This window comes from Lissotriton vulgaris, chromosome 12, assembly GCF_964263255.1.
Source record: "Lissotriton vulgaris chromosome 12, aLisVul1.2, whole genome shotgun sequence".
In the NCBI taxonomy this organism is placed as follows: Eukaryota; Metazoa; Chordata; class Amphibia; order Caudata; family Salamandridae; genus Lissotriton; species Lissotriton vulgaris.
In genome coordinates, this window is record NC_141700.1 from 773,478,810 (window position 1) to 774,055,525 (window position 576,716).

Here is a 576,716-nt window from a genome sequence, read left to right on the forward strand (position 1 = left end):
GCAGGGAGGAGATCTATATTCCTCCAGCCCGAGGGGGGGAGAAGCAGGAAAAGCACACGCGGACACTCCTGTGGACACAACCAGCACGAGAAGCCCCATTCTGTGAGGTCGCATGCACCAAGTTTTCTAAGGACACCATTTACCCAACATACAGTCTGCTGGTCCCATGCACACAGGAGTGCACTGCACACTTCATATACCATGGAGGCAAGTAAAGACCCTAGTTATAGAAAAGTGTGCAGATTATGCAGAGGAATGCAGGCTACCTCTTTTCGAAAGGTGCAGTGTGGGGTTGTGTCCCAGACTCTGCAATCAGCTCCTAGCAACTCTGTCCCCATAAAGTCTGGTATAGGAGCACTGTAGTCATTCTAGGGCCAAGTGTAGATGTTGAAACAGACATCCTCTACATTTCCATGTGAAGCTGTGTTCTCCTTCCCAATATATATATTGTTTTCTTCTGCTAACCTTACGTTTTTCGGTCAGTGAACTTCAGTTAACTGGAGCTCCTAGACATTTAAATATGTGTTTTGCTCAATCCAGCATCACACTGTTCAATGAAGCTACACCCAAAGTGCATTCCACAAGTCAGCTAAGGGTTTCTGCTGCTCTCGCTCTCACATCTGGCTATGGATGCACCACAGTTTCTTAGTCCGGAGTCTAGTGCTTTCAAACTGCATCCATGCGGGGAGACTGCCTTCTGACCATACTTGTTCAAGACCCATGCAGTCCCCCATAACAGTGATCTCCTGTTTAGGATCATGTGTGGCATGTTTGTGTGCATATTTACATGGTTGGTTCTGGACAGCTGGTGATCACAGGGACACTATGTGCATGGCTGTACAAGATTACATTTGTCCATCAGGCAGTCTATGTTCATAATGAGCATGACATCCTGCCTGTCCCTATGGCTCTGGTCTCCACCTCCTCAAACCTAGCATAATCTGGTGGAGGGGTAGGGGGCTGTTCAAGATCTCTTCCACTTTGAAGTGTTGATGTCCTCCTGCTCAATGACATTCACTCTGCCTTCTCCCTTTTTTCCAATGTTGATGGTTTTCATCTAGCAACATCTGTGGCTGGACTAGCCTGAACTCAACGCATTTCCTGAACTTCACCAGGTCTGACTCACAACATTTGCCTACTGTACACATAGTTGGCAAAACACCTTGGAAAGGGACTAGAAGCTCTTCTGTCTCATAAGAATAGGTTTTAACTCCGCCCCCATCAGGCCAGTAACTTTTACTTCACCAGACTTCCAGACAGTAAGGACCTTCTTGTTACTAGATAAAGAAGAGTGCTGCAACACATTTTGTATTTCTTCACTATAGATTTTAGCCCAGAGAGTCAGGTATTGAACACCAAGAAGATAGTGTTCAGCTCCATTTTTTTGTGTGTTTTGATTAACCTTGGGCACTGAACTCCGCTCCGCTGGCGGATTTTGAAGAATTTTGCATACTCCGTGTTCTGCGGAGAATGCGAAGTTCCTGCAAAACGTCAGACTCCGCTGCGGAGTGGAGTTTATTCCCGGACCCTCCCGCCTGCCACCACCAGTGGCGGTTGGTGGAATTTGAAACTGGTGAGGCGTATGCCTAACGAATGAATGTATGCGAGCGAGCCCGACGGCAATAAGAGGGGATCGGGGGTGCCATCTTTTTGGTGGGATTTTTAGCACTATTCCTGTGATAAATTTACTAAAAATGCAGTTCCTCTAGGCATTCATAAAATAAAACTCATACAATATTTCAGAGAATTCCCGGGTTGCCAAGCAAGTCTGACTTCTGAAGAGGGCTAGGGTACTAAGTACGACTGCTTTGGCTCTACCCTTTCCAATAAAAAAGCACTAGTTAGCGATGCGAACAAGTTCAATGAACAAACCTGGGGTCTAGGAAGAGTCCCTCTCCTGAGAAAGAAATTTAAAAAAGATTGCCAAATGGTGCATTTTAAAGCAAATGAATGCAGCAATAAAGCAAGGCTTATTAAACAGTGGGAACGTATAGTCTTGAAATACTAAACACATTAAAAACTGCCCTGTATCTTCTTGCATTAATTTGTTCAACAGTTACTGTAATATGTAAATTTTTCTGCAACTTTAGCCCTTTAAAGTGTATGCTTGCCCAGTGTCTTGCAGTGCATGCAGCATTAAATTTGGAAAAATATGCTCTCCTTCTTGTACTAAAAGGGTAGACCAGAAGTTTGTTTTGTCATTTCTGCACCTAGAAATACGGGCATGACAAAATTGCACCTCACTAGTACCAGTTTAACACCTGAACACTGCAATCGGCCACCAGCTGAAAGGACATCAGTTAACACTTGTAAAGAGTCTGCCATTGTGCTCTTCAATAACCTTTAATCAGTGTGAGCTAATAAAAACTATTTTTATTGGAGAAGTCTGCTAGTTGTGCAGGGCGACATCTAAAACCTTGCCTTCTCGACATCATCAGCCAATGTAAGGTCACATATTCTTGGAGTAGTCTGGCCACGTTGCCACTTCACTTTACATCAAGTGTAATAGTGGGGGTGCGCCAGTGTGTGAGTATATTTTGTATCGCTGACCACAGCGCAATCGCCATCTGTCGGCCCCTACGGGATTGCAGTGGGTAAGTCAGAGGATTTGGGAGACCTAACAGGATATATGCTGGGAAGCGTGGAATTTCTGTGTCAAAATGTTTATCCACTTTGTCTATCACCTGAGTCCAATAAGGCTGGACATGTTCATACTCTCATAAGAGGTGTACCAAAGTGCCTACCTGGTTGCAGCGCCACCAGCATGTCGCCACTCAAGTGCGGTCCATTGCATGAAGACGATCTGGGGTATAATACCAGCATGTTACTGCTTTTGTGAGGGTTTCAGTGAGTCCCATGTGGTATGCTGAATGTCGGGCCCTATAATACGCACTGAAGGTTGTTGTTCGGGGGGAGATCATAGCCATTTCGGCCGCAGAGAATGTGGAGCGCAGGCGTAAGCAGGAAGAACTAACCCAACAAACGAAGGAGCTGGAGCAGATACGTTAGAGGACGGGAGCCCCTCGGGTGTGGCGACAGCTTAAAGCTGTGCGCCAACAACTCATGGCTCTTGATCAGGATAGAGAGGAATTTGCAGCCTTGTGATTGAGACATGCCTACTATACTGGGGTTGACAGATACGGGCGCCTTCTCGCCCACAAGTTGAGCGAGACCCGACAAAAGCAAGGGGTTCAGGAGATCTACAGAGGGGATGGTGAACGCGTCTCGGGTGATGAGGACATTGCGGAGGCGTTTTGTGATTTTTATGGTAACCTCTATGCTAGTTCCCTGCTGGAGCCGCCTTGCTTGACTCTGTCACACTGCCAGCTCTGACTAAAGCCCAGGCCGACCTCCTTGACAGAAATATTCAAACAGAAGAGGTCATTGCCGCCATTGCTCATCTCAAGCCGGCAAAAGTTCCCGCACCAGATGGCTTTTCTGCTATCTTCTACAAGACGTTTTGTGCCCTGATCGCCCCCCTCCTCACTCAGCTTTTTAATTCCTTTGCCGAACCCGGGGCGATCCCAAGAGATCTCCTAGAGGCCTCCATAGCGGTGATCCCCAAACCCGGGAAGGACAGGACCAAGTGTGGAGCATATCGCCCTATCTCTCTTCTTAATATAGATCTTAAACTTTATACAGGGATACTAGCCGCCTGCCTTGCACCTCACATGCCTGGTCTTATTGACCCGGATCAGGCGGGCTTTATCCCTGAACGCCAAACTTCTGACAACACGAAACGTACCCTACACCTCATTGAGAAAGCCATCGTATGCAGGGAGAGTATATGATGCTCACTACTGTTGCCGAAAAGGCCTTCAATAGGGTTCACTGACCTTACTTAGAGCAGGTTTTAGAACGCATGGGAAAAGGGAGAAATTTTGCACGTACATTCTGAACTGCTATAAGTTCCCAACAGCTACAGTCTGTGTGAACGGTTACACGACCTCTTGATTCCCCATTGAGAGAGGCTTGAGGCAGGGGTGCCCTGTGTCGGCCCTTCTTTTTGCTGTCTATTTGAAACCTCTGGCTCAGAGGATGAGGCAGAACCCAGCGATTACCGGGATTAAATTTGACGCTACATACACACGATCAGCCGATACTCCGATGATGTTTTAATATCACTATCTAACCCAAAGAGCGCGTTACCGGCATGCCTCGCAGACTTGGACATCTTTGCATAAGCTGCAGGGTTTAAGGTGAATAGAGATAAATCGTTAGCCCTAGATCTCTCCCTGTTGCGACCCACCTGCAAGACCTACTTCCCATTCCATGGGCGATCCCGTATTTGGGGATTAAGCTGGCTTCCTCTCTCCCGTCCGTAGTTGGTACCCACTACGCACATTTGCGACAGAAGATTTGCTTGAACTTTTTTTAAAAAACAGATTGAAGAGTTTGTTTTTTAACTTTAGCAATGCACGACCTTATGGGGTGAAAGTAAAGGGAGCGGCGCTCCGACGCCCTGGCTCAAAAACCACCCTTGCCAACAATCTTCTGGACTCACTACAATCTGGCTTCCGAGAAGGATGTAGCACAGACACAACAAGGCACTGCACATGGACAGATGTGGCCTACTCATCCTCCTAGACCTATCAGCAGCCTTTGACATGCTCGATCACAAGCTGCTTCTAGAATCCCTCCAAAAAGAATTAGAGCTGATGGCCTGGTCCTTAAATGGTTCTCCTCCTAACTTCACAACCACTCCCAACAAATAAAAATTAACAACTCATCCTCAGACATGTTCACTATAACCAGAGGTGTCCCCCAAGGACCACTCCTCTCTCCTACCCTCTTCAATAAATAAATGGAAACCCTCTCCACCATTCTCAAACAATCAATCATCCTCTACCACTTCTATGCAGACGACAACCAGATTTACCTAGAAATATCCTCACTAAGAGATCTTCGAAGGCTAAACACCACTCTCATAAAAATCCAAAACTGGCTCTCTGCAACCACCTGAAACTCGACCAAGGTACAACGGAAATCCTACTCATATCCAACAATGGTCAAACCACCCAGGTGTCATGTTCCTTAGCCGCCCAGGAAAGACAGGACGCGATGGTAAGTGACAAGCCAGCTCTGTCCACACTGCTTTTGGAAGTTTGGACATTTGCAGCAGCTCCAGCTTTGATGGGGGCCCTGTTATTTGGCTGATGTGACAGTGCATCACAGTTTCTTCAACCATGCTGTCTAGTCCCGGGAACCACACTTTTTCTCGTAGCATTTTCTTGGTCGCTACTATCCCTCGATGTGACTGATGCGCAAGTTCTACTGTTCTTCTCCTCAATGTTCGGGGCATCACTATTCTGGTGCCTCTCATTACTACTCCATTCTCGCTTTCTGAAAGTTATTTATTGATCTTTTTGAACACCAGCAGTTTGTCCTTTATCACTCCGTCTTCCCAGCTTTTGTTGCTGTTTACGTATCTCCACCTTTGTTGTTTGGTCACTTTCATTATTGCTTGCATGGTGAGGTCTTGTTTTGTCTCCCGTTCTAGCTCCTCCACTGTTATTGTTGCCGGTGTGTAGTGTTTGAGTGCGAAGTTTAAATACTCCTCTGCCATGGTGGCCGCTTGCGACGCTTGTGGTAGGGGGTGCCTTGATACGTAGTCAGCCGGATTGTGTTCCTTCCCTGGCTCATGTATTATTGTGAAATTATAGTCCATAGCCGTATTCCCCACCGCTCTATCCGGGGTGGTATTTTTGCATTTGGGTTTCCATATATTGTGATCAATGCCTGGTGGACCGTTATTATTATGAAAGGTTTTCCGTAGATGAACATTTGGTAGTTTCACATGCCTATACTACCGCCAAACTCTCTTTTTCTGGCTGGGAGTATCCTTTTTCAATGTCCGACAAGCTTTTGCTCCCATAAGCTACTATGCTTCTTGGGGAGTCTTTTCCTGGTTGATGTTGTGCCAATATCGGCCCTAGTCCCACTGGGCTGGCATCTACCGTTAGTTCAGTGCACAGCCTCGGATCAAAATACGCTAGGTAATCTACTGCTGTCACAGCATGTCTGATCTCTTCAGATGCTTTGCTGCATTCTTCAGTCCATGTGAAACTCTGGCCCTGCTTTGTCAATTCTCTCAATGGTGCGCTCACAGTGGCAAAGTCTTGAATGTATCTTGCACAATAACTGGCAAAGCAGAGGAATGACCTCACTTCTGCCACGTCACTTGGTTGTTGTGCCTTTTCTAACGTGGCGCACAAAATATTCAAAGGCAGACAAAATGTTACTTAATGCCAGACTTAAGACATACAAAGGAATGATTAAAAAGGCAAAAAGCGTTTACTTTTGCGCAAAAATTGAGATCGCGAAGAATTCCTCTCAAGAACTTTTTAAAACTGTGACTAATCTAAGTACTTTGAAATCAGTCACTATTCCCCCTAGTCTGGAGCTATGCGAGACTCTTGCAAAATTTTTCTTGGGAAAGGTAGAGCAAATATTTACCGCCCTGGAACATCAAGTGAGGCTCACTCTCAGTGAGAGAACCCATAAGCTCATGCAAAAGAACTCACAGTCCCCGGAATTCGTGGAGTTCAGCCCAGTAAAAGTAGAAGAAACTATAAAGTTATTACTAAAAACTAAATCAGGCTCACCCCACGATCCCTGTCCAGCTGCTGTGGCCCAACTTGCAGCCACTCCCATCTCAGTCATGCTGACTGAAGTTTTTAACATGATGTTTAAAGGAGGAGAATATCCACTGTGTTGGAAGCAGGTCTCCATCGCACCTTTGCTTAAAAAAGCTACTTTAGACATCTCAGATCCCAATAGTTACCGGCCCATAGCTAGACTCCCATTGCCGGCCAAGCTTATTGAGAGGGCCATGAATGCTCAGCTCTGTGACTTCCTCAGATCCTCTCGGGGGCTTGACATGGCGCAACATGGATTTAGGGAGGGCCACAGCACTGAGACTGCCCTCATTATTTATTTATTTATTTATTTATTTTTTGCTATTTTTAAAGCGCGCAAATACCAGTCCACGGAAGAAATTAGGAAGGTAATGGATGTGGGCGGACGGGCGGTCCTGGTGCTTCTCGACCTGTCCGCGGCCTTCGATACGGTCCACCATAGTATTTTGGTGGACCGCCTTGAGGGCTGCGGAGTACGGGGAGTTGCGCTGAGCTTGCTGAAATCTTTCCTCTCGGACAGAGTTCAGGTGGTTGCCCTGGGAGATTTTGAATCCACTCCTTTCACACTCCCAGGAGGGGTTCCTCAGGGCTCCTCCCTGAGCCCCACCCTCTTTAATATATACATCTCCTCCCTCGCCCCGGTGATTCGGTCATTTGGCTTTGAACTTACATCTTATGCAGATGATACACAAATTGTGGTATCTCTGCTCCCGGGTCGAGAGGAGGGAACAGCAGCAAGATTTCAGGACTGTATGACCGCAGTAAGCTCATGGATGGCTAGGAATTGCCTTAAATTGAACTCCTCGAAGACAGAGGTTCTTCTCTTTGGCAATGAGACCAACTTATGGACCCCCAACTGGTGGCCTCAAGAAATGGGAGATCCTCCCATACTTGCCACGACAGTAAAAAATCTAGGGATACTCATTGACAATCAACTTACTTTTAAGGCACAAGTCAATGCCCTCTCATCCTCGGTCCACTGGATAATAAAAACAATAAGGAAAATTCTCCCCTTCCTCTCCAGTAGCAGCAGGAAAACTGTCGTGACAGCATTAGTGCTGTCACGCCTCGATTACTGCAATAGTCTGTATCTACAAGCACAGCAAGGGATCTTGAACAAGCTACAGACGCTGCAAAATGCTGCTGTCCGCTTAATTACAGGTCTACCCAAGTTTGCCTCCGTCTCTGGGGAACTGAGCAAATTGCACTGGCTCCCAGTACGGAAACGTATGATGTTCAAAGCACTGTGCATAGTGTTCAAGGCAGTGAATGGACTAGGTCCGTCTTTCCTTCAACAACACTTCCAGCTGTACAAGCCAGGTCGACATTTAAGATCATCCAATAAATGGCTTGTCAAGACTGATCGTATTAGGAAAGCTCGATGGGGAGGTCGCAGTTTTATCTCCGGAGCAGCTGGCATCTGGAATAAAATGCCCCTCCCCCTAAAACAAAGCACTGACCTAAGGACATTTAGGAAGAACATTAAAACATGGCTTTTCAATCTATAGGGACTAACATCGCATGGAGAAAGCACATCATTTCAGCGCCAGGACACCTGCCCGGTAACAGTGCGCTTAATAAATGGTAAAAATAAATAAATAAATAAATAAATTTTCACTTTGCTGCAATCTGGCCGCTTGCCTTTCTTTGAGAAGATGTGGCCAAAAAATACTAGTTCATCCCGCTCCAGTTCACATTTCGCTTCATTTAGTGTCAGACCCGTCTATTCTAGGTGAGAGCATACATATCGCAGTACCTTGTCGTGTTCCTCGTTCGATTTACCAAACACCAGAATGTCATCGCTGTAATTTAAGCTGTTCTTCACTGGCCTTACTACTTGTCGTATGGTTTCCTGAAATATCTCCGCTGCGGACGATATTCCAAAACTCAAGCGTTTATACCTGAAGAGACCTAGGTGTGTGGAAAACGTTGTGATGTAGAGAGACTGAGGATCGAGCTCTAATTGGTGATATCCCTTGCATAGGTCTAGTTTAGAGAAACGCCTTGTGCCTGGTAAACAGCTGATCATATCATCCAGATGCGCTTAGGGGTGTCTTTCACGTTCAATTGCTTTGTTTGGCATTCTCATCTCGACACAGATTCTTATTTTTGATGTGTCTTTCTTTGGTACTGCCACTATCGGTGACACCCCAGGCGTTGGTCCTTCTGCTGGCTCTATTATGTCTTGCTTCAGTAGTGCTTCAAGCTCCTCCTCTACTTGCGGCTGCAGGTGGATTGGCACTCTCCGATGATGTTGCGCTATTGGCCTCACTGTTTCATCAATGTGTAGTGTTATTTGCCGTCCTTGTAACTTCCCTAGTCCTTGCAGTAGCTTGGGGTATTCCTTCAAGATGCTTCTTTTCTCTGACATGTTGTATGTCATCGCGAGGAGACCCATCATTTGCGCTGTGATGTTGCTCAGTAAACAGGGTGCTGGGATGTCTCCCTTCAGCACGTGAATGTCCTCCTTTTTTTTGGGATCTTTGTATATTAGTTCCTCCGTAAATTTTCCCAAGTTTGTTACGGGTGTTCGGGACCCCAGGTGAATACTTCAACTCGGGACGGTCTCAGTGTTGGGTTTACTTTCATTTTTTCGCATTCAGACGCACACATGATGTTGCAGGTTGCGCCGCTGTCCAGGACAAATTTTGTTTTGTGGGGTCCTACACTTATGGTCACAGACTCTGTCTTTTTCATTCTGATTTTGTCTACGAGACAGATCTTTTCTTCTTTGTCACCCTCATCTGAGTATTCGTCAGTGGCGTCCGACATGAGATACAGTCGTTCTGCCCTTTCTTCTTGCTCTTCTTCACCTGACTCTAGGAGGAGCTCCTTGTTCCTGTTTCGACATGTCTGACATGCCTGCTTGGCGGCATTCGTTGCCTTCCCACTATTCCTCTATCACTCCTGAAGTGCAGTCACTGACATACACTGGCGAAGTGGTTCCTTCCATTGCACTTCCTGCATGTCTGGCCAAAAGCTGGGCATGTGCCTCTGTGTGGAAATTCAAGTCCACACCTGTAGCATGTTACTTCCTGCTGTTTCTTTGGTACCTGTCAGTTTCTGTCTTTCTTCCAGCCGTTCGTGTGGTTGTTACTTGTTATGCGATGTGCTTGTTCCACTCATTTGTCTTTTCCTCGCTCCATTTCCTTTGCATGTGCTGTCGCCCTGGCCTCTGCTCTTGCTAGTGATAAAATATTGTCTAGGGACGTTGGTTCCTTTAGAACTCTCGCACGGAACTCCGTGTCACAGCAACCCTCAATGATACGCAGTCTGATTGCTTGTTCATTATCGAATTTATCAAATGCGCAGTGAGTTACTAACTTTCGCAGTCGCTTTGCAAAATCATCTAGCGTTTCATCCTGTTGTTGGAAAGCAATCATGAAGGTGTATTGCTCAAAGTCGACATTCCTCTGCGGGTCGAATTTGTTAGTTAGGCATTTTTTTTGTTTGTCATAGGTGGCAGTCTCCTCTTCTGGTAGTGTCACCAATAGATCTTCAATGTCATCTCCTACTAAGTTTAGGAATAAACCCAGTTTTTTCACTTCAGTTACGTCGCTAGCTTCCATATACCTCTCAAACCGCCTGACCCATTTCTCCCATTGTATGCCTACTTGTGGTTCAGATAGATTGAATGGTAGCGGTCTTCTGTACTGTGCACTTTGCCTTTCTACTTTTGGATCTGCCATCCTTTTGCCTTTGCTTGTGCTTTATTGTGTCTTTGGTGTTATTCTTGGTACTCTTTTGTTATTTCTTGTCACTTTGTCTTTCCTTGTGCTTTATTCTTTCACTTTTGTGCTCTTTCTGGCACTCTTTTGTTGTTTCTTGTCACTTTGTCTTCGCTTGTGCTTTATTCTTTCACTTTTGTGCTCTTTCTGGCACTCTTCCGCTGTTTCCCTTCTTTCTTTGCCTTTGCTTGTGCTTTATTTCTGCACTTTTGTGCTTTTTCTGGCACTCCTAGCTGTTTTTCAATCTGTGCCTGACTTTAAAATGGCTGCTGCGCTGTTCTCTCCTTCTATTGGTCCATTTGCCTGATCTCAAAATGGCCACCAGCAGTCTCTCGAGACTTCGCGACCAATTGGAGCGTTGACTAACATCAAAATGGCCGCCTGTTTTCTCTTCGCGCTGATTGGCCCTTGCCGCCTGACCTAAAGATGGCGGCTGCACTTCTCACGATATCTCGCGCCTCAGTGTTCTTAGATCGCGCATTCACTCGGCTACTCCACTTTCTTACCCGAGTTCTGCAGAACGCTTCTTCCTTCATCAGCGACGGTCGGGGTGGGCTCCCGCGCCGTCTTTTCTCACATACACGAGACAGGGTGGGCTCCTCGTCTCGATGGTGTCGTTGTTCGTCCTTCGACGCGACACGCAGCAGCTTCCTTTTCTTTCCTTCGATCCTGGGCAAACGATCCCACATCCTCATCGCCAGTTGTCGTGTTCTGCAGCCCCCAGGAAAGACAGGACGCGATGGTAAGTGACAAGCCTTCTTTTATTATATTGTCGCTCAGCTTACATGTCTCATGACCTCGTGCCTCGAGGTCAGCCCTGTAGTGTCCCTGTCCCTGCCTGTGCCCTCCCCTGACCGGAAGCGGTGTCCGGTGTCCTCTGGCCTCTGCCCTTTGACCCAGGGTCCTAGTGTCCCTGGCCCAGGCATGACACCAGGTTCAAGAGTGTCTAAACATTATTGACTCTCTGAACTGCAAACTGACGTTATCTAGATCCATCAACTCTTTGGGGATCTCCCTTCGACCCAAGGCTGAGCATGCACCAACATATAAAGAACTCAGCCAAGAGTGCATGCTACATCCTACAACTCCTGCACAATAGCAAGCCCTTCGTCCCCTGGAATGATCTAAAAACCGCTACCCAAGTGATGGTACTGTCTAGATTGGACTAAGGTAATGCCACCCTCACTGGCACTGTAGAGTCACACCTAGCCTCTCTAAGAGCCACACTAAATGCAGTGGCGAGGATAGTCACTGGAGCTAAAAGACAGGGCCACATCTCCCACTCCGTGAAACATTTCAAATGGCTCATGATCTAAGCCTGTTGCAGCCTCAAAACAGCCTGCCTCACTCACAAAGTCCTGCACACCAGGAAACCAATGTACCTTACATCCAAACTAGTAAAGGCAGGCCAGACAAGTACTCTAAGAAGCACCAATGCTCTGCTTCTCATCCCCACAAAACACAAACAAAAAGCCCTTTCACGCTCCTTTTCAGACAATGCCCCTAAAATCTGGAATTCCCTCCCAGTTCATATCACAACAAGCCCCTTCTTTGTGAGCTTCAAAGGACAATTAAAGGATCTTCTTCTCAACCGACACTTAAACCCTTCAGACTCCAAAATCTAACTTTCAACTTTACTCTTTTCCTCACATTATTTACTATATATATGCCCTCTCCCCACGTACTACTGTGACCCGACCCCAACAAATCTGTACTTTATAAGCCATGCTCTCCAACTCGACCTTGTCTATGTCTGTGTCTGTAAAGCGCTCGATAATGTGACCCGTCCCTCATCCAGTCTGTATTTTTTAAGCTATGCCAGCCAACTCAACCCTGTCCATGCCTCTGTCTGTTAAGCACTCTGATGATACCCACAGGTCTTGCCAGTGCTATATAAAATTCTTTAAATAAATAAATTTGAGGGAAAAAGTAAATCGTTTCAATATATGTTTCATCATTTCACATGCAAGTCTATTTTTAGCTCCTTTATTGTTTGGAAACTTAAACCATGCATAGTTCAACTTGTTGGTGCTAGAGAGTCTCCTTTATAATTTGATGTTAACTGAAAGGGTTTCCGAAAATAGGACGTCATGATTTTGTTTCTTCAAGCCTCTAAACAGAAAATAAGAATTTACACTCCTACTTACAAAGATTGTCCACTAGAGGGAGCAGAATGTCCAGCAGAAAACCATGACTTGTTTCGTTTTCAACATTGGGCATGATGTACAATTGCATGCTTTGTTGGTCTCATAGAGCCCATCCTGATATTAAACATCACTGAGAAAAAGCTGTTTTGATATGGTCTCGATTGTGAAGCAATGTATTTGGTTTAAAAAAGAGTTTTAAATTGCTTACAACTATGACGGGTTGCGCAAGAAGACTGGCAAGGGAACCCATCCAAGACAAGCTTCTTTCTAATTTGTCAACATTTATACAGCACAAGCGCCACCCGAAGGTATCAAAGTGCTTTACATGAGCACCAGTTACATTACACAAGTACACATTCATTTTTAGGTTTCGCCTGGCGTTACTGCGCAAGCAGTTCGCGCAGGCGAAATCTAATGTTTACTATATGGGCTATAGGAACGTCCCCCGGCTCCCATTGGCTAGCTCCATAAATGGAGGCTAGCCATTGGGAGTAGGATCTGTCCGTCAAGGCCGGACCAGATTCGGGGGCGTTCCCGCGATTTTTTCCCTCTCCACCTCTGCGATGTCTTCATCGCGGCGGTGGGCGGAGTTTCTTTTTTTTCTGTGTTTGATTTTGTCATTCCATGCCTGCCGACCACGGCCGCCAGAGGAAGCCCAGGTGAGTGCTTGTTGACCGATTATTTGGCTTCAGTCTGTGTGCTCTGTTCTCTCTGCCTTCCTTTTAGTATTGCTCCCAAAGACTCCTCCCTTACGTACTTGCTCCTCCCTTCCACTAGTGTTGCTTCGATGCACTCTATAGTCAACATTTCCTCCCATACCCTCCGACTCCTCCCCCTTGCTACCTCCCTTGGGACCACCATCCCGTTAATATCCCTAATTTGTTTATCCCTCCCCCTTCGTTTTATGTGTATAACTGCTCACAATTTTTACTACCTCATGTATTTTGTTTGCTCACAACTGTCACTATTACCTTATGTAACGTAACGTATGCTTTTGTAATCTGTTCTTTTGTAATGTTTCTCATTATGTTTCATTTCTGTTCCTAATGTGAAGTGCTCTGACGCCTTCGGGTAAAGTCCGCGCTATATAAAAATGCATAAATAAATAAATAAACCGTGGCCCCGGTTCTTTTTTCTTTAGATTTATCCCGCCCCCGCCTCCTTCCGTGACCCCTCCTTTGTGCTTCTTCGAATCAGGCGCAGCTGCGGGCAGCCCTATCTCTGCCGCCGGGGTCCTGACAGCCCGTGCAGAGAGGCCCGGGAAAGCCCGTGCTACCGCCGCCGCTCAGACACACCACGGTGAGTGCGAAAGAGCGCGGGACGCTAAAGGGGAGCCCGGTGCTGGGAGGGAGGGTTACCAGCTCCCACTTCCTGTGGGCGAGAAGGCCCCGCCTTCCTTGAGGGAAGAGGGTATCAGGCATACCGGAACAGAGGCCCCAGTGTACATATCGACACCACAAGGGGGGAGGGGGAGGTGGCGAACAGTACTACCCTGCCATCATAGACAGAGGGGTGGACTGCAACACAGGACCGTGGGCCTGGGGCGGTGCACCATGAAGAGAAGGCGGCCGTATTATACGGCACGTCATCGTGGAAGTCTGGATTGGAGGAGGGTTTTTTAATCTAGAAATATACGTGTGTGGTGAGGGGGATATTAGTCATATCACTATCAGTGGCACAAGGGAAGGAAGGGTGTTCGATGCAGCATCCTCGAGAATACCTCTGTGGGCTGGAATCCCTGGATGGAGGATCCTGTGACAGGGAGTGCGAGTTGCTGGACATCACCCTGGAGGACAAATCAAGGATGGGGGGACATACACTTACCTTGGTGTGGCACAAGATTGGGGTGCGGAAGGGAATATTAGTCTTGGTGGTACAGGTCGAGAGAAGGTGATGCATAGCAGATACTGTATGAGAGACCCCCCCTCCCCAATTTGCATTGCTATTTCTGCTAGGCACGACATTGTTTGGATGAAACAGTGAATATCACAGCCCTCCTCAGTGAAAATTTGAAGTGTCATTCACTTCAATGCAGGACCCGGAACACCTGATCCTTCAAAGTTACACAAGTGCCTAGGATCCACGTGCTTCCGATATACTGTATAAATCACATGTTGCATACCTCTCTGCCTGGTCTGCTTACTTGATGGCAGATGCAAACTGAAATCCAACTTTTGAAAGGCAGTGACTTTGTTGCTGTTTACAACCCACTGCAGTCATTGAAAAAGTGTTTGTACTTTGCGTGGAGTTGCGTATTTGTTTTGGGAATTCTTGTTGCTGTTTGCGAGAGATTAAGCTATTGGCATTGTAAATGGCAATGCCATTTATTTATCTGTTTTCAAAACCAACACATAAATAAAAAAATCGTCATTTACAATGCCAATAGCTCTAACTTTTACAAAGGCGAAACCGTTGCATTGTAAATGCTTGTTGTTCTTTAGGCAAAAGGAGATGAAGTGATTTGCTCAGAAGCACAGAATGTTGAGCTGATGCCGAGACTCAAACCTGGTTCGTCAGTCGGCAGCTCTGGCAGTAACACAACATCCTTTCCACAGAATTGCACAGCAGCACAGGCTACTATTCAACATGTCTTAAAGTCAGTGGCGTCGCACTTTCCCCTTCTCCATGCAGGCTGCATTACAGCCTGCATGGAGAACATGCCCACTCCTCCCGCCCCTGGCGGAGCGCTGTGTCACGGCGCTCAGACCAATCACAATGCTGCATTGCTTAGGGAGGGTGCCTGGAGTCAGAGACAGGAGAACAGGAGCAGAGACGCTGGACCTGGCCTAAAGGTAAATTGTTTTTGTATTCTTCCCCTCGTGCGCACCTCCCGCAAACACCCTCGCGATCTCCTGGTGCCTCCCCTCGCGACCCTCTGTGGCCTCCACTTGCGACCCCCAGCACCCGTCCCCCACCCGCGAGCCATGCCGGCTGCCACTGCTTTAAGTAAAAAAAAACAAAGTGCTATGACACGATCAATGCTGGACATACCATAGTGCATTGTTTTTATTTACTTTGAGCTATCTTGTACAGCTGCCCGCACTTATGTACAACATGGCTTAAAGTGCACAAAAAAGATGCTATTGTGCTTTGTTTTTATTTACTTTGAGCCATGTTGCACACCAGCTCACTCTGCTGTGCAACCTCTTTAAAAAACATTAACAAAGCAACATAGCTTGCAAAGATGCATGTGAGTTTGTTATTGTTTTTAAAAGATTCAACATATAACAAATTTTATAAATTCCGGTGGAATCCGTTATTTTTTCCTGATAGGTTTCCACTCTGTCCTTCTCCCTCTCATCCCGATATTCTTTTGAAGAGTGGATATTTCTTGAATACTCCTCTGCCTCTATCCCCCGTTCCTCCGCCTTCCTTCCTATCTCGTGGACACTTGGCGAGGCATTTGGCGAGGCATAAAGTCTTGGGGATAATCTTGGGGATGAGGACAGTCTTGGGTCCAACGATGCTCCGGAGAGATTAAGGTCGAACAGGACCTTTGAATCTTGTCCTAGACATACTGTATTGACTGAAGTTGAGCATACCATATTTGCTGAGGTTGGGAGATTTATATCCGCACTTAGTTCCCCGTCCTTCAAGCTCTTTCCTTTATAATATTTCCCCACAAAGTCTTTAATTGATTTTGTAGCAAAAGAACTGCCCTTTTCTCTCCTTGGGCAGGCCTTGCCATGTATACCTTTTGTAAATCCCTTGGCCAACTCTTTGCCCCTTTCTTCCAAATCCATAACTTCTCCTTCCGTTATACTAAGATCAGGGTTTTGTTTCTTCTTTTTCTGAATGCTCTTCCGGGCTCTTGTTCTCCCAAGGGCCATCACCTTCAATGCCCGATCCAGCTTAATATATCCTTAGTATCTAATATCAGGTCTCCCTATAAACGTCGTCTCCTTTAGTACCCCCAAAAAATTAAATTGGCGGTATTTCCTTAATTTTCCCCACTCTGTGATTACTCTCACCTCTATTCCTCGGCTACACGCTGCCCGACTGCTATTACCGAAGCAGTGTCCAGGGCTTCCTGCTTCCGTCCTCCGCTCCCCCGCACTACGTACAACTAGTTCTTTGCATCGCAGTTCGCTAATTTCGCGTTCTTATTAGCTTATAGTTTTTTCGGTACCCTGCGCGGGACCTCCTCGATAATGACGGCGTTTGTCGTTCTTTTTTTTTTTTAAGCCTTCAACGCACCTCCGCCGTTCTCTGCTCCACAATTCGATCTGGTCGGTGAGTGCCGGTCACGTGGTCACGTTGAGCAGCGTTGAGCAGCGTAAAGCAGCACAGCCGGAAATCAGAGTCTCAGAGATCCTGTCTCGCCTGTTCTTACTCACACTGATGCTGCAGTTTTTGTTAAACGTTTTATTACCCAGTTGCCCACTCTTGATGTTGCCCTCGAACTGGGTAGATTCCTTTGTGATATAGAAAACACTTGTATTGTGTAAATTGCTCAATTTGCTCGCAGTATTTTATGTTGGGTTCTGACCAAATGAAATTTTTAAATAAATAAATAAATACTATATTATTATTGATTAGGCTTAATTCAAGTCTCTGCAATAAGGACAATTAAGTAGTTTGTAGAAAAACAACCTCTACTTTCTACTCTCCAAATAATGCACCACTTTCGATTGTTCAGAAGTTTAAAAAAAGCCCTGAGTAGCTGCGTGGTTTATTTTCTATGTATACTTGAAGACAGATAAATTAACAAACACTTTGCAAACATTCTTGTAACTTTGACACTCACGAGAGTGAAAGGACGTTGCTACTTTCTATATTAAACAGTTTAAAAAGGCTCTAACTAGAAACATTTGCATGCCAGAGACTCTTACGTGAATATTTACTTAAGCATTACTTCTGCGACCGAAATTATTTTCTGCATTTGACTAAGGGGGCACTGATCTATTGAGTACATATTCGGACTCCGGAGTTTTCTATTGAGAAACAGTTTTTTGACAAGCCTATGTTGATTTGTAAATAAATGGGCGGATATCCAGCGCACAAGCAGGGCAGGCCAGGCCCTAAGCCAATATAATGAACTCTGCATATTGCGGGGCTTTATGTGGTGCGCAGCACTGCCTATCGGGCACATAATGAATAGTACGTTTCTGGACACCTTGCTCTAGGATGTTAATCGACCCTGCATTTTCTCTGTTGTTGGTTTTTATGTTACATTTGTGATTGTATATATTGAGATTTTATTACTTATTGTTATGTACTGTGCTAGATGTTTTTTGTTTTTGTAACTATTCTTGATTATATCTCTTCTGCATGCCATGTTTTGCTTCCTAACTGCTGTGTATATGTTTTTTCATCTGTGTATAGTATTTTGTGGGCTGTGTGTATGGTTTATGAATATTCATGTAGTCTTTGTATGAATATATGTCTACCTTCTGTGTTATAGTTTATGTAAAAAAATGAATTTTTCTACTTCCTATTTATCTATATAAAACTAATGATGATAAATAAATAAATGGTTTAAGTACTGATCTGTGGGTGATTTCTAATGATATTGGGAGCGACTGCCCTTATTTTGCTACAAGTGGGGACATCTTGTTATGTTCTTAGTTAATCGACCCTGACGCCTGCAGTGTGGCGATGACAGTGTAAGTTCGAAAATAGTGTGGAAAAGCTTAAAGCGCCTGTCAAAGTGATATAAATATAGTGCAGCCCCTCTCAGCCTATCAGAACTGCAGCGTCTGGGACATAAGGTCACGCAGAGATCAGGGACTGCACATGTGGGGTAGCCCTGTCACTTGCTTAGACTGTCTTGATGCACTTAAAAGTCGTCTATGGAGTGTGCACTAGTTGTGCATCATTTAAGTAGACCAACACATAAGTCAGTGGAGATCGATGTTTTAAATTTTTGACGGAATTTACTTGTAGTGAAATTAGACATAATTTTGTAAATGTGCAAAGCAAAAAAAAAATCAAGCTGGCAGGTGGCTAATTCAAGGAGAAGTATCTAATTTGAGGAGAGAACATCTCTCGGAGCATTTACTACAGGGAATTGTTTTCTCCACAACATCAAACTTCGTCCAACATTTCATATTAGATGAAATTGAAATATAATCCACACATTTTGCATGAAATGAAATTTGGGAATCATGGAGGATTATGCTAGTGTAATAAAAAATTCACAAGGCATTAAATTTTTTTTGCTCTAATGCAGGTAATTAACAAGGGCGGCCACGCGGCAGCGAAAGGAATGCGAGGAATGCAGCTGGCACCCGGCCGCGCTGCACTTTGCTCCCAAGCTCCCTAGGCCAGGGGAGAGAGATGGTGGGACATGCACCCGCCTTTGGCCAATTGCGTGCTGTCTTTATTAGGAAGATGCACTCAAAGGCCAATAGCGTGTGAGCAACAAAAAAAGCACACGCACGAGCGTGTGCTCCGAGTTCAATGTCCTTACTAGAAGCCATGCAGAGCAGGACATGCACGCTGGTTCAGGCGAGCCCTAAAAAGAAGAGAGGGGTCCTCCTCAGCAAAGAGCCAGGACACCAAAATGACACTATGTCAGAAATAGATTCACTTTGAGATTCCTCAATGGCATACCGCAATGTCAACACACCACATTCAAACAATCAGTCAATCACCAACATATATAGAATAAGCCAAAAAAAACTCAACACAATGAAAGGAGTACGTATATTTACAAATACTAGATAACAATCAATTATAGAAAATTTTGTAAACTGCTCCAATCAACAGGCCTGTATTATTTTGATCATTTAAAGTCTTTTTATTGTTTTTTTCTTTTCCTTCTTTTTCTTTTTCAACAGTTCATATCATTTCAGATGATCATTTTCTGATCTCCACAATCCTTCATCAATTTTTGATTCGTTTTTCATAAATCTTTACATAAACAGCCTACGCGTTTCATCCTAACACAGGACTTCATCAGGGCTGTAATAAAACAAAAACAAAACAATATGTATAAATAAATGACTTGAAATAATGTCAATTATTTGAACGCATTCTACCATAATCACAACTTTCTTTAAGTAATGGTCTGCCTATATCAATTCTAAACGAATGTATTTACATGCTTCAAGATGGATAATGAATTTACAAACTTTTGAACATAAGACATAGTTTAAAGTCTTAAGCTGACGTACAATTCCCCTTCTCTGGGTGTCCGCTATTTCTAAGCACACAATTGCATGATCATCACAAATAATACTATTATAACAATATCTCCTCCAGTTTGTAACATGTGTATCAATTCATTACCGTTATCAGTGTAATTGGTTGATTGCGGTCCCAATTCTCCTCCCGTATCTTTTAACTAGAACAATCTGCTAGACATGACCTAAATCATAATCGATAAATGACTTTTATTAACATGTATTGCTCCTGATGCCCCATATATTAAATCCACAAACTCAAGTGCAGACTACATACCTAATTTCGATTCTGAAGATGTGGATTAGATAATTCAACTCAATTTGACGGCGGGGATCTTGTCTCTACAAAGTTATAAAACAATACTCGTATGAATATGAATAATTATGAATTTAATCAAATCATTCAGTCTCTTTTTCTGATTTAATATGATTAATCTGTGTCTACTGAGATAATTAGAATGTATGCCTTCTGATCATAATTATCCCAGCGAGTCATCTATTTCCAATACATGAAATGAACTGGGTACTTCATCCACAACCCATATTATGCCAGTATGAACTGAAATGTAGCTACCTGAAATTAGAGCTTTGTAATGTATATTCTCGGGTCAGAATCCAAATTCTTCACTACCTCAATGAGTAATGGAATTCAATTTAATCCTGTTATGGTGAGAGCATCAAACTATCCAGTCAACTCTACACCTTATATTACTCAACATATTTAAAATTCAAAATCCACGTACTGTTCAATCCTAATATTCAATAGATCTTCAGCTGCCTCTGAGCATACTATCAGTATCTATCACCGCTATCTGTAAACAACAAAATACCAAACCAAAGATTTAGGTTGGTGGAGAAAGTACAAAGATCCCCATAGTGTTAGAACATCACAACTATTCTAACCTATGAAATACGTATATACTAGCTGATCCACGTGGGTGTATCACATCGTACTGTTCACTCCTGTTCTGTTGATAGATACTCTGCTGCCTCTAAGCGCACTCTCATATTCAGTCTCTGCTATCTGTAAAAAGTAAAATACCAGACCAAAAAATATATTTTAGATTGATGGAGATTCTCAGTTAAAAAGTCCCCATCCCATTAGAACATCATTACTGTTCTGGCCTGTAGATGCGAAATCACAAATCAATCAACCCAAATGAACCTCACCTCGATAACAGTTAATTTTTGTATCGCGTCAGCTGCCGGTCCAAGTAAAAGATCCCGCTGTAACTGAAGTCGATTAAGACACTGGTATTTATATTCAAAACCACCAATCCCATTGCATTGCCTATTAGTACAAGGCTCCAATCCATGAAGTTTTCACTTCATAACCTATACGTAAAGGGACATATCCCGTTTTCTTTCTGGTCCGCTACCCTCCTCGACCAATCACGGATAGCTGTTCTACGTACAGAAAGCCCATGTTGAGCTGTCGTACGTCAGCCTATCAGAATACCCGAATGGAGTGTCCCTCTCAGGTCCGCCATGTTACGCGCCATAATGTTCACCATTATGAACCAACCCAATGCATTGTATCTTTGCAAGAGCATTTTTACTATTCAAAAGTTCTTATGTTTGACGTTCTTGATGCCTGGTATGTTACTAACAATTTCTATGAGAACCAATCAATGTTCACACGCGCATCTAAGAGTATATGACATTCCTGTTTGGTTTTATATAAAACCATTCATACGAAATATAGCGGGCCGGTATTAACAAGACAAATACGGAGCAATGTCCACTACCGCTACTCATAAATTCTCCATTCTAGAATACGTATCAAATATCAAGACAAAGGTATAAATTATTACTATTTTGTACAACACCAGTATACAAATAAGAAACAAAAAACTTTTTTTATTTCTGAGCCTTATTAATCTCATACCTCACATTTACCAATCCAAGATGTATTGTAAAACTATAATTCTTGCATTTAAATATTTCAGAGAGTAGCATCTAACTAAGACTTCAGGGGCCCGATGTAGGTAATTTCATTTTACCAGTTCTTAAATACCGAATCGGTATTTATGAATCGGAAAACTATATGTAGCTAAAAAATCGTTAAAAAATACCGAATCGGTAACAGTCGGAATCCTGACTCGGTAAATATTGATTCGGTAATCTCTGAATCGGTAATCTCCGAATCGGTATCACCCATTCAACCCTATGGGCCTCCAGGCCCATAGGAATGAATGGGAGATACTGAATCGGAGATTACCGAATCGGGGATTACGAATCGGTATTTACCAAATCGGTAAAATCCGATCTCGAAAATTCGAATAGTAGACATGTGAGCCAGTCAACCAATCAGGGACACCCACCACACCCCACAACAAAGCAACTGAGAAATCAACCAATCAGATGCAAGTACCACATCCCAGTACCTGAAGGTGGCCACACCCATGCAGGTGCAGAGCCACAGAACTGTTTGGAGAGCTGGAGGGGAGACAGAGGAGCCGGCTGCACTGAGCCCAGCCGAGCATCACCATGGAGTCCCAGGAAGGCCAGAAGGATGGAGGTGACAGAAAAAGGAAGCTAAAATTCAGCACAGCTGAGCTCCAGGTGATGGTGGAGGAGGTAGTGCAGCATTACAGACAGCTTTTTGGGAGACAGTCCCTGCAAGTAGCAGAGTCTGTCAAAAAAAAACCTGGCAGGCGATCCAGAGCAAAGTAAATGCCCTAGGGGTCACACATTGTGAAATTGAAGACATCAAAAAGAGGTGGTATGATCTGAGGATCACCACCAAAAAGAAGATTGCAACCCAGAGGAAAGAATCCTCAGCCACAGGTGTAGGGAAGAGCCGTGCACCAAGCCTCACTGAAATGGAGCAGCTGGTGGAATCCACCATGGAGCCGGAATGCATACACAGGATTGGGGATGCTGACAGCTCAGCCAGAGCTGCAAGAAAGAAAGGTAAGATGCATGGACATTAATCCTCACCCATTCCCTGGCCCCTTCCCCAATGTGGGTGACTCAATCACAATCCAGAACACATGTCAGTACTCACCAGCAATGCATCATGGTAGTCGTAGTCATAGGAACATTCATCGAAGCAGCCAACAAAGAATTCTGCATGCCATGCCACACTCCCCATACACAAGCAGTTGAGGCTTAGGAAATTGTGTGTTAGGAATGTGTGTAATAAAGACACACAGGTGATCATTGTCCATGTCTGCCCACAGGAGGGTCATCGCGCAGTGCAGCGCAGGGAGGGTAGGCGAGTGCACCAGCAATGGCTGCGAGGGAGAAGCCTTCAGACCTATCAGGACCCAGCACTGTCCCTGAGGACACTTCCACAGCGCAGGCACCGACAGCATTGGAGTAAGACACCACAGCACAGCCACTGTCACCCCTGCTGTTTGAGACACAGACTCCGGCAGCACCTGCAGGTGCCACAACACCAAGCTCAGGGTCCTCTGTGCATTTGAGGCCAAGGAGGCAGGACGTTCCACCACTCAGGATCCTAGAAAGCTCTGATGAAGAAGAGGTGGAGGTTCACACACTTAGCACTCCACCACTGGCTCGCAACGCAGGGCAACAGGGGTCATCAAGATCTGTGCGTGCAAGTGGCCGTGGTCGTAGGGCACGTGAGCGAGAAGAGGGGCATGATATGCAGGGGGTCTTTGCTGGTTTGGAAAGCACTATGGTGAGGATCCAAAGCATGCAGGCCAAAGGGATCATGGCAGTGCACAGACAGGTGCGCATCCTGAACAGCAGGATGTCAAACATTGATCGGGGGATATGCTTCATGGCCCTAGGAATGGAGTCCATGGCAAAAGGAATGGAGTCCATGGCAGAGGGGGTGAGGGAAATGGGTGTGTGCATGGGTTCCCTCTGTGACAGGCTTGAGAGTGACCAGACAGAAAGGCGCAGGAATAGGCACGAACTTAAGCAGCTGAATAAGTCCATCAACCGTCTGGCAACTGCAACCACCCTGCTATGCCGCCGGTCAGTGAACATGCAGACTGACATTGTGCACTGCTGCAGTGACTTGTCCAGGGGGATGGGGAGAGTGACCTCTGCTATGGAGGTATGCTGACACAGCAGAATGCCACTGCTGGTAACACGTTTGTCGGGGACACGAGGAGTCCACAAGCAGGAGTGGATCCAGCACGCCTGTACAGGACGTTCGTCGGAGCAGCAGGCTCCATGCAGATGACCCTGGCATCACTGCGCAAGTTGACCCCCTGCCCCGTAGCTCCCACAACATAATGCGTAAGCGCAAACATTAACAAATAATCCTGAACACAGGACAGGGCACAGTGATGTGAACTTTGGCCACCCAGTGTGAAAAGCGGATTTTATTTGGTTCAAGTGGTCTGGTATATGTGAAGTGCAGTAGTGCATATTAAACTGAGTGCACATCAACCTCTACTGCTACGCAACGTCCTTTTAAAAAACATTCACAATGTCAATAGGTCTGGCATAGGCAAAACATATTGGCTTTGCCAATGCTTGTTTTGGTACGGGGCTATTTATGTCCAATGTTTTTAAAATATAAAGTTCTTAATCGAACTGATGCTGCAGTTTTTGTTAAACGTGTTATTACCCAGTTGCCCTCTCTTGATGTTGCCCTTGAACTGGGTACATTCCTTTGTGATATAGAAAACATTTGTATGGTGTAAAATGTTCAATTTGCTCGTGGGATTTTATGTTGGGTTCTGACCAAATGAAATTTTAAATAAATAAATACTATATTATAATTGATTAGGCTTAATTCATGTGTATGAGATTTGCACCCAGTGAGGCTTAGCCCCTAAATGTGAGGCTCCTGTCCAGTGAGTGAGACTGTACTTCAAGGTGAGATTCTTACTAATGAGCAAGGCTAGGCTACGAGAGAACTTTCGCCAGTGTGCTTCAAGGAGTGAGACACTCACCCTTTGAATGAAACTGTGTTCTAAGGTGATGAGGGTGCTCATTCAGGGAGACGCTGCTCCTGATAAGTGAGTGTGTGGTTGGTGAACGAGGATCTCCTTGAAGCGGTTCCGCCTGCGTCCAGCGGATGGGGCCTGAAGTGTATGAGTATGGGGAGCAGAAGTGGCCAGTGAAGGGGCATGGTGGAGAGCGGTAGGGCATGCAGCTTGTCTGATTTCAGATGCACCAACCCGTTTTGCTGGTTTATTCTGGTCTCCTTAATAAGGGCTTGGCTGGCTTGTTTTGATGGCTCTATGTATGATTAGATAACAAGGTGGGTGGATGATTCGTTATTTCATCCACAAAATCAATCACACATTCATCAATGCACATACTCTTTTATACACCCACTAAATCTTTGTCAGATTTGTCCACTCACACAACCGCACAAATTTAACAACCAATTTCTAAGGAACTTTACTTTCCTCAAATTGTAAAAACAGACACAAGAATTGCAAAGCAGTGGCTGTATGGGGGCGGCCGGGTATTGTCCTGGCATGCTTTCAGTTGCCAGAGTGATGCCTGTCTCATGGTTCTTTAAAGCACCTGCACCTTAGATCAGTTTAGCACTCTGGTTTGCTGAAAACCGAATTCCTTATCCAAAGTGCAAGGAGGAAGAGCAGAATAAAATAGAAATGAATATTTAGAAGCATCGAATAAGGATTTATATTGATACTATGTCCTCCTAGAAAGCAATGTCTAAGTGCATCAGTGTATTCTCAGCCGCAAGATCCTAGCTCCTCTTCTTGTCTACCAGTAAATGAAAAAGCAAACACAAGGAGATTATTATTATTATTATTATTATTTAGGAGCTTGTATAGTGCGCAGCTACCCCCAACAGGACAGGTAAAGGGAGGAGTAGACTCAGTGGTTTTAGTCGCTGGAGAAGAGCCAAGTCTTAAGGTCTCGGTGGAAGATATATTCTGAATTAGTCAATCGCAATGGCAGGAGTAGGCTATTCCAGGTTTTGGCGGCAATCACTGCAAAGGCTCTTCCACCCATTCTAGCGCGTCGAAAGCAGGGAGGATGAGGAGGCGCAGGTGGTTGGATCTACGAGAGCGGTTAGATTGGGCAAGCCTGAGTCATGCTCTCAGATAGGCCGAGCCCGTATTCCGCAATGCTCTAAAGACTAAGACCATTGATTTAAATTGCATGCGTTTAGCCACTGGAAGCCAGTGTAGCTTCTTCAGGTATGAGGAGATCGGATGGCGGTAAGGGATATTGTATATCAGCCTAGCTGCCGCATTCTGGACCGTCTGTAAAAGTCTGATCAGGTAAGCAGGAGCCCCTACGTACAGACTATTTGCCTAGTCTAAATGGGAGTTGATAAGTGCGTGAACAACGTCCGGCAGGAGACCTGAGGGAGAAAGGGGAAACATTTTTGGATCATGTGGAGTTTTCCAAAACAGGCTGCAGATACTTGGTCAATTTGATTTTAACATGAAAGTTCGTTGTTGGATCTGACACCTAGGTTCCTAGCCGATAACACAGGTTCAGGAGGTGGGGACAGTTCTAAAGGCCACCAAACGGAAGAAGGGGGAGGGCTAGGTTGGTTAAAGAATATCACCTCCATGTTATCCGAATTAAGCTTGAAGATGTTAAGGGCCATCCAAGAAGAGATGTTGCGCAGGTACCGTTGAAAATTAGAGAAGGTAGCTTTGGCGTGGTCCCTGAATTGCGAACATTAATTGGGTATCGTCCGGGTAGGAAATCACACAGACTCCGCAGGCTTCAACTACTTTAGCTAGGGGGGATAGGTAAACGCTAATCAATCAATTAATCAATCAGAGAATTTATATAGCGCACTACTCACCCAGAGGGTCTCAAGGCGCTGGGGGGAGAGGGTCCGCTACTGCTCGAACAGCCAGGTCTTGAGCTGCTTGAGCAGCTCAGACGTCAATATCGCCAACTCTGAACACCTTCACTTCCAGATCCACATCGACCCCAAAACCACACTCAGAGGCACCCTCCTCTACCGGCCTCCAGGACCCCGTGCACAGTTTAGTGAAGACATCACGGACTTCATCACTCCACACGCGCTCTCCTCCAAGGATTACATCCTTTTGGGAGACCTCAACTTTCACCTTGAAAAGAACAACAACCGCAACACCACCACCCTTTTGGACAACCTCGCCAACCTCGGACTCAAACAACTTGTCACCACCTCCACCCACATCGCAGGTCACACACTCGACCCTATCTTCACCTCCAGCAAACGTGTCTCCTTCAGCCACACCACAGCTCTCCTTTGGACAGACCACAACTGCGTTCACTTCACCTACAACAAGCCCACTTCCAACAACCACCCCCAACCCACTCTGCAAAGAAACTGGAACAAAATCACAATCGACCAGATCTCCACATCGCTTCTTCAAAACCCCCCAGCCCACTCCTCTAACCCAGACCAAGCAGCCACCAACCTCACCCAATGGTTATCCAACAGTGCCGACACCTTAGCACCACTGAAAAAACGACAAATCAAACTAGGCAGCAAGAAGGCCTCCTGGTTCAACGCTGATCTTAAGAAATCCAAGAAACTCTGCCGCTCCCTTGAGAAGGCCTGGAAAAAAGACCCAACCACCAGCACCAAGGATGCCTTCAAAAACGCCACCCGTATACATCACCAACTGATCCGGAACGCCAAGAAAGCCGCTTTCAAGGACCGACTAGATAACAACGCCCACAACAGCAAGGAATTATTCAACATCGTCAAGGAATTTACCAACCCCTCGGCCAACTCCAACGACATCACCCCCTCTCAAGCCCTCTGCGACTCCCTAGCCCCATTCTTCCACAACAAAATCGCAGACATCCACAACAGCTTCGACAACCGACCCGAAGACCAACCCACCCAACCCCCTGCAGGACCCCCACCCCCCCTGGACACCCTCAATGACTGGAAGCCAATCTCCACTGAGGACACCATCCGCCTGATGAACTCTATCCACTCAGGATCCCCCACAGACCCATGCCCTCACCACATTTTCAACAAAGCAAACTCCATTATAGCACCGCACCTCCGAGACGTCATCAACTGCTCCCTCAACTCCGCAACCTTCCCGGAAAGCTGGAAACATGCCGAACTCAGCGCCCTCCTGAAGAAACCCACAGCGGACCCCACCGAACTCAAAAACTACCGCCCTATCTCACTCCTACCATTCCCGGCCAAAGTCATCGAGAAAGCGGTCAACAACCAGCTCGCCGCATTCCTCGAAACCAACAAATCACTCGACTCCTCACAATCCGGCTTCCGAGCCAAGCACAGCACGGAAACCGCCCTCATCGCAGCTACAGACGACATTCGAACTCTACTGGACAATGGAGACACAGTCGCCCTCATCCTCCTCGACCTCTCCGCAGCCTTCGACACGGTCTGCCATAGCACCCTTTTACAACGCCTCAGAAACGTCGGAATCCACGGAAAAGCACTAGATTGGATCACCTCGTTCCTCACCGGAAGGACCCAGAGAGTCCGCCTCCCACCATTCAAGTCAGAGGCCACTGAAGTCATCTGCGGCGTACCCCAAGGGTCCTCACTCAGCCCCACCCTCTTCAACGTATACATGAGCCCCCTCGCGGCCATCGCACGCCAACACAACCTCAACATCATCTCCTACGCCGACGACACTCAACTGATCCTATCACTCACCAAAGACCCGAACACGGCCAAAACCAACCTGCATGAAGGAATGAAAGAAGTAGCCGAATGGATGAAGCACAGCCGTCTGAAACTGAACTCAGACAAAACAGAAGTCCTCATCCTAGGCACCTCCCCCTCCGCCTGGGATGACTCATGGTGGCCAGAGGCCCTTGGAAAAGCACCTATCCCGATGGACCACGCACCCAACCTGGGCGTCTTCCTGGATTCCTCACTCTCGATGAACAGACAAGTCAACGCCGTCTCTTCATCTTGCTTCAACATTCTTCGCATGCTCCAAAAAACATTTCGCTGGATCCCCACCGAAACCAGAAAAACAGTCACTCATGCTCTGGTCACGAGCCGACTGGACTACGGAAACACCCTCTACGCCGGTACCACAGCAAAAACCCAGAAAAAACTCCAACGCATTCAGAACGCTTCTGCCAGGCTCATATTAGACATACCACGTAACGAACACATCTCTGGCCACCTGAAAAACCTCCACTGGCTCCCCGTCAATAAGAGGATTACTTTCCGGCTCCTAACCCACGCTCACAAGGCACTCTACGAAATCGGACCCGAATGCCTCAACACACGACTGTCCTTCTACACCCCCCCCCCGCCAGCTACGATCCTCCAACCAAGCCCTTGCCACTGTACCTCAACAAAACGACCATGGGAGGTAGATCCTTCTCCTACCTAGCAGCTAAAACATGGAACTCACTTCCCACTCATCTTCGCCTTACTCATAACCACCTAGCATTCAGGAAGCAACTTAAAACGTGGATATTTGATCAATAATTCCCCACCCTTCCTCAAGCGCCTTGAGACCCTCTGGGTATGTAGCGCGCTATACAAATGCTTTGACTTGACTTGACTTTACTTCCTGAAGGCGAGGTGGTCTTGGGTCAGGCGAAGGTGGGTCGGAAGGGAGTTCCAAGTCTTGGCGGCCAGGTAGGAGAAGGACCTTCCTCCTGTGGTGCCTCTTCGGATGCGGGGGACGGCGGCGAGGGCGTGGCTGGTTGATCGAAGCTGGCGTTTGGGAGCGTAGAAGTTGAGGCGGCTGTTGAGGTATCCTGGGCCTTGGTTGTGTAGGGCTTTGTGTGCGTGGGTGAGGAGCCGGAAGGTGATTCTTTTGTTGACCGGGAGCCAGTGCAGGTCTCTCAGGTGTCCGGAGATGTGGCTGCGGCGGGGGATGTCCAGGATGAGTCGTGCTGAGGTGTTCTGGATCCGCTGGAGTCTCTTCTGGAGTTTGGCGGTGGTTCCGGCGTAGTGGGAGTTGCCGTAGTCCAGACGGCTGGTGACGAGGGCCTGGGTGACCGTCTTCCTGGTCTCGGTGGGGATCCATCGGAAGATCTTGCGTAGCATGCGCAGGATGTTGAAGCACGACGAGGAGACGGCGTTGACTTGTCTGGTCATGGAGAGGGAGAAGTCCAGGATGAAGCCCAGGTTGCGTGCGTGGTCTGTTGGTTTGGGTGCGCTGCCCAGGGCGGAGGGCCACCAGGAGTCGTCCCAGGCGGAGGGTGAGGATCCTAGGATGAGGACTTCCATCTTGTCCGAGTTCAGTTTCAGGCGGCTGTTCGACATCCATTTGGCTACGTCTGTCATCCCTTCGTGCAAGTTGGCTCTGGTGGTGGTGGGGTCGTTGGTGAGGGAGAGGATCAGCTGGGTGTCGTCGGTGTAGGATATGATGTTGAGGTTGTGCTGGCGTGCGATGGCTGCGAGGGGGCTCATGTAGACGTTGAAGAGTGTCGGGCTGAGCGAGGAGCCTTGAGGAACGCCGCAGATGACTTCGGTGGCCTCCGATCTGAACGGGGGGAGGCGGACTCTCTGTGTCCTTCCGGCGAGGAAGGAGGTGATCCACTCCAGTGCCTTCTCCTGGATTCCGACGTTGCTGAGGCGCTGTACTAGGGTACGGTGGCAGACAGTTTTGAAGGCCGCGGAGAGGTCCAGGAGGATGAGGGCCGCTGTTTCTCCGTTGTCGAGCAGGGCTCGGTTGTCATCGTTAGCTGCGATCAGGGCGGTCTCGGTGCTGTTGGCCCGGAAGCCAGACTGCGAGAGGTCGAGGGAACCGTTCGTCTCGAGGAAGGCGGCCAGTTGCTTGTTGACGGTCTTCTCGATGACTTTTGCCGGAAACGGGAGCAGCGAGATGGGGCGGTAGTTCTTGAGGTCGGTGGGGTCGGCTGATGGTTTCTTGAGTAGAGCGCTGAGTTCGGCGTGCTTCCAGCTCTCCGGGAAGGTGGCGATGTCGAAGGAGGTGTTGATGATGTCCCGCAGGTGGGGTGCGATGACAGCATCGGCCTTGTTGAAGACGTGGTGAGGGCAGGGGTCTGTCAGAGATCCGGAGTGGATGGAGTTCATCGTGCGGATGGTGTCTTCGGTGCTGATCGGGGTCCAGGCGCGGAGGGTGGATGGTGGGGGGCGGTGGTTCGGTCGCGGCGTGCGTCGGTTGAGTGCTGAAGCTGTTGTGTATGTCCGCGATCTTGTTGTGGAAGTAGGAGGCGAGGGAGTTGCAGAGGTCTTGCGAAGGGGTGATGTCGTTGTTTCCGGCGTTGGGGTTGGAGAGCTCTTTCACGATGTTGAAGAGTTCCTTGCTGTAGTGTGCGTTGTTGTCCAGTCGTTCCTTGAATGCGGTTTTCTTGGTGGCGTGGATCAGTTGGTGGTGTTTTCGGGTGGCGAGCTTGAGGGCAGTCATGTTGTCCGGTGTTGGGCCCTACGCCAGGTTTTCTCGAGCGCTCTGCAGTTCTTCTTGGAGCTCTTGAGTTCGTCGTTAAACCATGGGGCTTTCTTGCTGCCGGGTCTGCTCGGCGGGGTTTTCAGAGGGGCGAGGTCGTCTGCGCAGTCGCTGATCCATTTCGTGAGGTTGGTGGCCGCTTGGCTGGGGTTCGTTGTGCTGGTGGGAGGGTTCTTGCTCAGGGAAGTAGCGAGCTGGTCTGCAGTGATCTTGTTCCAGCTTCTGCGGGGAACCTGTTGCTGGTGATGGTGGAGCGTGGTCCTTCTGAAGCTGAAGTGGACGCAGCTGTGGTCCGTCCAGTGGAGTCCTGTGGCGTGGCTGAAGGTGATGTCCTTGCTGGAAGAGAAGACCGGGTCGAGTGTGTGTCCGGCGTAGTGGGTGGGGGTGGTCACCAGTTGCTTGAGTCAGTTGCTTGAGTAGAGGGCTAAGTGCAGAGCCCTGTGGGATCCCGCAGTTCAGTGGCTTCTCGCTGGAGAAAAAAGGCTGCAGGGAGACTTGTTGAGAGCAGTTAGTTAAGAAATATCTGAACCAGGATAAAGGAGGGTCCGGGATCCGGAGGCTGATTAGTCTCTCTACCAAGATTTCATGGGAGACCGTATCGAATGCCGCAGACAAGTCGAGGAGAACTAGCATAGCTGCCTTGCCTATGTCTACGCATTCGCGGATACTTTCCGACACCTCCAACAGTGCTGTCTCCGTGCTAAAGCCGGTCTGAAGCCGGACTGAGAGTCGTGAAGGAGGTGGTCGGCTTCAAAATAGGAGGCGAGTTGCTCCTGGACTATTTTTTTGAGAACCTTCACCGGTTTTGGTAGTAGGGAGATGGGGCGATAGTTTTTAAAAACCGAAGGGTCGGCATCAGGTTTTTTTAAAATAGGTATCAGCATGGCCTGTTTCCAAGCAGAGGGAAAGATTCCAGATTGAAGAGAGGTGTTCCAAATGGTAATCAGCGGTAAAATACTGAGGGAGCAACTAAGCTAAAAAGCGAAGCCGGGCAGAGATCCGTTTCAGACACTCACCCCCAGTCACATAGCTGGGTTGAATCCATCATTGTTCTTTAGGTCACTTCACCACCCCAGTTCAGACCCAGCCATATGCAAATCAGTCGACCCTGTGCCTAGTGGGAACAGTCCAGCCCGAACTGCCAAGCCATGTCTTCCCCGGACCGGAAAGAAGCATCCTGGGACCGGTTTCGGGCTTACAGACCTCATCAGCCAGGCAAGCAGGAATCCAATGGCAAAGTGAGTGAGGGACCCACATCTGGGCACCCTGCCAACTTAGTTTGCTACCTGTAAATGACAGCCAACCAATCAGGCTTCATGCGCTGGAGAGGGGCTGAGACCACACCGCCTCCCCAGCGTCAGAGAGGATGTACCTATACTCTAAAGACCAAGGAGGCCAGCTGCCCTAAAGGTCGCTGACCTTGCAACACTAACATCTGAAACAAGCAGCAGACCCTTGATGCGCACAGGCTGATTGACACAACCCCTTGCACACGACCTGCAGAAAAGGAAAACACCGATATCATCAGACAGTCTTGGGCCTCTGAAAAGGCTGTAGATTTGGCTGAGCATGGACGCCATTTAGGGGTCACAGCTGTGACCCCTGGTTTACCCCTTGCATGCTACCTCTGGCACTGCTTTTGCGACCACTGGCAACAGAGGTGGCAAAATCAGTGCCTGGAAAACGGCCAGCTCTTCCTAATGGACCCTGGTTTCTGTCAATATTTTTATTACACAAATAATGAATACAATTATTCACTATTAGTGTAATAAAAAATAGAGTACATTAGCTGGAATATGACTGTCTCTAGAAGTTATGGTAATAGCTGGAATATGACCCTGTCTAGGAGTTAAGGTAAGTAAAAAATGCTGCTGAATGTATGTTGTATGCATACTTTCGGATGAGAGTGTGTTTATGTGCACAAGTGTGTGAATGTGTTAGTATGTGTACGCATATGTGTGTGAGTCAAAGTGAAGGTCAAATGGCGTTCATTTTGGTGCTTTGACGTCCATGTGGCCGAAGCGTTTCTTGATTTCATTGCATCCAGTGGCTTCTCGTGATGCGACTTCCCTTATCTGGAGCAGACACTTTCTGAAATCTTCCATGTTGAAGGATGGTCGAGTGGCAGGTCTGGAGGGGTGCGGATAGGTTTCCATAGGGGGCACAGTGTGGGCCGAGCCGAACATTGAATGGTTCAGAAGGCGAGTAGCAGACCTGGGCTGACCCGCAGTAAGACCCTGTGAGGTGTGCTGCTCGTTGTCCTATCAGTGGCACTGGCAGAGCAGAGCCTGCGGATCAAAGGCCACCGAACTGATATGGAGACGTGGGTGGGCATTGTCTGCCAGAGAGAGTTTTATTGACTGACACTTGTTCTTCAGACAATCAGTGCTTGGCAGGCGGGGCTGGGAGGTCTTGGTGTGATTCATGGAGGGGCGACAGGTGGGCGTGTAAGGGCTGGTCTGTTATTTACGAAGGAAGAAGAAGTGAGAAGACGCAGCAGATACGATACCGAGTTCCACAGGAAGACAAGGCTATCAGTAGATTGAGAATTAATCATTTTCCCCGCAGACAGTATCCCGATTAGGCGCGAGATGTACACATGGCAGGAGTGTGTCGTCTTTGTGGGTTGGAGAATTCGAGAGGAAGTAACTGCATGCTCCTTGTTTATCCTTTCTGAAATAAAACGCAACACAGCTCCTGTACTGTGCCTTGGGAGCCAGTGCTTGTACCGGCCGGGAATCCACCCTCTTAAATTTTTCTTAGGATTTTGGAAATGCATGCTCGTGCCAGTGTTTAATTTGTAAGAAACGCACGTAAGTGCGTGGACCCACAGTCTTGCTTACGGGTTCCCTCCCAGCACTTTTGAATACTCAGGCTACAGTGGACGTGATGCCACCGCATGCCTCTGTCTTACACCACCCACCCTACAGCCACTGTCTGCACATCTCACCCTTCCAGGCTCTTTGTCTGGTGTTCGTCAAGACCTTTGTCTTTTTCCCCACAAAGAAATCTTTAAAAATATACACACGAAGATACACGCATATATGGCTTGTAGTCACCCTTTTCATCCTTTGGTCTGTTTGTGTTATTTACAATTTGCTACCACCCAACACAGCTTACAAGTACAACACGGGGCAATGGCTCCCTCACTGTAAGTGACGGTGTGTCCATTCACGAAAGTAGACCCCTTAACCCATCGAACAGCTTTGTGTTGTTCACATTGGAACATAAACAGCAGAACAGCACTGAAGGCGGTAGCACCAGGCAAGCTTTACTCACAGCCTCTCGTCTCTCAGTTTGTTTGTACTTTTCTTTCAGGAGAGATGTAGAGGAGTTTAGCCCGTCATTCCTTTCATGTTGACCTTATTTTATTTCTTTAATGTCTTACTTGTTATTTTCTTTTTATTCTGAATTGAAGTGTCACGGCTGACTGGCGGCCAGAGATTGGCTGGACACATCGTCCTTCTCTTTCCGGTCAGTATGGCAGCACAGTTTTTCAGCATCCTTGAATAATCCCATCAGAATGGCCTTGGACCGCCATTCATTTCCAGCTGCTCTTTGATAGTGTAGCATCAGGCTTGCATCCTCTTGTCTTCACCAATAACAGCTTCGCAGTTCATCGGCCAGAGGCTGCTGTGTAGTTCTGCTTCTCAAGCTTCAGGCAGTCAAAAGTGACAGAGGTGTGTGCATGATCAGTGAGTGAGTGCCTAAAATCACAAATCAATGAAGTGGCGGACCTATTGTCTTTGCCAATGCTTGCTCAACCCTGCTTTACCCGTTTGTTGCTTTTATAGGTCGAGCCCTGAGCCAGGAGCAAGCACTGCTCTGGGTTTGATCTGTGGTAGTGGAGTATGGAAGAGAAGTCACGCCCACTCCCGCCCATCTTTTTCATTGGCTTGTGTCTTTGTCGTTCCTGAATGCTGCCTTCCAATTAGTTTATTGGCTTGTTAGTCCCTCCTTATTATCATGTCATCATTTGTATCCTTCCAACGCTACTGGCCCCTTTACTTCGAGTGTTGCACGGTATGTGTTATTTAGATTGTGAGCACTATTTTCTTCCGGTGCCTTCTCCCCTCCCACCCTTCCACAGTCCGACCCCGAGGCTTGAATCTTGGCTTCCGAGCTCCAAGGTCGGCAGTCTAGCCGTGAGACCACATTCTCGCCTTGAAAAAGTAGATGTGCATATATATGTTCCATTTTTTCCTTAAAACGTAGCTTGCTGCGATTCTAAAACTGCTGCTTGCCGGTGCATCGGAGCTCAAGACCAGATAATTTCAAGTGTAGGGTAAATAAAGCACTTCTGTCTTGCGCAACGCATGCTTTTGTGTACAGTTAGGTGTTGTTCTCTTTTCTCTTTCCACATCTCCATCACTGATTTGTGCCAGTTGTAGGCCAAACAAAGATGGCAGTAGTTCGTTTCCACTTTACGAGCATGCATGCGCATGTTCTGTGAGCTCATACGACGGGACTACGAACACGCCTTCATAGGACATCCTTTCTTCTTGCGCCTGCTAGCTGAAGCCCGCACACATTTTGAAAATGGTAAACACGAAGAAAAGAGGGCGAGGTGCAAACTCGGAGTCTCATACAGGTATGGGACGGGTGTGGGAACGAACCACTAAGATTAAAGTGAGGGTTTCGCAGGTCCCAGTACGAAAGCTGGGGATGTTCAATGCAGAGACCTTGGAGTGGGGGGCACCACAGGACCAAGAGACAAGAACACGGTGAGAGCTGAATAAAAGTACATTGGCATTGGGATGCTCAGGACTTGACAGTTTCTCCGGAAGAACAGAAGCCTGTTTCCAGGGCCATACTTTGATAGGAAGAAGCTGCATGATTATAGGTTGGGCTGGAGAAGATGCATGCACAGTGCTGGCTAGCACAGAGAAACCTGATTCCAAAAGACTGGGAAGCACTTTAATGCCTCAGGAATGCTAGCAAGCGCTGCATGGGTACAGCCTTTTACAGTACAGTTATCTGGGGGCCCTATAGAAGATGGGTAGCGTACATTGCAGTTTTTAGGTTTCGCCTATTACCATTCGCTTGCGAATGGAATAGGCGAAAATTCAAGGGCTTGATCGACGAGTGAAACCAATGCGGTTTCTTCACAGTGCATGTGAGGTCACGTGAGCACAAAAGCAACCCCAAGACCATTTTCAGACGGGGCCGTGACGCCGTGATACAGTGATCCAGCGTCTCTGTGCAATGTCCGACTGCATTCAGCAGCAGCTCCTTGTCCGTAGTGTTTCTCGCGGTGGACCCATGCAAACTACCAATACCTTGGTGAATTTTGCCACAATGCCTTCACTGTTTGCGGGCCACTTGTGCAGCGGGTCCTCTGTTTACACGAGCCAAGGCACAGCTCGTGAAATTTATCCAAGTAAAGTCCCTCCAAAAGAAAAGACCAGAGGACAACAACGGGGATTCCAGGTAACCTTTAATTTGTCGCATTAGGGCATAATGCATTTCGGCGTTTTCGTTGCCTTCATCAGATGCCTGTCCATGCCTTAGGTCTGTCTTTTTCCCTCTCAGGGCTATCGCGGTAACTCCGAATATTTAGAGTCAAGCAAACTCCGCCTTGATGTTTTGCAGCTGTGGTTTTTACCCCCAGTACTCCATATCCAAGAATGCACTCATCAGTTCAAAGTTAGTGCGGAGGAAGCTAATGCTTCAGTGCGCCTTGATGTACCTGTTTTATATATATATATATATATATATATATATATACACATATATATCATTTTTTCACACATCAATGCAGCCCTTATAAAATAGGCTAATCAATGTAACAATAAGCAACTACTTTTGCAACCTCATACTATAGAATATAGACAACAGGATAGCAAGCATTACTTGAACTCTTTTTAATAAGTAGAATCAAAATCAATCTGCAAAAGAGCAAGCATTGTTAGCCTATAGGCTGCATTCAAAACCAACAGCATAAAAAAAGAAAGCACCTGGTAACACAAAAACTGGCACAGTGCCATTAAGGCAGCCATGACCCCCAACTTCCCATCATGCCTCAGGGGTGACAGTTAGGTCAGTTGTTCTTTGCGGAGACCCGAGGGTCAGGACACAAACATATAGTTTAAAGAAGTCTCATTTGCCTAGGGAGGCAGGTGGGTTGGTTATGACTTTGATGAGGATACCCCTGGAAGAGAACTAGGATTACAGGTAAGTAACTTTTCCTTCTTTTCCAGGGGATCCTCATCAATAGTCATAAGCACTGAATCGAGTAGCAAGCCCATCCTCTGCCTGCGAGCACATGAGAAAAAATGACCAAACAAACAATCGAAGTTTTTTCGGCGTTGGAACACATTTCTCTGGCCTACTTGAGTGTCTGCTCTGGTATCTAAGTCGAGACAATAGTGTCTCGTAAACGTATATATTGATTTCCAAGTGGCTGCCTTGCAGATCTCAGCAATCGGAACATTGTTAAGGAAAGCTGTTGTAGCTGCCTTTTCTCTGGTGGAATGAGCCTTGGGCTTAGACCAAAGTGGCTTCTGTGCTAACTGATAAGCCAGTTTGATACATTACACTATCCACCTGGAGATGGAACGCTTGGAGGCTGGAAAACATGTTCTGGGTGACCCGTAATTAATGAACAGTTGATCAGATTTCCTAAGTGGTTTAGGACTGTCAAAGTAGAATTTCAAAACCCTTTTCAGGTCTAAAGAATGAAGTCACCTATCAGCTGTTGTAGAGGGATTAGGAAAAATGGTAGGCAGCAAGATGGATCAATAGATGTGAAAATCTGACACCACCTTCGGAAGGAAGGAGGGATGGGTTCTCAGAACGACCCTATTGAGATGACTGTGTATAGTTCCTTAGAACAGAGAACCTGAATCTCGCTTACCCTGTGAGCTGAGGTGATTGCTACCAAAAAGGCTACCTTCCATGTTAGGTGTTGGAGGCTTGCTTTGTGGATAGGTTCAAAACGAGAACCCATCAGTTTAGATAGGACCAGATTCAGCTCCCTGGGAGGCAAAGGAGGTCGGATAGGAGGGTAAACCTTCTTTGACCCTTGCAAAAAATTCTTCACTACCTGCAATTGAAAGAAAGAAGGTTGAGAAGGAGACCCCCTGTATGCCGTAATGGGAGCCAGGTGTACTTGTATGGAAGAGAATTTTAGACCTGCCTTAGCTAAGTGAAGTAGGTAAGGTAAAATGACTTTCTCCTGCCGCTTGGTAGGAGGGCAACCATTTTGCACACACCACAAATAGAAACACTTCTATTTACAAGCATAATAGTGTCTTGTGGAAGGTATTCTTGCTTCTTTCAAGATGATATGCAGTCCTGAGGGAGTCCTAAATGACCATACTGGAGGACCTCAGGAGCCATGCAGCCAAGTTCAGTGAGGGAAAGTTAGGGTGATGAACGCTCCTGTTCATCTTGGACATCAGGTCCGGCCTGCACGGCAATGTATTGTGTGGGCATTCTGATAGGTGCAAAAGGTCCGGGTTCCACTGTTGCCGGGGCCAGTACGGAGCGATCGGAATCATCCTTCTCTCTGAGTGAGAGAGTTTTGTTACGACCTTCGGGATGAGAGGAAGGGGAAGAAAAGCGTATACAAAGCCTCCGGACCAGTTGATCAAAAGGACATTCCCTCACGATACTACAGATTACCTGACTCGTAGAATGAACATGCGGTAGGTGTTACTTAGACCCCACCGAGCTGTGTAGATAGATTCACTAAGTAGGTCCTGAAGAATTGCCACGGATCAATCTGACCAACAGGCATGAAACATGTTGACCTTGAGAGTTGAGCATAGCCTAAACTAAACCTTAGAGTTAGATAGGCTGCCACTCAATATATTTTAACAAGGTGGATAGCCAGCGAGAATAAAATACTTATTTGGACTATCCCACTTCGTTTAAATCACCCTTACACAATATCTACACGTTTCAGTCCACACACCCACACTGCATCATACGGCAAGGAACATAAGAACTCGGTTAAAGAGCCCCTTCGCGGGTGCCCATTGGGTATTGCAGCACCGACCCAACAAGGAGCAGGTCCATATGATGAAGCCTGACACCTAGCTAGCTGGATGTGTGAGGACCCTAGTTCTGAAAGAAGGGATTCCCACACTCTCTTTCCTACACCGAACCCTACTGAGTTTGTAATCTACAAACCAAGATCAGCTTGGCTTACCTTTTCTCCCGGGCATCACTATGAGAGGAACTACATACCTTTAGTTAACATGATCTGACCTGGCATTATGTTTGACCTCTATAAAATGCCCATAAGTCCCTAATTTTGTTGAGTTTTTTTCACAGCCGCAATAATCACAAAGTCAGGAGGTGGCTCAGATCCTCGTTGGTGTGGTCTTGAGCGTTGCCGGTGTAAGGAACGTTTCCACAACAGGCTGTAGAAGTCCCATGTACCAAGGGTAACAACGGTCTGGCTGCTGATCTTTGATGCAAAGTTTCAAAAATCACTGAGGATGAACTTTGAGGAGTAGGCATAACGATGTTCAACTTTGCTGCACCCCTGGCCAGAACGTCCTGGAAAGTACTGACATCATCCACCAGGGAGACCCTCAAAGGTGGACTGTCTTTAAGGGTCGGAGAATAGTCACTCTTTGAAGATTGGGTAGAAGAGGGTGAAAGTGTCAGTGACCTGTGCCTTCTCTGATGCCCCGAGACGTAGATCTTCTTCTTGAGGAGGCTGTCAGCATACGCGTATGATCTCGACCTCTCGAGAAAGTGGTAAGAGAGAGATCTACTGCTTGTACCAGCCGACCCAGTGCAGACCTGTGTAGAGGACTGGAGTAGTCCTGTGGACCTCGTGCCTACACCGTTTTAGATTTCTGCCAGCGATGCAGTGGTAACATCCACCTAGGAGAGTGATGCACAGATGGAGATTTCTGCCTCACTTCTTGTGCAGGATTCTCAGGGCGTGAATGGGGGCGTACCAGTGAAGCTGCAGGAGTGAATCGAAATGATCACCTCCGGTGACCTTGAGGTTGATGACGAAGTGCGTCTTGAATTTGATTTTGCGTGATAGGTTGACGCAGATTGATGTGAGTGTCTTGATGATGAATGCGGAGTCAGTGTATCTTGAATCACCAATGGTGATTTAGCCCTCGATGTCGGGGATGGAGAGATGCTCACTGGTTGTGAGACCGACGGAGACCGATGTTTTGACATTCAAACGGTGTGTCAGTGACATTGACCGTCTTTTGGGGAAAGATCTGTGCCTCAACGTCGATCATCATCGGGCTGATGACGGCGGAGACGTACATCTCGTAGTCAAACGTCCTTGAATTGACACCGATGGAGTCAGCTGTCTCGATGTTGAGTGCCCGTGATATGGCGCCGACGGAGTCTTGTGACTCGACTCCGAACGCCTCTGAGATGATGTTGACGGAGTCTTGTGTCTCTACGTCGACCGTCTAGGTGATGACTCCAACGGAGTCTTGTGCCTTGACGTCAAACACTTGTGATATGACATTGATGGAGTCTTGCGTCTCGACGTGGAACGCCTGAGAGATGACCCTGATGGAGGCTTACGCCTTGACGTTGAATGCTGATCCAACGAGACCTACTCCTTGATGTTGAGCGTCGCTGGGTTGACGCCAACGGAGGATCCGTTACCTGATGATTCGAAGTCGAAACTGCTGTCTTCAATATCGGTGTGTTCGGTGCACCAGCACGTTGACCGTGGAGGTCTCAATTACAAGATCAGTTTCATCGCCGCTGGTGGTATATTCAATGCTGATCCCGACGCCAATGGGGATAAGATCGAGATCTGACTTTTCAAAGAAAGTCCATAGAGATGTATCCTTTCTCTCTCCCTGAGAGTACGCCTAGACAGCTTTTTGCAATGCTGGCACATCTCTGAGAAATGAGAGACGGAAGGGCAGAGAATACACACAGAATGCGTGTCAGATTTGGCCCTCTTATTGCCACAGAAGGGGCAAGGATCAAAAAGAGAAGGCATTGTGACAGAAAAATAACCAATTTCTGTCAAAAAAATGGTAGTACCTCACTTTAAGACCTAAAAGATGTTGAGTGAAAAGTAAAAAAAAACAATTAAATGCTAGAATATTTGACAAAAAAGTAAAAAATTCAGAGCTGTGAAATCCAGGGTCCTGACTGAAGGAGCCAGAAAGAACAACAGACCTAACTGTCACCCCTGAGGCATGATGAGAAGCTGGGGGTCAAGGCTCCCTTAAAGGCACGGTGCCAGTTCTTTTGTTTGCATTTGCTTTCATTTATTTATTTATTTATTTATATATATATATATATATATATATATATATATATATATATATATATATATATATATAGCTGTATTTATATCTTTTGATATATATTTTTTAGCATTTCTGGGGTCCACGCCCATGGGTGGGAATATTCAGTGCTTATGACTATTGATGAGGATCCCCTGGAAGAGAAACTAATTGTAAGGTGTAATGTATCATATATATCTGCCAACCCTCTATTATCTTCCTATCTGTTACAGGTGGATAGTATCATAAGTACCTAGGGATTACTAATACGGACATCTAATATTATGCAAGTTCTTCTTCTGATGCTTATTTGATTTATTTTTACTGCGGTGACTCTTCTTGAAATCCATGCTGCCTTTCATGCTTCCTGCCACACCCACAGGCGTTTTCCTTCTGCTAGTTAAAGCGAGATGAATATTTCAATGGTTTGGGCAGATAGACATTGTCCCTCAGCTCTTATGGAATTGTGAAAATATGTCGAATACAGTTTGATTTCATGTTGTTTGATTATGGTTTTATGCTTTGTTGTTTATAAAACTTGATAGGGGTCTGATATCATATCTGTTCCTATACTCACACCGATTAGCTACTGGTATGCCGTCTCAGTACTCGTCAACATGTACCGTTCATTCCACACTCTTCCACCACTACACTCCTGGCTGCCACTAAATTATTCAATTGGAATGTGAGGGTAATTCACTCCCCTAAACGTAGATATTCTATCTATTCTTACCTCAAGTGTCATTACATGCAAAGTGCTCTCTTGCAGGAGACATAGTTAACACCCCAGGAGATCACCAGACTCCCGGGCGCTGGCAAAACTCTAGTAAGTGATGCTGAACTGCCTTCAGGACAGTTCCTCCTATACAATTCCCTACTGGCTAGGTTGACCCGTGCATGAGGTGACATAACAACAAAACCGCAGACTCACTTAGTAATACAATATTTACCGGTCAAGGGACCAGGTAGCCGCATAATACACTGGTTAGATGCTTCACTGTTGACCCATACAATGCCTTCAAATACAATGTTGCAGGCTCGTTGGGAAGATCTCACTCCGTGCACAGATAAGATCTGGGCCGCGATCCTATAGGGGCTTACCGATATCCCACGCAACGCAAGGTTCCGCCTAATACGCAGGGCATATCTCACGTCTACCTAAATCAATAGTTGCTTTCACTGAATGGATGCTGCCTGTTCCAGATGTGCACTGTTGAATGCTGATTTGCTCCACATTTTATGGTACTGCCCGCCTTACACATCTACTGGCAGGAAGTCGCGACCTGACTAGCCACTGCACAGAACGTCAGACATTATATACATGTGAGGTGTGTGTGCTGGGTTTATTTCCTAGAGCCAAGACACATAAGATAACTTACCGATTTCTTGACTTGTGAGTGTAAGCAGAAAGTCTGGCGCTGCATAGGGAGGACGCTCTAGAGTTGTGCAAATATCCAGTGGCCTCTGGTTGGGACACAATACTGTCGGACTTCAAGGCATTAATGCAGGGGACTGCTGGAAAAATTCACAATCAGGGAAAGGGTTGGAATTGGGAAATGGAGAGAAATCATTATAAATGACTGAGGTATTCTCACACTGATCTGCCTATACATTAAACAAGGCATGCTAGTTGATGTCGCTGCTTCTAAATACACAGTCACGAATACTCAGTGCTAATGGCGGAAGGTGAGCTGAGAGAAAGAGATAGATGCGAAACATTGTGTTCACCGACTACAGTTGTTCACATTGTTCACGTTTTTCATAATATTGCATCTTGCAATTTATACTGAACCAAGGCATAGCATTGGTAGATTTATTACGTACAGGGAGGACCTGGCTTGGCAATTCGGGCTGGACTGTTCCCATGGGGCACAGGGTCAAGACTGATTTGCATATGGCTGGGTTCAAACTGGAATGGCATAGGGAGTAAAAAAGCGATAGATTTAGGCCCTGCTCTCTGTACTGGGGTGAATGTCTGACATTGTTCTGCATTCTGTCCATCAACTGTTGTTTTTGCATTTATACATTAAACAAGGCAAGCTAGTTGATGTCACTGCTTCTACATATACAGTCACGGATACTCAGAGCTATTGGTGGAAGGTGAAACATTGTGTTCACCGACTCCAGTTGTTCACATTGTTCAGGTTTTTCATAATATTGAATCTTGCAATTTATACTGAGCCAAGGCACAGCATTGGTAGCTCTATTACGGACATGTGTATAAAATTCTGTAGAAGTCAGCGGAAAAAGGAGGATTGTTCCTCTTAATTCCGGACTTTACATCGCACATAACGACTGCTGACCTCAACACATCATTTGCATGTTCTGCATTGACAATGTCCAGAATCACATTTCCTGCTGTATCTTTGTATAAGATGACCGCGACAAGTATGATAAAAATTAAAAAATGCAATAAAGAGATAAAAAAAAATATATATATAAGGCTACGCATCAGTATGGGGGGCTGGATCAGGAACTGTGAGGTGCATTCTGACATGTCTGGCTTTTCTCTAACTCCTGTTGGTTGTAAGGTGGTCCTAGAAATGGCGCAGCATTGGTAGCTTTATTACGGACATGTGTATTAAATTCTGTAGAAGTCAGCGGAAATAGGAGGATTGTTCCTCTTCATTCCGGACTTTACATCGCACATAACGACTGCTGACCTCGACACATCATTTGCATGTTCTGCATTGACAATGTCCGGAATCACATTTTCTGCTGTATCTTTGTATAAGATGACCGCGACAAGTATAATAAAAATTAAAAAATGCAATAAAGAGATTTAAAAAAATATATATAAGGCTACGCATCAGTATGCGGGGCTGGAGCAGGAACTGTAAGGTGCATTCTGACATGTCCGGCTTTTCTCCAACTCCTGTTGGTTGTAAGGCGGTCCTAGAAATGCCAACAATGAGATTGAAAGTTCTAAATTGCCTACAAGATTTAGATCAAAATCTGTTCCTTCAAGCTCAAGTGATGGTTATGGTTGATTAGTGAAGACTTACTCAAAGGAGGAGGTTAGTGCAAGCTTTTAACCAACATTGTGCGAAAGATCCAACAGAAGACATGTTCTTTTCCATCTCTCACCCGGTACACAAAGGACCACATGTACTAGAACATGAGAGCCAGTGGTAGAAAGGGGAATGGAATAAGAGAGAAAATAAAGACACAGAACTATACACTCTGCCTCAACACTTCTGGGGTCAAGTAGGTCTGCAGGTTGGAGTGGTTCTCTACAGCACAACGAGATGCCTTAACTAACTTGTCGTTGGAACACTGAATATAACTGTAATGGTGAAATGATATACCTGAGTAATATCTCTGTATAACCAACCATATGTGCTTTGAACAATAACTGGGATCGTATGAAACCTAAAATGAAAGAAAAATAAATGACTTGCTAACTGCATGCGCACTTACATATCTTACTATGTTTAGAATAACTACATCAGGTGTGTCACTATACACTCGTTTGTGGAAGATGAGTATAGTTTCTCCTTGCCTACTGTTGAAATGGAAAATAAGGCACATCATTATCATCTAGTGATTCCCTACACGTAGCAATATATATGCCTTCTGCAATCTAATACCTTGAACTCTATGTGCATTAACATTTATGTACATGTGAAATGTCCTGTCAGACTCAGTACTGTTCCTTCCCATGAACTCTTGGATGAACATACAGCCCCAGTCTCTAGAGTTCAAACAAGAGCGTAAGAAATAGCTTGAAGCTGGTTTTCAATCACACATAACAGCTTGGATCCAGTCAGTGTCCATAATCTGCAATAGTCGCCCGTCCTTTCCTCATTGAAAGTCATTTGACATGGATGGTCTTAGGTACTACTTCCTCACCTAGGAACCAACTTGACCTGGCACTTCCAGACCCACTCCCTGACAGTGAGTAGGTTGGTCCCACAACAATTCAGCACCAAAGAGGTCAACCATACTTAATAATATATTGTAAATTAGAATAGTTACAATTAGGAACAATAACCAGAGGGGCCTATTATATACAGTGGCATAAGGTAACCTACAATAAAATGGTCCTTGCAACTTATATTTTGCATGCTAAATGTCATTCTATGGAAAGGTTTCATGATCACTCGAAAACACTGAGGAGACAATCTCAGTGAACCCCTCTACCTTGTGGGCTTATGGAGTCACCGTTTGCACTTCAATTATTCAGACTAGGGTTGTATGTATGGGCCAGCTACATTATGGGGGGATAGCAAGTTCTACTTATACTGACCAAGGGCCTAAAAGCCAGCTTAGTGAGTTTTGCCCCTGTGGTGATTTGAAGAAAGCCAAAATATTTCTTGGTATACAAAGCATTTCAAAACTTTAAAAACATTTTGCTGCATCCACTTTTGCAGGGAGCATACCTTGGATCAACGGTTTATGGCTGTGGGAAACGCGTGGGCAAAAAGGCTTGTCCATATAATCTGACCAGTTGATGCCATGTTTTTCTGATACCCTTTGAATACCTTGTTGTACTGATACCTCAATGTATCGCAGGCACTGGATAGAAATTACGTGACTTTCTAGTGCTATCTGCAGGTCATGATGTGTGAGGCCAAAGGGCTACCTGATAGATTGCCAGCCTCATAATTTCGATTAGTTCAAGTGGGGAAACCTAAAGGCCAATATCCTAAGAACAACTGGTCTGGATACTAATATTCGTTCCCTGGAATGTCTCTCCAGACCCATAGATCACTTTGCTTAGGGTTAGGAGGCTCACAAAAGGAAAGGACTCTTCAGATTGTCGTTGGACTAACTCTTCCCTGAAAAATTCAGGAAGACATGCATAACAAGTTCCTTACTTCCTCTTTAAGTATTTACTCCGAACAGTTTGTTTTATGCATGTGTGCGACCATGAAATTGTGTGCATGACCTATGATGCCAAAGTACAAGATAACAAGAGCCTGAGAAGATGGTGGTCTGCTATCAGGTTGCATTCATCATGCCTTGTGAACGTGGCAACCTGATCACACATAGTACATGAGGACTACAGGAAATTGGATTGCAAGCTCTGAGAAGAGTTGTGCTATCTAGTGTCCAGAGAGAAAACCAGGTTTCAGTTTGGCGTCAGGTGCTCAAAATGAGAGGTTTCTCTCAGAGAAAATGTGTGTAAAGTATTTTAGCAACATCAAAACCAAAAAAGTCAAAACACCAATGAGATTGAATCTCTAAATAAATTCAGTACAAACGAGAAACATTCAATGATTAAAATGACACCAAAAAAATAAAAACATATGTTAGAGGATCAGGACTTATGACTTTTTCCTAAATAAGTAAAAATCATTATTAGAAAATAATGAGAATGTGAAAAGTCAATGTTTGTCTATATCTCTAGAGCGCAGTTGGCTGAGTCCTAGGTGCCTTTTCAGGCTGATCGCGATGAAGCTGGAACAAGTAAAATCAAGCAGTTCGCTCTGGTCAACCGTTATACCTTTGGATACGGGGTATTATTAAGAGCTTGGCAGACAGGATCCTCCATTACAAATGTGGCAAATATCTCCTTTGCCGCATTAGAGTAGTATTGTAGCTTATGGTACTTGTAATATGGTAGCGGGGATATCAGTGGAAGTTGCGGTCCTCCAGTGGGGCAAGGCTAGATGGTGTTATTGAGATGGGATCAACAGCACTGGATATGTCAAATTCTGGGTCTTGCTGAAGCTAAGAGTTTTGTTGACAAACGTTCTTAGCAGGATACACTTGATATTGAAGCTTTTTTTAAGGTCAACTATGCACCCTGCCTAGTATTTTGAAACCTAGTGGTGCTCATAATCATATAGCACAGCAAATTCTGGAGCTGCAGCCGTATCGTGATCAGTGAATGTACTACCAGTTTATATCTTAACTGGTCTCACCTTCGAGCTGCATCCTACTGTCAATACCAAGTGCCTGACCAATGATAGATCATATAAGTGGATATCAAAATTTCTGGCTTGTTCCGCTGCTACCTTTATATTTTAGTCCGGACATGTACCTTTTCATTTTGGATGGTGTTTTTTTCATTTTCTTAGTACCTTGCACCATTTGACTTGAATCTTAGCACCTAGGTTCTAACCCACTTAGATGTCCAGCCTTGCAAATGGTCTTGTTGGTCTTGGTCTTGTCTTGTCTTGTTAAGAAACTATGGCTAGTACACGTATCATGGCTAACTAGACACATCATTATTTTATATCTCTTTTCCAATACTTAAGTTTTTATTGACTGATCAATTAATTAAAATCATTACAGTAAAAACACCAGCGATGTGGCACATAGTGCGATCCCCAATATGACTCATATTTCATTTGTACTTAAATCCATTGATACAGAACATTACAATTCTCGGACTTGATAGTTCTGAGTAGTTGGGTGTTTAACTAGATGTGTGAAACAGAGCCCATTGAGACACAGTTTGCCCAGGACACCTGGACCTTCCCAATGGAATAAGATTGTCCATTCGCCTTATGTTCTTTGTAGAAAGTGCTTTACCTTGTAAACGTTTTCTTGCCTATAAAAAAATCCTACACATAATAGCAATGTCTGCCCTTGCACCTCCAGATAAAGAAACATTCAGCTCTGTCTCGGTACAAGTGTTGGCACTCATATCAGTGCATACCCGTTCTTTCTTGGGGAGCCCTTTATCCTTAAACCCTTGCCTGCGGGGCTAATTCCCCCTCTGTGCTGGGGGCGCGCACAGCGCCCCGGTGCTCATGACAAGCTCAGCTCGTCATGAGCCGCGGTGGCCTTGTGCTCCTGACGAGCTGAGCCCGTCACGGCCACACCCGTTTCTGTGGAACGTTCAGCACAGCGGGGGAATTAGCCCTGCGTGCGAGCGTTGTGGCCGTTATGACGAGCTCAGCTTGTCATGAGCACACGGCCACTGTGGCTCATGAGCATGGGAGGGGTTAAACTTATAGTCAGAGTAGCAACTGGCACTGACCCCGGAGGATCCTTGTTAACTAGGGCAGATATACACTGTGGAAGGGGTGATCATGTGGTGTGCTGCTGGCCCTGTTATCATGGCTCCTAGAATGACTCACTGGTAGTGTCTTGTCAGTTTAACGGGCAGAAGAAATACCCTGTTCCTAGTAGCTTGGTTGAAAAGATATCAGTGAATAGATTTTCACACATTTACCCTGTCTTGCAGTTATTTTGCATGCAGACGCCATTTAGATACTATTAGACTATGCCTTATAAAACCCATCACTAACATAGGGTCACCATTTTATGCTTTTAGTTACAGGAAAAGCAGCAATGCCTAATAGCTCATGCAACTCTAGACAAGTAGATAGATAGAAAGATAGATAGATAGATAGATAGATAGATAGATAGATAGATAGATAGATAGATAGATAGATAGATAGATAAATAGATAAATAGATAGATAGATAGATTGATAGATAGATCGATCGATAGGGAGCCCATACACAAGCTAAGTCTAGCTCTATTGGAGCCTAACTGTCTGCGGCATGTATTCAGTTTTGACTCTCTTCTGGGTCATCTGTGGCTGGCTGTTCAATGCCTAGAAGGCCTCCCCATGCCTTTGCAGTAGCACCAATGCAGCATTGTTTCCCATGCTGGTAACAACATTCCGACCATGGGCCAGCGTAGTCTCTCCCTGTGTCAACAACACACGAGCCAAAAGCAAGCCCTGAGTCACTTCAATTTCCGTCCAAGCATGACAAATTAAGAATATCCGCTGCCAGAGAGCAAACTGGGCATGAAATCTAAGTAAACGATTCTCATCTAAATATAAACAGAGCACTACTTATACTCGGAGTACCAGGATATAAATTGAAAACAATCTAAGAGCTTACAAATTGGCAAAGCGCAGAGCTTGTCAGGGGCACTTTAAGTTAAGAGTATACCTGTGGATTTGGGCAAACAGGGATTCTTACCTCTGCAACCATGCAGAGACATGATGGTTACCTGGTCAATGCCAGCTGACAGGACTGTCTATCCATACAGAGGGGTTTCTCGATGCCTGCTCAGAATAATGGGATCCTGTAAACTGAGGCTGGTCGGGGCAGAGGCCCTGGCATGGCCAGGGAAAGTGTAGCCCTTTGCTCTGATTGACTTTATTCTGCTCTGCCATGTGATTTTGTTCCAGTAGACATGGCATTCTAATAGTCCACTGGAAGTGTTCTACACTTTTGCTGTCATAATTAATGCTGGGTGGCTACAAATGTCACCAAAAGTGTACCCTCACCCTCAGTGACGGTGGACACTGCCATTTCATACCAGGTGGTAAGCAGACTGAGGGTTGGGTACAGACGCTTCTCGTAAAAGCCTTTTCATCTGCAAATCTCCCCAGAAAAAACCTGTACAATGTACTATAAATTAGGTCTTTGCCCCCCCCCCACCCCTCAATGGCGTGATGTACGTGTGAGCAGAGTGTGATGGGTTTCACATATTTATGAGTCAAGAAGTCATGGTTGAGAGTGATTCAAGTGTATTGGGGTCAAGGGACATAATGTTTACCTAATATGTTAGTCCCTCCCATTCAGGCAGGAGTGGCTACCTTTTTGTACATAAATGTTTTTATTATGCTCAAAGAGTGTAAACACAAGTAAATATTTTCCTTCATTCAAAAGAGGCCACAGAAAAAAACAAGATTACAAGAAACTCCTATCTCCCTAAATGCCTGCATACTTGCGGTGGCCTATCCTCAGCTTGATGGGCGGTTGAGAGCCCAACAGCATCATAAAGGGAGTAAGTTCTTTTTGGAGCTATTGATGTTATTCATGTTAAATAACTATTTTTGTTACAGCAACAAATTATGGCAACATGAAGTTTTTTGAAGGTGTAAGTTTTACACAAGGTGTATGAAGATGTGTTTTGCATATTAATTTGTGGAAAATGATACAACTATATTTTGATCACTACCAAAAGGACTGTTTTGAGTAGACACATTCCTACCTACACAAGAATACATGAGTTTGTTTGATGTAATAAGGGACAGTTGTGCCAAACAGGCTGCAAGTTATATAAATGCGGCAAGTATGATGCTCTGTCACAATTGTGAAGGATGTTATGATATCCCTATTACAGGTGACATGGCATAAAATGCACTTATGAAACAAAGGATGGTCCAAATATCACATTGGTGAGTTGGTATTATAAACAAACAATAGTGAGCATGTGAGACAAAATGACTAGAAACGTAAGATACAATAGCTACATTTTTAATTGAAAACATATCACAAATATGTTTTGAATCAAAAATACTATTTAATTTATGTCAAAAGAGAGAGATTTGCATGTCTTACTCCTTAACAAATATGCATGTAAGCCAGTCTGCTTAAAAAAGGACATTTGATAGACATACCTTTTTAAAAAAAAATAGACATGAATGTGTACACGTTGGTGACAGAGTACCACATACTCAAAACATTTTGAGAATGTCCTTTCTTTTGTCCAGATGATAAATCAAGGATGAACACACATAGGATACTTAAAGGGACTTTTGCAGATAGAATGTTCTATCACATATATGTTGCAGTATCCCATATGGAAAACTCAAAATCAGGCACAACTCATGATTCATTAGGAACTAGCAGAAATGCATTAAGGTTTAATCTGTTGCATATTGTGGGGGTTTGCTGATTCTTTGTGTTTACAGCTACTTTGGTTTTCAGATTGATAGTTTTCTGAACTAAATTCACTTATATATAGTTACAAAGTAATCCCTGAAAAAGATGTCAAATGCTTTCTGAAAATTAGCTGCACCTCATTACAGTAGTTCTCCACTGCTTAACTGTCAAAAATTAGAGTATGTGATGCAGTGAGAATTATTCGCTAACTATTAACAGCATGTTGGCATCTAGTTTACCATCATCATTTTGTCGTGCCCATCGCCGTACGTAAAACGCTTTATCACTACCCAACACAAAAAGATACTCATGGGGTGAGTTACTCTGGTACCATTCCGAAAACAAACGACGTGGAGATGCACTGAACAGAGGTGCTCTGCATACAAAAAAGGAGCGGTTTGGAAAAAGCAAATAGAAAGAATTAGCCCTCCATCGAGATTAAATGTGGGTTTAGAACTGAAATAGGGCAGTTCTGTTCAAGAACTGTGGACGGTTCGGACTTCACATAAAAACAGACGGGGTATAGTTCTATTTCACTATTCTCTCAGAAAAATAAGCCATCAGAACTAATTAGTCATTACAGCCACAAATTAAAAAATCAACAAGGAGAACTTGCACATAGGCTGCCCTAGAGGCATTCCCCCTTGCAGGTGAAAAAGCAATGACTAGACGGACTTGAAACTGACACGTGTTACTATGGCCGAGCAACCCAGCACCATACTCCATCTGCACCAACGGTGGAAGATTATACATGGAGGGATCCGTCTCGCATAATTAAGGTTTTTATGTTTGCAGCGCTCTTGAGAGAACAGACTTGGGCAGTGGCCTCAACATCACTCAATAGTTCCGATTTAGGATTGCGAGGTCTCCAAATCTCACCGACGTGGCGGCGGGGGAAGTGGTCGGCTATATGTAGCCTATTACACGATTTGGACGATGCAGGCTATAGTGTTCACACACAATCACTGGGATACTTTATTAAATGGATTAGAATTAAACAAGCATGGTCAGCAAGTTAAGGCTGTGTTGAGTGGCGGTGGTGCATAGCAATCTGAGTTTGCTACTATACCAAGTTGGTTACAATGTTTTACTGTAGAACCTTGACGAGCAGCGTTCACAGTTGATTAACCATATTTATTGTTCGTTCTGTCAATATTCAACCACGCACAGCAGAGTTCCATACCCCTCCCAAAAGCGTGCCTCGTGCTGAAAGTAAAAAAAGTTTGACCAGGAGGCAGCAGGGGGAGGGGAGAGAGTGGTTACCTGTGCCTGTTTCCCTTGCGGGAGCGAGCAGGAACCATCTGTTAATTACAGATGGTTTCAAAGCTCGCTCCCACAAGGGAATCGCCAAACGTGCACACGTTGCCATTGAAAGCAATGCGTGCACGTTTTTGGCCCAAAAAGGGAATCGATTACTAAAGGTCTCCTCCTAAGTAGCGCATGCGCGCTGCGTAGGCGAGCCCTAATGAACTACAAAACCAAGCTTTCATGCTCGCGTGGAGTAAGCGGCAAATAAAAACTTCCAGTTTCGATCCCCGACCATAGGAAGTGAACCTTGAGATATGAGGGCAAAACAGCTTAAAAGAACAGGAAAAAAACTGCCACATTTAGATGCTGACACATGTGACCGCAGCTCAAAGGACGCACGGTGCTAACTCCGCTGGTATACAAACACTCACAGAACAATTGCTTGGTTGAATAAAGTAATTTCTCCCTGCTGTAAAAAAAGATCATACCTGAATTCTTAAACCGTGAACAGTATGCGAATTCAGGATTAAAATGCCATTTTTTGTTCTTCCCTTTTCCCTCCTTATAACTAAGATGGCAACGAAAATACTGATACCAAAAGCCGCAAGCCAAAGACCAATGCTAACATTCATGCATTCCGCGATAGATTAAGTAAGTCTTACTCGATTTCCACAAATAATGGACAGTAACTCCAATTTAAACTACAACCCCCATTTAGACCAGAATCTAATCAAATGGTGCTGTTCTATTTCCACTTTAAAAAAAAAGGTTAATAAACAGACCAAAAACTGAAACACTGATAAAAACTGGACACAATATAAAAATAAGGTAAAAACAAATGAGAGGGCGCACATTCCAATCAAATATCCCACAAGAATAATGTGATATTAATAGGTTTGTTTCACTTTATAATTTATTCACAGCCCTCCGCAGTTCTTGGTCCTGAGGAGACCCCAAACCCATGGTGTAGGAAGCTGGCAAAGTGAGGTATAGTGTGCACAGAGTCCAGTGGAACCCTAAAGGTAGGCAGAGGTAAAGTTAGATAGAACCTTACTCTCTATTTGTGGTAGTGTGGTCAAGCAGTAAGGCAGTATCAGAGGACAGGGTTAAGAATTTGTTGTACACACTCAGTCAGCAAATGAATTCACACACTCAAAGACTGAACTTCAGACCAATTGTTTTTGTATAAAAATATTCTTTTAGTTATTTTATTTCCTAGAACCAACCAAGCCTGTCACATGTAAGCAATAAGTACTTTACAGTAGTAATGCAATTGAAATACAGATTGAATGATAATTGTAGATGCACTTTAGTTTAATTTACAGTATGGATACAGAGAAAGGCAATACTTAGTAAATGTGGTACATAGACTAGAATAGGCTTTTTAGTAAAATAGCAGGTAAGTAACTTTTGAGATTACTAGGCTTACACAGAGTAGTATACCTAGATACTACTCAGGGACAATTCCTGAAAACAGGTAAGTAAAATCGTTTTTGTTAGATTATGCAATTTTAAAGAATTTCTTTAGTTTCTCAAATTCCACACTTAGAAACTTTTCACAGAAAAATAGTCAATGTTATCGTATGGAGGAAAAAAGTGTTATTGGTTTTGAGGTAAGTATTTGCTAGTGGGAGTTGAGGTTCTGGGGTAGGACTCAGGGGTCCCTCAGGTTCAAGGATGCACTCTAGTAACACCCTCAGCGGCACTAGGGTAGTCTGGTGCAGAGTGCTGAGGGCCGATATGATCCAATGGGGGATAGAGGGCCCCCAGTTGGCGGCTGCTGGCAAGCAGGCCCCTTGGGTGTGGGAGCAAAGCTCCTGGACTTTAGCTCAGGGCAAATGGGGAAACAAAGTAGCACCAAAGGTGCACCAGCACCGGCACTGGGGTGGCCAGATGCAGGGTGCTGTTTCGACATCAGATGACCTGTTGTTTTCCATGGAGAACCTCCGGTTTGCAAAAGCACTGCAGGCTGGGGGACGAGGGTCTTCTGGCCAAGGCCAGAGGTTGCAGATGAACAAATCCAGTGTTCACGGGAGACAACGTTTTGTGGAGGAAGGCAGGCAGGTCCTCCAGGGTTTTTGAGGTTGCTGACTGAAGGACAATCCGGGATTTTGCAGGAGCAGGTTCGAGGTGGAGACAGGCCGGTAGGGCTGGGGCCAAGTCAGTGGGGGACTTCCTCTTGTTAGATACTGCACAGCTGTTTGGTCCTTCTTCTTCTTCTTGTAGTTTCTTCTTGTTCGAGGAAGCAAGGTTCATGGGTGCCCCTAAATACTAGATTTAGAGCATTACAGGTAGGTAAAAGGTAGGGACCAATGGGTCCCTATTGAGGCTTGTAGAGCGCTCATCTACCTCTAGCGGAGGTGTCCCGGTGCTGGTAGCATAAGTCAGGGAGGGCTTGTCATCTAGCGCTAGGAGAGGCCGAAAAGCCAGGTCTTCAGAGACTTCCTAAATACAGTTTCTGACTCTGCCTTTCTAATGCGCTTGGGCATGGAGTTCCAGAGAGAGGTTGTTTCGACAGAGAACAAGCGTCCGCCAAGTCTAGCTTTTGCAAAGCGTGGGAAGGCCAAGAATTCATGATGATTTGACCTTAGGACCCTCATCTGGTGGTATTTTCGGAGTCTCTTCCTGAGGTATTGAGGGCCAGTGTCCCTTGCTGCTCTATAGGTGATAGTCAGTGCCTTAAATTCAATCCTCTTTTTGACAGGCAGCCAGTGCAGGCTACGGAGGTGAGAGGAAATGTGGTGGCGGAGTGGCACATTTCTGATGAGCCTGGCTGCCGCATTCTGGATCCTTTGTAATTTTCTTATCAGGTAGGCTGGGAGACCCATATATAGAGGCTGTTGCCATAGTCTAGCTCGGACGTAATCAACGCATGAACTATTGTCTTCCTGCAATCCATCGGAAGGAGGTGAAGGAATCTTCGCAGGTACCTCATTTTCCAAAAACAGGATGAGGAGACTTGGCCTTGCATGAGAGGGAAGTGTCAAATTTTAATCCCAGATTCCTAGCTGAGGAGACTGGAAGTGAGGGAGGGTTGAGTTTGTTGCCCACCAAAGGTCGGCTTGTGGGGGGAACGGCTGATTGAAAAACAGGACTTCCATTTTATCTGTGTTCAGCCTCAGCCAATTGACAGTCATCCATGAAAAAATATCAACCAAACATTGCTTAAAATTGGTGAATGCTGTCTCGGAGTGATGCCTAAAAGAGAACACAAGCTGAGTGTCATCAGCATATGACACAGCATTTACCCCGTACTGCTCAGCTAGTGGGGCAAGGGGAGTGAGTTAAACATTAAAAAGAGCCGGGCTAAGAGCCGAGCCCTGTGGGACTCCGCAAACGAGAGGGCGGGGGAGGAGATATGGGGGCAGAAAAGTATTTTCTCGGACCAGCCCTCGAGAAAGGGCCGGTCCCAGGGTGGCACCTCCTACTATGCCGTCCTCCAGTGGGAGGGGGGCATGAGCCTGACCCTGGTTGGCTGAGCCCCCTCATCTTCAAGATTGCGTGGACTGAGAGTTGTGCTTCAACTTGCCTGCCCCACCTGAGGGGTGGAGTTGGCAGAGGTGGACACACCTCTCTTCGTCACATGTTTTTCCCGCCGGTTCTCCAGCCCAAAGTGTTATGCTATGTTATGTTATTTGTACTTATAAAGTGCACTGATACCCTGGGGTGTCCTGGCGCTGCGATTTGGATTACCTGGGACATCTGTGAGCTGTTATTGAGAGGACAACCACTTTTTCAGACCCTTGCGGAAGGAGATTAAATCAGGAGCATTTCTTAGTTGGAAGGGGAGTTCGTTCCATGCTTTGGAAGCACAATGAAAGAAACTTCTGCCTCCCCAATTAGATTTCTTAAACATGGATGTTTGAACTAGTTTGGAACCAGAGGAGCGCAAGGTTCTGCTAGGGACATACCATGTGAGTCTATGCTTGAGAAACTCCGGGCCAATACCATTCACTGCTTTGAAGACCACACAAAGGGCCTTGAACCGAGATCTCACTGGGATCGGGAGCCAGTGTAGTTTCCTCAGCTCAACTCTAACCGAGGAAAACCTAGCCGTTTCTGACAGCAATCTCACTGCCGCATTCTGGACCAGTTGCAGCTTGTACATGTGTTGTTTCTGTACATTAAGTGTGGGTCAGAACCAGTGGGGAATCAAATACTGAGAGCAGCAAATGGCCTGGGCAGTTCACAAAGGCGGCAAGCCTTTGAAGCTTCCCCTTTCGTGAACTGTCCATCCTGGGGGAGGAGACTTGGCACCTCATCCCAGGTTGTGCATTGTTTCAGGCCGCAGAGAGCAGCAGGCTCTCAACCCAGGGGTCCAGAAACATGTTTGGTGGTGGCAGCTGAAAGCAGCCACTCAGCCTGGGCACTAGTGGTAGGTTAGTTTTCAGGGGGCATCTCTAAGATGCCCTCTATGTGCATTTTTCATTAAATCCCACACTGGCATCACTGTGGGTTTAATTTGCTGAGAGGTTTAATACCAAACTTCTCCGTTTTCAGTGTAGTCACGTTTCACGTTTCAAAAACTTTATTCGATACATAAAATGAATCATAAAAGTATTGAACATACAATTCATCTTGCCTCATAGTGTTAAAAGAATGCTAAATTAAAAGCACAATTATGCCCCAAAAAATTTTTTTTTTTTTTAAAGGACATGATGATAACAATAAGAGAATATACAAAACATGATTTTCATTTAAGAAATTTCTATACATGTGGTACTACCCATAGTTCTTCCTGATCTTTAGTGAGATTCTAATGAAATTTAACATAGAACAGCAGATTTCTACCGAGGATAGTGATGACAAATATTCGTACCCTTCCTTATAAGTGCAAGGTTGCCTCCCCTTAAGGATTGGTTTGATAAACCGGAGTCTTGGCTCCTTATACAAGGAGCAAAAAAGGACCAGATGTGAGGTACTTTGCCTATCCCTGTTATTACAAGGACAAGGGGGCAGCCTCTCACACCAACCCCCTTGTTTCGGAAATGCAAGTAAAAAATGGAGAATCTCCAGTCTAAACCTTGTTAAAAGGAATCGCCATTGCGCGTTAAGGGTAAATTTTAGATAGAACTGTGGTTGGGGTTTACAGGCGTTAACAATACCATTGTCAGTAACATTATCCATAGACGACTGGTTCAGAGACTTTAGATACTTTGCCTTTATGTTCACCTTATAGTTTCCCTCAATTTTTTCCGGGTTGTTAAAATAAGAACTTAGTCCAATTTTATTCAACATGTTACAGACATAAGACAACCAGGGAATCTGTTTTGAGTTTTCTAAAGCCATGCAATCAATGATAATATCCTTAGTAAGTTGCAGGTCTTCAGATTGCCAGATTTTACCCCATAACAGTAAAGGGGACAAATGGATTGTGTCAGAAACACTGACCAAGCCGATTTCATTGTGGCAGAAAGTGTTTGAAGAACTTTTTGGAACTGATAGGACCCTTTTTATAAAGTTATTTTCCACCACCTGTATCACAGATGGCGTTTCAGTCCCCCACACCCCTGCCCCGTAAGTAGCTACAGATAAACATTTTGAGGTATAGAGGGTTCTGAGATGCATGATGTGCTTTTGCCCCAGTTTGCTACAGAAGCGAAAAATACCCTCTATCGCCCTTGTCATATTCTGGGCTCGGACCTTCATTGCCGGTGTCCAACTTCGTTTACTATCAAACAGATTACCAAGGTAGTTGAAATTTCCCACTTTCCCAATTATGCGATTATTTACCACGAACTTCCTAATGGTTGACCCCTTTGGGCCACAAGACATTACAAAGGATTTTTCAAAATTTACCTTTAGATCGAGATCAAGCATGAATGTGTTAAAAGCATCTAAACACACTTGCATGCTGTTTCCTGTCAATGTCATTAGGACAGTATCGTCTGCATAAGAAAGCATGGGAATGCTTTTACCATTAATTTTTGGGAAGTCACAGCCCTGATTTAATAGGTACTGTTCTAATCCATTTGTATAAACCAAGAAGAGGAAAGGCGCCAAGATACATCCTTGACGAACACCTTCGGTTGAAGGTATCGATTTCGTTATTTCCCCTCCAGTGCCAAATCTAATGGATACATTTGTTGCTTCATGTAACCTACGGAGCAGTGTGACTAAAGGTTCCTCAAAGCCCATGTCGCTCATCATCCTCCACAACTTGTGCCTGCAAACAGTATCGAAAGCGCTTGTCAAGTCCATGAAGGCTAGATGTACAGGAGATTTTTTGGCCTTCATGTACTTGCCCAAGATAAGTGCCAAATTAAGGCACTGCTCGTTTGTCCCCTTTCCACGTCTAAAACCATACTGGGAGTCAACTATAAATCCGGTAGAATCTGCCCAACTTTCTAATCTCGCTAAGATTACCCTACCCAAAATTTTACATGAGGCATCTATTAAAGAGATCGGGCGGTAACAACATGGATCAGACCTATTACCCTTCTTAAAGATTGGCACTACAGTTGCCTCCTTCCATGTGCCAGGGATACGGCCAACCACTACAGCTTTAAAAACATTCAATAAAATGGGTGCCCACAGACTAACATTGGACTTAAAAAGATCCAGGGGGACAGCATCTGGGCCTGGGGCTTTTAAAGATGCTCCTTTCCCTAGGGCTTCCTCAATCTCAGTCAATGTAATTGAAGAGCTGAGGGTCAAAGCCGAGGGAGGTGACACCAGGTCCCCTGTCCCTTCGATGCTTGCCATTATTGCATATGAACTGGGATTAAAAATCTTACTAAAATGTTGAACCCATTGTTCAGCAGTGACCTGCATAACTATAGATTCCTTGTTATCACTCTTAAAGAGGGGACGATTGATAACCTCCCAAAAGAGCCTACTGTCTTTTAGTTCTGCTGCCTTTTTAAGATCGTCCCAAGCCCTACCTTTCAAGTCCTGCTTTCTTTTTGTGATAGCATCCCTATAAGCCTTTCTACTGATCCTTACAAGCTCTTTGTTTCTTGGCTTTTGACACAGAGCTAATTTCAATGATCGATGTGTAGCAGAACACACGGAGTCAAACCATCTAAAAGCCTTTTGGCCTCCCTTCCCTTTGGGTTTTTTTAAGCACTGTCCTACATGGCAACACAACTTCTCAAAGCTTTCAATGACCTGATGGGGGTCGGATCCTGGTGCTAAACATGATTCTATTTCCGATTTACAATTTACAACAATATCTTCCTCCAGTTTAGACACATTTACTTTCCCCCATTTCAAAGTGACACCCTGGTTTTTGTTATACTTGATCGGCTGTTCCCAAGTCCTTGGTGGTTCTTTTGTTGGCACCCACAGTGATAACATTAAAGGGTTATGATCACTAGCGGGATTCGCCACCACCTCCAACTTGTCCACATACTTAAGAAAGGTGCTCAATACCAAAACAAAATCAATTGTACTCATCTCCCCCCTCAAGCCCTGAAAGGTTGGTATATGCAGAGTGTCTGGGGGAGACCAGGGGTCTACTACACACAAATCATTTATGATGATTATATTATTCAAGGCATCCCCCTGTGGTGTATGTCTAAAGTGGTTTAGGGGCTGGGCATTCAAATCCTCTAAACCACATACATTCGATCCTCCATGACTGCACAATGTACAATTAAAGTCACCGACCCAAATGAGAGGCGAAGAAGGGTGCCTACTGCGGACTTTACCCAAAGCATCCTCCAAACCTTGAATTATTGAGATATCATATCCGTTAAAGATGTTATAGTACCAATTAATTAGTAACACTGATTCAGGGAAAAGATGTTCCAATAACAGCACTTGGTACCAATTTGTCTCTACCAGTATCGAAGTTTTAAGCTCCTGTAGTTTTGTTGATAACGCTGTCATTATTCCACCTTTTGCCCTCCCCGATGTGGATGGGACAGCCGAGACAGCAAATGTTTGAAAGCCCTCGATGTCACAGGTGGTCCTAGACCACGTCTCTTGTAGACACAGAATTCCATGAGCTTCCACAAAATCTAACCATATCTCATCTTCTAGTTTGTTTATTAATCCGGAAATATTCCAGGACAGTAGAGATAGTAATGATGATGATGAAGGCTCTTGTATTCCATGATTACTCCCCCAGGCATCTCTTACGACAGTGGTATTTTGTTCGGGCAGTGATAACCTATTCCTATCATGGCCCTTGATGATCTTACCCACCGGCATAACAGCAGTCCCTATCTGCAGATGTCTACCATTCGCATTGTCGCACTCAAGAGTTACCTGCACTAAATCATCATCATTAATGCATATCCCTGGTTCTTCATTCTTTCCCCCATTCAAAGTGGGAGATGCCATGTCTTTGATCCCGGGTGGTAGTCAGTCTACCTCATCCAAGTTCATTAAAGGGTCAAAGCGATTCCTCAATGGGATGTTGTTGTAGTTATTATTTGGAAGCCAACCAGGATAGTCTGTGCCCCTAAACCTTGATCTTCGTGGGTTATAAGGGACTTGTGTAAAGTTGCCCATACTTGGTGGCCCCATAAAGTGAACTGTCTCGTGCCACGGGGTATAATGGTGATGCGGGCCTTGATTCATATTCAGGTTATGTGTCCAACCCGTTTGATATCTACCATTTGTGCTATGTCCTTGATGGAAGGGATTTTGGTCAGGGATAGTCTGATAGAGGTTGGGATAGAAATATTCGAGACCCACACACTGAATATCCCCCATCCTCCCAAACCTGGCCTTACTGCAAATAATATCCTTGACCCAATTGTCTCTAAAATTTATCAGGATGCAATCGCCCTCCAGGTCTTTTTTACTTGGTCCAACCCAGGGGACCCTCCGTACACTTAGGATTTTAGTGACAGTATCCTCAGTCAATGGCCTATTTGTATTTAGCCAGAATTTTGTTTTATTTAAGAGGTCCTCGTTTTTCTCATATTTATTCTCTGGGATTAATGGAACACCTGTCAGGATTGCCATGTAAGGTGCAGACTCCGGGGGTATATTTACATAGATCTGTCTACCTTGTAATGGGGTTTTACTAGGGGCCTGAGGTTTACTCAATGGAATTTCTTTCCCTTCGGTGTTAATCGGGGTGGGGGCAGATGTATTAACCGGTGTAGTTACCACCATCGAGTTACTAGGCTTAGGGCCCAGTGTATTCCCCTGCTTGATTTTATTTAAAGGTGCTGGTACTGCACAAGGGGTAGTACAAGGGGTGAAACCACTAGAATCTGCAGGTGTTACAGATTGAGGTTGATGTATCAGGTTGGTCTTCGGGCCCTTTTTCCCTAAACTGGTATGATTGCTATTAGTCTTACCAACAGTAGTAACTGGTTGTTTTTTATTTCCTACCAGACTCTCCAATAGGGCGGTATTCTTAGATGTCAAAAACTCCAATTGATCTAATTTTGAGTTTATAATTTGGGTTTTCTCCATCAGGGGATTCAGTAGACTTTTTATAAGTTTCTCGAAACTGGCCATGAGATCTTTATCTTCCTTGCAAGGGGGTTTTTTCCCTGGATGCGAAAAGTTATTTTCAATGTTTGAGAGTTGGGATCCTATCTGTAATAATCTATCCTCGAAGGGATTTAAAAGCTTTTTAAGCGTCTCCCACACTACAGTCAGGAATTCAACATCTTCCCCATTTATAACACAAAGTGGCCCCTCATTGTTTTCCTTCACTATTGTCAGTTTGTCCTTATCTTGAATTATCGCCAGCGAGTCTACATCAACCTCTGATATAAAGTCAGAAGGTTGTGTATTAATCGCTGGGGACGGAGATGGCAACTTGGTGGATAATTGGGACTTTGCAACCTTAACTTTTTTCCTAGCGTATGATGTTTGGTTACCACGCTTCCTTTTAGAGTGTGGCCCTTGCTGTTTGATATCAGGAATTCCCCCAATCTGCTCTATAGATGTTATTTTTAAACCCAACACCGGCGCACCTTTTTTACACTCCTTCGTTACCTCTATTAACCCAGTCATAGGCGTTTTTAAAGAGTTAGGGGATAAGGATGATGATGATAAGATCTCCTTTGGTATGGCTGTAGTGGGAACAGTTGGCTGATGAATGTCTGCCATTGTTTCAACCAGGTTCAACGGCTGGCCGGTGGAACGGTCAGGGGTTTTAGCAAAGGCGATAGCACCTAAGGAAGATTTTTTGGCCGCAACTAACTCCTGTGACAGCCTCCTTGCAGCGTCCAGTTCAGATGAAACTCGACGTTGCATTTTAGCAATCTCATTATCTATAGCAGAATGAGTTTTGGTGATGAAATCGTCTAGGGTTCCATTTTTCAGTTTAGATTTTGCAGCCCTCTCTTTGTACTCCCGGGATGACATGGTTTCTGATGACAACGATAGAGCCCGTATATTGGGACCTAGAGGGCTGGCCCAGTCCAGTCCACTCAGTCCTCGAACGGCCTCAAACGGCCCGCTCTTTGCCCGGTCTTAGCCCCGGCCTTGGCCCCGCGCGCGTCCCGCGTGCGCGTTACTGTCTCAGTTTATCAAGAAGAAGGGCAGGTGGCGGGGGTGGGAAGAGGACCAGCTGCGGCCGATGAGCGCCGCTCAGCACGCTGGTCCTCGCAGTCCCGCCTCTGGCCTTGCTCTGTTGATGGACAATCGGCAAGCGCATTGGTGCTCCTATGCACGGACAGGGAATCCAAGGACACAATCCCCACCAGAGTTCGTAGCCTTCGAGCGGCTCCCGCGGAGCGGGGGTCGCGTGGCGTGGCGTAGCGGCCAGACAGGAAAGCAAACAGGATAGCGGTAGCAGCACTCCTACAGGGTCAGAGGAGAGTCCCAGGCAGCTCACACTCCGCAGTGATTTTAGCGGGTGGAGGGGGCGGGAAGAGGACCAGCTGCGGCCGATGAGCGCCGCTCAGCACGCTGGTCCTCGCAGTCCCGCCTCTGGCCTTGCTCTGTTGATGGACAATCGGCAAGCGCGTTGGTGCTCCTATGCACGGACAGGGAATCCAAGGACACAATCCCCACCAGAGTTCGTAGCCTTCGAGCGGCCCCCGCGGAGCGGGGGCCGCGAGGCGTGGCGTAGCGGCCAGACAGGAAAGCAAACAGGATAGCGGTAGCAGCACTCCTACAGGGTCAGAGGAGAGTCCCTGTGTAGTCATTATGGTGCGGTGGAGTTTGTAATGACAAACTCCCAGCACCATAAACTCTTAATGGCAGCACTACACTTACAATGTCTAAGAACGGACTTAGACACTGTAGGGACACAGGGCTCATGCACCTGTACCCTCGCCACAGGTATAGTGCACCCAGCTTGAGGGGTGACTGGCCTATGCCAGGGCAGTGGGTTGCATGCATGGTACACAGAGATGTGTGCCAAGTTGACTCTTCACATTTTTCTGCACCAAATCATTCAGCCTGCAAAGGCAGTATGTGTGTAAAGGTACAGGGCCTCTAACTGTGGCACAATAAGTGCTGTAGCCCTTAGAGGTCTCCCTGGTTACAGTTCCCATGGTACCTGTGGTACCATTTACCAGGGGCTGACCTGTGGCTAGAGAGGCCAATTGAGTTCGTTTTGGGGAAATAACACAGGCCCTGGGAACCTGATTGGCAGGGTCCCAGGGCACATCAAGTCAAAATGCAATAGAAGTCTGGCAAAAAGTGGTGGTGGTTATTGTAACAGAAACCCACTTTCCTACACATGGCGTTCAAAACTCGTCGACACTGTGCATTAGAGAGTTGAATGAACCAACCTTCATGTGGAGATAACTCTAAAACATTGGGGTCTCTCCTTGGTTTAATTAATGATGTGCTACAACCTCTGTTAATACCTGATTTTTTAGGAGTTTGGACAACTGAAAATATATGTTATTCCTTGTATTTAGTGATGAGAACTGGTGATCTTTAATGCATCCCAAGTAAAATTGATTTGTTTTAAATTTTTTGTTTTGCACATTTATAATTTGAATTTTGGTACAAGACCAATATCTAATGTGGGAATAATAAGTATGTCAGAAATGAATTGAAGTGTATGCTACTCATATACATGATATGATATGTCAACTATCCTAAAGAAAATTGATGAAGATGAATTGTGAAAAAACAATGTGAGCATGCTAATTAAAATTCTTGATTGTGTAAAATGTTTTTGTGCTTGAGATTGTTTCAGACAAGGTACATTATTTCAGTGTTTGACTTTCTAAAAGTGGCATTTTCAGAATTGCAACTTAATCTCCTACATCGCCAACAGTTAGGGTTTTAAATTGTGATTACATAGACACCAAATTTGAAGGGGGTTATAGCTTCCCATTGGGAAATTACACTTAAAAAAGGTAATAAGGTAATCCCCATTCTATTCTAATGTAATCCCCTTGCTATCCTATGGGAGAGATAGGCCTTGCACTAGTGTAACATGAATTTAAGAGTATTTCACACCCAAGACATGTGAACCTTAAAAGTACATGCAATAAAAAGGAAGGTTTGGGTCTGGCAAAAGGTTTGTTTAGGAAGGTTGAAATGGCAGTTTAAACTGCACACATAAGTTCTGCAATAGCAGGCCAGAGACACGTTTAAAGAGCTACTTAAGTGGGTGGCACAATCAGTGCTGCGGATCCACTTGTAGCATTTAATTTACAGGCCCGTGCACCTTTAGTGCCACTTTAATAGGGACTTATAAGTACATTAAATATGCCAATTGGGTATAAGCCAATATTACCATGCTTTAAGGAGAGAGCACAATCACTTTAGCACTGTTTAGCAGTGGTAAAGTACACAGTTTCAAGTCCTGCAACAACTAATTCAGCAAAAAGTGGAGGGTAAAGGCAACATATTTTGGGGGGGCATCCTGCAGAGAGGGTCAGGTCCAACAATAGGGACTAGCAGAAAAGGTAAAGCACAAGTTACTTACCTTCGGTAACGATATATCTGTAAGAAACAGTAGTTAGCATTAGATTCCTTACCTTAGAATATCCCCAGGCATCAGACTGGATTCGGAAACTTTTGCGTTGCAGTACCCTTGCTCGTCGGTAGGCGTCGTCTGTGGCTCCGCGTCCGTCGTCGGCGTCGGGATGACGTCGCCCGAGTACTTAGACGCCGCCCTCGCGCGCTGACGTCAGTTCTTATACACAACTTTTCCGCGCCAGAAACGCAGAGTCATGATAAAAACCAACACTTGTGCCTTGAAACTAGGGCAATGAAAGGGGATGACCTTAACCCTAGATATCGGTTCGCAGAACGGGGAGGATGGGCGGGGCGGTAAGGAATCTAATACTAACTACTGTTTCTTACAGATATATCGTTACCGAAGGTAAGTAACTTGTGCATCTGAAAGAAACAAGTTAGTATTAGATTCCTTACCTTAGAATAGATACCCCAGCAATACCAACCTCGTTGGTGGGTCTGCGAACCAATAATCACACCAGAAAGTCCTGGAGGACGGAACGGCCAAAGAAGCCAACCCTCCGGACTTGACTGTCCAGGCAGTAGTGTCTTGCGAACGTGTGCCGCGAGGCCCACGTAGCTGCCTGACAGATGTTCTGCAAGGGGACTCCCCAGCCCAGGGCAGTAGTAGCCGCCGTGGCCCGAGTGGAATGGGTCCTCAGCCCAACAGGAGGCTCCTTTTTAGCCAAGGAGTAGCATACCTTGATGCACAACACGACCCACTGAGAGATGGTCCGCTTGTCCACCGCCCGACATTTCTTAGCGCCCACGTAACCAACAAAGAGTTGGTCATCCACCCGGAACTGGCGTGTGCGATCCAAATAGAAAGAGAGCGCACGTTTTGGGTCTAGACAGTGGAGCCTCTCTTCCTCTTTCGAGGGATGCAGCGGCGGAAAGAAGGTGGGCAAGGTGATGGACTGCCCGATGTGGAAGGCTATGACTACTTTGGGCAGGAAAGAGGGTCTTGTCCGCAACACACCTTTGTCCGGATGGACAGAAAGGCAAGGAGGCTTGGAGAAAAGAGCCTGGAGCTCACTCACTCTCCTGGCAGAAGTGATGGCAACCAGGAAAGCAGTCAATCAACCAATCAATCAGGGAATTTGTATAGCGCGCTACTCACCCGTTAGGGTCTCTAGGCGCTGGGGGGTGGTTACTACTGCTTCTTAAGAGTAAGAAGACGGAGAGGACAGTTATGAAGCGGCTCAAAAGAAGCACACATCAGGTAAGTCAGAACCAGGTTCAAGTCCCACTGGGGCATCACGAAAGGAACAGGGGGAAACATATGAGTGATGCCCTTCAAGAACCTATTTACAATCGGGGACTTGAACAAAGAAGGCTAATCAGGTAGACTTAAGAAGGCGGAAAAGGCAGAAAGGTAGCCCTTGATAGTGCCCAGAGCAGAGCCCTGCTGGGCAAGAGAAAGAAGGAAGAGGAGAACCTCAGAAAGGGGGGCAGAGAGTGGATCCACAGCCTTTGCTGTGCACCATGCCACAAATCTGTTCCACCTGCAGGCATATACCGACTTTGTGGAGGGACGCCTGGCTGCCAGAATCACATTACAAACTTCAGGAAGCAAGTCAAATGGCCTCAACTGTCGCCGCTCAATCTCCAAGCATGGAGGTGGAGACTTGACAGGTTCGGGTGGAGGACCGTCCCTTGCTGCTGCGACAGAAGGTCCTCCTGAAGAGGCAGACAAGAGAAGACTGAAACCCATAACCTGGGCAGATGAGTTTCAACTACCGCCATCACTTTCATGAACACCCATGGGGCGCTGGTAAGGCCGAAGGGGAGCAAGGTAAACTGAAAGTGCTTGTGGCCTACCGTGAACCTCAGGTAACGCCGGTGGGACGGCAGGACGGAGATATGAAAATAAGCGTCCTGCAAGTCCAATGCTAGCATCCAGTCTTCTGGGTCCAGGGCAGCTAAGACCTGAGCCAGTGTCAGCATCTTGAACTTCTCCTTCCGGAGGAAGCCGTTGACCTTCCGCAGGTCCAAGTTAGGGCGTAGGCCCCCTTTGCCTTCTTGGGTACCAGAAAGTAGTGGGAGTAACAACCACACCCTACTTCTGGCCCAGGAACGTGCTTGATGGCCCCCTTGGCCAAGTGGGCCGTAACTTCCTCTTGTAGAAGTTTCAAGTGATCCCCCGACACGCGGTGGTACTGCGGTGGCATGGCTGGAGGGGTCGCCTCGAAGGGGAGGGAGTAGCCCCTTTGGATGATTTGCAGCACCCACCTGTCCGATGTGACAGTGCGCCAGTGGAGGTGGTGATGGCGAACCCTGCCCCCCACAGGTGTCACATGGGCCTGAAAGCTCGGACTAGGAGGGTTTTGAGGTGGATGCTGCAGGGGCAGGTGTGTACTGGCCTCGCCGTTGTCCCCGACCACTGCCACGGTGATTTCCACATCCGCCACAGCGCTGGATGGTATTCTGCGGCCCATGGCTGGCAGGACATGTGGGGGCGCTCCTTCCTTGGCCACGAAAGGAGCGAAAGGCAGCTGTTTGCTGGCGCGGGCTGAGAGGCCCAAGGACTTAGCCATAGCCCTGGAGTCCTTAAAGCGCTCAAGCGCATGGTCTGCCTTGTCGCCAAAGAGGCGCCAGCCATCAAACGGCATGTCCATAAGGGTATTTAGGACATCAGCCGAAAAGTTGGCGGACCTCAACCAGGTGTGGCGACGAATCGCCACTGTCGTTGCCATCGCTCTGCCCAGTGAGTCTGTGGTATCCAGCCCACACCGGTGGAATACCGCGCCGCATCTCGACCCTCCGCAAGGGCTTGGGCGAGTTTAGTCCGGACCCCCTCCGGACATTGTTGCAGCACGTCCGCGACCGTATCCCACAGAGAGTGGGTGTAACAGCCCAAGAGGCACACGGTGTTGACTGACCGCAACCCCAAACTCAGGGAGGAGAATACCTTTTTCCCGTATGCTCATACCTCTTGGATTCCTGATCGGGGAGAGCAGTCAGGAATGCGGTCTGGGAGTTAGAGGCCTGGATGACCAGGCTCTCGGGTGGGGTGGGTGGACAGGAAGCAAGGGTCGCCCGGAGCCGGGCGGTGACGCCTGGCCACGTTCCTATCTACAGGCGGACCTGTAGCGGGCTTGGACCAAGTGCCCAGAAGAACGTCTGACAAGGCCTCATTAAACAGAAGCAGAGGCTCAGCCGAGCTTGCCTGCGGTTTAAGGACCTCAGTGAGGAGGTTAGTCCTCTCGGCCGCGACGGGGAGCTCAAGGCCCAAGGCCTTGGCGGCCCGAGTCAGCACCACACTATAGGCAGCCCCCTCCTCTGTAGCCACGGTAGGAGGGGAGACAAAACCAGTGTCGGACGAAGTGTCCAGACCACTGGCCTCCCCAAGCTCACCTGTCCAGTCCTGAGAAGACTGGCACTCACGTGCCAGAGGGTCCTCGGACCCCTCCCAATCCTCCTGGCCACCCATCTCCTGATACTCAGGGTCAAAGGATGGGGCCGGGTCATAGAAATAGAAATCTCAAATCGGCGTCGAGAGCTGCTCTGAGCGGCGCCGCTCCGACGCTGGACCCGAATCAAGGGTAGGACGAGGGACGACGTAGTCCTTGGACGGCGCCGGAGGCGACACCCTGGGGGTCGGCGCCGGCGAGGTTGTGAGGTCGACCGGCGATGACCCGGATCCGGTGGGACCCTGCGGCGTCGGGACCGAAGTCGCCGGGGCCGAAGCACCCGGCCCGCGTGGGGACCCAGTCGGGGCCACTTGGCCCGAAGGCGCCGCAGTACCTGACGGAGGAGTGAACGACCTCATGGCCGTGAGGAACGCCTCAATCTCCTCCGGAGTCGCGTTCTGCCCAGGGACCACGGAGTCGTGGGGGCGGTGTTGCCCAAACCCCCTGCCACGTCGCGCAAGCATCGGGGGAGTCAGAACAGCGATGACGCCTCTTCGACTTCTTGTGCCTCTTAACTGAGGACTTCGAGCCCGAAGACTGGTGACGACTCCCGGAGCTATGATGACTCCTACCCCGCGACCGGTCCCTCGACCTCCTCGCGGACCGGGACCTCGAACGGCGTGGGCCGACTGTCAGAGATCTACTCGCTTGCGGGACCGCTCCTGTCTAGCTTTGGATGCAGGGCCCGGCAGTCGGAGCAGGACTTGTCGTCGTGGTCGGGGCCCAGACAGTGAAGGCACCGGCAATGGGGGTCGGTAACCGACATCAGTCGGTTGCAGACGAAGCAGGGTTTGAACCCGGGCATCCCTACCGGCACTGTCGGAGTCGATAAACTTCGAAAAAATGATCAAAAAGGATCGAAAAAGTTAGTCAAAAATTGACTAAGGGTACAACTTTTTCCGGATCTGCGCTTGCTGGCGCGGAAAAAAGAAGAACTGACGTCAGCACGCAAGGGCGGCGTCTAAGTACTCCGGTGACGTCATCCCGGCTCCAACGACACCGATGACGGACGCGGAGCCGCAGACGACACCTACCGACGTGCAAGGGTACTGCTACGCAAAAGTTTCCGGATCCAGTCTAACGCCTGGGGATATTCTAAGGTAAGGAATCTAATACTAACCTGTTTCTTTCAGAGTATACAATTAGGAATATGCCAATTCAACCGTCTTTGATAGGGAATACTACTGGTTAGCAAGGGTAAAGGGCACAGAGTTCTAAAGTCAGCAAAAATATAGGGTCCAAAAGGGTCCAAAAGGTGAAAAATCTAGGGTGACCTTGCAAAAAAGGCAGATTTTCTACAATTATTATTGGAGCCTGTACTCAAAATCTCCAGCGGGTCTTTTGTGTTAGGTGCTTGAGCCCACTCCCAGGAGATAGTCACCCATACAGAATGGTATAATGACTCTCCATATGGAGATGACTATTGAAGATTCGGTCTTCAATTGACTCCATGTCCTCACCTGGAGTCTGATGAAGATCGAGGCCTAACCTTGATCACTCCAGACACAGTGGCGTAGGAAGGGAGGTGCGCTGGGTGTGGGTCGCCCAATGTGTCATCACTGAGGGGGGTGACAAAATGGTAAAATATGTATTTGAAACACATATTTTTGCCATTTTGTCAAGCCGGGGGTGACAAGACATTTTCCACACCGGGTATCACCTGACCTTGCTTCGCCTCTGTCTTGACCCCGTGCATATGCCATGGCCACGCTGTGATAAAGCATTGTTGTGTGTGCTAGAAGCACCAGTTGCTTCATCGCATCCAGTAATGAAAGTACAGCTCAGGTGGTAGTCGGCACCTTAGATGGCGCTGAAGCGTCAGGTCCTTTAAATGCTCTTGCAAGTACACTCTGCGTACAGTGATCATGCCATAGTCTGCTGCCTGACCAATGCACCACATACAAAAGCTCTCAGCCCCCATAGGAGGGCTGATGCAGTGCCCTGTGGTGTTAATGTAAGAAAGAGGCCAGCTGTTTCTCTCCCCTTGCCAAAGCAATAGCAAAATGCTGTTAAACAGACATTCCAATGGCCTACGGGCTGATCAAAAAGTGAAGGAGGCTGACCACAGCTTGACTCTAACGCTGAGAGCTGCCCCCAAGTGTGCCTATCACCCCAACAGGACAACGGATGAAGGGAGCTAACCCAAAGTCTTTCTATACATACTTTTATTCATGTATGTGCATTTGTTGCAAAAGGCAAACAGCTTAAGCCGCACGTAAAAAGTAATTTCGATAAACAGGCATTTTATGAATTCGCTTACCATTAAATGGTAAATGCAAATGTTGACAATTTCGATTACAAAGTGTAAGTAAAATGGTTTATCGGAATTGGCGCTCTATGAATGTATTTTGTCTATGATAGAATACACAGCCCATGCAATTACCACGCAGGCATAAAGGAGACGAACGCCTCGTTACATATGTACCTGTATTTAGCAGGATCCTTGTTATCCAGCCATTATCACCATCCACGACTCTCAGATTCCTCTGGCACCAAAGCAGCGGATTGGAGGAAACAGGATGCGGAAAAGGCACCTTCAGCAGCACCCGAGCAGGCGGGACGCTGTCGGGGGCGCCGAGCGCCATGAATGAGCACACGAGTCTGTTTCTAAGAAGAGACGTTTAGGAGGTTGTGAAATGTGCTGCGCCGGATCCAAATCATGTTGGCAGGAGGTCAATGAGCAGACACTGCTGTCAGTTCTGTCAGAGGTAAATCAAAGCGTGAGCAGCCATAGAGGGGGCGACCATTTGCAAACATATTCCACGTGTCTCTCTGCACGTAAAATGATTCGCTTTTGTTGTCGTTGGCAGTAAGCCAATAAAGGAGGGGAAAGACGTTTTCCCCTAAGGCCTTGTTATGTTTTTAACTGGGGAATTCTTAGGTCTATCCTGGTCCCTTCCACTTTAGGACAAAAGGTATACGTGTCCCCAAGGAATGTTCTTATTTTACCCATACTTACATTGCTCTTATGTTTTATCACGTTTCTGTAGCCGCCCACAGAAAGATGACAAATGTTAGGCTCGCTGTTTGCCTCGTGAAGCTTATCACATATTCATTGCTTTACTTCAACCTTATTGGCAGTTTTTTCCCCTAGTGTTTTCTCTGTTGCCAAAGGGGGAGTAACCTCTTGGGGAAAATATATAGCGGAATTTCCACCATGCCTGGGCAACATGGTGGAATTGCTGTCACAAGAGATGAGCAGTGGGAATATGTACCCCTAAAGTGAGGGTGCATTTCCAAAATCCAGACCACAAGTAATCCTGATGTGCCAGGAGATTTGACCCAGTGTGCCAGGGACACTTGCATGGCTTTCTAAGTAATGTTTTAAATTGGATTCTTGCATAGATGACGTGCTGCTGAAAATGGTGGCTGGTCAGAAGGCCTAAAGTGGGTGTCCAGTCCGTCAACATGTTTAGGTGCCTACATTGTAACCCTTATGAGTGGGTGGCAGCTTCTTTTTCAGATAGGTTGCATTCAGAGCCTTCGTAACAGGGCTGTGAAAAGCATATTAAAGCGAGGGAGACTTTGAGGCCAATTACGATGGTGGTTGGAAAAGCGCTCCTACCGCCGCTGTGTTGCTGAGAAACCTACAGCTGGGTCAGTGGAATTTCCGACTGTCATATTATGATACCTGGATTGCAGAATCCCTCGCCAGCGGTCAGAAACCACGAAAAATCTGTCCACCACAGCAAAAATGTCTGAAACTGACCGATGCGGAGCGAAAAGCATTTCCACAATAACCAAGCGCCGATTACTCAGCGGTATGACAGCTGAGCAAATTATGTTGAGAGCGCAGTCCTGTTGCAACGAACTCTGCGTTCCGACTGCCGCGGTCATGCCAGTATAATCTGAAAATAGGCACAAGCAAACTCAGCAATTAAAAAGACAGCTGTTGGTCATTCCTAATGCAGACACACCCAAATTGTTGAGTATAAAACCCACCCCTTCCCTGACCAGCATCCTTTGCCAAAACCAAGCATTCTAGGCCAACATAACTGCTAGGAGAAGGGAATTTTTCACACTGCCCATCATCACACTCACCTATCTCCACACCAACCCTTATTAAACCCACGCCTTACACACCGCTTACACCTTCACCACCACATCCACATTTGCTATAGTATACCTTTTAGTAACACCCTTCACCATGTCTCAGAAAAAAATGGCAACATTTTCTGAGAAGGAGTTGTCAGTGATGGTAGATGAGATCATAAGAGTTTAGCCACATTTGTTTAGTAACCTAATCCAACAGACCCCACTTGCTAGGACGAATCAGATGTGGGAGAGGATAGAAAGCAAAGTAAATGCTATGGGTACAACCCTGAGCACAACACATAACATCACAAAGAGGTTGAATGACATCAAGACCTGTGTCAAAGAACGGGCCAACAGGAACCATCTTGCGGCTCAAAGGACTGGCGAGAGGCCTCCCATTCCATCACAAACATTCACTGAATGGGAGGAGAAGGTGCTTCCCAACATGCATCCAGAGATTTCCCCAGGAATCCCTGGGAGAGTCCAGACTGGTAAGAAAATACAAACAAATAACCACGTTGTCATGTTATGTTTTACACACCAATTGAAAAAGACTGTCACATTATCACATATGTCGTTCCCACCGCTCCTGCCCCATCACCCAATGGGCACCCATTTCACTCCTCAGATCTTGAGCTTACAGGTAGGCAGCCATCTTACGAGGGAGGGAAGTTTGGGGACAGGAGAACAGCACTACATCTCCCACCAGGCCATCTTGCCTCACACTCGAATAGCATGGGACACTCCCCTCCATCCCACAGCCATTATGGCAGCCATCGCAATCTTGTCCACCTCACAGGTAGGGAGCCATCTTAAGCTCTCTTGCCTCACTCTCAAGCAGCATGGACCACTCCCCAAACCCCAGAGCCATGATGGCAGCCATCTCACTCCTCTGATTCATCTTACAGGTAGGTAGCCATCTTACCCGGGATGGAAGTTTGGGGACAGGAGAACAGCACTACAACTCCCACCAGCCCACCTTGCCTCCCTGTCAAACAGCATGGAGAACTCCCCTCACCCCAGAGCCATGACGGCAGCCATCTCACTCCTCTGATTAACCTCACAGGTAGGTAGCTATCTTACAAGGGAGGGAAGTGTGGGGACAGGAGAACACCACAAAGACTCCCACCAGCCCATCTTGCCTCTCTCTCAAACACCATGGAACACTCCACCCACCCCTGAGCAATGATGGCAGCCATCTCACTCCTCTGATTCACCTCAGAGGTATGTAGCCACATTAAGCGATCTTGCCTCACTCTCAAACATCATGGAAAAGTCCCCCCACCCCAGAGCCATGCGGCTGCCATCTCACTCCTCTGATTCACCTCACAGGTAGGTAGCCGTCTTATGAGGGAGGCAATTGTAGGGACAGGAGATCACTACTAAAACTCCCACCAGCGCATCTTGCCCCAATGTCAAACAGCATGGAACACCCCCCCCCAACCTCAGATCCATGAGACAGTCATCTTACTCCTCTGATTCACCTCACAACAAAGTAGCCATCTCAAGCTCTCTTGCCTCACTCTCAAACAGCGTGGAACACTTCCTCACCCTAGAGCCACATGGCAGCCATCTCATTCCTCTGATTCACTTCACAGGTAGATAGCTATCTTACTAGGAAAGGAAGTGTGGGGACAGGAGAACAGCCCTATACCTCCCACCAGGCCATCTTGCCTCAATGTCAAACAGCATGGAACACTCTCCTCACCCCAGATCCATGAGGCAGCCATGTCACTCCTCTGATTCACCTCACGGGTAGGTAGCCATCCCACGTTCTCTTGCCTCACTCTCAAACAGCAGGGAACACTCCCCCTACCCCAGAGACATGATGGCAACCATCTCACTCCTCTGATTCACCACACAGTTAGGTAGCCATCCTACGAGGGAGGGAATTGTGGGGACAAGAGAACAGCACTGCAACTCCCACCAGCCCATCTTGCCTCACTCTCAAACAGCATGAAATACACTCCCCCCACCCCAGAGACATGTGGCAGCCATCTCACTCCTCTGATTCACCTTACAGGTAGGTAGCCATCTTACTGGGGAGGGAAGTTTGGGGACAGGAGAACAGCACTACAACTCCCACCAGGTCATCTTGCCTCACTCTTAAACAGCATGGAACACTCCCCCCACCCCAGAGCTATGATGGAGGCCATCTCACTTCCCACCAGACCATCTTGCCTCACTCTCACACAGCATGAAATACACTCCCCCCACCCCAGAGCCATGACGGCAGCTATGTCACTGATTCACCTCACAGGTAGGTAGCCATCTTAAGCTCTCTTGCCTCAGCCCTGAACAGCATAACGTTGACATACCATATCTTCTTCCAAATGATATGTGTACATACAATAGATGGCAATCATGTAAGTAACATGGCAACAATACATGCATGGACGCGCATTCAAAGTTCAGAGTGCATATGATGGGGAATGCAAAATGTGCTAATATATTTTTGAATATGCCCACAGTTAGTAAACATGCAATTTCAAAATGACTAATACATACACCAAAAATACAGTGGTTGATCATCAAGCTGCCAGATGATGAAATGTTTACTAAAACAGCCAATGTCAATATGTACAATAATACTCAAGTACATCAAAATTCTCAAGAAAATAATGGCTGTACAACTATCTTATCTCATGCAGGTAAATAATACGTATAATGTCTTTTAGGTACAAATACAAGGCTTTTTGTTGCGTCCGAAACATTACTTAATGTGTTACTTATTTTCGGAACTGAACACAACATCCTTAAAATGTCACCTTTCCCTAACAGGCAGATCTCAATCACCATCAGTTGAGACTCAGAACACTGAGCATAGCCAGTCCACACCCCTGGATCAAGAACTCTCAGATGCCAAACCTCCCCAGCACTTGGATATGGAGGACTAACCTGGCCCTTCTGGCATGCTAGGGCAACAACAATCCGTTGCTCTCACTGGCCTCAACACCTCTCCCACCACAGCACCCGGAACAATCCTGCCTACTCCCCAAAGTACCTGTGTACCAACCACCACCACTGCTGCCTGCACCACAGTTCTGTCCCGGAGGAAACCAACAACAAGCTCAGTGAAGATCCAGGGGCCAGTGCAGGGATGAAGGCCCAGCCAAGTGCACAGGTCCCGGGGGCAGGGCTAGTAGGAGGGCCACTTGGGGCCAAACACAGGAGCCCAATGTTGAGACTGAATCCCTGTTCACCATTGCCAGAGTCCTTGGGCCTATGAAGGCAACTAGGGACCAGGTCCTGGAAGAACTCTGTGAGATCAGGCTGCTGCAGCAGTCCATGGACATCAGTTTTGGTCAACTCATTGATGCCATGGGCCAGCTCGTTGGGGCTCTGTGGGACATCACAGCAGGTCAAGTCACAGCCCCCCCCCCCCTCATAAACATGTAGTGGCCAGTCTGCAGATACTCCATCTACCTCCGTGGCTACCACAGGAAGCGAGGAGCAGACACATGCCTTGTCCTCAGATTCCTCAGAGCCTGCAGCAGTGGAACCCCCCCAAACTTAAGCGGGGACGTCCAAGAATTATTATGGGAGATTCTAGTGGCAATGCACCACCCCAAGCCAGTAATGCGAGCCGCTAATGATGTCACCAGCTGTGTGCACGTCATTTACTTTGTGTACTATCCTGTTCCACATTTCCCTCATGATGGCAGGAGTCTGTTGCACTGTGGACATTACCAATGTGGTTTCAACTCTTATGTGAACATCTACCTTCATGGACAACTCAACTCCTCTGCGTTCCCCTTCCCACTGTTTCCATGTATTCCTTAGTACAATCATTGTGAAGCACCTAAGTAAACAATCACACGTCACACATCCATTTGTCAGAGTTGTCTGTATTTCAGAATCCGGTTAACGTTGACTTGACTGTGACTTTAACAAAAGATCTCATTAGGTGCAAAACAATTTAGCCAGTCACTAGGTGCAGCTTTAGCTAACATAGCAAATGAGTACACCAAACGTGACATTTACAAACCATGAAGACCAAAAAAAACTTTATTACAGTGTTGCTAACATAGGTATTTGTGAGGAGAGGCACTTACACAAAGTGACAACACTTGTGTCAGCAGTGTAAGATGCTGTACCCACGTTCACATAATCAACTTCTCAAGTACAGGTATGTTTTTGAAACACAATGCACTGTCCAATGCCAGAGTAATCACACCACAGTGTCTTCAGTGAGGCAACAGACATGTCAAATATGCCACAAAAGGTTTTACACAGCCAAACAATTATAGCATCAGTGGGTCTAAACAGCAAGTCTACACTGGTACACTCCGAACAGTTGTGGCTGCGTCTCCATGGATATCATTGGGCCATGTGTATGTGTTGTAACATGATGTCTGTCATATACAATAGTGATACACATGGACACCTACATCCAGTTAACACATAGAGAGTTATCTGCCTAGTTAAAATTTGAAAAACATGTATTGATTTGCAGAACCAATGCGGTCGAAACATGTTGACACTAGCGGTGACAGGAGGGTTGTTTTGAGAAACCTTATTTTCTCTTGGAAACACTACCCATCCTTCTTTTATTTTAATCCTGGTTGTGGAACCTATTAATAAAGCTTTGTTTGGTATCCCCAAACCAGTTTTAAACACTTCCCTATTAACTACACGTGTTGTACACCAGTTCGAGTCAAGGGTGACGTTCACTGAACACTTTCTGTTGTGTATATATGTTATTTGGTCTTGTATTGTTTGGTCTTTTATGTAACCCCATCCCTTATGCTCTGTCCAGAGTGTGGCTACACCTGGGCGTATTGTAAGCAGACCCGATGATGAAGCATGTCACACACTTCGGTGTGTGAGTGAGGGCAGTATTTTCAAAGCAGTTATATTTTTTCTGTTTTGTGATGTTATATGTGGCATTGTTTGAGTCTCTCCACCCCTTTATGTGTTTTCAGGCAGCCAGCACAATTTGGAAAAAGAAGGTTGATTTAAAGCGTAAAGAGGCTTGATACGCTGGGCATATTCATGAATGTAGGTAAGGCCGAAATTCAAAAAACCCAGTAAAGATTGTAGTTTCTTCAGTGTTGTGGGAGCGCCAAAAGTGCACATTTTTCCAGGAAGTGAGGAGCCAAACCTCTCCTTCATTGTTGAGCTTGTAGCCCAGGAACAACACTGTGTACTCTGCAATGTGAGAACATTTTCAAAGTTACATTTGTAGCCAAAATGCGGCCGTAATTCGTCGACTGTGAGATAAATGTCATCCACATACGAACATGCATCTGTGTCGATCCCCTCCAAGAGAAAGACAACGCGAGCAGCAAAGACGCCAGGACTATTCTTGTAGCCCATAGTCAAACGGCGAAATTGGCGCCACTGGTAAAAGCTGTTCATTGACTACTAAGTGGGGACAGATTGTGGGCAAAAAAAACATTGGATATGTCAAGTGTGGTTTTGAACCATTTACGTACAAGACTATCCACAAGAGCAGAAATGGGAGTATTCAGCACCGCAAACGACGACAATGTGAGTTTAAGTTGAGGTAATTCAATAACAAACGGTACAAACCATCTGGCTTGGCCACAGTAAAAAGGGGGTTATTCATCGGAGACACAGACGTTTCAAATACACCTTGACATTCCAATTGTTCAAGGATTTCCGCAACGGAAGCTTTAGCTTCCCGTCGCATGGGGTATTGGGGTTGAGGCTGTGGCATTAACCGCAAAGGAAACTCATGTTGAGGGGAAATTTTGTCCCAGCCACAGTGAATACGGTACAATGCCGGCTCAAGCGCCTCTTCTGCAAAATGCAGTGCCTGCTCTTTTGGCACAGTGTGTGTGTAACTAGGGAGGATTACCTCCTCCCCTTGGGGAGCAGCTAAGACAAAAGGTGGGGGCCAGTCAACCTCCGCCAACAATATATCATAGGTAGTATTTAGATTTTCCGAAAATACCCTTTTTATGGTACGTTCTATGTCACTTTCTATTACAAGGACACTTTCATAAAGCCTGTCAGGGGGAGCCACTCTAGTATCAGCTGTCTCAACTACAATGAAGGTGTCAGTCGCTGTCACCTTCAGTAGTGGATGCAAGGCCTCTCGCACTATGGTAATCTCCGCTGCGCTGTCCAACAGCGCCAGCACCCACGTCTGATTCCGAAGCTGCATTCTCACTATCTATGGCATATCTCGCTGTTACCGCAGCAACTTTCTTCTTTTGAAACTGGGGTCTCTGTCGTTGTGACTCGTCTTGCTTGCCTTTTCCGTCAGTCTTGGAGGCTGCTCACGGCTCTGTTGGGCACCTCGACCTCTGCCTCGCCTCCTCCACCGGTGGGTGAGACTGATGTTTCCTGCAAAGAGCGAGGAGAACGTTGTTCAGAAACCTGAAACCTATCAGGTGACTTAATTGTACTGCGGTCGCGCAACTCATATGTACGCTCAGTAGAGGCAGGTGTAGGTGAAGCAGGACAGGACCCCTGTTTCTGTTGCTGTTTCCCCTGTTTTTTGTTCTTACTCCAATTTTGTGTCTGAACTTTTGGGTGGTCATCTTTATCAGATGACGCTTGTTGAGTTTGCTGCTGTGTTTGTTTTTTAGCAAAAGGCTTAAAACCCAAACTATTTCGGCCTATGGACGTATAAGCCTCCGTAATAATTCTCGGTAACTGACTGGGTTTGTCGGGGACATTGCACAAAGCATTAGACACATGGACACTTACGGCATCCCCCTTAACATTTGCAAGGACGAGATCGCGTACCATGTCAAACGCTTCCACGAGTCGCATTCCCAACTCCACAGCCGCCTCCGGCCCGTGTTCATCCTGAACACGCTTAATGACAGAGGGTAGGACAGCCATTGACGGGGTGCTGAAGCACATAGTATAGACCGCCTCAAAAATCACACCCCAAGTTGTACAGTAATTTACGTCTGGCACTAAGTCTTTCTGCAAACGTATGGTTAGTATCCTGTGTTTTTCCACAGGAGTAGTATTTGGGAATACTGCTTCCAGTTGGTCGAATTTCTCAGCAAGCCAAAAAGGCATCTCATCCTTATCCTGGTGATGCTTGCCCATGACCGCATTAACCATTACGGGACAAAGCTTCAGCCTGCCGCTCCAACTGGATGCGCTGCACCACCCGGGGCCCAACCCGGGAGGTTGTGGGAACGTAATGAACCAGACCCCTTATCACTGACACAGCAGAGGCATAAAAGGGTCTTAGTTGTGGAGCTGTTAATTGCCCCGCATTAGGATGCGGGTATGAGCAGCTAAAACAGGCCAAGTAGCGCCTGGGATTGACAACGGTCCTTGTCTGACCGCCGTTATAATGTGTTTGGAGGGCGCCAATAAACTAAACGGCATGCTGCCAAGCCGAAATCGGAACTTCCTGTGTTCTATATGGAGCATACTCTGCAGGTGCGGCAGCTGGGGTGTAAGTAAGAAATACACCAGTCACAGCATCCACCGCAGGAAATGTGACCCATGAGTAAAACAACTCAAACGGGTACACTACTTCAGCTGATACAACAAAAACAACTGCCTACCCTTCCAATGAAATTAGGAAATCCTGTAATTAAATGATTCTGCACAGCCAAGCGACTGTGTGCTGGGATATCAACCACAGCCATAATGACACAGTGATAGAGAAGTACAATGCAATTAAAAAAGGCACAACTGGGTAGTAATTCAATAGAAAACCGTTTTTAGAATATCAATCTTGAAAAGACCTATGTAACTATAGGTAGGTTTTATCCGTCACTACTGTCAACCGGAAACAATAGTGAGGGGGTCGTAGACTGATATAAGCACTACTCAAGTGTCTCACAATAAGACCACACTCGTTGGCCGAGCCATGTTGCAAGGATCCTGCTAATACACAGACCTGTGCACAGAGACCTAGGACATCAGTGAATTGTGGTTTACCAGAAACTCACCTCAGTACCTAGAAAAACCCCAACCAGCTAGCATCAGTGTCACATTAGCTCTTCGTCCTATAGCAAAGTAACCAATGATTAGACAACCTAGAACATGCGACTTAGGACCATCTCAGGAATGGTGGGAAGTGAGAACACTCTTTCATTATACTCTCATACCAGTCCACAACAGGAGTAAAGAAGAGACATGGTAAGGTTAAAATATTTATTTTAACGACGTGATCTCATGTGCAGTATCTTAGACAACATAAGCTGACATATGATTAAAAATAATATAGTCAGCATGGTTACAAATCCATAAAATACAAAAGGAGAACTCATATTACAATGATGGTGAAAACAGGTTTCTCATGTGTAGACCTTCTTGAAGGCTAACTTACAAAAACAGCTGTGCAGTGTCGTGTACAAATGCAGCAAAAGGTAAAATGGCATTTAAACTTCTAATAAGCCATGCTAACTTAACATGCGTGCAAAGCAGGCCTTAGGCTATACTACAGTCATGATAATGGTAAGTCAAAATCTTCTAGGCCCAATGCATTTTAGGGCAAGCCCTTCGTCAGGGGAAATTACATCTGTGGATAATGAAGCGAAAAGCACAAAGGTAAATAGGGTGTCCCAAAAGTCAATCACAATGGTAATAAAACTAATCAAAGTGCAGCATCAGTGTAAAATGGTCAAATGAGTGCCATGCATAAAAAGATTAACCCACAGTGAGAAGGAAATGCAGTGGAAAATAACTAATAATTGTACCCCAACACAAAAGCTTCACCAATGAAGCAGCGACGAAAAAAGTGAACAAACTGGACGGTAATGAAACTGTGGGAAATGTAGCATTAGTCTAAGTTAATCAAGTGAGTACCATGCGTAAAAAATGCAATCACAATGAGAAGGAAACACAGGTAGAACAAAACTAAAAATGTGTGCCCCAAGACAAAAGCTTTACCAATGAATTAGTAACAAAAAAGTAAACAAACGAAAACTTGACTAAGGAAACGTGACTCGGAAACCGTTAGTGAATTTGACTAATGTCCCCGATAATAGTGACTGGGATAGATATTCAAACAAATATACGGCAACAGAACCATTGCACATTATTGAAAAGGCAAGTAGTGCCCCTCAAGGTGAATAATGAGGCACTCAAATGATGTCTCTGTGTTTTAGAAGCTTACTGCTACGTTAAAGGACGATCATGTGACGAGTGTGGAAAGTTCTGTATGCGGTTCCATCGGAAGCAAGTAACTGTCAGGGAAAGGTTAAAAAAAGACAACAGACCGGAAGTCAACGATACCAGAAGGAGAACGCGAGAACGCTCGGTTACCTCCCGAGAAAAAGTTGTAAAATCGAGTGTAAAGATAAACTAATTTTGATGCCATCAATGTGATACAGTGATGTAAGGAGAATAAGAGTAGTATAAAGGAAGAAGAAATGAAAGGATGAAACGATCATCGAAAATTATGTGCCATTGTTAGAATGGGTCCTGGAAACCCAGGGAAATAGATATAGGAAAAGGATTAAAAAAAAACCAGGCTCCGCAGTGGCCATGATTAAAAAGTCAACAGGGTAGAAAATAGGGGGGGAACGAGTTCCAGGTAACAGAGTGAAGACGAAATGCATTGAGCCTAGAAGATTTTGACAATGTGATATTCTGTAGGAAACCATTTGTGTTTATGTTGAATCCCTTTAACTTTGATTCCATTTATGATTCTGTATTCTATGTTATATCTCATTGGTGCTGCTGCTGTCCGGTCCATTCTGACTTGGAAACCGGACCGGACAACAGCTTCATTGGAGATCTTGCGGCACTCTGTGGGTTTTCATTCCTTGGAATTAATTCCTAAAACATTCCTATTCAATTCAATTCAATATCAACTTTATTCGGTAGTTTCATAAAAACACCATAAAAGTTCAGAGAGAAAAAAATCACAGTTACAAGTTTATCAGAAAAAGTTAAAAGCTGTTAAGTGTACATTTTGTTTAAAAGAAGGCATAAAAGTGACAAGTACTTCTCAGTTCCGTTTGCGCAAGTTTTTACGACATGTGCGGTAACGTACAGTTTTCCTATTATCTCAGTTCCTTCGTTAGTGCAAAATAACAATGTTGTTCGTACTTATAAATTTGTGCGATGGCGTATACAAAATTTGAGGTAAAATACAATCGCTTTAGCATAATTTTCATTTTCAAGATGCTGTAATGCCAGATACGCTGGGCGACATTGACGAAAACCCCAGAACTTCAAAATAGGCAGTATCCATCGTTTCCGGGGCTCAATAAAGAATTTGCAGAATAGCATTGTGTGTATCGTTGATTGTGTGGACACCAAATCACAAGGGCACATAGGAAGGGTAGATGTCCTAACATTTTGCTCGGGAAATGCAACTAATAATTGGAACAGGTTGAGTCTAAAACGGGTAAGCAGCATTCTTTCAAACTGTGTTATTTTAAAATTCAAGTAGGGTTCAGCAGTAAACACAGTCTGGACTAGTAAGGAGTGTTGGACTGATGGCTTATGGACCTCGGATAATAAGCGTAGCTGACGTAGATGAATTAGACACTCCCTTTTTAAGTTCTTTTTTGGGATTTCCTTTATCAGCGATGGATGGTCAAAGTACCTCCTGTATCCAAGATCTGTTAGTAACGCTTTGACATAAGACAGCCATTTGATCTTCTTAGAATAGTCTAACGTTAAAATGTCTTGAATAATCGTCCTGGTCAAATGGCATTGCTCGGTAGCCCATATTCTGCGCCACAGCATTATTGGTTGCAATTTTATAATGTCTGTGATGTAATCAATGCCCAACTCAGTGTGGCAGGCATAGGTGGAACAGGTTTTAGGCACCGCCAACAGATATCTGAGGAAAGAGTTCTCTATTCTTTGTATTGAGTCCACGTTTGTGAAGCCCCAGATCCCCGCCCCATATGTTGCTGTGCTTACACATTTTGAATTATATATTTGCACTAGTTCTTTAATTGGTCTCTGCCCCAGTCTCTGCGAGAAGGTTTTTAGCGAGGATGTCTCTCGGAGGAATACCAGTTTTCTTGCGTTGATAGCTGGGGTCCATTTGAATTTTTCGTCAATGACGATCCCTAAATAGGGATAGGTTTTAGTCCTATCCAGATGTTCGCCCTGTACCAATAGCTTCCTATATTTTGCATTTCTTTTCTCCCCTGCGTGCATTGTGTACGTTTTTTTTGCGTTTAGTTTCAGATTTAGGCTTGCCATAAAGTCACAGTATCTGTTCAAGGCCATTTGTAACTCATTTGGTGTTCTTGCTAAAATAACAGCATCGTCGGCATATAGGAGTGCTGGTATCTGCCGGCGAGCTGTTAACGGGAGGTCCTTGCTGCCTTGTAGCATGGCAGCCTCCAAGCCATTCGTATAGAGGGTGAATAGGAAGGGGGCCAGTACGCACCCCTGCCTGACCCCCTTTTCCACCCTAAAGGAATTAGTGAGCTCACCCTTTGTCCCGAATCTTACCCTACCTGTGGTACCTGTATACAATTCACGGAGAAAATCCACAATTGGCGTAGGAACTCCCATTTTCAGGATTGTGCTCCACAGCGTTGAGTGTGCCACGCAATCAAACGCTGCGGAGAGGTCGACGTATGCCATGTGGAAAGAAGACCCTTTAGCTTCCAGATATTTGCCCGCCAGTAGGGACAGGTTTAGGGCCTGATCAACTGTTCCTAGGCCCTCCCGGAAGCCATATTGTAGGTCTGAGATGATTTTGTGGTCGGTGGCCCACTCCTGGAGGCGGTCGAGGAGTATTCGTCCTGCCATCTTGCCTAGTGAGTCCAGGAGGGAGATCGGCCTGTAGAATGTTGGACTGTTTCGATCTCCTTTCTTAAAAATAGGTACCAACGTTGATGTTTTCCAAGACTCCAAAATGCCTACTTCAATGGTGGCATTCAGGACGTTCGTTAATAAAGGGGTCCAGAGATCTGGGAGGTGTTTAAAAACGTCAACCGGAACACCATCCGGGCCTGGTGCTTTAGCTGATTTTGAGAATTTTAGGGCTTTTTGGACCTCTTCATGGGAAAAGTGAAGATTTAACGGATAGGCAATGTGTGGCAGAAATTCAAGCTGGTCTGTGTCTTCAGTCGAATCTTTCGCAAAGACTTTAGTAAAATGGCTCACCCATTCGTGTTGACTTATGGCTACATCAATTGATGGAGAGTTGGCTTTCTCTGTTAAGAATGGGGAGCAAACTATCTGCCAGAACAAGGCACTATTATTTAGTTCCGAGCTTTGAATCAGTTTTGACCATAGTTCAGCTTTTACTTCTTTTTTCCTGATGTTTAAGGCAGCTGTGTACTCCTTTCTGAGTCTGATGATTTCGACTCTGTCCCTATGATCACTATTCAGAGCTTCCTTTAGGCGTGTAGATGCTTTGGTGCATGCTGAATCGAACCATCCTTTCTTTGGCTGGGGCCTTTGTTTATGCTTTTTGATTAGTTCTTTTTGTATGCTTGTTGTAATTGACAGGAAGCTTACTATGGTTTCGCTAGGTTGTGTGGTGGGATCCAAGCAGTTTATAATATCCGTTTGGTTATTTGTGACTATTTTTTTTGTTGTTGCTTCTTTGTCAATATTGCCCCACTTCAATGTAAAGCCATTCAGAGAGCCTAGTTCTAGATCACTTTGATTTAGAGCGGTCAGAATGTCATATGGTTTGTTCGTTATTATTTCAGCAAGAACCATAGTGATGGGAAAATGATCACTTAGAGGATTGCTAGGGACCTTGAAGTCTTCTATGGTGAATCCTATGGGTGGTGAGATCAGTATAAAATCAATTAGGCTTATTAGACCTCTTCCGTTGAATGTGGGCTGGAATTGAACAGGTGGAATCTTTATTTCATTAGCGAAACTTAGTTCTAGTTCAGCCATGATTTCATTCATTGTTTCCCCCACATTAGAATGTGTAAAGTGCGTAAGGTTTGTGTCAGCCTCGTCACTAATACCGCATTTATTGTTGTCGCTATTACTGCATAGATGGAGATTAAAATCTCCTCCCCAGATTATTGTGCATGTCTTTTTGATGTGTTTAGTTCGTTGCTCTTGTAATATTGCGGAGATCTCTGGGAGTAGCGTACTCATATCGGAGTGAGAGAGGTTATTGTAAAAGTTTATAATGAAGTATAGTCTTTGTTTGGTGACCTTTACCGCTATGATCTGAAAATTTGTGTCTAAACTTAAGGGGATTATCTCATCCACGGGAAGGGTGTTTTTAATATAGGTAACTAAGCCTCCGCTATTTCTGCCAGAGGTTGATTTCGTCGCAGGTGACCAGAAAGTTTTAAAGCCTACTATGTGTATTGGCCTTATGGCCCACGTCTCCTGAAGGCAGATACAACCGCTCAAATTGATCTGGCTCAGGAAATCGGGGTCAGTCTTCTTTGCGGAAAGACCTGCGATGTTCCAGAAAGTAAAATGGATCTGCAAAGTATCTGAGATAGGGTCAACAGAATTGCCTATGTTAGCCCACCGTTCAGCCGCTTCCCGGTTAGTTGGGGCCGGTGTTGCAGTTGGGATAACTTCGTGATTAGTTTTTGAACAGTTGGGATTGATGAGAGTTAGAGGCGGGTGCTTTGGAGTTGTTACAAGGATAGGGCGTGAGTTAAGTGATGAGGTTAGGTCCGATTTGGCTGATTGTGAGAGTTCCCTGGTGGAATAGGAATTGGGAAGTCAATCATTAAAATCTAAGCCGGAGAGAGCATTAAATCTATTGAATGTTGGAATATTAAAAGGAGTAGCTAGTGGGGGGGCTGCTTGTCTCCATCGATTATCTCCAGTCTCTTGGTGGGGGGTTTCAGAGAGATAAGGATGGGTAGGTGGCGGTATGGGCGTTTGGCTCTGATGCCACTGTACCGAGCCTGTTGGGTATAGGAACTTAGAATTCTGGTAGGTAATGGGAGGGTAAGAAGTGGAGGGGTAAGACCTTTCTGGGAAAGGATTCATAGAGGCAGGCGGAATATTGTTGTTTGTATTTAATAAGTGCCTATAGAAATAGCCCAATGGAAGAAGGGTTGTATTGAATTCCCATGTGGAGGGTGGTGGTGCCTTAGCTAGTGTCTTTTCGGCACACTGGGGGTTTCTGAAGGTGATAGCTACACAATCCCCCTCAAATTTTTTACGTAAGGGGCCTATCCAACCTACTCTTTGCGTATGGGAAATTTCCCCTGCACATTCTATTGGGAAATTGCAATTCAGGCTTAACCAATGGAGTACCTTGTTTTTCAGGGATGATGTTGTTTCACTCTGTTCTTGTTTAAGTGTTGGTACGTTTACCAATACAAGGACGTAGGCTCCGCATTCGGGTGGAAGAGTAATGCGTGCCGGTATCTGTCTAGACTTATATGGTTGTTCGTATGGTATCTTTGGTTGCTGAGATTTTGCGTTAGACTGATTAAGTTGTGTGGGTTTCTGTGTTGGTTTCTGTGGTCCTTTTTGTGATGGTACATGAATGCTCGCCGGTTGTGCATTGACTGATTGGGTGTTTGCGTTAGTAGTAAGTGATGTAGTGTTAGACGTTGAGGGTTTGTTTGCAACGGTTGTGCTATTGCTGTGGGGATTCTGTTTCGGGAGACTTATAGGCGTTGGTGTGGATTTCTTTACTGTAGCTGTCTTAGAATGGGTGGCAGTCGTGGGAGCCAAAGAAGCTAAGGTGGTAGTGGGTGGTGTGAGATGACTAGTATTGTTGATTAGTCTTGCCATCTGTTTTTCGATATTGTTTAGGGTTCGCTCTATTGGTGTTAATTGAGTTTTTATAAGGTCCTTGATTATATCTAGTACTTGTGAGTTAAGCTCAAGATAGTTTGAGTTGGCAGCGCCGTGACTCCTGTGGACGTCATGAGACGGTACAGCTGAAACAGAGGGGTCATCCGCGTTAACCGATGATGAGTGGCTTGCGTTATTCCGGTAATTGTTGCAGGGCGTCTTTTTGGACCTTGTGCGCCTTGGTAGATTTTTTTGCTTGGTCTTATTCCTGACTGCTGGTCTTGTGCTGTCTTGGTTAAAAAGAGGACCCTCCCTTATCTCCTTGTCGATTTTTGGTGGAGAAACTGCTACTGGAAGTGGGGACTGGGTTGAGGATTGTGACCCGGTCAGGGTTAGCAGGGGAATTTGGGTTATTTGGGTGGGGCTGATCACCAAAGTAGGTGTTTTTTCGAGGTCGTCCAGGGTATCTTCTCCAAGTGATAGATGGGTGACAGATAGATCAACACTTGTTGGTATTGTGTGAAGTTCAGCACGGGTTTCGCGCAATAATGGGACATTTATTTCCTGTTGAGTGGGTGTTTTGGCTAGGGCCAAAAGGCCCATTGAGGATCTTCGTGCTGCTGCGAGGTCCTGGGAGACGCGCCTTTCTAGGAGTACTATCCCCTGATTGATCGCGTCATTAGCTTTATTGATAAATTGGTCAATCGGCCCAATTATCGGACCCGCTCCTTGTGCAGTTTTGTTTCTCATTGCCCTAGTTGTCATAGTGGCGCTGTAGCACAGATGTAGTCTTAAGTATTATGATCAAACCGGGACCAAGATGCAATATAGATAGTGATGTGTAAATGGGGATGTAAATGGGTTGGCCCAGACCAGACTTGCCCAGGCTTGGACGGGCTTAAACGGGCCCGCCCTTGTCCCGGGCTTCTCCCGGCGCCCTCCCGCGCGCTCCCGCGCAGCGGGTATGTCCACTCCTCTTTGTAGGTGAGCTTGGGTCACCAAGGGGGCGGGGCCGGCAGGGAGAGGAGCCCAGCTGGGAACGGGCGCGCGGGGACTCCTGGTCCGTGGAGTCCACCTGCAGTTCCCTCGCAGCCCTGCCGGTCACCAGGTGATGCCCCTTTTGAGCAAACGATCAACAGCCGCTGTAACCGCGAAGCGGGACCCGCGCAGCGGGTCCGGCGAGCAGCAGCGGCTCAGCAGGCTGGATCACGGAGTGTCAGGGGTAAGTAGCGTGGCTTGCAGGAAACAAACAAATCCGCCGGTGAAGGGGCAGGGAGCCTCTTAATGCTTGCAGAGATGGGGGCGGGCCGGCAGGGAGAGGAGCCCAGCTGGGAACGGGTGCGCGGGGACTCCTGGTCCGTGGAGTCCACCCGCAGTTCCCTCGCAGCCCTGCCGGTCACCAGGTGATGCCCCTTTTGAGCAAACGATCAACAGCCGCTGTAACCGCGAAGCGGGACCCGCGCAGCGGGTCCGGCGAGCAGCAGCGGCTCAGCAGGCTGGATCACGGAGTGTCAGTGGTAAGTAGCGTGGCTTGCTGGAAACAAACAAATCCGCCGGTGAAGGGGCAGGGAGCCTCTTAATGCTTGCAGAGATGGGGGCGGGGCCGGCAGGGAGAGGAGCCCAGCTGGGAACGGGCGCGCGGGGACTCCTGGTCCGTGGAGTCCACCCGCAGTTCCCTCGCAGCCCTGCCGGTCACCAGGTGATGCCCCTTTTGAGCAAACGATCAACAGCCGCTGTAACCGCGAAGCGGGACCCGCGCAGCGGGTCCGGCGAGCAGCAGCGGCTCAGCAGGCTGGATCACGGAGTGTCAGGGGTAAGTAGCGTGGGAGTGCAACAATCCGATGAGGAGAAGGCACTGAGCAGCACAACCGGGCCAGGCCTCCGGGAAGGCTGCCGGGAGCTGGTCAGAACTCCCGGTGAACTCTGCGAATTCTCGACGGCAGTTCTTGACAGCACCAGTAGTCACTCCTTAGCCCAAACACTAAACGAAACAAGGGTCTTCTCCATTCCTATTTTACCTCAACCTGCTTCATCTGTAATGTTGTGACCTTAATACAACATTTATTTGGCGACAATTGGTTTTGGGAATCGATATTCACCACAAGGATCAACCCACCGTCATATTTAAGAAGATTTACTTTTAAAAGAAAACCTAACATTTAGAAGTAAACGGGATAAGTTCATCTAAAACCGTCTCTTAAATGGTTGAGAAACATTCAGTAAGATTACTTTACCTCCTTTAATGTTTCTGAAGGCCATTTGTAGAAAGGTTTGATGTCCGCATTGTTGAAACTGTGATGATGTTCTGCTGCCCTGCACGTGAGACTGAAGAATCCTAAGGCGCACTCTGAAGAGAAATTCGGACGACGCACGTCATCACGCTAGGCCACACAACATGACCTTACGTGGTGGCCATCTTCTTTTTACGTCAGTGCCTAGCAACTACTTCAAACTAGCCTTGTTTGCACACCATACATCAGATTCTTTTTGTTTTAATTACCATTTCATCCGTTTTAGAGGATTCATCATTTATTTTGAGCTGTTTTTTCTACAACATCACTGGATATTTTAAGGTGAGGAAGTCTGGTTCATTAATATAATTTGATTTTATTATTACAATGACTGTTCATTTTTTATAAAGACACTGCTTCTTTTGTATTTAACTCAAAATGGCATATCAGATTCAACCACATCAAATTAATGCATGTTTACAAAATCCAGGAAAGCCTCAAGTGAAATGGCAACAATGTTATAATTTTTTTGAAAGTTACATCATTGCTATAGATGGTAAATTATATTCAAATGAGGGGGGCGGAGCTTGCCGGCAACGATGGCGGACGCGTAAACCTTGAGCTCCGCGCCGCCGCCAGCAAAATCTGTAATTTTTCCTGATTTTCGCCGAGTCTTCGGCAACATTATTGATACCGCTGGTGCTGACTGTCCCTCGGGAGGCGTTGGGGGCTGGGCTGCGCTCCTGGGCGCTGCTCCGTGCTGCTTTCACCCTAGAGGATCCGGGCTGTCAACCAGGCCCCAGACAGCGGACTCGAGCGAATCAGGCGCCGCGCGGCGTGCTTCGACGTGCAGCCTAAAGCGACTGCCTAGGTCCGACAGACTTCGGACGCCGGACTCCGGACCGAAAGACTGTGGCAATATTAACAATCGCGAGGCCCTCGACACCTGGGGCGGACCTGGAGGTCAACAGCCGAAAGGGAGTAACAATCGACCCCCTACATCGGGTTCCTAGCACATCACCCGCCATTTTGGAACCTACGCGGCCTGGAAGCCTTGAGGTGCGGTACCACTCCAGCAGGATTGCCGCCATGGGGAAAGGTGACAAGACCCAAAGCAAACTCCAGTTCGAGACCTGCCGCACCAAGACGAGCGACCTGCAGGAGGGAGCCCAGATATCCCCCACGAATGGCCTCGAAGGTGCAGACTACTCGGATATAAAAACTATGCTGCGGTTTATGGAGAAGGGCATACAAGACAGTATAACATCTATTGGCGCTAAAATAGACGCCCTCACATACCGCATGGACCGCATGGCAGAGCACGTGGACAAGCACGCAGAGCACCTGGACATGTATGAGCGTCGAATCACGGAGGTGGAGGAGGCCCAAACGGAGATGGATAAAGACCGGCAGACCATTAACCGGTTACTACAAGTCATCCAAGGTAAGACTGAGTACTTGGAGGCCCGCTCTCGGCGATCCAACATACGAATCAAGGGCCTGCCGGAAACGACGCAGACAGGGAACATGGAAAAATTTGTGGAGAAACTCTTGGTCACTCTGCTGGGAGACGACGATTTTTCACCGGTGTTCATCGTAGAGAGAGCACACCGCTCTCTGGGTCCGCACCCTCGCCCAGGGGCCCGCCGCGGCCCATCATAGCCAAGCTCTTGAATTATAGGGACAGACACTGCCCTAACAAATTGCCCGTGATAAGAAAAGCCTGCAGTATGAGGGGTCCGCCATTTCCCTGTATCCGGACTTCACTGCTAGGGTGCAGGAGGAACGCAGACATTTTGCCCCATATAAAAAGCAGCTCTGGGAACTTGGACTGGATTATGCCATGCTCTACCCTGCAAAGCGTAGGATAAACTGGCAGAGTCACTCCCATTTTTTCATGGACCCAAAAGCACTACAGCAGGCCCTGAAAGGGTGGGCCAAGGACCATCGAAGAGACAATGGTAACCGCCCGGAGGCAGAGGTCGGCGGGAGTCAACTCGACAAACAGGAGTGAGGCAGGATAGTAGCATACTGAGCGGGTCCTCTTGCCCCCCCCCCCCACTTAGTGAAGGTGCTTTGACTCGTGCTTGAGCCTGACAATCGGGCTGGACATACCTGCGCATCAGCCCAGGCGACCAGTTATCTGAAGCGGTCTGGAGACATGGCGCCTCCACAACAGACTTACGTTGAGACTGTTCTGATACACATATCTACATGTGCCAGGTCTTGGGGGCTGGTGGTTTAACTTTGATACCCGTCGAGGAGGTTGCGGGCGCCGCGGTTGAGGGTGGCTCTGCTCCCCGTGCTCCAGCCCGGGGTGACTATTCAGTGATGTAAAGACACTTTTTGAACTTTCTAGATCCTTATGGCGGCGGTGCGCGAGGCGGCTCTCAGGCTCGTTTGGAAACCACTTGGTTACTGTTTGCCTGGTGACCTCGGGTCCTGCGCTGTATGCATTTTCTGCCCCACAGTGGGGCTTCACTTGTATAACGGGGTAGGGTGGGGGGACCTGAGGGTCTAATCATGCAATGCCGAATTGGGATTGTTCTGCTGTGGGTGGGGGGGTTGGACTTGTTTGAGAGGGTATTGTTTCGTTATTTTTGGGGATCTGATCTATCTGGCTCTATACTCTGTGAATGTGATAGGCACTGACGTAAGCTTGCTCCATTTATGCCCAACGGTATTGTGTTATGGCTGACTCCACCTCAGACAGTGGGACATCACACACACCTAGACTTAAGCCACTTACTTGGAATGTCCGAGACCTAAATGGGATGTATGACGTTACAACGCATACTTTTACTCCGCATACCATTACAACGCGGTATTTACAACGCATACCGTTACAACGCATAGCGCTTTGGGGTGTTGGATAGTGGTAAGTATAATTTACTATTCTAACTCCAGTCCCCGTGGACCCTAGGGAAGGTGTTGGATAGTAAATTAAACTTACCTCTTATCCTAGAGCGCCCCCCAGCGCTATGCGTTGTAATGGTATGCGTTGTAATGCCTGCGTTGTAGTGGTAGTGCGTTGTAAAAAATGTGTTGTAACAGGTGCATACCCCTAAATGACCACAGCAAAGTCAGGAAAGTCCTCAGTTATCTACAGCGCCAACATATAGTCATTGGCCCTGCTACAGGAGACGCATCTCCCTACACACAGTCACATGCTCAGATGCAGGGGGCTTGAGGGTAATATCTCTGTAGCGGGGTTCCACGGCCCTGCCATAGACTTCACTGTTGTCAACACCTATGGCCCCAACTTTGATTCACCGGAATTCTATAAGAGTCTTGCTGCCAAGGCCAAACACTATGACCAGAGAAACATGCTGCTGTGAGGGGGAGACTTCAACCTCAACATGAACCCGATTCTTGATAGATCATCCAGACCTGCTCGCAGACCTACGACTGCTGCTCTAGAGCTGCAGAGTGCAATGATCTGACTGGGATTGGGGGACGTATAGCGTTCTCGCAATCCTCAGCAGGGTGGGTGCACGCATTACTCAGCATATCACGATGTCCATACCAGGATAGATTATTGGATCGCTCCCTCTTCCCACTTTGGCCGAATTAGAGACTGCAGAGTGTTGCTCAGAACTCTGTCCGATCACTCGCCAGTGCTGCTGGAACGGCGCATCTCAGGTAAATCCATACCGCCATTCACATGGAGGTTTCCGCCTAATTCTCTCTTGGACCCGGTGTTTAGGGGAGAGCTGGCTGAGGCCATAGATGTATTCTTCGAAACTAACATTGGCTCGGTGGATAGCTTCCAGGTGGTCTGGAAGGCTTTCAAGGTCTATATCCGAGGGGTTGCGATGTTGAAACACTCGGGCATACTTAAGACTATTCGGCGGAGACTGGCAGACCTTGAGGAACAACTAGGCGAGTTGGAGCGTAGACAGCGCAACCTGGTAGACAAAACAGTGGGAGAAGAGATTAAGACCTTGCTTGCAGAATATCATGAAGAAGCAGATAGGGAGGTTAGGCACATGGGCAAATATGCCACTGCCAGGGTGTACAGCGAAGGTGAGCGGCCAAGTGCGGTTCTGCCCAATCTCATGAAGGGTGCAAGATGGCGACAGCACATTACGGTGGTGAAATCTGCAGCTGGAGAGCCGCTTACAGACGAGAGGGACATGGCTGATGTCTTCAAAGGATACTACTCAGATCTGTACTCCTCCAAGTGCGGTGATCTGGAAGAAGAAATTAATGACTATCTTGGCCAAATTGACATCCCCACATTGACCAACTCAGACAGGGAATTCCTCATGCTTCCTATTGAAAAGGATGAAATCCTTGATGCGCTGGCCAGCATGAGGTCGGGCAGTGCTCCTGGAGCGGATGGACTTACGGCGGGCTTCTACAAAGCTTTTAAGAATCAACTACTCCCGCACTTGTCGACTCTCTTTGATGACATATGCGTGGAGGGCAGCATGCCCCACTCTCTGAGGGAGGCACTCCTTGTCACCATACAGAAACCGGGGAAGCCTCACGATGAGTGCAGCTCATATAGACCTCTGTCGCTGCTGAATGTTGATACCAAACTATTTGCCAAGGTCTTGGCCACCCGTCTAGCGCTCCTCGCTGATCGTCTGGTAGCCCCGGAGCAAGCTGGATTTATTCCTGGTAGGAACAAAGGGCCAGATGTAGGTAAGTATATTTTACCGATTCATAAATACCGAATTTTACCGATTCAGTATTTATGAATCGGTAAAATAGAAGGGGGGAGATGTAGGGAAAATCGGTAATTGAATTACCGATTCTGTAGGAATCGGTATTTACCAAATCGGTAAATACCGATTCGGTAATGCCCATTGATTCCTATGGGCATTGAAGCCCATAGGAATCAATGGGCATTACCGAATCGGTATTTACCGATTCGGTAAATACCGATTTTTGCAAGGGTGCAGGGGGTGTCACTTTGACACCCTCTAGCACCCCGATTTAAGGCATGCACACCTGGAATTGGTATTTTACCACCCAAGTGGATTGGGTGGTAAAATACCGATTCGGTAAGGCCTGTGGGACTCAAAAGAGTCCCACCTACATTTCAAAATTACCGAATCGGTAAAAATACTGATTCGGTATTTTACTGATTCAGTAAATTTACCAAATCGGTGAAATAGGCCACCTACATCTAGAATAGCCATTTACCGGTCGGTAACGGCCGAATCGGCCGTTACGGTCGGTAAATGTCTACCTACATCTGGCCCTTAGTCTACAACATACGTACGGTCCTGTGCACGATTCAGCATGTGAGGCAGGACAGGAAAGCACTGGCTGTATTTCTAGATATGGAAAAGGCCTTTGATTCGGTGGAATGGCCTTTCATGCATATGGTACTGCAGCACATGGGACTAGGGCAGCCTTTTCTACAGATGATGGGGGCACTATATCACGATCCGCGGGCTCAGCTCTGCATGGGGGACCTGGTCACGGACTCTTTTCCCATCAGTAGAGGTACTAGGCAAGGGTGCCCTCTCTCGCCCCTCCTATATGCTCTGGTGGCTGAACCACTGGCGTGCGCTCTGCGAGAATACCACGGAAATTAGGGCATAGGATTCCCGGGCTATAAGATCATAGTGTCAATGTATGCAGACGACACCCTGCTGTACGTACGCGACCCTGATAATAACCTATCATCGGTGCTCAGGGAGGTGGTTCGCTTTGGTGCACTCTCTGACTTGAGGGTCGATTGGACCAAATTGCTGGCTTTTCCACTGACTTCTATCACTCAGCCCACACCAATGGAATATGCGCTCCAGTGGACCACAGATTCGGTCCTTTATCTGGGGATCCAGTTACACACGGATGCAGAAATCCTCTTTAGAGCTAACTATGGCACTGCTGTCAGTAAGCTAGAAGACAACTGTTACATCTAGCTTATGTCTTTCATTTCCCTTGCTTAGACTTCCCTGTTGCTTAGCCAGTGTAGGTGGTAGAATGCCTTATGACATCATAGAATGTTGGTGCCTGGTTTGTGTGTGTGGAGTGGCAGTTTATAGCAGGCAGGCTGAGCGACAGGAGAACAGCTCCTGGTGGTGTTACAATTACATCCACTTATATCTTTATTATTATCTTAATCTGGAACTAAGCTTCAATAAATCAAACCTATTTATACATACTGGACTTAAGGACTTTTAATTGTTACATTTGGCGATGAGGTACAGAACCTATGCGTGGAAAGAAGACTGATTTAAGTGATTACTGCAACTAAGGAACTTAGGACTACTGCAACTAAGGAACTACTTAAAGCTGGAAAGGAAAAGGTATATTAACAGAAACGCCCTGGTTAGCCCTACCAGTGTCCCTCGTCATCTGGACAGCCTGCATCCCAAGGCGTTTGTCATTCTACAGCTTTATTCGTGCAACTACTGTGGATCCTGTTGTTAACCCCTTCGCTGTAGCGGGTATTCCGCCGCAGCGCTAAAGGGGCGGGGCGGCCGCATGCTGGTGACGGAGCCGCTCCGTCACCAGCCGCGGTTGAGCTATGCTGGTGACGGAGCGGTTCCGTCATGACCCGCCCCGCTCATTAGAACGCCCGCGCTGGCGCAAAATCAGCGCCGCGCAGGCGCGGCGGCCGGGCCATGACGGAACCGCTCCGTCATCAGCACAGCTCAACTGTAGCTGATGACGGAGCGGTTCCGTCATCAGCATGGAAGGGGTTAATATTCTACCTGGGAAGATTGGTCCAACAATGGAAATTTACTTTATTTTGAGCTCACCACAAACAGACTTTATGGAGTACAATCGTTATATTTGATGTTAGAGCCACATTGGATGTTAAGAAACAGCATTTACTTATGAGGAATGAGATGTGTGTAAGACCGCACTTGGAAGGGAAAATCGGCAGCATTATTTTCAGTGACATTTACAAGAGTAACTTGGCAGCTTTGTTTTCATGCTCACCTGTGCCTTTTGTCCTGTGAGGGAAGTCAAGACCGGCATTTGAGCAATTTGGTGGAGGCATTGGTCCTGAGGTGTTTTGTTTCATGGGAGCGCAATTCAGCCCTTGTTTGCGGGAGCACAGGGAGGATATGTACTTGTGGGCCTTTGTCTGAAACTTTGATGAGTGACTCTTTTTGGTTATAAAGAAGTATTTATTGGCCGTTAACAATTCTCCGCGCAACATTTGAATATTAAAATGTGCGCAGCAAGCTTTATCGCGCGCTTCTCAACTCTGCCTGCAGGAACTCTGGAGAGTCTTGTGTGACGTTTCATTTCTTTCAGTTGTCATTGCTGCATATAGACGTCTTCAAGCAACAACGTGCCGAGAGCCACTTGGTGTAGCTTACGTGGCGTGCCGCCATTTTAGGACTGGCATTCCTGAAGACTTTGTTTTCTTCATTCCCAGTTCTGAATTACAGGAACATGTGTTTCCTATTTCATAGAATTTTGTTTTTTTCAAGTGTTAGTGATATGCCGCTGTGGGGCAGCAAGGTTTAATTTAATTTTCCCCAGGGAGGGGGATGGGGTCATTATATTTGAGAATGCAATTGTCATTGTATTTGTGAGTGCAATTGTTGATATATTTGAGAATGCAATTGTCAGATTGTTATGTGTGAGAATGCAATTGTGAAAATATTTGAGAATGCAATTGTTGTTATGTGTGAGAATGCAATTGTCGTATATTTGAGACATACATTGCATTGTGTTTATTGATCTGTATGTTTATTTCCTTAACTTCAGTTTGTTGTTTTTCTAAGGAAGGGGGATGTGTTACATCTAGCTTATGTCTTTCATTTCCCTTGCTTAGACTTCCCTGTTGCTTAGCCAGTGTAGGTGGTAGAATGCCTTATGACGTCATAGAATGTTGGTGCCTGGTTTGTGTGTGTGGAGTGGCAGTTTATAGCAGGCAGGCTGAGCGACAGGAGAACAGCTCCTGGTGGGGTTACAATTACATCTACTTATATCTTTATTATTATCTTAATCTGGAACTAAGCTTCAATAAATCAAACCTATTTATACATACTGGATTTAAGGACTTTTAATTGTTACAACGACGTAATTAACTGGAGTAAGCTTCCTTTGTCCTTAATGGGACGCATATCAATAATGAAAATGGTAGTGCTCCCCAGATTTTTGTTTCTGTTCATGACCATCCCAATGGTTCTCCCCAAATCATTCTTTGCACGGCTGCAGCAGCAGATGACCAAGCTGGCCTGGGCGGGCGGGCAACCGCGTGTCCGGTGGACGATACTCACTATGCCATACTCTATGGGGGGGCTTGGAGCCCCGGATCTAGAGACATACTACCGTGTGGCTCAGGCGGCACATATGCACACTTGGCTACATGGGGACCAGAACATACCGCATGTCCGCATGGAGACTCTCTTTGCAAGCCCTAACTCACTCCCACATATGATCTTCCAATCGTTGGATGGCAGAACGGGCCTATTGGACTCTGTTACAGCCACGAATCATGCATGGCATAGCCTCTTACAGATGCAAAACGGCGTGCTGCTATATTCGCTGGAGATGCCAGCAGACTGGGCCAGATGGTTGCCCCAGCTTAAGGAGAAGGGAGTAGTCATTGCCTTACAGAAACTGAACATAAAAATGGTGGGTGATCTATTCATTGACGGGGTTGCAAGGATATGGGAACAGGCCCTGGGAGCTTGTGACGCGCCCCCACTCCTGACACGATTCCAGTTCCACAGGGTGCGCCGCGCTCTCAGTGACCTGCTAGGCGGGGACATGGCAGAACCCCCTGAGGTTCCTGAGCTCACATATGTCCTTAAAACTGCTTCTCCCCGGAAACTGCTGTCCAATCTATACAAACTAACACAAGCGAGCACACAACACACATACACTAAGGCGCGATTAGCATGGCAGACTGATTTAGACACTGTTTTGGATGATGACACTTTGCGATATTGCTGTACTAACACTAAGAAAGTATCACTCAATGGCCGACATAGACTGGTTCACTTCAAATTCCTAAATCGGGTGTACTACACCCCAGCTAGACTCTGCAGATATGGCTTGAGGGATTCTGCGTGTTGCGAGAGGTGCAGTGCCCCAGATGCAGACTTTCTACACCTCGCTTGGCAGTGCCCTGGTGTCTGGGACTTTTGGGAACATTTTTTCACTGATATTAGTGAGCTGACAGAGGTTGTCATCACACCTGACCCCCTGGTGGCCCTATTAGGATACACCAAGAAGCTGCCGAGGGCGATCAGGCGTCTGATTGACATGGGCCTGCTCGTGGGTGCTGGCTTGTTGCTGGATGAGAGGTCTACTGCCCACTCCTAAGCGCTGGGCGCATGACATGCTCTATTGCTGCACTCAATCTGAAAATTATATTGAGCTACAGCCCCCCACTAGCAGACCCAAGAACTTCTGTGGCCTGTACCAAACTTACTTGAATAACATAGAGGGGACTGACGGGGCAGCAGAGTGATAGTGTACTGTGTGCTATAAAGAAGGATGGGATTGGGCTGGGAATTTGAGTGTTGTCTTTGTATTGCTGTTGTGCACTGTGCAGATTGTCCCTTAACAGAAGTATAATTTGCAAATATCATTGAGCGCCGTCTGCCCTGCTATGGGTTGTTGGCTAAATGGCTGTGTATATACTTGTTAGAAGGATGCAATGATACAGTGCACGCAGAGGAAGTCAGCAATGTCAGATGGGGGGGAGGGGGGATTTTGAGCGGGACTGTTTTTTTATATTGAAGTTCTCAATGTAAACGCAATAAAGAAATTAAAAAAAAATCATATTCAAATGAGAGGAAAAAAACAGTTCTTTATGGTTTATTAGGAGATGCTGGAAGAGAAATATTTGATAATATTCCAGAGAGTGAACCTCTGGCCAGGACAGTTTATACCCTGGGATGTTTTTACAGAAGCAAAAAAAAGGTTAGTAAAAAGAATTATTGAACAACCTAATATTATGGTTGAAAGACATAGTTTTAACAAAAGAAACACTATATTTCTAATTTACGCATTTTAGCTGCAAAATGTGAGTTTGGAGAAATTTTGGATATTTATCTGTGTGATCGGCTTGTCTTCAATTGTTTTTCAAGAAAAGTACAAGAACGACTTTTGCCATGTAGAAAGCCAACTTTAACTGAAGATTTAGACATTGTTACAAGCATTGAACGCTCATCTGTTTCAAGTAAATTGATCACAGGATCTAACAGCAATTCTGAGTCCGTTTGTACTGTTTCAAGCAAAATTAAAGTTTTGGAAACTACAAGATCTAAACCATACGAAAGAACTTTGTATGTTATCAATGCGGTTCTAAAACACACATAGGAAATAATCCAATTTGTCCTGCCATTGGCAGAAGATGTTCCAAGTGCAAGAAGCAAGGACATTTTGAGAGTGTATGCAGAACTAATATCAAGAACAAAAGTTCTTCTTCCATTAGTGTAAATACGATACAGGACTTGAAGATGATATGATTAATAATTTAATTGTAAATATAAATGTAAAAGGTATCTTTTAAAGCACCTCTAGGTCAAGCCTGCATTGGAAATGTTAATTTTGAATTATGACTGATTTAGGATTGCCAATTACCATACTGTCTGATGTAACCTATTACAAAAATGCTTTTCCTAATGAACTTTTTATTTCAGACATAAATCCTACGGCGTTTGGCAGACAGGTCATAGATATGGTAGGTTATTTTCATGAAACAGTAAATCTGTTGGTATATAGCCACCAAAATGTATGTAGCAAAAAAAGGTTGTGATATCATTGGTTGGCATGATCTAGGTAAAATGGGGATCATGCTTAAACCAGGAAGTGATACTCCCATAATTCTTGGTGATATGCCCATCTCAACAGTCGATGTATCATGTACCAATAGTAATTCACATCAATTAGATGAAATTCTCAACAAGTACAAAGATGCATTGGAAGACAAAATTGGTTGTGTCAAAGGAGTAGTACATAACATTAAACTAAAAAAGATGCACTGCCTGTAAAGCATAAAGTTAGAAGTGTACCACTCAGTGTTAGAAAAGAATTAAAGGATCTTTTGGATGGTCTCTGTAAAGACAAAATTATCAAACCAACTGACTCATCTGAGTGGGTTTCAGCTGTTGTTTTAGCTAAAAGAAAATATGGACATTTGCGTTTATGTGCTGACTTACGCTCCTTGAATAAGAACATTTTGGTAGATTGCCATCCTTTATCCCTTATTCAAGAAATATTAATGGCAATTGGACAAGCTACTAATTTTTCTCTTATTGATCTAAAGTCAGCATATCATCAAGTTGCTCTCTCTGAAAAATCTCAAGACTTAACCACGTTTGTTACTCCTTTTGGTGGTTTCAAATATATGAGACTTCCATTCGGATTAGCTTCTGCAGCTAGTGTTTTTCAGAAACTAATGAATTCATTATTTGGAGACATCAAAGGGTTACACGCTTTTCAAGATGATATATTGATATTTGGTAAAGGTATTGACGAAAAGTTCTTAAGATTTTACATGACAAAGGAATGGCGGTTTCCAAGGATACATGTCGTTTTCTCATGAATGAATTGGAATATGTAGGACATTGCATCAATAGAGAAGGTATCAAACCAAAGAAATTTTTTATTGATGCAATCACTAACGCTCCAGCACCTGTAGATAAGGATTCTCTTAGGTCTTTTTTAGGACTCAGTGAATACTATGCACCTGTTGTGCATGGGTATGCTTTGTGTGTTGAGCCTATTAGATGTTTAACTCGTAAGAGTGAAAAATGTATTTGGAAACAAGATCATGAAGATGCTTTAATAACATTAAGGACATGATTAAAAATGCACCTGCCTTACAACCTGCCTTACAACCATTTGCATGCGGTTTAAAATGCACTGTTACTGTTGATGCAAATTCAATTGGACTTGGTGGTGTACTCACTCAATATTATAAAGGCAAAGTACTATTGCATTAATTTCACAAACTTTAAGTAAAGCTGAGTCTTATTACAGCACAATTAAAAGGGAAGCTCTTGCTTGCACATGGGCCGTTAAAAATTCAAGAGTTATTTATGGGGTAAATCTTTTGATTTACTAACTGATCACAAACCTTTTATATATTTAATGAGTGGTAATGGTACAGGTTTGGCATCATCTAGATTGGTAAGACTCATATCAAGATGGCACGAATACAATTTTGAGATCAAACATATATCTGGTGGAGCAAAATTCAGAGTATATTGTTTATCTTGCTTACCCCTTTAAGACACTTCTGATGTCTTTGAGCATGATGTTGATGAATGCATTGTTTCTGCCATTGATGCTTCAGAATGCACTGTTGGAGTTATTTCTGAGAAGGATTGGATTGAATATTATAAAACTGATGATGTACTTCACAAAGTCATCAAATATGTCATTAATGGTTGACCACTAATTAGAAATTTAGAAAAGTGCTTAGTTCCTTTTCAACAAGTTTCTTCTGAATTAAGGTTGGAGAATAATATAATCACTAGAAATGGTTTATTTGGTCCACCACATAAGCTTATTGAATCTTTGGTGAAAACTGCTCATATTGGTCATACAGGTATATACTTTGAACATTTTATTTGTGGCCAGGTATGGATGTTTTTGTCAAACAATGCACTAATACATGTCCTGAATGCTTATTATCCGATAAGCATTGGAAAAACAATAACGTTTCTACTTCTACTAATATTTTGCCAGATCAACCTTGGGACAAATTAGCTATAGATTTTTCAGGACCTTACAATGTTTTGAGTAGTGACATGAAATTTCTTATTGTGCTAACTGATTATTATTCTAAATGGATTGCTTATGATTTTGTTCTTTTTCCACCACTGATACTGTGATTGATTTTTTGGAATACATTTTTTGTACTGAAGGATTTCCCAAAGAATTAGTGTCCGACAATGGTACACATTTTACTTCCAAGAAAATGGTGGATTTTCTTTAAAAATACTGTATTAAGCATGAGAAAACACCTTTGTATTTTCTAGCTGCTAATGGTTTAGTCGAGAGATCAAACACATTTTTTAAAGAGGGTATTTAGACAGCTTTATCTTCTGGTTTAGATGTGCGTAACCATATAAAAGAGAAAATTTGGAGTTATCTCAACACTCCACATTCCATTACAGGTTTCCCTCCTTTCTTTTTATTGAAAGGTAGAGATGCAAAAACTATTTTAGATCCTGTTTTTGATAACAAATTGGACTCATTTTCCAGGGAGTTGGAATGAATTTTCACAGCTCTGTGGATGATTGTGTTAGAAAATGTTTTGAGGAAAGATAAAAACCTTGTAATAAATTTTCTCTTAAGGTACAGAAGGAATTTTTTGCTGGTGATTGGGTCATTGTTAAAAAACCTAGCAAAAAACAGTAAAGGTGAATCTAAGTATTCTGGTCCTCAACAAATTGTAAGAGTCACACATTATGCTGTCATCTTAAACAATCGTGGATGGTGGAATAAAAGTGCTGTTGTGAAAATTGAACCTTTTCAGAAGGACCTTATTGCTAGTAAAATACATGACAGAGAATATTTGGATTGTTCATCCTGGGATTTTGGGGAATCTGTGTCTGATCAAAATCGTGTTGTTCAACAACTGCAACATAATGCTAATTCTTCTAGTTCCTTTCAATCTAATTCTGAAATCATTCCTAATGGTACTCATCAAGATGTTTCTGAGAATTGCACCAATGATTGTACTAATGTTCTAATTGATAAGTCTTTAATTTCAGATTCATCTTGAGTTATTGGGAGGAGAAATGTGGTTATTCCTGCAAAATTTAATGATTATTATTTGTATTGATTCTGTTTTATTGATCTTTATTGGCATTTTGCATTTTTCTTTATTTTGTATTTATGTTTAACAAAGGTAGATGTTGTATCCCTTTAACTTTGATTCCATTTATGATTCTGTATTCTATGATCTATCTCCTTCGTGCTGCTTCTGTCTGGTTCATTCTGACTTGGAAACCGGACCGGACAACAGCTTCATTGGAGATCTTGCTGCACTCTGTGGGTTTTCATTCCTTGGAATTAATTCCTAATAAATTCCTCTTTTAACTCAACCTGCTTCATCTATAATGTTGTGACCTTAATACAACAGTTTATAACTTCTTTATGCCAAAATACAATTAAAAACTATCATACATTATCAGAATCTTATTGATCAATCATTGGATTAAACTCCCCCTTGGGAGTCCAGCAGTGCAACCGGGCGACATTTCTCGGGAGGATAACACTCTTCATTTCCAGCTTATAGGACATGCCAGTGCGGATTTGAACATTGCAGTAGGTGTGATCAGCCCCGGCGGACACTGCCTTTGGATACATTAGAAGAAAGCAGCAGCATTGCGGTGGAGACATTCTGTCCTCCGCAGTGAGTCACCGCCGATGCGCATAACATGACAGCCAATCGGACATGCCGGGGTGGCCAGAAATTGTAGATTTGAACATCCGGTAGGTGTGAACAGCCACGGCAGCCAAGGCCATTGGATACATTCGAAAAAAGCAGCGGTGCGGTGGAGACATTCTGACCACCATGGTGTGTCACTGCAGATGCGCAAAAGATGGCAGCCAATGGAACATGCCTGTGTGGCCAGAATTCAAGGATTTGAACAGCGCAGTAGGTGTATTCAGCCACTGCGGTCACTACCATTTGAGAGATTTGAAAATAACCAGCGGTGTGGTGGAGACATACTGAACACTGCGGTGTGCCACTACCTTTGCGCATAACATGGCAGCCAATGGGACATGCCGGGGTGGCCAGAAATCATAGATTTGAACATTGTGGTAGTCATGAACAGCCACTACGGATACTGCCATTGGGGCAATTTGAGAAATGCATCCGAGACAGACCAATGCCAATGGAGGAATAACACCGGAAACATCCCAGTAATCAACATAAGGGTGGCATTTGTGCGTATTTGACACTTGCCCACAGACACTGCTGCCTGGTTGACCTCCCCATCACCTGTGGCTGTGTTTAAGCTCCATGCCCCATGCTGGGCACACCAGGGCCCGTCCCTTCACCCAGAGGAGGTGGATCTCCTGGTGGACGAAGTCCTTGCCCAGTACGGTCGGCTCTTTGGTGCACCAGAGGTTCTGGTAAATAAATGTGTGCATAGTTATAATACTGTCAACGCTTGCCTTGTGTAAATGTACAGACAATATGCTTGCCTAGTTATGTGTGGCTAAACATGGCCCATACATGACAAACCAGAATTTGCTCTGAAGTGTGTGTAGGATATGGAAACATTCTGTGCTGTGTGGCACTCTTTGACACTTTTGTTGCATAATTTTTAAAAGGCATGTTTCTGATTGCAGTTTGTGATTCTGCTTTGCATGGTGACTTCAGACTTATAGTGCAAAGGTGTGTTGACACTCCGTCCCCATGACCACTGACTGCATTCAATGATGATCTGTACAGGATGTTTTTTGCAAATTGTACACGTACAACGAAGACTGGGCCATGTTGCACTTTATTCACCACTTCCGTGTGATGTGTTTAGTTAGCTATCTAGATCAGACTTGCCATGTCAACATGATTGCATTGGCCCATGTCTACTGTGCTCATGGAGCATGTAAGTTATGTATAGATGTTTAGAGGTAGACAATGGAGATGAGTACTGTCTGCCCACAAGCTCAAGGCATCCTTCTGCATTTGCCAATGTTTAACTGAAATCACCTCTGACACATCTGACACATGTACCTTGTAGACCCAAGCCTACCATTTTGCTAATTATGAGATGTCGGTCACATGTGTATGTACTGTTTGGTAATTCACTTGAGACATGCAGCTGAACATTGTAATGGCATGTCAGTGTCAATGTGCCATTTGCCGAAAGGGATGCCCTATGAATGCAGAATGCTGAAATTCATACTTTCAAAACTGATTATTTCAGCCATCTGAGTAGTGCCCCATAATATTTGCTGTGCCCTCTGTACCACATGATGCAACACACTGAGACAGGACTTAAAGGTAAAATGTAAATGTAAATCTGTATTTGTAAAGCGCAAACTACTCACCCTTACGGGTCTCAAGGCGCTGGGGGCCGTCAGAGAAATTAGGGGCCATATGTAGGTAGCTAAATACCGGTCGGTAACGTCCGAAAATCGGTAATTATCCTAGTACTGACCGGTATTTAGCATTTTCTGATGTAGGAGGCAGGTTTTAAGGCTTCAGTAATTTACTGATTCCTTATTTTAAGGAATCGGTAAATTACCGAATCCCTAAAAGCTATGTAGGAGGCACTCAAGTGAGTGCCTTTTTGAATTCAGGATTCGTTATTTACCACCAACTACAAGTTAGTGATAAATACCGAATACCTTTGAATAAGCAATAATTTGCTTTTTTCAAGGGGCCATGTGGCAGACATATATGCCCTTAGGGCATGTATGTGCACTCATGCACGATTCAGGGGTGCAAAAGGGTGTCAATGTGACACCCTGCCACCCTTGAAAATGCTCCCCCTATTACTGATTCGGTATTTACCGAATCGGTAATAGTGAATGGCTTCCCATTCATTCCTATGGGCCTCCAGGTCCATAGTAATGAATGGGAATTACCGAATTGGTAAATAGCGAATCGGTAATAACGAATAATAACGAATCTGTGAAATTTACAGAATTTTTACCTAGATTCAATTTACCGATTCCTAAATACCGAATCGGTAAAATTTGGTATTTAGGAATCAGTAAAATTAAAATACCTACATATGGCCCTAAGTGAGCTGTTGCCCAGAGTCACATGGTGCTGAGCTGAGCTGCCGTCGGAGCCGGGGATCGAACTGTTAACCCTGTGCTCCGAAGTCAGATGCCATGGCTGCTGCACCACACCTCTCCTAAAGGTGTCAGTAGTGTCAGACACTGTGAGCATTACTCAAAGGATTCAATTACTGTAAAATGTGTGTCATGGTCACTCACATTCCATAACACAGAAGGGGAGAGGAGTTGGCCTAACGGCTAGGGTGGTCGCCCTCAAATCTGAAAAAACAGGCTCGATTCTCTGCAAAGACACGCAACATCCTGTGATTCTGGGCAAATCACTTAATCTCCCTGTGCCTAACAAAAAAAATGAATGTGTCCTCATGTAACGCAACTGGTACTTGTGTAAAGCACTCTGATTCCCAATACCTTTGGGTCAAGGTTGCGCTATATAAAACTATGTAAACATTTTTGAAAGAAGATGTCCATGCTCAAGCTGATCTACGTGGCCAGCCTCAAAGTGTTAATGTGATGACCAGTTAGTAGGGCCATCCTCACGGACTTTAGCATTGTAGCCATCAATCTTGATCAGAGCTCAATATGTTACATGGGCTAGCTGAATATGCTATGTATGTGTTATATGTAGAATTACTTTCAAACTGAAACACACATGTCAACTACATATTAATGTAAACTTGTACTCCAAGTCTCCCATGCATACAGCTCAAAGGCCATCAGTGCAAGGCTATCTTGAGGGGCATTGCCCAGAAGGTGTGGGACCTCAGGGTCTCCATCCGGTGCAGTTACCACTGCCACAAGAGGTGGGACGCCATCTGCCACCTCAGCAAGAACGTCGCAGAGATGCAGCTGCGGCTGGCCCCTCGAACTGGCAGGTTGGCAGCCGAAGCTTGACCCCACTAATGTCCCACATCCTAGCGGTGACCCAGCCTGAGCTCGATGGATGCTTAAAGGCCCAACAGCAGCAGGTTGGGGGTGAGTATTGCTCTGAGTTTGTCTTTGTGCATGACTGACCACCTTAATTCCAGACATCAGCAACAAAGGAAAGTCTGAGATATCTCATGCAATGCTATATTTAGAATTAATTTGGGATGGGTGATTGTCATGTGGTGCCAGCAGCATCCTAGTGTTTCCATATCAGGTATCATTGACCAGAGTCAGCCCAAATTCCATTACCATGTTTGCCGATTCCATCTTGGAACTGATGTCTGACCTGACCCATTTAGACACATGAATGTAGGTCTGTGAATTGGCTATCACAGTAATGTTCTCATACGTGTGAGTGCAGTATGGATCACAGACTTGTGAGTCATGGCATGGTGTGGGTGTGGCTTAAGTTATAGCCGCTTGAGCACTCAGGGGGCTATGAGTTAGTGGTTTATAAACTTGACGTGTTCTGTAAAGCCAAATGATAGAGATAACAGCATCCCAGATCAACCTTCACATGTCTATCAGCAGCATGGCATCACAAAACTGTTTCAGAAGACACATTCACAGCAGCTGCAATAATGCACTAATGGGGTAGATGGCAATGAGTACAGTTCTGTTTCAGCTGATTTTATTTTAGACATTGTGTATACGCAAACATGTATTTGTGATGGGCAGTGTAAAGTGGATGCTAGGGAGCAGTAAGTGGGTACAGGGTGAATGTGTTGACCCTAAGTGTTGACATTGTTGTATGGGATCACGGTGTATAGACTTTTGTGATGGGACAACAGCTATGTGTATGTTACTCCTTGTATGTGTGGTGGTCATGGACTTGTATCCTAACGTCAGAGGGACAATACACCATTGGATGTGTAGTTCTTTTGAAGGTAAGCCTGTAGGTGTGGATACCCAAAACTGAATGTGAGACGCATTTGATTGGAACTGGCAATGGTATGTGCCATTGTCAACACATCATGTTGCATGGATGGACACACAACATGTGTCTATACATCAAGTTGACATGTTAAAGGTTGTGCTGATGCAGTCAGGACTTGTACACGTGATTTCATGTTCTGATGTGCTACATTATGTTTTTGCTATTTGTCTACATATGTGTGCCAAGGCAACTGTGTTCAACATATTTCTCCGTCTATTACAGCATCTACAGAGGGCACGGAAGGAGAGGGCCATGGCACCATTGGGGAAGTAGCTGACATGAGTGGTCCCGGGATGTCAATGACATGGAGGGGACCAGTGCCTCTGAGGGGGGAAGGAGTGCCCTGGAGGAGACTGGAGCAGAAAGTCCAATCTCAACATCTTCACACTCCAGCTGTGACTCCATGGTGTTGGCGGGCACAGGGAGTCCTACTTCTGCATCTCCGTCCGCCAAATCACAAACTGTGTTCACTCCACCCTGCTGCTCCCAAAACTGCTATCCGGACCTGCTCCCCTAAGAAGGGTAGAATCTCCTTCCCCCACAGGCACCACAGCCCCATCTCCTGTCTCCCCTGCTGCCCTCAGTGTGGAGTCCACAGACGCCCTGCGGCAGATCTCCGTGGGTCAGACTGCAGTCCTAAATGCCCTTCAGGATCATGGCAATGAGTTGTCACAAGTTGTAGCGTTCCTGGAGGGCATTCATTGGGACATGGCATGCACACAGACATCCACACACAGCACACATCAACACCACTCCAAAAACACAGAAACACCACACCCACAAAAACATTGAAAACACACACCCCAGCACACAGGACACCAAACCCACAACACCATCCAAGGACACTTCGAGACATGCCCGCCATAAACATGCATCCACATCTCACACCTCTGACTCCTCACCCCCCAAAAGCCCATCCTTCACCACTCCTTCTCCCACATTGCAGAAAAAACGTACCCTACATGCACTGTACCTGTAGCCTACCACTGCAAATCCCCCTCTTAAAGTGCAAAGGGCTGGCTTGTGCCCGAAAAATCCCCCTGAAACTTCCAGGGCCACCCATGAGAAGGGTGGCCCCAGCACACCTGCAGGGGTAGTCCCTACAAAACAGGGGTGGAAGGGCAAAAGAGCTGCCAGGATGACCCAAGAAAACACCAGAAAAACGTGTGAGGAAAGAGCCCCCAACCCCCTGTCCGGTGAAAAAGGAGGCTGAGTGGCCAACTCACTTACAATTCCTGTGAAATCCCTTCAGGACTTTTGCATTCCCAGGAGAGTCAGGCCCAGCCCTCCCCATTCCGAGTAATACCATCCCCCTTCCCAAGGCAGCCCCGCTCCCAGAGCCATGCTCTGCCTCCCCAATACACCCCCCCAGAGCCACTACGCCACCTCCCCAAGCCAGGCCTTCCCTCCCACTACCACTACTCCACCTGGCCCTACCAGCTCACTTCCAGACACTCCTCACAGTACCACAGCCAGCCTTCTCCCTCCCCGGTCCGTTGCACCCACTACACCATCCATCCCTCGCCCTCCCAGTTCCAGTCATCCCCAAGTTTGAGCCAGCCACCCACTTAACAGCCATTTCCCCCCTGAATGGTGCCTGAAGTGCCCATTTGACGTCCCTTTCCTAGGTAGGTTTCCCTGCACTTATCTGTATGGCAAGTGGTCAAGCACACTTGCTTAGTTGTATTTGGACTGGCACTTTGCCTTGACATTTTTGCACTCTGTCTGAGAGATGTTCTTGTTCATTAAAAATGTTTATATTGGGGAGGACCCTTGTGGGTGCACCTGCTAATGATGATGCGTGACTGCTTTAGAGAAGAATAAATTATAATTTATCATGTGTGTGTAGCTTAAGTAAGTCAAACACTGGTAAAAAATACCAAAAATAAATGCAACAACATACCCTGCTGTCTAAGATAGCATTTTTCCAAACAAACAGCCAATGTAAAACACAAAAGCGCCAAAGAATTATTTAAGTTCAATATATTCAATTTCATATACTTGAAACAGATCAAAATTAATTTGACAAAAGGAAGGTACACAGGTTGCTCAAAGGAAGAGAGAAGAATGGGTGTGATGGGTAGAGAAAAGTGAATAGTCACAAATATTCAGAGTTTATACATTTTTACGGGTTTGGCAATGGACTGGTAAAGAGACCAGTACAGAACGGCCTGTACCAAACAAATCATTTATAAAAATTTTTATATACGTTTTGTAAATGCATAAATGCCACATCAAGCAAAGGGGATGGGATGTGATACAGGGTGACTTAAACCTCCACTACGAGTCTTCTTCAGGACAAAGGGGGTGGGGGGCAACCTAATCCTGGTGCCAAACAGGCATCTCAGGTACAACACTGAAGGTTGAGTACTTTTTTTTTTCTAAACTTTATTTATCATTTTCAAAAGAAACATACATTCCAAACTCCCGAGTGCAGCCGGGAAGTGTGTGTCACAGTCTACACAGAAATAATACAATAAGCAGACAGTATATCACATGTATATAAAGAGATTAGGTACAACTCCAGCCACTCCCGGCATTTATCATAGTTAAGTACGTATCAGTATGGTGTCTCATGTAACAAAGTCGTTGGAGCAAATACAGAATGCAGCATTTTCTGTGTCAGTAGAGGAGGCAGTACAACAGAATCAGTGCAGAAAAGTGAAAACAGAAGAAAAGACGCCAGTGTAATTTTAGTCATCCGCCAATTTGGTCAACATAAACGCAGTGTACGGGCCCCAGATGTTGCGTGGCCTCGAGGCCGACAGTAGTTCCTCACTATAGCATGTTAACTGATCGCGGCAGTAGGCCATGACTTGTAACCAAAGCTTAACCTCAGGCGCTCTCCTCCCACCCCAACTCATAGCCACCCTGCGCTTGGCTAACTGCAATGACAGTACTACTAATTTGCGCACCCCTGCTGGTATGCCGGACACGATCCATAATAAACACACCTTTGGGTTGCAAGGCATAGGAACATCTGTCATGCCTGATAACTCCTCAGTCACTCCCCTCCAAAATGCAGAGACAAGAGAGCAAGTCCGAGCTGCATGCACAAAATCGGCACCATCCATCCCACATCGCACGCAGCAGGCAGAGTCCTGCAGTCCATATTTATGCAGTTGCGCGGGGGTGTAGTACCATATATGAAGGAATTTATAATGTATAAGTTTAAAATTGCTGTTAATAGCTAAACCTCCAGTCATGGCGCAGCATTCAGCCCATTCATCATCTGTCAAAGGCGACTCGAGACAATCATCCCATTTACCCCTAGCGGCCACATTCGTATCCCCTTCATCAATCTGTGAAGCTCGATACAACCTGGAAACCAGTTTCGCAATTGTGTTCGTAGTGTACAGCATTTGCAGTGCTCCCAAAGCTTCCGGTTCGTCAGGAAAGGTCGGATATAGACTGCGCACCGCAGCTCGCAATCTGACGTAAGTGAACATGGCCATAATGACATTCCCCTCAGATTCCAAAAAGGCCTGCAGCGTGAGGAAAACGCCCCCAGGAAATACATCCCCCATAACCTGCAGCCCGGCAGTGTGCAACAGCTGCAGCGCCCCCAAGTCACTCGAAACCGAGATATTCGCATGATGCAGCAGCGGCATGGCAGGTGCGTATAGTGGCAGCCGCCTCGCACGTCTTCCCAGTTCATTCCAAGCTTTAGCAATACATTGCACTGTGTCCACCTCGTCCCTCTCAAACACTGAGTGGGGGCTCACAATCATGGTCCCAAGAGGCAAAGGATGGACCGCACCCGCCTCTATCGCCACATGCGGCGTGTAGGGAGGTGCAGAGATCCAGGCCAGAGTGATCAGCAGGGATCTAAGGAAAGTTAAAAAAATGGGTCGTCAGCGCTAATGGAATATTAACAAATAAATACAAAAACATAGGCAGCACCACCATTTTAATTAGAGCAACTCGGTCAGCGAACGATAAGGGCAAACGCGTACAGCGAGCCACCTGGTCTTCAAGGTTAGACATTGTAACCCCATAGTTGGCACAAATGACTTCTTGTGAGTCCCTATGGATCCATAGCCACAGATACCTAACAGGGTCTGTGGCCCAAGCCAATGGGAACTCCAGCTCAAAAGGTTTAGTGCTATCCGTCAGTGGCAAGATGATGGATTTGTCCCAATTGATAGCCAGGCCTGAAAACCTTTCAAAACGTAAATATTCCCTGATCACCCCCTCCAGGTATCTCTCCGGTTACCGGACGTACAAAACCATATCATCAGCGTACATCGACACTGCTATTGGTCTATGATGAAATCAAAGCGCCGATTCAGCATGCCGTTGCATCAGCATGCACTTCAACGGCTCCAAGATGAGTGCAAAGAGTAGGGGCGAGAGTGGGCACCCCTGACGGGTGCCCCGTTGGATGAGAAAGACTGCAGACACCCTCCCAAGCCGGAAACATAAATGGTACACCCATTCGGTGAAGCACCGCAAACATGTATTGCCACGCTATGGAGTCGAGCGCTTTGGCAGCGTCTAATAGAACCGCTGCCGCCGCTAAATCAGGCTTGAGCAAATGTAGCACCGCAAACAGTGCCCGTAAATTGTGGGCTGTGGAGTGTGTCGGAACAAACACCGACTGGTCCGGCAAGACCATTACGGGAAGCAGCAAGCGCAAGCGTGTCGCCAGGACCTTTGCAAGTATTTTTACGTCAGTATTCATTAGAGACAAAGGTCGATACGACTCACATTTATCCAGCGACTTCCCTGGTTTCGGCAACGCCACAACTAGAGCCTCTTGCAGCGATGCTGGCAACTGTCCCTGCTCCAGTGCCTCAGCAAACATTGTCGTGAGGAGAGGCAAGATCAAATCCACGTATTCTTTATAAAATTCAGACTGGAGCCCATCAGAACCCGCAACCTTCCCGTTCGGCAAGGCAGCAATTGCTTCCCTAAGCTCCCGCTCAGTTATATGGTGCATTAAAAACTCTTGCTGTCCCTTCGACAACCAGACCCGAGCCACATCGTCTCGATATTGTGCTATGTCATCGTCACCAGCAGTCTCCCGGCGAGCTTACATTTGTTTATAGAAGTGTACGAACTGATCCAAAACGCCATCTGCATCAGTCACAGAGCTATCGCCATCTTTTATTTCCTGCACCCCGCAGGGCTGCCAGATCTACACATTGCATGCATCAGCAGATTGCTCTCCTGAAGCTGGCTGCCTGAGCCTTTACCCTATACAAAATTGCGGCACCCCGCAGATTGCTCTCCTGAAGCTGGCTGCCTGATGGAGTGGAGAGCGGGCGGGCAGAGAGAGTGAGGGGGCGGAGCGGGGGTGTGGGAGGAGTGCGGCTGGCTGCCTGATAAGAGTGGAGAGCGGGCGGGCAGAGAGAGTGAGGGGGCGGAGCGGGGGTGTGGGAGGAGTGCGGGACACAATTGCTGCGAGAGGGGGCTGTTTAAATATAACTTTTAGATGCTGGCGCCTGAGCCTTTACCCTATACAAAATGGCGGCACCCCGCAGATTGCTCTCCAGATTGCTCTCCTGAAGCTGGCTGCCTGATGGAGTGGAGAGCGGGCGGGCAGAGAGAGTGAGGGGACGGAGCGGGGGTGTGGGAGGAGTGCGGGAACAGACGGGAGGGGAGGAGAGTAGGAGGAGGAGTAGGGGAGGCACGGCCTAGCGGCCGTGCAATCAAGAAGTGAGGGGGCGGGAGAGTAGGCAAGGCAGGCGGCTGGGGCCATGTGCACGCGCTTTTAAGCTCAATGCGCATTGAGCTTAAAAGTCACGGGCACTGCAAGGAATCGCCACGATTCCTTGCAAGTTGGGGAAAGAGTGGATAAGTCCCAATACTCTCGCTTGCTCGATGCGCATGCGCATCGACAGGCGAGACCTAAAAATGGGCAGTACATCAGACGTATTTTGCCGCCCAACTGTATGTAACTAAGGTACTGAGTGTAGGAGCCAAGATGAGCAAAATAGTGGGAGTGGCATCACAAGCTTTCCAAACTCCAACCCCAATCATATTAGGGATCCCGCCCACATAACCCACTCCCAGACTTCAACCAGCACAGAAGTATAGTTCAAATTAACACATTATGATCAGAGAGCCTTCCCTGCAGTTCGTCTACATGTAGACCAATACCCTTAGCTCTCCTCATTCTCCGGATTTTGTTCCTCAGGACCGCCAGCCAAATCTCTCTTTCGTCGTTTCAACTTTTTAGCATACTCCAGCGCAGCCTTGGGGGAAGTGAAGATCTTGTTGACCGCAGGCATGCCAATGCGAAGCCGGGCCGGATACAGCATAGCGTAAGGAACTTTCTCCTTACGGAGAAATTGCTTCACATTACTGAATTTGCGTCGTGCTGGCTGTACTGCCACAGTGAAGTCCGGAAAGAAGGCAAGTTGGTTCCCTTGGTAATCAATAGTCCCCTTTTCCCACGCTAGTTGCAAGATGACATCCCTGTCCCTATAATTCAGTATACGCGCTATAATAGGGCGCGGAGGCGCACCCGGCACCGGCCTCGTAGCTAATGATCGATGAGCACGCTCCACTATAAACTTGCGGACAGTTGCTCGGTACCGAATATGTCTGCTATGAGACGCTCCATGAAGTCCTCCATTCTGCCCACATTGGTGGCTCCGGCAGCCCCGTGACGCGGATGTTGTTGCGTCGGGACCGCGCCTCCAAATCCTAATTTCTCGCCTGAATAAGGGAGAGGACACGTTCCATGTTGAGTGCTTTATCTGAGACCGTGGTCAGTCCATCCTCCGCAGCCGATACCCTCTGCTCCACCTCGCCCATTCGCGTACTTTGGCGTTCCAATTGGGTGGACATATGGTCTAACCTGTGATTAACCGCAGCCATGGTGCCCTCGATTGATTGTAGCTTTCTCTGCATGGCAGTGAGCGTGGCCTCCAATGTGGGGGAGCTGCCCGTTGCTGCCGCAGTCTCTGGCTCCGTCGCCGCCTGCTGCAAGGAAGCAGGCTGCCGCCGGCCATCAAACAACAATTTTGGTTGGTTTCTGTCACTACGGCCCATTGTAGTGCACCCAGCAGGGGGCCCAGGCGTCACCACGCAGAGATGGCGCCTGCGCTTCACTAGGCCCAGCATTTGAACAGACGAAATGCTGCACCACACAATGGCAAGTACTCTGCAGTTAGGGCAGATCAGTGTAGCCAGACGTTAGTGCCGTGAGTGGCCTCAGAACAGGCCTCAATGTAAGTGCAGTCCGCTAGCAGGCACTGTTTGGCAAGTCTTATTGATTTTGAGGAGCAGCCCCACAGAAGCGCGCCAGCCGACCTCTGCACCACTCTGATTTGGCCCACACAGTTCACGGATCTGGCAGCCAGCCACAGTCAGGAGAGCTCGGGGAGGCACGGCCTACTGCCAGCGCCTCTCATATCCCTGTCGCACCTGGGGCCCGCCGCCTCCCCCTCAGGGCCGTCGTGCTTTCAGGCCTTCCCCGCCCGCTCCACCCGCGCCACCCACAGCCCGCAGGGTCGCGTCCCAGAGCCCGGCCCGGATCCGCCTCCGCAACCCTGGCCGCCTCCAGGCCCTCAGTCCCACTCACCACAGCCAGACACAGGCAGAGCAGGTAGGGATCCGCCGCAGTGTCAGCTCCCAGGCACCGCAAGCAGGAGCCGCCAGGCAGGGTGCAAGTCAGCCTCTCCTCTCCCGTCCGGCAATTAGTGCAACACCTCCGGCTGCTCCGCCTGATATCAAGGCGCCCCGGGGGTCCGCTCACAGCTGTAGCCTCTCTATTGTCACCGGGACTTACGCAGCAACCGCAGATGCACAAGCGGAGTAACCAGCAGGCCACGTCCACACCGCAGTCACTCACGTCGCAGTCTCGCTCAGTCCGCCATTTTAGAATGTCCCATGGTCACTAGGTCTGCTCAGGAATGGCCGTGTTATAGCGGCCCCGTGCCTGCCAACCGCTCTATTCCACTCCACGACTGGTCAGCAGGGTACTGCCAGTTGTATATCGGGAAAGAATACTTGGATGCAGCAAATTTTGGGCGGATGGTGGCTCAGTCAGGCAGAGCCTCACGAAGGTGCGGCCATCTTGCCGTGCGCCCTCTAGCGCCCCCCGGAGGTTGAGTACTTAATGGCTCAGTCAGGGTTTTCCAATAGCAGTGAGCTGAAATCCACTTGTGAGGGCCCACCTTGTAAAGCACTCAACGGTATTTAAAACCGTAAATTAATTATGACATGGTCATCAGACAAATTAATTAACCTGTCAAGATCTTGAAAGAAAAAACGGGCTTCGCACGCCTCGTAGAGTCCCTTCTGCCAAGTTCAAGTGCAATATTATTGGTATTTTTACCAGTGTTTGACTTATTTAGGCCACACACACGATAAATTATAATTTATTCTTCTCTAAAGCAGTCACTGACCACTTGTTTCATTACTACATTGTATTCAGGTCTTGTGATGTTTATTGGGTTACCCCATTAATTTGTAATGCTAATGATAATGGACAATGTTGATGTATATGTTGTCAAATCAAGTATATTGGTAACAATGACATCGTGGCATTTGAGTCATTTGCAGGTGTGGAGTACCCCAGAAGGTTGAGCAGGTAATGTGAATCGTAGATCATAGGGTAAGTGGGTACATGATACATATCTGCATTGGTCAACTCTTGGCATCTACTCTGTCTTGTGAGGGCTTCCTCTACATCAAGATCTGCAATTTGTCCTTACTTTATTACTTGTGTGGTGGACAGGGTGCACACTATGTGAATGGATAGTGTTTATGTGTAGCCACCTTGTAAGGTGGACAGTTCTCTTGGATGGGTAGTGTTTCACAGGCACATGTGTACCTCTCTATATTTTGACTTGACAAGCTATGCATATTGATTGCCATGGGTACTGCAGATGTGGGAATGTGTACTGTGGAGTTCAAGCTCAAGCCTTCACACATGTACTAGACAGTTGGTGACTGCATGATAAGTACCAAACTCAAACACATGCAACAGGTTGTGTCCACAAGGGGACATTGCTGCAGGTGCTAAGTGCAGTGTGCTGTTGTGACCTTGGCGTACTAGAATCCAGCTACTTGTGGGCCACATCAGCTGGGATTAGGGAGAATGTTTTGATCTAAAGTGTGAGACAATGGTTTCTGGATATCCCAAATTTCTGATTTTCCTTTGTAACCGTGAATTCACTGTGCAGCATAACTCAGCACAAGATATTTTTACTTGCTGCCATATCTCCTACATTCATGTTCCATGGGACTGTATCCACTCAAATAATGTTGATACACTCCATGTCAGTCCTGCACACCAGGTAAGTGTACGGTACTCCACTGTATGCTGTTATGCTGTAACTGCAACCGCTATATGACACTACAGTGTACACAACAACATTATCCATGGAACTCAAAATCAATTAATTGTGTCCTTTCCTCTCTACGCTACTCCCCTCTACACCATTACACTGTATACCATGCCAGAGTATAACACTCAACTACCCACAACTCCAGTGTGTTCCACCATACTGTGGTACAATCCATTCTTACCTACTCCATTGTGCCCCTCACCAGTGTTTGGCACTCCAAATTTTGCAATGGAACTCTCACATTTCATTGACAAGAAATCCACTGTAGTACACTTCACTTTGCAACACTGTTCTCTACACTTATCCCTTGCATATGTAGTGCTTACGTTATACAGCAGTATTTGACATCCGGAGTGTAGATGTGTTTTGGTGATCCAATCTCACCCGTCCTGACATTTTTTGTAGATGAGAATGTGACATATAGTTGCTTGCTTTTGTGAATGGATGTGTAAGTGAAGACCTTTGCCACTGTGTTGATGCTTTTGGTCGGGGTGGCATGTCTGTTGAGAACACCTGCCTAGATGTTTTCTGTATGCTATCTCTGTATTTAATTGCCTTTCGTGTGGTGATATTGAGTATCTATGACAGCTCATTTGGTATGTGTGTTTTTTAAAACACTCATGGAGGGTGGACTGTAAAAGTGACTTGTGGAGTATTGTATGGGTCAATCAGGGATAATGCGGAATGCAATGAGTGCTGTGATGATTTGTGATGTTGTTGAACATGCTCTTGACATCATTCAGGTGTCTCCCTTCTTGCTGTGATGTTGACACACTGCTTTGTGCACATGCAGTGCTGTCAGTAGCAGAACCATGCCCCTTGAGGGGTGTGAGGTCCACTCTTGTCCAGCTATGTTTGCTGTGGTATGTATTTGACTGGGAATGGTTAATGATCTTGATTGAGATGAGTGCAGTATATTTTGCTGTATTGGCCCTTTCCACAGAGCAGTGCAAGTGTGTTTTGTTGCCATTGTTGGAGTGTATGTAAGGATAAGTTACTTACCTGTAATCCTAGTTCTCTTCCAGGGGTATACTCATCAATAGTCATGAGCACTGAATAGTCCCGCCCACGAGCGGGGACCCCAGAGGAATAACAAAGGATATGCATATACCTACTTACATACATATCCATATATCCACATATATCGGTAATATGCATATATATATATAAATATGCAGCCTAAAACATTACTAGGCTAAAAAATGCCACAATTGCATTGTAACTCATTTATATTTGAAATTATAAAGAAACATTAATCATGAAATCTCCATGATCTAGAGAAAGAAACTGCTTTCAGTTTGCTTGGAAAACACAGCCTTTATTTTCAAAGGTAAAAAGGCAAGATCATAGAGGCAGAATTAGCCTAGAGAAGCTGCATATAGAACAGTTGGAAAAAACTGGCGCCGTACCTTTAAGACCTCCAGGAACCCCCAAAGCTCCCATCCTGCACCACAGGTGATAGTTAGGTCAGTTCATTTTGGGCGGCGTACAATAGTGTAAGCACAGCTTGGGTAACAGATACATATTTATGGACATCGTTTTCGCCCAGGGAGGAGGGAGGGTTGCTTATGACTATTGATGAGTATACCCCTGGAACAGAACTAGGATTACAGGTAAGTAACTTATTCTTCTCTTCCAGGGGATGCTCCTCAATAGTCATATGCAGTGAATAGAGTAGCAAGCCCATCCCGATTCCATGCGGACGAATACCAGCATATCATAACCTTTTAACAAAAAACATGTATTACCCAAACAAGTTTCTCAAGGATGCTTGCCCAAACTGAGCATCTGCTTGAGTGTCAGAATCAAGGCAGTAATGGCGTGCGAAAGTGTGAGCCGAACGCCATGTAGCTGCTTTATATATTTCCTGAATCTGTACATTTCTAAGCATAGCTACAGTAGCGGCTTTGCCCTTTGTAGAATGAGCTCTCGGCTTGCCCGGAAGTTGTTTGTGTGCCAGCTGATAAGATAACATGATACTGGACACTATCCATCTAGCAATGGATCTTTTAGAGGCAGGTAAATCAGTGTTCAAAGGACCATAATTAACAAAAGGCTGGTCCGCCTTTCTTACACTCCATGTGTTTTGTCTAAATACAATTTTAATACGCGTTTCAAATCTAGGGAATGCAAAGATTTCTCAACAGGAGTGACAGGGTTAGGAAAGAAAGTGGGAAGAGCGATCGACTGGTTGATGTGAAAATCCGAGTCTACCTTAGGAAGGAACCTCACGTGAGTTCTTAGCACCACTCTGTTTACATGGAACACAAGATAAGGCTCTGTAGAGCAAAAAGCCTGCATCTCGCTCACTCTGCGAGCAAACGTGATTGCCACTAGAAAAGATGTTGGAGGGTGGCCTTGTGAATAGGTTTGAAAGGGGGACCCATTAACTTGGAACGAACCATATTAAGCTCCCAGGAAGGGGATGGTAACATAATGGGTGGATAGACCTTTTTGAGAACCTCCAGGAAGTGTTTAACAACTGGCATTTGGAAGAAAGAAGCCTCAGAAGGGGACTTTCTATAAGGTGTAATCGAAGCCAGGTGAACATTTATGGAGGACTATTGCAACTCTGCTTTGGCCAAGTACAATAAATAGGGCATCAGTACCTGCTCTTGACCCCAAATCGAGTCATGACCATTAGCGTTACACCACATGTAAAAACTCTTCCACTTGAAAGCGTAAGACTTTCTCGCCGAAGGTCTCCGTGCTTCTTTTAAAATCTGCATGCAGTCTTGAGAGAGACATAAATGTCCATATTGGATGAACTCAGGAGCCATGCTGCTAGCCTCAGGGACGTCAGATTGGGATGGAACACCTTGCCGCTCTTCTTGGTCAGCAGATCCGGAAGACATGGCAACGTCCTGTGTGGCACTTTGGACAGATGTAGAAGGTCTGGGTACCACCACTGGTGAGGCCACTCTGGGGCAATAAAGATCATTTCTGACTTGCATTCAAACAGTTTGTTGGTTACCAGGGGAATGACTGGGACTGGTGGAAAAGCGTAGAGCAATGTCTCTGACCAGTCTATCAACAGAGCAACATTCCCCTTGGAGCCTGGTTGATGGTGTCAAAGATGCAGCATTTTGCATTTTCTGCGTCCATCAGAGAGATCTACGTCTGGTGTTCCCCAGCTGCGGCAGATGTATTGCGCTACCTCTTGTTGTAGGACCCAGTCGTGTGCTTCTGCGAAATGCCTGCTTAGACCGTCCACTTTGATCTTGACGATCCCTGGAAGGTGAACTGATGAGATCCTCGTGTTTCTTGCCAGAAGCCACTTCCAAATCGCCTGCGCTTCCAGAATCAGGGGTCTGGACCTGGTTCCCTCCTGCTTGTTCAGGTAATACATTGTGGTGGTATTGTCCGTCTGAACAAGCAAAGCAGTTGACTGGATGGAGGGAAAGAACGCCTTGAGGGCCAGATGCACCGCCCAGAGCTCCAGCATATTTATGTGGTACAGCTGTTCTGTTTTGGACCACATCCCCTGTATCTGCAGGGACCCCATGTGAGCACCCCAACCCTAAAGGGACGCGTCCGTCACCAGAGTCTGTTTGGGGAGGTCCTCGTGAAACGGAACTCCTATCAGGAGATAGGATTGTTGCATCCACCATCTGAGGGAGAGCTAGACTGACAGAGGCAAGGTTACAGTGTCCTCCCAGCGATTGAAAATTTGGGACCATTGATCCTCCAGAGTTTGCTGCAGAGGTCTCATGTGAAATAATGGTGTTTGGGACCAGAAAAAGGAAGGAGGCCATCGATCCCAGTAGATATGGAACCTGTCTGGCCGTGGGGTGAGGTTTATGCAGGAGAGCCTGACACCTGTGGAGAATGGATGATAGTCTCTCCTCCCAAGGAAACGCTTTTGCGCTTACGTATCCAGCATTGCGCCCAGGTAGTGTATCCTCTGAGTTGGATTGAGGATGGATTTTTGTAAGTTTACGTGCAGACCTAACTGATGCATTAGCTGAATGCAGCACACAAGATGTTCCTGTAGAAGCGTTGGCAATGCGCTTTTTAGTAGCCAATCGTCTAGGTAAGGGTAGATGAAGATCTTCTTCCTCCTCAGTAATGCTGCCACCACAGCTAAGCGCTTTGAGATTGTGTGTGGAGCAGACTTCAAGCTGAAAGGGAGGACCGTGAACTGGAAGTGGTCAGACTGGATCTGAAATCTTAAGAACTTCTGATGCACTTGATAGATGGGGATGTGGAAATAGGCTTCTTGAAGATCTATAGAGCACATCCAGTCCCCTTGATGTAAGTGAGGGATTATTTGATGTAAAGCCAGCATCCTGAACTTCTCCCGCCGAATGAACTTGTTGAGAAGTCTGAGATCTAGTATAGGCCTGAACTTGTTTGGACCTTTCTTTGGGACCAAGAAGTAACAGGAATTGATTCCTTGTCGACGCTGGCGCAATGGTACCTCCACGATTGCCTCTTTTTGTTGAAGAGCGGAAATCTCCAATTGTAGGAGGTGGAGACAATGGACCGTAGTCTTCCGAGGTGGATCAGAAGGTGGAGGAGGCTTGAACCTCATGAAGAACCCATTTCTCACAATATTGAGCACCCACTTGTCTAGTGTTATTTTTGACCACTCGTCCAGGTGAAAATGGACACCTCCCCCCACCGGAGTGGGTAACGGAGTTAGGGGAAGCAAGCAATCATTGCTTCTGTTGTTGCTTGGCAGCAGGTGTAAACTGTCTGGAGTTACCTCTTCGTACTCTATCAGGAAAACACTAGCTGGACTGTGATCTTCCCTGATGTTGCTGGGAGGACCACTGAGGGGTTTGAACCCTCTGTTGGTATTGGCATCATCATAGGGTTGGTATTGTCGCCTGAAGTCCTTCCTCTTCTCAAGCCCATCCGCCTTCAAAGTGTCCAGTTCGGTCTTCATCCTGGACATCTCATCATCAGCATGAGAGCCGAAGAGCGATTTCCCATTGAAGGGGAGATTGAGAATTCGATGTTGAGCCTCTGGCTTTAGACCCGTCAGTCTCAGCCAGGCAGAATGAAGGCCACACATCCCATGTGAGTATCCATGGGCAGCTAAGTCAGAGGCATCAGCTTCTGCACTGATGACCTGGTTGGCCACCAAACCCCCTTCATGGAGGAACTCCAGGAAGTCCTGTCTGTCTTCCTTTAGTAGCTTGTCTGTGAAGCATGAGAGAGAATCCCACAGAGAGCGGTCATACCGACCCAGTAAGGGAGAGGCGCTGGCAACCTTCATATAGGATGCTGAAGTGTTGCACATCATCTTGCCGATGGAATCCATGGTCTTACTGTCTTTATCCGGGGGTACCGCAGAAGATGCTACCCCTGTCTTGTTCTTCCATGCCGCTGACACAATCACTGAGTCTGGAGGAGGGTCAGCTCTCAGAAAAAGTGGGTCCTGCTCAGAAGCCTTGTACTTCTTAGTAATCCACGACGGGGCCACCGCCCCCACCGAAGCTGGAGTCAGGAACTTCTGAAGAGCAGGTTCAATTAGGACAGGCACCAGGGAAGCAAAGGCCTAGATGAAGACCTGTGATGAAGTGTTTCGAAGATGACTGACGTTGCAGGAGCAGAAACAGGCATCTTAATATGAAGCTTAGCAGCCCCCCTACACCAGACCTCATTGAACGTTATAATGTCATCAATGGGCAATACTCTACTCGGAGGAGAGGAAGAAAGAGAAGGAGAGTAGTCTGCCTTCTATGGTCTGGAGTCTGAGGACCACGAAGAAGATCTGTGGCTTCGTCTTCTAGGAGAGCGTTGGCACAGGTCTGGACGCCGGACTCCTAGGAGAACGTGATGTGCGCCTTCTGAGAGTCTGTGACCTCTACAGAGTGGTACGTCGCTCACATCTCTCAGAAGAGTGAACAGACTGTATTATAGGAGATCTGGATCTGCTAAGAGTATGCAAAGGTCTTGTTATCCTTTGGATCTTCCAATCGCTTATGTTCCCCAGCCATCTCGGGGAGATGTTAGTTGTAGGGGCTGGAGCCAGAACCGGTGAGGTTTCAGGAGTGACTTGCACTATCCGGAGTCCCGGAGAGGAAGAGACACTCCTGGAGGTCGCAACCTGGATGGCCTCGACGTCGCCCTAGGTCGTTTGGCAGGAGGAGACCTGTGACTGGATGTGATTTCCTTGACGTCGATCTTCTTGATGTTGGTCTTCTCGCCTTCGATCTGGAACTCGATCTTCCAGACCTTCTAGATCCAGAGGGTGATATGCAAGGTCTCGACCTCGACCTCCTCGACCTCCTCGCCGTCGACCTTCTCGGTGACAGATGCGTTGACACCGTGCGCCTCAAGGGCGAATGTCTCGACGGCGACTTCCTTGTAAGTGATGCCAATCTCCTTGATGGCGCTCGCCTGTGCTGACACGAAGGCGGAGAGCGACTGCGTCTTACCGGCATTGAGTCCGTTGGTGTTTGACTCAACGTCGATGCGTGTGGCACTTTCAACGTCAGTGGTGTTCTCGGGGTCGCCACAGACACTCTCGACGATAGGCACCTGCTGTCGTAGGCGAGCCAGACCTGGACCGCCTACGCGGTGGTGTCGACTTCGGCCTGGGATGGGACTTCTCACCTGAAGCTGTTCACTTCGACGGCGAAGGAGGCCTTGATGTTGACTTCGACACTGACTTGGGGCACAAAGGTATTTTAGACGTTGATCTGTCTCTCAATAGCGTGTGAGACCGGTGTTTTCTTTTCTCACCTTTTTCTTTGCGCTCCAGCCTTTTTTGAGAGGAGGGCTTCTTTGAGGAATGTTCTTCTCGGCCACTTGCTGCTTCCTTTCCTCTCTCCTGCATAGAGTGCAGCTTAATCTTCTCCCTTTCTCTAAGGGTTCTTTTTGAAATCTTGCTGCAGTAGTACTGGTCTGGCTTGTGAGATGAAGGTAGACAAGCAATACAGACCGAGTGCGGGTCTGACTTAGCCATCTTTTTTCCACAGGCCGGGCCCTTATTAAATAAGGCTGTCATTTTGACCGAAAAAATAGTCAAAAGTCAGAAAAACAACAGGATTTAGTACCCCAAGTACTAAAGACATCGAGTGAAATTAAAAAATTCCACTTTAGACCGACAATTATTGATAAAAAAAACACTAACTGGAGATCTCAATGCTCCAGGATCCTCACAGAAGGAGCTTAAAAAAAGTACTGACCTAACTGTCACCTGGGTGCATATTGGGAACCTTGGGGGTTCCTGGAGGTCTTAAACGCACAGCGAGAGTTTTTTTACAACTGTTCTATATGCAGCCTCTCTAGGCTAATTCTGCCTCTATGATCTTGCCTTTTTACCTTTGAAAATAAAGGCTGTGTTTTTCAAGCAAACTGAAAGCAGTTTCTTTCTCTAGATCTTTGAAATTTCATGATTTATGTTTCATTATTGTTTAAAATGTAAAAGAGTTACAATGCAATAGTGGCATTTTTGAGCCTAGTAATGTTTTAGGCTGCATATGTATATATATATATATATATGCATATTACCTATATATGTGGATATATGGATATGTATATATGTAGGTATATGCATATAATTTGTTATTGCTCGGGGGTCCCCCCACGTGGACGGGACTATTCAGTGCTTATGACTATTGATTAGTATCCCCTGGAAGTCTATCATGTTTGTTTACAACAGGCCTCTATGTGCTTAATTTGATTTCCTCAACGTTTCTTGATGTCACAAGAAAGTTTGGTTTGACATATTATTGTGTGTGGCAATTTTTACTAAGAAATCTGGTGTTCCGTATATGAGTTTAGCCACCAGCATGTATTAAGATATTCCTCATTGTTAAAGTTATTTTGTTGACCTGTGAATTTCAAGTTTAGTAGGTACTAATCTTGTATGAATTAATGCATCAATAATTTCATTATTTTGTTATACACATCCCCTGTTATCATGCTCTGCTTAGAATTTTTTTCATGTCTAACACTATGAAGGCTTTTTTTCATGTTTAACACTGTGAAGGCTATTTTTGTGGCTGATGGGGCACAACTTCCTAATGAGGTCGTGACGAAGGCCTGTCCAGGTCAAAACGTGTTGCTGTGAATAAATCAACTTGAAAACTCAATGCTGAGTGCTATCTCCTTTGTGCCTTGACTGATCTGTGACGGACCCGCAGTAATACACCCGCCCCACTAGGTGGATGTAGCTGAGCTTTTACGGGACACACACAGTTTGTGTGTGTGTGTGTATATATATATATATATGTGTGTGAGCGTGTGTGTGTATATATATATATATATATATATATATATATATATATATATATATATATATATATATATATGTATATATATATATATATATTCCACAAATTGCCCTGAAGCATTAGAGGCGCACTCAACGATGTTCGACCATCCGGCCTGAAGATGCAGCCTGCTTTTAAATGTGCGTTTCTTTTTTCTTTTGCCGACGCATTTCAGGGCATCAAGCCCCTTCTTCCTGGGCATATTAAACAGCACACACAAGCCCTGCAGGTTCTTTTTCCGGTTTTATTTAGCCATATCCGCCCACCAGGGGCGTGTGGGTTTTACGCTATCCCTTGGTGCATCATGGGACATGGTGTTCTTCCTGCAGGTAAGAAATCATCTTTTAGTAAGTTCATGCGTTTGTTTACAACATTAATTGTCCATTAAAACTCTAAGTGAGTCACACATTTCAAAGCTTGCTCAATTAGCATATGGAATATCGTGCCGATTTCAATCCTGACAAGTTCAGAATACCGGCCTCAATCAGCTGGTACCAATGGTGAGTCCAAACTGACAATGTTGCTACCTCCCACGGCCGGTGCAGCCGCGTTGTTATTATTCCACAAATCGCCCTGAAGCATTAGAGGCGCACTCGACGATGTTCGACCATCCGGCCTGAAGATGCAGCCTGCTTTTAAATGCGCGTTTCTTTTATCTTTTGCCGACGCGTTTCAGGGCATCAAGCCCCTTCTTCCTGGGCATATTAAACAGCACACACGAGCCCTGCAGGTTCTTTTTCCGGTTTTATTTAGCCATATCCGCCCACCACAGGCGTGTGGGTTTTACGCTATCCCTTGGTGCATCATGGGACATGGTGTTCTTCCTGCAGGTAAAAAATCATCTTTTAGTAAGTTTGTGCGTTTGTTTACAACATTAATTGTCCATTAAAACTCTAAGTGAGGCACACATTTCAAAGCTTGCTCAATTAGCATATGGAACATCGTGCCGATTTCAATCCTGAAAAGTTAAGAATAACAGCCTCATTCAGCTGGTACCAATGGTGAGTCCAAACTGACGATGTTGCTACCTCCCAAGGCCGGGGCAGCCGCATTGTTATTATTCCACAAATCGCCCTGAAGCATTAGAGGCGCACTAAACGATGTTCGACCATCCGGCCTGAAGATGCAGCCTGCTTTTAAATGCGCATTTCTTTTTTCTTTTGCTGACGCGTTTCAGGGCATCAAGCCCCTTCTTCCTGGGCATATTAAACAGCACCCACGAGCCCTGCAGGTTCTTTTTCGGTTTTATTTAGCCATATCCGCCCACCATGGGCGGATGGTCGAACATCATCGAGTGCGCCTCTAATGCTTCAGGGCGATTTGTGGAATAATATATATATATATATATATATATATATATATATATATATATATATATATATATATATATATATATATATATATATATATATATATATATATATATATATATATATACATATACACACACACACACACACACATAAAAATATATATATGTATACATAAACATGCAGCCTAGTAAATATAGGCTAAATAATTCCCAAATTGCATTGCATTTTTTATTTAAAATAACCATACACATTTAACATTTCAAGCACACAGAATATGAACACATTCAATTGCCAAACATATCCTTTATTTGAAAGGAAAAAGGCAAGGAAATAAAAGTCTTTGTTAGCCACAGACTGCACTAAACACATAAGAGTTAAAACTGACACCATGCCTTTAAGACCTCTTAGAGTTCCTCAATGCCATAATTTCCCACGGGTGACAGTTAGGTCAGGTCTTTTTCATGGAAAACGAAAACATTTGAAGATAAAGGCATATCACAGGAGCTGTATTAGGAATTCCTCCAGGGAGTAGGGAGGGTTGCTTATGACTTTGATGAGTATTCCCCTGTAAGAGAATTAAGATTACAGGTAACTTATCCTTCTCTTCCAGGGGATAATCATCGATAGCCATTACCACTAAATAGTCTAGCAAGCCCATCTCTCATGCTTGCGGACGAATACAAGACAGCTACTAGGAACTAAGGGGCCCATTAGGATGTCGGGCGGATCGCCACCGCCCGACATCCTTCCCCGTACGCCACCCATTTTCCTCCGCTTTATTACTATTGCGGGGGGAACCACAGCGGACGGGAAGACCGTCTGCTGCTTTTCCGTCCGGTTGACAAGTCAACCGGGTGGAAAAGGGTTTAACATGGTGGCGGTGTCTGCTAGACACCGCCAGCCATGTTAGAATATGGGCGGAAACATGCCTTTCCATGGCAGCCTTGCCGCCATGGAAAGACATGCGGGGATCTGTTGTGGGGGCCCGTTGTGGGCCCCAGGGATTCTGGGGGATGAGGGGTGCACATGGTGCATTTCAATGTACAACATGGCAAGCACCGTGTGGGGCCTGTCACGTTGTGCATTGAAAAACACAACATGCATTTCTGGCATTGCGGCAGGCGATGCTTTCTGCACCGTCCGCCGCAATGTCAGTAATGCGGGACGTGCTCGCCAGTGTGGTGGGCGCATCCTAATGGGATGTGCAGTACCACTGTACCCTTAGCGGGCAGTCCCATTTTCCACTGGTATGGCGGGCGGACTTTGATTATTTCTGTAATTTGCAATGCTTCTAATAGCTCCAGAAGCATCTTTAATATTCTTGACACATTAATTAACCCTGAATGCATGAAGAATGTTATTACACCTTCGCTTGAACTCTGCGAGAACCTGGCTGGGTTCTTTCGGGAAAAGATTCAGCTGATCATTGACGATCTGGTGGGTGATCAGCAAGCAGCAGGGAACCCTGGCCTGGCGGCAAAATGCTCTTTAATGCATGGGGTGGGTGTTTCAGGGATGGTGGTCTCCGGCCTTTGTGATCAAGGTACCGAACCACTTTCCTTCCACAAACGACCGAAAATATGAGCCACTCCAAAGGCGTATTGGCTATCAGTGTAAACATTCACTCTCTTTCCCTTAGCCAACACACACGCTCTCGTCAGGGCAATCAGCCCAGCTGCTTGGGCTGAATTCTGTGTAATGCGTGCCATCTCCACTACTGTATACAAGGTGGTAACAGCATAGGCCGCAGTCGTCTCACCATTGGGAAGCTTGAAACAAGACCCATCCACCCATAGAATCCCATCCGGGTCCACGAGTGGTGTATCTTTTAAGTCTATTCTGCCTTTCGTTTCCTCCTCTGTACGGAGAAAACAATCATGCTGTTCCTGGGTGTCTTTCTCTTCTGGAATGGGTAACAGTGTTGCTGGATTCAAAGTATTACACCGCCTGATGTGTATATGACTAGCCAAGAGCGTCAGCTCGTACCCAGACAAGCGGGCACTCGTGAGATATTGTGTTTTCGTTCTGTTCAAAAGAGTATCCACTGCATGTGATACCATAACAACAAGAGTGTTATCCAGTACCAATCCAGCAGATTGACGAATGGAGATCGCTGCTGCAGCTTTGAGACAACTAGGCAATGCCTTGGCTACTGGATCCAATGTAGCCGAAAAATAGGCACATGGCCTCTGTTTGTCTCCAAATTGTTGCGCTAAAACCGTCAACCTTCTCTTTCATGAACGTAGAGTGTGAAAGGCTTACTGTAATCCAGAGTACCTAGCACAGGGGCAGAACACAAGGCAGCACGTAGGTCAGAAAAACTCTTCTGACATTCGTCAGTCCAAGGAAGAGGTTGGGGTGTGTCTTTCAGAGTAAGTGCCAGCAGAGGTTTAGCCAACAAAGAAAAAATTGGAATCCACTGTCTACAATAAGAGGTAATGCCCAGAAAGGCACGCACCTCCCTTTGTGTGGATGGCACAGACATTTGTGCGATTGCTTGAATACGTTCTGGGGTCAATCGCCTTCCCTCCTTCGACAAGAGATGACCTAAGTAGGTAACCTCTTGGCGACAATATTGTAGTTTAGAGGGTGATACCTTGTGATGCAGGTCAGATAAATGACGCAACAGCGAAACAGTCACATTCTTACAAACATCCTCTGAATCAGCAGCAACTAACAAATCGTCCACATACTGAATAAGAGAAACAACCGGAGGCAAAGTGAAAGCATCGAGCTGAGATTTCAAAGCCTGACTATAAATGGAGGGACTCTCACAATAGCCTTGAGGTGCATGTTTGAATCGGCAACTTCGGCCTCCGAGAGAGAAGCCAAATATATCCCTACTCTCCTCAGCAATAGAAATGCTGAAGAAAGCATTTTTGAGATCAATAACCGAGAACCAGGCAGCTGAAGCAGGTATCATTGTGAGCAAGGCAGTGATATCTGGGATGACAGGAAACTGGGGGACAACAATTTTGTTGACCTCCTAAAGATCGATCACAAAAACGATACACAGGAGGCTGAGAAGTATCAGTGCGTTTAAGAACAGGTAGAACAGGACTATTGCAAACATTTCCTCTTGTTTCTTTGACCACACCCTTCTGAACTAAATCGTAGATGATAGCCAACAAAGCTCTTTCACCATCGTTGGAAATTTTATACTGAGGAATGCGTGGTAATTTAACATTAGGCTTGACAGTAACCACGTAAGGTAGAAATTGGAGCAGACCAACATAATTCGGACCTGTAGCCCAAAGCGTAGCAGGAAGAGAACGCAATTCGGGTGGGAGTTGGTCCTTAGACAAATACATTGGAGAAACCAATATCTCACCTAGAGTAAGATGTACACCAGAGGGGGAACAATACAATGTTGCATGTAGACATTTCAATAAGTCCAAACCCAACAAATTCTCGCCGCAACCCATCGTTAAAATGAGCGGGGCCTCCAAATCATAAGGACCAATCGAGATAGGCAAAGGGCAAGAAACCGGGTTACTAACTGGGGCGCCAGAGAATCCTACAGAAACGTTTGTTAAGCCAGAAAAAGGTGCCCCAGGGAGTTTGGAGTGAATGGTAGAACTTCTCATCGCACCAGTATCCAAAAGAAATGGCTCTGAAACACCCAATGCAACAACTTCAACATAAGGCCCATTCTGATCCACTGGAACTGATACGACTCCCTTGCTTTGTCCATGGCTGTCCTAGCTAGTGACAAAATCCTGATCCTCACTTTCAACACAATAGTCGTCATTGTAATATTGCGCAGACTGAGTATTCTGCTGGTCGAAATAATTCATAGAATTCTGAGGGGCAAAATAACGGTGTCCCTGAGACAACGCACCTCGCCCTCTACCTCTGGGTGCTGATTGAAAACCACCACGGCCTCGCGGCGCTGAGAATCCACCATTACGCTGCAATAAAACCGGACAGCTATTCTTAAAATGACCTTCCTCTTTACAGTAGGAACATTGATTAGGACCTAGCAAAGGTCACGGAACAAAGGGTTCAGGTTTCTGTAACAACCTCTGGAACTGGGGAGGCTGTTGAAATTGGCGCTGAGCAGAACGAGGGGGATAAGCCTGTTGCAAAAGAACCTTCGTTTTCAATTCTTTAGTCTTTTTCTCCATTTTATCCTTCTCCTCCTTATCCCTATTTTTGTAATACTGAGCAGTGGCCAATATCTGGGCAGATGAAGAAACAGCCCACGAACTTTCGGAGTCTTCCAATTTATGCGATTATTATGTAAGTAAATTAAATACAAATGTATCCACAAATAATCGCTGTCCACCCTCAGTACTCATATCTTGACCACTGTGGTCGATAAACGTCTCCTCAAAACGGGTAAAGAAATCGGAGACACTCTCCTCTTTCTTCTGTTTACAAGCAAGTAACTTATCCCAGTTAACACGTAAGACAGGCATCATCGATTTCATTAAAGTGATGATCCTACCGGGCAATTGTGCAATCAAATCATCTGGTTTAGCACCACCTACTTGTGCTGCATCCGGAGCAGTTATAGCAGCAAAATTACCACCTAAAGCTTGGTCGTGGTCCTCCCTACGAATCCGAGCCCATAACGCTTGTGGTACTACATTTCCCATCAGCATATCAATATCCGCCAAATTCATGATACACACATCAACAGTCTGGGACAGCTCTTTATAATACCGAGCGGGATTTTTACGAGGGTCCGGTAAAGACTGTTTAAGCGCCAAAACTTCAGATCGTTTCCAGGGGACATGTACCCATATACACTGGAAATGAGAAGGACACGCGGAATATTGCCTGCCTGTGGAACCTCTTCTCTCCATACTGGAGGAACTTCCCTTATAGGATAATGTTTCATTTTCTGTCTAACCACAGGATCAGGTTCCAGAATAGTCTGAGAAGAAAATAAAGACCTGAAAGTGACAAGTGTCCTTACGGCGTCCTCAACTTCAGAATCCACAATAAGTCCTTTATCAAATTTAGCCTGCACGTCTAACAAACCCTGGGGAGCTAAACCCAAATCCATATCCTCCCATCCTTTGACAAGATTGTCACACATAACATTAAAAACATATCTCTGCGCGGGCGCATTCCAGTGGAGAAAGGTGCTCATGATATCGTGCACACTATATTGTGGACCACTCATGATCCATTTATGAGCAAGAGAGTCCAACATAATTCGCTCGTCAGAACCTGGAAGTTGACTACGGGATTGCCTTCGAGGAAGAGCAGGAGTCAGATTAAAAGACCCAAAGAGGGGGGGAAAAAAAGACCAGAAACAGTATCGACCAATTGTTTACGAGCTGTGGGAGAATCTCACAGTAAAACGGGAGACAAGGTATTAAGCACAGCAGGAGAGAGGCTGACAGTTACAAGAGAAACCGAGGGTAAAGGAGACTGAGGTTCAGAAGTCGGTGGCAAAGGAGGCGGGGGTGGCAATACTGAAAGAGGCAATTGTGGAAGAGCCGGATCAACTGGCTGAACAACAGGTTGCTGGACAAGTGGTAACAATGGGGGTACATTAGCACCTGGTACATAGGGCCGAGGCAATCTCAACAAATGAGATATTAAGGGATCTTCGTCAAGATCCTTACTCTGTGGAGAAGTAGACAACACAGGGTAACATCTATCTATTGCCATACGATGCTGTCTTTCTGAGACTTCAATCGCCTGATCAATCTCATTGTCTTTAAACTGCTGGGCAGCCTGTATAATCGTCATACCTTTCGCTCTCATCTCTTTTTGCCTGCTTAATTTCTCTCTGTTTGGCTTCCTTACGCCAGAGGTGGAAAGAGTCCAACATTGGACTTTCCTTTGAACAAAATTGCTTCTAGATTATCTAATATGTCAGGCTCAAAGCTACCATTTTGTGGCCACTGCAGAACACCATCTTTCTTTGTGTATCGGATCCATGCTTCTTTAAAGGCAATGGGGCCAACACCATGTTTCGAATAGAGCTCATAAGTAGGAGTTCCAACCGGAGGAATCAGACAAGAGTCCTCCTGCCGGGAATCCCTATCGCAACCAAGACAACAAAACTTCCTAAATTTGCTAGGACCAGGCATCTTTAAGTCACTGGTCTGTTTACAAACTTCAAGGGGTTAAAGCAAATAATACAGCACAAACGTACTCACCCCTTGGCTTCGGCTATTGCAATGGTCGAATAACAAACCCAAAAACAAAACAAAGAAGGGGGCGCTACCCACGAATACTTAACTAAGTGTTCTCTCACGCCAACAGAGGTCCGTCTAACGTCTTGCAATACCAGTCATCACCAAATGGGCCAAGGCAGGGCGGCAGTCAGGGCAGCAGTCGTCAGCAGCCGTCGGAAAGGAGTAGCCGCGCTGCAAAAGACCTTCGGTCCACTTCGACATACAGGGGTCGCTTGACGTGGTTCGTGAATCCTCCGGAATTTTCTTGCTAGGCTCCTCACGACCCTCGGGCTGAACCGCTACCACTGAAGCCGACCCACGTTGGGCGCCAGTTGAAGAACCGGGCCGTATGGGCCTGGCGGCGCAGGGTACACCTTAAATCTCCGAGTTCACCTGCCTTGTTGGACAGAGACACAAGACACTCTGTTAGGCGTAGAAAACCAAGTTTATTAGCTGCAGCTAAGCACAGTTGTCCCAGAAGTACAGAGTAGGTTCTCAGGAGACTGCCACTTTATTCCGTGGCGCACAATCTTTTATAGCACACATATTTACAACGTATACTCCCAATACATACAAGGCTAACCAATAGGAAAAGTTGGAAAACAAGCTATCAAGTGTCCCAAATACGCCCTTCTTCAGACCCTGTGTGTCACCCCTCCCCACAAGTTAATCAGTGCTAGTGCCTACAATCCAATTTGCAGGTTTCGTAAACAAGGACAGGGGGTTACTTTTTAACAGAAGAGACACGTAGCAGCTGAAAAAGGCAAAAACACTCCGTTTACGATGCTGCCTGAGTGAGGGCAACACGAAATGGCGATGGGACACAAAATGGCGGCCGAATACAGGACGAAGTCGAAAACCGAAGAACCTCAGGGTCATGAAAGCAGTCAATAACATCAAATGGGGTTTTAGGAATGAATCTAAATTTAGTTTTGAGTTCATTCTTTCCACTCTGTTGATGAATGCCCATATGCTCCTGGGAATATGATGTGCCATCCACACCGGAGGTCTCCAAGGCGGATGATGTTTCCTCTAGTTCATACAAGGTTTGTAATGTTTCCAGGTCATTACTGGTCAAATTGTCTGTTGTGGTTCCTGTTGTGTTCATCCCTTCTGCTCTGCGTTTGGGGAACTGTAAATGATTTTGTCTCAATTTTAGTTTCCGGATGAATTGATAAATATCAATTCTGGTATGAGTGTAGTCCCATTCGGTTGTAGGGCAGAATGTTAATCCTTTTTGTAAAACTTCGGTCTCAGTAGTAGTCAAGCGTCTGTCAGACAGATTGACAATGGATAGATGTTTCCCCTTTACCTGCGATTGTTCCTTCTCTTGCACCTTGTTACTTGTGGCTGCACCGATTAATTTCCTGCCTTTGCCTCTCGTCTGGTTTGCCGCCTGTTGGTTTGGGCGTTCGTGCCCCTTGGAGGAACTTTCTCCATGATTCTTGGATAAGCTGATACTCCTCAGGAAAATTTGACTCCTCTCTGGTGACTAAGGTTCCTGCTCTTCTGGATGTTTCTGTTTCAGAGAGATCGGTGTCGGCTTGTGACTCAGAGGTAAAGACACATCTGATCCGGATATCACATCCCTTATGCAATTGGGATACAGATTTCAGAGGGTGGATAGACCGGAGGGCATGGGAGGAGGCCTGGGCATCCTTTTTAAAAACCATTATCACTGTAGGACTAGCCCGGCTACAATATCTAATTGTGAGAGCATGCATTTTGCTCTGGATTTTGCACCCACCGCTACCTTTTCCGGTATCCTTATCTATCGTCCCCCTAATCAAATGGGAGATTTTCTTGATTCACTTCAATCCAAAGTTGCAGAGGCAGTAGTTATTAGACCTCATTTTTCCCTGTTAGGAGACATCAACATCCATTTGGATGATCTAAATAACCCAGTGACCAAGTCTCTGCTGGACAATCTGGCGGCCCTACAAATCACACAGAAGGGTTTTAAACCTACCCACGAAAAAGGTCACCTCCTAGACGGGGTATTTCGTAACGATCCAAGACTTGAGGTAGGGACTCCTCTGCCTCTTACATGGACAGATCTCTATCTGATTCCCATACAGTGGCTGCCAGTCACCTCGGCCCTGGTACGCCCTCGTACTATCTTACAAGGGAGAGAATGGACAAAACTGTCCACTGATCAGTGGATCAAGTCTCTGTCCCCTGCCCCCTCCAAAGGTGAGGCTGATCCTACATCTCTTTACGACAACTATACCAATTGGCTATGTACAGCCTTGGACGCTATCATACCCCAGAAAGCCCTTAAAGAGAAGACTAAGTCAAGGGACTCACCCTGGTACACCTCCCAACTCAAGGAATTGAAGAGAGTTTGTAGGAAACTTGAAAGAAAGTGGAGGGAATCCCGCAGCAATCTAGATAAAGCTAATCATCACGAAGCAATAAAAAAATACAAAGAGGAAATACGACGCACGAAAGCCTCCTACTTTGAAGAAAAAATTACTAATGCTTCCAACTCCTAGTAAATTTTTTAAATTGCTAAATTCTTTATTGACACTCCCCCCATTCCCCTCGACCCCAGTAAAGCTCAGATGCTCTGTGATAAACAGGCCGAATACTTCTACAAGAAAATACAGAATATCTCCTCCACTTTTGACCCACCCAATCTGGCCTATGATGATGGAACGTTCTCATTGCATACTAGGTCTCACCAACTGGAGGAGTTCCCTCTGCTTAATGAGGATTCTCTTGATATCCTTATGCGGAAAGTCAAATCTGGGTCTCCCACTGATCCCGTTCCCCCGTGCCATCTAGTAAAGATCTTAGATACGATCAGACCTGTTATCCTCAACATATTAAACACCTCCATTACCACTGGCCTAGTCCCTTCTGCGTGGAAATGTGCCCAAGTCAGAGCACTGCTGAAGAAACCCACCTTGGATCCTGAAAATATGGCCAATTACCGACCTATCTCTTTACTTCCCTGGGTTAGTAAATTACTAGAAAAACATATTAATGCCTCCATTACTCAATTTTTGGAAAATAACCATCTGCTCCATGATTCCCAGGCAGGTTTTCGTCCGAAATTAGGAACTGAGGCCGCCCTTCTGAAGGTGACTGAACTGGCTAGGAAACAGATGGACGAAGGCGGCATGACAGCAATTATGTTGCTTGATCTCAGTGCCGCCTTCGACACTGTCAAACCAGCATCCTCCTTCACCGCCTACACCAAATAGGAATTTCAGGGAAGGCCATTCACTGGTTTCAGTCCTTTCTGGAGAACCGTTCCTTTGAGGTAATGGAGGGCACCACCCACTCAAAAATCTGGCCTATCGACCAAGGCGTGCCCCAGGGCTCTGCCTTGAGCCCTACCCTTTTTAATATTTATATGCAACCTCTCGCTGACATAGTGCATTCGTTCGGTCTAGATATAGTGACCTATGCCGACGATACACAGCTGGTTGTATCTATGAATCAGCCCAATACCTCCCCTCACAATCTTAGTAACTGCTTGACAGCGGTTACCCAGTGGATGACCACCTCGCATCTGAAGCTCAACGGAGAGAAAACTGAGCTAATGATTCTTGGCAATCCTACTATCTCTAGCCCTCTGCTGGATTGGCCCACATGCTTAGGCACCCCACCCCAATCGAAAACCCATATAAAAAGCTTGGGCATTTGGCTGGACGCTAATTTAAACTTCACACAACAAGCAACTATTTTGTCCGCCACTTGCTTTGGTCTTATGCGCATGCTCAGGAAAGTGTTGCCACTTCTTCCCTCCCAAGCCCGTAGAATAATGGTGCAAGCCATCATCTTGTCCCGTCTGGACTACGGGAATTCCTTATACCTTGGGGCCCCGGCATCTACAACAAGGAAGCTCCAGGTTACTCAAAATGCGGCAGCCCTCCTTTTGCTAGGCCTTAATCGTCGAGAATCAGGCACAGCGGCTCTCAAAAACTTCACTGGCTCCCTATCAAGGCCAGAGTACTGTTCAAATCTATGTGCATTATGCACAAGGCCGTGTGGAAGACCGCACCAGCAATGATCTGTTCTCTAGCAACTCCTTACCTCCCCCATAGAACATTGCGATCTAGCACTGCTTTTCTGGCCACTACCAATAAAATCAAACGAACCAGATGGGGCGGCCGCTCTTTCTCCTGAAATGCCGCTAAGGCTTGGAACACCCTGCCCACTACCCTTCGCATCGAATCTAACCTTCTGGAATTTCGGAAGAAACTGAAAACTCTTCTCTTCATCTAATTTCGGCCTTCCGTTTTCCTTTTCTAGTCTGACAATACTTAGCGCTACGAGGCCCCTGGGTTGTTTGCGCTTAACAAAACACAATTAATAATAATAATAAAGGTATCCCTCACGGTCGTAGCTCTTGAGATCTTAGTTTGCTGTAGGGCCCTACCTGTGGCATCGTATTTCTGGGTGAATGACAAAATTCTGCCCGTGTCATAATCTCTTTGGTCTCTGGCAAACTTATTTTGTTTCCTCAACTTGATGTCGTTTTCATAGGAAATCAGTTGTGCCTTCATCCGCAATCTCAGACTCTCTATTTGCTCTTTAACTGGATTAAGGGCAATGCTTGCTTCAATATTGTTGATTTCTTCCAAAAGTTTGACCTATCGCGTTTTCCCATACTTGATGAATATGTCTTATATCCCCATAGCTGAGTTTGTTGTAAACCTAAGAATGCTGCTACAGTCTGTTTTCTATTATGCCAAATGAACTGTCCTCCAATCAATTTTCATGATGTTAGAAGGTGGTTTTGCACGGATGGACACTAACATTGATTAAGGCCAGGAGGCCGAAATGCATTTGTCAGTTGTATTTTGGTTGCACGAAATAAAATATAAAAAATTACTATATTGAATAGCCCGCGAGCGCCCAGTATCATCTTTTAACTGTATCCTGAATATATATATTCAGCAGTTCTACAATTAAGCAAGGTATTGCTACAGTCCCGAGCCCGCCCCTGAACACCGGTGTTTCCCTGGGCGGCAGCAGCTGCTGAACCGTGACTTCACGGGGGACTCGCAAGCACTGTATTTTGCGGTCCCTGCTCGCTTCACATCGGGACTAGGAGGCTGGAACGCAAGGGGACCGGAGGGAGCATGCTGAACACTTCACTGGATATTGACTTTTTGCTCCTCGTTACCCTGCCACATCACGCTTTTTCCACTTGGACACACCACCAGCAGCACTCACCTGGCTGTTGCATCATGGATCCTGCAGTTCCTACGAGCAGCGGGAATCGTGACATCACTCCATTGGTGGGCGTGGCGCCTTCCAACAAATGGGATTGTGGCAAGGAGTACTTCTACGAGCAGCAGAGTCGCCAGAACACTGTCGATGGCATCTGAGGAAGGCCTACACTAGGCCGAAATGCATTATGCCCAACAACAGCATTCAATAAATGGTTTCTCCTGTTTCCCCGCTGAGGCCTCTGCTTCTTCTTATCCTGGGAGGAGGTGTTTGTTAATATATATATATATATATATATATATACACACACAGATACATATACATATATTTATGTATATTTACATACTCCATTCGAGCCCTCGATTGGGCTTCGGCGCATCTTCCTGGGGGCTGTGCGAATTTCTCCGGCAGGGCCAAGCCAGTAATTAATGAGTCCACATTTCGCACAAGGCAAAGATTGAATGAACACTCACTCGGGATTTGCTTATATGTTCCTTTATTTGTGCAGAAGGGCCACTGCCATGCCCAATGCTTTATGGTCCGTTCCTCTGACCCGTCCTCAAGGTCTGAGGAACGTCCGAAACACGTTGTGCATGACAATGGCCCTTTGGCACAAATAAAGGAATATATAAGCAAATTCCGAGTGAGTGCGCATTCAATTTTTCCTTGTGCGAAATGTGGACTCATTTATATACTTATACACACACACACCTATTCCAACCATAGAGATATGGTTCACAAATACCAGAGGCTTGGATTCCTAGCTCTAACTATAAGAGACACACTAGAATCCTTGCTCTCATTACCAAACAATTACTTCAGCAAGGAGGGGGGGAGTGGGGGGAAATATGCCTCTGCTACTGTCTGCCTAAGACAGTGATTTATCCCGGTCTAGGGCAGGAGGTCAGCTACAGTGATAAAATAAACACCATGATGGTTTATTGCGGCAGATGAGTTAAAAGATAGCGGGCATTTCATACCTCCTTAAATTTCAAAGCAAAATTGTGATTTGGACCAGAAGCCTTTCAGCTTCTTGGGCTGAACTAAAAGGTGTTCTACTCTCGAAGCCTCATACTATTGTAACTCATTACAGACTTCAGGGTTTGGATGTTGAAAGAAGGGACTTTGGTGCAGGGGTATGGAGCTCCTTCCTGTCATAACAATTCTTAAATACTTCTGGTTGTAACTGAAACAAATAAATCACTTGGTGCACATTGGGCTGTTCATTTTGGACAAAGCTCAATTTGCTTTGGCATTCCTCACTAGTAATGAGATTGAGAGAGCGCCATGTTATTTTGAAATTTTGTTGTTTTGAAATTGTGTAAGGGTGCATTATAATCCCAAGTAGTCAGTACCCACATATTTAGAGGACCATTACTAATGTAGTTTAGAAATGTAATGGTAGGATGGGGATGAGTGCAATATGAGTGGTGTGTTTATTAATCATAAAATAATGTAGTGCCTTAATTAGAAAGTTTGATGCTGCATAACGTAGAAGAAATCTTATGTGAAACGTTGCGTTAATAATGATGTGTTTTAATGAAATGATACATGTGTTTATTAACGAGTGGGTTAACATAGAGTTTAATGTGAAAGATATTCCTTGTAGGATTTATTTGAAAATGATGAAATGTAGTGTAATATTGAGTTATAAATGTGTTTAAAGGTGCAAAGGCCTGGGACATGCTGAAGTCAGTAGAGGCCTAACTGTATTTTTTCCTTGGTTAGCCTTAGTCGGAAAGAAATGATTTCTCTCGCCTGGGAAAGGCTGTCCTTAGCAAATATTAAAATTGTAATTTCGAATGTTGCAAGGATGGACTCACGTATTTTAGCTTGCAGGTGCAAGGCCACAAGGCTCGTTAGGTAGAAAAGTCCATTGTTTAGAAGTTAGCATAGTAGGCGCGAATGCAGAGATGCTGCCAAAGAATTTGGGAGTCCAACATTCAGCGGAGAAGGTGCCTGGGACCCAAGGACACTCCAACGGACGCTGGATGGAGAGGTGCCATAGTGGAAAACTCTGTGGAGCTACACCTGCCAGAGGGGCGTGTCTGAAGGCGTGTCAACTGTTTTTGGGGTTTTGTATTAGGGACAGCACCTGAGGCTGGAGAGGCAGTCCAGAGCAGAGAGTAGACAGCAGTTTTTGAGTTAGGTTTGGAAAAGGCAAGATGTAGATAGTTGTGAACTTGAGGCAGAGTAGGGTGTCGCAAGGAGCATCTTAGAACGAGCTCAGAATTGAAGTCACCTATTTGAAGTGAAAGTACTTCTTAGGAAGTCTTCACAGCTGACACCTTTCTCTTACCTGGGGGAATGTTAAGTAGGGATGTCACCTTAGAGTTAGAGTAGGGACAGACTAAAGGAAATTCTTTCCTTTTGTAAATGCAGTCTCGACTTTCTACTTTATTGGTAATGGTGTGTTTAATGCTTCTCGAATTAACCCTGATTTTTATTCTGAGTCGGTTGAGACTCTTGCGTAGGATTACCTTTGTATTAGTGCCAGTCTATTTATTGAATTTATTGTTGAGATGTCTGTATGTCCAACTATTTTTGGCTTTGTAATGAATCTTCAAAATTTCAGTTCGTAGCCGTGGTCCTTTGAGTCTAATTTGGATTGGCTTTATGAAGTTGTTGTGAGCTGTGTTTATGAAAATATTCCCTTTATTCTTCTATGACAGAGAAAAAGGTTCAGTCGACCAGACCTGGGATTCTAGAGATTGGCAGGAAAATCTAGACGAGAATCCCAGCTTCCCCAACTGGAACGACGACAAGGGACTTAGAGGCAATATCATGATTACTGTTATCATTACTCCCAGTGATCACAACTTACTCAACCTTCCCTGGACTAAATCTGTCAGGCGGGATGCTGGGAATACCAGCTTCCTTATAGCACCCAGTTGGGAGGGTAAGACTTTCAATTTCACCATTTACTGAGATTTCATGTCTCAATGAGATGGGATTTCCCATGCTAGTAAGGATGTAACAATGCAAGTTTTAAAACGCATTCCATGACAACGCATTACACTAAGGGGTGTTGGATAGTGAATATTTATATTTACTATTCCAACACCAGTCTCTGTGGACACTAGGGAAGGTGTTGGATAGTAAATTAAAACTATTCCCTAGCCTAGAGCGCCCCCCAGTGTAATGGGTTGTAATGGAATGCGTTTTAAAGTCTGCGTTGTAATAGCACTGCAAGCTAAAAGTTGCGTCGTAAACGAAGTTTCCCGCTAGTAATGTCTGGTATGAGAAGTGGGACTAAAAGTAATTAAGATTATCTGTAAGTAATTGGGACATTTTGTATCACTACAACAAATGTGTGGAGTTGTTCTGCAGCCATGCTCTCCAAAATGTTTTGTAGATAGTGGTAAAACTTAGGATAGGTCCTCTATTTTAGTGTTCAGAAGGTTTCTTCTATAAATGAGAAATCAACACAAAAGGCACTATATTGTAATATTTGTATTCATTTAATTTGCAAGCAAAAATATGGCACATTTCCCCAGCAAGTTGTGAATATTAAGAAGACCCATGCCTTTAAGCAGTAACTGGTTCTTTGCATGTGCTGCATTGCCTGCCAGTCCTTTAAGCTCATTGCTTAGGTGCAAGTCACAAATACACCTACTAGTTAACAGTGTTGGCTTAATCCCACTATGGAAGTAATGGAGCCAAGACCTGAGAACGGCTTGGTAGATTGTCTCTCTAAACCCTCGTCATGATGTCTCCAAAGAAATGAAGGCCGGGTTCACTTTCTATTACGAATTACTATGAAAACATTATGAAAGCCTTGCTCTGCCAAGAGAAGGTAAATTGCCATTGTTATTGCTTCCTCCTAGTGACAGATCAAGGAAACGCAAATGCTCTTACAACTTGTAAATATTATCAAACCACCTGGGGATTCTTTTATTGTCTGGTTCTTTAGGCCACAAGACGCCACTTTCTTGCAGACAGACCTCCTGTTGATGCAATAAACTACATTTTGAACAATACCACACTTTCAATGCACAATCAGACATACAGTTCAACCAAGGGCTTTCCAGGGGCTTTTGAAAGACAGAGATAGGTTGTGTTTACAGTTAAAGTAGGAATGGGGGTCGACTTTATTTCTCTTCTGTGACCTAAGCAATTTAAAAAGGACACAGAAGCCCCACGAAATAATGTTTTTTTTTATCATTGTGTCACAATGAAGGAGCTGCCCTACCTTTTTCTGCACGTCTACTTATTTTTGTCTATATCCTTCCAAGAACACTTGCTTCAGTCACGTCCTCAGGATTTGCTGCTGCCTACAAGTCTGTGTTTCCAAATTCTGCTCCTGCCTCTCTCCATGCTGCACTCCAAAAGTCATATTCTCACACTCTTGTGCTGTCCACTTCGAAAGGCAATCCTGGTAGAGTCACGTTCCCAGAATCTAATGCCAACTTTGCAGCTCCACCGCCAGTTATGTCCTTGGAGCTTGTTGTTCTCTGTATACAGCTACCTACATTATCTTCACACCTCTGTTAAATAGTAACGTCACTTTCGGCCTCTGACTTACCTATGAACCTCTAATACAAGTGGGATGAGGGGACAAGGTATGACTGGGCTGCTTATGTTTGCATCCTCCCCAACACAATCTAAACCAAAAGAAAAAGCAAACGAAACACAAGAAAATGGGTCCTAGCCTTGAGAAATACCTAAGCTTTGGTGGCAGTATTTTAGGTGATTGATTTGACTTCCATTTTGTGCCTGACTCCAAAGTTGTTTTTGTTTTGCAAATTTCAGGTGCTGTAAAATAAAAACAAATAAGCACAGCCAAACACTAACCTAAGTGTCTTTGCTTGGAAGATAGATGGTAGGACACAGGGCCTGGTCGCAGCCCATCTGTGCTCCATTCCAACTGAGCAGCGGTATCTTTAGGTTGGCCACAGGCACTGTGGTCACATCTTAGCCATGTGCAGCTTGGGTTGTGCAGCTAACACTCCTCTGCATAGCCAAAGGCTTTGAGCACTGAGGGCTGAAAATTAAGTAAATCATAAAATTCACTGAAACAAACACAGTTACATTGTGTGCTGTGTGTGTTTTTAAGCATATATGGTGAATGTCAGTAATGTTCTGTATTTGAGCCTTATCTAAAAGTTAGATTCATAGATAGATAGACAGACAGACAGACAGACAGACAGACACAGATAGATAGACAGATAGACAAATAGATAGATAGATAGATAGATAGATAGATAGATAGATAGATAGATAGATAGATAGATAGATGGATGGATGGATGGATGGATGGATGGATGGATGGATGGACGGACGGACGGGGACGGACGGACAGACAGACAGACACATTTGAAGACTTTTATGCTCTTGGTATCTTTTTCACCAGAATGTCAGGGATAGGTGAACAGACCCTTCAAAGAGTCGTAGCCCCACTAAATAAATGCAGTCAGTCAGACATCATGCACCATTTGACCTCAGATGACATCCCAGGGTTGAAACCTTGCCTCAACCTTGCAGTCCTTTAACAACTTCAAATTTGTGGCTTTGAGGCTATGGGAAGGGCACTGAGGGAAACAGCAGAAAGTAAACAGGTCTGTTCAAGTCCATATTACTTTCTGCTCAAAATGCTGCTATCAAGACTTGTTAGACCAAGAGTAGCAAGGACAATGACAAGGGTATCTAAAGGCATGCCAGTAGTATCAGCTTCTACCCACAGATTACCGTAATTGACATCCTGGTTACCTTTAATTGTCCATTCTGCCACTCTGGCATTGTCCCAGTGGTCTGCAGACAGATAACTCCTCTCAGTAGAGGATGGGCTACTATGTCAAAACCAAGAAAGACATCATGGGCACACCCTAGTTGCACCCTCCTAAAGTGTGGGCAGTTTAAACATTTGTTTCAGGGATCATTTTGATTTTCAGCCCGGTGGGTTCACTTAAAGGCAAGACTAGGTAGATGCAGATATAGAATCTCTGTTACCTATGTTTGACAATAAAGTAAAATTCTGTGTACATTTTGACCCCTATATAGAACAGGAAACTTTGCGCCTTGCGTGTGGTGTCTTCATCGGGACCGATGTGAGCAAAGGTAGAAGGCACCAGTGAAATTCAGCAAGAAAACTTCAGGCTGAAGATTTGGGAGCTGGGCCTTGCAGGCTCTTAGATTGTTCATGAATGTTTGCCGATTTGAATATGAAGGCCAAGGTTGCTCGGTAACCTGTGGCTGCGGGCCGCTGGAAAAAGGGTTTGACAGCTACCTAATCATCTTATGATTTGTCATATATGTGCATGCCAGTCATCTGGCTGGATAGGTTGTAAATATTGATTGCTGATGTATATATGTGCACTACCTTTCCTTTTCATATCACTTTCACAAATCCCTCCTATGCACTTGCCACCCCAACCCTTATTGCGCACTGGTTTCCCATAAAAATGTCTAAACATGAAATACATTGTGTCTTATGACTTGATTTACTCTAATCTTGTGATGAAATAACATCACAACCATTGTTGGAATGATTTAATGGTAGTGTCCTACTTTGATTAGATAACGCAGATCAATTCTTGTATTTGTTATGTGATGTGACTGTTTTCCAATGTGACATTAATATTTGTACATACAACAGTGACATGTCATGACAATGGCATGGGGCGAGAATGTGGTGTTACAGCCAGAACTGCTGACTTTGGAACTGGGAGCCAGGTTTGAGTCTTGGCGTTAGCTCAATAGCCTGCGATTCTGGGCAAATCACTTGATCTCAGAGTGCCTCGAAAAAAACAGTAATGTGTCCTTGAGTAATGTAAGCTGGTGCTCATGTAACGTACACCAATACCTTCTGATCATGCTATATATTACTGCAAAGAAAATAAAAATAAGCATTGGCAAAGCCAATTGGTCTCGCCTCCACATAGCTACAATTAGCTCAAATAATTTTTAGATGCCCTTTTTAAGTCGCAGGAAACATTGTGAAGTCTTTAACAAGACTTTAGCCCATCAAAACTTTATTAGATGTTCCTCTCAAGTAAGTTCACTTTGGTACTAAATGTCCCTCTTGAGTAAGATGCAAGTACCTAAAATGTCCTTTGCAAAAATGAGGGGGGAACTGTTTTGTTTTTTGGAGTGGCACTATCACTATTTCTATGTCCCAGAATTATAGTCACTGTCTTACGCTATGGGCTGTGTTCGGAAGAAGCAAAATGCATGCCAAAAGATAAAGATATTTAGTGAAGGTTCATATATATATATATATATATATATATATATATATATATATATATATATATATATATATATATATATATATATATATAACTAAAATACCCTCTTTTTGAAAACGCACTCCACAGTAGATTAGTTAAGATCAGCCAGCTTTTTATTCTTGGATGTTTCATCTGGCCTGAAGCGTTTCGGGGCATGGCTACTTGTTCATAGGCTGCCACGATGTTCATAGTGTGTTAGACACATTTCCCTGCAGTTCTCACGGCTGTGCTGCCGCTAATTTTATGTTCAACCAAAATGCCCTCTTTTTGAAAACGCACTCCAAAGCAGATTAGTTAAGATCAGTCAGCGTTTTACTCGTGGATGTTTCATCTGGCCTGATGCGTTTCCGAGCATGGCTCCTTGTTCACAGGCTGCCACGATGTTCGCAGTGTGCTGAGAGGCATATTTCCCTGCATAAAGTTCTCCTTAAGTAGGTTCCAGGTGAGTAGACTTGTGTTGCCTGCTGGAAAAAGTAGTGCATTTCAGTAATTAGTTCTATAGAATAGTCTGTGCAACATCATGCAATAAGAAATAGTAAATTACCCTTAGTGGGCCTCCAACTTGTAAAAAGCAGTAATTACGCTACTCTGCTGTTCCACAATGAAGTTCCAGATTATCAGGATCTCGTGGCCCCCATTCAGCATATTTGTGTGGTGCAGTTCTCCCGGCTGTGCTGCTGCTAATTTTATGTTCAACCAAAACTCCCTCTTTTTGAAAACGCACTCCACAGCATATTAGTTAAGATCAGCCAGCTTTTTATTCGTCATAAATCGGTTTAACATGACTTTGAGAAAAGAAAAGTTCCGACTTCTATCACTAGGACTATTTTTCTGCCCCGAAAGCAATTTTAATTATGGTAAAATGAGAATGGACATTTTTAAATTCATCCGAAAATTGAAGCTCACAGAATACTTCCCAATCAAAGAGGGACTCCATCAGAAAAACAAAGGATCCCAAAGTATGGGCACCAACCAGGATACTTTACAAGGATCAGATGCCAATATTCTACTAACAATGTATGAATTAGCGAATGAGGAAACTAACAACATTGACAATATAAATTCAATGCAAGTAAGACTGAAGGATCTAGGCATTAACACATCAGCAGCTGTGAATAGTCAATTTAAACCGAACTCTACTTTTCTGCCCATGATGCCAAGAGACGGCAAACATATATTCAACAAGCAGCTGTGAATAGTCAATTTAAACCGAACTCTACTTTTCTGCCCATGATGCCAAGAGACCGCAAACATATATTCAACAACCGAGTCTCAGACGATTTGATAGATCTTTACTTTAAGAACAAACAACTAGTTATAAAACAAAGATATCGACAACAACAATATGAGAAAATTAATTTAAAAAAATTGGAAGACAACAAGGATATTGTGATCAATAAGTCTGAAAAAGGCGGAAACATTGTGTTGTGGCCAAAGCAACAATACACAACTGAGGCTTACAGGCAGTTGGATGACATTTTATGTTATGAGCATACAAACATCAAACATTACAAGAAAAATTAAGGAAAGATTTGTTACAAAGGAAAAGAGAAGGCCTGATCACCAAGGAAGACTATGCCTTTTTGCATAATGAACATCTAGTACTTTCGATCATATACTTCATACCAAAAATACATAAGGAAACTGTCCTGATACCTGGAAGACCGATTATTTCTGCCAAATTGGGTTTTTTGGAAACATACCCTAATTTGTTGATATTTTTACTGCAGGAATATGTGCAGCAATAGCCGTCCTTCATTAAAGACACTGGGGATTTTTTAATGAAACTACAGGAAATACAATGGAACGATGAATGTATCCTGATCACATTAGACATAACATCATTCTATACGAGAATAGATCATCAAGTGGGGTTGAATGCAGTACAGTACTTTTTAAACAAACAACCTATTGACATGTTGAAACACAACAAAATGTTATTGATTTAATCAGAAAGTGCCAGTACAATAACTTTTTTGTGTTTGGGAAGGAAATTTTCAGACAGGTGAGAGGCGATAGGAGCCTGCTTCTCCCACAGCTATGCATGTCTTTGTGTTGGCTAGTGAGAGGAACAGGTTCTCAAGAGGGAACACTCCGATATGTTTGACATGCATGTAATTAAGTGGTTGAGGTTCATCAATAATATTTTTATAGTATGGCAGGCTATCATTATAAACTAATATAGCTTAGAACTTACTACGCACATTGATGAACACTCAGTGGATTTCCTAGAAGTTAAGGTGTACAAAGCAGAACACATGTTGGAAACAATAGTACATCGCAAAGGTACTACAGGTAACTCAACATGCTAAAAGTTTCCACCCCAGCACTTCATTAATAGCATTCCCTATGGCAAATTTTTACGGTTACGCAGAATCTGTAGTCCCTAAATAGAACTAGAAAATTGGCAACAGGAAATAAGAGTAAGATTTTTGAAGAGAGGCTACAACAATATAACACTCAACCAGGTGATAGCCAACGCTACTCCAAAAGGGATATTGTTGGCTAATAACACCAGTACGCTGAATATAACACAACACAGCACTGAAGAAAAAGAGAAAGAAGGCTCTAACGTTAGGCTAATAACAACTTAAAGCCGACAGGAAAACAAAGTTAGGGCAAATATATATATATTTTTTAATCTTTTTATTAAACAATAAAACAAATGTACATAAAATAACTCTCAGGTGAACGCCAGCAATGCAAATGCATAGGTTACAATACCATACAGAATTAAATATTCCACATTTAATATTTAGGGTCCATCAGATTCTTGCAGTGCTGCATCGAGGCCTGTCACAGGCGGATCACAAATGTCACCCCGGTGACTATTCCACGCTCCCCAAATCTTACTCCATTTCCGCGGGCACCCCGGGCCACATAGACTTACTTCTCCCTAAACATACACCAATCAAGGTCTTCCGCCCACTTGGTGACCCGGGCGGCTGGCTAGCTCCCCAGAGTTGGGCTATATTTCGCTTAGCCACCATGTACGCCAACGTACTCCACTGTTTTTGGTAGACACTCAAATCAGACGGTTCCCACACGTTCAGTAGACATCTCCAAGCCTCCGACTTCACCTCCAATCCCAACACCTCCCCCAACTCAGCATGTATTCCGGCACAGTATGTCTGTACCATATCACAATGCCACAGTGTATGCATCAGGGTGCCCTCTTCTCCACACTCCCGCCTACAGGCACCACTCTCAGCCCGCCCCATTCGTACCAGGCGCGGCCCCGTAATATAAGATCTATGCAGGATCTTCAGCTGCACCAATCGGAGCCGCATCTGAATAGCAACTACCTTGGGAGAGGCCACTGCCTCAGTCCAGTCCTCATCATGTAACTCTAGCCCATCTGCACACCACTGAGCTCGAACCTTCAACAGTGGGTCCTCGGAGTGATTTACCAGTTTGCGATATATCAACAATATTGTCTTCTCCGGGATATGCCCGTCTAGTACCCGGTCCTCCAAAGGGGATGCCTCCAGGAGAACCACACCCCTCGCGATATGTGTAATCAAAGCATGTCTCACCTGCAAATAGCGGAAATATTCATTTTGATGCAAGTTATATTGTTCCACTAGGGACTCGAAAGTATGAACATCGCCTTTCCCCCAGACATCCCTAATCCTAGAAATGCCAATGAGGTCCCACTTATCGAAGCCCTTGGTCTTCCACATACAACCTAACTTCTCAGAAATAAACAGAGGGGTGGCCAACGTTAGTCCACCCTCCCACCCAAGACATGTATTAGCCGCGTGCCACACCTGTATCACATGGGAAGTTGGACCAGTCAGGGGGAACTTACCAGGTCTAGAATATAAAGCTCTATCAATCATCCCTCTGGGGGCTTGACCCCGGTCCATGGCGTAACCCGGTCCCCTGGAATCCCTTAGACTATATGATTCACTGCGGCCAACTGAGAGGCCCAGTAATACTTACGAATATCCGGAAGCCCAATCCCACCATCTTACCAAGGGAGGGTCAACTTGCTGAAAGCTATACGAGCACTACCACCCCAGTGGAGCTGCCTCTAGAGGGCCTCTATCTCCCTGAAATAAGCTACCGGCAATGGGTCCATCGAGTTCTGCAGTAAATACAAAAACCGAGGAAGCGCCATCATTTTAAACTAAACTGCCCTCCTGAGTATAGAGAGAGGAAGGGACCTCCAGCGTTCCACGTCTGCCCTACACCTACTCAACGGAGCAGCCAGGTTATTCTCATAGCGCAACTTCGGATTGAGCTAATATAAATACCCAGATACCGAAACCCAGTCGTCTCAATCCGCACAGGGCACGACCGCGGAACAATTGGAGGGTCCCCGACCACTACAAAAATTACTGACTTGGCCCAATTAATGACCAAGCCGGAATACCTGCTAAAAATAGCCAACACATCCAGGAAAGCCCCAAAGGACTCCTTAGGCCTAGTAAGGTAGAGCAACACATCATCGGCATATAACAAAATCTTGTCTTCCCAGTCGGAAGTCCACCGCAAGCCCCGTATCGACCTGTCCCATCGCACCCACGCAGCCAACGGTTCCATCGCAAGCGCAAGAAGCAGAGGGGACATCTGGCACCCCTGCCTAGTTCCCCTCCCCAACTGAAAATCGTGAGACTTGCAGTTGTTGACAATCACTCTAGCCAGGGGCTTATTGTATAGCCAAACTTTTCCAACACCGCAAATAAATACCGCCACTCCACCCGATCAAATGCCATTGAAGCTTCCAAGGAGACCAACACCGTTGGTTCAAGCATTTTCGAGGCCCACCCAAGGACCCCCTGTAACTGACGCAGATTCAGCGCCGTATTGCGAAGTGGCATAAAGCCAGACTGGTCCGAATGAATTAAAGACGTGATCACCTTGACTAATCTGGTCGCCAGGAGCTTAGCCAATATCTTAGGCTCCGCATTAGGGAGTTATATGGGCCTATAGGAGGAGCATTTATTTATTTATTTATTGAGTTTGTAAAGCGCAACAGCTACCCAAAAGGGCATTGCCTCTTAGGTTTGCCCGCTTTATAGAGAACTACTACATTGGCGATACGCTGATCATAAGGGAGCTCACCGCACTCCTTACTTTCCATAAACATGGTGCGCACATGTGGTGCTAGTTTATTAGCACTCAACTTGTATAACTCAATAGGGATCCCGTTCGGACCAGTCGCCTTACCAGATTTTATCTGCCTAATCGCTTGGGCCACCTCATTGTCTGTCAGCGCGGAATCAAGGAAACCCCTGTCATCCTCTGACAAACAAGGCATAGCAATGTCCCTGATCATCTCACAATTTTCAGCCCCCGTAAAGGCACTCCACGCCGTATAAACCTTCTGGTAGTAATCACAAAACTCATCTGCCACTGCCTGTGGATCCATAAGCATCCGTGACTCCGACCCCTCCAACTCCGGCACCAACACGGAGGTCCGCTCCCCACGTTCAAGCCAAGCAATCAACTTTCCGGCCTTATCTCCATGTTCATAAATACGGCTCTGGACCGCTGCATGACTCGCTACCGCCCTATCCCTAACCAGCACTCTATACTCTTCCTCGCGGAGACGCAACTGATAAAGATCAGCAGGCGCATGTGTCGCAGCCACTTTCTCTTCCAAGCGTGCAATTTCGGGCTCCTTACGAACCATTTCCGCTTGTGCCTTCTTCTTCTTCCCAGCCACCAGGAGCAACACTTCCCCCCTCGCCACGGTCTTATACACTTCCCAAAGGGTTTGGGCGGAACCTACTGATCCTATATTCTCCTGAAAATAACAATCCGACATCTGAAGAACTTCTTTCTTAATGGCGGTATCCTTCAAGTGCCACGCACTAAGGGGAGCAACCCTGCCAACCGCCGGCAAATCTAGGTCAAGTTACACCCACAACGGGGAATGATCAGATATTCCTCTCCCGAGGTAACGCGCCTCCCGAATCTTAGGCGCCATCACCCCTGGAAGCAACACATAGCCCAGCCTAGACAGGCTACCATGAGCCGCTGAGACATCGGTATAGTGCGTGGCCGTCGGGTTACGTACACGCCATCTCAATCAGACCCAGTGCTGTCAGAAAGTCCGGCAACCATTTTTGTGATTGTCAAAGCACACGGGATGGACTACAATCCATTTCGCCATCTAATACTGAATTAATATCGCCGCCAATTACTAAGTCACCAAGAGGTATAGAGAGTAAAACGCTGCCCAGATCACGATAGGTCTCGTTCTGTAGGCCAGGTGGCACGTACACCGACAATAAGACAACAGTCCGACCCCCAACCTGCCCGGATACTCCCACATATCTACCCCTCTGATCAATCCAAGTGCCCTACACAGACAACGGAAAGGAGTTCTTAACCAAAATCCCGACACCCCTGGAACCAGTGAAGCCAGCTTGCGCCACTTACTTGTACCCACCCTTGTGGAGTGCCAAACATTTATTACCAATTAAGTGGGTCTCTTGTAAAAGCACCACATCCGGAGAATGCCGCCTAATAAGCTGACTCACCATTCCTCTCTTGATCTTATCTCCCAGGCCATTAACGTTCCAACTCAAAATGTTCATCCCAGACCCCTTAGCTCTACATGGTTCTGCACCCATGCAACACAAGTCTCGCTACAATATCAGCACCTGAGAGAAAACAATTAAAGAAACCACACTCACACCACAACACTCCCCCCCTCTACCCCCCCACCCTGCACACCTGCACTCTGCATTTGCCAAACCCCAACTCGCAGTGTGCCTGTCGCCTCATAATCAAACTGAACCACTACCTAAATATAGATATGAGGAAGAGTACAGCGCCCCCAACCCCCAACCCATGTCCGGGTCAAACACGGTCTCAAATCTCACACCAGGAGAGCGTGCACACAATCAAAATTCCCGCCTCCCCCACCCACACCACCATCCCCACATTACAGTCCACGGCCACTCATGAAATCACTGATCCTGTGCTTCTCCTTCATCCTCGTCACTGCGCCCCGCGACTCTATCTGTTTCTGAAGACCATCAGCCCAGTCCGACGCCACCTCAGGATTGTCAAAAAACCAGACCTTTCCATGAGCCACAAATCGGAGATTAGCAGGGAACATCATAGCATACTTATATCCTTGGTCCCTAAGCCGCTGCTTAACTCCAAGAAAGCTTTGCAGCTGTCTCTGTACTTTCTGGATGAAGTCCGGATAGAAGTTAAGGGTCGATTTTTTCAAACTTCAAAGGCCCCTTCGACCTGGAGGCCTGCAAAATCGCAACCCTGTCCCTAAAATTGAGGACCCTTACAATCATTGGTCGAGGAGGGACGACCGGGCGCGACTGTCCGCCAGGCACTCTGTGCACCCTCTCAACGGTAAAAAAGGTACTCAGGCCTTTAGGTTACAAATGGTTCAAAATAATGTCTTCGATGAACAGGTCGGGCCCGTCCCTCTGCTTTCTCCGGGACCCCCGTAAGACGCACATTGTTCCTCCGGGCCCTCCCTTCGAACTCATCCAACTGGCGACTCGCAGCCTCTCCAGCTGCCTTCAAGCTCCGCACCTCCTGCTGAAGTTCTGTCACATCATCAGTCAGGCTTGCCGTCTTAATATCCAGGGACTTCACCTTCTCATTCATTTTAGTGAGGTCGGTCCGGATCAGATTGACCTCAATGGTCACCGTATCCAGCTTATGGTCCAGCGATTCCATTTTTTGGCCCAGAGATGTTTTAACACCATCGATGGCTACCATCACATCGTGTAGTGTGAGTTCAGGAGTGGAACCAGAAGCATCCTTCCCACCATCTTGCGTCCGACCAGACCCTACGGGCGAGCCCTTAGGCATCGTATACCGATCCAATTTGTTGGACTGCACTTGACGGGCTCCCCTGGTAGATGTAACCTGGGACTTCTCCGCTTCAGGTCTGGTCGTCATCGCAACTTCTGGAGCTGGGCCGCCTGTTCTCCGAGGCCACAAACTTCCCTCAGCACCTCGGCCAGCTCCCAGGGGACTTCGCCTCTCCGATCTCTACTCGTTTGATCGTAGTCTATTCTGGTACCTCCACATCCGATGCTGTCGCACTCGTCCACAGTCGACTGGTGTGCGGGCGTGGGGGGGGGCCAAGGGGGGTCGCCCCTACTAAAGGGACCTGAACCGGCAACCAAAATGGGGGTTGGATGGGCCACTTCCGGTGACCAAACCCGCTGTTGTTCAACTTGGGTCGGGTCGGATCCCACTCAAGACCCCGGTTGCATTCTGGTCGTAGGCCCCAAACTTGCTGACCCCACAACTTTACAGTCCAATGTCGGATCTGGTCGCGGAACCTCTCATTCGATGCCTCCTCCTTTCTGCCACGCAATTCCGATTCACCGGGACAGGATTGTAGTCAGGATATTCCCAGTGGCGACGGGGGTCTCGGGAGCCCCGAGCTCACGAGGCCATCTTGGACGCGCGCGAAGCTCCTCCTCCAAGTTAGGGCAAATATTAATGAAAACTGGCCTATAGATACTATTATGGCCCAGAAAGTCCCCAAAAAGCCTACCTTAACATTTAGGCGTGCTTTATCAATGAGGGCTACACTGGTTAAAAACAGTCCTGAGATAAGTACAGTTACCACCTGGCTAGCCCTGATAAAGTTTTTTTTCAGGGGTAGTTCCTGTAGGACATGCAAATTTGGGGTTAATACCACACAATACACCACCCCTTTCAGCTCGGAACCAATACCGATAAGAAAAAATTACAACTGCCTTAAGGAGTATGCAGTTTATGTGCTGGAAAGTACCTATGTATTACGGTATGTGGGGAGTACACAGCTTCAGGGACATTTAAGAATACTTCAGCACCTTAGGGCTATCGTTAATTCAGACCCTGCATACCAGGTTGCTATACATTTTAAAGCAGACTACAATAATGATCTAAAATGTCTCGCCTATTTTGTTATTGGATGTATACCACCGCTCAGAAAAAGGGGTGGAAACAGAGAAACCTACTTATAAGATTATAATCTAGGATGATATTGGAACTAGATTCAAAGTTTCCATCAGGTTTGAATAACAGCGAACATTTGCAATTTTTTTTATAATCCTGCATATATATATATATATATACATATATATATATATATCCTTGCACACTGGTTCCTGCTTCCCCAGCACTACGAGCGCTCAATGTGGGTGCGTTTCCCTACGGCGGAACCTCGCCGTTCCATATGATACACTCCTCCGTTTTTGGCGAAAGAAATGGGCGCACACTCGCTGCCTTCCACAATTGATTTATTCACAGCTTTTACTCAGCTTGGAAACAACAAAGATCAACGCGTTTCAGTGCTCCTGGCACCTTGCTCACGATCACTTGTTTTCATTTTTTTACATCTTTTAAAGTAACCAATGACATGGATGTTACCTCACATCCTGTTTTACTCTAGGCATTGTGGTTATGGTAGTTTTTCATAAAAAGAGTCTCTTTGGTGAAGTTGAGACTGCTAGTTCTGATTGAGGATATTCATTGCTTCATGAATATTGTTCGTTTTGAGTTTACATCCCTCCAGTGGGAATACTTGACTAGCAGTTAATTTTTCAGAGGTCCTTCGAAGGGTTGTTTTCATGTTTATATATATATATATATATATATATATATATGTATATATATGTATATATATATATATATATGCAGGATTATAAAAAAAATTGCAAATGTTCGTGTGACCAAGCCCCGTTCGCGGGGCGAAACGCGTCATGGAGGGCACTTGCTCTGCACTTTCACCTGCTAATTAAATATGCACTGCAAAACCTAATAACGCTGGTGTCTGGCTCATCTATTATCTGATGGAAGATTAAGGAGTTGCTTCTGAGGTCTGCGCTCGCCGAATACTGCGACCATAGCAGTTGGGAGTCTGCTGTTTTCATATATATATATATATATATATATATATATATATATATATATATATATATGTATTTATATACGGTTTTATCATTTTTAAACGTATACTCTTTTTAATATATATGTGAGCAATGATTGTATCTTAGCTGATATTGAATAGAGCAGTTTTGCTATATTAATGTGACTTATGTTATATATATATACTGTATTGATGGATCCTGAGATACTACGCCTGGCCCCCGTAGAGTATACAAACCCGAATATTATGATACAAGATGTGCCCACTAGTGGAGTGAGTTGAGAGTAATGAAATAGAGGGTTCCTTCAAAACCATATACAAACTGAACGTCGATGTTTTGACCTTTTTATACAATATTTAAATTATAAGACTTGCACTCAATGAGTATAGGCACTTCAGCACTTTGGGTAGCACGATGCACTTTAATGATTATTTACATATGTATGCACAGCACGTTACATTAAAGCCAGTATATGAGCCTATGCCTTACCATAATCGGAAAGCATTCAAGCAGGAATGAGGTGTGTGCTTTTGGTGCAAGAAAAGTATGAATATGGAGCAACGCACTGCTATAATCTTACCTTGTCTTTGTATATGATCCAACATAAATACAGCTGAGCCAAGTACATTTAATTGGCAAGTATAAAAGCAACAATAAAGTAATGTGATGTTGAAAGCAAATATAACATTTATGCATAATGCAGTTATGTGATATATATATATATATATATGCACGTTATCAAGTATTTTCTAAGTTGCTATTGGGAAGGCAAGGCATGACAGGGAGTTTAAAAATGTCTACATCATACAACAGGTGTTGTATTGTAAGTCTGTTTTCAATGCCTATTTTGTTAGTACATGTATGGTGACACTATGACACCAAGGGTTTAAAAACAGTGATTTGTAGCACGTTTACCATGTGATCAAGGTCACGTGTGGCAACCGAAACGCGTAATGACGAGTTGGTGCGAGCAATAAAGAAGAAATCATGCATATATTCTGTTGGGGTCCGTGCCCATTTATCAAAGGGAAGTGGATGTGTATTGGGAAGTATTGTGGCATATGCATAATTTATGCATCACTCTATGCCTGAAAGGGTATTGCTTTGATATATATATATATACATTCTCCAATTATCCTTTTGGTTGTTTAACTGCAAACCTTTATGTTTAGGACATTACTGGCATTTATTTATTAATTTTTCCCTTCAACCAGTTGGAAAATAGCATTACTCCGTTTTGTTTTTCTATTTACAAAGCGCAGTCTTTCTTTCAAAAGCACAATTCGTTGCATTTTTTCACCCTTTCTTTATGTCATTCACTCTTAAGATCACGTGTTTGGAGTGCTAGCTGTTTAAAAGGTCCAGTAAAAAGTTCAAACGTTGTCATGTGATCAAGCCACTCCGGTGGTGAAACGCGTTATGGCGGACTCTTGAAAAATAAACGCTACTTGTTTTGCACTTACTCTGGGCTCGTGTCTGCTTCCTTGGTGCCTGCTGGAAACTCCTCGCTGCACCCAATCCCTTCAAGCAGCCTCTGGGATATATAACTGGTGAAGCTTCGACCAGTTACACACGGACCCCCAAGCAATTGTGGCAGCTGGTAAACGGAAGCCTGTCTTCAAGCTACGGCGTGGAGCCTTTTCTTAAAATCCGGGAGGATTATACCGGCTTGCCCCCCCACTGGAGATTACAAGGCGCCTGGATCGATCGCTTTTCCTTGCTGCACCGGAGGGTGTTCGGGGATACAAGCAGGACGTGAAAGGTAGGACCTCTTCAGAACTGTGGGGTGTTTGGTGTGCAAGAGCGCTCGTGGAATAGAGGGTGATTTACGTCCCTCAGTCCGAGTTGCATCTTCAAGTGAAATCGGCGTTTCTTTTTCTAACAAACTAACATGTCTGCCGACACGTTAAAGGACCGAGAAGCGGCAGCGCAGAGGGCTCTTCATTAACATCGCCCAGGCTCGAGAGCGCTCTGAACCTGCAGGGCCAAGCAATGTTAAAACTGATGATACACTAAAAAACAAAATGAAAACACTGGAAAAGTTGATGCGGGGAGAGCAGGCAAAATGGTGGGAGCACAGATCATTACAGAGTTATCTGGACGTCGGAAGAGTACCGAGGCCCTGGAGTGGGTTAACCTCTTAAATGTCAACAACATCAATTTGAATTTTACCTATACCATAAGTCACACGAACATTCATTTCCTAGACATAAAACTGTACATCACTAACAGCACAGTAGAAACCAAGCTCTACAGAAAGGAAACTGCTGGCAATTCCATCTTACACTACACCAGCTTCCATCCAAAACATCTTATTCGAAGCATCCCCTATGGGGAAATGCTGAGAATAAAAAGGATCTGCAGTAATCCCTCAGACTTGATTATGGCCCAAAAAGAATGCAAAGAGCGATTCCTCGCCAGAGGATATCCCATGCATATTATTCAAACGGCCATCAATAAAACCATGGAACTAGACAGAAACCTCCTACTTGTTCCAAGATCCGCCAGAAATCCCTCTACTCCTGAAACCATTGAACCAGTAGAAACCAACACTGTCAGACTTATCGTGCCATACAGTATTCAAAAAGACGCGATTAGCAAAATCATTAATCAGAACTGGTCACTCATACGCTCTGACCCAGTAATAGGCCACAAAATGCCAGCCAAACCCAGAATCACATACAAGAGAGCTACTTCTCTCTATAACAGTCTGGTTTCCAGTTGTCCAGAAGTCGTTCCATCCAAGGACTGGCTGAAAACTTCACGGGGGTTTACTAAATGTCATACATGTAAAGCCTGTACTTACGGTATCAACAAAACCAGTTACCGTACAGCCTTCAGTAATAAGGAAATTAAAATTTCCAAATCCCTCCATTGTAAAACCGAGTACGCCATCTACATCTTGGAATGTACTTGTTCCTTACGGTACGTGGGAAGTACCAAATTACCAGCTAGTGTAAGGGTACTACAACATATTAGGGCCATTACCAACTCTGACCCCACCTACCCAGTGGCGAGACATTTTCGAGAGGTCCACAATAACAACCTGAAGGACCTCAAATACTATGTCATCGACACAATTCCCAAAACTAAACAGGGAGGTGATAGGGAACGCAAAATGCGTATGTTGGAGACCAGATACATTCTAAACTTCAACAGTAAAAGCCCTGGAGGTCTGAACAATACTGAAGACTTATACACTTGTTTATGACCAAATTATTTCCATCTTAACAATCCCCAACTAATGAATGAATGCTTTCTGCTTCTCCCGGCACATTTTGATAACCTGCCCCCTGCGTCCTTTTCCTTCCTGTTCTCATTTCAACTACCAACGTGTAGAAATTGACCACTAGCCTGATGCAGCTGTCGTATGCTTCTCACCTAATCCTGTACACTCAGGATCACTTTTTAATTTAATTTGGGATTCACACTACCTTAATTTTGGGCACCAAACAGCACTTTAACCACTATTCTCATGAATGATCCAACTGTGTTCATAAATTTTGTGTTTAGCGACACATTGAAGGGTATTTGCTAAAATGGCATTTATGCTAGTATTATAGAATGACCGGTAATTCCTAAATTTGCATTGTGTAAATATATGAAATATATAAATGTATGTATATATATATATATTTTTTTACCATATATATTTTTTTACATCAAATATATTTTTGTATAGAAACATGACATTTCCTCCTACTCTAGGATAACTGTACTTCATTTAAGTCTTGAAGAATGTATTCATGATATAGGTATTTATACTGACATTGATGCATTTATGCTATATACATTCTCCAATTATCCTTTTGGTTGTTTAACTGCAAACCTTTATGTTTAGGACATTACTGGCATTTATTTATTAATTTTTCCCTTCAACCAGTTGGAAAATAGCATTACTCCGTTTTGTTTTTCTATTTACAAAGCGCAGTCTTTCTTTCAAAAGCACAATTCGTTGCATTTTTTCACCCTTTCTTTATGTCATTCACTCTTAAGATCACGTGTTTGGAGTGCTAGCTGTTTAAAAGGTCCAGTAAAAAGTTCAAACGTTGTCATGTGATCAAGCCACTCCGGTGGTGAAACGCGTTATGGCGGACTCTTGAAAAATAAACGCTACTTGTTTTGCACTTACTCTGGGCTCGTGTCTGCTTCCTTGGTGCCTGCTGGAAACTCCTCGCTGCACCCAATCCCTTCAAGCAGCCTCTGGGATATATATATATAGATACCTCGGGGTGATATAGCGCTTTATAAATGAATAATAACATAACATAACATATATATATATATTTCAAAACAATACCCTTTCAGGCATAGAGTGATGCATAAATTATGCAAAAAATAAGCAGAGAACTATGGGCAGTTCACAAGTTTAAGTGGAAAGCAGCTCCTGTATAGAGCGCCCTCAACGCCAATGACACTCTAAATTTGCTCACCTCAAATGTCTGCTTTTCTATCAAAGTCTTTAACTCCTTCGACGCTCATGACGAGCTCAGCTCGTCATGATGTACACCTCCATACACTCATGACGAGCTGAGCTCGTCATGAACAATGGGAATCAAGATAAATCAGCACAGGAGGAAAATAACACAAGCATCGATGGTGTTAAGCATAGGATTAGCACAGTGCCATCCACACGGAGATCGAAAGGGACAAAGTATTTTGCCATTTCTACAGCAAAGTTTCTAAACATAGGACTAGCACAGTGCTATCCATGCCGAGCTCTAAAATAACAAAAGCCATTTACCACTCCAGGCACAGTGTTACAGCTTTGAATTGGTAAAATACCAACAAAGCCAACCTGAAATGAAAAAAGCAACACCTGACGCGTGTTTTGCTCTCATTAGAGGTCTTCAGAGAGGTATAGCTTTGTACAGACACAAGGGAGCACCCAGTATAAGTCAAAACAATACCATTTCAGGCGTAGAGGGATGCATAAATTATGCAAAAAAGAAACAGAGAACTCTGGGTAGTTCTCAGGTTTAGGTGGAAAGCAGCTCTTGTATAGAGCAGCCTCAACACTAACAACACTCTAAATTTGCTCACCTCAAATGTCTGTTTTTCTATCAAAGTCTTTAAGCATAGGATTAAAAGGCAAAGTATTTTGCCATTTCTACAGCAAAGTTTCTAAGCATAGGACTAGCACAGTGCTATCCATGCCATACTCTAAAATAACAAAAGCCTTTTACCACTCCAGGTACAGTGTTACAGCTTTGAATTGGTAAAATACCAACCAAGCTAACCTGAAATGAATAAAAGCAACCCCTAACATGTGTTTCGCTCTCTTTAGAGCTCTTCAGAGACGTATAGCTTTGTCCAGACACAAGGGAGTCCCCAGTATAAGTCAAAACAATACCCTTTAAGGCATAGAGTGATGCATAAATTATGCAAAAAAGAAACAGAGAACTCTGGGTGGTTCTCACGTTTCGGTGGAATGCAGCTCCTGTATAGAGCACCCCCAACACCAATGAAACTCTAAATGTTCTCACCTCAAATGTCTGTTTTTCTATCAACGTCTTTAAGCTAAGGATTAGCACAGTGCCATCCGTGCTGAGATAGAAAGGGACAACGTTTTTTGCCAGTTCTACAGCAATATTTTTAAATATAGAACAAGCACAGAGCTATCCATGCCGATCTGTACAAAGCAAGCCAAACTGAATAGAATAAAAGCAACCCCTGACACGTTACACTCTCATTAGATCTCTTCAGAGGGGGTCATAAATTAAGCAAAAAAGAAGCAGAGAACTCTGGGCAGTTCTCAAGTTTAAGTGAAAAGCAGCTCCTGTGTAGATATATACGAGGCAAAGGAATATATATCATGCAAAGGAATCCTGCAGGAGCCCGGTCACATCCACCAAAGCCGGCTGGTGCGAGATGACTGGTGCAGGTCTTGTTACCTATTACTAAGAAACCCAGCGCCAGAGATAGGGACACAAAGTACTTGCATTCCACAGTCCATTACATTTTCAGCCGTTTCAATCGACAATACATATCAACCCCACAGGGTTTTCGTCACAGCCTTGTACAAACGTAGTGCGCTCTAATCACCTTTTCTGAAAATCCTATTTTTTGTGAATTCTCTGCATTTGTTGGGCCCTCTTCTACCTACATCAAATCTCCCCTCTGCCCTTTTTTCCTTTGTCCCCCACCCTTTTTCCTTCCCTCCCCCTACTTTGTAGGAGTTATTCAGTCTGGATCTCAAGAGAGTCCTATAATTGCGCAGTATTCAATTTGTGGATTGGCTGGTGGTCATGGGCCTAGTTTTGTTTTTTGTCCTCCCACTTTCATATGATGTTTGATTCGATTAGAATTAAGGCCACTAACATAGCCTCTTGTTTTCCCAGGTGCAGCATGTTTTGTGATTTTCTGTTATTATAGAATCTTTAATTTCTTAGATTTTTTTTAGTGTGTTTTGTTTTAATTTATTTTTTAAATAATTGGTCACTATGTGTGTTGCTAACATTTAATACTTTGTCTCCAGTGGATATGATGCTAGAAACATGCAGCGGAGTTGGGATTTGCAGGACACTTGGCCCAATTCTGTGGTCATTATGTTAATGTGTAGGCCATTTAGCCCAACATTGTGTTCACTATGTTTTTTGAAATTCAACAGTCATCTATAACCGCAATCACACTGTATATAAGTGTTTGTGCACAATTTATTTTGTCTATATGTTATTTTGTGTATTCTAATCTTTTGTAAAAATTATAGCAATCAAGTAATAGTAAGATTGTACATGCTGGTATCAGTGCCTTCAGCTGCTGGGCCTGAAAATCTTGCTAACATATCTATGTTGTTGTAACATATCACTGTAGTATGTTATAGAGACTACCATATATACTATATTTGTTTTTGCAGTTCTATCGCTAAGTGCAATTGACATAAATTAGATTTGTGGCCGAAGCATATCATATACGATCACAAACAAAGTGGATTGCTAGTGCACATGAGAACTACATCAGTATGATCTGAGTTGTAAAATTAAGAAATCCCACTTTGGGGAATACCCATGGTTCTGTAGACAATTAGTGTTTATGATTTGAAAATAAGAAATGGTCGATTTCAGTCACAATCAATGCGCTGCTGACACACATTTAACTTCCATTCCCCGGCAATATGTGCAAAATACTCACAGCGCTACGGTGATCCTGTTTTATTGTATTCGTAATTTGTTTTTGACATATCGACATTTATGTTGGTAATAGTAAATCCAAGAATGTCAATGTTTGGGCGCACTAAGACCGCATATGATTTGAATGCTTTCTATGTCTAATAATTTCTTTTATAAGGTAATTGGACACGCTAAGTTTGATCGAGGCCGGACGAAGACTCTGTGAGGTTAAAACGCATGGCTGATTTTAACTACTGGAAATGTAATAGTCTGTGGAGTGCGAGTATCTCTGTGTCCCTATATCTGATACATAGATATATAACTATAATTCATGCCCTGGCCATGCATGCTAATTACCCCACATATTACATCAATAATGACATGTTCTATGACATCATTGATAATATCACTGCAAATGTTGCAGTAAAATTATTAATGAGAAAACCGTGCATGGCAGGGGCACGAGTTATTCTTATCTTTGGGCACAAGTTATAGTTACTTGAGAAAACTTGTGAATTTCAGTGAATTTGAATGCTTAAAATGCTTTTTTAACTGATATCTCCACTTAACCCAAACTTTCAAATCCTCCAGTCGTTACTAGAGTTCAGGTTTGAGTCAGATGCAAAAGCATTGCTAGTCTTACGTGAAGCTGCTGTTCCACTAGTCATCACTACACTTTCCTTTCTAGTCAAATGCAAAAGCCTTGAAATTCTTACATGAAGCTGCAGTTCCAGTAGTTCCACTACTTACTAGATGTCGCTCTTAAGTTAGAAGCAACTTCTTTACAAGTTTGTCATAAAGCTGCAACAACTCAAGTTGTTGCTAGATGTCCCTCCTGAGTAAGATACAACTGCTTAAAAAGTCCTTCACAAAGTTGAGGGGGTGTGGCTTCAGCATTAAAATGTACATATCCACTTTTGCTGCGAAAATAAATTGTTCTTTATTTCAATAGGATAAGTAAATATGCCAATGCTGGTATATGCAGATTAATCAATATCACATCTTTTACTAAATGTTAAATTACTATGAAGTGAAGACAACCTATTACTGAATTGTTGGGAATCTATTTGTTATTGAACTGCACTATATTTATGTCCCAGTAAAATGGCCGCTGCTTTATACTATGTGCTGTTGTTGGAAGAGGCAGGAATGAGCTAAAAGCAAGCCAACAAATAAAGATATTATATATATATATATATATATATATATATAAAGGAGGCATTGCTAGCGAATCAGCGGTGAGAAAAGAATAAGAACAAGCATTTTTATTGAGATTATCGGCATCACCCACTGGAGGGTTTTAAATGAAACGTGCAACAAGAAACCACAAGTCCCAGCAGACATTTGAACAGCACACTGAGTGAGCCCTTTAAAAAGAACAGGGCGGAACTTGTTAATTATCTGAAAGGTCTGTGGAATCCTGTCACACGAGATGCCTCACGCTCAAATCCTCTGAAGAAAGTCAATGATGACTGAAACGCGTCAGGATGTTAATGTGAGCAAATAAAAGACTCTTATCACTGCTGAGAGTGCGGCTCGTTACCTTTCTTGAGGAGAAGGGTGTTGTTAAGATATTTACGGCGTGGTTCAGCCGGGAAGATCGCACCACCAGTATAGCGCGCCATTGCTGCCCGAAAGTGAACCGCTTTGGAGGACCCGTGCAAACGGAAAGGGTTCAGCAGGCGACACCGAAGACCGGCTTCGGGATGGTGTCCAAGCAGCCTTTCAAAGGAGGCATTGCTAGAGAATCAGCGGTGAGAAAAGAATAAGAACAAGCATTTTTATTGAGATTATCGGCATCACCCACTGGAGGGTTTTAAATGAAACGTGCAACAAGAAACCACAAGTCCCAGCAGACATTTGAACAGCACACTGAGTGAGCCCTTTAAAAAGAACAGGGCGAAACTTGTTAATTATCTGAAAGGTCTGTGGAATCCTGTCACCCGAGATGCCTCACGCTCAAATCCTCTGAAGAAAGTCAATGATGACTGAAACGCGTCAGGATGTTAATGTGAGTAAATAAAAGACTCTTATCACTGCTGAGAGTGCGGCTCGTTACCTTTCTCGAGGAGAAGGGTGTTGTTAAGATATATATATATATATACACACACACACTACACCGATCCTTCCGTAGTTCAATAACAAAGGTGGGCCAGTCAAAGCAATGTCCGGAGAGTGTGTGAGTCAATATTCACGCAGTATCTGTCGAAGGAGAGCGGGCTTGCCTCCTTCATATTGACCTTGTTCCTTGTCGAAAGAGAAGCAGCGTTGCATTTAAACGCGCAGAGTCGCGTTACAATGGCACGTGAGGAAAAGAAAGCATTAGTGCTGTTTCTTGTGTCTGACTGACTTCCACTTTTCCCCCGGGGCACGAGTTCACGCAGGGAGTGTAATCCTCTCTGCTGGGGGTCGTGTCGGGAGGGATTGGGGGCTTAGCTTCGACCATCGTCTCCGCTTGGCACAAGAACAAGGTTAGTGGCGTTCTTTATTCTTGCGCTGCTGCCAATCCCGACAGCACTCCTCCCCTGCCCACCTCTCCTCCTCTCCCTGAAGAGCCTGATCCGCCAACCGAACCCACCCACCATTCTGGTGCACCCTTGTAACAACTCCTGCCTCTCGCCTTGAGATATCACCCCCACACTACCAGAGAGAACAAGACCCCTCTTCCCCCCTCCTGCAAGTACCCCCACCTGCCCCCTGCCCTCCATCCCTCCCAACCCACTTCGAACAACTTCAACGCACAGTATATGACTCCCAACCCCCTCCCCAGACCCACATGCAATTTAACACTGATACCCCAACATGGCCCCCGCCTCCCTGCTCCCTCGGCCATGCCCAGCACCCATATGGACAGCTCACTCACAAAATGGCAACACAACATTAGGCCCTTCCCCCCAGGTTTAACATACCCACCCAGAACACCCACCCCGACACAGAGACTGGACAGCGGCTCACCCTGCTTGAAAGCCAGATAGCAAACATAATCCAGGGTTTTAGTGAAATCCTAATCAACCTTGCTGCACCTCTAAAACCTCACCATATCCCCTCCTTCTCAACAGAGGCTTTCCAAAGCTCCCCCCTCTCTAATCAGACATAGAGACCCAAAAGAACTAGAGATGCTATGTCTGCGAGTGAAGCAGCAGCTCTCGCTTCCTCATATGACAATCCTATTACTGCCACCCTCCAATCCAAAATACAAGGATCACCGGACTGGTAAGAGAACAAGCCCCTCCGAAATGCCCTAAACCCCCGGCCACCCACACTATCAAGTCTGTGGAACCTCCTCAAACCGCTCAGGAAAACACAGAGTCTGAATACGGACCGGGACGCGACTGCTTCGGAGGAATCAGCGCTTCCCGTCGACTGTTGAAGGTACGTGTTACAAAAGCGGAATCGGCAAGGGGTGAGAGGTGTGCACAGCCAAGGTTTGTCCGTGAACTGATTACTACGGATCGGAAACTCCGAGGCAACTTAATTTAAATTCAATAGTTGTTGGGGCAGAATGTCGTCAGATACAGTTAGAGAACGCGAAACAGCAGCGTTACTGATGTTTACAAAGACAACAGCAGAACCTGATAAAACAAACAATGCCGCAGGATAAAACCAAAGAAACGAACTGCACTTTAAAAGACAAGTTTAAATTACTGGAAAAAAAGAGCCGTGCTGAACAGAGCAAATGGTGGGAGGCATGTCTTTAAAAATGTACTTGGATGTTGAAAGAGTTCCTTGTGGCTTAGGTATTTTGTTGGCGCCGAGTTATGAGATGCCCAACCCTTCAATGTTGCGTGAATGGGCGGAATGCAATTTAAACCACTCTAAACATCTCATGCAAATTCTAATAAAATACGCTGAAACAGATAGAACAGCCCTCTTGGAAGAAATAATTAAAATCAATGAGGAAATAGAAGCGCTAAATGAGGAGGAGGAAGCCAAAAAATTGCGCCAGGAAATGTGCACAAGACTCAAAAAAGAGGAAGATAAAATCAAGGACCGCAAAACATACATTTTTCCACGACAAAACGGACTACGGAATGGGCCGTATCTTTACTTTCTCCAAGAAATATGACTCAATCAGAAGAAACAAACAAAAAAACAGCGGAGAAGTCTAAACTAACTAGAACAGAAACCTCTTCATCAGGTAGTTCTTTATCGATAGCCAGCTCTAATCCCGAAAGCGATCCGGAAAGATAAGGTCATACTCGTGAAGCGGGTCCAAAAAGCACACTGGAAGAAGAACTTGCCCTTTTTTGCGAGGACAGAAGGCAAACCCTACGTCCTCGGACACAATGCAAATACTACCAACCAGCAAAAACTGGAAACGCCGACAACGAAGGAAGGCCAACAAGCGTCGCAACGACACGCAAAAAGAAACGAGGTTGGGGCAAAATCAAACAATAACTGCTACAGACCTAGATAAAACCATCGTTAATCTATCCAACATACAATTGAATCAAACAGAAAAGGACATTTTGAGCTTAGATTTGACATATTGTCCTAAAAGAGACTTAAACTATGCAAATACAAAACTGGATATTTTCAAGAGTACACGAAAATTAAAATTGAAAAAATACTATGTCTTGAACAAACACATTAAGGATCCAATACCTACACAGACTAATACTAGCATAACCAATCTAGCGTTCTCACAAACTACGGAATTGTTTATGGAAGAGATGAATGAACTTTGGGAAATGGAATCCATGAATGACAGTGAGGCCTCACTAAGTCAAGATATATCTACTGCTGCAGTAACTCAAGTCACAGCATCTCAAAGTAAGCAACCATTAACTGGGTTCGTGCCAAATCTACTTTCAACCCAGTCATGTTGAAAGATGCTATTGATTTATTTCACGACCAAGTATCAAAACAATTGAAAGATTTAAACATCAAAAGTACGTAGAAGTAAATACAAATACAATAAGGAGACAGCCAATTACAATGCCCTTATAACAAAATTACAAACCAACAACAAAGTAATTATTAGAGCTTCCGATAAAGAGGGAAACATTGTCATCATGCACAGGGATCTGTACATTAAAGAAGTGCATGTCCAATTGAGTGATACCTATTGCTATACTAAATGCACGGGAACCGAACTAAAAGCTATGTATGCCAATTGCTACAAAAAATTGTCAAAATGGAAATCTGAGGGACTAATTACAGGACAAGAACATAAATTCTTGAAGAATGAATACCCGATAACACCTACAATATACTTCTTACCGAAGTTACACAAAGATGCTAAGAACCCACCCGGTCGACCGATTATATCCGCTAAAAATGGATGCTTGGAACACATGTCCCAGTATGTGGACTTTTTTCTACAGGGTGCGGTTAAAAATCTAGCCTCCTTTGTAAGTGATACTAGCGATTTTCTGTACAAAATCAAAGACATTAAATGGGAAAATCAATATTTACTGATTGCTCTGGATGTAAGTGCACTTTATACCAGCATTGTGCACTCGGATGGTTTGAATGCACTTGACTTTTACCTTCAAAAATCCATGGGTGATATGTTGAAACACAGACAAATATTGCTGGAAATTGTGGACTTTTGTCTAAATAATAATATATTCATTTTCAATAATGTGTTGTACAGACAGTTGCAGGGTGTTGCTATGGGGGCCAGCTTCTCCCCCAGCTAAGCGTGGCTTCACATGGGTTGGTGGGAGGAGCTGGTCCTCATGGCTGAGCACCGCGCAACAATGGAGTGTTATGTAATAACTTGGTTGCGCTATATAGATGACTTGTTTGTGATTTGGGATGGCAATATAGAATCAGCAGAAAGGTTTGTTCAGGATATCGATAGAAACAACCTCAATTTACATTTTACGGCCACCATTAGCAAGTCATCTGTTACCTTTTTGGACACAGAGGTATTCATTGAAAAGAATAAAATTGAGACCAAACTCCACCGCAAGCCCACGGCGGGCGATTCCACCCTACACGCCAAAAGTTCACATGTCAAACATCTAATTAACAGAATCCCTTACGGGGAGATGTTGAGACTAAGGCGTATTCACAGTAAGGAAAATGACCTGATTCTAGCTCAAAAAACCAGTAAAGCCAGATTTTTGGAAAGAGGCTACTCTGAAAAAATAGTTAACACTGCCATCTCCAAATCAATGCTAAAAAACAGGGGAGAGCTTTCTTAAAGGGAGGCTCCAATGCTACAATGACAGCGGTGGACAATTCAGTTAATTCTACTGAATTTAGAATCATTGTCCAATACAGTGCCCAACATAAACAAATCCAATCCATCATTAATAGAAATTGGCCCTTGGTTTTAAGCGATCCAATAATTGTGTAAAGATCTTCCTAAAAGAGCCTCTATAACTTATAGTAGGGGACAATCTATGAAAGATGCACTTGTCAAAAGCAGTCCAGAAGTCATGGAATCTAACAATTGGCTTGAGACACATGGTGGCTTCTTTAATTGCAAAGTATGTAAGGCCTGCCTACAAGCAGTAAATAAAACTAGCTATCTGTCACCATTTGACTTGAAAGAACATAAAATCACCAAGCTACTCACATGTAAAACTAAGTATGAAGTTCATCTCTTGTCCTGTCCATGCAACTTGCTCTACGTGGCGAGCACAAAGCTCCCTGTACACAAAATACTTTTACAGCATATTAGAGCAATTTGCAACCAAGACAACACGTATCCAGTGGCAATACACTTCAAGGCCAAACATAACTCTAAAAGTGGTGAATTTAAATATTTTGTAATAGACTGTGTTCTCGCAAGCAAACAAGGCGGCAATAGAGAGGAGAAATTGCGCCGCCTCGAGACCCGCTACATACTAGAACTCAACACCAAACAACCATCAGGGTTAAATAATACGGAAGATCTTTATACATGCCTCTAATGTATTTATAAATCAATTTAAAAACCTAGCAAAACTGTATTTTAGGAATGTGTAGATATATTGAAATTTAATAACTTTTTATGCCTTTTAGATATTTATTAATATTTATATATTTATAGATCTACTTTTATGGCTGATTCTCTTATGTGTATATTTCCCTTTTAAGTTTTTATACGTGTGATACAACTATAATTTTAGCCGTCATTTAACCATTTTATGGTTTTTATTAATTGTATGGCATATGCTTTAATTGTTTACATCACAGTTATATTAATTGGAAGGAGTATTTATACTATGAGAGACACATCTGTTATGTTCATCCCGGGCTAATCATTGTACAGTTTTGCAAAGTCATCCCAAAACTCAATATCCCACGGCGTTGGTGACCCTTTAGGTATTTGTACCGACATATGATTGCCCCCCCTATCTTTTGCACAAGCACGTAGCACTTTAACCCCTTCGATGCTCATGACGAGCTCAGCTCCTCATGAGGCACGGTTGAGCTGTGCTGATGACGAGCTGAGCTCGTCATGAACAATGGGATTTACACATCAGTCAGCACAGGAGGGGAAAACCATAAGCAGCGATGGTGTTAACATTACTAAATAGGCACAACTAACACCGGGGCTCCGATGTTAGTCAACAGGTTCGCTTTGCCTTTGTATATCAATATATGACAAAAGATATACAGAAAAAATAAAATAATTAAATATCATCAAAAACATGTAAAAATAATACAAAACAAAAAAAGAGAAAACTATCAGTAACCTTGGAAATTTCAAATAGCTGCTTTTTAATGAAAACATCAATTTGTGGTTTTCAAATAATATCTTGTTCTGTGCACTTGTATATTGACTTTTACAGGAGTTTGGTTTTATTTGAAATAGCGCATGTTTTAACTATTTTAGATTACAGCCAAATTGCAAATTGTTTGATCAATGGATTTTTTAACTTAGACAACAAGTGTGTTGTTTTTTTAAACTACAACACTCTTCTATGTCTATATGCTATCTAGGCTGTGACTGTGCAATGTGACTATTTAAACCAATACCCTGCTTATGTACTGTGTCATGTGATCAAGCGCTCGGGGAAGCGCGAAACGAGTCATGGCGATTTGAAGAACCAACACGAAATAAAGAATTACTTTTGCACCTATTTTGGGCCTGTATCTGTTTCTGCAGCTTTGGAACTCTGCATTGGATTCGGATATCCTTGGAATATATATATATATATATATACACACACACTACACCGATCCTTCCGTAGTTCAATAACAAAGGTGGGCCAGTCAAAGCAATGTCCAAGTGATTTTTACTCACGGGTCAGTTTATAAGCAACAATAGTCTCACAGGACGTGTTTCGGCATTACGTTTTCATCAATAGGTAAATCTCAATTTTTCTGTATATTTATATAGTCATACACATTACAGGGTACCATAGACATAGTAGAGTTGACAATGTGTTTGACACTTTAAAGCAATTTAAAGCAATTGAGCCCAAGGGGTTGCCCTCTCTCATGCACTCCTCCCCTGCCCATCCCTACTCCTCTCCCTGAAGAGCCTGCCCCGCCAACCGAACCCACCCACCATTCTGGTGTACCCTTGTAACAACTCCTGCCTCTCGCCGTGAGACATCACCCCACACTACCAGAGAGAACAAGACCCCTCTTCCCCCCTCCTACAAGTACCACCACCCGCCCCCTGCCCTCCATCCCTCCCAACCCACTTCGAACGACTTCAACACACAGTATATGACTCCCAACCCCCTCCCCAGACCCACATGCAATTTAACACTGACGCCCCAACATGGCCCCCGCCTCCCCGCTCACTCGGCCACGCCCAGCACCCACATGGACAGCTCACTCACAAAATGGCAACACAATATTAGGCCCTCCCCCCAGGTTTAACATACCCACCCAGAACACCCACACCAACACAGAGACTGGACAGCGGCTCACCCTGCTTGAAAGCCAGATAGCAAACATAATCCAGGGTTTTAGTGAAATCCTAATCAACCTTGCTGCACCTCTAAAACCTCACCATATCCCCTCCTTCCCCCTCCTTCTCAACAGAGGCTTTCCAAAGCTCCCTCCTCTCTAATCAGACACAGAGACCCAAAAGAACTAGAGATGCTATGTCTGCGAGTGAAGCAGCAGCTCTTGCTTCCTCATATGACAATCCTATTACTGCCACCCTCCAATCCAAAATCCAGGGGATCACCGGACTGGTTAGAGAACAAGCCCCTCCGAAATGCCCTAGACCCCCGGCCACCCACACTATCATCCCCGCGGTCCCCCGTATGAAAAAACCCATAACAGAGACATCCCCCACCAACGGCATGCTCATAAACTGCAGATCAGCTACCAAGCATGCCACAGAGCTAGCGGAATACATCCTCACTCAAGACATAGACATAGAATTCATCACTGAGACATGGCTACATGACTCCTCCTTACCACTCGTGCATACTCTTGTATCCCCTGTCTTTGTAATCACCAACAAAGATAGAAAAGACCAAAGAGGGGGAGGCACAGCAATCATCCACAAAAACAATATTTCGGTGACAAAAATAGACTCTTTCAACTACAACACCTTTGAGTGCCTAACCGCCAATATCAACACTAGCAACAACAAGACACTAATATGTCACCTTGTTTACCACCCACCAGGCAACACCACCACATTCACTAAGCACATGTACGACCTGATTGCCCACTGCTCTCTCCAAGACGCGAACAACTTAATTCTAGGCAACCTCAATCTACAGTGGATGGAAGAAAACAGCCTGCTGATCCAGCACCTGAATGAGCTGCTACACAGCAACAACTTTATCCACACTGCTCAGAGGAAACCCATTGCAGAGGAGCAATCCTAAATGCCATTATCACCCAACATGACATAGGCATAATAGACCACACCCTGCCCTTGGACTGTCCGATCACCACATACTCCTATTCAACCGGTCACCCTTAAACACTGCACCAAAGACCCTCCGAAATGGACTAGAAACCTTACTCAGATTAACATGACTGACTTAGAGGAAAGGGTTAACTCTCTCCTCACTGCCTCCACAGATGATCTATCCACAACAGAACTGACCACCCACACAACACAAACATGACCTCCATTCTAGATCAAGAAGCCCCCTTTAAACTAAAAAAAAGAGGAACATCCCATCCAAATCTTGGTTCAACACGTACATTTACAACAAAACAGGACAAATAAGAGCTACAGAAAGACTATGGAGGAGCAACCCCTCCACAAGCCTACACGAACAACTCAAAACAGCCCAAAGGAAATACAAAAAACACATTAGCAATTTAAAATCCACCTTCTTCTGCACCGCCCTGGACAATGAAAAAAACAGGCCCAACGAACTGTTCAAAATCATCAGGCAACAGACCTCCAAGCCTCCGGAATCCTCTCTAAAAGCCTCCAAGCAACTGTGCGAAAATTTCGACAACTTTTTCGAAGAAAAAATCACCAAGATTGAGCTCTCACTGGACATCAACCCTGTCTGCAAAAGCCTACCCCCAATGACAGCGGACACAATGCTCAAGTTCCCCACAAAAACCTGTTAGTCCTTCAACCCCATCCCTGAAACCGAGATCCTCAAACTGATCTCCACCTCCAAAGCAGCCTCTCACGTCCTTGACCCGATACCCATCCAACTTACCAAAAAACTGAAACTCTCCATAGCCCCGTTATGGTGCAAGAGCATAAACAGCTCCCTGAAAACCGGCATCATACCTGAATGCCTCAAAGTTGGCTAAGTCACGCCACTACTAAAAAAAACAGGCCTTGACTCCAAGGAACTGAATAACTTTAGACCCGTCTCTAATCTCCCCCTCCTATCCAAAATCCTTGAAAAATGCATCCTCTTACAACTGACTCAGCACATGGACAGCATCATCCTTCTTAACCCTCACCAATCGGGTTTCAGAAAAGGCTATAACATCGAGACCGCGATTCTTAACATCACAGAAGACATCCGCAGATCCCTCGATACCGACCAATGCTGCCTCCACATTTTCCTGGACCTATCGGCAGCTTTTGACACGTTGATCTCCAACTTCTCATCAAGGCTTTACAAGAAAGAGTAGGTGCTGATGAGGTAGTCCTACGCAGGTTCGCCTCCTTCTTACATAGCCGCTCACAAAGGATAAAAAATAAAAACTTTACCTCCAACCTACACCGCATCAGCAGGGGCGTCACCCAAGGTTCAGTGCTCTCACCTCAACTGCTCAACATATACATGGAACCCCTCTCCACCTTACTCAAAAATGCCAACATCCCTTTCCACCTATATGCAGATGACACCCAGATCGATCTAGAAACCTCCTCCATAGACGAGATTCACAGACTAAATGACACTCTAAAAGAAATCCAACACTGGCTGTCGCTTAACCACTTTAAACTCAACCAAGACAAAACTGAGATTCTCCTCAACTCCAACAAAGAATAGAACCCTCAAATTTCAGAATGGCTAAAAGCTTTGGATGCTCTCAACGGTAATCGCACTCTGACCAACTCCGTAAAATCATTAGGAATCACCCTAGACTCAAAACTCGACATTGCCAAACATATCAAGAACTCCGCAAAGAGTGCCTTCAGCAACCTGAAGCTACTCAAGAAAATAAACCCATTCTCCCAACCAAAGACCTCAAAAAAGCCACCCAATCACTGATGCTATCCAGACTCGACTACAGTAATGCCACCCTCACTAGTACAACAAAATGTCACCTAGCTCTCCTCAAAACCTCTCTCAACGCAGCAGCCAGAATGGTCCCTGGAATTAAGAAATACAATAAGTGTGAGCACAAAATCCGTTCCGCTCGCGGATTTCGCGGATTTTCGGTAAATCCGCAATCCGCAAACTCCCGCGAATTTACCGAAAATCCGCGAATCCGCGAGCGGCGGATTCGGGGGGCAAAAGTTCAAGCCTTCAAGCTTGAAGTTGTTGTTGTAACTATTTTAGGATGGCGCCGGCAAGCTGCCAGCGCCATCCTAAAATAGTTACTAAGTTAGCTTGTGCTCGAGCACCTGCTTTATTTTATCTATTAGTGCTTCCTGATGAAGCTAATTTAGTAACTATTTTAGGATGGCGCTGGCAGCTTGCCGGCACCATCCTAAAATAGTTACAGCCCAGGATGATGGATAGACAGCTCACTCAAGGGACCCCTGCGCCCTTCGGGGCGATTGCATAGTAACACACACATGGCCTTGGAACTAGTTGAAGCTCAAATTCAGTGACTCATTCATCAGCCCAAAAACAATCGTGAGCGTCGTCGAGGCTGGGCAGGTGTGCCGCCCTTCTTCTCAAATCTACCGTCAAAAATCAGCTGTGATGCTGGATAGAGGCCTTTGTATCCTTGACTTTTACGAGCGCAATCCTCGTGCTGTTCCTGTGACCAGGAGCTTCTTTCTCTTGATCTGCTGCCCTGATCGGTCTCTGACCTTTTATACACACAAGAGGCATGTGAACTCGCATGGAAGCCCCGCCCGTTTGGCCCCGCTCACACACTCGCGGTGGCTGTGCACCGTCTTCCCGCCATTTACCCACTATGATGGACAGTTTAATCAAGGGTCCCCTGCGCACTTCGGGGCGATTGCATAGTAACACACCCATGGTCACTGGAACTAGCTGAAGCTCAAATTCAGTGACTCATTCATCAGCCCAAAAACAATCGTGAGCGTCGTAGAGGCTGGGCAGGTGTGCCTTCTTCCCAAATCTACCGCCGAAAATCAGCTGTGATGCTGGATAGAGGCCTTTGTATCCTTGACTTTCACGAGCGCAATCCTCGTGCTGTTCCTGTGACCAGGAGCTTCTTTCTCTTCATATGCTGCTCTGATCGGTCTCTGACCATTTATACACACAAGAGGCACTTGAACTCGGACAGAAGACCCCCACCATTAAAAAAAATCCGCAAAATCCGCGAAACCGCAAATTCGCGGATTTTGCAGATCCGCAAATTCGCGGATCGTAGATCCGCGAAATCCGCCCATGCTTAAAATACAATCACATTTCAACAGCACTCAGAGAACTAAAATGGCTCCCAATCAAATTGCGTGCCAGTTTCGGAACTGCCTGTCTCACGCACAAAGCCCTGCACACACTGCACACAGGAAAACCTGAGTATCTGGCTGCTAAACTCAAGAGGGCTGGTCAGACTAGGAAACTCAGGATCTCCAGAACCCTACTACTCATCCCTATGAAAACACGCAAACAAAAAACTGCTGCATGGTCCTTCGCCAGAAACGCGCCCAAAATATGGGACTATCTCATCCTTTACAAAATTTTAAAAAACTCCTTAAAGTCCTCTTCCTCAACCGCTGACTCCCGAAGTATAGCCGCCACCCAAATGCTTATTCCTGCTCGCCTTTGCTCACATACATTGCATTACTTAAACCTACACCCCCTTGCTATTTGACCCCTACCTCCTCTCCCCCAAGAGGTTCAACCCAAGACTACGTGCTCTCAATGAGGTTATCTCAGGATTCACTACATCAGTGCTGCTCAACACACTTGGACTTCCGAACCAATATGTATAACATTGCTCTAATGTATATCTCCGGCACAAAACACTGTTGTAAAGTGCTCAAATACCCTCGGGCCAGGCCTGCGCTATATAAAACTCCTTAATAAATAAATAAATAAATAAATGATAAATCATAAAACCAAAGAAAAACAAGTACGATAAAATAAAAACGTATGTAGTCATACAATAATGTAATATACAGAAAATAGCAATTTTGCCTAAGTGGGCACGAGGGAATAGGCCGGGGTAGGGTCCAAAAACGAAATCAATGCTTCTATACAATCTAAATGTCCCCCTTATAAGACTCAAAGAATAGCTCGCTAAAAAATAAAAGTCACTCTTACGAGACCCATAGCTATCAGTGAACTTCCAAACTGTAAGGTCAGCTGCTTCACTAGATTCTCTCTGTTCTTGAAATCTACTCTGAATGCGCTCGCATTCTCAGCAGTCTGTAAAAATAAAACACAAATAATAAACACATTAGTAGACAGATTCCCAACTAATCAAACAGTAATTTAAAAACAATATGGTCAAAATGGAGCTGGTACAAAACTGCTCGCAGTTTTGGATGGTCACAATATTCTCCACAGTAAAGCATAGTACATGGTATCACAATGGTACTAGTCAAAGATGAATATACAATTCCTCATCTGCATTTAGCCCTTTTGGCTACAGCTGTCTAATGCCAGAATGTATTTTGATTCTAGTATCCTGAGTCTTTTCTCTCTGTCATCCCTTCTTTCGTCACTCTTTACACCATCAATAACTCTATACTTGATGTTTTTGGTATCATTGTTCTGGCATGTATGGTAATGTTTGGCTAGAGCGTAACTATGATCATTATTCTTAACTGCTCTCAGTATATATTCAAATCAAACACCAGTATTCCTTTTTTGAAACCAGACACCCACACACCAAATTCAGTTGTTTGTGCTCTTTATTCAATTATCGTGCTGTTACGCGGTTCGGCCGGATTCCCTGCCTTGCTCTATATGTATATGATCTACTAGCAGTCACAAGTAGGTAGTTATAGTTAGGACTTAGTTTCCATAGGAAAAACATTTTTGGCTTTGGTAATTACTTTGGCGCAGTTTGATTTATCTTCAAGAACTTTTCAAAACTAGTTTGCCACTCACTTCAGCTGCTTTTTGGGAGGTTCTGGGGTGATTCGTCGAGCAGGGGCTGACAAAAAGAGGGGGTTCCAAAACAAGTTTTCCCCATGCAGTGTCTTATAGGGATTTTGATGTGTGGAAAAAAGGGGTACCCCTTAATGAGTTTCCTAAATCAGGGCGAGAAAAACAAGGTTTGCAAATAGACATTTAGGAAACAAATAAAAAGGTGGACCTATACTATACAATAACAATATTTATTTATCTGATTTTCATATGTATAAATGTTGTCTTATATTATATTTCTTTTCCTTCAGACTTATAGCTACCTGAAGAAGGCGTCCCGCCAAAACGCGCATAGTTAAAAAAGATTTCAACTATGTTAGCCATTTTTGTTCCTTTGGACATTTGTTACAATTGTTTAATGGTTTATCATATCTTGATTTGATTCTAATTATGTTAGCCATTCAGTTTTTTTCAGACATTTGCTAAAAATTTGAAATGATTCATTTCATCTTTATTTTGAGTATGTCATTTGTTTGTTTTTTTCCAATTTTTTTATTTGCATCACGGGGAATAACAGAAAAGAAGAATTCTTACATACAGCAACAACAAAATCCATACAAAAACAAATCCTCAACAAGATAGTAATAAAGTAATTATAGGGCAGTAAAAAAAAACAAAAAAAAACATTTTTATGACATGATTAATCCCCACATTCTGTCCACTTTCCGCTTAGTCTGCAGACCCTTTGTAATCGCAAGAGAATGCTCCATGTTATATATTTCCTTGACAAAGCTCCACCACTCAATAACCGTTGGCGAGCTTTGTTAAACCCAAACTCTAGCAATAGTCAGCCTAGCACATGTAATTAAAATGTTCAATAAATCACATAACACACTGTTTCCCCCTGACACACCCACAAATACATCCATTGATGAAAATATAATTGGACTAACCAGTCTAGTAGGTACAACTTTAGTTACTCCATTCCAAAATTCAGCAAGTTGCGGACAAGAGAAAAACATGTGAATAATATCAGCCCCAATTAGATCGCATTTTGGGCATTTCGTACGGTCACTGAAGTTATTATTTGTTGCCCATTTAAGAATCCTGTCCGGTGTGTAATACAGTTGACATATAGTTTTAAATAACTGCAATTTAAGATTTGAAGATTGAACAGAAAGATTGAGGCTATTTAAAGACGAGATAATCAGATCTGGTGGTACATTCATCACCAGCTCGCTAGTCCATTTCTCAGCCAGCTTAGTAATATCATTAGTGTTGTAACCAGAAAATATTTTGTACCCAATGCTAATCAGTGCTTTATCTGTTTCTCTATACATACAGTTCCAGACTTCAGAATCTGTCAGAGTGCTAATTTCTAACTTCCTCAAAAAATAATCCCTAATCTGATAATATTTAAACCTAGCCCCCTCTGACAAATTATAACAAACCTTCAATCTTTCAAATGCAAAAAATCCTTTGTGGTCATATAAATCACCCAATATTTTAATACCACATTCTGTTAATACACGACCAGCTGGGTCTTGAAAAATTTCCGGTAGGCCCGGGTTAAACCACAAAGTTTGGGGTCATTTAGTCTGTAAAGAAACATATTTGCATCCACACCTAACAAAAATCTATGAAAATATAAACATTTATCAGGGATCAGCAAACAGCGAAAGCGAGTCAAAAAAGCGGACCAGTAATAAAGTTTAATATCTGGAAGTCCCAGTCCTCCTTGATTAAAAGTAAGTTTGAGAAGTGACACAGCGCGTTGTGCTTTCTTATAGCCCCAGATGAAGCCTTCTAATCTATGCAAATAAGAATCATTTACCCGTAGAGGGATAGAGCGAAAAAGATATAAATATTTTAGTAATATTTTCATTATGACCAAATTTATTCGGCCAATAATGCTAAGCGGTAGTTTATGCCATTTCTTAAATAATATAGCAGTCTCCTTTAATAACGATTCATAATTTAATGCCACAATTAAATCAATATTCGAAGAGATTTTTACCCCCAGATAAGTTGCTACATCACTTATCCCTATCACCGAGGGTGGCAGTTGATGATTCAAAATAATTTGAGTTTTGCTAGTATTAAGTCGATAGCCTGACACTAAGCCATATTTCCCTGCTTCTGTTCCAATGCCCTTCATAGCTTTGGACACATTGGTGGAATAAACTGCAACATCATCCGCGTAAACGGTTATATCAAGAAAATGTGAGCCATTTACAAAGGGGCGGATAAGGGCCTGACTCTGAAGTGCAATCAGAAAAGGTTCCATTCCCAGAGCAAATAGCAGGGGAGATAAAGGGCACCCCTGCCGCGTCCCTTGCATAATCATAAAAGTCGAGGAACATTTTCCCATATAGCAGGCCTTACCCAACGGCTTATCATATAGCGATTGAGCCCATTTAAAAAATTGGCCTTTTATACCAAACGCCTGCAAAACCGCCCATAAAAAGCCCCACCCCACTCGGTCAAATGCCTTCTCTGCATCTAATAAAATCATACCGAGTGGGGTGAGCTGAGTCCGTGCCACATCGAATGCAGAAATGGCCATATGAATATGTGCCGTAGTGTTTCTTTTTGGGATAAACCCATGTTGCTGGGGTGACACCAATTGGGACATTAGTGGTGCCAGCCGAGTGGCCAGTATTTTTGCAAAGATTTTTGCGTCGCTATTAATAAGCGAGATTGGTCTGTAAGAACCTCTCTCCTGCAGTGGTTTGCCCTTTTTTTAAAAAAAGATAATTTTAGTGAAATTCCAAGATTTTGGAGCTTGCTCCCCATTGCCAATAGCTTGGATAACTTTAATTAACAACGGTATCAGTTCTTCCATACAGTTTTTAAATAATTCCAAAGGGATAGAGTATTCTCCTATAGCTTTACCAGCTGCTAAAGAATTAATGGCTATTCTAATTTCCGCCGTTGTAATGTCAGTCGCAAGTTGGTCAGATTGTTCAACCTCCATAGTTTTGACTCTATTTACCGCTATATAGCTTTTGATGTAGTCTTCCAAGACTAAAGTTTCTGGCATGTAAAGGTCTTGATAGAACGATGCAAACTGTTGCAGTATTAATTTGGGATCCTGAAATATCTGGTTATTATCCCCTTTTATTTCCTTGATAACATTCTGGGCTCGGTCTTCGGCCACCTTATAAGCTAAAATTTTGCCAATCTTTTCACCGTTTTCATATTGGTTAAGTTGATTTTTCTTAATTTACTAATACTTTTTCCCTAAAAAGATTTTTCAAAGCTGCTTTTTGTTCAATTAGTTTGAATTTTAACACTATCAGATTTGCTACCCCGGTTAGTAGAGCTTCAGATATTTGATGTTCAATATTAAGTATTTCTGTAATCATTTTCTCATTTTGGCATTGACGCTCTTTATTTTGCCGCCATATAAACTGCTGTGTAAATCCACGTATGCTGGCCTTGCATGCATCCCATACTATCATATGTGGAGCCGAGTACATATAAATATCTATAAATTCCTTTATATGCTCTTTCAGTTGATTCACAAAATTAAGATCCAGAAATAAATATCTAGGAAACGAAAAAAGACGGGGAGTAGGTCTCTCTGTTATTAACTCAAATGCCAAAAGAATTGGATTATGATCCGAGGTTACTCTTGGGCATATTCCTATGGTGTTATTTTCAAGGATGGAATCTGTAACCCAAATCATATCTATGCGAGAGCATAATTTATGAGCAGCAGAATAGTACGTATAGCCGGCTACATTGGGGTACAAGCATCTCCACGCATCCTTAAGTAAATGGATTGCCGCAAGATCTATAATTGCAGCCCTAGTCTTCCTCATTCTCTGAAATGAGCCTTTTCTAGTTGTATCTAAATTATAGTTCATGATACAATTACAATCTCTAAGTACTATATACTCCCCATCCCATGCAAGCAACTCCATATTAACTTGATCAATGATTTTTGGTTCATCCTGATTCGACGCATAAACCCCACAGATTGCATATTTACGGCCTTCCAATATTATCTGTACGATTGCCCACCTACCAGCTTTATCGGTTAATGTTCTACTTATTTCTACCTGAAGACGTTTATGTTTTAGTATTGCCACCCCCCGAATAGAAGCATTAAATTCAGTGCATACCATCACATCATATCCCAATTGTTTGAGCAATTTTTTATCCTTATATGCTATGTGAGTTTCGGTGATGACTACTATCTGAGGGTTATACATCCTAAGTTCTTCGTACACAAGATTTCTTTTAGTCCTGCTATTTAAACCCGCCGCATTCCATACAAAGCATTTTACTTGATTCATTGTGTGCAGTACATATCCCTATCCTTAAAGCCCCGACAAAAAATCATATCAGCCTTGCTGTACCTCCAAATTACATAGTTGCTTAGTATGTCATTTATAAACATTAGATTGGTATACATTATATATTTGTCTGTAGTTTCTATGCACTTTATAGTCTGTTTATTTATGAGCAACAATATTATTAAATATAAATAACTATAAAATATATATATATATGTCAGATTATTTTCAATAAAAGAATATATTTTGGAATAATAATAACTTTTCTGGTCACATATTGCTATTGTATAGTATAGGTCCACCTTTTTATTCTTTTCCTAAATGTCTATTTGCAAACACTATAGGGATTTTGAACACAACTACAGCTCGAACTGCCAAACGGAATGACACCTAATTTGGCAGATCTAGGTCCAGAAAGAGTGTTTTTTTTAAATTTGGTGTAAACTCATTAAATAGTTTTAGAGCTATTAAAGAAAAACTATTTATATATATCTAGGAATACGGAGGGTCCGTGAATCCAACAGATCTAATGTTGAGATCCTATTGGGTGCCACCACTTTAACCAGTAAGTGGTGACAGCCATCTTGGGACTCGAAAATCGACCTGAGCCCCAAGAAATACGAGCAAACAACACAGGATAAGTATACCCTGACACCATAGGCCTGGTGGTGGGGTTTCACAGGGACCCCGCCTGGGGACAAACATATTGTTTTTTTTCAATTTTACCACAAATTTGTAGAGGATCCACAGCAAAACTGAAAGTCAAAAAAACAAGCGTGGTCCTGGGGTAATTCATTTTATTATTATGAGGGAGGGGGCGCACAAGGCCCCTCCACCCCTTGACCGATTACTGCGCAGGGACCCCATTCCCCAGGGCCCGGTCATACTAGTAATGGCCGGGCCCGGGCAGATGGGGTCCCCGGGGTTAAAACTGGCATGGGGAGGGGGGGCTGCATTCTTCTCTCCCCAAAAATATAATGGTGGATCCCAGGCGATGGGGTCTCAGAGGCCCAAAGCAACCCAGGGAGGGGTGCCCAGGCTCCCTTCCCGTAAAAAATACATTGAGACCCAGGAATGGGGTACCTGGGGACAAAAGCGGCCCGGGGTTGACTGACTTTGAGAGGTTGGCCACAGGTACTGGCCACAGGCCAGGCATGGGGTTGGATGCATGTGGGTCATTGGTTGCAGGGCATGGCTGCAGGCCAGGCCCTGCAGCCAACCCCCTGGACTGAAATTCTTACATGAAGGTTTGGCTACACTAGTCATTACTAGGTGTCCTTTTCAAGTAAAATGGAAAAGGATTGAAATTCATCTATTGAAGCTGCAGTGACAATAATTTTGCTAGGTTCCCCCCACTAATCAAATGCAAAACATTGACATTCCTACACAAAGTTGCTGCTCCACTAGTTGCTTCTAGGTATGTCCCTCACAGGTCAAATGCAAAAGCATTGAAATGCTTTCATAAAGCTGCTGTTCACTAGCGTTGCTAGGTGTCCTTTAAAAGACAAATGCAAAAACATTGACATTCTTACACAAAGTTGCTGCTCCACTAGCTGCTAGTAGGTGTGTCTCTCACAGGTCTAATGCAAAAGCATTGAAATGCTTTAGTTAGGCTGCTGTTCCACTAGTCATTGCTAGGTGTCCTTCAAAAGACAACTGCAAAAGCATTGAAATTCTTACCTGAAAATGAAGTTCTGCTAGTCATTACTCTTTGCCCCTCAGGTCAAATGCAAATGCATTGATATTATTTTGTGAAGGTGCAGTTCCACAAGTCGTTGCTAGCTGTCCCTCATAAATCCAACACAAAAGCATTAAAGTTCATCAATCCACAGTTCCACTAATCATCACTAGGTGTCCCACAAAAGTCGAATATAAAAGTATTGACATTGTTTCATGAAGTTAAAGTTCCACATGTTGCTAATTGGTACCCCTTTCTAGTCAAACGCAAAAGCCTTGAAATTCTTATATGAAGTGTTACTAGGTGTCCCTATCGTGCCAGATGAAAAATCATTGAAATTTTTATATGAAACTGCAGTTCCACTAGTCTTTACTTGGTGTTCATCACAAGTCAACTGCAAAGTATGGAGATATAGAGGTCTATCTCAAGTAAGAAGCAACTGCATTAAATGGTCTGAACTAAGCTGAAGGGGTGTGGCTTTAGCATTTAAAATGGAATACACACTATTGCTATTTTAACCATTTGTGCTTGTTGTCCATGGGATTAAATATTTGTCAAGGCTGGCTCATAATAATGAGTCAAATTTACAGATTATAGTACATTTCTTGATTTTCTTTAAAGTTTGTGATCACATCCTACTATTTATAGGAAATGTACTGTTTTTGTTTCAGTAGGTGTAAGCTTTTTCTTTGATTTGAGAGGGGTGTTTTCTGCATATTGACGGTGCTCTATAACACAACACTCTAATAGGGAGATGCAATACCACAAGTGGTTATTAGAGGGCTTTCTCAAATCAGATACAAGTGCTTGAAATGTCAGTCACAATCAATCACAATCCTGTTGGGGATGAATGAATGAAACGTCATTTGTTGAGCGCACGCCTACTCCAGGGAGAGTCCCAGCACTAAATAACAGTTTCTCTGCAAAATAGACCACTCAAAGAAGTTAACCTCATTTGCTAAACAACCAGGATGTTTATTTTTCCTGAAAATTCAGAGTTCTGGGGTCACCCGGAGTACCAGTGGGAGTTGATTCCAGGCCTTAGCCCCGAGATACGAGAAAGATCAGCCATCAATTCTAGACCGGTAGACCTTAGGGATCGTGACCAGATGGCAATATATCGATCGTTGTGTCCTGGAGGGCTATAGATAGAGAGCATCTTCCTAAAATATTCTGCGCCCTTCCCATGAGGAGCTTTATGCGCCAGGACCAATATTTTAAATTGAATCCTCTTTTTTCACAGGAAGCCAGTGAAGTGCACACAAATGTGGGGACAGGTGGGTCCTGGGGGCCAGATTGAGAATCAATCTGTCTGCCGCATTTTGAACCACTTGCAGCTTGTTCAAGAGATATTCTGGCAGCCCCAGATACAGGACATTTCCATAATCTAATCTACAAGTGATCAACACCTGAGCCACTGTTTTCCTGGATTCAACCAAGAGCAGTGGCAAGAATTTTTTCAGAGTGCATAGTAACCAAAAGCAGGTACCCACCTGGGTTTCAATTTGGGGTTGTCGCGACAGAGCGTTGTCAATCTTGAATCTCAAATTTTTACTTTACATGGGGCATGATGGGAGCCTGGAGGTCCTGGAGGTCTTAAAGACACAGCACCAGTTTCTAATGAGTGTTATGTAAGCAGCCTTATGCGATAATCTGCCTGCTATCAACTTGTCTTTTCCCTTGAAAATAAAGGCTGTGTTCACACACGTTAAGAGTGCATTTCTCTATGTTATGGAAATGTGGTTATATGTGATTTATTTTAAATGAAAAATGCAATGCAATATTGGCATAGCTGAGCCTCATTGGGGGCTTTAGGCTGTACATGTATATACATGTATGTATATTATATATATATATATATATATATATATATATATATATATATATATATATATATATATATATATATATATATATATATATATATATATATATATATATATGTTTACACAGGACTAGTCCTCAGAATTGGTTAAACATGCATTAATATATATTTTTTTAAATAAACATCATTAAGCAACAAGTCTTGCCTGCGGAGTCTGTTTCTCGGTACTGCACCGCTCCCTGTGAAGGTTGCATCGCTGGGATCCTGATGTGACATATATTTTTATATGCATATGTTTTGGTTAAGGCTCCTGGGTCCCCGCACATGGGCGGGACTATTCAGTGCTAATGACTATGATGAGTCTCCCCTGGAAGAGAAGCTCATTGCTGCTCAGTATTCCTCCTCCTACTAAATGTATAATAAATACACATTAGAATTAACTTTAAACGGTTCTCTGGAGGCTAGTTTTACATAATTTGAGAGTGTCATCTTTGGGCTGTTTTTTGTGCTGATACTGCTCTGCGCTGGGTTGTATTTGGGCGTGTACTTGGACAGCTTTGGGCTTGGGACAGGTTTCAAATCTGGCAACTCTGGCCAAAAGACTAATGGGGAATGAGTGTTGATTAAAAGCCACTATAAATATATGCATTTGTGTAGGATATTTTTTGGTAACTTGAGGCTAGCAAGATAGTTAGGGTAGATCTAAAAATACAACCATGCTAACAATGATTAGCGAGGGGGACAGTGTAAGTGCTGATGCCACGGAAACACTCAAGTTACCTGCTCCGGGACTTGTGAGAACTTTATTTGGTCACATTTAGAACATTGAGTAGCACCACCTGCTAGAGTCCCCCAGAAGAACACAAATACACATATTCAATGCAACATGTCTTCAGCGAGGTTCAGGGCAATTGAAAAACACTGATACACACACCACCCCCCATAGCAACACCAAATTCATGGCATAACACACATTCTTCATTCCCGCCCCAATATTGGTGTATGTCACAAGATCAGCGCTTACCCTCTAACCCCCACCTTTGAGAATGCCAACGCAATAACCCACAGCTAAAAGATCGAAGTTAGTTAGAAAGAGAGCAGCATGTAAAGGAGAGCAAAGCCATACGAACACCAAGAAGGAAAAGGCTCTCAAGATTAGGTATCACATTTAAATCTATGGTTCTAACTCAAAAACGAGGACCTAGATTGAGACTGAGTGTCTAAAGAACTCATCCAACTGCAGAAGCACCCGCCAAAATGGGCCACTGGCTCCACCACCAACCAGTGCAAAGGGTCTTTGAAAACGCTGCACGTTGCGCTATATAAACCTTGATACCTTGTGTTAACACTAAGATGTGCCTCAAACGAAGAGCATACGGCCCTGCTGATCTATGCAAATATCCTCGTAGTGAGTGGCCAGCGTAAAAGACGGCCCCGAGACAAAGCTCGCTGACCTCAGCGCAATGTAGCGATCCAGCCATGGTATGTCGGTGCCCATTGTTGGCTTTAGCTGTTGACAGCCGCCACAGCGTGCATTACTGGAGGCAGAAGGGACAATCTCTGAAACGTGAGCTCCAGCCCGGTGACCTTCTGAAGTCACCCAGCCGCCTACCTCTATATGGGCACGAAGCTACTGCGATTACTTGCAATTTCATAACAGTGCAGGCTTGGGGGCTTTTTCCAAATATTACGCAGCTTGGCGCTGGCACCGAAGTAGTAAGTGCTTGAACGATGCTGCTTTGGAAAAATCCATGTAAGTCTAAGACGACAGTAGCCAATACCTTGACTCAGCAGGGCTTGAGGCTGCAACGCGACTCCCAAATGCCAAAGTTGAGGCGTTTCATTTCTAACCTGCCACTCGTCGATGGCTGGCTGGCTGCCAAGGCCCCGGCGACGTGCCGATGGCTGCATTGTCCTTCCCTTGAGGATGGTGCCGAGGCAGGCAGGAGGTAATCCTTCCTCCCCGAAGGAAGCCTCTGTTTCCGGTCACTTCAAGGGTCTCCGCGGGGACAGAAAAGCAGCGGTCCTGCCAGGGATCGCAGCTATTCGCGGCTTGTACGCTCAATACAAACACTGATTCCTGGACCAGGCGGCTGCGTGGGACCGACGACCTCTCTGGTTCAAAATCCAGACTGGATGAAATATTAACTCCGCCGGACTCTGCCGAGGCACGTACTCCACTCTCGCTGAAAAGGGGCTTCTGCAAGAAGTCGGCAAAAACGGAAGCGCACGAGAGGGAAGTGCGGGATTCTCCGAATTTGCCACATGGATGTGCCCCGGATTTGTGACTTCTGAACTCGAGAGAGTGCTTCTTGGCGCGTGGTGCGCTTTACTTCGGTGATGGACGCCTAATGGGCAGGCTCATCCTGCAGCTCGCCTTGTGCTCCCCGCACAGGGCTCACGGCGAACTTGGAATGATTCTCTCTGCTGGGAACTAGGCTGCACGCATGGAGAATGACGGTCCCGTGTTCTACCAGAGTATGAAGATTTGGATATGGGTATAACTGGTGAGTACCCCAGGGCAAATCTCAAAATGTTCAATTAAGGGTGCTGGTAAGGAAGTCTCTGCGTGTGCCCGGCTGGCATGTTAATTTGCAGTTTTCACTTTTTTCTCAGCTGTGCCTCACCTACTGAACTTTGTATATGTTCGCCAACAAATAGTTACTTAGCAGCCCGGGGTACTCCCTTTTTGGGCAGGTGTTGCCGCCACAAGTCAAGGATTGCAGAAATGCTTCGCGCTCTTCCTGGCTGCCCATCGCTGCCCGAGGCGCTACCCTGCAACCACGTGTCTCTCGCACAGTCTGGAAACCGGCAGCGCTGCGCTGCCAACCACCCTGACAAGCGCTGCGTTAATGCTGATATAGCGCTACATTTCTAACCAGTACTGATCATAAAATTGAGACGCACGCAAAAAGGAAGTGTTCTCGCTGAACAGGAGTGCTTGCTTGCAGACACACAACTTCTACATAGATGGGTTATTTTTTATGTTTTGTTTATCTATTTCTCTTCGAAAGCTTTTAAAGCAATTTTATACGTCTACATTTGTAAAAGATCTTCTGAAACTGTTTACATATACTGTCAAACTTCAGACAAAAACCCACTCAAAGTAAAGTGCCGGAATACCACTGGAAATGCAAGATGCCAAGAGGATAGTTTTTTCAAATACGCTTTAATATGCACAGCCAAACGTTAGTATAGCAAGATAGCTCAGTGGGATCACGCATCTATATCTGAGTTCTTAGTTTAACCTGCGGGTTTTGTAACCAAGCAGCAGATTACAATTCAACAATGATATTTGGTGAACATTGTATGTGTTTCAATTTAATACATAAGATTGTACCAGTGCACGAAGTGACATTTCCGAGGGTAGATTTACATCTAAGTGTAGACTTACATTTCTCCACCCCCTGAAACTAGGAGTGGCGACATCTAAGAGTAAGTTTACCGGTGTACAACTCATAACTTTTCATAACGTAAACAGAGATCTTCGACATGGGTGAGTGAAAGGCTGCTTGAGTGGGTGTTTGGTTAACTGAATGGGTGTGTGACTGGCTGTATTGAAGAGTGAGTATCTGCGTAACTGGCAGTATGGGTGAATGATAGGAGGTGCGAGAGTTGGTATGGATATGTGAATGGGTATGTAAGTGGTTGTGTGGGTGCGTGAGTGGTGGTATGGGTGAGTGAGTGGCTCTCTTAAGAGGCTGCATGGGTGAGCAAGTGGGTGTGTGAGTGGCTGTATTGGAGAATACGTAGGTTTGTAAGTAGCTGTATGAGAAAGCGAGTGGCTGTTTCAGTGACTGCACGGGTGAGTGAGTGGTTGTGTGAGTATGTTTATGGGTGAGTGAGTGGCTGTATGGGTTATGGGTGGGAGAGCAGCTGTGTCAGTGGTTGTATGGGTGACTGAGTGGCTGTGTGACTAGTTATATGGGTGTGTGAGTGGCTGTGTGAGTGACTCATGGGTGGGTGAGTGGGTATGAGTGTGGCTGTATTGGTGGGTGAGTGGCTGTGTGAGGGGCTGTATGGGTGGGTGACTGGGTGTTTAAGTGGATGTATGGATGAGGGAGTGGTTGATTGAGTGGGTGTATGGGTAAGTGAGTGGGTGTTTGAGTGGGTGAATTGAAGAGTTATTGTCTGTGTGAGTGGCTGTATGGGTGAGTGAGTGGGCATCTAAGTGGCTGTGTGGATGGGTATACAAGTGTTTGTGTAGGTGTGTGAGTGGTTGTATGCATGAGTGAGTGGGTATGTGAGTAGCTGTATGGGTGAGTGAGTAGCTGTTTGAGGGGCTGTATGGGTGACTGGTTGTGTGAGTGATTGTATGGGTGAGTGAGTGTGTGAGTGGTGGTATAGGTCTGTGAATTGCTTTGTGAGTGGTTGTGTTGGTGTGTGAGTGAGTGTATGAGAAGTTGTATGTGTGTGAGGGTGTATGTGAGTAGTTCTGTGGATGATGTCATCAGTGATGTCATTAGATATGTCATCAGTGATGTCACTCACCATGTCATGAGTGGTATAATATATGAGCTTATAAGCAGTGCATTGTGGAGGCGTAAGTTATAGTTAGCTCAGGTAACTATAACTGCTTAATTTCTATGGTTTCGCGTGTGTACACTCTGAGCCTAACTACAATGTCCCTATAACCTTTAGGTTTTTTTAAATTCTATTTCCTTATTATAACGTCCTGTAACCTTTGTTTTTTTCAGTGAATTTCTATGCTTTTTTAACATTATTTCCCAACTATAATGTCCCTGTAAATGATGGTATTTTAGTGAATTTCTAAGGTTTTTTAAATTTTAGTTCCTAACTGTAATATGTAACCTTTGAGAATGGTAGTGTGAGTGGCTGTATAGCTCGGTGAGTGGGTGTGTGAGTGGCTGTATGGGTCAGTGACTGGGTGTGTGAGTGGCTGTATGGGTCTGTCAGTGGGTGTGTGAGTGACTGTATGGGTATGTGGGTAGGTGTGTGTGTGTCTGCATACGTCTGTGACTGGGTGTGCGAGTAGCTGTATGGGTCGGTAACTGGGTCTGTGAGTGGTTGTATGGGTCTGTGAGTGGGTTTGTGAGTCTCTCTATGGGTGTATGAGTGGGTGTGTGAGTAATTTTAAGGGGGCGTGAGTGGTTTTTTGAACATGAGTGAGTAGGTGTACAAGTAGATGTATGAGTCTGTGAGTGGGTGTGTGAATAGCTGTATAAGTCTGTGAGTGGGTATGTGAGTGGCTGTATGGGTTTGTATGAGTGTGTGCGAGTGACTGTATGGCTTGGTGAGTGGGAATGTGAGTGGATTTGTAGGTGTGTGAGTGGCTGTATGGGTCTGTGAGGGGATGTGGGAGTACCTGTTTGGGCCTGTCAATACTTGTATGGGTCTGTGAGTAAGTGTGTGGGTCTGTGAGTTGGTGTGTGAGTTCCTATGTGGGTCTGTCATAGTGTGTGTGAATGCCTGTATGAGTCTGTGAATGGGTGTGTGAGTGTCTGTGTGAGTCTGTGAGTGATTGTTTGAGTTCATGTGTGGGTCTGTCGCTGGGTGTGTTAAAATCTCTATGGATCTGAGGGTCGGCCTGTGAGTGCCTGCATGAATCTGTGAGTAAGTGTGTCAATATCTGCATAGATCTGTGAGTGGGTGAGCAAGTGCCTATGTGGCTCTGTGAGTGGGTGTGTTAATACCCACGTAGGTCTGTGATTGGGTGCATGACTGCCTGTGCAGGTCTTTAAATGAGTTTGAGAGTACCTGTGTGGGTGTCTGAGTGAGACAAAGTGTTTTTTTTCAAAGTGTGCCACAATTCACAGATCCGTAGTGGATTTACATGGGGTCTGCGCTGAGCCTCGTGGGGGTTCCACAGATTCAGTTTGGGAAAAACACTGGACATAACTCAATTTTGTTCCCAACATAGGTCCCCTCACACTTCTCTAACACTCCCATGGGGTCAGGCTACCTCTATCCTAACCCCTTTAATCCTTTTGCAGATACATTTTAAGACCCCAGGAAGGTTCCCCGATACTTAAAATGGTGACCACTATCTACTGGTCAGGCAATCATGGATTTGGTGCTGCATGGTCGTGTATCCACAGCAGGTATCCTCATCCCTAGATATACACATTTGTGTTTCTTTTAATAACTCCACAACTACTGACCAAATCACAAAATGCTCTTTCTGGACCAACAGCTACCTCTCTGCCAAATGTGGTGTAATTCCCTCCAGTAGTTCGAGTACTAGTCATGTTCAAAATCCCTATGGAAAATTGTATGGGAAACACACATTTTATGTCCGCCCCTCTTTTTCTCAGCCCTTTGCTTGATAGATCACTCCAAAATATGACTAAGTAGGCAATTTTTTGGGGGATAATTTCATGAAGATTCGACAAAGGGTGCAAAAGTTATAAGCAAGTCAAAAAACACTAGGAGAACTAAAAACTGCAACCAACAGTGGGACTGAGCCTACTTAAGGCTTTTTACTATATTCATCACAGCATGGACCGCAACTACCAGCATGCCGCTGGTCGTTGTGAAATGTGCCACGCCCACTGAGGGCGTTCTTTCTCGCAATAAAGGGCTGGAAAGCAAGCTGTGGTGTTTTTTTCATTCCCGGTGTGCAGGGTCTGTGATTAAGGGGTGGAAAAGCCTTGAAACGGGTCGGACATGGTGTCAAATTAATGAGAGTCTGAAATGCGAGCGGCAGCAAGGCATTCAAACCGGATGGTGTGGGGAGAGCGTTTTGCGTCCTGTCAGAGCTCAAGGGCTCATTTGCTTGATCATATATATGTATGTATGTATGTATGTATGCATGTATGTATGTATGTATATATATATATATATATAAATACAGTTCCACAAGTGCCCAAGAGCAGTGCTCACTCCAGGTAAGGGAAGGTACCAGTGCACCTAGCTCCAGCAAAGCCTGACGCGTTTCGGGCTAGCGCCCTTCCTCAATGGCTTTCTGCATATCGATGAACTGCCAACAAAACGAACAAAAGAATTAGTCCCTTATTTATTTCCATTCCTCAATCACATTCAAGTGCATAATATATTCAAAATGCCTTCTGGGGCCAATAGTTCATTAAGCAGTTAATTCAAGAAAAACAATGATCGTGTCCGGCGCCTCTTAAGTATACTTCACGCAAAAAATTTCTCCAGAGAAAGTCTACAAACTCAGATTCCTCTCTCTTATGGAACACACATGCATTCCAAGATACCACAAAGCCTCTCTCTAAAGCGCCCCCCTCCACCTTCCATGAGATCGCAGCAACTTTCTTCTAAATGTGGCCCGACACCATCTATAAAAAGTCAACAACTCCCTGCTAAATGTCCACCTTCCACGTGATCCTAACAACTCTTTCATAAGTGCCTTCCTTAAAGTTCAAGGAATTGCCAACAACTCACACAAAAGCATCTTCCTTTCACAAGATCCCAACACCCTTTGCCAAAGTGTCCTTCTTTAACAAAATCCCAAGGACTCAATACAAAGTGCGCTACTCCACCTTCCACAAGACCCCAACCTCTCTCTCCTAGGTGTTCCCTTTCATAGCCCAGAGGCTGCACTGCTCCTACCCACAGCATGGCTGTTCACCAGTGGCACATGAAGTAACAGTACATGTTGCAGCGCCCAAGATAATGTGCTGCATGGCTAAATACTTATAATGTCCCAAAGGCGAGACCTATTGGCTATGCCAATTCTTGTTTCTAGCTCCCACCCTTCTTTTTACAAAAAACTCATGGTAGGCCAGGGCCCAGGACAGACAGCGCACAATGTATATTTTGGGGAGGGGAGTACATGACCCCCCTCACCGAGCCTCTGTGTGGCCTCAGGGACCCTATAACAGAGGTATAAAATGAATGGAGGGACACATGGCCCCACTCAGTGAGACTAAAGGACCATAGAGACCCCCTCCCTCAAGGCCAAAATGCAAAATAAAAGGGGGGCCTCACCAAGCCTAAAAAGGCCCTGGAGAATCCATCCTCCAGTGCTGTGTTATTTAAAAGGGTGGGGGCCTCTCAGCCCCATCTCTGAGCCACTAAAGCTCTAGAGACCCATCCCTCAGGCCCAGTGAATTACTCTGTTCCGTGGTTTCCCTACCTGCAGCAATGTGGGCAGGGAAGCATATGTTTGCTCCGCCTGGCAGGAACATTTTAAATCTCCTGCCAAGTGGGAGAAAACTTGCCTTCCCTGCCGGCTCCCACACTAAGTGGGGAGGTGGCTGGGGCCAGAGGGAACCAGGGGCTCCACCCAGGGCCCCAGGGGATGGGGGTCCAAGAAGGCTTGTGTGAGGGGGCACACACCACTCCCCTTAATAATGCAATTTGTTCCTAGGGAGGTGGGGTCCCTGGAGCCTATTAAGGCTCGGGAAGGGGGTCACTCACCTCTGCTCCTATTATTAATAGAGAGCCCGAGGGATGGAGTCCCTAGGCCACTTAAGGCGGGGGGGGGGGGGGGCGCTGTATTGCTCAATAAGGCAATTTGGATGAGGACCCAAGGGTCTACTAAGGCTCCGGGAGGAGGGCCAAACGGCCCTCCTCCCTTTTTATGACATTTGGCCCCTGAGGATACGGTCCCTGGCAGCACTATTGGCTCGGGGAGGGAGGCTGTGCACGTTATGTGTTTGGCTGTCTGCAGGAGATTGACTTCAGGGCCTGGCCACAACCACTCACCGCACACGTCGCAGCTGTCTGAAGCTCAAAACTGACAAGACTTAAGTGCTGATCTTCAACAACAACACCTCCCAGTGGAGCAACACCTGGTGGACCGCCAAACTTGGGCCCACACCGACAGAACTTGTCCACATCCTTAGCATCATCCTAGATAGTGAGCTCAAAATGAAGGGACAGATCCATGCAGTCTCCTTCGCCTGCTTCCACACCCTCTGAATGCTCTGAAGAATCTTCAGCCTCCCCATCAGCACAAGAAAAAACTGTCACTCAAGCACTAGTCACCAGCCTACTGGACTACGGCAGTGCACTGTACTCAGGAACCACCACCAAACTCATAAAGAGACTACAGACAGTACAGAACTCAGCGGCCAGACTCATCCTCAACCTACCCAAACTGATCCACATCACGCCAAACCTTAGAACCCTCTAATGGCTCCTCGTCCAGAAAAGATGCCAATTCAAGATACTGACATATGCCTACAAAGCCCTCCACGACAAAGGACCATAATGGATCAACCACCTCCTAAACTGTCCAGAGACCTTTGCTCCGCCACGCTTGCCCTTGCACAGACACCGTGCATCAGCAAAGCCACACAGAGGCCATTACTTCTCCTACCTTGCCGCCAAATCCTGGAACTGCCTTCCACTTCATCTCCGGACATCACCCTTGCTGGAAGAATTCAGGAAAAGACTCAAGACCTGGCTTTTGGACTGAGCCCTGTTAACTAGCACCTGGGTACCCTCAAGGGTGATTAGCAGTGCAATACAAATACTAATTGATAGATTGATGGCTGAAGGCCATATGCAGCATGGTGTTGACTGCCTGCTAATATATATGTACTAGACTCAAATAAAATTATTTTCCTTGGGGTTTTATTTTAAGTCCCTGTCTCATTTGTTCCTTTGAAAGTGGGTTCACCTACCTGTGAGTTGCTGCATGTAATGCTACACTTACTTCATAGCTGGACTGTAGTGTATTTACCACTGTTTTGTGGACTTTCAGGCTGTAATACCTTTAGAAATGCAGTTTGTGAATATTATTAGGCCTACTATTTTGCAATTGGCAGTATCTATTTGAAAGTCCCTCCCTGTGAGAAATTCGGTTGTTGTTTGACTTAGGTGTTATCCCTGGTCAAGCAACAGCCACAATCTGTTGCAGGGTGAACCACAAAAAGTCACAATATTAACCTGTGCTTACCCTGGGTAGCTTTGTACAAAAACAGTCAGACTTAACTTGGAGGCTATGTGTAAAGTATTTATGCAGCACACAAACAGTAGATTGTAAAAACACAACACAAAAAAATCCCAAACCAATGTAGAAAAAAAGAAAATGTAATTAATGATTTCACTACAAAATTACAAAAATCCAATCAGTAGAACCAGAGTTATGAATATTAAACGTTTTTAGTGAAATCTAGCACCAAAAAAGATCAAAGTACCAACCCCGGGCTTCTGGTCATGCTAGACCGGCTCAAAGTCGAAAGTTAAGGCTGAGCTCAATGGTTCGAAACAAGAAGGGGATCGGGTCCGTTCTGACATAGAAAAGTCCTTTAAGAAAAAGGTCTGAGAAGGTTCAGTGGGGCAAGACTGCAGGAGTGTCCGAGGAGGTAGACTAATTGTCAGATGTCTGTGGAGCGGAGCCGCAGTTAAGATTTTTACCTTCGAACTTAGTGGCCGAAATGGAAGTTGAAAATCCCCAGTGGGATGAGGCAGAGGGCTGCTGCCGGTGACAGTTCTACGAGGTGGGTTGCCCCTTTGGCAAAGGACCACTGAAATAGATTTACTGCTGTGAAGAAGAACATAGCGGGAAAAGACATGAAGTCAATCTGACCGGTGATGCACCTGGGGGGAGGGGGGGGGGGGTAGGTGAGCAGGTTGGTTCCGATCTTCTCCTGGGTCTCAGAGCACTTAATGGCCAAATTTTATATAAAGCATCAGTTTTAGAAACTGGTCATCAGGTTACCTTTAACATAACAACCAAGGGTCCAGGACTGGTGGGACACCCCTTGGGTGTAGGGACTCATTAAGGTTGGGTCCAGGTTTAAGATGGTGGGAGCCTGTTATGTTCCTGTACTCAGAACAGGAGGCTAGCAAACTAGCCATCGTGAGTCTCTTCTGGTAGTCCGCGGTGTAGGTGTAGTTGCAGGGCTCAACAGCAAGGCTGGCCTCTGAGGTTTGAAGGCAGGCTCCAGGCAGCAAAGCTGTCCTTCCAAGTACAGCAACTATCTAGAAGAGGGAAAAGCAGATCACAGCAGCAGGCAGTTCTCTGAGAGTCCTTCCACAGGTCTATAAATGAAATGAAGAGTGGGTCTGAAGGTCCTTTTTTATATCCTGCTGCCATTCTCCTGGAAGGTGAGAGAAGCTTCTACAAAGGTTCTTTGAGGGGCGTCAAATTTCCTGACTCCCCTGCTCTGGCTGTAAGCTGGCTGCAGCAACAATACAGGTTTGTTAACCCTTTTGGGTGGCGACAGGACACAGCCTTGTCAGGTGTAAGTGGGGCTGTGCTCATCTCTGCTACCTAATCCTGCCAATGATGGCCCTTGAGGCACACCTAATCCCTGCTTTTTGTGACTGGGAGGAATTCACAAAGTCTAACTGTCAACAAAAACCATTCATCTGACCTAAGATAGGCTGCAGGCACAAAGGGCATAAAAGCCAACTTTATTAAAGTGGCATTTTCACAATTGTAATGCAAAATCCAACTTTACCATTAAAGTGGGTTTTCCATTATGATTCCATAGGTTCTAAACATGACATCTACCTCCTCCCAATTAGGAATTATAGCAAATTAAAGTTAATAAGGAATCCCGCATGTTATTCTAGATGTAGGCCTCACAGTAGCAAAAAACGAACATGGGAGTTTTTCACTTCCAGGATATGTAAAACATAATAGTACATCTCCAATCTTTTTATTACAGAGTACTCTGCCCTCTGGGCTACATAGGAAATACCTTAGGGGTGCCACGTTGATATGGTAAAGTGACACTGCATTCTGGCTTTAATGGCAGCCCTGGTGCATGTTTTAAGGTGCTACTTAAATGGGTGGGACAATACGCCTGCAGGCCCACTGGTAGTATTTAATTTGCAGGCCATGGGTATATGACATACCAATCTACAAGGGACTTCTAAGAAAATTAAATGTGCCAATTAGGTATATGCCAATCAAACCATGCATAGTGAGCACAAGCACTTTAGCACTGATAAGCAGTGGATAAAGTGCACTGAGTCTTAAGGCCAACAACAAAGAAAACCAGCAAACATTAGAGGGAAAAAGGCAAAAGATTTGGGAGTGACCCTGCAGGGAGGGTCGGATCCAACACCCCCTAAAACTCTCCTTTCTCCTCCCTACACCCTACGATTTTGTGGTATGTATTCCCAATTTTGCAAACAATTCCCCATATCCCTCCCAATTGCACTACAAAACGGTATACTTGCTTGTCCAGAGGAGTTGATCAGCCTCAGGCTTGATAGCTAAGTAGGCTAATCCATTGGCTTTAGAGATCTGTATGTAGTCTGAAGTTCAAAGTTCGTAAACCAAGAGAGAGAGTGCAATGGGTTAATGCATTCACTGCAAAGTTGTATGTGGAACCTGTAGATTGCAGCTTCCACTCTGAGTAAGATATATCTGTGAATTTACGCACCTGTTGAGTTCCAATTGTAGATTGCTGGTCACAGCTTCCCCTCTAGTGAGCTAGACAAAAGCTGCGGTTTCCAATCTCAGTGTGACAGCTAAGAGAGTTAACATGTCTGCTAAAGAGCTATCTTTGCAACTGGCAGGTTACAATTTGTAATCAATTTATGTGTATTGTAGTTAAGGTGTGAGATTCCAAGACTATCTTCCAATCCCAGAGACATAGCTCAATAGTTTTAATAGTTTGTAGCAGAAATCTGCATATAACCTGCAGGGACCAGGTTACAATACCAGTAAGATACCTGATGGAGTTAGCGGATCTGGTACAGAGAAATTGGTGAAGTATTCAGGTCACAAACCTGCATCCCGGTAAAGCCAAGATATTTTAGCAGAGCGGTCAGTACCGCAAATTCTGAAGAATTATGCCTCACTTCTAGAAAAAATCCTTAGTTGTTTATAGAGGTGGCAGTGGTGACCATTAGAACTGGCTACTCGAAGAGCCTTTACTATGGAATTGCAGTACTCCTCTCAAGTGGTTTAAGCGTCTCAGGAAGGATGCCAGTTTTAGGATGAGGATTACAGTAAGAGGGTCAACCTGGTAGTCAAGGGACCTGGGTAGTTAGTTATGCGTTATAGAAAGACTGGTCCAAGACCAATTGGAATTAATTTAGATTCAGTAAAATTCTTAAACCAAATTACTTATAAAACACTATTGTTTATTCAAATAGTGTAAATACGTTTTTCACTGTATTTTTTCATTTATAGGGTGTATAGAGATATGAATAATTAATACACATCTTAACAGTGCCCACTGTACAGGAAAGGGGAAGGGGGTGGTGCAGTGTTGGGAAAGTGTGGGTGGGCTCAAGTGACAATCCAATTGTAAATTGCTTACAACAATTGAAAATGGCTTCCCAGGGGAGCCTAGCCGGAATTAATCAAAAATCATATATAACATTAGTTATGGCATCATAAATGACAGGTGTACAAAGTCACACTCCGATCAAGTGCTGCGGCTGGTAGTCGACGTTTCGACCCTCATTGTAGGGATACTACCCCTTACATGGCGGGTCTTCTTCAGGACAGTGAAAGGGGAGGTTTTGGGGTGGGCGATTCCTTATATTCAGATCATTTTATGGTCTGTCGTTAGATGAATTACTTGATTGATAGGGTCATTCCTGATAGAGAGGCAGAGTGTCTACAGTTGCTGGATTCTTTTTGGTGCGGATTAGTTTGAGCACTCCAGGATTTATCCTATGGCTGAGGATCCTCATGGGTAGACAATCTGTATATTAGCGTACCGATCAAGACACGGGTACTAGTCCATTCCTGACTCGGTCGCTAAAGGAGCGGGTCAGGCTACTTCGTTCCCGGCATCCTGCAACTCCCGAAGTGTTTGGAAGAGTCTTAGGATGAGAGCAAGAGCATCTTGCCTTATCGAGGAGTGCTCTCATCTCGCTCCTTGCTTCCTGGACGAATGTGTTCCGGGTTGTTTTATCTGGACGTCATCTGCATTCACTATGCAGGTCTTTCAATCTGTATGAAAAACTCAACTTTTCTCCTCTCATTACTTCTTCAATCTTTACTTGCCATTTGTTTCATAATACAGGCTAGCAATCGAAGGGGAGAAGGTATCTATTGTCTGGAAGTGTCTGTTTGGAAGTCAGTACAACTAGCTCACGTTAGGAAAGTCACTGCAACGCATTACTATATCTTAGTTTGATGTAGGTCCAGAGGCCCTAGTAGCTGGTATTCAGTGAGGCACAATGCACTGCTCAAGCTCACAAACTATAAGATACTTTGATGTTAACCTGGCATCCTATGCACAGTTCAACTCGCTGTGAATATATATGAGATTCTAAGATCCAGCACTAGTAGAGGAATATCATAGTGTTTATGACTATTAATGAAAATCTCCTGATGAAGAAGGAAAAATATTTACTTATAATCCTAGTTATTCAGAGCACTAGGCAGACCCAAGTCAGTGCCAGTCCACATGAATAAGTAACATTTTCTTTATTAATGAAGGGTTTAAGGGGGAGACTAAAATGATACCTCTATACGTGTTAAAATATTATACTTGCTAAACTACATTTTGAGGATCTAATCATACAAAAGTCCTTTTTGAAAAGCTTTACATATGCCACAAAATGCAGGAAATCTGTGAGAAAGTATCTAGAACTTCAAGTAGTTCTCAGGTTATCTAATGCCAGGTAAGAGAAGCTCATCCAGCCTTATCTTTTCTCTCGCAATTCTAACCCTGAATTCATAAAGTATTAAGAATTGGCATAGCCAACCAGTCTTACTTTGCCAATGCTTGATCGCTTCGGGTATTGGCTTTGCCAACGCGTGCAGTGCATGCATTAATAGAGTTAATAGCTGAAGGCAGCCATTTAGAAATGCTATTTTTTTATACTTAAAAAGTGGTCACTTGTGGTCACAATGCATTTAGGCTAAATGTGATGCAAATTGAAGTCTTGGAAGCATAGAAAATAACATTCCAAGATGGTCACCCTCTGCTACTAGCTTTTGCCAATGATTATGCCACAGTTCTGCAAGCACCAGCAAAGCCACTACAGGCAACATTGGCAAATGGAATAGGAAACTTTATTGCGTGATTTAAAAAAACCTTTGCAAATTACAAAATAAAAAATATTAAAAGTATACATATAAAAGAGAATGTGAGTTCCAGTCCAGTGTAGATAAAAGTGGCAGATGGACCTTGCCGAGTTGTTAAGCTAATGGAGGTTCACAGGTTTGGGTCCCATCACGAAAAAAAAAATTCTGCTTGGTCCAAAAACCTTACTAGGGCACAGTTTAATTTGGTGTTCCGAGGATCAAAGCATGCCAGAACTGCTGCTCTGCACGATCTAACCATGTTTGTATTCCAGAGTTTCCTTAAGAGGGACTGTCTTTCATGCAGCAGGTTTGGACAGAGGCATAGGATGTGTATAATGTCTTCTTTATGATTCCCACAAAGTCGACAGTGTTCGTGGGGTGATCTCTTTTTCATTTTGGCAAGTGACACGACAAGTTGATGACTCCCATTCAAAATTTTAAAAAGCTTAGTTTTGTTCGTGCATTGAATGATAAAGTTAGATACTGCTGTGGGATCAGCTGGACGTAGGATTGCAAGGTCATCCAACCGTGACTTCTTTTTGCTAGCCGAGCCTTGTCTTCCACTGAAGAATGTTTTTTTGCACTTATTTTTGCTAGCCGTTTGAATTCGTTTTGCATTACTTGCAGGTTCCAAAGGTCATTCAGCCCTAGAGTTCTTAAACCTTTTTCCCAATATTCATGCCCAGCTCGCCAAGGGTTCGTGTTAAGACAAGCCCATAGGTGTTGAGCTAGGCTGCCTTCCTTCGATGACCTCAATTTGTGATTGCACATTAGAAAACTCATGGCTCTGGCCAATAGTTGGTTGCAGATGCCCAGTTACAGCCTTATTTGGGCCGGTGATGTTTGAGTTGGTAGCTTAAACACTGTTCTATAGATTTTTACGATGATTTTATCCAATTGGCCACTGTCTGATCCTTTTAGCACCTCGCTTCCGTAGGTTAGTGTTGGAATAATTTTAGCGTGCACGACCTGCATTTTTGGAGCAAATGTTGGGCCAAGTAGCTTCTTATGTATGGTACTGATTGCAAAAGCAAGTGCTGCACCCTTCTTTTTTGTTCTTCTAGATGGGTTTTGTATCTGTCGTTGTTATTAAAAAGGACCCCAAGGTACTTATGGCAGTTGGATTCAGCAATGCTTTCCCGGTTCAGGACCCAAACCAGCTTCTTTGCCCTTCCTGGACGTACCGCCCAAATTTTTGTCTTCTTGTTGTTAATCTGGAGCTCGTTCTTGTTTGAGTATTCGAAGGTTGCGTCCATGAGTCTTTGCGTGCCAATCTTTGTTTTGCTAAGAAGGACCACATCGTCAGCATATAGAAGGTTTGACAACACGAAACCAGCTACTTTGGGAGCATGGGAATTTACCTTGTTTAAGGCTTCGGGAAAGTCTGATAGAAACAAATTGAAGAGTGGGGGGGGCCAGGACACATCCTTGTTTTAGGTCTTTTGTCGTCAGAATTGGGCGTGATAGTCTAGAACCGTCCCCAATCTTGATCCTGACCCATGTGTCCTGATGCAGAAGCTGTATGGCTCTTAAGAGGTCATTTGGGATGTTTAATCTGGAAAGCTTCTGCCAGAGCTTTCCCCTGTTCACGTTGTCGAAGGCGGCTTTGTAATCAATGAATCCCATGTAGAGTGGACAAGAACTGACCTCCGCCTGGTCAATCAAGCAGGAAAGGGTCATAAGATTGACAGAGGTGCCAGTATTGCTTGTAAAGCCAGTTTGATTAGGAGGAATTACTGAGTGTTCATCAGCCCATACCCTGAGTGAATTAAAGAGCAATCCGGCAAAATACTTTGCTTCATTGTCAATAAGGGCTATGAGGCAGAAATTCCCGGGGAAGTTTTGGTCCCCACCATTGGCAAATGGGGTGAAAGAGCACTGGTAGAGGGAAGAAAGACTGGCAGTTGGGGAAGAGATAAATAGTGAAGGGGCAGTGATGACAGGCACCAATGGTCGTTGTAGTGCAGCACCTGCAGCAGTTGTTGCACTTCTTTAGCACTGGGTGCTTTACAGTAGTGTTATAAGCACACCATCAAAAATCGCACCTATTCCTAGGAACAGTGGTGACAGGACATTATTTTTAAATTGAGCGTTCGAGACCTCTTGTATATACTTTAGTATATACTTATATTTGTATGTACTTTGTGGGTTCTGGAGATCAGCCCTAGGACTTGTCTGCTTCTGCTTAGAGACTTTCTTTTCTGTTCAACTGCCTCTATTTAACTGTCCTGATGAAAAACGACCAGTAGAGGTCAGTAAAATACCAGAATTGCTCTCTGCTGAGGGACTTTCCTTTTTTTAAATATTTCTGGCAATTGCCTCTATTCAACTTTCTTGATAGAAAACGACCAGCAAAGGTCAGTAAAATACTAGAATTACTTTAGCATTCTCAAGATTCCAGTCCATAGAAATTGTCTTCCACGAGCACCCGTAGACAATAATATTTTTCAAATCTTGTATTTTTAGTGATATGACCACTGAAGGCCCTGATTTTATATTAAAAACAAAGCTTTGGACTATACCATTTCCTGCTGAAAGGTAATATTCCTCTCAATGTGTTCCCATACCAGGTGTGTCACGCAGTTTGGTGCTTTCTTTCCATCCATTTGAAAGAACAGTAGATGCTTCGGCACCCAGGCTAATGAGCTGCATAGCTAAATACATATAAGGTCCCAGAGGCGAGACTGATTGCATTGCAAATGCTTGTTCCTTTATGTGTGTTTCTAGACAGCTACTTGTCACATTTGTCTGGTAAAGGACACTTATTTTAGATTAACTAAGGAGTGCAAGTGTTAACCCTTTAGCAGGGAGATGCTGGCATGAGAATCAGAAAGGCTATCGCTGCCTTCTCACCCACTGGGCTGTTTAACCTGTGATTGCCTTCTAGAATAAAAACAGAAAGAAAACAAGTTACTTACCTGTAACTTTGGTTCTCCAGTATTGGTAACTTTCATAGATTCCCATAGCTTGTAGTATCATTCCCCGTCGTCGGAATGGGATTCCTCTGTAAATAAAATATACCATAGCAGTAGGTACAAAAAAAAGAAAAAGGAATAGGGCTCATCTCATTTTGCAGCCTATCCACCTCTTTTTGTAAAAGAGGCCAAAAACACTGAACAGCCAATCAGAACAGCCTTACCCCATAGAACCTTCCTGAGAGAGCCTCAGGGCCTCAGATTTTTGTAGCCGTTGTATAACAGTATAACAGTATAACAGAATTTGCTAAAAGCTGAGCTTTCCCAGGGGAGGAGGGTGGGCGCATAGGAATCAATTAAATTTACCAATACTGGAGAACCAAAGTTACAGGTAAGTAATTTGTTTCCAGTATTGGAACTTTCATAGATTCCCATAGCTTGTATCAGAATAGCCAGCAGTTAGAAAACTGACTTTTGGGTAATAATACATTGTATAACTTTGCAAGATGTATATCGTCATAAGAGATAACAGTTACCAAACAGTAGTCAGAAAACATCGTTAGATACAAAATGTGTGAAACCAATAACAGGAAGGAGGGTTAGAAGGGAAAGCTCACCGCTTATTGGAAGAGATTCCTCAGGACTGCCTGTCCCACTGAAGCATCACTTTGTGTGGAAGTATTCAAGCAGTAATGCTTCGTGAAAGTATGTTCACTGCTCCATGTTGCTGCCCTGCAAATGTCTTTGATAGGCACTCCGGCGAAGACAGCCGCAGAAGAAGAAATGGATCTCATAGAGTGCGCCCAGACCTGCCTTTCTAGGGGCTTACCGTCCGCTTGGTGGCAGTATTGGATCGCGCTGGCAATCCATTGGGCAGTGCAAACCCTTGCTTCGAAAGAGGGAAACTCTTGCGAGGGGCACTGAAAGCAACAAAGAGCTGTGTAGATCTTCTGAAATCTTTGGTGCCCTGGAGATAGAATTTTAAACATCTTTGAACATCCAAAGAATGAAGAGCCCTTTCGGCTGGAGTAGTTGATCGAGGAAAAAAGAATTTGCGAATGTCCAGTTAATTGAAATGAAAGTCAGAAGGGACTTTCAGGATGAATTTGGGATTTGTACTCAGAATCAGAGTGTCCTTTTTAAACTGCAAGAACGGATCCTTGATAGTGAGAGTGTGTGGTTCACCTACCCTCCTGGCTGATGTTAAAGCGAGAAGGAGGGCCCCCTTCCATGAGAGGAATTTAAGGTCCACCCTATGCGTTGGCTCATAAGACAGCCTCATGAGTTGAGTAAGGACTAAGTTCAGCTGCCACAGAGGTGGTGGAGGTCTAACTGGTGGGAAAACTCTAAAAAGTTGTTTTAAAAATCGTTTCACAATTCTTGTCGATCAGAGGGAAGGACCAGAAGAAGTTTGTCTGAATCTAGAGATAGCTGCCAGGTGCACTTTGATAGAGGAATGAGCGAGACCTGACTTATCTAAAGTCAAAATGTATGGCAAAAGTTGATGAGGAGAACAGGAATAAGGATGAATGTTCTCATGCCGGCACCACAGGCAGAAACGCTTCCATTTCAAGCAATAGGTCTTATTGGTACTTGGTGCATGGGCCTGAGCTAGCACCTCTCTACATTCTTGTGTGATATTTATATTTTGTAATTCTCTGTGCTCAGGAGCCATGCTATTAACTGAAGTGAGCTCGGATCCGGATATACCACTTGGAAAAACAGAGCTGAGCTCAGTGGAGACTCCCTTGCACAACGTGCAGTAGAACATTTTTGGCTCCGAGGTTCTCTCAGGAAGGTTCTATGGGGTGAGGCTGGTCTGATTGTCTGTTGTTCAGTGTTTTTGGTCTCTTTTACAAAAAGAGGTGGATATGCTACAAAATGAGATGAGGCCTAGGCCTTTTTCTTTTTTTTTGTACCTACTTCTATGGTATTTTTTATTTATCGGGACTCCCATTCCGACGATGGGGAATGATACTACAAGCTATGGGAATCTATGAAAGTTCCAATATTGGAGTAAGCCAAGAACTACATTTTATTTTGCATTTCACAACCCTGTTGTTTGTCACTATGTCATGATACTTTCATCTGTTTGTTTTTATTCAACCAACAGCATGTTGCTTTGTTGTACTTTTAGTTTTGCTTTTAACAGTTTTATCATGGACTCAAAATCTCCAGCATACAATATGCTGTTGGCTAAAATGCCACACGAGGCCACTTTTCAGCTATGCTTTAAACTTTTACAGTAATCGTATCAGCTATGTTTTACATATTCAACTACTCTATTTCTTGTTTCTGGTATACATTCATAAGTAAACTCTTCGCACATATTTTGTGAGGGTTTACTTTTTCTTTCACATTATGCATTAAAACAAACATTGGCAATGTGAATCATTAATTCATATGCATAGTAGAACTTTCTATACCAAGCTTCACATCACAATAAAGGTATAACTTGTATAGCAGCAGTGCAACCTTTCATAACACAAGTAATAAGTTAAAGACAGTTTGCAGTAGAAGAAGGAACAGAACATGATTTTCTTACACATACTGGACAGGTATGACACAGGTAGCTAACACACTAAAGAGGGAGTGAGTTGAGTTAAAGACTATTGTACCATTTCCATAAATGTATTAGAAGTACAAAACTCCTAGAAGAAACAGCCAAACCTCTTATGGAATTAACATACATTCATGTACTCATATAAAACAATAAACACTCACCTATTTAGTGTGGTGTGCTTCAGTTGTGGTTTCCACTTCTAGCAATTAGAAGCACTCATGAGTATTACTGTGTACTGGTTGTAAGTCTCCTAGTAATGGGTTCCCTAGTTTAGGTGCAGCTTTGCAACTTATGTGAACATTTATGTTCTGCATTTGCTAAACTGTCAGACCTATATTAAAACTGTATGTGGGTGAGCTAAAATGTTGTTTACTGGTGTCTCCTACCACAACCTTAAAAACAGGAGGGCCGAGTAATGGACACCCGAGTATTGCCCATGTGGGGTCAGGCATCTTCTCTGGGACTATAGTTATCTCATGTCAAATGTAGTGAAACAGTCACTGCTTCATAGAGCATGTTTACCAGCCTCAGATGGGCAAATGTCCAACCCCACTCCTTCAAGAGGCCTTGCAGTGTGCTTTTGGCAAGGCTGTAAGCATGTGCAACATATTTTGCAGGGCGAGTGACTGTAATCATAGCCTGCACTATGAAGCAGGCAATGCCCATGCTGCCAAGCCACACTCGCAGCTGACTGGGTATGGGACGCGGGAGTACATAGGCCTTGAGCATGCCAACCATGTGCCCAACAGTAAAGTATCTCCTACCTCACTACCAGCAACAGCAGGACAGTTCTGAAGAGGCAGTGGTGGGCTGGTCCACATAATTCTGAGCACTCCAGTCTTTGCATCATACTGTCTAGAAAAGCAGCACAGTGGAGACTGAGGAGTACATCTTTTAGCTCATCCTGAACCTACTGCAAATGTCACTGGCTGCCACTTTTTTTATAGCTGAGGTACAAACTTTTCCATAAAAAGTTTGTTCGCAAGAGTGGCATGTAGTTTACATACAGATCTTTGAGTTAGTGCTTATGCCACTGAGGTGGATGTGTTAGTGAATATACGAGGTCTGACAACATTCTTGCTGCGTCGATATTCCAAGTCAGCATCTTGATTGTCCTGCTGCTGTCACTTGCTGTTTGTGCTGATTCTATGGTATTCCAAATGTTAAGAAGTAGCTGTCACCTAGAATGTCATTGTTATTTGTAGCAGCCTCACCACAGCATAATCATGCTGTACACAGGCAGATAGGTGCCGACTTCTATGAAAAGGTTTGGTGAGCACACGCACTAAGCGATGTGCCATCCCAGGCTCAATCCTGCACCTGTTAAAAATGTTGAGGGCTGCCAATGATGACATGGAACAGGAGGTAGCAATAAGAAGCAATTAGTTAAGTAGACAGGCAGCAAAAACCCAGGAGGAAGATAAGCTGCCTCTGCTACTATAGGACAAGCAGGAGGAGGTGCAACGAGGCATGGGGTAAAGAAACTGATCAAAAACAGGAAGAGGCAAGGGAATGATGTAGGAAGCCGGCTCTGTATATACTATACCAAAGTAAGGTACAGTGTGCACAGAATCCAGTGGATACCCAAGGCTTACAGAGGCTTATGTAGATAATACTAAAAGCTCTATTTGTGGAAGTGTTGTCGAGCAGTTAGGCTTATCAGAGGGCTGTGTTGAGCATTTATTGTACACACTCATGCAAGACATGATTACGCACACTCAAAGACTAAATCCACGACTAAATATTTTGTATAAAAAGTTATTACTTTGTTATTTTATTTTAGAACCTAGAGGAACTCAGTTGTAGGTAAGTAACAGCTTCAAGAATAGCAATACTTTTCAAATACTGAATGTATTGTGTTGTAAAGGCCTAGAAGTACTTTACAAGAGTATTAAAAATACCTTGGCAATGTCAATCAAATAGTAGTAAACTTAGTACCTGTGGTTTCAGGGCACAGGCCCCAGGGGTTAAAGCAAGCATGGGGGCACAAGGCAGCAGCAGTATTCACCACCAGCGACGAGCACCTAATGTAAGTGAACGGGGATCTCAGTCGCACAAAGAGGCTGTGGGCTCTGACCAGGAGGCTGGACGAAGGGAACGAACAGCTGGACAGATATGTTGAAGTGTCAATGGACACCTGGGCCCTGTTAGCTGGGCTCTCTAAAGTCGGGGGCTAAGGATGCAGGGGTGCCTTTTGATGTTGGATTTTCTTCAACGGAGATGGTCACAGTCAGAGGGACCCTTCATGAAGAGGCTACAGACGTCCACATGGAGACCAGGAGAGGTCAGCCACACATGGAGTCAAGGTCAGGATTGCTCAGGAGACTCGGCTGGCCACAGGACAGGCGTCATCTTCTTTGAAGGTTCTTTAAGCTGGAGACAGGCTGGTAGGGCTGGGGACGAGTCAGTAGTCGTCTTCAGACTTTGCTGCATGGCATCTTCTTCGTAGCTTGCAGGAAAGTGAGTATCAAGGTTCGGGGGTGCCCCTAAATACCGAATTTAGAGGTGTTACAGATACTGGCAAATGGTAGCCAATGGGCTACTTGCCTTTAGGGTGACTACACCCTTAGTATGTCCCCTCCCTTTGGGGAGGGGCCATTTCCTACCCTTATTGGCAAAAAATTGTTCTTTCCAACATGGAGGAATTTCTAAGGACGGTGTCACTTCAGCTCAGAACACCTTAGGGGACACACCTTTCCTGACTACTCATTTTACCACTGACCTTGCCACCAAAATTTGGGCTCTCCAGGTAACTACCGTGATTAGGAACATTTACTGTTCGAAACGCATAGGTGAAGGAAGTTTTTCTGAGCTGGAATAAATCGCTTAACTAGATCCGAGAAGAGTGCGGTGTTTTCTTCAAATTGCTTGACAATGAATCACGAGTCTTGTCCTTGACTCGTTGCCTGCACCAGCTGATTGGTCGCTCCTCCTTAACCAGGGACGTTTGCTTGTGGAATATATATATATATATATATATATATATATATATATATATATATATATATATATATCAAGGTACACATATGTAGAGTTGAGTTTGCTTACCCATAAAATCTTACCTTCACAATATTTTTGTCCACGATATTCTTGACAAGATATTTTGTCCACACAATATTTTTTCTACAATATTTTGTGCAGACACTTTCAGTGTGGCTCTATCCGTGGAAAATTGAACATAGGGCTCCCTACACCTGCATTTCTCTTTCTCTTCGAGATAAAGTGATAGGTAGTACTCTATGTTTTCCATGAGAGCTATTTTAGGCTAGCTCTGTGGATTCGCTCAAATTGACTTTCCATTACCTAGAATAATAATCTCCACCCACACTGGGTGTAAGAAAGGTGTTTCTGCCAAGTGCACGTGATACATATTTATAAATACTCTTCCTCCATGGTATATCAAAACTGAATATAAACAAAGATGTAGCTGCACCAATATATGTAATCTTTTAGGCAAAGGTTGTATTCCAAAAGTCAATTCCTTAGTCATAAAAGAACTTTTGCATTGGAAGAGGGAGGGATTAATTAATAAGGATGAATTTAATTTTCTTAAAACCGAGTTCCCTATTACTCCCACATTGTACCTTCTGCCCAAGGTTCATAAACAAATCATGCCAGTACCAGGCCGTCCAATAATCTCTGCTCAAGGGTGTTTATTGGAGGCCATGTCAAAATATGTTGATTTCTTTCTTCATGATTATGTTACTAACCTTCCCTCGTTTATCAGGGACACTGGTCATTTTTTGGAAAAATTAAAAGAGGTCGAGTGGGAAGAAGATTACCACTTTTTAGTGATAGACATCTGTTCATTATATACCAGTATTGATCATCTGGCTGGTGTAAATGCTATAAGCCATTTTCTATCTGATAGAAATGTCTGTTATAATGAACACACCAAAATGTTGCTGCGTATGACAGAAATTTGTCTAACTAACAACTTCTTTATTTTTAATAAGGAACTATACCAGCAACTGAGAGGTGTTGCGATGGGGGCGTGCTTCTCCCCTAGCTATGTGTGTTTACACGTAGACTGGTGGGAGAAGCACGTCCTTGCTCAGACCTTCAAAAAAGAGCTTACTGACCACGTCATTCGATGGTGGAGATTCATCGATGACGTTTGTGTCGTTTGGAAAGGTTCCAAAGAATCTGCATTGGAGTTTGTGAGTAGGATTAATGTTAATTCACTTAATCTTGAATTCACTGCTCAAATAAGTAACATAAAAGTCGAATTTTTAGATGTTGAGATTTTTGTAGAAGAGAGTGTCATTTGTACTAAACTACATAGAAAGACTACATCTGGTAATTCAATACTCCAAGCCAATAGTGCCCATCCTAAGCACCTTATTAAAAGTATCCCTTATGGGGAGTTTTTAAGAATTCAAAGAATCTGTAGCAGAAAAGACGATCTGAATATCTGTCTTACTGAATCTAGGGATAGGTTTCTCGCCAGAGTATATGAACCTAAAATCTTGCAACTTGCATTGGCCAAATTGAAGAGAGGGACATCATTGGCTGATGTTCCTCATTCAGATGAAGCTTCTCCAATTTCTGTGGTTCAAGAAAAACCTGTGGTGAGACTTATTACTACGTTCAGTAGTCAAGAAAGAGAAGTAAGAAAAATTGTCAATAAGCATTGGCCTATTTTAAAAACGGATCTAGCATTAGCACCAGAACTTGCAACACAACCTACAATCACTTTTAGTAGAGCACCCTCTATGAGGGATGCATTGGTTAGAACTAGCCCTGAGTCAGTTAGTTCTGTTAACTGGCTTACTAATAAGAAAGGTTTTTTCAAATGTAGTTCATGCCGTGCATGCAAGTTTGGGACAAACAAACAGACTTTTACTGATCCTTTTTCTAATATGCCCAACCAAATTGCAGGCTATTTTACGTGCAAAACTCATTTTGCGGTTTATATTTTAGAATGCAGTTGTCAATTATCCTATGTCGGCAGCACAAAACTTCCTGTTTTCAATCGTATTTTGCAGCACTTACGGGCAATCGTTAATTCAGACCCCTCCTATCCGGTTGCCCGACATTTTAAATTAGTGCTCCAAAATAAACTTCAGGATTTAAAATATTATGTTATTGACTCGGTTCCTAAGTCTATAAGAGGAGGAAACCGTGAAAAGAAACTTTGTCAATTAGAAAGTCAATATATTGTGCGCCTTAATACTAAAATGCCGAATGGGCCTAACACTGGAGAAGATTTGGTTAACTTTCTTTAAACTGCTTATTATAGTCTGTTGGTCTACAATCAATTTGGAGATGTTCCTATATTTTTTACTCTGTATGATAAAATATTATCAGTCTTTGTGATTCTGCTATTTATTCAATGGATTTTTAATATATAATCAAATTTGGAGTTCTGTTTATATTTGAATGTTTGTGTATATATATCATTGTTGAGTTTTAGACAATATAATGAAATATTTATTGTATTTATTGGTTTTATGAATTTCACTCAAGTCTTAAGAGTTTTTATTGGTTTAACTGGGTTCTTAGTTTTACTGATAATTCTCTGGCAGGGGTGTAATGAATTTGCCATATATATAAATATTTATTGTGATCCGTATTCTCTATATATGACAGCTATATTTCAGATATTTAAGACACTTGATAAATTCTAAAATCTGTATTCCTATAATTTTCTAATATCTTATTATTGATATGTCTTCACATCTGCTCATCTAAGTTTAAATGTAATTCTTTTTGACTAATATTGTGATAAATTTTACATTTAGTCATTTCACTTTGGGTGTACCTTATTGTTGGCTCTTTATGTCTCCCTTGATATATTAATTTTATTGTGAAATAGATATTTGCGGATATTTATAGTTGATTAGGGCACTTGCCCCGGATTTTCCAATTGTAAATACTTTGTATGATATTATGTGTTATTTATTTAGCACTGCAAAGTTATAGTCTGCTTTCTATTTCTATACTATATTGGGAGTGTTTTCATTGCAGCCATGAGGTATTTAAGGGCGTGGGCTTTTCAAGCATGTCATGTGATCAAGGCCGGGGCAACCTGGTTGAAACGCGTCATGTTATTTGATTGGTTCAGATGCTCCGTCATTACCACCCCCTTTTGTACCGCTTTTGGCCGCCATAAGTGTGGCAGGGCTTTGCTCAGACGTGAGTCCCTTGCTCACTTTGCCACTGGATTCAAGCAAGCCGGGCTGAAGACGGCTGGAATGCCAGAAACCGGTCCTCGGAAGCTTGTTTCCGGTCCAGGGAAGGAATGGCTTGGCAGTTCGGGCTGGACTGTTCCCATGAGGCACAGGGTCAGACTGATTGCATATAGCCATGTCTGAACTGGGGTGGCAGAGTGGGCTAAAGAACGGTGATGGATTAAACCCAGATCTTTTGACTGGGTGTGAGTGTTTGATTGGTGCAGATGCTCCATCCATTACCACCCCCTTTTGTACCGCATCCGTAAGTTGACAGAATACATTGCTTCCTACAGCCATAGATGAATCAATGACAGCTGCAAAGCTTGCTTTTCTTTGAAAAAACTTGCTTTAATCTTTTGCATGTGTCTTTTGATAAGAGATCTTAGAAGGTGATATATCAGATCACATCTGGCAATCGTAAGCATCTAGAATAGCCATAGCACTGGATACTCTCACTGATGTGGCCGCCATCAAGGATACTCTCTTCCCGAAAGCTGCGGTTCCTCACCCGTCTCTCTACAGCAAAGCTGTAAATACAGTCCATGGATTTCTAGATTACCTCTGTGTCACCTGCATCCATTTGGAGTGTGCTTTAGGATATCCTGTGAGGTATACAGGTGTGTTGTCTGCTGCCTACATTTGTTTGTGTAGTCTGAGAATCATTGCAACTATTGTTGTACCAGAGGAGGTGTAGTTGATTTTGTCACCGAAACTATGCAGTCATCCCAGTGACTTCTATGAGCCCTTGGAGCTTTGTGGAGTTCCCCTTCTCTTATGTTACTGGATCCTTGATCATCATCTGAAGTGTGCACCTGGACCTGGCTTGGTTTTGGCACACCTAGCAAGATAGGCTGCTGAGCTAATGGTGTTATTGATGGCATTACCCATGTGAGCTGCTGATACTTGGGTAGTAATTGCAACATCTTTGGTGGTGTAAGAATGTACTGAGGAGCTATCAATGGGCACTGTAGAGGTTCGGGGAAGAGCCCAGCAAGAACTCATATATATATTAATTTGCCATCATCTGTTGCACATCTCTGATGAGATCTACTGGCAACGAAAGCAGTGGTGGTTGATGGCATTCATCTTGATCTTACTCATAAGGCCAAAATTGTCAGGAATACGCTCCAGAGGATCCGGTTGAAGCTCATAGGGGTCCACCTCCAAATGTTACCAACACCCTGACCTTAATATACAGGGAGTTCGAACCATTAGGCGAGGGAAAAAAGGGAAGGGGAAGGAACTGCTGGGATGTAAGGCTCTGAAATGACACAAACATAGAAGAAAATATTAAGCAATGCATATGATGTAACAACTACTCTCATAAATTCTCGCTATGAGGAAGTATCTGAAGGATCATAAACACACCTCCATCAGGGGAACCAGCACACAGACAGCAGTTCAAGAAACTTATAAATTAAATACACAAGCCCAGTTCTCACCTCCGGAAAGAAGGAAACACTGTTTCTTCCATTAGGATGGACTTGAAAGTACTCATAGAAATAATAGGGATTAACAAGAGTGTAGAACAGCTCTATAATCTTTCTGCTCCACGGAGTATGTTCATGGAATATTGCATCGTCATATTCCTGTATATCCAAGAGTATTTCACCACATGTAGTTCTGTATGCACACGGTAGAATGTAGTAGTCACCACAGTTCTCCGCAGTAACCGCAGTAACCAAGGTATCACAGTAGCAAGTGGTCAGCAAACACACATTGCTCTGCTGAACTAAGTTCACAAGGCAAACGGTGTTCTAAATGGTAACGCTTGGTCCGTCGACTCACAGCGTTCCGATTTACTTCAATAAGCTCAGCCGCGCAGGAATACACCTAGTATCCGGGATACAACAGGGAAATTAGATCCAAAAACGGCAACGCGTGGCAACCAAACACACAGCGTTCCGCTTAATGTCCGCTTAATGTAGATGGCGCAGCCGCGCCGGTAAACACCAACCTCTGAGTATCCTGGTGCAGGAAAAGCTTGAATCTGTCCGGGGAGCTCAGAGAACAGAGAGACTGGCACCTCAAGATGCCGGCAAGAAAACAGGAAGCAAACAGAATAACGCGCATATGCTGTAGCGTGTGAAGTCAATAAGTACCTCCCACTACAGGGGGCTCATGGGAGTTGTAGTCCTTAGGCGTTAGGTAGGCGCCAACGACTGCGAATCCTCACAAAAATGGGCACAATATTCTAGTAAATCATCTTTCCTAACTTGCGAGTAGTTTGGATGATAAGGCTGTAGGGCAGGATAATGCTGTGATGGACTACCACATTCCTCCTCAGTGTTGTGACGTTTAAGTTGGCCAGGGCTATAAGCAGGACCAAAAGGATCATCCAGGTAAGGTTTTTCCTTACGTTGATCACCAGCATTTAACAGGGGTGCTGTTGCAATATTGTAGATGGAATCCTCTCTTCAGAGATTATGATTAGGGCCCATCTTCCTGCTTCAGAACATATTGTTGATCGGGCAGTCACCGACCGGAATGTTAACAGTTATTGCTTTGTTGATGATGAAGAGCAGACAGTGCAGCCATTGATGATGGAACGCTGACAGGAGTCGAGGGTAGTGCCATATATGAAGGTATGTTTTTGAGGCAATAACGTCGCCTACAATAAAGTCACTGACATGGAAACTGTTGAGGATTTTACCCTTTTAGGGCTGGTTATAAAGTCTCGAATGAGAATGTGCAACTTATGGAAAACAACGATGAAATCTGACTTTTAAGGATTCAGGATTTATGAAGTGCAATACATTGCACCTATTGAAAGCTTTTATGGAACAACATGTGGATTTTTGTGCTTATTGTACCAAAACCTGCATGTCAATGTAACTTCCATACTCTTTCCCATTTTAAATTCTAACTGCTGAAATATAACAAAGGGTGCTAACTTTTCTGCACCCAATAAATATCAAGTGTGCTAGACTCCACATCTGAATTCCAACCCCATGCACAAGCATGGGTTTTGCACAGGTGTCAAAAAATAGTTGCTGGTGTGGATGATAATCTTCTGTTTACTTCTCACTTTTGTGAAGGAGAGGCAAATCTAACATTTTCAAGAGCTTCCTTGTTAATTTTTTGCCTGCGGCTCAGTGGAGCTTGAGCCTAGTTCACCTACCAAATATCTCTTTTTAGCAGCTTTCCAGGTTCTGAGTGGTGCTGCCGTGCTTTCTTCTTTTGTGCAGGAGGAGCACAGCGGCACCACCACAGGAGGGGATAGCTACCGATTTACGGGGCTATTCACAAAGATAATTTACTCATGTAATTTACTCGTAATATCACTTTTCTTTAATTTATTATGATACAATTTGTTAAAGATTTACTTCACAATTAAGTTAATAGTGCTGTAGCATTTTCTTATTTTGAAAATAAATTAAATTAATTTACATTAAAAGAAAACTTAAAAATACTTTTACTAATTTATTTTAAATTTAAATTTTACTTTTTAATTTCTTCCTGTACTTTACCATAGGGAGCTCTACACCCCAATTGTGGAGTCTCCCTATAATAAAGCATGGAGAAAAGTAAAAAAAAATGTATTGAAAAAAATAGTAAAAATATATTGTTGAATATTTATGCTAATTATTTTGATCTATCTATCTTCAATGTAGAACAAATTAAAATGCTACAGCACAATAATTTTTTTTCAATCAATTCATTAATTTGTTTGAATACATCTACATAAATTAAAATTATTTGTCTAAAGTAAAATTAGAAAATAAATTCCCACCTGAATTACATTTTTATTGCACATTATTAATTATTAAAAGTGATGAATAGAATTCATCAAAAGCAATTTTATAATATTTTAATAAAAGTCAATGTACATTAATGGATACATTCAAAAAAGCTTTTCAATGTTTTATAAGATATTTTGAGCATTAGATTGTTTTCACCTCTATTTTTAGCTATTTTCTTTTATAATTTAATGTAAATTAACACAATTTTAAGTACCTACCAATATTATTTTGTATTAGAGTCTGTTGCAGTACCAGTGACTGGCCATATGTGGAGCTGGACTTACTCCAGCTCTGAGCTGGAATAGTTTACTACTGTTTTGGGTCCCTTTTTGGGTGTAGCAACTTTAAAAGCGCAGTTTATAAATAGCAATAGCCTTACTCTTTTGTGGGTGGGCACTTGTCCCTCTCTAGACTACTTCTTACTCTTACCTACACCCTCCCATTTAGGGCTCGATTACAATATCGGTCGGAGTTGCCTCCAACCAACACCGGTACGGTCTCTGGACCAAACGACCTCTGGTCGTTGGTTACCCCACCTCAATTACAATGAGACTGCACATGGCATGGTCGCTTACTCCCATGTCTCTATGAGAGCTTGTGCTGCGGCCGTAAACCGGAGTGCCTGCCATGCAGTGCAGGGATTAACTGGGGGGCACCATAGGTGCTCCCTCGGCCCCCCTACCAGCGGCCGCAAGGAGAAAGGGGTTCTGCTAGGGGCCCCCAAACTCAATTTCTGACAAGCTTTCCATTTCGGAAAGCCTGGCATGGAAAGCTTGTTGGATTACGGGCCGGTCTCCGACTAGCCGATGGACTCCTGGAGCCTGGAGCATGTCGGAAGCCAGTCAGAATGACCGTCCGGTTTCAAATCCAACCACCTAATTTGTAATTAGGTGGTGGGAAATGAAACTGTGATGAGGCTCGGAAACCTCTGACCGGCGCCTCATCTCAATAAAGCCATTAGTAGTAAGTATACCCCTTTATCAGCACCTTCCCTGGTCCCTCCCCTATATATTATTAGCTAATAAACCTACAGGTGTGAGGATCTCACCAAAGAAAATAGAGGTAGAGGTAGAGATTTCATCTAGTAGGCTTGTGTTTAACATTTTGTAGTACTTTAGTAACACTATTGTAGTACTACTAAACATACTGGAAAAGTAAGTTTGTGCATAGACCCATTAGTTTTTTGAAACCACCTAAGTAGCTGTACCTCATGATTACAGAGGGATTTGGCAAAAAAACATTCTGATTTGAGTTGCAGTCTTTTGGTTTATGGTCTGGATAAAAGCAGACGAGGCACATTCTGTGATCATCCGCGAAAATCCTTATTTTGCCACACATCTCTTTTTTTTTTTTAAATATCTGTATTGGATTTTATATTTACAACAAAGCACCCCCCCCCCCCCCACCACCCCCCCTCCCCGGTCAGACAAGCAGAGGAGCAAAACAAACAGAGAAATTTGGATATACAAATAAAGGGATTAATACTGGAATAATAGTTCCAGATTTTCAGCCCCCTAGCCCTCCGCTTCCTACCTTTTCTTTTGTATATAGCCATTTATGGGTTAAATATGGCTAGTAGTAAAGAAAACCATTGTTGTAATGATGGGGGGTTGGGGTCTAGCCAGGCAGAGGCAATACAGATTCTTAAAACTGCCATTGCAATAAAAACTAATTCATGGCCCTGACAAGGATCAGTGAGACTTGTTGCCCCTAGTAGAACCACTTCATTAGAGAGAGCTATTTCAGTTTTTAAAACCGCCGCTAAGAACCTCTCGATGCTTAGTTTTAGGGAGGTTAAGTTTATACAGGAAGAAAAAATGTGTATGCAATCAGCATTAGGAATCATACATCTAAAGCAACAAGTCCCCCTCCCACTCCCCCATTTAGCTATTCTGTCTGGAGTATAATACAGAAAAAAGCAGGTTTTGTAGAACTGAGTTTGAAGTTTTGTTGACATGAGAATAGTTTGAGATAGACCATAAGCATAATTAAACTCTTCTGTAGTAATAGCTATTTTTTCCTGCCTCTTCTGTGCACTTTTCTCAAGGTTATCCGGAAAATTAGATAATAAGAGAGAGTACATCCCCCCAACAGTAAATGTTTCAGCCTTTTTTAGTGTTTCGGCTGTGATTTGTTTATCAAATGGGATATTTCCCCTAATCCGTTGCAATAAAAAATCTCTAATTTGGAGATATTGAAAGAAATCTCTCCACTCCAGTTGATATTTCTCTCTTAAGGCTTCAAAAGAATGTAACCCTTTGTTAGAGAAAAGACATCCAATATGTGTAATTCCAGCTGTAGTCCATCTGTCGATGCAAGTACCTCTAAATTTCAGGAAGGGCAGGGTTGTTACTTAAAGGGGAATAGTATGAAATTCATCCTAAACCCAGCAGTTTCCTCACAGACTTCCATGCTTTAAATACCCCCAACAGGGTTTTCAGACGGATTTTTTAATGATAACTATCATAAAGAAATCGCCATAGATAGCCGCTGCTCTCGTTACCCAATACTAGCTGATGGATTGAAGGTTGGTCCTCCCCCGATGTTGTCTCAGTGCCATCTAGTAAGAAAGATTTGTGATTATATAGTAGCATCAATGCCCAGTAGTATGCCTTAACCCCTTCCATGCTCATGACGAGCTCAGCTCGTCATGAGGTAGCCTGGAGCTGTGCTCATGACGAGCTGAGCTCGTCATGACACCAGCAAAATGGCAATTCCCAGCACAGGAGGGGAATTGCCTTAGCAGCCATAGTGTTAAGGTTAGGGAGGGCTAAGCCTCCTTTTCGTTTGGGGAGAGTCAAGAATTTGTAGGCTCGTCGGGTTGTGAGTATAAAGGTGCGTTCCATCAATTTAAACCAATGCTCTGATATTTCTAAATTAATTGCTCTGAACATATAAAGGAGCTTAGAAAAATAAACCATTTTCAATGCTTTTGCCCGACCAATCAAAGATAGATGTACGTTATCCATGCGGCGAAGATCTTTTGCATTTTATCTAACATAGGCTTCATGTTTAAGTCAACCAGATTATCGAGCTTAGAGGTGATACACACCCTCAGGTAGGTCGCTTTTTCTGTCACACGAGGGTCTATCATAGTGCATTTATTATTCAGGACCACTTAGGCTTTACTCTGATTGAGTTCATAGCCGGCAACATTGCCAAAATCTTTAGCCTCTGTTTCGATGATAGGTAAGGCTGTACTTGGATCAGATGTGACTATGGCAATGTCGTCGGCGTATGCCAGGGTCTTAGTCAGATATCCTTGGGTCAAGATGGGAATAATACCCCCATTAGATTCGAGGCTACGGAAAAAAGGGTCAATATAAATTGCGAACAGCAATGAGGAGCATGGGCATCCCTGTCAAATTCCCCTTGATATTATTAGTTCTTTAGAGAGATTGCCGTTAACCATAACCACAGCTTTAGGATCAATGTATAGTTTTGTACCGCTTGGATAAATCCCTGTTTAAATCCCACTCGAGACATTGCAAGCCACAGAAATGGCCAGGAGACCCTATCGAAGGCTTTTTCGGCGTCTAGAAGGATGAGCGCTATAGGGTCTCCTGCCACTTCGGTGCTGTCAAATAGGCTAATCCCTCGATGAATATGATCTGTAGTTCCTCTTACGGGCACAAAGCCATGCTGACAATTTGACACAACTTTGTGAATTATTGGTGAGATGTGGTTTGCAATTAATTTGGATTATATTTTGGAGTCTACATTTATTAAGGTAATGGGGCGATAGGAGCCCATCTGATCTGGAGGTTTATTTGTTTCAGGGAAGATGACTATTTTGGCCCTTGACCAGCAGCTTGGAGGTTGTCCTCCTCGAAATATATATACACATAGATCTAGCAGGATATCTTTAAGTTGATCTAAAAAGGTTACATAAAATTCTAGGGGGATAGAGTGCAGACCTGTTGCTTTTCCTCTAGGTAGATCTTTAACTGTCTTCAGAATTTCTTCCAGGTTTGGAATCTCCTCTAAAGAATCTCGATCTTCTTCGCTAAGCCTACTAGGTGCGTCTTGATCCAAGTATTTGCTCATTCTTTCTATGTCAGCCCCTCCTTCTTCAGAGTATAAGGTGCTATAAAAGCACCAAAATGCTTCTCTAATCTTATCACAATCTGATACCAAACCTTCCACTGGGTCCAGTATTTCGAGTATGAGATTCTGTGATGTTTGTTGCCTCATACATATAGCCAATTGATGGGCAACTAATTTGCTCACTTCATAGACCTTCTCATTGTGAGCGGTAGCTTTTTTAACCGCTTTGGTGGTAAATGTGTTCATAATAGCAGCCTTATTAATTGCCACCTGATATTGAATTTTGGTCAATTCTTCCATTGTTAGAGAATCTCGGGTTGCCTTAATAAGTTCTTCTTCGGACCCCTTGAAGTTTTCCAATAATACCCTATGAGAGTCTCTAGCAAATTTATTGGCCCTCATTGAATATTGCATAGTTTCCCCGCGGATCCCCGCTTTTAGAGCATCCCACACAGTTTCTATCGTAGTGCTCCCCACATTGTCCTCTAAGAAGTTGGGAAGCCAATATCTCATATGTTTGCAGTAATCATCTTCAAGGAGCAAGGATTTCTCAAAGGTCCAGTTTCTTGGCCTCTGGCCCATTTGTGTTAACCCTAAAGTGCATAACAAAGGATTGTGATCAGAAAGTACGCGGGGCAGCTTTTCTATCTGTGTTATAGATCTTAATGTTTGTGATAATAAAAAGTAATCAAGTCTAACATGTACACGATGTGCGTTTGAAAAAAAGGTGTAACCTAGATCATTAGGATTGGAGATTTGCCACCCATCCAGGAGTCCGTGCATATGACATAGATGTTTTAAGGCTTTGAAGACTTTAGGTTTCCGACCGTGGTACTGCCAGTTATCTCTCATTGACCAATCGGAGGGTAGATTGATATTAAAATCCCCACAGATAAGTAATGGTAATGGCCAATATGTGAGTTCGTTGGAAACTTCATTGATCACTGTAGGATCATCACAGTTGCTCCCATAAATTGAGCAGATGGTAACTAATTGCGATTTTTCGACCTGGCACTTTGCAATTGCCCAGCCGCCGAATTTATCTCTTTTACACCGGTTGAAGCGGAATCCTCCACCTCTAGCTAATATTACCACCCCCCTGATCCGTGCTCCTTGGGAGGTAGCACAAACCAGTTTATATTATGCCCCAGTGATTTTAAAAGATGTGATTGTGATCCTTCGATATGAGTTTCCTGCATACACACTATATTGGCACCTACTGGTTGTAACCCTACCGCAACAGCTTATCTCTTTTTAGTATCATTTAAACCGCAGATATTAAGTGACATAGGGCCAGATGTAGGTAATTCCTATTTACCGACTCTTAAATACCGAATCATACCGATTCGGTATTTAAGAGTCGGTAAATAGGAAGGGGGCAGATGTAGGTAATTCTAATTTAAGAATTACAGAATCTGTATGATTCGGTATTTACCGATTCGGTAAATACCGAATCGGTATTGCCCATTGATTCCTATGGGCCATGAAGCCCATAGGAATCAATGGGAAATACCGATTCGGTATTTACCGAATCGGTAAATACCGAATCCTGCAAGGGTGCAGGGGGTGTCACTTTGACACCCTCTAGCACCCCAAGTACAGGCTTGTGTGCCATGTGGCACACACGTTTTTTATCCCACTTGCACACACTATTCTCTCTTTTTTTGTCAATTCAGGCGTGCTCTAGGGTGCACCCTCCGTGCTTGGGTGTGTCAAATATGTACCAACAGCGTGTCCCGTCTGGGAGACGTCCCCTAGTCACAGCTCATCCTTCCCAACAGGGTTATCCAATTAGTAATGAGTAACGCCGTCGTTTAATTCACATTTATTTTAATTTTCATTATTTTCAAGAATTCCTTCATTCTTTGCATTTATAAATCCAAATAAGTGTTATTAATTCTCATTCTTCAAATACATCCATCATCCAATGCATTTCGGCTAGCAAAAAGCCTTCATCAGGGATATGGATCTATAATCAAAAGAACATGATACATGAGGAAACAGAATCTGATATTCGACATGTAGTGACTTCATAGATGAAGAAAGTGAAATGGTGAGCAGGCCAATGCCCCCAGATTCAGATATTCAGTTATTATTCCTAATATCTGAATCTGGGGGCGTTGGCCTGCTCACCATTTCATCAATGTTATCCGGTGTATTCATTAAGTCTCCTTGTGGCTCTTTCCCTATAGCATAGGACAGTGCCAAGGGTCCGCTCTTTCAGCTCTTGAGGAAGTACATGAGGGGGGAAGATGCGATGAGTTGGTGATAGGAGGCTCCTGGCTGCTAGAAGGCGAGGGGTTTGCAGGTGTATCCGGGCATCTAGCTGTGGCCATATTGATGACCTGTAAAATCGGTTCCGCTGTGGTTTGTAATATGCTGCTCGTTACCCCTCCAGATTGTTTATCCTGTCTTGTAGAGGCCACGTCGCCACTCCTAGCCTCAAAGCTAGCAGTGATTAATGGCTGGCACCCCAAGGGATTTTTTAAAGAGGTTGAAATGGAAGCCAATGCACTTTCGCCAGGGGGTCTTACTACTGCTATGTCCTTGTTTAGGGCTTTGTCACCACCTGTTTTACCCTTGGCAGCCTGTATCTCTTGTTTCAAGGCCTCGTGTCTGAGCGCGTCGGGCTTCTTCTGTCGGAGAAGCACCGAGGTTGAACCCTGTTGTGCACCAGAGTTTGCGTTGCTGGTAGAGATTTTGGGCTTAACTACTCGGCCCCCCTTACCGGACATGTTCAGTGTTGGTCCCGTAGAGCAGACTCTGGGCCTGGCAGTTCTTTCTACTTTTCCCGGACTTCGCCTGTTTTTCGCGGGAGAGCCGCGCACCAGTCCTTCAATCTGCCGGTGTAAAGAGCCTGTCAGCTTCGTCTTTGATATCGGCTTGCACCTTCTGCTGGGTCCGCGATGTAATCCTCTACTCGGCTGGCCTGTGCGGGGCTTGCTCAGACCTGCTAGCATCCATGAGGAGAGAGCCCGGCCGAGATCGTCACGATGAGGCAGCAGCAGCCGCGGGAGACTGCAATCCAGCTGGAGCGAGCAGGTAAGAACAACGAGCACAGTTTCTCTTTGTTGTGCGTTCAGCATGCCTCTCCATATAGCTCGCTTTTCCTCAGAGCTTCATAGATGAGATTTGATAGCTATTTAGTGGATAATTGTGATTCAGTCCGGGTATACTCACCGGAGCATCACTGCAGTGAAGCTAGCCGGACTCCTTCTATTGATTAAAAATGTTTTGCCACACATCTCAAAGACGTTGATGGTCAAAACTATAAACCAAATCCAGTAGTTACGGTAGAAAAACTCACCCACACACCCACAAAGAAAGGTCTGAAAGAATGTAATTGAAGTTCCCGAAGTGAAAAAAAGACTTACCTGTTTTAAAAATGAGAAAACCTTTGGCACCCCCTTTCCACAAGATATGCAGTAGAAATCTTAGATGAGATGGCTTCTAGAAAGGTGGAGTTCAGGGCACTCTCACCTCATTTTCTGGATTTCAGACCTTTGAATTAAACGATTGTACTAGTAAAGGATACCTGTTTATGGCCTTTCAGATAGGTTATGTACCCTACTGGTATTGTACATTTACGGAGCGACTCCCACCTCACGGATGGGTAATGAGTCAAGCATGTGAATCTATGAAACATCCAATGCAGTATATGCCACGCTTTTCATATTAGTGACAGTGGTGTGATTTATCTGCTGTGTAAAATGTGGTGCACAGACAAAATATCGACTCCAAAATATCGACTGGACATAATATCGACTTTTAAATATAGACTGTACAAAATATCGACTGGACAGAATATCGACTACAAAAATATCGTTTTTAAGGTAAGTGAAGTAATATCGACTGTGTAAAATATAGATAGCAAAAATATCGAATTTTTATTAATATATAATATTTTATAGTGTATTTTTATGTAATAATATGTGTGAAAAGTGTGTATTAATGTTATAAATAATTTTATTAAATGAATTTTGTGTTTATAATAATTGCGTAATGTAATTCTGTAGCGGGTTGTGGTTTTATAGGGGAAAAGGGTGGGAAGTAATTTAATTATAAATAATTAAATATGTAAATTAATTAATTGATATTAATTTAAAATTAATTGTAAATTAATTTATATGTGTTAATTAATTTAATAGTAATTGCTAATTAATTAATAATAATTGATTAATTGGTAAATATGTAAATATTACTAATTTAATGCAGTAGCGGGTTGTGGGATTATAGGGGAATAGGGTGGGAAGTAATTTAATTTAATAATAATTAAATATGTTAATATATTTATTGATAGTAATTAGTAAATAATTGATAATTAATGTATATGTGTTAATTAATTAAATAGTAATTGGTAATATTTTATATTAATTGATTAATTTGTTAATATGTGATTTTTACAAATTTAATTACAACTACGCTTTCCAACGCTTTCCCTACTGTTGCACCCACTGGAGTGGGAATAGTAATTTTAACCCCTACGCTATCCAACGCTTTCCCTACTGTTGCACCCACTGGAGTGGGAATAGTAATTTTAACCCCTACGCTATCCAACGCTTTCCCTACTGTTGCACCCACTGGAGTTGGAATAGTAATTTTAACCCCTACGCTATCCAACGCTTTCCCTACCGTTGCACCCACTGGAGTGGGAATAGTAATTTTAACCCCTACGCTATCCAACGCTTTCCCTACTGTTGCACCCACTGGAGTTGCAATAGTAATTTTAACCCCTACGCTATCCAACGCTTTCCCTACTGTTGCACCCACTGGAGTGGGAATAGTAATTTTAACCCCTACGCTATCCAACACTTTCCCTACTGTTGCACCCACTGGAGTGGGAATAGAAATTTTAACCCCTACGCTATCCAACGCTTTCCCTACTGTTGCACCTACTGGAGTTGGAATAGTAATTTTAACCCCTACGCTATCCAACGCTTTCCCTACTGTTGCACCCACTGGAGTGGGAATAGTAATTTTAACCCCTACGCTATCCAACACTTTCCCTACTGTTGCAGCCACTGGAGTGGGAATATTAATTTTAACCCCTACGCTATCCAACGCTTTCCCTACTGTTGCACCCACTGGAGTGGGAATATTAATTTTAACCCCTACGCTATCCAACGCTTTCCCTACTGTTGCACCCACTAGAGTTGGAATAGTAATTTTAACCCCTACGCTATCCAATGTTTTCCCTACGCTTGCACTCTTTGGAGTGGGAATAGTATTTTTTACACTTCTGGTATCGTACGGTAATATAATAGTATCTTATTTAATTATAGTATGTTACTATATATATATGTTTTAACAAATATGATTGTAAAAAATTATTTTTATTAATTTCATTTATTATTTAATCATTATAAGTTAATTTAAGTATTTTTAAGTATATTTTAGTAATTAAATTGTAATATTAATTTAATTTAACACTGTTTTTAATAAAGTCGATATTTTTTACAACTATATTATTGTAAACGATATTTTGTACTCGATATTTTTGTACTTACCTGTTTGTAGATACAAACTCGATATTTTTTTTTTTTTTTTTTTTTTTAAATTTGTTTTTATTGTTGCAGAAACCAGGATAATATGCATCGTCATTTTGTCACTGTGCGGCATCAACATTCTGCCGTTGACAGCCATTTATGCAACTTTTCAAATAAGCAGTTTCCTTTTACAACTTAACCATAAACAGGGTCTCGACAATTGTCAGTTTGCATAATAATATGTAACATTCTCGCTTGAGTACAGATTTCCCTAGGCATTTAATATTGTACCTCATCCGACTGAAATCATCCTCGTACCTGTCCATCAGGCTCACTCAACCCGCCTCCCCCTATGTCCCTTATCCCACCCCTATTCCTCCCTCTCACATTAACTCCTCCTCGTCCCCTTCACTATCAGTCTCTTCATCCTCGGGTAGTGGCTCACATATCTCACCCCTATATACATTCCACGGTGACCATATTTTATTCCATTTCCGTGGGTTGAGCCTCTGTTGGTAGACTGCCCTTTCAGTAATCATTAGCATGTCCATGTTCCTACACCATTGATTCAGGGTCGGGGTAGTGCTTGCTCCCCAGTTCAGTGCTATGTCACGTTTCGCCAACATCATCCCAATGATTACCCATCCCTTCCCATGTAGTGTGAGGTCTGTCGGGTTCCATACATTCAGCAGGCATACTCTGGGATCAAGGATCACTGAGGTGTTTAAGGTCTGGCCCATCGTACGTGTAATTCTCCGCCAGTAACCCTGGATAGTTGGGCAGTCCCACAACGTATGGAACAGCGTACCCTCCTCCCCACAATTTCTCAGACAGTAGGGGTGCTCAGCCCTCCCGATCCTGTGCAGTGTCGTGCGGGTGTAGTATACCCTATGTAGGACCTTAAATTGTACTAGTCGAAAGCGCGTGGATATACCCGCCTCATTGGGCGATGCCAGTGCAGCATTCCAGTCCGCCTCATCCAGATCCCCAACCTCTTCCTCCCAACGTTCTTTCAGTTTTACCAGTGGGTCTGGCAAGTTATTGATCAGCTTGCGGTATGTGAGTGAGGTAGCACTTGCTTCCATGTAGTCCGTCAGAAGTCGGTCCTCTAACGGAGCCGATTCTGGGACCGCGGTGCCCGGCTCCACCACAGACAGGAGTGCATGTCTGATCTGTATATATCTGTATGTTTCAGTTATCCCCATCTCGTATTGTTCCCTCAGGGCCGCGAAGGAGATCACCCCCTCCCCTGTCCACATGTCCCCCACAGTGGAAATCCCAATGTCGTCCCATTGGTCAAACCCCTTACTACGTCGCAAGTTACCCAGACTCTTGGCATCCCATAGTGGCGTTAGCTTGGTAATCACTCCCTCCCATCCCAGTCGCCTCTGCGCTTTATGCCACAGAGTCACCGTGTGTTTGGTCGGGCCTATCAACTTCGTTAACAAACTTTTATTATATAACGGGGCTAGCATAGTGTTTAGGCCTAGTTGTCTCCTGTCTGCCATGTACGCGGGATCGTTCTGTGCCGCATGTAGCCACTGATTAATCACCTTAAGGTGCGCTGCCCAGTAGTACATTTCAAGGTGTGGGAACGCTATCCCCCCGCTATACCAGTCCCTTACCAGTTTTGCATGCGCGACCCTGGCCGGTCTATCTCCCCACAGTAGGCCTGATACTTGCGCCGATACCTGTTTGAAAAATGATGGTGGAACGGTTGCCGGCGTGTTTTCTAGGGCATATAGAAAGCGTGGCAGTGCCATCATTTTGAAAAGCGCCGCCCTGCCTAGCAATGTCAATGGGAGGGACTTCCAGTGTCGCACATCTGCCTTAAACCTATCTAGCAATGGCTTTAGGTTCATGTCTAGGAAGGACGCATGTTCCCGGGTGATGTGGATCCCCAGGTACTTGAAGGAGAGGGGTTCTATCAGCAACGGGCAGTCCACCGTCAGGGGCGGTGGGGTGCCATTCAACATGTAGAGTACTGATTTCGACCAGTTAATTTTATATCCCGATGCCGTGCCATGTCTCTCGCATAAGGCCAGTAGGACCGGTACCCCTTGCTCGAGGTCTGTGAGGTAGACCAACATGTCGTCGGCGTACAGGGAGACCCTGTCTTCCCAGTCGCCTCCCCACTGAATGCCCTTCAGCAGCTGTGTGGTCCTGATGACTGTCGCCAAGGGCTCCAAAACTAGGGCGAATAACAACGGCGAAAGTGGGCATCCCTGCCTCGTGCCTCTCGCTAGCGGGAACTCTCTCGATATGTGGCCATTGGCCGTCACTCGTGCCACGGGTTCAGTATACAGTAGCCTGACCCACGATATGAATTTCGTGCCGAAACCCATGTGTGCCAGGACCGCCAGGAGATAGTTCCACTCCACCATGTCAAACGCCATCCTGGCATCCAATGAGAGCACCGCCGCTTGTTCCTCCAGCAGTGGAGCGCGTGCCATTACGCCGTGAAGCCGGCGAAGGTTCATTGCCGTACTCCTGTGCGGCATAAACCCCGATTGGTCCGGGTGTATGAGGTGCGCCAGCTGCGGCAGCAACCTAGTGGCTAACAGTTTCGCCAGGATTTTACTCTCTGCGTTAAGGAGAGATATCGGGCGATATGATCCGCAGTCTTCCGGTGGTTTACCTGGTTTTGGTATCGCTATTATGGTGGCCGTACGCTGATCGGGTGGTAGCCGCCCCTCCCCCAGACACTCTTCGTACATTCGGAGTAGGGGCGTAGATAGCGTCTCCGCCATGGTTTTGTACCACTCAATCGGCACCCCATTGGGGCCGAGCGCCTTCCCTGGGTGTAATGCCGTTATCGCCGCCTGTATCTCCTCTGTTGTCAGGTCCGAGTCTAGCTCGTCCCTTTTGTCCTGCGGTAAAGTATTAGTAGGTATGCCCTCTAGTGACCCCACTGCTATTTCTTGGGTAACTACGAAGTCAGGGGAGTACACCGATTGGAAATACTCCGCCAGTACCTCCACTATCCTTGATGGGCTGTTCTGCATCACTCCGTCAGGGTCCCTCAGCTGCAGAATGGCCTTTTGCCCCCCCCTTTTCTTCTCTAGCCAGGCCAACAGTTTTCCGGCCTTATCGCCCACGTCGTACACCCTGTTCGTGGTTGCTGCCATTGCGTCCGCTGCCCTGCGGCGCTCATGGTCCGCGTGACTCTGTTGACACAGCCGGAGCACGTGCCGCGTGTGTTCGGTCGGGTCTCTCTCATGATTTTGTGTGGCCTTTTCCAGTCGGTCCTCCAAGTCTAGCAGAGTCCGACGCTTCATGCGTTTATGGTGTGTTATAGCGGAAACGGCCTGCCCTCGCAGGACTGTCTTGTAAGCTTCCCACAAGGTGGTGTGTGAGCGCACTGACCCTGTATTCTCCGCAAAGTAGGACTTAGTGCCCCTTTTTAGTGTTTTGGCTACTGCTGGCTCGTGAAGGTAGCATGGGTAGATAGGGTAGATGCGTTTGCGTGCATGTTCATGACTGGAAAGTGCCATTGTCAGTGGGGAGTGATCTGAGATCCCTCGTGGACGGATTCGAACTTCGGCTACAGTGAGGAGGCCCCCCCCCAGTGTGAGGAGATAATCAATTCTTGATAAGCTGTCATGCACCGCCGAGTAATATGTGTACTGACGGTCCCCCGGGTGAGACTGCCTCCATACATCCACCAACCCCTGTGCCTCCATGAATTCATACAGTCGGGAGGGCCCCGGTGTTTGTGTGCGCACCGGGAAGCGGTCCATCGTGTTATGTGCCACTGCATTGAAGTCGCCCCCTATGATGAGGTCCCCTCCCGGCAATTCCAGTAGGAAGTTCCCCAGCTCTGGGAGAGCCGTGGTGTGCAGTGCCGGTGGGACATAGACTGACACCACATTAAGCGGTCTCCCCTCCCACCTCCCGTGTATCGCAGCAAAGCGACCCTGTGTATCGATTTTAGTGGATTGGACTATGAAGTTTGACGTACGGTGCATTAAGATCCCCGTGCCACGGGACCCTTTGGTAAATTCAGAGTGCACAACCATGCTGTACCCCTTTCTATCCAGGGCCCGTGTCGCTGTGCCCGTTAAATGTGTTTCCTGCAATAAAACCAGAGCAGGATTCAGTCTCTTTATGCCCTGTATCACTAACCCTCTCTTTATTTTATCTCCTAGGCCCCTCACATTCCAAGACATAATGTTCAGCGGGATTGCCTGCCCCATAGTATCACCTCCTCCCACCATGATTGGACTGGTAGTGAGTCTGCATGTCGTGCCATGGTACCTGTACCCTACGCGCTTGCGCCCTGCTTATTGTGTCCTGACCCTTTGAACTAACCAAAACCCCAACTATTCCCCTCACCCCAACTCCCCCCCTCCCTGCCCTCTTGCTCAACGGACTACGAACTGCCCGCCCCCCCAACTTAGCAGAGTGCCTGATCCCCCCCCATAACATAGTACTTGCTCGCTGGGGCGAAGGACTCTCCGCAGTCGGCGGCCTCCTTCTTGCTCGCGGAGGCCCTCTGCCCAGTGTCCACGGCGGCATTCTCGGTCTGCGGTGATCACTGTCCAATTGTCCAGGTTCCGGGGCTTACTGCTCTCCCTCATTGTCCCCCTCTGGAACCTCGCTCAGAGGTGACAACGACTCTTCTTCTCCCCCTGTCGTCTGCGGCCCCCGCTGTGACCCACCATTGCGGTGTTTAGACTGTCTGTTGGATCGACGAGGGACACCTGCCGTCCGCCAGCCCTCCAGCCAATCCTGTGCAGCCTCCGGGGTGTCGAAAAACCAGGTCTTATTGCCGTCCACCACTCGAAGTTTGGCTGGGAAGAGCATCGAATAAGGGATTTCCCTGGCGCGAAGTTCTTTTTTGACCTCGAAGAATGTTCTCCTCCTCCTCGCTACCTCCGCCATGTAGTCCGGAAAAAAGGCAATCGTTGCGTTTTGAATCTTGATGGGGGGTGAGGTCCTCGCCGCCTGTAGAATGACATCACGATCCCTGAAATTAAAGAGCCGTGCTACGATCGGCCTGGGGTTGGCTCCCGTTTGGCGGCGGCCACCTGGGACCCTATGGGCTCTCTCCACAGTGAAGAAGTTCGAGAGTCCCTTAGGTTGTAGGTGCTGCTTGATTAAGTTCTCAACATACAAATCCATTGTCCTTGTGTCTTCCGATTCTGGCACACCTATTATACGGACGTTGTTCCGCCTCGAGCGCCCTTCTTGGTCATCGAGCTTATCTCTCAGTTCCTTATTCTCCTTTGCGATCCGTTCCATCGTAATCTGTAGCTCTGAAACATCCTCCACCAGGGCTTTCGTCACAACTTCCATGTTATTCACCTTCTCCGTCATCTTGTGGAAATCCGCCCGGATCAGCGTGATTTCGGTTGAGATGGTCCCCACCGTCGCTTGTACCTGAGTGAGAGCTCGCATGACGTCATCCAGGGTAGCCTTTTTGCCTCCCGTCGCCTCTACTAACTTGCCCCCCTGTGATCTGGCGTCCGGCGGGGGGGTGCCTGGTTTCTCATACGCGAAGCGGTCCAGGCGAGACTGCGTCGCGTTGTTTTTCGGCCCCTTGCCTGCCATCTTGGTCGTGGATCTTCTTACGTCGAGTTCTGTCTGTTAACTCCCGGTTCTGTATACTGTTCTGGGGTAACCAGCCTTCCGGGAATAACCGGTCCACAGTCTACTCTCCGCCTTGGCTCCGGGTGCCCCGGCCTGGTATCCCCCGGCTCGTCGTAGGCTCCACGACGTCCCTGCGTGTGAACCCCTTGATCCGCTGTGTGTGTGGCCGATGCACTGTGAGCTGCCCCCTCGAGTGGTACGGGACTATTATCTGGCTATGGGTGCGCACCTGCAGCGCCCCCCCAACGCCCGTCGCTGTATGTCTCTGCCTCACCCCCCGGCTGCCTCCGTGTGGCGATCGACACTTCTTGGTATCTCTGTCCGTGTTTGGGGAGTATAGTTTACGTGGGCTACTCGGTATGTCACTTAGGCCTTAGTGCCCGCCTGTGCCCGTCTCACTCACTGTGCGCCTTCCCTCGTCGATCTCCAGCACCAGACCGGCCACTGGGTCCCCGCCGGGTCCACAAGATGGCGGGCCCCGGATCTGATTCCTCCGCTCCGGGCGATTCCGCCCGTCTCCTCCAGTCGCCTGCACCGCCCCCCGCCACTCAGCGCAGGGGCGCCTGGCGTCGCGCTCGGATCTCCCGGAGCCCGTGAAGCTCCGTTGGACGTCTGCGGGCCGCCCCACCGATGTCGTCGCGGGCGGTCGTTTCCGGCGGCTCTCTGCCCAGATCGACTCACTTCCTGTCGGCTTGCCAGTTCATGCAGGTCCCCGGCTCAGGATCTTCACAGGGGCCCATTCCGGGTCTGCTCGAACTCGCCTCTCCGGTCCCGGATTTTGTCCCCGCTTCGCCGTACCTCTGCCGCCCGGTCCTGGGCATCAGTACCTTCCCGCATGGGAAATTAGGTGTGCGGATCACTGGTCGGATATCCTTGGAGGCCGCTTCAGCCGCGGAGCTCTCCCTCTAAGCTGCCGCCATCGTTGGCTGCTGGCCACGCCCCCCCAAACTCGATATTTTGACTGTCGATATTTTGTCCACGATATTTTTGCAAGTCGATATTTTGTCCCTCGATATTATTTCAGTGATCCGTAAAATGTGTAGTGGCTTTGTTATTACCTGCTTTACCCTGCACTGGTTATCCTAAAGTTTCTCCTTGTATTTACGCAACATTGAATTATGATCCTCCCTTTTCCCTGGGCTTTTCCTCCACTGTGACCCCTACACTTGGCTTCTACCCAGATATTTATTGATAATTGTTGCCTTTTACTACTTCTAGTCCTATCCTTATGGAAATAGGACCTGATGTTGAATTTGGTAGATGAGCTATTCCATCACATAGGTGATAGATATCTTGTCCACCTTATTACAAGTGCCATAAAATGTAATGCATTTGTAATGAGGCGGGTGGGATGTCCGTCACGTTTGTGACTGAGTAACCCACCTGCCAAACTCTAAATTAGGCCGTTACTTCAAAGTAATTGTTAAACATGACTTTTAACTAGTCTGATCAAATCTTCAGTTCTCTATACTGACCTTTTGATATAGCTATGGAGATGCTTGCCTGTACTGCTGCAATGTATACCCTGAGAAGAGTGACTGGTTAAGAATGGCTTTTTAAACTGTATGATAAACACCTTGGTGTCTCTTTCTATTTTTGCGGGGCATACCTACCCTGACATGCAACATTAATACTTTTTGTATGTTAACCATCCATCTTATTTAGGCCATATCTTCATTTACCTAGGCATTGTTGTTCATTTTTAACATGTTTCATATTCTTGATTTTCCTACACATTTTTGATTAACATTCTACTGTCTAGATATACATTTGGATCAAAGTGCAACACACATAGGTCTGTATCCTGGACGGTTGAACTTAGAGTTATAAATCGCGAAACAAATTAAACAAATACATACACTTTCACAAACTTCTCAATATTCAAACTTGGAAAGGTTTGTTTGCAATATGGGAGCAAAGTGCAGTGAAATGGAACAATGTGTGACTGATAAAAGATGGATTTGAATCAAAGCTCAATACACAAAGGTCTGTACCCTGGACGGTTGCACTTTGTGTTATAAAATACAAAACAAAATAAACAAATACATACATTTTTTCACAAACTTCTCAATATCCAAACTTGGAAAGGTTCATTTGGAAGAAGGGAACAAAGTGCAGTGAAATGAAACAATCTATGAGCATGTCTCTCTCAATGTAGCCCAAATGCCCTAGAGCTTGTATTTTTATTTCAATGATATAACAATGGTTGTATTTATCCACTGCACAATATTCATTACAGCGTGCAGAGACATGCCGTTTATAACAGAAGTACTTATTCCCTGCACACTAGGGATTTTATTATTCGACATCTGCAATTCAGGACCTGGCTAGTTACTTCAGCATAATGTTTTATAGCAATTGGAAACAATGCTCCCTGGTGGTGTGCTGAGGAGGAAGTTGATGCTCCCTGGTGGTGTGCTGATGACTGCGGAGTGCAGGGATTTGCTATCCAATTCCAAGTAGAGGCAGCAGAGAGCAGCAGTGTACGTCGGAAGTGGAAGTGGAAGACCAAGATCTTGCGGGAGCCGGGAACCGCGAGTAGTGAGGCAGCGGCGGCGGCACCTCCAAACAACCCTTGGTTCCGCAGCAGGCGGGCCGCGCACAGAGGCAGCGGCGGCAGCGTTGGAGCAGAAAAAAAGAAAAACGGCACAACGGAACAACGGACAACGGAGAAAAAGCGTCAGCGGCAGTGGAGCGCCGAACAGCTCGGCAGTGAGAGTCACCGGGCAGCAGGGCAGCAGGTCTGGATGGTGAGCCCCCCGCAAACCCCCCGCAAAGCCGCGCAAAACCCTGCGCTGTGCTGTGTTGTGCTGCTTAAACCTTGAAAAGCCCCCTGATAAACTCTAAAATTAAAAATAAAGGGCATCTGGAGGATTACATTGGAAGTGAGTGGACTGAAGCAGGGAAGCAGCAGCGGCTCTGGCAACCGACAATGCTGCAGCTTCGTGAGCAGAACTCTGCGCTGTGCTGTGCTGCTTAAACTTTAAACCTCAAACCTTGAAACTTTGAAAGGCCCCCTGATAAACTCTAAAATTAAAATTAAAAGGCATCTGCAGGATTACATTAGAAGTGTCTGGACTGAAGCAGGGAAGAAGCGACGGTTCTGGCCACCAACGCTGCTCCAGCTCCGTGAGCAGCCTGGTTGCAGCCTGGGTGCAGTTTGAAAGACTCATTGGAAGCTTCACTAGAAGCCCCGTTGTGGGGCGCTCTGTTGAAAATATAGTAATCATATAACACTCTGCCAACCTGTTAGAACTTGTAGACCTTGGCAGTTTTGGTGGCTTCAGCATTTCTGACTTTTAAATACTGAACTGAGTGTGGCCGAGCCGGCTGTTAAACATTGTTGAACACTGAACTCTGGGCAGGGTTGGGCTGCCACACTGCCGCACTGCTGCATCGCTGCCCCTCCCTGACGGCAGCTACTCCAGCGTTTGTGTGCCGTGTCTCTGCCCGCCCCACACCACCCTGTACCGCATCATAGCTTGAGGTCGCAGGCGGTGGAGGTGGCAGCTTGGCGGGTAGTGGGCGCAAGGCAGGACACAGAGGGAGCAGACAGGCTGGGGAGGTTTGGGGGTCTCGTGCTTTCAGGCACGAGCAGCGAGTGAGCGGTGCTCAATCGCTGCTCGGTCCACAGGGGACGCACAGACCACTGCCGGAACGGAGCGGCAGCCTGAGGATTACGGCCGTATCAGTGTTACGGAGACGTGTGGGAAGGCCACGTGATCAAAACAGAGTGGCGGAGCAACCTTCTGAAAACAAAGCCGGAGAGCAAAAGCCAGAGAGCGTGGAGTCCGTTGGCAAGTAAGCTGGAAATCATGAGATCGGGGAAAGTGCAGCAGGAGATAAGTGACAAGACAAAAAGAAATGATGAAGATAAAGACCAGGGCCCACTAAAGATCGGGAAAAAAAAGAAGAAGACCATACAGCAAAGAGAGAGACTAGTGTCTGCCCCAGAACTGTCGACAACTAGTCCGAAAAAAATCATTGGGATTAAAAAAAAAAATTCTTGAAGGATCCTATGGCGGCCATCTATGGTCAAACGCAGGAACAAGCCCACCTGCCAAGTCCAATCATACCCGCATCAAGGATAAACAACAGTGAACAGGTGCAAGCAAATAACAAGAAGGAGGAAAAAGAAGCACAAAAAAACATTATTGAGAACAAGTCCCCAATTAAACCAATAAATCAGTTACAAACTTTGCAGTTACAAACTTCACAAGTTCTTGCCAAGTCAAATGGTAATACTGAAGATCGCAAGTCAATCGTGGTATTAGCCCAAATACACAATTACAGTTCCCCAGCTCTGGAAAAAGATATGAAAATAGAGAACAGGAATAAGGACAAGGTCAATAGTCCTACTATAAAGGAAAACAAAACTGGGGTCGAGCACACCACCGCACAAGATGACATTTGGTCAACCTCCTTTTCCTTACCCAACGAGATAAGCTTAGACAGACTTATGGAATCCAATAATCAAGTAGGAAAGTACACCCAAACCCAAAGACAAGAAGATTCCAAGAATAAACTAAGTCCGCAAGGTGGACATAGACCAGCACAAGATCAGGAAAAGGGACTGGGTGGAGAAGAAATGCTAGAATCAACACCACTATGTCCAGACAAAAATCCCGACAAAAGGGAAGAGAAGCACCAAAAAAAAAGGTGGGCCAAAAAAACTAAACCTGATGTCCCCAATCACGATCTCCTCTGTGAGCGGGTCAGAAGAAGTGTCAGAGGTCTTGGAAATACCGGCTGTAGAGGCCTATAAGGCCCCATGGAGCGAAACACTACTTAACACCTTGGAGCAGGCAATCAGGGCCCTGAATTTCCAGTCTGATAAAATGGACGTACAAATCGATCTAATAAACCTAATCGCTGGGCACATTTCAGGTATAAATACCAGGCTGGACCATATGGCAACCCATCTACCCAGGAGGGTAGACATGGCACATCACACAGACACCTCCCAGCCAAGCTGTGTGTGTGGTAAATTGGTAGATAAATTGTCAAACTTACCCGACATCCTAAAAGATATTTTAGTGGCAGTTCAGTCATCAATAGGGAACAAAAAAAAACAGTAGCCCCAGAAGGGTAAAGGAGGTCAAAGAGGAAAATGGGAGTCTATACGAAAATAAAGAACAAATTAAAAACAATGCCCAGGAATAAGAGAAAAAAAGACAAACAAGGAACACTCAGACCGGAAAGCTTGTCAAATTGATGACACACAAAGCGCAACTGACAATCTAAAAACAAAGTTAACAAAAAGACAAAGAAAACGCGCCAGGAAGGGGAGGACCCAGCTCAAGGAGCCACCTCCGACGAATGATCATACTTATCCTATTTTCAAACAAACAACTTCAAAGAAAGAGCAATTAACAATGGAAAAAACGCTTCAAACCTTACAGATAAGACCCCGGATCAATCGAACCAGTCAAGAGGAGAGTACGGATGCAACTCGCTTAACAAATCAGTGATCGCCCCCATGCTCACAAAGTCAAATCATACACAAGGTAGAAAAAATCTGATCACACATAAACACAAAATTACTCAGCAACAAGACAAAGATTGGACCCAAGCCGAAGGTGATGAAAAGTGATCATGCCAAGAGGATTACGGAGATCAGGTAGTAATGATACAGCGGATAGACGAAACCCCAACTCCTGAAGTAAGAAGAGCTGAACAAGATAAGTGGACCCAAAATTTGCAGAGGAATGAGGAAAAACAACCGATTGAAAGCGATAAAATCACCCAAAGGCAAATTATAAAAATAGACAAAGAAGATGGAAGTGCAAGAACGCCGATAAAAATAAAGACAAATGGACATGGGCGATCCTGCAACCTCCAACAAAAAGATGAGCATTTATCGTACACACAGACATCCAAATATACAAAGAATGACAAACTTGAAGATATAAAAACCAAAGGGAATAAGTCGAGTACAGGTAGGGCTAATGCACCCATCTTTCAGCCAAATAGAAAATACACAAAATACACAAAGAAAAGGAAGAAAAACTAGTAGCCAAAATACAAGGAGAAACCCCTGAAAAACTTTCATCCGTACCAGAATATCAGATAACTGGTGGACAAGACAACTTGAACAGAGGGAATATAATGCAGCTTTTCAAAGAAATTCCAGAATTAGAGGAAATATCATCGCATGATCTTCTTCTGTAGAATTCAAAACCAACGTGAACAATCGGAATGCAGAAGAGTCCTTAACCAATTGGTCTTCAAAAGCCGTAATAGATAGGATATTCGCTATGAGCCAAACCTTTGAAGCATGCATGGGGCATTGGACTGAGGCGTCATCAATGGGAAAAATACCCATTCCCCCTTTTGAAAAACATCAAAATGGAAAAGCCGGAAAAGGAAGCCGGACATACCCAGAAATCATGCCTAAAGAGTGCATGTTCAGTAACCCCACAAAAAATATCACAAAGAGCAAGGAGCAAGGCAACCACAGAGGAACAAGGAAGCATGCTGGAAAAGAGCACTGACTGGTCTTGAGTCGCAATGGTGTTGAGCAATAAGAGTTCCTAGCCAGCTCAAAAGGCCGAATGAGAACAAAAAATCACAGCTACGGATAACACTTTATGATCAAAAGGAACCGGGGAAAATTCAAAAAGCTGGGGAGGACTCCATTACGTTGAAACCACATACGATCAGCATTTGTTCTTGGAACGTCCATGGCTTCAACAGTATGGGACAAGACCATGAAACCACGAAATTCTTGGAACAACATGACCTAACATTACTCCAAAAAACCTGGAATTTGAGCCAAGTATCTATCCCCGGTTACATAGAGTTTCATGTTGTTATGGATGGCAAGTGGAAGAAATAGATACTGGCGCAAATTGGCTGCAAGCAATAAAACTCACAGAGAGGACCAACCTACATTTGCACAATCATAACCTATTAGTGGTCAATGTCTATGTACACCCAGAAAAGAAACAGAAGAAGGAAAGACTTACAACCTTAATGACCTTGATCCAAGCACTACAAACCGCACACAAATTGCATTCCCTGATTATCTCAGGAGATTTTAATAGTAACCTAGTAAAGGGCAATTATATAACTCAAGAGCTCGGGGAGCTGGGCCTATCAATTTTGAATGGGAATGTAAATAGGGATAGACCTGCATCAATATCTTTCTTAAGCGGCATTCGGAAATCAACAATAGACTTCACAATAATGAGCAATAACCTGGTGCCGAAGGTAAGCACATTTTCGGTCGGGCAGCGCACAGAAAGTGACCACCTCCCATTAATTACTAAAATCAAAATTTTGGCCAATAAAAGCTAAAAAATCAATACTGTCATTCAATATACTGGAAAATTCAACCTACGGAAATTGAAATGGGGAGGAAAAGACATAAAACCAATAATGGATACATTGAAAAAACAATTGTTGGAAATGACATTTAAAGAAAAAGAAAACCCAATAAAAACATGGGAATATTTATGTAACACTTTAACCAGAGCCCGCCTACCACAAAACCGAACAATGGAAGAATCTATACAAGGAAGAAGCCTTGGTTCAACCTCACACTTCGGGAGGAAAAAAGGAAAATCTCACGTGAAGTCCGGAAGCAGCTAATAATGATGAAAAACGGAAAGAAACCGGATAAGGCGAAATTAAAGGCCATGCGAAAAAAATACAAGATACTGCTGAGTAAAGCAAAAAAAATTATACCAAGAAGAAATCTGGACAAAATTACTAATAGCTGGTAAAAAACAATAATGGTCGGTCATTTTGGTGCATCATTAACAAATTGACAAAGGGCAACCAACTAAGACAAGAGGCAGGAATTGGAGAAAGTAAATGGATCCAGCACGTTAAAAACATGTTTACAGGCAGGGAGAATGGACAAAAGCGGAATTGCAAAAAAGAGTGCGGAATATGCGCCAAAAACTTGGAGCACGCAAAAACTCTTTTAAGAACACAAGAAGTCCCGCTGAAAGAAATCAGGGTGCCATCACAGGCCAAGGAGAATCGGCCCAAAGATAACATTGGTAACAAGATTACCACACCTTCAAAAACATCAGAAGAACTAATATCAGTCTTAGACACCCTCGTAACAACTAAACAGCTAAAAGGTATAATAAAACGCCTAACAACAGAGGGTGCAGCAGGCCCTAATGGGCTCCCAAATGCTCTTTTCAAACATTCCCCTGCGTTCTGGGCAGAATATTTAACCCCACTTTTTAATTTGATTTATAGCCAGAACAAAATGCCCAAGTCCTGGAATGGGAACATAATACATCCTATTTTCAAGCAGGGTGATCACAACGACCCACGGAACTACAGGCTGATTGATGTGGAGGTGAAACTATACGGATCATGCTTATTGCTGCGCCTCCAAGATTGGATGGAGGACACAAATATAATACCCATGTTCCAAACGGGTTTCAGGCCGAGGACGGGCACATTAACAAATTTGACAAACTTGGCCCTCCTAAAGGAAAAAGCGGAAACAAAGAAGACCAGATTGTTTGCTTGTTTTATAGATCTACGAGCCGCCTTGGACAGGGTGAATCGAAACTGACTATGGGAAAAATTAAGATCATGGGGGCTGCCGAAGAACCTATTGGAGGCAATAATAAGCCTGTATAGTGACACCTGGGCAAGAGGTAAACTGGGAGACGGCAGCAGCACTACTGCCGAAATTAGCATGCAACAGGGCCTAAAACAAGGCTGCGTCCTGGCCCCAAGTTTATTCAATCTTTACATGGCGGACATCATCAAACATATGCAGGTGGGGGAAGGACATCCACCGAATTTGGCAAAAACCCCAATTCCCTTTCTGCAATATGCCGACGACAAAATTGAAAACTAGCAGAAACAGGTCACACTAGGTAGTTGGGGATATTTCTTGACTCAATCCTTGAGAAGCTTAGGAATCCAATCGACATGGGATTCTATCCCAGATAGAACCAGCTTTGACAAAACAACAAATAATGCTGTCAAATGGGAATCCTTTCTGGAAGATAAATCGAAAATCTCGAAGCGACGACATGGGTGGACAGTGATAAATTCGTACTCTGGGATAAAGCCGCAGCCTTATTTAGAAAGTCACTTTAACGAGAAACTAAAACAGAGATATATAGAACATCGGCTGGGCTTACAGCATTCGAAGGACTTGCTACCATCCTGGAAAGGTAGTTATATGGACCCTCATTGTCGCCTATGCGGTTACCAAAATGAAACACCACCCCACCTGCTATGTGTTTGCCCAGCTCTTACGGGCTTAAGGAGACAACTTTAAAAAAATATTTTTAATAAATTGAACATTCGTACATGCAGGCAAGTGTTAATCAGATGGTTGGAGGGATCATCTTCCGTGTTGGTTTGTAGGGGGATTAAATATATGAGAAAAGTATAATCCCTCCTACGACAAGCGGAGCTTGGGGAGCCAAGAGACGTTGAAAACGGCATATCCAACACTTGACAGATAAAGCTTGGCATGGTCATAACAACCCATTAAAGTGCAGGAAAAGGGGCAGATTTGAGTTGATCAGCTAAGTAAGAAGAACACACCAGAAAATAAATAAACAAATAATGAAATAACTTTCTGTACCAGCTGAAGCTATAATGTACAAAACAAGCACATTTTTAACGAATGATTTTGTAATGTAAATGTAATATTGTAATAATTTTTAATAATTGGAAACAATAAAAAAAAATTACTTTTGACTTTTGAAACTATTTCTTATGACAAAATATCCATCCATTAGGAAACAATTTGTTGCAAATGAAGGAGCACATTGGGGCTTTGGAAACAGGATCTTAACTTTGGCTTCCCAATCAATGTTATCCCTACCTTTTTTGTCATCTTTGCCACAGTCCTTACTAGTATTATTTTTATTTGTTTATTGCACAGTTAATAAAAACTCACAATTTTACACAAAAATTAAAAATAGAAATGAAAAGTCTTTTGACTATGTAAAACTTTTCCTGGCAAAAAGATGTTACACTTTAATAAAATCTCAAAGAGTCTATAGTCAGGTAGTGGGTCTTCCTATTGATCACTGCTATTTTTTAGTTGGAGTTCTTGTAGTTATAAGGCAGTTGCAGGATCTCTATTCCCCTGATTTAATTAATTTTCGCTCAGTAATCTTTATAGTTTTGTTAAGGGTCGTTTGAGAAGACTGCCTTTATCCCAGTCACAGTCCTTACTAGATGAGGTTGATCCTTCACCCATGAGATAGACATTACTATTGCCCCCTAACTTCACTATGTAAATAAAGCTATCCTTTTAAAATCCTGGATATAGGCTATTTTTTAATATCTTTTTATTGGTTTTATGCATGCTGGTAAACAACCCTAATTCCCCCACCCCCAACTGAAACAAAGACGTTACACAACAATGGGACATAGCGATTTTACAGTACACACACACCGTTGTGACACAATCCTGTGAGGCCACCATGATTGTAAATTGAACTGAATGGGGCCCGCCATGCAGCAAGACGGGGTCTCATCTAGGTAGAGTCTAGTACTGGTCTAATATTATCAAAGCAGTCCTACCAGAGCTGCTAGACCCAGGAAAGTTTTTGGGTGAACCCTCTGGCTTTATACACCAATTGCGCTTCTGGTGTGTGGAGTCTAATCCCTGAAGCCGTATAGAGATCTAGGGGGCTTCAGGAGAGCACCAGAATCTTGCCATGTCTCTTTTTGCAACCACACATCTGATTCCAACAGGAGTTATTGTCCTGCGCTGCCATCCCAACCTGGGTATATATACCCATCAGTGACCTTTTGGGTTCTATGTCAAAGGTGAAGCTTACCACCTGCTCTAGTGGGTCAAAAAATCGGAGTTCAGTAACTCTGAATGACCCAGCAGCCCCAAGGGACATGTAGGAAAGTACCCTTTTCCTCTTACAGCTTCAGCACGTGGGGTCGGAGTAGTGGCCTATTTGTTCATAGTGCCTTTAGAGTGAAGCATACCCATGAAAGTATTTGAATTGGATGAGGCGCAGTCAGGGGGAGGGGGATTACCAGGGTCCTGGCTGCCACCTTTGCCTTGGCCCATTCATAATCATGTAGCTCTCTCAAGTCCAGCTCCCACTTTTCCTTCGAAACCCCTCTAGGGATCCCAGATTTTTATTACTAATGTTTTGCAAATCCTTCTTCTACAGTATAGGTTCCATAGTGATTTTGCATTCCAGGGGGCTGAAGTCTGGGAGGGCCACTAGCCTACTCTTGTACAGATCTAATGCATGTATTGTAAGTATACATAGAACTGTGACTTAGAAAGCCCAATGTAGTCAGTTGCATGTAGGCCGAGATATGATCCAAATCCCCAAAAACCTGCATCTTGGACATCCTGATTGTATCACAAGTCCAGAATCCCAGGAGTCTTGTGAGCCATGAAACATAACATAGGGGTATTTCCTTTGTAAGTATCCCTTCCCATCCTGTCCATCTCAGGGCTAGGTGCCAGTATTCCAGGGGAATAGCTGTCACTGGGGCAATGCATGTATGCCATTGGAACCATACAGTATTGACCACAGCCTGCCAGTACCTAGGTCGATTTGGAGCCGGATCACTGGATCAGATCTAGTTCCTAAGATCCAGTCAGTAGTATAGTTTCACGTCTATTGAGCCCAATCCTCTACCAAAAGGCAACTGTATGCATTTTTTGTAGGCTACAATAGGAGGGCCTTCAGCCCAGATATAGGTGAAGGTCTAGATGGGAGGGATCCTGTAGGGCTAGTTCTCTAGAGTGTATAATATTTGAATTAGGACTACTAATTTTCATCAATGAACCTCTCCCCATCATGTTTAAGCAGAGTCTACTCCATTTGTAGATGTGGTCCTTAATTTCATGAGTTAGGGTAACAATGTTTAGCACCCAAATATCAGGTTGTTCTCTAGTTACATGTACCCCAAGATGTCAAAAGCGACCCCACCTTTTTGTAATGTCTGTAAAGTTTGGAAATTCCCATCTAGCTCCTTTGGTCAGCGGGATCGCCACCAATTTGTTCCAACTAACCTGGAGTCCGGAGACCTCCCCATAAACCATTAGGATTTACAGCAGTCATGATAGGGAGAGGTCAGGTATTTGCTGGAATACAAAAATATCATCTGCATGAAAGGAAATGCGATCATCTGTATCCCCCCACCAGTTGACACCCTCACTTGTGTGTCTCGTCTGATCCATTCTGCCAATGATTCTGTGGCAGGGTGAATAACAGGGGGGACCGAGGACACCACTGGTGGGTTCCACATGTTATTGGGAATCGGTGTGACAGTGCCCCTGTGACAAGTCCACCAGTGGCAATAGAATATCCTTAATCATTCTGGAAAATATAGCCCAAAGCCCATCTTTTCGAGTACCTGATGGAAAAAGAGCCAGTCAACAGAATCAAATGCCTTTTCAAAGTAAATGTAAATGTAAATGTATAGGCATTTATATAGCGCACTACTTACCCGTAGGGTCCCAAGGCGCTTCGACCGCTGCGAAACCCTTCCTGGTTTCCCTGAGAGATGGTCCCTTAATGGGTATCTCCAGGGTGAGACCAGGCATCCCCGGCGGTCTGGTGGGGCCGTTAGTGAAGATGAGGCAAGCTAATGCCCAGAGTTGCCGAGTGTGATCGCTGATCAGAGTGGGCACCGAGGCGAGAGAATTATCGAGTCTGCTGACCCTGGTCCAGAAACCTGCCGCGCCGGGAATCGAACCCTGGTCCCGGGCCGTCCTCTGCTCTCGGGTCTGCCGCCTCTAACCAGTGAGCCACAAGTCTATTAGTGCTCACACCATTGGCTCTCTCTAAACGTCTACAATGGTCCATTGCCATTCATACTGGGTAAATACAGTATTGAGTGCCCCTAGGGGGCATAATCCATTCTGGTCTTTGTGGATTAGGGAATTTTTCGCCTTGATCAGAATGTTGGCCAAGGCTTAGCCCACTATTCTGTTATCTATGATAATTAAGGAGATCAGCCTATAGGAGGCATAGTAAATAGGCAGCTTGCCAAGCTTAAGATGGCAATGATGGTGGCTTGACCGTAAATATCTGGGCAGTATATTCTCTCGAAAGGCTTCATTAACCATAGACAGCAGACATTGGTCCAGGCGAGCGGCGCCAGATTTCATGAACACCATAGGGAATCCATTGGGTCATGGTGGCTTGCCCGTGGGCATTCTCTGCATAGCCTCTATCAGTTCTACCCGAGTCAGCGGCCAGTCTATAGGGGGTCTGAGGTGGTCAGTTTTTGGAACATCAAAATCCTGAGTTGCCGGGTGCTGGCACGTCAGCTTCCCCAGGAGTTCTAGATCTACAAGGTATTTCGTAGTTGTCTGCAAACATGTCAGCAATTTTGTGGTATGCATATATTACTTTTTCCTCAGGGGTATGAATTTTCAGTAGCAGTCTTTTTTCCATGGCCCTATTGGCAAGCCAGTAAAGCAATTCACTGGTCTTTTCCCCATGTTCGTAGAGTCTGTGCTGTGAAGCTGGCCAGGACATCTTTGCAGCGTCCAGCTGCCTCTGTTTCAGAGCCACTTGTCTCCACCAGTCAGCGCCCAGTCTATTTGCTGGGGGATCGAATGTTCATCTGCTCAATGTGAGATGTTTGCTGCTCTAGATCTGCATTTTCCTAGACTCTGTCCTTTTTCCAGGTAGCTAAAGGACCAATAATGTGGCCTCTTAGCACCACTTTTAAGGTTCCCCAAAAGACCACGTTGGCTATCTCTGGGCTGGAGTTAGTCTTCAGGTAGTCATCTATGCACTCTCTGAGAGATTCTCAGAATATCACACTTTGCAATCACCAGGGGTTCAGTGTCCATTGTCTCTCACCTCGTGAGGAGGGCTGCCTAATTGTTATGTCCATCACTGAGTGGTCAGAGAGGGAGCAGGAAAGTAGCCTGGATCCCTCCACCCATTCCAGGTCCCCAACCGGGACGAACAAGTGATCTAATTTTGAATACGTTTTGTGGGCATAGGAATAGAAAGTGTATTGGAGGGCCTCCAGGCTCCTCATTCTCCATGAGTCGCATAGGTCAAGGGAGCTAACCTAATCCAGCAGAGACAAGGGAAGCTGGAGGGACCCCGCCCCCTTTGAATCCTGGGCTGGGTCAATCATTGAGTTAAAGATCCCACCCAAGACCAGCCTGTTGTACAAGGACACCAAGACCATCCTGGCCATATCTGTCATTGTGGTGTCAGATATAGAGTATTATTTATGCACTAGCACTCATTCCTGAGTATCCATAACATCGTGTTAGTTACCATCACAATCTGCTATTTCCAATCTCCATCAAGCACCAACTGTCCCCATACACCTATACCCCATGCTGGAACTTTGGTGATATGTTTTTTGGTTTTTAATATGATCTTACCTTTCAAGAATGGGTGCAGAGAGGTGATGACTGCGTGGATCCCCAGTGCACTAGATCTCATGGTTTGCTTTCTGTCTACCCCAGTGCACTAGATCTCATGGTTTGCTTTCTGTCTATCACTACGTATAGGGCTTTGGTGGCAACCATTTCTTCTGGGGAAGGTGCAAATGGAAGGGAAGCAAGGTGTAAACTAGAATGAAGAGCAAGGAAGCCCACAAATACACCCAGTTGCAAAGTGAAGTCCATCTGAAAGTGCAGACCTTATATACTGTTCTGCCTACTGTGATCAAGAAGAGAAACACACTCACCATCTTGGATAGATGGGACCCTTATTCCCTAAACAGAGAGCCTCCAGAATCTTAGAGTGGATGAGATGCAAAATTCTTGCATGCATGATTCCCCAATCTCCATCTCATGGGTAGTTGTAGATGCGTTGTCACCTTTCTGTTCTGTGAGGTATCCCTGATTCTTCTATGTCAAGTCAAGTCAAGTCATAAAATTTGTATAGCGCACTACATACCCAGAGGGTTTCAAGGCGCTTAGGAAGGGGAGGAGGATTATTTGTCAAATATCCATGTTTTAAGCTGCTTTCTGAACGCTAGGTGGTTCTGGGTGAGGCGAAGGTAAGCGGGGACTGAGTTCCATGTTTTAGCAGCCAGGTATGAAAAGGATCTGCCTCCCATGGTGGTCTTGTTGATGCGAGGTACAGTGGCGAAGGCTTGGCTGGAAGAGCGGAGTTGGCGGGAGGGGGTGTAGAAGGACAGTCGAGAGTTGAGGCAATCTGGTCCGATGTCGTAGAGTGATTTGTGTGCGTGGGTAAGCAGTCGGAAAGTGATCCTTTTATTGACGGGTAGCCAGTGGAGGTCTTTAAGGTGACCAGAGATGTGTTCGTTGCGTGGGATGTCTAATATGAGCCTGGCTGAGGCGTTTTGGATTCGTTGTAGTTTCTTCTGGAGTTTAGCGGTGGTACCTGCGTAGAGGGTGTTTCCGTAGTCCAGTCGGCTCGTGACCAGAGCGTGGGTGACTGTTTTCCTTGTTTCGGAGGGGATCCAGCGAAATGTTTTTCTGAGCATGCGAAGAATGTTAAAGCAGGAAGAGGATACGGCGCTGACTTGTCTGTTCATAGAAAGTGAAGAATCCAGGATGACGCCAAGGTTCCGTGCGTGGTCTGTCGGGATGGGTGCTTTTCCGAGGGCTTCCGGCCACCAGGAGTCGTCCCAAGCAGAGGGGGATGTACCTAAGATGAGGACTTCTGTTTTGTCTGAGTTCAGTTTCAGACGGCTTTGTTTCATCCATTCGGCGACTTCTTTCATTCCTTCGTGTAGGTTAGTTTTGGTGGTGCTGGGGTCCTTGGTGAGAGAAAGGATCAGTGCAAACTTTGAAGCCTGTTATAAGGTGAGTTCTGACACTAGCAGTGTGGTTGGAGGATCTCTCCGCTCTGCTCAAGGGTTGCCTCTGCTAGAAAAAGGGGCAGTGGTTTGAGTGACTCCCCATCTTATTTGTGGTACTGAAGAATTTGGGGGTGACAGCCATTGGGAACTTGCAAAGGTTGAACAGATTTAATCCTGCAATAAATGTTAAGTTGATGTCCCTACTAGCTATTAGTCCTATTGTCACTCTAGACTTTCAACAAGGGCATCTTCACTTCTTAATTAAGTATCATCATGGAAATATAATAACCCATTCACCTGTTAGGGGTGAGGTCTTAGAGAAGACAGTAGCCAAGGGGAGAAAAGTGTTCACTTTTATTTGTCGGCCTGAATGTGATAGAAGAGACCACATTACTGTGTAACTACTAAGTCTAGGAGAGGATACTTGAGTAGTATAGATTATTGGCATGTAATCAGTCCATTACAGGAAAAGATGACTGGTATGACTTACAGTATGCTTGGAATCACTTCAAGTAATGGTGTCCTGCTGTTTGAATCTGCAGCTCAAAGTGGAAGATATGGGACCAGATGTAGGTCGCCAATTACCGGTCGGTAACGGCCGATTTCGGCCGTTACCAATCGGTTATTGGTTTTTGAGATGTAGGGGGCCCAAATTTTACCGAATCTGTAAATTTACCGATTCGGTAAATTTACAGATTCCGTAAAATACTGACTCGGTATATTTACCGAATCGGTAATTCCAGATGTAGGTGGAACTTAAAATAGTGCCACAGGCCCTTAAGAATTCGTTATTTACCATGAAATACTATCTCATGGTAAATAACGAATTCCTATGTACATGCTCATCTGTGCATGTACACCTGTGCCATGTGGCACACATACATGCCCTAAGGGCACGTATGTGTGTCACATTGCACACAAGCCAGAATCAGGGGTGCAACAGGGTGCCAAAGTGACACCCTGTCCCCCTTGTAAATTCGGTAATTTTACCGAATCGGTATTTACCGATTCGGTAATTGACATTGATTCCTATGGGCCTCAAGGCCCATAGGAATCAATGGCCTCAAGGCCCATAGGAGTCAATGGCAATTACCAAATACTGATTCGATAATTACCGAATCTTACCGATTCGGTAATTGATTTGGTAAATATACCTACATCCCGATTGCCAGTTCTTAAATACCAAATCGGTATGATTCGGTATTTAAGAATCAGTAATCTGGGATTACCTACATCTGGCCCATGGTCTCTTAATAAGATTTCATCTATAACTTGCTGATAATCCTACCTTTTCTGACATGGGTGATGGCATTTACATCCACATGGCTTCAGGGCTCAAACAGCAGAAACACAGATATTTTGCGGGGTTTGTCACAGGGAGTTTGGTTAGACAGATGAGATATCTCCACTAATGAAGAAAAAATAAGCTACCTTGGATGCTGACCACTAGCATACTAGCTGCCGCTTTTGTTACAGGGGGCCGATATTGCAGCACTGCTGCAAAACTGGCCCTAAACCGGCCCCCATTCCTTCCACTGGGAAAACGTCTGGTGCCTGCTAAGGCCAGTCCATTTCATCCATGTGTGTCCCTGGAATGTTGATATCAACTTTCAGCTCCTTCTGATAGTCGATAAGGTCCTTCTCGATTGTAGAGAGCTCCAACTTTGTTTCGGAGAGGAACTGCTGTAAGAAGTCTGGTGTTGGGCTCAATAGATTTCTGTTGTTGAGTGTCAAGAATCTTTCTTCGATTACTTATGTCATAGCATATCCCTCAAAAACAATCTATGCCTCCCCCTGTCTGTTGCCATTTCCCTGTATCCAGGTTACAAAGCGACAATTTCAACTGTCTAGTGGCAACAGTTTCCCCTCCCTCCTGCTTAGGGCCCAATACCAGCCATGAATAATGTGTCAGCAAAGCAGATTCCAAGAGGGGCCAAAGTTCCTGCAATTAAATTCACTAAGCATGTGCATGTTGGGATATTAGAAGCTATGCATAAATAGTAGCCACTCACTCTATCCCCTTCAGCTCAATTTAGTACAGTGTCAAGGAATCACAGATCCGCTATGGCAGTAGTTCTAGGCTTCTTAGGGTCCGTGCTACCGGGGTAAGTCTTACTTGTTTGAGATAGTGATGTATTTTCTGCCACTCCCCTCCAACAAGTTAATTTAGTGCACCCATGACAGTGTGCCGGGATCCAGCCACCGCTCACCCTCGATAGACTACCTCTCTCATGCCATCCGCTAGTGCATCTTTTTGATTGCTGATATGGGTTGTAAGCTGTCATGAAAAAGGGTGAGGAAAAATCCGGTGCAGAAAGTGAAACGTAGAAATGTTGCTCTTTTTTCCCACCTGCAGAGTGGAATTAGGGCTGATACACTGCTGTGTGGGTGTGAAAAAAAGACAAAGAATGCACAGTTGCTTTCTAAAGCAATGTGAGTTACTGGGGAATGCGTTTACCTTAATGCTAGCTTACATAATATACTCTTGTTGCCCCTCCCCCTCACTGTGCATTTCAAAGCAACTTCCCTACTTGGGAAGTCTGTTTGCAGCCCCTCCCTGAAGGATCCTGCAGGCAGACATGCAACACGCCCAAGCTCTTCTGCTGGGAAAGCTTCTCTGAGGAGCAATGTCAGGTGCCAGCCATTGTAATTGACACAATAATTCCTTGTTCATTGAATTCCTCAATGGCCAAAACGAAGAAATCTAGTTTTGCAGAGCATTTCTCTTGCTTTCAATCCGTTTTCCAATGTGCAGTAGGCCTGGAGGTTAACTGTTGTAAATATAATTTTATCTTTATTGTATTGTATAGTCTGTTCTCCATTTTTATTAGTCTCTTGTCATTGTTAGAATATTGTTAATGTTATTTTTTGCATTCTGGCTTAACTGAGATTCTAGTTTTGACAGTTAAAGCCTGGCCAGATGAGGAGATGCACGTTTGTATCTTTACTGCAATAAATCTCTACTTCAATACTTAAGAAGCGTCTGTCAGATTGATCTATTGATCTACAACATTAACATTTGCTTACTGTGGATGGAAAAGAAGAAAGTTGTCAGGCCTAGTGATACGCTTACATTATTCCCATCCAGGTTTTGTCTGCATCATCTTGGCTCCCGTGCCTCCACAGAGAGGGATTTTGATCCCTTGCACAGGGGGTTTTGATCCCTTGCATAAGGGGTTTTGATCCATTGCACATGGGGGTTTTGATCCCTTGCACAGGGGGTTGCCTCCAAAGGCAGTTCATGTGGGTCGCTCTTTATGTGGCAGGAGGCTCCTATGAGTGCACCTTTTTTCTGGCCTATCTCCTGGGGTAGAGGTCCTCCAGTGTTTCAATGATTATGGTTAGTACATTTTCCCTCGCTACTAGTGTAGGTCCTGCCAAGTGCAGGCATCCAGGTTGTCTGGGGTGCTCAATTAGTCAATGTTGTTTGGGGGATTGGAGGAGCCTCACTGGAACGTGCCTACTTCATCTCCCATAAGGACTCGCCTCCGAGATGTATCTTTAAATATAAGTATAACAGCACTTGAAGAACATATCTGGGATTTGTCCTGAAAGAAACTTTATCTTTGTTGAAGCACAGGTATGTCTACTTAAAAAGGCTTGCATCTCACCTGTCTCGTCTGGCTGAAGTAATGACCAGAAAGAAGGCTGACTTCCAGGAAAAGTGCAGATTGAAGGCTCAGTGGGGGGCCCGAAATGTCTATTTAGTAACCCTAATAATACAATATTAATTTCCAACGAGGGACCTAGTCTGACATTTTGATGAAGAATTAAAAAGCCCTTCCCTTAACTCCTTTACTATTCTGGATGAGTATAAGTATGGACAATTTGACCTCCTTAAGCATCTCAAGAAGGCAGCCAGCCCCAGCAAGATGTAGAAGGAATACTAGTTACTGATGCAGGGGCATGACGAGTTAAACCATGTTCTTCGAATGTGCCTGAATAGTGAACGATTTGCATTTCATATTGTAAGACTTCAAGCCTCCAGCAACACAGCAGAGACCTCCTTCCTTACTGCCTGCGGACACAGGATTATTGTGTTGTCTATGAGAACCCTCATTTGAGGCTTTTTCACTCATAGGATGAAAGCCTTAAAGGCTAACATGTAAGCCGAGAGCTGACAGGTTGATGACGTGGTATGTGATTGGGACCACAGGCCACTGCCTTGATGATCCTGCAGTTAGGCTGCTCATCCCACAGGGAAGCATCCATAATATGGAAGACTTTTGGACTGGCACGATATAATTGGCAGACGAAAATGTCACTGCTCAACGCTACTATATTCAGTGGAATTATTGAAATAACATAGTAATAGTCTCCGCTGGACTTTAGTTACTGCAAGTGCTGTTGTTCTTAGGCTGGCCTCCCGCTTAGACGGCTTTGCAACGGAAGAGATGCATGAAGACATGCAGCCTTGGAGACCTCCGAGCTTTCTGACAATCACATTGTTCTAAGACTGTCTACGTCAAGCTAAGCTTGTGACCAATCTCTGTAGAAGGATAGACTTCCCTTCCAGTTTGGAGTCCTGGCAACTAGTAAAATGGCGCCTGTCAGACATTGCAGATTCGACTTCTAGGTGTTAAAAGCTAGACCAAACATCAACAGCAGACGGATAGCAGACTGTACTGAGTGGCATGCTTGGTGTAATGATGAAGCTCTGATCAGTCAGGCGGTGAGGTATAGCTACACTGCCAGAATTCACTAGCACACATATGCTGCTAGAAGAGCCAGGCACTCTGGGAAAATCTCAACGCAAAGTGGTAATAAGGCAGAGCCTTGATGGGGAAACGCTGCCCTTCCACCATGAAATGTAACTATTGTCTGTGCTGCTGATGGATTGGAAAAATGATGTAGGCTTCTCCCAAGTTAACAGAAAACAAAAAAGTCACCCTCTATACTCAAGGGGAGGGTTTACTGAAGATTTTTACGAGGGACCCCTGTAGTATTCCATGTTAGTATGGCATTCCATGTTAGAATTGTTATTATACATTCTCACTGTAACATTCTCTGTGTGGTTACCTGATCAGATCTTACTGGTGTTATGCTGAAGGTGGTTGTCTAAGCTGTCTCTCTGAATAAACTTCTCTACTCATCACTTGGATTCCTTGAAGTGATTTCTACATGAATTTGGCGACGAGGATGGGATCTTTGACCCAGTGATCCAGAGAAGAATCCTGTGTTTGTTAAGATTTACTTTGAAGAAGTTTTGAAAAACTGACAGCGTTCGCCTTTACAGCTCAAATTTAAACAGGTATTTACCATTTTTTTTTGTGTATGAAGATTGCACCAGCGGCTGTTCAAAATATCAAGTGCTTTGATTGCACCAGCGGGAGTTATACCCTATTTATTCTGTCTTCGCTTTTAATTGGGGGCTCTCTTTGATTGGAAAGCCGTTTCTGGCTACCCTCTAACTATCGAGCACTGCTCGTGTACTGCATTTTTTTTCCTTGCTCCCGATATTTTTGTGACATTGTCCCGTTTTATGCGGCCCTGTTGTGACTTTGCGTTGTTCAATTTTTGAAGTTACTGAACACGCGCTGTTGTTATTGCACCATCGCTGCATTATTCAAAAAGAAACAGAGAACTCACCGAACGCGCGCTGTGCGCTTCTTCCCGTGCTATGCCGGCGCCGACCTGCAACGAAGGAACACAACTCTTCTGTGTGACGTCACCACGCATCGCGTCTCTACGCATGCGTTTCAGCGGCGATCTTAGTTATTAGCATTTCTTCGTTTCCATAGCAACGAAGCCACGATCGCATTTCCAACCACGCTGACTGATTTTAATCCTTCATCTTTCTCGTTTTCACTGCAGAGTACTCTGTTTCCTATAATAACTACTCTTTCTACATTTATTTAACGTTTAAAAAAAAAAAAAAAAAAGAAAATTGAAAGACTTGGCTGTGGATGTTTCCTGTACCATCTTCATTACAGACAACGGTGACTACTTTTGTTATTTTGGGTATATTTTTACTTATAATTCTGTCATTTATGATATAGAAAATTACTTTTGATTCATAATGTCTAACAATATTACTTCTCCTACGCATTTTTTACCTACTGCTGGTGATCCAAAAGTTGAATGGGATCTTTGGTACCCCACATTTTTAGCTTATGTGGATGTCTTGAAGAGGATGGTTGTTCTCCTAAAAGGAAGTTAGCTTTGTTAAAAAACTGCTTAGGTGGTGCAGGACTCAAAGAGTTAGAAAGTTTACCTCCCATTGAGAATGTTGGTTCTGGTGACTTAAATGTCTTTGAAATAGTTTTAAAGCAACTAAGCACTAGATTTGGAAGGAAGATCAATGTCGTAATGGAAAGGTTTAAATTTTATTCCAGAATACAAAAGGATGATGAATCCATAGAAAATTACGTAGCTGCTTTGCGCACTTTAGCTGGGTCCTGTGCTTTTGAAACTATAAACTTTGAACAGGTCCTTAGAGATCAAATTATGATGCGCACTAAGAGTAAAAAAATTCAAGAACGCCTCTGGATGGGTACTGATTCCTCTCTCAGTGCTGTATTAAACATTGCCAAGGGCATAGAACAGTCTGAACTGTTTGTAAATTAAATCAGAAACCAAGATGTCAAAAATAAGGTAGTTATTCCTGAGGTCTCATTGATAAAAAGTTTCAATAATTTTAAGAAAACTCCCATTCCTTTTAAAAAGGACTTTTCTGGGAGAGAAAATAGATTTCCCATCAAAAAGTCTCAAATTATTTGTTATAGATGTGGCGCAAATGACCATGTAGGCAACTATAGAGGATGTCCTGCGTGGAACAAAATCTGTGTCAAGTGTAAAAAATCTGGCCATTTTAGCAAAATGTGTAAGTCTTCTCAGAAAGTGAACTTTTTATCTTATGAAGAATGTGAGGATGATGAACAACCTTCCGAAATCAACACTCTGTTATGTGTAGGTGATTCAAAATGTGAAGGGTTTCCCTCTGACATTATTACTATTAATGGTAAGGAGATCCCTATGTTAATAGATTCTTGTGCTTGGTACACTTTAATTGGCAAAAATGTTTTTGATTGTTATTGGCGCTCTACCAAGTTACTACCACCTGATGTACACCCTGGTGGGTACACTGGCAAGAAGATTGATATCGAAGGTTACATGTGGGCAGACATCAAGTTTAAGGACAGGACTATTAAGGGGAAAGTTTATGTTTCTTCTAAGGGTGCATCCCTATTATGTTGGCCTCACCAACATGATCTTGGCATCAAGCTTGATCCAAACGCTTCACCTCCTGTCTATGTTGTTCCTCCTGAAAATGACTTCATTATCCAATTGAAGCAAACATTTTCATCCATTTTTTCAGACAATTTGGGAACCTTCACAAATTTCAAACACCGTATCATTCTCAAAGATTCAGCTATTCCCATCCGGCATAGAGTAAGAAATGTTCCTTTAGCTTACCGTGAAAAATTGAAGGGAATTTTAGCAGATCTAGTTGATAAGAAAATCATAGAGCCGGTGGAATCCTCTCCATGGGTTTCGCCAGTAGTTTTGTCCCTCAAAAGTAATGGCGAACTCCGTCTATGTGTCGACCTTCGAAGTTTAAACAAGGAAATTTGGATTGATAGACATCCTTTGCCCCATATCCATGAACTCATTTCCACTTTGTCAGGTGCCTCAGTATTTTCTACTCTAGATCTAACTAGTGCATACCATCAAGTATTGCTCCATGAAGAGTCAAAATTTTTAACGACATTCATCACACCGGAAGGCATGTTTCAGTATTGCCGAATGCCTTTCGGCTTAGCCAGTGCGGCTTCAGTCTTCCAAAGACTAATGAAGACTGTCTTAGAGGGTTGTTTCGGTGCGATCGCCTTTCAACACGATATTCTTATCTACGGAAAGAGTTATGAAGAGCATGATGCCAATTTAGAAAGAGTCTTAAAATGTGTTCAAGAAAAAGGTTTAACTTTAAAGTTATCAAAATGCAAATTCAGGCAAAGCAAAGTCGAAGATCTTGGTCACGAAATATCTTCAGATGGTATCAAACCTAAGTTTAATCATATACAGAGCATTTTAAAGGCACCAGCGCCGTTGAACAAGGAACAACTAGTTTTAACTGAATTTTATAGCAAATTTGTTCAGAGCTATGCTTCTAAAGTACATCCGTTAAGATCCCTGTTAAAGAAAGATACAAAGTTTGTTTGGTGTAACGAACAACAACTTGCTTTTGATTTAATGAAGCAAGAAGTAGCGAATGCTCCTTTTCTTAAACCATTCGACCTGGGTAAAGAATGCATAGTATGCGTGGACGCAAGCAATGTAGGCTTGGGTGCTGTTTTAATTCAGAAGGACAAAGGGGATGAATGTGTAGTTTCATATGCTTCAAGGACACTGCGTGGTGCTGAATATAACTATTCCACTATAGAAAAAGAGCTCTTAGCATGCACCTGGGCCTGTGAGCATTTTAGGCAGTTTATTTGGGGAACTAGGTTCCGTTTAAGAACTGACCATAAGCCCTTGATAAATATGTTGGCAGCTGGTGGTGGTAGAACTCTAACTGCACGTTTGGCCCGTCTTGCAGCAAAACTACAAGAGTTTCAGTGTATTGTAGAGTACATCCCTGGTCGTCTGAATGTACACGCCGATTGTATGTCCAGGTTGCCATTAATCAACTCTATTTGTCCTGGACAATGTGATTCTGATGTCGTGTTTAACATTGACGATGTTAATGAATGTGGCACCTCTGGTTCATCTGATGGCATATCTGAGTCTGCTTGGAGAGAAGCAATGACTAATGACACGTGTTTATCTGGAGTGGTGGATTACTTGCAACATGGTTGGCCCCAAGAAAGGTATCTTTCTGGTGATGTTCTCTCATTTTTTAAAATCAAGGATGAACTTATGTTTGACCAAGGTTTCGTAATCAGAGGTGACAAGATCATTCCTCCTTTCACTTTGAGAGAAAGGATTGTTTCAATGGCGCATGAAGGCCATATGGGGATGTCCAGTACCAAGAGACGCATCCGTGAATTTTACTGGTGGCCAGGGATTGATAGAATGGTGGATAAATGGGTACGTTCGTGTTCCCCGTGTGCCAAAAGTGACAAGACTGTCAAGCCTTTATCCACGAATGTTTCTCCTATCGAATTTGTAACCTGTCCTTGGAAAAAACTTGGTATTGATATTGTTGGACCCCTATCTTTGTCTCCCAATAAGGAGGTATTTGCTTTAGTCTTGATCGACTATTTTTCTAAATGGCCTGAACTTAAAGTGGTGGATAAGGTTGGTTCCACACAAGTTATTCAATTTCTGGATGAAGTCTTTTGTAAGGAAGGAATACCAGCTGAGCTTGTATCTGACAACAGCCCACAATTTATCAGTAGAGAATTTGAATCTTTTCTTGATAGGTGTGGGATTGTGCATAAGAGAGTATCCAATTATAATCCTCAGGCCAATGGTCAAACGGAACGCTTCAATAGGGTTATCAAGGAATCCATTCAACTGGCCATTAAGAGTAACCTTGATTGGAGAAAGTCTCTACGTGCTACGCTATTGTCTTATCGAACGTCCCCTAATTCGGTCACTGATCTGTCTCCTTTTGAGATGCTTAGGGGCAGAAAACCTGGTTCTAAGCTCCTCCCTTGGTGGTTGAAAACCAAACTCCCGTTTGAATCTTCTTTTAATTGTGATGAGGTTAAAGATAGAGTTTTGAAATACCAAGAGAAAAGGAAAAACAATTTCTTGTCCCTAAATAGCCAGAGTAGCAAGATCAAGGTTGGTGACTTTGTTCGAGTCAAGTTTGGAAGGTCTGTTGGGAACAAGTGGAACAAATGGTCAGATCCTTGCAAGGTGATCGAAATTTTTTCTAAAGCTGTTCGTGTTGAAGGGGGTAAGGTTTGGAATTTCAGGAGAGTGTCTTTATGCAAGAATCTGTGTCTGGAAGATAATAATCCATGTCCATCTAACTCCTCTTTAGTCAACATACCTAAGAATTCTGTTGTTGAGGATGGTACTTCTTATTCTGCTATGGTTGACACCTTTTTGCAGGAGAGCCCAGATCTCACCGTTCCAATTCCTGCATTTAATCCCCCTTCTCAAACTTCCCCAGTTATTAATGAAAGTGATGTCAATAATTCCAATGTTCAAGAAACTGTTCCTGTTTCCCAAAGTTCTGCTTCCCAACAAAATGTTGTTCCTTGTCTAATACAGAGGAAAAGTTCTCGCATCAAGCAAATTCCTATGAAGTTACATGATTACTTATGCTGAGGTCTTCCTTTTCCCCCTTTTGTTTTCATTTTTGTCTTTCCTAACTTTTTTTTATTTTTTTTTTGTTTTTTAAGGGGGAAGGTGTGTAGTATTCCATGTTAGTATGGCATTCCATGTTAGAATTGTTATTATACATTCTCACTGTAACATTCTCTGTGTGGTTACCTGATCAGATCTTACTGGTGTTATGCTGAAGGTGGTTGTCTAAGCTGTCTCTCTGAATAAACTTCTCTACTCATCACTTGGATTCCTTGAAGTGATTTCTACAACCCCCCCACACCCAGCTTCGTTGACTTTAAGCCTAATTTCTTTGGAGCCATACTGTGGTTTGAACAAAATACTTAGAGTTCCCTAGAATAAATGCTCAAGTTGGCAGATTTTCCCCTGGGACATTTGAAAAGCTTAAAAAAAGAAGCGGCATATTATCAAGCCCCAGCGATAATCATCGCTGAGCGCGCTTTTAATTATCGGCGTTTATCGCTGGAATATATCACCAAGCTAGCGCTGTATTATGAACACTTAGCGCTATGACGATAAATATTCCAGGGATAGCGGGCTTTTACATGGAACATCGCTGGTTTTCCAGCGATGTTCCATGGAAAAAAGCTTGATGATAGGCCCTGTGGCCTTAGCCCCACAATCCACCTTCCATGTTAGGCAGGAGGGTGATATCCATAAGTACATTAACTAGTGGAAATTCGGTTAACTATTTATAAAATTGTACATTGATGAGTGAATGCTTGATGAATGAATGCTTTATAGACTCAATACCTGCAGCACCTCGTTAAGAAAAATGTTGCTGTAACCACTGAACGGGCATATACCATGGGGTTCAATCATGGGTAAGCGCAACAGATATATGATTTGGTACAGATACCAAGGAACTAACTCACACTAAAGGATCAAAAGAAAACAATATTCGGCAATTAATATACATGATGCTTAAAGAGATAAACCAAAGTCTTCATGTTACAATCTTGATTAAATGTCACAAGACCAGAAGCATTCCTAGGGAATTACGCATATCTCTAATACCTACTCTGTGTAGGAACAATCAATGCTTTGGTGAAAAACGGCATGCAATATTGAAAACTTTTTCTCTGGACTTTATACTGCTTATCACAGAGGAGTTATTTACATTTGTAAAAGAACTTAATACAGATATAACAGGACTAAAATCGGACATAGAACAGGTATCAGAAAAGGATAAATGGTATACCATACTTAATGACACCAATAGACAATTAGATAAATACCCCCATGAAATTAATGAAAGGAAAATCTGGAGATTCAAAAGGGATACTATTGTTTATAAACTGGGCGAAGTCTATAACTGGGCCGAGGTGTACGCACATAAAATACAAATGAGACAGACAATGCGGAGAACAAACAGTGATTTATCAAATGAGGAACCTGTTCAGAGTACAGGACAAAGGGTGAAAGTCCAGATAAACAGAGATAATCAACAAATTCAGACAATCTTGATTCAGACTGAGGCATCTATACAACTCATAACTGAGACATCTTGACCTCCTTTTCCATTGACCAGCTTCACTGCAAACAACCAACCAGACTCAGAGGGCACACAACTAGAGAGAGGGGTGGCAACCAGCAGCCAAACAAAAGCTTGATTATCAACATTTCCAAATTAATACTCACACCATTTGCACTTAAGGTGTTGCAAAATGGAACTTCTTTTGTGCCTGCCTACCAAACCAAAGAACTGGAAATAACAATGTTTAAATTCAGGAGAACATTGTGTTTGTAACACTTTTTTCTAATGTGTTGGAAGGCGTAGAATCTAAGAGCAAATTTAGACCCAAAAGCAAATACATATCACTGATCTGTCATAAATCGATTGACTCTTGTGAGACCACAGTGAATCATCAACTAAAAGACCTAAAATAGGATTCTGAGAAAACTCATAAAAATATGACGAACAAAGAATTGCATATATGGGACAACTAGCAACTGCTAATAATATTATCTTTCAAAAAGTGGCTAAAGATGGAGCACTGGTTCTGATGGACTATGACCTTTATCATTGGAGTGTACAAGAACATGTAGAAGATTTGTAAACCTATAAAAAGTTGGATGCTGATCCCACTAATGAATTTCTTAAGGGATAGAAATCATAATCACTCAAGCTACGGGTAATGGCATTATCACTGAGGCTGAAAAGAGATACGTGCTTCCAGATAATCCTACTATTCCCTCTATGTACATGCTAGCTAAAATACATAAACATCCATTGAGAAAACATTCAGGCCGCTCGTGTCTACACAGGGGTCTAATCATGAGAATACTGGAAAATTCATAGATCATTATCTACAAAAGTTTGCGCAAAGAGGTTTCACATACATAAGAGAAAGCACTGACTTTTTGAACCATTTGGAGAAATTAACTGTAGAAAATCTTCAGGGTGAGTTGTTGTGTACTATTGATTTCAAGTCCCTATCTATACACAACCATTCCCCACAATTTGGGTTTACAGGCTACTTGAATGGGCTTTGTTACAGACGGAGTATGATGAAGATCTCAAAGTGTTTTTGTTGGAGTTGATGCAATTTACTTTACCACAGTTATTTCAAATTGGGCATGGGAAATTGAGCTTCCCCAAGCTATGCAAATACTTTCATGATTAAGTTTGAGCAAAATCATATTTACCACAGGAACTTTAAATTAACAATTTATCTTTATTTTTTAGATACATTGATGACATATTTTTTTATTTCTTTTTTGTTCAACAATTTTTATTAAGGATTAAAGCACAGAAAGAACAATAACCAAATACATTCAAGTAACAAACTAAAATGTACAAGTTATAATGAATACATATGTAAAATATAAAAAAAATTAAGGAGAAGGTAGTAAATAAGTACAAGAGGTCAGGCACATAAGTTACGATAAACAGTTAATATTAAGAAAAAACTTGAACAATAGGAAAACAAAAGAGCATAACTGCGCAAATAACTGAATTAAGAGAAACTACAATATGAGATTTTTATTATAAAAAGGGATAAAAAGAAAGAAAGAAATGGGAAAGAAAAAGAAAAGAAATAGAGAAAAAGAAAAGAAATAGAGAGAAAGAGTAGGAAAGAATAGCTAAGAAAGAGGCAGGTCCGAAGATAAAAAGGTAGTAAATGGGGGAAACATCACTTACAACTCATTCATTACAACGCACTACCATTACAACGCAACCATTACAACGCAAACCATTACAACGCATTGCGCTGGGGGGCGCTCTAGGATAGGGAATATATTTAATTTACTATCCAACACCTTCCCTACTATCCACGGGGACTGGAGTTGGAATAGTAAATTAAATAATTCACTATCCAGCGCTTAAAAGCACTATGCGTTGTAATGGTATGCGATGTAAAAACCGCGTTGTAACAGCAGGCGTTGTAATAGCCTGCGTTGTAACGTCACCAATCCGTAAATGGTAACCATAGTAAATCAGATTTGATTCGTAAGTGAGTTGAAACATTAGGAACTGAAGCAATTCTGTGTTCATCACAAATTACATTCCACCAATGTAAGAATGTTAATTTAGAATTGTCTTTCCAGCAAATTAATACAACCTTGAAGGCGATAGCAATGAACAAGTCAAATAAAATAGATTTGGAAAGGACTTGATCAAAATCTGGAGACATAGTGCCTCAAAATATATTGTGGATATTACAAGGAAGGTTATATGAAAAAATCTGTAAACATTTTGACCAAATACTTTCCCAAAAAGCATTAACCTTAGGACAGTAATAAAGTAAATGAATTACCGAGCCTTCAGCATTAAGACATGACCAACAGGAGGCCAAAACTGAATTTGTGAAGAGTAGAGGGTGTAAGAACAACTCTATTGTAAATAAAGTAAAGAGATTGGGTTAAGCTAGCCGCCTTAGAGGTTTTAAATAGTTTCTTCCAAAACATGTCCCATTGAAGGATAGACAGCGTTTGGGATAAATCATGTTCCCATTCAAGTTCAATATTGGATTTAATGCAGGGGTATGATGTAATAGATAAGGTTTTATAGATGAATGAGGCACTATGTATAGTGTTAGCGGGAACCTCATATAGAGGAGAGTCAGGAGGAAAAGAAAGTGGGAAAGGTTGAGATTTAAACTTCTGTAGACAGGTTTTAAGAGTGGTAACTATAATCTCATACTGTTGAATGCATGAATCAGGTAGATTAAACTCGTCTTGCAGTTTATGAAAAGGTAAAATCATATCATTTGCAAACAGTTGATAAACATAAAAAAACACCCTTTTCTTTCCAGTGTTTGTAATAAAAGGATTTGTGTCGAAATTTAATGTGTTTATTAAATCACAGTGATAAAGCGAGGAAAGTTTGTTAGTCGGCAGAAGGTTTAAAGAAAATAGTGTGTAATAGGTGATGAGAATATTTCAATATTGGATAATGAGGAATAAAGGTACAATTTGACATAAATATCACATCCTCAAAATAAAAATAATTTAGCAGTGTACATTCACCAGAAACCCATGAAGGTTTAGATACACCTGAATGATCTTTAGACAAAGCATAGAATTGACAAATTAAAAAAATGCATTATGATACAATCTAAAATTAGGAAATCGGACTCCCCCTTAAGATTTGGGACGGGATCATTTGGAAAGAGCGATACGGGCACACTTATTATTCCAGAGAAATTTAATGCAAATAGAATTAATCTGAGAAAAATAATTAGGAATTTTAAAAGGCAACATAGATAAAATAAATAATATCTGGGGACAAACATCATTTTAGTAGTATCAAGTCTGCTCCTCCGTGATAAAAATAAGGGAGACCAAGAGGATAGCAAATGTGTAATGTTGAGTTTCAGGGCAGTAAAATTATGTGAAAATGTGTCACGAATATTAGAGGAAAACCAAATACCTAAATATTTAATTTTCTGGGGACACCATGCAAAGTTAGTGGAAGCAAACATATGTTGATAACAAGAGTCATTTAATGGTAAAATCTCTGTTTTGGAGAAATGTAATTTGTATCCAGAAACTTGAGAAAATGAAGACATTTCTTATAGAAAATGTGGTAGAGAGGATACAGGGTCAGACATATAGATAAGAATATCATCTGCATATGCAGATATTTTAATGTGGTGGGATTTTAGTTTAAAACCAGCAATCTGAGAATGATTTCTGAGTCGTTGAAGGAAAGGTTCCAGACATCACAGAAAAAGTAAAGGGGAGAGGGGGCAATCTTGGCATGTACCTCTTTGCAGGCAAAAATAAGGAAAGAAAAGACCATTAACAAAAGAAACATGCTTTTGGATCTGTGTATAATAATTTAACATATGAAATAAACTTATGACCAAAACCAAACCTTTGTAAAGTACGAATCATAAAATCCCAATTAATCCGGTCAAAGGCTTTTTCAGCATCTAATGATAGAGCTGCTAAGGGGGAAGGATATTGTTTGCTAAGTGTAAGAATATTGGAGAACATCCTAGTATTATCAGAGGCTAAAAAACCTTTGACAAAACCGGTTTGATCTGGATTAATAAGAGTAGGAGTAACATTCTACAATCTGGTAGCTAGAATCTTAGCAAAAATGTTACAGTCATAATTGATTAAGGATATAGGGCGAAAATTCATACAAAAGGAAGGGTCTTTATTTGGTTTTTGAATAACAACAATGAGGGCTTCTAAAAAAGAACCAGAAGCCTTAGAATTAGATAAAAAAGAATTAAAAAGTTCTAATAATTTTGGGGCAAAATTGAAAGAAAAAGCAGAGAGCAATTCAGCTCAAAAACCGTCAGGGCCAGGGGCTTTGGATTTTTTCAGGGACTTAGGAGCATCAAATATTTCTTGAAGAAAAATATCCTTCTCAAGAGAGGAAAAGATATCCGGAGAGGAAGGAGGTTTGAGAATATTGCGAAAAAAGATGCAAAGTTCTCCTCAGTTGGGTGGGGGGTTTCTGTGTATAAGGAATTATAATACGATTGAAAAGTATCAATAATGTCAGAGTCAGAAGAAAGGAGTTGATTGTTTATTATAGAATGAATAGGGCCAATATTTTTGCGTTCTGATTTACTTTTTAAATAATTCGCCATCATTTTCCCAGCTTTGCTCTGGCCCCCATGATATTTGGATTTGATCTTAAGAAGGATATTACAGGCGTTAACTGTGGCGATTTTGTTTAGAGTGGATTTGACTTTAATTAAGTCTTGTAATGAGAAGGATGATTTAGAGGTGAAGTATTGGTGTTCCAGAGTTTTAATCAAACTTAGTGTTTCATTATATTCTTTACTCAATAATTTTTTCTTTTTAGAGGAATAAGCAATAGTAAAGGCTCTAAACGATGCTTCAAAAGTGTCCCAGTTGTTGTGCATTGTAGTATCTAAAGAGTTATTAGATTTAAAAAATTCCTTAATAAATGAGGTTGCCTGTGAAATAAAGGTACGGTCAGATAAAAGGAAATTATTAAATCTCCAACGACCTTGTTTAAGTGGAGAGAGGGAGGTATCAATATGGGTGGAAACGGTGGCATGGTCAGAAATAAAAATAGAACCAATTTCAGAGGATTGGAGACATGGCAATAATGATTTGGAAACCAAAATATAATCAATACGGGATCTTGTGTGGTGAACAGGTGAAAAAAAAGTAAATTCAGAGGCATCAGGATTACATGTTTTCCAAGAGTCAAATAAAGGACGAAAAGAAATAGCTGATTGGAATGATTTGTGAGTCTTATCAGGTTTAAATTTACAGTTTGATATTCTGTCGGAAAAAGGATGTAACCAGTTATTAAAATCACCACCAATCATTACATTAGAATTTGAAATAGACATCAATTTTAGTTTTATAGTATGCCAAAAATCTGGATCTGGTTTCACAGGAACATAAATATTGAAAAAAGTAATTAATGTTTTGTTAATGATAACATCAACTATTACCCAACGACCATAAGAATCACATTCTGACTAAATGATATGTGCATTAATAGATTTGTGAAACAGTATAGCTACACCACCATGATGATCAATAGCAGGTGAGAAAACAATTTGATTAACCCAATTACGTTTAAGTTTTAAAGATTCAACATCATTACAATGAGTTTCCTGCAAAAAAGCAACTTGAGCATTCATTTTAGCTAAACGAGACAATACCTTTTGACACTTGACAGGATGACCTAGACCACGTACATTCCACGAGACAACATTAACCATGGAGTAGGATTAGGGTGTATGGAAGGGGACTGGGACATTAAACCGCTTATCCAACAAATAGGAAACTGTGTGACCAGTAAAGAAGACAAGAAAGACAACAATTAATCTGTGATGAAAAAAGAACATTGCAAAGGATAAAACATGTGATGAACAGTAAAACCATCAAGAAGAAAGAATAATAAAAAGTAAAGAAAAAGAAGCGAGAAGAAGGACAGGACGAAGGAAGGAGAAAATGAGTAGACAGATCAAGGAGGAAAATTCAGATCTGAAGAAAGAGAAAAACACTGGTTGAGAGAAGCATGGTGACAGCGAAACAACACGGAAATTCATGAGAGAAAAATATGAAGAGAAGAAACTCAAAAATGAAGAGAAACAAGAACTAGAAAAATATTATGCAGAACATTTTAAAACAGATTAACGATCCTGTAAAGGAAAAAAGAGGTTAGTCATTAGTCTCCATATTGCGAGAAGATATGGTATTGAGAAAAAGTTTACGTTTATCCGGATCATCAAAAGATCGAGATCGACCATCATGTGTGATTCTACAGAGGCACGGGTGAAGAATTCCATATTGGATGTTCAGTTCTCTCATTTGAGGGCGGAGAGCAAGAAACTCTTTGCGATGAGCATTGGTGGCATTTGAAACATCTTGTGAAATTAAAATGTTATGACCTGCCCGGGTAAGACGACGTTTAAGTCTCACTGCTCTTAAAATGTTTATCAATTCAGTGAATTTCAGGAAAAGCATTATAATTCCCTGAGGCTTACTAGATAGTGGATTAGGACGGCCCAGATGATGTGCTCTCTGAATATTCAGAGGGGATGATGATGGTTGTAGCTCTAAAAGTTCTGGAAGAAACTTCTGTAGGAAAGCCACCAAGTTAGAACCTTCAATATTTTCAGGCGAAGGTTATTTCTGCGATTACGATTTTTCAAATCCTCAGTGTGGATTTTTAACTTCTGAAATTCAAGCTCAAGTAGTGGAATCTTAGAAGAAACATCATGTATGTCAGTAACTAGCTGGTCAAGCTCCAAGACTTTTCCTTCCATGACGAGCCAACGTTGCTCAATTTGTTTCAATTTTTTGTTGATAGCGGACATAAAAGGTTGAAGACCGCGTACTTCATCAAGAATATTGTCCAGAATAGGGTTCTGTGACGAGAGGATAGGTGAGGGGGGTCATTGTCATGCCTTTTTGGTTTTGTACCCGTGGAAGAGGATCTGACTGAATGAAGGTCATTGGCCATATTGAAGCACTGAGAAGAAGAGTTAGTGTAGTGAGGCAGCTGCTGTTTTTTTTAATTTTATTTTTTTAATGCACATATTATGGTGATGAAAAAGAAGCAAAGAATTCAAAATTCCACCACATACGAGATCACTTTGGCCAACAATGAGAAAGTAATAGTAGGTACAACACAACGGCGTAATTTATCATGAGGCATTGGTGAATAAAATCACAGACCCACACTGCCATGAAACGAAAGAACAAAAACTGGTGGAAAAAGTAGAGTTATGCTGAGATGAAAATAAGTCCGAAAATGGGATGGGTAGATATAGCCTGCATATTCCTATTAAATACACACAGTCACTCAAAAAGATAAACAGGGATATAAAGAGAGGAGCTCCCTGCCAGCTAACACACCAGTTGAGGAAAACGGGTGAAAAATATTCAATTAATGGCAGTATTGAGGCTTGAAACGGATTTCATGAAAGAAGAGGACTAAAATTCGTTGAAAACTGCAGTAGAAGCACTTAGTTTGTGAGGGAGGACTGTGATAACGATAAAAACGGCAAACGCGCAAGCGCCGATGCAGAGAAATCGCTGCTAACGCATTACCACACCAGGAATGCGAGAATGTCCTCCAGAACACTCCCGTAGCTTCAACTCGCCTTCATGGGGTTGCAACCACCACAGGAGGGGAAAGAGATGGTCGGAAGACGCACCGAACACGCCACCAAAGTCCGTGTCAGAGCGGAGCCATGTTGTCTCGGCGGTCAAGCCACGCCCCCATTGATGACATATTTTTAATGTGGCGAGGATCCAGTGATGCACTTGAGGAAGCCATATGATCCTTGTACTAGGTGGTTACTAGATTGCAGTTCATATATGAGAAAGATTCAACTGAAATGTATTTGGATGTATTAGTTACAATGAATAATGGAAAACTTCAGACTGAGGTATTCATCAAAGAGACTGACCAGAATAATGTTTTACATTATCAAAGCTTTTATCAACCTTCCTTGCTAAGTCATCTACCATATTCTCATTTATTGAGGTTGAAAATAATATGTTCAGACAATGATGGCATTATTCGACACAAAGAACAGATGTTCGGAAAATGTGTTTTCAATTAAGAGAAGCAGAAGATAGGACATTTTCTAAAGATCAAACATTTTACTAGAAAGTAAAAAACAATGCAGCAATACATCCAAACGAAGTATGTTTGTTTGAAAATACTCAATCAACAGCTACAAAATTAAATGGATCCTGCTGAAAAAACATTATTTGCCTATGAATGTTTATGAAAGATTCATGAAATTTTGAAAACTAAATCGACAACACAGTTAACAACATATTATGGCACCAAACCTTGAGGTAATTGTAACAACATCATAAAAGGTACCAAGATCTCACACCCAAAGACCTGGCAGACAGATCAAGTTATATACTTCTGCCACTTGTGGCACCGAGAATGTTGTGTACCTTTTGAAATGCCCGTGTGGACTAACTTACATACGAAAAACAGATAAGAAAATCAAAACCAGGTTAATTGAACACAAGGGTAATATCAGAACTAAGAATACAGCACAACACAAAATCAGCCAATTGAAATATACAGTGCTGGAAGTAGGGCTGTTGAAATCAATCTGTGACTGACAATAGAAAGTAACTCCTGCGAAGAAAACTTCATTTGATCAGGAAACTCCAAACTGAGATACCGAAAGGTCTTAATGACCGAATTTCATATAGTTGTTTTCTATGATTTGTTATTATGTGCTCATGTTTAATCCAGGGATTTTTATTTTTATTTGGCCCTACATAATGGTTTTAAGGGTACACACGTTCCCTTGTAGAACAGACACATTCATAGTAGTACATCTGGAACACATTTGCCTAGGGTTATCAACACAGTGAAATAGGTAATTTTTTTCCTTTTTTTGTCAGTACTGAGGACACTCTAATGCTGAGAACCCGCATTTCTTCCCCAGGAACGACATTCCAATATGGTCGACTCTTTTTGAAACATCATTTACATGAGGCAAGATTTGTTTCTATCTTTAAACAGGGATCAAATATGTAAGGAGGTCTCCTAGAAGCAACTTTGTATTTGAACACAAGAGTTTGAGGTGATAACTTGAAGCCTACTTGTTGGGTGAGTACAGAGGTCAGTTTAATGCTGAGAATGTCTCCCCTGGAAATTCATTCCAATATGGCTGGCACTTTTTGATACATCAGACATATGAGGCACATTCTATTTCTGTCTCCAAACAGGGAGCTCATAAGTAGCAAGGTCTCCTAGCAGGGAGTTTGTATTTGGACACAGAGTTTGAGGAGATAGCTTGAAGCTTACTTGTTGGGTGGCTACAGAGGACACTCTAATGCTGAGAAATGTATTTCACCCCAAGACACTCTATTCCAATATGGCCAACACTTATTGATACCTCAGACATCTGGCAAGTCCTGTTTCTATCTTCAAACAGAGAACTCTTAAGTAACACGGTCTCCTAGCAGGAACTTTGTAATTGGACCCAAGAGTTTGAGGACATAACTTGATACCTACTTGTTGGGGTATGTGACATTGGGGGAACACTGTGGTTAGTTTAACTGTCCTAATAAAGGGAGGATTTACCACTTGCCTGCACGAATGTGCAGATTTTCCACTGCGGTTGATATTATTTTAACCATTAGTTGAGAGGCTGTTCTCATGTCACTATGTTTTTCTTTATGGTTGTACATCTCTCAGTTAGTCTGGTACTTGTGAATGACGGACTGGGATGCTAAATCAGGGTTTAATGAATACCATGTTTTTAAAATGCTTCATAACTGATTATTACGCAGTTACCAATATAACAATGAGCTTCTATACATAAGGCTTGACAATAGGCAACCATCGTAGACACATACTTTAGGTTTTAGGATAATATTTTATTTAATTACATATTGCTTTGTGTCAGATTGATTTAAATTGATGATTAGAAATCATGCTGATATGCAAGAAATAGGCTTATGCTTTTGATACAAAATTTGGGTTTTGATTACTGAATTTAAGTTTAAATTTGGGTGTTAATCTGAATTTATGATTGAAAATTATTGCTGAAATGTACCACATTCAAGAAATGTAATTGAGTTAACGGTTTCTTCTGATTCTAGTCCATGTTACCCTAACGAAAGACCTCCCAGGCTAGAAATGCATTGGGGATCGGGGTAGCACGGGAATGTAAAGCCATCAGTTAATGAAGGAAATTATGGAATTAAGTCTTTACACACCTGGAAGTTGGTCACACTGTGGAAACAAAACACTAATAAAATGGGCGTGGCTTGGAAAGCCAACATGCGGACGCACCTTAACGGAGTTCCGCACATCCATGCCGATACCTACATAAATCCCACATAATCCTGTCTTGCTAAACTCCCTGGCTGCATGGTGGCGATCTCTCAAGACCTGGCGTATCACCGTATTGTGATTTCCTGCACAAGTGAAGTGCGTGTAGGCCGAGATTGCTGCTCGCGCCTGCTGCCGAACGGAAGGAGACAAGAGACTGCCCCATGCCTATGCTCTGATCGCCGTCTGCTGCCCGATGGTCCCGATTGGAGCGCCGTTGCCCGTGAGATAGGCGGAGGCAGCCTGCGACCCTGGGAGGTGCCTGGTCGGCTCCGGGCAGGGATCGTGGCCCAGGGGATTAGACAGACTGGTAGCGGTGCAGAGCCCGCTGGCTGCAGTCCTATCTGGTTGGACATGGGCGGGGGGCCTTACTCCTCGAACCTCCCTGCAGCACGAACAACATCCTCCAGGTCCTGCAGGGCTTTGGGACAGCCTGAGCGGCCCCAGCCCCAATCCCCTGGGGCTGGAACGACAGGCGTGGGTGTTTGCAAGCGGGCTCGGCCTGCTTGGTGTGATTTCTGTCGGACTGGAACTGTCTGCGTGCCCGAGTGTCCTCGAGAGCAGCCTCCTCGGTGGGGGGGTCCAGTTCCTGCCTGCTCCCTTGCAATCGTGCGGACGGCTGCCAGATTGCTTACTCACGGATCTGGAGGCCTTGCATCGGTCCTTGGAGTCAGAAGGGCCCCAGCCTCACCTCACAACTTATAACCCTACCTGCGTCCCCAGTTGAACTGAGATCGTCAGCCTGGGCCCAGACGAGCCACTGACCCATTTACAGGGGCCCTGAGGATTCACACAGTGCTGATGAATCAGCTGCCCAACGTCCACAAACAGGGGTAAGCGAGAGTGCCTACTAAGCGGTAGGGGTGAAATACTGTTGCAATAGGAGTTGTGTGGTGGATCGGTTGTCCGGTGAGTCTGGTCTATTTAGCTGGGCCTACTTGACTTGGCTGCTGGTCAAGGGCTGCGGAAGCGGCTGAGCCAGGCTCGGTGTGGCTTGCGGTCTACGACAGCCGGGTTCTGTGAGGTCCGGTCCTCCACGCTCTCCTCTGGCGACGCAGCGGCTGATAGGCGGCAGGGGGTTCCGAGAAGAAGACAAGAGACTCACTCCCCCTCTATCCTGCCATAAGATCAAGGACCCCAATTCTGCCGCCAGGCCGCCTGACGCCATGGGCAAATATAAGCCGGGTGTGGCCGGTCCCAAGCAGAGTACCTTGGACCAGTTTGCCTCTGTGCTGGGCGGCGCCACCGGGGGTGCAGCGAACGTCGCGATGCCAGATAATGCGACACTGCTAGCCACCATCACCGAGGTAAGGAATATACCGGATGAAAAAATTGGCTCAGTGGGGTCCGAGGTTTCCTTCCTCCGCCAAGATCTCAGCAAGGCCGTGGACTGCATTACCGAGGCAGAGACGTGTGTGTCCGCAATGGAAGACACCGTAACCACTTTACAAAAGAAAGTTATTAAACTCATGGCAGTAGCACAGGAGCTGGCCTCGCTGGTCGAAGATGGAGAAGGACGCGCACGCCGCAACAATTTACGCTTCATCAGCTTTCCGGAGGGCTGCGAGGGCACGTCCATGACCAGCTTCCTTACAAAATGGCTGATGTACCTTCTGCCACCAGACAAACTGTCTACCTGCTTCATAGTTGGACGGGCACACCACGCATTAACTATGAAACCACTCCCTGGAGAAAGCCAGAGACCTGTAATTGCAAAATTCCTAAACTATGCTGACAGAGATTCAATTTTACACTTCACCAGGACCCAAAAAGATAAACTCCAGTGTGACTTTTCCCGGCTGGTACAACAGCAGTGCCAGTCATTTATGGAGGCGAAACGCAGGCTACGGGACTTGAATATACAACACACAGCCCCTCTACCCAGCCCGAATGCGAGTCATATACAATGCCAAAACCTACTTCTTTGACACCCTGGAGGCGGTCTTTGCCTGGACAGATGAGCGATCGCATCTGAAATCACGTACTCCACCGCCACTGGAGTTGGACTCCTCTCAAGATCCGAATCGGAACAAGCCCAAAAGGAACAAATCCAAACCTCAATACAGATCGTGCTCTGCCAGGTGATCTTCGGACCCAGAATAATGCACCCTCACACAGGGAGTTGCCATTGATCCACTAAAGCACTGGACAAGTGTGGCAACCAACCCCTGAGTCTACTTGTTCAGCATAGACCGCAAAGATGGCATGGATGTTCAGCCACTCACATCCTCCTGCTCCAGGCACCTTTTAATTGTTTGGTTGTAATATATGGGGGGTTTGGGTACCCTTGGTGGTGGTGCCCGGGTCCCCCTGTTGGGTGCCTGAAGTTATCCTCCACTGTGACAGATGCTCCATGTTCCAGGCAGTATCGGTTGGGGGGGGGGGGGGGGGGGGTGTCGGGTCGTTGTGGTTTCTTTGGGTATTCTGTTAGTATTGTTTTACTGTTTCTGCAACTATTAGAGCTGGAGGACCACGTGAAAGTCCTTGAGGCACAGTGTCTCACAGACATGAGCCCCATACTAAAACGCACCTTATTGCAGGCACAACAGTCCGCATACCACCATCTTATGGGCGAAGCGAAAGAAATTTGTTTAGCATCTCAACATAGACTCCACCAATGGGGAGATAAATCTAGCAAAATGCTCCATAGATTATGCCAAGCAGAGAAGTCCCAGACAGTGTACAGGTGCATAGGGGCGATAGTGGGGTCCTGTGATCCTCTCCCAAGACGGTGGCTGCAGAGTTTGCACGTTATTTCTCACTCCTATACACGCACCAGGAGCTGTTGTCGGAGGTCGATATAGACGAATTTCTGCGTGATATTCCCCCCATAGATTAACTGACTAAGCACGTGACTTACTTGATGCCCCAATCACTATTGCCATATCGAGTGCCGCATTGGCGGCCATACACCCGGTCGCGCTCCTGGGCCTAATGGTTTCCCTATGGAATTCCTTAAATACCACATGACCATTCTGGGCCCCCATCTACTCGGGCCATACGGGAGTCCCTTGACCAGTCCCAACTCCCCCTGGAGTGGAGACACGCTGAGATAGTCTTATTCTTAAAGCCGGGACGACTACCTGAAGACCCTGCATCATATAGACCTAACTGTCTCATTAATTTCAAACCAAAGCTTCTGGGCAAGGTCCTCGCTGACTAGCTTCAATCCTGTATACACGATCTGATTCATCCTGACCAATCAGGATTTATGCTCCACCGCTCCACACGTCACAGTATTAGATGCGTACACATTGCTATGACTAGAGACCCAGGGCTTGGACTCCCTGCGGCCATGCTGCTTGCACACATCGCAAAGGCATTCGATTCCCTCAGCTGGACGTACCTCTTTCGCCTCCTAGGTGTCCTCAACTTGGGCCCACATTTCCTAACATATGTGCGCCTTCTTTACACAGGGCTTACCGCCTCGGTCCGGGTTTGCTGGCCAACGGTCTGCCCCATTTTCAATTTGCTGTGGTACACAACAGGGCTGCCCCCGTCACCGTTATTGCTCACCCTTGCCTAGAACCCCTGGCGGTGTGGGTGCGTGGTGACCCGGTGCTTAGGGACTTTGACTGGGACTCGTTTAGATCGGACCGCACTGCATTGTACGCGGACGATATCCTTTTTATTTTGACTGACCCGTGGTTTTCGGGCCCCCCCTATCTTGCAGATCCTACACGTTTTTGGTCAACCACAGGGATCCACACGAACCCCGCCAAGTCTGTACTATTTCCGGTGTGCGGTCACCAGGGCTGAGAGAAATGGGCCAAGCAATTGCTGCGATCAACTACAGGATTTCAGTGGTCTGTTTATAAAATTGATAAATTGTAAATTGATACTTGTATAGCGCACTACTCACCCGCAAGGGTCTCAAGGCGCTTGTACGAATACCGCTGTGGAACCCATCCTGGCTTTCCCTGTGAGGCGTCCACTCCTGGGCACCCCCAAGGTGGAAGCCAGGCATCCTTAGCGTTGTGGGGGCCGTTGTGGAGATTAAGCAAGCTATTGCCCAGAGTTGCAGAGTGGGACTCCATGATTGGAATAGGCACCGAGGCGAGAATTATCAGGTCCGTGGAATTTTGAGCCCAAGACCCGCCGAGGTGGGGAATTGAACACTGGTCCCGGGCTAGACCTCTGCATCAGGGTCTGCCGCTCTAACCATTGAGCCACACTTCTCCACTATGTCACTGTGTCCTCAGACCTCGTGGGCTCGTAATATCAAGCCACTTCTCAAATGCCTTAAGGACGAGACAACAGTGTGGCATGCTCTCCCGCTCTCATTATACGGGCGTTTGGTGATTTTTAAGATTGTGTCCTTGCCCAGAATACTCCACAGGCTCCAGAACTTCCCATATGTAATTTCGCGGACCTGGTTTGCACAAGTGAATGCCATACATAACAAATTTCTCTGGCAAGACGGGGCTGTGCGCGTGGCACTAAACACGTGCACGCAGTCAACGTATTGTGGCAGCATTGCGGCAGCAGCCATTTATGTCTACTACGTGGCCTCCCATCTGCAAGTGGTTAATGAATGGTGGTATAATTCACCATCGGACCCAGCGTTTGTGTTAGACCATTTGGCAATGGGCACTGTTCCACTCCTTCAGCTTTTGTATAGTGCTACTAAATTTCCTACCCCCTGCCAGCAGCACTGTTTCTGATTATGGCGGGCTACGGTCTGACAGATGGGGAGGTGCGGTCGCCTGACCCATGCGACCCTGCTGTGGCACGGTACCATGTTGCACTCAGATGCAGCTCTGGGGGGTTCGGTGGGCGGGACATCGTGGGAATATCCACCTTGGGGGATGTGATAAGAGGCACAGCTCTGAAATCGTACCGACAGCTCCAGACAGAATTTAGATTGCACAAAACTCAATTCTTTAGATATCTTCAGTTCAGGCATGCACTCACCCCCACACTAAAACTGACTCACACCTTGCCCAAATTTCATCCCTTAGAAGGGCGCTTATTTATGGGTGACATAGGCGCACATAAAATCGGTCAGATCTATCAAACCCTTTTGTCGCACAATCATACCACACTATGTAAGACCAGACAGGCCTGGGAGGAGGACATACCGGACATAACAGATGATGATTGGGCAGAGGCCCTTGCTAACCGCAGAGGTGCGGTGGTTTCCACAAGATACCTCCTCATACAATTTAAATATTTGCACAGAGTATACTATATCCGATTCCATCTTTGGAAGATGGGTGTCATCCACTCCCCGGTGTGCTTGAGATGTGGGACGGACGATGGGACATTCCTACATACAGTCTGGGTATGCACTGCATTTCAACCATTCTAGTGGAGGTTGGTGGCTTGCCTGAGTGAGGTATTGGCTTGGGATCTGCCACTTGATCCGAAGCTACTGTTAATTACAAAGCACAGATAGTATTGGGGGGAAAAGATACAAGCAGCACTTATTGTTCTTGGCGGTTACCATCGTCAAGAGGGATATTGCTCACACTGGAAGAGTGAGTCTCCTCCGAAGATTAGTTGATGGAAAAAGGCCATAGATGAAAGTATAAATGCAGAGATATAGGTGTTTCAGGTCAGGGGATGCCCCCAGAAACATGTGAAAATAGTGTTGCGGTGGGCAGATTACTGAGGCATAGAATTACCTCCCGTTATCACCTCGGATCCATGATGTGCTATGACCCCGTACTGGGATTGGCCCTTCGACGAATGTGAGGGTTATGTGAGCCCTTAAAACTACACATTCAATTGTGCGTTTATAACTGGGTGGGACTTGGGTGGATCTGCGCAAGGTTGTTATTGTTATTCATAGTTGTTTTTCAGATACAACGATCCGTACTATGCAATGTTACAAATATGCATCAATATGTACCCTCCGGGTCTCATGCTGGAATGTATCATGTAAAATCAATAAAATCTGTTGTTAAAAAAAACACTAATAAAATGAATGATTTATGAAAACTGACACTTTTTTGTTATTAAGTCGGATGGAATGAAACTACAATAATATTGATTAATATTTATTGAGACCGGAGACTCCTTGCAGAACCTGACGTAGTGCTTAAGGGGACACGTGCAGTTTTCTACAGATACATATGGTAATTCAGAGTCTCACAATTTCAGAGTTGCAATTAAGCATGGGCGAATTTTGCGAATCTCGCGTTCGCGAATTTTGCGGATTTGCGAACTCGCAATCCGCAAAATCCGCGAATTCTCGCAAATTTGCGGATTTTTTTTTTTTTTTGTGTTTGCCACTCTCTGTCACCACTGCCACGCTCTGACTACTCATGCCACCCTCTGGCCCACCCATGCCACCCTCTGTTTCATCACAGCACCCTCTGGTTGTCCAGTCAGTGTACATTATTGTGGCAAAGCAAAGCACACCTTCCCTGCCTCAAGTGACCTGAATTAATTTGGGGCTGATTATTGTGTCACAGAATATTTTTTTAGCTGGCACCTGCTTCCTTAGTGCTTCCTGATTAGTGATCTTTTGCACTTGCTAAGTGCTTTCATTGTTGCAAAATTAGTTACAACACCTGCCCTGCCCCAACTGACAATAATGAATTAGGGGCTGATTAATGGATTTGAACTTCCAGCCTGGCTCCTGCTTGTCTCCCTTAGCTGTAATTCAGGACCTTTGTGGCATATGTGTAACTATTCTGAGGTTCAGAGCAGGGTCACATAATAGTTGCAACTGGCAACTGAACTCTGGAGGGGCCCCTCAGGAAGCACTACAGGAAACGGCTACTAATGATGAGCCTGAACTTTTGAACCTGGTAAGTAGTTTCAGTTTTGCTAAGATCGTATTTCTGCAATTTAGCGCTTATTCGCGGGGCGCGAAGTTGTACTGGGAAGCCGCGAACTCACGCGAACTGTGCGAGCAAGCCATAAAATCCGCTGCTCGCGGATTTGCGGATTTTGCGGGAGATTCGCGAATCTCGCGGATTGCGAATTTACCGAAAATCCGCAAAATCGGCGAGCGAAACGGATTTTCCGCCCATGCTTGGTTGCAATATTTGTTATCTTTTAATTATTTACAACCAAAACACTGCTGAAATGTTTATCTTAAAAGCCAACAACCATTGACAAAGCCAATAGTCCAGGTGTATGTCAACTGTGTTTTGGCTTAGAGAGAAACCAAAATACTGGTCATGGAAAATCATAGACATTTATTTTGTGTTTAAGCCACACCCATAATTACATAGACCACGCCCCCTTTAGAGAGCCTCCCCCAACATTTTTCATCCTACTTAAAACACTGGGTATTAGGTGTCCTGGTTTAGGCCACATTGGTGGTGGCATGAAAATGGTGATTGTGCTGGAGGTGTTATTAGTGGTGGTGAGATCTACATTGTGGTTGTGGAGCTGATGGTTGTGGTATTGGCGAGGAAACAGTTGGTTGTATTAGGGGTGAAATTTCTATTGGTATGGTAGTTTTGGTGGTGATTTTGGGAGTCACAGGTGTACTGCATTGATGAGATTAAGGGTTTTGTATAAAAGTGTGAGAGCTGAATTAACTTTTTAGATGTTCCTCCACTATTGCAATGCATAACAGCCAATACCATGCAGTCATAGGGAAATGGACCTCTGGGAGGAGCCAAACCCCTATATATATATATATATATATATATATATATATATATATATATATATATATATATATATATATATATATATATTACCTACTGGCGGTCGCCAGTAGGTAGTTATAGTTAGGATAATTTTCAATGTTAAATCTCAACATTCTATTTTGAATAACTTTGGCGCCGGTTGACGAATCTGCCTGAAATTTTCAGGAAAATGGTCTCATGGCGGTCCGGTCCTTCCCTGAAAGTTTGGGGGGGATTCGTCAAGCGGGGGCCGAGATAAAAGGGGGGTCCCAAAACGCGTTTTCCCCATGTTAATTTCCATAGGGCGGTCGATTTCACTTTTAGCCCGAACGGCTGAATGGATTTCCACCAAACTTGGCAAAATTGTAGGGACTGGTAGCCCGATGTGCCTTTGCTATGTCTCAAGATATGTGCTCCAGTGGATTTTGAGTAATTTAGGTTCAAAAAAATATATATATCTATAGGCGCTCTCCCGTGCGCGCACCCGAGTGCGCTCCAGGCGCGGCACGCGACTTGCGCGCAGGAAGCTGATTGGCTCTCAGTTGTCTGTAAACATTCTAAACAGTCCGGAGCGGCCGCCATCTTGTGTCTCGGTAAAATCGAGACACAAGGGGTTTGAAAAAAAAAGGGGCAAATGACCATAAGGGGGAAGAGTAGACCCCCTCTGACCCCCTAGGTTTGATGTAGGGACTAAAATAGGGTCCTGCAGGGCATTAAAATTTTTTTTTCGTTTTGCGCGGGGGAAGCGCATGGTACGCGCACCGGCGAAGCACGGGGAAAATCCAGGATTATATTTATGAAGGCCTTGCGCTGTTAGTTTTGCGCTTCCTGTGCGTCAATTTTTGTGACGCACCAGCGGTGTAAAAAAATGCGCATTGTTATGCAATATTTAAAAAGTGACGCATCTATCTAGATGCGTCACTTTTTAAATATAGTGCAACGAGGTACATTTTATTACACTGCTGGTGTTATGCGTCACTTTTCTGTGCGCACTCCTTATGACATTCCAGATGTGTCATATTTAATGTATGACGAATCATGTTGCAGATACAATATGGCGCAGAGTTTTAAAAAGTGACCCATGTACCTAGATGCGTCACTTTTTAAAAATAGCGTCAGGTATAATGCATGCAGAGGGGGTGTTCTCCCGCAAAAAGCTTTGTAATAGCGACGCAGTGAAATCTTTCAGATTTCACTGCGTCAGTTTTAGGATGCTGTTGCGTCAAAATCTTGTGCCTGCTTTACAGCAGGTGTTAGACTGAGGCAAGACCTTTCATATGCTGCTTTCCCCATTTGAAAGGACACATTACTGGAGTTGCGTCACTTTTGTGACGCACTCCAGCAATGCGTTACTTGGAATGTCATAAGGAGTGCGCACAGAAAAGTGACGCATTGCACCAGTAGTGTAAAAAAATGTGCCGCGTTGCGTTATATTTAAAAAGTGAGGTATCTAGGTAGATGGGTCACTTTTTAAAATCAAGCGCCACATTATATCTGCGTGAGGTATAATGCATGCAGAGGGGGTGTTCTCCCACTAAAAGCTTTGTAATAGCGACGCAGTGAAATGTTTGAGATTTCACTGCGTCACTTTTAGGATGCTGTTGCATCCTTTAAATATAGTGCAACGAGGCACATTTTATTACACTGCTGGTGTGATGCGTCACTTTTCTGTCCACAGTCCTTATGACATTCCAGATGTGTCATATTTAATGTATGACGAATCATGTTGCAAGGAGCTACAGATACGTCAGTATTTCTGACATATGTGTAAACATAAAAGTGATGCGAGGCCGGCGCAAAATTTTGACGCAATAGCATCCTAAAAGTGACGCAGGGAAATCTCATAGATTTCAGTACGTTGTTATTACCAAGCTTTTTGCGCGGGATTGCCCCTCTGCATACAATATACCTGATGCAGATACAATATGGCGCAGAGTTTTAAAAAGTGACCCATGTACCTAGATGCGTCACTTTTTAAGAAATAGTGTCAGGTATAATGCATGCAGAGGGGGTGTTCCTTGCAAAAAGCTTGGTAATAATGACGCAGTGCGTCACTTTTAGGATGCAGTTGCGCCAAAATCTTGCGCCTGCTTCACAGCAAACCTTTCACATGGTGCTTTTTCCATGTGAAAGGACACATTACTGGAGTTGCGTCACTTTTGTGACGCACTCCTGCAATGCGTTACTTTTGTGTTTACAGATATGTCAGAAATACTCCAGTTTATTCACTGTGTCATAACTTTCTTTTCTAACACTCACCTTCTTTCATTCCTCCTACTTCACTTCCTTTCACCTCTCATACCTTTCTGTTCTTTCTTACTCATTCTCCTTTCAATTATCAATGCACTATATTTCACTTACTCTTCATTTTTTAAGATTATAGCTCTTTGATGAGAATTGGAGGTAGTTCTGAAAAGAACTTTTGGTTTTCTTCTTTTAACTGAAGAGGAACAAAAACAGGGAATAGAAACTGCTCAACAGGAGCAAAAAGAAAAGAAAAAAATTAGGGGTGGGAAGGGCAGTGATGGTTCTCCAATGCCCGAACCATGAGCAGGACACTTTGCTCCCCATAGGTGAGGAGTTGATTGCAGTATCTGCATTTGACGACCCCATGGTTGAATGCAGGTTGAATGTTTGCTACCTGCCCCTGAGATTGTTCTCTTCCAGAAGAAGTTGCTCCTCCTGTTGATGTAGAGGCCCCATCTCTGGGAACCTCCTGTGCCAGAGCCCTGACACTTTCCCGGGCAAAATTCTGGGGGTGCCTCCTCTCCACATGTCGGATCATCGTAAAGTTCCCAAAAGAGTATTTTTTTTGGGGGTTACCCCGTGACAGGACCTGTTTGCAGATCCTGCACTCTACTTTTGGTGCATTCACCTTCTTCTGGCCTTCTGGAAACTTAAAAAATTTCCAAATGAAATGTTCCTTCACCTTTGGGGTAGGAGGCTCTTCATCAATGAAGTCATCTTCACTGCTGGATGGTCTGGCAGCCATGATGAATCCAGGAATATGGAGCAGCAAAAAAGGCAGGTCTTTCAGTCACAAAAGTGAAAGAAGAAGTGAAGGAAATGGGTGGGGATTTCATTCATTGTAAAAAAAAACTGTTAGCAACCAATGAAAAGTGTTATTTGAGGGTCACATGACCCGACGCGTTTACGCTGCGCGCTCCGGAGCACTTCCGGGTGCGTTTACGCAGCGCGATCGTAGGCGCTTCCGGGGCGCAAACGTGGCGCGATCGTAGGCGCTTTTCCGTGCGTTTATGCGCCGCGCACGTATGCGCTTCCGAGGGCACTTACGTTGCGCGCCGAAGTGACGTCATCAATCTTTTATAGAAATGCATAATCATTTTCCATATTAAAAAAAACTAATTTTATTTGTATGGTACGAAATGTTTTGCATTATTATTAACTTTTCATTCATATTTTTTTTTCACGAACGACAGTTGCGCTCTGGGTGCGCTTTCAGATGAGCTCTCGGAGAAGCTTACAGGAGAGCTTAGCTGAAAGCTTCCCGGAGCGCGCACCCAGAGCGCAAAAGAAAAAAATTATAAGAAAAAATGAATACTTAAAAAAAAACAGCAAATTGTAAAAAAAAAAAAGGTTAGAAACTCGATATACAAAGGAATTAGCATTTAAAAAACCTATGAAATTCACTGAAAAAACCATAGGTTTCACACCAGTTATAGTTAGGAATTAGCATTTAAAAAACCTATGAAATTCACTGAAAAAACCATAGGTTTCACACCAGTTATAGTTAGGAATTAGCATTTAAAAAACCTATTAAATTCACTGAAAAAACCATAGGTTTCACACCAGTTATAGTTAGCTGGAAATTTTACTGATATAAAACCATTGAAATTCCCACGTTATAGTTAGTCGGACTCACTATAACTTGCGCGTGCAATGCACTGCTGATGACATCACATATTACATCACTCATGACATGGTCAGTGACATCACTCATGACATCACTGATGACACCATCCTTGTGACACAGTGACAGACCTCCTTTCAGTGTAATGTAACCCATGAAACACATATTCAAAAATAGAAACTAATATTTTCAAAAAAGTGGATATACCCATACCAGTTACAACAACCAATTCAGTAATATCACCATCTAATACACATCCACTCATGTGTATGTATATGGGTTATTAGATATTTTTATTAGTATCAGTATGAGTGTCTATATGGTTTGGTGGGGGTATTACTTAGCACATAGATGCATGAGTGACTGACTCTTTGTTTGTATGTGTTTTGAAGACAACATATGTACAGGACTGTATGGGTGGATGAGTGTCTATATGTGTTTGTTAGTGAGTGAATGACTGTCTCACTAGTGTCTTTATCAGTAACTACATATGTTTTAATCTAGTATATATGAATATTGATGTATATAAGTGAGTATATGTGAGAGTAAGAGATTGTAAGAGTTCCTGTTTAAATAAGTATGTGTTTCTATAAGTGATTGTTTAAGAGAATAAATATGTGTAATTTTAAATAGAAGTAAGGTGGAAGTGTGTGTATAACTCTATATTCAAATAAATGGATGTCCAATAGTTTATTTGCACGTGTGAATATGTGTGTGAGTAACTTTTGGATGAATGTCGGTGTGTAACAGGATGTATAGGTGTATCACTTCATATGATGAGTGAGTATATGTATGAGTGACTATATAGAACTGTTGGTGAATGAGTGGATGTGTATATAGATAGTGGAATTACTGAATTGCTTGTTGTAACTGATATAGGTATCTCCATTTTATTAAAAATTTCAGTTTCTATTTTTGAATATGTGTCTCAAGGGTTACATTATAGTGAAAGGAGGTCTGTCACTATGTCACAAGGATGGTGTCATGAGTGATGTCACTGACCATGTCATGAGTGATGTAATATGTGATGTCATCAGCAGTGCATTGCACGCGCAAGTTATAGTGAGTCCGACTAACTATAACGTGGGAATTTCAATGGTTTTATATCAGTAAAATTTCCAGCTAACTATAACTGGTGTGAAACCTATGGTTTTTTCAGTGAATTTAATAGGTTTTTTAAATGCTAATTCCTAACTATAACTGGTGTGAAACCTATGGTTTTTTCAGTGAATATATATATATAGGGGTTTGGCTTTATTTTTATTTTCATTTTTTCCCTGCTTTTAGCGGGACTAGGCTGGGCATTTCTCCCCTCCCTCTTACCGCACTTAAAAGGTTTAAAGCACCGCCGCTTGGCGGGTCCGGGTCCCGGGGGTGGTCCTGTTTAGGCGCCATCTTGCTTTGGGCTCTTAGTCCACCGACGGGCGCCATCTTTGAGCGTCCTTGCGCTCTCGCTGGCCTCGGAACGCCTATTTATAGCTGTCCTCTCCCGCGCAGCGGGACGCGCAGTCGGGGCGCACTCGTGTAGCCTGAGTCGTGCCAGAGCCCTGCCCGTCTGCGCCCATCAGCGACGAGGAAGTGCGAGGCGCGGTAGGGCTCTGGTCACTAGCTTCTACTACCATCATGCATGCTCTACCAACGCTTAGCTATACTCGGGCGGATTTGCTATCCATTGGGAATAGGGTCGATGTTTGTCCATGTGACCCTGTGGACCTCCTATCCGGCCCATTTGTCTGCGCCTGTAAGGGTTGGTCTCTAGACAGACCGACTAAGATCCGATCTTTGGAAGGGAGCACTCCGACCAAGTGCAATGACACCGCGGGCCGTGTGCTCCGGATTTGGAATTTGAACGCTAGGTCATTGGTTAAACATCACCAGTTCATACATGACCTCATCGAAAAAGACGGCCCTGATCTTTTTTTCCTTACCGAAACCTGGCTCCAGGACTCGGATGTCGCTATCTTGAATCTTACCTTCCCATCGGAATACACGGTCTTTACATTGAAACGCACCACGAGAGGAGGCGGCATCGCCATGGCAGTAAAATCTTGCTTCCCCGCTGAATGGAAAGCTCTTGGGTTGCCTGCATGTGAGAGTGCCCTCTTCAAAGTGGCCTTTAGTCATCATTTCACGTTTAGCGGTATCCTTATCTACCGCCCACCTGGCAACGATACAGTCTTCAAGTCCGCTCTTGCCGATATGGTAAGCTCTCTTGCGCCTAGCTGTGTGAATTTCAACATCATGGGCGACCTCAACATTCATTTTGACAGCATGTCGTCCACAGCCATAAACACCTTGCTTGCGGATCTTGAAGCACTGCAATTTGTCCAACTAGTTACACTTCCCACTCATACTGGAGGACACATTCTCGACCCCTTTTTTACCACTCTTGAGAGGGCGAAGGTGTCAAACCCGATTTCGGTGGGCTGGACCAACCATCTGCTGGTGTAAGTCTTCTGTCCTATTCACGATAAGTCATTCAAATCTGTGGATAGGCTGATTCTTAAAAGACATTGGCACAAGCTTAAACTTGAGGAGTTTTACAGGTTACTGGAGCAGAAACCCCTGAGCCCTTTTCTGAATGTGGATCGAGGTTACGAACTGTTTTGCAAATGGATTTCGGATGCCCTTGACTCCCTTATACCCATGCGCTGGTTGAAAGGTCATTCTAAGGTACCCAGCCCGTGGTATAATGACTCCCTTGCCGAGTTCAAAAAAACCTGCCGGAAAGCAGAGAGGGACTGGAGGAGGACTTACGATCCCGTCCTGAAATCCTCGTATTTTGCCAAACTTAAGACCTATCACAGGGCAATCTGCAGAACTCGTGCCGCATTCTACGCTCAGGAATTCCAAGCCAGTACCAACCCCTCTAAATTAATATTCAAGGTCCTGAAAGACCTTATGAATAAAAGAGCCACTTCGGCAGAGATCTGCACCGACTCTCACTGCGAGAATTTGGCATCCTTCTTTCTGGAGAAAGTGCAGACTATATACCGAGGATTTGACCTGTGTCTGCTGGATCCAGAGCTAGCTGGCCCTAACCTCTTGGGCTATAAGACTTTGACCTTCTTGCCTGATCTGTCTACGGAGGCTTTTGACAAACTGAGCCTCAGCATTAAATCAGGCTCCCCTCTGGATCCGCTGAAGCCAGCTCTCATTAGGACGCTTTCCCCTCTGTGTCGAGTTCCTATACTCACCTTGATCAACCTGTCGTTGTCAACCGGAATGGTCCCCTCCTCGTGGAAACAGGCGGTAGTCACCCCAGTTTTGAAGAAGGCAAATGCAGACCCTCTCTTGCCTGAGAACTACCGCCCCATATCTCTTCTTCCTTGGACTGCTAAAGTCACCGAAGCCCATGTAAATTCCATCCTATCTGATCACCTTGCTCGTAATCAGATACTAGACCCTAGCCAAAATGGCTTCCGGCCAGGACACAGTACCGAGACCGCTTTGCTCTATATGATCGAGCATCTACGCCTGGTGCTTGACTCCGGACGTACGGCAGCGCTCCTGCTATTAGATCTGAGCGCTGCATTCGATACTGTGTCCCACCGTGTGTTGATTCAGCGCCTGGAGGAAGCTGGAGTAGCAGGGACCGCCCTTCAGTGGTTCCGATCTTTCCTCTCTGATCGAACCTTTAAGGTGGCTATACCACCATGCCAGTCCACTCTTCATCCTTTGGATCTGGGGGTCCCACAGGGCTCCTCGTTGAGCCCTACCTTGTTCAACCTTTATGTGAAACCGCTAGCTGCACTCGTCAAACAGTGGGGTTTGACGATGACCTCATATGCAGACGATACGCAGCTGGCGGTGACACTGAGTGGAGACCCTGAAGTGGATGCCCCCAGATTGCGATCTGGACTTGTGGCAGTAGCAAATTGGTTGAGAACCAATTGCTTACAATTGAATGCCAAAAAAACTGAAGTCTTGGTCTTGGGGAAACATGCTGAGCTCTGGGGAGACCAGTGGTGGCCTCCAGAATTGGGCATCACTCCCATCCCAGCTTCCGAAGTAAAAAACTTAGGGGTCTGGCTGGATCCGGCGCTCACCTTCACAGGCCACACGAAGAAGGTTGCAGCCACCTGCTAAGGTATCCTGCGAGGCTTAAGACCGGTCCTCAAGTTCTTTGACCCTCCCACCCGGCAGCTCGTGGTCCAAGCCTCGGTTTTATCTCGGCTGGACTACGGAAGTGCGCTGATGTTGGGGGTAAACCAGGCTGAGGCATCCAGGCTTCAAAGGGTACAGAATGCTGCGGCGCGGGCCATTGTTGGTCTTCCCAGGCATTGCTCTGTTTCCAGCACTATCTCTGCCCTTCACTGGCTGCCGGTCAGACAAAGGATTAAGTTTAAATCGCTCTGTCTGGCCTTTGGTCTGTCCCCGTTTTAAACTCAGCAGAATGGGTGGCCGCTCTTACCGAGTGCTTGCCGCGGGGTTGTGGAACTCGCTCCCAGTGCACATTCGAGCTTTAAATAATCTGTCCGCCGGCCATTGTTGGTCTTCCCAGGCATTGCTCTGTTTCCAGCACTATCTCTGCCCTTCACTGGCTGCCGGTCAGACAAAGGATTAAGTTTAAATCGCTCTGTCTGGCCTTTAAAATCATGAAGCTCTCCTCGCCGCCGGCACTTGCCAACTTGCTCATCCCCTACATCCCTACGAGATCTTTGAGATCGGAGGCTCTTCATCTTGCGGTCTGTCCCCGTTTTAAACTCAGCAGAATGGGTGGCCGCTCTTACCGAGTGCTTGCCGCGGGGTTGTGGAACTCGCTCCCAGTGCACATTCAAGCTTTAAATAATCTGTCCGCCTTCAGGCGTGCCATTAAAACTTTTTTGTTTCCTGTTCTTGGGTAGTCGTTCCTCCTTTTTTCCCTCTTCCTGCGTGTTATGTTGTAGTATCTGTCTAAGCGCCAGGACGCCCCTTTGCTGGGGCAGCTGTGCGCTGTATAAAAAAAAATAAAAAAAATATGATCGACTTTGAAGAACTTATGTACCTAAAAACAGAGAATCCCATCACGGCAACAATCTACTTTCTGCCGAAAGTGCACAAGTCGATAAGTAGGCGACCCGGAAGACCCATTGTTAGCTCAATTGGATCTCTCTTAGAATCAACTTCAAGATTCATAGACATCTTTCTGATGAACTACGTAATGAAATTGCCCTCCTATTTACGTGATACCATGGACTTTGTAAATAAACTGAAAAACATGAAATGGGAGACGGGTTTTCTCATGGCAACCATCGACGTTTCTTCGCTCTACACATCCATACGACATCAGGATGGTGTAGATGCTGTAAATTCTTTTTTGAAAGAAAGATCAATAAACTTCCTGGAACATTCTGCCATGTTGATCAAGATGTTGACCTTCTGCTTGACACACAATATCTTTCTCTTCCAAGGCAATCTCTATCTACAACAACAGGGGACGGCAATGGGAACATCTTTTGCCCCCACATATGCAAATCTACTGATGGCCGTCTGGGAAAAAGAGGTTCTATTAGAAGAGAACAAAAAACATCAGAAAATAAAAAGTTGGTATTGTTATATCGACGACCTCTTTCTAGTATGGAACGGAAATCAGACAGAGCTACAGACCTTCATAGATTCCTTAGAAAATAATCGGTACAATCTACACTTCACCTCAACCATCAGCAACATCAGTGTGATCTACTTGGATGTAGAAGTGGAGATATGCAACAACAAACTATGCACTAAAATGTACCGCAAACCTACATCCTGCAATAGCATTCTCCATGCCAACAGCGGTCATCCTTCAAATTTAAAATGGAGTATACCCTATGGAGAAATGCTAAGGGCCAAAAGGAACTGTTCTGAAGAAAAAGATTTGAATATAGAAATAGAAAGAATGTTTGGTCGCTTTCTTTCTAGAGGATACCCATTGGAAGTCCTGATGACAGCAAAATCTTGCATGCATCTAAAGGATAGAGTGGATCTCCTGATCTCTCGGAAAGAACAAGTACAAACAACTGAAGGTCAGGAAAAATCGGAGAAAAGAGAATTGGAGGAGTCAGGGAATAAAACACGTCTCATTATGGACTTTAACAATCAGAGTCAGAACCTTAAAAGGGCGATAAAGAAAAACTGGGAAATTCTCCTATTGGATGAAACTCTTAGGGGACACCTAACACCCTATCCGAGCATCACCTATAGGAAAACAGCGTCCTTAGGGGATATTCTGACAAAAAGTCACTTTGAGATTAAGCCGAAGGAAAAAACATCTTGGCTGAACACGCCAGGGTTTTGGAAGTGTGTAAAATGCAAAGCCTGTGAGCATAGACAGAACATCAAAGAATACACACTCCAAAGTGGCAAAATTGAAAAAATCACAGATCACATCACATGCGATTCAAAATTCGTAATTTATAGACTCAAATGCCCGTGTGGAAGAGACTATATCGGGAGCACAATTAACAAACTGAAACTGCGAATCTTACAACACCTGCGTGCAATCAAAAACAATGACCCGAATTATCCTATGGCGAAACATTTTAATGAACAACATCAAGCAGACTGCAACAAACTAACATACTCAGGTTTAAAAATCACCAAAATGTCTGAAAGAGGAGGAGACCGCACCTTAAAGTTAAGGAAGATGGAGAGCAGAATGATTCTCGACATGGGTACGGAATACCCATACGGACATAACGTGGACGCTGAGCTTTATGTCCATCTGGAAAAGTAGTTAAATAAATCTGATCAATGACAAATCCTTATAATCCAATCTCTCAATGAGCATTGTCTGGATATGAACTCATAAATTGTAAACAAAACTGTAAGCCCTAGTAAATATAGATATCCAAAGGAGGAATCAACTGAATTTGAGGGAACGAACTGATTCACTCAGTTAAAATATAGGACTGGTAAGATAAAGGAAACATCAGATAAAATGTACCTTATGGAATCGATCACCCTTGTGCAGGAATAAACTCCCCCATACTGAAAAGGACAAACATCGTTAAGGGAGGACAAATCTACTTTAGAATATAATCTTTGAATGAAAAAAGACAATATAACAAATAGGAGAAAATAAGAAAGAGAGTAGATAACTAAATATCAATAGAAAGCCTTTTTTGTTCTTTTGCACATATGGGATCGATCGATCATTGTAATTTTAATAGGTTTAACCTGGAATGAACTCTTGCAGTCCTGTAGCAACTTTTGCAACAATTGTACTTTACAAATATTTTTGCCTGAGAGAATCACTTATCTCTTTGATATGAACTCCTCAAAATGAACTCTAAAAAAGAACTCTTGGAAGAAGAACTCCTAAAATGCACTTTGAAATTGTATTAGAATCACACCTTGGTCTATGTAAAATGTCAATGAGAATGAAAAGCAGAACTTTAATTGAGTACTTTACATTATATATATCACACTTTTGTAAATTTACTTTTATTTCAGTACTTTACTGAATACAATGAGGTGAATAGACTCAAGGTGTAAAAAATGGCGACCGTAATATGCCGTGATCTCTCACTCAGAATTGGTAGTCTAGTTGTTTTTAAAGGGTATGGAAACCAATAAGGGTACTTAACACAGAGCACAACATAAATTGCCTAGACACAAGGGACTCTATGGTCCAGTTGAAGACTAAGTATAGTCGAAACGCGTAGGCCGTCCTGTTGCTTAATGCACGTGGTGTTTGTGTAATAAAGAAACTTGAAACTTAACTTAGCTGCTGTGGTGCCATGACTTCTGTGGTGACTACATGAGCCGATATATACATATATGTATGTATATATATATATATATATATATATATATATATATATATATATATATATATATATATATATATATATATATATATATATATATATATATATATAAGTTCCACATTGTACCAACAAGTACGTGGTGCACTCTTAGCAATAATTTTCGCCAGTCAGAGTAGCTTGGAAGACTTCATTTCAACATCCAGCCAACGAGAAAAACCCAACGCGTTTCAGCAAAACACTCGCCTTGGTGTTGAAATAAAGTCTTCCAAGCTACTGTGACTGGAGAAATTTATTGCAAAGAGTGCACCACGTACTTGTTGGTACGTTGTGGAACTGATATGATACAGGGCGACCATGGGCCCTGGCGTGCACCGGCGCAGAAGTGTCCCAGCATTCCAAGGAGGGTGGAAAGGTGATATATATATATATATATATACTTTTAAGAATGCGTATCAAACTGGCTGCAATAGATAAAGCTGTCTGCTGCTAGACCTTAGAAAGCTGTCTACCAATGTATTTTGTGCGTGAGAAAACGTCAAGCAAGCACATCACAAACAAAAAAAAACAGGAATTTCTTTCACTAGCTCTGCTTTAACACTGCCAAGTTCCCTTCAGTGGTTGTTATCATGGCTTTGTTGTAGAAAGCTACATGTAGGCAGTTGTTGCAGTGACAGCATAAGTAGCAATGTGTCCTAATGTGTTGCTATGCCATGACCGTTGCTAGGCAGACAGCTGACTTAGTGGCACTGTCTCTATAGTGCTGACCAGATTTACTGTGAGTGGTTGAGTATATTTAATTTTATTTATAAAGCACACACCAGACTCTCTACAATGACTGAAAAAAATATAGATTACAGATATAATCACCAATGTATAAATGAATGTTAGCATTATACATAATTTTTACAAACATTAATGTAGAAGATCAAATCCAATTTCAATGTTAATATCTGGAAACCAAGGGGACAGTGCAAGCCAAACATTAACACACTTAAAAAGAGGGCAGTGCTACAGGAGCAAGGAAAACATGAACCAAGAATAACAAGTTGGCACAAGAGACCCACTGTGGCAGAGGACCAGTGAGGCCTTTCATAGAACTCAAGTTGAGTTAGATGGAGAATGCGAAGGTACAAGAAACAAAAGTTGTATAAATCACAAACCAGGCCTCAAGACGCACTGCATAGAATTGCAACCTATACATTAATATTAGCATTATGCATACTTTTACAAATCAATAATGTAATGTATCAAACTAACTTCCAATGTTAAAAACTAAGTGGACATACTGTTAAACTTCAAGAAGACTCAAGGACACATCCATGCTACAGGAGCAAGTAAGATATGATAAGAATTAACATGGTGGTACAATGCCCATGGGAATTTAGTCTACAATAGCGAGTAGTGAATATCAAAATACCAGAATATTGGAGCTACAATATCAAGGACCAAAATATAGAGGAGATAGTATATATAGGTAAGTATAGATTTATCATTCTTAACTCAGCTTCTATGTAATTTGACAATATATATTAAGCATAGTAAACATATACTTAAGCATACATACATACCTGTTTGGCCCACAATATTTCGCCAATGATATTCTGGTATCTAGGTATTTTCTACTCTATATTCCATACCTCCACCAGTGCTTGGTGGCATGAGCACAGAGGGGGCTGCGCAGGCCTCATGGGAAGCCTGGTGAAACAAAGGGCCCATAAATACACCAATAAACCTACTTTGTCTAAAAGTTCTAGGTCTGCCAAGAAATACTTCAAAGTTCAATTTGTGATGTGACTGACTGTAAGGAAGTGAGATGTCAAAAAAAGCGGCAATAATCAGGGATGTTATTAACATACAACGAAAATAAGGTAGGGTCAACACGCATCCCTGCCTTACACCCCTTTTTACTTGTATACGGTCTGTAAGTTCGCCATTTGGCCCCATCTAACCCTTGCAAAGTTGTCCTTGTGTAGTCTAATGATCTGGACAAGGATTTCCCCTGGGACGCCCTGGTCTCTTAGTGATTTCCACAGGAGGTTTCTGGGTATAAGGTCAAAGGCTAACTTAAGGTATACAAAGGCAATGTACATATGAGCTTTCTTAACTGTAATATACTTCCAAATTATGTAGAGAAATCTAAAAACCTGATCAATGGTGCTAGTTTAGGCTCTATAGCCTGCTTGATGCTTAGATAAAATACTGCACTCCCCAATCCAATTACTCAGTTTATTTAAAATTTGACGTGCATGTTAATTTTGTAAAATTAACATAATCGCCCGACAATGCAACGGGGCATGGCGGTTACCCTTTTTAAAAATAGTTGCAATCTCTGCACCCCTCCATGTTTCAGGAATCGGTGCACCTGATGCAACTTTATTACAAAGAAGATGAAGGAGCCCAGACCTCTTTCTCGTGTCTCCATTAGTCACCTGGTATCTTGTCTGGTCCAGGTGCCTTCCCTACTTTTACAGCGTTTATCGCTACTATTGTTTCAGCCATACTAAAATGTAATGGGGCATCACTTGGGTGAATTTCATAGTCTTCATGATTGTAATGAATACCATTATTGGAGGATGAGTAAAGTTGTGAAAAATTAGTTACCCAGGTGTTTGCATCAAGGAAAAGGTCATTGTTACATTTCCCTTTGGTTTTTTTAAATTCTTTTTATTAACTCAAGGCATCAAACAAAAAGACACAATACAGATGAATCACATTATAATCTGCAATACGTTAATAGAATGGGAGGAGGTGAGACGAGGGAGGGGAACACAACCAATAATATATACCTATTAGCAGCATCACGGGGAAGGAGGAACCTCAAACACTGAATCTCTAGCTGGAGTACAAATTTCACCCCTATACTGATTCCATAGAGTCCAGATTGTGGCCCATTTTCGAGGACGCCCTCTCGCAATATATACAGTTTTTTCTCGAAACATATTGCAATCCAAATCCCTCTTCCAGTTATCGATGCTGGGAGGAAGTTCAGCACCCCAATGTGGGGCGATATTTCTTTTTGCAATCATATAACTCTGTGTGACCCACTTTATTTGCGCATTGTTAAAATCAGTAGGCTCCCATATATTTAGAAGGCACCTTTGTGCCTCCGGCAACAGCAAGACACCAGTAACCTCTTGAATAGTATTGTGAATCCTACCTCAATATTCAGTCATATATTGGCACTCCCAGCAAATATGTAGAAAGGTACCCACTAATCCACACTTATGTCTACATTGTCCATCTTCCAACAACCCCATCGGCACAAGGCGAGGACCAGTGACATAAACCCTATGTAATATTTTTAGCTGTACCAGCCGCAGCCTTGCAGGAATAGCGACCACTTTTGGTGAGGACATAGTCATTTGCCAGTCTTCATCATCTAGTTCTATTCCATCTCGTGTCCATTTAACCCTAAGCTCTTTAAGCAGGTCAGCCCTATTATTGATAAGTTTTTTATAAATCAGGGAGATTGTTTTATCGGGGAGATATCCATCCAGAATCCTGTCCTCAAGAGGCGAGGCCTCCGGTGCCTCTTCATCTACAGGCAGGGCAGTCGACAATGAATGTCGGACTTGCATATAGCGGAAACCTTCAGAGTCCGAAAGCTCAAACTCTGCCTGCAGTTCTTTAAATGATTTTATCCGCCCCTTGCCCCACATGTCTTTGATAGTTGATATCCCTATCAGTTCCCATTTATCAAATCCCTTAGTGTTCCACAGCTTACCTAATCTTTCCGATGCAAAAAGCGGGGTCGCCAGTGTCAATTTATCTTTCCACCCCAGTGAGCTCATAATATCATGGCAGATTTTTACCACGTGTGTTGTCGGTCAATGAGGTCGAATCTCAATGGTTTAGAGTACAGTGCCCTATTATAACTGTTTCCCAGAAGGAACCATTTGTCCCTAGCATATCCAGGATCTTCGCCGGGCCCATATGTGGCATGATTAATAGCAGCCAGTTGGGAGGCCCAGTAATAACACTTAATATCCGGGAGGGCAATACTACCATCATACCACGGGAGCGTGAGCTTAGCCAAGGCAACACGGGGCCTCCCCTCCCAGAGTAAACTACGCTGAATCCCCTCAACCTCTCGGAAATAGCTGGCGGGCACTGCATCCAACGTATTCTGAAGGGCATATAGAAAGCGTGGAAAGGACATCATCTTGAATAAAGCTGCCCGGCCCAACAAGGAAATCGGAAGCCTTCGCCAATGGGCGGAGTCACTCTTAAGTCTACGTAAAGGCGGAAGAAGATTTTCAGCATATCTAGCCATCGGGTCCAAGGAAATAAAAATACAGAGATATTTAAATCCAGTCGTAGTGATCTGAATGGGACAATTTCGCGGAGGCACCGGGGTCTCCCAACTAAGGACCTACAATAATGACTTCCTCCAATTAATGGAATTTGCAGAATTTTTACCAAAAGAAACTAGGACATCGCAGATCACCATGAGGGACTTCCGAGGGGAGGTCAAATAGAGCAGAATATCATAAGCGTATAGAGAGATCTGATCCTCCCACTCAGGAGACCACCAGATTCCACGAATTGATTGGTTCCCAGCGGATCCATGCCGCCAGGGGTTACAAAGCCAGGAAGAAAAGAAGAGGAGAAAGAGGGCAGCCCTGCCGCGTGCCCCGTCCTAACTGAAAGGGCGCCGACACTCTTCCATTAACCACTACCTGAGCGAGCGGCTCAGTGTATAAAAACTGCACCCAGCCATTAAACTCTGGTCCAAATCCAAATTTAGCCAGGACCACCCATAAATAAGACCACTCAAGAGTATCAAAGTCCATGGTAGCATCCAGGGAAGCGACAACAGCTTGTTCTCGCAAAGTATGAGCCCTGGCTATCACACAATGTAATCTTCTTAAATTCAAAGCAGTATTTCTGTGTGGGATAAACCCTGATTGGTCTGGGTGAACCAATCCATTAATCACCTTTACTGACCTATTTGAAAGGATCTTGGCCAATATTTTAGGCTCCGCATTTAATAATAAGATAGGTCTATACGAGGTGCATTTATTTTTGGGTTTACCTTCCTTATGGATCACCACCACCGCTGCCACTCTATGATCTCTGGGCAGACATACTCCTTCCTGGGCCTCAAAACACATACCTTTTAGGTAATGAGCTAATCTATCTCGTCTGAGTTTATACAATTCAATTGGGAGTCCATTAGGTCATAAAGCTTTGCCCGAGTTCAACGAGCGGATAGCCAGGGCTGTCTCATCAATGGTTAAGGGACTATCCATAAAATCAAAATCCTCTTTAGACAAGCAAGAAGCAATATATCCTGAAGTAAGAAATGAGAGTCTTCCTCCAGCCTATCCGAAACCGAGGCATAAACAGTTTGGAAGTTATCTACTATACTCTGTGGGTCCGTAATCAACTCTCCTTCATCTGTCAGCAACTCCGGGACCACGTGCCCAGCCGCTCTATTTTGTCAAGCCATGCGAGTAGTTTCCCTGCCTTATCTCCGAGATCGTATAGTCTTCCCTTCTGCTCCCTGTCAAGAGCCCTGGCTCCATCAGTGACCAACGAGTTGTATTCATGCTGTTTTAGACTCAGAACGTGTAGGCCAGCGTGCATCACCCCCCGCTCCAACTCCTCCTCCACTCTACAAATCTCGGACTCTGCCTCAACAATTTCTTTATTCTTTTCCTTTTTGAATCCGGCTATTAATGATAAAGCATGGCCCCTGATAGCCGTTTTGAATGCCTCCCACAGTGACACCATAGAGGATACCGATCCATCATTATCTACAAAATAATTATCCAAAGCCTTCGCGAGGTCCCTGCGAGTCTTGGGATTTTGGAAATACCTTGGGTTAATAAGGGCAATTCTACCTGCCGAATGCGATGCGATTCGAAACCTAAGCCAAAGTGGAGAATGGTCAGAGATGCCCCTAGCTAAATGAACCACCTCACCGATATAGGATACTTGATCCGCTGGGACCAGACAATAATCTAACCGGGAGAGACTATTATGCACCCCGAGTAGAAGGTGTATTGCTTTCCATCTGGGTGAAACAATCTCCAACTATCTACCATACACACCGTGTCCATAAAATCAGGCAACCATCTCTGGGCAGGCCTAATATCTCGTGGGGGGTATCTATCCAGTAATCCAGAAGCTACGACATTGAAATCACCACCCATAATCAATAATACTCCCGGCCATTCAAGCAGCAGTCTTCCCAAATCAAAAAAGGTAGCAGACTGTAGACCCGGGGGAACGTAGACCGATAAGAGAGTCAAAGCATGTCCCTCCCATCTACCCGAGATCCCAGCATATCGTCCCCTTTCATCCACCCACGTGGAGTCAATCACTAAGGGAAGTGCTTTCCGAATCAGGATACCTGTCCCCCTGGACCCAGACGTGAACCCTGCATGAACAATCAAATTATATCCCATTCTATGCATAGCCATGCATGAGTTTCTAACTAAATGCGTTTCCTGAAGTAAAACCACATCAGGCACATGTCGCTTTAAATATTAAAGGACCACGCTGCGTTTGATCTTGCCCCCAATCCATTGACATTCCAACTTATAACCTTGAATTAACTACCCTCCATCATCATAGGAATACGCAAATTGTTCATCTGGTTTCTGCTGCATACTAATCAAAAACAATACATTGATGCCATCAATAACACAACACATAACTGAAATGAAACCAAATACTAATATTGTGCCATACAATACTACAGAAACATTTTCAGCTCTTCTCCCCCCACCCTGCACCCCTGCATTTCGCTTACGCGCATCCCCAACTAGCAGTGTACCTGTCGCCCCAAATAACCAAATACTAATCTACAACTAATTAGAGGTAGAAAACAGAGGGAGGGCCTATACTCGCCCGCCACCCCTCTCCGCCCCTCACACCATCACATCCACCACCCTTCAGATCATATATTCCAGAGCTTATGTGAGCATAGAATTATTTACGTCCCCCTTCCGCTCCGACCGCAACCCGTTTTTATTTAGGCTCAATACATCCATTGTACATTATTCTTGACCTCCCATCTCGCCCCTGTCTTAGCCCTCTGTTTCCGAAGCAATCACACTGTCTAACCAGTCTGTCGCCCCTTCAGGATTTTCAAAGAACCAGGTCTTTTTGTTAAATTCAACTCGGAGCCGAGCCGGAAACATCATTGCATATTTTAGTCCCTTGTCTCTCAATCCTTTCTTAACTGAAAGGAAACTCTGCCGCTGTCTCTGAATCAGCTGGGTAAAGTTTGGAAAAAAAGAAAGGGTCACATTCTGATGAGGCAATGGGGGTCCATTCCGTGCGGTCTGCAAAATCACATCTCTGTCTCGGAAATTCTGGACTCTTGCGATCATAGGGCGAGGGGGTGCTCCTGGTCTCGGCCTTCCTCCCAGGACTCTGTGCGCACGTTCAACGGTGAACAAGTTACTAAGGTCTTCAGGCTTGAGATGGCTAAGAACAAGAGTTTCGATAAACAAGTCCGGCGTCTGGCCCTCTGATTTCTCAGGAATCCCAAGAATGCGGATAATATTACGCCTGACTCTTCCTTCACATTCGTCCAGCTTACGGTCCATAAGAGTTCTCAATTTCTTAAGGTCCTGTACCTCTTGTTGCAATTGAATCACATCGTCAATTAGGCCATTCGTCTTAAGTTCGAGTGACTTGACTTTCTCATTAGTTTTTCGAGAGGTCTGTTCGAATTAACCCCATCTCAATTGTAACAGTGTCTAGTTTGGCGTCCAGAGCTTCCATCTTCTGACCCATTGACGCCTGCACCCCATTGATTGCTGCCATAAGATCCGTTAATGTAGGTTCGGCTGGATCCATCTGAACTTCTTTTTTCCACTAATGGCTTCTTCTTGACATCCCCCGGGGATCCTTTCGGGATAGTGTAGCGATCAAGGGTATTCATTTGGATTGTCCTGGATCCCTTGGAGGATCACGATAGGGGCCTATCCGAATCCAACCTTGCAGCCATGATGTCACCTATCACCAGACCCAATCAGAATGAAGATATTACCAGCATGGGGTCTTCAGCCACTCCATATCCTCAATGTCCGCCAAAGATAGTGCTTAAGGGCGTCTCCCTCCTGCCCCCATTAGGCCTCTTCCACTCTTCCAGGACGGATCTCTTACAATAGAGCCAAACACACCAGAACAAAAATAGGAATGCAAGGGGTATTACCCTCAGCAGGTCCGCAAAATGAGGTGTCGCACCGACAGACACAGATGAGGGACCAAGCCCTGTGCTCCCCAACCCCCCGTCCCCCGCCCAACCCGCACCAAGCACGTCTTTCAGTACACTGCGACCTTTCAAAGCCCCATCCCCTCAGAAAGGCCTCCAATGTTGCCAGGGCCAGTCAAGCAGTCCCCTGCCAGTTTTGCACACACTGCAGTCGCGTCCACCCCACAGTATCCCCGAGTAGCAGAGATTAACCGGTCATCAGCGGACCGCCTACGAATATTCCAGGGGTTACGCGCTGGTTTCATATATCGCTCAAAGCAGCCATCCCCAGTTAATTCAATCAGAGATAATGGCTATCAGGCCGGCAGCGCTGGCATCCGCCAATCAACCATCTGCTTCTGAGACACCGGCCAGCCACTGTCTCCCCCGGGGCTTCAGGGTTATATCGCTTTTGAGCAGACACGGCCACAGCGCCCACAAGCCCCCTGGGTTGAGCCCCGACTCATCACCCTCCATGGGGCCACAGCATGCAGCTCCAACTCGGCACCAGGGGGGGGGGGGCGAGAACCCACTCTCAATGCTCCTAGTTCCTCGTTGCCCGCTCTCCCCCTCACTCAATACCGGGCAAAGGGACTTCCTCACTCGCATCCTTACGGCCAGCCGACACCCATCCCAGGCCGCAATGCCAAACAGTTATTTGTAATTAATCACCGGGGCGGGCAAAAGATCTGGTACTTCAGGGTCCCACTCTGTGCATCATAATCCGCGAGGCAGGGGGCGTCAGATGCAACAACTTAGTCCATCCAGCAACTTCGAGCTTCGGGCCGGGACGGCTTTCCTCGCGACCCCGATGTTTTCCAACTTGAAGTCGGCCTCGGTATTCACTCGAGGTGCCAGCTTCCAGTCCGGACCAGGCCCGAGCTTACGAGCGATATAACTCCAGATTCCGGGCTCGTAGGCGAGTTGGGAGAGCAGGTGGATGCGCCGCTCACCAGCACAGAGCAGAGGCTGGCGAATACCAACAGGATAGTTTTCAGGATAGTTGTGTCAGGAGCGGAGATCGGCGGAGTTGAGTCTCTACACGACCATCTTGGTCGCCGGCTTGGCTCCTCCCCACATTTCCCTTTTTTGTTACCCTTAGATATCAAACGCCAAAAGGTAGCTTGGTCATTTAATTTACCTGCAATGTTCAACTCGGTCCAAATATTGTCTTCCCAGTTTTTCCTAGCCTGGGACAGTACCCTCTTGTAATAGATCCTTTTTTCTCTTAATGTTACCATGTCCTTAATCTTTGTTGCCTGAATCAAATCTTTTTTTGCGTTATGGCAATCTTTGTTATACCATGGGTTCTCTAGAGTAAATGTGTCAGATATTCCCTTTTTAGATACCTTTGGAACCTTACTTAGTATTGGTACTAATTCTTCTACCATTTTGTCGTGCATTTCCATAATTGGAATCTCTGTAATTGGTACGTTTACATGTGGGCCACTATTTCTCCATAAATATCATAGATCTTTTTAATAGTCATTTAGTTTCCCAAAACCAAGGGCCATCTAAGTGCTCTTCGGTTGTTCGATAGTAGTGTCTCAATTGGACTATGACTAAGGTTGCATCTCCTTAGGGAACTTAACTGAAAAAGAGAGGATGAGAGCATCAAGCATAGAGGATGATGATCACTCTCTGTTCTATCCTCAATTACTAGATCATATAACATGGACGAAAGGGGGATAGATACCAATATATAATCCAAAACCAAAAATAAACTTTTAGAGTTGCCCGGAATAAACGTTGGTAAATTTGGGCTATCAGAAGGTAATCTAATCGCCCATTACAGGCGTGTAAACCATGGGCTGAAACCAGTCTTAACAGATGCGCAACAGCGCATGTACACGATACTACTGGGCTACTATCCAAAAATGAAATGTTATTGGCCAACTCCTCATCTTCAAAAAAAAATTCAAATCCAACCACAGGTTCAAATTTGCAGTTGAAATCACCCCTGATAATTATCAAAGCACGCTGGTTAATCGTGGTTAAGATTTGATCCAGATGCTTGATGACTTCCAGTTCTCTACTTGCAGCATTCGGTCTGCTATATATATTAAAAATGTAAACTTTCTTTTTATCAGGTGCTAACAATGTTATTCCCAAGATGTCTTGACAAGGGGAATCAATTTGTTTAATGTCAACACCTAGGGTAATTTTTATCCAAATAGCTTGAACTCCCAAAGGCCTTCCTCTAACTGAAGGAATAGCAGGAGTACTAAAGGTTTTAAACCCTATCTTATGAGGGCTTTCCAAGGCCCAAGTTTCTTGGACTAGGACTATTTCACTTTGTCCAATATATTCCTGCAATATTACATCCCTTTGGTTTCTCCTAATCCCTGCAATATTCCATGAGGTCAATTTTACCTTTGTTTTACGTGCTTCCATATTCTGTTCACAGATTATCCCCTCACCTACATTTACTAATCTTGGGGCTTACTCACACTCATTACCAAAATTGCTGATAAAGTTGCCAATTGTTATATCCTCCTCGCCCTCCTGAACTAATGGGTCTTCCTCGACATGCACCCTATTTGAATCTACTATGCATTTTGAAGGTCCTCCAGAGTTCCTACATACATTATCATTCTGGCTCCTATTAAAGTTACCTGACTGGTCCCTTTGGCAGATACTGGGGAGCGTCCCTGGAACAATATTATCAATAGTTATAGGTCCTGAATCATTAGGCGCAGTTAAAATACTAATAGGTATCCCTACAGCTACATTATCGGTAACTGTTGGTTTAAGCTCTTTAAAGACAGTTATCCGTGTGCTTCCCTGCCGGACTTTATGTAGTTGTCAGTCTTGGGAACCCAAGTCTGACAACGCCTGAAATCTGTTAGATTGCATAACTGGTGGAAATCTAATAAGTTTGTTCCCACCTTCCGGCTTATAAAAATATCCTAAAGGGAGTGCGCTGATTCCGGTATTAGGAGCAAAAGTTGCATCATAGTGTTGTAAAAGATAATGAACCACCTTTGGCCTACGAAAGTTAACCACTATGCAATCACCGATTATACTCTTAGTAGATTGCCCAATCCACCCTACTCTGCGAACCATTAAGATTTCATTGGTATCAGAAGGATGGAAGTTCTTATGTTTCGTCAACCAATCTACAGTTTTGTTCCTTAGGTCATTCCAATTTTCTTTCTGCCCAACCCTTAGTGCAGGGGCCCCAGACAGAATTCAAACATAAGGACATGATGCCGGGGGAAGACGCAGAATCTCCATATTAGGGAACGAAGAGTCATTAGATTCCTTGTCTCTCAGGCTCCCAATAGGGGCACTCACGCCATCTATCCTAACTAAAGATGTTACATGTCCCCTTTGTGGGCCCTGAGAATCTATCATATTCGGCCCTACAGACAATACATCCAAGCTATTTTTCCTCTTGTTGCTAGGAATGGGTTTGTTCTCATTTCTTTTAGCGATTTTCCCTTCATGAACATCTGGTAACTAACTACCCACCATTGTCCTTGTATCATCCCTTTCCCCGCTCTGGTTGATTGCAGACCCACATTGGTACAGCTTAGGGTTTTTATTGCAGACTCTAAAAGGCTGATTTTACCTCACAATAAAGAAAACATTTTTTCAACCAGTTCACGGACACAAGTTAGAGCCGCTCCCAACCCAGGCTCATTAAATCCTACAGAGAACTCGTTCATAACTTCCTTGATCTTAACAACGTTCAATGCTGATAGCGGCAGGGTTATCTCGGTTTGTGTGCCAACTGAAGTGGTTTTCAGAGTTTTCAGGGTTTTCAGGGGGAAGAAGTGCCATTACTACCCTTACCCTTATTTTTCTTATCCCAATCCCCCGCTTTCTTTTATCTGACAGGACCTCAGACTTACCAGTATCCACATTTTTTAAGGCCCTAGTCCTAGTAGCTCTACTTTGAACTAATGGAGAGATTAAGGTTGCTTCGAAGGGAGGTGGGGAAGGGGTAGGCAGAACGCTTGTAGCAGTGTTAGGCAAGGCCGCTTGAGCAATATCCCCCAGTGCAGGTGAAGAAATACCAGTTGTTAAATGTCTCTGTAGTATAGAGAGTGGCGTAACAAACCTTGAGGGGGCCCCCCTACAGGGTACGTGAAAGGGCCCCCTCCGGACTCAATCTAGAGCACCCCAGCAGAAGTGCGGTGCTGATGGGGCCCGCTGGAGGGTGAGGGCCCCCCCGCACCGCGGGGGCTGCAGGGTCCTGTGTTACGCCCCTGAGAATAGAGGGATCCAGGGAAAGACGTCACTCAGTCAGTTGGATTTTGTGAGTTAGGAGTGACTCTGCCCTCACTAAAAAAGCATTCAACGTACCAGCAACCCCCTTACGTTTTTCCATTTTTAAAACAAATTTATAAATCTAACAACCCAGGAGGAGCTACGACGGCAAACAAGATGGCTGCTTAGGTTCCCGGCTCCGCTGATCTCCATTCTCCGCCGCGAGATCCTGTACAATATCCTGACTTTACGCCCAGCCTCTGTTTGTATGAAGTGTTCCTCACTCCGATGGCGAAATCCCGATGTTTTTATCTGCTGATTTAACAAATTTACACCGTGTTGAAGATTGTGGCCTGCTCCGACGGTGAAGCCGGGGCCTCGAGTATCCGCAAGGCTGGGCTGCAATGCAACAACATCGGCTGGAGACCTTGGCAGGGTCTGGTCGATCGCAGTGGAAACTTCATCTATGCCCGAATTTGGTGGTGAATGTTTTCCTATCCCAGTACCGGGAGAGAGGTGACCTGCTTGCTGACTGAAGGCGGGCATCCCCGTCCCGCTGACCTGCCATAGATTTCTGCGGGGTCTCGGTAGGTCGGGACCCCGGCCTGTGGTGGTCCGTCGGGTCACCGCGGCGCTGGATAACGGCGGGTCATCCTTTATGCCTGCCCTCTCGTGATGCTGTTTTCCCCTCCTGGAAATGCCAGTTTCACCCGGGGAGCTGATCGAGACTGCTACTGAACTTGATAACATGGATCAATCGACATCAGGGCTAATGTTAAGATCGATACTGTCGGAACTTTGGGCGTTTCACTCACAGATGGAAGTGTCCTTGACTAAAATGGATGCATGCCTAACTGCGATTCTGCTCGAGGTCCCGGACCCTGCCCTACGGTTGAATCAGCAATCTGCAGCCGTTCAAGCGGCGGCCATTTTGCCTTTGTGTGAAGACCCCGTGAGGGAGCAAGTAGAGAGGCGAATATCAGAACCAACGGATGGTGCTCTGGAAGATTGTGACCCAGAGGCCGTGAGTGTGTCACTGTACCCTACATCCTCATTGACTCTAGAAGCATTGTGTGGCGTTCCCCCCCGGGGACCTGTGCCGTAGACTCTCCCCTCATCGTGTGGTGGTCCCTTTCTCCATCTGAGATTCTACGATCCTGGGGCGAGAAAAATCGAGACGGTCCAGCCCGGGGAAGGACACTTTCAGTGCTTGAACTTTTGGTAGAATTATCAGCTACAAGTGGTAATGGCTTGACTTTCGAAAGCTTCCGTCTCATTTATGACTTGTATGTGTGCTCATGGGTCTCACTGGGGAGGGTGCGTGTGCTGGTTCGGAGGGGTCAGGGTTAAATTCATTGCATTGGGACGATGTGAATCTATTGTTGTCGGCGCCTGAATTGCAATTGTTTGATTAATGAGGCTGGGCGGTATATCACGGTACCCCCTGTGGTCCTTTGTAGGAGTAGCTCTTCATCCGTCCTTTGCGACAGGGGGGATCTGTGTTGGGCGGGGGGACTATGGGGTCGGAAACATCGTATGATTATGCCCTCCTCCACTCTTTTTCTTCTCTTCCTTCTTTTAGGGTTTAGGTTAGTGGGCGACAGGCACGCTGCTAGTGGAGTTAGGCTATAGACATCGGCAGGGGTGCAGGGTGGGGGGTTGGAGGGGGGGGGGTTTATTTTGCCTTTTTTATTTTCTATGGCCTTTCTTTTCTCCCCTCCCTTTATTCCTTTGGATCAGTATGGTCTGTGCATTATTTTGACTCATCGAGCTCTGGTATATAGTGCCCTTGATTTACGCTCAGTCGAACCTTGGGTAGGCAGGCCCTGAGTACTGGTGTCCACGGAAATGTATATTGCAATGCTGTGTTCTCTGAATCGTAAGTCTTAACGTCAGAGTCCCATGATTGTCTCTTTCACCTGCATATCCTGGTTTCTTGGCCTGTCCCCCGTGTCCTATTGTTCATATTGTACGGCACCTGATCCGCTCATTTAAATAATATAAAACGAAACCTTTCTTATCTCCTGTAATGTATCAATGTGTTCTAGTACAAGATCCATTCTGAATCGCTGCCGTACCTCAGGGGTGTCGGATGAGGAGCTGTGTTAAATTCTGATTACTATGATTTCACTTCTGTTTAGCGGCCGGCCCCCGTGGTTGTAGGCCCATACTTGTACCTCATGAATGCTGCAATAAAGGTTGTCAAAACAAACAAAAAAAAAATCTAACAACCCAGATGTTCTCCAGATTCTTGCACAGTACCTTAATTCGTCCGTGGGATCAAAAGTTTTCAAAATGGCAAGATACAAAATCCGAGCTTCTCAGGGGGGTGGCCCAGCCCAGCCTTTGACGGGCTCAGATGGGCCCGCCCTTGGCCCCTTTTTGAAGCACCTACTGGCGCCACAAACGCGGTGTGCAGCGTGCTGGGGATGAAGCCCCAAACAACAGCGGTGGGCCAGTGTGGGTGCGGCCTTTCGGCCGTCTGGTGGTGTTCTTCTATGCCCCAACAACAGCAACAACAGGTAGGGCAATGCGGGTAGGTTAATGCAGCAAGAAGTTGAGTTTGCAACGTCTTTTCTTCAAAACAGGCGACTGGGTGCCTCACAAGTCTCTTATTTTTAAGAAATTGGAGACAGTTTTTTTTTACAGGGTGAGCAGAATCTCATATATTATAAAGCAATAATGTTTACCAAATCAGACTAATTGTAAAAGTCATAAGTGATCTAACAGACAGTATCACTTAGGTGCCCACTGTATGGGATGAAAGGTGAACCTTGTAGACATGTGCTTTTGCAAACAACATTTCTTACTAGATCTCACAGAGTGATAGTATAGGTGTATTCAAAATGACACACCAATACTAATTTTTAAGTTTAGCTAGAATAATGCTGCCTGCAGCCTTCATGGTACAAGGCTCAATAAAAGAATATAGACTGAAAGCATGATGTCACTTTTGGAATTGCTGGCTTTATGTTTTGTTGAGCTGTCAAAGCCCTGGTACATGGTGTAGCTTGCTTTTTCACAGTATTATTTTTATGCCATATGATATTTTCATTAAAAAAAACTCTGTCTTCGCAAATTAGTGGAGGAAGGCAGTAATTGCTTGACACTTTCAAAGAGTTATTGTATGGTATGCGTAGTTTGACGTGACATCTAAACCCAGTCTATGACAACATTTGAAAGGAGCTGCAAAACTGAAAATAACTGGTCATTAGTTCAGATGCTTTTTTCCTGAATGTGGACACTAAACAAATCATAGGACTGCGTTACCTAAGCTGGGCACCACCCACTAGAGACCAGGGAAAGGTTTGGTGCAGGGGAAGCAGCTTCCTGGAAATCTTTCTCCCCCCCCCCCAACCCTCTTTTGGGGCAAATAGGGGGTGTTTATGCTCAATCTGCCCACCAGGGGTAATGGGGCATGTCAGAAATCCTACTAGACACAGATAAGACACCAAGAAAAAGGGATGGAGGTGGCCCACTCAGGTACCAGGCCATGCCCCTTCCCCCAGAGGGGACAATACAGTATTACTGTCTACACCCTCTACCCGTTTTAGCAGTAGAGCTGTGGAAGTGTAGTAACGCTAGGTAGTAGACATTTCCCTCAGATACCAGAATTTTCCCTCACAAAAATGTGAAGACAATGAATGAATTACTGAAAAGAAATGGGACGCAGAGCTTAATTCGAGATGTTAAAATTTCTGCCCACTAAACCTTTTCAGAAAAGAATCGTTCAACCGAGAATGACCACTTACTTCTTGAATCTGAGATTTTCCATACTATCCGTGTCGTTAGTGAGCCTGTACCTCTTCCTGACTCAGCATAACAAGACCTTGTTTTCTACTTAGAAAAGAAGCATTAGGGGAGTGTTTTTTCCCAGTCATGACATCTCCTTTTCCAAGTCCCTAGGAAACTTTCACAAAGATTTTTCAAACCCATGATTCAACGTGACTGATCTCACTTTTTCGTCATGTTTCTGTTTAGGATTCATTGCTCTGCTATTACTGTTATGTGGAAACTTGAAGCCCGCAAAATCGATTCCTGTTCGCCCGATCTGTGACAGTCGAGTAATGGACAAATTTATAAAAGAAGCAAAAGAAGCAGAAATCGCAATGGTATGTACTATGTGTTGCTTTTGTACTTGTTTCTGTACACCTCAATAAGTTATTAATCGATGCAAGTTCTACCAATAGGCCAATGATAGTAAAAGCACACATACTCTAGCAGACGTGGGTTGAATCCTCTCCAACTAAGACTGTCACACAAGTATACATTCTGCCTTGCATTCCACAGTATACATATCGCTGGTATTACCACCATTATACCAGAGCCAGCATGATGCCAGGGATGGGCTCCACCATTACCAAGGATGCCCACAATCTGCCAAGAATACCCAAGAATATTCCAGAGCTACTATTATACCAGGTGGACTTCATCACGCCATGCATGCCCACACCTCACAATCTGACATGAATTTCCACCATTACATGAGGACCAACATTATATTAATGAAGGGCACCTTCATGCGATGGATACTGTCATTATGAAACAGGCTGAGTAGTATTATGCCAGAGCCAGCATTATACTAGGGGTGGTCATCATCAGTCATTGATGTAAACCATTTGCCATCATTGCATCACGATTTTCCCACGAATACACTCTACATGCCAAGGGCTACCACCTTAAGCCAAAGCCAGCAATATAAAGGCGGTAGATGCCATCAGACCATAGATGCCCCAAATATCACAGGAATTACCACTATTATTCCAGGGCCAGGATCTCATTAGGGTGAGTGCCCTCATGATGTGGATATCTACAATATGTCTAGAATTAACACGATTATAGAGGGGGAACCACAGGACCAATAGTGGGCATCACCATGAAATGGATGTCTAAAATATGCCAGGAATAACCACCATCACGACAAAGGCAGCCGTCCAAAGGGTTGCCACCAACATTCTAGGGATGGCCACCATAATCTAGAGTTACCACCATGATTTTAGGACCCACAATACCAGGGTTGGACATCATCCTGTCATGGGTGGAAACAAAAAGTGAAGAAATACCCCATTATACTAGAATTATATAAAAGGCAGGCACAGCTCACTCACATATACACATATGCATGCATATGAAAACGTACTTAAGCATGCAAACACAAGTAACTTAACTTGCGTCTTATTTGGAGAAGTTACATACATTCATCAATAGACTGGCATTGTGTCCATGTGCAAGTCCCACATACTCCGACACATGATCACACTTATATATACACACACACTCATTGATGCATACAAACACAGGCTACACAACTTGCTTCTTAGTTGGAGGACTTGCATGTATTTGACATTAAGACTTGCAGTGTATCCATGTGAAAATGATTTTGAAAGTACAACAATCCATTTTTTGTGATTGGAGTCACCTGGAAAGGTCCGTAACTAGCAAAAGTGACAACAAATCACCTAATAAAATTGGTGCAGTGAAGGCGTACATGGTGGCAGGAGCTGGCCAATCTCTAGTGATAGAGGGCTATGGCACTGTGCGCCCTATTGATTGTCACCAGGATCCTTTAATGATTCTAGAATCTGCACTATCCCATCATGCCATGCAGAGAGTCTTATTCTGTAAATTTTTCTGTTATAGATTTGGCAAGAATCTTGCCTGTAACCTTTTCTCTATTCTCCTAGGAGAGCAGTATGCTAATGAATAGTACTGCAATCAAGAAACTTTAAAATGGGCTTTTCATATTTGATATTAATAAACAAACATTAGAATGTAGTAGAAACCTAATGCAACGAATGGTGAAGGGTACTAAGCAGAATAAAATATTTTTATGAGAACATAAAAGCAAACTCATTTGAATAAGAAAACGGTGTCTATCAGAGTATCTACTGGCATCATTTCAGTACAGTAACATCAGGAAAAGGTGAGTTCTAACAGCCATGTTGTTGCTTTAAGTATTTCTGACACAAATACATTTCCCACAAGAGAATCAGAGACTGCTTTATCACTAGGAGAGCGTGTCCATGACTTCATCAGAACATTGGAGGCTACAATCTACCCAGGAGTGTAATGTTTTGAAGATGCCAAGACAGTGCAGATTGAGAAATAGTTAACAAAACATTGCATTGACTTCTGCATTCCAAACCTTTTACTCAAATAGTTCCTTCTTAACATCTATAGTACGCATGTACCTATTAGCTAGAGACAGTGGGTTTTGAAAGAAGGCAATAAAATAGTCTGATGGTGTACATGGAAATCTGAAGTGGCCTTAGGCAGGGATCAATGACAAAATATTGTAGTAAACAATAACGATGGCAAACATATTATGTCAAAAATAGGGTTTACCACAATATTGTGCTCCTAAATTTATAATGGTAAGTCGAAAAATATCAGAAAAGAAGATCGTTGCCACTAATATTGTTCAAAAATTGACAAAAATATCAATATTTTCCTATAAATAGAGGTTAAAGTAGCTAATGTTACATATTTTAATATATAAATGTAATATTAAATAAAATATATTCCAATAATTTATAATACTATATATATATATATATAACTAAATACTGATATAAACACACAAACACATACATTTGTGCGTTTTTTTAATATGAATATATTTAGTCAATTAAAAAATATTTATTTTACAATACTTTAATTTTTTTGTTATTTTTAATGAATTTCTATGAAATTATATTTAATATAATTAATCTAAATATTTATTTTACATATATTATTTATTTCATAATTTAAATGTATTCATGTGTTATATATGTATATTATATTAATAAATGTAAAATACTAAGACAATTAATAAAATGTAAAATACATATTTATATATATTACAGTGGACAAAGGCGAGATGCCGAAACGAGTCCTGTTTTCCTGTGTTTAATACGATGAATAAAATCGTAATGGATTCGTAATAACCTGAGTCACCGAGTGCGGTCCATTCTTTTACTGTAGTAAAGGATTACCGAGCAAGGATATATATATATATATATATATATATATATATATATATATATATATATATATATATATATATATATATATATATGAACGAAAGTTCGTCACCGGCTAAGGCAGCAGCCCCAGCCCCACACTCACGCTGACGAAAGAACGGACCCAAACTGTAGTGCTTAATCCTTCGTGTTTATTTCAGCAAGCCTGCCGCCGCCATAACGCGTTTCGCCTTTACAGCTTGATCACATGGCCACCAATATATATATATATATTCACCGCCGGCCCAGCGGGGGCGATCCGCCCGCCATCCTTGCATAAAAAAAACCCCTCCGATATTACAATGGCTGGGGGTTCTGTGGTGGATGTAAAGACCGTCCGCCGCTTTTCCGCCTGGTCGACATGTCGGCCGGGCAGAAAAGGGTTCAATGTGGTGGCGGTGTCTGAAAGACACCGCCAGCCATATTAGAATGTGGCCTTGAACATGCCTTTCCGCTGCGGCATTGCCGCCACGGAAAGGCATGCAGAGTCTGCTTGGGGAGCCAGTTGCGGGCCCACAGGGACTCCGGGGGGTGCACATGGGGGTTACTGCCTTTCAATGAACAACGTGGCAGGCACCATGCGGTGCCTGTGCCTCTGTGGCATTGTGGAGGGTGGTGCTCTTTGCACTGCCCGCCGCAATGTTGCAGATGCTCTATGCGCCCGACAGTGTGGCGGGCGCATGCTAATCGGGAGTGCGGGACCCCCGCACCTTCAGCGGGCGGTCCCGGTTCCTGAGGGTATGGTGGGTGGACAAATGTCCGCCCGCCATACTAATGGGGCCCTAAACTTTTTCCAGTGGTGAGCATTGAGCACCATCATGCAGTGAATACCCACAACATTCTAAGACCTACCACTGTTATGCCAAAGCCAGCAATATATAAGGGGTGGACACCATCATGCCATTATAGCCTTCAATGCAACATGGATTACATTATTTCAGGGCCAGGATTGCATCGGGGTGGGCACTATCATTCTGGGAATATCTTCAATATGGCAAGAAGATTATGCAAGGGACCACAGGATCAGTGGTGGGCATTGTCATGAAATGGATGCTAACAATATGCCAAGAATTACCACTATCATGACAAAGACAGCAGCATCAAGAGTTGCCACAAACATGCCATTGATGGCCACAATAATCTAGGTTTACAACCATGATTGTAGGGCGCACAATATGAGGGTTAGACATACTCATGTCCTGCGTGCAACCAAAAAATCAAGAAATACCATCATTAGGCCCAACTTATATGAAGGACAGGCACAAGTTTTCAGATTTAACTTATTCATGCACACAAACACACACACATTTTTGCAAACAGATACAAGCAACCCATCTTGCTTCTTAGTTGGAGGACTTACATGTATTAGGTATTAAGACTAGCAGTATATTCATGTGCAAGTCATTTTGAAAGTACAACAATCAATCTTTTGTGGTTGGTGCCACACAGAAAGGTCTGAAAGTAGCAACAGTGTCTGCGGGTCACAGGATAACAATTCAGACAGTGACGGCATATAAGGTAGCAAGAGCTGATCTACCTTTAGTGATAGAGGGCTAGTAAACCATGAAAATATCAGAATCTTTGACTGATGCACTGTACACCCTGTTGATGTTCACCATAATCCTACAAGGACACTATGATTCTTTAAAGATTCTCGAAGCTGCACTATACCATCATGCCTTTCATGGCAAGGTAGCCAGTTAATTTGTATGTTATAGATTTGGCCAATATCTCTCCTACAACCTATTCTCTATTCTCCTAGGAGAGCACAGTGTTTATGAATAGTTCTGTTCTAATTCAAAACTTGTAGGCACCTATTCGCTGGAGAGCTTGGATTTGGAAAGAAGGCAAAGAATTCTGATTTATACTGAAAGCTGAAGTGGCCTTAGGGAGGATACAAGGATGTTCTAAAGTGGCACCGTATTATGACTGAATACTACGAATGGCACATGGATGTGTACACACACACACACAAACGCATAAACACACACACATACACCTAACTTTCACCCACATTCTTGACCTCATCAACTTTGACAATATCATATCCACCTCTGTAACAGTGACAGGATTTTTTTTACAGTGGGGGAACCTTCTTGTGCTCTTCCAGAATATCTTTAAAAGAGACCAAAGACAAACGTTTACGATAGTGCTAGTAGCCAAATATAATATTTTAGATGAATGTTATAAATCAGATTTAGCCTAATAAAGAACATAACACAATAGTGTCGCCTCTTGATATATTCTTGGGTTATTCAACACAGACATAAAGGTTTTATTGTTAAGGATTTCCTAATTGAGAACTGGGATTACAAGTGATTTGCATTCCCATAAACTGATGTCCTTAGAAATATTTATGAACTATTGTGTTTTCAGGCTGAGCTTAACTGGCAGTTCTGATATGTTTTCATGTCGTAAAGACTCGGACAGGACAGGATGGAAAAGATGAAAAGATATTATTGTATGGTGCTAGAATATTATTGTCAGAATACATTCCAGCAAACATATTGTGTTGTTCATATTGTTTACAAAAGAATTGCCTCAATGGAGTTATTATGTAAAGGAAATTTAGGGCAAGATATCTATTGCAGACAATATTTCGGTAAGATACTCTGACACATCCTGTACTGTAGTGTGTCATTTGTATCACACAAGTCCCTTCCCTGTCCTTCTGATCCTCCCACAAACCCTCTCAAGAGAGGGACTTCCTACAAATTGGTTTACCTATTGGAGGACTGACACGCAGTTCTGGCATTATGGATGTACCTGGACATATGGCATTAGTGGGCAGAAAGAGTGACAAGTAGCAAAAGGTTTGTCTGCAGGTCAGGGAGAATGCAAATGGTCAAGGTGAGCAGAAATGGGAGAGTGTGAGGTGATCTGGTTACAGACTGGTAATCTTCTCCACTCCCGGTCGAAACACTGTAGTCCTTTCATATTGAGTTCTTTTGCCTCTCTAGAAAAGGGTCTAGGTTTCTTTTTAACCATTTGATCTTGCTCATGGAAGAATATTAAATGTGCTGACTTCCACAATCTTCCTGAAGTCAAGTCAACAAATTCAGCAATGCAACAATATCCTCTCTTCGAGGAAGGTAGGGATGTAAGCAATAGGATGATGACGATGAAGACAGGCGCAAATAAAGATATTTGGTAACTTATCGGATCATTACCTCCTAATTCTAATTCTAATTCCTTGTCCCATTCCTCACTGACAGAGGACTTAGCCAAGCTTTCAGAGTTCCTAGTGGATCATCTTGAAAGAAACACATAGGAGTTCTAACACTGCTACACACATATACATTTTATTATGATCCAACCTAGTTCAGCTTAAGGGAATACTATTTGGCCAAATTCCAATTCCTTCACTTATCTAATTTGTAATTTATGATGAAGGACAAAGGTAGACAGCCCAGTGCAAATCAGTGCTCTGCCAATTTCAGCAATGGAAACAGTCAGCAACCTTGGACTGACGCTGAACCTCCCATACTGACCTCCTCTAAATGGAAGAAGAGTCTCCAGTCATACTTTCATCTCCTGAGAGAGGTCACCAATGGATGTAAGTCATTCTTTTTTTGACCAAAATTAAAAGGGAATTGCAGTCCTGGATACATTTATCCTAACTGTGTACTTCCAATGTATAAAGAATTAACTTCATAGGTGAACAATGGCAGGGAACCTAAGTGGACAGCACAATCTACCTTAGCCTACCTGGTCTGGAAAAACGTTGAGATGTAGACACGGATACACATTAGTTCACAGTCATCTGATTGTTACATAAGCAGCAATAACAGTATCTTCAGGAATTGGATAGAAGGCCCAAAGGGACCACGCAGAAAGACATGCAGAACTTTTTGGAGTATTGAGAGTAAAAGGCCTGGCCCTAAAACAACTCTTCAGGATATTGCTGTCATACAGAACCAAGACTGGTTGACTGAACTGGCTCTTTATAAAAACTATACTTGGTGCCCACTACAACTTCAGGTTAGAAAGACCTAGACCTCCGAAAAATATTTATTATGGAATTGAAGTACAAGAACCCCCAACCCCTCCTCCCATTAATGTAATCGCTGTATCACCATTCCTCTGTCTGATATTGTTAGCTGTCTGAGTAGTAGGAATCAGAACATCCTTGGACTACCTGGAACTAGTACCAAGACCCTTGCCCTCATCCTCTAGATTAGCAGGAGTCACTTAGGGACCAAAGACAAACGTTTACAATAGTGCTAGTAGCCAAATATAATATTTTAGATGAATGTTATAAATCAGATTTAGCCTAATAAAGAACATACCACAATAGTGTCTCCTCTTGATATATTCTTGGGTTACTCAACACAGACAGAAAGGTTTTATTGTTAAGGATTTCCTAATTGGAACTGGATCTCATGGAAATGCAAAAAATGCCAGGAACAAGAAATGTCAGACTAACATATACAAACAAAGATAAAATCAATAATAGCAGTTCATTCTGCTAAAAGGTCCATACAGGGAGATTGAGCATCATCCAGAACCAAAATGTACTTCAAATTAAAGGATGAAAAGAACTGTGGGCAAAAAATGAGGCTCTGGATGCAGAAACAATGTAGGAGGTATGAGCCTAAAATCGGGTGGTAAATGCAAGAGACCCTAAGTCGTCAACTGCCTTACAGACTGAAACATCTTGGCAAAGCATACCCAACTGTATTTCTTCAAGAGTGTTCGCATAGTGCCAACACGTATGGCAACCTACAGCAACCACATGACAAGATACTCCCTGGGGTTGAATAAATCCTCTGAACACCACTCCCTGGTAGCATCTGGGAGTAAATCTAGATTCATCAGGGGTAGACACAAAACTAGATGCACTTTTAGTTCTCTATCTCAGCACCATGACTACAAAGATCCCCGGTGATGGGTATATTCCCTCCTGGTGGACCCACTCCTTGTCTGCTGTACTGCCACTTCTGCATCATCAGATGATCATAGGGAAATGTTAGCCTCCCGAGCCCAAGTCAGCAAAAATCTATACTGCAATCCTCGAGCAGGACAACATCAAACATGGAAGAAACAGAAAACATAAAAGACAGGATCCAACTTTGAGACTTTGCAAATGTTTAACTGAGGGAATTCACAAACTTATGAACCACCAAGGATCCGAAACTAACAGATGCTGTTTGTGTTTAAGCCATACTGAGATGGGAGTGTGAATGTATGTGTCCTTCGGGTTCATAGGCCAGGGAAAGCAATTGTATGGCAAAGTTGTGACATGCATTAATCAATCCATTGTACCTCTTGTTCACAACAGTCCTCTTCTAGTGTTTTAGATGTTTAAAATAAATGCAGATTAACAGGTGGGACGGGGTTCACATTTCATGAGTTTTGGAACGAATGTATAATTGAAAGGAAAAACTGATTTGTATAGTGAATGAATAATACGGAGCTAAATATTTGTAAGCACTATTGTGGTCTTTAAGCGTTTTTTCACAATTATCTTTTGGTCTTCAGCCATGTCCTGCTTTGTTCAGTCTAAGCATGTCATATGATATAGATTATGACTATAACGTTTTTTTCATGGGTTTTGGAGAAGGTAACATTTTGGAAGTGGGCCAGAAAGTGCCATCATACACTGCGACTTTGTGTCCTGGCCTGTACATATGATCTTTAGTACTTGTGCAGAAAGTGTTCCTATTTGCCTATATTTTTGCTGAGTATAGATGTTGTAAGATAGAAAAATAAAGTGATCTGCCGAGCTCATGCCGATTGTATTTAAATGATCAGTGTGGATATTCATCTTGGGCACGTCATTAAGGATGCAGCCTTAATTACGATCAGGAGTTTACACATGCATAAATTGCATGACAGAGAAAGACTTGTGCGTGAGCATTTGAACTGCAGCGCTGAAGTAGCATCAAAGCAAATTTCTACATGACATGGACTTTGCAGTCCATGCAGTGAGGAACTAGGGTGCATGCGCACAGGGTTGCACACTATGTGCCCCACATGCATCCTCAGACCCTGAGACAACAGGGCACCCCCTTAGTTTCCTCACTGCCAGCATTTTCATGGCGTGAGCTCCGCCATGAGACTGCTGGTGGTGAGGAAACTAGTAATATGCTTGCCGATGCCCCAGTGGCACCGCCAAGCATATTGCAGCCTCAGACCGCCGCGTCACCAAGGATTGTGGATCTCTGGTGATTGCAGTGGTCCTTTGGCGGTCTAACTGGCATAGTCGTAATGTGGCGGTTGGACCGCTGGTCCGGTAATCACCCCCCATCACCGGACCTCCATGGGTTTGGCGTACCTCGAAACTCGTAATTAGGCCCTTAATCTGAGTTTTGACTCTGAGTCAATCCATGTTCTTAAATGTTTTGGTTAGGCCTAAACATTTCACAAAATGGGAACAGGATTTTGCAGGTAATTGTGTGAATGTTTTGGGTGAGGTATGTCTTGATGTTGCTGACTACATGAGAGATTATGCTTTATGTACATGGCATGCACTTTATATTTCTTTACTACGCAAGTGATGCAGTAGATGAAGCAGTTGAAAGTAGAAAAGTACTCGTTTGAACTCGTTATATTTGTCAAGCGTCACATAATTCAAGTACATTCTAGTTGTGTTCTATTATCAGATCATTCAGACCCGTTGCATGACAGACCTGGTGTGCAATGAAAGAATTTACCGATTAGATTGCAAGGTCCATTCCTAAAACAAACACTCTTCTAAATTAAAGCAGGTAAACACTGGTCTGAAAGAATACCAGCAACTAATTTGAGGTAACACAACATGACGCGTATCTCTAAAGAGCATGTTCATGCTCAAGGGATTTTGAGCGCAGTATAATGCAATAGTTATTTATTTAGGGTCATCCCAATCGGCGGTGGCTAAAATCAATTTAAAAAGCAGCATGGAGTTTTGCAACGAGGTGGGAGGAATGCACCCTAAACTGGTTTAAAATACTATTTCATATCGTCTCTCAATGCTCCACTATTGCAGTGAAACTCTGTTCCCTGCCAGAAGACATTACAAAAGTTTCTCAAGTCCCGGCGGATCCCACACATACGGTCATCCTTCTGATTGCCATGCGGGACCCATCAGCGGCAGCACATCCTGCTAACGCAACATGCAGTGACAAGTAGGGATTTCCTTCCACACAGGAAGGAGGGAAGCAATCAAGCAACGTGGCGCAACCAGAGCCTGTGATATCATCAGCACGCACTCCGAACTAGAGAGGGTACTTCCGCGCAACACAAAACCTGACAAACTACTACATACAGAAAGGTGTGTAGCTTATTTATTTACAAAAAAGTGTACCTGTAACATTTCATTGCTGGCCTATGAACCATTACCACTAACTAATCTACCTAGGAGTATTTCTGGAAAATATTTTATCATCAAATATTTTTTCTTTACCTTGCTGACAGGTGGGATGATGCGAAACTTGACAATGCCTTAGGGCCTCATTGAGAAGTAAAGGGGAATGAGTCAGCCGCCCAAAGTCGGCAGCTCACAGCTCACAACTAGGGTGACCAACTGGCATGGGTGCAAATTCAAGACGGTGAGTGTAAACATGCAGGACAAAAGATGAAAATTCAAGACAAAATTTTAGGACAGAAGGTTAAAATTTAGGACAAAAGGTAAGTTTTACAGACGCATCAGAGGAGATCGCACAATAATATATAAGTAAATAGACAACCAACATAAGACAAGTAAAAAAAAAGTTTATATTAGGTATTAGGTAAACAAAAGCTCTAACTTGTACAAATGCGTGGCTGATTGTATATGTTTTTTTTTAAGTAGCTGGAGAATGTGACTTTCATCCAATTTGTTAAATTTATTTACTTTGCCTTCAGGCCCCCCACATGCCTTAGTTGCCCAGACAGTCCCATTGTCATTCTTTATGCCACCAAATGCTTGAAGAAATCTCACATTAGTGTGGAACACTAGTTTTGCTTTTTCTAAGCACCTGTGATCTCGCTTTTTTGCTATTTTTTCTATATCGCAAACGTGACCCAAAAGATCATAGCACTTGACATGAGCACCGGGTTACATTACACAAGGTCAGATTTTTTATTTTATTTTTAGGGCCAGGGAGAGTTAGTGATTTGCCTAGAATCACAAAATGTTAAGGCAACGCTAGGACTTAAACCTGGTTCCCCATTATCAAAGGCAGCAGCTCTGGCAATTAGGCTATCCTCCCATGGCCAAAGAAGCAAAAGGTCAAGGCCCTTCATAGCTAATGTCTGTGGCAGCAGGAACACCATGGCACAGTCGAACTGCAGTCATGAATGTGGGTCTTGAGCCAACATTTAAAACACAGAGTTTTCACCGAACATACTGGGGCGTGTTCAAAGACTTGTGGGAGAGATTGCCATGGTTTTAATGGCTTTCCTATATAGGAAAGATGCAATCCCCTGCAGCATCAATGAGGACAAATGCATGTTCCCACTGCAAATCCTGGCCGTAGCTCCATCAAAACAACACTTTTCCCCACTCTCTGAATGAGGCAACTTATCTTGGAAGAGGGTTCACAGGACATCCATTTTTTAAAATGTATTTATTTATTAATTTATTTATCCTCATCTGACCAATAAGCTTCTGCGGGTCTTATAAAGCCGATGTTACGATCTGAGGGCCTTCCGTCTTACCACACTCGCTTAGGTCGCCCGACCGGTCCCATTTGTGAGGGAACTTGGTGTAATCATAGGACCGGCTATGTAAATCCTAGGTTACGCCCCAACTCATGAGGGGCTGCCAGATGTTTGTCAGCTTGTCCCCTTCATAATCCAGGCGAGCCATAGCAAATGAGGATTTAAGCCAGTCCTCTTTTTTCGGAGGTAGTGGGTCTTTCCACTTTTTACAGACCTCTCTCCCTGCAAGTAGTACCAGATATAGTAGTAACCCTCTGTGATTCTGCGGTGCTGTCTGACAAAATGAGCCATCGTCCCCGATAAAAACTAGTGACAAATTAACATCAATATTGGCCTTAAAAATATCTTGGAAAGTGTCACTGATCTCCTTCCAGAAGATTTTTAATTCAGGGCACTCAAAAAAGATGTGGAGGTCATTGACTAAAGGCTTCATGCATCTTGGGTATTTTGGTGTTGAAGTTGGGGCAAACTTGGCAATCTTTGTTGGGGGGGTATACTAGAGCCTGTCGATGACAAAAAAGTGATTCTTTTTTAGGCTAGCGGGTTTGATGTATTTATATAGTAGTGGGGGCTCGAAAAGGGTATCCATTATGAGTTCAAGGGGGGTTTGATTCCAGGCCGTAGATAGAGATGAAATCTCCAGATCTTCGGCTTCTAGTAGATGGTTATACCACACTGATATCTCTTTTCTTATTGGATATACAGGTTGACACAAACTTTCAATATCCCCAATCCCTCTTACTTCCTCTTTTTCTGCGTCAAACCATGATACCAACTGTAGGTATTTGAATTTGGAAAACCCTGTGCCAAACATAGCCCTCAGAAATTCCCAGCGTGGATCCCCTCTGAATCTACCAAGTAGGACCAGATAGTTATGCCCGCTCTCTTGATAGGTACCACCAGACTGTCTCTGAGGCAGCAAGGTGTTCCGGGTGAGTCCCAAATAGGAGCTAGGTCTGAATAATAGCCTATCCCCCATTTGAGTCTAACTTTGTACCATATTTATGGGCTGCCCTCAGGACCTTCAGGCGTACTCGCTTGAAATATTTTAGGGCCCCACACTTATATAAGAAAGCCATTTCTCCCAACAACCTTCCCCAGGCTGACTCTTCTGGTTTTGCAAGTAACATCCGAATGCCTTTAAACTGAAATGCTACCGCATACCAACTAATATCCGGAAGAGCCGCCCCCAGGACATCAATTTTATTGGTGTAAGTCCTATTTCCTTCCCTCTTCTTTACTAGCCCTTAACCGCACTAGATTATGACCAAATTATCTATATTTTTCTGATGAAAAGTCAAATGAATGTAGTCTTTATTTCAAAACTCATGCTTTGAAGGCATTGTTGAGTTGAAAATCTTTATCATACGTAAAAAATATTAATATCAACAGTTCCTTTCACCACTGACCAACCAACCAAGGACACCACTATTGTGTACTACAAAAGCAAAACAAATTTCCGAATTGCAAGTAGCCGAGTCAAAAATTCTGGATTTTCTTTTAATTCCATTAATTGTTTGAAGGGCATACTGATATCTCACAATCGTCGTTGCATTTCAAAATATTAATCACTAGTAATACTAAAATTAGGTAAAAGAGTAACCACAGTAGCAATTTCACACCTTGCTTGTCAACGAGTTAAACACTTATGATGTTCTTAATAAAGAATAATTTTTGCAGAAATCAAATCAAAAAGTAGAATAAACAAAAATCTTTACAAGACATGCAGATTTATTTTGTTATGTTTATAACGTCTGTGGTTGTAAATGATAGGGTTTAATAAACATAAAACACAGTTTCCACATATATAATTACTCCCTGCGCAAGGAAGGACATAATGTTTTTACTCTGTTGTATGAAACACAAAAAGTTGTAGATTGCTTGCAATAAGTCTAACCACAGGCAGTCGCTCGGGGTAGTATCCCCACCCATTCTTCTTCTGCTCACTATGCCAAGGAAGAGGAAGGACTGTGTGAGGAGCGCTGCCTTTTCTGAGTGAGGGGTGGGTTGGCCTGCAGTTGCTGGTTCTGTTTGTGGTGGAGGAAAAGGACTGACTCTTTTTGCCCTGCTGTGGTATCCTGCTTGGGAAGACAATCTCTAATAGTTTGTGTGTGCTGGCCTTCTGTTTTGGGAAGACTCAGGAACCTCAAAGTCTTCCTCCCTTGTGCTATCAGATTATTGGAAGTTCCTGGTGTTTATTGGAACTTCCCTGGGCTATTTACCTTACTGGGAACCCCTGGTGTTTTTCACTTTATAGGGAACTCTGGTGCATTGCTGGAATTCCCTGCTGCTTCACTTAGCTGTAAATTCTCGAATTGCTGGTCTCTGCCAGGAATTTCCGTGTTGGCTCCACTGATGAGAATTTCCTCCATTTTACCCTTTTTTTTTTACTGCTGCGCCGCCAACCGTGCTGCGTTGTGAGGTCCCAGAGGAAGAAACACCTTAGAGAAGGGAGCGAGGCCGCTCTCCCGCTGAGCAAGAGCCAAGGAGGTCCCAGCGTCGCTTGGCAACCCACGCTGGTGCAAGGTGTCCCGCAGAGCCTGGTCATGGCCATGGAAGCTGCGGAGCTCCCGAAGCTCCAGCCGCATCAGCTCTCTGTGTCTCTGTCACCCACAGTGTAGGAGAGGGGTCTCATGAGGCAGTGGTGCTGGGTTAAACGACTCTGAGCAAAGAACAGGGAGACCTCCATCCATGTCAGTGGGGGGCTGCCTGCCAAGACAAACTGCCCGGCAGTCCGAGGAGGAGGCAGAAGACCTCTGCATCTCACTGTGGGTGGGGACAGAGGCCCACTGGCAGTGCGGTATCATCAGGAGTCCAAGGTTGTTGGCTGGTGCACCGCAGGTCTGCAGTCAGCAGCAACTTGGCTCAGTTGAGGGTGGAGGCCAGTCGAGGTCTCCCATGTGGAGAGCCCAAATAAACCCTCCCCCCTCCTTTTGGTGAATCAGACAAATGCCTCAGGTGGTACAAGTGTGAGTGCCCTCACACTTGATGATCACTTACCTGGGGGGCATTTTTTCTAACGCAGGGATAGCCCGGAACGGGCCCCCGATCAAACTCTTGCCACATTAAAGGGAAACCTCCCTGGGTGTATTTTATTATCCATAATAGTAGGGCAGGCGTTCCTGCACTCAAATAACTGTATTGCCGATATTAGGAGTGTAGATGTGGCTCCTAAGGTGGATATGGCTTGGTGATCTCTTGCAGGATTTGCATAGCTTGTATGAGTGAAAGAGACTTTATGACATGTGCAATTTATCAGTCTAACTGGTGCAACTGATAAGTATTCACTTTATTGCACCTAATGTAATGTTGTGACCATTGCCTTATGGCAAGGTGAATATTAGGTTATGCGATCTGTTATTGATGGGCTTGTGGTCTAATGTGCTTCACATTCTGCCAAGTGATTTATGATCTATGTGATGTCATGACAAGTGCCTAGTGGCGCAGTGATTTATGTGATGTGGTCTAACGTGTTTTTATGAATAATACAAAGGCTATTTTTATATAACCTTGTGTGGAGTCTCTTTTTGTGGTGTGCCTAGTGTGTCACTGATATGTGTATGTGTTGCATAAACACTTTTTACACATTGCCTCTGGAATAAGCCTGACTGCTCTGCCAAGCTACCAAGGGGGTGAGCAGGGGTTATATTGGATGTGTAACTCCCTTACCACAACTAGAGTGGGGGGTTCTACCTGGCTTAGGTGTATACCCTAGCCAGCCAGAAATTCAATTTCTCACAGTTAGTAATTTGTAATGACAGTTCATCAGTGTTGTAATTTTTCATACATTCATATATTTGAATCAATGCCAATCATCAGGCAGGGAATCCCTTAGTACAGTTAAAGCAGCAGTAACATTTCCCAGAAATGGATATGTCACAGATTCATGTGATTTAATCAAAACTAGCAAACAGTACAAGAAACTATGCAAAGTAGCCCACATTACTTAAAAAGATTTCTGAGCACCACTTGTTCCGCTCTGGGTCAGTTTCTGGATATTCACGCTGAATTCTTGGCAAGATTATGGCAGGTTCTCCATTTTGATATATACTTAAAAAAATGTTGGAGTTTCTCTCCTGCAAAAAGTGTAATCTTTTTTGCCACTTCTCTTGATGCCTCTTCTCTTGTTGAGTAAGCGTCTGTCTTCTTCTTAAGTAGCCTGCTAGCTTCATCGTTACAACGTGTAGCACAAGCAGCTACCCATCCAACAGTCCTGTGTTTGGGTACTGTTTACCCATTCTTGGGGGGTAGAAAGGCTACTAATAGTTGGTTAGTTGATCTGAGTGAATGGTGTCTCTATATATAGTTTTTCACCTTTGTATAACAGTATGATAATCTCTGTGCAGATTGTAAAGCTTATGTAAGAATGTAAGATTACATGTACAGGTTTGGTTGTTGTGCAGTTACAATGAAAAGTAACAGCATTGTCCTCCAGGTAAGATGCATGATATCTACATTGATAGATCTGAGGGCATAGGCAGTAAAGCATTTAAGTCCCCTATAGTGATATGCTTTGTTACTTTTTCATCATCTTTTCATCAGAAAAGTCCATCCACTAAATCTTTTTTCAGTCAAAGAGAGCCTATCAAGAAACACTAGGCTGTTGTCAACATCTGGGGATAGTAGCTATGTGAACATTAATGGATGATTATCTAAGTATTGATTTCAACAAAGATAACAAGTTGTAAAATGATTGATTGGAATTCACACAACGAGGATTTAAACCCGTTTGGCGGCACCAACGACAGAACTTCCTGGTACTTAAATGTATTTTTTTTCTGCCTGGTGGAAGAGCCTGCAGTTTTTGGGGATGTCTACATTCAAGCTACTTCAGAAATGCAGTCAGATGTACAGACGATAGAGTGGAGTGGAAAGCTAGGCCCAGTTCTTTATTGGAAGAATCCCTGGATCATGGAAAATGGTGGAAAAGTCGACACCACTATTTCACAAATGCTTCCACCATGATGCACCTTGATCCCACGGTTGGCACTATTTGCTTGTGAAGAAGGGCATTTTTTATTGATTGCAAACACATTGAGTGGTGGATTTCACACTTTTGGAATACATTCTGAAGCTAGGTTCCTTCTAGCTCCCCCTTCTAGTAAGTATGTGCTTCTGCTCTGTTGGACAGAAAGTCAGACAGATTATTTTTTTGACTAGTTAAAGGTCAGTGTCACTGGAAACCTAGGGCTAAATGTAGGTAAATAGGATTTACCGATTCGGTATTTTAGAATCGGTAAATCCTATGTAGCTAATAATTCTGTAAAAATTACAGAATCGTTAAGATTCGGTATTTACCGAATCGGTATTTACCGATTTGGTAATTGCCATTCATTCCTATGGGCCTGGAGGCCCATAGGAATGAATGTCAATTACTGAATCGGTAATTACCGATTCGGTAATATAGGGAAAGAGTCGAGCAAAGGCAGCCTTCCTGCCCCAAATTTCATTCACCAGCGGCCACCATTCCATGATATGTGGTGGTTGTGGAGAGATCCATGCACGAGCAATGGTTAGTTTGGCAAAGGAAAATAGGATACTTATTAAAGCCTGTTGGGGAAGGAAAGTGTCTTGTATATCTAGAAGTACGGTTAAAGCCGAGATAGACGGAAGATTAACTAGTTTCAGCCTAAAAACTTTATCCAGAGCCATCCAAAACTCCGTTAGCGTTGGACAGGAAAATAACATATGTTCTATACTAGCCCCTACAGTATGGCATTTGGGGCATTTAGTACGGTCACTATATGAAGTATTTGTAGGCCACTTAAGGATTACTTCAGGGGTAAAGTACAACCTACACGTAGTTTTAAACTGTTGTAGTCTTAAATTAGATGAATGGACCAAATTATTAATGTTTGAGAGTGAGTGGGAAATCTCTTCGGCATTAATCGTCAATTTCAACGTGGAACTCCATTTCTCTGCTAATTAAGAGCAGTCAATTTTCCTGTAAGGGATTAGGCAGCTATATCCTGTACTAATTAGTGATTTTGTCTTAGATGAGTAGAAACATTCCCAAATGTCAGAGTCTGAAATACCAAAAATGGTGGCCGCTGGTGAATGAAATTTGGGGCAGGAAGGCTGCCTTGGCTTGACTTAGAGGTACTAGGTCACTACTTAAATTTGGGAAAATCTGGGGTAACTTATCTAAAATTTTGTTGGATCAGTATGTATTGTTAATTTAAATTGTTTATTTAAATTGTAATATTTTTCTCTGATGGTTCGTGTATTTTTCTCTTGCCTTTTGCTTATTTCCCATTTGTCTTAACTGGATTTACTTTTGTTTTGACATATTCTGTGCCAATGTACGTATTGTTAATAAACATTTTTTTAAAAAGTACATGTTAAAGACACCCACAAAATGATTGCACACATGAAACCCACATCACACATTTCAGACCCTCTCCAGGCGGCATTTGTTAAAATGCTCAGCCACATCATCGCTCCTACATGCATCAATATCATCAATTCCTCACTATTGAGTGGATCCATGCCGGCCCACTCAAACTCGGCCAAGTAACCCCCCTCGGCCTTGTGTGGCTGGGAAAATCTCACTTAGGGTTTGCATGGCACTTTCATTCCCTTTCATGGCATTAGGGTGACGCAACACCTTCCTAAATATGGGCCATAGTCTCAAAAGAATGTCAAAGAAGAACAGAGAGATCTATATGGAGTCCAGTCATAGGATTCTATGATGCTAATGTTAGCCAGAAAAATGGGAGAGCGCCCCCCAGCAAATATATGTTTCAACTTAGACTGAGCACTACCTTAGTACAAAATCAAATTTGTGGTTTTGCTGGAGGACTTCTTCTTGTAATTTACCAATACAAGTGATGTCAGGATGGCGATGCTTCACTAGCATTTAGTTTTTTTTCTATAGCAGAAAACAGGGGAAATCAACTATTTGGCTTGCTTCTACAAAGTAGACACCAGTTGAAAGGTGTCAAATAACCATACTTGATGGGTTATTATTAGTGGTAAATATGCATATACCCCTGGCAGTAAGGCCAATAACACAGTCTAGGGCTCAGAATAGGTCTCAGAAAATTATTTTCATGCTCAACCCTTGGTTGCTTGGCTGCGAGCAAGCAGGCTTAACTTAGGAGACAGGTATGTAAAGCATTTAAAAACACTAATTCAGTAAATAATTAAGACACAACACAAATATAAATCCCACACCACTTTATGAACATGGGAAATATTGTTATCTTTAAAATGAAACCAAAACGATAAGAATCTAATGTAGGGAACCAGAGATATATTAATTTTTAAAGATTTAGCACTATATAGCACTCGTAAATCTATAGTGCCACATTGAGAAATCTGGTCCTGCTTTACCAGACATAGAAACTTTTCTGTAACTTTTTCTGCTGGGGTCTCTTGCTGCTCTTTACCAGTCCGGGTTTGGTGAGGGTTCACCGGCTTGCTTTCCAGGAAGCTCCTGGTCAACCAGGGGATATAAGACCTCCAGAGCTTTTCAGCGAGACAAACAATCAGGGCAGACTGGTACGCAGTTGAAGGTCGCTGGCTTGGCTCTGGTAGTTGAGTCTGTCCCCTTATGGAGCTTTTATCCAAAGTTGTTCCAAGGTTATGGAACTTCTTCCTGAAGTTCATCTTGGGGGGCAAAGTGTCCAAAACACAATGTAAGGGTCTGGAATCTCCAAAATGGTCCTTGGAAATTTGGGACTTCAGTTCCCACAATCCAATCGGACAAAAACCTTACAAATCCACTGGCTGTACTCCAGGCTGTGGGATTTTTGGTGGTGAAGGTCCAGGAGAGCTCTGTTAACCTGTAGCTTGCAGGAAGTCCACTATTTAATCCTGTTGAAGCAAGTTAAATCCAAATGGCTGTGGTTCCAGATAATGCGGCAGGCGCAGTCAGTGAGAATACAGGGCAAGGTAGTACAAATCAAGTTTCCAGCTTGGCAAGCCTTCTTCTTCTCTTAGTTTCAAGCAGCAGATCCAAGAGGCTCTGCACCTCTCACATATATATTCAATGTTCTCTGGGGTAAAGCAGATCACTCCTGTCCTCCTCCAAAATTTAAGTACAGCAGCGTGTCCCATCTGGGAGACGTCCCCTAGTCACAGCTCATATAACCCTAAAGGGGTGTCCTCAATTATTGATGAGTTCCAATTAATCACAATGTTTGTTTAGTTCACATTCATTTATTTTTCTTATTTTCAAGAATTTCTTCATTCTCATAAATTCATTCTCAATTCCAAACGAATTAAGTTGATTCACATCCTTATAACATATCCATAATCCAATGCATTTCGGCCTGGGCGGTAGATGGACCTGGGATTCTCTGCCTGTCCTATCCCCCATGAAGTTCATGCTTTATGACCACTTCCCCCTGCTCAGACATTCCTGTGTGGCAGAGTTCTCTCTAACAGGTAGCATCTCACTTGGTGAGCCAATTATCAATTCATCAAAGCAGGCTGTCTAATCCTGTTAACTCTGACCAATCAGGGTAGACCAGGGGAAGGCTGAATGTTGGCTCACAAACAAGAAAGCCTTATAACTTCTTTCCTGTATAGTTTAGGATACATTCAACAATAGCATTAAATGACCCCCCACCCCTGGGACACCTAGAGGAGACCTTGGGTGTGCCTAATATGCCAATATATTGTAGTTCATTATTTTGTAAGTTCCCCTACCACCAAAGTCAAGTTTGAGCACAGTTTACATTTAAAAGCAGTGCTGCAACACAGGGTTGCTTTTAAAATAACCTCAGGCTCTCAGCAGTGCACTCATGCAAGTGCAGAAACGCCAGCTGGCCTCTAAACGTCCATGCCCTATTATTTACTAGGTCTCCAGGAGTGGTTGTAAGTGTATTTATTTATTGATATGCATCACATTTATCACAAGCAACAAACATAAATAAATCACATATACAAATATATATACACACAAACACATAGAAACTATATTTTCTGCCAATTATTTTGACATGTGGATGTATCACCAGCCTTATTCCATCCGTCACTAGAATAAATCCAAAATTATTTTATGCAAATCCACATTTAGCGGACTCTTCTGTGTTATGGGGTTGACGCGTTTCTGCCTTATCAATAATTTGTATATGTGATGTATTTATGTTTGTTGCTTGTGATAAATGTACTGCATATAAATAAACTTACAACCACTCCTGGAGTCAGCATTGGTGGTATATAAATTAGAAAATAATAGAGATATGGTACTCTATGATAGGGATTAATTCAGTTCCCCCTAGGATAAATCAATTGACATATTGGTTCCTCTGCATCATAGTCTTGTTCTGAGAGTGTTTTCATAGCCCAGATGCAGCAGGGTTATTACGGCTTACCCACAGTTTCGTTCGCTATTATATACTAGGGACTTAAAGGTCGTTTTCAAACCCCTGTCCTAAAATGTACTAGGGACGTATAGGGTATTTCATGCCAATTACAAGTGTACCCTAATACATAGTTCACCCTCACATATGTGTGTGTTTTCACTGTGTTTTCACCTTAGCACTAGCCCTGGGTCTGGTTAGACAGAGCCCAAGGACCGTCAGAATAAGTTACCACCAGTACCAGACAACAACAAAAATGGGGGTGCCCAGGGCAAAGAATGACTTTGCAACACATTGAAACTCTTAAACTGCAGGAGACACTATATGTGACAGTGAGCAAGGCATTACAGACTTCTAACCCTTCTGCTCTGGACACCTACAATGCAAGGAGAGGCTCTAATTGCCAGATCTCCATAGTATTCCCTCAGTGGCATCTTCCAAGAGACAGACAGGTGATTGATATTTAGATCCAGAGAAGGAGGGTGGCGTGGTTGGTTCAGGCAAGGTAACTTCCTGCATAGTTGACCTGAAGTAAGTCCTAAAGGGACAGTTCAGCTGCTCTTTTGTAGGAATAAATAGACATGACAAAGTAATCCCAGATGCAGTACTGCACTGGGAAATTAGAGGCAAGGATAGGTTCACTCCTGAAGTATAAATTAACTTATCTATATTCCTGGGAATTTCAAACAGGAGAGAGCATTTGCCTTGAAGGTGAAAATTTATTTTTCTAAAAGCGAGTTTCTGGCCTGCCAAAAAAGTTGAAGTTAGACAATAAGTAATGTGGGGCTTCTACCTATGCGTACTAGCAGGCAAACCATGGGAAACATCATTTACTACGAAGGCATCCCCACGCATAACGTTTACCACGGTACACTTACCACGCAAACGTTTTTTCAACGTGGGTGCCTTCCACGACCGTCTTGACCACGAAAGTACGTTCAGCGTGGGTTGGGGGGAGACGTGGTATTCCGTCCAGTCGTGCTGGGGGGGCTGGGGGAGGGTTGGGAGGGGGGCTAGGGGGGCTGGGGGGGCTCTCCCCCCCAAAAAATAACAACAATTAAGGAGCGAGTTAGATAAATAAAAAAAACGCTCTGTGGTATTAATGAAGTAAAAGGAAAGAGCCTCCCCCAAAGACGTGCAGTGTACGTAAAAAAAACAGTCCTTTTTTGATTTTGGAAGACGTGTTTTGACGCTTGTTTCCATGGTAGATGGAAGTAAGGGCTGCTGGAGAAAGACGTGCAGGTAAGACGTTTCTACCGTGGTACAATCCTTCGTTGTAAATTCCAGCGTGGTAAAGCCACTTGCGATGTAAAATTCGCGTGGTAATGCCATGCGTGGAACTTGTAATCGTTGAAAAATCATATATTCGCAAACCATAAACTCAAATTCCCTGTGCCCAGTGCAGCTGCCATAGTAGACACTGAGCGTGGCTGTATCTAGGTTCTAGACACTGTGCCACTTCTGTTCTCTAGCACTGTACCAGAGTAAAAGGTGTGTGTTCAGAGCCTCTAGCCTGGCAGCTGGGTCGCTGAATAAAGATTCTACATAGCAAATACAGTTTCCATTTCAATCAGTTTATTCAAAAGTATTTAACTGTCTCGTCGTTGTCTTGCTCAAAATTGGGTAGATTTTCAATTTTTCTAAAACAGACGATGTTCCAAAACCCTGCAGTGGCTTCACCCCTAGCTGCATCTTTATGCCAAAGCCATAATCTGGTTTGAACATCTTATTGGCCCCCAAGACAGAATCCTTCAGCTAAGTCTGTGATCAATATAACCAGCAATGGTAATAAACATGAATATATATGTTTCAGGCTAAGCTGCTTCTAGATTCGCCTGGTCTTTGATTTCCTAGAAATAAAATAAAAACAAAAAGGGCAGGGTGTTTATAACCACTTTCAAGCAGTGATAAATAGCTTGTTTTGGTCATAACAATTAGAAAACAAACACTTTTGAAAGTGCTAGAGGCAAATACATTTGTTAGACTTCCCTTCAGCATAAATACCAGTGTAGGCAAATTCTGCAGGGACTCCTGACCAATGTGCGTATTGCATGCTTCTCTACCTCATCAACGAACAATGACCATCGAAGGTCAGAGCAGTGACACATTTATCTGCAAGAAACACCATAGCATACACAGAACTTGAATGGAAATCATGTATACAATCAATGATCTTCATAAAAAGGGGCTCAATCACGGGGCTTCTGGGCTGAAGATCGACAGCCAGCTAATGGCTGATTATTTACTGATACTGCTACGACTATTGTTCTTATGTATGGACTGGTAGAGTCAGGCAGAGTGCGAAATAGACAAAAATCCTAACGTTGCAAATCATCAGTCATGAGAGGACCACACTTTTGCTCATGCTTCCTCTGAGGCATGACTTAGCCTCACTAAGGTCCTCATGACTTCAATCGAGCTCCTGCATCACTACACCTGCACTGATACCAAGATGTATGGTACTTCCTGGATGTGGAAATGGTAAACAACCTTTACAACGAAACTTTTACAACACACTACCATTACGACGCAACTTTTACAATGCAAACCATTGCAAGGCATTGCGCTGGGGGGTGCTCTAGGATAGGGAATAGGTTTAATGTACTATCCAACACCTTCCCTACTATCCACGGGGACTGGAGTTGGAATAGTAAATTAAACTATTCACTATCCAGCGCCCCAAAGCACTATGCGCTGCAAAGGCATGCGTTGTAAAAACCACATTGTAAAGGCATGCGTTGTAAAAACATGCGTTGTAACGTCATACATCCTGTGGGAATACCAGAGCTCGACAAGTTGTTTCCTCATAAAAGGGGAATTTAAGTTTCTTGCATGTTTTCCCCATCCCATCCCATGGCTGGCATTGTTTTCTTCCATACATCTAACCGACATGTAGATTGTGAAGTCAAGCTTGGAGATGTAGCTTTCAACGCATCTTGTATTCCTGATTTGTCCTGTAACTCTTACTACCAGCTCGATATGAGGGCCTAGGAAGAAATGTACGAGTCCTTAGCCTTTTTTTAGCATTGAGTCAGAGTTACGAGTCTCTTCTTGGTTCAACCTGTACTGAGCCCAAATCGACTAATACATATAATCCATCCACATATATGAAATATAAAGCGTGTATGTACAGAAAAAAGTATACATTAATCACACCTAACCCTTTTTTTGCAGGAGAGCTGCACGCAAACATGTGACCTAACAGAAGAGCTAAGCCTTCCTGAAACTAAGGTGAACTTTAAGGAATGGAAGCAAATGGATGTAAGTCTTCATCACAATATTTATTGGCCTTGGAGGTAGAGCCTAAACTCTAGTGCATTAAAGCAATGATCCGCCTTGCATCAACTGCTGATTTTGTCAGTGTTCTATTACATGAAGAGTGTCATACATTCTGTAGCTAGATGTATTGTATAGGATTTGTTGCTTTGTTAATTCAGTACAGGGTATCAATGTCTTCTCCTGTTTACTAGGCTCCTTAGCTCACAACGTTCTAATGTAGTCATAAAGCGTCCACTTTTCATCCAGCTGCTCCATCTGCCAACTTTGCAGTCTCTCTGTAACCTCCCCAACAGCCAGGCTCCCTACATACAGCTATTCACCTATCCACCAGAAGTTACATACTTATAATCCTAGTTCTTCACCATGTGTAGTCTCTCTGAATATCTCTGCATATGTGTGAGATTCCTGAACACAACTTTTCAAGTGTACAAAAAACATGCCTAAATAGCCAACATCATTGTCTTTTTTTAATATTCTGCCAATTGGTACATATGGTTTCAATATCACGGAAAGAAGAGTGAAGTAAATGAAAAACAAAGCCACAATGGTGCCCCGTAGTAAGAAACTCTTCGGAAAGAAAGCAACAGAACTTCGAAACTGCACTACCCCATCATGTCCACCTAGGTGACAGATAGGTAGTCTATTTTTGGAGCAAAAATAAAGACACCACAAGCCATAAAATGTTCTAGATCTGTGACATTAGAAATGCAGGGGGCGGTAGAGTTTTATGGATGTAGAGGGAATATCCATGGTAAAGAAAAAAACAAGTTACTTACCTGTAAGTTTGGTTCCCCAGTATTGGTAACTTTCATAGATTCCCATGCTTTTGTATCATTCCCCATCGTCGGAATGGGAGTCTCGGTAACAAAAATACCATAGCAGTAGGTACAAAAGAGAAAGAAAAAGGCCTCAGCCTCATTCCCTTTTGTAGCATATCACCCTGTTTTTACAAAAGAGACCAAACTTAGGCATCAGCTAATCAGAAGGGCCTCACCCCATATAACCCTCCTGAAGGAACCTCAGATTTTCGTAGCCGTTGTGTAACAGTCACCATATCTGCTGTAGGCTGAGCTTTCCTCGGGGAGGTGGGGAGGCGCATGGGAATCTATGAAAGTTACCAATACTGGGGAACCAAAGTTACAGGTAAGTAACTTATTGTCTTGCCCCAGTATTGGAACTGTCATAGATTCCCATGCTTTTGTATCAGAGGTGCAAGCAGTTAGCAATAAAAAACACATTTTGTGTAATAAATACATTGTAATAGCCAACATGACATAAAGATACAAAATGTGTAAAATAACGGAAGGTGGGATAGAAAGGAAAGCTCACCAATTATTGGAAGAGGTTCCTCAGGACAGCCTGGCCCACTGCCGCATCCTCTTGCTGTAAGGATTCCAAGCAAAAATGCTTAGTAAAGGTGTGAACGCTGCTCCAGGTAGCAGCTCTGCAAATGTCCTTAATCTGCACCGCCGCAAAGAGGGCTGTTGAAGAAGCCACTGGTCTTGTGGAATGTGCCCGAACCCTGCCAGTCAGAGGTTTCCCTGCTGCAGTATGGCAATGTAGAATGGCACTTGTAATCCATCTTGCTATCCCCTGTTTTGACAGCAGGAGACCTTTGCTTGGACCACCAAAAGCAACAAACAATTGAGAGGATTTCCGAAATCCTTTACTACGATCCAAATAGAATTTTAAACATCGTTGTACATCCAGAGAATGCAGCGACTTTTCCGCTGGTGTAGCCGTTTGAGGAAAGAACGCTTTCAGAATAACCAGCTCGTTTAAGTGGAAGTCCGAGGGTACCTAGGGTATGAACCTAGGGTTAGTTCTCAAGATAACAGTGTTCCTTTTAAATTGTAGGAAAGGCTCCTGGATTGTAAGAGCCTGCAATTCTCCAATACGTGTTGCCGATGTGAGGGCGAGAAGGAGAGCCAATTTCCATGAAAGAACTTCATGTCAGAACGATGAATTGGTTCAAATGGGCTTTTCATGAGTTAAGTGAGGACTAGATTTAGGTGCCAAGTAGGAGGCGGAGGCCTCACTGGTGGATAGACCCGAAACAAGCCCTTAACCTCTTCGCTGCTGATGACAAGCTCAGCTCGTCATCAGCTATGGCGGTCGTATGCTGATGACGAGCTGAGCTCGTCATGTAACGCGGCTTTTTGAAAATTGCCGCACACAGCGGGAAAAGCCGCTGCAGCGATGCGGTTAAGAATTGTTTAATAATCCTGGAAGACCACAATGAAGGTCCAGACCCAGACCGTCTGTATCTCGAAATGGCTGCCAAATGAACTTTTATGGAATAATGGGCCAGCCCCGACTTTGCCAGGGACAAGAGATAAGGTAGAAGCTGATGAGGCTTTGAAGTAAAGGGATCAATTCCTTCTCTCCTGCACCAAATACAAAATCTCTTCCATTTAAAGCGGTAAGTCCTGTTCGTGGAAGAAGTCCTCGCCTGGGAGAGGACCTCCTTAATTTCATTTGAGATGGGGAGATTCATAAATTCTCGCTGCTCAGTAGCCATGCTGTCAGGTGTAATGACTGTGGATCTGGGTGCCAAACCTGTCCTTCGGACATTGTGAGGAGATCTGGAATAGTCCTCAAGGGGAGAGGAGGAGCTAGAGATAGCAGATGGAGCTCCGTATACCAGAACTGTCTCCGCCAAGCAGGGGCTATTAGGATCATCCTGCATGGTTCCACTTTGATCTTCCTGATCAATCTCGGGATCAGTGGAATGGGGAAAGGCGTAGACAAATGTCCTTGACCAGGCTATCCAAAGCGCATTCCCCAATGATCCTTGGTGGTGAAGCCTGCTTGCATAAGACCGGCATTTCTTGTTGGTCGGTGTGGCAAAGAGATCTATTGATGGTCTGCCCCACTGATAAAAGACCTCTTCCAGAACCCGCTGGTTAAGCTCCCACTCGTGACTGACCGAGGATAACCTGCTCAATCTGTCGGCATTTTCGTTTAGAATTCCTGGCAAGTGTTCTGCCTGCAGCGACATTCCGTGAAGGATCACCCATTCCCAGATCTCTTGAGCTTCCTGCGACAATGGGAGAGACCTGGTTCCTCCCTCCTTGTTCACTTAATGCATGGCTGTGGTGTTGTCCGTTCTGATGAGCACTTGTGAACCTCCTAGGCGAGGAAGAAAGGCTTGTAGAGCCAGCTTTATTGCTCTAAGTTCCAAAAGATTGATGTGGAGCCGTCGATCGTGAGGAGACCAATGGCCACTGACATGTAGGTCTTGCATCACAGCTCCCCAACCCTCCAATGACGTGTCCGTTGTTACTACTTGAGGAGGAACACCAAAGAACACTCACAGCAGCCTTGCCAGGCCAACGGGCCAAGCCGTGAGGGAAACGGCGATAGCAGGAGCGGGAGCGGGAAACCGGAGCCACCGGACCACACCTCCCAGCAGCCCCTGGGGCGCCAGCGCGCCCGTGACGCGGCAGAAGCGCCAGGAGGCGCAAGAAAAACGCTGACACCCCACTCGCCCCGCGAGTCGCGCGCGGGAGCGACCGGGAGAAGCCCGGGACAAGGGCGGGACAGTCTACGGCAGTCCACGGCAAGACCAGGCAGGGCTGGGCCACCCATCTAACATCTCCAGCAAATATGGGTAAGCGGAAATGCGGCGCTACCACACAAGAGGGCGGAAAAAAAGCAAAAGTGGCAAAACAATCTGACTCTATTCTGTCCTATCTTACTTCTGCGGTGGGGGCTTTAACCAAGGAAATTGCTACAGCACAATTAGAACTGGGCTTGATTGCTAAATCTCCCCTCCCAGCCACATCATCTGAAATACAATCCATCCCTTTAGAGCCTGATATCATTATAACAAAACCCACAATTGCTACTGTTTCCACTTTACCTCAATCCTGTGCATCCCAAACTTTGCTCCCTACTGTGACCCCGGACACTTTGGGAAATTTAAAATCACCCTCGAAAAAACGCAAGAAGAGGGAGGCCCCCCCCCGAGCCACTCATGGGATGGAGGAGTCTCTAAAGGATCTTATCGAGGCGCTTTTTGAGGAACGGATTGAACCCCTTTTAGTGGGAATTGCAAAAGACATAGTAGACACAATGACCACATGTCTTGATGGCTTGTTAAAAAAATGTGTGCTAATTGATGATATCGCGAAAAAACTTGATAGCTTGCATCTTGGCGAAAAAAAGGCCGTAGATTGTCACAGAGCACAACACCTACCCTTACCACCACCTGAGACTATCTCTGAGCCCATGGAATCAGTTATAGCAGGCTCACAGGTTGCCCAACCTCCCACACCCATTATTCCACAGGAGATCCACTCAACACCTGGGACTACTAATTTTCCTGGAAGTAAGATCCATCTAAACTTGCCCCCAGCGGTAGTACCCTACGTAGCTGTTTTCTTAGGGGTGCCCCCGCTAAGGGAAGGAGAGGAGGAGTCAACTCCTGAACTTATTGGAAAAGCAAAAAAATGGTGTGATGATTTCAGCAGTGGTGATTCAAATACATCCTCCAGTATTATAGCCGCTAGAAGGGTAGGATGGGTGGGAAAACGGGCGAAAAATGTGAAAGGTGATTGTGTAGTGATAAACTTTAACAACGACCATTGCCCGAGCACTTTGTTCTGGGATGGATCAGATATTAAGGAAAGTGATAACCTCAGGGCAGTCCCACTAGGTTTCTTTTATCCCCCACAGCCCCTTTTTCATCCACAGAGGATGCCCCCCCCAATTACGGTCCCATCAATGAATGGGTGGCAAACCGTAACTAGGAACGAGAAACGAAATCGATTAGCGTCCCATAACACAGGCCCTATTATGGATTTGGTAAATCGTTTTAATCCTCTAAGTGATCTGAACACCAACGATTGACTACCTTTATCTCAAACATCACCTATAATAGTTATGCCTGAGAGGGTAACCCCCCTACCATGTACATTCATGACTTGGAACGTGGCAGGAATAAGAGCTAAAATATCTGACCCTACTTGGACCCAATATATTTCTACACATAAGGTCATAGCTCTGCAAGAAACGTGGGACACTTCACTTTCTTTTTATTTAGATGGATTTCTAAGTTACACAATACCTGCCAGCACCAGTAAAGCGGGGAGAGCAAAAGGGGGGCTCATCACACTTTTTTCGTTAGATCTAGTAGGATCTTTTAACTTATTGAATTCAGGTTCCCCAAACATCCTAGCAATAGAGTGGACAGTCTCCCCAAGCTGTATTATACTAGTAATTAATTTTTACAATGCTTGGGGTGGATCAAATGAATATGAACATGTGCATTGTCTGGCGAACATGATAAATAACTTCAGTCAAAATTCACATACTCCTTTCGAAATTCTCTTAATGGGCGATTTCAATAGCCACAAATGTCATTTGCCCTGCCAATCATTAGATGCAGACTCTCCTGACGGAGCCTGCATTCCTCACTTTGAACACACCAAAATGGGGGAGACACTTGACCTATTGTGTGCGAATTCCAATCTATACGAATCTTTTAAAACTGCTAATAATGAGAAGGTCCCTACGTACAAAGGTACAACCAAAGGGACAATAATTGATTACATATTTATGACCGTAGGCTTAATTTCAAAGGCAAGTGACTATAAAGTCACTGTTTCACACCATAGTGATCATAACCCTCTGTCAACTGCTATACACTGGAGTGACTTATGGCGCAGGCAGGTGGATCAGCCCCGGGTTTGCGCCTTGACGGTGCCCAGTGATCAGGGCAGACGACTTAGATGGGGTATGGCCATGGAGGAACGGTTTATGGAAACCCTACTTCCCAAAATTGAGGGACCTATAGAAACTTGTCTAGATCATACCGCCTCGAACCCTCAGGTTGTTGCAGCTTTTAATTGTATCTGTGCACAAACTGTTAAGGATCTTTTAAAACCTAAATCTAAGTATCCCCCAAAGCCCCACAAATGGTTTGACAGCAAATGTTCAAGGGCACATAGAGAATTGAAAACGGCTCTTAGGGCCAAAAAAAGGGACAAAGAACTAATCTCTGATTTAAGACGGGCCTATAAAACCATCGTGAGGGCAAGGAAAAACGAAATCAAGAATAATGCTTGGACTGATCTTCTCAATGTAGATGTTTTAAAAAACAGTAAACAGTTTTGGGAAATTATTAACCACTCCTTTTTTTCAGGAGAGAACAATCTGAACACAGATTGTGTAATCCCAGACGAAAGATGGGTACAGCACTTTAGTAAGATCTACGGGGGTGAACCGTCAGTTTGTCCAAGTACTACTGTGGCGACTTCTTGTACAGCCACAGTGGTAATTACGGAAGAGCAGGTCCTTAAAGCCATTGCGGATACCACAAAAAATAAGGCTCCAGGCCCGGATGGTGTCCCGGCAGACTTTTTTAAATATTGTCCAGTACTTTGGAGTAAAGTTTTGACCAGAGTATTTAGAGCAGCAGCCGAAGGATGCCTACCTCAAACCTGGGCAACATCCATAATAGTCCCCATCTTTAAGAAGGGAAATCGGGAGGACCCTGGGTGCTATCGCCCTATTTCCCTTATCGACTCTACTTTTAAAATCTTGGGTAGAGTCCTTTTGAATCAACTAAGGGAAAATATTGAAATGCATGGGGGACTCTCGAATATCCAATATGGCTTTCGGGAGAATAGGGGGACATTGGAACAATGCTCCAACCTCCACCTTCTAGTCTCCAGGTATACGGTGGCCGGGGAGGGGACAGTTTATCTGGCCTTCATGGACCTCTCCTCGGCTTTCGACCTGGTGAATAGAAGCAAGCTGTGGACTACCCTATTAGATTTAGGTATAGAGGAACCCTTGGTGGCATTTATGGCAAGGCTACATCAAGATCTTAAGGCAAAAATAAGAGTCACCAGGGACGGTAGGTGCTCAGAAAGTTTTAATTCTGAAAAAGGGGTGCGACAGGGTTGTATCCTGGCCCCCCTTCTTTTTACTATTTATATAAATGGTCTCGGGAAATATCTTGAAACAGGATTGGCGGATGTCCCACGTGTAGGAGGTGCTCAAATCCCAGCCCTCCTATACGCGGACGATGCCGTCCTGATAGCGCGAACAGGGATTAGCCTACAGATTCTTCTGGACCGTTTTGGCTCCTTTATGGAGAACCTAGACTTGAAAATTAATGTGTCCAAGTCCCACACTATGATCATTGGCCGTAAAGTTAACATGTTGCAGAAAAAATCTTTTATATGTAAAGGGGAGACCCTTTCTAGGGTCCCAGTTTTTCCTTACTTGGGAGTCCTTTTTGATCACAGAGGGTCTTGGGTTCCACAGGTCACAGCTAAAAGTCTCAGCTTAGCACGATCCTCATCAGCCTTGCTGGCCTTCACAAAGCGATTGGGAGCAAAACCAATGGAGGCTGTGATTAAAATATATAATAGCAAGTGCGTTCCAATCGCTATGTACGGATCTGCGATTTGGGGCTACGTAGAGACGGCAAAAATTCAGAGGGTGGAAAACGGTATCATCAGGAATATTTTATCCGTTCCAGACTCTACACCTACCTTCTCTATTCATGAGGAAATAGGCCTACGATACATCTCTGATAAACTTAAATTGGCACCCCTCCTTTTTTGGGTCAAAACGTGGTTGAATCCCGAGCTGACGTTAAATCATGCCATCCTTAGGGACGTCATCGCAAGGGATAACGCCATGAGAATTCCCTGGCTAAAATTTATTAAATCTACCTTATTAATGCTGGGGAGACCGGAACTTTTTAATGACCCAACTAATATTAGGAGGGAAGATGTTGGGTGGATTAAGCGGATGTTTATGGATAGGGCCCGTATGGATAGAGAAGATCTGGAACTGAGGAAACCCATGGTAAGGGCACATACTGTTTTAATTACTTCACCCACCATGGAACCTTACCTAAAAACCGTGACTAATCCTCTGCATAGACTCCTATTGACCAAATTTAGGATGAATTTCATTCATTATACCTTAGGAAATTTTCCGGTGTGGTCAAAACCTGAGGATGGTCCGCCATGCGGTTGTGATAACTTCTCAGTTCAGGACACCCTTCATTTTATATTTTTCTGTGATTTTTATAGCACTGAAAGGAAGAAATATCTATTCCCAGTTCTGAAGGCAGCGGGCTTTACTCAAATAAGGCCAGCCCTAATTTTCCTTCAAATGTTAACAGACACTTATACTATGTTCAGTGTTGCTTGCTATCTAACTTCGGCTTTTAGAACTAGAAAAAAAAGGCTACCCCAGATTGACCTGTTTTAACTCAAATTTGTTTTTAAAGGAAACATTTTTAAAACTATTGCATGCAACAATCTGATGAAATGTAATCATTATGTAGAAATTCATTCTTTTTAATGTGATCAAGTGATGTTTTTAAATACTGTATCGTGTTTGTTTTATGCCTTTTATGATTTTAGCAAAAATCGAATAAAGAGTATTTTGACTGACTGACTACTACTTGAGGAGACAGATCGCTTACTAAGGATAGACCTTGGGACAAGTTTCTCTGATCTGTCCACAATAAGGCCGCTCTTCTCATCATTGGAGTGACGGTCACCCTGTCGTCGAATGATCCGTGAACCTGTTTCCATTGGATGTCTAGTTGTTCCTGCAGAGGACGCATTCTCAGTCTGCAGTAAGGAATCAGAGGTATGCATGATGATTTACCCCCAGCCGAGATTTGTTGCGGCGTACTGAAAGACACCTTCTTTTTTTGTAAGTCCCGAGCCAAGGTCTGCAGTTTTTCCCTCCTTTCCAGGGTAGGGAAAGCCTTTGAGAGTTTTGAGTCCAGGATGGCTTCCAGGAAACAAGCCTTTCTGGACGGAACCAGGGATGATTTGTCTTTGTTTAAAGTGAGTCCCAGATTTTGAAACAAGTTTGTACAAGCCGGAACAGTGTCCCGCGCTGCTTCCCTGGACGGGGCCTTCAGCAAAACAGTCGTCCAGGTAGGGGAAGACTTGAAAATAGTTCCTTCGCAGGAATGCTACTACTGGTGCCAGCACCATCGTGAAGATCCTCGGGGCTGAGCGAAGACCAAAGGGTAAAACCCTGAATTGAAAGAGGCTCTTGGCTACTGTGAATCGTAGAAACCTTCTATGTGCTGGGTGAATCGGAACATGAAAGTACGCATCCTCAAGATCGAGCGTGGCCATGAAATCCCCCAGACTGATCAGCCGCAAAATGTCTTGAAGAGAGACCATCCGGAAAGACAGGAAGATGAGATAGGTGTTGAGCTCCCTGAGATCTAAAATGGGGCGCCCTTTCTCCAGCGTTTTCTTTACCAGGAAGAACCTGGAAAAGAATCCTTTTCCTCCTTGGCCGGAGGGAACCTGCTCTATAGCCCCCTTCCCGAGCATCTGATGAACTTGGAGCCGCAGAAGATGCAGGTGTTTCGATGGAATGGCTGCAGGGGGCTTGGGTGGTGGGATTTGCTTAAATTCCAAGGTATGGCCTTTCCGAATGATGTTGAGCACCCAACGGTCCGATTTTATCTTGGACCAATTCCGAAGGTATTTGGTTACCCTTCCTCCAACTGATGACTTCTTGGAGGAGGGAACAGTAGGAAGAGCCAGGAGGCCGCTATCGTCGCTTGGACGTATCACGTCCCTAGCGAGCCTGTTTCCCCTTGTTGTAAGGCCTGGAGTAATTAGAGGATTGGCCCTGTCTCTGATGATAAGGCTGGCAGTATTGCTGGGAACCTGACCCGTAGGATGAATATCGCTGTTGCTGATAGGATCCTCTGTAGTTTGTACCTCTGCCTCTGGACCCTTTAAAAGGAGTCTTGCGGTACTGAAGCGTACCCAAAGATCTGGCGGTTTCAGTGTCTTTTTTGATGTCTTGGAGAGAGTCATCAATTAGCTTTCCGAATAGTGCTTCCCCATCAAAGGGAAGATCTAGGACCTTATTTTGGATCTCAGGTCGAAACCAGGTTGCCTTCAGCCACCCCTGGCAACGGAGGACTGCAGCCCAGCCAAAGAACGAAACGCCGTTGTGGCAATGTCCATGGCACAGTCAATGATCTCCATTGAAGTCGCCTCCCCCTCTTGTAAGATCTTTTTTGCCTCTGATTTTGATTCTGGAGGAAGCTGATTCAGTAACGGAGCGACATTACACCAAAGCTGGCAGTCGTATCTGCCCAATATTGCCAGGGCATTGGCAGCTCGCACCAGAAGACTCACCATCGACGAGAATCTCTTTCCAGCATTGTCCAATCTCCGTCCTTCCTTGTCCGGAGGAGTTGTTAAGGGAGCAGAGGGGCTGCGGGATTTCCTCTGCGCCGCTTGCAAAATAACTGAGTCTGGTTTTGGGTGGCCCGTTAAGGCAGCTGGTCCATTGTCAGGTGCTTTGTACTTTTTATCTAAACGCGGTAGTACAGGGACCACCGTCGCTGGGTTTTTCATAGCCTTAAGACCTTCCTCCCACAGATGTTGCACTATAGGTATGGACCTTGTTGTCTTCCAATAAGGTTCCTTAAAGTCATACAAGAAACATTCTGTGGCCACCGCAGACATAGCCAACTTGAACCTGCCAGCTGCTCTTTCCATCAGCTAATGAAAACCCCCTACGTCCGCTGGCGGGGAATCCACCGGATTCGGACATGGGGATGGAAGGTCCGGAATGATGTATTCATCCCATTCAGTAGCTTGATCAGTTTCATGATCCGAATCATGATCCTCATCCGAGGAATCATAATGGCTGTCTGCAGGTCTGGAAGGCTCTTGCGGAATTGATGCCTGTGGCTGAGGGGACGCCTGAGCAGGTAATTCAGGAGCAGCCACTGAGGCAGGAGCCAAGACAGGTGCTGCAGGCGCTACTGGAGCCGGAACCGACCTTGTAGCCTTAGATTTGTAGTCCTGCAGCATCTTATGCAGGTCCTGCAGGAAATAAGAGGGTACCGTGACCATATCTTGACCTGAATAATGCTGTGATTGGGCCGCCTGATGATGAAGAAAAACATCTTTCTGGTCATACCCTCCTTAAGAATCCGTCTCCTGACAATTGACCAGAAGTTCAGAGGGACTATTAGCGTAGCTATATGAGTCCTTCCTGATCGTCCTCATCTGACTCCTCTTCATCAAATAGCAGAGCTGGTGGCAAGGGGGTTACTCTCCTCGGAGATGTCATCTCCGGCGTAATTCTTGTGACAGAAATAGTAATCCTTTTCTCCGATGCCAAAATCGTCGACAGTTCCGTCGATGATGGTACTGTGCGTGCAAACGTCGTCGACGGAACATGACTCGTGGACGCTTGTACACTCGACGACGAGATAGGCATTGTCGATGTCGTTGACGATGAAATCGGCGATGAGCCAGCCGTCGTCGTTGTTAGAGTTGCCGTCGTCGAGGCTCTCGTCGACGACACTGTCGTCGTCGACGTCGTCGCTATCGTCGGCGACGCTGTCACTCTCGTCGTCGACGCCTTCGTCGACGATGCCGTCGTCGGTGACGGTGACACTCCAGTCGACGCTGTTGGAACTGTCGACGTTTCCTTTCTCGACGACGATCCCTTCGTCCTCGAATGTCCCGTCGACGAGCCCGTCGACGGAACCAATTTTAACTTTGGCTTCAATTTCTTCGTCGACGGAACCTCCGTCGACGACGCCTTCATCGTCGAGGACTTGGAACTCCTGTTAGAAGATTGGGAAGGGGGTTTCTTGAAAGCTGGATCAGTCTTCAAACCCTTAGAAGGTGTAGAAGGTCCTACCCTCTACTTTTCACTATGGTGAGGAGATTCGCCTGGACCTAGGCTCTCAGACTCTCTGGTGGTCTTTTTTGAGGCCTTAGAAGGATGTTCCACAGAAGGAGAAGGGGAACCCCTACCCCTTTTGACTGACCTTCTAGATGACACAGCTGATGAAGAATCCTCACTGTCACTGGAAACTCTGTGTTTCCTTTCCTTCTGTTTCTGAAGCCAGGTCAGAAGTCTACCAGCACGATCCCGGAGGTCTTGGTGGAAAAAGTGCGGCAGATCTTGCAGTCTTCTGCCTTATGATCCGGATAGAGGCAATAGATACAATCCTTATGTTTATCCTCCATAAACAACCTTTTCTTGCCACAGGTGGAACATGGCTTGAAAAGGGCTTTCTTCTTTTCCTTGTCAGCCATCCTTTTACAATCCTGAAGAGGAAACTTGAAGAAAAAACCTTTGAAAGAGATAAAATGAGCAGAGCTCAAAGGAGACTCCCTAAGCACAACGTGCAGCAGAAAATCTGAGTCTCTGAGGTTCCTTCTGGAGGGTTCTATGGGGTGAGGCACTTCTGATTGGCTGATGCCTATGTTTGGTCTCTTTTGCAAAAAGAGGGTGATATGCTACAAAAGGGAATGAGGGCTAGGCCTTTTTCTTTCTCTTTTGTACCTACTGCTATGGTATTTTTGTTACTGAGACTCCCACTCCGACGACGGGGAATGATACAAAAGCATGGGAATCTATGAAAGTTCCAATACTGGGGCAACTATGATTACAGGTATCTTTTCCTTCTTCATCAATGGATTCTGTCTGATTTTCATAAAAGGTAGAATATAGTACCAAGCTAAGTGAACCATAAAAGTGCCACCAGGGTCATAGATCTGAGCCCCTTAAGCAAATAAGCCACTGAGAGAACTAAACAACTTACCAAGAAGAGCTTCTTCACTGAGGTGTCAGTCCTAGAGTAAACACCACACTATAATGTCTAACAAAGGTATGAACTGACCTCCACGTAGTAGCCCAACAAATATCAGTGACGGGGACATGCCTCAAAGTAGGTAATAATCCATTCATTTCGCTGCAGTCTATTTAGAGGTGGCTACATATGTGCTAACATCACCATAATCTACAGGTACTTGACCTTACAAATATCTCTAGTCTTGTCCAAATATAGTGTAAATCTCTTTTGACATTGAAAGTATGTAGCGATCTCTCTGATAGAGTCAAAGAATTTAGGGGAAAAGGTAGGAGAAGAAATACTCAGATTACTGTGAAAATAAGACAACACCTTTGGTAAAAAATAAAAAAAGAAGGCGCACTACATGGACAAATCAAGAGAATATAACTTCATTGAAGGTTCTTCCTTTTATTGAATTTCTTTGAGAACAACAGCGGCACACAGCCAGCGGGTTTCGTTCCCCCGTGTGCGGGAACTTCGTCAGGGCTAATATAATATTGGTGGGGCTTCCAAGGTCGAACCCAAGTACACCGTATGTCAGAGAGTAAAAATCCAGTCTGCGTCGTAACAGAAGAGCGTGGGTGGTCTTACTATGTAGAGAAGGAATTAAGGCAGTGCAAAAGAGCGAAGTTGATAACTTCAACGGTATCACATGAATACTGAAAAAGGTCCATGATACGAAGCCGACGGGCTTAGTCGCAAGAGCTTCACTCGACCCTGCAGCGTCGAGTGAAGCTCTCGCGACTAAGCCCGTCGGCTTCGTATCATGGAAGCTCTGACTGGGTAAATTACAGAGACTGTTTTCTCGTGCAGTTGGGACCTTTTACCTTGTGAGACGGCTACCACTAGCCGCATGTTGAAAGAAAATACTACATCTTGGTGCCATAAGAATTTTCTGACACTATCCAACATATTTAATTACGACACTGACTGGATTTTTACTCTCTGACATACGGTGTACTTGGGTTCGACCTTGGAAGCCCTACCGATCTTATATTAGCCCTGACGAAGTTCCCGTGGCACGGGGGAACGAAACGCGTTGGCTGTGTGCCGCTGTTGTTCTCAAAGAAATTCAATAAAAGGAAGAACCTTCAATGAAGTTATATTATCTTGATTTGTCCATGTAGTGCACCTTCCTTTTTGTTTTCAATTCTTGCTGTTTAAAGGCATCTCCCAGCAGCAGGTGCTGAAAGTTGTTGCACTCAAAGCTATAATTGTGAAACTAAGTGTGGTGATTGTGCTTGACCTGGGTCTGCTGCTGTGTTCTTACGGTTTTGGTTGAACCTTTGGTAGAAAATAAGGATGAGTTCTCAATGACACGTAGTTTCAAAGGAAAATCTTATATGGTTCCTAGGTACAGAGCCTGAATCTCACTCACCCCAACTTTCCAGGATAGATGTTGCAAATAAGCTTTATGCAAAGGCTCAAACGGACATCCCATCAACTTGGATAATGCCACATTCAGTTTGGAGGGTTACGGTCTCCTAATGGAGAAAAACCTTTCTTAAGGCCCCCTCGGAAATCCCTAGTGAAGACAGATGTGTGAGAAGGAGACTTACAGTAAGCAGTGGTTGCAGGCAAATGCAATCTAATGGAAGATAATTGTAAAAATATTTTGCAAAATAAAGACGATAAGGCAATACCATCTGTTCCTGGCATCATAGGTTCCAACAGGCCTGGAACTTAGGGAACAACTGGTTGTGCAGAGGATTTGCTAGGAAGGTCTCAAAAGTAACAGGTATGTAAACTTCTGGAGTATTTTGCTGGATGTTAAATGTTCTTGCAGCTCCATTAGAGAGCTCATAAAAAGATATCAAATAACCAGCTGGTGACACTTTGGATAGAACTGACTAAGGACATTATAGAGATATCTCACTCTAGACTGAAAAGTCTCCGAATCTAAGTCAGACAGATGCAAAATTGACCTATGCCTTTTAGGGATGTGTAACTCTGCCTTCTTGTGGTTTCGGCGATAGGAGTGTCTTCCCAACTTAGGCTCCAATGTTATTTACCTGGAGTGATTTGGCGAGGAAGCATCCCTTCCTCCACATCAACCTGAGTCTAGTCTGACAACATCTTTAAACCAGACTGCTGCTCAAATTACAGAAGAGGCTGCCCTCTTCCTGGAAAGCTTAAATCCATAGTAAGGATTGGCTGAATCTTATCCTCAGTTATGGTGTGAACAGATGCTGGTGGAGATGGCGTAGGCTGTCTGATAACCTGTCAAGCGCAAGCCTTCGCAGGTGACCCAGTTTTTGTTTTGGAAAACTGGAGTCACCTAATTGAGAATAGTTTCACAATGTTGAGTGGTGCCTCTATGTCGACCCCAAGTACTCCTAGACCCTCGATGTCAAGACCTGGGAGTGTCCCGATGATAATTATTTTGACATTGAACAATATTCTGATGGCCTCTCTACGCTGTTGCCTAGAGGTCAACCGTTAGCTAGAGCGCCAATGACATCGAGATGCTGCCTCCTCACCTACTCAAGAGGCAGAAGTGGTATCAAGGGAAGGAGAAAGGGCGGAATCTTGACCCCTTCCCTCTGAGGGTGATGCAGATACTGTAGTTGGCAATCTTCTGCAAAACTCACTCTTTTAGCCCCAGGGTAGACCTCTTCCCTGTCCCTCACCTTTACCTTTCTTTATGACATCTTCCTGCAAATGTCGCTGTCCTTCATGGAGTGAGAGTGAGGAAGACAGACATTAGGGCCATCATTCATAGACATCTTCCTCCCACAAGCTGGTGGAGCTAGGAGACCCCCTAAAAACTGGTATTGTGAGCCAAATTGCCTTGTGTCCAGGATACTCCTGACAGAGCGGGAGAAAACAGACGTGCTAACTGTCACCATGCTGGGATAGTGCTGCTTCCAAGAGTCTTAAAAGAGAAGAGGCTGTTTTCCGCTGTCTGTAGTGTTTCTGTTTGAGACTTGCTGGCCTTTTGTTTTACATCACTGTTCTTTGAGTGGTGCTAGAGCTAAATGTACGATGTATATATTAAATTGGCAGAATATTTAAAAAAACTAGAATGTTGCCTATCAAGCAGGTTTTCTGTTTGTTGGATCAAGCGGCAAATATTTTAAAATTATTGAAAAGTTCTGTTCCAGAATCTTGTATGCACAAAAAGAAAGTCTCCCTTGTAGGGATAACAGAGGGAATCCCGGGTGTAGAAGTTACTGTACCCTGTAGTTTTTCCCCACTGTGTTCGTATCTCCCTATTCCAAGCTTTGCAGTGATAACCTGTGCCTTTGGTTTTCCTATGTGGTAAAACTAGGCGCTTTTGCTCTTTCTGGCATATTTTCCCAGTGCAAATCCCTCCTGGTAATCCTGGTAATATTCGAAAGAATTTTTAAAAAAAACATTTCAAATGCACACTGCACTCCAAATGTCAGATTAAGTGCAAACACAGTGCACGGTTTGAGACTTACATACCTTGAGAGGATGGGGTTGTAAGTGATAAAATGCCACTGAACTTCGTGTCAAAATGTATGGCATTAGGTACGTTAGGCGCTATATAAATACAACTTCAATACAATACATTGAAAGCCTCCTATGAATAATGACTATGCAGAATAAACGTGGACATTAACATGTGGGTATGCATTAGAGAGGCGCAGACCATTATCCCTATAATGTAAGGGTTCTGAAATGGAGTTAAATCCTAAAAGCCTGCTTCATGCAATTTGGATATTCACAGGAAATCCTGGCGGGAACCCGGATAACTGCCAAATGTTGATGACAGTAGAGATTGTGCTGTTTTTGCACAGCCTATCCATTCCATTCACAGTCGGAGCTATGCATTCTTTAAAATAAGAAAGGGAAGAAGAATCTACGAGCCCCTCAAAAGTCAAAGTCAAAGTCAAAGTCAAAAGATTTTATTTGTGTTGGTACTCAACCGAGGACCACAAATATAACATAGATAAAAAAGTAAACTTTACATAAGATAAATACATCAATAATTAGTATAAGACTAACATGGATTTAAAAAATTTGTACAGATTATAACATACAAATTCGTTCGGGGGAGTTGTGGCCGTTGTTAAAATTTCTTTTTCCTTTGTTAGCCTACAGGATCTGTATATCGGTGAAATATACTGAGCGCTTGCTGCTACCACCTTAAAGTTAGGGCAAATGAACAGTAAGTGCTCCACAGTCTGCTCACCCCCTTGACATAACAAACATAAGTTGGAGTGATCTCCAGGTAACCATTTTGTTTTATAAGCTTGTACAGGTAAAATCCCAGCTCGATACATGAAAATTACCCTCCTTGCACTGTGAGTAAGACAAAAAGAGATATATGGCTGTAAATGTTTATACTCTGTAAGTGTAGTGAATGGCTTGAATATTTTTAGCCTATAGCTGTGAGCGTAGTCCAAATCATAACTTAACCTAGGTGTAAAACATTTGAGAAAGAGTTTTAGTTGTGACACGGACCAAGTCTGCAAGATTTCTGTAGAGATTTCAGCCATTTGAAACGCCGCAGACATGTTCACTAAGAAAGTTTGTTTGACTACATCTGTGCCAAAAGTCTCTTTTTGTAGCAGAAATCTAAGAGTTCCCTCCGTAGCATGAAGGAGATGGTAGGCCCATCTAATTATGTTTGCCACGGCAGTGGCAAAAGCGCTAGTAATTCCAAATTCCAGCCGTAGGACCTGAACTGGAGTAGCTGTTGGGACCTTCATTATTTTTTTCAAGATTTTTCCCTCCTGACGATCCATGAAGCCCCATTGTTGGATCGGAATATATTCTGTGGCATAAGACAGGACCGCTGGAATTTTAACTTTGTATATTTTTATTAGTGAGGAAAAGTGCCTGCTCCCCGTGGCGTTGTATAGTCTCGATAGTGCTCCTGCATGTAGGTCAGATTTTTTCGTTAACTTTTCGATGTGCTTTGTATTTGTTAAATTCTTGGAAAGAATCCTGCCGAGGTAAATATATTCTTTCTCTTCGTCGACCTTTTCATCACCTAGCCTCCAATTATATTTTACACTTTTCTTCCTCCCAGAAAAAGCTACAACTTTGGTTTTTCTTACGTTCGGGATTAGAAAATTATCTTTTGAATACTTGAACAGAATATCCAGAGATTTTTGCAGACCATATGGTGTGAGATCGAATAGGACTATATCGTCCGCATAGAGCAACAAATGGACTCTTTGTTGGTTAATTTTTGGGGGTAGGCTTGAGCCCTTTTGTAGTTGATTTGGCAGATCGTTGAGATATAACGAAAACAACATGGGAGCTAGTAGACAACCCTGTTTAAGGCCGTTTTCGGTGTATATTATTTTCGTTAGTCCTTTTTGGCCCCCCATTTGGACACGACACCATGTAGTTGTGTGGAGACTTATTATTGCCTGTAGCAGGTGATCATTAATTCCCAAACTCCTCAATTTTTTCCACAGTGTGGGGCGATCCACTCGGTCGAATGCGGTCGAGTAATCTATAAAAGCCATGTAGACCGTCTGTTTTCTTCGTGTGACGTATTTGTCCAGAAAAAACTGGATAATTGCAATGTTGTCCGTAACAGAATGTTTGGGTCTGAACCCTGCCTGGAACATGGGTATCAAACCCATCGAGAAGGCCCAGTTTTTTAATTGAGATAGTACCTCTGCTGCGAAGATCTTCCCGGTAGCGTCCATCAGGGCAATTTGGCGGTAGTTACCTGCTACCGTTTTGCAACCTTTTTTGTGAATAGGGATAATCGTGCTCCCTTGCCATGACTTGGGAACCTGACCAGTGGAGAAAATGTAGTTGAAGAGTGGGGTTAGAAAAAGGCTCCATTCCCTAGAATTTGTCTGTAGGGCCTTTATGGGAATTTGGTCGGGACCAAAGGCTCCTGAGCTTCTTGCCCTCCGAATGTGTGTTTCAACCATTATAGTTGTAGTTTTCGGGGTTGTTTTTTCCACAACTTTTTCCTTTGCCTTATCTGGACTGTTTGCTTGTAGTATGTCCACATTTTTTTGTAGAGTTCTGCCAAGTAAATTTCCCACTCTTTCGGAGGAACAGGTACTGCTTGTAATTTCTTTTTTGTCCCTGATATCTTGGCTATTATGGACCAATAAGTTCTTTGGTTTGGTTCTTTGGCAGCAATTTGTAATTCTACCCAGTTACGGTCTTGAAAGGATTTTCTCTCACTTGTTTTTTCTCTCCTAAGTTGGTTTTTCAATTTGTTTATTTCTTTCTTTTTAGTAGGAGAGGGGTGTAAGTATTGTGCACGTATCAATTTGTTTAGGGTTTTCTTTATCAATGAGTTCCCTGTTTTGTTATTATTTTTTCTTTTTGGGATTGTATTAGTTCTTTGAAGATTCATTTCAATTATTACCTCCTTAAGTTCGATGAGCATGGTCTCGAAGTTTTCAATAGGATCTTCTGAGTATAGATTCCTTAAGAACTGTTGGTAATCGACCAGATTTGTCATTTTACTCAAAGAGGTAGGATTCCAGAAAATACGTCTCTGATCGCTGTTTACCAGAGTTTCCTTTCTGTTGAGAGTCATCAAGCCTTCTTCTGCGGACAGAACCGACCAACTGGTTGCAAGTTGCATGACGGCATGATCGCTCTCTGAAGTAAAATTGGAGCACAGATGGGACATAGTTTCGAGCTGGTCTTTGCCACAAATAATATAATCTATTATAGATGGTCTCCCGTTTCCCTGTCTTGTGTACGCTGCCGGGATATCGCCTTCCACATTCCCGTTAAGGATTGTTCCATTTATGGAGAGCAGTACTGTTAGCAATGTTTTCCCTCTTTTATTAGATCGAATATCTTTGGGGAATTGAGGGATTGAATGTTCCAGGCTTTCTTCTTCCAGAATTTTTCCCCATTTTTTTATTTCTGTATTGGAAATTTTCCCATTGAAATCTCCCGTGATTATGTAGGGTGAGAACGTGTGGGCATCGATTATTTGTATGATAATTTGCAAGGTCTCGTCATATAAGCTATCTTGGTTTTTTCCTGGAGGGGCATATACATTGAAAAGCAACATTATTTTAGTTGTGGTCAAATTGAAGGCTTTCAGAGATAGTTTCATACATTGCACATTCTCACTATTGGTTTCCACTATCTCTTGTGCCCACAAGTGATCCTCTCTCATTAAAATAGCCAGTCCCCCTTTGGCATGGCCCCGGTTTGAGGCTTTTGCACATATACTATACACATAGTAACCTTTTTGTGAAAAGGGCTCTGTTGCCCAGGTTTCTTGCAGGGTCAGTATGTCGGGCTGGTTTCTAAGGACTTCCTTCATTTTTTTCATTGTTCTACCAGCGATGTTCCACGATGTAACCTTTAGACCTTGGTTAAACAGGGTACTTTAGGTGGTTAGAACCTTTGTTATAGTTTAAAATCCCTGGAAGCCAGGTCCATGAGTTCTCCATTTTATTTTCTGCATAATTTTCCTTTGGTTCCATATGCCACACTTCCCTTTCCCCTTTTTTTACTCGGATTTTCAGTATCTCTTCTCCCTGTTCTATATCTCTATTTTGTATACCCTCTGGATGTCTTCGAGTCCCCGAGGATCTTTGTCCCTCGTTCGATTGCAGTGTAGGAAAGAGAATTGTGTTACTATTGAAAGTTGGGTGTTTTTTGTTTCCTTTAAGCTCAGCTTTCTCTATGACGTCGTAACCGAATCGGTATATTATCTCTTTTTCCTTCAAAATGATACTTGGTATCACTGGAGACCAAAACGAGACTGTTGCAATTTTACTTTGACCTCGCGTTGGGAGTGATACTAGGTCGATATCACTGCTTGTCATAGATTGAAGAGGTTTTATGTTCTGTAAAAGGTGAAGAATCCTGCTTCTATTAAGAGGGATATTGTCAGTGGGAAATAGTTCTTCAAATTGAAGTACCTTAGATTGTGTGACATTCCTGCAGTCATTTTCCTTTTCAGAAAAGATTTTTTCAGCATTTTCATGAGCCCCTCATTCCGGAGCTGTGCCAACTGATTGGTGTGGAATTATCTTCCACCGAGCTCATGTCAACTGTCAAGCCAGAAAAAACAGGGGAAGTTGTTCTATAAAACACAAGGCCAAGGGGAGAAATGATCTCAGCTGGATTCCCAGGCTCTTTACAGAATCTATGCATGGAAAATTGTACTATTCGACACTTCGTGTGGAGCACTTACGTACACACACACATACACGCTTGCCTCAGGTGAAATTCTAGAGTAACTGAGGTTGGTACAGGTTCCGTAATTTGGAACGTTTTTCATAGTATTTTCAGATCTGACAGACTCAGATCCCAATTTGCGAACTCTACTGGAAAGTGGAGTAAGGACACGCTTGAGTTCACACCTTGTAGAAGAGCCACCACCAGGTGTTAGAATGGGTTAAGGCAGTGCATCCTAAATACCAAGGGCCTCATTTATGAAGGCCTTGCGTCAGTTTTGCACCGCCGGTGCGTCACTTTTTGTGACGCACCAGCGGTGTAAAAAATGCGCCTCGTTGCACCATATTTAAAAAGTGACGCATCTAGGTAGATGCGTCACTTTTTAAACCCCTGCGCCACATTATACCTGCGCCAGGTATAATGTATGCAGAGGGGGCGTTCCCCCGCAAAAAGCCTCGTAATAGTGACGCAGTGAAATCTATGAGATTTCACTGCGTCCCTTTTAGGATGCTGTTGCGTCAAAATCTTGCGCCTGCCTCACAGCAGGCGTAAGACTGACGGAAGCCCTTTGACATGGGGCTTTCCCCATGTGAAAGGCGCATTGTTGGAGTTGCGTCACTTTTGTGACACACTCCACCAATGCGTCACTTTTGCGCTAACAGATATGTCAGAAATACTGACGTATCTGTAACTCCTTGCGACATGATGCGTCATACATTAAATATGACGCATCAGGATTGTCGTAAGGAGTGCGCAGTGAAAAGTGACGCATCCCTGTTTTCACGCAGCGATGCGTCACTTTTCATAAATGAGGCCCCAAGAAACTGAAACCCCTGTGCCTCCTTTCCCTGGTAAAATTCAGAGGCATCTAAGACTGCACAGTGGGTGCCTGCACTTATAATACTGAACACAGTATTCACACCTATGATGGTCGAGGCCTGATAACAGATGTTAAATAGTTTTCCAATGACAACCGTACCCAAAGAGCACTCTGTATTGTTCACAGAGCCATGTCTGCCTAGACGTCACATGTTTTCAATTAACCAAATTTAAGACTAACCACTGCTGACTCAGCGACGTTGGCCAAGTGGGAGGAAATGTTTGTGTATTAAATAGAGAGCTGTTATTCTATACTGCGATTTTGGCCTTTCAAGGGGGCTTTCAAAGACATGGACCACGTTTTCCAACACATTGTGAGCATGCAGGCAGGAAGAGAACAGATGCAAACCACGGAACATGGCTAGGATCGGCCCCTGCAAATCAGTGGTAGTTTGCATTGTTTTAAGAAAATGTGCCATCAATTCATGCATTAAATACGAGTCAGCAGCTGCTTACATATTCCCTCGTGTAGGTCAGCAGCAGAAAAGGGGCTTCTAAAGCATTACACTTGTAAAGCTTTTTGTGGAGCTCCTCAATCGGAAAAATAACTACAGAACACAATAGTAAATGTGACAAAAAAGTGAAAAAAGGAGACATCAAAGCCCCATGAACGTATTTGCTGCCGCAAATACTGGAAAATAATGTGCAGTTTATAGGCAGTATGTAGGGGTCAAGAGAGGTATGCGTTAAAGGTCCTAATTGATAAACAAGTGTTCCCTTCCTAGTAGATTAGCAATTTGAGTCTGCCATCGATTAAAAGAAAAATGTGTTTCCTGGACTGAGTTCAGCTCCACTTACTTACTGTGATGTTAATTTTCCTCGAATTCACACACAATTCTGACGATCTTAACTCTCATCTAGAGCTCCAGAGACGGCATCATATCCCTTCCCAACAGAATGCTGACGACGTCTGTGTCGTATGTTTTCAGAGCATGGCATGCGTTTGTTGCCCGGCTTCCTTTGACGATGGCGAGGGTTCCTAGGCTGAGGAAGTCCCCCTGACGTCAAGGCTGAGCGCGGGCACTGGCCAGCAGACACAGAGACTCTTTAATCAGCCAACAATATAAACAACATCTTTTGAAGAGATGGGAACACATCTAGCGAGACAGATAGTCTGGGTGAAGGAAAACCATGTTTGATAGACTACATGGCTCTTAAAATCAGAATTGTATTGTAATTGGTTATGGGAATCAAGGTTTACCTCTACGAGCAGCCTGTCTCCAGGGTGCCCTCCAAGCGCTTGTGCGTCGCCTCTGGGCTTCCTTAAGCTGTTTTTTTGTACTATGTTCTCTGGCTCCGGCCACGGGGGGCCTGAACCCGTGTAACCCTGGACAGCAAACTTGAACATATACATCCTGTATTTCGATCAGGGGCAAACAAATCCCGTTGGAAAAGCAGAGGATGTCAGGAATCTAGGACTGAAGATTTGGAGTGTAGCACATACTGGTTCTAGTACTGGTCTGGTGAAAGGTGCTGTGCTTATCAGTCTTGATCTCTGTGCTTTCTATTTCCCACGTTTGCACTGTTTTGCTAAGCAGTAACGCTGCTTTGTGTTGCCATCTCCTGGGATAAATAAAACGTTGTACTTGCATGGGGTTTGACCTTCCCCACAACGCGGTTTCCTCAAGAGGCATGCCAGCGGCAGAATGGTCTCATTAGAGCTCACCTTTGAAGGCTACAACTGACCTGTCAAGGACACTCCCTCTGATTCTTACTGTCAGTGTGCCCAACAAGTGACTATAAACATGGGCATGGAAATTAACTCACGCCTACACTCCCGAAGTGATCTCCTTCAGCGAGAGAGCAAAGGTTAATGGACATAAGGGGTAAGCTTCTCTCTAGGTGAGTGCACACAGTTAACCGAATAATGCAGATATTGATGCAGTCACACTCACCAGCGAGGGCTGGTGATGTAAGGGCTTGGCCTGAGTAGTGATCATCGCTCAAGATGGCCATGCAGGATTGAAGCACCATGGTTGAACGGTTGGTGAAAACAGCACTGAACTCTTTAAGAAGCACCTCCTTTGTATCTCTCTTCATAATACATTTTACATGGGCACACACATGCAACACGTTACTAAATCTGCCTACCACCAGCTACCCATCTTCAGATCAGTCAAATCTTTAATTGCACGAGAAGGCTTAAAACAAGCTGCAAGAACAGTTTAGAAAACAGAAACTCACTTCTCACTGGATTTCCAGATAGAGGGCTCACACCTCCAAAAGCCAAACTAAATGCAGTTGGCAAGGTTGTTGTTGAGCACCAAGAATTTAGCACATCAGTCCACTGCTAAAAACACTCCACTGGCTCCTGTTACCTGTCAGATACATCTTCAAAATGGCTTGCATTACCTATAAGGCCCTATGATTAAATACCTCACGATATCGCTTAAGCAAATAATTATGTTTGGCAGATGGAAGAATCTACGATCTAAGCCAAGTTTCTTACTAGGAAGACCTCATCTCAAGAAACAATCTGCTCTCTTTCAACATTCTCTGGCAATGCATCTACCATCTAGAATGTCCTACCACTGAAGTACATTCTAACCAAATATTTCTTGATGTACAAACACAAGCCAACTTAAAACATTCTGCACAAATACCTTGAACAGTGAAACTCACCTCTCTGTCTTCTCCTACAGTATCCCTCTACATCTGTGCCCCAGGTAAATGCTACTTCTACCGATAATCTAGGACAGATGCTTGATACCCTTACATCATGTATAAATACCTAACTTATCTAAGTAATCCACACATTATCCTTCCTCCAAACTAATGTCTTAATACATTTAGCTCCACCAATCCTTTAAGCAGATGTGTTCTTTTCCACTTTATGTTTAAACTAGATACTACATCTCTCATTTCTATCTTATAAATATACTCTTGTTTACATAAGTTCCACTATGACTGTATAACATTTATATATTGTTGCACTGCCTGTAAAGTAAGCATTGCCACACAGAAAGAAGTTTGCACTATATAAAACTGTCTAAGTAAAGAAGTACTTTGTGATCAAACAGCTGTATTTTCCAGCTCAATCGAAAAGTCACAGCATTAACAAAATAAATTTTATGACTCACAGCCCTGGGCAACCTCTTTCAAGATGGTCCTCTCCTTCTATTTTTGGCCCTCGCGGACTGGTACGACCTACATGAGGGCTAACTCCTCCTATTTAATCGGAGCCAGCTATCCACTTGGAGCCAGCTATCCATGTTGGCCTTGCACGCATCGGGCGATGGCCGTAAACTGGTTAGTTGTCTTTCAATCGCTCAGGTAGCACATTCCCAGATTTTGCTTCAACCTCTCAGGGAGTCCTGGGAAGAAGCATTTGATGGAGCTATACACAATAAGGAAAGCGCGAAAGCATAAGAATGCCCATAGAAAATCTCCAGAAACATTTGCCTAAAGTTAATACAGTTCTACATATTGCATAGGATATCTTTCCAGAAGCCTCAGACTTGTATGCTAGGTGCGACTCCCAAGCTGCAGGTTTCTAGCATATGATCTGGGACTGTCCTTAGCTGTGTCAGTTCTAGGCTGACGTGACACAGCAAGTGACACGGCAACTGGCGTTGATCACTAGATTGCTAAAGTTGACTCCTGGGAAGAGAGAGTGAAGCTTTAAAAACGGCCCAAAAAACGTAGATCTGCCTTACGCTTCTTAGGCTTGGCCCTTATCTTGGAAAAAAGACCAACCACCATGAATTGAAAGAACCCATTGCCCCCCTCATAAAGAGCCTAACTTTGGGCGCTACTAACATGGGCGAGGGCGAGGCAGTGGCTTTACACAGAGAGCAGGCCAAAGACTTCAGCCATTCCCTCCCCTTCTCCTTTCTAGTGCCAGTATTATTTGTTAATATTGGATGTATTTCTTTTGTCCTTTGGTTGATATTTTCTTCTCAAAATATGTTCAATTGGTTAAATACCTCCATATTGTGGATTCGTCTGCTATAACTGCTGCTTCGCTCTCATAAGTCACGTATATTGCTGTATGGATGGATCAACCGAGCTTCCACATAGGCCGGTTTATACGTTATTGTTGAAGTTGCCAGTCGGTTGGATCTTTAATGTAATATCTGCTGGAACCAGTGGTCGAAGTGTGTGTGTGTGGGGGGGGGGGGGGAGATCTGAGGGGCATGACGTGCCCATACTTTTTAGATTTTACAAAAACACTTCCCCAACTTCGTGTAAAAAGACGACGTCCGGGGATGGTTCATTCTGAAAATTGAAAAGCTTCAGCTGACACATAAGGCAGGGGCCTCCTGTGCTGTGAAGTCGAGGCGGGGCACAGCTCAACAAGCCTACTTGCCTGGGTCCTGCTTCCCTAAAATAAATGTAAATGTGCGCAACTGGTCAATCTTCAAACCTAAAGGCTGCTTGGAAGCCAGTGCTGGCTTTATTTAATAGAATTGCTTGAAGCTTCAAGATGACACGTTTATGTTTTTTGAGAGGTATTGTAAGGGAGCTACCAGCTAAGGAATGAAGTGTGTGCTTTTAAAAGATAGTTATAAAAAAAGAATGCACAACGTACAGTCTGGGTATTACTAAAATCTATATTTTGAAAGCACTTTTTGATCTTAAACCATTTTGCGCATTTTGTAGCAGACTATCTTATATTGTGAGTAATGGAAGTTTAAAATAATGACTTACATGTTCACAGCGCTTTCTGTCACAGAACAGACTGACCTGGTAGCACAAATCAAACATGTGTTACTATTCTCCACTGTACCAACCTGGATTCATATCTGTGGCTTAACTAATAGAGGTTTCATAATGTATGTGCATTATTATATATGTAGTTACCTGAAAGTGAAAAAAAAAAAAAAAAGTTAGAATGTTTAGTTTTTTAGCCACGCCTTTGACCACGACCCTACACTCAGAACCCAATACAAAAATCTTATAAACAGTCAAAATGAAAATAAAATTTATACTTTTATCATTTTCCTTTATAGCGAAAAGCACAGGCCGAGGAGGTCTGGAACGGATTGGCAATGTTTACAACAGCGATGTTACAAGTAAGAGAGCTGGTCTCAGACAACGCATTAATATATTCAGTGGACAAGACGTACAGCAATATCAGAAGTGTTAAACGGGTCTTAAAAAGTTTAAATGTACAGGTAAGCATCTGAATTAAAGCAATTGAACAGTCACAACAAAGCTTTGCAGTAAAAGCACATAATGAAATCGCAGATCCCGCGCACAGCACAGTAAAATGACAGGTGATGATTTACTTAAGAGACTATTACAAAATCTGTATGCGTTAAAATGAAAGGTAAAAAAAGAACACCTTGCCATAAGAAAATTTCCACGTGGAAGAGCACACCAAGAACTATATGCTCACACCGGACTGATTTTAAGAGGACATTAATATTCTGAACAAATTCTGCATCTCCGGAGGGCTTATATTTTGATATTTTTGTCTCTGCCTTGTTACCACGAAAATCTCACCAGGGGCGGCTCCTCCGCAATGGCGGAGGAGCGTGTCCTTACCACCTGGCTCAGAGCCAGCAAATGAATAATAAAAAAATGTTCTAGCATAGTTTTATTTTTCATTTGCCGGCTCAGAGCCAGCATTCATTTTCCGGCTCTGAGCCAATGCTGTTGGGAGGGGCGGGGCATGGGTGGCTATGTGCACTCCCTAAGTGCGCATATGTGTTTGGCCAGCTGTCTGATGCCATCCAAAACACACATGCACACTTAGGCTTCTCCAGCCAGGCTGCATTGAGCAGCCTGGCTAGAGAAACCCCCACAGAGTCCCTGGCCTGAGTGGAGAGCCTTTTCAGACCGCTCAGGCCAAGACTGGATGGGAGTCTGTGACGTGGTCCCAGTGTCTTCTATGACAAGGAAGACAAGAGGAAGCGCGACGCGAACAGCACCTTAAGGTAAGTTAATTATTTTTTAAATATATTTTTACATGCCCCCTCCGCCCTCCCCTTCCCTTCCCCCTTCCCCCACGTTCCATACACCTGCCTCACCACCCTTTGTTTGTGAAGGCTGCCACTGAATCTCACTACAGTTTTCAATTGTTTGAACGAATAATGAATGGGACCAGAGCATTCTGCACATTGAAAAGTTTAAGGCTGCTTATGAGCTTGGCCTCTCCTTTTCAAAATCTTTTAAATGTGCAAGAAATGCAGGCAAGTAGGTTTCTTCATAGAGTACATCAAGAGGCACATGGCGACGAAAAGTGAGTAAAGTAGGGCTCACCCTAACTGCATGAATATGGGTGCTTGCTTGATGATAACATCCTCTGCAGAAAAATCTATGCATTTCGAGACCAACAACTGTACCATTCAAGTGTTATTAGCTTGCTTTTTTGGGGAGGAGGCAACATTGGTGACAAAAGGGCATGCAGGCAGATCATGTGGGTAAACGCCAGAGGAGCTAGCACTGGTAAGTTGTAAAACATTTGAGGTTTTATTAGGGCTTTTAACAGGAAGTGAAAAGTAGTGGGTTCCTCTACAAGAGGCATGGCCTAAGAAGCATAACCAGGAATCCATCCTTAGAGTAGTGACCTATGTAATTAAGGAAATAGCTTAAAACATATAAACTACACACCAACGGCACGCACACAAATGTTTCAGTGCCATGGGTCCTGCACAGACAACACCATTGACGCTGACACCATTGATGCTGACACCATTGTCGCTGACACCAATGACGCTAGAAGGAATTCTCATCCTCACATCTGCAGTTTAATTGCCCCTCATGGCTGACTTTGCGATCTTGACCTGAAACGTCAATGGCCTAAACGACTCCATTAAAAGAAGTGGTGTTTTCTACTTTGTGAAACGTCATCTACCGATGATCGTTCTCCTCCAGGAAACACACCTCCTTGGCATTGTCCAATCCTGGCCCGTGCAGACTACGAAAGAGTCTTTCACGCGGGGCACACTGAGGCTCCAGAGGAACTCCTTCTGGACTGTCGCAAAATTGACGCAGCTTTGGGTCGAGTGACGTTCTTTTGTTGGTGTCATTTTGTGGCCTAGCTTCTTTAAGGAGTTTGAAGTGTTCGGGAGAGGTTCCGGGACAATCTCTGTTTGTGTTAATGTGTCCATGGGAGGGGGATTTGGATGGTTAGTGAGCAGTTCCTGGTCATTAAAGTGGGAAAAGAGAAATTCAACCCACTCTATTTCAAGAATGCTCGAGGAAGCAACTTTGGATGTGCGCCCAGATGCACTATTGATTGTGCGCCAAAACCTGGCAGAGTTGTCTGTTTTAATGTCATGCTGCAGTTTGGCCCAAAACAGGTTCCATTGACTTGTGCGTAGTTCACGTTTTGCTTTCTTGAGGTGATTGCGGGCCTCTCTCAATTTTATTATTTTAGTGGGATCCATTGGATCAGTTTTTAAAGCACGCCATAAGCGATTCATCGATCTTGTTGCAGATAGTATCTCAGAATTTGAGCGCGGCGTATACTTTTGATCACTTGGACCACTGCCAACTGAGGAACTCTGATTCTCTTCCATCGCAGTTTTCCCCTCTCGGTTGTTCACACCTGCGCAGATACTTCCAGCAGATATAGATTCATTTGGGGACTCCTTGAAGGTGCCCACTTAATCTCTGTTTACGACCCACCGCATCTCACTAGTGCGACCCTAATGGATCTGTAAAAAATAACCCTTAACCATCCCCCAGGTCACACGATCATAGAAGGTAATTTCAATGTAGTTCTGGATCCCCCTATGGACTCACTGTGACTTGAGCTACGGTCCAATGTAGGCCCTCCCCTTTGGCGGAATGGGACAGCGCCCTTTACATCTGCAATGTCTGGTGGATGTGGCACCCTCAAGTGGTTCGCTAAACTCACATTTCGGCAGCTCACAGCTGCTTCTCCAGACTTGACTACCCTTTCATTCCAGCGAACAACCTGGCAGCTACCACAGAGGTGATCATTCTCCCGAAAAGAATGTTTGATCATGCCGCAGTCTGGCAGCTCCTGAGTGTAGCCCACAAAGTCCTCAAGTCGATGTGTCGCCTAAATGCCTGATACCTGAAGGACTCGTGGTTCTCCCAACATATACTACAAGAACTCACTGGTTATTTTGTGTCAAACTAGGACTCTGTATTGAAGAAGGGCACTCTTTGTACCACAGGTAAAGTGGTCATACGTGTTAAAGTGAAAACCTATGTACAAGAGCAAATGAAGGGCAGGCTCCAGAAAGTTGTCAACCTCAAGGCAGCCCTTCCTTCAAATGGAGTCTCAATACCCATGTCACCCTGACAAATGCACAAAACACCACCTCATGGCACATAAGGCCTTCCTATGCCAATACAGTTTGTAAGAGGCCAAGAATTGCTGGATTGCCACACCGGCTAGAATCCATGAATGGGGCGATAAAGCTGCTGCCTTGGCTAGCAACCCAGGAAATAGTTACAAGAATGATCCCAAGGTTTCAAGATCAGGGTAGAGCCCCACTAGACATCTCCAAGGAGATAGCAGCCGCGTTAACTACCTATTATAGAAACCTTTTCAAACTCTGTCAGCGAGCCTAGCCTGAAATCAACTAACCACTTATCATTGACCCTGCCCCTTGTTGCCCTCTCACAACCAGATAGGTAGGCAGACGCTTGATCAGCCAATAACTGAGCAACGTTGAGGGGGCCATTGCAGACATGCCCACAGGCAAGACACTGGGGCCCAACGGTTTCCCGGCTGAATATTATTCTAGATTGGAGCCCTACTTGCTCCACACTTCCTTAAATTATACCTTGAGGCCACTGAGATAGGCCAGTTCCCACATTGCTGAAGCTAACTACTATTGCTGTTATTCACAAAACCAGGAAGCTCCAGGATAGAGCTGTGTATTCGACTGCCTGAGTTCGTTGATCAACACAGAATTGAAGATTTTTGTCAAAATACTAGTCAATAGACTGTTGCTAACACTTTCCACGCTCATTCATCCAGGTCAATGTGGCTTCATGCCTCTCTGGCACTGCATCTGTAGAGTACAAACTGAATTAGCGCATCACCACTTACTGCTCCCGCCACCCTTCTTCTCAATTTTGAAAACACATTTGCTTCCCTGGACTGGTCGTTCCTATTCCAGGTGCTTTGTAAAATGCGCTTTGGGCTGTATTTCCTTTCACTTATTAAACTACTTTCCGCACATTCTAATGCCCCTATTTAACCTATTGGACGCGGAACCAGGCCAGGGTTCCCACTGTCCCTTCTATTATTTCCATTGACAATTGAACCACTGGCAACATGGGTCAGTTGTGATGAGTAGCTTTGGGGGTTCCCCTGGCAAGCTGGCTTCGAAGATCTCATCACGCCAAATGCCAATGATGTCCTGATATTCATGTGCAGGCCCCAAACCTCAGACTACACCTGCTTCAGATGCTGCATCAATTTGAGGAGGCTTCTGGACTTCGGGTTAATTGGACCAAGTCACTTCTTGTTCCTCTCTAAGGTGATGCCTCAGCAGTTGACTGGCAGTCCTGTCTCCCGGTAAAACATCTCAGCTTCGAATAACTTAGTGTTCACATTGCCCTATTGCCAGAGCTCACTTGGAGCCTCAACGTTTACCCACTGCAAACACAGGGAAAAAGAGATATAGCTAAGAGGGAAAACTTGCCCCTTACTGTCCTAGGGCGTGTTTCCTTCTTTAAAATGATAATCCTGGGCCTGGGACTCGAGCCAGGTGGATAAGATAGCCCTATATGCAGACGACGTTCTGCTGTACCTGGCGGACCCGGATAGTTCTGGACCCAGGTGTCTGGAGGTTCTCTCCGCCTTCGAGCGGGCCTCTGGGCTCCGCCTCAATGCAGCGAAGTCCACTCTGGTCCCACTGCATCCCTCTAGGGAATTCTCCGACTGGCAGTCGGATATCCCCCTTAGGAGACATTCGGTCAAGTACCTTGGCGTGTGGGTAGCTCTTCTACCAGAGCTTGAGTGGGCCTTGAATGTTGCACCCTTGGAGGTCAGGATGAAGGCGTACCTCAAGAGGTGGCAGGCCCTCCCCGTAAACCCCCTGTACTGAAGCGCGCTCTTCAAAATGATGATACTCCCCGTTTCCTTTACATACTGCAGAACATCACTATCCATTTCCCGGGTAGTTGGTTTCGCGAGCTTGATGGCGTCCTCTCCGGTTTCTCTGGGGAGGAGGGAGATCACGCTTATCCCTGGCACACTGTTGTATCCCCCCTTCACCTGGGGTATGGGGGTGACCAATCTCCACCTCTACTACCTGGCCACGAAACTCATCGTCATCCACGACTGGTACGCGGGCGGCTGATCCGACCCGGCCTATTGTGTGGAACTTAGTATGTTGGACTTCCCGCGGGTCCAGGCGTTTCTGTATGGTATCCCTCTGCCACAGGCTAAGGCCCCGGTCACCAGGACGGTGTTTCTGGCCTGGCGCACGGTCCTACGCCACGTGGGGTGGGACCGGAAGCTCACTCGGCAGACAACACTTTGGCATGGGTCCTGGATGAGGGAGGTTTCGTCCTTGCAGGGGTTCCGGCGATGGGACCTCATTGGGGTCTCGGCGCTCGGTGACGTTTGGGTGGGGGACCACATCCGCTTCTTTGCTGACCTGCAGCAGCGCCACGCCCTTCTTCCCTCCCAGCTCTACAGATACCTGCAACTCAGACACGCCCTTTACACGCATGTTTCGCCTTCTCTCTCCTTTTCAGAGTTCAGCCCGCTGGAGGGCCAGGTTATGATGGGGAACCTGGGGCGGGGGGGGGGGGGGGGGAGTGTCCCGCATATACCGGTACCTGGTAAACAATGGCCCGCGTCTTTGGATCATCTTCGGGCTCAATGGGAGGGTTGGCTGGGTCCCCTAGAGGAGGCGGATTAGAGGGACGCCCTCATGGCGCCTAAAACCCTGACCACGTCCTCCAAGTTATGCCTGGTCCAACTGTACTACCTCCACGCAGCTTACCTCACCCCGGCACGTCTCTTTCGGGCCCGGTTGGAGCCCTCTCCGGCATGCCCACGATGGGCCTACGACCCCGCCGATTTTTACCACATGGTATGGTGCTGTCCGGCGCTGGTGCCGTTCTGGAGGGGGGTGGAGCGTGAGCTTACGCAGGCCCTGGGATGGGAGGTTCCCCATGATCCCATGCATCTGTTGTTGAGGGTGTTCGATGGCTTGGATGGGTCCAGGGTGGATAAGCACCTTTTGGGGACGGCTGTGGCGTTGGCCAAGAGGGACATAGCAGTGCATTGGTCCCAGGCCAAGGCGCCTACGGTATGGAGATGGAGGAAGGGAGTGGACTGGTGTGGAATCCAGGAGGAGGCTGTGTTAGAGGCCCGGGGATGTCCGTACTTATTCAGCAAAGTGTGGGGTAAATGGTTCAATACGATGCCACCATGATGATCCGCTGTTCCCTTTTTATTCCAGGTACCATTGTCATTCATACATGGACTGCCATGCTAAACCCTGATGGACCGCCCCCCCTCCCTGTCAGCATTCAGTCCCATCATGATCTCCCCAATGATTATTGAACTGCAACCAATGAATTTTTCTTGCTGTTGTAAATCCAATAAAGTTGATTATCAAAAAAATATATATATAATCCTACCCAGACTCCTTTATGTTCTGAAAAAATGTGCCCCTCTCTATTTCCTTAAGTTGGTTCATACAACTTACAGCCCGGATACAAAGATTTCTATGGGAGAGCAAAACTCATAAGATTACCTCCCAGAAATGTGAACAATCCACAAACAGCGTGGGGATGAGAATGGCCACCCCCTGCCTGTACTACTGGCCGTCGCATCCCAAACAAATTTGTGGTTGGTTATTTAGGACCAAGATGATTCCGCCTTCTGGCTTGAAGTATCCATAAACAGAAGTCAGAAAATTTACGCATTGTTATATAGGGTTCCCACCCCAAGTTGTTCCTGGAAGTAATGAAAGCCCCAATCCAATGCTGTCAGGTCATCCTTCTGTGGACAAAAAGGGACCTCAGACCCACAGAGGAAAGCCCCTTATGGGAGGGCACATGGCTTTGACACCTCTCAACTAGAAGGGTTTTATTGATGAAACCTTCTAGACATTTCAAAGTTAGGAGACATGGTCAGGCTCAAAGATGAAAACTTTGAGGGAACTACAGGTTGACTTGTGAGGCATGTGCTGACTCCCTACCAACAAACGATAACCAACCAACTGGAGTACTGTACCCTATAATCTAAAATCACCTTCGGAATGCTGGGCCAGAGAGCCATCTCAACAATTTATAATTTCTTCATAATAAACGCCTCAGAGCTCTAAGGGCCTCTCAGTGAGTGGTGGGAGGATGGTGTGGACCCTCTGGATGAGAGTGACTAGTGAGCACAAAGTTGACCCCACAAGTGTTAGTCATCTCCTCCCACCTTCGCTATATAGCATCGAAGTACCTGCATATAGCCTACACTACCTCCCGACGCCTTGTAGCAACAGAGATGAACTCAGAGTCCTATTGCCCCAGATGTGTAGATAAAGGTCGTGGCTTCTTCCACATGGTCTGAGAGTGCCCCGTCATGCATGCTACTGGGCAACAACTTTCTCCATACTGTCCATGATAGTCAGACCTATGGTCAACTGTTCGCCACGTATTGCGCTGCTGGGGATATTGGAGGATGTGGGCAGACTCTGAAGGGAACACATTTTGGTGGGTATTGAGGTAACCATTACAAAGCAGGATGCCAGGAATTGAAAGTCCAGCCATGCCCCATCGCAGGCAGCATGGAATCGGTGATGGACTGATGTGCCAAACTGGAGGAACTGGTGGACCAAGCGTGGGGATGTCCACACAAGTATGAGAAGATTTGGGGAATGTGGTGAACATACTACAATATTCTAGTACCTAAGGGGGTGGAGGCATGACCCTAGTCACCTCTTCCTGGAGTTTTGCTAATGAACTCTTACCCTGGCTAAATGGGTACAAATGTGACGTAATGTTGCTTCTGTTTTTCTATACAGATTTATTGTTTGTACAAAAATTAATAACATTTGATTATAAAAAAAATTTAAACTAAAAGGCTGTGCTTCCCATATCATGCATCTGACCAATAGTTTGGTGCCTCTCTGTGAGCTTTTAGTTACTGCATCCAGATATATCACACAGTAAAGAACATTCACTTACAAAAACAGACCTAGTGGATTTGCCAATTAATGATTAGAAATGCAAATGTTTGATTTCTGAAAAAATAAGAATGGGAATTAAACCTTAGTGGCTTCATCACTCTTGTTCATTCCTTCAAACAATTTTACTCTGCCGTCACTCTGCTAGATACTTGAAACCCTTTACTCTCCTCCTTTCAGGAAATGCAAGATTTAGTAAAACATGTGAACTGTAAACCGGAACAACGTCACTGAATGAATTACCTTACAGATTGTTTTGAAATCTATCAGTGTTTGTGGCTTAAGAACATAAATAAAAGGCTAGGTATGGACAAGTTTCAACCTGGCCACTTAAATGCGACTGTGGCGGAAGGGCAGCGGGCGCGCCGACTTTGTGCCGAAGTCGCGCCAAAGTCCAGCCCGTCTGCGTCCATCCGCGGCCGGCCGGGGCCAGGGGCCCGTCACCCTGCCCAATATACATCTTACGCCCCTAGGGACTTGACCGCTCTACACACACTCTGGCCGCTGGAATCTACTACCCACTCAAGATTACAACAACTAGGCATTTTCCAAGCCAGCAGTACTTTTCCAGAGATCCGGACCCTCCGGTCCTCCCTCATCCCCGAGCACACAGCCACCCCCCCTTTTTCTAAACTCCTGTCCGCTCAGGCATCTGCCAATATGGAATTAGCAATCACATACCTTAACACCCGGTCGTTAGTCAGTCACCAACTTGACATATGCCACCTCCTGGATTCTGACCGACCCGACATTCTACTCTTAACGGAGACCTGGCTGAATGAGGATTCCCTCCCTGACATCTTGGCAGCCATTCCACCTGGGTATTATATCCTCCAAGCCAACCGGCCAGCTGGGAAACCCGGTGGTGGTGTAGCCGCCATTATCAAACTCCCCCTCAGGTTCACTTCCCTCTCCCTACTCACTATTCCCCAGGTTGATTGCTTGGCAATCAGATTCGATTCCTCGGTGTCTCCCCTCACCTGTGTCCTGGTATACCGCCCTCCCCAACCCATGCCCAACTTCCCCTCGCTCTTTGGCGACCTACTCTCCCAGCTCACAATCAACAACTCCAAACTCCTGGTCTTGGGAGACTTCAACTACTGGCCGTCAGACGAACACGAAAGCTCCCACTCCCTGGCTTTCACCGACCTATTAAGTGGGCTCAATGGCCTTCAACACATCCACACGGCCACTCATTCCAAGGGCCACATCCTAGACCAGGTTTGGACCTACAATCTGGAAATCAAGTCCCTTGCGATCTCACCTTGCCACTGGTCGGACCACTTTTTAATCTCCTTTCTTCTCCTGGTCCCTTCACCGCCCCCCGTAACCGAGGCCCTAGCCTCCTGGCCCGCAACTGGAACAAAGCAGACCTCGATCTATTTCTCACCTCTTTAACATCCTCTATTCTGCCCAGCCCCGGTTCCATTGACTGCCAGGAAGCAGTACTAGTCAATTGGCTAGAGTCCGCTAGCGACAAGGTCGCCCCCCTCAAGTTAATCAGAACCAAGCGTCCCCACGACGCACACCGATGGTTCTCAGATAGCCTTAAATCTTTAAAACTGGGACTCCGCCAAACCGAACGCCGCTGGCGTAGAAACTATGACCCCTCAGAAAAATTAAAACTCTTAAAACTATCTGGAGAATACAAACAGGCAATATCTGTCACCAAAACTGCTTACTTCTCTACAAAAATTCTTAACTCCGCGCAAAAATCTAAAGAAATCTTTGCCATTGTGGAGGAGCTCTCACACCCGGACAGGGTGACCATCAAACCCCTCCCATCTCAGGCACTATGTGATTCCCTTAACCAATTCTTCACAGATAAAATCAGCAAAATCAAAAACAGCATTTCCTCTAGACCCCCCGTGATGTCCCCCACAGAGGTTATCCCCTTTCTTAACCCCCACTCTCTGACCCAGCTTCCCCCCATACTAGAAGGAGACTTTCTCTCTCTGCTTAATAAAGTCTCATCAGGCTCCCCCACGGATTGTTGCCCACCTGTGATCCTCCGTGCTGCCTTCTCGGCTTGCCCCGCCCCTCCGCTGGCCCTCCTGAACAATTCTCTCCTGCTCGGTGAGGTCCCCAGCCAGTTTAAGTTCGCTGAGGTGGTTCCCATACTAAAAAAAAACAACGCTGACCCCGCGGTCATGGGTAACTTCCGTCCCATCTCTCTTCTCCCTTACCTGAGTAAGGTACTTGAAACACATGTAACCAGAGTCCTCAGTTCTTTTGTTGAAGATTCCAACTTCCTAGACTCCCAGCAAGCAGGGTTTAGACCTGCCCATTCTACGGAGGCGGTCATCCTCTCTGTCATGGAGGAACTCCGTAGAGGTGCCGACTCCAATATTAGTCAAGCCCTGATCCTCCTGGATCTGTCGGCGGCCTTTGACACGGTCAACCACACCATCCTAGTCGACCGTGTCAAGGAGGCAGGCATCAGTGGGATGGCCCTTAACTGGGTCCGCTCCTTCCTGACGAACCGCCACCAATCTGTCCGACTTTCCCAGTTCTCGGCTGATAGGATGAAGCTCACCTGCGGCGTCCCGCAGGGTTCGTCCCTGTCACCACTCTTATTCAACTTGTACCTCACCCCCCTGATCCGCTCCCTCCGGGGAAGGAATGTCACTGCATTTAACTATGAAGATGACATTCAGCTTGTCTTCAATCTCGACTCCTCGGACGAAACGGCCCAGGACTTTCAGTCTACCCTTTGCCACATCAGTAATTGGATGGGTGCTCACCACCTTAAACTTAACCCCGACAAGACCGAGCTTGTTCTTGTCGGAGGCCCATCCAACCCCTGAAACTCCACCTTTTGGCCCCTTTCCCTTGGTCCCTCTCCCTGCCCCACGGACAAGGTGAAAAGCTTGGGAGTTTACATCTCCCATGATCTCTCAATGAAGCATCAGGTCAGTGCCACTGTGTCCTCCTGTTTTTTCCAGCTAAGGAAGATCCGGAAAATAGCCCATTTCCTGACCACCGAAGCCCTCACATTGGCACTGCTGGCATTAGTCATCTCCCGGATTGACTATGCCAACGCCCTGTATGCAGGCATCCCACAATATCAAATCAAAAGACTACAGCTGGTACAGAACCAGGCAGCCTGCCTGATCTACCATCAACCCAAACACCACCACGTCCGCCCCCTGCTTAAAGCCCTTCACTGGTTCCCTGTATCGGAGCGCTGCAAGTTCAAACTAGGCTGCTTGACCCATAAATCTCTGGCCGGCATCGGCCCTTCCTTCATCTCCTCTCTTCTGCATCCTTACGTCCCCTCCAGGCACCTCCGATCCTCTCACCATGCGCTCCTCCAGACGCCTAGGTTTAGGCGCAAAAAACACAGAGGTCTCAGATTTTCTTTCCTGGCTCCCTCATTCTGGAACTCACTCCCGTCGGAACTCAGACTCTCTCTCTCCTACCCTCACTTTAGGTCTCTCCTCAAAACTCACCTCTCCCGCAGCATTTACACATAAGCACTCATCACCTTCCCTCCATGCCATCCCCCCCAGCGCCAAGAAACCGTCCGGTGTAAGCCGCGCTCTACAAGAATTTTTTACATTACATGTCAACTTTAAATTACTGCCGGGGCCGAAACCCGGAGAAGACCCAATGACTTAAAACCCAGGGTTGTATTGTATTACCGGAAGTGAAACAGCAGATTACAGGGTACAATGACTACAAAAAACAATCAACTCAAATAAGGACAGTTGACATCAATCAAACACAGGCAACAATAAGGATTTCCTAATCAGTTCTTCCCAGTCACCAAGCTGACACACACTGTGCAACCAGTACAGAATGGGTGGAAAGGTGAGCGGGAGGTATAAGAGAAGACACTAAACAACTTCATCATATAAATAACTGAACATGTAAAGCAAAAACAGAGCGTATCCTAGAGCATCTTGTTGTGGCTTACCAGACGTAGCCGAGTTGTCTTTCAGGTATTATTTTATTTACTTCTTGGTTGGAGGATGGTAAAAATATACCTTTGTATATATGTCTGGTGATCCAGCCTCTTCAGCTTAAACGCCAGTCCCATCAGGAGCAGCCTGCCAGCTGCTCAGCCCATCTCCAACTGTCACCACTCATCCACACAGGCACCCAAATATTCCATGCATCACAGTCACACCAACATTCCAATAACGACTCTCACTCCGGCTGAGCAGCAGGGAAACAGCTAGGCTGGGAAACATATACCAATATAATCAGGATATACACATCTTTTAGAAGACAAAATCAGACAGTTCTGCATCACCCAATATGCTTCAGTATTCTCTATGAGGGATACTGCAGTTGGTTGCACTCAGAGCTTAATTTGTGCCGGTGCTTTCCGGTGCTTAGCACCTGCACTTATTTTTCACTGCCGGGTCTACACCTGAGGGCCACTGCCAACTCACATGAAGGACTCAACTGCACATGATATGTCACATTATACAATAGGCTCACTTCAGTGTAATTCACACTCAGCACAGCAGCACTCTTCAGGGACTCGGGAGACTGTGATAGAGCTGATGCTGAATCCATATCCGTGGTTGACTTCAGCTCAGTGTTGCTGGTGGGCGGGCCTTCATTGGACAGGATTTGGTTGCGAGGGGTAAGGCTGGCCGCAGCAACGTGCGTGTGCGTAACCTCTTTTTCAAAATTCCAAAGCCTGCACCCTCTCACTGCACGAGGTGTCACTGCAGGTTCAGTTCAGTACAACGTATTGTAGTTTCTGAAGCAGCCAGAGAGTGTGCAGCAGCAGGCCTAATGAAGGCAGTGCCACCAGTAAGTACCCACACCAACGCTGCTTTTTATTGAGCGTGGTGTCACAGTCACTGTGTTTAGTAAACAGTGTGAGCAATTATGCCGCCGGCATTGTGTGCAATGCTCTGGGGCTTGAAGGAGGGCAGGGCCTTGTCATTTGGCCTTAACTCCTTTCTGTATGAACGTTAGCATAGTTGTCCTGCATGAAATGCTGTTTTTCCGTGCGTTTTGATCTCTTTCTCATATACTTTCGTTCAGTGGCGTCACTAGAGTTGGTGTCACCCGGTGCGGGTAATGCATGGTGTCACCCCCTCACGACTTACCGCATGGACCTCCCATAAAAGCAATTACTAATGCGTCTTTATTACTAAAGGAACACTTTTGTGAAAAATGTGAATAATGAAATACTGAGCAAAAAGCACTGTTTCTGAACTTATACCTAGCAGTTAGCATGCAGTTCCTTAAAGATGGTTCATAATTCATTAAGGTATATTACAAGGACCTATCTCACTCAAGAATGTCTGCAATGAAAGCAGTAACTCGCTGAGCTTCCTATGTAAAATACAAATCTGTCACCTGCATGGTGCATGCTTCACTTTCCAGCTGGAATATTAACTCTTTATACTTTGTATGAGTCAGGCCTGTAACTAGACTGCACACAGATCTCGCCAGCAAGTGTATTCACCACCAAAGTTATCTTACAGCTACAATGCTTTGGAATTTGTTGGGTACACAAGATCTCTGCACCAGATGTCTAATCCCAAAAAACTATTTTAAAGTGAAGTCTGCTTGAGAGAAAACAAAGTTCAATTAGAAGAGGTATAATACTGCAATATATGGTATACACTCAAGCACAAGAACAAACGTTACGTAGGCAATGGTGGCACTTGTGCAGTATCAAAAAACAAACACATTCTCATTACCGCAGTCCCCAGGGCCTATCGTTACTGCCCGAGGAAGGAAGAAATCTTTAGCCTGGTGCACTAGACCTGCCCGAAGAGGACCGTGTTTTCGTTTGTGCGAATGTGCGCCAAAGAAAAAAGCATTGTTGTTTGTACTGAATCCGATTCATTTGTGTGGCACTGCACTGCCACATTTTTAACTTAGTTCATGATTCATATTAATTTATAAATAAATGAAAACTGGATATTATTTCTCAATCACCGACTGCCTCCGAGTCGGGACCCAGCAAGAAGAAGTCAGTGAGTCCCAAATTTGAAGGGGTGAGACCAGGCTTTTGATTGTCCCCGTTGACAATTCAGTGTGACTGATGAATGCTAGGTGCAGAAACAGTGGCATAGCAAGCACTTTGGCCACCTGTGGTGGTCCCCTTGTTTGCTGCCCCACTGCAGCCGCACCAAAGAGCTGGGGGGGGGGGGGGGGGGCTAGGGGAGGGTGCTGGCAGTATTTTTTTGCATTTTCTGCCCCTCGTGGGCAATTGAAAAGCAGGGGGGGGGGGGGGCGATTACCACACCGAGACGGCAGGTAAGAGTGGGGGGAGGCTGCCGCCCCCAAAACTAATGCTGCACGGGGCACACCCCCGCCCACCCTTGCTCTGGACTGTGCAGAAAGCTCCTCTTGTTGCCTTTGTTGTGTGTACTCTAGTCTAGAGACTAACCTGCTGTGAGGTGCATCAATATACACAAAGAATATATCTGGAGTGCAAACTGGAAAGAATACATGAAAAAGAACCCCCCCACAATCCAGTTCTGAAAATGTAGACAGTGGATCCATGCCCCCTGTCTGCTTTGGCTGAATATAATTGAGAGGCACCTGCACACCTGTTGTCCCAGTTTACCCTGGCTGCTGCGAAGGGAAAGGAGTCATTCAACATAGCAGTAGGCGTGACTGTCTATTAACAGTCAGAAAGCGAGAGACCCCCAGAGCAGCCAGGAGAAGACGGAAAAGAGTAATCTGTTAGCTTCAGGAGTGGTGGGTGCCAGTCTCTCTGGTACTAGGGTTATGGGCCAGAATTGTGGATTTGCAGCTGAGCTTGACGCTGTGCCAAGAAAAGGAAACGTGGCTGTTCTCACCTTTGTGTCAAAAAGTGCAGCAGCAGCTTACTGTGTCTCATGATGAAGAATTTGCCCATTGCGGCCCTTGATGCCATGATCAAGAAGTGTGCCAGCAACTGTCGATTGTCTTGCTGCGATCCTACCTTTCAGGTGGTGTGGCCCACCTGCAGCCAATGCCACATGACCTGGAAGCAAGGCAGAAGCTGAGTGGGATCTGACCCATCGTCTGGAGCCCCTGTGACTCTAAAAACCTGTGTTCATGCCACAGGACCTCAGGCAGCAGCCACCTGCGTCATCTCTACCAGGGACCTGCCTGGACTGACAAAGGCTGCTCCAGTGAACAGTGCATGTCATCCCAGAAAAGGAGAGAGTGAAGATGCTTTGTACTGGTCCGCTGGTTCCTTGCTGCCTGTGTTTTGAAAAGGGAGTCCTGCAATTTGTGAGACTTTAAAGGGGCGTTGTACCAAACTCAGTGCTAGATATGATGAACAGAGCAATCAGCACCTGAGCCTTGGTTTGTACTGTGTAGACACTCAAAACCCAAAAAGGAACGGCCTAGCTTTACCAGAGGAGGGACACCTGTGTAAAAGGAAGAGGTACAAAGTGATACCAAAGGGGATGATGGAGGCTAGCTTGAATCCAGTGGCTAAGTGAGCAAGGGACCCACGTCTGGGCATACCCTGCCACACATATGGCGAACAAAGTGGTACAAAAGGGGATGGTGGAAGGGGTAGGCAGCATCCAAAGGTGCAGTGGCCCTAGCGCAAGACCCATAGCTTTGTCTGATAGAATTTCCTGAGTAGTCTTTTCCGTTTTAAGTATGTGTAAATAAGTGCTTTTCTTTTCTAAAGTAAAGCACTGGGTTGGGCAATCTGTTATTGTGCTGCTGTTTGATTGCTTAACTCTGATCTTGGCGATACCAAAGGGGATGATGGACGGAGCGTTTGAGCAAATCAAACACTCACCCCCAGTGAAAAGATCTGGGTTTAATCCATCATCGTTCTTTAGCCCACTCTGCCACCCCGGTTCAGACATGGCTATATACAAATCAGTCTGACCCTGTGCCTCATGGGAACAGTCCAGCCCGAACTGCCAAGCCAAGTCCTCCCTGGACCGGAAACAAGCAAACTCTGATCTTGAGCACCAGGACACTACCTCCCTAAAAAGTCTGTCACTGCTCACCATGGCCACCACTGAAAGTTAAGGGTGAAGGGGTTGTTTATGGCCCATTTTGTAAATCTAACAGACTCACCCAGGGATAGCAGAGTCAAAAGACCCCAGCCCCCATAGCTTAGGCCCAGTTAGCCTAAGCCTCTGCTTGCCCTGTGGCCTCCTGAATGGGATCCGATGCAAAGGCACGGATTGCCCTTGGCACACTTGCATAGCTGTGTAGACTTTTTGTAATGTGTTCATAAAGCACAAAAAGTACACCATTCAATGAATAAAGGAAGGAAGGGTTGGCATTTAAGAGAAACAAATAATGAAACACGTAGTTAAGGGTAATTAGAACACGTATTTTAATTTACTTCCTTCAGTTTTACACAATTGTAGAATTATGAGAAACTGGATCTCAACACAGTCATACATGATTACCATAAAAATATAATGCATTTTACGCACACATCGTCATTAGGCGTGGGACATTTGTTTGAGGACTACCAAAAAACTCCAGTTTCACTTATGGCAATTACATTTTGTTTGCAGAAATGCACTCATTTGTCAGCATTCGGTGCTCCAGCTTAACACGCCTTCTAATTGCACTATATAATTTACAAAGCGCTTCCTACCTCTCACGAGTACGCAGGCAGCGCTGCCATTTCCATTTGCTCCTCTGCCGACAGGGGGTGGGGCCTTCTCCTTGGGGCAGAGTGTTTCCTCGCCACTGTACGCTCCCTAACCCTTCTAAGTTCCTACTCTCCTCAGAAAGTTGGCACCATAATGCTCCAGGGCGCGTGCACACATTCGTTGCAGGGAACAAAGTGCTCCCTCGGCATGCACTGTAAACACAAAGCGCCGCAAGCTGCGAAGAAGGCACCAACGCAAACTCCATGAAGCACACGCACGGGCAAACTATTAGAAAGTCTCTCCAAACAGACGTGCTGCGGGGAGACCTCAGACCACGGCGGCGCTCGCGATATCAAAGAACAGAAGATGGTGCCCGTGCCGTGGTGTGATATCCACGTTATTAATTCTTTCTTTATTCTAGTAGCACGACACACACACTCCCCTGCGCTGCAGTCGGTCTCATCTCCTCCCTGGCGGGCGCGTGACCGCCGTGACGCGTCAGAGCAGGAGCGCACACCCGCGCGCGGGGGCCGGCCCTGGGACCCACAAACTGCGTGGTGCGTATGCCGCGCATCCGCATCGCACCAGACCAGTGACCAGCATCATCACATGTATCTGGTGCGTGCGTGGCGTCGCGATGTGCTGCTGCAGTGAGTGCTGCACTGACTGCGGTAGTAGCAGCATTTATTTTAATTTGTTTTAAGCAGGTGCGCAATTGTGCACAGCTCACCAGGGTGGCGTGCGCTTGCACTATAGCAGCCCGTGACTAACAAGATTGGTGTCACCCCAGATGGGGTGACACCCGGTGCGGTCCGCACCCCCCTAGTGACGCCACTGCTTTCGTTTCAGTATTTTAATAATCCCTGTTCACCCCAGTGCTCCTGTTGAAAGTTTATTTTTGACATCATCAAGCCTTGTGCTCCTGGCTCAGGATGTTTGTGCAGTGGTGTGGTTGTTGTTGTGGGGTACGGTGTGCACCCTTCACCTGCCGGTAGTAGAGTATTCTTTACATTCTAGTGAGCAAATGTCACCTTCGTAGTAAAAGCCCAACACAACGTACAAACCCCTTAGCTGTATTTGTTTGCTGGCACTGGCACACACCCCATGCAGTATTCACTCTGTATTTACTCTTTTTTCATGAATGATTCAGGTCGAAATACCTGTTGTGCCAGCAGCCAAACCAGTCTCTGGAGCAAGTCCCTGTGAATACTACTGATTTAAGCAAAACATTGCTCAAGCGCCATCCGCTGCTGTGGGCATGTTTTCATTTTATTTCTGCCATTGCCCTCGTCGCAGTCGTCACAAAACACTATCTAAACACGCATTGCCTGCTGTAGAGGTGAATTTGGGTTTACTGGCAGCAGTGTTGCACCCTCTCTTTGCCACGGTGAGGTAACACTGTGACCCCAGTATTTAATTGGGGTTAAATACAAAGTGGTTCTGTTGGGTAGTGAAAAATTACTTTAAAGGAAGGCTAGGGGGGCGTGGCCAAGATGGCGGGGTGAGCGGACGCTTCCTCCCGTAGCTCCTCCGGCCCGGCTCAGCTCGAGCTCCGATTCCTGCGCCTCTCTCCCCCCGCAGCTGCACTGCGGGTGAGAGAATTGTGCCGGAGTTCCTGGGGCACATTTTGGTGCCACTTTGACTTCTGGAGCCCCGGGGGAAGTTCCCGAAAAGTTTATTCGGAGATCGCTCCGAGGACTAGAGCCCGGGTCGCCCCGAGGAGAGGAGCCTGGAGGCGGAGCGTAGTGCGGCGCTGTCCACGCGCCTTGGCTGGCCCGAGTGCTGAAAAGCGGAACGCCGGAGATCCCGAAGGAGCGGACTAGAAGGACTCCGCGGAGCAAGGTGGCTTCCTGGCGGTGCCCTGGTGGCAAGCACCATTGCCGGGCGACGGACTTTAGCCCTGTACCGGCGATCCCCCCACTGCCCGGGGTCTCGGGGGCGACGCCTTGCGAACTCCGCGCCCGGAGGCGCTGGATGGCGGAGTTCGGGCAGTGCCCGAGCCGGGCAATCGACTGGTGATGGGGGGAGGCACCGGTTTCGCACTTTCCGGACCCGTTATCATTTGAGAGTTGCCCACGGACTTGCTGGCCCGGGCTGCCTTCTTGGGTCCCACCCTCCCGCCATCTTGTCTTTGTGTGGCTGAGCCCGGTGGCCCCTGCCCGCGCCCTTCTCACACGGGAGCCTCGACTCGTTCTGGCGCCAGCTCATCTACTGCCCTCCCTGGGAACACGAGACGGGAGGCCTACTCTTCGGACGTTGCTGCCTGCCCTGCTGGCCCGAGGGCCGTCTTGCCCATGCCCGGACCGCCATTTTGTCGCCTGTGACGCACTATCCTTGTCCTCGGCGAAGGCCTCACATCTGGTGCCCGCGAGCGGTGGCGCTCGCCTACAGCAACTAATCCCGGGCTTTGCCGGGCCCCAAGATGACTGGGAGACGTGGCGCGGCACGGGGTGATCGCACCTTGCCGGAAATGCTCGGCAGGTCCCAGCAACTACGCGACAGGACGCAGCCGTCCCCGGGGGCCTCCCGGGCATCAACGGACACAAATGCGGGCGAGCCGCCGGTCACGCGGTCCTTCATGGAGGACTTATTCACCTCCCTCAAGGAGGAATTTCAGACTCTCAAGACCGAAGTGGCTGGAGAGGTCCGGGAGGTGCGCAGGGAAGTCGAGGGCCTGGGCGAACGGGTCGACACTGTGGAGACGGCAGCTCAACGCCGCGATGAGGAGATAACCCATCTCCAGCAGGACGTCCTCCGCCTCCGGGAGCAATGTGTCGAGCTCCAGGCCCACTCGGAGGACCTCGAGAACAGGTCCAGGAGGAACAACATCCGGGTCCGGGGTGTTCCATCCGCCGATGAAGGTGCGGACCTGGTGGCTTATCTGCAGGACCTGTTCCGCGACATCTTGGAGGAGGGAGCGGATTTCCCCATCCGCATCGACAGGGCACACAGGGTGGGCCGCCAGCGCCAGTCATCAGCACCCCCGCCTGATATCCTGGCATTCTTGCCGGATTTCCCTCTAAAGGAGCGCATCATGACTGAGGCCCGTAGGAAGCAACCATTGACCTTCCGCGAAAGACCTGTGGCGCTCTATCAGGACCTGTCTGCCATCACACTGCAAAAGCGCAGGTCTTTCCGCATCGCTACGGACTTTCTGCGAGAGCACGAGACAGCCTACTCCTGGGGTCACCCCTTCCGTCTTATCTTTCGATGGAATGGGGTACTGCATCAGCTGCGCTCCTTACAAGATGTCTGCGGGGTGCTGGGTCTTACTGCTACGGAGGAGGACGGGGCTACACCCGCATGGAGGCGCCCCGAGCGGCGGAGCCGGCGGAGGTCGAGAAGGCGCCCATCGTCAGCGCCAGTGAGTCGCCCGGACTCGCCCACCATCAGAGCTGACATGGCGGAGGCCCTGAGGACTGCGGCCAGGAACTTGCCTGAGTCTACTGGTGTGGCCTTGACGGCCTAATTTTTCTCCGGGGGGAGAGGCTCTTAGCTTTCACGATGCTGGGCTGGGGGTTGGGGGGGCGGGGGGGTGGTGTGTGGCTGGACGTCCACTTGACTGTTTTCTGCAGACTCGCCCATTTGGGCTAGACTGAGACTATGGGGTGTTGTTTTTTGCTTTTTTGTTTTGGCCGGTTGCCATCAATGGGTTTTGGGGGGGTTTCATTGTTGGTTTGTTGTGGGGGGGTCCCGTCCGAAGCTGTCCGAACGAGTACGATGCCGCCTCTGGCCTTCCCTGCGCCCCTGCCCCGCGCGCCCCCTCCGCTGATCCCCCGCCTGCTGCATAGCGCGCTGTTTCCCTGGAGGCGATGCCACCCCTGAAGGTAGTGACCCTTAATGTCAAGGGTCTGAATAACCCCGTAAAGCGTAGGGCGATCCTCTCCCTATTGGAGGGGTCGCAGGCGGATATTTGCCTCCTGCAGGAGACCCATTTACTCTCCAGAGATTGCCATAGGTTGCGCTCTGCCAAGTTCCCCACTCAACTTTTTTCCTCTGCTGCGACTAAGACCGCTGGGGTGGCCATTCTTCTAACCAGCTCCTTTAGGGGGGAGGTGCTGTATAAACATGCCGAGCAGAAGGGGAGGCTCTTAGTGTATCGCATGCGCTTAGGAGGTGTTACCTTTACGGTTGGTTCGGTTTACAGCCCAAACGATCACCAGGATCGTTTCCTGGACTCGGTGTTGGTGGACGTTGCTGCCTCGCCCGATCGCCATGTCATCCTGGGGGGAGACCTGAATATGGTCTTCGATTCCACTCTAGATAGGTCTGCCCAGCGTTTTCCGCAGACAGGGGAGCTTTCTAAAGCGGTGCGGGACCAGATTGCAGAGATGGACCTGCATGACCTCTGGCGCACCATGCATCCCACCGACAGGGACTACTCCTACTTTTCCCACGCACACCGCACTTATTCGCGGTTGGATTATCTTTTGGTGAGCGGCCCACTACGCTCGGCCGCCACGGCGGCGGACATCGGGGTCTTGTCTCTGTCCGATCATGCGCCGGTCTCCGGAGTTTTTGCGTGGCCGGCGCCCCCCCCCTCGAGAGGGATGTGGCGGCTTCGGGACACGCTTCTCCATAAGAAATCGGTGGTGAAGCGAGTGGAGGAGGTCATCCAGGACTACCTGACCCACAATAACAACTCTGACACGTCCCTGGCTACACAATGGGCGGCTTTGAAAACAGTCGTCAGGGGAGAATTTATCTCCATTTCCTCGGCTGAAAATAAAGAACGCCAGCGCAAGAGGGAAGAACTGACGGCGCAGGTTAGGGAGCTTGAGCAGGTCCACCGCCGGACGGGGGCACCTCGGGTTTGGAAGCAACTGAAGGCGGCACGAAAACTCCTCTCTGCGTTGGATCTAGATCGAGCGGAGTACGCAGCGCTGCGCCTGAAACACGCCTTTTACACCGGCGGAGACAGGTGCGGTAAGCTCCTGGCCCATAGGCTTAGGGTTGCGCAGCAGCGCAATGTGGTGAAGGAGCTGGTGGGAGTGGATGGGATCCCGGTTTCCGGTGACGCGGAGGTGGCAGATACCTTCCGATCCTTTTACGAGGCACTGTACGCTTCAGAATCTTCCCCACCGGGAGAGGCTGAGGCCTATCTGGATTCCGTGACCCTCCCGGTCTTGGACCCCTCCCAGGCGGACCACCTAGAGAGGGACATTCACGTGGAGGAGGTCATCTCCGCGATCGCACGGCTGAAGCATGGCAAAGCCCCGGGACCGGATGGCTACACGGCCTTGTTCTACAAGACCTTCTGTCCCACTGTCGCTCCTCTCCTGGCTCGCTTGTTCAACTCCTTCTCCGAACCGGGCGCCATCCCACCGGACCTCCTCTCGGCGACTGTGTCGGTTATCCCCAAGCCGGGGAAGGACCGGACCTTGTGCGGCTCGTACCGGCCCATTTCGCTCCTAAATGTGGACCTCAAGCTTTACACCGGAATCTTGGCGGCCAGACTGGGTCTACACTTACCAGGTTTGGTGGAGGCAGATCAGGCCGGTTTTGTACCCGGTAGGCAGACGGTCGACAACACGAAGAGAGTGACGCACGTCCTGGAAAAGGCCTCACGCGTCCCGGGGGAGCGGATGCTGCTATCGGTCGACGCGGAGAAGGCCTTTGATAGGGTTCATTGGCCATACCTCGAGCTGGTCCTTGGGAAACTAGGGATCGGCGAGAAGTTCCGCACTATGGTCTTTAACTGCTATAGGAGACCGTCGGCGTCAGTGCGTGTCAATGGACACAGCTCCAGCAGCTTCACCATTGAGCGCGGCACGAGACAGGGTTGCCCTCTCTCGCCGCTCCTCTTCGCCCTTTATATGGAGCCGTTTGCGCAGAGGATCCGCGACAACCCGGACGCCATTGGGGTGAAGATGGGGCAATACACACACACTGTCAGCCTATACGCGGACGATGTCTTGTTGACCCTAGATGACCCCAGGCGGTCGCTCCCTGCCTGTGTCCAGGAGCTGGACGCTTTTGCCCGCGTTGCGGGCTTTAAAATGAACATGACTAAGTCGGCTGCACTGGATGTGTCGCTCTCTGCCGACACCAGACGGGACCTTCAAAGTCTTTTCCCTTTGCAGTGGTCCTCCTCTACGGTGCCTTACTTGGGCATTTTGCTTGCTCCCACCCTGCCTGCCATGGTCGCAGCTAACTACTCCTCTCTAGGTAAAAAGATAAAGGAGGAACTCGGCCGATGGAACAAGGGCCTACTCTCGTGGCTGGGCCGTATTGCGGCGGTGAAGATGACGATACTGCCCCAGATCCTGTATCTTTTCCGCGCTCTACCTCTTCAGCCCCCCGTGGGCTGGATACGGCAGGCGCAGGCAGACATCTCCCGCTTTGTGTGGCAAGGCCGTAAGCCTCGGATGAAGCGGGTCCTCTCCATGCTTGCCCCGGAGGCGGGAGGTCTCGGGGTCCCGGACCTCCGGAAGTACTTTCAGGCGGCGCAGCTCCGGTACCTGGTGGAGTGGAGCCGGTGGGAGTCGGACAAACACTGGCTCTTTCAAGACCAGGCAGTTGCGGGCCGTACCCTCCAGGAGGTCCCGTTCCTACGGCGCGTTCACCGCCCGCCTAATCTCTACGCCTCCTTTATCACCCGGGTCCCGCTAAGAGTGTGGGACGCGGTGTGTGAGCTACGGGAGCTCACCACTTTTCCGTCGCCGTTCTCTCCCATTGCTGACAACCCGGACTTCACTCCGGGCCTGGAGCCGGGGGCCTTTTCCCACTGGGTGAGTGCGGGATGTAGAGCGCTTTTCCAGATCTACGGGCCGGAGGGCGTGCTCCCCTTCCAGCAGCTCCGACAGGAGTTTGGCCTGACGGAGGGGGATAGACTGCGTTACATGCAAGTCCGCCACTGGGCTCTTCAACCCTCAGTGCGTGACGTCGCCGCCCGTACAATCACGCCCTATGAGCGATGGTTGGTGACCCGGGCCTCGGATGCCAAACTCATCACTGATTTGTATAAATTTCTCCAACCCCCGCCGTTTCACTACCATAACCCAGGGAGGGAGCGCTGGCACAGGGAACTGGGTAGGACCCTGAGCCACAAGGAATGGGACAAGATTGCGTATCGGGCGAGGCACTCTGCATACCACACTGGGCTGACGGAAACCTTCACTAAAGTGTCCACCTATTGGTACTACACCCCGGAGCGGCTCTACGAGATGCGCAAACTAGGCGATAAGGGTTGTTGGCGCGGCTGCGGACAGGAGGGCACCCTCACGCACATTCTCTGGGAGTGCCCGGTGCTGTCGGCCTACTGGAAGGAAGTCTTAGATGAGGTGGATAGGCATTTTGAGATTGAGCTCCCGCGCTTCCCCGCGTATGTCTTGCTTGGCCTCCCCAATGACTTGATGTACCCGCTGAAATCCCGCAGGGGCAGGCAGATTGCGATTGCGCTAGGCTCAGCCGTTCAGAACATACTTGTCCTTTGGCGCACCCCCACTGCCCCCTCTATCACTGGTTGGTTGCATAGGCTCTGGCAGGTACTGGGTATGGAGAAGATATCGCTAACGGTGGCTGGGAATGTTGACCAGTTTGAGGAGCTCTGGCATCCCTTTTTGGCACTGCTGTCCACGGAATTTCGCGAGCTAACGTGCCCACGGTACTTGCGCCTCCTTAGGCTGACACCGCCGGCGCCGGCGGCGGAGTGATTGTACGGATTGGGGACCGGGGGCTGGGGGTGGGAAGTGGGGTTATATGCTTCTAATGCTGCTTTTCGGACGGGGATGTTGGGGTGTTATTTTCTTTTCTTTCCTCCTTGCTTTTCTTTCTTCTCCTTTTCTGGGGTCGAGGGGCTGGTGGTATGGTATGCTTCTCTTTTGCTGTGTCGCAGAGTGCTATTCTGGCTTGGCCTTGCCCAGGGAGTGGGGGCCTACGGGGGGTTGTTTACAGTGCCTTACTGCCTTATGTTTTTTGCCTTGTTACCCTCTGGGGCACCCTGCCTCCCTCTTCTTCTTCTGACTCGCTGCGACGTTTTGCTTCTTGTATTGTATGTTTGCCTGACCTCCTGCTCCCCTCCCCGTGTTTTTTATGCCTTAATAAAATACTTTAAACCTAAAGGAAGGCTAGATCAGCTCAATATACATTGAAAGAACCTCTCTGAAAACAAGCAACTCGAAATAAAGTCTTTATATTAGTAAAAAGCAATCACGATACACAAGAATTACTTCATTCTGTGATGCCACAGGTTTCAATAAATATGTAAAACCGTTACAAAAACATGTGATGAACGTGACTGTTGGTGAACAAAGTGATCAGTGCATTAAATCCAGTGACACATATATACAATTTATACATGGGGAATTAAGATGGCAGAGTGTTGAGTTAATGCTCCAAGGAGACAAGGGGTAAATGTACAAGCTCCTGGAGTTATCTTGACCAGTGGTAAGCGTTGTCGTTTCGACCCTAAAGCGCCCCAGTTGGTGGTCGCGGCGGGTCTTTATCAAGACAAGGGACAGTATGGGGGGCAGGTGGAGATATCACAGCCTGGTGGGTGGCCAAAAGGTCCAACCCCTTGATGAAGTGAAGCAGAACCGCGAAGGAATGGGCTGTACGTCCGCACGCGATTAGAGCAAGCGAGGATTTAATTGGTTTCATGGCGGGCTCTAGGGTAGTACGACCGGTACCACCACACTGGGTGCTGGCTTCGGGGTTTGAGTTCCTTGCCTCCAGCAATTTCCAAGCAACAATAAAGATGGCACGATAACGCTGTGATTAATATTCTTCATGGAGAGCGATAGGACTTGTGTCTAGTAGAGATTTTGACTCATCAGTAGGTAGCGCAGAGGGTTTATATGCCTGCTGTAAAGAATGTGTACTATGCAGATCAAAAGTGCACATAATGTAAATAGGTCAGTGGGTTACTACTTTTCTAAGAGACATCCTTTGGTTACAGTTTATATTTTAAAAATCCTAATTTAGAACAGTGAATTATAAACTGTTGTCAAAGAACTGCATGCACAGTACAAAGTATAGGTTAGAGCATAGATTAATTTGGCAAAAAGTGTTAATTTTGATAGAAATCAATTTTCATTATTAAAGAGGACCTCCAATTAAAGTGTTCCATTTTCAATTCAGAGGTTATGCTTCTCCAGATCAAGCAGTCTTAAACTATACTTCCTACTCATATGGATGACATGTCACTCCAACAGCTTGTAGTCCTCTGGACCTGGTTTATGTAACATTTCCTATATGCAAATTTACATACGTATGATTAATCGTGGGAGCCAGTGGAGGAAGTGGATGGAACTAGGGGAAAGTAGTTGCAGCCTCTAGACAAAAATTTGAGCACCTGGACTTCATATTTTACAAATTAAGCACTGAATGTAGGGCTTCTGCTAACACAGGAATAGAAATCTTATGAAATGCCCTGTGAATGGAGGATGATTGCACCGAAGTTGCCGGGGAAGCAACAACGGCGAGGGGGATGTCAAAGTTAAGCAGAGTGTGGTCGGACCAGGCGATAGGAAGGGGAAAACTGGCCGTTAAATCGAAATTATGAGACATTTGATCCAAGGTATGACCCTTCACATGAGTAGCCAAGGAAATAATTGGGAGCAACTTAAAAGTATGCCACGTTTTCATTAGAAGGTTAGCATGGGGATCTTTATCGTGATCCATGTGTATGTTAAAGTCCCCTTAAAGAAGACAGTTATTGAATTTTAGGGCCTACGAAGAAGAAGATGAATTAAGTGAAGGAATAAAATTACTGATGGCACCCGGGGCCTATAGATCAGAAACCCAGCGATGCTCTGGTGAGGGGAAATGATGCAGCGAAAACCTAGAAACTCTGTGGACTATGTAGTTTCAGTAGAGATTTGGGAACAATCTAAGTCATGCCTGAAAATTATTGCCATGCCCCCCTTTCCCCAAGGATCTGTCTTTCCTAAGAATCTTATAGCTCGTAGGGATGTCATAGCAATAGTGGGGTTAGAGGCATCGGAAAGCCAGGTTTCAGTAAGAAACAACAAATCCAGTTTTACATCAGCAAGTAAATCATATATGAGTGTGGCATGTTTTTGAAAGGAACGACAATTTACCAGGGCAGCCTTAATACCTCAAGTTTTTTAATGCTTCTGCCGTCTTTGTCGCCGTAGAGGATCTTGAGAGACAGTGGTTTGGCGAGAGGAAAAGACCACCAACAATTCTTGCAACAGAAATCTGACAGTAAGCAGGGATCAGCAACACTGCACTGACCTGCAGGTGTTTGAATACAATTCAATAAAGACTCCCTATTGTATCCTATAGGCGAGACCTTACGGGTAGTACAACTGGCATTATGGCCAGCGCTGGACACCTATGGGACGATGACGATCGCAGACAGGCTTGCCTTCGGCGCTCATGTGCTGCGTGCGTCAGTCTTCAACTGCTTTCATATGCAGACTAGACCGCTAAGCGAAAGCGGAAGCAGCCGGGCGGAAGTGAGGAGCGTTAGTCCTCCACATAATTGGCAAATAATAGCTGCGGCGGAACGGGACCGGCACTCAGTGCAAAAGAAGCAACACAGCGGGACTAGTTCAACAAAGAGAACTAATTAGCAGCCAAAGAAGTATAAAGTACGTCAAAAATTAAAATATTAAAACATTAGCTCTAACATGTAATTTAAAAATCAGGCACAACACTCCGGTCTTACCGCTATCCATGTTGTAAGGATCTTGGGTGCTGTAGAAGTAGGCCAGATTTTGGAAGAAATTTTTGATAAAAAGAAAGGCCCCCAAACCAGTGGAAGCTTTGCAGGATTAGTGTGGATCACTGACACAATATTGTGGTGAACATTAATATTGACAAAACTATTGCGTGAAAAATATTGCTTACCACAATATTGTGCTCCTATACTTACAATGGTAAGTACAAAAATATCGGAAAAAATAATATCGTTGACACCATTATCATTCGAAAATATCGATTTTTTTTAATATACATAAAGGTTAACATAAGACACTAATTTAATTTAATGTAAATTAAATATATTCCACTAATATTTAATACTATAACTAAATATATACTTATATAAATGGACAAACATATGAGTTATATATATATATTTATATATATATATATATATATATATATATATATATATATATATATATATATATATATATATATATATATAAGGTTGCGTTCGATTCAATGCAAATAACACTCTCGAGGAACAGACACGGACCACAATTTCGTGCTCGTTTAGTGTTTATTCAGTCCTTGGATGCCATGACGCGTTTCGGCCCCTCCCTCGGGCCTTGATCACATATATATATATATATATATAAACAGCGTAGAACTTTATGACGGACTTTTAAGGAAGTGGTACGATCAATTTATGCTAGGGAGCGATGAACATCTATTCCTACGCAGTAGTAATCCTACAGTTCTCACATTCTACCACCTTTCCAAATTGCACAAAGACTGCATACATTCGCCTGGCAGGCCTATTGTGTCTTCAGTCAATGGATTAACAGAACATTTGTCCATGCTTATCGACAGCTTTCTATTTCCTTTTGTTGCAAACCTACAGTCATACACCAAAGATACGAAGGACTTTCTTAACAAGATCATGACAATCACCTGGGACTCTACATACCTATTAATGGTGTTGGACATTACCAGCTTATATGCATGTATTCGACATGAACATGGTTGGTTTGCCATCCGACACTATTTGGATCAAAGTCAACTCCGTTATGCCAAGCATAACTTGATGATACTCGAGTTTGCTGAGTTCTGTCTCAAGAATGATATTTTTCTATTCGAGGATCAATTCTTTAGACAAGTGTCAGGGACAGCTATGGGCACCAGCTTCGCCCCAAGCTATGCGAACTTGTTCGTTGGCTGGTGGGAGGAGCAGGTGCCCAGACACGTTGAGGGACAGGACAGCGGCAGGGTTGTACAATGGCATCGATATATCGATGACTTGTTCATTGTGTGTCAAGGGACAATGGACACTGCTCAGAGATATATCGATGTATTGAATGACAACAACTACAACCTGCACTTCTCTGGTTCAATTAGTTCGGTGGAAGTCAACTACTTGGACCTGAGGGTGTTCATTGACAATGGCGAAATACATACGGCATTGTATCGGAAACCTACGGCCAGTAATTCAACCCTGTACGCTAGCAGTAATCACCCACCGAAGTTGATCAAGAGTATACCCTATGGTGAACATTCTTACTTTTCTGATGTCATGATGCAACTTGGTGCTCTTGTGTTCCTAGACTGCCAGTTGCTTCTTAGCCTTTGATGGGAACACCAGTTTTACTCTGTTACTTATAATAAATTACCTCAACAATTTCTATGGCATTCCTGGCTGTTTATCTTCGATTGCATCAAATTGCAGCAGTACTGAGGCATATGACAGAGAAAGTGCGCTTATGATTCAGAGATTCAAACTTAGAGGTTACCCAAATTGGGTCCTCAAGAAAGCTATTGACAGAGCAGAAGGGGTCAGTAGAAGCGACACACTCAAGGAAAGAACACAGAGTGCAGATACTGAAGAAGATCAAGACACGAGGATGATCATGACTTTCAACACTGAATCAGACAACATCAGGCACATCCTGTCCCGTAATTGGGAGACATTGAAGAAAAACAACATCATAGGCCACACCATTAAGAAACGACCTAGTATCACCTACAGGCGAGGGAGGAACCTCAGGGACATGCTGGTGCATAGCAACATCACTCAAGAGGGGGAAAGCAGTGACCATAAGCTTAAAGGGTTTTTTCCTTGCGGGCACTGCAAAGCATGTTCCAGCAGCAGTTTCCATAAGGAATTTATACATGGCTCGAGTAATAAGAAAATCTCTCAATTCTTAACATGTAGCACCACGTGTGCAGTATATGTGATATGATGTCCCTGCCAGTTACACTACATAGGAAGCACCACCCACATGGCCAAGAAAAGAATTCTAGAACACAAATGTGCTATCACGAACAAAGATCTTAAATACCCAGTTGCACAGCACTATCTAGAAAAAGACTTTTCAGATTCCTCTCTGCTCAAATACTTCATTCTGGAACAGATCCGGCTGCATAATAGAGGTGGCAATAGGGTTCTGAAACTTAGACAGAGGGAATATAGTTATATTGCAGACCTACAAACGAGAGCACCTTTTGGCCTGAATCAGGACGAGGAGCTTTCAATCCATCTGAAAAAAGAGTAGCCAAGGGGCTACTGTTGTCTTCTGTTTGAGGGTTCTGAGTACTGTATTACACTGAGATCTAGTAGAGCTTCCTCCTCCAGATATGTGTGCTTAAGAAACTATACATTTTTGGAGGTACATTTGGTACCTTTTTTAATTTTTAACTTGTACTCTTTCTAATTTCATGTTTTAATTCTGTATTTCTGTTTCTTGTGCAGGAGGGAAGGAAGGCACCCATCCACTTACACGGGTGGGCCAACCTTTTCTTCGATCATCACTTTTGGGAGTCACTTTTTATGTATTTTTCACATCGGATCTTGATCACTAATATCTCGGACAGAGACTTTGGGCCCAGCCAGGTTGGAAATTAGTGTTCCCCGGGACAATCGGGGAGCAAGCTAGATGAGCATCCTTTGTGTACCTTGCCTTTGGTTCATTGGGACCTTTTTGATTTGGGCACCATGCCAATTTGCGTTCTATTGCACTTTAATGTGTTAGTGCTGTAGCGCTTGATGCACAGAGAGCACCCCCGGATTAATAATTTCCATATATATATATATATATATATATATATATATATATATATATATATATATATATATATATATATATATATATATATATATATATGTCTAGTTGTGGTAAAACATTTAAAATATTCATAATATTAATATAATGGAAAATACATGTTTATTGATTGTTAATATATTATAGAAAACATACATACACAATAAACCATAAAAATATGAACAAATGAATACTTTTTTATTAATATGGACAATATATACAATATTAAAAATTAAACCATCCCAAAAACATATTTACATATTTACAATAGAATACTACAAATATTAAAATAAATGTAAAAATAAGAACAAATAATATAAAGTATAGACAAAAGAAAATAATTAATGCAATGATATCTATTTAACCAATGTTATGAAAACGACTGGAGTCTAAGAATAATAAATATATTATTCCCACTCTAGTTTATACAACACTAAGCAAAGTGTTGGACTTCAGAGGGTTTAGATTTACTATTCCTACCTGAGGTAGTGCAACAGTAGGGAAAGAATTGGATTTTAGAGGGGTAAGATTTACTATTTCCACTCCAAACAGTGCAACAGTAGGGAAACTGTTGGACTTTGGAGGGGTAAAATTTAGTATTCCCACTCAAGTCTGTGCAACAGTAGGGAAAGTGTTGGATTTTGGAGGGGTGAAATTTACTATTCCCATTCCAAAGTACTGCCAAGAGGTTCATTTTTCAATTCCTACTGCATTGTAAGTAAACGTAGGGAAAATACTTTAAAAACATAACATATATGAGTAAACCCATGAATATTAAACTCTAAAGGCCTGATTACAAGTTTTGGTGCAGTGGCCACCAATAGACCACAGTGCTGACGGTCTTCAGACCATCCTATTATGAGGTTATCATGGTGCGGGCGGTGTGGCTGCGGAGATCTTGAGGCTTGGTGATTATTTTTCCATATGTATCGATGCCTGTGTGAACATCTCAACTGCATATGTTTTGAAAGCACACATTTGCATAATACATGTGGAAAGATAAAAAAGGATTTTTTGCCGGGCGCACAGCGTTTTTTAATAAGCTTTTAAGTTTGTATAGATCTCCAGAGTATCGCCTTCTGTCTGGAGGCGTAATGTACTGAAAATAAGGGTTGCACTCTCAACACTGAGAGATGTCCTCTAGGATCCAGAAAAGTCCTTGAATCAAGGTTTCACAAAAAGATTATGACTCTACTCCAAGAATTGTAGTCTGAATATTTATTCACAAATGTTCATGGCTTGTTATGTTCACAAGCGTTTGCTGCTGTTCATATTCCATTAACATTTTGCACTCATACCATCCCAATGCATTTCGGCATTTCCACTATGCCTTCATCTGGGGATATATTTCGCGAAGGTACAAATGCACGTCTGTAACAGTCAAAGCTGTAGCTGGGTTCGGGCTCTACCATCTACCCCTTGCCAGAGTCTGGCCCATATGTGGGCTGTCCAAGCAATGTGTATATGGCACAAAAAGGTTTCACCTGTATATCACCACAAACAGGGTCCCAAATAATCCTCGGGGTGAAGATGCTGCTGTGAAGGAGGGACCTGAAGAAAGGGCTCTATAACGAACTTTGATGGGAAGAACAAAAAAGGGGTGAGTATGCACCCCAACTCCATTGCTTCCACCAACTTGAAGCTGGGGGTCCTACTGCCGCGGTTGACTCGCCCAGAATGCCACCTAGTAATACGGACAGCGGTGAAACGCTTCTGTACCACCCTATTGCAGCTGCTTTTCCCTGACCATGACCAACCCCGTTAGTCAGCGGTGTGCTGGCAGTGTCGCTGGTTCAGCCGTGGTCTTTGCAATAGAAATCATCCCAACTCGTAATATGGCTGTTGGACTGCCAAGCTCTCAGCGGTTGGCATGCAGGCACAGCGGTTCACGGGCCCCCAAACTCGTTCTAATGCCCTTAAAAAAAAAAATATTAATTAACATAATATATATGTATTACAAAACTAAAAACGATTATTCAATTTACCTAATTACTGTTCAATAAAAAATAAATCAACTAATAAATATTTGTTATTCAATTATTAATTAACTTCTCACTCTGTACACAGACAAACCTAGAAGCCTGCACCTTAAATATAACTTAAAAAAATAACTACTCCATAGCTTACATATTTAAAATTAACTAACTTACCACCCTAGAACCCTGCAAACCTAGCATCCTACAGCTAAAATACAATTAAAATTAAATAAGTATTCCCAATTTAAATATTGAAATTGTAACTAAATAATGAATTAACAATTAATAAATTATGAACTAATTATTATTAAATTAACTTCCCACCCTAGACCCCCTACAAATCTAGCAGCCCGCAACGAAATTATAAGTATTCCATAAATTACACAATTTAAAATCAAAGAAATATATAATCAACAATAATTAATTGTTAATTACTGCTACATTAACTTCCCACCTTATACCTCTGCAAACATAACAGCACGCAAAACACATAACAAAAATAAATCATTATTACATACATTAATTAATATCAATCATATAGTTAAATAAGAATGATTAAATAATTCTTAATTAATTATTACCTAATCAACTTCCCACCCTACCCCCCTAGAAGCCAAGCAGCCCACAACAACACTATAAATTACTATTACAATTTAATAGAAAATTCTAAATCACTTAAAATTACAAGCTGTATTTTTTTAAAGTCAATAAGATGTTTTAAACAATAATAACACACATATATGTATATATATATATAAATATAATATATATATACAATTAATATATCAACAAAAACCCATGAAAAATTATTTTAAAACTATATTTTAACCACTATATTAGTGAAAACAATATTAAAGACATTTATATTATTTACAACTATATTTCTTACCTAAAAAAACGATATTCTTGGTAACAATATTTATGCATTATGATATTTGTGTGTCATAATGTTCAATTTCCGATATTTCTTTTTGTCTCCCGCTATTTTAAAATCAATATTTTATCCAAACTCCAGAAGACTGAAGAGAGAACTTCATTGAGGATTGGAACGCCTGGGTGGCAGAATAAAGTTTTACATTTTCCAGCCATGGAATATACCTGCTCCTCAGGAAGAGTAGGTTGCTTTTAGCTTTGATCCAGATGTGATAGGCAGCCTCTGCGAGAAACCGTAAGATCACTTCTCCCTCTCACATTAATTAGAAGTCTTGGTGACAAGAAAGTCTATCAACGCTATGTTTGTATACCCCTTAAACCAGGGGCTTAACACAGGCCCCCGCAGTCCCTGCGGAACGGGGGCCCCCAAGTTCCAGGAGTCCCCTAAGCAGAGCACTCTAGCTGCAGAGCTCATGACTGAGCCCAGGGCAGGTCCCTCCACTTGCCTTGCAGGGAGGTGCCCTCAAGTTTCGTTACGCCAGTGCCTTAAACTGGTCCTTGAAGGTTAAGAAAGCTCTGATAATGTCCGCAGCTATGGGCAGTTTCACTACCACTTCCACCGTACAAAGAAAGGTAAGGTTAAGAATGAGAGAGCGGTGTGAGGATTTGCCTCCCAAACACTATCAAAGTCTTGGTTGACTCAGTTGAAAATCAAAGTCCATGAGAGTAGTCTTGTAGCCCTTGGGGCAGACACCGTCAATCCTGAAGGGGAACTCCTCAGCACTGAAGAAACAGGGAGCACCAATATTGATGGTGACATGCATCTACAAGATGTTGTCAGCGCCAAGATACATTATAGCATCAATAATATAAGCAACAAAGTGAATTTTAATGCTACTAGCTTGGTCGGTAACTCTGAGATGTATCTGAGGGTAAATGCCTTCAGTGACCTATGGTATCGAAAGCATGAGGGGTCGCGAAATTTCAATTATACCATCCAAACAAAAGTTTATAAAAACATCTTCCTCATTCGGCAATAAGAATCACTGGTTCAAGCCCGACTCAAGTTTGGTTTGACCAATGAAATATTCCAGAGTAAAGGTGCTTTTATTAAACCATGTGGGAAACTCAGAGCATCCAGACTCGACTCCATCGAGTACCTGTGCTGGAAAGAAATAGAAGCTCAAAGATAGAATTGGTTGCTGGGGCTACTACCTAACACAGGTTTTAAAGGATTTTTCCCATTAAGAGAATTGGGACTCAGACATGGGGAAACTGGCCTTCAACAAAGTAATTGACCTGTTAACAAAACTCCTGTCTAGCACAACAGATGAAAACAGCTTATTACAAAGACGTCATGCTTTGACGGTGATTAAGGGCCATATATTGGAATCCTAATTGTGAACGCAAATGCTGAAATTCGCGGAATTTCAACATTTGCGATCGCAATTTGGGCAGTGTGCTATGTAGCACACGAAAACCCACACGCAAAATAAGGAATCGCAAAATTAGCAACTCCTTATTTTGCATTTGCATTTAAGGAATCGCAAATTGCGATTCCTTAAATGCAATGTAGGAAGCACCCAAGTTGTGCGAATTTTGGCTTAAGGAATAGCAAATTACCACCAACTTGAGTATGGTGGTAATTTGCGATTTCTTTGAAAAATGCAGTTTTCAAAGTGCCATGTGGTGCACATACATGCCCTTAGTGCATGTATGTGCGCCACATGTGCACACATGTTTATTTCAGGGGTGCAAAAGGGTGTCCTATTGACACCCTTGCACCCTTGAAATTGCATTCTCAATTTGCGATTCTCTAGTTGAGAATGGCAAATTGAGAATGTCTTCCCATTCATTCCTATGGGCCTTCTAGCCCATAGGAATAAATGAGAAGGTATTCCTTATTTGCGAATCTCAATTTGCGGTTCGCAAATAAGGAATAAGTGGGATTCACAAAAAATATTGTTAATCCTACCTACATTGCGTTTGGCTATTCTCTAATTGCAATTCTCTTAAAATCGCAATTTGATAATCGCAAAACACAAATTACCTACATATGGCCCAAAGTCATATGGTAGCAGGAAACCTCAGGACTATTTATCAGTTCATTTTTCACCCGTTTTAAAAAATCTATTTATGAATTTATGCTTTGATATGTTGATACAAAGAATCTGATCCCCTCCTGGAAAGACTAGCATCAAAATCAGGACTGCAGATTGTGCGTTTTTGAAAGATGCAGAGAAGCTGTAACCACCTGGTTAGGAGGGTCTTCGATTCCATTGGTCTGCAGAGGGGTAACATTTATAAACACTTATCTAAAGGAATTGGGTCCAGTTCCAGAAGAAAATCAAACAATCTAATACATGGTTTTTATGACGAGGATGGATTTTATGATGAGGACGATTTTTAGGGTTGTAGTACTTTTTGGACAATATAAACTGGACTCGATTTTACTAAGAGTAGAATAATGAACAAAGATTTTTATACTTTTTATTAATTTTTTTATAGGATGCTCTAAGTAAGTAAATGAAATCATACGGTTTAATGGTTTTAAAAGACCAAACATTTGAATAAACTTGATTGATTGTATCTGGGGGTATCTCTGCCAAAAACAAACATAGAGATGGAAAATGTTACTTCCTTGTAATCCAATTTATGTATTGTAGGTACCTTCTTTGAAGTAATGCATGTTACAATATTTCCACCTGAGCAAGTATATACTGAAAACTTACATCTCACATAAATGAAAACTGTGTTTCAAGTTGCTATAACTCCTGCCCTAGTGTTAGCGAATAACAAGTTACTTACTTTTGGATAATACCTTATCTGGTAGAGACTCTATCTAGTCACAGATTCCTTACCCAGGCATCAGACTTTATCCAGAATTTTTTCTTGAGCAGTACCCCTGCAAGCCAGTATGTTGCATTGTCCAGCTCCGCATGGTGCCATTGGTGTCATCCGCACCAGAGGTGATGTGCGTGGTGCCTATATAGGTGCCACCCTAGCATTCTGATGTCAGTTACTTTAGCAATTTTCAGTGCCAGGAGTGCAGAGAAACATGGCACACTGACCACTGGTGTGGAACACTAGGGTCCTAAAAGGGCAAAGCCCTGTCCCTAGCAATCTGTTCGCAGAGCGGGTAGGATGGGTGGGTTGGTGATGAATCTGTATCTAGATAGAGTCTCTACCAGATAAGGCTTTACCAAAGGTAAGTAACTTGTTCATCTGGTAGAGACTTCCAGCCATAGAGTCCATACCTTAGAATAGATACCCAAGCAAAACCTCCCCAGAGGTGGGTCATTGACTAATTTCACACGAGGAAGTCCTGCAGGACCAAATGGGCAAAATACCCTTCGGACTGACTGTCCAGCAGTAGTGCTTGGTAAACGTGTGCAGGGAAGTCCACATTGCTGCCTGTCAGATGTCCAAGCATGGAACTCTGTGTGCTAACACAGTGGTTGCGGTTTTAGCTTTGGTTGAATGAGCACGCAAACCCTCAGGGGGTTGCTTCTTAGCCAATGCATAGTAGATTTTGATCCAGAGCACGATCCATCATGATATGGTCCTCTTGTGTGCGGACCGTCCTTTCTTTGCTCTGACATACCCCACGAAGAGTTGGTTGTCCACCCAGAACTCTCACGAGTGATCAAGCTAGAATGACAGTGCTCTTTTTGGGTCCAGACGTTGAAGTCGCTCCTCTTCCTTGGAAGGAGGGGGTGGAGCATAACAAGTAGGCAGAGTAATGGATTGGCCTACATGAAAGGGAGTGACTACTTTCAGTAGAAAGGAAGCTCTTGTACGATGCATCAGTCTGTCAGGGTTCATGTTCAAATAAGGAGGCTTGGATGCTAATGCCTGAAGCTCACTGACCCTCCAGGGAGATGTTACAGCCAAAAGAAAGCCGTATTGATGGTAAGGAGCCTGAGTGGACAATTGTACAGGGGCTCAAAGGGACAAGCTAAGGGCCAGGAACTTGGTCGCTCTCCTCGCCACCATTGCAAATAGAGCTTCCTCCTCTGTAGCCACAGTAGGGGGGGAGAAAGCATGCTAGTACATGGAGAGGTCCCCAGTCAACTGGCATCTGCCATATCCTCACACCAGTTCATGTTGGTTTCATTTGGCTGGTATTGTTCAGGGTCCAGTGACCCCTCCCATTCCTCCCTGTGTCCCAGTCTATAAGAATTAAGCTCAGGCTCCAACCTAGAAGGCATGGCTCCAATCAGTGCAGTAGTAGGCATCGGGTAACGCACCGTGTCTGAGTCAGGGATGTAAACGGAGATGGTGCCAATGGTGGACATCAGCCTCAGGACCAGCACCGAGGAAGGTCGACATGGCATTACCGGGACCAATCTGAAGCCATCGGGGGATCCCTGGGCACGACTGGCACCAGTGCTGGAGCTGCCGGCGTGTATCCAGTAGAAGCCCCTCCAGAACCTGTTGGGCCCAAAGGTGCACCCAAGGGAACGGGCCACCCAAATATGAGGTGCACACCCTCACAAAGTTCTTTTAATTGGGCTTGGGTCGCTCCAGCTTCCAGCAAATCGGGGAGGCATGAAGATGGCCCAAGTTCTGGCTCAACGGTGGAGCCAGGCCTTGATTGTCCCCAGCCGATAGACAAGTTGAAGTCGAACCACATTTCGACTTCTTCTTGTGGGAGCGGAACTTACTCAAATGGCCAGATGGCTTTGAGTGCAATGAAGATCTCAGAGTTCATGACCTCTCCTCTCAACTAGGAGCTGGATCATCGCAACGTCGCATGTCAAACCATCAGGAGCTTGAGGAATCGCTCCTTCAAGGCCATTGGTTGCATGGTTTGCCAATCGTAGCAGCCTTAGGGTCATGGTCACGCACGAGTTACCAAAGGCAAAGAAGGTGTGGGTCCATCACCGACATTGAGCTGTGACAGGTGCTGCAGGGCTTGAAGCTGGCTTTCTTCGATAATATTCCTGCGACACCAGGAGGGGAAATAAACTCAAAAAGCCTTGACAAAACATCAAAAAAGTCAGTCAAAGATTGTCTAAGGGGTAGCTTTTACCAGTATTTGCACTGACTGGAGCAGAAAGAAATCAGTTGGAGTGGCGCTTATATAGACACTGTGCACATCATTTTCAGCACAGACAACACTGATGACGCCACACAGTGCAGTACGACATCACCTACCGGCACGCATGTGTACTGCTCAAGAAAAAGTTCTGGATCCAGTCTGACTCCTGGGGATTATTCTAAGGTAAGGAATCCGTGGCTAGAAGTCTCTACAAATACTGCTTTCTGAATCTTATACGGTTTTCCACTCACTCAAGATAACAGCTTTTCAAACTCATCCTTTACTTTCCAAAGTGGTTTCCATTTTCCACATTAATTAAACTTGTTACCAGTATTTTTAGTAACCTTAAACTTTAACTGAAATCTCTCTATTCTGTGACTTGTATGAAAGTTTTAAATTTTTATCTTGACCAAACCAAAGCTATGAAGAAATATCATCACGTTTTTTATTAAATATGTTCCACTACTTATGGTCTGATCACAATTATGCAGTTCTTAGTAAAGTGGAATCTTTTCTGTATTTTTATGTCGCCAATTAGGAAATAGCCTGCTACTGGGAACGTTTTAAGCTCATCTGATAGGAGAAAGGTAGCTACCACAGCGTGGATGAGAAACATTTATATGAGTGAAATTTGTAAAGCTGCTACTTGGGCATCTGTTCATACTTTCACTAACAATTACAGTGTAGATGCTGATACCACCACAGGTACCATATATGGGTCAAGCCAGTTTGCAGTATCTTTTTAGCAAGAAGACAATATGCTGATAGTATTGAGTGTTATATTGTACAATTCTTCTCTGATACTGCTTTCTTGGTTGGGAATGAGCAAGCTATTGTATTTTTACATTTGCCTATCAATGAAGATCCAGCTGTGCTGAAGGAAATGTTACTTGTTATCCAAGTTCAGCATCATAGGTATCTTCATTGAAGTCATAATGACCCTCCTGCCCCTCTGTATGAATAGTGCAATATTCAGTATTTAGAGTTTTTAAAAGAAATGATGACGAAACGATGACTCTATGAGGCAACTGATGTACAAGATATGGAAGCTGATGGCTTCTTAAAGGGGCAGTCATAATTTTCTGTCTGTTTGAAATGCTGCACGTCTGACAGTGTTTTCCTGTATTTTACTTTCGGAGTCTATGATTTTCCTGAGCAGGAAAATTATGGATTATGCTGCAGTGATGTTTTGTGTAGTATTTATTTATTTATTTGGAACCAAGCACTAAACAATTATTGTCAATATAGTCTATAGTGTGGTATATTCATTTATTAATGCTGAATCCATACTTGCTAACTTTGATTTATGTGAAATGAAACATTCTGGGGTTCATACTAAGAAGCAGCAATATTCTATTAATGATTGTAAATGAAGATCCTATGATGCAAGAGAAGCATTCCAGATGTTCTTTAATGGCGGCTGCTGTCAAGGCTGTTTAAAAGGTCTCTTAGCCAAAGTCGTGACAAAACTGGCTGAGGATGGTGTCTTTGAGGGAATGTTCAATACAGCTTGCAGTCTCCTACTACAAAGTCCGCTGAGTCTTCTACTTCTTGACATGACAGTAATCACACTTGTTCACATTATAATCGTCGGTGAAGTATAAAACGATACACTGAGTAGGTATCCTCCTTACTAAGCTTCTTTCCACACTTAAAAAATTCTTGAACATATCAGGCATGGTAGTATAACAAACGGGTGCGGAACGTGGTGAGAGCAATCAGACCACAGACACGACCAAGACAGACATTACACAGTGCTTGACATCCAGTATATTCGTGACGCAACAGGCATAGTTGCCTCGGAAACACTTGAACTTGGTACGTAATTATACGATGATTGGATAGTAGTTCATTGCTTAAGAGCAGTAACTAAGCAATTTAATTTCACTTGTGTATTTTGGTTTCCCTTTAACACCAATAAAAGCTATCTATTGCTATATGTTGAACAACTAATATTTTGAATGGACCACAAGTTGATGAAAGGCCCATAGATTAGCCTTTTCAGGCACATACATTGCGGACTTCAAAGGCAGAATCAGTATTCAGAGCACGCGGCAATGCACATGTCCTTCAACTGCAAAGTCCACAAGAAAAGGGAAGATACAGAGAGGATTGTTTCAGTTGACACCGTGTGCTCTATGCATGCTTCATTTCTAAGAAGAGCCTTATAAAACAAGACCATACATGTTAAATGTGTGACGCACACAGATATCCTATGAATGTAACAATAAACCTGTGTTGTGCGTGAATAGTTTATATTGCCAGTGTCTGCTTATAATGGAATAGTTGCTTAAAACGTTTCCCCACCCATCACCTATGCGCAAGCTAGTTAACACACTAAACTGCTTTAAAAAAAAATAGAAACGTACACGATCCTAATCTGATCTTTTTGTAATTATTTTACAAAAACTGCAACAATTCAAATACAGGGGCGGCTAGTGACATTTGAAAGTGGTGGGGCATAAACTAATTTGCATATTGCACCGCAGCGAGCGAGCGCAGCAAGCGAGCCGGAACCACCTTGCATCCATCCATACATCATTCATGCATCCACCCACCCACCCATCCTGCATCCATACATCATTCATTCATGCATCCACCCATCAACAAGTCCAAATACAGACCCAAATAACCAAACTGCCAACTAGAATCCCGCCAGTACAGCTCACCCCTGACTCCTTCCCATATGTGGCCGTACTTATTAACGTCCCACCCCTAACGGAGGGCCAAAGAGAAACCTATGAGATGTTAAAAAACAAGGCCATGCATTGGCTCTCAGTCAATAGACCGCTCCCAGGGGGGGTGGATGGCCTGATAATCGGGGCTAGAAGGGTCCTTTGGATAGGGAATACTATAAAAAAACAGGGGGGTGAGTGTATTATAATCAATTTCCAGGATCCAAGGGTTGTGGGGCTGATTACGGGACAGGGTTGGAACACTAACATTGGAGGTATTGGGGTTGTTGACCTCACTTTCTTTTACCCAAGACCGGCGATCTATCTAGGGGGCTCCAATGAGCAACCGAGACCCAGTCTTTGCACCTGGGTAGAGGCTGTCCCACCTGCTGCTCCTATATTTAGATCGACTAACTGTTATACTGAGGCATTTAACCCCTATAAAGGGCAGGGGCAGATGAGGTGGGGTTGCTGACAGAGATCAATTGAGCAATTACGACAGGATGAGGTCATGGTTAGTGGGAAGTTCCCTGATGTAATACTAAGACCCCACGATGAAATGACCGGAAAACTCGTAGTGGAATATGTGAGGGATGTGGACATTATTGAATGCTCGGGGGGGTGTGTGGGTGAACCGAGTTTGCAAACTATTGACTGCTCCAAAGATGGTACAGATGTTAATTGTATAAATATTGCTCTAAGTGAGGTTTGTGATTGTGGGAAGCAGGAAGATCTACCGCCGACACCTAATGACAAGGGGATTTGTGTAGAAAATATCCTGGAGAGATTTTTGTCATGGAATGTTGCGGGGTTGGGGGCAAGAATGATGTCGCAGGATTGGATTGACTTCGTAACCGGGTTTGAAATGTGCCTATTTCAGGAGACATGGGCATGTGAGCCAATCCACTTCCAGGGTTACTTAAACTTCTGCATACCGGCAACGAGAGGCCACAGGGGTAGACCTATGGGAGGCCTTGCAGTCTGGATTAAACAAAACTTAAATGTAAAGGCAAAAACGATTGATCTAGGTTGTAAGGATATCCAGTTACTGAGATTATCTGTAGCCAAGGGTTCATCAATAGATATCTACAATATATATGCCAGGGGCACGAGTCCAGGGAATTCTGTTACCCTAGAAGTACTATCCGCTTCCCTTGAATCCCGGTCACTTGGAAACAGTGTAATTTTGGCAGGTGACTTGAATAGGACATTCGAGCCCCTAGAACATACTGCATTCCCAATAGGACTAGAGGAAGATGCCCTTTGGGACATCCCCAACCTAGACCTCCTACCAGTGAAGCGGTGGACTAACGACATCTTGTTGTTGAATGCATTATGTTTGGAACATGGTTTGAGGGCCCTCAATGGCAGGACAAAAAGTGATCAAGGTGGTAGTTGCACATACGATAATGGACATAATAAAAGCAGGATTGACTATGTCATCTGCAGTCTTGAGTTATGGTGTGGCGTGGGTGACATGGAAATTGTGGCCAGAATAGAAAGCGACCACAATCCTCTCTGTGTCTCCCACTCATGGTGGAAGGCCGCACGAGCCAACTCAGTGTCAGCTAGTGGGAGCGTACCTGTTATGGCCAATGACTCAAGAAGGGTGAAATGGCCATATGTCCTGGCTAATTTGACCACCTTGGAGTCTATTAATCTGGAGGTTGACAATGCCATTGCCGCCATGGAAAGAGTAGACCCTGTATTACCAGGTTCTGTCCAAATAACTGACATACATGAGACTTTTTTTTCTCTGTTAAAACCGCATTTCACTAAACCTCTGAAGGCTAATAGGAAAGTACCAATCACAATTCCAACCTGGTTCAACAAACAATGTAGGGTAGCTAGGCTGGAGTTGGGCAGAGCACTCAAAAGCAGGGACAAGGCCTCGATTAAAGCTACAAGGAAATGTTATAATGACAGTATTCGAAAGGCTAAGAAGCAGTGGGATGAGGAGTACTGGGAGGAGCTACTGGAGGCCTCAGGTCAAAGGGACTCCAGAATGTTCTGGAAAATTGTGAAATGGGGAAGAGGGGGCGCCCCCAACAACCCCGACAACAATGTCGATGAGGCATTGTGGGTCGAGTATTTTAAACCCCAGTATGCTGAGTGTAGGGATATAGTGGCTAAAGAACCTATCCCTATGGTATTTTGCAAGGGTGATTTTTTTAACACTAAGGATGCGGAAATTGTAATCTCAACACTGCAGGGGGGAAAAGCCCCCGGGCTGGATGGAATCCCTTCAGACATTTTTAAGCATGACAAGGTTAAGTGGGCAAAATATGCGACTTTGTTGGGAAATGGCTTGGCTAAAGGGGCAAAAATCCCCAATATATGGAAGGGGGCCATAATTATACCGATTTTTAAAAAAGGCGATCGGTCACTCCCAGCAAACTATAGACCAATAAGTTTGCTGGCTACTATACAAAAAGTAGTGGGGAAGATGCTTGTCGACAAACTTATGGCCTGGGTAGATGACAATAATGCCCTATCCCCTTACCAGGCAGGATTCAGACGTGCAACCAGTACGGTCGACCAAATTTTCCGCTTCACCATGCTGCGGTGGGGGACTGTACTCCTGGGTAAAGGCAGCCTTTATGTAGCATTTGTAGATCTAAGGGCTGCCTTTGATTTGGTGCCCAGGTGCACGCTGTGGGAGGTTTTATCCAAAATTGGGGTTCCCCTTGAATTGCTCTCGCTGATAATGCGTCTCCACGAGAGCAATTATGCCAAGGTCCAGTGGGGGAGGAATGGGGAATCCACTACTAACTTCCCGGTTGAGCGGGGAGTGCGGCAGGGTTGTGCAATGGCACCCCTGCTGTTCTCCCTGTTCATCAATGGCATCGTGGACAGGATGTTGGACGCAATGGTTGACGCACCTTCGCTAGCGGGCATCAGAGTCCCAATTCTGATGTTCGCGGACGATACCTTGATTGTGTCCAAGACTCCGTCGGGCCTGCAGAGAGCCCTGAACATTTTTGACGCATTTTGCAAAGAACGGGGTCTTGAGGTGAATGTAAATAAAACCAAGTTGATGGCCTTTGGGCATAAGCGCCAATCTCAACCTAGGGTATTTTTGAATAATGTTAAGTTGGAGCTAGTAAATGTTTTTACATACCTCGGGGTTGAGATCTCAAGCAAACTTGGTTGGGCAAGACACATAGAGAAGGCGCTGTTGAAGCATCGGCAAATCTCAGGAGCCCTCAGGCTTGAGCAAGTAAAATCTAAGACCAGGCCCATAAAACCAGTTCTTATGGTTTATGACGCCAAAGCCTTGGGCGCAACCCTTTATGGGGCCGAAGTCTGGGGCTTTGAGAGTCTTATCAACATACAAAAATCGGAGAACAAGTTTTTGAGAGGGATAACTAGTCTTCCCCAAAGCACCCCCTTAATACCGCTTGTCCTTGATTTAGGTAGAAAATCGCTCAGGGACCGAGCCCGACTGAGGCCAATCCTTTATTGGAGACGGCTTTGGACAACCATGGAAATAAGGCACTACGCCGAGGGCTTCCTAGCATTAGCCAAATTAGATGTTTTTCGCAAAATTAAATGGCTAAAAACGCTCAAGGACGTTCTTGCGGAACTTGGGCTCTCCAAATTATGGGAAAACCCCCTCGGGGAAGTATTCCCCAGTAAAACCAACATTAAAGAAATATATTGGGATTACATAGATCAGAAATTATGGAGGAGCGCAACCTCGGATTCAATGGGGGGAAGATTCCTGGAAATCAAACAAAGCCCATCCCTGGAAAAGTATTGGGACAGCATAACTGTCCCATTAGACAGGAAATTATTTTTCCAGCTAAGGGCGGGCTCTCTCCCCCTGAGGTGCCTGACGTCCGGCTGGAGAACTAGTGGTGGTTTGTGCTGCCCGTCATGTGGGGCCCCCAATGAGAATATTGCACACTTCCTGTTTATATGTGAGTCCTATGCAATCCCAAGAAAATCATGGTTGGCTCCAGTATGTAGGAACCTTGGTGTCAGAAGCGGTGTGGAGGGGCTGAGAATTATCTGTTCCTCCACTGAAATGCCCATCGTAGTTGGAACAGCTAAATATCTGGGGTGGGCATGGTCCATAAGGAGGCGGGCTCTACTCCCCAATGTGTTTTGAATTCCACATTTTTATATTTGTTTGACTAAACCTTGCAAATATCCACTGGGTGTTGTATATGAATTTTAACATCACAAAATGCGGGCAATATGTATGGTACGAGTTTTAATTTGTCCAAACTTTGGGAATGGTCTGTAACGCGGAAGTTCCCATACCTCAGCATGCATTTAGTATTCGCATAGTATGAAAAAGCTTATTTTATTCCAATTGGTAAAAATTTTAATGCTTTGGTATTATGTATTTTCAATTATAAATTGTTGTTATAGAATGCTTGATGTTTTAAAATGTATGAATTTATATGCCAGTGCTTTTATGAGTGTATAACTCGAATAAAGCTTTTTCAAATCTAAAAAAAAGCATCCACCCATCCATCCATCCACCCATCCATCATCCATCCTGCATCCCTTCATGCATCCACCCATCCATCCTGCATCCATCATTCATTCATGCATCCACCCATCCATCCACCCACCCATCCATCCTGCATCCATCATTCATTCATGCATCCACCCACCCATCCATCCTGCATCCATCATTCATTCATGCATCCACCCATCCATCCACCCACCCATCCATCCTGCATCCATTCATGCATCCACCCATCCATCCATCCTGCATCCATCATTCATGCATGCATCCACCCATCCATCCACCCACCCATCCATCCTGCATCCATCCTGCATTCATCATTCATTCATGCATCCACCCACCCATCCATCCATCCATCCTGCATCCATCCTGCATCCATCTTTCATTCATGCATCCACCCACCCATCCATCCTGCATCCATCATTCGTTCATGCATTCACCCATCCATCCATCTATCCATCCACCCATCCATCCTGCATCCATCATTCATTCATGCATCCACCCATCCATCCACCCACCCATCCATCCTGCATCCATCATTCATTCATGCATCCACCCATCCATCCACCCATCCATCCTGCATCCATCATTCATTCCTGCATCCACCCACCCATCCATCCTGCATCCATCCTGCATCCATCATTCATTCGTGCATCCACCCATCCATCCATCCATCCACCCATCCATCCACCAATTCTGCATCCATCCTGCATCCGTCGATTCTGGCGCTATATAAGAAATATAATAATAATAATAATAATAATTCATGCATCCACCCATCCATCCATCCTCCATCCATCATTCATTCATGCATCCACCCATCCATCCATCCACCCATCCATCCACCCATCCATCCATCCTGCATCCATCATTCATTCATGCATCCACCCATCCATCCATCCATCCATCCACTCATCCATCCTGCATCCATCATTCATAAAGGGGTGGGGATCGTGGGGAATAAACATTGCATGTAACACTGACAAACACAAATGTTGCAGAAGGGCAGCAAAACGAATTGCAGAAGGGCAGCAAAACGAGTCTAGTTAACGGCAGAAGGGCAGCAAAACGAGTTGCAGAAGGGCAGCAAAACGAGTGTAAATGAGGGCAGAAGGGCAGCAAAACGAGTGTAAATGAGGGCAGCAAAACAAGTCTAGTTGACGGCAGAAGGGCAGCAAAACGAGTTGCAGAAGGGCAGCAAAACGAGTGTAAATGAGGGCAGAAGGGCAGCAAAACGAGTTGCAGAAGGGCAGCAAAACGAGTGTAAATGAGGGCAGAAGGGCCAGCAAAACGAGTCTAAATAAGGGCAGCAAAACGAGTCATTAGCAGATAGATTGCCGACAAAGCTACACTCATTTGTAGCAGCGCCATTCCAAGCGCGTGCATAACGACGTTTCTTCCTATAGTGTTTCTTTAGTGGGTTAATCAGGTATTTACTTTTCTATCACCACATTTCATAAGCAAACCTGTGCTGCCTAACTGGCGATTGCTACTGCGGCATAATTTAATAAATAAAAATCACTCGGCATCTATATTTCTCAAGGTCGGATTTCACTTTCCGTGTACACTACACTACTACAGGGAACCCTTTTAGTAAACAATGTTCCTTCATAGCACTCTGATCATACCTGAGCTGGTGTGAACGCCGGGTCTCCCTGGCCGAGCGGTTACTTCGGGACTTGACTGTCGCCCTCTCAAGTATTCCTTCCTGGGTCCGGTCAGGTCAGGTCTGAGGTCAAGTCTTCCATCAAACGAACCCCATAAACAAACAGAGGGAGGGAGAGAGCTCTGGCCCCCCAGACGGGGTTATGTACCCGGGCTAGGTATTGAACAGCCAATCCTGGCGCTGTATGGTGCCCCCCCAGCCAGGATTGGCTGGGGGGGGCACCATAACTGCTCGCCCAGTCGCCCTGTACAACCCCGGGGGCTGCCGCCCGCCCCCATGTCCTCTCTCTAAAAGGAAAATCAGGGGGGAAACAATGTGCGCATGCGCGGGCATGTTTGTGCCCAAAAGTCGACATGCGCAGCTTTAGCAGGCCCATCAGGCCCCCCCCCCCACCCCCCCCTGCGCACTCCGCGAAAGTCGGGTATCTCCGGGATTCCCGGCCGGCAGGGAGCGCGATTTTGTAAAACATTTGTATGTGGTTTAGCGTACTAAACACTGAGTTGGGAGGGGGGGGGGGATTGGTTTCTATATCGTTGTGTTGGTTGAAAATCTGTATTCCGGTTTTGAAATGGCAGTACTACCAAGCCACTTCTTTCTTGACATATCTTTATTTTATGACAGGCTGTGTCTTCTTTTATTTTTTCCTAGTATTCCTGAACTCCATGTTATTTTCCCTGATTTGCCCCTTCTGTTCCCGGATACAGGAGCCGAGTACAATTTTCCACAAATTAGATGTGATTAGTTTCCGGTTGCCAATGTACGGGGAACCAATATTTCCCAGCAAAAAACACGATGAACGTTTCAGCAACTCACTTTTAAATAGATCATTCATTCACACACATGCATTCCGGTATAATCTACCACAGCCGTGATTAAACCGATTTCCCTATCTTCTATTGTCTTGAGTCAGGGTCGGATTGGGAGAGAAAATTGGCATTGGCACCAAAATAAAAGTGGTCCCTATTTGGGAATTAGAAAGCTAAAAAAGTGGCTGATGTTTGCAAATTGGGGTAATTTTGAACTTGTAAAGACTAGCTGTATAAGTGTTCTGCGAGCTATGAAAGACTGCAGAGATCTGAGCTTGCTGCAGGCAATGCTTGTTTTAATATCAATATATGGAGAGAAATCCAGTCCAGCAGACTGTAAAACAGTCCCACAAACAGTCCAAAGAAAATGCTCCACACACTGACCGGTCAGACAAGTACATCAGGCACTACCTGATTAGCCTATAGGCCAGTCCAAACCCCTCTGGAGTTTATTATGGACTATTTTGGTATTAATGCCAAACATCCTTTTTTACAAAAACTCCGTGCTTGTGTACTTATCAAAATATTTTTTTTAGATGTTTAAAATGTATTCAGATTTTATATATATGAGGCTGATGCACACATGAATTTCCTCGTAATAAGTTAGGCCGCTAATATTTTAAAATATTTGCCACTCTTCCTGGCTGCGCATGCGTGAGCCGGAGGAGTCGCGTTAGCAGCCAGCGATCCACGTAGCAGCAGGAGCCGGAGCGGACCGGGGCAGCGAGCGAGCCGAGAGTCGGGACGGGGAGGAACCGGGGTCGAGAAGTTGAGCGGAGGTGCGCAGGTCGAGTTTGAGCAGGTTGGTGGTCTCCCTGCTCTCCCTTGCGCCCTCCCTGTTATCTGCATCACCTCCCCCACCCTCCCCCCCACCCGCAGTCCGCCCGCTCCCCTCTCTTGCCCCCAGGCGTATTGTGCGCAGCAGCGCGGGGGATTTTAAAGCTACACCCCATCGTAAGGGGCAAGAAAGCAAGCAGGCCACCCAGAGCGGAGAGGAGTGGAGAGCTAAGCCAAGCAGAGCCAAGCCGGCACGGAGGGAGACGCCGGCGACAGGTTCAGGCAGGGGGCTCCGGGAGCCAGGGAGCCCGTCGGGCCACGCAGGTCTTTTGGGCAAAGCATCAAGACCCGGCGAGTTACGGGTGAAGTGCAGAGCACCTGTGGTATCATTGCGCAGGGGACTCACAACCAGGGCATCGGTCGATTGGCAGGCCGCCAGCAGGATCATCCCAGCTCGAGGCAGACCATCAGGCGGGTCATCAGGCAGTCCATCAGAGGGATCACAGAGGTCGGGGTGCCCCCCAGAATCATAAAAATTCCCACAAGTACTTAAGCGACGGTGAGAAGGCCGTAGGAGCACAGATCTGTGGACCTCCAAGCCACCCCTAGTACTGAGAGAGCAATAGGGGTTTCAGGAGCAACAGGAGCAACACGAGTCACAAGAGCGTGCACAGCTCTTACAGCTCTTACACCCCTCAGCTCAGTGGGCCCTATATTACCCATTACTCTTAACTGAGACCCTCCCGTCACAGTCACAGCTACAGCCAACGCAAGGGCGGTGTGCGGGGGCTGTGTGGCAGAAAGGAGAAAAGGGACGGGTGCAGGCCCACCAAACATCCGCACTCCCCCGCACCATGAGTTCAGGGACAGACAGAACAGACCCCATAAATAAACCAAAAAAAAAAGAAACCAACAACACGGCAGAAAAACGAGCGAAGGACCAAATGATCCCTCCGACGAAGACTTTGCTGAGGTACAAGACTCAAATGGCAGCTTCCCCACCATTAAGACGCAACAGACCATTTCAGGACTTAAAAATTCCAGATCACAGACTTTCTAATTTCATCCCATCATCGGCGCCTCCGGCGCTACAAGTACAGAAAACAAAGTCTGCCATCAGTAACAAAAGAAAGTCCCAGTCAGCGGGCTCGCCATCAAACGCATTTCCGCCGCAGAACACCGCCTCACGAGAGACCTGTCAAAGCCCCTGGAAAACCCCCAATTCAACGCTTAACAAACTAACAGTAAAAGCGCAAATAAACACAAGGGATGGAGCAAACAACGTTAACGCCCAAAAGGAGTTGTGTTCAGAACCCTCGGAGGCTCTAGAGGCAACAACACCAAACGCGCCGGAGAAGCATCGCGCATCAAGTCTGGGCTCATACTTTGACATCGCGGTGCCCGACTCTGGGGCGAGCGATTTACCAGCCTTAAGAATGGACATTACGGTCAAACTTGGCAAGGAAACTACATACAGAATTAGCGGAATGGCAAAAAGGTGAACAGTCGATAGCCAACATTTACGCAAAACTGGGAAGATCGAGCGCACCGAATCGTCCATCAAGCACTGAGGATCCTCCAAAGGATGTCATGAACCAAAATCTCCAATAGACTCGGAAATACAGGTAGTTCTCGACCGCCTAAGAGCAAGCAGTCCAACAATTTGCCACGAGGCAAATGGTCAACCATCAATCGTCCCGTCAGGGCCATATCCCTGGCATCATACTACCTCATCAGCATCCAAAGTAACTCCACCAAAAAACCCTGAGGCCAGGGAAAAAAAGGTAAAACAAACACCTACTCCAGGTACATCTCAGGGCGGAGACTCTCGAAATTCAGTCAGGTACAAACTAGGGGACAAAACTTGGTCTAGTCCCCAAATCAGTAGCAATCAAACAGACTCTTTTCCTCCGGCACAGGCTCCTTTGTGGCCGCCATTTATAAGTATTATGGAAACCATTTCTTCAGCATTACTGCAACACTCTGTAAAATTGGAGTTACAGATTGACCTTTTACAAATTTTGGCATCCCACGTGGTGGGCATAGACAGAAAGATACTAGAGCTAAACTCCCTCATTGAAAGGGTACAGAAAGATCCGCACACAATGTATCATGAATGCCAGTGCTCAGAAACAATGAACCAACTCAAAGTTCTACCGACCATTTTAACAGACATTTTGTTAGTAGTAAAAAACACAGAAAACGTTCTTGAATATTCAACAAGAACAACCGGCTGTGATACAACAACCAGTGAGTATACAACCGTGGACCCAACAGAAGGCTGTCCAACTATCCACTCGGCAAACGTCCCGACAGAATCCTTCGAAAACATGCCATTCCAAAAACATAGCAACTGATGAATCTGTAGATCACGGGAAAGAAGATTCTGGGCCACCAAACAAAGGGCAAGAAAATCAAATTTATCCTCTAACAAAACGAGAACGTAAGAGATTGAGGAAAGCCAGACAAAACAAGCACCAAGGCAAAAAAGTAACAGCATTGCCTGCCAGGCATAAGAACCAAGAGCCCCAAAAGGCCAGCAGTGAAAAAACAAACTTGACCACAATAACTTCATTGAAAGGACCGAAGGGCAAAGAGTCAAGCAAAAAGGACCAGGAAGAGCAAGGTGAAATTTGGCTGGACCCCCGAATACTAACCCAGACTCAGGCAGTGACACCAATAGAACATCCCAGTAGTCAAAGAGTCCACAACCCAACAAAAGACAACACAAAAACGCAACCTGAGGTTTGTGTACCCGTGCAGAAGACTCCAGCAGAACAAAAACCATTTCACACTACTAAATGGAAAAGGCACAAAAAGAAAACCTTTTGGCCATCGAGCAGCAGCAAAGAGTCTCCACACAAGGCCCAGAATGTCCAAGACCCTATCAACCCAGTCTCGACACTGACCCAGCAGCCCAGCCCATCTCTTCAAACCAGGGATACCAAGCAAATCATTTAATAAAATCACTCAAATAAGGCACGTGGACCAAAAAGTAGAAATAGATACAATCTACCCAGCAGGTGCCTTAAAACACAAAATTATTCCGCACTATAGCTCCAGGGGGAAGCACGATATCCTCAACCGGAGCGCCATTCTAAAACTTACAAATTCGATTGAAACTCTGAGACATTTCAACACAAATCATATAGAAAGTATTGAATTCAAACCAATTCCTAACGCAAATGGGAGAGAGATGACAGTGGCAACATGGAAGGATCCAATGAAAGCCAAAGAATTTTGGCACCACAGAGAAGAGTTTGCAAAATGGGGAATTGAAATAAGACCAGTAGAATTTGAAAGATACCCGGCCCGTTATCAATGTTGGCAGAGGTAAGATCACAGCCTGACAGTGGAATACTCCGAGGGGCAGTTGGTGGCACGGACAGCATCAAGGGAGGTTGGACCAACCTTCGTATTATTCATCAAGGCTCGTCAGGAGGTTCCAGCGAAACCCGGTAAGTTCTACCCCCAACCCCAAACCCTGCGGACAACATGACGAATGAAGCATGAAAACTGTCGTTGAAAATATGCTCATGGAATATTAATGACTGGGGGCAAAACAAACGATGCAGAATTATCAGCATTTCTCAAACAATTTGACATCATATTGTTCCAAGAGACCTGGTCAACAACACCTGACCACATAAATCCTTCAAAGAAATCCAACAAAACGCAATTAAAAGAGGCATATCAGGCAGGGCGGCTGGAGGCCTATCGATCTATTCGACCACTAGCATTCCTTGGTCCTACGTCATAATCGACACAGGACAAACATGGATCCAGTGTATTAAAATCAAGCTACCGCCTGACCCCAGCCCAGGATCGCAGGGGGCCCAAGAGTCTCGGTCACTGGTCATCTGTAACGTCTACATACACCCGGAAGCCAGGAAGAAATCAGAGAAAATCCTGACCCTGAAAGCACTCATTAAATCTATGCAAACCACTTATCCACAGACGGAAATGGTTGTGTCAGGTGATCTGAACATGTTCCTATTACAAAGGGACAACGCACAAGATATCCAATATAACAAACTGAATGGCAAAACCATTCCCCCAATGTTATCCAACCATCGGAAAAAGGACAAGCACGGCTAGCAGTGTGCTCAAATGTTCGCCGATATCGGAATGATCACCTTGAATGGCCGCGTTCCGCAAGATCAGCCAGCAGTTCCGACCAGAATAGTCAAACAGGCCCAAGCAGTCCTAGACTACACCATAGCGGAACTGGAGGTTTTTCAAACAATAGTTACCTATAGAATAATCCACAAACTGGAGAGCGATCACAGCCTGCAATCAATCGAGCTTAGCTACCAACACACAAGGGCCTCAGTATGCAAAGACTTGATTGAAACTTCGAGCCCCTACAATCTCAAGCGATTAATATGGAATGGAAAGAACATCGAAGAAATTATGACACATGTGAAAAAGGTGCAGAAAGAAGTCACTGGGAAAAGCCCATTAGCATACCAGGGCAATTGGGAAAAGATGATCACTAGCCTAACTGACAGACTTGGTCATCAAACCCATATCCACAAAAGTAAAACAAGCAAAGTTCACCAGGCGCCCCTGGGATCAATAGGGTCCAAAAAAAGGATTTTTAATCAGGAAATCAGAAAGTTACAAGCAAAAGATACGATGAAGGGCGAAGACACTAAGCAAAAAATCTACAACCTAAGGCAAAAATACAAAAAAGACGTTTGGTTGGAAAAATCCAAATACCATACAGAAATCTGGCAACAGCTATTAGAAGCCAGCAAATCCAATAAGAACAGGAAATTTGGGGCAGAAATCAATGAAGTAGCAAACGGAGCAGCACACGTCCTGAATGCAAACATACTACAGGAAGACTGGGTCAAGCATTTAGAGCAAAGCCAAAGGATCAAACTTCAAGCAAAGAACTTAGATCATCCCAACTACCAACAAAATGAAAAGGAAGAAGCAGACCAAAATTTCGGTGAAAACTGGATCACGTCATTTCAAGTACAGATGATCTTAGAAAAATTGAGGACAAAAGGTGCGCCAGTTTGCCAAATGGGCTCTTTAAATACGATCAACCGTTTTGGGCTGAATATCTTACCCCTTTGCATAACAACGCTTTTCAAACAGAAAGCATACCCCCATCATGGAGAGGGAGCATTTTGCATCCAATTTTTAAAGCGGGTGTTCGATCAGACCCAACGAACTACAGGCTGATCGCTCTCATCGATGTAGAGGCCAAAACATACGCATCAAATCTCCCGAGAGCATTGGAAGACTGGGTCAGCTCGAATAAGATTCTTCCAATCACCCAGACGGGGTTCAGGCCTGGAACTAACACGTCATGCAACCAGCTCGCGTTAAATCTTCTTGTGGACAGAGCCAAGGAAATGTCAACAAAATTGTACACCTGCTTTGTAGATCTAAAAGCGGCGTTCGACACAGTCCCAAGGGAGACCCTATGGCAGAAGATGGCTAACTGGGGTATACCATCAAAATTGTTGCGGGCCATCATAAATCTATACACATCCACCTGGGTTAAGATAAAACTAGGCAATGGTGACAGAACAACAGCGAAAATCCCCACCCACATCGGCCTTAAGCAGGGATGCGTATTGGCCCCCACCCTCTTCAACATCTTCACTGCGGACCTCGACAAGTGTATTTCGGAGATACAAAGTGGCCCTCCAAAGTTAGCCAACCTCAAAATAAGGAGCATGCAGTATGCAGACGATATTGTACTCTGCAGCCAGACCCCTTTGGGGCTACAACGTTCCATCACAAGGTTGCATGAATACATCAGTGTGCACGGGTTGCTATTCAATTACAAAAAACCGAAGATTGTCTGTTTTGCATCAAGGACAGGGCAGCAATCTTTCAAGTGGCATATTGCAGGAAACCTTATAGAGCAAAGCCTCTCTTACAAGTATCTGGGAGTAGTGGTGGACTCAAAGTGGACACTAAAAGATCATTTACTGCACAGAAAAGCTCAGTCCAACAAACTCTGGTTTGCTTTAAACTTATTAAAAACAAAATTGAAATGTCCATCCAATTTACACCTGCTGAAGGTGATTGCGGCAAAGTTTCTACCATCACTCACGTACGGTTCCGATTTATTCAGAGGCAAAGATGCATACTTCCTGAATTTACAACAGTCAGAGCTGTTTAAATACATCTTTCAGATTACGAACTTCGTTTCACAAGCGCAAGTACGTCTCGAATTTGGGTTACTAAATCAACACCCAGTCAGACAAGTGGCCATACTAAAAATGTGCTGGAAACTAAGAGCAGCACAAAAGGACACGTTGATGGGTCTCTGTTGGATGGAAATAAATAAGCAATCGAAAGCAAAAAATGCATGGAAAACTGTACTCGAAGAAGCATCGGCAAAGCTCAACATGCAAGAGGCATGGAACACCAATTACACCTTTGCGGCCTTCAAAAAAGTAGCCAACGGTGCGGCAAAACACAATTCCTGGATTGCAGATAAAGCCGCACTAGCAAAGAAAAAACATGGCTGGATGGTACTGGCCACATACGAGAGATGTGCCCCGCAACCATACCTAGTCAGTCACATAACTGCATCCGTCAAAGAAATGCTTCTACGAATACGGCTGGGAACTTACATTTCAAAAGACCAGATCCCTGCATGGAAGCAAACATGGCCGACATCACTTTGCAGACTTTGTGGCCAATCAGAAGAAACCTTGATCCATATATTGTGCATTTGCTCATCCCTGACCAATCTGAGACGCTATTATCTTTTCCATATATTTCGGTCTCTTCAAATCAGAACATGTTGGCGTGCTGTTATGTTAGCATTGAACAGTCGTCGTCAAACAAGAGGGAGAGCGATCTGTTGATCAAACGGGCACCAATTACCACCTCAAGAGGGGTGGAAGGTCCAGTATCAGCGTGTGCCCGTGTATAGAACACGTTAACAACAAACGGGGGTTGCTGAACTGTGTCTGGCAGGTATTGAAGGGAGACTGGCTGTACCGAAGGTGTATATTAACACCCTTGGGCATCCATTAAGTTGGACATGTTTGCCTCACACACCCCGAAGGATGTCATGCTTCATCATCGGTGGTTGCTCCTCGTCGGGGAGGCGGTGCAATCCCCGACGGGCTCACCTCAAAGAGGGGCTCTTTGGCGGAGATCTTTTTGTCCAGCTGCCTGTTGGTGAAGTGCGGGTATGTGGGCCAGGGCAATCAGTATCCTGAACTGGAAGGGTGAAGTTTAAAATGTAGTAGAGGGTCCCGGAAAGACTTTATTCTGGAGGTCCTACCACTACCATTAAAAGGTGTAGTTAGCTTGTTGGGTCACGGAGAGTTACGTGGCGTGTCCCAAAGCAAGACTAATGTGAAGGTCGGTCAACATGTTTCTCGCTTGGGGATTTCCCGCGATTCGTCAGGACCTAGTGAAGTTGTGAGTGGAGTGGAAGCGCTTCATTGACGATATCCTCATCCTATGGTCAGGTCGCCCTAACTCACATGAGGCCTTCTTCGTATGGGTCAACTCACTCAACCCTTATCTCCGGTTCACCATGTCTTCCTCACCTAAGGAGATTGCCTTCCTCGACCTAACAGTACAATTGCTAGAGGGTAGACTCCAGACAACAATGTTTAGGAAACCTACAGACCGAAATAGTCTGTTACATTTCGAGAGCCACCATCCTAAAGCCTTACGGTCCAATTTACCTTTTGGACAATTCCTCCGTATTAGGCGGAACTGCAGTAACATCGCAGACTACAAAAAAGAATCCACCCTCTTGTCAAGAAATCTACTAGACAGAGGCTATCCAAAAGGAGAGGTTATGAAAGCCAAAAAATGGGCGAGAAATAATAACAGAGAAGCACTCCTGGAGAGACGGGATAAACCACCCATCGAAAATCAACCGATCACCTGTGTCACGACTTTTACCCCACTATCAAACAAAATTAAGAACACAATTAAACGCCATTGGGGGATTTTGAACACAGGCGATTTGACCTTTCAACAACCTAGGTTCGCATTCAAAAGGTCACAAAATGTGAAGGATATCCTCATCCACACTAGACCTAAGACCACCAACAAAAGCTCCCAACAGACCTTATGGAACTTGCCACCGGTCACCGGTCACTACCCATGCGGCAACTGCGGGGTCTGCAAATACACTACCCCCCAGAAAACAATACAGCTCACTGACACCTTCAAATGGGTAATCCAGGGCCACACAAATTGCAACACCACCCACTGCATCTATATGCTAACTTGCCCATGTGGTCTCAAATACATTGGGATGACAACACGTACAATCAAGACAAGGATCACTGAACACTGCAGTACTTTTCGGTGCAAGAAAACGCACACCAAGATGTGTAAACACTACTTGGAAAACCAACATGGAGCAGACTCCATTAGGTGGGTGATCCTTGAGGCAAGTCCAAATTGCCCTAAAAATGCATTGTTCCGCAAAGAGCAAAGGTGGGTACACCGCCTCTCAACAGACAGACAAGGGCTGAATGAAGATATTCCCTGGCATTCTCTGTAAACATCCAACCCTTTGGTTACTACCTGACTACATTGTATCCATCCACATGAGGCCGAACTCCAATTACACCACTCCATCATGGCCGTCATTGCCTAGGTTAACACGTGACCTACACAGAGGGCGTCTACCGACGCAACCTGATGACGGGTCTACCTATAAATAGCCCACGCCCCCTTGGTTCATTACCTATTCGAGCTCGGCGGTGATGGGTAGGTGACTCTACACGGACACGGGTAACTTGAGGTAAGACCACATAGCTTCCGAAAGGCTCCATTCTAGGTGGAACGATACCAAGACATTCCATAACCTTTAGTTCCTTTTCCCTAGCCTGATCTATAGGCAATTCCTGTTGTACCGACCCGCCGACAACTCAGGTGGCCATTAGTCCAAGACCTTTAGGTGAGTTTATAACACACCTCGTCACGACTTGCCATTTTCTGATCCTAGTTCTCTCACTGAGATAGCAGTTGCGTTTTTAACTACTGTTTTTAACTCACAACGCACTCACCACGAACATAAGGTATAAGAGTGTTCACGAGACTATGCACTCTTTATACATCACAGGCATGTTCGTGTATGTGTGACACTCCACACACCACTACCACTTCACTGCACTGAAATGCTAGATTGGCTGTTACCATAGATAATTGTTTATATTAAACATGATACTTGCTTTAATGTTTTCTTTTGTCTCCATCCTTCAGGCATAGGATTTTCCCCTGAGGTAAATCACATGAGATTCATGACACTAGCATGTTTCCTTTTTAAACTCTTCACTCACAACTTCACTAGGTCCTGACGAATCGCGGGAAATCCCCAAGCGAGAAACATGTTGACCGACCTTCACATTAGTCTTGCTTTGGGACACGCCACGTAACTCTCCGTGACCCAACAAGCTAACTACACCTTTTAATGGTAGTAGTAGGACCTCCAGAATAAAGTCTTTCCGGGACCCTCTACTACATTTTAAACTTCACCCTTCCAGTTCAGGATACTGATTGCCCTGGCCCACATACCCGCACTTCACCAACAGGCAGCTGGACAAAAAGATCTCCGCCAAAGAGCCCCTCTTTGAGGTGAGCCCGTCGGGGATTGCACCGCCTCCCCGACGAGGAGCAACCGCCGATGATGAAGCATGACATCCTTCGGGGTGTGTGAGGCAAACATGTCCAACTTAATGGATGCCCAAGGGTGTTAATATACACCTTCGGTACAGCCAGTCTCCCTTCAATACCTGCCAGGAACAGTTCAGCAACCCCCGTTTGTTGTTAGCATTGAACAGTCAACAGCTGCAGACAGCTTGCAGGGCCACTAGTTTTCTCCAGAAGGCGAGCCTCTTAATATCGAAAACTGAAAAAAACGGCAACTAACAGCACAATAACAAAGGCTTGAAGTGCAACCAAAGGCTCAGAACTCTGACAATGTAAATATGTTTTTAAAGAAGAAGGACATCATAGAATGTCAAAGTATTTTTATTCAATGCTATTTCGAATTCTTTTTTTTTGTGTATCAATATTGTAAAGGTTTTAATTAACCACACACAATACAAATTTACTTACTTACTTACTCTTCCTGGCTGTGCTATTAAGAATATAGTCTAACCTGGGTAATGTGAGCTTCCCTTCCATGCTGCTGAGATTGTTTTATCTATCCAGCTGCCTAAGCCAGTAGCGTTATGGGTTCCTGAGCTTTAACTTTTGGGTTGCACACACAGCATTGTATTGCCTGGTAAAGTGTCTGAGATTACAAAAAAGTATGCGTTTTTCTCAGGCAGCAGCACAGATTGGAGGACTGCAGTCAAGAGGAATGTATTGCAGTCCCAGCACCCTCCCCTCTGATCATCAGATTTAAAATATCAGAGTGCAGTTTTATGTCTGACAGCTGTATGGGATGTCCATGGATATACTAATATACATGGATTTTTAGTTCTGGATTGACAGTGCAGGTGGCGCTGGATCTTACCAACAAATAAGAGCATTTAGAGTACTACTGAAAGAGGCGCCTAGGCTCCACCCATAGGTTGGTTCCCCTGAGTAAAGGATTTGATTGGGCCTAACTTGTGTGGTTCCACTAAAAAGACTGCTTGTATTGCATTTTTTGGCTTATGACAAAGCTTATACTCGCTATAGCTGGGCTGAGTTGGTGAGGGTGGCAAGCCAATCATCATGGATATAGATCAGATCTGTCTACAATGAAATGCACTAAGCATGGCATATTTATTGTGAAAAGCAAATGTTAGAGTAAATAGGCATTGAAGTGTGGATTATTATCACTTTATATTAAAGCCCACAGATAGGTATTTTGTTACATAGAATCTCACAGATTACTATAGTAAGCAAGGGTTTTGGTGATGGTCACACAACATGACAAACCATGGGTAAAGAAGGTCTGCTCTGTGAGAATCCTTGTTAGGACCTCTTAGGAGAGATAGTATTTTCCTTCACTAATTCTGCATACGAAAATAAGTTACTTACCTGTAACTGCAGTTATCCATTTTAGGTATCTTTCATAGATTCATATGCTTGAATCATTCCCTGTTGTCAAAGTGGGAGTTCCACAGTACAATAGTAAAGTAGTATGTATAACTATCATAGGGTGTAATGACAGTAAGCCATCAGTTTAATAGCCTATCTGTGTCCTTTTAAAATAAAGGACTAACCTTGAAATATGACTAATCAGGTGCTAGCACCCTCTTAAAAGTTCCCAAGAGATGCAAAATAACGCTTGCACAAACCTCGAGTCCCGCCGCCGGAAGTAGGGAGCCCTGTTGAATCTTTTTGGACAGGGAGTTATTTTAACTATCAACTAATCATCTCAATTGGAAGAGGAACCACCCTATTAGAGGGTCTTGCTCTACCTAAAATCTCCACATCAGGGGGATCCCGCTATCTATCAAGTAATCAAGTATATCCTTCACTTGAATGAATAAGAGGTTCCGGCCGGCGGGACTAGTTTTTAATCATTGTCCCTTACAGCGTGATAATTTCCTGTTTGGAATCCGTCCATCTAGGAAATAAGATACTAATGTCACATCATAATCTCGTTACCAGTCAGCTAGGACCGTTCTTTAAAGAAATTAAGAAAGAAAAGTATTTTCGATTCATCATATGACAACAACTTTTAAAATCCTTGTGGCTACTCCAGAAGAAGGCGCTGGCCGCCGAAACGCGCGTAGAGTACCAATCTGCCACTCCCAGTGTTTTTTAACTTTATATATGTTTTCATTTGCATTGTGATTTATGTCATGTGATTATACATTGCTGTTTTAAGTTTAGTTTGTTCAACTACACTTTTTTAAACGTATATATTACATTTGTAAATGTGATATTGTTCTTTTTTATCTTCAATAAATTGTTTACTGTATAAACATTTTGTAGCTTAATCCCCTTCCATTTATGAATATTTCTTTGATTGTCTCTTATGGTTGCCTAGATTGTTAAATATCAAACACATAAACAGGCTGAAATACACTTGAATTCAATATGTAAAAACACTTCTATAAAAGAGGCTAACCTTATTGGAAGAGATGGCATAACACCACCTGGCCTACCGCTATGTCGCTGCACTGTGTAGATTCCAGGCAGTAGTTTTCCAAGAGCACAGCTTATCTTTTTCAGCAGAATGCCTGCAGAGCAGATACTACTTGAGTAGAATGTGCTTTAGCTTTCGTTGTTAAAGGTTTGCCTGCTTTAGAGTGGCAACACTGGATCATAGCAGAAAACTATTGTGGTATTGTTGTGTTTGTTGCTGCAGTCTCTTGATGAGATTGTCCATAAGAGACAAATATTTGATCTGCTTCGCAAATATTCTTTGTTCGGTGTAGGTAAATTTGGACATGAGAGCAAGTCACTTCTGGTGGAGGAGTTCTTACTAGTGGGAAAGCTTTGAACAAAGTGCGACAAAGTGAACTTTGACTAAAGCATGTACAAGGCCTGACTTGGCCAGCGAGAGGAGATAAGGCAAAATCTGTTCAGGAAAAGCTTCAAACTGGTGTAAGTAATTTTATTGACACCAGGAACAGAATCTTTTCCATTTTAACTTTAGAGGTTTTATTTGTGCCTTCTGCCTTTGCTTTGGATCTTATATCCCTGCATTCTTGAGTAATCTTCAAGTCCTGAAACTCATAGAAGTCAGGAGCCATGCATGCAAGTGGAGATAGGATCCGGATGTATTATTTGACCCTGGTTTGTGGTTAGGAGGGTTGGTGTCAGGCGATTGGAACTGGTCTCTGTCGTGGATAAGCTCTGAAAACCAGTGCTGCCTCGGCCACTTGGGGGCAACCAAGATCTGGAGACAGTGTTCTGCTTCATCTTGTTAAGAACCCTGGGACTTAGTGGGAAGAGGGGAAAAGATTTCTGAATATATTCCAGACCATCACAGTGAAAGGGCATTCCCCCCGAACATGGGAGGGAATATGGACTGTCATAGAACTGTTATTTGGTGTTGTTGTTTGTTGCAAAGAAATCCAGTGCTGGTTTCCCCCAGATCGAGAATATTTTGTCGAGCTCTTGTGGCAACTGTGTTTGGCCCAGCTGAGAGTGTCTGCTTGGTGTTGTGTACTCCGGACACATGCTCGGCCGTCAGGGATCTGTTGTGAGCCATGAGCCAACTCCAAAAGCTCTCGGGCTTCATGAGAGAGTGTTAGAGATTTGGTACATACTTGTTTGTTGGTATAATATATGCTGGTCATATTGTCCTTATGGACCAACAACAAGTATACTGTTATTCTGGGAAGAAAAGCTTTGCAGGGTAGGAAGATGGCTTTCAGTTCCAGGATGTAGATATGCATGGACCTGTGACGTGACGACTACTTTCCTTGGATATGTAAGGTCCAGCAAGTAAACCTTCCAGTGAAGCATCCATAGTTATGACGAAATCTGGTACCAATGGTAGAAACATGAGGCCCTTTGACAGATGAGATGTGTGAGCCCATCACATTAGCATGCCTATCATCTTTGGGGTAATGGAAATCAAGTCCTCAAAGGACTCTCTGGACTGAATCTATTTAATCCATTGGAGCTGTAGTTCTTCCTGCAATGAGGTTGATCGCTGATAAAATCATGCCGAGTAGTGACTGGAAAAGTCTCATACAAAACCTACGTTTTTCTTGATATTTTCAAAGCCAGGTCTGCTAGTCTCTTTTGTCCTTCCCGGGAGAGGAAGGCCTTGTTCTGGATGGTATTGAGGCTGGTTCCTAGAAACATCATAGTGTGATTAGGAGCAGTAGCGGTCGGTGGTGGGAGTAGCCACGGGTGGTGACGTGGGGAGGGGAGGGGCAGGGTGGGGGCTAGTAATCTATGGATTACGGAGGATTACAGGTAAGTAAACATATAATAAATAAAATGAATTTCGTTACACGCACTGCATCCCCAAATGCGACGCAGTGCAAGCAACGGCCATGTCAAATATCTTGAATTGAACTTCAGGTTTAAAAGAGGTTGCTTTGAGCCATCCCTGGCGCCTTAAAACAGCTGCGCATATCAGTTGACTGAAGTCTATGGAGGCAATGTCCACGGATCTATGATCTCAGGAGAGGCGCTTTCGCCCTCCTGTAAGATCTTCTTGGCTTCAGGTATTCTGTCTTCCAGAATGAAGTCAATGATGGAACTGATATCTGACCACATCTGCTAATCATAGCGGCCCAGAATAGCTAGGGTGTTAGCTGCGTGAAGTGTGATGGCAGACATGGTGGAGAACCTTTTGCTGTTGTTGTCTATAGAAAGCCCCCCCCCTTTTTTCCGGCGGCAGCGATATTTGAGCAGACGGGTTTTTGGCTCAACGTTGTGCAGACTCAGAAATAATGACTGAGTCGGATTTGGGGAGTTCTGTGAGGTATGCAGAGGAATCCTCTGGTTCTCTGTAGTTTTTGTTGGTACGAGGCAGGACAGCTGCCACCATGGAAGGATTTCTCATTATTTTCAAACCCTTTTGCCAGACGTAGTCGATGATGGGTATAGTCTGAACTGACTTTCTTGTCTGTTCCTTGAAATCATAGATTAAACAATCGGAATGTGTGACCGATATAGGGAAGAAGAATATCGTTGCTTCTCTTTCCATGAGGCTATGAAAACATCTGATGTCCTCTAGAGATGAATTGATTGGGTGTTGAGGAGGTAGGGGACGGTGTGTGTATGACATAATCATCCCAGTCATCTAGGGGAGGCTGAGGCTCAGGAAGCTTGCCTTCTTCTGTTTTATCATCAGATCGATCGTACCTCAGTGGTGCTGCTATATTGGAAGCAGGCCTAATCCTAGGAGTGGCAGGAAGAGGAATATGTACTGGATTAACAGGAGACACAGGATGTGATGGTGTCACCTATTGGTCATGAAGTGGTTGTGGGAACGTTTCTGTTGTCTGAGAGCATAGCTTGCAGATCCTGGATTAAGGAACTAGGCATTGGAAAGTCGTCCTATCTAGGTGGATGATCAGGGCAGTATCTGAAGGGCTCATAATGCCTTTGAGCATGATAATACACTCTTTCTTCATCAAAGTCCTCATCTTATTCTTCGAGGCATTTTACGTGTAACTCAGAAGGACTGAGCGCTGTCCCGAAAGGACCGTCGTTGTTGGACTCTTCAAGGTCCAGTAAATGGCCTGGAGTCAAAGGTGACACTTTGCTTGGCGAAGTAACCTCAGGACGCAATCTGTTCTTGGTCATCTTTGTGATTTTGATCCTCATAAACTGTAGTGTTGACAGTGTCATGGTCAGAGCAATGTATGTATTGTGTCTTGATACTTGTGTTGAAGTTGTGCACCTTGTAGATGGAATCGTCATCGATGGGACTGTAGTCGATAGGGTGGTCGATGGAGTCATTGGCGGTGGGACAGGCGTCAACGAAATTGTCGTTGAGATCTTGGATGGGCCCATCATGGATGGAAGTAGAGTCGGCGAGAGTTTCGATGATGGTGCAATCTTTGTCGATGGGATGGGTCTATGGAGGCAGCTGTCGTCGTCTTAGCCATTGACGTTCTTGACTACGAGACAGTTGTAAAGGTCGTCAATGACAATCTTAATGTTGATGGTGACAGTGCTGTCAATGGGGCCTTGAAAGAGGATTTGTGATTTGTCACTGACGGATCTGAGGAGAAACAAGGGTGGTCTTTATCCCTTTTAGAAGGCGTAGATGCCAGAAATAAGGCTGTCTCAGAGGAGAATTTTTTTGGTTTCTCCTTTTCAGGTTGACCCTAGCGGCAGCGCGCATGCACTGCTCACTCTGCGAGGCATGCTGTAGTGTGCTGTGGAAGCCTCGCCCACTCTCCTTCCATATTTTTCATTGGCTGGTGTCATTGTCCTTGGTAAATGCTGGCTTCCGATTCATTATGAGGCTTTTTAGTCCCTCCAGAGTACCACCTTGTTGCCATTTGTTACTGCCCATAAAGACTGGATCTTTTATTTGGCTCATTACTCGGTATTAACCCTGGGCAAAGCACTACGCTACGCTTGTGTAGTTTGCGAACTTTGCGCTACTTCGAACTACTGGAACTGCACGTAGCACAGTGCAAACACACGTAGCGTAGCGTAGTGCAGCGGTCACTTTTCGCTTGCTCGTGGTCCTCAACGTCAAGTTGGTGACGCGAGTAAGCACAATGACATCCCGGCGAGACTTTTTCCACGTTCGCGATCAGCAACATAAAGTTGCGAATCGCAAGCGTAGAAAATAAACCTCCCAGTGAGATTCTCAACGTGGGTAGGTCAGGTTTCTCATTGCGAGTGGTCGCGTGTGCTCGCAACCGCTCCCGATGAGAAACTATCAGTCCGCATTGAGAAAGGTGCCGCTCGAGTAAAAATCTACTCAAGCGGCAGAAAACTACAGCTCGCACTGTGCAAGATGCCGTTTTCAATGATTGCACAGTGCCGGATGCTTGTCTGCACTGTATCATTAAAACGGCATCTTGCACAGTGTGAACAGGGTACTACGCAGTTCGCGTAGTGCTACTCGTAGCTCGAGTAGTGTGAAGTGCACTTTGTGCAGCGCCACTTTGCAAACTACGCCCAGCCCTACAAGTCGGTATGCTTTATGTAGTGGGTGAGCACTATTTTGTTTATTGATACTAATGGGGACAATGGTGGCTGCCTTTGTTGTTGTATTTGCATGCTGAGCGTGGCGCCAGCTGTAGGGACACCGCGCCCAGTTTAAATTTTAATTTTAAAAGTGTGATGCTGAGCGAGGCACCTGCCTCAGGGACAACGCACTCTCTTTATTTATTTTTATTTTGTTACCTTTAATACTGAGCGAAGTGCCCGCTTCAGGGACACCGCGCTGTTTCTTCTTTAAAAACTTTTACAATGCCAATAGGTTAAAACTCGTAATTGCAAGACCTATTGCATTTTAAATGCTTGCATATTCTCCTTTCACTTCTTTTGATGTATTCTCTCGTTTTCTGTTTGAATTCGCATTTTTTTCTTTTACGTTCTTTCTTTCTTTTTATGCTGATTTATAATTCTGTGTTTAGTGCGTGTTTCGTTTCCTTGGGTTTACGTTTTGCAGCGTCCTGTTATTTCTCGCAGCCGTGTGGATGGCCAGACGTCTTGAGTGCAGTGTCGCCGACAGCAGTAAGAGACCTGACTTTAGGACAAGTGATAGGAGGGGGACTATAAACCAGCTCAGGGAGGGGAGGAGGCGCCTGCGCTCAGAAATAACGGTGACATCCACGTCTTTGGGTGTACCTGTAATACCGGTTTCCAACCCGCTTCCAGAAGGTGGCTCTCTATCTCAGGGAGGGGAGAAACTGCAGCAGGCATGACAGGGCCCCACCCGCTGTGGTTACACCTGCCCTCTCCGAATGCCTTGCTGAAGAAATCACAGTTTCTAAAGAAGCAGGCAGGGCAGGAGCGGCCGGCTAAGGTAACGTTATTGCTGCAGGTTGCATACATTAGAACCCGGAAAGGAGGCTGCGTGCAATCGGATTTTTTAACACCTTCGCTGCAGCGGCTATTTCGCCGCAGCGCTACGAGGGCGGGGGGACCGCGCGGTGCGCACATGCTGGTGGCAGAACCGCTCCATCACCAGCTGCGGTTGAGCTGTGCTATTGATGGAGCGGTTCCGTCATGGCCCCGCCCGCTCAATGGAACGCCCAGCGCAGGCGCGGCGAGCGGGCCATGACGGAACCACTCCGTCATCAGCACAGCGCCACTGCGGCTGATGACGGAACGGTTCCGTCATCAGCACGGAAAGGGTTAACACACAAATTGGCCTTGGTGCAGGATGGGGCCCAAATTTGTCAAGGATGGGGGCCTATTCACTCACATGGATGGCTCGTGTAGATTTTGCTAAAAAGTTAAAATGTGAACTCAGCTAAGGAAGTTTTGGAGCTTGGATGGGCAGAGCTAACATTGGTGTAACAGGTACTGTGGCACTGTGGCCCAGGGTGGTAGATGCCAATTGGATACCAATTCAGTTTTTTTAAACTAGACATAAATGTGCCATTTTCCATGTACATTGTGGCTCATGGGACACTTGCTATTGAAGACGATGCTTTGATAGGGTGATCAGGATTTGAAAACCAAACACCAGGCTATGTCTGTAACATAAAATCAGAACTAAAATATGCAGCCACCTTAGGGCACAGATGAGGTAATTCACAATTTCCACCAACATAGACAGCACAGGATGAACAAGCCACTCGACGGCATGTTTGCGTGCGGAGCAGGTGTGTGTTGAGTATGCAGTGGAGGGGGTTGGGTCCAGTCCTTGGAGGTTTGGTGGCTCTGTCGCAGGTGAAGCTGAAGGTGTGGCAGGAGAAAGGTCCGTGAGTCCGTTTCGGGGTGGCTTGGAAGCAGGTGTGGTTTTGGCCGGCGTTGAGTGCGTAGAGGGTGCTGGCGTCGTAGCGGAGTCTGGTGTTGTGGCGTTCGCAGGGTCCAGGGGTTCTGGCGCTGGGCACGGTCCAGGCACGGACGGGCACAGACGGGCTTGCCTTTGGCACGCCTTTGGCGCGGCCGCTGGGAGGCCTCCAGAAGAGGGGGATAGGGAGGAAGGAGCAGCTGGGAAGATCGGGATGTGGAATACCAAGGGTGCGGTCACTGCAAGTTGATTCCACCTCATGCCCCATTAACTCACTCTTGCAGGGTTTTTTTCATCCCTGTTTATTGCTTTGTCACTGTCTTTCCATCTTTCTGTTCTTCCTTCTCTTCCCATTTTGTGTTTTTCACTCTCTTGCTCTTGATTATAGTCTGTTGAGGAAAAATAAATGCAAGTCGCTAGAATTCAGTACCTGTGGGTCTCACCTGCAATCAGTAGCTCAAATTAAGCACTGCACAAGATCAAATCTTGGCTCACTGTGGCAAATAATCATCATATAGCTCCCTCTACTGCCATTGTGTCTGTTTTATGCATACCTGTTATGTTTCTTTTTTTTTGTCGAGTGTTACATTACTTTAGCTAGTGCAAATAAACTGTGTGCTTGTACACAAGAATACTTGCCTCCATGCTTAGTCTGTCATCTTTGACTTCTACTACATTAAGAACAAGCATTGGCAAACCCATTATGTCTGGTGTAGGTTGCCAGCATTTTGACTTTACCAATGCTTGGTTTGTTTCGCCGTGTTTTTTGTTTGTCATAAAACATTGTTTTGGGAGTTTCCACGCCCTCTCCCATATTTTGTTTTTAAAATGCACACATCATCATAGACGTTCCTTGCACTGAAGGAAACTACTTGGTGTGCAGATATTCTCCTTATAAAAGAGCGCAATGCAATTACTCACAGTGAAGTCAGGCCATGGCTGAAGTGGGATGATCCATTGCTCTATACTCAGGGGAATTTGAATTATGTAGCAGGGAGCACCAAATTATGCCACATGGTGGCCTAATTTATGCAGCAAGAAAAGGCAAATTATGCCGCATAATGCGGCACCTTCTTGAAAATATGACTTCATTATTTTGTCATTTTTTCAGACGGCAATACTGTCTGGGCAAATATTTCACATAATTAGTCCCACTTTAAGAACCAAATACAGAAATAGGCAACTGAAAAATGACTAGTTAATCTTTACAAGAGGCCTTTCACTGCACGGAAACATGTTGCACTTTTTCTAGTGACTTTTGATCACTTTGAGCTAGAAAATAGATTTTTGTTAAAGCTTGCAGATTAGGATGCAGATGATGCATTATTTGACAAATGTTGCAAATCCATAACCATGCAAAAAATCTGTAACCGTAGAAGCGCATAATTCCAGTGGCCTTGCCTATATTGTATGCTGCAGTGAATGGAAGAAAATGAGAATGGCATAATAACTAGGGGTGGGCAGAGCTAGCAATGTTTCTATCTGTGGAATTCCGCGAAGTTACCAAAAAAGTCTGTGAGATTCCATGGAGTTCCGCGAGCAGGCGGAATTGGACCAGAGAACCCCTTTATAGACAGATGAGTGGTGGAAGTAAAGGTAGTCACAGGGAAGAGAGTTGTTGCTCTGGATAGATGATGTTACCGGTTATTGCATCACCATGTGTGCCGTTGAATGTTTACCAACATTACCAGGACTGTCTCACAGCAGGCTCAGGCTGCCAATGTCACTTGAAGTCCAATGGAGAGTCAGGAGGCACTGGAGCAGCGTGGGCCCGAGTGTCTCTCAGTCTGTGTGTCCTTTAAGTGGCTCTCGCAGGGGACTCTGGAGAGCCTGCAATCTGTGCTCCTGGGTGAACCATTTTAGGGTGTGCGCAGGGAGCATCTTACATTTTTACTTGTTGAATAGATGCTATATTGAGTATTCGTTGATTGGGCACTGTGCCCCAAACTGTCTTAGGGTGGATGTTTTTTCCACGAGAAAACTTTGAACTTTGTAAAATTTAGGAACCACATAGGTCAACTCCAAGGATGCACATAATGCAGTTTGGAACCACCTTATGTCCATTTTGTCCAACACAACTGCATACTCTCAAGAAAGAGTGTATATATTGAACACAAACTTCTGGGTTGCGCTGCATGATGTTCTTACCTCAGACACCATATAAAATGCCCACACTCTCACCCACGCTCCTGGTTACTAACAGTACTTGCATATCTTAACATTTAATTAATCTCTTAAGCTGTGCCACTGTGAAGGTGATCACATTTATGCAAAGTAAAAAGAGGTTACAGACTTGAATAGAGCCGCTGCGAATACTTGAAAACTTGAAACTTCAGGCAGCACATCCTTGTATCCAATTACAAGAAAGGTGACACACCTGTCACATGAGCAGCTGTAACATGAGATGTTGTGAAATCAGGGCTAAACTAAATAAGTGGAATTATGCAAATGCATTATTAGCAAGTTTTAATGCTAGCTCAGTACATTAATGCGCCCCCTGCATCGATGTGTGTACAAAGCAAAACATGCTATTTGACGATCCTCCTTTATGTGGGAAGAAATGTGAACTCCCCGTTTTTAAGTCGAACCTGCGCATCCGCTGCTCTGGTGCATGCTGTATTGGAGTATTGAATAGAAGCCCTGCCCACTCTCCGCCGATATTTGTCATTGACTTGTGTCATTGTCCTTTGTAAATGCTGGCTTTTGATTCGTTAAAAGGCTTTGTTAGACCCTCCTTATCATCATTTGTAACCTCCCATGGGGACTGGCCGTTTTACTTTGGTTGTTACATGGTATGTCTTTTTTTGTCTGTAAGCACTATTTTCTTTAATGAGTTTCTCCAACATGCTTTTCTGCAACTATTAGCACACTATGCGCGCTTTCACTTTCCGAGCACCCCAGGACAATGGCGGACGCTTCTTTGAATTGGCCTCGCATTTACAAGAGTTTGAGCTATTGGCTTTGTTTACAACAATACCTTTTATTTATGTGTTAATTATCAAAAGAGATAAATAAAAGGCATTGTTGTTTACAATGCCAATAGCTTAGGCTCATGCAAATACGAGACCTATTGCATTGCAAATACTTGTTCTTAGAGTCCATAGCCTGATAAGATGTCTTCAGGGATTTCCTTCTCTGCTCAAAAGTCCCTACATGGAGCCTAGCTCTCTTTTGAGACCTGGAAAAGGTACCATTGTCATCATCAAGTATTTTCTGAGTTTGGGCTTTTTAGAGCCACAAGAGCAGCCTCTCCTTCCTACCTTTCAAGGATTGTGAAGAGAAATTGTGCCACATTTTGCAATGTCTTACCTTGTAGTGGGGGTGGAGGCAGAATAGGCAATCCATATGTGGGTCATCCACATGTACTCTTTTCTCCCGACAGGTCTTGCAGGGACAGAAAAGGCGTTTTCTGTCAGTCATTATCAATACAGATCAAGTTTAAATATTCTTGTAGAAGAAAACTGAGCAGAGCTCAGGGAGACTCCCTTCACACACGACATGCAGTGAACATCTGATGGACTCTTCCTCACTTGGGAAGGTTCTAGAGGGTGCTAGCACCTGACTGTTCATAGTTCAAGTTTGGTCCTTTTTTAAAAGGACATAGATGGGCTGTTAAACGAATGGCCAACTGCCATTATAGCATGATAGTTAGTTTTACATACTGCTTTACTATTGTACCGTGGGACACCCACTTCAACAACGGAGAATGATTCAAGCATGTGAATCTATGAAAGATCCAATATTGGATACATTTGAACTTTTATGAACTTTAGTCTTGAGTTGATTATAGTGAGAAGCTAATGATAAAGGCAATCTCATATTTTACTCTGAAAATGAACACTCAATCAATCAATCAGAGTACTTGTAAAGCGCGCTACTTACCCGTGAGGGTCTCAAAGCGCTGAGGGGAGGGGGTGCCGCTACTGCTCGAAGAGCCAGGTCTTGAGGAGTCTTCTGAAGGCGAGTAGGTCTTGGGTCTGACGTAGCTGGGTAGGGAGGGTGTTCCAGGTCTTGGCAGCGAGGTAGGAGAAGGATCTGCTGCCGGAGGTTGTTTGTTGGATGCGGGGAACAGCCGCGAGGGCGAGGCTGGCGGAGCGGGGCTGGGGGTGGGGGTGTAGAAGCTGAGTCTGCTGTTCAGGTAGGCTGGTCCGGCGTTGTGGAGTGCTTTGTGTGCATGGGTGAGGAGCTTGAAGGTGATCCTCTTGTCGACGGGGAGCCAGTGTAGGTCTCTCAGGTGGGGGGCGATGTGGCTGCGGCGGGGGACGTTGACGATTAGTCGGGCGGAAGCGTTTTGGATGCGCTGTAGTCGTCATAGGTGTTTGGCTGGGACTCCTGCATAGAGTGCGTTGCCGTAGTCCAGTCTGCTGCTGACGAGGGCCTGTGTCCCGTTCTTCTTGTTTTGGTTGGGATCCACTTGTAGATCCTGCAGAGCATGCACAGGGTGTTGTAGCAAGAGGAGGAGACGGCGTTGACCTGTTTAGACATGGAGAGGGAGGAGTCGAGGATGAATCCTAGGTTGCAGGCATGGTCGGTGGGTGTTGGTGCTTTTCCCAGTGTAGTCGGCCACCAGGAGTCGTCCCAGGCTGAGGGGGTGGTCCGAGGATGAGTACCTCCGTCTTGTCCGAGTTCACCTTCAGACGGCTGTTCCTCATCCAGTCGGCGACGTCCTTCATTCCCTCATGGAGGTTGGTTTTGGCGGCGTGCGGGTCCTTGGTGAGGGAGAGGATGAGCTGGGTGTCGTCAGCATAGAAGATGATATTGAGGTCATGTTGACGGGCCACTTGTGCGAGGGGGGCCAAGTAGACGTTGAACAGCGTCGGGCTGAGGGAGGAGCCCTGGGGGACGCCGCAGATTATGTCGGTGGCCTTGGATCGGAAGGGCGGGAGGCGGACGCTCTGGGTTCTGCCGGAGAGGAAGGACGTGGTCCAGTCAAGGACCTTCACTTGGATTCCGGCTTCTAGGAGGCGTGTCTTTAGAGTGCGATGGCAGACCGTGTCGAAGGCGACTGACACGTCCAGGAGGATGAGGGCTGATGTTTCGCCGTTGTCTAGTTGGCGCCTGATGTCGTCTGTGGCGGCGATGAGGGCTGTCTCGGTGCTGTGGTTTCGTCGGAACCCGGATTGGGACGGGTCCAAGATGTTGTTTTCTTCCAGGTGGCGGGCCAGTTGCATGTTGACAATTTTCTCGATGACCTTCGCCGGGAACTAGAGCAGGGAGATGGGCCGGAAGTTCTTGAGGTCCTTGGGGTCCGCCTTGGGCTTCTTGAGGAGGGCGGTGATTTTGGCGTGTTTCCAGCTTTCCGAGAATGTTGCTGTTTATAGGAGATGTTGATGACCTTCCGTAGTTGGGGTTCGATTGCAGCGTCTGCTTTGTTGAATACGTGGTGTGGGCACGGGTCTGACGGAGATCCTGAGTGGATGGAGTTCATGACCTTGCGTGTCTCGTCGTCGTTGACGTTGGACCAGGAGGTCAGGCGGTTGGCGCTGGTGGTGTTCACAGGGGAGGTGGGGTCTGCCGTAGTCGGGGCGGTCATGGTGTTGAAGCTGTCATGGATGTCAGCGATCTTGCGGTGGAAGAAAATGGCCAGTGAGTTGCACAGTTCTTGTGAGGGCAGTATGTCGTTGGCGTTGGTGCTGGGGTTGGAGAGTTCCTTTACGATGCTGAAAAGCTCTTTTCTGTTGTGAGCGTTGTTATCCAGGCGGTCTTTGAAGGAGGATCTCTTGGCTAATCCGATGAGGTAGTGATGTCTGCGGGTGGCGTCCTTGTGGGCTGCGTGGTTGTCCGGAGTGCGTTCGTAGAGCCATATCTTCTCCAGTTTCCGGCATGCGCGTTTGGAGGTCTGCAGCTCGTCGGTGAACCAGGTGGCTCTCTTGGTGGCATGGTTGTTGGAGGGTTTCTTAAGTGGGGCGAGGGTGTTGGCGCAGTCGCCTATCCACTGTCTGAGGTTGCGGGATGCGGTGTCTGGGTTGGTGGGGTCGGTGGGTGGGTTTTGGGCGAGGTTGGTGATCAGCTGGTCTTCGGTGACTTTGCTCTAGCAGCGGCGAGGCAGCTGTTGGGTGCGGTGGTGCGTGGTTGGTTTAAGGTGAAATGGATGCAGCAGTGATCGGTCTAGTGGAGTTCAGTGGTGTGGTCGAAGGTGACGTGGGTGCCTGTGGAGAAGACGGGGTCGAGCGTGTGGCCAGCGGTGTGGGTGGGTGCGGTGACGAGTTGTCTGAGGCCAAAGTTTGGCGAGGTTGTCTATCAGGGTGGCGGAGTTGGCAGAGTTGTTGTTCTCGAGGTGGAAATTCAGGTCTCCAAAGAGGATGTAGTCCATGGAGGCGAGTGCGTGGTTTCTGGCGAGGTCGGCGATGGAATCGCTGAATTGAGCTCATCGTCCGGGGGGTCTGTAGAGGAGTGTTCCTCTGAGGGTGGTGTTGGGGTGGGTGTGGATCTGGAAGTGCAGGTGTTCGGCGGTGTTGAGGGTGTCGTCTGCGTGGGTGGCGACCTTGAAGGTGGACTTGTTGACGATGGCTATTCCTCCTCCGATTCCACTGGCGCGATCCCTGCGGGTGATCTTGTAGCCGTCCGGGATGGCTATGGCGATGTCGGGCGCCGAGGAGTCGTTTCACCAGGTCTCGGTCAGGAAGGCCACGTCTGGGGCGGAGGTGTCGAGCAGATCCCCGGACTCAATTTTTTTTTTTTTAAATATATCTTTTATTCAGCACTCAGGAAAAAAAGTCAAGCATTTGTCATACAGAGTCTTGATGTACTAATGTACAGAAGTTAAAGAAATGCATACATAGATCGTGGAGCAGTTTGTAAAGTACATTGCAGCAGTGCGCGGATAAAATCAACATTTAAACATTGCGTGATCATGCTGTCTCTGTTGTTGTAGCTCGTTTTGTGGACAAAATCTATAAAGGCGTAAGGGGAGAAGGATATCGAACTCAGATCCCCGGACTCAATGGCGTGTTTGCGTGCGGAGCGGGTGTTGAGTATGCAGTGGAGCGGGTTGGGTCCAGTCCTTGGAGGTTTGGTGGCTCTGTCGCAGGTGAAGCTGAAGGTGTGGCAGGAGAAAGGTCCGTGAGTCCGTTTCGGGGTGGCTTGGAAGCAGGTGTGGTTTTGGCCGGTGTTGAGTGTGTAGAGGGTGCTGGCGTCGTAGCGGAGTCTGGTGTTGTGGCGTTCGCGGGGTCCAGGGGTTCTGGCGCTGGGCACGGTCCAGGCGCGGACGGGCACAGATGGGCTTGCCTTTGGCACGCCTTTGGCGCGGCCGCTGCACGGCCTCCATAAGAGGGGGATAGGGAGGAAGGAGCAGCTGGGAGGCGGGAGCGGGGTGGCCAATGGGGAGCAGGGGGGCGGGGCCGCAGAGACGCAGCGGCAGGAAGGAGCAGGAAACGGCGGTAAAACAGGCGGGTGGCAGGGAGCAGGTACAAGGCAGCTGGCGGCCGTATGGTGGCATGGGGAGCGACCTGCCTGCGAGCAGGGTCAGAGGTCATAATGGCAGTAGGCCTGATATATTGCTTTTGAAAAGCATATGTTAAAGTCAATAGGCATTTAGGGCCAGATTACTATTACTCAGAATTAAAGCCTACTGATAGTTTTTTTTGTTACATGGAATCTTACAGATTATCTCAGAGGGGAAGGGTTTTGGTGTTGGTTACTCCCTCTGAAAAGCATGGATATAGAATATTTCCACTGTGAGATTCCTTGTTAAGCCCTGGTTAGAAATATTATATTTGCTTTATTAACAGTAATTTTGTATACATTTGCAAATTTATGACGGTATGCCTGATGGTTACCTTGTAGAAAAGCTTAAACTGCAGGAAGCTTCAGTTATTTATGGCAACACACTAATCATAACAGCTGTAAGCTTGGTTGGTGTGCAGGGAAATGTTATGCCAAGTCTGGTCTTTTTATTATTAAAAGGTATTACATAGGCGGTAAGCCTGGCTTATATATTGAGGAAAACACATGGTAAAGTTCATAAGCTGCTAACAGTGGATTGTGATCACATTATGTAACTGGCTGAAACTTTTTTGTTACATGCAATCTTACAGATTTACATTGTAGGCAAAGGGTGTGGTGTTGATCACCCACTCTGACAAGCCCTGGGAGTAGAATTTCACTATAATGATTCTTGTTACACTCTACTGAGAAAAGTTGTATTTTGTTTTGCCAACTAAGTTTGTAGGGGGCGCGCCGAAACTTGGTTCTTCTGCCGTGAGGGAAACGGCTTCTACATTTACCCTGCCACCTTGTCCAAACCTCACCTGCTTTCCCTGGGGGTTATCTGCTCCGCTGTGCTGCACTGCACCGCCGTGAGGGAAACCGCCAGGTGGGTGCCGCCTACACCATCCAGCAGGCATTGCGGGGATGCCCAGAGAGGACGTCGTTAGAGGGCGCCGGAGGCCCTCTTAGGCAGCGCGGCCCTCCCGCACAGCGGGACGCGTGCGGGCGCGACCGCCAGGCAGAGGCAGGGCAGGGCCACCCCTCTAACGACCAGGAACTTGCGTGGAAAACTGGACCTGAGGAAACGTACTGTGTCTGTGAGTGACTAGAGTTTTGGAATCCCATATTTGTCGTACTTCAGTATTAAGTGAATACCATTTTTAATTGCTTTCTGCATTTTACCCCTATTTTTAATGAACATGGACTTTTTAGCTCAGATCCATTCAAATTTTTAATATTGTGTGCCCTGAAACATTTGTGTGCCATATTTGCACTGTTTAGCATGTGCCACTTTATTTAAGGTCAAACATAATTTGTACTCTATTCTCAGTGGGTCTCTTAAAGCGTTTAGCTTCAGCTTAGTAAGGTCCTTCCCCCTGCAAAATTGGGCAGTTCAACATTAACTACAATAGGTACAAGTTATAAACACGACGGGGAAAAGGAAATAGGCTGAAAGTTATACTACAAAAGCACCTAGTAAACATAGGAAAGTTAATATGACCCTATTGAATTACCTAACAGGGGCTGTTGGAGAACTAGAAAGACAGATTAACACGGAAGAAGAGACACTAAACAATGACACAACAGACCCGTCATTATGGCAGCAAAAGTCTACAGATATTATAGAGATACGTGAAGAAAGTGGCGCAAGTGTGTGTGAGAAAAATCCACCCAAAATGTCACCTGTATTCAAGCAAATAATGGTTGTGCGCACATAATTTCCGATGACATCTCCGAAGGGGGACCAAATAGTGATCAACTTTCATTAGAAAGTCAGCAAAACCCCCCTAAATTGATGGCACCCTGTTGAACTTTACTAGATATTTTTCAAATCGAATCCACCCCGGCTACCATGTCGAAAGCAACCAAAATTCAACCAAGAAAGATCACGGGAACCAACAGGGAGCCAAATGGAATACACAGAAGGAAGCGGTTACTACACGCACTTCAAGGGGAAAGAAAACTGGTCCCAATTTCTCGAATGTTATGAGCAACCTGCAATCTGAGCTCAATGATCTTAAGGTGCTCATGACACAGTCTATTAATGCTCTAGCGAGTAGGCTTGCTAAAATTGAGCTGGGCATAGATAAAATCTTAGCGAACTGCCACAAATCTGTAATAGACTATGGTGCTCCACTTCAGGTATCGCTGAATAAGCAGACACGACTAGAAAAACCAGCTCTAGAAAAACCAGCTCTGAACACTATCCCAGTATCTTTAAACAGTCTACATACTTTTAACACCTTGGCTGCTATGACTTTTCCCCTCCTGTGCTGTTACTCCAGATTTCCCATTGTTCATGACGAGCATAAGCACAGCTCCAGGGTGACTCATGACGAGCTGAGCTCGTCATGAGCAGCGAAGGGGTTAAAGAACAGGGTGGGAGTCAGGTTTCTGGTCAAAACACCCCAGGGATTTTTGGAACAACCACCATCAAAGAAGATAAGGGAATTAGATACAACGAACGAGGTTGGGAAGGCTTTGTACGAAGGGATGATTGGCAGTGGGGGGGGGGGTAGATCATTGACTGTACTTAAAAATGATACCAGATTAAAACACAACACACAAACACTTAGCCTCCCACCAGCAGCCACTCCATATACAATCATTTTAACAAATGTTCCACGGCTTGCTGCATCAACTACGGAATCCTGGCAAGCCCTTGGAAATAAAGCTATCCACAGGTTGGGAAATAGGTCAGGCCTAACCAGCGCCCTTTTTAGGGAATTTAAGATGGCGAGAAGAATAGACTGGGTGAGTGAAAACAGAAAACTATACAAAGGCGATTGCATAGTTCTTTCGCTGGGCTCACCAGCATTGGTGAGGGAAACTTTAATAAGAACTCATTATCTGAACTCACCAAATGCCGGTATTCGAGTTTACCTACCGGGCTTTTTCTATCAACCAATAATTACAAACTCGGGTATGTCCAGACACACATGGGAGGGCTCACGTTATAATGTACCTGTGTCAAATAGCTTCGAACTTCTAACCACTCTGGATGGGAATGATTGACAATCAGTCAGTCAGTCAACAAAGCTTTATTTCGATATAAAATATCTTAAAAGCATTTTTACAATTAAAAACACATTTCATAATAATTATGGTTAAAAAGGAAAATTGCATTAACAATCGTTTTTACAATGGAATAGTAAAAGTGTATTAAACTATAACAGCTTTGATAAAATTTTAAAATGGTTAATAGTGCAAATTCATCATAATGCTTTCAATCTTATCAGCCAAGCCCAACTGAGAAATGTTGCCACCCCACAGGCTAAGGTTGTATTTGCATCTGTTTGCAGAATTCTAAGAGCAATAGAGTGATTCCTAATTTCTAGCTGCCGACAAATGGGTCTTAGCCACTTTCGTCTAGGTTTGGTGTAAGCCGGGCATACAAAGAAAAGGTGTGGAATATTTTCAACTACACCTACACAGTGTGGGCAATTAGGGGACATTTGATGAGGAGACTTCCATTTGCTTGTACGTTCGTGAACAGGAAGAGCGCCCATTCTAAACTGAATATAAAGGGCCCTATCTCTCGGTTTCTGAATAAAATCTAGATGGGGCTCTAGACGAGGCACCTGCTTGTGCTGGCGGAACTCGTCAGTCAGTCTGCCTAAATTGGGGTCTCTATGCTCCTAGCTATCAATCCATGCCCAAAACGCTCTCTTGGTTTCTGCCTTGGTCAACGAGACCCCTGACTCCCATGCAGTTTTAAGGCCAGTGACCAAGAGGAGCCTTTTTAGATGTACTAGCCAACCAATCTTATGGGATCCCTGGAGATTCATTACTTCTCTTAGGCCGTCGGCATATCTAGATAGCTCAGGGGTGCGCCATAGCCGAGCCCAATAAAAGAGGGGGCGCAAAGTAATTAAATCCTTAATTGAGCGACGACCCAAATCACTCAAGAGTGGCTTGGTGGGGGTTTCCCTGGGGAGCAAGGTCAGCTCTCTAAAAAACTTGTTTTCTGCTGTGACAAGCACGTCTACGCTGCCAAAGCCCCAGAGCTCGGCTCCATATAGTGCACAGCCTACGGCCCTTGCAGCGTAGATCTCAAGGGCAGGGGCAATAGGCCTAGAGGTTGAGGCACGGTGTTCCCTCCCTATCACCCCCACAACCCGCTTGTAGCTTAAAGCCATTTTGTCAATATGTTGTTGCCATCTCAGTTAGTCCGAGAGTCCGAGAAATAGTCAAAAATGTTGACACGCTCTAGGGGCGCCTCATCAAGTACGAGGGTGGATGGGGCCGACTTACTAGGGTTAAAATAAAGGAGCTTCGTTTTAGAAGTGTTAATTGCTAAGCCCTTCAGTTTGCAAAAAAGGCAAAATCGATCCAGTAATTTCTGTAATCCTGCAGGGGTTTTCGATACTAACAGTGTGCCGTCCGCAAAAAGTAAAGCGGGGACTTTGTCACCCGCCAGAATGGGAGCATCCGCATTAATTTCCAATAGAAAGAATACCACCCCATTCACAAATAGCGTGAATAGGGTTGGAGCCAGTACGCATCCCTGGTGGACACCTCTATTGACAGGAATTTTACCTGTTTTTTCATCCTGCGTACTCCATCTAATACGAGCATAATTTCCATCGTACATGCGGACCAGGAGGTTCAAGATGGGCGGGGGGAACCCCATCTCCTGCAAGACCAACAATAGGCGGTCTCAAGGGACCAGGTCAAAGGCGGTCTTCAAGTCGATGAATGCAAGATAAAGACCGCCCTTGCCCATGGTTACCACCTTCCAGTGAAGAAGTGCTAGCCTGAAGGCCTGGTCTATTGTGCTTGTGCATGCCCTAAACCCTGCCTGAAATTGCGAGATAATATTATTCTCCTAAGCCCAGGAAAGGATCCTCTCCAGGAGGACCCTGCCAACCACCTTCTGACCAGCATCAATAAGGCTTATTGGGCGATAGTTGGCAGGGTCCCCCCTGGACCCTTTCTTATAAATAGGGATTACTTCCGCCCCTTTCCAGGAGTTTGGGACTGGAGATCCTTCCAGCAGAGCATTAATCAGGAATACAAAATATGTAGCCCATTGCTCTACATTAGCTCGAAATAAGTCACACGGTAGACCATCTTGTCCCGGGGCCTTCGCTGGAACGATCTAGTTTATAGCAGCCACCACCTCATTTTTCCCTATGGGGTCATAGGAGACCAGGGAGATCAGAGTAGATATCACAGAGCAACTTGAGGACCCGCATCCCTCCGTGTCCTCATCTCCTGCATAGAGTCTCTTAAAATGATCAAACCACTCCCCATCGGTAATATGATTAGGAATTTGGTCCGGGTCTCGACCATTGGAACTTCTTACCAGACCCCAAATAAGCTCACCACTCTTAGACTGACTCGCAATCTTTAAGTTAGTCCACTGTAATTCCTCCCATGCCCTTTTAGCCTCTATGATAGCTCGTCTATACTCTAGTCTGGCCAAACGTACCTCAACAGTATTATGGGTTTTGATGTCAAGTATCAATGAGGTCTTTTTCCTCCTACAATCCTTGTTAAACCAATTCTCTACAGGCTTACAGATAGTAGAGCGCTTATTAAGGGACGGAGCCTCCAAAAAAAGAGAGCCCATGTGATCAATTGTGTCAGCATAGATTAACTCCACCGCCGGGGACCCAACCTCGTTCATGCAGGCTACAGAATGCTTAATGGTCTAATCTCTTAAAATCTCCCCTAGAGCTCTTGTTTTCTGTTCATTCATGAGGAATTTTGGCCATTTGAGAAACCTTTTACAGTTAGATGGAATAATTGCCTTGGTTAACATCCTGGGTCCAGTGCTAGAATAATGCTCTTTATTTTGCCACAGTTCCGTCATGGAAAGGGATAGAGGGTTATGATCACTATCAGTGGATGGTATGATAATCATGTCACTCACATATTTCCATAACCTCTTGTCAACCAATATGTAATCAATTCTAGTCTGACACGAGACCCTATTGTATGTATTTGCTCCCAAGACATCAGAGGGCGTATGCCCATTAACGGCTCTTAGCCCAAATTCAAGTGTTAGGGCATTCAATTGGATGACCCCCGACGACCATTTCTTCACTGGCAATATCGACAAGGATGGTATACCCCATCTAGCATCCTCATCATAAGTTCCCAAAATATCATCGGTAGCCAAAGGTTCGAATGTACAATTTAGGTCACCAGCTATCAAAATAAAAGAGTCAGGAGGGCAAGAGAGAAGCACTTCAGACAAAATGGAAATAGTTGGAGATTTTACCCCCCCTTGGGTGCCTCTGGCATAAATGTTAAACAGTTGTAAGGTATTGTCACCCTTTATGCCCTTAAATGTTAATTTCATCAGGTCTGGTGTTAGACAAGGGTGGTGAGTAATTTTACAATTAAGCGCGATCTTAACCCAAACCATGAGCCCTCCAGATGGACGTCCGCGACCAGAAACAATAGCTGGTATATGGAAGCAAGAATAGCCAGACTTATACAATGGCTCTAGGCTCCATGTTTCCTGAAATATACACAAGTCATAATCGTCAATAAAAGTATTCCAGTCCGGTAGAGATAGCTTGTTACGTAGACCTGCTATATTCCATGAAACGGTTTTAAGATTCCTAGTGGAACCACTACAAGAGGTCGGACCACCTTGGGATGTGGCGGGACCCCGTCCTATCTCTTTGTTACCCCCCAGAGTTACTGGGACAGAAGTTGGCTGTTCGGGACCTGGACACTGGGCTACTCCACAGGGGCTAGTAATACTGCTGCTAAGTGGGGCAATGGTGTTTATGGATACTCCCCAGTGAGCCTGAAGTCAGTCAACGGCCTCTAGTCCGTTGAACCGATTTTGGATAGGAGTTTGACTCAGGACAGGTAAGGACTCAAGCCAACCCCCATGGGTCCTTCCCCTCCCGCTTCGCTGTACTAGTGTCCGCCCATCTACTACAGTTGGAAAATAGTGGGGGGAGGATGGAAGTAGGACAATGGGAGGGGTCGTATGGAAACTCCTGGACTGTGGTGTTTCCAGTTACAGATATACTTCACAGTCCTGGGGTCCTTGAAATTAACGAGGACACCGTCCCCCCTAATATCCATAGCCAGATGTCCCACCCAAGACACCCTCCGTACCATGCGTATTTTACTGGAAATGTGCGTGGGTAATGGTCTATATTTATTTAACCAATCAGCAACTTTGTTCCTTAAGGCCATGAATGATTCTTGGCCGGGCTTGCTCAATACAGGGACCCCTGTTAAAACTACCAGGTATGGGCTTACTTCCGGGGGCAGAGCAATGTTAATTTTCCCCCTGGGGGCCTGAGCTATAGGGTCCCCATCTCACTCTTTCGGCTGAACTGCTTTGCACTGGCTTGGTTTCTTAGCTACTAGTACTGTTGGTATCTTATTTAAGGGAGCAGCTGGGGCCGGTGAAACTATAGCCAGAGCTAACGAGGCTATGGGATCTATAGCGACGTACCCTCCCCGGGGACCGTTTGATGGTACAATAGCTCCAGGTATAGTTTCCTTTTTTAGGGAATCAACAATTCCCAATGATGCAAGCTCAATCTTTCTGAGTTGCTGTTCGATCTTGGTTAATCTATCTTCTACTGGGTGAAGAAGATCACCCATTTTAACCAGAAAGGGGTCCACCATCACCACCCTTCCCCTGCACTCTTACCCTCAACCTCAGCCTGGGGTACCGCTCTCAAAGATGTTGGGTCTTCTACAGGTGTGACTGAGATTACCGGAGTGGTCGCGACAGCCTCCTCTCTTGCAGTGGTTATTACTCCAGTATTTTTGGACAACTTCCCTTTCTTACCACCATTATCATTAGCCTGCCCTTGCTTGCACTTAGGAATCGCCCCTTGGCGTCTCTCTCGTAGCTGCCTGGTATTAGGCTCCTTAACGGGACTAACCACAAAGGGTAACTTGTGGGGTGTCAACAGTAATGTGTAAATGTAATGTAAATGTGTTGTATTTGTATAGCGCGAACAGTAACCGTAAGCATCCCGGCGCTTGTACTCCTACCACAAGGGAACCCCTCCTGGCTTTTCCTTGTGAGGTGTCCACTCCTGGGCATCCCATGGTGAAACCAGGCATCCCTTGTGTATCGGGGGCCGTTGTGGAGACTAAGCAAGCTATTGCCCAGAGTTGCAGCGTGGGGCCCATGCTTAGATTCGGCACTGAGGCGAGAATATCCGGTCAGAGGAATTTAAGCCCGATCCCGCCGAGGCGGGAATCGAACCCTGGTCCCTGGCCAGCGCTCTGCATCAAGGTCTGCCACAGCGGGAGGCCAAAAGGGTGTCTATGCGTTTATATTTCAAATCTGTTGGGGGCACATACCACCATGATGGTTAGTTCAGAAACCTATTATCAAATTGTCCTGATACATATGGGAGGTTCCTGTACTCTAGCTGTGATCAACTTTTATAATAACGCGGAAAGTGCGCAGCTGGGTGACATACTTGAGAAATTAAGTGGGGACATAGCTAGCCTAAACTCAAATGGTCAATCAGAGATAATACCTATTTGGGGTCGGGACTTGTCAGCTTCTGCCCGCTAGCTGAAAAAGGGAAGTGTGGCCTTACTCTAGATGAAGACGATTCACCAATCCACTTCCAACACACAGCAAAAGGGGAACTATTTAATAGGATCATGTTTAGACATGATCTGGGATCTACTAACCGTTTGTGTGAACCGATAGTGGAGTTTGGACCCACCTTCATTGGAAGAGGTGCTAAATCAACCATCGACTTTATTATTATGCTAAATCGCCACGCAACCCTTATAAAGGCATATGAAATCCATCAAAATGTCATGAGTGATCACCTGGCACTAAGCATGAGTATAGCTACTCCAAACCTACCACCCGGCAAACGAGACAATAAGATCATGGGCGTTAAGAATATCGAGCTGGCCAGAAAAAATGGATATACTATCCGCTGGGCGAGTCCGAATACTATGGAGTTAAATAAAGCCATCATTAGTAAAGCATTAGATCCAATTCTTATTTGCCTAAGCGACCACCCCACTCATAACGAAGTTTTAAGTTCTTTTAAAACCTCAGACAGCAAAGGTCCGCGTAACCCTAGGAAGTGCTGGTTTAATAAAAATTGTACTAAAAGTCACTCAGATTTAAAGAAAGCCCTGCATAGGGAGGTAAGGGATAACCAGGAGATTAGGACTTGCAGGAAGATATACAATGTAGCAAGGAAAAATAGTATGGCCGAGTTAAAAGTAAAGGCATGGAAGCACCTTACTGAAGCAGCTGAGCATAAAGGTATTCGTAATTTTTGGATGGCAGTAAACGCCCCTTTTCTTAATAGTAATACAGATGCACCTTCAATTGAGGTGGCTTTTGAGGGAAGAGTATGGGTTGACTTTTTTAGTAGCGTTTACTCAATACAGAGGGGTAATGGAGCTACAACCCAAACCCATGATATTGATGGGGAAGACCAGTCTTTTTTGCCCATTGAGTTTGATATTGCACTTCATGATGTTAAGACTGCGGTTAATATAAGCAAGCGTGGTAAGGCTGCTGGCCCAGACGGGGATACCTATTGATCAATATAAATCCAATTTAGAGGACAGGGGCCCAATCTTAACTAGAGTCCTACATGCATGCTGCAGGCTTTATAAACACCTGGTCTGAATCAATTATTGTTCCTATTTTTAAAAAAGGTCACAGTGAAAATCGTGCGTGCTACTGACCAATATCATTATTGGACACCTTAATGAAGGTAGCAGGCAGGATAGTTTTAGACAGATTACAGACATGGATCAATGACGAGGGTATTTTAGGCGATGATCAGTATGGTTTTAGGAACAAACAAGCAGATTTCAAACCTTAACATTTTAATAGGTAAATACACGCAGGCCTAAAAAGGGAACATCTATTTGGCCTTCATAGACCTCAAAGCTGCATTTGATTGTGTTATACATAACGAACTGTGGGGGGTTCTTAATGAACTAAAGGTTGATCCTGTTTTAATTCAGTTTTTAAAGGAGTTATACTCCGGAGCTACAGCAAAAGTCTGTTATGGAATAGAGGGCGAGTGCACATCACCATTCAAGGTAGAACAAGGTGTGAGGCAGGGGTGTGTCTTGGCACCTCTCCTCTTCTCATTATACACCAACGCCCTGGAGCAGGAGTCACACACCAGGGACCCCCCAATAGTAAATACGTGACCAATATCATCCTTATTATATTCTGATGACACAGTATTAATGGCCCGTACCCAGATCGGCTTGCAGAAGGCACTTTCCTTCTATACCTGTTTCATGGATAAGCTAGGCATAAAACTGAATGCTAAGAAAAGTTTTGTAATGTCATGTGGGAGGGGAAAGATAACGAACAAAAGCAGGAGGGGATAAGGTGGAAACAACAAATTCGTTCAGCTACTTGGGCATTTTATTTGATAGATCCGGCTCCTGGGCCCCAGCAGTTAAATCCAGGAGCTTACTTTTTATGAAGTCCACGCTGCTCTAGAAAACCTTTCAAAGAAACTGGGGAAAAGGCCACCAGAAATTTTAATAAAAATCTATCAGGCAAAATGCGTAAGTTTAGCTGTGTATGGGGCTGGTATCTGGGGTTCTCGAAACAGTCTTTCAATTCAATGTATAGAAAACGCCTTTTTAAGATTTGTTTTATCAGTCCCAACAAGCGCCCCGGTTTTTAAAGGTCACGCTGAACTAGGGCTGGCTTATATTTTTGATTTAATCAAGGCCCAACCTCCCCTGCTTTGGCACAGAATATGGTCTACAGAGAGTATGGGCCTGAATAGAGAAATAATAAAAGATGTAATGAGCCTAGAAAATGCCCACAAAATACCTGGCTAAATTATATTAAAAATGTTATGCACAATATTGGATATCCGGAATATTACACATCTCCTGATATCATGAGGTCTATCAGTCGTAAAGAGTTTAAAAAGCTTTGTATGAACCATCTGGAAGAAACTAGGTAAACCCTTGAATTGGTTAAACCGACGGTGGCTTTACATGAAATTATCATTATTACTTGTGATATTCAACCCTATCTGATACATGTTAATGATAGGTATGGCAGATATCTATTGACCAGATTTAGATTTGGCACCTTCCATCATTTGATTTCCCTCCCTGTCATATACGACTGGTCAAAAGAACTCTGCTGCTATCCTTGCGATAACATTTCTGCGCAGAGTACTATACACACGACCTTGTTCTGTAAGTTCTATAGTAGTGAAAGGTGCAGATGGTTAATACCTCTATTGAAACAGGGAGGGTGGAGGCAGTGCCGCCCAGCCTTTATGCACTTACAGATTCTGGGCAATTCTTACTGTATTGGATCAATGGTGAGCTACTTAAAGAGCGTGTTGAGGGCCGGGACATTTTTAACCAGTTAAATTGATGTATTTGAAGTGTGTCTGCCCTCCTTATTGTGAAACTGATTAGCTAGGTTAGCTCTGGCTAAACAGGGAATTATTGCACTTGTACTTTCAAAAAGTTTGATAAATCGACTGTAATAACTATGTACAAATGAATTCTGTTTCTTTTTAATGTGATGATGTATTTTTAAGTATGCTTTTATGATTTTAAATCTTAAAATCGAATAAAGCTCGTTTCTGATTCTGATTCTGACTGTAGAAATTTGGCCTTCTTTCTGCCACATGCAGGGCATTTTCCAAATAAAGACCCCATTTTATTTGACTACAAAAATACTTTTCCTGTTAGAAATAACAGAAAAACACTGGAAATTGTGAAAACTGTCAAGTAAAGATTTGACAGAAATGTCTCAGAGATATTTTTGAAGATAAAAGGCCAAATAAAGACTGTGCTCAGTTGCCCAAGACCCTGTCACCAGGAGCCGGAAAAACAGAATGGGGGTAACTTCCACCTACTGGGTATAATAGGATACTGGTAAGGCTATGATCCCTTGAAGGCACAGAGTCTCTCTCTTTTCATATCTGCGGAACTGGAGTCTATAAGTCTACATTGATCTCTTCCTTTTTTCACCATATTAAAAAGGTTTGTGAATTAGATTTATAAGGACAAATACAACATCACCTGCTATTTCCTGGTCTTTTAATGATATATTAACCCTTTTTAAAGGCTGCAAACCATTTTAATAAATTAAGTGCTTATCTTGGCCTTGCTGAAGAATGAAGAACATATACACTTAAGAATTAATATTGTAACGAAGTGCTATGGGATCCCCACATGTGGGAGGACTATTCAGTGTTTATGATTATCAAAATAGATTCTACTGAGAGAGGATGAAAAGTTACAATAAACTCAGTGGGTCTGGCATATTGATTGTGAAAAGCATATGTTAAAATCACTAGGCATTAAAGATAGATTGTTATTAAACTGTATTGAAGTCTACAAAGAATTATGTTGTTACATGGAACCTAACAGATTACCATAGCAGGCAAGAGTTTTGGTGCTGATTACTCCCTCTGACAAACCGTTGATGTAGAAAATGGTTCAGAATCCTTGTTAGTGCCTCTTAAAAAAGATAGTATTTTGTTTTTCCAGCTGTCATTCTATATACTATGTAACTTTTTGACTGTATGCCTGATAGTTGCTTTGTGAGAAAGCTTTAACTTAGTACAGGAGGCCTCAGTTGGCTATGGTGACAAGCCAATGATAACATATTCAGGCCTAATTGGTTCCCTAGGAAAAAATATTTCTGATGCCATACATCAGATTTGTGTCTTATGAAAAGTTATGAGGAACACATTAGTACTCACATATTGACTGTGAAAAGCATAAGTTAAAGTTAATAGGCATTTAAGGGGCCATTGTTATTTATCTTTATTAAAGCCTACAGATAGTTATTTAGTTACATGAAGTGTCACAGATTAACTTTGTACGGAAGAATGCTGCTGTTGGCTTCCTCCAAATACACGGCCCAGGGATAGAAAAACTGCAGTTTATTCATGCTAGAAACTCTTGATAGCTGTCTGCCATGATCTTTTAATTAAAAAAATAATTAAATAATATATATATATTCCTATATAGGAACTTTGGACCAAATATGTTCTGTCATTAGTCGGTCTCAGTGTCATTTACATGCTGTTTCTACAGCATACTGCATGGATTATTGGTTCAGTCTACATCAATTATTGGCTCTCTTGCCCTGTGAATGACGGGATTTTCTGATCACATGGCACCTGAAAATGAGAACGCTGCAGTGTCAAGGCTGGGTGGACAGACCTTTAGTTTCAAATATTCCTCTTATTATAGTTTGCCTTCCATTTTGCCTCTTCTCTCTTTATTTTAATGTTTGTTAAGACAATACTATAGCACTCCATACATTGCTGAAAAATGGCTTGCTTGATGCTAATTTGATCTTCAGTGGCCCGCATCCCAAACGGCTACTTACTCTAAACCATGAGTCTATTATGCAGTGCTGTTGTTCATAGGGTAGCATTGTTTTACTATTCCAACATGGTCAACATTGGTTTTAAATGTGGCGGCCAAGTTGGAACTTTAAAACATCTATAGACTATTTACAATGGCAATCTAAAACAAACATTCCTTTCTATGTTTAGTTTTGTTATTGTTATCATATGCAATCATAAGCCTTCTGTGTTTAGATGACAGCATACTTTCTTTTTTTGTTTGTAATATTTTAATTTATCTTGGATAATTGTTGAGTTAGTGTGTTTTATTGCTATTGATTCAGAGGGTGAATGTAGGATGGAGTCAGCGGATGGATAAATTAATACATGAGTGCAAAGGTGAGTGCCAGAGGGCATGTATGATGACTCGTTGGGTGCCTAAACCCATCAATGACACAAAAGACAGTTTAATTCATAGGCTAGAACCACTGACATTGCCAATGCCTGGTCCTACATAGAGTGCTTTACAAGCTTGTATTAAAATTGCTAAATTATTAATTATTTCCAATTTATAAGTGTGCTGTCTTTGCTTCCTGCTAGTATTTGTCTCTTTTACTTGAGAAAGCAGTGGGGGGAGATAGGGAGTGAAGTGGTTACCTTGTGCACTGTGAAGCTATATTTAAAGTATATGCAAAACATTCAAGAATTCCTGTTGTCAGCAGTCACTGACTTGGAGTTGGAGATGGAATGTTACAATCAGGTGGTCTACCCATACTTTGGGTCAGCTGTAGGGGACCCTAGGCCCATGACTAATTTGACTGTGGGGTAATCATGTGGTGCTCACTGGTATGGCCTCACAGCACTGTGAGGTGCCTCATGCATTTCTACACAGTCCTAGGCAACTGAATTATATAACACAGTGGCTATGAGCCGCCACCACACATAAGAGCAATGGCAGCATCATATTGGTGTGCTGCCCTAGGGTATTGCCCTTATGTCGTGAGTTGAAACCCGAAAGTATGTGTTGCATCCTTCACATGCAGTGTTCGTTGCATCATTGAAAACGGTTGCCTTGGCAGAAAACATCTTAGTGCCCATGTTGTACCTTTGAATGTTCTATTTCGTGGATGCATGTGTCTAATTCTTAGGCCCTTAGGCCTCTGTAGCTATAGGTAGAGTTCAAATATGTTAAAATGAGATGGGAAAGATTCGAATAGGTCTTAATAACTATATTTCACAAGAAACAAGGTGACCGCCAATGTTTTCAATTATTGTCCTACTGTATTATGATCTTAAGGAGTTGTCCCCTACAGGCATGCAGTAATAGCTAACTCCACCCTGCTTTCTGGCAAGTGTCCAATAAAAACAGATTTTTCTTTTTGCACAGTGCGAAGCAAGTATTTTGCATGCTCAAATAGCAGACAAAATGAAAGTTCATAGATCATTTTACAAAATCTCAATCCTCGCCCTGTCTCAAAAAAGTCTATTGTCTGCCACAAAGTTAAAATGCATCATTTGATTTGACCTTGGTACAGTATTTCCGTTCGGCATACACAGAAAAAAGTGAATGCATATAGAAACAGAAATTCGGAAAGAGACGAGACCAAGAAAGGGCAGTTTAGAATGGTTTGAGCTTTAATATATTTCCGTCTTTTCTTTTCGAAGGAAGAACTGACCAGTGCCAGCTCTCTGCAAACGACGTTGACAGCAAGGACTTTGAGGAGGCTCTTCCTCGTTTACTCAAACTTTTTGCGAGGCAAAATCAAGCTCTTCGTCACCGAAGCATGCAGACAAGATGATAGGTGATATCCCTAGAAACCAATGCAGAAAATAAAGGCAAAGATAAAAACCAAGGCAGATTAAAGCCCAGACGGTGACAGCCACTACTTCACTCCAAACCATAAAGGGAAAAGGACCCAGGACGACGCCTGCTCCTGCATGTTTCATTTTTCCTGAACTTGCTGATTCAAAGGCTGAACCACCAGGGGCTCAAGGACTGGAAGCATCTCTGGTGTAGGAACTCTCACCTGCCTTCTTGTTTTGGGGCTACAGACAATATGATGGAAATACACTGCGTTCTTGCTGCAATGCCTTATTTGAAGGACTCTTAAAAGAATGCAAAGCACTGTAAAATGTATGTGCTGCAGGCAATTCACCGACAGAGTTTATATTTGATATTAATTTAATACCTGTACAGTAATGTATCTATTTATCATATATATGAAGGAAGAACGTTTGTTAAAATGAATGGGCATACAGCTCTTTGTTTGGGAGCTGTTTTATACCTAGGTTTGTTTGTACCTTCAAACATCTAAAGTAAAACAAATAAAGCCAGGAAAGGTATTCGGTCCATCCTTCACTGTTTCAAGACTTTAAAATTCAGATATGTGTATGGGGAACCTCTGCCTGTGCCAACGTCCTGCGATAGCTTTGGGACTGAGCAGCATTTGTTCTTAAACAAAATGGTTTAGGGTCCGTGAATTTAGAGTTAAGAATAGCAGATCTACATTTCCTATACATACTTTCACGGTATTTCTGTTGTCAATATTTTGGTCATGATATTTTTGCCCTCTATATTCTGACAAATATGCAACAATGTCGTCAGCTGGCCACTTAGAAAACCTGACCCAACACTGAGCGTAGAGCGATCATGAGCTGTGGAATTCCCTGAGTCTCCAAAAGAAAAAAACATCGAATGTCATTTATTTATTATTCCTCAATGTTTGCTTTTGCCTCGAGTGCCGATGTAGCATTTTAAAACAACGTCCTCTACTAACTCCAGCTTAAGCATAGACTCTGGGAATTCCTGACACATCACCAGACCATAACATCTGCACAGGGATACTCCACTTAAACTGCTACTTGCAACTACTATTGTAACGTGTATAAACAAAAAAACGAATTGTAGGACACAAACATTACCTATCAGCTGGAGGGAGTTGGAGGGTTGTGAGGCACTACATGGCTGTATGTGGCTCAGTTTTAATGCTGTGAAAAGGAAAGTGTGAGCCTCTTCATCTCCTTTGGTTCTCAATCATAGAATGTCATCACCTTTCAAATCACTACCACAAATGGGAAAGGCACTGCCAAGGTAGTGGTCAACGTTTGTAAAAAGAAATGCTGCGAAAACATCAATGTCAATACTGGCATACTTTTTGGTGTCACAATCCCTTTAGCAGGATTTGGTGTGTGTGTGTGTGCACAGAAGACCAAACGTATCTTTACAAGTCACTTTCATATTAATGTTATTAATAAAAAGCAGTTGTCGCTTCCCCTCTGGCACATTAGTCTTTGACATCGTCAGGTACAGATTCACAAGTCAGACAGATCTTGAGAGTGACTTAGACAGTGTACACATTTTCACAGCTTTTTGGTCTCTCATACAGACAACCTCTTGTGTACCATACCAAAATTATAGTGGGCAGAGAGCCAGCCTGTTACTTATTGTTTGCTGGCTTTCTTGTCACTTGTTTGCTTGCTTCTTATTCGGTGGACTTCCTTCTTTTTCTTGTGTTTGGCTCTCCCTGGAACATAGCCTCTACCCCCCCCCCCCCTTTTGAACTGGATGACTGGTATCAGTGGCGGCTGCCACAAACAAAGGGTGATGGGGCAGGTGGAGGGAGCATAGGGAGGGTTAATAATATAATGTGTTTAAAAAGATCTTAACTTAGGCTGCCATCCACTTTAAAAAAAATGTTTTTAAAGGATTTTACCTTGGGCACCTCCGTGTTCTTCCTGGTCCAGCAGACACTGTGACAAACTCCCTATGCAATCTGAATGAGAGCAGCGTGGGGATTGGCCTTAGCAGGCTGAAATGACGATCAGCTCAGTGCTGTTTCTCCAGCCCGGCTGTTCAATACGGCCGGGTTGGAGAAACCTAAGTATGCCTGTGTGTTTGGTCGGCCTGAGACGGCCAGCCAAACACACATGTGCACTTATTTATTTATTTATTTATTTAATTTCTTGTATAGCGCAAGAATCGACCCCGGTCGGGGTATCTCCGCGCTTTGCTCGCCAGGATGTAAAGAGGGAGGAACTTTGCAGATGAGCTGTAGTCTTGTGAGCTGACCAGAGCCAGTTATTCCTCTAGGAACAGGTTGGTTTTAAGCTTTTTCCTGAAGGAAAAGTGGTTGGAAATTTGCCTAAGGCTGAAGGGCAAGTTGTTCCACAGGGTCGGCCCCACAAGGGAAAAGGCACGGCCACCTTGTCTGGTCTTTTTTACAAGAGGGGGTTTTATTAGCAGTTGATTGCTTGAGCCCAGGGATCTGTCTGGTTTGTAGAGTTGTAGCTTTTGAGTCAGATAGTTGGGGCCATTCCCGAACAGGCACTTATGAACAGTGCAACAGATTTTGAATTTGACACGTTGCCGTATCGGTAGCCAATGAAGTTCTCTCAGTAGAGGCCTGGAAGGGGTTCTTGTAGGGGCGTTCAGAATCAGTCTTGCCGCTGTATTCTGGACCACCTGTAGACGATTTATGGCATCCTCGTTGGCTAGTATCAGGAGCCCATTACAATAGTCTAGTCGACTTATCACCATGGTCTGTACAAGGGTCTTTCTGTAATTATCCGGCAGAAAAGGAAAGACTTGCCTCAGCAGGCCAATGGTGTGGAAACATGCTCCAGCTATCACATTCACATGTTCCTTTAAGGTTAGATTTTGGTCTAACTTCACCCCCAGATTTTTTACAGTCAATTTTGGAGAGGGCACTGGTCCTAAGTCCAGGGGCCACCAGTCAGGAGACCATAGTATGGTTGCTTTCCCAAAGAGCATTACTTCCATCTTCCCAATGTTACATTGGAGACGGTTGGAAGCCATCCAATTAGAGATAGCCCTCATGCCTTCAGCAAAATTTTCCCTAACATTAGAGTTAAGGGAATGGAAAGGGTAGAGAAGTTGGGTGTCATCGGTGTAAGATACCGGAGTGAATCCGTACTTTCTCACAATTTCAGCAAGGGGGGCCACGTACACATTGAACAATGTGGGGCTTAGGCATGAGCCCTGTGGCACCCCCTTCGTGAGCGCCCTTGAGGTGGAACGATAGGGGCCCAAGCTGACCGATTGTGAGCGCCCGGAAAGGAAACTCCAACCAGGAAAGGGCCTGCCCTCCAATGCCCACTCCCTTCAAACGGCTCAAAAGAATCTTGTGAGACACAGTATCATAGGCGGCCGACAGGTCTAACAGCACCAGAATCATTGAGCCTCCTCTATCCTGTGACATCTTGATGTTATCAGTCACGGAGAGGAGTGCTGATTCGGTGCTGTAGTTGGGCCTGAACCCAGATTGTGAGTGGTCCAGGCCCCCTGTCGCCTCTATGAAACTGGACATGTGGGTGTTGACATGTTTCTCAGCCAGTTTGCTCAGGAGGGGCAGAAGAGAGATGGGGCGGAGATTGGAGAGTTCCGTCCAAGGGGAGGTGGAATTTTTTCGTATAGGATTCACTACTGCCTCTTTCCATTGCTGAGGGAGTTTTCCTTCTTTGAAAGAGAGGTTCAAGATTTTTCGAATGATGGGGCAGAGTGCTATGCTCAGAGTGTTCATCACTCTGGCAGGAAGAAGGTCAAGGGGGGGGGGACCCAGTTTTTATATTGTTTAATAATGATCTTATGTCATCCTCGGTGGCTTCAGGGATGTCAATGAAAGTGTCAGTATATGTCTTCGTGCAAGAGGCACTGGAGGTCTCAATAGTGTTGGGATGTTTGGCCAGAATTTTATTGTAGATGGTGTCGATCTTATCTTCAAAAAATTGGGAGATATTATTGCACAACTCTTGAGAGAATGTGTCGGGACTTTCACATGCAGAGGGATTGGTGAAGGTTCGGAGTATTTTGTATAGTTTTCTAGTCGAGTTGCCAGCTTCGTCAATTTGGGATATGAGGCAGGTTTTTCTTGCCTTTTTTATATTTTTGTAGTAGGTGGAGATAGCCTGCTGGTATAGCTCCTTACTTTCACTGGAATGATTCTTCCTCCATAGTTTTTCCAGCTTTCTGCATTTTTGTTTCTCTAATTATAGCGTTTCAGTGTACCATGTCTCTTTTTGTTGGTCGACGGTTGTTTAACTAATTTTTGAGGGGCTAAGAGGTTTATGGTATCAAGGAGAGTATTGTTGAGTTTGGCTAGAGCCGACTCAGAATTGTCAGAATCAGAGACAGTCGGCTCTCTCCAAGCTTCTGCAAATGCATCTGGGGTGATCTTATGCCATGATCTTCGTTTGATGCTCAGAGTAGCGGGAGGATCAGAAGGTTTGGTTAGCTGCATAAAGGAGAATTCCAGCATACTATGGTCAGACCAGTTTATGGGTCTGGGGGGATGACAGTGTAATGAAGGGTGATTAGAGAAGATTAGATCTAAAGTGTGGCCTCCCCTATGGGTGGGGCCACTGTTCCGTAGATGTAAGCCTAAAAGGGCGAGGTCAGCTAGAAGGAGCTTAGTATCAGGATCATTTGATACATCAGCATGAAAATTTAAATCCCCGAGTAAAATAAAATTTTCTCTGGCCTTCATGTGTGGAGCTAGTATTTCAGTTAGAGTTAATGAAAAGCCAGTGTTAGGGCCTGGAGGTCTAGAGCTCCTTTCCAGTGATCCTTAATTCCAGTGTTTATTTTAAAAATCATTATTTAGAACTGCACATAGCACTCCTCCTCCACACTACCATAGCCCAGCCTTCCCCTTCCTACACACGTTGGCTCAGAGCCAACAAATGAAAAATAAACCAATGAAAGACCATTGTTTTATTTTTCACTTGCTGTCTCTGAGCCAGTGGAGCGACGCTCCTCTGCCATAGCGTAGTAGCCACCCCTGACTGGTATCCTTTTACTGATTGCATTCAGAGCACTTTTATGTGTTTTTCTTTCAGCACTCCATAAGTGTGCATGTTGTTTCTTGCCCTCTCTCTCATGTGTTGTTTCCTCATCAAATCCCTCCCCCAAGCACTCCTGCTCCATGTTGCTCCCACCCATTCATCCACTGTTTTCACCTACCCTATCTTTTATTATTTATTTTTTATTCCCCACACCAGCATCAGAATTCGCAGTTGTTCCCCTGCCCAACTGATATCGCTTCCCACCGTTCACACTTATCCATACCAGAACCGGATGTACTCCCCACCACGCCTGTCGCAGGTTATTTAAAAAAAAATGTGGATGGTCTAGCAGCAGCCATTTGCAGCATGCCACTCCGTTTGTGAAATATGCTTTCATTTGCATTTAGATTACTTTTATTCTTTATTTACTAAGCTAAGTGGCGTGGAACAGTAAGTTAAAGAAAAGATGGCCACATCATGATGCATCGACATGCATACATCATCACATTAGGCCACCAAAGCATCATTACGCATACGTGCATACACGTCATAATGCTGTTTATTTGTTTTTGCTTTTTTGTGATGCTCGGCAGCTTTGGCAAAAAGCACTACTTTTTGTCGATGCTGCACAGCATCAGCAAAAAACACTGGCAAAGCAAATAGGTTGCAGAGACGAGACATATTGCGTTGTCAATGTTTGTTTCCATAATGTTCGAAACAATACACAGAATTGCACCACTGATTTATTAGGCAGCAATAATTTTTTCAGTTGAAAACTCCCAAGACCAAATTTGACGCTTTTACCCGACAATGCAAACATACAGCTGCACTACAATTCAACAGAGGCCTACTTCATAGAGATGACAGCCTTATTTCGTTAGGTAGAGCCTAGCACAGCCCGCAGCACTGCTCTAGGAGTGTATCAATGAAAGAACAAACGGAAGACCAAGGTCAAGCACATCCAGTCCGTATGTACTATAAGTTCAAATGGTGGTGCAGTCACTTCTCACACCTGCCGTCCAGGGGTGTCAATAGTAGCCAAATTCACAAGAGAGAATGGAAGGTGCACTCATTACGAAGTCAATATACAAACGTAAGGAATTGTTCCAGAATTGCTTTTTTTCATTCAATAAATCTTTAAAACTGGCACACAGCCAACGCGTTTCGTTCCTGATTCTTGCCAGAGGGAATTTCCTCAGGGCTCATATATATTCTACTAGTCGATAACAAAAAAGATGTCTATATTTTGGAAATCGGACCCAATGGGGCAGAGGTTTGCCATGGTATGGTTTGCGAAGTCTCTCACACCTCTGCTGGTTATCAAGCCACACTACGAAGAGACTTTTTCTTCATCAGCTTATACAACGTTACTCCTTAAATTCACAGCTCGTTGATGGAAAAAAACTTTCTGGACCCTACTTACAGTTCTACATTACTGCATAGGAAGCTCTTACCACTAGTGCTTGGAATCGCGAGAGACTTTGCCCAATATATCGTAATTGTGGCTAACCTCTTGACCTATTGGGTCCGTGTAACGACCGGATTCTCGGACCAGATAGAATCAGCTCACCAGAGCACCACCAACCCAGCCGAAACGTAATCACCTCCCTCCTTAGGACCTATTTACAACAGGTATCTATGTTTCCTACCCAAGGATGGGGAATTAGCAATATACATGCCTAAGTCCTCTACAATACCGCACCCATACCATATAGTCTCACGGCAACTCAGACCCAGACTATTCTACCCTAGGGCAGTTCTGATTACTTACCATTACACACTGACTGCAACCAGTGCTCGCTCAAGCCACAATCCTGTGGGTATAAGCATCAGTATCCCCACTGATGCTCTCTCTCTCTAATAACCAAGCCATAATCTTGTGGGTATACGCATCAGTGTCCCCCCTGATGCTCTCATTAACGCCGCCTTACAACGACGATCACTTTCCTATGAATACCTTTAGCTTTTCATGTTGGGGAATTTCTCACTATTCACTAGAGGTACAATACTACAATATTATGGATAATGGCCAAATTACACGGTGTACAACTTATTCTCTATTTCAAGGGCTCCTCTCTCCCTTATTATTCAGTTACCATTTACCTGATCGGGGATAGCGTCCGTCCGTGCAACAGCACCTGACCTGAAGAACAGGTTACCTTTACTATACAAGAACAAGAGGCACATACTGGTTCACTAAGAACTGGGGTACTTTATTATAATAATAACAATAACAATATAATACTATTCTATAACATATAGCCTGCAAAAGGAAAATGAAAGGTTAGAATTTGTGCACGCTAATAAGAAAGGGTCGACGTCACCTTATTAATATGAAGTCTGGACTCAGTAGTCATCTGGGTTCCCTTCTCGTCTGTGCCTTGGCTCGTCTTAGGGTCACACTTCTGCAGTCACGGATACACGTCTGCACCGCTATGCTCGGTCTCCTCCGCTTCCCTCCAAGTCACTGGAACCTTCCTCTCATCAGCTGCTTTCTCTCTGGCTGTTCTGCACTACTCCTCTCTCCTCTCAATCACGGACCATCTTCACTTCTCGGCTTCGATCTCATAACTCAGTTTTATGTCACTCTGGTATTCGTTCCCTCAACTAACTACTTCACTCTGTATGCTCTGATCTTAATGTCAAAGCTCGCCAGCTGCTCCAACTAAAATAACTTCAATCTTTCTAAGAGAGTATCAGTTTCTCGGTCTTTCTCGGACTTCAAGATGGCGATTGCCTGCCTTGGTATAATTAATGGCATTGATGCTAACGACTAGCTGCCGCCTACAGACTGACTGATTCACTGCCTCATGCTTTCACTAATATGGAAGCTTGTCCCTTCATGGAAAGTTACGGCCAGTAACCTGCCGCCCACCAAATTCTTGTACCTCCCCGTACCAAGGACACGTTCTCAGCCGGCCGGCCTGATGTTATGTCTTCGACACAGAGAAAAATACAGTCTTTCGATAAGGGCCAGCCTGAGCCGGTTCTCTCCAAACGAACAACACCTCGTAACTAAAACATTACATTTGACCTAGAAGCATCTCAAGCTGCCGAGGCAGAACGAAAGATGGAGTCTCTCCCGTTTGAGGCCTACAAGGCCCGAAATAGGCATAACTCCATGGGAAGTATACTAGCACTCTTACAAAAGGACGGATTATCACTAATACTAATGAATCTATCCCCTAACATAAGTTTATAAGCCCTGATCTAAAGAAAAGGGTACGGAATTATATCAACACGCCTTGTGAATAGGCTCTATTTACGGTTCTAATCCTTCTATTAGAATGATAGTAGACTAAAGTCACCTCCAATCACCTACCCTCAAGAAAGGGCCGAAAAAGTCGGTCATAACAGTCCGATTTCAAAAATATAGACATCTTTTTTGTTATTCGACCAGCAGAATATATAGGAGCTGTGACAAATTTCCCTCTGGTAAGAATCGGGAACGAAACGCGTTGGCTGTGCATCAGTTTTAAAGATTTATTGAATAAAAAGAAGCAATTCTGGAACAATTCCTTACGTTTGTATACTGACTTCGTAATGAGTACACCTTTCATTCTCTCTTGTAAATGCTGCTCTAGGAGTGACCTTTAGAAATCAGTCTGCACTTTTGTTACACTTGTGCCTGTGCTGGCATCCACCTTGCGGGAGAGAGTAGCGGTGCTCAGGGGCCATCTGTTTTCAATTAGCGTGGCCGCTTGTGCTTGTTGACACGCCTCTACTCTCGCTCCCACCCTTGCCCACCCTTGTTGCTTCTGTGTAGTATCCAGTCATGCACATTTTATATGCCCGCTCAGCACCAATATCATTTCTCATTAAACATTGAATATCTCCGGCAGCCAATTAGCGCTTATCTTCTAATGATCTATTTCATGGCTCATGGCTAAAAGCCCCAAATAAGAAGTTTAATAATGGATTTATTATAGATTGGAAGTGTTTGCATCCATCGATAATTCAATTAAAAGACACAGAGAGGCTTCAGACACGCAATAAATAACATTCTAAGCACCTTGCAATGCTCCTCTGCGCCAGTAGCCAAGAGCTCCGCACACCGGGAAACTAGTGAACATGTTCTCCAGAACCCTGCCTTCAGCTGAAAGATAGGCTGCCTTTGATGATGCGCGCTTTGATGGTATTCTTCGTGCCTCCACGCTAGTCCAGGCTGTGACTCACCGCTCCACCGTGAGTCACACTTTGATGCTGGGCTCTGAAAGCAGCAGCAGCGTGTCTGACGCAGTGTGGCATGGGCAGAGGCGACTCCCGCCGAACTCCTACCCCTTATCAGCAGAGATAGGGCAGCCCAAGGACATGGGTGAACTGAGCCGGCTTTCCATAGCCACCGCCCAAGGCAGCTGTCAATAGTCACTTTAATTCTTTGTTCGTTTCCACTACGCAAAGTTGTGTGTTGTGTAGCACCACTGAGTTGGCCACGCCTGAGTTTCCAGGGTAGAAATTGTTCTGCCCCGTTCTTACGAGCGAGGGGTGACAACGCAGAACAAGTCCAGCAGGACCACATGAAAATAGTCTAATAGCAGCAGGGATCCGGGAAGTGTTTGCTAACTGATGTTGTGGGCAATTATCTCACAATAAACTGCATTTCCTTCTTCACTAACGCTAAATTAGGCCATGAAGTCCAGGGATAGGTCACAACGCTTACGTTTAAGGCTCTAAGCAGTCATATAACCCTTCGTTCCACAATTCTGAAGCTTCAGATTAGGTTATTCACCATTAGTTTGGGAGGATTCTTCTAAACTCTCTCATGATAATGCATAATAACGGACATTGCTTATCAAAGACATTAGTTGCAAGCTATACATGCAGAATTCCTGGAACCATGGTTAAACTAAATGTTACATCTGCAGTCTATGAACAATGTTGTGAGCCACTACAATAACTTTATCCTGGAACACTGCCTGGGTATGGATTGTCAAACAGTTTTCTTCTGAATTTGTTGTCAGGGTATTAGATGAACATGAAGGAGCAGTTACAAGGACTGAAAAGCAATTTGCAAAAAACTGTTTTTAGTATAGGAGATGTAAATAATTCTCAAAGGAACAGTTAGCAGGTGAGAGTGTGGCTCATAACAAAGCAACACTCAGAGGTATAGCATCACAGGGTGAATTTGGTCTACTGGCCGTCACCAACTTTTGTAACTGGGGAACTCACTGTGGTCGAGTCTTCCTGACACCGGCTGAACATCCTGTGACTCATGGAAAATCAATTAATCTCTTTATGCTTAAAAAGCACTTGGACCTTGTGAAATTTAACTGGTGTTCTTGCAGAGTGCTCTGGTCCAATTTCATTGGTCTGAGTTTGCAACATATATACAAAAAAAAGTCGTGCATACATGCTCACTTTTTTTTACTTTGGAAACTGTTTTTTACGCCCTGCCACTTTTAAATCTCATCAGCCACCACTGAGGCACGCGCTGCCGTCCAGCCAATTACAAAGCTAATGGAAGTGGGCATTCAAAATCCGGGCATCACCAGCACAGTGCGGCAGCCCAGAGCTCAAACCCGCACTGAAATTAATTAATAGAAAAAATTACGCAATATCATGGGGGACAATATAGCAATGGGGGTTTGCCGGATATGTTTACCTTCTATGAAAGGTGTTAAGTCTCGGGACTTTTTATCTTCTTTGTGCTATGCCATGATTTATGCTAGAGCGTTATTTGGCACTGGCGGACTCGGAGGAGGTCCATCATGGGGTAAGTCGTGAGGGGGTGACACCGTGAGTTACCACACTGGGTGACACCAACCCTATTGACGCCACTGGTTGTCACTGCTTCCATGTTACTCCAGCACAAACGCCGGGTTGTGTACTGTAGGGAGCGAAGGCACGTCGCCTGCGCATATTACAAACTAACAGCTGTAGGAGATCAGAGAGCCGGGCCATTCTCTAAAGAGAGGAAAACTCAAAATGACTTCTACGATCAATTAGAGATTCCCTAAAAAGTGTCCTAAAACGACCGCATTTCAGCCGGACTACATCGATGTAAATCTGAGGTCGGCGTTTGACTATTCACCGCATCCCTGTTGCAGCTACATTACTTTCAGTTTGCCATTTACGTGTGCACTCCAGAAACGGGTTCTTCGCAGTTCTAAAAATTAGCTTCCTTTATATACGTGCAAAAATGTCGTAATGCGAAGGGGGTGTTAATCTAATACTATTGCTTCTTTAAAATGTAATGTTCAAAGGTTGAAACATACAGATTTCTAATTCCCTCACCAACAAGCTGTGCCGTGTTGCAGAGTAATAGCAAGCTGGGCTAGTGTAAAATACGTGTAAACAATTATTTACTGAACTGTAATATTGAAAGGTAACAAAATACATTTTGCTGCGTAAGCAACAGCACAAAATTAAATGCATCGCAGATAACACAATGTTAAAAAAAAGTCGTTTTAATATTACTTGACGTAAATGAGGCAGCTATTGGTAATGCAAGCTCGCCTGTTTCTGTTAATTTAAGACGAGACAATTTTTTTAGTAAGTACTTTAGCTATTTTGGTAGCAAAGTATATTTCAGAATGTGGTGCATTTGCATAGCTTCCATTGACATTTATTTTAATCGGGTCGTGTGAAATACGGAATTACCACAGGAAGTCAAACCCACCCCTCAACACAAAAAATGGAACAATTAGTTGCGTACGATGCAAAGCAAAATGCAATGTGCTGCCCACCACAAACTTCAGTAATTTTTTTTTTTTTAGGTCACATGTTGTAAATAGTCCATTTTTTAGATATAAGAAGTCAAACACGTTAGCTGCTAAAGTTCAAGGGCTTGGCTATTAGTTTATTAACATAAACAAGCATTTACAATGCAACGGTTTCGACTTTGGAAAATTTAGAGCTATTGGCAATGTAAATGACAATGCCATTTATTTATCTGTTTTCAAAACCAACACATAAATACAAATGTTGTCATTTACAATGCCAATAGCTCAAACTTTTGCAAAAGCGAAACCGTTGCATTGTAAATGCTTGTTTTTAGATCTTTTGAATTAGAAGAGCAAAGTTAGTTTCTTGTCCAGCTAGTAAAGTATTCTCAGTAATAAACGGGATAGAGGCGTAGTTAATGCCCGTTAAGGTCATATAAAACATTAATTGTGGATCAGTGCTTAATAATATTTCTTTAGAATGGAAACTAAAGAACTAAACATTAAAAACCCGTAGATAGACAAATCAATTTCAATTTGAAAAGCACAATGTTTTATTAATCGGATTCCAGGATTCAACATCCAAGTGGCTGACTGGCCCAACAATAGGCATTAAATTAAGACACTGTGTCACTTTTGCAAAAGCGAGTTGCAGGTAGTCAATCTCACTTCTATTTTGTTGATAATACTAACAAAATTAAATTTTCCAACATCACAGTTGCGGTTCTGATTGAGATTTTGCTGGAAATTGAAAATCGTTTCTCATCCATGTGCTAAATCCAGTGGAGAATCCAGCAATATAATTCTCTCCATTCACGTTAACTATGACAAACGACATTCCAGTGGTCGATTCGACTACTGGTTTAGCACTTCATCTATAAATCAGAGGATTTTCCACTATCATCCATTTAGGTGAAGCACTTCAGCTCAACATTGTAAGGCTTAGGAAGCACAACAGGATATTAACTCGGAACAAAAACCCTGCTTGCCTGGTTCCTTAATCACACCATGGTCTCTCTGGAAAAATAAACAAAGGTAACGTTTCACTAGGAGGATAAAGGCCCATGATCGATTCCGATTAGTGATTAAAGGTTTTGTCTTATTGAATTTTGACCTATTATTATCTTGGAGAAGATTAGAATTTCAAAGAAAGTTATATCTAAACAGAATCAAAGACAAAGGGTCTTCTGCAGCCAGACTGAGTGAGCCTTCATTTTTAATTTTCAGAAATCTATCCTTTCAATACATCTATCTGCCTTTGAGTTTTGTACTTGGGCAAGTTGGCATGATGTCAGACACAGATTGTTCACTTGACCGTATGAGTATACTGTCATTGCCTGTAGACAAAGGGCAGTATATTAACCTTCTTCCTGGTTCCTATTTCTTTTAACTCAGAGGGCAGATGTGAAAAAGATAGGCTAATCGTCAGAGGGGCAACATCACAGTAATAGCAGAGTTAAATACACTGTTTTTTTGGGCTGTGGTTATCCAAATCATGCACTATTGGGAAAAACATTTCTTCTAGAAAAAGGCCATCTCCATGTTTACATCTATGACTGGTCCAATAAACATTCTTAATCAATGTTCCACGTAGTAGAAATAATAACTACCAAGAAAACAGTTTTCCAGGTCAAGAACTTAAATGAACATTTAATTACAGGCAGAAAATTAAGAAATATAAGAACGGTAAAAACCAGGTTAAGATCTTATGAGTGGCTCTGAGAGAACAGGTGTGTGTTTATTCTGAAATCCTTTAATGATTGTTCCTAACACAGTGAGTCAAAACAGAGAACACTGATCAGAAGAGATGCAGTAGAAATAACAGCTAAGTACCCTTGAACAATTTTGTACCAAGGAAACCTCCTATAGCAGGTTATGCAGTACTTATGTCTGTCAAGGGTCAAAAGAAGGGATCTTACACCAGGAGCCAACGAAGCCCATCTGTTATACACAGGTGTTTGGCACATAGGAGAACATCTAAAGCCTCTATTGTCAACATATATGAAGCAAGGGATAGTTTGTCAATTTCCAGGCATGAAGGTGCAGTTTGGACATGTTTGGATGAAGTGCCTAGTTGTGCTCTGGGATAAAGGGGGGCACTAAACCTAGCCGCTGATCTGGGATACAGGGTAATCAGTTTGAGGAAGAGGCCTCGTGGGCTCACAGCTAGAATGCTAGAGTTCAGGGTAACGTGGATGTTCTGTTCTGCCTAGTCCAGTGCAGCCAGAATCACAAATACATTATTTAACCCTATCTTCTGAATGCCCTCTAGATAAGGTGAATTAGAGGAATGCATGCCAAAGAGCGCACATCCAGAAGGAATTTTGAGCATCCATCTCCAGGAAGCTCTACATCTGTCACTTGTTGTCACCTGAAGTAGCAAACAAGCCCATCTCCAGTAAGCTGCATTTTGAAGAGCATGCTTAATTCAAGCTGGTGAAGCTTACTCTTGTGGTTCATGTGGGACTGTCTGCTCAGCTGAACTGCTTAAACATTGTAGCTCCCTGCTGGAAAGAGCTGCTGACAACCATGTTTCCCCGATTATACACTAACTCTACAGAAGCGCTTTTTTCTTCGCACTGGGCTTTTAGCTGACTCATCTCTGGTTATTCACTTGCAACATTGCAGTGGTGTTGTCCACAAAAACTTGCACCTCCAGACTGAATGCCAGCAAGAGTAAATCTTTGACGACTAGGTTGCTAGCCCTCAATTTGAGGAAGTTTATGGACATTAATCTCTCCTCTGGTGAGAAGACAACAATGATTCCTGCGTCACCCAGATAACCATCTCACCTTAGGAGTGAGGAGTGAGTTATTACTGTTACATGAACCAACGATGCAGGGAATAGCTCTTTTTTGGAAATATATGCAGCAATGGACCCTAACTGCATAGCGTGATTTAAGAGTCTGAAGAACAGCAATCCTTTCTTTGAAGTGGCCCCATAACTTGTTCCATTTCTGTTTTTGGAACCAAAAAAAAGAAGTCTCTTTGTAGATGCGACTTTCTTACAAATAAAAAGCCAGAATCCATTACTCACTCATAAGAAGCGAACAACTGATAAGGCAGTTTAACAAACATTTTGTGAAAACATCACCACGATCTGTTGAATAGGTTAAAATTGATCATGTATGCAAAAATTACACCAAGCCCCAGAATGCTCTGGAATGAAACAAGGATGAATTGCTTTCCTGTAATCCTAGTTCTCTTCCAGGGGAATACTAATCAAAGTCATAAGCACTGAATAGACACGGACACATGCGGGAACCCCAGAGCACAGATCAAATACAATATAAATGTATGTTTAATCCTGAATAATGTACCTAGTACCCTAAAACATATGCATACATTTGTGTGTGTGTGTGTATATATATACAGACACTCACGCACACACACATACACCCACACACACACATGTATGTGTGTGTGTATATATACACACACACACATACACACACCTTCTAGTGGTATTGATTATATATAGGGGCTGGCTATCATAGCGATATCCATCGCGCAGTCTATAGTTTCTGACGCCGATGCTTCACCATCTAGCAGAATCCTCTTTACTTCCTCTTTGGATGAATCTGGCAATTCCGGCAGGTATTACACTCAAAAGTAGTGTATGGAGGACTAATTAGTGTGTTGAGAGAAGTGACAATGAATACCCATCAGCCCACCCATTGGCGGAATCTCATCACCTGGGTTTTCTGAGAGAACTGGTATCTACTAGGTCCTTCACTGAACGTGTAGTGAGGAATACTAGTATAAGATCCACCAGTAGCTGCCTACTGACGCGTTTCGCCACTAAGGCTTGGACCGTGACCAAGCCTTAGTGGCGAAACGCGTCGGTAGACAGCTACCTGATTTTGTGCCTTACATAAAAGAACACTGAAGCATCCAGAAGTAGCCTGCGTATTTTCTTCGTGGAGGAAGAAAGTTGTTTTGAATGTCAAAGGGTGTCCGGCATCCACGCAGGCTTTGAGACAAGGAGCAGCAGGGAATGGTGGTTTGTATATATATATATATATATATATATATATATATATATATATATATATATATATATATATATATATATATATATATATATATATATATATATATATATATATATATATATATATTTTGTTTTTTTTTTTTCACTGAAAAAACCATAAGTTTCAGGCACGTTATAGTTAGGAATTAGCATTTAAAAAACCCTAGAAATTCACTGAACAAACCATAGGTTTCAGGGGCGTTATAGTTAGCTGGACATTTCACTCGTACAAAACCCCCGTTAGAGTTAGTTCAGCTAACTATAACTCGTGAGCCCGCAATGTACTGCTGATGATGTCACATATTACATCACTCATGACATCACAGTTGACATCTCAAATGACATCACTCATGACATCACTTATGACATCATCCAGTGAATGTCTTTTTCTGAAAATTAAATATGTTTTATATATATATATATATATATATCTCAAGGTCGATGGAAGAATAAATGGGTATATAAGTGTGTAAAAGGATGATTTTTGTTATGAAAAATTGACTGTATAACTGACTATTTAAGTGTGTCTTAGTGAATACATGGGTTAGGGAGAAATGTTTAAATAAATAAATATCTGTATCAGTCTCTCACTTTGTGTATAAGTGGCTGCGTGGTTGGTGAGAAGCTACATGAGTGTCTATATGGGTTATTACTTGGTTTTTCAAGTATCAGTATGAGTGTCTGAGTGTCTGTATGGTTCAGTGGGTGGTATTACTTAGTGCATACATGCTTGAATGAGTGAGTCACTATTTGAATGTGTTGAAGACAGTATGTGTGCAGGACTGTATGCGTGAATGAGTGTGTGTATGGGCCCGAAGTACTTGAAGGAAAGATTATGCCCCTATAAGCAAAATCGGGTGTTGCGTTCAAACTCTCTCAACTGGCTCCAGACTCCACGTTTTGTGAAATCACGGCTAGGTGGGAGAGCATTCACGGTTAAAACAGCCACACTATGGAACGCCCTCCGAGCCTCCTTACTAAGTGCCAAGTCAGAACTCTGTTTTAAAAAAACCTTAAGACGTGGCTTTTCAGGAGAGCTGCAAAGTAGACTCGAAAATACGCACTTCTGCATTTGACGCCTTAGTCACCTAGTATTAGTATAGTATAGTAAGCTTTATTCGATTTTCGTAAAATCATAAAAGCACAACACATACATATAAGACAACACAATTAATAATTGCTTACATATGAAATTTAACAGTTAAAAAACAACAATTGTAATAGTCTTAAAAAATTCATTCAAATACAATACAATATGAAATGGTATTTGTGCTAGCCAACACAATGGGCATAGAGGGACCCAGGCAAGAATGTTTTACTGCATGGTTTTCCGCAACAACATGACAGATCTTAAAAAACAAGATACCGCAAAAATCACGTGCTCGTCTTCAAATTTTAACAGTCTTAAGAAGGCAAGCCTACAATTTCTTACACCCCAACGATTTAACAGAGGTTTTAAATAAAGTTTTCTGGGGGTGGAATAGAAAGAGCAAAAAAACATTAAATGCAAATTAGATTGAAATGCGGTATTGTCACACAAACATGTCAGAGTCAATGAGGACCAGTTGTTCATCTCCGGTACCGAAACCAAACGAAAGAAGATCCCAAAACGGAGACGAGTCAACAGCATTCTGTGATACGGACTGGGGTCCACTTTTAGATACATTTGCATGCCTTCATTAGGGGTGATTTCTTGAAAGTTTAAGATGGTTTGTTTGTTCTTTTCAGCGTTCCATCTCAAAGTTTCCAGATGGGAGGTCAGTGTTTTTTTGAGAACTGATCTGGATACGCCCTCCAGAGTCCTAGGTTTTACATAATAATCTGGGAGGCCTATCTCACTAAGTACAGATCTTACGTACACCAACCAACGGAAATTTGCAACCCCATCTAATGCCAGGCAATCTTCCAGGAGGTCCCTGTTAAAAATGGCCTCCCTTGTTGTCCATACCTTATGCCATAAGAGAATTGGGGCCATCTTAATTATGTCGCCCAAGTGCTTAACTCCAGTCTCTATGTGCGTCATAAATGAAGATGTAGTTTTTGGGACACCTAGAAGGTAGCTGATGAATTGGTTCTCACAGCTCTGCAAAGATTGATCCTTCTCGATGCCCCAAAGTCCCGCCCCGTAGGTGGCTGTGGACACGCACTTCGCCTGATATATTTGTACCAGTTCTTTGATAGGTTTACCACCCACTCTGTTAGAAAAAGCGCGTAAAGCGCCTATAGTGTGAATAAAGGCCAGCTTCCTTGCTTCAATCGCCTGTTTCCAACGACATTTCCTGTCAAACAGTATGCCCAGATAGCAGAACTTATCTACGATGGCTATATTCTGTTTGTTCAGGAACACGTTACATGGCACCCTACTGCGCTTGTTGGTGCACGGCATGGTAAAAGTCTTCGAAATGTTTACTTTCAGCCCTCTATCCTGCATAAAACCTGCAAATTTAGTCACTGCCCTCTGCAGTCCCACTTGGGTCTGGGACATTATGGCCGCGTCGTCGGCGTACAAGAGGATTGGCACCGGTAAACCTTTCACGGTAGGGTAATCATTTTGAAAGAGAGAGAGGTATTGGCCCACCGAGTTTATGTAGTAAGTGAATAGCCTGGGGGCTAGGATACACCCTTGCCTGACCCCTCTTGACAGGGCGAATTTGTCGGTGCATTCGCCCTGCTTGCCAAATCTCACTCTTGCCCCACAGTTATGATACAGTTCTCTGATAAAGGTAATTAAGCGTGCGTCAATACCCATCTCGGCCAATGTTGACCATAACAAAGAATGGTCCACGCAATCAAAAGCAGAACTCAAATCAACAAAAGTTATAAAAAGTGACCCACCTCTAGCCTGCGTATATTTAGCACATAGAAGAGCCAAATTTAAACACTGCTCAGCAGTCCCTATACCCTTCCTGAATCCATATTGGAGATGTGAGACTACATTGTGTTCCTCCTCCCAATCCTGAAGTCTCTTTAAAATAATCCTCCCTGCTAATTTCATGAGGCCATCTAATAGGGATATTGGCCTATAGCAGGTTGGATCGTCGCGCCTGCCCTTTTTAAAAATAGGGACCACTATTGCATCCGACCAACTTTCTATAAACCCCTTTTGGTTGCCCTTATTCAAAACATTTGTGAGCAGAGGGGCCCAGAAGTCTGGTTCAGCTTTGTACACATCTACCGGGGTACAGTCTGGCCCTGGTGCTTTGCCCGATGCACTGTCCCTGATTGCATCCTGCATTTCCCCTACTGTAAAGGTTATGTCAATGGGGAAAGGACAGGCTCGGGGATGGATCTCTCTCCTACTATCTATGGTTTGTGGGACAGTTGGGACCTGCCCTATCAAAGTGATAGTATCAGCCGGCTTTATGTCCATGTATAGCTGCCTAAAGTGTGTGAGCCATCTGTCACTTGTTATTGCCAGATCTATTTTATTACCACTATTATTCGGTTGGTACAAAGACTTGACCAGTCTCCAGAACTTGGTGGTATTTTTCTGGGCGGATGCTTCTCTTAGTGTAGCCCATGCTTGCTTTTTTAAGGCCTGGGTTCTTTCTTTTAATGCGCACTTATATACTTGCCTAGCACTACGGATTGTAAGGGGGTCCCTAGGTTTGAGGGCCAAAACTTTTTTAAGGGCTTTCAGAGCTTTTGTGCACTTCCCATCAAACCACCCTTCTCTAGGTGAGTAATTATTGTTGGCTGCCCGGGTCAGCAAGTTTTTTATTCGCTGTTGGATGTTGGCAAAGGCGGTCATGACGGAAGAGGAGTCCGCCTGTTCCTCTAGGCAGATATTAACATCATTTGCAGAATCCGAGAGTAACTTTTTCAGAAACACACCGGGTACAATCTTCTCCCATTTCACCACGTAGCCATTAGTTTTGGATAGGTCAATCCTATAGGGATACGTGAGAAGGGTAGGTTTATTAGCATTACGCTCCTTTGTTTTTACCCTGATGGAAAGGGGGTAGTGGTCACTAAATACGTCCTTGCCGACCACCCACGAGGTCAAGATTCCAGAATTGGCAGTAGATATCAAAATAAAATCAATAGTTGAATTACAATCTCTACCAAAAAAGGTTAGCTCAAACTGCACGGGTGCAGGACAAAACTGGTTGGCGAAGCAAAGATCAAATTTAAGAACAAGTGTATTTAACAACATCCCCCTCTTTGTGTGCACAAAATGAGTTGGGTTTTCCTCACCAAAGTCTGCAATACCACACAACGGAGAGTCGGAATGTGGGCAAATCGTGCAGTTAAAGTCCCCTGCCCACATTATTATTGGCCCCTTAAGATGATCCACAGTTTGTGACATCAGACGCGATATATCAGTCCCCTAGTGTTTCTAGCGCCGGGACACCCCTGTGTTGGGGGTAGCTGTTGCGCTTCATAAATTACAGTACTATTATTATTATTATTATTATTATTATTAGTGAGTGAATGACTGTCTCAATAGTGTCTTTATATGTAACTACATATGTTTTAAACTAGTATATGTGAGTATTGGTCTATATAAGTGAGTACATGTGAGAGCGAGAGAGAGATTGGAAGAGTTCCTGTAATAATAAGTATGTGTTTCTATAAGTGATTGTTCAAAAGAGTAAGTATGTGTAAGTTTCTGTAGAAGTAAGTGTGGTGGTGTGTGTATATCTGTATATGCATGTAAACGGATGTTTGATTCTTTATTAGGATGAGTGGCTATGTGTGTGAGTAACTCTATGGATGAGTGGCAGTGTGTAACAGGATGTATAGGTTTATGAGTACATATGATGAGTGAGTACATGTATGAGTGACTATATAGGACTTTTGGTGAATGAGTGGATGTGGATGTAGATCTTAGAATTAGTGAATAGGTTGTTGTAACTGGTATTGGTATGTCCATTGTTTTTAAATTTGTAGTTTTCTATTTTTGTATGTGTGTATCAAAGGTTATATTAGAATGAGAGGAGGTCTGCCACTCTATCACAAGGATGATGTCATGAGTGATGTCATTTGAGATGTCATCAGTGATTTCATGAGTGATGTCACTGACCATGTCATGAGTGATGTAATATGTGACGTTATCAGCAGTGCATTGCAGGCGTGCGACTTATAGTTAGCTCAACTAACTATAACAGGCGAATTTCTCAGATTTTATATGAGTCAAATGTTCAACTAACTATAACTTCCCTGAAACCTATGTTTTTTTAGTGAATTTCTAAGGTTTTTTAAATGCTAATTCTTAACTATAACATCTGTAAAACCTATGATTTTTTTCAGTAAATTTCAAAGGTTTTTTAAATGTTCATTTCATATTTTAATGTTTATAAACCCAATATTTTTCTATTATATTTGTAAATATTTTGGAACTCTATTATACTTCTTTTTTTTAACGTAAAAAATTATGCGATGTTTTATATCTTCCCCAAAAAATATGTATCTTTTTTTTTTTAGAAACCTGCACTCCCATACTGGTAGCGTACCAAGCTCCATCACCACACGAATCCGATCCACCATATTGCTAGACTCGCAAATGATGCGAACAGCGTAACATCATATACGCATGAAGCCGCCCCAGCTGCTACTTTGGTATCCGACAGGTACACAGTACCAAGACACATGTTACGTCATGTAGGAATGGGGTCACGCCCGCTGCGGGTTGGGTATGTGACGAGTGCACACCGCCAGGAACTGTGTTACGTCACAGATGTATGGTGTCATGCTAGCTACACCATTCCCTCTTTTTATTTTATCTCAAAAGTATATCTAAAAAACTTTAAACAGTATATGAGAGCAAGCGATAATCTAAAATATTTTAAACATTTATATATTTCTGACTGTAATAAACTTATATTATGATAAATATATTTTCTCAAAATCGCATTGGGTGCTGCCTCCTTATACGCTCGGAGCGCGATTGCCATGTGACCTTAAAAAAAAGCATTTGATTGCTTCATAACATTTCCCATTGTAACAGTTAGATGACCTCACCCATTTTAGTCATTCTCTCTACAGCGTTTTATGAGAGAGACCTCTTCTGCTTAAAGAGCTTTTTTTTAACGTTTTTTGCTGTATACACATATCTTATACTGCACACAACATGCAACGATCATCTTGATCAATATTCATGGTCTGTACATTAGCCTTCCACGTGTGATGGCCATGCATCTCAAACGTTATATCAAAAAACAAATGTGTGTTACACAATGCCCCTGGTGTGCTTGCGTGAACATTATTGTGCTGCCTTTCGGCCTGGGTATTGGTGGCTCTAAGAAGTATCATCAGCCACGGGCAGAGTGCACATCCTAGATCACATGTGACGAACAGTAATGTGCAGATTTGTATTGTTGTACGCTCTGTTGTCAGGCTTTACCAAAACAGTTGTGTGTTATATGTGAGACTTTCAGATTCACATTTGACATACATTGCTTGACTGTAATGAGCGTTATCACTGTGTATGACGTAGCCTCACTGCTGAGCCTCCCTCCATCCGGGCACATTCACGTGTGCGCTTCGCAATAGTATCACTTTCAGTAATACCACACACTATTGACATGCATGTCTGCGCATATCCACAAGCTTGACAACGACATGTGATGTTGGCCATTCAATGTTTTCTAGCAGCATCTCATTAGCGATAGTTGCCGCCAATGTTCCCTCTAATTTTTTTCCTCTGTGTGCGGCAATGTAAGGTCTATGTGCACTGCAACCAAGGCTGTGTGCGTCAGGAACCAGGCGAGTGTGTGGGTGCAGTGCTAAATATCAGTCCAAACTTTTGCTTAAAAAAGTGAAAAGACTGTGCATTTTCTCACATACAGATCCATGTGAACGGTGTTAAGGCGGATTTGAAACCGTCCCACACAGCAATTTGAAACCTTAGCAGCTATGTTACTGCATTTCTTTTCTTAATTGAGCTGGGTTGCGGGGTGATTGTGTGCATTTGTTCAAGTTTTCATGTTGATTTCAGCTCATGATGGGCACTGTGATTAACATGAAAAATTTAACAAATGCTCTCTTTGAGCAGGAAAAATAAAATTATAATAACATTATTATAATTTTACTTTTCGCAGTTTCAGGGCTGGGTTAGGGTAGGGCCGCATCAGGCTTTTGACTAACACATTTTAATGCTAGTGTCCGCATCCCCGCATTAAAATGCATTAGTCACATATTCTAGCGCTCCTCTGACAATACTGCAATTGAGGCACACTGCCAATGAGGCAGCCCAGCATGCTAAAATTGTCTAACATATGAGAGCATGCAACTGTGCCTTCAAATTTAAAATGCTATGCGTCAGAGAGATAATATTCATGAACAGCGCTGAGCAGGCAGGCCAGAATTTAACAGATCAATTAACCGTGCCCCAACCATTCTTCTTGTGAGTCTACTCTGGGGGTACCAGCCATCACAAGGGTGATCCATGGAGCGGGTCTTGCCTGCTGTTTTCCCACAATCACACCACCATTTTGGTGACCAGAAGCACACACATGCTTTCAAAGATTGAACACACCAGCGGGTGGTAGCTTTGTTTTTCCTTTTCGCACCCACCCAGCTGAGAAGTCAGATTACCTGAGCCTCTTGTGCAGGATGTTATAGTTTTACAGCCTGCTGGGCCCATTCCTTCATAAGCCCCTGCATCAGCCTGGACAGAGATTGTTGGCAAAACAGTAAACTTCTCAGCCCCTGCCGTGCCCTCTGAACATGTGTACTTTCCTGACCCGGAGGCACAGTATTGGTCTTGTCACTTGTTCCCAGGACTTGATTGTCGACAGAGCAGCACACAAGTGTTTAAGTGCGACCAGCAGAGGTAGGAGCTGGCAAAAGCACTCACTGATATCTGAATAATTAATGTAAAAGAATCAAGGTAACCATGTTGTTCCTGCTTACATTTCACATGCTTTACTTAAGCTTGCATTCCCTATGAGTGGTTGCTTTTTCTATGATTTTGTAACTTTTTTTTAGGCAGCATGTTTCTCTCGTCTAATGCGTAATTTGAATTGTGTTGCATCCAGGAGTTTATAGCGGGGCCACAATTGGGTTGTACCTGAAGGCAGTGCAATTTTCTATCAATGGGGCAGGATGGTGTTCAGTGGAGGAGAGGATGTGGGATTATGGTCAGAGCTGCCGAGTTTGGAACTGGGGAAACAGGTTCAGCCTTCATGACTAATCCCCCAGACCACTCTCCTGGTTGCAACTAAAAGATCAGTTTGAGGGTCACAGTTCTAGAAAGAAAGCGGGCTCACTGTGCCACTGGATCCAAGTTAGCCTGACTGATGAGGGGTAATACCCTGAAACCAGGCCCAGGACGCTTGATTCTGGTCCAATAAGGAACTGGTTTAGGAGTTCAGGCTAAACTGTTCCCATGAGGGGCAAGGTAAACATTTATTTGCATATGGCTGGGTCTAAGATAGGTGGCGTGGTGAGCAAAAGAATGATGGATTTAACCCAGATCTTTTGACTCAGGGTGAATATTTGATTTGTTCTGCATTACTTTCATAATTTTTGTGTCTTTTGTATAGTAAAGTCAGGCTACTGATGAATAGCGTAAGCTTATAAAGAGTGCCCATCTACAAAAGCAACCATTAGGCCTTCATCAGAAGATATCAATGCACCAATGACTAGGTCATGATAAAGAGGAAGTTATTGAAGAAGCTTGCTAATTGTATGAGGTGACTGCCATTTTATTTTTTAAAGTAATACCTACCATGATGTTCAATAGTTGGCAGCGTCAATTTTCCCTTGAAACAAGGTAAACTAAATCAACCTATGTTCTTAGACACTCAGAATCTAATGTTATTGTTCTGCACTTTTCAAAACCACCTAGGTGCAAGGAAAAAAATATTCAAGTAACTAGTTAAAATACCTGGTGATTCTGTGACTCCAGTCAATAGATATTTTGTGAACGACCAACCATTCAACATTCAGATCTGTGGTGAGTTCTCTTCATCATGAACACCTAAGTGCCCACCTTCTGTCTCAAAAGGGCACAAAGTGCACAAGAAACATCTAAATCTAGACCCTAGACTTTGACAAACGAAACAATGGGTAAAGCAAACAGAGATATGAAAAAAGTTAGCATGTAGAATTATAGCCCCAAAAAATATGGAATAAGGCTGATTTAATTAGCAATGGGTCACATAGGAAGCAAAAACACAGAAAGTGGGTTTCTACCTGAGTTAGTTCCTGGGACGGATTGGCCAGGGTTCCCATTATACATTCGACAGAGGAAAGGGTACAAAGCTCTGACTTCTCAGCCAAGGAGTACAAAAGAACTAACATGGTTATCAAATTTGTGGACAATGGTTACAGACGCTTGGGACCTCAGTGGTATCAAGACCGGAATACATCTGGATGCAAAGCACAATAATCCGTTTATCAGCTTATTATACGTGTGATGACATCTTCAATGAGCTAAGTATTAAGGCCTGTTGCGTCACCCAGCACCATGCAACGAATCTTTATAATCATCATAAGGTATACTACTCAGTTTATACTATAGCTCAGGTCTAAGTAGCCCAGGTTCTGTCGGTGCTCGGCCCCGGCAGTTCTAAAAATCAGATGTTGACATGGGTCACTATTGGGCTACATATATGCCTTCACCCTCAGGGTGGAAAAAAATCTCAACTCTGCGGCAGTACCAACCTTCACTGATTGCATGCAACTTCAAACAGACGCAATATAGTTCTTTCAGCCTCATCACTTCCGAACGGAACCATTTTCAATATTCTATACATCGAAGCTATAGTTGTAGCTTATTTATCTTATGTAACTAACAATCATTGCCAAAGCCAATAGTTCTGGCTTGTTAGGTGTGTAATGGTACGTGTGGTATAATATATATGGATACAATGACACGCCCCTTTGAGAGACCACCACCTAAAAGCACTGAAATTGCTACTCATTGACAAAGGTGCATGGAAGCAACAAGTCAAGCAATCACGAAATAATGTTTGATATTAATTTACACAAAGTACAACAATTAAAGCTGTCTCAGTACCCCTAACAATACACACCATTCCAACCCAAATCAAAAATATATTTGCCAAAGTGCGTGAAAGGAATACAGATGGGCTCCAAGCAACATCAACACGTACATCTTTATTAACGGCAAGGAAGCTGAGTGAGAAAACAAAGCGCACAACGAGGAACCATAACCTCGGCTACCTTCTGCACACTGGGCAGGTTGGATGCTCGTGTACTCGGACATACATTAAAAAATAAATGTATTGGCCAGGCTTTTAGCCTTGCTACGTGGACGCGTGAGCATGTTAGAGCCCGCAGCCATGCTGTAATTCCCCAAAATAAGATGAAGCACATGACTGTGATGCTGCAGCCCACTGTGCACCGCCCGTTCTTCTCAGCATCAGTGTTTACAAAACACAGATTAAACACAAAACAGAAAGGGGTGACCGACCAGCTGCGACCCACGTGAAACTAGATCCAGGCACCGATAACAACGTGTGAGCAGGGCTCCGGCAGTGTTGTTAACCCTGATTGGTCCGAATGAATAACAATAACGCAGCATCCGCAGCTGCCTGGACTGAGGGCCCCATCCAGACACAGCTATTCCGCAGACAGCACAGAAAACTAGCATTTTAATCCCAGTATTTCAGTTTTAAGCTTGCTGCATTTCTTCTCATAATAGAGCGCAGCTGCAGCCGATTGTGCGCCTCTGTTAACGTATTCATGTTAATGGCAGCGCCCTTCATGGGCTGCAATTAACATGAAAACTTAAAAAAAGGCACACTATCACCCCGCAGCCCAGCTCTATTTAGAGAAGAAATACAGGAAGCTTACAAACACAGGTGGGGTTCTAAGTGATTCTAAAAGCACACGCTGTGTTTGGTGCTGCCTTTCTTTTGTTTTCCAGAGTGTGGCTGCGGGCCGATTTGTGCTTAATCGCAGCTCCTGACGGGCTCTGTAATTAATATAATGAACGCCACAGTCGCATTCTAGAAAACAAAAGACATTTAGCAAGAGGGAAAACTTGCTAAATGCAGTGGCGGCATGAAAGCTCTCGGGGATTTTCCGCGCCACAGACACAGCAGTGTGCGCTCCGGGCACGAAGATGCGCGGACGCCCAGGCGAGCGGCTTCGTGGGAACACAACAATGACAGCAGGTGAGCAGTGGGGCCTGGGTGCACAGCAGCTCCAATTGAGCGTGGTGCTGCGGGAGGGTTAGGCTGCATCAGCCAGAGTGAGCAGGTGCTAACAAACGAAGTTGCCCGCGTAATAATGTGATCTCTGACCTCATTCAGTCACATCTCAGTCTCATTTTAAAGACCTGCTGGACCATGCTGTAGGCCTGAGCCAGCGGGCAGCGCTGCCCTACAGACACATGTTGAGTGCAGTGCTGCAGTAGGGGTGGGGTGCATCAGCCTTAGTACGCAAGTGCGAACAAGCGATGTAGCTGTGCGTAATGATGTGATCTCTGACCTCATTCAGTCACATCTCTGTCTCATTTTAAGGATCTGCTGGACTGTACTGTAGGCCTCAGCCAGCGGGCAGTGCTGGACATTGGCATAACATATTATTATTTAACCTTCTGTAGTCTTGTGCACTCCAACTCCTCTTTGAACCAAGATTACCACTAATAGTTGGTAGATCGTACTTCAAAAACTAAGGATGCACTCAACTGGTGTTTTCTATTAAGCTTAAAATAAACCTTCATTTACCTCCAGACGTTTCCACCATTACATTATTTCTCTCTTTCCAGATACTGAATTGATTGAGACAAAATGGGAGGAGCAGGTGCTCAACCCGTCATGATGCCCTCGGCATTATGTCGCCTTCCATCGTGGTATCAAGACACCGTCCCCAGCCGGAGAAGTGCTCTTCCACCCTGCAAACGTACCCTGGACTTGGAGCTTGCACCAACACGCTGTTGGACACACCGATGGTGGCAGGTGAGCAGTGAAGCCTGGGTGTGCAGGACATACAATTGAGCACAGTGCGGGGGAAGGTGCTGGGGTGCAGCACCCTGGGTGCACAGGTGCAGGCAAGCGATGTTCCTGTAGCCAATAATGTAATCTCTGGCCTCATTCATATGTTTCATTTTAAGGACTTGCTCGACCACACTCTTTCTCGCGGACCCCAGTGTCCTAGACAAACAGGTGACTGGAGGTAAACACTGAGAGCTGGGTGCAGTAGACCGACGCTCTGTCACCTCCTCCCTCTGTTCTTTTGACTCTCCTTCCCCTTCTCCCTTCCACCCACTCCCTCTACCTCCCATTCTCACTATCTTCCTTTCATTCGGACTACCTTTCTTTTCCTCTGCCACATGGCACAGATTCGTATGTTTTGTAATTATCTTGAAGGGTGTGTACGCTGCTTCCGGAGGAGTCCCACCCACGTATTTCATGTTATACTGTTGTTTGTTCAAATAAACTTGTGTTTTCATTTATTTGTGTTGTTTTAATGAAGGTTATTTTTTTCCCCAATAATTAAGCGAGTGTATAGGTCTTTTTCTGACAACACTTTTCTGTAGTTTATTGTGAAATCGTCTGTTTATAGGAGGTTATGATGGAAAACATTTGTAATTTTGAGGTGCACCTACCAAATATAAACCAACAGACTATTACATAAATGAAGCCTGCGTAATTCTACAACTACAAGGGTTCGATGCGTGTATCACTTTATAACACCATGAGTACTGCCAGTGTACTTACAGAACCAATAAGGCACTGCCTAGGACCACCAAGACTTCAGGGACTGCCGAGGCCCACCCTGCATATTTAAGTAAAGACCCCGAGGGTGGCGATCCCCGGACTTCAGTTGGCCTCGAAGCCCCCGAACAATTAGTAAATGTAATGTAAATGTAAATGTATTTATATAGCGCAAATCGTCCACATCGCAGGCATCTATGCGCTTGCTTAGGGAACCCGTCCTGGTATTCCCCTGTGAGATACCCCGGCAGGGTATCCACAAGGTGAAAGCCAGGCATCTCGCCGCGAGGGGCCGTTGTGGAGATTAAGCAAGCTATTGCCCAGAGTCGCAGAGTGTGAACCCGTGAGTCGAGTAGGCACTGGAGCGAGAATTATCGAGTCCGTGGAATTATTGAGTCCAACCCCCGTCGGGGCGGGGAATTGAACCCTGATCCAGGGCCGATCTCAGCTTCCGGGTCTGCCGCCTCTAACCCCTGAGCCACACTTCTCCACTAAACAATACCCGGGAAGGTGGCGATCCCCTACGCTGCGAAACGTCTCTGTACCCTCCTGCGCTTAATTTAAATGAACGTGTGAGACCCCGCTTCTCTTTTTTTCCCCTCATTTTTACCATCCGGGTCCGCTCTATTAAAGCGATACAAGCTTTTCCTCCCCTCGCTTCAACTAGTCAAACAAGGATTTGCTATCACAGGGTGGTAGCCATGCACCCACCCTCTAATAGCAAACATATTTGTCCCGCGGATGCACACCCCGGGACATTGTATGAGCTGCGCCTGGGAGGTCGCGCTCCCTAGGACCATGACACATTGGTTAGTATAAACGCATACTAACACTACTTACACACATGTAGTACAGCGACCAGAGTGTAGTGACGAGGCAGAGGTAGCGCAAAATCTAAAAATATAAATCCTACCAGAGGTCAGATGACATAGTTCAATAAGCCGAAGACCCTGGGATGAGTAGAAACAGCTACGGGTCTTCAGCACAACGCAAGCAGCTTTGAAATATTGGTGAGTGCTGCCTTCTTTTTACCTTCTCCCGCTCATCGCCAAATTTATGTAGTGAAGAGGCAGACAGCAGTGGATCCGATAAGTAGATTTATTGCAGGAAAACAAGACACCTTAAACACCCACCAACAGGAGCAGACAGCAAGGCAACCGTCTTCTCCAGCACCGTGTACAAACTCCCCAAGGTTCCCCTCATGACAGCTCTACATTCTAAAATTACATACTTACTTTCTAGTAGAATTACATACTAACATTCTACTATGACTTACATTGGAATACTAACAGAGTGACTTTACAGCAATGAGCTGATGCTTTCATCCAAAAGTCTTGAGATCGGTAGGGGTGAGTAGTTCGCTTCCCACTCCCTGTATTATATAAACGCAAACTAACACTACTTCCACAGGTTTACTACAGCACCCAGAGCACATCACTTTACAGCAATGAGCTCACGATTTAAGCTCACGGTTTAATCCCTGAGTCTTCAGACCAGTAGGAGAAAGTAGTTCGCTACCCACTCCCTATATACTATGAAGGATACTAACACTACTTACACTTATACTACAGTGGCTACTATCCTACAGCGCCCAGAGCCCATCACTTTACAGCAATCAGTTTGCTTTGACCCCCGAGTCTTCACACCAGCAGGCATGAGTACTTTGTTCCCGCTTCCGGTGTAGTATAAACGCACGATAGCGGTCAGTAGTTCGCTTCCCACTCCCTGTATGGTATAAACGACTACTAACACTACTTGCACACGTATGCTACAAAGACCAGAGCACATCACTTTACAGCAATGAGCTCACAGTTTAGGCTCTCGGTTTCATATCTAAGTGTAGCAGCATATCTCAGCACCATGTCACTCTGAGCAACACCGCACTTTCAGGAGTGACTACTTCGCTTCGCACTCCCCGACAGAGGTTACAGTGCTCCTACCCTCCTTTCCTACTTTTTTCACCCTTGTTTCCCCTTACTCACTTCAACGGAATCAAAAAAAGGCCGCCAACACTTCCTAGCTGCAACCACTCGCACCGCCAGCAGCCAATAAGCAGCAAGCTCGTGCTCGTGAACGCCTCAGCCAATCAGACGGCAGAATTCCCAAATATCAATATCTGTAAATTTCTATATTTCTCCAAAACTACTGAAAGGATTTACACCACATATCAAATGCGTCATTTCTAGACCAAGACCCTTCTCCCTGCCAAATTTGGGGTAATTCCGTTCATCTGTTTGACCTGTAGCTGTGTCTAAAGTTTCCTATGAAAACGAACATGGAGAAAACACGTTTTGGGACCCCCCTTTTTTCTCGGTCCCCCCTTGACCAATCACCCCAAAACTTTCAACATAGGAGCTGATATGAGCAAATAATTCGTTTTGAGAATTTCATAAAGATTCATCAAACGACGCCAAAGTTATAAACAAAACAAGAAATGCTCTTCCTATGGAAACTTGGTCCTAACTATACCTACCTACTGGCGACTGCCAGTAGGAGATATATATATATATATATATCCATCGCAGCAGGTTTACCCATACAAAGGAGGCCACAAGAAGAAGAATTATTTCCGTAGTTTAATTGGCACACCAGCAAACACAAAATTAATCAGCAGCTACCATCAAGCAAAGTTCGTACGCCGGACGCGTTTCGGGAACTCACTTTCCCTTCTTCAGTGGCGTATAGTTCAAAGAAACTGCAAGCACATAACATCGCGCACACCTTAATTTAACACCTGCCTCCCAGGCGTGGCAAAATGCAAAGCTTCCTGGATGCCGTAGTGCGCTGTTGAAGGAGCTGGCGCTACTGCAGGATGACGCCCGCTCAGCCTGATTGGCAGCCACAAAGCGGGGCACAAGATTGCAGTTGGTTTTTCCATCTATCCACTCGGAAATAAACTTTGCTATTTTTTTAACTGTTCAGCACACCCACATGGGAAAATCAACAGCGCACTACGGCATCCAGGAGGCTTTGCATTTTAATGGACCAATATTTTATTTTGCCAATGTTCTTTAGCCTTTTACTTTTTAGTCATCCTGGTGTGTTTAAACTTTGCCCTCAGGATACAGTCATTCAAGTCAATAATACCTTTTCTGTGTGTCTCTAACAACCATTCTTTCCGGTGATGTACATCAAAATTAAACAGGGTATCCATACATATTCTTTTTACACCTGCCTGCTAGGAAGCAACTGGACTATTCTATTAGAAATATACATATAGTTATTATGTTCTTAATTTACATTTTATTGCCAACATATGGTCATTATATTTAAGCAGTAGCATGTTTTCTTATTTTCCTTTTACTTTTGTAACACATGCTTGCGAAAAAGAATAAAAAATAACCACTGCAACACCTTTTTAATGGCAAACCAACTTGCTTTCCCAGTGCTTGTTACATTTTTACATTTGCGAACTACAATTGAAGAACAAGTTACCTACCTTCGGTCTCGCTTTTCTGGTAGAGACACTATTTAACTGCAGGATTCCTCACGTTAGAATATTCCCCAAGAGTCAGTACCTCTGAGTACCTGTAGGTGGCGTAGATCAGATCTGCATTATTGGCATCCAAGTCGGCTGTAACATTGTGGTGTCCATGTATGCGCCACCCGGGAACTGACATCAGTTTCTTTCATGACTATTTCCATGGCAAAAACCCAGAGCCACATACAAACCAATGTTTTGACCAGAGTGCAGTATCTAAAATGGATCTTTAGGGTGAAGAGCCTAGCTCACAGAGCAGGAAGGATGAGCGGGCCCATGAGGAATCTGCGGTCAGATAACTTCTCGACCAAAAAAGGCGTTACAGACAGTTTTTCTGCTAGGGACTTCTAATTGCAGATTCCTCAGCTAGATACTTAAGCAATACCTCCAAGGAGGTGAGTCTATGAACTTTCTGAAACCAGAAAGTCCTGGGGGACCTAAAGGGCAAAATGCCTGTCTCGTAGGACCTGACAGTCAGAGCAGTAGTGCTTTGCAAATGTGTGGACTGACACACACTTAACGGTTTGGCAGATGTCCAAGAAAGGTACCCCGCTTGCTAATGCAGTAGAAGCAGTTTTGATCCTGGTGAAATGAGCCCACATGGCCTCAGGAGGTTCCTTTTTAGCTAGTGCATAGCAGATATTAATGCAGAGTACAGTCTGTCAAGAGATGGGCACAGCCTTGCCCTTATTCGTTCTAGTGAATATGTTGAAGAGCCGATTGTTCACCGGATGGTCTTTGGTGCGATCAGTGTAGAACGAAAGAGCTCTCTTCAGGTCGAGACGATAGAATCTCTCCTTTACCTTGGAAGGATGAAGTGAGGTGGAAAAGGTGATTATAGTGATACTGGCCAACATAAAATGGGGTGATAACCTTCAGCAGGAAAAAGGCAACCGTCCAATGTTCTACTTTATCAGGGAAAAAACTGGTTTAGGGAGGTTGAACTAACAGAGCTTGAAGCACGCTGATCCTCCTGGCTGATATAGTGGCGTGAAGAACACTTTGAGAGTCTAGGGCTGCAGCGGACAGCTGTGTAGTTGCTCTAAGGAAGAACACATCAGAAACATTAGGAAAAGATTGAAGTCCCATTGGGGCATCACAAAGGAGATATGAGAATATAAGTGCTGTAAACCTTTATGGAAAGGAATCACAGAAGGTGATTTGAATGGGGAAAGTTGGTTCGGCATCCACAGCAAAGCCCAAATGGCATAAAAGTAACCTTTTGAAGAGCCCAGGGCATGGCCTTGCCAGGCTACAGATAGGGCTAGAGATACACAAACAGCAACACCTCTGACACAGGTGCAGGAAGGGGATGCATATGACGTAAGGAGCACCAGGTCACAAATCTGTTACAAAGGCAGCCATATACAGTTTTGATGGAGCGACGCCAGACTGCCAAGATGACATCACAGACCTTGGGAGGGAGATCCAAGACTACCAACTGCCACCACTCAATCTCCATGCATGATGGTGAAGCATGCACAGGTTTGGGTGTCAGACCCTGCCCGCTGTTGCAACGGGAGATCTTTCCAAAGGGGCATATTGTTAATGTTAAGGCTAACTTGTATTTATATAGCGCCTAATCACCGGCAGGTCTCTTAGCGCTTGAAGAAGAGTGGCCAGAAGCTACTAAACGGTGTCATAGACAGTGCATAGACAGTGCATGGATATGGAGCTAGACCGTATTCAGAGTCTCTCTGAACAGAAATGTTTTCAGCTGCTTCCTGAACAAGAGGAGAGTGGGTTCCTTTCGGAGATGGTCAAGTAGCTGTTCCATAGCTGTGGAACAGGAAGGAGAAGGCTCTGTCCCCATTTGATGTGGTGTTGTACCGGGGGAGAGAGAGGCAACAGGCCTCTGAAGACCACAATGTAAGACATGGGACATCGGTCTCGAGGCGTTCTTTAATGTAGGTAAGGGCTTGGCCACAGATTGCTTTGTGGGCAATACAAAGGCCCTTGAATTTTTCTCTCTGCCTAACGGGGCGCCAGTGCAACTTGCACAACAGTGGTGTGGCGTGATATCTTCTGGGAGCCTGAAAACCAGCCTAGCCGCATCGTTCAGTACCACTTGTAATCTATTAATATATTTCTGCGGAAGGCCGATATATAAGGCATTACCATAATACCTCGAGACAATGGTGACTGACACTATCATCTGTAGTGAGGTGGTAGAAAGAAGGGGGACAAGTTTCCGTTCTGATTGGAGTACTCATGCTCAGGATTTCAGGATGCCATACTCTACATGCCCAATCCGGAGACACTAGGATGACGTAGACCCAGTCAGTTCTCATGTTCTTGAAAACTCAGTACAGGAGTGAAATCAGCGGATATGCGTACAGGAATGGCAGGTTCCATTTTAAATGGAATATGTCTCCAAGCGAGAGTCGCTTTGGAAACTCCAATGTGCAGGAGTGCTGATAGTACATTTTCTCAACGGTTGTGGAAAGATAGAGTTAAGTTTCTCCCTATTCTTGGACGAGACCTCATGCCACCTCCAGGTAAATTTGCAATTTGTGGTCCACAAGGCATTGATGGCAGAGTACATCTACCCTGGCATTCAAGGAGCCTGCTAGGTGCGGTATAACCATGAATATGTTCTGGTGCTCCAGCCAAGTTCAAACCAGCACAGCCTCCTGGCACAGGGTCTACGACCTCACCTTGCCCTGCTTGTTGCAATACCACCGGTGGTGTTGACCATGAACACCTGAACCAGCCTCCCTTTGATGGATGGAAGGAAGGCTTTTAAAGTCAACCCCATCGCTCTCAGCTTCAGAAGCTTGATATGAAGCTGAGATTTTGATCAGTCCTCTGAGCTCCACTTTTCCCAGATGGCTGCCTCAACCCAGAAGTGATGCATTAGTCACCACTGTCAGCTCTGGGTGAGCAACTGAGAGGGGCCTGCTGCAGACCCAATCATGGTTTGTCAGCCATTGCTGCAGATATTTTGCAGTGTACTTTAAATTCTGGACCAGGTCCTAGAGGTTCCCCTGGTGCAGTCCTAACTGGGACTTCATATCCCACTGCAGAGCCTGCATATGTCATCTAGCCTGCTTTACCAGTACGATGCAGGAGACTATCAGACCCAGCTACCTCAGAGTCACTCTCACTAAAATCCAGGATTGAGGCTGAAACATCGGGATCATAACCTAAATATCCTGGGCTCTCCGCTACAGAAGGCAGGCTCGAAACTGCACTGTATCCAGAATGGCTCTAATGAAATGGAGTGCCTGAGTAGGAGTCTGGTGTGACTTCAGCATGTTGATGGTGAACCCCAGCGAATGAAGGAGGTCCGCCATAGTCTGGAGGTGGGTGACAACTACATGGAGCAAGCCCACCTTCAACGGCCAGTCATCGAAGGGGGGTGAGACTGGGACCCCTGACCTCTGCAGATGGGCTGCATTTACCTCCATCACTTTGTGAGCAAACAAGGAGCCCTAATACAGCAGAATGAGAGCACAGAGATTTAGAAATGCTTGAAGCCCACTGTGAACCGCAGTGTGGGCCAGAAGGACAAGAATGTGGAAATACACACCCTGCACGTCCAGTCCCACCATTCAGTCTCCAGGGTCCAGCAGAGATTATACTTGAGCCAACGTGAGCATCTTGAATTTCTCTTTCCTCAGAAAGTAGTTGAAAGGGGACAGTTCTCTGAAGTCCTTTATCCCTTTTTGTGGACCAGAAAGTAGCGGGACTTGCAACCATGACCAACTTCTGGTGCAGCTTCCTGTCCACTGCTCCTTTGGCTAAAAGAGACTGCACTTCCACAGAGCAAGGAGAAGTGATCCTCCATCAGCCATTCTTAAGATGGCGGCAAAGGCGAAAGATTTTATACGCATGAGAGGGTGTACACCTTCTGCACAATCTGAAGCACCCATTTATTGAAGGTAATTGCATACCATTGGGGCAGATGGGGCCTGATCCTGTCACCTATAGTATAGGTATGTGGGACAGAGGAATTAGAGGCTCTGGCTGCGTGAGGGGTTGGGGGACTTGACAGCTCACTGCGTCTGGCTCCTGCATCTTTTATGGGATCCTCAGCCCTGTCCATGAAAGGACTGGGCAGGCTGATGTACCGGCGGGTATGACTGGCATAACAGACCTCCACAGGGGCCTGAAGCACGTCTACAGATGGGGCGCAAGCACTTCTGCTGGCACTAGACAGATACTGAGAGCTTGAGAAATCTGGCAGTTACCGGATCTCTCTAAAGCACTCGAGCGCTGTTACAGCTTTGTCACAAAATAGGCGAGGGCCGTTGTATAGCATGTTGATCAGGGATGCCTCACATCCACCGAGAACCCAGTTAACTGCAACGAGGCATGACCACGCAGCACCACCATGAAGACTTGGCTCTGCCTAGGGAGTCTGTATGCTGCATCCCGACTATCCATGAGATCTTGGTTAAGGATGGCACAGCCCTACTTGGAAAGCTTGAGAAGCAGCTGTGCAACTCACAATGCTTGGAAGTAACGGCCCAAGAGGCATGTGGTGTTCACCAACTGCATGGGTAGCTTGGTAGAAGAAAAGATGCTCTTCGCAAAGGTGTCCAGCCTTTTGGATTACTGTCAGATTGGGTGGAAGGGAACGCATTTTGGCTGACCTTCAAGGTTGAGGCCTTCACAACCAGGTTCTCAGGGGGGGTGCTGGGAGAAGGCTGGGTCTCCTGGGATGATGCGACTGGTCAATCATGCATTGCACAAGTGCCACTGTGCAAGGTTTAGCCCAGGCCCCCTAAGAAAACATCAGTGATGGCTTTATTGAAAAGGACAAAGGGCTCAGCTGAACCCACTCCGGGGTGAAGCACCTTAGTCAAGACGTTGGTGTTGACCTCAACGTCTGGTAGCTGCAGGTCAAGGACCTCCTCTGCACTGCATGTCACGGCGGCAAAGGATGTGCCTTCCTCCAAAGTCGGGCCCAGAGAAGAGATCATGCCAGAGTCTGGGCAAGTGTCCAAACCATTGGCGTCACCCACCTCCTCATTACAGTTCTTAGCTGGTTTAGAGTCCTCCTCCATAGGACCAAACCCTTCCTCCTCATCTTCTCTGGTACGGAGGAAGGGACTATCAAGTGGCCGAAAGTCCAGTGGTTGGTAGGTATTGAGCGGCACCAGCAACAATGACGAGCGGCGTCCGTGTGACGCTGGCCCGGAGTCAAGTATGATGATGGGCTCCTTATTGACAAGCCACGATGGGGACAGCGCCAGAAGGGCGGGAGCTGGAGAAGAAGACGGAACCAGTGATGGTAACGGTCCTGAACGGGGGCAGATCCAGAGGGTCCAACTAGCTTTGCGGATGGACCAACCGGTGGTAAACCAGTGGGCACATCTTGCAGCTCCGTGGGGCACAAATGCGAGAAAGACGGAGTAGGTGGCTCAAAGATAGTGTGCACGGCATCATAGTACTAATTGACTGGGTATCGCTCTGGGGAACTCATGCAAGCACAGTAGAGGCCTAGAAGCACGGTGTTTGGACGGAGAAGTCCAAGAATGCTTAGACTTCTTTTTCTTGTGCTTCTTTGACTTACACGCCTTGACAGAAGAGGTCTTAGAGCTCAAAGATGACCATCCGTGAGAACAGCTCTGCGAACGGCCCCAATTGCTGCCCTGAGAATAGGACCAGGACCGGGAGCTTCATCGCTCATTCGCAAATTGCCTTAGGGTGCATCAACTTGCACTCAGGGCAGGCCTTGGAGTAGAGACTCAAACCCAGGCACCAAATATAGACCAAGTAGGGACCAAACACAGATATCTGCCTGTGACAGTCCCTGCAAGGTTTAAACCTGGTAGCTTAAGTAGTTATATGGGCATTGCAATGTCACTGTAGTGGCAGACACTGCCGACAAAGAGCTGAGTGCATAGGTACTACACAAGATTTTCTGCATACAGTCTGACACCTGGGGAATATACTAAGGTGAGGAATATGCGGTTAGAAGTCTCTAGGGGAATCATTCAAACAAGGAGATTTATCTCATCCACTACCATTGTAATGCTTCAAATAAACATGGAGATTCATACCAAGCTGATTTGGTATGATTTGGTTGTATATGAATAAAGCGCTGCATGAACCCAACAGCGCCCCTAGACACTAAATGATTGCTTTTCTGCAGTGCAAATAAACGAATCTGATTGTACATTTCAATGAGCGTGTGTAGTTTAGTTTGGTAATTCCCATACTGAAAATAGAGGAGTTGGGCTGGTTTTACTCTATTTGTCTATTGGCATACTCATACCCAGAAAAAACAGGTATCAGAAAGTCAATAGGTCTCGCTTTAAGTGTGCAAACTAAGTCATGCAAACAGCATTTGTACATGACTCTGACCTACAAAAGATAGCCAGTTAAAGAAAGACATATTGCCTTTATCAGTGCCTTCAATTACTGATTCTAGCACCTTCCAGATTTGTGGATTCCAGTGGCTATTTTGGTTTTACAGCCATGGAACAGTAAACTCTTTACACGTTTTTTCTTTTAAAATATCTCCAAAAATAAGTTTCTGCGTCCATTTTATTTCTTCCAGGAAAGATTCGATAACTGCACCTGGTAAATAAGTATGCATATTTTGTCGTGAGCACCCATGCTACTAAGTTGTTTTAAAGATCCGAAAACTATCACACATTGTGCAGGTTCACAGAGGAAAACTCTGTTGTTCGCTAGTTTGCGCTGGGACGGTTAACTGTTAAATGCTCATATGTACAAAGGCAGTTCTGGCTGTTTAATAAACCGAAGGCATTGGCTTCTAGTGCTGTCGACTTGGCACAAACAACCGAACTAAAATAGGAACCACAAAAAAAAAGAAAGTTAGCGAGGCAACCCTTTGGAAGTGAAACAAATGTCCGCTAGTAAGACATGTCGCAACAATCCAACAGGCTAATCTAGTTCTATTATAATCTATAAATGAGTTCAAAGGGGGAAAGGGCACTTAACCTGCAACTGCTAGACTGACTGTCTCGTCAAAGTTGACACTTTTAAACACCCTGGACAAAGGACATTTCAAAGTTCTCCACGTGTTTATACCTCTGCCAAGCAAGACAGAAACAAGCATTTTCAATGCAATAGGTCTCGCATTTGCAAGCGTCTAAACCGGTGGTTCCCAAAGTGTGCGCCGCGGCGCCCCGGTGCGCCGTGATGAGAAGCCAGGGGCGCCGCGGCGCCACCCAGGATGTGGGTCCTTTGTGCTGAACGTGATCTCAGCCCTCGCCCTTTGCATTTAAATGGCTCAATTAAGAGCTCGGTGCAGTTACGTAGAGTGCTGTGGACATTGCTGTATGGTTTGTTTCAGTGTTTAAGCACTGGTCTTTGTTCCTGAATGAACGTCCTACCCTGTGCATTGTGTTTTTTTGTTGATAGTAAATACAAGTTACACAACGCTCTGGTGCTTTCCATTTTACTTTTCCTTTCGTGGAGTGTGGCGGCGTCTGTATATGCTTTCCTTCGGACTGACCACATATTTCTGTCAGTCGATATTTTTGTTAACGGAATACAAGCGAGCAAGTGTGTGAGACAGCGGTGGAGTGAGTCATTACACGAGGGACAATTCGGGAGCATAATGCCAGCAGAAAGGTGTAGCATACATCCATTCCGGATAAATAAGTAAATTGTGTTTTTGCAAAAGCAAGCACAAAAGAAGGGGGGGGGGGACGGGTGGGTGGGGCGTGTTTCTCCGTGAAGAGATGAAATTGGTCCCTATTCTATCCCTACTCCCGGAGTGCCTCGTCATAGCACTGTTCCCTCCAGCCCCGACCCTTCTCCGTTTTCCACTTTCAGCCCTGAGGAGTTCCAGCCGGGTGCGTCTTGTGTCATAAATCGGAATTACATTGGAGGCAGAAATAGCTTTGAACACCTTCTTGTGGCTGACAGCACGGCAGAAATAGAGTGGGAGAAAGCTGTCAAAACAGCAAAGGTTGTGTTAATAATTACTGTTGTAGAGTTGGATTTTTACAGTGGGGCCAGTACACTTCCGGTTTGGATGTATCGAATAGAGAGGTGAACAGCCTCGAATAAGTGTGATAGCAAGTGTTCAAAGAAACGGATATTTGAAAATATAGCTTACAAATATTTCTTTGTGGCAAATACTTTTTGAGGGAAGGGTACTAAATTATTTTTATTCGCAAGGAAGCAGCATTACTGTGAGGTGTCAGAGCGCTTTACATAATAACCAGTTGTGATACATAAGGATTTAGGATTACATGCGTTACATAAAAGATACAAGCAGAAAAAAATTGCAAATGTACAAGTTATAAAGTCACACAGGGAAGTGATATAAACAGAAATAAATTGCAAATGTACAAGTAGTAAAGTCACCCATGGAAGATACAAATATAAAAAATTGCAAATGTACAGGTTGTAAAGTCACTCAAGGAAGAGATACAAATGGATAAACTCTAAGTCACATAGGAATGGTAGAGAGTACAAAGGTCTACTGCAGTGGTTCCCAAAGTGTGCGCCGTTAAAAAAATGGTGGGGAGCCACGGCCTGCTGCCAATTACGTCAAGGGAGCCACGGGTCAAAAAAGTTTGGGAACCACTGGTCTAAGCTATTGGCATTAAAAATGACAATGTCTTTTATTTGTGTGTTTTTAAAAGGAACACATAAATAAAAGGCATTGTTGTTTTTAATGGCAAGAGCTCGAACTCTTTCAAATGCAAAACCACTATAATGATGGTCACGCCCCTTTTTTTAGATGCTGCTTGCATATTCAGGTTACCCTGAGCAGCATCTAAACAAAGGTGTGTGGCCACCATTATAGTGAAAGAAAGTATAGTGTTTTCATCCAAAGGTTAAAAAAAAAAGTTATATCAAAAGCTTTGTAGTGCGGCCTCTAAAGTGAAAGTGGCCCGCGCTGGTATTTAAATAATTAAATAGGCGCGGCCGCTAAAGTGAATGCGGACCACGCTGTATATTAAATAATTAAATAAGCCTGGCCGCTATAAAGCAGAATGTTCTGCATTTTGATAAAATATATATATTACTATTTAAAAAAAAGCTGGCAGGTGCTCCAATGCAGAGGGTGGGATAGGGGAAGAGCATTAAAGAAAACAGTGCTCACCAACTTATAAAGCAGACTGTGTAACAACCAAAGTAAAAGGTCCAGTCCTCGTGGGAGGTTACAAGTGAAGACAAGGCGGTACTAAGGAGGGACTAACACGCCTATGTATGAATCAGAAGACAGCATTTACAAAGGGCAATGACATAAGCCAATGACAAATATGGGCGGAGAGTGGGAGGGGCTTCAAGAGCATACTCCAATACAGCATGCCTCGCACAGCGAGCAGCGCATGCGCACTGCTCTTAGGCTCGTCCATAAAACGGCTCTCCTGAAGTCCTCAAACAAAAAATAACTGTCATACAATAAACATAACCACATAACTTACCTGCCAAAGTCTCAGTCATGTTCATATGGGACCTTGCCGCTTTGTTGGCCTCTTTACTTCAAGATATCCATATCATTCACCCTGTCTTCCTCTCATTGCTAGAACAAAAAAACATATTTCCTGTTTCTTTGCTTTGCTATCTCTCTCTTTTTTGCATGTTTGTATTCCACACCGCACATCATTCCTTGCTTTCTAATCCTCTCTCTAGTCTACACTCTACAACACATTACATGCTTCCAGCATAATACTAATTGCTAACCGAATCATTAGTATTCATACAATTTGATTTGTTGTTCACAGGGTGAAAAATAAACCACTTGAACTATTAGCAAGTTCGTTTGGATTTCTCTATAATAATTAGAAAATCTGCATTTAAATTACAATACCACTGGCTCCAACTATTCTTGTTTAATGCATATTGTAACTTATGAAGAAACATGAGCCACCAGTTTTCCATAAAAGGTCTTGAGAGTAGAAACATGTGACTAATCAGAAAAATGAGCAATGTCCTTAAGTTGTGACCAAGCCCAAAAGGCCCTGAACACCGTAGCCCTATAACTGAATGTGCCTAAAGAACAACATGCCTTGGACGCTCTTTTTGGTGGATACTCTGTCTAACCGCAGAATTTGCATCTACATAATAACCCAAGGTGCCAGACTGGATTCAAAAGATTTAAAAGTACTGCATCAGCGAGCCTTGCAGGTGGCATCATGCAGCTCCACAACAACCTCATTCCACCCAGGAAAAGACTGAGTTATATACAAGTGCCACACTTGCACAATGACGTCAGGTTCGTTCTAGGCCCTCTGAAACTGAGCCCAAAAATAATCAGTGATATCACTGTAAAGATTCCTAGGTTGAGACTGTTTTAGATCAGAAAGAAGATCATTCCACAGAATGGGGGGAGGGAGATTGGTGAGAGGAATCTGCAGTTAGATAAGGTATCCACCATAAACAGCGTTAACAAAGGTAAGTACCGTAGGGGTCTATTAGGATGGCGGTCGGAAAACCACCCCAACCGCCATGGTAGAGTAAATCAACCATCTGCTGGTACCGTGACAAAACCGGCAGCCTGATTAGGATCAACCGCAAGAAATCGGATTTGCAGCGGAAACACATAAAACAGCCGTGAGGCCAGAGGAGTCACCACACGTAAAATTTGGATTCCATTGAAGGGTCAGTGGGACGATCAGCTGTTTCTGATGGCTGCGATCGCAAACTGTGATGAATGGGATAGCCGGTGGAAGGGCTGGTGCATAGCCACCACTGCGGACGCTTCGTGACAAATATGGCGGTCGAGAAAAAAAACACACAACAAGGCCACCAAGTGCACATATCAAAGTAGCTCTGCTCCCTAAAACACCTAACACACCCCAATGACACACACCCATTGCAACTTAAAAAATACAAATCCCAGGACAACACACCTGACAGCAATACTCCATTTTGACACACCCACATAGCTGAGCATAAAACCAGCCCCTTTTCCCTGGCCAGAATCCGTTGCACTACTCCAGCCCTGAAGGAACCAAACCCTGCAGCACATTGTATAGGCAAAACACCACACATCTCAACAACACAATACACACACACACACCGCCTACACCACCCCCACCACCCTCACAACTGCAACTCATACCATTTACACATCACACGCCATGGCACAAAAGAAAATACCCAAATTCACTGACACTGAGTTGTCAGTTATTACAGATGAGATACTCAGAATAGAATCATAATTGTTTGGTACCCTGGTCCAACAGACACCATTAGCCACCAGAGAACAATTGTGGACAAGGGTAGTCAACAAGTTCAATGCAGTAGGGACTATCCCAAGCACCAAAAAGGAGACCATGAAGCGGTGGCATGACCTCAAGAGCAAGGTGAAAGAGAAGAACAACAAGAACTGTCAGCTGGCTCAGATGACTGGCGTTGGCCCTCCAATCCACCGAAAACATTCACTGCATGAGAGGAGAAGAACAATAGTTACTTACCTGTACTCTCTGGTTCTCCAGTATTGATGTCTTTCATAGATTGTATTGTGGTGCAAATTAATAGAATTTGGCCTAGGAGGCGTAGCTTTGTAGTTGTGGAAGACAGTACATAGCAGCGTAATGGTACACATTTGTTTGTACTTGCCAACCTGCAGTCCTCCGGGTATTCCTGTTAGAATCTCTGGATGCAGTATGGCAAGTACCTTCTCCAGTATTAGGGGTGTCTTTCATAGATTCACATGCCTGAATCATTCCCTGTCGTCAGAGTGGGAGTCCCACGGTACATAAAAAAGCAATAATATGCCTATAATAAACAAAAAACCTTGGTAATACGTAACCAGGAAGTAAAGTAGCCCCAAGCTACAAGAGAAAAAACTTCCACACTCATGACTATCATAGTCATTTTGTATAGCCCAAACTGCAGCCAATCAGGCGACAGCACCCACCAGAATGTTCTCCCCAGAGGCTCAGGCTCTCACACATGAGTAAGCAAACATTATAGCCTAAACCAGCCTCTGAGGGGAGGTGGGTGGGTTGCATGTGAATCTAAGGAAGACATCAATACTGGAGAACCACAGATTACAGGTAAGTAACTATTGTTCTTCTCCAGTATTAGGGGTGTCTTTCATAGATTCACATGCCTGAATCAGAGTAGAAAGAAGTACATAACATAATGCTCGTTAGACACTCCTTGTATCACAGTATACATATAATAAAAAGCATAAGGAATATCATAAACATATACAAATGCATTAGTGGTAGCATATGCATACTAGATTAGAGTACATAACAGTATGTAAATAAGCGTCTAAAAAGAGCAAGTGGAGGAGGGAGAACAGAGGCTCACCTTAAACAGATTGCGGAGAACAGCTCGTCCAATTGACGTATCTGCATCATTTGAAGCGTCCAAACAGTAATGTTTGGTAACCAGGTTGCCGCTCTGCAGATATGATGAAGAGGCACACCAGCAAAGAGCGTGGTAGATGAGGAGATTGCTCTAGTAGAATACACCCTCGGAGATGTCTGTAAAGGCCTTCCCGCCTGCTGATGACATAGGTAATCGTTGCAGACATCCAACGTGCTACGGTCTGCTTGGATACAGAATAGCCTTGACGTAGTCTTCCATACGCTATAAATAGCTGATCCAAATTCCGAATTGTTGCAGTTCGTTGAAGATAGAACTTGAGACACCTCCTGACATCCAGGGAATGCAATGCTCTTTCAGTCGCTGTTTGAGGATTTGGAAAGAAAGTTTCCAAAATTATCGGTTCATAAATGTAAAAATCCGGTGGTACCTTAGGCATGAAGCTGGGATTGGTACGAAGCACCACCAAATTGAAAGTGAACTGTAGAAAAGGTGGTTTCACTGTAAAAGCTTGAATGTCGCTGACCCTCCTAGCTGAAGTCAGCACTAAAAGGAGAGATACCTTCCAGGAAAGGAACTTAAGATCCACCTTATGAATAGGTTCAAAGGGATGACACATGAGTTGAGCGAGCACCACATTCAAATGCCAAGATGGAGGCGGACGCTGGACAGGAGGAAACATTCGAAATAGTCCCTTAAAAAATTGCTGGATAACTCTAGTAGAGTAGAGAGAGTTAGAACCATCCTGATGGAACCTTGAGATAGCTGCCAAGAATACTTTCAACGTGGAATGCAATGCACCTGATTTCGCCAATTGAAGAAATAACGGTAAGATCTGTTCTGGTCTGGTATGAATTGGATGCAAATTGATAGATGGACACAAGGCGCAGAATCTTTTCCATTTAAGTTTGGATGTTTTAATCATGGCAGGGGCCCTTGCATTGGCTAATACTTATTGACAATCCGTAGGGATATCTAATTGTGCAAATTCAAGGTGTTGAGGAGTCAAGCTGCTAATCTCAAGGAGGCTGGGGGACAGACTTGACCCTCCTGGATGGACAGAAGGTTCGGTATTGGTGGAAACTGAATGGGATCACACTCCGAAAGGAGGAGAAGTTTGGTGTACCAGTATTGGTGCGGCCATCTGGGAGCAATGAGAATGAGACAACAAAGCTGTTTCTTCATCTTGCGGATGACCCTGGGAACCAACGGAATCGGAGGAAAGGCGTATGCATATATTTGTGACCAGTTTATCGAAAGCGCATTTCTGCACGAATCCTTCTGGGGAAGCCAGCTTGCGAAGTGTGGGCATTTGCGGTTCTGACTTGTGGCAAACAGGTCCAGATCGGGGCGGCACCACTCCCAAAAAGACCCGGTCCAATATTGGTTGATGGATCTCCCATTCGTGATTGCAAATTGCAGATCTACTGAGGGAATCTTCTAGAACATTGGAGATCCCCGGAACATGGACAGCCGAGATGCTGATCCCCTGACTCAATGCCCAATCCCAGATCTCCTGGGCTTGTTGAGAGAACAGGGCTGACTTTGTACCGCCCTGTTTGTTTAAGTAATGCATACTTGTTGTATTGTCTATCCGAATTAGTACCAAGGCCCCTTGGATGACTGTTCAAAAGGATTTCAAGGCCAAAAAAATGGCTCGCAGCTCCAGGAGATTGATGTGCCACTTCTTTTGTTGCACATTCCACTTTACATTGACAGTCATTCCCAGAAGGTGTGCTCCCCATCCCTCGAGAGCCAGAGAAAAGCTTCTCGCATCCGAGGAGTTATGTGAATGATGTCGTCGAATGACCCCGAAACCTGAAACCATTTGAGGTTGAGTTCTTCTTGCAAAGGTCTCATTCTGAGACGACAGTTGGGTATCAGAGGGATGCAGGAAATATTTGAACATCTGAACTGAAACGTACTCTTTTTCTTGCAATAGGCGAGCTAACTTGCAGATCTAGTGTTGTCTTCATTTTCATACAAAAGCCTGAGTGAGTTGGGTGTCCAGTGTGGCTCCCAAGAAGGACTTTCTTTGTGACAGAATGAGATGGGATTTCTCAAAGTTGATTGAAAGACCCAGCGACTGGAATAGTGATAGGCATCTTTGAACGTGAACGCTCGCTTTTGCAAAAGAACGCGCCTTTATAAGGAAATCGTCCAAGTATGGGAAGATTTGAATGTCCTCTAAGCGGAGGTGTGCTGCCACCGGAGCCAGAACTTTTGTGAAAACATGAGGCGCTGATCGAAGTCCAAAGGGGAGTACTTTGAACTGAAAATCCATGCCAGCCACTCTGAATCATAGGAATTTTCTATGTCTGTTTCTGTCACATGAAAATAAGCGTCTTGAAAGTCGAGGGTGGCCTTGTGATCCCCCATTGAGAGAAGTGAGAGGATTTCCTAAAGCGTTAACTTCCGGAATGACAACTTTTTCAAGTATTTGTTGAGGGCGCGTAGGTCGAGGATAGGGCGCCATTCTCCCGATTATTTCCGAATGAGGAAAAACCTCGATTAAAACCCTTTCCCTTTTGCAAATAAGGGACCTTTTCGATAGCTTCCTTCCGTATCATCAAATTGATCTGGGTGAACAACTCCTTGATATGAGCTGATGGTGGGCCCTTGGGAGGAGAATTTGGAGGGATCTTGATGAATTCTAAATTGTGGCCCCTGGCCACTATATCCAGGACCCACTTGTCTGTAGTAATTGCGGACCAGTTCAAGTAGAAACAGGATATTTTTCCTCCAACTTTTGGCTGGGGGAGGGGAGCGATGGTGGCAGGTGGTGAGTCTCATGGTTTCTTATTGGAATCTCTTCCACAGTAGGTGGATTTTCTCTTTGACTGTGTGTAGGAGTTACCTCGCTGTCCGTAAGACTGCTGTTTGTAGGACTGGTATCTCTGGTTAATTTGCGAGGTTTGGTATGACCTCTGCTGATTATTGTTTCCTCTGTTGGAGTAGAATCCACGCCTTTTAGCACCTCGAAAGGACGACCTACGAAACTGAAGGCTACCCAAAGATCTTACCGTCTCATGTCCTTCTTGATAGCCAGTAAGGCGTCGTCAACATGTTGGCCAAAAAGAAACTCACCATCAAATGGCCTGTCGACTATTTTAGTTTGGACCTTTTGGCGAAAAGATGTGGATTTCAGCCACCCCTGCCTTCTCAACACAGCTGCACCCGCTAGCTGCCGGAAACCTGTAGACGCCACATCTACTGCTGCGTCAATCATCTCTGCTGAGGTGAGTTCACCTTCTCGCAATATCTGCCTTGCCTCCGACTTTGCAGGTTCTGGTAACATTTCTATGCAAGCGGAAATGTCAGACCACATTCGTCTGTTGTATCTCCCTAATATCGCTAGGGAATTTGCGGCACGTACAGTTGTTGCTGCCATTGTGGAGACCTTTTTTCGATGGAATCCAATCATCTGCCATCCCTATCTGGTGGATCAGATATAGGCAAAGAGTGTTTCCTGGCCCGACTCTGTGCCGCTTGGGCAACAACCGAATCAGCCTTATGTTGTCCTATTAAGCATGCAGGAGAATTGTCCGGTGCTTTATATTTCTTGTCCAACCGGGGCAAGACAGCGGGAAGATAATTGGGTGTTGCCATAATTTTTTAACCTTCCTTCCATATGAAGTAAATAATGGGAATAGTTTTGACCTGTCTTCGTGGCTGGTCTTTAAAGTCATAAAGAAAACAATTGTCTATCTTTGTTTCCATTGGAATTAGAAATCTTTTAGGAGCCTTCTCCATCAGTAAATGCAAGCCTCTGATGTCTACTGGAGGGGAACTAGCCGCAGCTGGTGCAGAAGGTGATGGTGTCTGAATTTGGTACTCCTCCCACTCCGACAGAACAGATTTATCATCCACGTCTCCTTCCTCTCTATTGTCATCCGTGGTGTTAGCCTCCTGAGAATGATGAGATGGTGCTGGAGAAGGTGGTCTTGGAGATCTCAAAGAAGATCCAGAGGCTTGAGGCACAAGAGTTGATGGGAGAGACCCCACCGACTCAGATGGAGGGAAATGACGATAGTAATCGTCTAACATGTACTGCAAATTATTGAGAAGGGTCAAAGGCATCTGTTCTGTGGGCATCGTAGTAGGAATTTGGTGCACAAGCTAAGAAAAGTGTTCCTCGTCTTGATCTTCTTCCTGAAATGTAATGAGCAATTCTGACGGACTCGTCGCAGTGCTGAACCTGTCGTCTACATCAGATTGCTCCTTGTCATCATCAGAATCCAGCAGTTGGTCAGGCAATTTAAGTGGTGATAAAGTTTGCAATGATGAGCCACGTCTTTCAAGTAAAGAAGCTGCCGTCGCCAGTGTGGCAATGGAGGCTGTAGACAGTGTGGAGGACCATACTTGCAAGTCAGTGCAAGTTGACTGAAGTGGCATCGATGGTCTTTCCGTGGACGGTGCCGTCGTCGAAAGACATGGTGTCGACGAGATATTTAACTTCGTCGACGGTGAAATCTTCGTCGACGGTAGCTTCGACGACGAGTCATCCTTCGTCGACGATGTCTTCATCGACGAGACCTTTTTCGTTGATGATGTGACCGTCGACGACAAGGTAGTCTTCGTCGACAGTGGGGTCATCGACTTCAATGCCAATCTTCATCGACAAAGCCGGTGTCGAGGTGGTTTTTGTCGGCGGAGCACTCGTCAGTGCAAGTTGACAGAAGTGGCGTCGATGGTCTTGCCGTGGACGGTGCCGTCATCAAAGGAGATGGTGTCGACGAGACATTTAACTTTGTCGACGGTGAAACCTTCTTCGACTGTAGCTTCGACGACAAGGCATCCTTCGTCGATGATGTGTTTATCAACAATACCTTTTTCATCGACGATGTGACCATCGACGACGGGGTAGTCTTCGTCGATGGTGGGGTCGTTGACTTCGAGCCAAACTTCGTCAACAAAGACGGTGTCGAGGTGGTTTTCGTCGACGGAGCACTGGTCGACGGAATCATTCTTCCCTTCGTCGCCGACGACGGAGCGTCAACGATAGATGGCATTACCTGAGTCGATGAGATAGGTTTTATTGAAACAGAGACCAGCGTCGACGGGGAAGAGGCTGATGACATGATCCTCTTAGGCCTCGGTGGTGAGAAGGTGACTGTCGACGTTGAAGTAGCGTTGACGACTATAATCATCGACGAAGGAGCCGTCGATGAGCCCGTCAACGGTGAGGTGTTCTTCTTCTGAGGAAAAACCTTCTCAGGAAGCTTTTTCGATGCCAGAGACTTTCCAGCCTTTTTAGGGGGCGAAATAGAAGATGATTCAGAAGGTGGAGAAGCCTTTTTTGTAGAAGGCAAGCCAGAGCCCTTGGAGGGCTGAACTTTCCTCAACACCTTAGCCCCAGGAGAAGATAGATCTTCTTCAGCCATCCTCTTTCGGGAGGATACAGATAACCCTGAAGCCACACTTCCCACTTCAGATAAAGGGTTATCCAGGTCTTTAATCTTTTGTAGCCACTGAAGTAGGCGTCCTTCCCTATCTCTGAGGGTCTTCTGAGTGAAGGTACTGCAGATCTAACAATCTCTCACCTCATGATCAGGATACAGGCAGTAGATGCATTTTTGTGGGGATCTTCTTTAAAAAGCCGGAGCCTCCCACAAGATTCACAAGGCCTGAAGAGAGATTTTTTAGTAGATGACTTCCTAAGGATAAACATCTAGTCAGAAAAGAGATGCATGAGCAGAGCTCAAGGAGACTCCCTTCACACGACGTGCATTAGAAAATCTGTGTGACCACTGACCTTGCACCTGCAGTGGTCCCATGTGCGCTCCCCATCCCGGAAGGGAAGCGTCCGTGATCAGTGTTTGCACAGGGGGAGGTTGATGGAACAGGACTCCCACCAGCATATTCTGAGCTTTTGTCCACCACGGAATAGAAGCTCGAGCTGCGTCTGAGATGGTGATGTGATCGTCCCAGCGAGCCGATTGCTGATCCCATTTGTCCTCCAGATCCTGCTGAAGAGGACGCATTCGAAGTCTGGCATTCGGGACCAGGAATAAGCAAGACGCCATCGACCCTAGCAGGGAGGCAATCTTGCACACTTTTTGAACCTTGCCGCGAAGAATCAACTGACATTTCTGGGTGATTGATGATTGTCTCTCCTCCGAAGGAAACACTTTTCCTGCTTCAGAGTCTAGCAGAGCTCCAAGGAAGTTGATTCTGTGGGTGGGCTGAATGACTGACTTTCCGAAGTTGACATGTAGCCCTAGTCTCTGGCAGAGCTGTATACAAGTCTGGGTCTGATTTCTTACGCTGACTGGGGAAGGACCTTTCACCAGCCAATCGTTCAAGTATGGGTACACGAAGACCCCTCTGCGGCGTAGAGCAGCTGCCACCACTGCCACACACTTCGTGAACACCTGATGGGGCCGACTTCAACCCAACGGTAGGACTTTGAACTGATAGTGGGAGGTCCCCACCCTGAACCGAAGAAATCTTCTGTGACTGGGGTGTATTGGAACATGAAAATAAGCATCTTGAAGATCCAGCGAACACATCCAATCTCCCTTCCTGAGATGTGGATATATTTGGTGAAGCACCAACATGAGAAATCTTTCCTTTTTGACGTGCAGATTCAGTGTTCCAGAATGGGTCTGTATTCTACCTTCTGTCCTTTTTTCTTGACCAGAAAATAACGGGAGTACACCCCTTTTCCCGGTACTCCCTCGATAGCTGACTTTTCGAGTTTAGTGGCGACTTCTCTTTGCAGTAGGTGCAGCTGATGATTTGATGTTGACATTGGGGGAACCGGTGGAGGCAGATGATTGAAACGAAGACAGTACCCATTCTGAAGCGTAGACAACACCCACCTGTCTTTTGTGATGCTTTGCCACTCTTTCAAATGATTTGCCAGGCTTCCCCCCACTGGAGTGGTCCACGGCGCTGGGGGAAGAAGCAACTCATTGTTTGGATTGAGTTTTACCGGTGTTGTTGCCTTGGCGTTGATTACTTCCTCCCTTGTAATTGCGCTTCCCTTTGTACTGGAACTTCTGCTGCCCCTGCTGATCTTGGCTCTTCTGCCAGTTCGAGGTTTGAACCCTTCGTAGAGCCCTTGTTAAAGGAGCGAAATTTTTTCTTGAACTCCTTCTTCTTCTCAAGACCCACCGCCTTGAGAGTTTCCAGCTCTGCTTTCATGCGCTGCATCTCCTCGTTCGCACTTGCGCCAAACAACGAAGAACCTGAAAAAGGCAAGTTCAATATGCACGCTTGGGCTTCTGGTTTCAATGCCGTTAGGCGCTTCCATGATGACCTCCTTGCTGTTACCCCATGAACATACCCATGAGCTGCTAGGGTAGACCCATCCGCTGCAGCGCTTATCACCTGGTTGGAGACTTGACTGCCTTCCAGGAGGATTTCTTCGAAGTCCTTACGATCCCATGCCGGGAGTTTCTCCACAAAACGCTGCAGAGAATCCCACAGGGATCGGTCATAACACCCCAAGAGGGCTTCCGCATTGGCTACTTTTAGAAAAGCCACTGATGTATTGCAGACCCGCCTTCCCCACGAGTCTTGCATCATACTGTCCTTATCCGGCAGCACAGTGGAGGATGAGGCGACTGCATTGGACTTTTTTTCGCCGCTGTGATTATCACTGAGTCCGGGGGAGGATCAGCTCTGAGGAATAGCGGGTCGTCCTCTGGAGATTGTACTTTTTAAGTATCCTCGCCGGAGCAGCCTTGACCGGCGCTGGGGTTAAGAAGACGTCCATAACTGGCTATATAATCCCCTGCATCAAAGGCAGAAGAGGTTTGGGTGCAGTCCTATGCTGCAACGTTTGAAAAATTATTGAGGTCTTGATCTGCGGAGCTTTCAAGGCAACTCCCAGCTTAAGAGCTCCCCTACCAAGTATGTCCTGAAACGTGAAGATATCATCAATCGGAGATACCCTCGTTGAAGGAGAGTCCGTTAGGGTAGGAGAGTAGTTTCTGTGAGAGCGTGTCGAGGAAGAAGAAGTAGAAGGAGTTCTTCGCTCTCCTTGTGCGCCTTGATCGTGATCTACGCCTGCTGGTTCGCACCCTGGAGCGGGATCTTTCTCTCTGGCGAACAGGGGAGCGTGATCTTTCCCTCTGGCGAACCGGGGAGCATGATTTTTCCCTCTGACGACCTGAGGAGCGTGATCTTCCTCTCTGGTGAACTGGAGAGCGTGATCTTTCCCTTTGTCTCACCGGAGAGCGTGACAGTTCTCTAGACCTAGAGAGCGGTTGCTGCATCCGATACGCTGTTTCCTTGTCCTTAGCCCAGTGATGAAGAGGCTTATACCATCTCGGCGAAAGCCTAACAGTAGGCGACTTTGGAGCTGAATCTTTCACTGGGGAGCGTGATGGAGGCGTTGCATCCCTTTGTGAATGCCTGGATTCCTCGCTGGCCGACTTATAAATAATTAAATCCGGGCCAGAGTTTGAACCTGAGCCAGCCACAGATCTGGAGCGACTGCGAGAGTCCCTCTGCTCTGGAGACCTCTTCCGCTTGGCAGCGTGACTGTCACTCACTTGCGAGCCCTGGTCATCCTCCGCAGCTGAAGCGGATCCAGAAGACCTCCGAGACTGCTGCGCCACTGGTTGAGGCTGTACTACTGGAGTCCCATGCCTCGGCGTCGACTTCGGAGGAGGTGAAGTCCATGAAGGCTTTTCCAACGTCGAACTTTGCTCCTCTCTCGACGGCGAGTGTCCTGCAGACACTTGTGAATGCCTGGATGTCGAGCGTCGATGGTGTGACGCCGACGGAGGAGCTTCGACGTCGAACCACCATGGTCCCTCGACGACGATGAGTGCCTCGACGTCGAGTGCCGATGGGTCGTCGATGGAGAATCCCTCAACGTCGATCGCCCATGACCTGGCGATGACGGAGGATGCTTCGACGTCGATCGCTTCTTTGACGTCGATCGGGGATGCCCTGGCGACGACGGATGTTGCTTCGACGTCGATCGCCGATGACCTGGCGCCGACGGAGGATGCCTCGACGTTGAGCGTCGATAACCAGACGCCGATGGAGGCTGCCTCGACGTCGAGCGCCGATGACTAGGCGATGGCGGAGGCTTCGACGTCGAAGACTCTCCCTGAGCCTTCAACAACAGCTGTCTCGACGTTGAGCCGCCCTGCTTCAACGGTGACCTCTCTCTCGACGCTGAACGTCGCCCGGTTGACGGCAGCGGAGATTTTTTGACTTTCGTCGCTGAAGACCTCACCTTCTTTGTCGTTGGAGACCTCAACGCCGATCCCGAAGCTGAAGGAGAGCAGGTCGGGACTTTTTCCGACGTCGACCGCTTCTTAAGTCTCTTTGGAGACCTACCTCTCTCAGAAAGTCCATAAATCCTGCTTCTTTCTCTGTCCTTGATAGTTCTGGATGACAAGGACTGGCAGTGGACACAAGATGCTACCTCATGAGAGTCAGGTAGACAGCGAATACACACTGGATGTGTGTCTGACCAAGCCTTCTTATGCCCACAGGCAGGGCAGGTGTCAAAGAGAGCCTTAGGCATTCTGACAAAAAATGTACCTTTTTTGAGCCCAAAAAAGGTAGAACTATCTCTCTAGGGTAAAAACCCATCGAGTGAGATCAAAAAATTCCTCATCCATCATCCCAGGCCGGCACCAGACCGGAGGAACAGCACCTAGATACTTTGATGCGGGGGTGCTTGCCTAGGGGGCCAGGGGAGGCCGCGTGAGAACTACAGCCAGCCCAGAGGAGGGGAGGAAGGCCGCTACAGTGGACAGGCCCAGACGGGAGAAACCACAAGGGGCTTGGGCCTGGTATACCCGGAGGGGGTCTAAGCAGCTGTTGGAGGTCCAGCCTCACGTCGCCAGTAGGTGCGCGGCCCTCGGGTGGCGCAACCTCCGGATCCACGCATTACCTTAGGACAGTGCAGCGCCTCCTCAGCAGGATCGAAGGAGGTGGGTGGCTCTACGGTGAGGGGCACGAGCCATCAGATACCCCCTCCTCCCTGCTGTTACGTGATTCATTGCCAGCTTGACGTGAGGGGCATCAGGAGAAGCCAGGAGAGGAGGCCCGCACCAGCCCCTTCCCACGTGGGGTGGCAGACGCCTAGAGTAGGGGGATCCTGGCGGGTGCCCGTTCGGAGGGAAAGAGGCAGAGGTTCAGTACACCCCAACGGGAGACGCACAATGGCGGGCCAGAGGAAGAAAGGGGATCGCACCCTCCCGGAAATGCTCGGAAAGGGACAGGCAAAGGGATACAAATGACAGTCGTCCCCAGGGGCGCCCCGGCAGCAAAATCAATCCAATGAAGGCGAAGTGACCATCACCAAATCCTTCCTAGAGACTCTGTTGAACTCTCTCCGAGACGACTTCCACGCCTTAAAACCGGAAGTTGCAGGGGAGGTACGGGAGATCAGGAGGGAGGTGGACGGACTCGGAGAAAGGGTGGCCACCATCGAGGAAGCGGGTGGCTCAAGAAGCGAGGAAGTGGAGCAGTTGCAACAGGACATCCTACGCCTGAAGGAACAACAAGTGGATCTGCAAGCCCATGCAAAAGATTTGGAAAATAGGTCCCGACGGAATAACATTCGGGTCCGGGACGTTCCGCCTAAAGAGGAAGGGACAGATATCGCGGGCTACCTGCAAGCCCTCGCTACCTGCAAGCCCTCCTGGGCTTGCAGTTAGCCCGCGACATCTGTCCCTCCCATCCTGGGGATTTGGCGGACTTTGATTTCAGGATTGATAGAGCGCACAGAGTGGGGTTGGCGGGGCGGGCATCCGCCCGCCACCGGACATTCTAGCCTTTTTACCGGACTTTCCCCTCAAAGAACGCATTTTCAGGGAAGCAAGGCGGAAGCAACCCCTGCAGTTCCAGGGCCACCCAGTGGCATTATATCAAGACCTGTCGGCGATCACGCTTCAAAAACACAAGGCCTTCAAAGTAGCTACAGATTTCTTGAGAGGCAAAGAGATCCCATACTCCAGGGGGCACCCTTTTCGCCTGATATTTAAATGGAATGGCGCCCTGCACCAACTTCGCTCCCTCCAGGAGACATACGAACTGCTGGGCATTACCCAGGCAGAGGAGAGTGAACCGCCAAAACCACCCCGACGGCCGTCCAGGCATGGCTGGCAGCAAATTGTCCGACGACGCTCGCCGGCGGCAAGCTTGAAGCCGGACGCAGATATCATCAAGCAGGGGATGGTCAGTGCCATCCTGGAGGTGACCAAAGACACCACGTCTTCGGAATGATTGTTCTCAGGGGGGAGTATTTATTAGCATAGTCATTACGCAAGTCCGGGGGGTGGGGGGCCACGGGGAGCGACATGGCTGCACGTTCCCACAAGTAACTCACCACAGCCCTGCGCTGCACGAGGGCAGGACTGGGACTATGTTCGTTTGTTGGGGTATTGAGTTGAGGTTGGGAAGAGGGGGACGGGGTGGGAGGGGGCGGGTTGGGGTTGGGGACTGGGGGGGGGGGGTGTTTTGGGGGGGCACCCCTCTGTCCACCTTTTTTTCTGTATTATTTCCCACAAACTACACAGGGCGCCTGAGTCAATGATTGAGAGAAGATGGCTCACACACGTCTTAATATTCTTTCCCTTAATGTGCGAGGGCTAAACAACCACATAAAACGACGAGACGAGAGGCAGAGATAAAAAGGGCGACTGCTGGTGTACCGGTTCCTAATGGCAGGCCAGATGCTACTGGTGGGCTCTGTATACGCACCCAACGAGGGGCAAGAGGTCTTTCTCCAGAAAGCGTTGGCAGCAGCCACGGCCAACACTGAATGACATTTACTGCTGGGGGACTACCTTAATATGGTTTTCCATAACACGACGGATCGTTCCTGCCAAAGGTCGGGTCAGGTGGGGGCTCTTTCCAAGTCCGGACATGCACACCTCCGGGATCTGGGCCTCATTGACCTGTGGAGACACCTACACCATGCAGCACAACATACACCTATTACTCGGGCCCATAAGACCTATGCCAGGCTTGATTACTTTCTTTCCTCCTCCCCACTGGTGCCGCCAGTACAAGAGGTAGACATTCTGCCAGCATCACTGTTTGACCATTCCCCGGTGGTGGCCACCTTCTCACTCCCAGCCGCACCGACACCGCAGCGACATTGGCGTCTTAGAGAATCCCTCCTACATACCCCATCGACAGTGGACAGGATTAAATCCGCCATCACCCATTTTTTATCCCACAATGACAACACTGAGACTTCGCGGGCAACGCAGTGGGCCGCCCTTAAGGCCGGACTGCTGGACGAATTTATATCTATCGCCACAGCCAATACCAAAGAGCGAGCGCAGAAACGGGCGGAGATTGTACAGAGAGTGGCTGACCTGGAGCAAATGTACCAGCGTACTGGAGCCGCGCGGGCCTGGCGCCAACTGTGCGCAGAGAGGAAAATGTTAGTAGCCTTGGACCAAGACAAGGCGGAATACGCAGCCCTCCGTCTCCGACATGCCTATTATGCTGGGGGGAATAGATGCGGATGCCTGTTAGCGAACAAGCTGCGTGAGCAGCGCCAGAGAAAAGGGGTACAGGCCATACATACCGCCCACGGCGACTTGGTCTCAGACGATGGGGCAATAGCGGAGGCCTTCGGGTTTTTCATAAGACCCTATATGCAAGTGACTCCCTTGACCCGCAAGCAGGCCAGGGATACCTGAAGAGTGCACATCTCCCCTCCCTGAACTAAGCCCAGGCGGCATTCCTGGACAGAGCCATCGGCCTAGAGGAGGTGGTGTCAGCGATCTCGCGCCTGAAACCTGGGAAAACCCCCCGGCCCAGATGGGTATCCGGCGTTTTTTTACAAAACGTTATGTCACCAGGTGGCCCACCTGTTGCGAGATCTTTTTAACTCTTTTGACCAACCCGGCGCGATACCTGCAGAACTCTTGGAAGCAGCGATTACGGTCATACCGAAACTGGAAAAAGACACCACCCACTGTAGCTAGTATCGACCAATTTCGCTCTCGAACATTGATTTCCACCTGTATACGAGTATTCTGGCGGGACGGTTAGCACCCTATATGTCACAGCTGGTGGAACCGGAACAGAACGGTTTCATACCCCAGTGCCAAACCAGCGACAACACTAGGAGGGATCTCCATCTCATTGAAGCGGGGTCGCGCACAAGACTGCATGCTACTGGCAAAAGATGCTGAAAAGGCCTTCGATAGGGTCCACTGGCCCTATCTTGAACAGGTCTTGCACCTCTTTGGACTAGGGGACGTTCTTTGAACCCGCATTCTGAACTACTACAGGCTGCCTAACGCTGTGGTGCGCCTCAATGGGCATACATCCTCTCGCTTCCCGATTGGCAGAGGGACTAGACAAGGGTGTCCCCTTTCACCTATCTTATTCGCTCTATATATGGAGCCGTTGGCACAAAGGATTCGGCAACATGCACTCATCAAGGGAAATAAATTTGGAGGGGGCACGCACAAGATTAGTCTTTACACAGACGATATTTTACTTTCCCTCATCGACCCCGTTCAATCTCTTCAAGCTCTTTTTATTGAAATGCACAGTTAAGCACTGGCCTCCGGGTTAAAAATTAACACTGATAAGTCCATTGCCCTCAATATTTTCCTGTCAGCCGAGACGTTGGCCGCGGTGCGAGAGGGACACTCTATTCAGTGGTCTAACACCACGGTCCCATACTTGGGTGTCCTCCTGGGCCCCACCATTCCGGCCACCATAGAAGCGAACTATACTAAACTCCGCTCACAACTCCGCGGAGAGCCCTGGAGATGGAAGCACCACTCCCTTTCCTGGCTGGGGAGGATAGCGGCCACCAAAATGACACTCCTGCTGCAGATACTATACCTATATCAGACCATTCCCTTGCGTCCCCCGACAGGCTGGATACAGCAGACGCAGTCTAAATTGACGCGTTTCATATGGCAGGGCCATCGTCCACGGTTTAAACAGGCCATCGCGGTTCTTCCGCCCGAACACGGTGGAGTGGGGATACCCGATCTACAGCTCTATTTCTATGCGACACAGCTCCGAAGCCTGGTGGAATGGCACCAGTTGGCGTCTGGCAAAAACTGGCTTTTCCAGGACCAGGCAGTGGTGGGCATGCCCTTACAAGGGATTCCCTTCTTTCCAAAGCACCACCAGTCGCCCAATTTATATGCGTCCCATATTACTGGCACGGTCATGGAGGTGTGGGATCGGGTCTCTACCAAACACAAGTTCACCTCCTTCCCCTCCCCCTTGACACCACTATTTGCCAACCCCGACTTCACCCCGGGTCTAGACCCCAAGGCGTTCGCGGCTTGGAGGCCCTCACCTTCCAGGTCTCTAGGGCACCTTTTTAACCTGGACGGTATCCTTTCATTCCAACAAATGAGAGAGAACTATGGCATCCCCGAGGGTGATAGGCTTCCTTATATGCAGGTTTGTCATTGGGCACTTCACCCACAAGTTAAGCCAGGAGCGCAACGTCATCTCACTCCGTACGAGAAGTGGCTAGTCACGCGCACGTCTGACAATAAATTAATTTCTGACTTGTATCAACAACTCCTTGTTACAAACTTTTATACGTACAACGCTGGCAGATGTTGGTGGGAGCGGGAGATATGGAGGGCCCTCACACCCAAAGCATGGCGCGGTATTTACTACAGAGCTAGACACTCCGCATATCATGCAGGCCTCACTGAAACCCTGACTAAAGTGGCCACCTACTTGTACCATACACCTGAGCGCAGCGCATTAGCAACCGCTGTTGGAGAAGGTGTGGGAAACTAGGCATGCTGAAACATCTGCTGTGAAGTTGCGACCGATTGCAGGGGTACTGGAGCACCATTCTGGATGATATACTCACACCTAGATACCCAACTCCCCCGGTTTCCATTCTATATCCTTCTGGGGCTGCCCAATGCCTTGATGTATCCCTTGAAATCACGGAGAGGCCGGCTCATCGCCATAGGACTAGGGGCAACCACACAAAACATTTTAGCACACTGGGGGACCCCGCAGGCCCCTCCACATACAGGATGGCTGCATAGGCTGTGGATGTTGCTCGGCATGGAGAAACTGTCGCTTGTTTTGGCAGGTAGAGGGGAGGAATTCCCTTCTGCCTTTTCTGACACTACTCACTGGGGAGTTCGAAGAACTGAGTTGTCCAAGATACCTACGCCTTCTGCGTCCGGCAGAAACCCCAATCCCAGAATTGAGGGAATCTGTGCGCCCGCGGAAGGCCAAACTCTGCTGATTCTTCCATCTTCTCCTTTTCCCGCTTGGTGGGGGTCCTCCTTTTGATTTGTGGACAGAGGGGGGAGGGTGGGGGGAGGGGCCAGTTGATTTGTTTTGGGGTGTTCTACGTGACCTGTACTGCTGACCAACTCCTAGCAAGTACTGAGCAAGACTGTCTTTATTGAACTGGAGGTTGTATCGCAATGTCTGAAGAAGAGATCGAGGTCTTGTTGTCTTGTTTTTTCTCTGAAATTTCAATAAGAGATTTAAACCATAAAAAGAGTACAAGCGGACCCGCCGCACCCAGACTCACCAACAAAAGGGAAACAAGACATTAACGCGACAATGAATATGATCCTAAATAAGCTAGCGGATGACCATGGTCTGGCCAAGTCCACCAAAAGAAAGACTGACATCATGCAAAATTAGATGCCAGCCATCCCTCAAGATGAAGGAAACAAGCGCCAGAGTCAAGGAGGCAGAAAACAGAATTAGTCAAATGGAAGACAACGGAAATATCATGAAAAAATCCATTCAAACTCTTAATACTGCCTCCCGTTCCTTTGCAAAAGAACTCCCAGAATTGGAAGATAGAAACAGACGTGGCAACCTACGTATCTTTGGCATACCTGAAGGAGGAGAGGACTCTGCCCAATCTTGCATTGCCTTCCTGGAAAAATGGTTCACCCAGACAACCAACATAAAATTCGACAAAGAGCTGGAATTTGATAGGGCACACAGGGTCCCATCTCAGATATCTCAGAACATCAAAGTGCCTCAACTCATAGTATGCACACTTCTAAGGTATCAACATGTAGAGCATATTCAGAACCACAGGAGGAAACACAATCACATTCTCTGGAATGGCACAAAAATCTTTATCTCACAGGACTACTCAAAATTAACTGTTGACACCTGCAAGGGTTTTCTAAAGCTTCGACCTAAGATGAAGTTAGCTGGTCTACTAGGCTCGTTTGTTGCCCCGGCAAGATTCAGGATCTACTCGCATGGCATACCTCACATCTTCACGGACCCTGGCTCGCTTAAACAATTCCTAGACGAAAAAGGCAAAATGCAAATGGATACATCAGTCCCTAAAGACTCGACCACCACCCCCACCCAAGGAAATTATAACTCTGGTCACTAATGTCTTCTTTGGATACCAGTCTCCAAAAGTTCCTGTGCTTACCAAAATATGTTCTACAAGTGGAATGTTTCCAAAACTGGGTACGTCTAAATTTGCTCACTTATCACAACTCCGTCATATACGCATATCATCTTGGTAAGGCATTTGGAGTGGGTTCATTATTAATAATAATACTCCTCACAAGTACCACCTATTACCAGGTGTGTCTTACAGTTACAAGTATGTTACAAGTATGTTATTATTGATGTTTAGCATTCTCCTTTACACTATTTACAGCTTTAAGATCCTGTAGGTCTTTCAAGCACCTATGGTGCCCAGGCATGCTAACACCTCAATTTCTTATTAAAGGCACATCCTCGCTCACATATAGCCACACATGGGTTTCACACGAGTTGCACATACTTATACTCACAATTAGCTCTTCTGTATGAGGATCCTACTCCTTATAACAAGCGCTGTGTCCCTTCTTTACAGTGGTAAAGTCCACCTACATCTGACACTTTCTTCTTAATACATGTTGCTCATACTAACTCTTGGCTACTTCATATGATTATAGTCACTAAAAATTCAGATCCCATCCATTCACACTAAAAACTCACACTATGGGCTTACAAGCCTACACAGTCTTGCATCCATGCACTATACGCATTCGGGTGGTACACAATCACAGCTTCAAACACATCCAACCACACATGTTCCTGGACTAGAAGTCACACACTATTTAGTCCTCTATACACACACACACACACACTACTACCCTCGACACAGCCATAGGCCTTAATATCAGAATTATTGTGCGCATTACGTGCCTGCCATCATGGCCTTTTTTAAAATGTTAGTTCCTTGTTCTATTGACGGGGTTTCGGCCCAATTTACTGATGTTCCTAATATTCATTCCTCCTATCACCTACCCCTGTTGGCAAATATGTGGGTTGGGAGGGCGGAGGTTGGGTATTTAAGGGTTGGGTTCACTATTTGTCCTAATGTACATTCGGTTGTTTTCCTTGCCTATCGTTTTGCTTTTTGATTTTGGTCTCACAGGTCTCATGTCAAACTAACACACACAAGGGGAAGTCTTTAATTCAGACATGGCCTCGCTCTTCGCAACCCTACCCAAGGGTGACACTGGTTCTCAACACCATCTTTTTGCACATCATATGGCGGGACTAAACCAAAGTATTAAGGTAGTTTCTCTAAATGTGCAAAGCCTAAATCACCCGGTAAAAAGGAGGAAAATAGTTGATTATATGCATAGGCTCAAAGGAGATATATTTGTCCCTCAAGAAAAAAAATTGGAAAACACACTATCAGAGAGTTTTTAGGTCTCGCCTATTAATCCCGGAAGGGATAATAGACGAGAGTATAGTGGGCAAACCAAGCTCTTAAACCATCGTGGATTTCGTACAGTTCGTGTGGTGCACTCGTGCGGAAAGCGCGTCCACATCAGAGCCATCAGCCTCCCTCCCACAGGCATCTGAAGCTTCCCCCAGCGTGCGCTCGGCCTCAGGCATTTCTCCTCCCAACTAATTATTCACCCCTGCTATTGCTGCCCACGGCCGTACTTTCACTTTCACGGCCGTGTCTCTTTCCACATCCTCCCCCCTCCCAGTGTATACCTCCTTAAACCCAATTTACAGAAAATAACAAGCAATTCCGCCATAGTAATAATTCAAAATGGGTGTTACTTCGCCTCCCCCCACCCGATTTGTTTTGTCTTTCCCCCGTCTTGCTTCACCTAATCCTGCTTGTTTTGGGTGGGGCAATATTCCGCCCCAGGTTTGCAGTGCATGAGCAGCTGCCACCCCTCCTCCACTGCTCTCCCTCTAGGCATGCATTTCTTTCCCACAGATTTAGAGATAACTCGCAGCTACCTCACACCTCTCCGTCCCTAGCGAAAGCAACCTCTTCTTAATCTCTCCTCCCTGCATCCTCCGCTCTTTCGTGAATTATTTCCGTGTATTATTTTAATTCATTCCAGACGCTTAAATTGGCTTGCCCTGGATATGTCTTCTGCACGGTACTCCTGTGAGCAATGATGGAGGTTAGTGCTTTAATGCTTAATTTACTTGTAAATTTTAGCCCGTCAATGTGCCCTTCCACACAAATAAAGCATTTTTCTGTTTGCCAAGAGGTCGCTGCATTCTGCATCGCTTGTATCTTGCTCTATTTTGAATAATGACTTCCGCTACATTCTCAGGGAATTCTGGATTGACAAACACGGTCGGAGAAAGCTTGCCTTTGTTTCTCCCGTGTGAGTGCCTCGCACCATGATGCCAGTATGTTTATGATTTTGGCCCATCACTGGCCATTTTGATTCCCCTTCTGCTTCATTATAAGCCCTCCACCCACCATCCGAGCACACACAGCCCCTGAAGCACTGGAGTTTTATTTGATTAATTATAGCCCTTTGATGCGCCCTTCCACATAAACGCAGCATTTCCCTATTTGCAGAGAGGTCCCCGAACATGCTGCGTTGCTTTGCAATCCTGCTTGCTCAAGGAATTCTTTATTTACAAATAGGGTAAATTTGTAGGGCAATTTGTTAGCTCTTCTCAGCATCGCCAGTGACTGGCATTGCCGTTTAAAAGACTGTGTTTTCCTCCGCGTGTGCTGGCTGGAGATAAACCATGCGAACTACAGCGTGAAATATGTTGAAAGGTGCACAATTTCTTCAAAACATCAGCTGCATACCTCAGCTTAATCTCCCACTCGCTCTTGTGTGTGTAAAATGTCTTTCCCGTTGATTTAAACTTCCGGTCTGTGGGCCCTTGTCTGCGCTTAAGAGATTTTTGTGCTCCTTGTAATAAAACACTCACACACACACACCATCACATCATCAACAACACACAACATCACACACTAAGCAGTACGCCACAAACAACAATACACTCAATTATTGATCACATTAACACACTATATCAATATCACCACTCAGCACTACCACAGCACCACTCTGCACCACCACAGCATCACTCAGCACCACCACAGCATCACTCAGCACCACCACAGCATCACTCAGCACCACCACATTATCACAAAGCACCACCATATTATCACTCAGCTCCACGTCAGCCTCACTCAGCACCACCACACCACCACTCTGCACTACCACAGCACCACTCAGCACCACCACAGGATCACTCAGCACCACCACATTATCACTCAGCACCACCACAGCACCACTCAGCACCACAACAGCATCACTCAGCACCACTCAGCACCACCACAGCATCACTCAGCGCCACCCCAGCATCACTCAGCACCACCACAGCACCACTCAGCACCACTACAGCACCACTCAGCACCACCACAGCATCACTCAGCGCCACCCCAGCATCACTCAGCACCACCACAGCACCACTCAGCACCACCACAGCATCACTCAGCGCCACCCCAGCATCACTCAGCACCACCACAGCACCACTCAGCACCACCACTTCATCACTCAGCGCTACCCCAGCATCACTCAGCACCACCACATTATCACTCAGCACCACCACATTATCACTCAGCACCACCACAGCACCACTCAGCACCGCCACAGCATCACTCAGCACCACCACAGCATCACTCAGCACCATCACAGCATCACTCAGCACCACCACAGCATCACTCAGTGCCACCCCAGCATCACTCAGCACCACCAGAGCACCACTCAGCACCACCACATTATCACTCAGCACCACCACATTATCACTCAGCACCACCACAGCACCACTCTGCACCACCACAGCATCATTCAGCACCACTACAGCACCACTCAGTACCACCACAGCACCACTCAGTACCACCACATTATCACTCAGCACCACCACATTATCACTCAGCATCACCACAGCACCACTCAGCACCACCACAGCATCACTCAGCACCAACACAGCACCACTCAGCACCACCACAGCATCACTCAGCACCACCACAGCACCACTCAACACCACCACAGCATCACTCAGCACCACCACAGCACCACTCAGCACCACAACAGCACCACTCAGCGCAACCACTGCATCACTCAGCGCAACCACAGCATCACTCAGCGCAACCACAGCATCACTCAGCGCAACCACAGCACCACTCAGCACCACCACAGCATCACCGGTTCAAATATGTTCTCTCAATGTTTCAAGCTTTATTACAAATGTCACAAAAAGATGTAAATATTTCACTTCTGTTCTTGGATTTTCGTCACAATCAAATACACTGAACATAATCTTCACAAATTTATTTACAAAAGTTAAAGCTATTGCCATTATAAATTACAATAACTTTTATTTGAATATTAATTATTTTTAAAAAATTTAAAGCCATTGTTATTTGTAATAGCAATACATGTAAGTCACGTAAATACAACACATATTGTATTACAAATGCTATAGGTGTCACATTTGCGATAGTTATAACTAATGGCATTGTAAATGACAAAGCTATTATTTTCGCAATTTACAATACCAATAGCTCAAACTTTCCTAATGCGAGACCTATTGCATTGCAAATGCTTGTTCTAATAGTCAATATTCAGATAATGCCTACTCAGCTGCGGTAGGGAAGAAAAACGGTGTACTCACACTGATTTCCAGAAAATCTATAATTATCTTACTCTCGAAATCCTACGACTCACATGCCAGATGGGTCATCTCGAAGCTTACTATAAACAAGGTTGAATTTTATGTAGCTAACATTTACACACCTACTAAGGACGATCTGTCCTTTTGGGATGATCTATACTCACAATAAGAAACAAGCATTAGAAATGCAATAGGTCTCGCAGCATTAGAGTTAGTGCTTTTAGAATTGTTTATGGGTTTTTTTGTAAATCTTTAGCATTTTTGTTTCCTGTAGCCAATGCTAAAGAATTAAAAAAAAAAGCCATAAACATTTCTAAAAGCTCTAACTCAAATGCTCCGAGACCTATTGCATTGGAAATGCAATAGGTCTCGCAGTAGGAAAGTTTGAGCTATAGGTGTTATTTATTTTTTTGTTTTTTATTCATGTGTTGTTTTTTCTAAATAGCTAAATTAATAGCTTTCTTCTTTACAAAGCCAATAGTTATAATTTTTGTAAATGTGACACCTCTAGCATTTGTAAAGCAACATGTTTTGTATTAACGGGGCTTATCTGTGACTTATATGTATTGATATTAAAAAAATCAATGGCTTTAAAAAACAATCAATAATTAATAAGTAAATAAAATGGATTTTATTTTATATTGCCAATAGCTTAAAGTTTATTACATATATTTAGTGAAGATGCTGTGGTTGCGCTGAGTGAGGGTGAGTGAGGGTGAGGGTGAGTGAGGGTGAGGGTGAGTGAGGGTGAGTGAGGGTGAGTGAGGGTGAGTGAGTGAGGGTGAGTGAGGGTGAGTGAGGGTGAGTGAGGGTGGGTGAGGGTGAGTGTGGGTGAGTGTGGGTGAGTGTGAGGGTGAGGGATTGAGGGTGAGGGGTTGAGGGTGAGTGAGGGTGAGGGGTTGAGGGGGTGAGGGGTTGAGGGTGAGTGAGGGTGAGGGGGTGAGGGGGTGAGGGGTTGAGGGTGAGTGAGGGTGAGTGAGGGTGAGGGGTTGAGGGTGAGTGATGGTGAGGGTGAGTGAGGGTGAGGTGTTGAGGGTGAGTGAGGGTGAGGTGTTGAGGGTGAGTGAGGGTGAGGTGTTGAGGGTGAGTGAGGGTGAGGCGTTGAGGGTGAGGCGTTGAGGGTGAGGCGTTGAGGGTGAGGCGTTGAGGGTGAGTGAGGGTGAGTGAGTGAGGGTGAGGCGTTGAGGGTGAGTGATGGTGAGGGTGAGTGAGGGTGAGGGGTTGAGGGTGAGTGAGGGTGAGTGAGGGTGAGGGGTTGAGGGTGAGTGAGGGTGAGGGGTTGAGGGTGAGTGAGGGTGAGGCTGAGGGGTTGAGGGTGAGTGAGGGTGAGGGATTGAGGGGTTGAGGGTGAGTGAGGGTGAGGGTGGGTGAGGGGTTGAGGGTGAGTGGGGGTGAGTGAGGGTGAGGGGTTGAGGGTGGGTGAGGGGTTGATGGTGAGGCGTTGAGGGTGAGTGATGGTGAGGGTGAGTGAGGGTGAGGGGTTGAGGGTGAGTGAGGGTGAGTGAGGGTGAGGGGTTGAGGGTGAGTGAGGGTGAGGGGTTGAGGGTGAGTGAGGGTGAGGCTGAGGGGTTGAGGGTGAGTGAGGGTGAGGGATTGAGGGGTTGAGGGTGAGTGAGGGTGAGGGTGGGTGAGGGGTTGAGGGTGAGTGGGGGTGAGTGAGGGTGAGGGGTTGAGGGTGGGTGAGGGGTTGAGGGTGGGTGAGGGTGGGTGAGGGTGGGTGAGGGTGAGTGAGGGTGAGTGAGGGTGAGTGAGGGTGAGTGAGGGTGAGTGAGGGTGGGTGAGGGTGGGTGAGGGTGAGTGAGGGTGAGTGAGGGTGGGTGAGGGTGAGTGTGGGTGAGTGTGAGGGTGAGGGATTGAGGGTGAGGGGTTGAGGGTGAGGGGTTGAGGGTGAGGGTGAGGGGTTGAGGGTGAGTGAGGGTGAGGGTGAGGGGTTGAGGGTGAGTGGGGGTGAGTGAGGGTGAGGGTGAGGGGTTGAGGGTGAGTGAGGGTGAGGGGTTGAGGGTGAGTGAGGATGAGGGGTTGAGGGTGGGTGAGGGTGAGGGTGAGTGAGGGTGAGTGAAGGTGGGTGAGGGTGAGGGGTTGAGGGTGATTGAGGGTGAGGCGTTGAGGGTGAGTGAGGGTGAGGGGTTGAGGGTGAGTGAGGGTGAGTGTGGGTGAGGTGTTGAGGGTGGATGAGGGTGAGTGAGGGTGAGTGAGGGTGAGGGGTTGAGGGTGAGTGAGGATGAGTGAGAGTGAGGATGAGTGAGAGTGAGGGTGAGTGAGAGGTTGAGGGTGAGGGGTTGAGGGTGAGGGGTTGAGTGAGGGTGAGTGAGGGTGTGGGATGAGTGAGGGTGAGTGAGTGAGTTTACTACCTTAAAAATGTATGATTTTACTACAAATGTACGTAAGTGAGCTTTTGGGTGTCAGGGTTGCCCCTGTGTTTGTGCATATGGTCTGTGCTCGAGAGGATGAAACACAGCTGTCCGGCCTCGTTGAGCGCTAGATTGCAGTATTCCCGAGACGCTAGTGCACAAAGCTTTTGGCGCCAACATGTCTAAATGAACTGAGTGCCGTATTTATGACGTCACACCTATTAACCCGCAGTCGCTCCAATGAATAGAACGTAGGGATCGTTTCCTCTAAGGGCACTATACAGATGTTTTCATTTATCTACTATGCTTAGTGCCTGGAAACTTCCCTGGCAATGTGAGATATATATTGACGAGCAGATCCCGTCACTGCGAGTGGAATGGTTCACTACGAGTGTGGGGATGGAGACAAGTGCTGGGGGACTGTGGTCACTGCGAGTCGTGATGCAGGTTGGGGAAGGAAGAAAGTGATGAATTGGAAGCGGTGTGCAGCTTCCCACAAGAGAGAGGTTAGTAAAGCAATCTAATGCTAGGGGAGCAGATACACGGGAGGTTTCAGATAAAAACCTACCTTGAACCATCAAAGAGACCCCTTGAAGTGCGCGAGCCTCCCTGCAAGTTGCCTGTGGTGCTGCAAACGTCCATTGCTCTTGTCTGCTGAGAAGCGAAATCTGCCATGTCGCTAAGCAACAGCCACATGGAGACAGCAGCACGAGCACACTGTGGTCCGTCCAAGGAATCCAGCTTACGTCATGGGCCAGAGAGGGGATGTGTTCATGGCGCTCTAGTCACACCGTAACATCCAAGTGCGTTCACCGGGAGAGAGGCGGCCACAGCTTCGAAACACGGCCTTGAAGGGGCGACTGTGGGCTGGAAGAAGACGGCATGGGCTGGGAAGGCGGGCGGGGGATTGGGGTGGGGTGGGGGGTGAGGTGGGGAGAGGCAGAATGAAGCAGGCGGACAACAGATCGCGGAGGAGAAACGATCAAGGTAGAAAGAAGAAGGATTCAGAAAGTTAGAACACTACAAAGTAAGTGACGACAACATGGGGGAGCGGAGGGGATGCGCATGTAGGCACTTTGAGGACCACAGCCATTAATTAGTACATCAGCATACACGAACAAAACATGAAAGTCCCTAGATGCAAAACTGAACAACAAAACGAGAGACGCTATGAACAATGCTTATGGAAGAAAGCCACGTGTCCAGGCAGTTCGACTAAACAGCAAATAGTTATGCTGAAGGCAGGCTGCCACACAACAGCTAAGTTGAACCAAAGAAAGCCCTTCGATCACATTTCCACTACTACTGCAATACATTTCCCCATTTGAAAGCTCCACACGTGAGAAAAACACAAGAAAACATCTCAGAACAAAAAAAATACCACATTTCTCATGGATGTGCAAAGCGGCATGTAGATCAATGCAGGACTCCTAGGGGTCTAACGGACACATTACAGCTCCCACTGACTCTAGTGATGTGCTATATATTTCACTTCGTCTCCGGAATGGATGCAGCTCTGGAGCCAACAAGAGGAAATCAGGGGACGATCGGGGGTGCAAGGGAAATCGGAACCCCGGCAGGAGAAGATCAGGAGCTAGGAAAAGATCGGGAGGCGGAGAGTTGAGGCAGGCAGGCAGGCATGGGAGGGGAGGAGGAGGGGGGAGGAGAGCGAAAGGATCGGAGACACGGCGGGTAAAATAAACAAAACAAAAAAAAAGCCGGAGGGAAGAGAGGGGAGGGGGGAGGAGAAATGCGACACGGCGGGAAGGGGAGGGGGCGTAACGGGGGCGGAGAGGGGAGAGGAAGATCAGGAGCTAGGAAAAGATCGGGAGGCGGAGAGTTGAGGCAGGCAGGCAGGCATGGGAGGGGGGGAGGAGAGCGAAAGGATCGGAGACACGGCGGGTAAAATAAACAAAACAAAAAAAAAGCCGGAGGGAAGAGAGGGGAGGGGGGAGGAGAAATGCGACACGGCGGGAAGGGGAGGGGGCGGAACGGGGGCGGAGAGGGGAGAGAGAGAGTAGGCAAGGGTAAACAAACACGGACGTGCACGCGCCCGTGACTTTTAAGGTCAATGCGCATGCGCATAAGCTTAATGCGCATGCGCATTGACCTTAAAAGTCACGGGCACTGCAAGGAATCGCCACGATTCCTTGCAGTTAGATAAAGAGTGGATGAGCCCCTATAGTCTCGCTTGCTCGATGCGCATGCGCATCGACAGGCGAGACCTAAAAATCCCTGATACAGCTACTATTATCCTAGGGGGTGACTTCAACCTACCTCTAGACCGACATCCAGACAAAAACTCTAGATTTCCATTTCTTCCAAATAAATCACATAAAATCCTGAAGAAAATCTGCTTGAAATGTAATCTGGCTGACGCTTGAGGAATCCAAAACCCTGCAGAAAGGGATTATACATTTTACTAATTTCCCCACAAGTCGTATTAATGTATAGACTATATCATGGTATCCAACAATACGCTCTGTAAGGTAGATCACACAACAATCAAACCCAGGGTGATCTCAGGCCACTCCTGTATCACACTATCTCTCTGACCCCGCACCACAAAAAAAGCAATCAAGCTGGCGTTTCAACAATTAGATATTAGCTGATTAGGACAACATTTAAGTAATTGAAAGCACGATTCATAATTTTCCTGTTGAGAATAAGGCTGGTGAAACGTCTGATCTGACAAGATGGGAGGCCCTAAACGTAACAGTAAGAGGGGAAATAAATAGGGTTAGATCAAAATGAACAAAATACCTAACTCTAACATAGTGAAACTAGAGAAAGAAATCATGGACCTAGAAAAAATACACATTACTAGCAAAGACAATGACACCCTTAATAAAATCCTAGACAGCAGGCATCCAATATCTTTTACCAAGTTCCTTACAGGATTAAAATCAGGATCGGAGGCGCCAAGTCTGTGTGCGCCTTTGGATTTGATGCCTGATATGAGGTTCTACACTGCGGATTGAGGGAGCCCGGAAGACATGCGGGAGTCATGCAGTTTGCCGCACATGAGGCCCTACCTCCATCATAGAACCAGGAGTTATGCGAGTTATGGCATTCACTGGAATCAGCCGTGCCTCAGAGATGTGCACGGGTCAGACTCGGCCTTTCAGTGTTTTTTGCTGGTGGGGGGACCTTTTACATGGGATTTCCATCCCAAAACACTGCCGAATTAAGGAGTAGTGTGTACCTCCGGAGCTTGATACTCACATTAGAACCAAGGTTCTTATGTGAGTATCAAGTGCCAAGTGCCACGTGTCAAGTGTGCTCCATTTGCTACCAATTTGCTACCCATTTTAACGACCACTGGTATTACTTCCGCAAAACTACGACAGCAACTCTCTGATCTCAGCTCTGAAGTGAGGGAGTCTGGTTACCCTGGGCATAACAGCTCATCACATCATCCTCCTTTTGCGCTTTTTTCTCGCACAACTAAGACACATCAGCATAACAGCTTGCCAACAGTTCCTACCTTACTACATACTTCTAGGTGCACAAGCAAATGTAGAGCGCCAACAGGAGTGGAGCGCTAGCGGAGTATCCACAAGTTACCACAAGTCAAGCAGGGACAATAAGAAAAAAGAAAACAAGAAACAGTCAAAAAGAGTCATTAAGAGGCGATAACAGTTAACAGGTGATAGCATGTGCAAATAAGAGACAAATTCAAAAAGACAACAAGTATCATCAAAAGACACAATCATTCCTACACCAGCCATGACAAGAGTTAATGAGTGAGTTAATAAGTGGCCACTAAAGATAACAAGAGACATCAAAACAATACAACAAGAGTTCATTTCAAGAAGACAATAACAAGATAACAAAACATAAGGTCAATAAGACAACAGGAATCATCATCAAGAGACATCAGGAGACATCAAGAGACATCAAGAGACAAGACAGCATTTGTAGCCTGTTGTCAGCAAGAGACAGCAAGAGTTCACATAAGCTTTCCTAACTCGTCCCCGTCAGAGCTACCTATAATGGCATCATTGCCCTGGTGCAGCGGTATATCTGTAATATGCACACGATCTGTCCACAACCACAACCTGTCCGATCTGGCCGACCAGTGTCATACCCCCGACCACGCAGTATTGCCACAACGGCGGACAAGGATAGCAAACAATCTCTAAAAAGAGTAGAAGGGGGCGTGGACAAGATGGCGGAGTGAGAGGTCGCAAGTCCCGTGTGCTCCCCAGCGTTGGCCCTTCCCGGACCGTTTCCAGCACGTTTCTCCCCCCTACAAAGCTGAACCAGGGGTGGGAGAGAGAGGAGGCTCACCTCGGCTGCTGAGTTTGGCGGTACCTCCGATCCCGGGACAGCAGCGATGGGAGCGATCCACCGCAGTCGGCTGAAAATGGCGCCCTCGCAGCAATCAGGGCCGCAAGCTCACGAGTCGCTCATCAGGTGGACCTGGCGGCTGCGGGCCTTGAAGCTGATCCGAGAGGGCGACGGTAGCCCCCGCGACCCCCACCACTGGTTCCTGAGGCTTCGACGCTGCTTCCGGGGGCGACGCGGACAGGGACAGGCTCTGGTCGGCAGCCCGGTTAGAGCGGCGGCGCAGAAATTGAGGCCGGGGACACGCATCCTACAAAAAGGAGTGACCGGGCTGCCCGTGCTGCCCTGCGCTGCGGGCTGGCTGCACCGGATGCTTGGAAGTGACCTGACGACACAGCCCTTGGGGTGCGGAGAGCGGCGGGGGCACCTGGGCGGGGGGGCAGCCCTTTGAGGGACGGCCACCTCCTTGAAGACGAATGCACCCCTAGCGGCCCGCGGACGAAGGCGGGTAGCGAAGTGGCCCCAGAGTCGGGGGCGAGTGGATTGCAGCCGGAGGGGGTGCGGGCGCTCCCGCAGCTGTGGGGGGCGCGCCTGCCCGGAGTGAGACGGAGCCGCCGGGGGTCTGAGCGCCGCCCGGACGCAGTGCGGCGAGAAGAGGTGAGGAGAGACAGGGGCGGCTAACGGCGGGGTAGTGGCCCCACACCATCATCCCAGGCCGGCGCCAGACATGAGGGACAGCGCCTAGAGACATTGATGCGGGGGTGCTTGCCTAGGGGGCCAGGGGAGGTGGCGTGAGAACTACAGCCAGCCCAGCGGAGGGGAGGAAGGCCGCTACAGCCCAGATGGGAGAAACCACAAGGGGCTTGGGCCTGGTATACCCGGAGGGGGTCTCAGCAGCAGTTGGAGGTCCAGCCTCACGTTGCCAATAGGTGCAAGGCCCTCGGGTGGCGCAACCTCCGGATCCACGCATTACCTTAGGATGGTGCTGCGCCTCCTCAGCAGGATCAAAGGAGGTGGGGGGCCCTACGGTGAGGGGCACGAGCCATTAGATACCCCCTCCTCCCTGCTGTTACGTGATTCATTGCAAGCTTGACGTGAGGGGCATCAGGAGAAGTCAGGAGAGGAGGCCCGCACCAGCCCCTTCCCACGTGGGGTGGCAGACACCCAGAGTAGGGGGATCCTGGCGGGGTTCCAGTTCGAAGGGGAAGAGGCAGAGGCGCAGTACACCCCAACGGGAGAGGCAAAATGGCGGGCCAGAGGAAGAAAGGGGATCGCACCCTCCCGGAAATGCTCGGAAAGGGACAGGCAAAGGGGCGCCCCGGCAGCAAAATGAATCCAATGAAGGCGAAGTGCCCTTCACCAAATCCTTCCTAGAGACTCTATTTAACTCTCTCCGAGACGACTTCCACGCCTTAAAACAGGAAGCTGCCGGGGAGGTTCGGCAGATCAGGAGGGAGGTGGACGGACTCGGAGAAAGGGTGGCCACCATCGAGGACGCGGAAGTGGGGCAGTTGCAACAGGACATCCTACGCCTGAAGGAACAACAAGTGGATCTGCAAGCCCATGCAGAAGATTTGGAAAATAGGTCCAGACGGAATAACATTCGGGTCCGGGGGGTTCCGCCTAAAGAGGAAGGGACAAATATCACGGGCTACCTGCAAGCCCTATTCCGAGACATGCTGGGGGAATTGGCGGATTTTGATATCAGGATTGATAGAGCGCACAGAGTGGGGTTGGTGAGGCGGGCATCCGCCCCGCCACTGGACATTCTAGCCTTTTTACCAGACTTTCCCCTCAAAGAACGCATTCTCAGGGAAGCAAGGTGGAAGCAACCCCTGCGGTTCCAGGGCCACCCAGTGGCATTATATCAAGACCTGTCGGCGATCACGCTTCAAAAACGCAAGGCCTTCAAAGTAGCTACGGATTTCTTGAGAGGCAAAGAGATCCCATACTCCTGGGGGCACCCTTTTCGCCTGATATTTAAATGGAATGGCGCCCTGCACCAACTTTGCTCCCTCCAGGAGACATGCGAACTGCTGGGAGGAGGAGAGTGAACTGCCGAAACAACCCCGATGGCCCTCCAGGGATGGCTGGCAGCAAATTCTCCAACGACGCTCGCTGGCGGCAAGCTTGAAGCCGGATGCACAAATCATCAAGCAGGGGATGGTCAGTGCCATCCAGGAGGTGACCAAAGACACCACGTCTTCGGACTGATTATTCTCAGGGGGAAGTACTTATTAGCATAGTCATTACGCGAGTCCGGGGGGCCACGGGGGGGGCGACATGGCTGCACGTTCCCAAAAGTAACTCACCACAGCCCTGCGCTGCACGAGGGCAGGACTGGGACTATGTTCGTTTGTTGGGGTATTGAGTTGGGGTTGGGAAGAGGGGGACGGGGTGGGAGGGTGCGAGTTGGGGTTTAGGACTGGGGGGGGGGGTTGTTTTGGGGGGCACCCCTCTGTCCACCTTTTTTTCTGTATTATTTCCCACAACTACACAGGGCGCCTATGTCAATGATTGAGAGAAGATGACTCACACATGTCTTAATATTCTTTCCCTTAATGTGCGAGGGCTAAACAACCCCATAAAACGATGAGCTGTCCTGTCCCTTTTAGAGCACTCCACAGCAGATATCTGCCTCCTACAGGAGGCGCACCTGCTACCTAAAGACCAACACCGACTTAAGTCCTGTGCCTTTCCCACACAACTATTCTCGTCCTCATCCAAGAAAAGAGCAGGGGTGGCGATACTGATGTCCAGATCATTCCCGGGCAAGGTACTCCACCGAGAGGCAGAGATAAAAAGGCAACTGCTGGTGTACCGGTTCCTAATGGCAGGCCAGATGCTAGTGGTGGGGTCTGTATACGCACCCAACGAGGGGCAAGGGGTCTTTCTCCAGAAAGCATTGGCAGCAACCACGGCTACAGCTGAATGACATTTACTGCAGGGGAGTGACCTTAATCTGGTTTTCCATAACATGACGGATCGTTCCTGCTAAAGGTCGGGTCAGGTGGGGGCTCTTTCCAAGTCCGGACATGTGCACCTCCGGGATCTGGGCCTCATTGAACTGTGGAGACACCTACACCCACGCAGCTCAACATACACCTATTACTCGGGGGCCCATAAGACCTATGCCAAGCTCGATTACTTTCTTTGCTCCTCCACACTGGTGCCGCGAGCGCAAGAGGTAGACATCCTGCCAGCATCACTGTCTGACCATTCCCCGGTGGTGGCCACCTTCTCACTCCCAGCCGCACCGACACTGCAGCGACATTGGCGTCTTAGAGAATCCCTCCTACATACCCCATCGACAGTGGACCGGATTAAATGTAAATGTAAATGTAGTGTATTTTATATAGCGCACTTCTACCCGGAGGCCTCGTAGTGCTGTATTCATACTGCTGTGGAACCCATCCTGGCTTTCCTGTGAAATGTCCACTCCTGGGCACCCCCAAGGTGAAGCCAGGCATCCACAGCGCTGCTGGGGCCGTTGTGGAGATTAAGCAAGCTATTTCCCAGAGTCACAGAGTGGGACCCATGATTAGACTAGGCACCGAGGCGAGAATTATCAGGTCCGGGGAAATTAAGTCCAAGAGCCGCCGAGGCGGGAATCGAACCCTTGTCCCGGGCCAGACCTCTGCATCAGGGTCTGCCGCTCTAACCATTGAGCCACGCTTCTCCACATTAAATCCGCCATCACCCACTTTTTATCCTACCATGATAACACTGAGACTTCTCGGGCAACGCAGTGGGCCGCCCTAAGGCCGGACTGCTGGACGAATTTATATCTATCGCCACAGCCAATAACAAAGAGCGAGCGCAGAAACAGGCAGAGATTGTACAGAGAGTGGCTGAGCTGGGGCAAATGCACCAGCGTACTGGAGCCGCGCGGGCCTGGCGCCAACTGTGCGCAGAGAGGAAAATGTTAGCAGCCTTGGACCAAGACAAGGCGGAATACGCAGCCCTCCGTCTCCGACATGCCTATTATGCTAGGGCGGATAGATGCGGACGCCTGTTAGCGAACAAGTTGCGTGAGCAGAGACAAGGGGTACAGGCCATACATACCGCCCACGGTGACTTGGTCTCAGACGAGGGGGCAATAGTGGAGGCCTTCGTGGCTTTTTATAAGACCCTATATGCAAATGACTCCCTTGACCCGCAAGCAGGCCAGGGATACCTGAAGAGTGCCCATCTTCCCTCCCTGAACTCAGCCTAGGCGGCATTCCTGGACAGAGCCATCGGCCTAGAAGAGGTGGTGTCAGTGATCTCGCGCCTGAAACCTGGGAAATCCCCCGGCCCAGATGGGTGTCCGGCGTTTTTTTACAAAACGTTCTGTCACCAGGTGGCCCCCCTGTTGTGAGATCTTTTTAACTCTTTTGCCCAACCCAGCGCGATACCTGCAGAACTCTTGGAAGCAGCGATTATGGTCATACAGAAATCGGGAAAAGACGCCACTACTGTAGCTCGTATCGACCGATTTCGCTCTTGAACATTGATTTCAAACTGTGCACGAGTATTCTGGCAGGACGGTTAGCACCCTATATGTCACAGCTGGTGGAACCGGACCAGGTCAGCTTCATACCCCAGCGACAAACCAGCGACACCACTAGGAGGGTCCTCCATCTCATTGAAGCCGGGTCGCGCACGAGACGAGACAAGACGAGACTGCATGCTACTGGCAATAGATGCCGAAAACGCCTTCGATAGGGTCCACTGGCTCTATCTTGAACAGGTCTTGCACCTCTTTGGACTAGGGGACGTTCTTTGTACCCGCATTCTGAACTGCTACAGGCTGCCTAACGCTGTGGTGCGCGTCAATGGGCACACATCCTCTCGCTTCCCGATTGGCAGAGGAACTAGACAAGGGTGTCCCCTTTCCCCTAACTTATTCGCTCTATATATGGAGCCATTAGCACAAAGGATTCGGCAACATGCACTCATCAAGGTAATCAAATTTGGAGGGGACACGCACAAGATTAGTCTTTACGCAGACGATATTTTACTTTCCCTCACCGACCCCGTCCAATCTCTTCGAGCTCTTTTTATTGAAATGCACAGTTTCGCACTGGCCTCCAGGTTCAAAATTAACACCGATAAGTCCATTGCCCTCAATATCTCCCTGTCAGCCGAGACGTAGGCTGCGGTGCAAGAGGAACACTCTATACAGTGGTCTAACACCACGGTCCCATACTTTGGTGATCTCCTGGGCCCCACAATTCCGGCCACCATAGAAGCGAACTATACTAAACTCCGCTCACAACTCCGCGGAGGGCTCCGGAGATGGAAGCACCACTCCCTTTCCTGGTTGGGGAGGATAGCGGCCACCAAAATGACACTCCTGCCACAGATACTATACCTATATCAGACCATTCCCTTGCGCCCCCCGACAGGCTGGATACAGCAGACGCAGTCTGAATTGACACGTTTCATATGGCAGGGCCGTCGTCCACGTTTTAAACAGGCCATCGCGGTTCTCCCGCCCGAACACGGTGGAGTAGGGATACCCGATCTACAGCTCTATTTCTAGGCGACACAGCTCCGAAGCCTGCTGGAATGGCACCAGTTGGAGTCTGGCAAAAACTGGCTCTTCCAGGACCAGGCAGTAGCGGGCATGCCCTTACAAGGGATTCCCTTCCTTCCAAAGTACCACCGGCCGCCTAATTTATATGTGTCCCATATTACTGGCACGGTCATGGAGGTGTGGGATCGGGTCTCTACCAAACACAAGTTCACCTCCTTCCCCTCCCCCTTGACACCACTATTTGCCAACCCCAACTTCACCCCGGGTCTAGACCCCAAGGCATTTGCGGCTTGGAGGCACTCCCCTTGCAGGTCTCTAGGGCACCTTTTTAACCTGAACGGTATCCTTTCATTCCAACAAATGAGAGAGAACTATGGCATCCCAGAGGGTGATAGGCTAACTTATATGCAGGTTTCGTCATTGGGCACTTCACCCACAGGTTAAGCCTGGAGCGCAACTTCATCTCACTCTGTACGAGAAGTGGTTAGTCACACGCACGTCTGACAAGAAATTAATTTCTGACTTGTATCAACAACTCCTTGTTACAAACTTTTATACGTACAACGCTGGCAGATGTCGGTGGGAGTGGGTGATAGGGAGGGCTCTCATACCCAAAGAATGGCGCGGCATTTACTACAGAGCTAGACACTCTGCATATCATGCAGCCGCACTGAAACCCTGACTAAAGTGGCCACCTACTTGTACCATACACCTGAGCGCATTAGCGACCGCTGTTGGAGAGGGTGTGGAGAACTAGGCACGCTAGAACATCTGCTGTGAAGTTGCGACCCATTGCAGGGGTACTGGAGCACAATTCTGGATGATATAGACTCACACCTAGATACCTAACTCCCCCGGTTCCCATCCTATATCCTTCTGGGGCTGCCCAATGCCTTGATGTATCCCTTGAAATCACGGAGAGGCCGCCTCATCGCCATAGCACTAGGGGCAGCCACACAAAACATTTTAGCACACTGGAGGACCCCGCAGGCCCCTCCACATACAGGATGGCTGCAAAGGCTGTGGATGGTGCTCGGCATGGAGAAACTGTCGCTTGTTTAGGCAGGTAGAGGGGAGGAATTCCCGGAACTGTGGCGGCCTTTTCTGACACTACTCACTGGGGAGTTCCGAGAACTGATTTGTCCAAGATACCTACGTCTTCTGCGTCTGGCAGACACCCCAATCCCAGAATTGAGGGAATATGTGCGCCCGCGGAAGGCCACACTCTGCTGATTCTTCCATCTTCTCCTTTTCCCGCTTGGTGGGGTCCTTCTTTTGATTTGTGGACAGAGGGGGGAGGGTGGAGGAGGGTCCGTTTGATTTGTTTTGGGGTGTTCTACGTGACCTGTACTGCTGACCAACTCCTAGCAAGTACTGAGCAAGACTGTCTTTATTGAACTGGAGGTTGTATCGCGATGTCTGAAGAAGAGATCGAGGTCTTGTTGTCTTGTTTTCTCTCTGAAATTTCAATAAAGAGATTTAAACCATAAAAAGAGTAGAAGCGGACCCGCCGCACCCAGACTCACCCACAAAAGGGAAACAAGACATTAACGCGCCAATGGATATGATCCTAAATAAGCTAGCGGTTGTCCATGGTCTGGCCAAGTCCACCAAAACAAAGACTGACATCATGCAAAATTAGATGGCAGCCATCCATCAAGATGAAGGAAACAAGCGCCAGAGTCAAGGAGGCAGAAAACAGAATTAGTCAACTGGAAGACAACGGAAATATCATGAAAAAATCCATTCAAACTCTTGATACTGCCTCCCGTTCCTTTGCAAAAGAACTCCCAGAATTGGAAGATAGAAACAGACGTGGCAACCTACGTATCTTTGGCATACCTGAAGGAGGAGAGGACTCTGCCCAATCTTGCATTGCCTTCCTGGAAAAATGGTTCACCCAGGCCACCAACATAAAATTCGTCAAAGAGCTGGAATTTGAGAGGGCACACAAGGTCCCATCTCGGATATCTCAGAACATCAAAGTGCCTCAACTCATAGTATGCAAACTTCTAAGGTATCAACATGTAGAGAATATTCAGAGCCACATGAGGAAACACAATCACATTCTCTGGAATGGCACAAAAATCTTTATCTCACAGGACTACTCAAAATTAACTGTTGACACCTGCAAGGGTTTTCTAAAGCTTCGACCTAAGATAAAGTCAGCTGGTCTACAAGGCTCGTTTGTTGCCCCGGCAAGATTCAGGATCTTCTCGCATGGCATTCCTCACATCTTCACGGACCTGGGCTCGCTTAAAAAATTCCTAGACGAAAAAGGCAAAATGCAAATGGATACATCAGTCCCCAAAGACTCGACCACCACCCCCACCCAAAAAAATTATAACTCTGGTCACTGATGTCTACTTTGGGTACCAGTCTCCAAAAGTTCCTGTGCTTAAAAAAACATGTTCTACAAGTGTAATGTTTCCAAAACTGGGTACGTCTAAATTCTCTCACTTATCACAACTCTGTCATATACGCATCTCATCTTGGTAAGGCATTTAGAGTGGGTTCATTAATTAATAATAATACTCCTGACAAGTACCACCTATTACCAGGTGTATCTTACAGTTACAAGTATGTTACAAGTATGTTATTATTGATGTTTAGCATTCTCCTTTTACACTATATACAGGTTTAAGATCCTGCAGGTCTTTCAAGCACCTATGGTGCACAGGCATCCTAACACCTCAATTTCTTATTAACGGCACATCCTCGCTCACATATAGCCACACATGGGTTTCACACGAGTTGCACATACTTATACTCACAATTAGCTCTTCTGTATGAGGATCCTACTCCTTATAACAAGCGCTGTGTCCCTTCTTTAGAGCGGTAAAGTCCACCTACATCTGACACTTTCTTCTTAATACATGTTGCTCATACTAACTCTTGGCTACTTCATATGATTATAGTCACTAACTATTCAGATCCCATCCATTCACACAAAAAGCTCACACTATGGGCTTACAAGCCTACATAGTCTTGCATCCATGCACTATACGCATTCGGGTGGTACACAATCACAGCTTCAAACACATCCAACCACACATGTTCCTGGACTAGAAGTCACACACTATTTAGTCCTCTATACACACACACACACACTACTACCCACGACACAGCCATAGGCCTTAATATCAGCACGTGCATGCCATCATGGCCTATTTTTACAATGTTAGTTCCATGTTCTATTGACAGGGTTTCGGCCCAATTTACTGATGTTCCTAATATTCGTTCCTCCTATCACCTACCCCTGTTGGCAAGTATGTGGGGTGGGAGGTTGGAGGTTGGGTAATTAAGGGTTGGGTTCACTATTTGTCCTAATGTAAATTCGGTTGTTTTCCTTGCCTATTGTTTTGCTTTTTGATTTTGGTCTCACAGGTCTCATGTCAAACTAACACACACAAAGGGAAGTCTTTAATTCAGACATTGCCTCGCTCTCCGCAACCCTACCCAAGGGTGACACTGGTTCTCAACACCATCTTTTTGCACATCATATGGCGGGACTAAACCAAAGTATTAAGGTAGTTTCTCTAAATGTGAAAGGCCTGAATCACCCGGTAAAAAGGAGGAAAATATTTGATTATATGCATAGGCTCAAAGGAGATATATTTCTCCCTCAAGAAAAAATATTGGAAAACACACTATCAGAGAGTTTTTCTAATAGTGAATCTTCAAATAATATCTACTAAGCTGCGGTAGGGAAGAAAAACTGTGTACTCACACTGATTTCCAGAACATCTTTAATTATCTTACTCTCGAAATCCTCCGACTCAAATGCCAGATGGGTCATCCTGAAGCTTACTAAAAACAAGGTTGAATTTTATGTAGCTAACATTTACACACCTACTAAGGATGATCTGTCGTTTTGAGATGATCTATACTCACAATTAGAAAAAATTCCTGATACAGTTACTACTATCCTAGTGGGTGACTTCAACCTACCTCTAGACCGACATCTAGACAAAAACTCTAGATTTCCATTTCTTCCAAATAAATCGCATAAAATCCTGAAGAAAATCTGCTTGAAATGTAATCTGGCTGACGCTGAAGAATCCAAAACCCTGCAGAAAGGGATTATACATTTTACTAATTTCCCCACAAGTCGTAATATTGTATAGAGTATATAATGGTATCCAACAATATGCTCTGTAAGGTAGATCACACAACAATCAAACCCAGGGTGATCTCAGGCCACTCCTGTATCACACTATCTCTCTGACCCCGCACCACAAAAAAAGCAATCAAGCTGGCATTTCAACGATGAGATATTAGCTGATTAGGACAACATTCAAGTAATTGAAAGCACAATTCATAATTTTCCTGCTGAGAATAAGGCTGGTGAGACGTCTGATCTGACAAGATGGGAGGCCCTAAACATAACAGTAAGAGGGGAAATAATCAGGGTTAGATCAAAAATGAACAAAATACCTAACTCTAACTTAGTGAAACTATATAAAGAAATCATGGACCTAGAAAAAATACTCATTACTAGCAAAGACGATGACACCCTTAATAAAATCCTAAACAGGAAATATTAATACAATAAAATCATCAGCAATAGGGCGGAGGAATGTATTAACAAACAAAAAAGCATAACATTATGTGAATCTAACAGAGCGGGCAAATCCCTTGCCTCCTAACTAAAATTTAAAATGCAGAAATAAGCCATTAACGCCATAAAGGACACGATAGGTAATATTATTACCAACCCGCAAAAAATAGCAGATACTTTCATGACTTCTATAAAGAATTATATGAAGTAAATACTCATGTAAAACACTCAAAATGCCAGGACTATCTAAGCAGTATTACTTTCCCTAGCCTTACAGACCAAGAGAGATCATCAATAAATAGCCCAATCATGGATAATGAGGTATTGTTAGCGATCAATAAGTTGAAATCAGCTAAAGCCCCAGGCCCCGACGGGTTCAATGCAAAAAATCCCAAAACGTTCTCTCCATCTCTACTGCCACCACTTTTGAAGCTATTTATTAACTCTTCAGAAACTGGCCAAGCCACTGGCACGCCAGCAGAAGCAACCATAATCATCCTACCCAAGGATGGTAAAGATTCCCTCTTACCTAAAAGCTATAGGTCGATATCATTAATAAAACTGGATTAGAAAATGTACGCATCAATCCTATCGAACAGATCTAACAACACATCTCTAAACTAATGCACCTATCTCAGGTGGGTTTCTTAAAACATAGGCTCTCTAGTGACAACACGCGCCTTTTATGTAAACCCATAGGTTGACTCCCCCACGGTGGCCATCACATTGGACGCGGAAAAAGCCTTTGATAAAGTGGATTGGAGATATCTAAAGGCTGTTTAGAGAAGTTTAATCTGGGTGATAACCTTATCAAAATGATAATGGTCCTATACCACATCCCACTGCTACAGTTAGAGCTGGAGGTATAGTTTCCCCTGCTTTCAACCTATACCAGGGGACACAGCAGGGTTGTCCTCTATCCCCCCCCCTTTTTAGGTCTCGCTAGAGTCAGCGCATGCGCTGTCTTGCGAGAAATCTAGTAGGTGGTTTAGAAGTGCTACCCAGGCTGGCCACCAGCTTGCTATTACGCGCACAAGTGGGTGCGACGTGCACATCGCTTTTTCCCATCGCCCTTGTACGTGTGCACAACTCGCGTCACCACTCGTGTTTTTGATTTTTTTTATTTAATTTTGCGGTCGCATTGCATTACTTTTATGGCCGCGCGGCCAATTCTTGTTACTTTTCAAGACCTGGTCACCCTATAAGGAGCCCAACAACAAACTTTGCAAGTGGGGTCCTCCTGCTCTTCTGTTTCTCACTCTTTAATGTCCTGTGCAGTCACCTCATGACATCAGTTAAGGGAGATAGTATGGTTTGATAGGAGAGGGATCATGTGTCCCCATTTCCTTATCGCTGCCCTGCCTAGTGTTGCTGCGTTTTACATGGTCCCTGCACGTGGCAGAAACTGTTTAGGTTAAAAAATAGAGCCGAACAGACAAACTTTCATTTGTAGCAGTGGTGAATTTATGAAACTGAAAGCTGGCTGCGGCCTCGTGTCTCCAGGGGGTCGTTTTTCCTGTATCTAGTCACGACTGCCGTGGGTTTCTGTGTTATGTTAATGTTTACGTTTCATCCAGGAAAAGCAAAGTCTTTTCGCCCAACTCTTCTGCCTGACAGGAAGTTTCAGGGAGGGAAAAACTCACTTAGTAGCTGCTCATGGGAGATGAGCGGGCTATTTATAAATGCTTTTGGGGGTTCCCGGGGTATTTTGCAGATCAAATATTCCATTGTGAGTGACAGGCTCTGAATAGAAGTACAGACTTAAACAAAGGTTTTTAAATGTAGACACTGTTCTGACATTCTGGAGTTGTTTCTCATGAAAACTCACTTTATTAAACACTGCCCGTGATGCCTCTTTCAACTCATTCCAATTGTAATCCTCTGTTCTTATAAAATGCACACTGCCATTGTTGCTATTCTTTTTCCCTTTTCAGCGTGTATATTTAGTGAAACATTGCTTTCATACTAAGTATTTATTGCTGTGCTGTGAATGCATTACTGTAGTAAGGATCACATTTTTATGTATTGCTAATTCTTTTTTTCTGCTATAATCTTTTATGCAAAACAACAATGATATTGTCTATACTGTTCACTACTATTTCCTTTTTTGAATCGAACACATCCCTGACTCAATGGGACACCATGGGTTCTACTTCACGTCTTTTTATTTCTCAATTTTTTAAGAACAGATTATACTTTTTTTTGTATCAAAAAATGCATCCAATAGTGTACATATATCAACAACCCACACCCATCTTTCACAATTTTACAAAAGACATCACATCTTTAGACATTACCTAAATGCAACATCACAAAAATTAATAATACAAACAATTAAACACATACATAGAAAAACTTATTAAACACATACATAGAAAAAATTGCATGAAAATAACCTAATTTCAGTTTCCTGCATAATCATCATGAAACAAACAGTGCCTGTGGTAAACCCTCTGATCGTATTGCGTAATCTGTTTACTTAATATATTTATCACAATTAATACGAAAACTCGGTGGACTTTTCTTTTTGCTGCACTTGTTGTACTAAAAACTGCATGGTCGACGCGTTTCAAACCCTTTGACTATAGGGTTCTCATCAGGACCAAAAAGATGAAAAAAACAAACAAAATGTAAGCCTAAAATGCCAACTTACAATGCCAACTTTGTTCTCACCACCGTGTTCCCCTCAATTACCTTTTTTTCATTAAAAAAAGAGACCAGCCGATCTCTTTATTCATCCAAAATAATTAGTGCCTCCAAACTAGTTTCAGCGAAAAGAGAGAGAAAACGGAAAGAAAAGAAGAGAAAAAATCGTCAAAGTCCTTTTTCCATGTCAATGACCTCTTTTTCTTTCAGTACACAGCTGTGCAATTACTTGTTTATTATTATGGGGGGCATGGATAGCCATCTTTGCCATGTTTCCAGCTGTAGAAAACAAGAGAAAATAAGTGGAGCAATGTATATCACCCTTTATATGGAATAACTTCACACCCATATAATCATGCTTAACGCATACGTTTTTAGTATTCAGCCGTCAACGACAGTAACTTGATCTGAGGAGAGACCAACTGTTAGAACTGGCTATTTCTGGTAGGCATGGCTGACGCCAAAGCCAGGCAGAAACCACCAATCTAGTCAGGGCAAGGAAGTCACACGCCAAGATAACCCCTGCTCACCCCCTTGGTAGCTTGGCACGAGCAGTCTAGGCTAAACTCGGAGGCAATGTGTAAAGCATTTGCGTCAGCGCACAATAGCAACAACATACTAGGCACACCACAAAAGAGACTCCACACAAGGTTATTATAAAAATAACTTTTGTATTGTAAAAACACATCAGATAACATCACACATATACATGGTGCCAACTGGCACGGGTAATATTCACTGGGGATTATTTACAAGGCAGGGCCACATGGCCCACTGTCATAATCAACACTTTCCGAAATAGAAATACTTGTCAGAAATTAGAATAAGTATATAAAATCACTGTAGCACAAAGTAACAGTTATGAATCACATCCAGTAACTACTGGGAACAGGTAAGTACACACTACGCAACCCTAAACACCTTAGGAGCATGTCACGCAGGGAACCAGGACCTCACTAGGACCCCCTGTATTAGAAAGAACAACCACCTAAGGATAAAATCCACTTAGGGGTATAAATCAGAACACATTACCCATGATGCATGAATATACATTCAGAGGAGTAGTAAAGAAAGAAAACACATGATGTATAGACCTACACATTCAGCGGTGTTAAGGACAGAGCACATGATGTAATCACAATACATTCAGGGGTGCAGCGCAAGAAGACACATGATGACTAAACATTCAGAGGTGTAGCGCAAGAAGAGAAAGACACATAATGCATGAAACATTCAGAGGTGTCAAAGTAATACAATAGCGCAAAAATCACATGAGGCCTAAAAACCTTCAGAGGTGCAGGAATAACACATGATGCAAGAGATCACATTCAGAGGTGCAATAACCATATGATTGCGCACAAACTCACATAAGCCACCACCTGTGGCAGTCCCTAGGCCAACGGCCTTGTTGGGGCTCAGACGCCCTGAGTCTCAGTGTCAGGGGTGCGCTGCCATGCAGCGCCAGTCTCAAAGTACCAAAAAGCCTAAACGTAGCAGGTGCCCACTAAGTGCTGGGCACCTGGAGAACAATAAAACTGCGCCAGGGCCCTCACTGGCCCTTAGGCGCCAGCTGCGCCACTGCTGTAGCCACACAGGCTCTGGGCATAGCACATGCCCCAGACGTTGGAGCCACCGAGGCTCTAAAGCAATGATGCCAACCGTTGGAGCCACACAGGCTCTTAAAACAATGATGCCCCCATGAGCCTCACCGGACTCTAGCCCTCACACTCAAGGGCAGGAGGGGACGAGCACCGACAATATGCCCCGAAGCCCCCCCTCTCGAATATGGCCCTCTCGGGAGCCAAACGGGCTCTACACACCGTTGGGGCGGCCCGCTGCCACCCGGGGCCGCCCTGCAGCAGTGCCTCAAAACCGGCACCAACACGAAGAAATGCGGACCCTCAAGAGCCCCTCGCGGGCTCTGTGCTCACGGTGGGGCGACCCACTGCCATTCGGGGCCGCCCTTCCATGGTGCCTCGACCGGCACCACGAGAACTCATCCGCTCCCTCGCGGAGCAGCAACTTCACAGAGCCCCCCCAGCCCTCTGGACTCACCGGGCTGTTCTCGGCGGGGGCTCTTCTCGGCCGGCCGCCCTCGCGCTCCTCCTCCTCTTCTCCCCGGGCCCGGCGGTGATCCTCTATCGGCACCCGGGCTGCGGGGGCGGGACTTCTGCTGGCGGCAGGGCAGCTCCGGTCTCCCTCTGCACACGGGAGACCGGCAACGACGACCTAGAGCTTCCCCCAGGCAGGGGGAAGCGGGAACAGCCCTCTCCCGGCCGCCATGCGTCTCGGCGCCTTCTTCCTCATGCCCCGGACTCGGGGGCGGACCAGCCAATCGCGTCGCGGCCCTCTGGTCGAGCCCCTTCAGTACCCGGGAGTCAGCCAATGACAGAGCGGCTCCCGGGACAGTCAGGCGATGACGCTCCGCTACTTCGGCCAATCACGGCCCACCATGCTGATGACGCTGCGCCGCACGGGCCAATCCCGTCGCGGCGTTAGTGAGGGGGCTCGGCTCCCTCCACCAATGGGAGCGCGGCGGCTTCGTTCTTCGCCGTTTCAGCTCCGATCAGGATGGCGCTTCACGGGGAGGTTCAGGGCACTTCCACGGGGGTTACTGACCCCGGGCTGCGACGGTGACACGGCCAAGAATCCTCAGCGCGTCCAGCGCTATAAGCAAGCAGGAAGGCGCTCCTAAGCGCTAGAAAGTCCAGCGAAAGCGCTCTCAAGCGCTTGGGGGAAATGAAGCGCTCCAAAGCGCTAGACAGCAGGCAGAGCGCTCCCAGGCGCTCAAGGCGAAGCACAGCGCCTCCAGGCGCTAGAACCCAACTCCAGCGCTCTCCACAGGAAAAGGCAGCTTCTCCATGCTGCCATGGTCCCAGAGCTTTCCCAGGGGCAAAGCCAAGTCCCCCCTTCAGCCCAGGCAGGGCAGAAGGGTCCCCCAGGAGTCCAGGAATCCAGGCACCCAGGGGCTGGGCAGCGCCCACCCCTGGTAGATCCAAGTCAGCCACAAGAGCTAGAACAAGAACAAGTTGGAGGGAGACACAGCTCCTTCTTATACCCAGGAATGCCTTTGAAGTACTTCGTGCAAGGGACCCTGAGTGCTGGAATGTTTCTGGTTTTCGTCTTCCTGACAGCTTCAGGGCCAGAGGTGACAGTGGACTGTCAGGATGGAGAGCCAGCAGGGTGGGCGGCAGGCACAGCCCGGCACCACCAGACGCTCTTTCCTCCCATCCCTGACAGCAGAGGGGCCTTTCATCCACGGCTGACTCAGACCCCCTCCTCTGGGGCCTTGCAGACCCTGTCCTACTCAAACCGGACAGTCCATCCACCAGCAGGTCCAGGCACTCCTGGGCAGACTCACCAGCCAATCACACGCCAGAACCAACTTACACAAATATACCAACTTCCAAAAGTAGTACTTCCAGACTAGGCACAGTCATGCTGCATACATCATTTTGCAGCATTCATTCTCACGAGTTTATACATACCAAACTCGACCCCTGCACTCCCCACACAACAGGAACTACCATGGGCATACATATTCCCCATTCATTCCTATGGGAGGGCAGGTCACTCATCCTTCATACAGAGAGCTCCAGCACTTTACACTGTACCACAGTGAAAAAAGTGCGCAGAGGCCTAGAATCACCAACACCAGGTTCCAGAAACAGGCTAGGAAAAAGCAAAAAGTCTAGGGGTGAACCTGCCCAAAGGGCCGGGTCCAACACAGCCCCCTTCCAGCCAAAACGCAGGGTAGACCAATCACTCCACTGATGGGCTTCACTGCTTTGGGCGACAAAAACACGGAACCGGCCCTGCACGGCAGGTACAACCTCCGGTTTTTCGCCACTCTGAACCTACCTGGTTACCTCTAAACAATAACTCTCTGACACAACTAGGACACCCCACTGGTACTCCCTAGTCATCCACAGCCAAGACCATCCAAATCACAGGTCCTAACCAATCCACAGAGCGGGGGGCAATAACCCCTGGCACACAATAGCCATTCTCCACTCTCTCTCTCAGTGTAGCTACAACTACCACTGATCCAACAACCTAGGGTCCACACCCCCAAGCTGACCAGAGGTCACGGGCAAGAATGCCCCAACCTACCTCTACTTCTGATTTTCCGCACCCTCACAGAGAAGCACTCACCAGAACACAATTCTCCCACCAGATCAGGACCTCACTCCCTCACTGGTCTACCACCTGGAAACTATTTCACTTCTGAGGTACAAAGCACACAGCACAGTTCCTCTTCAAGCAGGTGGGGGGACACAGCACACCGCAAAGCCCCCTTTCCTCTACCTTAGTGGAAACAACAAACTGCAGGTGAGCCCCAGAACACACAGCATGGGCAGCCCCCTCAGTCTCTTCAGCTGATCCACTTGGGCAGAGATTCCTCTTGACCTAGAAGTTTCCTAATCTCCCAACCTAAGATCTAAACCCTCAGGTTGCACCGGGGTCAGAAGTAAGGACACCGTCCCTCTGCACCCCCTTCCAGTTCCATTACTACAGGCCAAGTATGTCTCAGGCTAGACAGAGCACACGCCAGCGGCGTATCAGCGACACACCCTCCTCCAGTACTCCCTATCACAGGGTAATTCTCAGTATGTCCCAGGCTAGACAGAGCACAATCCAGCGGCGTATCAGTGACACACTTTCCTCCAGTACTCTTCCCAGGTCAGGCCACAACCCCAACCCGGCTTTCCCCCCTCCTCGGGGGACGACCTCCAGAGGCCTCACAAATGGTCAAGCACTCTAGACGGTCGAATGCTCAGCGAGCCAGGACTTCTGCACCCTCCACTTAGGAGCGGTACTGCCCAACACTAGGACCGCCGGAGTTCTGGTTACAGACACTCCCCGTCCTCTAGACACAGGAAGATCCTCCTCAACTGACCTGTATGTACAGTCTAGGCCCCTGACCTTGCGCTCCCTTAGGGAACCCTCCGGGCCCTGAGATAGGGTTTCAGGCCAACGTGGGACACACCGTCCCACACTCACTCCGCCTCCACTGAGACAGGACGTGAGCCCCTACACCCCTACCATGCTACTGGGATCTAGCTGGGCTACACAGTAACCTCTTCTCCTCCACAGGATCATCAGATACACAAGCCACTCCTTTTAAAATCACTTCCTAATGCCTCAGCCAGACATCTAGCACACCGCCAGACATCCACCTTCTTGTCCCGTTCCTTTGCAGGACCTCGTGCACACCACCAGAGGTACACCTCTCATGCAAGCTCTTTAACAAAAAGAACACTCACACCAACTCCTCCAGTTCAGCACATCACTCCTTCGCACACTCCCCCCCCTCGGACTGGTAAGGCAGTTTCTACCACCCCTGATCACTCAACCTGACCACACGTGACACAGGTACCAAACTCTGGGAGCGGGGAATGGGAGTTAACACACGGGACACATTAAAGCTGCCACCACTGGATCCTATCACACTGGGGAATCCAGACACACACACTACACTCAGGGAACAGCCACCCTGTGAGCTAGTCTTTTCTCCTCACACTCCCTCTCTCTCCTATCTACCCACACACACACATGGGGATAGGATTTGGGATTGGACACTGGACCCAGCAAGGGATTCCTAATCTATGGGAACCTCCCCCTCTACTGGCGTCCCGCCCTGTCACTTTCTCTCATCTGCCACTAAACATAAAGCGCAGAACCACATTTGAAAATGACACTCGAGGAAAAAAAATCAAAAACAATAATCCCAAACATGTGACTATCTGAAAAAAAACAATTGCAGAGTTTTGTAATGTAGCCAGTTGTCGCTATGGCACTGCGCAAACACAAGTTCCAAATCCCACCGCTGCCACCAATGTTAGAACTGGCTATTTCTGGTAGGCTATGGCTGACGCCAAAGCCAGGCAGAAACCACCAATCTAGTCAGGGCAAGGAAGTCACACGCCAAGATAACCCCTGCTCACCCCCTTGGTAGCTTGGCACGAGCAGTCTAGGCTAAACTCGGAGGCAATGTGTAAAGCATTTGCGTCAGCGCACAATAGCAACAACATACTACGCACACCACAAAAGAGACTCCACACAAGGTTATTATAAAAATAACTTTTGTATTGTAAAAACACATCAGATAACATCACACATATACATGGTGCCAACTGGCACGGGTAATATTCACTGGGGATTATTTACAAGGCAGGGCCACATGGCCCACTGTCATAATCAACACTTTCCGAAATAGAAATACTTGTCAGAAATTAGAATAAGTATATAAAATCACTGTAGCACAAAGTAACAGTTATGAATCACATCCAGTAACTACTGGGAACAGGTAAGTACACACTACGCAACCCTAAACACCTTAGGAGCATGTCACGCAGGGAACCAGGACCTCACTAGGACCCCCTGTATTAGAAAGAACAACCACCTAAGGATAAAATCCACTTAGGGGTATAAATCAGAACACATTACCCATGATGCATGAATAAACATTCAGAGGAGTAGTAAAGAAAGAAAACACATGATGTATAGACCTACACATTCAGCGGTGTTAAGGACAGAGCACATGATGTAATCACAATACATTCAGGGGTGCAGCGCAAGAAGACACATGATGACTAAACATTCAGAGGTGTAGCGCAAGAAGAGAAAGACACATAATGCATGAAACATTCAGAGGTGTCAAAGTAATACAATAGCGCAAAAATCACATGAGGCCTAAAAACCTTCAGAGGTGCAGGAATAACACATGATGCAAGAGATCACATTCAGAGGTGCAATAACCATATGATTGCGCACAAACTCACATAAGCCACCACCTGTGGCAGTCCCTAGGCCAACGGCCTTGTTGGGGCTCAGACGCCCTGAGTCTCAGTGTCAGGGGTGCGCTGCAGCGCCAGTCTCAAAGTACCAAAAAGCCTAAACGTAGCAGGTGCCCACTAAGTGCTGGGCACCTGGAGAACAATAAAACTGCGCCAGGGCCCTCACTGGCCCTTAGGCGCCAGCTGCGCCACTGCTGTAGCCACACAAGCTCTGGGCATAGCACATGCCCCAGACGTTGGAGCCACCGAGGCTCTAAAGCAATGATGCCAACCGTTGGAGCCACACAGGCTCTTAAAACAATGATGCCCCCATGAGCCTCACCGGACTCTAGCCCTCACACTCAAGGGCAGGAGGGGACGAGCACCGACAATATGCCCCGAAGCCCCCCCTCTCGAATATGGCCCTCTCGGGAGCCAAACGGGCTCTACACACCGTTGGGGCGGCCCGCTGCCATCCGGGGCCGCCCTGCAGCAGTGCCTCAAAACCGGCACCAACACGAAGAAATGCGGACCCTCAAGAGCCCCTCGCGGGCTCTGTGCTCACGGTGGGGCGACCCACTGCCATTCGGGGCCGCCCTTCCTTGGTGCCTCGACCGGCACCACGAGAACTCATCCGCTCCCTCGCGGAGCAGCAACTTCACAGAGCCCCCCCAGCCCTCTGGACTCACCGGTCTGTTCTCGGCGGGGGCTCTTCTCGGCCGGCCGCCCTCGCGCTCCTCCTCCTCTTCTCCCCGGGCCCGGCGGTGATCCTCTATTGGCACCCGGGCTGCGGGGGCGGGACTTCTGCTGGCGGCAGGGCAGCTCCGGTCTCCCTCTGCACACGGGAGACCGGCAACGACGACCTAGAGCTTCCCCCAGGCAGGGGGAAGCGGGAACAGCCCTCTCCCGGCCGCCATGCGTCTCGGCGCCTTCTTCCTCGTGCCCCGGACTCGGGGGCGGACCAGCCAATCGCGTCGCGGCCCTCCGGTCGAGCCCCTTCAGTACCCGGGAGTCAGCCAATGACAGAGCGGCTCCCGGGACAGTCAGGCGATGACGCTCCGCTACTTCGGCCAATCACGGCCCACCATGCTGATGACGCTGCGCCGCACGGGCCAATCCCGTCGCGGCGTTAGTGAGGGGGCTCGGCTCCCTCCACCAATGGGAGCGCGGCGGCTTCGTTCTTCGCCGTTTCAGCTCCGATCAGGATGGCGCTTCACGGGGAGGTTCAGGGCACTTCCACGGGGGTTACTGACCCCGGGCTGCGACGGTGACACGGCCAAGAATCCTCAGCGCGTCCAGCGCTATAAGCAAGCAGGAAGGCGCTCCTAAGCGCTAGAAAGTCCAGCGAAAGCGCTCTCAAGCGCTTGGGGGAAATGAAGCGCTCCAAAGCGCTAGACAGCAGGCAGAGCGCTCCCGGGCGCTCAAGGCGAAGCACAGCGCCTCCAGGCGCTAGAACCCAACTCCAGCGCTCTCCACAGGAAAAGGCAGCTTCTCCATGCTGCCATGGTCCCAGAGCTTTCCCAGGGGCAAAGCCAAGTCCCCCCTTCAGCCCAGGCAGGGCAGAAGGGTCCCCCAGGAGTCCAGGAATCCAGGCACCCAGGGGCTGGGCAGCGCCCACCCCTGGTAGATCCAAGTCAGCCACAAGAGCTAGAACAAGAACAAGTTGGAGGGAGACACAGCTCCTTCTTATACCCAGGAATGCCTTTGAAGTACTTCGTGCAAGGGACCCTGAGTGCTGGAATGTTTCTGGTTTTCGTCTTCCTGACAGCTTCAGGGCCAGAGGTGACAGTGGGCTGTAAGGATGGAGAGCCAGCAGGGTGGGCGGCAGGCACAGCCCGGCACCACCAGACGCTCTTTCCTCCCATCCCTGACAGCAGAGGGGCCTTTCATCCACGGCTGACTCAGACCCCCTCCTCTGGGGCCTTGCAGACCCTGTCCTACTCAAACCGGACAGTCCATCCACCAGCAGGTCCAGGCACTCCTGGGCAGACTCACCAGCCAATCACACGCCAGAACCAACTTACACAAATATACCAACTTCCAAAAGTAGTACTTCCAGACTAGGCACAGTCATGCTGCATACATCATTTTGCAGCATTCATTCTCACGAGTTTATACATACCAAACTCGACCCCTGCACTCCCCACACAACAGGAACTACCATGGGCATACATATTCCCCATTCATTCCTATGGGAGGGCAGGTCACTCATCCTTCATACAGAGAGCTCCAGCACTTTACACTGTACCACAGTGAAAAAAGTGCGCAGAGGCCTAGAATCACCAACACCAGGTTCCAGAAACAGGCTAGGAAAAAGCAAAAAGTCTAGGGGTGAACCTGCCCAAAGGGCCGGGTCCAACACCAACGATAAGTTTTAGGACCCCATTCAATTTAATAGGTTTATACGTGACAACTTTTGCAATTTGTAAATTCATGCATATGAGCTTGCTTGTCCAAATAACGACTTTAATTATTATTCCAAAGTAGCGCTTTAACGTGAGTCTCCGTCCGTTTTGGCGAAAAGTGTTTGGTACACACGGACAGGCTTATTAATCCAAAAAGGTTTATGCAGTATGAGGCTGCTACTTGGTATTCACTATGCTACGATGTCCCGCTGAAAGACAATGGTCACATTTTCCTAGAAGTGTACGCCATCTTAAAATGTGCTTTTAATTTATAGAATTGTACCTGAGTCTCAAAAAGGGGTGGTTTTCCCAGAGGGGTTCAATGTGATTAAACAGACAAATAGATCAAAATGTGCAGGACAGTTTGGCTCATTGATTTGAAGGCTGGCTATCAGTGATCTGAAGGTCACAATTTTAAATACTGGCAAGGAAATCTCAGCCTTCCATTCTTCACAGGTCATGAAAATTGAAGACCCTAATATAGGTAATAGCAACAACTGTCATTTACAGTGCTACGAAATGGCAGAATTGTAGTATGAAGCACTACTTATGAACATAAGTTGTTTTTATTTTACTGTGATATCACAAATTATCCTTTTATAAGAATTTGCCTAAGTAAAATTTAATGGTGTATGTGGCCCCGCTCATCATTCGCAGACTTAGAAAAGCAAAGTAAGAGGTGAGAAGTTGTAGGTCAGAATGTTGATAACAAAAGTATTGTCTGACATACATATTGTGCCCTAAATATTGTTAGGAAGCATATTGCTCGATTTGGTGTACATTTGCAATTATGAAGTACATTGCATTACTTATATTCTGGTAGCATACCAGCTGAGGTGAGTTGGGTCGGACTGGGACAAAAAATAGGCCCAGGCTCTAAAATAAAAATGACACCCTGTAGTGAACCTGATAGCTGAAATATTGGGCCACGTTTGCAAATCAGGCCAGTTTTAAACTTTTATAAAGGCGCACCATCTGAGTATTTTGTAAAGTATAGGAGACTGCATACATTTGCGTTTGATGCAGGCAAGGTTTGTTTTAATTTCCGATAATTCATCAAAAAAAGGCCCATCATGGCCATAAAACTTGTCCACAAACGTCTACAAACAAGCATTGGCATAGCCAATAGGTCTCGTCTTAGAGACCTTATAAGTGTTTAGTTATCCAGCACACTATCCTTCGTGCAACAACATCAAGTGCTGCATGGCTAAACACTCATATGGTACCAAAGGCGAGACCTACTGGCTATGCCAATGCTTGTTCTCTTGGCTTTGGAACCTTTCCTCCAACATATTAGGGAAAATAAGGACATAACTGGCATCCCCTTTGGTGACTACAACGTAAAACTTGCCGAATACGCAGACGATGTATTCATTGTCACTCAAAAATCCCCCACTGCAATCCCAGCACTTATGAATATCTGGATTTTCCCTTAACAAAGACAAATCTAAGATAAAACTACTCAGCCGCTACAGTGATAAAAGTATTCTGGGCTCGTCAGGGCTAATCTGGCAACAGAATGCTATCAAATACATAGGTCTCGAGTTCACAAATTAACTAATCACCACCCTAGGTTCTAATGAAAAGAAATTAACCAATAAAATAGACTTGCTCCTAGACACCTGGTTCTTCAAATTTTTATCATGGTGGGGAAGAGTAGAGACCATAAAGATGATGATAACCCCTCTCGTCAATTATCTTATTAGCATGCTGCCCATGTTCCTACCAGAAGAATTCTTAAAATACATTGATAAAACTTTCAGCAAATTCCTATGGCAGGGCAAAAAGCCAAGACTCTCTATGAAAAAGCTCAAGCTGGCCAAGGATAAAGGGGGCATCTCTCTATGACTCTTCAGAAACTATCAAACAGCCTTTTTTTGCAAACAGGGTGCAAATTGGTTTATTGATAACCCATCCTACATACCACCCTGGGTGGTGATAGAAAAGTCCCTCATACAGAACATCCCTCTCGCCGCACTAGCTACGATGGATAAAACCCACCTACCGCACTATAGAAACATCATATGGAACACAAAAAGAGCCATCCTACTCCTAGTCTCTCACCTCGAGGTCAAAATAAAACACACCCACCTATCCTCCCTATGGTACAACCATACACTCAAAATTAATGGTTCCTAATTTTTCTGGTCAGACTGCTCATGCAAGGGCCTTAACCTAGTGCAAGACATTTTCGAAAACACTTCTCAGCTATCATTCTCAACCTTGCAAAAACGGTCAATCTTGCTAATCTGGATTTCTACAAATTCCTTCAACTTAAAGTAAAGCTTGTGTTAGATCTGGGGGTCTCTAGTTGGCAATGGTATTTACCTTTGTCCAAATAGGGACCCTTACTTCTAAGTCAGGATGAGGGGATTACACTCCTTAATAACCCCTGTTCACCCCCTTGGTAGCTTGGCACGAGCAGACAGGCTTATCTCAAAGGCAGTGTGTTAAGAATTCGTGAATATACACAGTAATACAGTGAAAACACTACAGATGGACACAACACAGGTTTTATAAAAATAAGTATTCTTTATATAGACTTAAACACAAAACCACAAACGACAAAAATCCACAATACTACACTTAACATTGCTTAAAGATGATAAAACGTTGCTTAGTTCAAGTTGATGATAAAAGCGACCAAGTTCTCAACAAAGTACCTGGATGCGTAAAGCAAAGTAAACAAAAGGCTTGCAAAAGGGGAGATGTGTCGGTTCCATGATCCAGGGAAGATGATGCATCGTGCCTCAGTGCTTGCGCAGAGTAGGGGATGCGTTGTGATCCTTACCGGTGCAGAGGTGATGCGTAGATTCTCGGCCTGCGGGCCCGTTGCGGTGCGCAAGATGGCGCCTTGATGCAATGCAATGATCTGGTTGCGATGCAAGAAGATGGCGCCCTTGACGCGGCGATTCGATGACGCCCTGGCAGTCTTGCGACGACTCTGTACTTTGGAGCCGCGACAGGCCCTGCGACACGCTTCTCAGGTGATGCGATGGCGACTTTCACGATGGTGTCATACTTCTCTGGTGATGCGACAGCAGTCAGCTTTGATGAACACATGCTTCCAGGGAGATGCAGCGAAGGCTCGCTTCTCCGGCAATGCGATGATTTCAGCTGCGGTGGGGACGCACTTCTTCTCGAAGCGTCGCGCTTCCAGCTCCCAGTGGCACGCAAGTGTCTGGAGTCAGAATTCCCAGCAAGGAAATTCATTGGAGAGCTGGAGGTGAAGTCTTTTGTCCCTGAGACTTCAGCAGGAGGCAAGCACAGTTCAAGCCCTTGGAGAATATTCTGTAGATGAAAGTCCTTACAAAGTTCCTTCTCCTTTCCCTTGGCAATGAAGCAACCACTGCAGGCGAACGCAGCAAACAGCACACTGGCAGAGGGGCAGACCAACTCCTGCAGCTCCCTTGGTTCTTCTCCTTGGCAGAAAGGTTTCTTGTCCAGAAGTGATCTAATTTCTTGGGATCAGGGACCCAATATTTATACCCCAAAATCCTTTGTTCTCTGAAGGTAGAGGGGCCTCTGCCTAGTCCAAACCAGTTCCTGAGCACTTTGTTTACATGACTCTCTTCTTCCTTTCAGTGTGCAGGGCAGAGACATCAGCCGCCCCACAGGAGGTGGAGCCAGCACACTGGAGGGAAGATACAGCTCTGGAGCACTCTGTTGACATGATTCCTCCTCTCCTTTCACAGTGCAGGGCAGAGACATCAGACAAGCCACAGGAGGTGGAGCCATCATTGTAGAGGGAAGGCCCAGCCCTATTCAGGTCCCAGGTGCAACTCCTCCCTCCCATCTAGATGCAGATCACTCTATTTACCACCAGGCCCCAGCCTGTCTCCTGAAATCCCTCAGCCTTGTCACTCACAAACCCAGACAAGGAATACACAACCCAGCAGAGGCAGGCCTGGATAGTTAGGCAAGAAAATACATACTTTCTAAAAGTGGTATTTTCAAACAGAATATTAAAACAAACTTTACTGAAAGATGTGTTTTTTTATTCTGAGTTCAGGCATACTAAATTCGAATTTCTACCATGTTCCCTGAGTCAGTTAGGATTATAAGAATGTAATAACCTAACTGCCCATTCTGGCCTATGAGAACAGGTAGCCTTCAATAGTGAAAAACGAAAATGGCTGTAATTCACTATTAGAACATGCTACACACATCAGAGCATGTTCTACCTTATACTTACAATGCACCCTGCCCTTGGGCCTACCATAGGGGTGTCTAACATGAAGCAAAGGGAAGGTTTAGGCACTGGCAAGTGGGTGCACTTGGCCAAGTCGACAAGACAGTGCTAGACCGCACATAGGCCTTGTAATGGCAGGCGTGAAACCAGGGCCGGACTGAGAACCAGAACCAGCCCCGGCAAAGTTTTCGGCCGGTCCCCCGGGGGGGGGGGGGTTGGGGTGCGACCTAGGTCTTTGCTGGGGCCAATTTTCGGCCGATTTTGTTACAGGGCCAATTTTGCAGCTATGCTGCATAAACGGCCCTGTAACAGAAACGGCCCCCAGGGGCCCAAAACCGGCCCCCACCCTTGCGGCACAACGAGGGATTGCCCGGTGCCCGCAACAGCCAGTCTGGCCCTGCCTGAGACCCACTTTACAAGCTCCTTCTGTGGGTGGCACAACCAGTGCTGCAAGCCCACTAGCAGCATTTGATTTACAAGCCCTGGACACACATGGTACACTGTACTAAGGGCTGACAGATACATCAAATAACCCAATCATGGAACAACCAATTTGTACATTAATTTAACATAGGGAGCACTTGCACTGTGGCACTGATTAGCAGTGGCATAGTGCCCAAAGCATAAAACCAGCAAAAACATATCAAAATAGAGGAGGCAATCCGTCAAAATGGAAGGGAGACTCACGCCAATTATGCCAGGTTTAACAGCTTGCAAAACTGAACCTATCGGATACTAGTCCTACTATCACTACTTTCTTCAACCACCTATCCAAGGTAGGACAGCTGGTCTCATACATATATAAAATTCTCTTGCCGAACCAAAACAAATCTCTATCTCGTAATCAACGGAAATAGGAATCAGAATCTACCAAGTTAAATACTGCCTTGAACTGGGCCAACATTAACAAATCCCCCTTTTCACATACAAATTTGCCTATATTATCACAAACTAAATTTATGTTAATAAACAGGGCTTACTGGACTCCCGCTAGACTCTTCAAGGTCGGCCTTGCAAAAGCTCCAACATGTTGGTGTTGTGACAAACATGAGGGCTCCCTTGAGCACATGCTATTCGGATGTCCCCTCCTTCAAGACTTTTGGCCTAAGGTGTTTGACTTAATCACACATACTCTAAAGATTCCCCCCCACAAGAGAGTTCTCATACATTATACTGGGCCCTTTGGATCCCCAACTCAGGGACGACAATGATTGGTTCCTCCTGGATGTAATGCTTACACTAGCCAGCAAACTAATCCTAACCAACTGGAAAAACTTCAAAGCGGTCTCTTTTTTTTACATGGCAGGAGTGGCTTTCTTTCCTAAGGGGTGCTGATAACATTTCTCACCAATTTTCCCTGTGGCGATCTTCACGGCACTCAATCTGGAATGCGCTAGAAACAAGTGCCTTAACTTATAAACCAGCATGACCCCTAACATAGATAACCACACCTCCCTGTGGCATCTTTCTATCTGGTGTCCATGACTACAGGTAAAACGGTTCCACATGATTTAAGGTATTCCAGAATGAGTACTGGTCAGTTATCTAGTAAGCCTTTTAGAGTGTGGTGGTAACTCCTGTACCTGCTTGCTATTAAACAGCTTTACTTCTACAAATATGATGTGCAGTCCTCTTTACTACAATGGCAATAAGATGGGATTAATTTAAACTTGTTAGACTACCCTGGACTGCTTCCATCTCAACAACTTTCATTTTTTTTTTAAAAGAAGAAGAAGAAGGAAGATTTTTTATCTTGGACACTCCGTGTTTGGGCAGTATTTAAGCCAGCAGAGCTCACTGCCCGGTATCAGCGTGGCTCTACTATTTTGAATTCTCATTTTAAGAAACTGAGGAAAAGGAGTAATGTAATGTAATTTGTACTTGTAAAGCGCACTAATACCCCAACTGGGGTGTCCTGGCGCTGTAACGCATACCGCTGTGGAACCCTTCCTGGCTTTTCCCTGCAAAATGGGCACCCCCAAAATGAAGCCAGGCATCCCAGCACTGTTGGGGCCGTTGTGGAAATTAAGCAAGCTATTGCCCAGAGTTGCAGAGTGGGACCCATGATTAGAATAGGCACCGAGGCGAGAATTATCAGGTCAGAGGAAATTGAGCCCAAGACCCGCCGAGGCGGGAATTGAACCCTGGTCCCGGGCCAGACCTCTGCATCAGGGTCTGCCGCTCTAACCATTGAGCCACACTTCTCCAGAGTTAAGTTCTATATTCAACTGAAGAAATTGCCTTAAGGAATTACTTTTATTCTCCTGCGCCCTCATTGCTCAAAACTTCCTCAGAGAGCGTGAGTAAATTTTACAATATTTTTTGTGTGAACTGTACCTTCAGGTGGGCGTCGCGGTTGAATGTGCATCTTTCAACCCGAGTCGACGTTCCATCGTGAGACGCAAATCGCCCGTGGCAGCGCGTTCTGACTTGTTGTGTGCTCGCGCTAGTTCTGACTTGCTGTGTGCTTGCGCTGCCAATAGAACGCTACACCTGGTGAACGGTGAATAAACGCATGACGTCATCACGCTAAGGTCATCCCATACGTGGTGGCCATTTTGTTTTTTATTGCAACCTAGCAACCACTTGAAATAGAGGAAAATAACGCGGACAAGGCAACTAAGTGGAAATATTGTCTGGGAGCAATCTTGAAGCATAAGGTAAACATTATTTCACCATTAATGTGGATTTATGTACTATTTTTGAATAATTATTCGGGGGGAGCAAATTTCAAAATAAGTTTCCACTAATAAAAAAAAAAATCTTAGAGTATTTTTTTTATATACTTTGTTAGTATCAAGAACCATTTTGTTACTACCTTATAACGATGACCTCACAATCTACGGGTCTAGTCACTTTGGTTCCTTTTCTTCCACGTCCTGGAGAACCTACTATTAAGTGGATTGATTGGAAGGAATATTTTTTAAATTACATTTCGGCTTTGGAAGAGGAAAATGAGGAAGTATTCTCACCATGTAGGAAAAAGAAGATGTTATTACACAACTTAAGTCCAGAAGGCATTAGAATCTATTTGCAAATGGAAAAGAAAACAAGTTCTGACAATGCTGATGTATTTCTTGACACATTATCTGATTTGAATAGATACCATCAACCTACTATGTTGTAGTCTAGTTCCTATATTCCCAATAGGCTCTGCGCATTGGAATAATATAAACAGCAATGTAGACGTAGGACTGAGGTCGACTAGGTCTCTACTGACTATATTAGACTTAATTAGTTTCGCCAGCTAGCTCAGAGGTCCCTAGAAACTTTCTCGAATGTTCAGAAAAGAGTTAACTCTCCGGATTAGACAAGAAGGGATTCGTTTCTGACAACCAAACAAACATGACAACTTTGCTCCCTCAGAATAGAGTATATCTCTAGAGTTGTGTGAAAACAATAGGCAGCTATTTCACTTAGTCAATCGTGCATACTTAGTTTCACCAGAGTGCAGAGAAATAGAGAGATGGGCATTTTTCAATAAAAGGTGTTATTTTATTGAGCAGTCTTCTTTCTCATGCAAGAGAAATGAATTGCCACAAATGCAATACTTATTATGAAGTAAAGTGCGTACAGTAAAAGTAGTATTATGAAATAATACTGTAAAAGCATAGATATTGTTAATTAGCCATATTATACTTTAAAATAGATAAAATATATATACATACATAAAAACATTGACTAACGTACTCAACTGGTGCTTCTAACTATGCCTACCCAGATGTACCTGACCTAAGCCTAATACTTGGGAAGGAGTAAGTAAGTAGCAGTTTAAGTTAAGTTGGTTAAGATTGTTTTTGCCAAGGATCTGAATCAAGAATTCTCTTTAAGGGTTTAGTCAGCTCCGTACCATAGTAATAGAATGTGGGAGGTCTGGTATCTCTTTCTTCAGGACTCGATCTCCCAGCAACCCGCAAGGGTGACTCGGGAACACCGGAGCTGGATTTTCTCGGCGTGAGAAAAAGTAGCTTCTCCAGCGCGTCAAAGGGGAGGGGCGGATTCCGTGGGCTCTCGCATCAGCTGGGCTCTCGGGCAAGTAGATTGTCGCTCTGCTCCAAACCATCGTATGTTTGCTTAAGGCAACTGTTGGTATTTTATACCTGAAAGGTGCAGGGTTTGACGTAAGGTTGGACGTAAGACTTCACTAAGAACTAACAGTTCTTTCTGGACTCCAGGAGTTCTTGTTCAAATCAAAACAAAAGCAGGGGGGATTTCCCGGGCTGCTGGAGGCTTGGTTTGTTTAAAGAACGCGTTGTGCTTTCTAGGAGTCGATGGGAGTAGCCGTGCTGTGCTTTGGCCTGCATGGACTATTATTGAATATGGATATGATTCTTCATGCCTTTATAAGGATGTTATTGATTATAACCGCACAAGGGCAGGAATCGGGAATATCGAATTAGGGTCCTAGATAGAAATACAACAGTGTGTGTGGGCATTAGCAGATATGAATTCTTTCAACAGAAACAACTAAAGTCAGAATCAGTAGATTATGTTTCAGCACTTTAAAAAACTGTCAGTAAATATTCTCCACCTATGCAAGTAATTTTTCCGTTTTCTAAATCATCAAAATTAAGTGATGGGAACACATGGGCATTACAACAGATTGTGTTTATATAGGAAAACCGGTCAATATGGGAGAGAGGTTGATTCTTCGCCCTCAATGGGTTGGTTGTGGGATGAGGTAATTCATCATTCCTCTATTGACAGCTGTAGCTCTTCTGTGAGTCAACAATCTGATGTTAATTGCACCCCCTTATCTGCTGTGGCCTCTGCTTCTGAGTTGCAATCTTCTAATTCGGATTCCAATCTGCCAATTGTTGATGACTCAGGTGTTCTGACAAACACTACTCATATTGGTAGGGTGGTTAAGGCTCCAGTTAGGTATAGAAGTTATGTTATGTCATTATAGGAAGGGGGATAGGGTATCATCCTGTGTATAACAATGTATGTAACAATCCATTATACATCTGTGATTTCATTTCATAACAATTTATGTACCAATCCATTATACATCTGTGATTTCATTTCATGTATCTACTTTATTATCAACCTTATTATTCTTTGTTACAGTTACACTTGTATTATGGTTCTATTTGTCATTATTATTATTTTTAGATGTTGGGTAAAGGAAGGAGAGGTGGCATCTTTCTATCTGGTATCCATGACTACAGGTAAGACGGTTCCACATGATGTAAGGTATTCCAGAATGAGTACTGGTCAGTTGTCCAGTAAGCCTTTTAGAGTGTGGTGGTAACTCCTGTACCTGCTTGCGATTAAACAGCTTTACTTCTACAAATATGACGTGCAGTCCTCTTTACTACACCCCCACCCCTTTTATTTCATGATGTATATGAATGCCTCAAGCATTTTCGAGCTCCTCTATTAAGGCCATACAACCACCACCACCACCGTCTTCCCACATTCATGTGAGACAAAATAATGTTATTCACGCCTGTGCATTCTGTTTTGCCACAGCTGTCAAGGTGAATAATTCTGCCTGTTTTTAACCTGCTTGTTTGTAATCCTCATGATCATAAAAATGGTGTTGTATGACATGTATGCATTGTATTATAGCCTGCACCAAATGAAATATAAGGTTATGCTATGCATCCTATATGGTATTCACACTTACATGATTATGTAGAACCTCCTATACAATGAACGGATCAATCAATGCTGCAGAATGTTCACTGCATTATCATATGCACAGCCTACACCCCCTCCCTTTCGTGTCTCCTACCTTTCCTACTGCATATTTATTTTGTTTGCCACTGCCTACCTCTGTCTGCAAGAATTTAATAAAATACTTTGAACTAAAAAAAAAAAAAAGTGGATATTTCAATCACCCTACCGCCATGTTAGCAATCCCTTCAGATTTATAATTAACAGCACACATCCTGTAGCAATCCCTTCAGATTTATAATAAACAGCACACATCATAAGTATATTAAAGTATCACCTATAAGCAAACGTAAAACTTGTCAGGTTTGCTTTTAAGGCAGTTGTTAGACCATAGATCAAAAAAGTGTCACTCCTAATACTTCTATTAACTTACATTAATAATAATAATGCTGTTTTAACTCACTGTGAGGGGCACTCAAAGAGTCACAACTAAGGCACTAAAATGTGCCACACAAGCGTGCCAAAATCATTGAAATAAACGTCATACAAAAGCAAGTTAAAACTTGACAGCTATCGGAACTGCACGGTTTCTTTCCTAAGCCCGCTCTTTCAGTCGGCGCTATTTCCCTCACGTGCTACCTCGCCTCTCGTTGGCCCCCCAACGCTTGGGGCTTGCCTTCCCCACTCCTCTCTCAACAAGAACCACCACGGCGTCGCTTACCTCAAAATCTATCGCAGGCCACGAGGGCGCCGTTTTATCTACCCTGTTGAACTTGAACTCGACGCCATTTGAAGCTGCTGCAAAGACAAACCGAGTATGTGTCCAACGAATACGAGGCCTCCTGTCCTCCCACTCATTTTCAACCGCCCAGTCAAGTTGGCAGGAGATGGCGTCGTCCACGTGCGTTCAGCTTCCGGTCCGCCAGTCATCCACTTCCGTTCGTCGGTCCGTTGGCTGGACGACGCCTCGAGGTTCTGGTGTGTTCGCGCGCCACCTTCACTAACCGTCGCTGCAGCGCTTACCGGCGCGCGCCTCGCGCCCCCTCACGTCGCTCGAGCTTACTTCCCCATTTCCTCACTTGCCCTGCAGAGTCCCACGCGACATCATCGCCAACGTTGGAGAGCTGTACCCCCAGAACGTTATATGCCGGAGTTCGTCTCAGGCCCGGTCTAGCGGGTGGGCCAGGCCCACCCAAACATGAACCTGGCCCACCCAAACAGGAGCCGTGGCCCTCACAGGTGCGGGTTTGAAGGCAGGCACGCAAGGGCATTGACCTCAAAGGGTGTCTGTGCGTGCACGTGCCCAGGCTGAGACAGCTTTCCGGGCGCTCACACAGACAGTTTTAGAGATTATCGCAGCCTCATCCGAGTACTCACAGCTCTTTAAAAGGCCATTCATATGTTACGGAGGCTTTGTTTATTTTTTCACCCCTTCATCTCCACTGGCACGACAACGTTTGCCTCGTGTTCTGCTGTGTGGATGTTTCTTTTTTGATGCAGTGCAAGGAGAAAAGAAGTTTGTTTATTCCTATTCACCTTTCCTGACCCCTGCAGCTGCTTACCACATCGGGCTGTGACACAAAGTTTGAATAATGGAGTAGTAGGTAGGAGGATGTGTTACTACTTGTTTTTCTTTTTTTAAATCTGCACAGGCCCAGCAGGACACATACTTCTTGTGTGCTTCATTTTTTATCATTATCATGGCTGATGCAGGACAACAATAAGACAATACAAAATGCCCAGATAACTCTGGTGATTAATGATCCTGCTGGAGAGCAATCATTTGTCTGTTAGTAGTTTTTAAATGCAGAAGAACTGTATTTTATGTGGAAGCTCAATGGGTTACTGCCTTTGTCACAGAGATCCTTGTGTTACTTGCAGTTCAGAAGTTACAATCCTAACATAGGACAGTGACCAATGAACTCTCACCAAAGAGCTGCATACAAACATGAATGGTATAGTTAGAACTTCGCTTTTTTTGTTTTGTGATATAGTTAGAACTTCCTTTGTCTTTCATTATTCTAATTTTGCTAAAATGAGTATTTTTGGGCAGATATACATTTTTATCAGTAAAGCTGACCCCCATGGAATACTCTTTAAATCCTAAGGTTCTGTTTCAACAGACCCAACCCTCTTAAAATATACTGCCCACCAGTATGGATGACGCGATTCATACACCTTGTAATCCTCCTTGGCTTATGTGACATTCCCTGTAGACTGATTTGCATACTTGTATGATTCATTGTCTCTGTATAATGTGTGTGTGGTGTAAAGTACTGACAGACACTACACTGATATGAGTAGTGCTATACAACAAATGAAATGCATATGAGAAAGGGGCTACGTAAAGATGAGGGGCAATGGTGGAGGGTGGCAGTGAGGGAATCAGAGGAGGAGGTAGTGGGAGGGGCTATGGAGCGATGAGGGGCACTGTTGGAATCCGAGGAAGAGGTCATGGGGTGGAGGGGGAGCTTGGGAGAGATAAGGGCACTAGTAGAGGTGGTAGTGAGGGAGTCTGAGGCGGAGGTCATGGTGGGAGGGGCTACAGAGAGATGAGGGGCACCGGTGAAGGGTGGCAGTGAGGGAGTGCGAGGAGGAGGTCAAAAAGGGGAGGGGCTATGGAGTGATGAGGGGCACTGTTGGAGGGTGGTAGTGATGAAATCCAATGAGGAGGTCAATAGGGGTGGGGCATGGAGGGAGGAGGGGCACTGGTGGAGGGTGGCAGTGAGGGAATCCGAGGAAGACGTCATGGAGTGGAGGGGGAGCTAGGGAGAGATAAGGGGCATTGGGGGAGGGTGGTAGTAACTGTATTTACGGAGAAAGAGATTATTGGTGTGGCGCCAAAAGACTTTCACATCAGCACTAAAGGAGGCCCTGTCATGGCCTTTCTGTTTTTGTTTATTTAATTAATAGTCGGGTCATAAGGGCTACTGTGGAACATACTTTAAAAGTGTGTGCTAATTATATTTACTGCTATATTCAATGTTTCAGGTTTGAAGGTGATTTTACTAATGTTTTTACCGGGAAAAATGAAAGTGGAGCCCGATGGTGCCTGATATGGGTCTGGGACCTAAGGTCAGCTGTGAGATAAAGTGCACTGGGGAGGAATAGTGGCTAATCAAGACTGTAAGGGAGTGCCTTGCAGAGTCCGCGGTCAGGTGGAGGTAGTAATGAAGAGGGATTCAGAAACCTCCTCTTCCCATCAAAGGAACATTACATGGAAAAATCACTTTTTGAGAGTAATAATGTATAGAAAGAGACTTGAAAAAGAGTGTGTTTTACGGGGCCGTGTAAGACTAAGAAGAGATAAAGGAGGGCCCTGACCAATCGAGCCCGCAGTGGCCCACCCAAATGCACCCTTGGCCCACCCAAATAAAAATTCCTGGAGCCGGGCCTGGTTCGTCTTAAGCCAAGGGTACAAAAGTAGTCCAGTCTTTTGGCACCTGTGGGTTCCAGCCACATATATGCCAATGACCCTATTCAAGCGGGACACTGCAGATTTTTATCAGCCCCAAATTACTCTATTTTAGGTGTCTCACACCTAAAATTGCCATTGCCTCAATATAAGCCAGTGGTGAAAATATGTTTCCCAAATTCTTTCTGCCTTTTTCCAGTTGAAAGCGTTGGCATGTATGAACTAGGGTTGTGGGCCGGTTTACCACGACACCACTGGTATTTAATGTCCGGGCTGTACAAAAGTAAGCAAGTCCTCAAATGCTGGTATTTTTATCCCTTATCTACATGCTTCAAACAGCAGATTCATAGAAAACATTTTTAAATATTTTCGAGAGTTGCGTTAACAATCCCTGAAAAATATTTAAAGTAAACAAAGGCAGAAAAGTAATGTTACAAATAAATGCCTTTGGTTTTGTTGAAAGTCCTACTTAGTATCATGCAGACTCAAAACAATGGGCAGTATTTTTCTTTTGGAAAGGTGGCAACCCTAGTATGAGCATATCACAGGAAGTGACATCACCTTCAGAAAAAAAAACAGGATTCATTTAGCATATTTTTAATTTTGCACATTTTATATAGAGTGAAATTGATTGTTTGCACATTTTGTTTTTGTTGTGCAATGATTTAAAATATATTTTTCAAATGGTCATTCATACTACGGAAACCCATAAATTGGGTGGTTCAAGTTGTGACAGTGGAAGGGGGGGCATGAAAAGCGGATTTTGACCATCAACTTATGTATTTCATTTATAAAAATCAACAAAGACAAATGACAGTAAATCTGTTTTGGCCTACTAAATTGGTTACGTAGAGGCTGCATTTTACAATATCCTTCCTGGTTAAGACACTGGATGCAGAAATCATCGTAGGACCAGCAATTTACTTCTTTCCCCTTAAAACCTGATTATTACATTTTGTATATTTCCATTTCTGAACATATTTACATAATTTGGATGCGTTTGGCATTGGTTACATTCATTTTTATTGCATCACTCTATGCATGCAGAAAAATCAGTTATTCTCCTTGCAGTGCAATACAATGTGGTCTCCGGTCTCACGTGTTGAGCTCCCGTTCATATTCTGGACTCGTGAGCTGCTGTACTCAGTATTTTTCGTTGGATAATAGGTAACTGGTGGTTAAAACACTTCCTGGAAAGAACTGTATTTTATTCATTCACAGGTTGTAATAAGTATTGGCATTGTCACTGGAAAAGCAGAAACTACTGAAACACCATGGGTCTTGTGTTTTTTAGACTTTAGCATTTCAAAGGGTAACATAGTCAAACAGATAAGGCGCCTGGTGGTTGGTGTGGGGAAACAAGGCCTAGTTAGGCATCACCAATAACATTAGCCAATCTCTCTACCTACTTTCTAATGTTGCATTAGTGTTGCATATCCTACTGTTTGTAGTCTTTTGAAAGAGTTCAGAGTCTTGGGGGCCCAAGGGTGTCTATACTATTCAGGCCCATCAGTTAAGGCTGGTGTACAGCAGAGATGACAGGTCTTTGGAAGGGGCAAGGATGGCCGGTAGTATATAATTTTTCAGCAGTCCAAGTATATACATGCTTGGTGAATGATAGTGCCGGAGTTGTGGAGGAAATCTGCAGATGGGGTTGCGCTGGCCTAGTGATAGTCACGGATATGTAAGGGAGAAGGTAACTTGCTGTCATTGCTCCAAGAGTGTTGGCTCTGAGGCACATATTTATATCAGGTTACAGACGAGCTACCAAGATGAATGCCACGTATAGGGTCGCAGATGCCCCACTTTTAAGGTGACAGACCATCCCTTGGTTGCTTCTTGAAGGATGTTGCATTGGTCTCGCACCTGCTAGGTGTCAGGCTCACAACAGTGACAGGCCTCCTCACACTGTATTTCTTGCAGGACCACAAATAGATATGTGAATCAGAGTTGATTGGTGTACAGTGGTGGTGGGCCATGTCATGGAATTATTCTTTGAGGGTCATGCACCAGCCTCGGGCTTGCAGTACTTCAATGAGTGGGCTGCTTGGGTGCTCACTGCAGATTGAGCTGCACCATTGAATGTTGTCTCCTGTCTCAGTTGGACCTAGCAGTTCTTAGTAAGAACACAGTAGCATTGGCACAAGGGATCGCAAGCTCTACAGTAAGTAAGTAATTTTATTGTTTTAGGTTTCGGATCATTTTTTTTTAGAAAAATATATTATTTTTAAAACAAGAGAATTTTGATAAAAACAGTTTGGTGCAGGTGTGAGGTCCAAGTGTGGTGTCTTGGCCAATATTCAACTAGTCCGGTCTGGTGCCGTCTTCCAGATTTTTTAGTTTCAGTTCCAGACATTTCAGGAATTTGACCATCTTCCCATTTAATGGGGGAAGGCCTGGGTCAAAACAAGCAAGAACCGCTTGTCTGCGCGTGCAGATTTTTATAATTGAAGGCAGTTTTTAACAGGGCTACTCTTTCCTCTTTCAGCCTTGGGCAGGTGCATAGTAGATGTTCGAAGTCTTCATACTCTGCCCCGCACAGCCTGCATTTTGTCCCCCAACCCCTTCTCAGCCATGGTTGCAGATGCGGAATACAGGGTAGAATTCCTAGCCTATGTTTTAAGAAGGCTTCTTTTGATTTCCTGCCATACCCCAGACCAAAGTATGCTTGTAACCCAGGCGATTTGTATGCGGACAAAGTCATCCATGCGTGTCGCCTTTGTGAAAAGGTCGCTTTATCTTCCAGGTGCGATTGACTTTTTATGCTCTTGTTTACAACACGCTTGAATTGCACATGCGGTAAAGGAGTTTCCCATAGTTCTTTTAGACCTGTGACAGTCAGGGATTCCTCTAGAAAAGTTTTCGCCGGCAGTTGAAGAGAGCTGCTTAGGTCTAGCCATAGCAGATGGTTCAGTGAATTTTCTGGCGAGTTCTTTATTTTCTGCCAGCACTTTATGTATGAACCTCTTCTTGCAAGCTTTTGGGAGGTCAGTCCAAACTCTAACCGAATCTGGGCTTGTGAGGTGTAGGTTGGTAGATTAAAGAGAAGTCGGTAGGCCTTTGCAATGGTTGTGTCCAGCAATTTCTCATCTATGCCTTTTAGAGCCTCACTGCCGTATGTATGTTATAGATGACTTTAGCTTGACTTGTGCCACACGGAGCAGTGGGAGTAGAGTGGGACCATTCAGATTAGACTTTAGCTGTTTAAGCATGGTAGCTATCAGCATCCCTTTCCTCTTGATTGCCTCTAGTTGGTTCATAAAGCGACCTCCTTTATCGAACAATATTCCAAGGTATTTGTACTCTGAACAATTTGCGACAACCTTTGTTCCAAGGAACCAAGTGTGCAGCTTTTTGTTCCCATTTATGGACAGAACTTTGGTCTTGTCGATATTTATTTCTAACAGGTTCGCTTCGGCATACCCATGCAGTGCATTAATGAGGTTTTGGAGACCTACTTTAGTGTGGCTGACCAGGACCACGTCGTCTGTGTAGGATAAGCTAGGCAGCGCTTTGCCCCCCAAGCGTGGAGCGTGCGTGTTACAGGTTTCTAGGGCAGGTGGTAAATCGGCTGTAAATAGGTTGAAACGGGTCGGTGCTAAGACGCACCCTTGCTTTAGGCCGTTGGTGGTCGGAATGCGCCTGGAAAGGTGTGTGCCGTTGCCGAGCTTTATCTGGACCCACGTGTTGGTGTGCAGTTCGATCAAAAGGTTCAGTAGGGGATCGGGGATCCCCCAGGAGGCCAGTTTTCTCCAGAGGTAGCCCCGGTTGACGTTATCAAACGCCGCCTTGAAGTCGACAAAGCAAAGGTGAAGAGCCTGTTTGGTCACCCTTGCTTTGTCAATGAGTTACGAAATTGCCAGCAGGTTTGTCGTTGTTCCCGTTTCTCTGCTGAAACCAGTTTGGCTCGGCGGAATTATATTATGGTGTGTAGCCCATTCGCACGGGTGGGTCAGTAGGAGCCCAGCAAAGTATTTAGCCTCGATATCCAGGAGTGCTATCAGCCGGTAATTTTTTGGCAGCGTTCTATCCCCCGCCTTGTAGATTGGTGAAATGATTGAACCCCTCCATGAGGCAGGAAGAATCCTGGATCGGCTCACAGACGTGAAAAGAGGGGTTAGCTTTTCTGCCCAGTATTCTGGCTCAAGTTTGAACAGGACCGGAGGAATCCCGTTTGGCCCTGCTGCACTGTCCTTCCTCCCCCTCGCAATGAGTTTAAGCAGAACCGCGGAGATTCCAGTTTTAGATTCTAGCCAAGTTGTTGTTGTTTGTAGCGGTTGGCCCTCTGGGGCTTCCTGGGGCTTACTTGTAGTGGTGACCTGCTGGTTAAAATGCGAGTCTAGGAAGGATTCCCAAGAAGATTTGGTAATGTTAGACGTTGTTCTGCAGTTTTTTGGATTTATGATTTTTTTTATTGTAGACCAAAACTGAGCGCTGTTATTACCCTTTAAGTCGTAATGAAGTTTTGCCCAGAGGTCGTCATCATTGGATCTTTTGACTGTCCATTTCATTTTTTTTAGGTCCGACCGATCCTTCTGAAGTTTTGCAAGAAGGACCCTGTCCCCCGGGCTTTTTCTCAGCATTCTTAACAGTCTGTTGATCTCTTTTTTGTGGGTTTTTAGGGCTGATTTCTGGGAGCTTGACATCTTCCTTAGGGCACCAGAGCCAGCAAATGAACTGTGCTGTACGATAGATGAGTATTGATTTGCAAAATCAGCCGTAAATTGTTCCCAACCTGCTACTGGGTTGCTTATGGGGTAGTTTAAGCTGTTTAGTTGATATTTAGCAGCTTGTAATACCTCTGGCGTATTAGCAACTGAGGTTTTGATCCGTTTAAGGTCTATGGTGTGGCTAGCATGTGGACCTGTTGGATTTAAAAGTATTAGGTCCGGGAGGGCGCAAAAAGAGACTTCCTGGGGGCGATGGTCACTGTCTCCCTTATCCCCTAGGTTAAAGCCAAGAATGTTGTGAAAAAGAGGAAGAGAGACCAACGTATAATCTATTGTCGAGGTTATGTTGCCTGAGTTGAACGTGGCCATGGGTGGAGAATCTTCAGGAAACCTTCCATTTAGGACCCTCAAGCCCATATGTTCCAAGTCTTCCAACAGGTCCTTTGCTAACTTAGCGGTTTTACCTTGGCTGCTCCAAGTTTGATTTGGGATGTTCCAATGGTAAGACTGGGCCTGAATGTCACTGTTCAAGAATGACCCTAAAATACATTGGTTGAAGTCACCAGAGACAATTAAGTAAGGTGAGGTTTGCGTTGTCAAGACATGATGTATATAGTCCGTTAGACGCTTTGCCTCTTGTTTTTTCTTTTTTGGGTTGATGTAGGTGTTGATTAGCTGGACCTCTTACTTGTTTCCCCCAAGATTAAATACCATCTCAACAGTATTTATGGATGGAGAATTGGAAGTGAGCACCTGTACATTCCCAACAGTTGAGATTTTAATGTAAGTTGCTACACCACCTGCCAAACGACCGAACGTACTTCTCCTTGTGGCTGGGGAATGATAGCAGGTATAGCCCTCTAAGTGAACCGGCTCCTCCAGCCATGTCTCCTGGAGGAGAATGATGTCAAACGATTTCACGTATTGTAAAAAGTCGGTGTCCGCTGCTTTGTTGTTAAGGCCGTTTAAGTTCCATGAACATAACTCCAAACGTGGTATAGCCGGGCACAAGCCTGACTCCGTTAAGTGTCCTTGTCATTGGCGGTTATATGATGTATTGCATATTCTGAAGAGTCGGTCTTCTACCGTACTGTGGGGATTTACCTTCTATGAGCTGTTTTTAAACCCTGACGCCTGGCTGGTTGTTGGAGATCGACCCAATGCGCCTTTCAGCACCGACTTTGTATTCGAAGTTATTATAGGTACTCCCTCCTTGGGTCTCTCAAGCAGGGGCAGCGGGTATCCGATGTTGTGATAAAAGGCAGTTTTAATCCCCCATTTTTTTAGGAGAATTTGCTCTTCTAGGATTTTGCTAGCAATTTCGGATGAAATCCATGTTGCTTTTGTCGCTTCTTTACCATATGGTCTGTCAGATTTTATAAATTCTATGGAAAGAAGGTCGGCTGAGGATATGTTATTTAATGCTGGTATTGTGCTGAGTAATCGTATGAGATTGCCTCTATTCAGAATATCAAAAGAGCCTTTTGAATTGTACTCTGGAGTGAAGAGAACAGTGGTAGGCGTCTTGCTTGCATCATTCACCTGAACGGTTGGCAGGTGGGAATGAATTTGGGTCCCTAAGTCGCAATTGTCAGGCTGGGGTGAGTTTCCTGGGCGAGTACCCCCGAAGGGAAAATTCTTAAGAACGGGAGCAGGTGGAGCTGTAGAGGCGCGCGCTATGGTGGAATATAGCTGAATTTGGGGGCACAGGAGTGCTGTTATCCTCCGTTCTTGAGCACGGGGTCCTTCCCGGTAGGTGCTGATGGGTCCTACTTGTGCCAAGACCGAGCTGTGCTTAGACTGTACCCCCCTAATTTCAGATGTTAAAGGTGGTATGATGGGACTGTTGTCTATTTCGTTATTCGGGCAGCAGTTTTCCGGCGTGCGTTGGTTGGGATTCTTGGTGCCAGGCGGGACCAACCCCTCCTCCTGTGAGAGAACCCCGGAGGGAGCTACTGCATGTGGACTGTTTGCGGAGGGTCTAGGCCCTGTAGAGGTAGATTTTCCGCTGGTGTCTGGACCTGGCATCGAGCCAGGAGCTTGCTGCTCCTGCTTTCTCCCTGGCTTAAAAAGCGGATACACTTCTGGCATGCTTGTAGTAATCAGTTTATTGCGGCCTTTCCTCCTTTGCTGCTGCCGCCCTTTCGCGTTCGGGGGCAGAGTGTTATTCTTTAGGGGAGGAGTGGTAGTTGTTGTTGGGTGGCCCTCTGGTAACACCTGGTCACCTGATGGCGGTGTCAATGCCGCCTTATCGGCAGAACTGGCTGCTGTAGGCACTCTGTTTGATTGTCCGAAGAAGACTGTTTCACTGCAATTAATGTGCTGGGGCCTTGCATTTTGCCCTTTTGGCAACCCCTCGATGAGAGATGATACTATTTCGGGAAGGGCTGACAGTTTGTCGATAATAGGCCCACAGCTGCACACTAGGTTTGCCTCTTGCTGGGCTCTGATGATTAACGAGTTGAGTTGGCCAAGTTTCTCATCTATTCGCCCAACAAAAACAGCCAGAGTGTCAAGTAGGGTCAACTGCAAGTCCATTTTGTCAGATTGAAAATGAAGAGTGTCTACGGTTCGTTGGAAGGTGTTTAGCAAAATGTCCCACGTGTTTGCCGTATCTGATGCTTGAGTCCTTGGTAGAGGGCTTTTTTGGGTTGTCCTTTTGTTGGGGGTTGACGACAGAGAGGAATTCGGTAGAGTGGTTAGATCCGTGAGGATGCCCTCACATACGTGACCCCTTTTCGTTCGCTGTTTTTTTTTGATTGGTTCCTCTATGAGCGAGGATGGATTTGCCAATGTTGTCGGAATATATGAGGCAACTAGTTCGGACCACTCCTGAGAGCCCAGGTAAGTTAGGTTGGCGGGGCCGTCGCCCCCAGGATTTGTTGCGTTACCCCTGTCCTGTTTTAGGTGGTCTTCAGAGATCTGGTCTTTTCCAGTGTCTTCCTTTGGCATTAAATGAGGTTTTGAGCTGTCCGGATGGACCAGGTGGTCCAGAAGACTTTTGTCGGTGATCAGAGAATTGTTTGGATTATGTGGGTTATCGCTGCTTAAGACTTCTTGCCGTTGGGCGTGATCCTTACCGCTACAAATTGTAAGGTTGTGCAGAACATAGTTTGAGTTCTGACTGGTTCCTAGTGCAGGTGAAGTAGTTGGTAGCGGACGGGAGTTGATACACATAAGAGATGAAGATAACTGTGGGTCAGACGTGGCCCCGCTATCGTCCAACCGTGGGACTGGTGGGCTGCAGATGGCCATGTCTGTAGGATTGCCTTTACCTGTGGGACATAGTTTCCCCTCCGCAGAGAAGCGCGATGCCGGTTGGCCACCAGCTGTTAAAGAGCTGTTCGTAATACCACTTCCATGACCCAGGGGTTGGTCATTTTGCGCTTCACAGGGAGATAGTGGAAGTAATGAGTTCTGGAGATCCAGGATTTTCTCACTGGACGAGAAAATGGTGGGGAGTGGATCTTTCAGAAAGTAGAATTTTGATGTGATTTTTGGTTGCCGAAGGTTGGGGCGAGGATTCGCGACCTGTAGAGCTTGATCCCAAGCCGCATCGCTTTCTCCTAGGGAAAGATCCCAGCTACCACTGACTCCAGGTGCGTTGTCCTTTATGTTAGCAGTTGCTACAGTTGCTACAGCACTCTGCTTGGCTTTGGCTTTTGCCTTGCTCTTTGGCTTGTTCTCAATGTGAACCCTTTTTTTGCCTGACCTCATGTTGAGATTGAGCAGTAGTTTAAGCCTGTGGGTTCAAAAGGGAGGCCGGTGTGGAGCGTTGTTGTCACCCTGGCCAAACACCTGAGGCGGTGACTCCCGTGGGGGCAGGGGGCGGAAGCAGGAGCAGATTCCCAGGCACTCCCTTCCGACCTCCACTCGAGCCTCGAGCTCTGCAGCAACACCAGCAACACCGGCAATGGCAATGGCAATGGCACCCACGCCGCCCGTGCAGACGGCCCACTGTGCCCTGCTACAGCTTGCAGCACCCGGCTCGTGACTCCAGGAGACTTCAGAGATTTCAGAGAACGCCGAACAGACCTCTGCTACCTCCCTCGCGGCTGGTGTCCACACTCTGTGGCTTGTGCGTTTCTCTCTGCTCACTGCTGCTCTCTACTGGCAAGAGACTGTAGCAATCAGGACCACCACTCTGCCACCCTTTACGGCCTTTTCACAGCCCTCGCCACACTCACAAATCGTATGCAGGGTCTCTCAGGGTCTCACGGCAGTCATTCACAGCCTGTCTCAATGTTCAGGGCCGCCGGGATGACTGCTCCCCTGCGGTATTCAAAACCGCGCTACACAAAGATGCAGCACACAGCGCTCAGAGCCGCTTCAATCTCTGGTTCAATGCTCCAATCTCCGACCCCCGCGCTCACCCCTTGCAGTGCTCAGAGCCCAGAATTCGGCAAGACGTCCACAGGGCCAGCGGCTAGGAGCTGACAAGAGATCCACAGAGGTGTGACTGGGCACCAGGTGCGGGTGTAGGCACAACGAACACACGGCAGTGTACGAGAGGTGAATGCAAGCTCCTCTTAACTCCACCTCGCTCACCTGCTGACGCCGACGCCGCCACCTCTCGATATTATACTTGGTCGCTCTGCCGCTGTGAAAAGTGCGGTACACTCCGCATCCAGCATCCAGCATCCAGCACAAAGCACAGGGGCCCGGTCTCCTTTTGGGCTCCGGTCTCCTCCCCGGGTGCCTCGCCTTAACCCGGGCAAGCTTTTTCTCTACCCCCAGGCTCCGGACTCGGAGCAGCGAGCTGCAAGCACACGAACACGCCACAGCAGCAGCAGCTGCTCGCCTCAATCGCTCCGCCTCCGATTCCAACGCAGGAAGTCAGCAGCTCTACCGGTTCAAGCAAACTCTACCGGTTCAAGGCTGATTATGAGCATACATGGCAGAATATTGCCTCAGAAAAGCTCAACAGCACAGATCTTCACAATCCAAGGGATCAGGTCCTAAATAAGATAGCCATGGATCCTGTCTCTGCTCTGATCCTTTTTCTAAGAAAGTGTATAGAATTTAAAAGTCAAAAGATAAATATTGGATAAGCAAGAGCAACTCACTTTGATATAGTTCTGGGATAGTTGGCCTCTCCAAATGACAAATCATTTTTCAAAGTTTGCCCAAAACTTTTGTTTGGAATTAGCCCATGTAGAGTGCAATTCTCCTCTAGCTTGCTGCACTTCCATAGCAACCATTTGTTGTGAAACTGCCACATTGCCATTGGTGCAGTCCAGTTAGACAGCCTATCCTAAAATCACATAGCACAGGACGCTGTGGTGGGGCAGCATCAGCCTAGTCTTCTACTGGGTATGAGCTATCTTGACATGCCACCCAGTCAAGGTCTTTGCTTTAGTGTTTCTCTTCGAGGTCACACGCTAACCTGCTAAACTTAATTCGAATTTTCAGCCAGAGCGAACAATGCCCCTCTTGGTAATACATATTGAAAGCCACAGTGAACTTAGCTTTACTGTGATTCCTAAGGGAGTGATAAGAAGCTAAGTGAGCAGCTTGGAGAGTCATTAATTAATGTTTGAATGTGTTTACGCGGTTGAAGATTGAATGGTGGTGGTAACTTTGGTAGTGAAAAGCAGGAATCTACAAAAAACAGGAGAAAGCTATACAGTGCTGAATAAAAATAGCACAAAAAGCGAGATTGGCAAATTTAAGTGAAGCAAAATAATGGTAAATATATAAAATACCGACCCAACAAACACGTATTAGGAAAATCCATGTGCAAGGAAGTACATTTAGGTAGGTCCTGAGGGAAAGTATCTTTGTAACACTAAGAGCTTGAGTTATAGCTGGTGCGTAAGGTAAGCAAGAATTAATTCCAGGTTCTGGTCGAGCTGTCTGATAAAAATTGAGCCATTTTTTGTTCTTTCATGAATGTAGCAGGGTTTATGGAAGCGTACCCATACTGCACAGACAGTGTAGGCTACCTGGGAAGATCAGGTTGTTAGGTATCTATAGTGGCTGTATGAATAACCTTGTGTGCCTTAAAAAAACAGACCTAGCTTCAATGGGGAACCATTGGAGCATAAGTAAGATCAGTATTGCATGGTCATAATTGCTACTTCCATTGACAAAACAAGCTGCTGAATGCAGCAATGCTTCGAGAGGAACACAATGAGATTTGGGTAGGCCAGTCAGGAGGGAGTTGCCATAGTGATTCCAGTCAGTACCAAGGACTGGACTAGGGTCTTAAGGTCGTTGGTAGGAATGAATTGACAGATTCCTCATAAACGGCTGACCGGAAACTGTGCACTCTTGACTATGGAGTTGATTTGAGATTGAAGATTGAAACCTTTGTCCAGAATCACATTCAGATATTTAGCAATGTTAATGACATTGGGTTTTCAGTCAGGGATGTTACAAGAATCTATATAGGATTGAACCAGTGTGTTCGCATGGCTGCCAAATTTTCAGATTGCATTTATGTGGCTTTTCTACGGTTGCAGTGGGTTTATGTGTGATATTTCAATACTACATTAGTGACATTTGGAGTGACACTCTATCATATGGAGATATACTCACTTATGTCCATGTAACAAGATTATCTTTAGAAATAATTTCCTTCCTGTGTAATGGAATGAAATTGAGAGTGTATTACTACAGCTGCAGCACTCCTGTCATGCTCCTGTCTGGTATAAAATTGACAATGCTCATAAGCAGCATAGCACACAATTAGCTACAGTGACGAAAAAACTTCCTAGGCTGCATTCATTATTCCCATTGACCTCCATTTCCCAACTTAGCTAGTGGATGTCACAAGGCTCTTAGGCTTCCCACGTCTATGGGGCTGCCTCATATAAACTGTGCTTTTACATTGAATTGTGTCTTATGTCAGCAAAATTAAATCATATGTGTGAGGAGATCAAAATATTATTGAAAAAATAAAGTTGCTAATGATAGCATAACAGAGAGGGAAACATGCAGAAAGAGTAAGAGTACAAGGAAAAGAAGAAGAATCACAGTGGGATCCACAGGGAAATGCTGAGAAGACAATGGACAAAAAGGACCTGGAGAAGCAGAGCAGAATGAGATAGATAAAGTTTTGGGTAGACAAACGGAGTCAGATGGGTTAAGGGATTGATGGAGTTGGGGGCAAATGTCTCACATAATGATAGAGCAGAATGGGAATGTACTCTTGCTGGCAGTTCCTGAGATTCTGTCCTTTCCTTCACCATGTGATTTTCCCTCCTCCCAGTCACAGTATGGATCCAGAAAATTACACAACACTAGGGGCGAATATTCGAGTGCTTGCATTTACTATTGCAACTACCGGAGCCATGCGGGGGCATCCACAAGATGGCCACCGATCTGTAGCTCTCCCGCAATTCTTTGGATTTTCTGTGAAGTCCTGCCCATTGGGCATGGCTATACGACTGATCCTGTTATCGGAGCTGCTGGGGAGCAGATTCGTGAGTAATTAGACCGCTCTCCAGTACAGGGCTCGACAAATCATAAAAAATACTCTAGACCTGCAGGTCTAGTAAACTACAAAATCTCCTCGACCTAACTTAAATGAACTTGACCTCAAACTCTGAAAACTGAACAAATGTGACAAGTTAACAAGATTTAAAAGCATTTTTATTGCTCATTTACTTTGTGAGCAATAAAGATGCCTTTAAATCTTGCTATCTTGTCACATTTCCTCTGCTTTCAGAGGCAGAGGTCAAGTGTCAAGTTTGTATTCCTACTCGCCAGAAAGGGCGAGTAGGACCTAAAAATAGCTCGTCCACAATCAATCTCACTCGCAAATGTGAGAAGTCGAGTGAATTTTTCGAGCCCTGCAGTCTTTACGGCAACCATTCCCTCTAACACTGCCGCTCCTCAAGCAGCTCCGTCGTGGCTGCCATTTACTCACCCTGCTTTCTGCGCACAGCGTACACATAGCAATTGCTGTTCATCAGGCTTCCTCGGGCCTCAACGGGCTTGTTAGCTTACTTCTTCTCTCAATTCAATGCCCACATGGCCTTCCATCGTTTTTCAGCTTAATCCCATGACTGGAACCTGTATCTTCTTTCACTGGAATGCTCACCTTTTAAAGATAACGGTCAACTAAAGAGCTGCCTCCTTTCTCTTCTACAAATACTCATAATTACTGCAACAGTATCCTGCTTGTGTCTCCTGCTAGTTGTTCGGGTTTAACCGTAAGACTTTTATGGCATATTGATCACTCACAAGTTAGAATTTCATAACGGATAACCAGGTCCCTTCCACTTTTAAGTCCTTTTCCTCACCCACCCCTGTTTTCAATCCATGCAAAGATACGACGGTTAATGCTAATAAAAATATGAAGAAAGATCCAGCATCCCTGACAAAATCGCTGCTTCCTCTAACTTTGGAGGACATTATGGATGAACTTAGGAATTTAAAGCCTTTTGTGGTAGAGACTAGTGCAGCCCTTGAGGAGAAATGGCCTACCTTGGTCTCCTATATATCAGAGGTTTAACAAAGAATTAGTGATTCCCAAGATGTTGCAGCTAAAGTTGGTCCATTGTACAAAGAAGGATTCCTTCTTAGAAAACAAACTGAAGATTTGGAAAACCACAACAGGAAAATCATCTGAGAATTATTTGCGTTTCATGAAGGCACAGAAGGCTCTGACATAATAGTATTCCTAAAGCTTTATCTCCCTAAAATTGTAGGCCTGACGAACACCTAAGATTTTAACATAAAACAAGCCCACCAGATTGGTTCTATGTCCAAATCCAGACCTTATCTCACTTGCCCAAGAGGGATCATTGCCTAATTTCTTCAATACTTGGATCTTATTAAAGTACTTTCAGCTGCACAACAATGAAAAAAATGCTCTGGTCAGGGCAGAAGATATATATTTCCCTTTCAACAGAAAATAGGTGCAAGAAGTTTCTGGACCTACGACTGGCATTAAGATATATGAATGCCAGATTTGGCCTTGTTCACCCATGCTTCTTTAAGGTCACTTACAGGGACACAACTTCCACTTTTAGCAACCCACAACATTTGAAACACTTAATTCATTCAGGGCAGGAGATGGATCTTGGCAAGACTTGATTCAACTTGTTACAAATGACTTAACTAAAGTCATGTTTTTTTATACACCCAGCTGATCCTGTCCCTGACCAACGACCCCGCCGCCGCCAGAGCCAACCTGCACGAAGGGATGAAAGAGGTAGCCGAGTGGATGACGACCAGCCGCCTGAAACTGAACTCAGACAAGACGGAGGTCCTCATCCTGGGCTCCTCGCCCTCCGCCTGGGACGACTCCTGGTGGCCCCCCGCCCTGGGCACCGCACCCAAACCGACAGACCACGCACGCAACCTGGGCTTCATCCTGGACTCCTCGCTCTCCATGACCAGACAAGTCAACGCCGTCTCCTCGTCGTGCTTCAACATCCTGCGCATGCTACGGAAGATCTTCTGGTGGATCCCCACCGAGACCAGGAAGACCGTCACCCAGGCCCTCGTCACCAGCCGACTGGACTACGGCAACTCCCTCTACGCCGGAACCACCGCCAAGCTCCAGAAGAGACTCCAGCGGATCCAGAACGCCTCAGCCAGACTCATCCTCGACATCCCACGCAACAGCCACATCTCCGGACATCTGAGAGACCTGCACTGGCTCCCCGTCAACAAGAGAATCACCTTCCGTCTCCTCACCCACGCACACAAAGCCTTACACGATCAAGGCCCGAGCTACCTCAACAACCGAATCAACTTCTACGCTCCGAAACACCACCTCCGATCAGCCAGCCACGCCCTCGCCGCCGTCCCCCGCATCCGAAGAGCGACAACAGGAGGAAGGTCCTTCTCCTACCTGGCCGCCAAGACCTGGAACTCCCTCCCGACCGACCTGCGCCTGACCCAAGACCACCTCTCCTTCAGGAAGAAGCTGAAGACCTGGCTATTCGAGCAGTAACGGCACCCCCCCCCCCCCCCAAGCGCCTTGAGACCCCACGGGTAAGTAGTGCGCTCTATAAATGTCTTTGATTGATTGATAGTGTCACATTTGCTGAACACATTGTTCTTATTCATTATTTAATGCTGTTTAATATTTTTTTTCCTTATAGGTTCCTCGTTTACCCCTGGTTCTTGGATTGATGTATTCCATGTCATTATGTTTCTTTTCCCTCCTCTCAACATGTGTCTACTATTTAATCTTTTGTTGGTAAGTGTTAATCCTCCTCACTTTTTGTCCCTCTGCAGTTTTATAACTTTCAAAATTATCTTTTATTTTTCTATATTATCTGTTTGAAATCTTTATTTCGACCAGTAAAATCATAAAAGATATACATACATCACAATCATGAAATTTACACAATGCAATAAAACAGTGATTATAAAACTTGATCTTTACGATATAAATCAAATTATCCTCAATGGTACCTAAAACCAATTGACGAGCTAAAGTTGTTAAAAAGAGTTAAAAATCCGGGTCCAGCTTCAGAAAGCGTGAACGTGCGTGCCACATTGCCGTTAGATACTTCACCATTGCAAACACTAACTGGGGGGAGAGATCAGTCTTCAGGATAATATACGCAGGTAAAAAATGTCTGAAGCCCATATTTTTAAGAAGGGGAATGAGCCAGTATTTCCTGATTTTTCGGTAAGGTTTACAGAAAAATACCACATGTGAGTCATTTTCTTGGGAATGCGCGCATGCCGGGCAGCGCTCAGTGGTCGGGGGCAAAGACCAGGAACTTGTGAATGACCTTAAAGGTAGTGTACCATACCGCCACTGCAGAAAAAGCTTCCTGGTTAACGCGGGAGTCATACCATCCAAAACACATTCGAAAGAATAATAGTCTTTACTTTGGATGAATAGGTTTGTTAAAGAGCCCGCCTGCGTCTCATCCAAGGCAGCAGTGAGCTTTAGGTCATAGTAAGCTTTTGATAGTACTTTACGTGAGATCCTGATACTTGCATTTGCTGGGTCAGTCCAAAGTTCTGATAAACCTAGGGTCTCAAGTGACCTTTTTATGTAGCTTAGCAATGGGATATAGATAATATTTGGTACATTTAAAAACTCCTGAAGCTCAGTCCTGTAGTTAATGAGTTCTTTGCTGCTCCAGCCAAAAAGTTAATGGCTTGAGTCCCAATTCATCTGTGATTGGCCTGATATCCAAGTCGAGTCTCAGAGGAAGCAATGGCGTGCTTGAGGGGAGAGCTACCATTTGCCTGATGAATTTATTTTCTGTACACGTCAGTTTTTGGGCCGAGGTGTGACCCCACAGTTCACCCCCGTATGTAACTGCCCCCCGGGCCTGTGATTTATAGATTTGGATGACAGGACCGACTGGGCGGTATGTAGAGTTCTTCACCATCCTTGATATACCACCCACTAACTGCACCAGTTTCATGTTGACTTTGGTCTTGTGTGTTGCCCAGGTCATTTTCTCATTTAGAGTTACCCCCAGGTACTCGAACGTGGAGACCCTCTCTAATCGGACTGAGCCAAGCATGGGGTTAGGGCGTGTTGAGGGACTGGGGTTTAGAATCATATATTTTGTTTTTGAGGCGTTGATCTCAAGTCCCCTGTCCGTACAGAATTCCAAAAAACCATCCAGTACCCTTTGGATTCCCATAGGGGATTTCGACAGCAGCAGGGTGTCGTCCGCAAACATAATAGCGGCACCCTGCTGCCATCCAATTTGGGGGCGTCTATGTCACCGATCCTGGTCAGGTGGGCGATTACCCCGTTCACAAAGAGGCAGAACAGGGTCGGTGCGAGTACACAGCCCTGTCTCACCCCTCTGTCAACGGGGAATCTATCTGTGAGGTCCCCATTCCTGCCACACCTGACACGTGCAAAGTTATTCAGATGTAGTTTGATCAGGATGGATAGAATATCTGCCGGGACACCTATATCTGCCAAGACACTCCATAATTTTGATCTTGGCACCAAATCGAAGGCGGCTCGCAAGTCCACAAACACAGTGTACAAGCTGCCCCTCTCGATTAGTGCAGTCCTCCAATAAATGAGGTTTAGACGGAATATCTGGTCAGTTGTGGATACCCCCCTTCTAAAACCCACCTGATACGGGCTCAGAGTAGCACTACCCTCAAGCCAATTCTGAAGCCGATCTAATATAAGCCTCCCAAAAAGCTTCTGAGACACGTCTATAAGGCTGATGGGCCTGTAATTGGCTGGGAGCAAAGGCGAACCCTTCTTGAATATAGGAACAACCTCCGCTCCCAGCCAAGTGCAAGGCACATCCATGCCCTTCAGAACCGCATTGAACAATACCAATAGGTAGGGGGCCCATACATCAGGCTCCTGTTTAAACATGTCGCCTGGAAGACCGGCCAACCCCGGCGCTTTGCCCAATGGCAGGCCCGCAATCGCGACTCTGACCTCCTTTTCTGTAAAGAGGTCCCCCTCTAGATAATTAATGACAAATGGAGATAAATAACATTTGGCCCCATTTTCCTCTGTATAGAGGGACTGAAAGTGTTCTTGCCATACACTTGGTGCGATATTGGGTTCTATTGCTGGTGCTAAGTCTTCGGACCCCGTGTTGACGATACGCCAGAACTTACGGGAGTCCCTAACGGCTAAAGAGCTAGAAAGTTCCTCCCATTTATTCTGATCCCATTCCATCTTAGCATTATTGAGCAAATTCTTGTATACCCGTCTTCTGGTCTGTATCTCTAGTCTACTTTTGCCCTCCTTAATAGAAGAGAGGAGATCCCCCTTTGCCTTGCGACATGTGGCATTGTACCATGTGGAACGGTGGGAGCCAGCACCTTTACTATGGGCCTTGGAAAAGAGATCTGTCGCCAAGGTCCTAACGAGTTCCTCATGTGCCAGCCACAATAATTTGTGGGTTTCCCGGGAGCTGGGTTCCACACTAAAGGAACCGACTTTTTCTAGTATTGGAATGAGTCTCGTATAAAGGCTGGATAATTTTTCTCTACTGGAAGCCAATTTTTCCCACCTTACTCTCTCTCTATTGTTTTCAAGGAGGAGGCCTGAATTTGCCACCACCGTAGCATGGTCCCTACCCTCCTTGCCAGGGACGGCGTAGTCCAATTCTAGGGCGTTATGGTCACTATCTGTTCTGTCTAGCACCCTGAAATCAATAATATGCTGCCACGAGGACAGTTGGACTAGGACATAGTCTATTCTTGACTTCCTGCCCGCTCTATTAAAAGTATATTTGCTGGGATTATCAGATTTAGTGCGACCATTGCATGCCCTGAGTCCATGTTTGAGGGTCAGGGCGGTAATCTGTAAAGCAAGTGGGGTCCATGCTCTAGGGGGAGGAGCTACCGTTGGGGGAACTAGCCATCTAGCATCCTCCTCTAAGGAGGACTCATCCAGGAGGCCTGCAAGAGGCTCAAAGTGTGAGTTCAGATCCCCACCCACCACGATTGGGATCCCTGTGGGTAGTTCATTAAGGAAAGCTGACAGTTCCTCAATAGTAGGCGATTCTCGTGATATGTTTACTGTTCTGGAGTATATATTTATCAAGGCGAGTTTACGGGAGTTTGCCCATTCAAGCAGCACAACTAATATGTCTTCTGAAATTAGCGTGAGTCGTGTGGCCTGGCATCCCAGATGGGTTGCCACCCATACTGCGAGGCCTCCAGACGGACGTCCCCTGCCCCCCATTTCGCAGGAATGGAAAATATCGCAAAACCAAGGGGAGAGTGCTCATCCCTCGCCCAGGTTTCTTGAAAAAGACATATGTCTTTAGAGTCAATAAAGGAAGTCCAGTCCTGTTGATCCAACTTATTTCCCAGGCCTGCCACATTCCATGATATTATTTTCAAGAATGGTGGCCTGGGGTTTGAGGATAGAATGGGAGAGGGAGCGTAATCGTTTTAAGTTACCCAGGGACGTTGTTGTTGTGGTCAAAACTCCTTGTGCTTCTCCTGGTTCCCTACTACTATTGGGGGGCTCAGCGATGGTTTTGTTTGCCTCCCTACGGTGGCTCATTTCTTCAGTCTGCCCTGTCTCTATCAATGATTCACTTATAGATACTCTAGATACAATAGATGGCAAAGGTAATACTCCTTGCCATGGCGCCTGAACTCTCAATCCACCATTTCTAATTTGCTGTACCTGTTGAATGTAGGAAAGTATATAGGGTGGTGGACTCTGGGACGGTAGTCTCCTCTGTTTCTTCCCCCCCAAACGCCTCCCCTACCATGATAAGTTTCCCAACCCTCCTCCTCCGAATTTGTTGTGAAAATCGCTTGTTGTTGGGTTCTGGGGTAGTTGAGATTTCCTCTCCCACTATGATCCCACCCACCCCCCCTCTCTGGGAAACTACCCCATCTCACCACATCCCTTTCGCAGTTCGACGGGGGGGTAGAAGAAAGAAAGGGGTAAGGACTTGATGTTGCTCCCTTGGTCATCCGGGAGCCATCGACAGATGTAGGAGACGGTCCAGGGGTCTCTAAAATTAATCAGGACGCAATCTCCATAGATGGTTTTCTTTGAGCTGCCTACCCATGGAACCCTTCTAACCATCAGAACGTCACTGGTTATACCTTGGCCTTAGAGGTCTATACATGGATAGCCAACTAACCACCTTATTCTTTAAAGAAGCAGTTGATTCCTTGAAGGTGGTTTTCAACTCAGGAACCCCTGCTAGAATTACTGTGTAAGGGCTCGCCTCCGGAGGCAAGTACACTGCTCTGAACTTCTTGGGATTCCCAGGTGCCTCAACTGTTGGTTATGTTGATTTCTGGGGCTCGTTAGAAACATGTGTATTATCCTTAGTCTGGTTGGGCTTAGTCTGGGGATGGGGATGCGGTACTTGTTGGTTTGTGGGTTGATTGGGATTGGCTACCTTGGCCTTAGGTTGCTTAATCGTGCTTAGGGAGTGCAGGGTTGGTTTGGCCATTTGGACCGCAGGGACTACCCTATTGTCCATTTTAGAAGTAGCTAGGAGATCCCTCTTATTCTTTGTCTCTGCGCCCCCTCTGCCACCCCCACTGTCTACTTTTAAGCTATCGGCCAGCTGCACCGTCGATTTCTCTATGGACACTAGCCTGGCTTCATTCTTAATTAACCGTGCTTCTAGAGGGCTTAGTAGGGACCTCATAAGAGCACCTATGTCTGTAAGCGTAATATCCTCACTAGAGGTGTCGAGGGGGTTCATGTTATTATGTTCTATTGCCTCTACAAGCATTACCTCAGAAGATGTTATCTCGGGGATGTCAGTGGGCATATTCTTTGTACAGTTTGGGCCAGGTCGATTAACCTCAGGGATGGGATTTAGCTTGGGAATTTTTTGCCTTCCTTTTCCCTTTATTTTGGACTTCTCTTTTCGTTTTGGGAATAGCTCCTTCCCTTGCTCCCTGCAATGGGTTATTAACTATGCCTTTGTCAGTATTGACATCGGGAGCGAGGGCTACTGTGGGGGGGGAATGGGGTGCAGTTGAATCGGTGGCAAATTTAACATGCTCAAGTCAACAAATTCGCTAAGGTCCTTTGCAATGCTAAATGAGGTCGAATTTAATGTATCTGGGTTCGCGGGAGAGTCGCCAACACCACGTGTCTCATTGTTAGGCTCAATGTTTTCAATGTTCAATATATGATCATCTCTGTTGGCAGGGGACTTGGCGTGTGCCAAAGGGCCCATAGAAGATCTCCTCGCCCAGCAAAATAATTTTCCAGCGTACTTTTGGCAGCTCCTGCTGCTGCCAAGCTGCTTTTGCTCCTTGTTTCCCTTGTGGTCATCTTCATACAGAATTAGTTTCATTCTTTGCAGGAAGGGGAGCCGAGTACAAAATTAAGCCAAATCAAGGGGGATGGCCCAGTCCCAGTCTCGACCGTTCTCGAACCGCCTCAAACGGCCCGCCCTTTGCCCGGGCTTAGCCCGGCACACGCCCGCGCGCGTCCCGCGGTCGCAGTGAAGGGCGTGGTGATATGAGAGTAGGAGGGGGCGGGAAGAGACACCAGGTGTGCTGCGTTGATGTTGCGCGGTGATCCCTGGGTCTCGCAGTCCCGGCCCCTGTCAGCGTACTGTGGTGGTTTGAAGAGTTGGCTGTAGGTCCCGAAATGCAGGCTCCGTGTCACACCAAAGAATTGCCCAGAATCTTTCCGCAAAGAAACGGCTGAGAGCCGCACTAGGTCTGGGATGCTGCTTGTGGTTGGCTTCTTCTCCTTTCTTCTGAGCTCCACCTCTTCTCACTTGGATTGTTCTTACTCTTTCTTGAATGCATTTTATGGTGAAAGTCTAACATCTTTCTATCATCTTTGTTTTTGTTACAAAGAGGATTTTCCCCCTTCTACTCTTCATTTCTTTCTTTTCTCCTCTTTCATTTATTCTTCTTCTTTCTCATGTTTTCTCTCTCTTTTTCTACCTTTTTAAACTTTATTTTGAATTTCATTTCACAAGTTCACTATATTTTGAATTTGATTTCACAAGTTCACTATATTTTTGCCTTGTTTTTTTGCAAGTATTGTATACAACTACATTGTTTTTGTTCTGTTAGCAAGTTTTTAATTAATTGTGGTATGTCTCCCCTCCTTCTTAATGGTTTAGCATGAGTAATTTAGACATTGTTTCATGTAACGTTAAAGCTCTTTGAAACCCAATCAAACTTTAAAGAGTGTCAACTCATTTATAAAAATGAAAATGCCAGATTGCCTTGCTACAAGAAACTCACCTTAAAGAAAAAGATAATATTTCTCTCAAAAAAAGTTGGGTTGGTCAAGTGTTTTGTTCCCCCTCACAACACAAAAAAATGGTGTAATTGTTCTTTTTCTTACATCCTTATCTCTCAATATTGAAACTATAGTTCCCAACGAGGATGGCAGATGGTTGTTGTTAACTCTTAAAAGTACCTGAAGCCCATTTTCTATTAGCAATGTTTATGGCCCTACAGATGTTGATGTTAAATTTTTAAATACTTCTCGACTCAAATGCGTTCTTGTCCTACTGAGAATCTTATAGAGGGAGGTGATTTCAGTCAACTGATGGATCCTTTCATAGCTAAAGGTACAGAAACTAAATATATTCTTAGCAAAATATGACACACTTTTAAACACTCAGTACTCTCCCGGGGCTTAGTTGACACTTGGAAAAGGAATCATTGTCTATTTATTTCAAAATTTGGATCTTATGAAAGTACTTTCAGCTGCAAAGCAATGAAAAAGAAAAGCTCTGGTCAGGGCAGAAGATAAATATTTCCCGTTCAATAGCAAATAGGCAAAAGGAGTTTCTGGACCTGCATACTTGAAGCAGTTGACGCTTGGCCTGCTTTTCATCCTGATGTTATGGAATGTACTCTTTTTTTCCCCTATACACCATTCTAGCTCGAGGATAGATTACATATTTTCAACCCATGATGTTTTGAAATATATAGAACAGGCTGAAATTAGTTATATCCTTATTTCCAACCATGCCCCTGTCATCAACTACTTGCTTCATTGCCAGATAACACACCTTCTAATGGATCAAGAGTTAATAATATATTATTGACTGATAATCTTTTTGTTATGTTACTACGACATATAAAATTCTTGAACATGAGACACTTACCAAAGCTAAATCAAATTTTAACAAAAAGTCAGTTGAACATGCAAGTACATCTTTATTTAAAAGTAAATGCAAAATATTATGGCAGTCGTAATAATTCAGGTAAAATGTTAGCTAATTACCTAAAAATTAAAAAACTGAAATCTAAAGTAAGTGTCATATTGGACAGTCATTATATTAAATAATGTACCTACTCAAAAACCTTAGAATAATCAATAATACACCCCTTTGCATAATCCATCACAAGATACAAGGTAAGAATTCTTTAACTCTATGCCTAAAAATCCAACATATTCAGTCTACCTTTCCTCTTTAAATACTGTCATATCGGTAGCAAGAGATTCAGGCAACCATTACTAAATTGCCTAAAGATAAAGCTCCATGCCCAGATGAATTTTCTGTTGAATTTTACTTTCAATTCTCTCAGTTTTTATATTCACAATGGTTATAAATAATTCAACACTTTCTTCCGTTAGGCGCCGCACAAGGACCATTTGTTGAGGTTATTCTTTGCTTAATCCCTTGGTATTCACCTAAGCTAAAATTGATAAAAATCAAATGTAGACAAAAATAACGAATTTGGAGATCTAAATATAAAATTGACCATAAGAAAGAATACTGAGCAGCCTTAGAAGAATACAAAATTGCTATTATGCACGCAAAAGCGGAACACTACACGATTAAAATTCAAGAAGCTACAAATTCTACGAAAGAACTGTTTCAAACAGTCAATACTTTGATGAAATGCGCACAGGACGTAATGTTCACACTGGAACAAACATTTGTAGATAAAATCGCCACGTTCTTTCAAAATGAGGTGCAATCAGTATATGATAGCTTAGAAGAATCAACACACAAAATAGGGGATTTAAACGTAGTTCAACCCAACCCAAGGTGGAACACGAAGGCTTGCTATCTTTCTCCCCACTAACAGAAAAAAAGGTAGAGGAACTGCTACTAAGTATCAAATCTGGCTCCCCCTTGGATCCCTGTCTGCCATACATACTGCATATGGCACCAGAAACTATCAGCTCCGCCTTATCTCCATTAATTAATAAAATCCTGTCTGATGGAGTGTTCCCTACAGCATGGAAGAAGGCATGTATACGCCCACTTTTGAAAAAGCCTAAATCTGACCCACAGGTTGAGATGAACTACAGACCCATCTCCTGTTTGCCTTTCGCAACGAAAGTACTGGAAAAGGCATAAAACACCAAATTGATGTCATTTCTGGAAACTAACAACCTGCTAGATACCACCCAACATGGTTTCCGTTCTAAACATTCTACGGAAACGGCTTTGATTCTGGCAACGGAAGAAATACGTAGGGTAACAGATGAAGGGGGTAGTGCTGTACTGGTCCTGCTTAATTTAACAGTGGCCTTTGACACAGTAAACCATACTGTGCTTAATCAAAGGCTGCAGGACGCTGGTGTCAATGGTACAGCACTTTCCCTCCTATCATCATTCCTGGCAGATAGGAGGCAAATGATCTATTGGAATGGCCTTAGATCTGAGGAATTCACCCTACCGCGAAGAGTCCCGCAGGGACCGGCCCTATCGCCAACTCTGTTCAATATATATGTTGCCCCTCTGGCCAGGATAGTAACGAGCCATGGCTTTAAGCTAGTGTCCTACGCTGACGATACGCAGCTCATAGTATCGCTAGCTAAGCATGCAGACTCACGAGCCGTGGACTTCTGCAATTGCATTTCCTCCTTAATGAACTGAGTGAATGAGAGCTTTCTAAAGTTAAATGCAACTAAAACAGAAGTCATGGAATTCGGCTCAAAAGAGTCCAGTAGTGCCGGACCACCCCTGATACCAGTCTTTAAAGCCAGGAACCTGGGAGTAATAGTTGATAAAAATCTGACATGGGACTTACAGATCAACCAGGTCACCTTAGCTTGCTTTTTCACTCTAAAAGGACTGAGAAAGATTCTTCCATACATTCCCTTTGCTTTAAGGAAAACGGTTATTATCTCAACTATACTGTCTAGAATTGACTACTGCAACGCCCTTTATCTTGGAATGGGTGTTGCCCAACTGAATAAAGTTCAGGCCATTCAAAATGCAGCAACCAGAGTATTGCTCTGGCTGCCCAGACGCCACCCAACGTCAACAGCCATAAGAAATCTTCACTGGCTTCTTGTATGCAGACGTATAGAATTCAAGTCACTCTGTCTTGTTCATAAGGCGCTCTTCGGAGAGGGGGCTAAAGATCTGCAAGCCCTCTTTTCACACTATGTCCCTACCCGGGCTTTGGGATCCTCTTCCCTTGGTCTTGCACAAATTCCAAAGATAAAAAAAGCACGTTACGGAGGAAAGCCTTTTTCATTCCTGGCGTCGAAACTCTGGAATACACTTCCATCTCATATAAGAAGCTTATCCAACAGATCTGCATTTAGGAAAGAAATCAAAACTGGCTCTTTCCCCAACACCAGTAGGATGCTTATATGTCCGAGTTTCTCTAACACAGCGCCAAGACGCCTCGGCATTAGTGCGCTTTATAAGCACAATCAGTCTGTCAGTCAGAAAGATAGGGTCTTTCTCTATTTGAAAATTATAAACCCATTTCCCTTATGACCGTGGACTGTAAGATCTTTGCAAAAATCTTGGCACTACGAATTAATCAGGTTATTTCCACTTTCATTGTAATAGAACAATCCAGATCTGTAAAAGGTAGATATATTACTGATTATTCTAGAACTTTTCAGAACATTTTTCATCAGGGATCCAAGAGCCATGACCTGCATGCAGTCATTACACTTGACGCTGAAAAAAGTTTTGATTGTGTTCATTGGTATTTCATGTTTTGAGCATTGAAGTGGCACAGTTTTCATTCTAAAATGTATCGGTTTGCTTTGTTATGCACCTACCACATCAATTTTTGTTAATGGTCTATGCTCCCCATATTTTAATTTGCATGGAGGCACCCAGCAGGATTGTCTATTATCTCCCTTACTTTTTATACTTTCTTTAGAGACTTTTTTAAAGAAATAAAACATTGCACCAGTCAGGTTTTGGGATATGAGCTTTAAGACATTGAAATTAAATTTACTGCATATGCCGATGATGGTCTACTCTTTGTATCTGACCCTCAAGTAATCATTTCCGAATTCTTCAAGATATTAAAAGAATATTCTTTATTACCAGGGTACAGGCTGAATATTGATAAACCATAAGTCCTGCCTGTTAATAAGCAGTGCATCAAACTTAAGTGGGGTAGTGATTGTTGTACCCCTTGGACAGACATAGAATGGAAGAAAACACTTGAATGCACATGCAGAGTATCCAATAACTCGCAGTTTTTTCTCATACACATAAAATACTTGCACCAAATACACCTTACACCTGTGATACTGTGTAAAATGTACCAAGAAGCAACCACAAATTTCCCTAGATGTATTGCAGGCGGAGGTGCTAACTCGCATATAATATGGTCTTGCCTGATCATTAACAACCTCTGGGAACCCGGTGAAGACACACTACAGAGAGAAGTGGGCCCCAAAGTAGCAAGACAACTCAAACAATGCATTCTAGGACTGTACAATAAACCTAGGGAAAAATGTATCTAATACTTGACAGCGGCACAGGGATTGGTACTAGCAGGCAGACGCATCACAATAAAATATCCATCTTGGGGCTGTGCTCACAGATGACAGCATCAACATTCACTAATATGTTGACAGTACACAACTCTATTTGAAAGTCTCTCCTGCTCAAACACCTCCTGCACCTTATCCAGGCGTGGATGTCCAGCATTTCCCTGAAGCTCAATCCAACCAATTATTTGCCTAGAACAACAAGTAAGAAATAGTACAAACATGGGCAAATGACATGAACCTTGACAGCTTTGAGCCCCAACTTTCACCGAATGGCAAACCACTTGGATTCACGTTGGACATGAACCTCACCCACAAGGAGCACAATGCTTACAAAAACGAAGACAGATTTATACCAGTTCTTTATTCTAAAGCAAGCAAAACTTTCTTCCAGAAAACGCCTTAAGAACTAATGTTCAAGCTATCTTATTCTTGCTTATAGATGGCAGGGCTCCATGTCCTCCCAGACTCCACACTGGCCCTGTTTAATGGCATCTCACATGTCACAATACCTGTTAGTGATATACAAATACCATCTAAATATGTGACAGAATGGATAATTGCAGAGGAACTCCCAATGAAACAGACCCAAAATTGGGAGGTGATTTAACAACCTGAAGACGAATAATGGATTCTCTCAACTCACATGGAAATTAAAATGACTAGATGCCTACCTGCTAAAAATAGAAAAGGCTTAAATGTATTATCGTCTATATTACATGTTGTAGTCTCTAATGTAAAGAAGAAGCAAGTAAGAAGTATGTAAATTCTGCCTGTCTAGACTGAAGACATGCATTGTTTCTGTGAGGAAAGGTTGCGGTCAAAACTTATCAAAACAATAAAACAAAAGAATCAATTAAAAGGTTTTTC

General features: G+C 45.0%; 2 protein-coding genes across 8 annotated transcripts; one reads left to right on the forward strand and one right to left on the reverse strand.

The window, feature by feature from the left end:
* Window positions 1-19,148: 19,148 nt before the first annotated feature.
* Window positions 19,149-186,459, reverse strand: LOC147678663 (uncharacterized). Of its 7 annotated transcripts, XR_015302489.1 has the most exons (4): window positions 70,686-71,006; window positions 19,918-19,982; window positions 19,747-19,825; window positions 19,149-19,419 (listed from the first exon to the last, which is right to left on the reverse strand). XR_015302489.1 is itself a non-coding variant. In XM_086946115.1 (3 exons), exons 1-3 carry the CDS (start codon window positions 70,843-70,845, stop codon window positions 19,398-19,400), a joined length of 318 nt encoding a protein of 105 aa, XP_086802241.1. In that variant the 5' UTR covers window positions 70,846-71,006; the 3' UTR covers window positions 19,218-19,397. The 7 variants fall into 7 exon arrangements, 1 of the variants encoding a protein (XP_086802241.1); XR_015302488.1 differs by lacking the exon at window positions 19,747-19,825 and having other exon boundaries at window positions 19,218-19,419; XM_086946115.1 differs by lacking the exons at window positions 19,747-19,825; window positions 19,918-19,982 and adding an exon at window positions 42,549-42,684 and having other exon boundaries at window positions 19,218-19,419.
* A 217-nt stretch (window positions 186,460-186,676) lies between these two features.
* EPO (erythropoietin) lies at window positions 186,677-443,938 on the forward strand. The gene is made up of 5 exons (XM_086946114.1): window positions 186,677-186,860; window positions 303,108-303,238; window positions 327,241-327,327; window positions 353,896-354,060; window positions 443,249-443,938. The coding sequence occupies exons 1-5, from the start codon at window positions 186,848-186,850 to the stop codon at window positions 443,387-443,389; spliced, it is 537 nt and encodes a 178-aa protein (XP_086802240.1). The 5' UTR covers window positions 186,677-186,847; the 3' UTR covers window positions 443,390-443,938.
* The last annotated feature ends 132,778 nt before the right edge of the window (window positions 443,939-576,716 follow it).

What these genes read in the sequence shown, in the direction of transcription:
- LOC147678663 (XM_086946115.1), bottom strand. Translation starts at nt 70,845, where the DNA reads ATGGCGCTCGGCGCCCCCGACAGCGTCCCGCCTGCTCGGGTGCTGCTG. An exon ending in AAGGATCCTGCTAAATACAG is followed by an intron (nt 42,685 to 70,685) that starts GTACATATGTAA and finishes GAATTTTTCCAG; the next exon opens with CAGTCCCCTGCATTAATGCC. An exon ending in ACTCACAAGTCAAGAAATCG is followed by an intron (nt 19,420 to 42,548) that starts GTAAGTTATCTT and finishes GTTTTATTACAG; the next exon opens with CCCTGATGAAGTCCTGTGTT.
- EPO (XM_086946114.1), top strand. An exon ending in AAGAAGCAGAAATCGCAATG is followed by an intron (nt 303,239 to 327,240) that starts GTATGTACTATG and finishes CTTTTTTTGCAG; the next exon opens with GAGAGCTGCACGCAAACATG. An exon ending in TAAAAAGTTTAAATGTACAG is followed by an intron (nt 354,061 to 443,248) that starts GTAAGCATCTGA and finishes TTCTTTTCGAAG; the next exon opens with GAAGAACTGACCAGTGCCAG.